Source organism: Choloepus didactylus, chromosome 2, assembly GCF_015220235.1.
Source record: "Choloepus didactylus isolate mChoDid1 chromosome 2, mChoDid1.pri, whole genome shotgun sequence".
NCBI lineage: Eukaryota > Metazoa > Chordata > Mammalia > Pilosa > Megalonychidae > Choloepus > Choloepus didactylus.
Genome location: NC_051308.1, coordinates 110,629,008 through 111,205,723, shown reverse-complemented (window position 1 = coordinate 111,205,723; position 576,716 = coordinate 110,629,008). Strand labels below are relative to the sequence as shown.

Here is a 576,716-nt window from a genome sequence, read left to right as displayed (position 1 = left end):
GTGAAGTCCCTCAGCTTTTTTCTCTGTCGGTAGAGCTCCCCTTAGTATCTGAAGTAGGGCAGGACTTTTATTAGCAAAATCTCTCAGCATTTGTTTGTCTGTGAAAAATTTAAGCTCTCCCTCAAATTTGAAGGAGAGTTTTGCTGGTTAAATTTTTCTCTCTCAGAATTTTAAATATGTCATATTGCTGCCTTCTCACCTCCATGGTGGCTGCTGAGTAGTCACTACTTAGTCTTATGTTTCCTTTGTATGTGGTGAATTGCTTTTCTCTTGCTGCTTTCAGAAATTGCTCCTTTTCTTCAGTATTTGACAGTCTGACCAGAATATGTCTTGGAGTGGGTTTATTTGGATTTATTCTATTTGGAGTTTGCTGGGCATTTATGCCTTGTGTATTTATATTGTGTAGAAGGTTTGGGAAGTTTTTCCCAACAATTTCTTTGAATACTCTTTCTAGAACTTTACCCTTCTCTTCCCCTTCTGGGACACCAATGAGTCTTAAATTGGGGCGTTTTATTTTATCTATCATATCCCTGAAATATTTATCAATTTTTTCATTTTTTCCCCATTCTTTCTTTTGTTCTTTCATTTTCTGTTCTGTGGTCCTCAAGGAGGCTGAGTTGTTGTTCAGCTTCCTCTAATCTTATATTATGAGTATCCAGAGTCTTTTTAATTTGCCCAGCAGTTTCTTTTATTTCCATAAGATCTTCTATTTTTTTATTTACTCTTGCAATTTCTTCTTTATGCTCTTCTAGGGTCTTCTTCATGTCCTTTATATCCTGAGCCATGCTCTTGTTGCCTGTCTGTAATTCTTTGATTAATTGTGCCAAGTACTGTGTGTCTTCTGATCTTTTGATTTGGGTGTTTTGGTTTGGGTTCTCCATATCGTCTGGTTTTATCATATGCTTTAAGATTTTCTGTTGTTTTTTGGCCTCTTGGCATTTGCTTTACTTGATCCTTAATTTGACAGTACTGCAGCTTGGTGGTGTACACTTTCTCTAACTAACGAGCAGATGGCATCCATGAGTCACCTATTCCCCTCAAGTCAGTTCTTCCCCACTTTGTCTTTGTGGTATGTGGGGGTCTGATCCTTGTGGGGTCCTATAGGTGCACCAAGTCTGGGTGTGTTGCTGGTGCTGTCTGCCCTGAATGTGGGATGTGTGTCTGGGTGGTTAGGCAGGCAGGGCAGCTTTAATAATCAAACCTCCCAGGTGTTCCTGGAGATTTAAGGGTGTTGCAGGAGCCTAAGCCTTCATTTCAGTCTTTCCACTGATTGTCTCTGCCGCTGGCCCACAAGTCCTTGGTATTTGCATAGGGTCCCTGGGATTTCCAAGCGGTTCCCCTTTCCCAGCTGTGCTCTTCCAGGACCTCTGCTGAGGGAGGGCCGCACCACGTCACTAGTGCGTGCCAGCCCACCAGGGAAGCCCTGGGTCACTGGGCCATGCAGGGGCGCTCCCAGCCCACTTCAAAGATGGTTGAATGGGACACATTAACGTCCCCCTTTTCGCACAGCTCCGCCCTCCCAGCTCCGGGACAATCAGCCGTGGGTGTATTAAAGGCCACTGTCCATGGCTGATATTGTGGCTTGTGTGTAGTGCTGCAGGAAAGATTCCCCATCACACTGGGTTTCTTGGTGCAGCTCTGGGCTGTGGGTCTGGCTGCGGGCAGGAGCATTCCCTGCCCACTCGGGAGATGGCTGCAAGGAATGCGTTTTTTTTTTTCTCCTTTTGGCTTCCCTCTACGCCTCTGGTCTCGAGATAATCAGCAGCAGGTGTGGGAAGGGGTATACTCCACGCCAGACACTGAGGCATTAGCCCAGCCTGCTGCCACAGTGCTTCACTGCGCAGCTCTCCCTGTCGTATCTGCAGCCACTACCGGGCTTTTTTTAAAAAAACTCATCTGTCTCCAAACACCAGTCCACCGTTTCCCCACACTGCAGCGCAGCTGCGGGACTTTCAGCTGACTCACTCACTCATTTCAGAATGCAGGCTCCTGGTTTCACCAAATGCACATTCCCTGTGGATTTAGCAGACCTTGTCCATCTGGTGCATTACTGGCAGTGGTGTTCTGGGTCATTTTCTGGTTTTTATCTAGTGTTTTTCACAGAGGTGTTTTTTTGCCCTGTCTCACCTAACTGCCATCTTAGGTTCTCCCAGAATCTTTTTAATTTGGTCAACAGTTTCTTTTATTTCCATAAGATCATCTTTTTTTTTTAATTAACTCTTGCAATTTCTTCTTTATGCTCTTCTAGGGTCTTCTTCATGTCCTTTATATACTGTGCCATGGTCTCACTGTTCATCTTTAGTTCTTTGATTAATTGCTCCAAGTACTGTGTCTCCTCTGATCTTTTGATTTGGGTATTTGGGCTTGGGTTATCCATATCATCTGGTTTTTTCATATGCTTTAAAATTTTCTGTTGTTTTTGGCCTCTTGGCATTTGCTTAACTTGACAGGGTTCTTTTAGGATATATAGACTGATTTAAACCCTTATCTCTAATGTGTCAGATCTACAGCTTCATGGAGTACACTTTCTCTTGCTAACCAGCAGGTGGCATCTGTGAGCCACCTATTCCCCTCAAGCCAGTTCTCCCCCACTTTGTCTTTGTGGTGAGTGGGGGTGGTGTGAGTCTTGTGGGGTCCAATTGGTGCACCAAATTTGCATGTGTAGTTTGTGTTGCCGACCCTGCATATGGGGTGTGTGTCTGAGTGGTTGGTGGGGGCAGGCTTTAATAATTAAATCTCCCAGGTGTTCCTGGAAATTTAAAGCTGTTGCAATAGTCTAATCATTCAGTTCAGTCTTGCCACAGTTTATCTCTGCTGCTGACCCACAAGTCCTTGGTATTGGCGTATGGTCCCTGGGACTTGCGTGTGGGTCCCTCTTCCAAGCCATGCACTCCTAGGTCCTCTGCTGAGGGACGACTGTGCTATGTCACAGGTGAGCACCATCCCCTAAGGGAGGTTCTGGGCTGCAGGGCTCTGTAGGGGTGTTCCCAGTCTGCTGAAACGATGGCTGAATGGGGCATGTTAATTTCCCCCTTTTCACATGGCTCCACCTTCCCAGCTCCAGGACAATAACTGGGTGTGGGAAAGGCTACTGTCCACACCCAATATTGTGGTGTGTGTGTGTGTTGTTGGAAACACTTCCCATCACACTGGGTTGTTTGGGGCAGCCCTGGGCTGTGGCACTGGCACCAAGCAGTAGCGTTCTCAGCCCACCTGGAAGATGGCTGTAAGGGGACAACCCCCTTTTCTTGGGAAGTTGTGATGTTTAGCTAATTTTCTCAGCCACTGGACTTATTGCTTTGTATTTCAGAGCTCTCTTAGCTCTGCTCTTGTCTGGGCCCAAATTGCAAGTCTTTGAGGCTTTCTGTAATGGGCTTCTTAGAGTAATTGCTTTAGAAAAAGAGAAAAAGTTTTTAAAAAAGGGGGGCCCTCCTTGCAGATCTAATGTGTTATTGAAATGCTAAGAGACAAGGAGATCAGACCCATTAAAGAACAATAAAAAAGCAGAGAAACTGGCTCTTCAGACAAGGAAACTTGCTCTCTGGATTTGCATATGAGCTTGACTCTGTTTGAGCCCTGCCCTTCTCCATTCTATGTTCACCAGAACTCCAAAAAGTCTCTGTTTTTATTTTTGAGTTTTGTTTTTTTTTCTATTTTTGCTCTCCCTATTTCCTCTCTGCTGGGCTGACTGCTTCCAGATTCTCTGGTGTCTGGTCTCAGTCTATCTGTGTTTGGAGTTTGGATCAGCAGTCTGAGTTTTCAATAAGAGCCACAACTGCAGTTCTCCCTCCTCATTCCCAGCACCAATGGCCCCTCCTCCCATGGGACTAAGCCTGGCAGGGAGGGGCATTGGTCCCCTGGCCATGAGAACTTATAGATTTTGCTGATCTTCGCTGTTCCACGGGTTTCCGAGTGTCGTATGAAGTATGCCCAAAGTCAAATTGCTCTCCGGTGTCTGGTCCATGCAGTTCCTGGCTTTCTACCTACTTCACTGGAGGAGTAACTAAACCTACACCTCACCAATCCACCATCTTGCCTATTATTCATTTCCTATGTTTTCTAGAGAGTAAACTTCTTTACTGACCTGTAAGTGTGGGAACTCTGGGGCCAGGTACTAGATTGGTTTTTCCAAAAGAATTTTGTAACCCTTGGTGCCATAAACTCAGCCATAGCTCCTTAAAAGTCTCTGGCTGTGTCTGATTAAATAAGGGACATTTTCAAACATGACATTATAGTCAAAACTTTGATTTTATAACCAGTGTCTCCAATTATGTCCTGTTAACAAAGAGGACAGATTCTGATTGAACCTATGCAAATAATTATTTTGCCATAAAAATGAGAATATTCAGTAAGAGTTTACAAATTCTGGAGAGTTAAGGCAGGGAGAAAAAGATGAATGTATTATATATTATAGATACTTAAGGGAAAAGAGTAAGGGCTTCCTTGAATCTAGAAAATAGAACATTAGAACATCAGCAAAAATCCAAACAAACTATAGTCATTCTTTATCAGTTCATTCAGCCCTAGGTAATTAGTATTCATTCTGCTCAATCTTGTGATAGCAATCTCATGAATCCATTGGCTTCTTCATTAGAATTCTGGAATATTGACTCAGTTCAATAGAATGGTCTCAAAGTTAATTGGGCAATGTCATTAGAAGCCTGTGCCCTGAGTGCTTGGCATCATCCTTTCCATGGGTCTCTGAGACAGTCCTTTTTGGTGAAGATGAAACATTCTGGCCTGTAGCTGATTGCAGTTGTTTTCAGGGAAGAATCAGAATAAACACTATCTATAGATAACAGAAAAATTAACACAGACATGGCTAACTTATTGCTGTTTTACAAAAGTGAACAATCTGATGAGAGTTAATTGCACATTATTTTAAGAATAACTGAAAATTTGACCAATAATACTACTGTTTTCTAATATCAGGCAGATCAGTACTAGGACATCTCATAGACAGTGAGGACATTGAAGAATCTCTAGAAATTTATATAATTTCTGAAATGTTTATATTAGTAACATTTTACCCACACAAATTTAACCAACAGAGGGCTAGAAAATCCTTTTAAATTTGATAACACTTCCCATGCAACTCAAAACATATCAAAGAAATCTAATTATTTTTATCACCTCTCTTTTTAAAAGGTGGAAGAACAAATCCTTTGTGATTTTTCCAGGGGCCCTCTGAAAAATCCAAAAGACAGTTTGAGATCAATAACAGTGTATTTTGGATCTATAATGTAATAGATTTAAAATATGCCACAATAATGGCACAAAAGAAGGGGAAGAAATGGGACTATATTGGAGCAAAGTTGGTCCAAGACAGTAAAAGAGGATCAGAGGAAGATAAAAGGACTGAAACTCATAGAAAACAAAATTCAGAGTGGCAGACATAAATGCAGACATCAATGATTACATTATATGTGAATGGATGAAACTCCAATCAATAGGCAGAGATTTTTGGATTAGATTAAAAAGCAAGATCCAACCATATGCTGCCCACAAAAGATAGAGATTCAAAGACATACATAGCTTGAAAGTAAAAGGATAAAAAGGAAATACCATGCAAACAGTAGCCATAAGACAACTGGAGTGGCTGTACTAATATCTGGCAAACTACCAAAACTGCTGAGATAACTGAGAGAATTAGAGATCTAAATAAAGGAAGAGATATATCATGTTCACAGATTGGAACACTAAATATTGGTGATGTAGCAATTCTCCCAAAATTTGATCTATAAATGCAATACAATACCTAGCAAAATCCCAGAAAGAAACTGACAAATTGATCCTAAATTTATATGGAAATGGAATGGACCTAGAATAGCCAAAAGAATTTTGCTGAAAAAGTATAAAAGACTTGGAGGACATTTACTACTTGATTTCCAAACTTACTATAAACCTACAATAATCAAAATCCTGTGGAATTGGCAGAAGGATAGATATATAGAGCCATGGATCCAAATAGAGAGAAATAAGCTTACACATTTATGGTCAATTGATTTCAGCCAAGGTGCCAAGGATTCTCTTTTCAACAAACTGTGCTGAAATAATTGGACAACCATAGCAAAACAAATGAACAAACAAACAAAAAACACCAAAAAACAAGACCTTAGATCTTTACCTCACACCATGCACAAACATTGACTCAAAAGAGATCATAGAGGTTCTAAGATGGTGGCATAGAGAGGAGTGGAAGCTAAGTAGTCCCCCTGGAACAACTAAAAAACCAGAAACAGCTAGTAAATAATCTGGAATAACTGAGGGGGGACAAACGTACTGTCCACTCATCATACACCAACCTGAATTGGGAGGAATGCCCAAGACCACAGCATAAAATCTGTAAGTAAAAACTGTGGATCCAAGTTGGGAGACCCCTCCCCCAACAGCCCGAGCTGCAAAACTCATGGTGCCAGAGAGCAGCTCTCTCCCAGCAAGCGAATATAGCTCAGCTGAGCTCCAACTGGGGTTTTAATTAGCTACAAATTCCCAACAAGCAGACAGAGGCTTTGGGTGACAACTGACCTTGGAGAGACAGAGGGTCGCCGTGGACTAGCCCTGAAGGGGACTTTCTGTTCCTTTTTCAGCTCAGTGGAGAAAGCCTCAGCCATTTTCAGTTCCCAGTGCTCTGACCCAGACAAGGGTGGAGTTGGCAAAGGCAGAGAGAGACCATTGAAATGCTAATGACCTCCCACTAGGGGGTCTATCTTCTCTAAGAGGAAAGGGGTGGGGCCAGCTCTACTACCCGCCTTCCATTCAGAATCAGACCCCAGAGCCTGGGGGAAAACAGCCACAGTCCACAGCTCCTTACACCAGTCTAGAATTACAGGCTGACAGGTGCCACCCACTGGGCAGAAAAGCACAGTGACCTGAGGCATCACAGGGTGTACCAATTTTCTAAGATACACCCTCAGGGAAATTGGATACAGAATATTTCTTCCTTCTGTGACCTTAGCCCATTCTGGTCTGGGAAAACCTGATTGGGGTAACCAAGGAAGCCATGCCTAGACAACAGAAAACTACAACCTACACTAAGAAAAACAAAGTTATGACTCAGTCAGTGGAACAAACTTACACTTCAAGTCAGATACAGGAATTGAAACAACTAATAATAAGTCAATTCAAAAAGTTTAGGGAAGATATGGCGAAAGAGCTAAACCATATAATGAAAACACAGGACATATGTAAGGTAGAAATTGAAAGTTCGAAAAACCAACTGACAGAATCTATGGACATGAAAGGCACTACACAAGAGAAGCAAGACACAATGGAAACATACAACAGCAGATCTCAAGAGGCAGAAGAAAACACTCAGGAACTGGAGAACAAGGCACCAGAAAGCCTACAAACAAAAGAACAGATAGACAAAAGAATGGAAAAATATGAGCAACATCTCTGGGAACTTATGGACAAAACAAAAAGCAAGAATGTACATGTCATTGATGTTCTGGAAGGAGAACAGAAGGGAAAAGGGGCAGAAGCAATAATAGAGGAAATAATCAAGGAAAACTTCCCATCTCTTAAGAAAGACATAAAATTACAGATCCAAGAAGCACAGAGTACCCCAAACAGAATAGATAAGAATAGGCCTACACCAAGACACTTAATAATCAGATTATCAAACATCAAAGATAAACAGAAAGTCCTGAAAGCAGCAAGAGAAAAGTGATCCATCACATACAAAGGAAGCTTGATAAGACTATGTGCAGATTTCTCCATAGAAACCATGGAGGCAAGAAGGAAGTGGGGTGATATATTTAAGATACTGAAAGAGAAAAACCACCAACCAAGAATCCTATATCCAGCAAAACTATCCTTCAGAAATGAGGGACAGCTTAAAATATTCTCTGACAAACAGACAATGACAGAGTTTGTGAACAAGATACCTGCTCTACAGGAAACACTAAAGGAAACACTGCAGACAGAAAAGAAAAGACAGAAGTGAGAGGTTTGGAAAACAATTTTGGGAGATAGTAGCACAGCAATGTAAATACTCTGAACAAAGATGACTGTGAATATGGTTGAAAGAGGAAGGCTGGGACCACGTGGGACACCAGAACAAAAGACAAGTGATAAAGACTGGAACTGTGTAACTCAGGGAAACCTATGGTGCTCAATGATTGTAATAAAAGGTACAAATATGTTTTTACATGAGGTAGAACAAATGAATGTCAACATTGCAAGGTGTTAAAAATAGGATGAGATTGGGGGGAAAATACAATCAATGCAAACTAGAGGCTATAACTAACAGAAATATTGTATTATGCTTCCTTTAATGTAACAAAGGCAATATACCAAAGCTAAGTGCTTATGGGGGGGTTGGGGAATAGGGGAAGGGTATGGGACTCCTGGCATTGTGATGTTGTCTGACTCTATTCTACTTTAGGTTAATGCTATCTTTCCTTTTGTTGCTCTCTAGCTATCAAGTTTTGTTTTGTTTTTGTTGTTGTTGTTTTGTGTTGTTTTTCTCTCTCTTTTCTTTTTCTTTTGCCTCTCTGCCTTCTTTGACACTTCCTCCATCTTTGTGGAAGAAAGGGGATGTCCTTATATAGAAGGTGACAATGGTGCTCAATATATAAATACGTGATTATATGGGGAACCAATGATTGATTACTTAAGACGGAATGTATGGTGTGTGAACAAAACCGTCTTAAAAGAAATGGTTTGATGAAGAAATCTTGAGGGCACTATATTAAGTAAAATAAGGCAGACACATGAAGGCAAATATTGCAGGGTCTCACTGATATGAACTAATCATAATATGTAAACTCACAGACATGAAATATAAGTTACCAGGATATAGAAATGAGGCTAAAGAATGGGAAGCAGTTGCTTATTATGAGCAGAATGTTCAGCTAGGGTGAAGTTAAATGTTTGGAAATGGACAGGGGTGAGGGTAGCATGTTGTGAGAATAACTAACAGTGCTGAAAGGTGTGTGAAGGTGGTGGAAAGGGGAAGCTCAGAGTCACACATGTCACCAGAAGGAGAGTTGGAGGTTAAAAGATGGGAATGTATAAATAGTGAATCTTGTGGTGGACAATGTCCATGATTAACTATACAAATATTAGAAATCTCTCTCACGAACTAGAACAAACATATGTCACTAAAACTAGAAGTTCATAATAGAGAGGCATATAGGGAAAAAATATATACCTATTGCAAACTATATACTACAATTAGTAGTATTTTAACATTCTTTCATCAACAGTAACAAATCTACTATTCCAAAACTATGAATCAATAATGGAGGGGGGTGTGGTTAGGGGTATGGGAGAATCTGAGTTTCCTTTTTTTTTGTCTTTATTTCTTTTCTGGAGTAGTGAAAATGTTCTAAAAGTTGAAAAAAAATTAACTGTGTTGATGGATGCACAGCTGTATGGTGGTGCCATGGGCAATTGATTGTACACTTTGGATCTTTGGGTAGTTGTACGGTATCTGAACAATCTCAATAAGAAAAAAAATAGAGAGATCATAGATCTAAATCTAAGAGCCAAAACTATTGAAGAATACGTAGGAGAAAATCTTTGTGGCCTTGGGATATGTAAAGATGTCTTAGATATTATACCAAAAGTTCAGTCCATAAAGAAAAAGTTGATAAATTTGACTTCACCAATATTAAAAACTGTTAAACATCAAATGACATCATTAAGAAAATGAAAAGACAAACCACAGGCTGGAAGAAAATATTTGTCAATCTGATAGATGACTGGTATCCCATATATATGGAAAACTCTTTCAACCAATAATAAGACAAACAACCCAACTAAAAAATAAGCAAAATATGTCAGTGAACACTTCTCCAAAGAAGATATAAAAATGGAAAATAAGCACATAAAAAGATGTTTGACATCATTAATCATTAGGGAAATACAAATCAAAAACACAATGAGATACCACTACACATCCACTAAAATAGCTATAATGAATAAGCCTACTACTGAGTTTTGTGAGAATGTGGAGAAACTGAAACCTTCAAATATTGCTGGTGGAAATTTTTAATGGTACAGCCATTTTTGAAAGCAGTTTGATAGTTTCTTAGAAGTTAAACATACACTTACCATTTGACTCAACCATTCCACTCCTAGTAATCTACCCAAGAGAAATAAAAACCTAACCCACTCAAAGATTTGTACATGCGTGTTTATAGCTGCATTATTCATAACAGCCACAAACTGGAATCAGTCCAAATATTTCATCAACTGATGAATGGATTAACAAAATATGGCATATGTACACAATAGAGTACTACTCAGCAATTAAAAGGAACATACTTCTAATACATGCTATAGCTTGAATAACCCTGGAAAACATTAAAGAAAGTGAAAGCCAGACAGAAATAACTACATAGTGTATGATTCCATTTATATGAAAGAAAAGGCAAAACTATAGCGACAGAAAGCAGATCTGTGTTGCCTGGGGCTAGAGGTGGGAGCAGGAATTGACTACAAACAGGCATAAGGGAACTTTCTAGCATGATGGAATTTTTCTAAAAACTGGATGGCGATGATGGTTCTACAACTGTTAATTTGCTAAAAAGTCATCAAACTGTACATTTACAATGGGTGAATTTTATGGTATGTAAATGATGCCTCAATTAAGAGACATGACAACTAAAAAATATAAAAAAATACATACACAAAACAATATGTTTCTTAAAGGACATATTCCAAACAAATCAAAGTGGCAGCTATGGAAATGAGAAGGTGAGAATGGAAATGGACATCAGAATAAAGGGAAAAAAAATTTTAATAAAATAAGAGGGACCTTGTACAGACTGATATTAATAGTATGCCATGATCTGAAGAGAATGATTAGTAACTCAATCCTCCTCAGACTAACAAAAAAAAAAAAAAAAAAAAGGAGGGGGGAGGGGAGAAGAGGAGAAGAAAAAAATCGCATAGGTGAAACTTGGATATGCAAACTATCGTGAACCCTGGGTGAAGATAAGCACACTGAAATGTCGGACTTCAGAGAGGAAGACACATAGAGCCAGATCATTGCATGGGTTTGGGATGGAAAAATGGCAGGTGTGTCTTCTGGGATTCCTGCTGTCATTACACACACATGCTCATACATGCTCTTCCAATCCTGGCTCCTTTGAACCGTGTATCAGTCAGAGACCAGATCAGAAACAGAAACCACTTGAGGCATTTTAAACGAAGAGAATTTTAATATGGGGAATCAATTACACAGATAATGGAAGAACTGAGAACCCAAAGAGCATAGGGAAACAACCCAGAGATTAGCCACAACAGGAAGTAACTAAAACCCTTGGAATTAGAAAGACACAGAGGCAGTGGTATTATCAGAAGCAGCTTTGTCTGGAGGGAGCTGGTGGCCTGGTGGCCTCTGTTCAGCAAGGACTGGGACCACAGATAGGGAGCTGTCTGGAAAGGAGTTGGAACCAATGAGGAGATGCAGACATTTCCAGAAAAATGCCATATAGAATAGAGAGGATTTCCTGATTTCTTACACTTACCTTCTAATCTTCTGCCAGTGGCTCCTATTGGCCAAACCTAGACAGAAGTCTTCTGGCAAAGAAGGCAGAGAAAGAGGGTTTGTGAGAGAAGAAAAGAGAATGGATAAGAGAGCAAACAGGGAATATCTGACAGATCTACATGTACTGGGTCTTGTATTTTCCCCATAACTGGTATGAGGCTCAGGCAGTCTCCAATGTGCAGTTTATAAAGTCTGTGATCTTGCCTTCCTCAGTACTTCTGAAGTGGAGTGGGACCAGCAGCCTGGGTTACGCATCAAAAGGTTTATTTTCCTGAAAGGCCAAGGCGGTGATAGAAAACTGGAGACAAATATAGGATGAAAATTTCTTTTTGCCTAGAAAAGGGAGGAAGGAACCAGATTTAAGTAAATTATGATTTAGCTATACAATTGCATGTTATGCAACTATTTAAAATCAAGTTGCCTATTAAATACAGGACTGACTAAATAAATTGACATATCCACACAATGGATTACTTTGAGAAAGTTCTCCCCTGATAAAAAGATCAGCAAGATGCAAAACAAAAAAAGCAATGTGCAAAACAATGTTATATAATGTAGTATCATATGTATTAACTATGTATATCTGTTTACTTTTATGTATATAAATTACCTCTGAAAGGCTACACAGTAAACTAATGAATAATGCTGGTTGTCTGTGGGGTTTAGGAACTGCATGGCTGTGGGCTAGAGCTGAGAGAATTATCAGAATAAATCATTTATGCTTTTTAAATTTTGAATTATGAAAGTGTAATATTCAAAATATTACATTAAAAATTATGTTAGAAATACATAATGATGTAGGAAAATATTTTTCAATATATTAAGTTTAAAAGCCTCTAAAATATGTATTATATGACTGATAAAATTCATGTTAAAAAACATCCATTCACATAGATACACATATGCATATATGCATATATGTGTGTATATGTATGTCTGTATGTCTGTGTGTCTGTATGCCTGCATGTCAAAATATTAAGTGTTTACATCTAGATGATGTGATTACAAGGAATTTTTTTTAAATATCCCCCAAATTTTCTGCATTGAACTTTGTTAAGGTTTGAAGGAGGCCAATAGAGAACATCACTCTATTCTCTTGAGTTCAAAGCCAACTGAGAGAAATACACAGGAGTCAGAGATCAAAATTAGATTTCTTATTGATGAAAGCTAGATTGGAGGTCCTGGCTTTACCTCTGTGGCAATAATGGACTTGCTAACACTTCACCCCAGAATTCAACTTAACCTGTGAAAGCAGAGGTGAATTTTAGGCCTCCTTCTGCAAGAGCAGAGCCTATCCAGTTTGATTTATCACATGCTGGGCGGTTTTGAAAAGAGAACCCAGAAAGGGCTGAGCTGAGCATACCAATTTCTTCACCCAAATTCAACAGATAACTCACTCCTCCTCCCCAAAGCAGGAGAGAATGAGAGAATTGTGAAACCAGAGTGTTTTAGTAGAGTTCAGTGGCTCTCAATGCCAGCAGCCTAGTGTCTCCCTCTACCAACTTTTTCTTAAACAACCACCATTTTATGTTCTTATGAACATATAAACTGCACCTCCCTCATCTTTCTGCACCCAGCCCTTCCTCCACAGCTACCTTAGGAGCTTAGGCCTTGGTGGCAGGGATAGGTAAGACAGAAAGAAAAAGGCTTATCTTATTGAACTTGAATTTAAAAGTTTTAAATCAGGATGGTGGGATTTGGAAGTTTCTATGCCCTGCTTTGAATTATTTTCAATCATTAGATCTGTTTCACTTAAAGCTGTGATGCAGACAATTGGGAAAGGTCTTTGCCTTTTCCAGAGGCAGCCCTCTGGCTGCCTTGGGGAAATTGCAGGGGTGCTTTCCTTTTAATGTCCAGCTTTGTCTACAATAATTACAGAACTAAAGCTTTGAACACTGCTGCAAAGAGGGTTTTATGTTTGTTTGTTTGATTTCTTTTTTCTTTTGGGACTCCAGGAGTGTGTACTGATTTATAAGCAATTCAAATAGAGCTCTTTAAGAATTTTTGTTAATTTGTTATTACCATCCAGAAGTATAAGACTATACATTAAACAGGCAGACAAGACACAAACAGGAAGCTTATCACAAGAAATGGAAACACAGAAATACTTTTTTAATACATTTTTTATTGTGAAATTTAACATATATGCATAAACAGTGATAACTTTCAAAGTACAATTTAACAAGTAGCTGTAGAGCACATTTCAAAGAATGTTATGGTTATAGTTCCACCATATCAGTTATTTCCTTCTAGCTATTCTAATACCCTAGCATCTAAATATATAAATACATATATTTATATAAAGATTCAGTATTCATAGTAAAATCCTAACTTGTCTGCTGCTAGCCCTTCCTCCTGTTTAATCTCTGTCCCAGATTTCAGGGGTGCCTAGGCAGTGACCACCCTAACTTGTTCATACTGAACAGGAATGTCAGCATTATGGGGAAAGGGGCTGCATCTGATTGCTGTTCTTAAAGAGGCTTTTGCCTCTGGGTTTTAGGACTTGTCTGGCATAGGAACATTCTAGTGGATTTAAGTTTCTGAAAAATAAACTTAGTGAGTGAAACTTTTATAGATCTCAAATAGGGACCTAGGTATTTTAGCACTACTGTTTGTTGGGGCATGGCATACTGTGGCCATTTGGGATATCTAGCTGAAGATTGCATAAGAGTAACCTCCAGGATAGCCTCTTGACTCTATTTGAAAGCTCTTAGCCCCTGTAACCTTATTTTGTTGCCTTTCTTTTCCCCCTTTTGGTCAAGAAGGCATTTCAATCCCTTGATGCCAGGGCCAGGATCATTCCTGGGAGTCATGTCCCATGTCGCCAGGGAGGTTCACTCCCCTGGGAGTCATGTCCTTCATGGGGGGAGGGGATGTTAATGAATTTATTTGCTGAGTTGGGCTTAGAGAGAGGAAGGTGACATCTGAGCAACAAAAGAGGTTCTCTGGAGGTGCCTTTTAGGCATAATTATAGGAAGGCTTAGACTCCCCTTTACAGCCATGTTTCACAAGAGCAAGCCTCAAGATCAAGGGTTTGACTTATTAAGTAGGGGGTTCCTAATTTCACACAGCATATATTCTGTCCAAGATAAACAATCAGTATCTCACATTATCTTCACTTAGTATCACAATCATCATCACTCTTAATTTTAAACAATTATCATAACACAAAACATCCCAGATCTCTTATCAGTTGCTAATTATTCATCCCTGGTATTAATGTAGTGCTGGTAAGGTATTCCTATTAAATATAGTCTATAATATGTAATGGGTAGTTTTTCCATATACCACTCTGTTGTTAACACTTTGTACCAGTGTCATACCTTACAAGTATATCATGCAAAAAATTCTTGATATTTGTAGTGCTACTCTGTGTTACATGCCTTTAAACAACCACTTTCGATCATGTTTGCCTTCAATGCGGCGCTGATAATTATAATCCCATTAACAAGCCATTATCACCCCTCTCCACCCCCAAACCTTTAAGTTCACTCTCGGTTGTTCTGTCTGTACATATTAGGCTATCATTCCCACTTCGCTAGCTTCTGTCTATCTCTAGATCCCCTATATTCTACATTATAAGACACTAATTTTACATTGTTCAAGGAGTTTACATTAGTGGTAACAAATAATATCTCTCTTTTTGTGCCTGGCTTATTTTACTCAGGATTATGTCTTCAAGGTTCATCCAAGTTGTCACATGTTTCAGGACCTCTTTCCTTGTTACTGCTGCATAGTATTCCATTGTACATATATACCACATTTTGTTTATCCACTCGTCTGTTGAAGGACAGTTGGATTGTTTCTATCTCTTGGCAACTGTGAACAATGCCACTGTGAACATCGGTGTGTAGATGTCTGTTCATGTCACTGCTTTCAGATTTTCTGGGTATATACCAAGAAGTGAAATTGGTGGGTCATAGGGTAACTCAATATCTAGTTTTCTGAGGAACCACTAAACTGTCTTCCACTGAGGCGGTACCTTTATACATTCCCACTAGCAATGAATAAGAGTTCCAATTTCTCTACATCCTCCCCAGCATTGGTAGTTTCCTGTTTGTTTAATGGCAGCCATGCTTATTGGTGTGAGATAATATCTCATTGTGGTTTCAATTTGCATTTCCCTAATAGCTAGTGAATATGAACATTTTTTCATGTGTTTTTTAGCCATTTGAATTTCCTCTTTGGAAAACTGTTTTTTCATATATTTTGCCCATTTTATAATTGGGCTATTAGTACTGTTATCATTGAGTTGTAGCATTTCTTTATTTATGCAGGCTATCAGTCTCTTAACAGATATATGGTTTCCAAATATTTTCTCCCATTGCATTGGCTGCCTCTTCACCTTTTGACAAATTCCTTTGAGGAACAGAAGCTTTTGATTTTCAGGAGTTCCCATTTATCTTTTTTTTTTTTCTTTTGTTGCTTATGCGTTGGGTGTAGGGTCTAAGAAGCTACCTCCTAATACTAGGTCTTGAAGATGTTTCCCTACATTATATTCCAGGAGTGTTATGGTACTGTCTCTTATATTGAGGTCTTTGATCCACTTTGAGTTAATTCTTGTATAGGGTGTGAGGTAGAGGTCCTCTTTCATTCCTTTGGATATGGATATCAAGTTCTCCCGGCTCCATTTATTGAAGAGACTGTTCTGTCCCAGTTCAGTGAATTTCAGGGTCTTATCAAAAATCAGTTGACCATAGATCTAGTCTATTTCTGAACTCTAGATTCAATTCCATTGATCAATATGTCTATCTTTGTGCCAGTATCATGCTGTTTTGACTACTGTGGCTTTATAGTAGGCGTCAAAGTCATGAAGTGTAAGTCCTCCCTCTTTGTTCTTCTTTTTTTAGAATGTTTTTAGCAATTCAAGGCCGCTTTCCCTTTCAAATAAATTTGATAACCAGCTTTTCCAAGTCTGCAAAGTAGGGTACTGGAATTTTGATTGGAAATGCATTGAATATGTAGATCAAGTTTGGGTAGAATTGACGTCTTGATGTTTTTGCCTTCTTGTCCATGAACACAGAATATCTTTCCACCTATTTAGGTCCCCTTTAATTTCTTTTAGTAAAGTTATGTAATTTTCTGGGTAGAGGTCTTTTAAGTCCTTGGTTAGTTTATTGCTAGGTATCTGATTTATTTAGTTGCTATTGTGAATGGAATTTTTTTTCTTGAGTGTCTCTTTAGTTAGGTCGTTTCTAGTGTATAGGAACATTATTGACTTTTGCACGTTATTCTTGTAGCCCACCATTTTGCTGAATTTGTTTATTAGCTCAAGTAGTTGCATCGTCGATTTCTCAGGGTTTTCCAAATATACAGTCATATCATCCGCAAATAATGACAGTTTTACTTCTTCCTTTCCAATTTGGATGCCTTTTATTTCTTTGTCTTGCAGGATTGCTCTGGTTAGAATTTCTAGCACAATGTTGAATAGTAGTAGTGACAGTGGACATTCTTTTCTCATTCCTGATTTTAGGGGGAAGGTTTTCTGTCTCTCACCATTGAGTACTATACTGGCTGTGGGTTTTTCATATATGCCCATTACCATATTGAGGAAATTTTCTTCAGTTCCTACCTTTTGAAGTGATTTTATCAAAATAGGTTGCTGAATTTTGTGGAATGCTTTGTCTGCATCTATTGAGATGATCATTTGATTTTCCCCTTTCAATTTGTTAATGTACTGTATTACATGGATTGATTTTCTTTTGTTGAACCACCCTTACATGCCCTAAATGAACCACACTTGGTCATGGTGTATGATTCTTTTAATGTGTCTTTGGATTCAATTTGCAAGTATTTTGTTGAGAATTTTTGCATCTATATCCATTAAGGAGATTTGCCTATAGTTTTCCTTTCTTGTAGCATCTTTATCTGTTTTTTTTTTTTTTTTTTTTTTTTGGTAATAGAGTGATGTTAGCTTCATAAAATGAGTTATGTAGTGTCCCTTTTTCTTCAATTTTTTGAAAGACTTTGAACAGGAATGGTGTCAGTTCTTTTTGGAAAGTTTGGTAAAATTCCCCTGTGAAGCCATCTGACCCTAGGCTTTTATTTGTAGGAAGTTTTTAAATGACTGATTGGATCTCTTTACTTGTGAATGGTTTGTTGAGGTCTTCTATTTCTTCTTGGGTCAGTCTAGGCTGTTCATGTGTTTCCAGGAAATTATCTATTTCCTTTAAATTGTCTAGTTTTTTGGCATAAGGTTGTTCATAGTATCCTCTTATGATTTTTTAAATTTCTTCAGGATCCACAGTAATGTCCCTCCTCTCATTTATGATTTTATTTGGGTTTTCTCTTTTTGACTTTGTCAGTATAGCTCAGGGTTTTTCCATTTTGTTGGTCTTCTCAAAGAACAAACTTTTGGTTTTATTTATTCTATTTTTTTTTTGTTCTCCATATCATTTATTTCTGCTTTAATCCTTGTTATTTCTTTTTTTCTACTTGCTTTTGGGTTAGTTTTTTGATCATTCTCTAGCTTCTCCAGTTGTTCGGTTAGTTCTTTTAATTTAGCTCTTTCCTCATTTTTAATTTATGCATTTAGAGCTATAAATTTCCCCCACAGCACTGCCTTGGCTGCATCCCATAGATTTTGATATGTTGTTTTCTCATTTTCATTCATCTCTAGATATTGACCAATTTCTCTTGCAATTTCTTCTTTGAGCCACTGATTGTTTAGGAGTATGTTGTTTAACCTCCAGATATTGGTGAATGTTCTGGTTTTTTGGTGGTTATTGACTTCTAGTTGCATTCCATTATGGTCAGAGAATGTGCTTTGAATAATTTCAATCTTTTTAATTTATTGAGGCTTGTTTTATACCCTAGCATATGATCTATCCTGGAGAATGTTCCATAAGCACTAGAGAAGAATGTAAATCCTGGTAATTTGGGGCAAAATACTCTATGTATGTCTATTAAGTCTGATTCTTTTATCACATTTTTAGGTTCTCAATTTCCTTATTGGTCCTCTGTCTAGTTGTTCTATCTATAGAAGAGAGTGGTATATTGATGTCTCCCATTATTATTGTAGAAACATCTATTGTTTCCTTCAGTTTTGCCAATGTTTGTCTCATGTACCTTGGAGCACCTTGATTGGGTGCATAAACATTCATGTTTATTATTTCTTCTTGGTGAATTTTCCATTTTATTAATAAATAATGTCCTTCTTTGTCTCTTATGATATCTTTGCATTTAAAGTCTATTTTGTTTGGTATTAGTATTGCTACCCCTGCTTTCATCTGGCTGTAGCTTGTGTGGAATATATTTTCCACCCTTTCATTTTCAATCTCTTTGCTTCGCTGGGTCTAAGATGAATCTCTTGTAAACAGTGTATTGATGGTTCATAATTTTTAATCCATAATGCCAATCTATATCTTTTAATTGGAGAGTTTAATCTATTCATATTCAATATTATTACTGTGAAGGAAGTTCTTTAATCAACCATCTTAACCTTTGGTTTTTATTTGTCAGCTTTGCTCCCCCCCCCCTTTTATTTTTCCCTTTAAGTTTCCCTTACTAATACTCATCAGTTCTTACACTTCTCCAGACTTCTCTCTCTGTTCTTTTTTCCTCAGCTGGTAGAACTCCCTTTAACATTTTTTGCAGGGCAGGTCTCTTATTAACAAATTCTCTCAGCATTTGTTTGTCTGTGAAAATTTTAAACTCTCCCTCAATTTTGAAGGAGAGCTTTGCTGGATAAAGAATTCTTGGCTGGCAATTTATCTCTTTCTGAATCCTAAATATGTCATACCACTGCTTCCTCACCTCCATAATACCCACTGAGTAGTCAGTATTTAGTCTTCAGTGGTTTCCCTTGTATGTGGTGGATTGCTTCTCTCTAAGCACCTTCAGGAGTTTCTCCTTCTCTTCAGCATTTGACAATCTGATTAGTATATGCCTTGGAGTGGGTTTATTTTGATTTATTCTATTTGGGGTTCATTGGGAATTTTTGATTTGCTTATTTATGTCATTGAGAAGGGTTGGGAAGTTTTCCCCAACTGTGTCTTCAAATACTCTTCCTAGCCCTTTTCTCTTCACCTTCTGGGACACCAATTATTCTTATATTTGTGTGCTTCATCTTGTCCATCATTTCCTTGATATCCATTTCAATTTTTTTCAATTTTTTCACCATTTTTTCTTTTGTACATTCACATTCAATTGCCCTTTTGTCTAGTTCACTTATTCTTTCTTCTGCATCTTCAAATCTGCTGTTGTGTGTCTCTAGTATATTTTTAATTTGATCAACAGTATCTTTTATTTCCATAAGATATGCTATTTTTTAATTTACTCTTTCAAATTCTTATTTTTGCTCTTCTAGATTCTTCTTGATGTCCCTATGCCCTTAGCCAACTCACTGAAGTTGTTTTGGAGATTTGTGTGTACTTCTTTGATTAATTGCTCCAAGTTCTGTGTGTTCTCTGGCTTTTTAATTTGGTTGTTTCGATTGTCCATATTGTTCTAGTTTCCTAATGCTGCCATTAAGCAAAATTCAGAAATGGATTGGCTTTTTTTTTATAATAAATTTTATTTTGAAATAAGTTCAATCTTACAGGAACAGTTGCAAAAATAGTACAAACCCCATACATAGAACTCCATCATACCCCAACCCCCCTCCCCTGATACCCTGATCCGTCACCTTTAAGATCTTGTCACACCACTGCCTCTTTCTTTCCCTCCCTCCCTCCCTCCCTAATACCCATCATCTATTGCTCTGTCCTCTGAACATATGAGAGCAAGCTGCACATATCTTTGAACAAACAATATAATTCACATATACCTTTCCCGTGGACAAGAACATTATTTTATGCAATCTCATTAAACGCAGCTAAGAAGTTCAAGAAATTCAACATTGATATAAAGCTTACATTCTATATTTCCTTTTTTTTTTTTCTTGTGTCCCATCTGTGTCCCTTTGAGCCTCCTCTCCTCCAACCTCAGATCCCATTCAGGATCATCCTTGGAATTTAATTGTCATCTATTTAGACTGTCTTATTTTTTTTTTTCAATTGTGGAAAAATATTTATAGCCTAAATCTTCCTATTCCACCCCTCCCTAGCATTCCATTAGTGGGATTAATCGCATTTAGAATGTTGCAATTCTATCACCTTCCGACCATCCATTTCTAGAAGTTTCCCTTCACCCCAAACAAAAACCCTACTCTCATTTCTTAACTCCGCATTGCCCCTTCCCCCACTTCTTGGAACCCCTACTCTACTTTTCATCTCTTTGGTCATATTCTCTGATACTTTCTTCGTGTTTACCATGGGGCTTAAATTTAGCATCTTAAATCTATAACAATCTTGTTTTTCTTTGATACCAACTTAACTTCAATAGAACACGTAAACTGTGTTCCTATACTCCTCCATTCCCCCACCTTTATGTAGTTCTTGTCAAAAATTACATATTTTACATTGAGTCCCAAACCACTGATTTATCATTACAGTTTATGTATTTTAGATCCTGTAGGAAGTGAATAGTGGAGTTATAAATCAACAATACAGTAGTATTTACCATGTGATCTTTACTGGAAATCTTTATTTCTTCACGTGGTTTCAGTCAATTGTTTAGTGTCCCTTCCTTTCAGCCTGCTTAGGACTGATCTACTGGTGATAAAGTCCCTCAGCTTTTGATTATCTGGGAATGTTTTCATCTCCCCCCCCCATTTTTATCCTTCAGGTGTTTGTGAATTCTCCAAGTCTCTAGTGGTTATTGACTTCTATTTGTATTCCATTGTGGTCACAGAATTTGCTTTGAACAAATTCATTTTTTTTCATTTTATTGAGGCTTGTTTTTATGTCCCCATATACAGTCCATTCTGGAGAAAGATCCGTGATCACTAGTGAAGAACGTGTGTCCCAGTGACCTGGGATGTAATATTCTATATATGTCTGTTAAAAGTCTCTATATCTCTCTTTCATTTCTTTGTTTCTCTGTTGGTAGGGCTCACTTTAGTGTCTGAAGTACGGCAGGTCTTCTATTAGAAAACTCTCTCAGCATTTGTTTGTCTGTGAAAAATTTAAGCTCTCCCTCAAATTTGAAGGAGAGTTTTGCTGGATAAAGTATTCTTGGTTGGAAATTTTTCTCTCTCAGAATTTTAAATATGCCATGCCACTGCCTTCTCGCCTCCATGGTGGCCGCTGAGTAGTCATTATTTAGTCATATGTTGTTTCCTTTGTATGTGGTGAATTGCTTTTCTCTTGCTGCTTTCAGAACTTGCTCCTTCTCTTCAGTATTTGACAGTCTGATCAGAATATGTCTTGGAGTGGGTTTGTTTGAATTTATTCTATTTGGAGTTTGCTTGGCATTTATGCTTTGTTGTATGTATATTGTGTAGAAGGTTTGGGAAGTTTTCCCCAACAATTTCTTTGAATACTCTTTCTAGACCTTTACCCTTCTCTTCCCCTTCTGGGACACCAATGAGTCTTAAATTTGGGTGTTTTCTTTTATCTATCATATCCCTGAGATCCATTTCAATTTTTTCAATTTTTTCCCCATTCTTTCTTTTGTTCTTTCATTTTCTCTTCTGTGCTCCTCGAGGAGGCTGAGTTGTTGTTTAACTTCCTCTAATCTTGTATTATGAGTATCCAGAGTCTTTTTAATTTTGCCTACAGTTTCTTTAATTTCCATAAGATCTTCTATTTTTTTAATTTACTCTCGCAGAATCTTCTTTATGCTCTTCTAGGGTCCTCTTTATGTCTTTTGTATTCTGTGCCATGCTCTTCTTCAAGTCTTTTATATCCCGTGCCATGCTCTCATTGCCTGTCTGTAGTTCTTTGATTATTTCTGCCAGGAACTGTGTGTCTTTGGATCTTTTGATTTGAGTGTTTGGGTTCAGGTTCTCCATGTCATCTGGTTTTATCATATGCTTTAAGATTTTCTGTTGTTTTTGGCCCCTTGGCATTTGCATTACTTGATCTTTAATTTGTTAGAATTGCAGCTTGGTGACATACACTTTCTCTAACTAACCAGCAGATGGCGTCTGTGAGTCACTTATTTCCCTCAAATCAGTTCTCCCCAACTTTGTGGTGTGTGGGGATCTGATTCTTTTGGGGTCCAATTGCTGCATTTAATTTGGGTGTGTGGTCGGTGCTGTCTGCCCTCAATGAGGGGCGTGTGCCTGAGCGGTTAGGGAAGAAGGGCAGGTTTAATAATCAAACCTCCCAGGTGTTCCCAGAGATTTAAGGCTGTTCTCTGCCCCTGACACAAAAGTCCTTGGTATTGGCGTAGGTTCCCTGGGATTTCCGAGTGGTTCCCCCCTCCCTGCTGTGCTTTTCCAGGACCTCTGTTGAGCGGGGGAGGGCCATGCCATGTCACAAGTGAGCGCCAGCCTCCAGGGAAGCCCTGGGCCGCCGGGCTGTGTAGGGGCGTTCCCAGCCCACTTCAAAGATGGCTGAATGGGACGCGTTAACTTCCCCCTTTCCACACAGCTCCACTCTCCCAGCTCCAGGACAATCAGCCGTGGGTGTATTCAAGGCCACTGTCCATGGCCGATATTGTGTTGTGTGAGCGGTGCTGCGGGAAAGACTCCCTGTCAGGCTGGGTTTCTTGGCTCGGCTCTATGCTGTGTGTTCAGCCCTGGGCAGGAGTAGCCCCGCCTGCTGGGGAGATGGCTGCAAGTCGTGCGTTTCCCCTTTGCTCCCCTGGACCTGAGATAATCAGCAGTGGGTGTGCAAAGGGTTATCCTCCACCCCAGACACCAAGGCGTTAGTCCAGATTGCTCCCGTCTTATCTGCAGCTGTTCCTGGGCTTCTTTTTTTTTTTTTTTTTTTTAAAAAAAAAACTCCAACCCACCGTTTCCCCACACCGCAGCATGGCTGAGGGACTCAGCCGTCTCACTCACTCATTTCAGAATGCAGACTCCTGGTTTCACCAAATGCACATCCCCTGTGGCTTTAGCAGAACTTGTCCGGCTGGTGCTACTCTGGAAGTGGTGTTCTGGGTCACTTTCTGGGTTTTTATCTAGTGTTTTCCACAGAGGTGTTTTTTTCTCTGTCTCACCAAGCCGCCATCTTAGGTTCCTCCTGGATTGGCTTTTATAAAAGGGGTTTATTTGGTTACAAAGTTACAGTCTTAAGGCCATAAACTGTCCGAGGTAAGGGTGTACCTTCACTGAAGGATGGCCAATGATGTCTGGAAAACCTCTGTTAGCTGGGAAGGCATGTCGCTGGCATCTCCTTTGGAGTTCTGGTTTCAAAATGGCTTTCTCCCAGGACGTTCCTCTCTAGGCTTCAGCTTCTCTACAAAATGTCACATGCAGTTGCTCTTGGGGCATTTGTCCTCTCTTAGCTTCTCCGGAGCAAAAGTCTGCTTTCAATGGCCATCTTCAAACTGTCTCTTATCTGCAACTTCTCTCTCTCAGCTCCTGTGCATTCTTCAAAGTGTCCCTCTTGCCTGTAGCAAGCTTGCTCCTTCTGTCTGAGCATATATAGTGCTCTAGTAACTTAATCAAGGCCCATGCTGAATGGGTGGGGCCACACCTCCATGGAAACTATCCAGAGTTATCACCCACAGTTGGGTGAGGCACATTTCCATGGAAACAGCCTAATCCAAATGTTCCAGCTTAATCCCCACTAATATGTCTGGCCCCACAAGATTGCATCAAAGAACATGGCTTTTTCTGGGGGGCATAATATATACAAACCGGTACACATATCTTCTAGTTTTTTCATGTGGTTTATGATTTTCTGTTCTTGGCCTCACAGCATTTGCTTATCTTGATAAGGTTATTTGGGGATATGCAGGGTTATTTGAACATTTATTTATAATTTGGCAGAGATACAGCTTGGTGGAGTGCACTTTCCCTGTCCTAAACAGCAGGTGGCACTCTTGAGTCACCTCTTACCCTCAAGTCAGCTCTCCCCAGACTTCATCTGTGTGCTGGGTGGGGTCCAAACTGGGTGGGAATCCAATCAGTGCACCAATTTTCTGTGTGTACTTGGGACCGACAGCCCTGTGGGAGGATTGACAGGCCTTGCACAGTACAGCAGAGAGTCTGCTCCAGGGCACAGTGGTCCTAGCAGTTCCCTGGGCTGCAAGTGGACCACTCTGGCATTGTGGAGCTGTGCATCTCACCCTCCAGCTCAAACGCACCGTAGTCCTGTCTGCCATGCACCCATGAGACTCTGGGGTTGGGAATAGGCTCCTGGCACTTCCTTGCTGTGCCCTTGCCTCTCAGCTGTGCTCACCATGGGCTTCCATGGAGGAAGAATGAATGCAGTCACCACAGGTTCACTGAATCCCAAGTTCCCTCACAGGAGCTCTCGACTGTGGGGCTGTGAAGGGTTATCTCCCCACCAACTGCTCAGAAAGGTGCACAGGACATGGAAATCTGCTTCTTCCTGCTCTGTTAAGCAGGCTCCAGCCACCCATCCCCAAACACACACTCACCCTGTCCTTTCAAATGTGTTCTTTCTGCCTCTCTAGCTAAGTCCCCACTATGTGGTGCAGAAGTCCCTGTCCAGCCGGTGGCACCCTGGAACTGCTGTTCTGGTGAGCTTTCTGTCTTTTATCTAGTCTTTTTCATGGAGGAGAATTTTGCTCTTCCTCTCCTAATCCACCATTTTCCAGAAATACTTTTGAGAGGGACAAATACAGGATTGAATATGTATCATTTCATCCCTTTTCTATCCTTTTTCAGAACAATTCTAACTATAATACCATGTTCTTTCCATAGAACCATTTCTCTCTTGATTTGAAATCATATTGAAGCCAGATTGTGTTAGAGAAATAAACCATTTTTTGGTAGGCTCATAACTAAAATCTTTCCAATTGTTTTCAAAAACTCAGCCAAAAGGTTCCCATTCTTCCTCCCCTTCCTCTTCTGAGGAGGAGTCTATGACATCCCATGCTTTGGGGTCTGTTCTAGTTTGCTAATGCTGCGGAATGCAAAACACCAGAGATGGACTGGCTTTTATAAAAAGGGGGTTTATTTAGCTACACAGTTACAGTCTTAAGGCCATAAAGTGTCCAAGGTAACACATCAGTAATCAGGTACCTTCACTGGAGGATGGCCAATGGCGTCCGGAAAACCTCTGTTAGCTGGGAAGGCACGTGGCTGGCATCTGCTCCTAAGTTCTGTTTTCAAAATGGCTTTCTCCCAGGACGTTCCTCTCTAGCAAACTTGCTTCTCTTCAAAACATCACTCACAGCTGCACTCCGTTCAGTCTCTTTGAGTCAGCATGTTTTATATGGCTCCACTGATCAAGGCCCACCCTGAATGGGTGGGGTCACACCTCCATGGGAGTATCCCACCAAAGTCACCACCCACAGCTGGGTGGGGCACATTCCAAGCAAATCTAACCAGCACCAAAATGTCTGTCCCACAAGACCACAAAGATAATGGCATTTGGGGGACACAGTACATTCAAACCGGCACAGGGTTCTATCCTGGAGTGGCTAAAATTCTCCAGACTTGAGCCCAAGGCATCTTATGACCTTTGACTTGTGCATATCTGCATGCCAGAATTTCTAGCTGATCATCCACTTGGAGAAAGCAATCAGTCAGAGAGCCCTTCATTTCAGCCTGGGCAAGTTGCATATCTCTCTCTAGTTTTAGTTTCTCTTCTAAATAGCATGTTTTCTGTTGCAAAACACTTAGCAACTCCACTGGAGTTTTCAGAGCATCCTCATACCCTCATAGTAGTCCCCATTCATCCAGGAGGGCAGACACCCCAATCCACATGGGCGATATTGGAAAATTTGGGATTTCTCCCATGAACTCTCCCTTCCTATGGAATTCATGCACACTACAGTTGAAGACTCTTAGATTCTCCTGGCTTGCTTGCCAATTGTCACAACCCATCTTAGCCCTAGGACCAAGAACATGCCAGGCACAGAGTTAGACATGAGTTTAATAGGAGTTATTTATATGAGATGACTTATGCCACAGCAGCGGCAGGCCAGGAAAGATGGAACTTAGCGGTCCGCAAAAGCAGGGGGTGCCAGGAGGTGGTTTATAAGGGTTAGGACAAGGAGGGAGGGTGTGATGGTTAGGTTCATGTGTCAACTTGGCCAGGTGATAGTACCCAGGTGTCTGTCAAGCAAGCACTAGCCTAACCATTACTGCAAGGACATTTGTGGCTGGTTAATAAACCAGAAGGCTGGTTTATTAAATCATCAGTCAATTGGCTGCAGCTGTGACTGATTACATCAATGAAGGGTGTGTCTTTCTCAATGAGATAATGCTATCAGCTGGATTTAATCCAATCAGTTGAATACTTTTAAGTGAGACAGACAGAGGACCTTCACTTCTTCTTTGACTAACCAGCGAAGCGTTTCCTGAGGAGTTCATCGAACATCTTCATTGGAGTTGCCAGTTTGCTGCCTGCCCTACAGAATTTGCACTTTTGCATACCTGCAGTTACGTGAGACACTTTTATAAAATCTTATATTTATAGATATCTCTTGTTGATTTGTTTCCCTAGAGAACCCTAACTAATACAGAGGGTGTGAGAACAGAGTTTCAGCAGGGTCTTGTGACACAAGGGTGTGGAGATTTGTTATCAACAGTGATCAGGGAGAGGAGTTTCAGTGCTCTGTTAACAATACATTTTTTCCTCACTTGGGGAGGTGTGATGACTTTTAATGTCTGTCCTGGTCAAGTATGCAGCTACATGAAATCACTATGGAGGGGAGGGGGCTCAGGACTTGGGTCCCCACAACTGTCTTTCAGGGCTACTCCTGAGTGGGGTTGCAATGCAGCAGAAGTCCAGTTTTGGCTTTAGCCCACTACCATGCCAATCAATCTGTGAACTAATCCAGTTGATTGTAAGGGATCCCTCATATGGCAATAGGTGTGAGGGAGAGATGCCAGCTCAGCAGTGGTGAACGACATGGGAGTCTGGGCCATTTTCTTTGAATTGCTTGTCCCCTTTGCCCCTGATTATGCCTGATCTCAAAGATGCCACTGCCATTTTACAATGTCTTCTTGCTGGGCCCACCCTTTCTTACGGCATGGAAGAGCTAATGGAGCCCAGCTAATGATGGGAAGTTCTGGCTACCTGGTCACTTGATGCCCTCTGATCAGATGCTCTGTCTCTACCAGGGTCCAGCAGCACTCCAAGAGCTGCTTTTCAAATAGTGTGTAGTTCTCTGCTGAAGATGGCATGACTTTGCTCTAGAGCCCTATGGGTCTACATTATGATACTCTTATTAGAGCTTGCCAAACTCAACACAATATCTTTTCCTACCACAGATACTTAGTCTCCTGGGTGTCTTGGGTCATGTGACTGCAGAGGCCTTTTCTGATTTTGGTCCCACTCAGAGTTGGCAGCCTTCACTGTCAGCTGGCAAAGTGACAGCATTGTTAGCTGGTAAATTGGTCAGAGTTGTATTCCCGAGCATGAAATATACTGTCTCCAAATTCCTAAGTGGGTTGGTATTGTGCTTCTTTCTTAGTGGTGGGAGACATGAGATACAATAATTTGTTGTTTCCTTTGGAGAAGATAACCCAGCATGTCCCAGACCTCTGGAACGCTAAAAATTTTCCTAATGTGGCAGTTTCCTGAATCTTTGTAGGGTTTATTTCCCACTCTATAAATATGTGTGTCTTTCCAAGGCCTCCAATGCACTTGCTGCTTCTTGCTCATCTGGTCTTATTAGCATGATACAGTTTGTATAGTGAATCAATATGCTGTTCTTCAAAATATAAGATAGTGAACGTCCCTTCGGATTATATTATGACAGAGAGTAGAAAGTTAATATAGAATATAGTCCTGGAGCAAGACTATAACATAAATATTGTTATCCTTCCCATGTGGAAGCAAACTGCTCCTGATCCTCCTTTCTGATCTAGTTGGTATGGAAAAGAACAAAAGAACATATTCACCAGAATTCATACATACCAGCCAGAGGCTGTATTAAACTGTTCTACAAAATTAACACATGGAGCCTAGCAGCTGCCTTAGGGATTACTATTTGGTTAGCATTATGACCACCACTATTTGCTGTGGAGAGCCGTCTCCCGGGACGGGCATAGCGCATGCGCTGTAAACCTGCTCCAAAGTCCCCCCGCCCATCGAATGAGCCAAGATGGCGCCCATATCCTGCTTCCGCTTATGACGTGCACACTCACTATTCCTATCTGCCAATTGAGTGCATATGCGCGGCGCTAGATCATTGGTTATGAGTAGAGTACTTAAGAGTTTGCCCAAGCGAACCTCGGGGAGACAGCCCACTAGGAGCCGTACCTGACGGCCACATCGAGGCTGCTCTCCCGCGAGGCACTCTGCCCCGCGTGGAAACCTGTAACAGAGAATGCTTATCTAGCTTCAGTAAAAGACTTGCTCTCGCAACCGCCGTGTGGCTCGAGTCGTGACTTCCAGCCAGGTCAGTTTGCGTGGTCTGCATCTCTCTCTCTCTCATCCCTTGTTTCTCCCCTCGCCGGCCGGGGAACAGGGGTCGAGCGGGGCGGCGCCGGACAAGTGGTGGCCCGTACGGGGAACGCTCCTCCTCCTGCCTCGCTCTCGACGGTCCCTCTGTGAGGAGAGCAGCGCTGCGCATCGAGCTTACGGCGGACTTCCCGCGCCTGATCAACGCGAGAAGGTGAGTGCGTCTTATTACATGATAGTTAGGGCCCGTGGGTTTTCAGGTGACCCCAGGGGACTCGGAAGAGCTCTCCGAGTGACTGAAGTATAGTGCCGACTGCAATCATGGGGCAGTCCGGAAGTTCACCTCTCTTAGCTCCCTTAAAGAACCTTTTGAAACAACGGGGTATCTCGGTCAGGAAAAGCTCCCTTCAGCGTTTTCTTGATGATGTTGATACTTTTGCCCCTTGGTTTGCCTGCACCGGCAGCCTTAGCCTACCCTCTTGGATGAAGCTCGGTCGCGACATAGACCGAGCGCGCCAGACGGGCGTGTGTATGGACCCGATTCTAGTACCCATATGGGAGACCGTCCGTGCGGTCCTTGAACTAGAATCGGCTGCCGGCCTAAGCCCGTCCTCTGCCTTGCAAGAAGCACGGTGCGCGCTCCAAGAAACCCAGTCAGTTTCGTCAGCAGACGGCTCCTACCGACGAGGAGGCGGAAGCATCCCCGCTACTTGAGTGGGAGGAGCCTCCCGCCACACCCGTGCGGCCTTCCGCCCCGCCAATGTCTACCGCTGCACCCCCAGGGACACCCCAGCTCCCAACTGACGCCTTGGGCGGTCCCACCAAAGGACCTCGCCGAGAGCTCCCTCTAGTGGCCATGCCCAGTAAATGTAATTATCCTTTGCTGCCAGACCCGGAAACCCCGATGGGCCGGTCAGGGGAGGGGCAACCTTTGCCGTACCCCCCGCCCGAGTACACAGGCCCTCAGGACCCTTTGCCATTAGGTAGTGGTGGGAGACATTTCTGGAGATGGAACCCTTTCACAACATTTAGACCTTTTGGCATGCTGGGTGGCTACCAGCCACTTGAGCCGCAGCCAGTCTCAGAAATGTACCCGGTTATTATCAATCCCCAAGGTGGCAATCAGCACGAATCATATGATTACAAACTATTGAGGGAATTGAGGCAGGCCGTCCATCAGTATGGCCCCAATGCCCCTTATACCTTGAACATGATCGAGAACCTCTCTGCTCTAAATCATACACCCGCAGATATTTTTCAGCTAGCCCGTGCTTGCTTGCCGTCAGGCCGATTCATAGATTGGAAAGCATGGTTTGAGGAGTTAGCTGAAGAGCAGGCCGCAAGGAATGCGGCAGGGAGACGTGGCGGGTGGAATGCTGACATGCCGTTGGGGAGAGGCGCCCATGCCCAGAACCAAACGGGTTTCCCACAAGAGGTCTACGCCCAGATCTTCCGCTGTTTTGTGGGTGCCTGGAAAAAGCTAACAGGTAAGGGAGAGGCTCAGGCCTCACTCAGCAATATACACCAAGGCCCCACAGAACCATTTGCGGATTTTGTAGCCAGGATGCAAACCGCAGCTGAGAGAATCTTCTCAGATCCAGGAGTAGCAGAGACTGTGGTTAAGCAAATGATTTTTGAGCAGTGCAACAAGGAGTGCAAAGTTATCCTGGCACAAAACAGAGCAAAAAATTTGACAGAGTGGGTCAGGCTCTGTAGAGATACTGGCAGCCCTTTAACTAATGCAGGTCTAGCTGCCATGCTAGCTAGCTCCCTACAGGTGGCTACAAAAAGCCCGAGAACCTTAGGGGCAAAGTCTAACGGGTGCTATGGCTGTGGCCAATCAGGGCACTTTAAGAGAGATTGTCCCAATAGACGTCAGCCCCCTGCCACTCAACGGTTTGGCGAACCAGGTGCAGTAACCAGGCCGTGTGGCCGTTGCCACAAAGGCCCCCACCGCGCAGAAGATTGTAAATCGGTTTTCGATGCGCAGGGTAGACGCCTCTCTGGCCGCCCCGAGCAGATTCCAAAAAACGGGAAGAGGGGGTCCGCCCTTTCGACGGACCCCCTTGCGTGCCATATCAACAGGCCCGAGAGTTCCACGCCAAGTTTCACATCAATGCAGGCACCCTAGCTAAGCGGTTCAGCATACCACGTGCAGCTGCTCGAGATATTGTCCGAGCCTGCAGCAATTGTGCGGAGCAGAGAGCAGTCTCCTCGGTTGGGGTCAACCCTAGGGGTCTCACCCCAGGGGATACTTGGCAGATGGATGTCACTCATCATTCAGAGTATGGTAAGGTCAAGTACTTACACGTGTCGATAGACACATATTCCCAAGTTTTGTTTGCCTCTGCTGAACCAGGAGAAAGAGTCTCCCACGTCGTTGCACACTGCTTGGCTGCATGGGCGGCTTGGGGTAAGCCAAAAACGTTAAAGACAGACAACGGACCAGCCTACACTAGTAAATCCTTCCAAAAATTTTGTGACAACATGGGTGTCCAATTGAAACATGGCATCCCCTATAACCCTCAAGGGCAAGGAATCATCGAGAGAGCGCACAGGTCGCTCAAAGACCTGCTTAGGAAACAGAAAGGGGGGATAGGTCACGGCTTGTCCCCAAAGGCTCAATTGTCTATAGCCTTATTTACATACAATTTTTTAAATGAAAATTCACAGGGAGTGACACCTGCCCTGCAACACACCACCCCGAGTCCTCAGCATAGAGGTCTAGTCCGTTGGAAGGATGTCCTGTCGGGGCAGTGGAAAGGCCCTGACCCGGTGCTCAGCTGGGCCAGAGGCTCTGTTTGTGTTTTTCCCCAGGAACCAGGACGTCAACCAGTGTGGGTTCCGGAAAGACTGGTGAGAACCGTGACATCACCTGAAGAAGCCAAGGAACAGCTGTCAGAAACGCCAACGAATATACAACCTGAACCATTAGACCAAGCCTCCGACCCTGCTGATGATGGCGACGACCGACAAGACGATAATAGTAGGACTGACCACCCCGCGGTTGCCCAAAAAGAGGATCGGTAACTCTGTTCTTTGCTCTCCTATAGCAATCCTTCTAATCTGCCTTTTTCTTTTTTTTAGTGGAACTGTGGTAGCGCAGGAGAGTGGTCTTTGGGGCCTGTGGCATCATCCCCCGACCCTGGCCCCATTCTCTGCTGGGTCTCCCGCCTCTCCTGTGTTTTTCACTCGTACCCTGTCTCTAGGTCTCCACCACCTGCCTTCTGACAGAAATATTTCCTCCACAAGCTTCAACGAGTACACACTGATCCTCTCTTTTGCTAACCTCTCTGTCAAGGTTGTCAACACCACAGTTGCGGCGAATGCTACTTGTGAAACTGGTAATGGCGAGTTAAGTAAGGGAGTCTTGCTTGAATTTCTTAACGTTACAGGGAAGAGCCGCCAGTCTTGTGAAGGGATCTTGAGTAAAAATGAGACTCAAAGGTGCCTTTTCCTTCCGGGGTTTGCTCCTACAGTCTGCAACCGTTCCAAAGACCCGGATGCCTCGCCGCCCCGCTATCCTAGTGTATCGCCCAAGTTATGTCTGGCTCCCCGTCAAGGCAACCGACTGGGTTGGCCCTGTTTCTCAAGTTGTTTCACTTAACAATATCCCCTTCTCTAAGTCTAGGCGTCCAAGAGGCATACCTTACCCGAGACGTGCTACGCCGCCACAATCAGATGCTGAACTTAAATTTCCAGGCCATTCAGAAACTCCTAGCGGAGATAGATGAACTTGGACTAGAAATAGATGGACTCTGGAGAGTTCTCCAGCAGACGTGTGATACCCGATGGTTATTCGGGAGGCTTTGTGTCACCCCGGTTAGGGTGAACTTGACAGAGGAGCAGCAAGATGTCGCCGAGTGGCTCAAGGACACTTATCTCCCCAACTTCACCAATCTCTCCGGCCAAGTGAAATCCGACCTTCAGGGACTTGAGAACATTAGGAAATTGAAGCCTGTTAGTTTCGACCTTTCCACACTGGGCGAGACTGTAAAAAATCTGTGAGACCAAGTCACCTCTTGGTTCTCTTGGCCCAATTTGACTAATTGGATTCTCTTGATGGTGGGACTATTGGTGGGATTAGTCATTGTTAAATCTTTGCTAGAACGCCTGTTTCAAGCGCGGCAGTACCGTGTTACCATTATGATGGCTATGTCCTCCACCTTTGATACCCCCAACAGCGACCATTCTGATGGCCATACCCCATCCTGGCCGCCTCGGGCGGGGCACTCGGGAGCGAGGTTTGTAGCTAAGCGCGCAGCTGTGTCCCGGGTATAACGGGCGACACCAGCAGTCATAATTTTTGTCTCAGGTAGGTCCCTAAGGCAGAGTCATAGTTGTGGCCAGACTTGACTCTAGCCAATGCATAGGGACGCCTAGTGACGCCTCCGACTCTGGTTAATGCTATCCCTGCCCCCGCCTTTGTCCCCCAGTTGCAAAGCAAAGCACTGCAGGGAGAGTCATGTTGTTTCCAGCTCACGGACTCTCCTGTCTCCATATGAGGTGAGCATTCTGGTCGTGCTAGAGGCTCCGCCGCTAAATGGCTGAGACCTAGTCCAGACTCCCCAAAGCACCGGAACAAATTGTGAGCCATCTGGGTTCACGGGAGCACACTCATCACTGGGGACACTGGGTCGATATAAATAATAAAGGGGGAGATGTGGAGAGCCGTCTCCCGGGACGGGCATAGCGCATGCGCTGTAAACCTGCTCCAAAGTCCCCCCGCCCATCGAATGAGCCAAGATGGCACCCATATCCTGCTTCCGCTTATGACGTGCACACTCACTATTCCTATCTGCCAATTGAGTGCATATGCGCGGCGCTAGATCATTGGTTATGAGTAGAGTACTTAAGAGTTTGCCCAAGCGAACCTCGGGGAGACAGCCCACTAGGAGCCGTACCTGACGGCCACATCGAGGCTGCTCTCCCGCGAGGCACTCTGCCCCGCGTGGAAACCTGTAACAGAGAATGCTTATCTAGCTTCAGTAAAAGACTTGCTCTCGCAACCGCCGTGTGGCTCGAGTCGTGACTTCCAGCCAGGTCAGTTTGCGTGGTCTGCATCTCTCTCTCTCTCATCCCTTGTTTCTCCCCTCGCCGGCCGGGGAACAGGGGTCGAGCGGGGCGGCGCCGGACAATTTGCCATGATCCATCTAGTTTTTATAGGAGCCAAAATGGTGATATTGCAGGGACCACCTCCCCTGTATTCTTTAAGTCTTTGAGGGTGGCACTGATCTCTTTCATTTTCCATAGGATATGGGATTGTTTTTATTTATCATCTTGATTTGGGAGCAGTTTCAGGCTCCCCATTGGCCTTCATCACTTACACTATGTTTTAAGAAACCAATGTGAGTATTCTGCAACTTCCAAAGATGTCCATGTCAATTATATGTTGGGGTATTGAGGAAATAACTAGTGGGTGAATCTATGGTCCCAGTGGACATACTGTAAATCAGACCTGAGCCAGGATTCCACTCCACTTATTACCTGGTTCCCATAAACTCCTACTCTAACAAGGAGGCCATAGTATAACTTCGGTTGTCAGGCGTCAATGTCAATTCAGATCCTTTACCTAAACATCCTCAAAAGGTCTGAGTGTTCCCCTTTCTTCAATAATGGTCACCAGCATAATGACCAGTCCTGCATTTTTATATCTCTGAGTGTGGGCCATCATTTTCTCCAAGCTTCCTAGAGCCATCATCCCATCTCCCAGGGATCTTGCCAGGGTGTTAAATACTATAGAACAGGAGCATGATCCCATATCAATAAATTCTTTGTTATTCAACTTTATGTTCTACCTCTTTGGATCCATCGCTGTCAATATCCAGTTCCATGTTCCTGCAGGTTTCTGATAGCCAGAACCAGAAGGCCCCTTAGTGTATATTTCCTCTTTTCTCTTAGTAGGCCAGAGCACCCTATCTGGAGCTCTGTTGGAATTTGATCCTTCTTACTGGTCTTTTTGCTAGGAGAGAAGGTAGAGCTAGATCCTGAAGGAAGTGAGTATTGTAAAGCATTTGCTCCTTTTGAAGACTCTGTATCATCTTAATGTAAGGGGAGAGTGGGCCAATTCTGCAGGTTCACTGGTTTCAGAAGAATCTGGGATTCAAGATTCTCAAGTGCAGCTACCCAGATGTTCCTATCCCACGTGTCAGCATCATACCTTTTTCTTCCAGGACCCTAACCTTGGCATAGGTGATACATTGGGGCTGAGAATTATACTTTCTCTAAAACTCTTCTACCAGGCAATTATGACTTGAACCTGTCCAACACTCTGATGCCATCTGGCTGCAAGAGATTAGGGTTTCCTTAAATTCTGTCAAGAAGGTCTGGTGGCTTTCACAGCCTGCCTTGACTAGATCAATTTGGAGATCAAATCTACAGAGTTTACAGTTACCATTTCCCCACACCTTTCAAGTATCAGAGGTATTGCACCAGTGCCTTTCCTTTCCACCAGTATCCCAGTGGAAAGTATGCTGACAATTTAAGTAATTATATCACTATAGCATGCCAGAGGCTAACTATACTACATCTACCACCAGGATGGGTTCCTCATTGTCAGCCAGGGTTTTGGGATTATCACCAAAATCCCATTTTATAATCTTCTACGTAAGACCACTCTTGACATCAGGTGTCTTAAATTGGGTTTCCTCGAAAAAGACTAAGATGCAGAGATACATGAAAAGGGGAGTGCTAGTCTTTTTGGGAGATACACATGTATGGTGGTTTGTTTGTACCCCAGGAGAACGTCCTTAAATTTTATCCATTCCTGTGGGTGCAAAGGTAGGACCTTTTGGTGAGGTTACTTCAGTTAAGATGTGGTCCACCTCTACTAGGATGCGTCTTAATCCTATTATTAGTCTTTTATAAGCAGAGTGAAATTCAGACACCAGAGAGATAAAAAGCCACAAGGAACAGCCAGAAGCTGAAATTCAGTGGAACCCAGAGAAGGGAGAAGCTAGAAGAGGCCCTATAGGAGAGCATGTAACTTTGGGTGAAGCAGTGTCCTGTTGCAGAGGAAAGAGCCCAGTGAAAGAAGCAGCTGTGAGACATCAGCAGCTGATATTCCCAGCAGCTTGGACTGGGTGCATTGGGTTAGAAAAGGGAATCTGGGTGGGAAACCACAGAATCCACTAAATCCAATAAAGAAGTATTATCGGCATAAATGTGATCAGGACTGTGAGAGAGCCTTTGGGGTTACCAATGAAGGGTAAATAATGGTCCCAACCCTCAAGAATCTCAATAACCTCATAAACAACATACAGTACTTTTTAATTTGTTTGTTGTCTGTTCCCACCTACTAGAACATAAGCTTTCCTACTAGGAGGACAAGGTCAAAGTTTTGTTCACCACTATTTCCCTATGGCCCAGAACAATATCCATTGTTGAATGAATCTATTTGTAGGCTTGAGATATGAAGAAGTTTGAAGCTGTATGCACCTCAGAAAAACATGTTCTTAAATCTAATCCATTCCTGTGAGTGTAAACCCATTGTAAGTAGGATATTTAGAGGAAGCTACTTCAGTTAAGGTGTGACCCATTCAGGACTGGTATTAATCCTCTTAAAGGAGTTCTTTATAAGAGAAAAAAAATCAGACAGAGAGAAAGCCGTGGAAGCAAGAAACTGAAAGCAATGAAACTTGGAAGAGACTGGAGAGACCAACAGACATTGCTATGTGCTTTGCCATGTGGCAGAGGAGCCAAGAATCACTGAGAGCCAGTCTTCAGGAAGAAAGTATCACCTTGATGATGCTCTGATTTGGACTTTTCAAGCCTCAAAATTCCAAGCAAATAAATTCCCATTGTTAAGTTGAACCCATTTCATAGTATCTGCTTTGAGCAGCCTAAGAAACTAAAACAGATTTTGGTAACTGTGAGTCCATAAACCAGAGACACCATAAATTCCTGGTTAAGGCAACAAAACAAAAACACCCCTCCCTTTGGGTGTAACTTAAAGCACACATGCACATTCCTAAGCATACTCTCTATAGCTATCTGTACTAAACTCCTCCTGCTACATATCAGTAACTTCAAAGAAACATATTTACACACTTGCAAATCCCAACTTGGCTCTGTGCCTTCCTTGTTCTCACTCCATATTGCCCCCTGTAACTCCCTGGGTATCCTACACAGGGCCAGCTTCCTGATCTGTAAAACTGTTACTATTTTGCTATATGGAGTGGCCTACTTCATTTTTCAGTCTTAAGTGCCCATTTAACTTTGGTGGAACTTATTCTATAGGTTCATGGCCAGACAATTGGCAAGCCAGCCAGGAGACTGAAAACGTAAAAAGCTGAGGGAAATGGGAATCCTCAGAGGAAATCCCAGAATGGCCAATTTCCAGTATATAAATGGAAATGGGAGGTAGTCCATTGTTTAGAACAGTTCAGCCCAGTGTATGAGTACAGAAATGTCCTGAAAAATGCCAGCTGGAGTGTTATTCATCCTGTAAGAGAACCTAGGGGACAAATGGAAGTTGCAAGGAAAAGAAGCAATTGCAGCCATCACATGGCCATTGTTATGGGCAGTTAGATGTGCTACCAAAGCCCAGTTAAAAGCAGAAGCTGAAGTAAGGAAATTAGAAGAGGCTTTTACTCTAGAAAAAGATGAAAGGATATTATGTTCCAACAACGCTAATGTATAAGCAAAAAAGTACAAACTGAAGAGGGAAAATTAGAAGTAGTGGTACATAAAGTTGCGTGGAAGGAGAATGCTGCAGGGGCAGGTCTGAGTGGTTAACAGAGGGAAAGCTGGGATTTGAAGGTGTGGGTCCCTGGAAAAGTACAGAAGAGGGAGAATGGGGGGAGGAAACTGAATGTGAACATAAGCCGAAACAAGCAAGGCCAGTAATAACTACAAAAATGAAAGCAGCCAGGGATCCTGATGACCCTCAGAAGCAGACAGTAATGAAGTAGTATACCCCTGCAGAATTAGTAGAATTAACAGAAAAGTTTAAACAAAAGGGCCATGAGAGCAAACCTGATTGATCATTAAGATTATGGGATGTAGGAAAAGATGGTATAAAGCTTTCAGGAGTGGAAATGGCAAAAATGGCTAGCATAACCACACATCCCTGTCTTAGTCAGTGTCTTTACCAGGCACGACCAAGACCGGATAGCATTCAAAATTTATTAGCATGGTGCATTTTAGCTGCAAAATTGGCCTAGTCTAATGAGGGGGATATGCCATCCACAATAGGCAAATGGTCACCTGTGCCAGTTTGGATGTATTATGTCCCCCAAAACACTATGTTCTTTGATGCAGTCTTGTGGGGCCAGACGTATTGGTGTTGATTAGGTTTGAACCTATTGGTTCAGTGTTTCCAGGGAGATGAGACCTTTCATTGGATTATTTCCATGGAGGTGTTGCCCCACCCATTCAGGGTGGGTCTTAACTGGATCACTGGAGTACCTTAAAAAGAGCCACACAGGCCCAGATGCTTGCTGCAATTGAGACACAGTTTGAAGACGGCTCTTGAAAGCAGACTTTTGCTCTGGAGAAGCTAAGAGAGGATAAAACACCCCAAGAGCAACACTTTGGAGAACACCATTTTGAAACACAACCTGGGAGCAAGCAGAGCCAGCAACAAGCCTTCCCAGCTAACAGAGGTTTTCTGGATGCCAATGGCCTTTCTCCAGGGAAGGTACCCTATGGTTGATGCCTTACCTTGGACACTTTATGGCCTTAAGACAGTAACTTTATAATCAAATAAACCCACTTTATAAAAGCCAATCCAATTCTGGTGTTTTGTGAAATGGCAGCATTAGCAAACTGGAAAATCACCTACGGAAAAATTACAAGGTATAGTCAGAGAATTAGGAATAAAGCATGAAGCATATGTTGAACATTTTTGTGAACGTGATGATGAGCTGTTCATGGCTGGTATGAAGATAAAATCCTTCAAGCCATGCCTCCAGTCTGGTATGGGACATTAGTAGCTATTCCAAGTCCACTAGTTGGCCAGGCCATTCACTGGGTGGCACAGACAATAGCAGACCTGGGTAAGATGGAAAAAATGTGGTTGAAAGGGGTAAGGAAAGTAACCAAAGAGACCTTGCAAGGAGGGGGCAGAGGAAGCCTGTACGTGTAACCCATCAACAATTATGGGCTGATTTAATGTCTGCAGGCACCCCAATGGAAAAAAATCAATAAACAACCTAACCTTAATATTGGTGGGACTCTGGCAAAGTTGCCTCAGGAAAAAAGATAACAGCCTCTGCCTATGTCTAAATCTGTGCCACTGGTTATCACTCCCACAGCACCCCCCTAGGAAAGTAAGACTGGTATAAGGAGGTGGATATCCCCTACCCTTGAAGACTAGGAGTGGCACCACAGTTGCCTGCAAATACAGGAGATAGGTGATTGGAGGACTCATGTAGAGCTAATTATCCATTGGTCTCCAAAAAAACATTTGCACATTGTAGCCTTTATTGATACTGGAGCAGAGTACACACTCATTTGTGGGAATCACCAGAGATTTAATGGGACCCTAAAGGTGATAGATGTATGGGAGAAAAGCCATATGAGTAGTGCAAACTACCCTGACATTGTAAATTGGGCACCTCACCCTCCTGAAAGTATATTGTTATGTATTTCTCCCATTCTTGAATATATGTCAGGGGTGGAAGTGTTATAAGACATAGACCTTACCACCACCACCGGTGAATTTCACCTTTGCATCTGCATGGTGAAATCAGTTATACAAGGGTGCTGGTTATTGGTCCCCAGTGCCCCTGCTCCACACCCAGGAGGGTCACCTGTATCAAACAATATCACCTCCCAGGTGGACATGCTGCAGTCAGCGAGATGTTAGAACTGGTCATAGTGGGGATCATATGACCAGCACAGGGCCCATTTAACAGTCCTGTGTGGCTGGTGAAAAAAGCCTGATGGTAGTTGAAGAATGATAGTTGGTTATGGAAAATTAAATAAGGTTGTTCCTCCTATTCATGTAGCAGCACCTAATATTACAATGCTTCTAGAAGAATTGTTGGCCCAGTTAGGAGAGTTCCATTATGTATTAGACTTAGCTAATACCTTTTCACATCCCTACTAGCTGAAGATAGCCAAGATCAATTTGCATTTAGGTGGGGAGGATGGCAGTGGACTTTCCAGGTTTTGCCACAAGAGTACTTACATAGCCCCATAATCTGTCATGGAAAGGTGGCAGCTGATCTACCAAGATGGAAAAGCCACCGAATGTTACTGTGTTTCACTATAATGATGATATTATGCTTACTTCTAATGGTTTTACAGCTCTAGAAATGGTGGCCCTGCTGTTACAGTCTTTTAATGAGCCAAGGATGGGCCATCAATGAAGCCAAGATCCAGAGGGCCAGACAATTTTTAAAATTTCTAGGGGTGGTTTGGTCATGTAAGACAATGGTCATTCCAGCAGTGGTTATAGATAAAGTACAAATGCGTCCAGCTCCCTGCACTGTAAAGGAACTGCAAGCCTTTATAGGCTTATTAAACTACTGGAGATCCTTTAAACCCCACCTAGCACAAATACGTTGGTCAATATATAGATTGATAAAAAGGGGGCTCCGTGGTATTGGGACACTGAGGCCAAGCAAGCATTCCAACAAGCAAAAATAGCTGTAAAACAGATCCAGTCTCTAGGTACTTTAATAGCAGGGCAGGATTAGAGGAAGTAGCATCAATCATAGATGGGGTAGGAGCCCCATCAGAGGATGCCTAGTATATTGATAGCTCCTGCAGAGGACAGCCCTAACCCCGAGGGTTAGCCATAGCAATTCAAATAAGTACAGACACTCTACGGATGGATGAAGGAGAATGTCAGAGCAGCCAGTGGGCTGAGCTATGAGCTGCCTGGGTGGATATAGTCCCTGAGCCTGTGCCAATCTCCATATGCACCAACAGCTGGGCTGTGTAGCGTGGTCTGACTCCGGATAGGACAGGGCAACAGGAGAAATGGACCATAGCCGGTAAGGACATATGGGGTAAAGCCCCATGGGAAGATATCTGGGTTGGGGCACAAAACCCCAATACCAAAATAACAATCTGGCATGTTCCAGCACACACTTCATGCATGCCCTCAGGAAATTTGGAAGCCCATACCTTAGCTAAAATTAGATGGGCAGGTGAAAATCATGACCAAGCAGACTGGCTACACCATAAATTTTTTGAGACACAAGGTTCCTAAGACTGTCTGGGAATCATGTAAAAGGTGACATCTGCCCTTGAAATATAGTGACGTGCTTAAGGCCTGTGAATCCTGTCTGACATTGCTCAATGGAGATGCTCCCTACCCCATAATATGGGGCAGATACTATGGAGAATGCAGGCCGAGTAATGCTGGCAAATAGATCACATAGGACCCCTTCTGTGACAGATGGACAAAAGTACCCAGTATGCACTAACCTATAGATCCTGCTTCAGGTGTTCTGCAGGTTTTTGGATGTCGATGGGCGAATCCAGCTGCAACAGTATGAGTACTCGAGAAACGTCCCTGTATGTATGGGCACCTGCAACACATTGTCAGTGACCATGGCACCCATTCCACAGGTCACCAAGTCCAGGACTGGGCACAAGAAAGAGAAGTTGCCTAGCATTTTCATTTGCCATGCAATCCCCGGCTGCTGGTCTGATAGAAAGAAAAACGTTATTTTGAAACAACAGCTGCAGCAGTTATCTCCCAACCACTCATTGCATGGGTGGGCACCTCACTTACAGGAAGCAATTAGGCTAATAAATAGTGCACTGACAATCATACAAACTTCACATACTAGCGTTTCAGGTCCCCGAAGTCCACTCCATCAGCAATAAGAATAGAAGTAACATTGGAACAAGGTATGCCTTCAACCCTAACAGAACAGGGCATCATATCGAGATTGCCACAGGCCATACCCAAAGGCACCCACCAAATTTGGTGGGGCTTATGCTGGACAACACCACCCACGTGGAAAGATATTCTTATTCCTTTGGGATAGGGAAAGAATTAGCAATAACTCTGTCTCCTATTTTACATGTAGAAGGTCCCCTTTGCTCTGGTTTACAGACAGCCTCCTCTACAGAAGCTGGGGCAGACGTCGCACCCCTATCAGGGCTTAATACACAGGCTTCTTTAAATAACGTCCCACCCACAGAGCCCCTGGGGGCTAAGGTTTAGTTCACCTTCCCAGGGAAGAAACCAGTGTTGGGAACTATCCTTCAGGATATGGGCCTGTACCTTGCATGTTATTTAATGGTCATGACCTCCCCATGTTAGTTCCTACTAAACATCCTGTATTTTGTCCCTAGGTTAATTTTGTCCCTTTACAGCAGAGGAAAATGAATTCCTGAAATGGGCAACTGAAGTGGCTGCAATTCATAACCAGACTGACCGCTGGGTGTGTGGGCAGTTGCCAACTTCCACCAGAGATGGGATGTCTTGGACAGTATTGCTTTTTAACCTATCAGGGTGGGGTTTGGGGATCTGTTTTACTAATTTTCCTCTTGACATTGTCAGGCAGAGGTATTAGTGCATGTATTTATATTGTTTTTGTGGCTTCTGCCTCCAAATGTGCCCATCAATTGCCACGCAGGGATATTTGCAGAAGAGGGGCGTGTAGAATGTAGGAGTAGGTTTTTTAAGGAATAGAGGGTAAGGCCATAAGCCAGAGAAGCCATCAATTCCTAGATAAGGGGAAAAAGTCCTCCCTATACTAAACTACTCCTGCTACATATCAGCAACTTCAAAGAAACATGTTTATAATCTTGCAAACCCAGACCTGATTCTGTGCCTTCCTTGTTCTCACCCCATAAAACCCCCTGCAACTCCCTGGGTGGTGTGTAGTACTACTCTGACCAGCTCCAAGTTTGTGAGTTCCTTAAAAACTGTTACTGTTCTGCTATATGGAAGGGCCTGCTTTGCTGCTTTGTTGTTTGGTCTTAAGCGCACATTGAATTTGGCAGAACCTGTTCTATAGATTCATGGGCAGACAGTACCAGCAGAGTGGAGCACATGGAACCGATCTGGAACTGGGTAATGGGTAGGGGCTAGAAGAACTGTGAGCTGTTTGATAGAAAAAGCTTAGACAGCTTTGAAAAGACTGTTGGTAGAAATACAGACACTGAAGCTAGTTCCGATGAGGCTTTAGAATGATGAATGTGTCATTGGGAAAATGGAGGAAAGGTGACCCTTGTTTTAAAGTGGCAGAAACTTGGCAAAACTGAGTTCTGATGTTGGAGGGAAGGCAGAACTTGAAGGTGCTGAACCTGGATATTTAACTGGGGAGATTTCGAAGCTAAGTGTGGAAAGTACAGCCTGGATTCTCCTTGCACTTGGAGAGGGAGGGCCTTCCGCGTAGTTGTTCATAAATTGTGCTGCTATCCCAGTCTTCAGAGAGGGTGGAGCATATTTGCAGGGGATTGAGAGTCTGGCCGTTACCCCAGTGTTCTCAGAGTGGAGCCTTCGCCCCAGTGCCTGGCTGCTGCACAAACTCTTGGAAAGGGTGGGGCTGCTGCTCCATCAGGCCTGAAGGACCAAACATCCCTCCCTAATGACTCTCAGAGCCTGAAATCTAATGGAGTAGGCCCTACAGGCTTTGGAATTGTTTGGGACCTGTGACTTCTGTTTTCCTTCTGATTTCTCCCTATGGGAATGGAAATGTTTATGCAATGCTAGTCCCTCCTTGGTATGTTGGAAGCAGATAACTTGTTCTCTAGGTTTCACAGGTCCACAGAGGGAGGGGAATTGTGCCTCAGGACAGAACACACCTAAAATCGATTTTGATGAGACTTTGTACTTAGTGTTGTTACTGAAGTGACTTAAGGCTTTTGGGATATGGTGATGATGTATTTGCATAGAGAAAGAACAAGTCCTTTTGGAGGCCAGGGGGTGAAGTGTGGTAGGTTGAAGCTGTATGTGTTTCAGAAAAACATATTCTTAAATCTAATCTTTTCCTGTGGGTGTGGACCCCTTGTAAATAGGATCCTTTGAGGAGGGTACTTAAATTCAGGTGTGATCCACCTCATTCCGAATGAGTCTTAACCCTTTCACTGGAGTCCTTTACAGAGAATGAAATTCAGAGAGAAAGCCATGGAAGAAGGAAGCTGAAAGCAAAGAAACCTGGTAGAAAAGGGAGAGACCAGCAGTTGCTACGCCAACGGATAGCTGGCACCTGGTCATCAGGAAGAAGCCTCGAAGATAACTTGATTTGGATATTTTCCCAGCCTCAAAAGTAAGTGAATAAATCCCCATTCTTTTAGCCAAACCCATTTCATGGTATCTGCTTTGAACAGCCTAGGAAACCAAAACATAGAGTGAGAGCACCCAAATGGTTTGGGGAAAGCCTCCACATTCCATGAGAGGCATTACGGGGTGCCAAATGGAGAGTCAGAAGACCTGGGTTTGAATTCAGATTCAGCCACTAAATAGCTGTGTGACGTTGGGGGATCCTGTGGGAACAAGAGAACTAATCTCTATGAAATAGGATACTTCCTTCAATCCACCAGCCCAGGGGGAAGCTAGTCCTGTGAGGAAGGGGGATGAAGGACAGAAGGAACAGCCTGGGGCCACTCCAGCCTCAGGGAGCCCACAGAACCTGCCCGTGGACATTCTCTCTCTATCTTTGTCTTCTCCACCTCACACATGTGTATGGGTATTAACTGCTGTTCAGAAGCTGAGCGAATTGGTTTTAAAGTCTCTTTCCTATCTTCCCCTACCCCCAGCCCCCGGCAGACAGTAGCTGTCCTGGTAGTGCCTGTGCAGACAGAAGAACGGTGGACAGGGGAGAGGACAGGGTGTCCCCACCATGGCCCACACACTGTCCCTGGCTGCAGTCAGGGACCGGTTCCGGATTCGCAGCCTCCTGGCCCGACAGTGCCTGGCAGAGTTTCTGGGTGTGTTCGTGCTCATGGTAGGCAGGGAAATTGGGGAAAAGAAGGAAGGGAGGTGGGCAAAAGTTTTCTCTCCTCCTGGTGTCCTTGTCTTTTCCTCCTGATGTTCCACTTCCTTGCAACTCTCCATCACTTCTCTTCTTTCCCCCCTCGTCTCTCATAGTCACTCTCCTTTCCTTGCCTAGCTCCTCTGTTTTATTCCTGTCCCTTCTTACCTTCCTTCCTTTTCTTTCCTCTTCCCCCTTCTCTTTTCCCTTCCCTCTTTCTGCTTTTCTTGCTTCCTTGCTGGTGGTCCCTCATAGTCTGTTCATCTCTCCTGGCCTCTCTGCCCAATCTCTCTTCCCTGTTGTTCTCCTTATCTCCCCTCTCCCCACCAGCTCCTCACTCAGGGGGCCGTAGCCCAGGCTGTCACCAGTGGAGAAACCAAAGGCAACTTCTTTACCATGTTTCTGGCTGGCTCTCTGGCCGTGACGATTGCCATCTACGTGGGGGGCAATGTCTCAGGTGAGGAGAATGGGGCCTATTAATAGACGGGGTGGGACGTGCATGTGAGTGTGGGTGTATGGTGGGGTGAAAAGGCAATTCCTGTGGTGACTCATGGACATTACCTCCTTGATTTTGATCAATGCCTTTGGCCCCCTCCAGCCTCTGCTCTTTCTATATCTCTCCATCTCCCTTTCTCACACTAATCTCTGGCTCACCTAAAGAGAGACCTGTGGCAGGGCCTGGAGGGTGAGTGCTACATCCTTTGCCTGAAGCCCTCTGGGGTTCATCTTTGCCCAGGACCTTGCCTGCTTGTCCCCAGTCACACACTGCATCAGCGTGCCTGCCTGGAACCCTGACACACACACTGTGTGCAGTAGTGGTTTGTGGGTCAAACCTTGGCTTCACTGTGTGACCTTTGCACGTCCCTTAACCTCTCTGAGCCTTAACTTCCTAATCTATAAAATGGGAATAATCCTACCTGGTTTAAGAATTGTGAGATGAGCAATGTTACCTGGTGACAGTGCCTGGCAAGCAGGCCTGTGATGGATGCTGGTTGTCTTCCCTTCATCCTCAAAGGGGCCCATCTGAATCCAGCCTTCTCCCTGGCCATGTGTCTCCTGGGACGCCTCCCCTGGGTCAAGCTCCCCATTTACATCTTGGTGCAGCTGCTGTCTGCTTTCTGTGCCTCAGGAGCCACCTATGCCCTCTACTATGGTAACAGAGGGAACAGGGTTGGGGGGCGCCTGCCGTGGGCAGGGGTGCTGCAGGGTGGTGTTGGATGAGCAAAGATAGAAACCCTGGGTCTCCCTGTCCCCACCCTCCATAGATGCCATACAGAACTATACAGGTGGGAACCTGACAGTATCTGGCCCCAAGGAGACAGCTTCGATCTTTGCTACCTACCCTGCCCCCTATCTGTCCCTGAATAATGGCTTCCTGGATCAGGTAAGTGTGAGGGGTAAGAGGTGGGAGAGCCCTATCCTTTGTTCCTGTCCTGTGGATCCCAGTCTATTACAGCCCAGGAGCTAGGTAGGAAGTGTGGGTTGGTTCCGTCTTGCCCACCATCCCCTCCTCAGCTGCCAGTGTTGGACAAAGCCATATGACTTGGGGGTGGAGGTGGCCTGGAGTGCATGAGTGAGAGAGCAGATGGAGCACCTGGCCGCTATGGGGGCCATTCTGCCTCTGTCAACATCAAGGTTCTGGGCACCGGGATGCTGATTGTGGGGATCTTGGCCATCCTGGACACAAGGAACAAAGGAGTGCCTGCAGGTCTGGAGCCTGTGGCGGTGGGACTGCTGATCCTGGTCATCGGGCTATCCATGGGTGCCAACTGTGGATTCCCAATCAACCCTGCCCGGGACCTGGGCCCCCGGCTCTTCACCTACGTAGCTGGCTGGGGCTCGGAAGTCTTCAGGTGGGAAATTGCTTTCCTGGTGCTCTCCCTCTACTCACCTCCTTCTGCTAAGGGCTCGGTTCCTGGGTCCTCAGCTCTCTCCTCTTAAGTAGGTCTCTTGGCCTTTTAGGATAGTATCCCTTCTCCAAGTCCCAGCTTGTCCCTTGCCTCTTGACATGATAATATTTAGAGGTTGTGTCCTTCGGCATATTATATTAGCTCTTTGGGCATTAGTGAACTCATCAGTAAAATGGGTATATTCAGATAGTAACTTAAGGCAAGTGACTGGATTAAGCCCTCCTGGGGTTCCCTTCAACTGCTATGCTCTAGTGCCAAAACACCCCTTTCTGGTGTCCATTACCTTAGGAACTACTTTATGGAGCTCTCCTGATACTGTCCCCAGTCGTTGGAGGGGAAGTTAGGTGATCTCTCCCTTCTGTCCTTCTCTTGCAGTGCTGGTAATGGCTGGTGGTGGGTGCCTGTGGTAGCCCCCCTGGTGGGTGCCATGCTTGGCACAGCCGTATACCAGCTGATGGTAGCTCTGCACCACCCTGAGGACTTGGAGCCAGCTCAGGATCTGGGGTTGGGCCTACACAAAGCCTGGGACTTGAAAACAGCCTCAGCTCAGGTGCCGGAGTCTAAGCTATGATTATGACAGCTCTCATCTCCCTCCTGGACACCAGAGAGGGCCAGTGACCCAGGCCTGGTGACAAGACAGACATTCTCTTTCTCTTTATTAATATGGCAGGTACTGGGCAGGTGCCTGACTTTCTCCCTTAACCCATCTAGGCATCTGTTCCTCCTAAACTGGGAAGGATGCCTGGGCAGGGGAAAACTGGTGGAGGATGAGGTCCTTACCCCTCCTCTTCCAGCAGGTTTTCTGACGGAGGGACTCCAGTAACGCAGTTCCTCAAAGTAACCGCGAGAGGGTGCGCACCCTGGATGCTGGATTGGGAGGGGGCGGGAATCTACAGGGTGGAGGGAGCTACTATCCAGCTGGGGGGCATAACTTCCAAAGCTCTGTCCCCACTGCCAGACTCCCAGCTCTTCTAATCCCAGCGCCGCCTGCGTTGACCTCACAGTGGTGATCCCCCAGTCCCCAAGATTTAAGCACCCTCGGATAGTAGTTGGGGGCGGGGAAAGTGTCTCTGCCAAGGGGATGGGGGAGTGGGAGGAGGGAGAGAGGGTGGACAGTGGAACACACCCCTCAAGCACCTTGAGACAGGGAGAGGAAAGCGGAGAAACTGAGGCACTAACCAATACCTAGACATTACGGCGCTGTGTCATTCAAGGAGAGGGTGAAATACAATGAGATGAGCCAGGGCGAGGAAAGAAGGTGAAGGAACAGGACAGGACGGCTCCGAGGAGCATGAGTATAGAAAAATCGGGGGCTAAAGGGAAACGGGAAGTGAGGAAAATGCTCGTAGTTCACCTATTCCCTGGCTCTCACGCGCCTTCCCGCAGGAGATGCTCTCTCTGCAGAGAAGGCAGTGTTCTCCTGCTCCCTTTCTTCCAAATAAAAAGAGACGTCAGCGCCATCCAGCTTCCCAAATTGTATATTTTGTTGCGGGATGGATGTGGGGCTGCGTGGGTCGGGTGACAGAATCTTGCAATGCTAGTTAAGCACAGGAAGGGTTAAGACCCTCCTCCCCGGCCCCGCACAAAGATGGCGGCTCCCGCTCTCCCTCACTCCCACCCCTCCCCAAAACCCCCTCCCGCCCCCCGCCCTCCACCAGCACTTCCGTCACTTCCGCCCCGCGGTGGCCGAAACTGACACAAAGTAGCGGGCCCAGGCCCGGGGGGGAGCGGGGCCGCAGCTGGGGGGGGCGGGAGCCCGCGGGGAGCTGAGCCGAGCGCCCCCCGCCCCAGCCCCCGGCATGGGCAGGACCGGGCCGCCGGGCCGGGCGCCGAGCGCCGAGCGCTGAGGTGAGGCGCGGCGAGGCGAGGCGGGAGCAGCCCGGGAGCGCGGGGCCAGGAGGGCAGCGGGAGATGCGGCTGAGGACTTGGACTTTGGGGCAGGGGGTGTGGACCGGAGAGGACAGGGGACAGGGAGTCGGGAGCTGCGATGAGACGGAGAAGGGAAAGTGGGTGATTAGAGGGAAGGGGGTGTCGGGGTGCCTGAGGATGGGGGAGACCGGTCCGCAGGATGGAGGATGGGGAGCTGAAGGGGTGCAGGAGTGCCGAGGAGAAGCTTATGGAGCAGCGGAAGCAGGGAACCGCCTCGCAGTGTTGGGGGGGTGGGAGGAATAATGGGGTTCGGAGGGTTTGCGTGCCTGGAGGAGGGAGTTTGGGGCCAGTGGAGTTTGCCTCTGTGAGATGGAGGTGTCTGTCCGTGAGGGTGGTAGCTGTGTCGGGGGCTCAAACCCACCCCACTCCCCACCCCCCACTTGAGGCTGGGAGCTCAGAGCTGTGGAGTGAGTTCTGGGTTCTGTCCTTGGTGATGGAAAGTGGCTGGGGGTGAGGGTGGTGGCAGGTGAGCTGGGGGTCTTGTTTCCATTTTCTCCTGTTTCCCTAGCTTGCCCACAAATGTCCCTGCCAGATGCCTCTGAAAGAAGGGGTCAGGTTTTGGGGGTCTTTGCTGGAAGACGCAGGGGCCAGGCTGGAGGCGGAGCCCTTTTCCTCCATGGAGCATTGCCTCCTTCCCAGGGCTGGCTATTTTTATCCCAAACGTGGCTGCAGAGGGGGCTGGGGCAGGGTGATGGGGCAGGGCGACGTGGCTGATGGGCCTGACCATTCAGAAAACGCAGGCTATGGTGAGACTAGAAAGGAGAAGTGAGAGGGGGTCCCTGTTCTCAGGTCTCTCCCTCCCCTTCCTTTCTTGTTACAGCCCCCTAGAGGGGATGAGGTCTAGGGCCAAGACAGCTTTCAGCCTCCCCAAGGTTTTGAGGTAAAACAACTTTCCTGTCGATGTTCAGATTCCTGAAGGCATACATGGGGTTCTTTCATTAACTCTTTCATAGGACTCAAACCCAAATCTTCCCACTGATAGTGTTTCCTCATGGCTTCCCTCCCTGAGGGTGGGGGTGGCTACCAAACTTGTGGTGTCCACCCTTGCATCCTCTCCTTTAACCTCTCTTCACTCCACCCTCCTGTGACTCATACTTTAGACTGGGTGGAGACCCTGGCTGGGGGCCCTGGAGGAGGGCTTGGCATCTCTATAATGTCGACAAGGCTTTTCTTCCTGGGCCAGGCATCCTTGGCTGCCAAAGTTGGGGAAAGTCAGGGAGGAAAAGTTTTCAGTATTGCCTGATCCGGGGTTCAGAGAGGGAGTGTGAATTAGTGAAGGGAGAACACTGGGTGTGTGACTGGGCTGTGACCAGAGCCTGTAATTATACAGGTTGGGCAGACAGGCAATTATCTCGTGGGGCTGACAGGCTGGTGGGGTGTGCCTAGTAGTCTGGAGGGAACTGAGGAGGAAGAGGAGGAGGAAGGCATTCCACCCAAACAAAGAAAGGTGAGCAGAGGACCTAGGACCTGGCTTGCAGTTTCCTTTGGGCCAGGATGGGGAAGAGGGATGAGGCTCTGTGACTCTGTCTTGTAGGCCAGGCTTTTTACCTTTTTAGGAAAAAGAAAGGACTTGGGGAGTGGAAGGAAGCAAAGGCCTGCCTGAGTGATGCTCCCTGAGACTGTACTGGGTACTGTACTGACTGCATTTGGCTTGGGGTGGGAGAGAGGGAGGGGGCAACTCCCCACCAGAGTTGGGAAGACCCCTTTGCTGGCCCAGCCTGAGAGGAAGTGGTTTGAGGATTGTGTTTGCAGGAAGTGAGGGCCATACCTCGAATATGAACACCCCTGGAGAAGATGAAAATGGAAGTCCCACTAATTGGGGGGTAGGAGGTGGGGCCGGTAGATTATAATCATTTTGAGAAGGGTAGGACCTGCCCACCCTCTTTCCTGATGCCCTGCCAGGTGTTTCCTGTCTCATGTTCCCTCAACCCCACCCTTTGGGGAAATTCTGCTTTCTAGTAAACACAGGCACAAGTCATTGTCACCAGAAGGACACATGGGGGCATCCGTTGTCTCTGGCATGGGTACCTTGAGAACGGTGCCCCTCCTTCAATATCTGGCTTCTTCTCGGTCCCTTTTTCCTGAAGGCCTTGGCTTCTGGAAACTGTCAGTCTCCCTCTATTATCCAAGTTGGAGGGATGGTGGGAGGTGGTGGGGAAGTCTCCTCTTCTTTCTGGGACCCGTCAGGGTAGTAAAAGGAGAGTAAGAGGAGAGAGCACTGGTCCGTGTGGAGTTAGTTGGGAGAAGGCTAGGGGAGGGGCAAGGTCAGCTGCGGAAGAGAACTCTCAAGAGGGTCTGATGATGGGAATGAAGAGTTATTCTCAGCTTCCTGACCTCATGGATGTCACCTTCTGCAGGGTCTCCCATGGGATTGCTGGGACCTTGCTGGGTGAGATGGCACTGTGTGCAAAAAAGCGCCCCCCAGGTAAGACGGCCAGGGAGGGGTGACCCCTGGGACACCCCAAGAGGAGGTGTTATGGCTGGGGGAGCAAAGGGAAGAAGGACGGCTGGAATGGGTCTGAGGAAGGGTAGACTGCAACCCCTACCCATCCCGGGAGCAGCCTAGGAAACTAAATCCTTCCTCTTGATTCTTGAGCTGGGTTCTCCTCCAGGAGGATGCTGAGTACCAGCCCCCCGACCCCCAAACACATAGACCCTTATCTTGGGGCACTGCGGCTCCTACTCTCTGGCCTAGGGAGCCTGGTGAGCGACGTTCTCATCTCCTCCCTTTACTCCCTCATTTTTCCATCCACCCCAGTCCTTCCTATTCTCCTGCGCGCGGGGATGAAAGCGGTTGCCCCCGACAACGCTTGCAGTCCCCTCACCGGCATTGGCCGGGGCCTGGGGAAGGGGGGCGGGGGGAGGCGGGGCTCGCGCGCTGGCTTTCGCCTACGCGGCGCGCTGGCAGGCGGCTTCCCCTGCAGTCCCGGGAGCGGGCGGGGGCGGAGCCCGGGCGGTGCGCAAGGCGTCCGGGGCCACTCAGCGCGCGCTGGCGGCCGCGGCGGGCAGACGGGCGGTGCAGCTGAGCGCGTGGTGTCACCAGCTGCGGGTGGCTGCGAGGATGGCCCGGGCTACCGGTGGGGCGCGCGCCCGACGGCCGGGGCTCCCCTCTGAGCGGCCGCAGCTCCTGTGCCTCCCCGGGGGGCCGCCCCGTCGGCGCCTCTGAGGCCAAGGCCAGCCAGCCAGACTTTCGCTCTCCCTCGCTCAAACCGGGATCATGACGGTCCCCAAGGAGATGCCCGAGAAGTGGGTCCAGGCCGGGGCGCCCCCTTCCTGGAGCCGCAAGAAGCCCTCTTGGGGGACAGGTAACGGGAAGCAGCGCCCGGCAGCTGTCCCACGTCCGTGGTTCTCCCCTCATCCCTACTGTCGCTTCTCCTCAGCCTCCCTCTACCTTCCCTGATCCTCTCCTTTCCAGACCCAGAGATCCTGGCTCCGAAGGGTCCAGTCCCCACCTTCTTCCTTTGCATGGTCTGTGGTGACTGCACAGGGGACTCAGTCCGAGGGGAATTTTCTGGGAGTAAAGTGGTCACTCCGGGAAGGAGCACTCTCCGGGAGGTAGAGGACCTTGTGGGCTTTGTTACTGCAGTGTGCTTTGCAGGGGTCTTGGGGGAGTGGGCTGGGGGAGTGCAAGGGGCATTTGGCTCCTGGACTGGTTTAAGGTATTGTTTACTGCCTAACCAAGATACACCTCACTTTTCCAGCCTGAGGTCATGGTGACCCCGGGACATGGGCTGAGGAACCCTTCATAGGTCAGCCTCTTGTTCTGGAATCTGAACTTGATGCCTGCAGTACAGGACCTGCAGAGAGAGGCTCAGGATAGGTGTAGCTTGAAACTGTAACTTGAAACAGTGACAAATGTGTTGTTTAGGGGAAATGTGTGCAGATGGGGCAAGAAAGGTTACAGTTAAGAGAGCAGCTGTTTCTGTTACATCCCATTTCTCCATCTCTGTCTCAGTCTGCATGCCCACATCCCTGACACCCACCCCCCTCCTACTTGAAGATGAGCTTTGCAATAAGGTGATGTCATTGTGGGCCAGTCAGGAGCCGCTGCTGGTGACATGTGACATGCAGAGGCTCCTGTAAGGGGGATTGCACGTGGGGCTGGGATGCTGCCGCAGAGCCCTTGCAGAGCACGGTGATCCTCTTTCCAGCCAGCCCCCTCCCCAAATTAGGGGGAGAGCAGTACCATGGCTAGATCTGCAGTGGTCCCCAGTGGGGGAAGGAAGATTTGTGTCTTCAGCCCATACTCCTTGACTATGACAAAGGATGAATAATAATAGCAGCAAAAGGGTCTGGGGATTCCTAAATCTGTTAATGGCTGAGGTTCCTCCAGAACGGTGGGGGAGAAGGATTGAGTGCCCCCAGTGGAAGACCTTGTTGGCTGTTGGTTGGTTGTTGGTGAGGAAAGGAGAGCAGGTCGCGTGCTATGAATGCAATGTCTGCAGAGCCTTGTGGTCAGGCTGGTGCTGAGAGGTGGGCTAGAGGGAAATTGCAGTGATACTTCAGGTGTGGAGCTGATTCTTTAAAAGAATATACCATGGAAAGAACCAGGTTCCCTCAGTGGAATCCCCATAAAGTGGCGGGGGCCCAACAAGGTGTTAGTTCAGGCCTCCATTTGCCCCACTTGACTGAAGTATCCTTCTGTTGCAGAAGAAGAAAGGAGGGCGCGGGCCAATGACCGAGAATACAATGAGAAATTCCAGTATGCCGTAAGTGCCTCTAGACTACTTGTTCCCTCTCCCTTGGTCAGAGAGGGGCGCGGTGCAGGGACCTTGTAGGTTGGGAATGAGGGCTGACTAGAAGGGTGCTTGGGGGAGGGGAAGGCAGCTTCCTCTGCCACTCTCCATCTGCTGCTGTGCTGAATTTTTCATGCTTTGACCTGTCGGTGAAGCAGGATACATTGACCCCATGAGACTCCCTTCTTTCTTCATTTTCCACCCTTCTACACCTGTGGCTGCTGGTTTTGAGGGCAGAAGTTTGGGGAAGTATAAAGCTGAAGGAGGCAGCCTCAGTGTGGTTCTGGGTTGGGTTCAAGGTTGTCTCAAGTGTCTTTTCTCCCAATGCCATAGAGTAACTGCATCAAGACCTCCAAGTACAATATTCTCACCTTCCTGCCTGTCAACCTCTTTGAGCAGTTCCAGGAAGTTGCCAACACCTACTTCCTGTTCCTTCTCATCCTGCAGGTGAGTGACCCATAATAGACCCTTTGCAACTCACAAAGGTGAACAAAGCCAAAGAAGAGGAAGGTCTAGGGGGAAAAGAAGGCATAGGCTGGGGCCTCAGAAGCATGCCTTTTCCTTTTTCAGTTGATCCCACAGATCTCTTCCCTGTCCTGGTTCACCACCATTGTGCCTTTGGTTCTTGTCCTCACCATCACAGCCGTCAAAGATGCCACTGATGACTATGTGAGTGTTTCCATTCTTCTACCTTTTCCCTATCCCCCCAACTCACCTCTGCCTCCATCCAGCACAGTTCCTTGATGACTATGACATCCCTTATGTCCAGCTAGAGCCATGATATCTTGGCTGGGGCTGGGGGAAGCTGTGTGGGAGGGAGGAAAGGTGTCTGTGAGTGGGATGCACTGATCATGTTAATTCCTTGGGGCGGGAGAAGGTATCTTACCTTTATCACTTTTCTTTTCAGTTCCGCCACAAGAGTGATAACCAGGTGAATAACCGTCAGTCTCAGGTGCTGATCAATGGAATGTGAGTGCCTGTTGGAGACTGAGGGTTCTGGGAAAGGAAGGAAATCCATTGGGAACTTCTCTAGCTACTGACAGCCTCTCCTCTGTCTTCCCATTGCTTCAGCCTCCAGCAAGAGCAGTGGATGAATGTCTGTGTTGGTGATATTATCAAGCTAGAAAATAACCAGTTTGTGGCGGTAAGGGACAAGGTGCTCCTCTAGGCCCACAGGGCTCTACCTCCTCTTGGAAGAAGGGAGTGAATTTTTCCTGATTTACCTTTGCCTCTTAAATACCTGTGGAAGGAAACTTTCTTGAGTAGGGGGGCTTCTGTGTCATGTTAATATATGCCTGGGACTCGTTTCTCCCCATTCATGTGCTTGGAACTAAGCAAATCAAGAATTCTTAGCAGAAGGAGGGATCATCAAAGAGTTTCTTGGGGTGGAGGATTGGGTATTTGGGTCTCTTATTAGGTTTTCTCTCTAGGCGGATCTCCTCCTCCTTTCCAGCAGTGAGCCCCATGGTCTGTGTTACATAGAGACAGCAGAACTCGATGGGTAAGTGGCCTGCTCAGTGTCACCCCTCTCCTTCTGCCTCCTTAGGGGTTAATTTATTGTCTTTGAAAGAGGGTGCTGTACCTTTTGGAAAACAGAGGGGTAGGAAAGGCTTTGGGTATGTAGAAGTATTATCCACCCAGTGCCGACTGGGGCTAAGCAGTGATGCCCAGTGTTCAGCTGCCCCCCAGGCAGAACTTAGAGGAAGGGGAGGGAGCCAGGACTAAGGGACACTGTCCTTCCAGAGAGACCAACATGAAAGTGCGTCAGGCGATTCCAGTCACCTCGGAACTGGGGGACATCAGTAAACTTGCCAAGTTTGATGGTGAGTAATCCTTGGAGAAGCAACCTTCAGGTGTAGGAGGTTGGGTTGGATTTGAGGGGCTTAAATTGCAACTTTTCCTTTTGCCTTCTTATTACCGTGATTATGCAGCAAACTGGACTTTTTTTCTTGGGGGGTGGGGGCAGGGTGCCAGGTGCACACTGGGTGGCTACCGCTTGCTTTTGAGTTGATGGTCATTTCAAGGGAGTGTCATGGCTGACAGCTCCCCACTTGACTGTGCCTGTTGAGAGAAATTCAGTATTTTCTTTTTTGTTTATTAATTCAGAATGATGATATTTGCTCCCTGTAACAAGACAAACTCTACAAAGCATATAAGAAAAAGTCAGTAGTCCCTCTTGCTCTCCAATTCTACCCTCCTTAGGTAACCACATTAACCGACCATTCAGTATATGAACTTTTCTCTATGTTTATACAAACGTGTTAACATAAATAAATGGGATCATGCAATACCAAAAGCTCTGCAACCTGCATTTTGTACCTACCAAATACATCATAGCTATCTTATCACATCAATATATAAAGAAATTTACTTTGTTCTTTTAGTAGTTACATAATACTTCCTACAATTGATGTACTATAATTTATTCAAGTATTCCCTGACCATTCAGTTGTTTCCAGTCTTATGCTGTTCAAATGCTTCAGTTAATACTGTTTATTTATTCTTATTGGCCTATGCTATTATTTCTGTAGGATAGTGTCCCAAAAATGGGATAACTGAGTCTGGGAGTATGCCTGTACTATTAGTTGCTGTTGCCTCATTCCTTTCTTGAAAAGTTGCAGCAGTCCACACTCCCACCCTCTTCCTCGGCTGCTTTTTCTCTCTGTTTTGTTGTCTTATGATCAAGCTGTAGACCTTGAGCAGTGGTGCTCTTGTCTCCCATTCAGGTGAAGTGATCTGTGAACCGCCCAACAACAAGTTGGACAAATTCAGTGGAACCCTCTATTGGAAGGAGAACAAGTTCCCTCTGAGCAACCAGAACATGCTGCTGCGGGGCTGCGTGCTGCGAAACACCGAGTGGTGCTTCGGGCTGGTCATCTTTGCAGGTAAGCCTCCTAGGGGCCAAAAAAAGAAGGGTAAGATTGGTGACTCAGCCCTCCCCCAGGAGTGTGCAAGGAGGCTGTAAGGTTAAAAAACTTCAGTCCTGGGGTGGTGGTGATGGTAGCATTACATTGCGAATGCAATTAATACTGAAGTATATGACTGCAGTTAAAAGGGGAAATTTTAGGTTGTAAATATGTTACTAGAATAAAAATTTTTAAAACCATAGGGCTATACAACATGAACAGTGAACGCTATTGTAAACCATTGACTCTGGCTAATACTGTAATTATAATTTTTAAAAAATGTAAACAAAACCAAAAACCTCCAGCCCTGAGTAGAGCCTCCTGTCTAGCCTGTGTCTCCATTCTACTCTGATGTCCAGAAGTCCGGGGATCAGGCAGAAGTCCAGAGACATCTTTGTTATTTGGCTTTCCCAGTCCTTCCTGTTCTTTTCCAGGTCCTGACACTAAGCTCATGCAGAACAGCGGCAGGACAAAGTTCAAGAGAACAAGTATCGATCGCCTAATGAATACACTGGTGCTCTGGGTAAGGCTCTCACATCTGGCTCCCTGCCCCTGCCCTTCTGATTCTCCCTGGGTGGTTCTCTTTTCTCCATCTCTCTTCCCTGCTCAGACTTCAGGTTTTGGCTTAAAAGCCACTGATGGGTCAACCACTCAAAGACAGTATTTATTTCAGGCTCCTTTTAGGCTTGGAAGATGTTATTTAAAAAACCCTAGGAACATGCAGGAATCAACATCTTGAAGAAAGCTAAGACAAATCTTTCCTCTCTGGATTCTAGTTATGAGGGGGACTTAATGTAGCATGTGACCTTCTGTTTGCTTTTGCCAGAGACAGGGAGGCCTTCATGGAGATGGAGAGGGAATTAAAAGAAAAATTTCCATTTGGAAGCTGGAAAGCAGGGTCTTTCCCCTAACTTCTAAGAGTGAAGGATCCCAAAGGAAAATTTCTAATTTAGTTTTTGGCAGTTCCTGAATCCTTCTCTTGTTTGGCTAGAAATCTGAGCTCCTCGTTGGGCTCTCCTCCCCTTCTAGTGCCTCCACTGCCTGCTGCCTGCCCCCCACATGCCAGCTTGCAAAGGCTGGGTTCAGTCTCTGTGGTGAGACAGTTTCCGCCCTGGCTTGAAAGGATTTGCAGAAACCCAGCCAGTGGGAGAATGGTTAAGTCAGTCATACAAAGGCTTGTTTCGCCCTCTGGTGGTCCTTGGGCACCAGGATGGTTCCTGTTTTGTTTCAAAGTGACAACAGCTGAGGCAGCTTTGGAAATAGATGTGTGACGTCAGGCAGCGGACTGTTTTTTGCTTTTAACCACAAAAACTTTCTTATGGTCCTTCTTCATGGATTCTAAGCTTTATCAGATTTCTTGACTATCAAGAAATCTGCATTTTTGAAGACACAATTTGTTTCTCAGGTTTAAAAGAAAAAAAACTGGCAATCTGCATGAGATAATGTATTACAGAAGGTTGGCATTGTTGTTGGCTTGTGGAGGCTTAGATCAGGTAAATGATTTGCAGTAGGCTTTTTTGGCATGTTGAAAGTAGTTCACCCATCTTTGAAGACTTCTAAGGTTTCCAGGATGCCAGATCAGGAGTTACTCAACTATTTCCATTTCCCTATCATACAAATGAGAAAAATGTTCAGTGAGAAGGTCACACTATCAGTGGCAGACTAGAAGCTGTCACTGGTCTGGGTTCTTCCCATTAGAGCACACCACCAGTTTAAAGAAACCCATGCTTCTGGGGGCTCAGGGCATGGGTGGTGCCTTCCTTCCGGGATGTACTTGGTGTGGAGGGCTTCCTGAGTGGACAGCCGCCTCTGTTTCCCTTTTCCTCCCCAGATTTTTGGATTCCTGGTCTGCATGGGGGTGATCTTGGCCATTGGCAATGCCATCTGGGAGCACGAGGTCGGGACACGCTTCCAGGTCTACCTGCCCTGGGATGAGGCAGTGGACAGTGCCTTTTTCTCTGGCTTCCTCTCCTTCTGGTCCTACATCATCATCCTCAACACTGTCGTGCCCATTTCGCTTTATGTCAGGTAAGTGCTTTCTCTGCCTCAGGTTCTCTCCAGGGAGCTCAGGTAGTTTCTTGACAAAAGTTTCCTATTCTGTGAAGATGAAATCCTTGAAAAGGAACTTGGAGTTCTCTGCTTTCTGTACAGTGAACATTTTATGTTATCTGTTTATCTTTCGTGCAAAGCAAACTTTCACCACAGTTTCCTGGCACTTTGGATTGTATTAGAGCAAAACTTATGTAGGTTTATTTAGCACACATTTATTGCGTGTCTACTATGTGCAAAGAAGCATGGACCTTGGCACATACAAAGAAGTATTAGGAATGGATCTCCTTCTCTAGGAGCTTAAGTCTAGTAGAGGAAGAAAAATCTAAACACATTATAAAACAAACTAGGAACAACTGCTATAGAAGTCACTTTATATAGAGTCTTATATGTAAAGCAAGAGGGACAACCTGTATACCTCATACTTAGTAAACTATACAAGGTCTCAAATAATGTGAAGACTGCTTTGTTGAAGTATTGGCTAGCAGTGGTATGCAGGATGAACAGACACAGACATCTAGGATGTTTGAGGTAAAGAGGATGTTGACAGGGACTGGGCTAGAGAGAATAAAGGGGACAGGGGTGGGGCACTGCAAGAGGAGGAAGGAAGAATGGCCGGAAGAAAGGCATGTTCTTTCCTCCTTAGTGTCTCGAACTTGAGATAAAGAAGTCTATAACACTTTTAAGGAGATGATTTATGGAGATGCTCGGAACTCTCCCTATCTGCCATCTTTTGTTAACACAGACTCAACTCTCCCCACCAGCCCCAGAGTCCTAGTGCTGATGACAGTGAATAGAAGATAAGAGAGACAGTTTCTGTGTTGAGGCATTTGCAATTTGGACTTTTTAGTAGAGCATTAGGAGGAGAGTTAGAAGGTCCTAAGTTTATTTAGTCCTGCCTACTGAGCCAGGTGACCTCAGGCAAACCCAGAATCACTCAGGGCCTCAGTTTTCTCATGAAAAATGAGAACCATGTTACCTGTTCCACTGTCTTCCTAGGGTTGCCTGATATAAAATAAGACACCAGATTGGAAAACGCGTTTTAAAAATTAAATTACTATAAATTACTATACAAATATTGGGTGATACCATGCTCATCATTATCGTTCCAACTCTGGTTCCATATTGCTATTTAAACGTTTTCTTGCTTATAAACTAATGTTTTCTCCATCTCTGGCTTTTGCTGGCCATGCTGTGTATCTGAATTTGCTTGAAGCCCTTGGTAGCTGCCCAGAAAAGCTCATCAGATTGAAGTGTGTGCGGGGTGGCGGGCGGTGGGGTATTGATAAGGTGAGCGAGAAAAGGTTATGAAGACGTTTCCACTATCTCAGCTTTTGCCTGATAACTGGATTCCAGATAGCCTCAGTCAGGCTGGAAGCAGGATTCCAGATGCGGGCCCAAAGCTCGGGTGTACTGGGCCTAAACAGAGGGCTCTTTTCCCAAAGGTGACTAGCCAAGAAGAGGATGTGAACAGGTCTTGAAATGTTATAAGCGCCGTGCCACTGTAAATTCCAGATTCTTGAGGCCCCTCTCCCTCTGGAGTCAGCATCTCAATTTTGTTCTCATGTTCTCTCTGAAAGCCACAGAATCGGGGTTGTGGAGCTTGGAGGCCAGGGTGGAGGGCGAGTGCTCCTGCCTGTGGCTGGGCAGTGGAGGAGTGGGCTTCAGAGCAGCCGTCTTGGTTTTCTTTTCCCAGCGTGGCTGCTCTTTTAGGCAGCATCTATTATTGTGGCATGTGCAGCACCCTCATTATTTCTCTCTCTCTCTCTTTTTTTTTTCTCTCCCCTCCCTCTTGCACTTTCTCTTATTTTTCTCTGCATGGTTTCTGTATTATTAGTCCTGAGGTAAGAACTGGTCAAGTGCCATGTCTGCCGTCTCCTTTCCTCCTCTATTTGTGCTGTCTGTCCTGCCTGCCCAAGCCCTTTGCACCTTTTTGTCTGGAGAGCACCGGGAGGCTTGGGGTCGGGGAATTCCTTTGCTGGCTGTAAGTCGCTGGCTCCACCTTCAGGCTCTCCTTGCACTTTCCCACCCAGGTTCCCATGCCCAGGTGTCCCCTCTACTCTCGTTTCTCCCAGGCGCAGGGCCTGCAGCGAAGGCCCCTGTGGGTGTGGCACCCCGTCCCTTCCTGCCCCGAGCCTTATCTCCTGTCCCCTGTGCAGCGTGGAGATCATCCGCCTGGGCCACAGCTACTTCATCAACTGGGACAAGAAGATGTTCTGCATGAAGAAGCGGACGCCTGCAGAGGCCCGCACCACCACCCTGAACGAGGAGCTGGGCCAGGTGGAGTACATCTTCTCCGACAAGACAGGCACCCTCACCCAGAACATCATGGTCTTCAACAAGTGCTCCATCAATGGCCGCAGCTATGGTATGGCCGTACCATCGGGACCAGGCACTTACATCTTGCCTGGAGGGAGAGTGGAACTGGGGCCCCCACAGGGGTCTCGATATTTGGATTTTGTCTCTTTCCTTCTTGGGTGTGAGGGACCATGAAAGGGTCCGTTCTGTATCCCGTGTCAGGAGGCAGCTTCCGAGAGTCCTCCCCTTGTCCTCTGCTGATGCGCTCACCCTGGTCTCAGCTCCAGGCAGCAGGGGAGCTCCTTGGCTGTCTGAAGTGAAGTCTGAGGCACTGGCCTCTGGGTGTCCTGGCCAGTTTGGACCTTTGCTGCCCCGGTGGAGCGCTAGACTCTCCCCCTGTTGCTGCTCAGGGCCCTTGTGAGTCTTTGGAATGTGACTATGGACTTCCCAGTGTGGCCTGCTGCAGTGGCCTCGTGGCTGAGCTGCTGGGTTGGCTTGGGGCAGGGTGGTGGGGGGAGGTTTATGCAGTGTGAACCCCTATTGTAACTGCTTTCTCTACTAACCTGGGCCTTAGAGTCATTGTGTGAGGCTTTGTCCGGTGTGGGGCCTAAAGGGTGAAAGGCACCTGAGGAGGCCTTGTGGGGGAGGACTGTAGAATTGGAGCTACTATGGAAGAGAACTCTGGGAGGGGCAGGGGCAGGGATGGTGAGCAGTGGGTGCATGACTCTTTCACAGCCTGGGTCCCAGGGTTCTGAGGATCCAGGGTGCCCGTTGCCTCCCATCACTCGAACCGGTGGTGTGAATCTGTGTGACATCTGCTCCACAATTAGGGTTCAGGGTTCCAGGTGACTGTGGGAGTTCCCAGCCATGGCCTTCTATCTGGAGGCTTCTTCCCTGCTTCTCTGAGAGATCTCCAGCTCTGACATTGCTTCTCCTTCTGTCCTGGCTGTGTGCAGGTGATGCCTTCGATGTCCTGGGACACAAGGCTGAATTGGGAGAGGTAAGATCCAGCCTCCATCGTTATTCTGTATGTCAATTGAACATAGGGTGCCTGACCAGTAATAGTTGGTATAGTTAGGAGTCGTGCGTTGTCTGGTCAGGAAATGGAAGCTGCTTGGAGAAGTGGGTGTTTTGAGGAAAAATTGGTAGAGGTGGGAATTTTGAGGTCTGTAGTAGGCAGGATCTTGGGTTCTCCTACAGAGAGTTGGAAGGGCAGGGATGGTAGGGTGGGCTCATCCCCTTCCCTTGATAAAGCCTGGCAACCCACCCTTTCCTGAGAGCTGTCTTACATGTTCCAGAGGCCTGAACCCATCGACTTCTCCTTCAACCCTCTGGCCGACAAGAAGTTCTTATTTTGGGACCTCAGCCTGTTAGAGTCTGTCAAGATGGGGAACCCGCACACACACGAGTTTTTCCGCCTCCTTTCCCTGTGTCACACGGTCATGTCGGAAGAAAAGAACGAAGGTGAGCAGCGTGGCTGGCTCGTCCCCTCCGCCCACCTGACTCGCGCCCTCGGGCTCGGGCTGTGGCCTGCAGGGTTGGGGCTTCCTGGATGGGCATGTGGCTGAGAGGGGAGCCACTTACCTCTTCCTCACCACCTAGGGGAGCTGTACTACAAAGCCCAGTCCCCAGATGAGGGGGCCCTGGTCACCGCAGCCAGAAATTTTGGTTTTGTTTTCCGCTCTCGTACCCCCAAAACAATCACCGTCCATGAGTTGGGAATAGCCATCACCTACCAGTTGCTGGCCATCCTGGACTTCAACAACATCCGCAAGCGGATGTCGGTCATAGGTGAGGCTGGGATGGAAGTGCTGGGGGGGTTGGGGGCAGCATGCAGCCCTGGATGCAAGTGCATTTAGGTTGGGGGTCTCCACTTGCCTGGATTTTACTGGGACTTTTCTTCCTGTCCCATTTGCAGTGCGGAATCCAGAGGGTAAGATCCGACTCTACTGCAAAGGGGCTGACACCATCCTGCTTGACAGACTTCACCACTCAAACCAAGAGCTGCTCAACACCACCACTGACCACCTGAATGTAGGTGTGAGGAGAGGAGGGACCTTGGGATTCTGCTATTCAGTGTTGCGGTGTGGGGTGGGGTGAGACTTGCTTGATTCTGCCTCCAGGAATATGCAGGGGAAGGGCTGAGGACCTTGGTATTGGCCTACAAGGATCTAGATGAAGAGTACTACGAGGAGTGGGCCGAGAGGCGGCTCCAAGCCACCTTGGCACAGGACAGCCGGGAGGACAGGCTGGCCAGCGTCTACGAGGAGGTTGAGAGAGACATGATGGTATGGGCTACAAGATGGGCCAAGGGTGGACAGGAAGGGCTCATGCCTGCCAAACTCTCATACCAGGGATTCTTGCGGTGTTTTCAGCTGCTGGGTGCAACGGCCATTGAAGACAAGCTTCAGCAAGGGGTTCCAGAGACCATTGCCCTCCTGACACTGGCCAACATCAAGATTTGGGTGCTAACTGGGGACAAACAAGGTGAGAGCCCAGCATCTGGAAGTTGCATCTGGACTGTTGCCCTGTTGGATGCTTGCATGGAGCCCAGGACATCAGGAAAAGAGTGCTGACCTTGTTGGATGCTGTTTTAGTTTCCAGGGATGCTCAAGCAAATACCGTGAAATGTGTCCAGTTAAATAATGGGAGTTTATTTGCTCACATCTTTGAGACTAAAAGAAAGTTTTTATAAAGGCATCACCAAGCTGATGCTTTCTTCCCAAAGACTGGCACTGTGGGACTAGCTGCTGACAATCCTTGGTCCTTAGATTGTCACATGGCAAGGCGCATGGAGGCATCTCCTGGTCTCTCCCTTCTCTTCTGGGTTGATGTTCAGCTTCTTGCTTCCTGTGGCTTTTTCTCTATATATCTGAATTTTGTTCTGCTTATAAAGGATTCCAGAAAGAGAACTAAGACAAATACTGGCTGATTGGGCCACACCTAAAGTAACCTCATCAAAAGGTCCTGCTGTCAATGGGTTCATACCCTTAGGAATGGATAAGGTTTAAGAACATGTTTTCCTGGGGTACATACAGCTTTAAACCACCACAGCTGTCTATCTGTAGTTCCTCCGTTCTCTCTTGGTAGAGACGGCTGTGAACATTGGCTATTCCTGCAAGATGCTGACAGATGACATGACGGAGGTGTTCACTGTCACTGGCCACACCGTCCTGGAAGTGCGGGAGGAGCTCAAGTAAGCAAGGGCCTGAGGAGGCACTGCTCTGCCCTGTGCATGGGGCTGGGCAGGGGTTCCCAGGCTGAATCCATATACTCCTCAGAAACCTCTACTCCTGCCCTGGATGACTACTTCCCTTTCCCCTTTCTTCAGGAAAGCCCGGGAGAAGATGATGGACTCATCCCGCACAGTGGGCAATGGCTTCACCTACCAGGAGACACTTTCTTCTTCCAAGCTTGCTTCTGTCCTGGAGGCCGTGGCTGGGGAGTATGCCCTGGTCATCAACGGCCACAGCCTGGTAAGGGATGCCCTCCTGAGCTTGGACTGCATCTTTCCAGAGAGCACCATTCTGTATTTGGCTTTCATCTCTTACCTTGTTTTCATTTGCCTTGACTTCAGAGGTGAGCCTGGTCCTTTCAGGGACTGGGAGGCACTGAGACTCTCAGGTCTCTCCTAGGGGTGACAGCAGCTCTCTCAGGCCTCTCTGTGTTACAGGCCCACGCACTGGAGGCAGACATGGAGCTGGAGTTTCTGGAGACGGCGTGTGCCTGCAAAGCTGTTATCTGCTGCCGGGTGACCCCCTTGCAGAAGGCACAAGTGGTGGAATTGGTTAAAAAGTACAAGAAGGCTGTGACGCTTGCCATTGGTGATGGAGCCAATGACGTCAGCATGATCAAAAGTGAGTGTGGACTGTGTAGGCAGGCAGGAGGCTCCAGGGAAGTCTCTGGGCCATGGAAGAATGACAGGGCAGGGGTTGCTGTACCAGGGTAGGCCTCTGAAGTGTGTGACCATCTTGACTCTTGTCATCTCTTGTCTCTGCAGCAGCTCACATTGGTGTGGGCATCAGCGGGCAGGAAGGGATCCAGGCTGTCCTCGCCTCCGATTACTCCTTCTCCCAGTTCAAGTTCCTGCAGCGCCTCCTGCTGGTGCATGGGCGCTGGTCCTACCTGCGCATGTGCAAGTTCCTCTGCTATTTCTTCTACAAGAACTTTGCTTTCACCATGGTCCACTTCTGGTTTGGCTTCTTCTGCGGCTTCTCGGCTCAGGTAGTGAGCATTCCCAGTCCACTGGAACGTAAGTTCCTTAAGGGCAGAGATTGGATCTGTCCTGCTCATTGCTGAACCCCAGGGCTTAGCTATTGTCTGGTACATGCATTGAAAAAATGCTTGTTGATAGAATGGAGAGGGAGCTCCAAAGAATTACTTAGGGCTCCATTTAGGTCACCCCCCAGCCGTCGTCTTCTGCCTGAACTATTGTGAAGAAAGGCCACGTGCTCACTCCTCTCTTGCTCCCTGTTCTCTTTCCAGACCGTCTATGACCAGTATTTCATCACCCTATATAACATCGTGTACACCTCCCTCCCAGTCCTAGCTATGGGGGTCTTTGACCAGGTATGGGGAAGTTTGATGATCAAGCGGGATGGGAAGAGGGACACTGCTGTGAAGGAGTCACACTGATGGTGGTGGGTGTGTAACACACCCCCAGGCCTGCGGTCACTGGGGAGGGTGTGGCTGGTTATCCCTCTCAGCTGCAGCTGAGCAATAGCTCCTCCATGTTGCTGAATAATGATTGACTGGGGGCAGCTGACTGGAGGTTGGATCCAGCTTTCAAAAGCATTTTGGAGAGGAGGAGACAGGGCCAAGGTCTGCCCTTGGCTATCCCAAGTCAAAGCGGCAGCTTTGGAGGCCTCCCACACCACTTGGCCCTCCCCACACAGGACGTCCCAGAGCAGCGGAGCATGGAGTACCCTAAGCTCTATGAGCCAGGCCAGCTCAACCTGCTGTTCAACAAGCGGGAGTTCTTCATCTGCATTGCCCAGGGCATCTACACCTCTGTGCTCATGTTCTTCATCCCCTATGGGGTGTTCGCTGAGGCCACCCGGGATGATGGCACCCAGCTGGCTGACTACCAGTCCTTTGCTGTCACTGTGGCCACTTCCCTGGTCATTGTGGTCAGCATGCAGGTATGAGGTGGTCTAGAAACTGCCCTCACCCCCGGGAGGAGTAAACCTCCTTGTCCCTGAGGCTACCCTGGGCAGCTGTTGTTCCATCAGGTCTCATGGCCCAAATCGCCTGGCCTTGGTGGGTCCCCTGGGCACCAAAATCCTGTTTCAGGGAGGAGGTTGGGGGTTTTTGAAGGGGGTGCTCCTACTGCCTATGATTACCTCTGTTTTTGCAGATTGGTCTGGATACAGGCTACTGGACTGCCATCAACCATTTCTTCATCTGGGGCAGCTTAGCTGTGTACTTTGCCATCCTCTTTGCCATGCACAGCAAAGGGCTCTTCGACATGTTTCCGAACCAGTTCCGGTTTGTGGGTGAGTCCCCATGGCTGCTTCTTGAAGCAGTGAGGAGTCACAGCTGTCCTGGGACTAATGGGGTAGCCAGTTGGTCTGCACATCAGGAGCATTTATTCCACACTGCTTATATGCCAGGGGTTCTGCAGACACCATGGGGATATTGAGGTGTACCTGACCCAGGCGCTGCCCTCAGAGAACTTTGTAGCCACAAAAGTGAAGAGCAGACCGTGGGAAGTCAGAGCTCCCAGAGAGGCCATGGGTAGCTTGATGGGGCCAGGATTGGGGGTGGGATTCCAGGCTGGAGGGCTGGAGGTGTGGAAAGGCCCCTTGTTCCGAAGGATTAACTGGGGAGGGACAAGGACAAAAAACACCCACTGAGAAGCAGTGGGAGAGGCGGGAAAGGGCGGACCCTTGAGGTACCAGAACGCAAGCTGTCGGGTTTGCCTTTGATTTGCCAGGAGTCTTGTTTGTTTGTTGTGTTGTGTTAGGAAGGAGGGGGATATGACATCGAAGGATAGCTTTACAAAGGTGAATCTGGCAGTGATGGGCAGGGAGGAAGCTACTGTCGTGATCCACTGTGAGGCTGTTCAGAATCGGTGTCTGGGTCGTCTTGGTGGCTGGCAGACGGGCAGGCTGGGAGGCGTGAGGTGAAGGATGCATGACAGGTCCCGCATTTGCTTTAGATCTGTTCATTCATCCAACAGACATTCGTTCAGCACCTACTAGGTGTCATCCACTATTCCTGATACCGGGGATGCAGTGGTTAACAAAACAGGCAAAGTTTTTGCCCTCCCAGATCTTATATTTCAGTGGAGAGACAGATCATTTACAAGTAAACAGATACAATATCTGGAAGTAAAAATCTTGTGGAAAAACATTAAGAAGGGTAGGGAGTGACAAGGGTGGTCATGGAACACCTCCTGAGGAAGGGACATTCACAAAAAGAAATCTGAATTCAGGGAAGTGGCAGGCCTGTGGCTCTCCAGGAAGAGGACACAGCACTACAAAGCCCCGAGGTGGGAGCTTGGCAAGGAGGCCACCTGCATGCTGGGGGAGAATGGGGGGAAGGCGATGGGAGGTGGGGGTGTGTTGGGGGTGGGGGGTGGGATGAGAATCGGTCCAGATCATTTAGACCTTTAGAGGTCAGAGTAAGAATTCTGAATTTTGATCTAAGTGTGATAGGAAGCCATTGGGAGGTTTTCAGCAGGGAAGTGTCACAAACTGATACATGGTTTTTAAAAGATGACTCAAGTTGGGGCAAGGGTGGAAATGGGGAGACCAGTTGGGAGGCCATTGCAGTAATCCAGGTGAGTGTGATGGTAGCTTGGAATGGATGGAAAGGGATGGAATTCCCTAGAGATTTTGAAGATAGAGCCAATAAGATTTGCTGATAGATTGGATGTGGGGTCTAAAAGAAAGAAAGGAATCGAGCTTGACTCCAAGGATTTTAGTTGGAGCATCTGAGTGGGTGGTGGCATTTCCTGAGCTGGGGTAAGACATGGAACAGATTTAGGGTGGAGGAAACAATGGATCAGTTGTGGCCATGTGAAATTTGAGATGCCTGTGTGGGATGGTGCAACAGAAATGTCAAATAAGGCAGTTGGAGAAACTGGTCTGGAGTTTGGGGCAAATACACATTTGGATGTGGGGAGCCTGGAGGAGACTGGCTTAAGTGTGCGACTGGGGAAGTAAAGCTGCCAGAAGAAGGAACAGGGAAGCCAGGGGGCTGCTCTTTGGTGTGCTTCGTGATCCCAAGGCCGCTGGCTCCTCCCTGTGCCCAGGGAATGCCCAGAACACCCTGGCTGAGCCCACGGTGTGGCTGACCATCCTCCTCACCACGGTCGTCTGCATCCTGCCTGTGGTCGCCTTCCGGTTCCTCAAGCTGAACCTGAGACCCGATCTCTCTGACACGGTGAGAAGCCAGGCTGGCTGGTTTGGGGGGTGGAGGTGGTATGCCAGAAAAGCCCTCTGGCTCAAACCCTCATGCAGCTGCAGTTTCTGGGCCACGCGGCAGTTAGATGTATCAGCCGTCCTCGGCTGGTCCTCAGGACAGGACCCCCTGTGTGTCTGTGGAGACTCCTCGTGCCAGCCCCTCTCGCTGCTCTGGGTTCCTTTTCCTTCATGGTGTCTGACAGCACCCCGCTGATGGGGGTCTCTTCCTTGCTGCTCTCCCCCCTCCACCAGGTCCGCTACACCCAGCTGGTGAGGAAGAAGCAGAAGGCTCAGCACCGCTGCATGCGGCGGGTGGGTCGCACAGGTTCTCGGCGCTCGGGCTATGCCTTCTCCCACCAGGAGGGCTTCGGGGAGCTCATCATGTCTGGCAAAAACATGCGGCTCAGCTCCCTTGCGCTCTCCAGCTTCACCACCCGCTCCAGCTCCAGCTGGATTGAGAGCCTGCGCAGGAAGAAGAGTGACAGCGCCAGCAGCCCCGGTGGCGGCGTGGACAAGCCTCTCAAGGGGTGAAGCTGGGACGGGATCAGCCTGTGCAGTGGTCAGAGCACGCAGGGCTGGCCATTCGCTGAGGGAACAGCTTCACGCAGCTGCTGGGGGATGTCCTCCTTGCCTTGCCCCTCTCTACCCCCGTAGACTCTCCAGGAGCTGCTGGGGGCCCCCAGCCCAGGGCCCTCCCACCAGCTGAGCGGGGTGAAGGGGGCGGGCCCCAAGTGCAGTCAGGAACCAGCCTTGTTGCAGGAGCAGATGTGGAACCAAAAACAGAAGAAAAAACTATAAGAGATTGGGTCTCCCCCTGCCTTGCCTGGAAGCCCACAGGGGGACTCTGTAATCTCCATATTTTTTTACTCCCACTCCCCTGAGGGGCCCCAAGAGCCCCTGTTCCTGAATTACACGAGAATGTATCAAGCCGGGAAGCCAGAGACCTGCTGGGGCTTCTGAGCCCCTCACACCATGTATGTCTCTCCTCAGTTTGTGTTCGTGCCCAGTTTGGTTTTGTCTTTTATTTGGCAAGTGGAGGAGGCCTTCACATGACTTTTATGTTGTGGTTGTGTCTTACCCCTCCTGGGGAAGAGGAGCTGGCACGCCCTGGGATGCCCGGCCGGGCCCCACCCTGGCTGGCTGGGGACTGCTTTGGGAGGTGCCATCTCACCTGTGGCCCTCCTGTGGCTGGTGGGCGTGTGGCGGAGAGGCTGGCAGCCCAGATGGTGTTGGGAGAGTCACCTTGAGAGTAAAGTGCTCCCCTCTCCCTAGTGTACACACACCAATTCCTGGATTCTGTATGTCCTGCTGGTATTGGGCTGGAGCCTGGGAAAATGGCCCCATTGTTCTCAGTGAGCTGAGGCTGGGTATGAAATTTAGCCCTCGGGGAAAAAAAATGAAGTTGACTGTGATTCTAAATTTAGACCCAAGTTCATTGGCAGACGCCCTTCCGACTTCCCTTCTCCCCCCTTAGGACTCTGGGACCCTGAGTGCCCTGAGGTGGGGCTGAAAGGGGAGGCTGGCGTCTGCTCCTCCCTTCTCTGGGGGAGGGGGCGAGGCCGTGGACAGGGTGGGGGGGGGGAGAGGGCTCAGGCCAGGGGGTGCCTGCCCAGTGCCTGGCTCGGTCTGAACGGGGTTCTGTCAGAACCTCGTCACTGCCTGCCCTTTCCCTCCATCACCCACACCTATGAAGCTGTTTCCCAGCCTAGGTATTTCCCAAGTTTCTTCCTCTTCTTTAGTGGTGGAGGGGGTACTTCAGAAATGGTGTGGAGCTGGGAGTGGGGTAAGGGGACCTTAGATGTTTGATGTGGGAGCCCTGAAGGAACTAAAATGGGGGTGGGTGGGCAGGGAATAGTGGGAAGGGGAATCTCGACAGGGAGAGCCCTTTTGGCCACACAGTTTACAAACCCAACATCATGTCTGTTTGTGTGTCTCTCAAGGTGAGAGTCTGATTTTTATACCAAAGAGGAAATGATTTTTTTTTTCATATTTGGTTTGTCTATATTATATAAATATATATATATATATATATACAGTTATATATATATTATTTTTTGGTTCTCTCTCATTTTTTAAGGAGGGAGAAAAGTACCAAGTTGCATTGAGCTGTAATTAAGGAACATTCTATATAATTTATGACACATTTCTATACTTGCAAAATTATATCATTTTATGGATATAAAGAGAAAAAATACCTTTTTATAAAAATACCAATTTCTGAGAAGTGTGTAATTTGTCTGTTTTCTGATGTTCAACCAAGACTGACAGTATAAGTACATATAGACAGAAATAGAAACTCTTAAATGGAATTGAGAGGGTAGATCTGGGCCAAGGTGGAGAAAACGTAATCTGACTGGTGGGGTATAGTGCACCCTCTATTTGCAGATCTCCCAGAATCAAAGTTTCAGCTGGAAGATGGCACCCTGGGCGATACTGAATCAGGCCATAGACGGGGGACCTTGTGTTCAGCTGATGGCCGGGTGCTTCTCCAAACACAAGGCAACTTTTCATTTCCAACACATGCCAGAGGGGTGGGTATGTTTAGGGAAACTGCCAGGAAAATATTTTAATTTTTTTACCACCCCCTTCCTCCCCAGTTGTCTTTTCCATTGGCAACTGAGTACCAAGGAGCCTAAGTTAGAGGCCAAGACTGCAGGGATTTAAGGTTAGCAGAATAGGTGAGACTTCCTCACTGGGAAGGAAGAGTGGGGTGAGGACCCGGGTCCCAGGAGAGCGAGGGGCCAGGGCCAAGGGAGCCCAGCGCCTGCTGGCGGCCACCCATCTCCCCCTGCACCGAGGCTGGGCGCCCCCAACCTAACCAGCCCTTTCTGTCTCATGACAGTCCATCCTCTTCCTCCCCTTCTTTCTTCTCAACACATACTGAAGTTCTGAGTAGATGCTTAGCTCTGAGGGATAAACTAGGTCAGTTTCCCTCTCAAGGAGAAATAGTCCAGGGCAGGGAGAGCCCGGCGGCCCCTGGGACACAACCTGACGCCCGCCTCCCCATTGGAAGAGCCTTCCGTGGTACAGACGCTTACCCCCAAGGTCGGCCTGGAACCCCAGCCTCAGGCAGCAGGTGGCATCTGGCCTCAGCCCCCCTCGTCACCCCCTCAGGACACAGAAGTGCCTTAATCCCTTGAGGCTGGTTCAACCCACCCCTCTTCTCTTGTCCCTGCCCAGCAGGCCACACCCCTGCCCCCATCACAGGTCCTGGGCACCAGCACGTCGGCAGTGCCTGTGCTTCCTACCCCTGTTTTGCCTCCCACTGCTGACCTACAAGAGGAGAGTTTTCAGAAGACACATGAATTACTAATCAGCTATTGACAGAATGTTTTCCCCTGCGCCTCAGCTGACCCACATCCTCTTATACATACCAGAGGGCAGGCCCTGCATTATTTTTACTCTGTGCTTCCAGATGAATGTTCATCCTTCTTTGTTTAAAAATGTCTTTCAGTCTTCTGCCATGCAGATTCTCCATTTTCTTCCCATCCTTGTTGCAGGCACCCTTTGCTCTAATCCCTTCCCTGTACTCACTGAAGACCTTACTTGCCCCACCATCATCCTAGTGCCTTCTCTGACTATGAATGAGAAGACTGTCCTTGCTTGGTTCTTCCTTGACCTCATTTCCAAGGGCATTCACCTCCACTCCGCTAGAGCGGCACACTCACATGGGCACCCCACCGCCATCGGGAGTAGCACCACCACTGAAACGTCTGTTATTTGACCTTCCACGTCTTCAGTTCTTCTGTTCTTCATCTGTACTCCTAACACACGCTATGATCTCATTCCTCATTTTCTCCTGGCTACTCACTTCTTTTGTGTGAGCCCTGCCTTGCTTCCCAATCCAGCTCAGAGCCTATGGTCTGTCATTCACTCTGCTCAACAATGCTCCAATGCTGGACCAACTCAACATCTCCAGTGGTGAGCTGTTGAGCATTAAAGGAGGAAGCCACATAACTATGGAGAGTAGAGAAGCTACAAGTCCATGTCTCTTACCTCCGCCGGCCTGTCAGCGCAGCAAGGCAATGCTGAGTCTCTGGTGACTTGCATTCTTATTCCCTTCACGGAACTGTTCCTACTTTTACCTCTTTCCTCAACTCCTTCCCACCACCTCCCACCCTACTCTCAGCAGATGGTTCTGCCTCCCACGTCACAGAGGAAAATAACTTCAACTTTCCCTAGCACCTACTTATTTCCCTGCACAGACACCCAGCCTTTCCCCCTTCTTCTGCCTTGTGAGGCAGGGTCCTCCTGTCCCTTCTTTGCCTGTTCTCTGGCTCCTACCCTCCTCCCATCTCAGGACTTTTCCTTATCCCACTATCCATTATTCTCTCTACCTTTCCTTTAATCCCTCCTTCTCTGTTGACTCTACTGTTCACCAAATAAGCAGGCTCAGGTTTTTTTTTCTCACTCACCCTACCGCTCACCCCTTTAAACTGCTTTGTGATCTGTTTCCATCTCATTAGCCAGGCATTTTGGAAGAAGTCTCCTCTTCCTTACCTTCTCTTCCTCTTCTTGCAATCTGCCATCTCCTTCACCCACCCCTGAAATGCTTCCACTAAAATCATCTTTGACTCTCACGTGGCCACATCCAGTGGACATTTCCAGGTCCTAAATTACTGGCCATCTCTTAATCATTTTACTTCGTTGGCCACTTCCTTCTTGAAACTCTGCCCTCCTTTGGCATTTTTAAACACCTTTCATTTTCACCACTGTTCCTCTGACTGCTCCTTCTCAGTCTCCTTTCCCGGAGCTCCTTCCTCTGCTGTCCTCCCCCAGGGATCCACCCTTGCTCTGAGTGCCTGTGGTTCTGTTCCTTGTCCTTGAATGGCCCCATCTAAACCTATATGGTTTAAATGAGATCTGGGAGAGTCACCACAATTCACCTCCTGGTTGGACTCCCTTTCCCCCACCCCTGTGCTCCAGCCCCCTGGATTCACTATCCACTGGACTCTCCACTTGGATGCCCTAGCAGCACCTCAAATTCAATATGTCCCAAATTGGACACTGGACATTTTTTCCCCCAACACCTGCTCCTCCTGCACCCTTGATTTCTGTGAATGGTCCATCATCTCCTCAGTCACCAGAGCCAGACACAAGTCCCGGAGAAAATCCCCTGATACCTGGTCTGCTGCTACCACACTCTACATCATGTACTGCATTCTCCTCAATGTTGAGCATAAAATGATTGTGACCTAGGCAGTGCATGACAGTCATATTTCTGTCCCCAAAGAGAAGCTCTTTAGGGTGGGATTCAGAACACAAAGAAATGCGGTCTGCCAAAAAGGCTCTATAATATGGCTTTCCTTGGGCCCAACAGAAAGAAAAGCCTTGGTCCCACAGAAGAAAATGGGGAGGGACCAGAGGGCAGGTCAGACAAGCAGGCAGCTGTTGCACCCCAGGGCACAAGGGAGGGAGTCAGTGATAAAGACCCAGATCCTTCCACTTAGAGGGATCCAGCTATTAAGGAGATTCCCTGGGTTAACCGTGGGGTCAGGAGCTGAAGGGAGGAGCCGAATTCTCCCCCTTATCTCTGTTGTCAGAACAAAGCCAGGAAGGCTGTGCCATTGAGTGGGAGAGTTTGGGTTTGGAGAACTACTTCTGAAGGTCAGGGATGGTGGACGCGGGGGTGGCTCGGACTATGTCCAGTAAAAGAAAAGGTGGTTTGTTCCAGGCTTCACTGCAGATTATCCATCCTCCGTGGCTTCAGTGTCCTAATTTGAATGACTGTGTCCTGACCCCAGTAAGAGACATTGACCTCCTGTCTGACCCTTCCAAAGTTTTTTGGAAGCTTTCTAGTTCTCAGTGAGTTGCTGGGGAGCTGCCCTGCAAAAGCAGAAGGAGCTAGGGAGGGCATAGCTTTCATCTTGCTGGCTGAGAAAGGGCAGTCTTTTCCCAAACATTTTTCCCAGGGCCTGGAGAATATCAGAAAAATGTGATGGGGTGTCCTCCTTAAGAAATGAGTGGTTTGGGACAGAGTGTCTCTCCTTAGGAAAGGGTGTTTCTCTGCAAAGAACAGGGGTGTCCTCTTAGGCTAGGACAGCACAAGTTCTGCCTGGGCAGGAGATTCTGCAGAAATCTTCCTTTCGGACCCAAGGGACCTGAGCCGCCTTGGGAAGGGCCTCCTTCTCTGTCCCCAGGGCCCAGCAGAGACTTGTGTGGGGCCAAGTACTGGGCGGAGGCTGAGAGGACGCCCAGGTTTACTCCAGGGCCTGCAGGAGGCAAGGCAGGAGCTGCAGGTGGAAGGGAAGGACAGCCCCATACCCCACTCTCTCCATCCTGCTCAGCAGTCCTGAGATGCACAGCTCCGAGGCCGGGGTGTCCCTCTTCCTGGTGACCTGCCGCCTCGGGTCGGGAAGAGCCGGACACCGCCTCCTGTAGGGCTGTTGTGCCACCGGGTCCTGGTTAGATAACCAAGGCCCGCGTGAGGACAGAAGCTCCAGGTCCACGCGTTGGTCTGTTTTCCGCACTGCTGGTGGTTGAGCAGCCGGGGGATTTGCAGGACATGGGCCAGGCAGGAGCGGCGGCTCCCCGAACCTGCACGAACCCTTCTGCCCTGCATGGACCTTTCCACCCCCACGGCATGACGCCAAGGAGGAAGATGGATGGCCAGCTGCTGGGATCACTCTGCTCTCTGCACCTGGGACGCGCTGGCCCAGCGGCTGCACATGCAGGTGAGGCAGTTTGACAACACCTGGAGACCTGTGGGGGCTGGAGCGGAAATCACAGGAGCTTGGGCCTGGGCAATGGTTCTCTTTTGGTGAGGAAGGGACGACTCCTAGAAAAGCATGAAGCCTGTTCTGAGGAGATAGAAGGCATACGAGAAGAATATGGGAAACCTCCTCAGCAGCTCCAAATGATGACTACTCTCTGAGTCTTCCCTGACACCAAGAAGAGGCATGAGACAGCCATTGAAACTGACTTTGGAACTGTTGTAGTGGAATGGGCCCATTTGCCCTATCCGATTTTCTGCAACATCTTGGGTAATGGGTCTTAATCTTTTTGGCTCAGGGACCCTTTTAAAAATCCAATGAAAGCAAAATGCATGCAATTTAATGGGCTTCTCAGCTGTCCATCCAGGGGGTAGTCCTGCCCCTAACATTTACTGGACCCAGGGCAAGTAACAAAGTGTAGGCCCACATACCGCACTCTTGAGTTTTGAGGAGTTAGGAGAACAGGCTAACAGGCTGTTAAATATAGTATGTTCTAACCTCCTACCTTGGCAGTTGTATCTTCATAGCAACCTGGAAAGCCAGGTTTGAATTTACAACATGCAGACTTCTCAGAGCTCTGCTCCAGAACATGGCAGCCTTGGGACAGCCAGCCCCTGGCTCCCCCAGGCTGTCCCCTTTCTCTTCCCATCCCTCCCTCACACCCCTGTACTGTGAGGGGCCTTGCATGCACACATGTGGACAGCCCAGCTCACAAGTCCAAGCTCTATCCACACCACTACAAAGAGCTGTCCCTAGCCCCCTGTCCTCCCAGAGGTGTGCACACTGGCAGCAGGATCTGCTTGCACTGGAGGCAGACACTGGGCCCTAGAAGTCGACTCTGGGCTGTTTGAGCAGGAAATGCCAGAATCTAGAATAATGCTTCTGGGGAATGACCATTTTTTTAAGTTTCCAGTCCACAATGGACCGATATGTTTATAAAATACAATGAAAATGAATTAGAAAACGGAAAATGTCAGGAGCTTGGCTGTCAACACAAAGTCAAATTGCAATAAACATTTCTAAATGCTTGATTTTAATCTCTATGCTTATCTCATTATGGACCAATAACAAACAGTTTGCTGACTGACCAGCATCGGTTCAGGGACTACACTTTGAGTAGCTTTGGTCTAGAAGGAGGCATGGTGGGCTCCAGGTGGGAGAGCCTCTGGTGGTAGTAAGTAAGGGGTGGGATGTGTGTGTGGTTCTAGAATGGCCCAGAACAGTAGCCCTTCTTGCCTGAGTTCAAGGGTGGTCTAAGGGTGGTTCTGGCTTTTGGAGTCTATATCCAAAAGTGTGGGAACTTGAGCATAATTTGTCAAGAAGTCCAAAGTTGTTTACCCAGTAACAAGGCACTAGGCTCCACCAGGCCAGTAGTCAGAGATGGACAAGGGAATCGAAGAAAATGCAGATTCATAAATAAGGGAATCCATCATGTAACAAGAGAGCTTGACTCTTAATTAGTCATTTATAAAATGAATTAGGGATCTCCAGGGTGTAAGAAACCCAGGTACCGAGGGAGTTGCTGGCATTTTTTGCCTTGTCCCAGCAGGAGGCGCTGTGGGCCTCACTGCTAGCTGCGGCTGGTTATTCACTCTTAGTCATCTCCTGATGTGTGTGAATATGGGCTGTGTCACCACAATTCTACCTTTATGGTTTCCTCCTACCATTACTGTCTCTGTAATAAAAATTTTACTTTGATCTACTGCAATCATACAACAGCAACATAAGGAGGTCCCAGAGAGAAGAGGGGGGTGGTGCTGCAAAGGCCGCTGGAGGGCACCTTCACGAGATATGGGGGGGCATGGCTGATTCATGAGTGAGTGGGACTTTCCCACTGGCTGGCCAGAGCAGTGATTGTGGCTAAGCAGGGCTCCAGCGAGGCAGTAAGGGGAAAGCTGACGAGAGGGTGCCAGCAGCTGCAGCTTGGCCCTGCTGACAATAGCCGGCGTCTTCTCCACTTGGAACACCCAGGCCCAGGGGCTGCTGGGGACCTGCAGGATGAAAGAGATAAAAATACCCTCACCATGGGCAGATCAATGTTCTTCATTGGTGGACATGCCCACTAAGAAGAAAAAGACTCTGTGAGACAAACAAGATGGGCTCACAGACACAAGGGTTGTTTTCCTCGGGATCAAATCACCACCACCCCTGGAGTCCTGGAACATGAGGGAAATATAAAGTTTCTTAAATTAAGAGAAGCTTCTATTTTGACTAGCTTATCGAAAAAGGATGTCTATAAATCTAAAATAAGGGGACTCAAGAATTCTTAGAGGAGAAATGAAGTATACTTTGAATGTGCCGGCCCTTTAAGAAAATTCTAGCCATCCGCTGAAGGTAAAACTCAGGAAAAAACACTTAGCTTTGAATTAAATGAATAGCTGATTGCTAGATTACAAGATGAGATGCAAAGTGGTGTCAGGCTAGTGCAGAGTAGGAAAAATGCTAAGAGGTCTTCAACACTAAAGCTTTTAAACATAATTTATAGTTTGTAATATTTGGTGTATAAATACAGAAGAATGCTATAAAGATCTGAGTTTAGGTAAGTCAGGCATGTCAAAGTAAATCCTTGGACAAATAAGACTGATTTGATCATTTCAGTTTACAAGACAGTTCCATATTTTCTTCTAATTTTATTACAGTGTGGGAATATATTGTTAGCATAATATTCCAGTTTATCCAAGACAGGTTTATTTTCTTATGGAAAGCCTAATTGATCTGAACTTTCCAAATTTCCTTTACTGGTTTTACTGGTCAGGTAAGCTACTTTGCTTCCACTAAATATTTAGAATGAAAATGTAAATAATTGTATTCAGCTAACTGAATGATAATAATGAATGAATGTCATTACAAAAAGATATTCTGATATTGCCAGACACTGTAATCCATCAATCTGAGACATTCTGAATGTCATCAATTGATAGTTTCTGCTGTCCTTTTACGCAGGCCTGAGGGCCTTTGCCTTAAACTACTTACTGGTCAGTGATGGAATCCTCTGGAAATAAGACAAGCTCAGAGACTCAGAGGAAAGGATGAAGCGAGGGACCCCAAGACTCAGGATTTCTAGGATTGTTTGTGTCCAGAAGTAGATGACATCCTGATATCAGCCTGCCAACCCCAAAACATCAGAATAGAAATTAATTCCACGAGACTGAGACTGTTGGACCAAGCTGTAGGGAACAAAAATCACAGTTTACTAACTCTGATAAACCATGCTTTCAAAGTAAAAATTAGAATTTTAGAAAACCTGTGAACTTAGCTTCCTAATACTTAAAAGACTTTTCTTATAAGAATGGTGGTGATATTAACAAATGTGATTTTTTAATATCACTTAATGAAATATGTCAATGATCTTCATAACTCAGTGAACCAGTATATTCCAAATCACCAATGCATGAGTTTAAAAATGTATGCTTAAAATGATTAAAATGATTTTTATATTATACATATTTCACCACAATAAAAAATTAATTAAAAAAATCCATTTGTCTCTTATACTTTAAAAGAGTTTAAAAAACTCTTTTTATCTGGTAAAATATGTATAACATAAAAATCATTTTAACCTTTTTTTTTTCTTTTCATTTCTGGTTTATTTCACTCAACATACTGTCCTCAAGGTCCATTCACCTAGTTGCACACCTCAACTTCATTTCTTCTTGTAGTTGCTCAATATTCCATTGTATGTATACACCACAGTTCACCATTCCGTTCATCAGTCAACGTACCCTCAGGCCACCTCCGTCCATTGCGAATGGTGAATACTGATGCTGTAAACACCAGTGTGCAAATGTCCATTTGTGTCCCTGTTCTCTGTTCTCTGTTCTTCCAAGTATATACCCAATAACGGGGTTGCAGGACTTTATGGCAACCCCATACTGAGCTTCCTGTGGAACCACCACACTGTCCTCCAGATGGGCTGCACCATTCTACTTCCCCACCAACAGTGAATAGGTATATCCCTCTTTCCACATTTTCTCCAGCAGTTGTATCCCTCTGTTTATATGTGAAACAGTTTTATTCACACCATACATTCCCTCCTAAATAAATAATCAAAGGTTCCCAGTATAATCACATAGTTATGCATTCACCACCACAATTTATATGAGAACATTTCTATTTCTTCTGCAAAGAAAGAGGAAGAGGAGAAAAAAGGAAATAAGAAACAAGAAAAAATGAAAAGGGGAAAAATGGCATCTAAAAAAATTAATAGATAAATAAAAATAAAATACAATAAAAAGGTTAGACAACACCACCTAGGCCAAGAATCCCATACCCCTCCTATATATCCCCGTCTTATAGACATTTAGGGTTGGTATATTGCCTTTGTTACAATTAATAAGCATATTACAATGTTACTGTTAGCTATAGACTCGAGTTTGCATTGATTGCATTTTTCTCCTATACCATTCAGTGCTCAACACCTTGCAAAGTTGACATTCATTTGTTCTCTCTTATGTAAAAACATTCTTATATTTATACATTTAATCACAATCATTGACCACTCTAGGTTACACTAAGTTATACAGTCCCAGTCTTTATCTTCTATCTTTCCTCCTGGTGTCATACATACACATAACCTTTCTCTTTCAACCATACTCACAGTCATCTTTGTTCAGTGTACTTACAATATTGTGCTGCTGTCAAACAGTATTGTGCTATCCAGTTCTGGATCTATACAATCAATCCTAGTGAACATTCTATACTCCTTCAGCATCAAATGCCCAATCTCTACCCACTTTCTATCTCCTGATGTCTACATTTCTACACTCATCTCCACACCTCTCTCTCCTGTCTTTTCTCATATGTCTGTAGCACTCCCTTTAGTATTTCTTGTAGAGGAGGTCTCCTGTTCATAAACTCTTCCAGTGTCTGCTTATCTGTAAATATTTTAAACTCTCCCTCATTTTTGAAGGACAGTTTTGCCAGATATAGGATTCTTGGTTGGCAGTTTTTGTCTTTCAGTATCTTGAATACATCGTACCACTCCCTTCTTGCCTCCATGGTTTCTGCTGAGAGTGTGGCACTTAGTCTTATTGAACTTCCCTTGTATGTGATGGATTGCTTTTCTTTTGCTGCTTTCAGAATTCTCTCTTCATCTTTGAGGTTTGAAAATCTGATTAGTAAGTGTCTTGGAGAAGGTGTATTTGGATCAATTCTGTTTGCTGTACGCTGTGCTTCTTGGACCTGTAATTTTACATCTTTCATAAGAGTTGGGACAATGTTGAGTAAGCTTTACTACTAACTATTTCCAGAACATTTTCATCATTCCAAGCAGAAATTCATGCCCATTAAGCAATAACTCTCCATTCCTCCTTCCTCCCAGGCCTTGTTAATCACTATTTTGTTTTCTGTCTCTATGCAATATCTGTCCTTTTTCATCTGGCTTATTTCTCTCATCATGGTGTCTTCAAGGTTCATCCATGTTGTAATATGCATCAGAACTTCATTCCTTTTTACAGCTGAATAATATTCCATCAAGTATATCTACAACATTTTGAATATCCATTCATCTGCTGATGGACATTTGGGTTGCTTTTCTCTTTTGGCTATTGTGAATAATGCTGCTATGAACCTTGGTGTACAAATATCTGTTTGAGTCCCTGCTTTCAATTCTCTTGGGGACATTGCTAGAAGTGGGATTGGTGGATCATATGATAGTTCTATGTTTAAGCATCAAATTGTTTTCCACAACAGCTGCACCATTTTACATTCCCACCAACAATGTACAAGGATTCTTATTTCTCCACATCCTCACCAGCACTTGTTATTTTCAGTTTTTTTAAATAGTAGCATCCTAATGGGTGTGAAGTATTTCACTAATTTGCATTTCTCTAATGGCTAATGATGTTGATCATCTTTTCATATACATCTTGCCGATTTGTATATCTTCTTTGGAAAAATATCGATTCAAATCCTTAGCCCATTTTTAAATAAGTTGTTCGTCTTTTTGTTGTTGAGTTGAAGAGTTCTGTATATATTTTTTATATCAAACCCTTATCAGATGTGTGTTTTCCAAATATTTTCTTCCATTCTGTAGGCCATCTTTTCATTTTCATGGTAATGTACTTTGATGCACAAAAGTTTTAAATTTTGATCGGATCCAATTTATCTATTTTGTTCTTTTGTTGCTTGTGCTTTTGGTGTAAGTCTAAGAAAATCATTGCCTAATACAAGGTTGTGAAGATATTCCCCCATCTTTTCTTCCAGGATTTTTATAGTATTAGTTCTTATATTTAGGTCTTTGATCCCTTTTGAGTTAATTTTTGTATATGGTGTGAGGTAAGTGTCCACTTTCTGTCCAGTTTTCTCAGCATGACTTGTTGAAGAGACTATTCTTTCTCCATTGAGTGGACTTGGCACCCTTGTCAAAAATCAACTGGCCATAGTTATGAGGGTTTATTTCTGAACTCTCATTTCCTTTCCACTGGTCTATATGTCTGTCCTAGGGCCAGTACCACACTATTTTGATGACTTTGTGTCTTTGTAATAAGTTTTGAAATTGGGAAGTGTGAGTCCTCTGACTTTGTTCTTTTTCAAGATGATTTTGGCTATTCAGGGCTCCTTGCTCTTCTATATGAATTCAATGATTGGCTTTTCCATTTTTGTGATGAAAGCTGTTGGAAATTTGATTGGGATTGTAGTGAATCTGCAAATCAATTTGGGTAGTATTAACATCAACAATATATAGTCTTCCAATCCATGAGAACAGAATGTCTTTCCATTTATTTAGGTCTCCTTTAATTTCTTTCACTAATGTTCTTGTATTTCTTCCTTTCCAATTTGTTCTTCCTTTCCCATTTGGATGCCTTGTATCTTAATTTAAAACCTTCCAACATGGAAAACTCTAGGCCCAGATGGATTCCCTGGTGAATTCCTCTAAACATTTGTGCTGGTTTGTATATATTACATCCCCCAGAAAAAGCCATATTCTTTAATGCAATCTTGTGGGGGCAGACATATTAGTGTGGATTAGGTTGGAACCTATTGGTTCAGTATTTCCATGGAGGTGTGGCCACACCCATTCAGCGTGGGCCTTGAATAGTTTACTGGAGCACTATATAAGCTCAGACAGAAGGAGTGAGCTTGCTACAGCCAAGAGGGACTCTTTGAAGAATGCACAGGAGCTGAGAGAGGAGCTGCAGCTTACAGAACAACATTGTGGAGATGGCCTTTGAAAGCAGACTTTTGATTTGGAGAAGCTAAGAGAGGACAAATGCCCCAAGAGCAACTAAGAGTGACAATTTTGAGGAGCTGCAGCCTAGAGAGGAACGTCCTAGGGGAAAGCCATTTTGAAACCAGAACTCCGGAGCAGTTGCCAGCCACGTGCCTTCCCAGCTAACAGAGATTTATGGACGTCATCGGACATCCTTCAGTGAAGATACTCTGTTGCCTTGGACACTTTATGGCCTTAAGACTGTAACTTTGAAACCAAATAAACCCCCTTTATAAAAGCCAATCCATTTCTGGTGTTTTGCATTCCGGCAGCATTAGCTAATGGGAACAACATTTAAAGAAGAAATAACACCAATCTTACTCAAACTCTTCCAGAGAATAGAAAAACAGGGAACATCTTCCAGTTCATTTTGTAAGACCAGCATAACCTTGATAACAAAAATTGACAAGGATATTAATAAGAAAAGAATTACAGGTTAATCTCTGTTATGAACATAAAGCAAAAATTCTAAACAAAATATTAGCAAATTGACTTCAACTATATGTAAAAAGCTTATTACATCACAAGAAAGTTGGATTTATTCTAGGAATAAAAGACTGGTATAGGAGTTGAAAATGTATTGATGTAATTCACCACAATAACAGAATAGGTGAAAAAAACACATAGCTATCTCAATAGATGAAGAAAAAGTTTTTGATAAAATTCTATACTATTCATTATAAAAACTCTTAGCAAACTAGGAATAGAAACTCTGATGAGAATATATTTTAAAAATCAACTTATAATATCATTTCTTAGTAGTGAGATATTGAAAGCTTTCCTTCTGAGATTGAGAATGAGATAGGGTGATCCACATTTCTAACTTTTAGTCGATATTGTTCTGGAGGCTCTAGCCAATGCAATAAGGCAAGAAAAATAAAATTGCAGGTGTTCTAAAGAAGAAATAAAGCAGTCATCATTGCCAACAACAGCAAGTATTACAAGAAAATACAAAAGGATTTACAAATAAACCATTAACATTAATGAATTAGAAAGACTATGGATAAAAGGCCAAATAAAAAAAACTGATTGTATTCCTATGTATACTCAAGAATTAGATTTTTAAAAAATAAATAATACTGGAACAATTGGAAAAATTTGAAAAAAAATTGACCCCAACTTCATACCATGTACAAAAGAATTTAGTCTGAAATTAATCATAGACCAAAATGTAAAAAGTAAAACAATAAAACTGCTTGAAGAAAATAAAGAAGACAATATGACCTTGATGTAGAGAAAACTGTTTTAAACAGGACAAAAAATTATTTGGTTAATAAACTAAATTTTATTAAAATGCAGAACTTCTCTTCTTCAAAAGACACCCTTAAGAGAGTGAAAATGTCACCCCAGATTGTACCCATATTCAACAAACAATACACATCAAAATGTATAAAGAATTTCTAAAAATAAGAAAAAGAGAAATAATCCATTTTAAAAATGGGCACAAGACTTCAATGGGTACTTCAAAAAAGAGGATATACAAAGGGTCAATAAACATATGAAAGGTGTTTAACAACAGGGAAATGTAAATTAAAACATTTCATTTTAAAGTTTTAGATAATACTGCATACTCACTAGAAGAGCAAAACTAAATAGGCAGGTGTGCCAGTTTGTATATTTATGTCCCCCAGGAAAAGCCATATTCTTTAATGCACTCTTGTGGGGGCAGACGTATTAGTGTGGATTGGGTTGGAGCCTATTGGTTCAGTGTCCATGGAGATGTGACCCACCCAGCTGTAGGTGATAACTCTGATTGGATAATTTCCATGGAGGCGTGGCCTCACCCATTCAGCATGGGCCTTGTTTCGTTTACTGGAGCACTATATAAGATCAGACAGTAGGAGCTCATAGCTGGCTGGAGCTGAGACAGACATTTTGAAGACGGCCATTGGAAGCTGATGCAGACATTTTGGAGAATGCCATTTTGAAACGCAACCTGGGATCATGCAGACGCCAGCCACGTGCTTTCCCAGCTAACAGAGGTTTTCCGGACGCCATTGGCCATCCTCCAGTGAAGGTACCCAATTGTTGATGTGTTACCTTGGACACTTTAGGGCCTTAGGACTGTAACTGTGTAACCAAATAACCCCCGTTTTATAAAAGCCAGTCCATTTCTGGTGTTTTGCATTCTGGCAGCATTAGCAGGCTAGAACAGCGGGCAATACCCAGTGTTAGCAAAGATGTGAAGCAGCTATCACACTCACATATTGCTGGTGAGATTGTCAATTGGCTCATGTGCTTTGGAAAACTGATGGTATTTACTACTCACTAGCTACAAAAGCTAAAGTATGTCCACCCTATGATCCAAAATTATTTGCAGATGTCTACCAAAAGACATAGGCAAGAATGGTTACAGTATTTATGCACAACAGCCAAAAAGCCAAAACAATCCAAGTGTCTATCAAGAGAATGGATGAGCAAACTGTGTCTTCATGTGATGAGATACCAAATGTAATTAGAAAGAATGAATTACAGATGCATACAAACACCACGGATGAACCTCACAACATTATGCTGAACAAGACACAGAAGAGGTCATTCCCTATGACTTCATTTATACAAAATCAAGAAGAGGCAAGACTGGTTAATCAATGTTCTTAATCCAGCATGCAGCTACTCTTGTGGGGAGCAGCAGTGAACCTTCTAGGATATCAGAAATTTCTATATGTTGGTCTGGGTGGAGCTTTAATGGGTGTATACCTACGTAAACATTTACTGAACTGTACACTTAATATTTGTACCTTGATAGCTATGTATGATATACTTCAATTAAAAAGTATAAGAAAGAAAAGAAAAACAGCATTTATAACCCTTCGAAAATACCAAATCTAGAAATAACTCTAATGAGTGAACTGCCTATGTAACTACCACTTGACCAAGAAAACCCATCGTCAGCATCTTATAAGCAACCTCCTGTGCCCTGTCTCAAATACTGTCTCCTGCCTCCCTAAGGTAACTTCTGTCCTGACCTCCTACACCATAGATCAGTTTTGCCAGCTTTTGTGCTTTATAAAAAAGAAACCAGGTGTAGGCTTTAGCTGTCTCCAGTCCTCCTCTGGGTGATGGTGGTGCCAGGTGGCCATTCCCCAAGGCTAGTTCCTCTCCCAGCAAAACGGCAACATGATTCCCCAGACCTAACATCTGCCCTCAGCACCATCCAGAGGAAGAAAGCAGGTTGTCTCCGGTGCCAATCATTATGTCTGTCCCAGATTTAACCATGCAGCCTTCCCTGAGCAAAGCACCTTCACCAGGGAGGTGCTGTGCACTGTGTGTTTGGGTGTGTGTGTGTGTGAGTGGGGTGGGTGCTTTTTTAGGGGGGTGGGGGAGAGGGCAGGATTACCCCTTCTGGCTTAGATGCATCCAGGCCCTTCCCTGGAGCTGGTGGAGAAGTCAATTCCGCTAATCTCCAGGGCTGCTCTGATGCAGAGAGGGGAGTGCATGTCAAGGAGCAGCCACAATATCCATCACTCTTGGGAATGGATGCTTAGGGTACAGGGTTGTTCTGTGCACCCGTAAGCACCTGATCCCAGGTGACAGAGAAGCCCATGTGTATTTTATAAATGTGTAAACATGTGTGTGTTTGTGTGTGTAAGAAATGCAAGGCTCTTTAAAGCCTGGGGCCACTTGCAAGAGTTCCACTTGCCCAAATCTAAGGGGCATTACTGTCTGCCAGAACATTGTGTATTGTGGTTGGAGCCCAGACAGTGACAAGACATGAAAAGGGGAGAGAAGCAAAGGGGATTTCTGGAGAACCTGTTCCCTGCCAAGGCATTTCAGCTTTATCCGGAGAACAAGTGGGTGTCTCCAATGGGTTTTAGGTGGAGGAGCGCTTCTCCACTCCAATGTAATGCTTTTGGATGGTTCCTCCTATACTGCTCTTTCCTATGACCCCAAGATAACAATAGGGTCAATTTCCAATTTACACATTTCTCAAGCTATTCAATTAATCCAGAATTCTTCCCCTTCTTTCCCCTCCCCCTTCCTCCATAACCTGTGGGGGTGGAGGAAGAGAAAGGGCAGGTGGTGCCTGGAGGTGGTAGTCTGACATACTTGATTGTTTAACTTGGGAACTCTGAGCCAGAGGGCAAGGAAGTAGAGAGAGGAGAGGATGGTACTGGAAAGTCCCCAGGAGCCTGGCAGTTCATAAATGTAGCTAAGTATGCCTGGAGGAGAGAGCCTGATTCTGAAAGCAATGAGGAAATGATTGATTGTTCTGCATTGGGTTGTCTGTAGTTGCAGACCCAAGGCATTTGTGGACCCAGGGAAGGGGTGGCCTCTTCTTCCTCACTGAGTCAGTCATCTCCCCGTGCGGTGGCCAGAGTCTCTGTTATTACTGCCTCCTTCCCATGGTCTCACGGGTCTCATCTGTTCCTGACCATACCTCTGAGGGAAACTCCAAACACTCAGGGCTTTATTTCAAATGTCCTTATTCTACCCTTATATTTGATTTGTATTTTGGCTGGGTATAGAATTCTAGTCTGGAAATACCTTCCCATCACAATTTTGAAACCGTTGTTCCACTGTCTTTTTGCTCATAGTATTGCTGTTGAGACCATGTCATTCTGATTCCTGGTTGCATCAGTCTGGATCCAATCAGGAGATAGAAACCAAACAGTGATTTAAATAGGGACATTTACTATAAAGAATTATTAAACTATGATTTTTAAAAATGAGTATAGGATATAAGAGAACTCTGTATGATACCTTAGGGCTGAGGGAGAGTACCCAAAGAAGGACAAATTTGGAAGGGTTCCCCTACCCCAAAGCTGGGGTTCAGACTTCATTGGAGAAGGTGTAATTGGAGCCCACTGGATGGCTGAAAAGTTTGCTGGTTTGCCAGTTCCGAAGTTGGTATGCAATTGCTGGACAAACAGGAAGTAACCCTTCAGGTGCAGGTGAGCCACAGCTGGTGGCCCGGCAGGCAGGTGTGCAGAGGGAGTGGGGGCATTGGAGTGGCAGAAGGCCTGAAGCACCTAGTGCCCATGTCAGAAGGGCCAGGGCATGGAAGGATACAATGGGAGGCAAGTCTCCGAGGAGGAGCAGGGCACAGAGAGAGCGGGGCACCAGAAGCCTGGAGGGCTGAGTGTCTGTACCCTAAGGGTGGTAGCAGTGGGAGGGCAGTATGGGAGTGCCTGGGGCAGAGAACCACAGGCTGTCTATCCATCCACGCTGCTGAGCTGCGGTACAGCTGCTGAAACCTTCAGGAGAAGCCATTTCCTCCTGCAATGTCCCTCCAGCGCTTTCTATGGAGACAGATTAACCTTGTACTCACCGTAAAGGAGAAATGCCTGAAAGAATCTTCCATTTTTTTTAAAGAAATCATTAAAGGGTGAATTTGGAGCTGAGATGCAATAAATTAATAACTAGCGCATTGGTCCTTTGTGACGATCTCCTCTCTCTCTCAAGTCTGTAAAAACTTTTCTTTGTCTTCAGTGTTTCCTTGGTGTTCTTCTAGTTTCATACTTTTTTTCTGGGCACTCTGGGCTCTTTCAGTTTGTAAACTCACATCCTTTAGTTCTGAGAAATTCTCTTGTATTATTTTAAATATTTTCTCCTCTCTGTTTTCTCTTTTCTCTCTTATTATTCAAATGTTGGACCTCTTGGACTGTTGTCTAATTTTTTTATCTTTTCCTTTTTTATTCCATTTCTTTGGTTTGTTGCTCCATCTTCTGGGACATTTCTTTAACTTTACATTTAACTCTCCTACTGAGTTTTAAATTTCTGAATTCATGTTTTTAATTTTCAAGAGCTCTTTTTATGCTCTTTTTGCATTTTTTTTTAATGAAAGCATTCTACTTTTGTTTCGTGAATGCAATTTTTTTTTTTTTAATTTAGCTTTTATCTTCCATGTTTAAGGTTTTTCTCAGCTGTCTGGTAATCCTTGACTGTCTGATCATGTTACAAGAGGGGAACTCTATCAGTTAGGTCCCAACGGTGAAAATATGAAAATATGAGGGTTTATTTACAAAATAGCCATTTACAAAGGCAGAGTGTAGGGGGAGCTGTGAGAGACACAGGCAGCCTGAGGTGACCCTCAGGGAGGAACCAGAGGGTAAGTAGTCGGAACTCAATCTCCTCTCTCCCTCCTGTCTCCCTCCTGGGTTCCACAGTGACGTAACCAATGGGAAGTTAGTGGGCGTGGGAGCCCGCGCATGCTATACACACCTCTGAGCTTTCCAGAGGCGAGAGGCAGGCGAAGAGTGGATGTGGAGGAGCAAAGAGAAAATATCTGTCCTTCCTATGTTGATTGGAAGCTCTTGAGTATGTGGGGCGTTTGCAGGGAGCTGTTGGGGGAATGCCTAAATGTCTGGCTCTTTAGGCCTTTCATCGTAGGCTAGTCAGAATCCCCATAGACAAATTTTCCAGTCAGTTGCTTGTCAGGAGGGTAAAGGTCTGGCTGTCAGTGTTCTGGTTACTGAATGGAGGGAGAAGGCTGGGGTGTCTCGGCATCTAGCATCCATCATACACACAGTCACTTAATCCTATTTGAGGAACCATATCTATGTTCTCAAATGGGCCTGGTGTCCCCCAGTTCAAAGACTCTCTGTTTTACTCTGACCAGAGAATAAACCTGCAGGTATCTATGTGAGTGGGGAAAGGGTGTTCACATGGTAATATGGAGTGGGTGGGGAGGCACTAAAGTTTTAACTGCCTCTCAAACAGCTTCAACGATCCTCCTTATTTTAGCCTATACGTGTGTATGCACACACACACACATACACACCCCCACACTTACCTTCAGTTCCCGAGGTCCCTGGAACCTTCAATTCATAAACCTTTCAAGAATTCTGTGGAATAAATTGTCTTAGTTCTCAGCTTTCCCTGCTGGCAGTTTAGGATTTGGCCTTTTCAGGTTGACTAAGTCAGTTTCCACCTAAGCCTAGGTGGGTTTCTGATTCTTGGGATCTGTCTGGAAATCTCAAGCTTTCTTTGGCTAAAACACAGTATATCTGGAGAGAGCTTATGGGAAAGAAGCAGAAAAGGTACCCTGGAGCCAGACTGTAATGTATCTGGAATAGGTTGTACTTAACTCTAGAGGCCATGGGTTTGGGGGTGGGAGCTAACAACTTAGGTCTAGCTGTGTGGGCCCCTTGGCAAGTTTATTACCCCTTGTTGTCCCAGTTTTCTCTTGCTTCTTATATGATGACTCAATCATAAACAGTAAAGCGGTATTCTAAAGTGATGCACTATTTCTCAAATGGAGCCAGAATTTTCCTGTATTTATGTCTTTTCTCACATTGTTGCTTCTGCTTGGAATTTTCTCCATCTTCTTCCTCACCTCTCTAACCCTCTCATCTCTACTTATAGATATAGTACCTTTAAGGGCCACCTCAATATCAATTGCTTTATGCTGCCCTAAAACTGAATACCAATTCCCAAATTCTCAAACCCCTCAAGAAGGTCATTTTTTGTTTGTTTGTTTTCTCTCACCTCCATTCTTGCCCTTCCTTGCTCTGTATTTCAAGGGGCTGAAAGCCTGTGAATTTCTTTTTTTCTGACTCCTTCTGGCTGGCTTTTAGTTAGGTTCTGCCCATGTGAGTCACTGGCAGGAGACTGGAAGGCAGGAGAAAAGAAGAAACCATGTTTTCTCTCCTTTTGGCTTCTGGCAGTGTCACTGGTAGTGACAGCAGCAGCGGGTGAGTGTGGTCTCCCAGTTTCCTTGCTTGGATGGCATGATCGTAGTAGTGGCAGTGACAGTAGAGCATCCAGCAGCCTCAGCAGCACAGCAGTCATGGCTTCTGGCTCTGGAGGAGACAGCAACAGTGGCAGGTGACTTTGGGCTCCTTGGCTCCTGTCGCAAGAGCAGGGACACAGGCTTTTCGCTCCTTTCAAGGTGGTATCAGCAGTGGGTCCAATGGTAGCCACAGCGACAGTGGTGGCTCCAACAAACTTGATGGTGCAATGATCATGAGCTTTGATTAGCCCCGTTTTCCTGTTTGCCTCTCTAGCCTAGAATTGGTAGCACCTTCCTGCACTTATTGATCTTTGTGTAGCTTCACTTCCCTTTTTGTTCTTCCAGCCGTTCCAACACCTTTGTAAATAATTCCTTATATTACATTCCCTCACATTGAAATATCTAGGGTGATTTCTGCTTTCTTGACCAAACTCTGAATTATGAACATTATTATGTTTCGTGGAAATTGTGACATTCCTACTTGAAGTACAGTAATTTTGAATTGGTATCTCCTCTTTCATTTTCATTAGAATAAAGATCCCTTGAATAAAGTCATGAATATTCATTTGTTAAATCATGCAACAGTTATTTATTGAGTGTCTACTCACAGGCAGTGTTTTATGTACTTCCTATGGTTCCCACAGGAAGGCATTGAAGGGTTTTAAGCAGAAAAGTGCTGATGATTTGTATTTTTAAAAAAGCACTGTGGCTGAAGTTTGGAGATTAGACTGAAAGGGAAATGGATGTGGGGAGAAGCCCCAGAAAGGGATATGATGGCGTGGACTGGTGGGGTAGCAGTGAATGTGGAGAGCGGTGGATGGCTTGGAGGCTATTCTGGAGGTAGAAGTGATGTGGCAATGGACTGGATGATGGAGAAGAGGAAGGAGTTAAGGATGATTCCCAGGTTTCTGACATAGGCAAATGATGGGGTAAGCCCCTGAGATAGAGAACAGAAAAGTGGGATCAAGGAGTAAAAGAAAGATAATGGTTCAGTTTTGACCACACCAAGTTTGAGATGCCCATGAGATCTCGAGCAGGCAGTTATATGTGCTGGTCGAGAGTGCAGAGGAAATAGTCGGATTGAAGGTAAACATCTGAGAGTCAGTGGAAGTGGATGCAAAGTGTGGGGGGAGGAGAAGAAATCCTAGGGAGCAGCTCCAACACTGAAACTTCAGCTTGAGGAAGAAGAGCTTGTGAAAGAGACTGGGAAAGAGCCACCAGAAGGTAGGGGGAGAGTATGGAGTCACAGGAAGGGAGAGGGTATATTAAGAAGGGAGGAATTTTTTATAAAAGAAAAGAAGAATAAGGAAGGAATTGTGCATCTTGCCCAAGGCTGTTCAGAGGTCAACTTAGTGACCCTAGAGTGTACTTTTGTATTTCTTAATCCGGATGGCAGTATGTGGATGTTCATTGTATATTATTTTTATGCTTTTATATGTATTAAGTGGTATATATTTAAAAAAAAAAAGAAAATGAGGGATAAGAGGCTCTAGAGACATCAAAAGGAATATTAAAAAAGTATTTGAATTATTTTTTGGGAAAAAAAAAGATGTTCATTGTATTAAGGGCCCGGCAGTTACTTCTTCAAAGTTCTTGTCACCATCAGAGACTACCTTTTTTCTGCTGGTTTGTGGGTGTTTTTGGTCTCATTCAAATGTCAGCTCTGGGAGGCCTGGGCTTGGGCTTGGTCACCGCTGTTTCCTTGCACCTGGGACAGTGCTGCGGAGGAGGCCTTCAACCAGTGGATGTAGAAAAAATGTGGGCACCTTTAGAAAGGGCAGTTTCAGAGGAGGGGTGGGAGTAGAATACAGATTAGAGTAGCATGAGAAGGGAATGGGAGGTGAGGAGGCAGAGATAGTGAGCGAGTTCCCCTTGGTCAATTACTGGAGTCAGAAGTTTGTAAGCAGAAAAAAGAGTTGGGGAAGTAACCGGTAAGGAAGGTAAAGCACAGAGAAAGTTGTTTCTCAAGATGGGAGAGACTGGAACCTGTCAAATGCTCGTGGGACGGATCTAGTGCAGAGGAAGAGGGTGAAGACACAGGTGAGGAGAGGGATAACTTAGGGCCTGAGGTTCTGGAAAAGGCAGGGAGAGTGGGATCCTTGGAGGCCTTGGCGTTAGATGAGAGAAGCACAATCTGGGTCTTTGAATTTGTTGTGGTAGCAAGTCCAAAGTTTGGCACATGGATGACATCCAATAAATATTTGTTAGAAATATAACAACATTTCTAAACACTATGCTGAGTTAATACTCTGTGCCTGGCACTGTGCTAAGGAATTCATGTATATTATCTCATTTAATGCTCATATCCACCCTCTGATTTTGGTCCTGCTGTTGGTTCTGCTTTACATCAGTAGAACGAGACTGGGAAAGAGTAAAAAATTAATACAAGGATTTGAATCCAAGGCTGCCTGATCCAAAGCTTTTAAAATTTATACTTATTTTTGACACAGCTTTATTGTGATATAATTCACATAGCATACAATTCATCTATTTAAAGCAGGCAATTCAATGGTTTTTAGTACATTCACAGATATAATGCAACCATCAACACAATCCATTTTTGTCACCTCAAAAAATAAAACCCCATACCCTTTAGCTATCACCACCCCATCTTCTCATCACTCCCGCAACCCTAAGCAATCATTAATCTACTTTCTCTCTTGATAGATATCCATATTCTAGACTTTCATATGAATGGAATCATATAATATGTGGATATTTGTAACTGATTTCTCTCAATTAGCATAGTGTTTTCAAGGTTCAGTCAAGTTATAACTTCATTCCTTTTTATGATTGAATAATATTCCATTATACGAATATGACACATTTTACTTATTCATTTGTCTGTTGATGGACTTTTTGGTTGTTTCCACCTTTTGACTATTATGAATAATGCTGCTATAATTGTTTGTGAACGTTTTGTACACTATCATTTTGTGTGCATATGTTTTCAGTTCTCTTGGGTATATACCTAGGAGTAGAATTGGTAAATCTATGCTTAATCATTTGAGGAACTGCCAGACTGTCATCCAAAGTGGCTGCACAATTTTACATTCCCGCCAGAAGTGTTTGAGGGTCCTGATTTTTCTACATCCTTGCCAATATTTGTTATTATATGATATTTTAATTCTAGCTCTGTTGTCTCAAATTTAATAAAATTATGTTCAGCATGGTCAATTTTATGGGCCAGAAAAGTGAATGCATATAAGATGTGTAGGAAGAGACTCATGAGAATGGTTAATATCGATAAGGTCTGACCCTTGGAGGGAAATTTCAGTTAAAAGTCAAAATAGATTCTAAGTTACAGTTGCTTTCTTCCTCTACTCAATCAAATAGGTGAAGTTATTTTACACGCAGATAATCATCATCAACAGGCTAATATTTATTGAGCACTTACTGGATACCAGGACTGGACTTTAGGTCATTTAAGTGCTAAGTATGAGATCATTTTTTCAATTCATCTTCACGACAACGCTTTGCAGGAGGAACTCTTACTATTCCCTGTTTACAGAGAGATTACAGAAATTGTGCAAGGTCCCTGACTGGTCAACGGTGAAGTTGGATTTGAACGCGAGCAGTTTGGCTCACAAATCTGCTTAATCATGTATGTCTACACACATATAGCTATGCGTATAGGAATGATTGCCACAGAGCCAGCTAGTGGATGTAAAAGCAGCCACCGATCAACAACATGAAGGGTAATTATTACTCAACTTTCATACTGCGAAAATCCGGCGTGTGGGGCAGCCTCTGCTGGGAAGCATAAGAACATACAGCTCTTGTGTACTTGTGGAATCCAAATTTAGAAAACTTCCAGGAAAGGTGAAATGACAGAGGTAGCAAAAGAAGAGGCCCCATCTCAAACAAGAGATTACGTTTGGCAATAGAAGCAAATCCAGCTGGTATTGTTAAGTCTGCTAGTAACTTGTTTTCTAATCCAGGACACTGTTAATTCCATGGAGCTAGAAAGGGCCTTAGAGAGCATCTAATAACCAAGTTCTAGTCAACCTCATCATTTTATGGTTGATAGTATGGAGTCTCAGAGATACAAAGTGACAGCAGAGAGGCAGCAGCACCAGTCCAAGTTGGGCTCTCCCATTATTTAGAGACCATTTCTCCTCTCTCCGGAAGAAAGGAAAGTTCCAGATGTAATGAGCTGTAATTTAAAAACATATTCAGGTAGATTCCTTTGTCTAGAAAGGATGTGCTTTGGAAAAGTATGTTCAATTTACATTTATTTAACAAACATTCCTATAGAGCTTACCATGTGTCAGGCATTGTCACAAACATTTTGCAAATATTAACTAATTTAATTTGCATAAAAATCCTGTGAGGGTACATTGATCTTCCCTATTTTACAGATGGAGACATTGAGGCAGAGAGAGGTTAAGCAACTTGCCCAAGGACACACAGCTAGTAAGTGACAGAGCTGATATTAGAACACATGCATTCTGGCTCCAGAGTCTGTGTATATAGAATTATATTATATATTGCACTAAAAAAAAAATCCACTGTCTAAAGCAGTCTCATGTTATATCCTCTAATCTATCTATAGATGAGTCATCTCCCCTTCCCTACCTACCCCATAATGCATCTATTTTGTATATCTGGATTTTCAAGCTCCTAGTTTGTTTAATCTTATAATTGTGATGCCTTTTAGCAGTTACAAAATCATAACATAATATAAATATTAACAGAAGGGAAAAAAGTTTTAGAACCCCTTTCTGAGCACGGTGATAAACATCCATTTGCTGGGGGTAAACTCAGCTGGGTGATGAGATGTAATATGGAACAGAAAAATATGCTGAACTCTGCAGCAGATGGGGTGAGCCTGATTGTTGTCGTACCAGAGCTGGGGATGCTGGTTTGGTCCACTGTGAGAGTGGAGGGTCTCCCTAAGCAGGCTGAGGATGCCAGACCCCGGCTGAGGCCCGACTCTGGGGGGCGCCATTGGCCTGGGCACTGAGCTCTGCTGTTCAGAAGGGTCCCCAAATATTATACCTCTGCCTGCCCCACATACTAGACTGCTTGGGTTCAAATATCAGCTCTGTCACTTACTAGCTGTGTGTCCTTGGATAAGTTGCTTAACCTCTCTGATGAGGAAGGGGGAAGGTGAGGTTTCAGGGAATCAAGAGCACCGTCGTGTAATTATTGATTAACCAGGAGCAGACCAGAGGGTCAGAGATGGACCAGAGGCCCAGGGAGGGTTTTGTAAGTCAGTCCAATCCCCACCCTACTGCACCTCTTGGGAACATCATTGCTGCCCTGAAAGACAAACTCATGAGGTGAACTGAGAATAAAGGATATTGTTTTAAACTCTTGCAGTTGAGAATGGCCCTAACAAAATCAGCCCAATCCTGGGGCATGGGAGCAGGGAGGGAATCAAAAACTGCCCCTTTGGGTCAGGGTGTCTGACCAACTCTGTCTGTCACTGGCTGCCTGTGTGATCTTTGGCAAAACACTTCACTTCTGAAGCCTCAGTTTCCTTATCTGTAAGGTGAGGGAGGAGGAGCAGATAATGGCTAAGTCCCCTTTGGATCCAAAACAATCTTATGTATTTATTCTGTATGGCCTCCAATAGGCCTCTGTCTTTGGTAAAACTTGAGAAGCTTAATCTCTACAGGTCAAAGGTGAGTGAGAACTTATTTGCTGGGACAAAGGCAGAAACAACCTGAACATCCCCCTCTATGGGATAAGGAGGGTGACTATGGCACATGAACTCCAGTGGGAGGTAGAGGGGAGAGGGTCTGGGAGACCTAAGAAGTGGGTGGACAAGCTCTGCTTGTTGGCACACCAGGTTCTGCAACTCCCTTCTCCCCTACCACCCTACCCAACCCAGATACTTCCTGTGATGCGGTGGATAGGTCCTGGGCCCACTGAGTCCCCCCTCAGTGAGAGTCCTGGGTCAGAAGCTAGACCCTGACCTAGACTTGCCAGTTACCAGCTGTGTGATCTTGGACAAGTCACTTCACCTCTCTGAGCCTCGGTGAACTCATCTGCAAATTGGGGACAAGATCTCCTGGCCCACAGGGTTAAGAAGTTCATAGGTGATAATATATGTAAAAGTGTTTGGCAAGCAGCCCAGTTACCCGAGAAAGGTGCCCTGGCTCTGACAGTTAAAGTCCTTGTTCTTTCTGCTGCAGACCCACAAGCAGCCTGCCTGAAATCACCAGGCTCCAGGGTGCTTCAGTCCTGTCTGGTTCTCATTTCTGTTTTCTCATAGCCAGATATCCACCCTGTGATTCACTCTGGAGCTCCTCCAAATAGCCCACAGACCTGAATCTTCTCTCCTGCCTGGGGAAGAGATGCCAATCAGGAAAAGCTGGTGACCCCAGGAGTGCTGGCATCAGGAACTAAGTTTGGGCAGGGGCAGTTCAGGCAGAATGGTACAGACGTGTTTTCTTCTTCTCCTTATCAGTGTTTTTCGTAGCAAAGTCTGGAATGTTGGTCCAAGAATTTTGAAATTCCACTTTGGGTAGAGTTCAGGTCTGGCTTGACAGAGGTCAGAGAGATTGCTCAGAGAATATCCTGAGGGACACCACATCTCCTAGTAGAAGGTCCTCACCATGTGCCAGCCTCTCCTGAGCAGTGGCGATGCAGAGATGAACTTCACAGTGTGGCAGGGGAGATGAGGTGATTGAAAAAAGTCAGCATGGAGTTTGAGGGAGCACAGAGATGGGGCACCTAACTCAACCTTTTGGATGATGGGATACCTGAGCTGAGGCTTAAGGGTAAGAAGCATATAGGACCAGGGAAGGGAAATCAGGGTGGAGAGAACATCTTGATCAATGACATGGAAACCATAAATAATATGGTAGAAACAATTATACTCAAGGCAAAGAGATGAAGAAAATGAGGCTGGGAAGATAAGGATGGGTCAGATCTTCTCATTTGAACCCCAACACCAATTAGGTGTATATTGTCCTACAAACTACGAAATAGAGGCTCAGAGAGGTTAAGTACCTTGCCCTAAGTCACACAGCCAGCAAGTGGCAGAGCTGGGAGTCTGTCTGACTCCAGAGTACAGGCTTCCCACCAGTGGATTAGAGGGGAGCAGGCCCACTTTGGTGCAGAAGCCCGGTGGAGTCTGAGATGCCTGTTCTACAGCTTCAACATCTCTCTTTTGAGCTCCCCTGTCTGAGCTGAGGGTGCGCCACAGCCTTCCGGTTTCAGGCTGGCAGCTGGTAGTCCCTCTTTGATTATTTTCAGGTCTGCACCTGCCACAAAAGGAGGGGAAGGGGGCAACCACAGTGGGAACCACCCCCAGCTCTGTTGCAACCCCATTTTAAACAGCAGGAGAGAGAGCTAGAGGCCCGTGAAGACCCACCACTCAACATGGCTTTCTTTCCCTGTCTTGTGGCTTGGCTGAAGCCCACCCAATCCAGCCCCCATCACAGGGTGGGTCAGTGCCTGGTTTTGACTGACACTGCTGACAGGCAGTCCCCACAAGCAGACCCTCATGCACTGGGTCTGAAGCTCTGTCCCTCCCTGCTTGGTCCCACCCACTTTGGGGCTCCTGTCAGGCCATCCTCATTCTCGCTGCCCAGGAACCCTGATTCTGAGCAGCCTGAAGCCCAAAGTGGAAAAGCACATTAATGGTTGCTGCTGCAGATGCTTCTCCGTCTAGACCTTATTTCAGCATTTTTCTTTCCCTCCAACTGGGCTCTGAGGCCACCCTATCAGCTTTTGGCCCTGTGAGAACCTTGATGGGCCCCTTCAAGAGGTCCTTGTGGTTGCTCTTGAAGACTGAGTACCAGTTTCTATCTGTTGAGTCAGGAGGACAGACACGCCGTTGCTGACATCCACTGAGCACCTGTTGGCCAGCCCTGTGTCAGATGGTGAGCCGCCATTCCCCAGCATCTTCCTAACAAACCTGCCCAGTATAGCTTTCTTGTGACTCTCTGACAGATGAGGAAACTGAGGCTTAGAAATTCTGAACAGCAGTCCTGGATACAGGAGGTGGCAGGTCTGGATGTGACTCCAGGTCTATCTGCTTGACTCCAAAGCTCAAACAATTTCCTCGCCTCTGCTGCAGCCTGTGGGGAACAGTGGAGTACAGGGAGAGAATGTCCCATTATGGCAGCGAGAGATTTAAATCTGAATCCCTGGGGTTCGGGGTGGGGTTTGGACCCAGACATCGGTGGTTTTTAGGACTCCCCAGGTGATCCCAATGGGCTGCCAACCACTGCTTTACTGCAACAGCAAGTGGCACATCGCCTCCTCGAGGGTTCTCCCGGTGAGCCTTTCACAGCTGTAATCTTGTTCCCGAAACCAAAAATCAAAACAGAGCCAGTCCCCCTATCCTTCACAACAGAACCGTGAGGAGGAGCCCTTGTCCCCGCGGGGCCCGGGTCTCTTGCCCTTCCCCCGCTCAGGTGCTGCGCTGCGGAAGGAAGCCGCCCCCTGCGGTCCGCCGGTGCGCGGCTATTGCGCCATCCGCTCTGGCTTTCGTAACCGCACCCTGGGACAGCCGAGAGACGCTCCGGCGCGAGTTCCTCAAATGTTTCTTTGCGTTGCCAGGACTGTCCGCTGCTCTGAGTCACGTGCATGTGGGAAGTCGCACTGACACCGTACCCGGCCAGAGGGAACCGAGCCCAGCGCGGCGCTGAGCCCGGGGACTCGTGGTGCGTGCCGGGCGCGGGCCCCCGAGAGATAGGGGCTGCCCTCGAGGCCTGAGCCCGCCCGTCGCCCCGCCCCGCCCCGCCCCGCCCGCCTGGTCCCGACCCGCATGTTCGCTTCTCCCGGGGATCATGGAGCGTTAGCTGAGAAGGAAGCATGCTGGCCGTCCGCTGCGCGCTGCTGATCTCCCTGCTTGCCGCTCTGGCGGCGGCACTGGCCCCCGGAGGCTGCCCCGCGCTGGGTAAGAGCTTCGAGAGCACCGGGGGCAGTCGGCGGGTGGGGGATTCCGCCTTGGCCACCGCAGAAGGCGGGGTGGTGGGGCGGCTGGAAGGAGGAAAGGAGGTGTGACGGCTCCCCCCTTCCGTGGTTAGCTTAGGTCCCTGCGGGCACAAGGTGCAGGCTCGGCTGATCCAGCTGTTCCGACGCGGGCGGTCGATCGTGCGCCCCCTGCTGCGTCCTGCACCTTTGGCCCCGCGCGCTCTCCCTGGGACTGCCCTGTGGCCCGGGAGCTCCCTGTTGTGTGCGTACGGAACTTGGCGTGTTTTCGGAATCCTTGACTGATGTGATGATCCTAAATTCTCTTGCATCTCCTTCTCAGGCCCCCCAAGAACCTTTCAACAACTGCGCCCCGCGTGGCTCTAAAGGGAGAGGGCAGCGAGAGCGCGCTCTGAGGGAGGGAGGGGGTGTTCCCGCTTGGGGCGTTCTTTCTCCCAGCGTCTGTCTTGCCCCTCCGTTTCTGGGGCCACCCTGCCAGACTCCCCCCAGTCCCCTGGGTGTCTGTGTGGATGACAGAGCCCTGATTGTGAAGGGACTGACATCATGGGCTCTGAGTCACGAATCCTCCCCTCTGTACAGACTCACTTCAGCGGGCACCGGCTCTGGCAATTCAACCTAAGAGCAGTGACTGGCAAGGGATTGGGACCTCTTGGGGCTGGCCCGCGCTGGACTCCCCTACTAGACAAGGGAAGGAGGGGTGAGGGAGAGGCCAGTGAGCACTTGTTGCTCATGTTAACTATAATCTTCGCCTGGCAGCCAGACCTTGCTATGGGCTCTGGCTGCACGCCCAGCCGTGTGTCTACTCTCTTGTCTAGATGAGCCGGCAACTGCTTTGCCAGAGGTTTATTTTAGGGCCTGAAGGCTTCTTTGATGAGACAGTGGAAAACCAAGGGGGCAGCAGGCAACCCGGTGGGTCTGAATTTCACTGCTAGTCCATACTGCGCTCCCGCCCTGGGCGAACACCCCCAGCTTGATCTCTCCCCGCTGGGAGGTGACCATCCGGAGTCAGAGTCTGGAGTGTCTGCAGCTCTCTGCTTTCTGGATAGTTGTGCTTAGCAAGGTAAAGGAGTTCCTTTTCTCAGCACACATTTATTACTCTTGCCAGAAGCAGCCATAGTTGATTGAGGGAGCTGTGCTTGAGACATGTTTTCCAGTCCTCTACCTGATCTAATTATAGCTTTGTTCAAAAGAGGAGATTGAGGTTCAGAGTGGTTGGGATGGGAGGTTGTCAGGCCCATGTGGTGGAGGCCTGCCCCTCCCATGGCTCTGTGCTCCAGTGCAGTAGATCCCCAAGACTCCCAAAGGTGGAATTAACCCAGCAGGCAGAGCGTGGGGTGGGGAGAGTACTTGGGGGCAAGCTGTGAGTTACCCTTATCTGGCTCAGCACTGGGGCAGAAGAGGCCAAGAGGCCAAGGGAGGGTAAGGGGAGGCCCGGGCTTGGGCACCTGAGGTGTCAGAGAGATGCAAGGCCAGCCTCAGGAGGGTGCAGGGCTCCCTTTTTTGCCTGTGAGGCCTCTGTTGCTGATCACACCACATCCCAGGGCATCTGCCCCAGGGAGGTTACTGTTGTAGCTGCAGCTTCTTTTTGCTCCTTAGTGGTTGTGAGGGCAGCCAGTTGCAGTCAATTCTGTTTGTTTCCCTTGTGCTTGGGAGCCACCAGGCAAGGTGGTCTCATGGCCTGGACAGCCTGTGAAAGGCAGAACTGAGAGTTCGGGGAGGAAGTGAAAGCTGTCCCAGCTCAGAAAGAAAATGCAGGGAAGTAGAAAATACCCCGCTCCCCTCTCACACCCACACAGGCTCAGCCCACAAACTTGAGAGTAAAAATAAAGAAATCGCACAGGAAGCATGGAGCAAATGACTGTGAGATGTCTCGCTTTAGGGAAGTGAGGGGCAGAGGGGGGTAGCAGAGGGTGGAATTGGCTTAGAGGGGAAATCCGCAGGGCTGTGGGGCTGTTATGGCCAGGGAGGCGTGTTTTCCCTTGGATCGGCAGCTGCCCGCGTGTTGCCAGGACTCCTTGGGTGTACTTGCTGTCTCGAGGCTGGGACTAGCTGGGGATTTAGGCTCCTTCCAGCTCAAACACTCTAGGTGCTGGGTGTGGAAGGCCCGGCCATGAATGACTCAAGTTCCCTCCCTCTTCTGCAATGTACGAAAATACACAAAACAAGCAGGCACTCCTCTAAGGCTCTCAAAGTCCTGTCTCAACTTCTGAGTTTCCCTTTAGGGCAATCTCTTCCTACCCCCCTTCCCCCCAATGCCTACGAACATTCCTAACCTCTCCCTAAATTTGTATTTCTTGAAAGGGTAGTTCTGGGTCTAGTTGTTTCCGAATTGGGGTGCGTGTGTGTGTGTGTGTGTGTGTGTGTGTGTGTGTGTGTGCACGCGCCGGCGCACGCTGCACGATGGGGAACAGGGTTTGATAGAAATCTGAAACTCCCCCATATTTACAGAATAGGACTATCTGGGAGGGAGTCCTGGGAAAAGTCCTTTTTAACAAGATGCCCCTTGTGATTCTTAAGCACCGTCAGGTTTGAGGATGACTGCGATTGAGGAACTGAAAGCCCTCCCCTATTGAACTGCTGCCAGAAATGTCTCTGCCTCTGGCTCTGCCCCTTGTTTGTGCATCGCAGCAAATTTCACCGAGTCTGTGCAAAGCCCTGGGAGGCCTGTGTGTGGAATCATCAAATCAGGCTCCACCCTAAAAGGAGTCGGAAAATGGTCAAGTATAAATCCCTCAGGGAACCGAGTGTCTCTGACCCGCTTGGTACCAACTACCCAAGGACAAATTGTCGTGGGCAGTGGGGTGGATTGAGGACCGAGATTCACAGGCAGGGGGACACGGTGGCCCTGACTACATTACCCCAGCGTCTCTTTTTGTGAACTGAGGGAACCCTCACCTCACAGGGTGTTTGTAGGGGTTATACAAAGTAACATAGGCACTTAACGGCTGTAACTGGGTGCCCCTTCCCTCTTCTCACCCTTTTCTGTCCCAGAGTGCAGAGCCTGCATTCCCAGGCACCGAATCTGCTTTCCCAGGTCAGTATGAAAGGCTAATGTGGTAGTTCCTTGAAATGTAGCTGTTGCAGCTAAGGAACTGAATTTTAAATTTGATCTAGCTTTAATTAATTTAAATTTAAGTAGCCACATGTGGACAGCATGCATATAGAACATGTCCATCATCACAGAAAGTTCTACTGGGCAGTGGTGGTCTGATAGGTTAAACAGCTTTTTCCAGAGGTTTTCTAGTGCCCCTTTCCTTATCCTTCCCTGGACCTTCTCTCTTCCACCTGAACACAGCTAATCTTGCACAGGTCACAATTAAGGCTTTGAGGCCAGCACTGCCATGTAAAATTGATTGTGACCTTGGGCAAGTGATTAAACCTGTCTGAGACTCAGTGTCCTCATCTGGAAAATATAAAAAAATTTATTGTCTCTCAGGGTGGTTATAAGATTAAATGAGCTAGCTAAGGTATCATACAGAGAGTCTAGAATAATGTGCCCTGCAGAGAGTAAGTGGTTAAATAAGTGTAGCTAATAATTCATTCATTTGAAAAAAAAATTTTTTGAGAGCATACTATGCGCCAGACACCATTCTAAGAGCTGGAGTTACGATAATGAACAAAACAGACCAAAATCCCTGACTAATTTGGGTTTCATTCTAGAGGGGGAGACAGACAGTAACTAGAATATAAGTTAAACATATAGTATTATAGTGACTAGTGCTAAGGAGAAAAAATAAAGCAGAGAAGGGAGATGGGAACTGTGTGTGTGTGGTGGGGGCAGAGTGTTGAATTGATATTTTAGAAGGGAAGGCCAGGGAAGGTCACACTGAGAAGCTAATACTTGAATGAGAAGGCCTGAAGGAAGGTTAAAAATATTTAGGACTTCTGTATACTCCCATCTTAGGCAGGAAGATTCTTGTCTCCTCCTTATTACCAGGGCTGGTATTAACTGAGGGTCTGTTATGTTCTGGAGCAGAGGGCTCTGTGGGGACCTACAGGGGTCCCTTGCACTGGAAAATCTTGGGGGTGTCTCTGGAGAGAGGCGACTTCAGCCATTCAGCCCCTTAGACTCCAGCTGTTCAAAAGGGAAGTGCTAAATGTTGTGTCATTAACTGCCAGTGAATTCCAATGAGTCTTTAAGGCAAAGAAAGGCTTTTAACCCTGAGACCCTCTGTCTCAGTGAAGCCCTGGGGGGTTTCTTTGGGTAGTTCATCTCTCTGCTGAACCCTCCTGTCAGCTTGAGATCTGAAGAGGTCGAGAGTCTCTGGGAGAGACTGTGGTCCCAAGTTCAGGCCTGACTTTTAGCTGAACCTCAGCAGTATCCCCCACTCCCATCCAGCCTGGGCAGCTCTGCCCTGTGGCTCTGCTCTGTGGCTCTGCCTTTAGGAACGGCCCCTGGCACCCTGCCTCCAGGCTATCTCACCACCCCCTATTCTCTGCCTCATCTCCCTCTCCACTTCCCAACTTCCTTTCCTGAAAAGCACCCCTTGGTCTTCCCTCTGTACTGACAGCAATGACAATTGTTGCCATTTATTGCGTGCCAGCCAAGTGCCAGGAACTGTGCTGTGCGTTACGCCCGCCATCTCATTGCCTGTTGGTGGGGGCCTCATGCGTGAGGAGTGTTAGCCCAGTGCATGGATGGGGCGGGCTGCAGGGCGAGCAGGTTTTTTTGGAGGGGAAGGTCAAAAGATCTGTTTTGAGCATGTTGAGATTGAGATGTCTATTAGCCAACTAAGAGAAGATGTTCAGTTGGATACAGGAATTTGGAGTTTGGGAATAAAGACTGAGCTTGAGACGTGAATCTGGAAGTCATCTGCAGGCAGATGGTATTTCAAATCTTGAGAGTGACTGAGATCACGTGGGGGAAAGTGTGGAGAGAGGAGAAGAGGCCCCCGGGCTGAGTCCTGGGCTGTGCCAACCTTACAAGACCCGGGAGAGGGGGAGGAACCAGTCAGGGAGACAGAGAAGGAGGCCAGTGAAGTAGGAAGAAAACCAGGAGAGCTGGTGTCCTGAAACCAAGAGAGGACAGAGAATTCAAGTGTAGGGAGCAATCGACAACACTAAGTACTGCTGAGAGTTCAAGCAAGAGGGAGATTGAGACTAGACCAGTGGATTTAGCAACAGGCAGGCGATTGGTGACCTTGACCTCAGTAGTTTTGGTGATGTGATGGGCACCAAAGGCTGATGAGAGAGGACTCAAAAGAATGGGAGGAGGGAAATGGGAAACTGCAAGTATAGGCAACTCTTTAAAAGAAATGACTTGTTTGTAGGCTGGAGAAGAGGGATCAAGAAAAGGGATTTTTCAATGAGTGAAATATCAACATGTTTGCACGATCTGGTAGAGAGTAAAAAAATGTTGACAGAGGCAAGAATTGCTGAAGCAACATCCTTGAGTGGGCGAGAGGAAACTGAGGCTCAGAAAGGTTATATAACTCCCTCAAGATCACACAGCAAGGAAGTGACAGACCTTGGCTCTTTCCACTGTATTACTTGTGTGTCCTACAACCCTTACCCTTCTCAAAGCTCCGTGAGGTTAAGGTCTCATCTTCTCTCTTCTCAGTTTTCTCTTTAGAGACTCACCAATACCATACATATTGGGGTGTCAGAGACTGTCCCCCTTTTGTCCCAGGACAAGCCTGCTGCCTTCTCATAAGTACTGAAGAATAATAGAGGCCACAGTTTATGTTTAATCCATTGCACTGTAACCCACTCCCACCCCCTCCATATCCATACACATCACTTTCCGTCAGGAAAAGGTTTTGCAACCACATGTCACTATAAATGAGTTCTCTCTGTCTCTAAGAGAGGCAGCTGGTATAACAGAGAGAAAACAGCTTTGAGGTCAGGCAATCCAGGCTTGTCTTCTGACTGTCCGTCTTACCAGCTGGGCCATCTTTGGGCAAATTACTTAATGACTTCAAGCATAGGAGAAGAACACAGGCATACCTTGGAGATATTCTGGGTTTGGTTCCAGATCACCACAGTAAAGCTAGTCACATGAATTTTTTGGTTTCCCAGAGCCTATAAAAGTTATATTTATACTATACTGTAGTCTATTAAGTGTGCAATAGCATTATGTCTAAAAAAACAATGCACATACCTTAATTAAAAAAAAAACTTGATTGCTAAAAAATGCTAACCATCTGAGCCTTCAGCAAGTCATAACCTCTTTGCTGGTGGAGGGTCTTGCCTTGATGTTGACGGCTGCTGACCGATCAGGGTGGTGGTTGCTGAAGGTTGGGGTGACTGGCCATTTCTTAAAATAAGACAACAATGAAATTTGCCATGTCGATCGACTCTTCCTTTCACGAAGAGCATGGATGTGCTGTTTGTTTACCCACAGAACTTCTTTCAAAATTGGAGTCAATCCTCTCAACCCCTGCTGCTGCTTTATCGATTAAGTTCATAATATTCTAAATCCTTTATTGTCATTTCAACAATGTTCACAGAACCTTCACCAGGAGTAGATTCCATCTCAAGAAACTACTTTCTTTGCTCATCCGTAAGAAGCAACTCATCTGTTAAAGTTTTATCATGAGAATGCAGCAACTGAGTCACATCTTCAGGCTCCACCTCTAATTCTAGTTTGTTGCTATTTCTACCACATCTGCAGTCACTTCCGCTACTGAAATCTTGAACCCCTCAAAGTCATTCATGAAGGTTGGAATCAACTTCTCGATATTTTGACCTTCTCCCATGAATCACGAATGTTCATAATGTCATCTAGAACAGTGAATCCTTTCCAGAAGGTTTTCAATTTACTTTTCCCAGATCTGTCAGAGGAATCGTTATCTATGGACACTATAGCCTTTAAGAAATATATTTCTTAAATAATAAGGCTTGAAAGTCAAAATTACTCCTTGACCTAAAGGCTGCAGAATGAATGTTATATTTGCAGGCATGAAAACAACATTACTCTTGTTGTACATCTCCTTCAGAGCTCTTGGGTAACCAGGTGCATTGTCAATGAGCAGTAATATTTTCCAAGGAATCTTCTTTTCTGAGCAGTAGGTCTCAACAGTGGGCTTAACATATTCAGTAAACTATGTCATAAAAAGATGTGCTGTCATGCAGCCTTTGTTGTCCCATTTTTGAAGCACAGCAGAGTCGATTTAGCATAATTCTCAAGGGCCCCAGAATTTTCGGAATTGTAAGTAAGCACTGGCTTCAACTTAAAGTCACCAGCTGCATTAGCCCCTAACAATAGAGTTGATCTTTCCTCCGAAGCTTTGAAACCAGGCATTGACTTCTGTAGCTAGGAAAGTCCTGGATGGCATCTTTTTCCAATAGAAGGCTGTTTCGTCTGCATTGAATATCTGATGTTTAGTGTAGCCATCTTTATCAGTTATCTTTGCTAGACCTGGATAACTTGCTGCAGCTTCTGTATCAGCACTTGCTGCCTCACCTTGCGCTTTTATGTTATGAAGACGGCTTCTTTCCCTAAACCTCATGAACCAACCTCTCTTAGCTTCAAACTTGTCTTCTGCAGCTTCTTCACCTCTCTCAGCCTTCACAGAATAAAAGAGAGTTAGGGCCTTTTTCTGGATTAGGCTTTGGCTTAAGAGAATGCTGTGGCTGGTTTGATCTTCTATCTAGACCACTAAAACTTTCTCCTTATCAGCAATCGGCCTGTTTCACTTTCTGGTCATTCTTGTGTTCACTGGAGTAGCACTTTTAATTTCCTTCAAGAACTCTTCCTTTGCATTCACAGCTTGGCTAACTATTTGGTGAAAGAGGCCTAGCTTTCAGCCTATTTTGGCTTTCCTCACTAAGCTTAATCATTTTTAGTTTTTGATTTAAAGTGAGAGACTTGCCATTCTTCCAGACATTTAGAGGCCATTGTAGGGTTATTAATTGGCTTGATTTCAATATTGTCACCTCTCAGGGAATTGGGAAGCCCTAGGAGAGGGAAAGAGATGGGGGAAGTGGAGCAGTCAGGACACATACACCATTTATTAAGTTCGCAATCTTATATAGGCACGGTTCTGATGTCCCAAAATGATTACAATAGTAACATCAAAGATCACTGATCGCAGATCACCGTAACAGATATAATAATGAAAAGGTTTGAAATGTTGCGAGAATTATCAAAATGTGACACAGAGACACAAAATGAGCACATGCTGTTGGAAAAGTGGCACCGATAGACTTAGTGGAGGCAGGGTTGCCACATATCTTCAATTTGTTAAAAACACACACACACACACACACTATCTGTGAAGCCCATTTGTACTTCTTGAAGTTGTAACAAACAAAAGCAAGCACTCCGTAGGTATTATAAAAATTAAGTAGGTACTCAGTGGGTGTGATAACAAACAAGTGGTCACTCAATAGGCGTGATAACAAACAAAGTAGGTGCTCATTATTTGTATTGCTTCTAAAAGCCTACTTTGATGGGAAGGGGAGGCTTCTAGCATGAGGACTTTCAGACAAAAGGAGAAAAAGGCACATAATGCAGGGGGAGTAATAATTATAATCGCTCACATATTTTGAGAGATTAGGTATGTTCTGAAAATAGTGCTAAGATTTTTACATTAATTATCTAATGTAATCTTCACAACAACGTTTTGAGGTAGGTATTATTTCCATTTCATGGACAAGCACCTGAGGTCTAGAGAGGTTGAGGGACTGGTTCAAGGTCATGAGCTAAGGTTGCAGGTGGGGTGTGTCTGAATTCTGGGCTTGAACTCTATAGCCACTGCACCAAACAGACTAGGAAGGAATTCATTTATTTGTATGAACTAAAGAACAACTTCTTTTTGCATATTTCTTACATGGATAGACTGAGTTTATTTATCCTGTCTCCTTTGGGTGGACGTTTCATTTTTTCCAGTCTTGCTATTACAGACAGTGCTGCAGGGACTAACTTTCCCTCATGTTGTACATATGTAAGTACATCTGCGGGATAAATTTCCTCTAAGGAGAATTGTTGGGTCGAAGGCAATCTGCATTTTTGATTTTGAGAGGCGATGCTCAATTGCCCTCCATAGAAGTTGCACCAATTTATGCTGCCACCAGCAAAGTGAGGCCTGTGACCCCACACCCACTCCCAGACTGTGCTATTTAACTAGTATCTACATAGAATGTGATCTCTGTGGAATTAACTTGGATTTATCTTATCTGAGTGAGGTTGCAGGAGTTTTTTTCTATGTTTAGGAGGCATTTGTGTAATCTATTTCTGGGACCCGCCTATTCATATCCACAGCCCATTTTCTATTGGGGAGTTGGACTTTTTCTTATTGTTTACAGGAGCTCTTAACATATTAAGGAATTTAGTCCTTTATCCACGATACCAGTTGTGAATATTCTTCTCCAATTTGTCATTTGTCTTTTATCAGTCTCTTTTATGGCTTCTAAGTTTTGTGTAATACTTAATAAGATCTTCCCCATGCCAATATTATTTAAAAAGATTCTCCTTTGATTTTTTTTCTGGTACTTTTAAGGCTTTGTTTTTACTTTAAATATTTGATCCATCTGGAATTTATCATGGAGTGAGATAACTTTTTTTTGTAGCTTGTACCCTGATATCCCTTTACAGTTTCTTGAATAACCCATTTTTCCCCCCACTGACTTTAAAAGCCACCTTTTATATCTACCAAATTTCTGCATGTACCTGGGTTGACACTGCTTCTTGGCATAATAAATCATTAAGAGCATAAATTCAGAGGCACAATTAGCTGGGTTGGAATATAGACTCATCCTTAATAAGCTGTATAACTTCAGCCTCCTTTTCTGTAAAGGAGACTTTCGGGAGGATCAAGTTAGTCCATCTAGCATACTTGGTACAGTGCCTGTATGTGAGGGGCACTTAGGCTAAGCTATTTTTGGTTGTTGTTATTTCTGGACTTTCTAGTCTCTTCCATAGAGACTGTCTCTATGGAGACAGTCTGTTTATTCATGTGCTTGTATGTGTTGTTTTAATTATTCTAGCTTTATAATATGTTTTAAAGTGTGGTAGGGCTAACTAATTTCCCTCTCATTTTTTTCCATTTTTGGAGTTTTCTTGGCTATTCCTGCTTGTTTACTTTTCCATTTGAACTTTAGAATCAGCTTGCCTAGTTCTTAAAAAAAAAATCCTGTTGGTATTTGCATTGGGATAAAATAAAATTTGGAGATGAAATTAGGGAACACTGACATATTTATAATTCTGAGGCTCCCTATCTCAGAACATGGCAGGCCTGCTGGAATTTAGTTATAAAGGGGGTAGAGGGGGGCTGGGGCAGGGAAGCTGCATGTCCCCATTTCACAGTTTCACCGACAGCAAATGTACCTGCTCCTCTTCTGTGACCAAATGCTTCCTGTGCAGAGGTGTGGAGTGAGCTGGACCAGTCTGTGTGTGTGCAAGCACGTGTGTGCATGTGTGTGCACACAAGCACGTGACATGGGAGAGGGGAAGATATGCTTGAGCTTCTGCAGCCTGTGGGGAGTCATGGAAAAGCATGGGTGGGGGCTTTGGGCCCTTCATAAAAATGTGGCATAGCAGGATCACATGCATACAGCAGAGTGTGTGCAGAATAAATGTAACCGCTTGATGCATTTTCAGAAACTGAACATATCCACCTAATACCACGCAGATTAACAGAACATAACCAGCCCCACTATGTGTCCCACCAGTCACTCCCTGCCACACCTCCACCTTGTGACGTTTTAAATCTTTAGCTTTGCTTCCTCCTATCTATGGGGGCAAATTGCCCCCGGCCACCCAGGTGTGGGGGAGTGGAAGTGGAAGGAGGGTGGCGAGGGAGGAGGAGGCTGTGGATGTGGTTGGGAAGGGGGTGCTCAGTTCCCTTCTTGCCGCTGCCCTCCCCCATTCCACAAACAAGTGAAAGAAGCTGACTGTGGACTTGGCTCCTGGTTGGTCTCGGAAGAGGCTGTGTTCTGAGGTGGGAAGACAGGACCCCTTGGTGTGGAGCTCCTGGGAAGGCAGCTGCCATGGGGCAAGCATGGACAGAGAGTCTCAGAGCCCAGGGCCCAGGCCTGCCTGCACCACCGCACACCGGCCCCGGGGCTCCTGGGCCCTGGTTTTCCCTCGTCTATAAAAATGAGCAGGTTGGCCCGAATCATCCCGAAGGGCCCTTCCAGCACTGAAACAGCGACCTTTATTTCAGCACTCCCCCTCTGGCTGTAGCTGCACCCCTCTTTGCAGCCCCTTTCTGGACCCAAGTCTTTGTGCGTGTCTGTCTGTGGGTGTCAGTGCTTTGCCGCCTTGCTCCTTCCCGCCCTTAATCTCTTTATTTCTCAGTCTCCATCTTGGGACTGGGTGGGGGTGGGGGAGTTGGATTGTTTGCCCTCATTAGATATCTTTTCCTCTAATTAGTTTATAATCGCAGAGAGGTGACCTGGGCCAGACCTTCTTGGATCCTGACCAGGTGATTATCTCTGGTGCTACTGGGAGAGGATTAAATGTTTTTTTCTTGAGGTGTTGGTCACACACGCAGGTCTCTGAGTCAGCACTGCCTTTTTGTGGGTCCAAAGGAACCTCCCAGGCCCTTCCTCCAAGCAGTATATAGTCTGCGGTGTAGATGGGGCAGGAGGCCAAGCCAAGGTAAATACTGACTCCGCCAAATACAAGACAAATACAAGCAGGTACGAGGAGTACAAACACATTAGTGGGTGAGGAGGGAGGCAGGGGCCTGCTGGCTGGAGCTGATGACCCAGGAAGATGGGGTTGTGGGGGAGGTGGGGTTTGGAGCTGATTTAGAGAAGGCTGCAGGGACCATGGCTTGGAGCCTGGGAGTCTTGACTTGCTGTAATCTGCAGTCTTTACTCTCCCCAAATGACAGCATGACGGTAGGGCGCGGCGTGTAAAGGTAGCACGGGCATCCTCTTGAGACTTCAGGGAGACGTGAATGGGCCCAGGTGTTGAGGTGACCTGGTGAAAGTGTGAGATTAGGAGTCAGAGGTGGAGGCCCTTAAAATTTATATCATCTATATCTATATCTGTATCTATTTTTTTATTGGAGAAGATGTAGGTTTACAGAAAAATCATGCAGAAAATACAGAGCTCCTATAATGACCCCCTCATGCAGAGTTTTCCCTATTATTAAAACTTTGCATTAGTGTGATACCTTTGTTACAATTGATGAAATGGTAATCATAACTATACTATTGACGTAGACTATAGTTTACATTAGGGTACACTGTGTTGTACAGTCCTAGAGTTTTTTTTTTTTAATTTTTTTCTAGTAATATATGCAACTTAAACTTTCCCCTTTTAATCACATTCAAATATAATTCAGTGGTGTTAATTACATTTACAATGTTGTGCTACCATCACCATCCATTACTAAAACTTTTCCATCACACCAAACAGAAATTCTGTACCAGTTAAGCGTTAATTCCCCCTCAACACAATGTCTTCAAGGTTCATCCATGTTGTTGCATGTATCAGAACTTCATTCCATTATTATTATTATTATTTTGATTATTATTATTTTTTTTTACTCCTAAGCACAGGGTTTATTTGTGGGTCACAGGAATAGGTGGCAGTCCTCACTCAGACTGTCCCTTTCCACATGATGTTTTACTTTCCATTTAATCTGAGCCTGTAACAAGTTCATTCTATTTTTGTTGATTAATGTTTTTATTTGGATTAGATGTAGAGGATGAGAATTTATGAGAGGCAAGTTCTATGAAAGAGATGTAAATTATAACTAATAATTCCTTCAGGCTGAAATTTATTCCTATAACTTCCTTTAACTGAAGTTGACATGAATTTTTTTTAGCCACTTAGTATAACGAATTTGGTTAGAAATGCAAGACCATGGAATCTACCTGATGTTAGAGTACTTGGCAGAGACTGATGGAAACAAAGAAGAGTTTACCTTGAACAGTAAATTCAGATGATTACCTGTATTCATTTTCTGTTACTGCTGTACAAAATTATCACAAAGTTAGCAGCTTGAACAATGAAAGTTATCATCTTACAGTTCTGTCTGTCATAAATCTAACATGGGTCTCACCAGGTTAAAACTAAGTTGTCAGTAGGCCTGAGCTCCTTTCTGGAGGCCCCAGGTGAGGGTCCGTTTCCTGCTCATTCAGATTGTTGGCGGAATTCAGTTCCTTGTGATGCTGGACTGAGACATCCCTTTCTTTGCTGGACGGCAGCTGAGACCAGCCCCAGCTTCTAAAGATCACCCACATTTCCAGGCTCGTGGCGCCTTCCTCCGTCTTCAAAGCTGGCAACCGTGTCTCAGGCCGAGCTCACTCTTCGAAGATCTCCTCCTTCTGTTGTCTGATTTCTCAGCCGGGAAAAGGTCTCAGCTTTAAGAACTCATGTGATTGATTTGGCCCACAGAGAAAATTCAGATTACCCAGGCAAATCTCCCCATCTCACCATCTGTACCCTTACCCATATCTGCAAACTTCCTTTTGCCATGTAAGGTAATTTAGTCACAGGTGCTGGGGATTAGGGCATGGGCGTATTTGGGGGCTGTTATTCTGCCTACAACTCACCAAACTAAAAGTTCATACACAGATACCATTATTTTTAGAACTGACGATTCTTTGAACTCCAGTCATACTGAAGTGAAAATATTTAGATTCATTGATCTGAATCATTTTGAAAGACAAACTTAATGCCTCATAATGAGTTTAAATGATATGTATTTATAGCTTTTATAATCACTTTTGTCTATTTTCTAAATTTTGGGCTGATATTTATTTTTATAATGTCTTAGATCTACTTAACTGCTAAAGTTGGTAATGTATCACTTCATATGCAATCTTTTTTTGATTGTTTGGATTAGGTGTATTTTTTTTCATATGCCACCCTATTATTAACAACTTGTATTAGAGACGTACATTTTTTCTAGTTCATGAAAGAATATTCTTTTGTTTGTACTATTAACCACTGTCATCATCCGTAGTTCACTGTTTTATAAGTCCCATGTTTTCTCTTCTAGCTTTCCTTCTACATTCACACACATAATTCAGTGTTGTTAATTATACTCACAATAATGTGTTACTATCACCACATACATCCATTTCCAAACATTTACAATCAACCTAATTAGAAATTCTGCACAAATTAAGCTTTAGCTCCACATTCTCTACCCTATTCTATCTCCTGGCAACCTATATTCTAGATTCTAACTGTATGAGTTTGCTTATTATAATTTATATTAGTGATATCATCCAATATTTGTCCTTTTGTGTTTGGCTTACTTTACTCAACATAATGTCCTCCAGGTTCATCCATGTTGTCACATGCATCAGGGCTTCATTCCTTCTTACTGCTGAATAATATTCCATCGTATGTATATACCACATTTTGTTTATTCATTCATCGGTTAATGGACACTTGGGTTGTTTCCATCTTTTGGCAATTATGAATAGCATTGCGATGAACATCAGTGTACAAGTATCTATTTGAGTCCCTTCTTTCAATTCTTTTGGGGTAATACATTGAGGTAGGATTGTCCAGTCATATGATAAGTTTATATTTATCTTTCTGAGGACTTGCCAAACTGTTTTCCACAGTGGCTGCACCATTTTACATTCTCACCTGCAATGAATGAATGTTCCTGTTTCTTCAAATCCTCACCAATGCTTGTTATTTTCCATTTTTTTCACAGTAGCCATTCTAATGGGTGTGAAGTGCTGTCTATGGTTTTGGGGGATTTGCATTTCCCTACTGGCTAATGATATTGAGCATCTTTTCATGTGCTTCTTGGTCGTTTGTATAATTTCTTCGAAATGGCTATTCAAGGCTTTTTCCCTTTTTTTAACTGGGTTGTTCATCTTTGTATTGTTGAGTTGTAGGATTAATATTCTGGATATTAAACCCTTACTGGATATGTGGTTTCCAAATATTTTTTCCCATTCTGTACGTTGTCTTTGTGCTTTCATGATGAAGTTTCTTTGATGCACGGAAATTTAATTTTGATGAAGTCCCATTTATCCATTTTTTTCTTTTGTTGCTTGTGTTTTTGGTGTAAAGTCTAAGAAACCCTTGCTTAACACAAGGTACTGAAGAGGTTCCCCAGTGTTTTCTTCTGGTCGTTTTATAGTTTTGGTTCTTATATTTAGATCTTTGATTCATTTTGAGTTAATTTTTATAAATGGTGTGAGGTAGGGGTCCACCTTCATTCCTTTGCATATGGATATCCAGGTTTCCCAGCACCATTTATTGAAGGGACTATTCTATCTCCATTAAGTGGACTCCACACCCTTGTCAAAAATCAATTGGCCATAAGATGTGAGGGTTTGTTTCTAAACTCTGAATTTTATTCCATTGGTCTATATGCCTGTCCTTGTGCCAGTGCCATGCTGTTTTGATTACTGTAGCTTTGTAATAACTTTTAAAATTGGGTAGTGTGAGTCTTCTAACTTTGTTCTTCTTTTTCAGATGGTTTTGGCTTTTAAAGCCTTTACCCTTCGATATAAATTTAATGGTTTTAGCTTTAAGGACTGGATTTTCCTTTTTTTGCAAAGAAGGCTGTTGGAATTTTTACTGGGATTTCATTTACTCTGTAAATTGCTTTGGGTAGAATTGACGTCTTAATAATATTTAGTCTTCCAGTCCATGAACGTGGAATGTCCTTCCATTTATTTGAGTCTTCTTTGATTTCTTTCAGCAATGTTTTTTTTTTTAGTTTTCCATGTACAAGTCTTTTACATCCTTTGTTAGATCTATTCCCAGATATTTGATTCTTTTTGTTGCTTTTGTAATGGTTTTATTTTTGCCTGATTTCGTCTTCAGAGTGTTCATTACTAGTGTATAGAAACACTACTCATTTTTGCCTATTGATCTACTACCCTGCCGCTTTGCTGAATTTATTACCTCTAGAAGCTTTGTCATGGATTTTTCAGGATTTTCTGTATATAGGATCATGTCTTCTGCAAATAGGGTAAGTTTTACTTCTTCCCTTCAATTTGAAGGCCTTTTATTTCTTTTTCTTGCCTAATGTTAAATAACAGTGGTGATGGTGGGCATTTTTTTCTTGTTCCTGACCTTAAAGGGAAAGCTTTTGGTCTTTCACTATTGAGTATGATGTTAATGGTGGTTTTTTCATATATGCCTTTTATCATGTTGAGGAAGTTTCCCTCTATTCCTAGTTTTCTAAGTGTTTTTTTTTTTTTTTAATCAAGAAAGGGTGCTGGATATTGTCAGATGCCTTTTCTGCCTCAATTGAGATGACTATATGGGGTATATCCTTCCTTCTATTAATGTAGTGTATTACATTGACTTTCTTAAGTTGAACCACTCTAGCATATCTAGTATAAATCCCACTTGATCATGGTGTAATACTTCCTTTAACATGCTGCTGGATTCAGTTTGCTAGTATTTTGTTGAGGATTTTTGTATCTATATTCATAAGGTATATTGGTCAGTAATTTTCTTGTGGCATATTTATCGAGCTTTGGTATTAAGGTGATGTTGGCTTCTGGGAATGAGTCAGTGAGTGTCACCTCCTCTTCAATTTTTTGGAACAAGTTGAGCAGGATTTGTGCAAATTCTTTTTGGAATGTTTGGTGAAATTAACCAATGAAGCCTTCTGGTCCTGGGCATTGCTTTCTTTGGAGGTTCTTGATTTCTGATTCAATCTTTTGTTATTGGTTTGTTGAGATCTTCTATTTCTTTTTGAATCAGTTTAGTTTGTTTCTAGGAGTGTGTCCATTTCATCTAGGTTATCTAATTTGTTGGTGTGCAATTGTCATAGTATTCTCATAATCATTTTTATTTCTGTGGGGTCAGTAGTAATGTGCCCCCCCTTTTCATTTCTGATTTGTGTCCTCTCTTTTTTTTCTTTGTCAGTCTACCTAAAGTTTTGCTGATTTTATTGACCTTTTCAAAGAATCAATTATTGGTTTTGTTGATTCCATTGTTTTTTATTTTCTATTTCATTTATCTCTGTTCTAATCTTTGTATTTCCTAACTTATGCTCCTTTTGGATTTAATTTAAGATTCTTTTTCTAGATCCTCCAGTTGTCAGGTTAAGTCTTTGATTTGAGATCTTTCTTCTTTTTTATTTTTTTTTTTATTTTTTTATTTTTTAATTTTTTTTTAAATTTTTTTTTTAATCATCATTTTATTGAGATATATTCACATATCACGCAGTCATACAAAACAAATTGTACTTTTGATTGTTTACAGTACCATTACATAGTTGTACATTCATCACCTAAATCAATCCCTGACACCTTCATTAGCACACACACAAAAATAACAAGAATAATAATTAGAGTGAAAAAGAGCAATTGAAGTAAAAAAGAACACTAGGTACCTTTGTCTGTTTGTTTGCTTCCCCTACTTTTCTACACATCGATCCATAAACTAGACAAAGTGGAGTTTGGTCCTTATGGCATTCCCAATCCCACTGTCACCCCTCATAAGCTACATTTTTATACAACTGTCTTCGAGATTCATGGGTTCTGGGTTGTAGTTTAATAGTTTCAGGTATCCACCACCAGCTACCCCAATTCTTTAGAACCTAAAAAAGGTTGTCTAAAGTGTGCGTAAGAATGCCCACCAGAGTGATCTCTCGGCTCGTTTTGGAATCTCTCTGCCACTGAAGCTTATTTCATTTCCTTTCACATCCCCCTTTTGGTCAAGAAGATGTTCTCCATCCCACGATGCCGGGTCTACATTCCTCCCCGGGAGTCATATTCCACGTTGCCAGGGAGATTCACTTCCCTGGGTGTCTGATCCCACGTAGGGGGGAGGGCAGTGATTTCACCTTTCAAGTTGGCTTAGCCAGAGAGAGAGGGCCACATCTGAGCAACAAAGAGGCATTCAGGAGGAGACTCTTAGGCACAAATACAGGGAGGCCTAGCCTCTCCTTTGCAGCAACCGTCTTCCCAAGGGTAAAACTTATGGTAGAGGGCTCAACCCATCAAACCACCAGTCCCCTATGTCTGTGGTCATGTTAGCAACCATGGAGGTGGGGTAGGCGAATACCCCTGCATTCTCCACAGGCTCCTCAAGGGGGCACTACATCGTTTTTTTTTTTTTTTTTCCTTGTTTGTCTTTCTTCTTTTTTTTTTTTTTTAACTTTCCCTTCTTTTTTCAAATCAACTGTATGAAAAAAAAAGTTAAAAAGAAAACAAAAAAAAATAAACATACAATAAAAGAACATTTCAAAGAGACCATAGCAAGGGAGTAAGAAAAAGACAACTAACCTAAGATAACTGCTTAACTTCCAACATGTTCCTACTTTACCCCAAGAAAGTTACATAATATAGCAACATTTCAGTGAACTTGTTCCTACTACATCCATCAGAAATTAACAGACCATAGTCATTTCTGGGCATCCCCAGAACGTTAAATAGCTTATCTGTTCTTCTTGGATTATTGTTCCCCCTTCCTTAATTGCTCTCTACTGCTAGTTCCCCTACATTCTACATTATAAACCATTTGTTTTACATTTTTCAAAGTTCACATTAGTGGTAGCATATAATATTTCTCTTTTTGTGCCTGGCTTATTTCGCTCAGCATTATGTCTTCAAGGTTCATCCATGTTGTCATATGTTTCACCAGATCATTCCTTCTTACTGCCGCGTAGTATTCCATCGTGTGTATATACCACATTTTATTTATCCACTCATCTGTTGATGGACATTTGGGTTGTTTCCATCTCTTGGCAATTGTGAATAATGCTGCTATGAACATTGGCGTGCAGATATCTGTTCGTGTCACTGCTTTCCGATCTTCCGGGTATATCCCGAGAAGTGCAATCGCTGGATCGAATGGTAGCTCTATCTCTAGTTTTCTAAGGAACTGCCAGACTGACTTCCAGAGTGGCTGAACCATTATACAGTCCCACCAACAATGAATAAGAGTTCCAATTTCTCCACATCCCCTCCAGCATTTGTAGTTTCCTGTTTGTTTAATGGCAGCCATTCTAACCGGTGTTAGATGGTATCTCATTGTGGTCTTAATTTGCATCTCTCTAATAGCTAGTAAAGCTGAACATTTTTTCATGTGTTTCTTGGCCATTTGTATTTCCTCTTCAGAGAACTGTCTTTTCATATCTTTTGCCCATTTTATAATTGGGCCGACTGTACTATTGTCATTGAGTTGTAGGATTTCTTTGTATATGCAAGATATCAGTCTTTTGTCAGATACATGGTTTCCAAAAATTTTTTCCCATTGAGTTGGCTGCCTCTTTACCTTTTTGAGAAATTCCTTTGAGGTGCAGAAACTTCTAAGCTTGAGGAGTTCCCATTTATCTATTTTCTCTTTTGTTGCTTGTGCTTTGGGTGTAAAGTCTAGGAAGTGGCCGCGTAATACAAGGTCTTGAAGATGTTTTCCTACATTATCTTCTAGGAGTTTTATGGTACTTTCTTTTATGGTGAGATCTTTGGTCCATTTTGAGTTAATTTTTGTGTAGGGGGTGAGGTAGGGGTCCTCTTTCATTCTTTTGGATATGGATATCCAACTCTCCCAGCCCCATTTGTTGAAAAGACCATTATGGCTCAGTTCGGTGACTTTGGGGGCCTTATCAAAGATCAGTCGGCCATAGATCTGAGGGTCTATCTCCGAATTCTCAATTCGATTCCATTGATCTATATGTCTGTCTTTGTGCCAGTACCATGCTGTTTTGGCAACTGTGGCTTTATAATAAGCTTCAAAGTCAGGGAGTGTAAGTCCTCCCACTTCGTTTTTCTTTTTTAGAGTGTCTTTAGCAATTCGAGGCATCTTCCCTTTCCAAATAAATTTGATAACTAGCTTTTCCAAGTCTGCAAAGTAGGTTGTTGGAATTTTGATTGGGATTGCATTGAATCTGTAGATGAGTTTGGGTAGAATTGACATCTTAATGACATTTAGCCTTTCTATCCATGAACATGGAATATTTTTCCATCTTTTAAGGTCCCCTTCTATTTCTTTTAGTAGAGTTATGTAGTTTTCTTTGTATAGGTCTTTTACATCTTTGGTTAAGTTTATTCCTAGGTACTTGATTTTTTTAGTTGCTATTGAAAATGGTATCTTTTTCTTGAGTGTCTCTTCAGTTTGTTCATTTCTAGCATATAGAAACATTACTGACTTATGTGCATTAATCTTGTATCCCGCTACTTTGCTAAATTTGTTTATTAGCTCTAGTAGGTGTATCGTTGATTTCTCAGGGTTTTCTAGATATAAGATCATATCATCTGCAAACAATGACAGTTTTACTTCTTCTTTTCCAATTTGGATGCCTTTTATTTCTTTGTCTTGCCGGATTGCCCTGGCTAGCACTTCCAGCACAATGTTGAATAACAGTGGTGACAGCGGGCATCCTTGTCTTGTTCCTGATCTTAGAGGGAAGGCTTTCAGTCTCTCACCATTGAGTACTATGCTGGCTGTGGGTTTTTCATATATGCTCTTTATCATGTTGAGGAAGTTTCCTTCAATTCCTACCTTTTGAAGTGTTTTTATCAAAAACGGATGTTGGATTTTGTCAAATGCTTTTTCAGCATCTATTGAGATGATCAATTGATTTTTCCCTTTCGAGTTTTTAATGTGTTGTAATACATTGATTGTTTTTCTTATGTTGAACCATCCTTGCATGCCTGGAATGAACCCCACTTGGTCATGGTGTATGATTTTTTTAATGTGTCTTTGGATTCGATTTGCAAGTATTTTGTTGAGGATTTTTGCATCTATATTCATTAGGGAGATTGGCCGGTAGTTTTCCTTTTTTGTAGCATCTTTGCCTGGTTTTGGTATTAGATTGATGTTAGCTTCATAAAATGAATTAGGTAGTGTTCCATTTTTTTCAATGTTTTGAAAGAGTTTGAGTAAGATTGGTGTCAGTTCTTTCTGGAAAGTTTGGTAGAATTCCCCTGTGAAGCCATCTGGCCCTGGGCATTTATTTGTGGGAAGATTTTTGATGACTGATTGGATCTCTTTGCTTGTGATGGGTTGGTTGAGGTCTTCTATTTCTTCTCTGGTCAGTCTAGGTTGTTCATATGTTTCCAGGAAATTGTCCATTTCTTCTACATTATCCAGTTTGTTGCCATACAGTTGTTCATAATATCCTCTTATAATTTTTTTAATTTCTTCAGGATCTGCAGTTATGTCACCTTTTTCATTCATTATTTTGTTTATATGGGTCTTCTCTCTTTTTGATTTTGTCAGTCTAGCTAGGGGCTTGTCAATCTTGTTGATCTTCTCAAAGAACCAACTTTTGGTGATATTTATCCTCTCTATTGTTTTTTTGTTCTCTATGTCATTTATTTCTGCTTTAATCCTTGTTATTTCTTTTCTTGTACTTGGTTTAGGATTGGTTTGCTGTTCATTTTCTAGCTTCTTCAGTTGATCCATTAGTTCTTTGATTTTGGCTCTTTCTTCCTTTTTAATATATGCGTTTAGTGCTATAAATTTCCCCCTTAGCACTGCTTTTGCTGCATCCCATAGGTTTTGGTATGTTGTGTTCTCATTTTCATTCGTCTCTATATATTTAGCAATTTCTCTTGCTATTTCTTCTTTAACCCACTGATTGTTTAGGAGTGTGTTGTTTAACCTCCAGGTATTTGTGAATTTTCTAAGTCTCTGATGGTTATTGACTTCTAATTGTATTCCATTGTGGTCAGAGAATGTGCTTTGAATAATTTCAATCTTTTTAAATTTATTGAGGCTTGTTTTATGTCCCAGCATATGATCTATTCTGGAGAAAGTTCCGTGAGCACTAGAAAAGTATGTGTATCCTGTTGATTTGGGATGTAATGTCCTGTAGATGTCTGTTAAATCTAATTCATTTATCAGATTGTTTAGGTTTTCAATTTCCTTATTGGTCTTCTGTCTGGTTGATCTATCTATAGGAGAGAGTGTTGTGTTGAAGTCTCCCACAATTATTGTGGAAACATCAATTGCTTCCTTTAGTTTTGCCAATGTTTCTCTCATGTATTTTGTGGCACCTTGATTGGGTGCATAGACATTTACGATTGTTATTTCTTCTTGCTGAATTGCCCCTTTTATTAGTACGTAGTGGCCTTCTTTGTCTCTCAAAACATCCCTGCATTTGAAGTCTATTTTATCTGAGATTAATATTGCTACACCTGCTTTCTTTTGGCTGTAGCTTGCATGAAATATTTTTTTCCATCCTTTCACTTTCAGTTTCTTTGTGTCCCTGTGTCTAAGATGAGTCTCTTGTATGCAACATATTGATGGTTCATTTTTTTTGATCCATTCTGCGAATCTATATCTTTTAATTGGGGAGTTTAATCCATTTACATTCAACGTTAAAACCGTGAAGGCATTTCTTGAATCGGCCATCTTATCCTTTGGATTATGTTTGCCATATTTTTCCCTCTCTCTATTAATATCCTTTATTGTACCCATACCGAATCTCTTTAGTACTGAACCTTTCTCCAGGTCTCTCTGTCCTGTCTTTGTTTCTCTGTCTGTAGGGCTCCCTTTAGTATCTCCAGTAGGGCAGGTCTCTTGTTAGCAAATTCTCTCAGCATTTCTTTGTCTGTGAAAAATTTAAGCTCTCCCTCAAATTTGAAGGAGAGCTTTGCTGGATAAAGTATTCTTGGCTGGAAATTCCTCTCACTCAGAATTTTAAATATATCGTGCCACTGCCTTCTCGCCTCCATGGTGGCTGCTGAGTAGTCACTACTTAGTCTTATGCTGTTTCCTTTGTATGTGGTGAATTGCTTTTCTCTTGCTGCTTTCAGAACTTGCTCCTTCTCTTCTATGTTTGACAGTGTGATCAGTATATGTCTCGGAGTGGGTTTTTTTGGATTTATTCTATTTGGAGTTCGCTGAGCATTTATGATTTGTGTATTTATGTTGTTTAGAAGATTTGGGAAGTTTTCCCCAACAATTTCTTTGAATACTCTTCCTAGACCTTTACCCTTTTCTTCCCCTTCTGGGACACCAATGAGTCTTATATTCGGACGTTTCATATTATCTATCATATCCCTGAGGTCCATTTCGAGTTTTTCAATTTTTTTCCCCATTCTTTCTTTTATGTTTTCATTTTCCATTCTGTCATCTTCCAGGTCACTGATTCGTTGTTCAACTTCCTCTAGTCTTGTACTATGAGTGTCCAGAATCTTTTTAATTTGGTCAACAGTTTCTTTAATTTCCATAAGATCATCCATTTTTTTATTTAGTCTTGCAATGTCTTCTTTATGCTCTTCTAGGGTCTTCTTGATTTCCTTCATATCCCGTACTAGGGTCTCATTGTTCATCTTTAGTTCTTTGAGTAGCTGCTCTAGGTGTGTCTCTTCTGGTCTTTTGATTTGGGTGCTTGGGCTTGGGTTATCCATATCGTCTGGTTTTTTCATATGCTTTATAATTTTCTGTTGTTTTTGGCCTCGTGGCATTTGCTGACCTTGATAGGGTTCTTTTAGGGTTTGTAGACCAGTTGAAGTCCTTATCTCTAATTTATCAGATCTACAGCTTCGTGGAGTACACTTTCTCTAACTAACCAGCAGGTGGCGTCCACGAGCCACCTGTTCTCCACAAGCCAGATCTCCCCTACTTAGCCTTTTTGGTGAGTGGGGGAGTGAGTCTTGTGGGGCCCAATTGGTGTCCCAAGCTTGCGTGTGTAGTTGGTGTTGCCTGCCCTGTATGTGGGGCGTGTTTCTGGGCAGTCGGGGAGGGGGGGTGGCCCTAACAATCAAATCTCCCTGATGATCCTAGAGTTTTAAAGCTACTGCAATAGTCTAATCCTTCAGTTCAGTCCTGCCACAGTTTGTCTCTGCCACTGACCCACAAGTCTTTGGTATTGGCGTATGGCTCCTGAGACTTGCAAGTGGGCCCCTCTTCCAGGCTGTGCACCCTGGGTCCTCTGTTGAGGGATGACTGTGCTATGTCGCAGGTGAGTGCCGTCCCCCCAGGGCAGTTCTGGGCTGCTGGGCTGTGTTGGGAGGCTCCCAGTCTGCTCAAATGATGGCTGAATGGGGCTCTGTTAATTCACACTGCTCCCCCTTCCCAGCTCTGGGACATTCAGCTGAGGTTGCAGGGAAGGCTAATGTCCACGCCCAGTTTTGTGGTGTGTGCCTGTTATTTGAAGCACTTCCGTCACACTGGGTTGTCTGGGGCAGCTCTGGGCTATGGGGCTGGCGATGGGCAGGAGTGTTTCCTGTCCACCAGGATGGTGGCTGTGAGCGGACACCCCCCTTTTCTTGGGAAGTTGTGTTGTTTAGTGAATTTTCTCAGCCACTGGATTATTGCCTTTTGTCTCAGAGCTCTCTTAGTTCTGCTCTTGACTTGACGTGCCCAAATTTCAATTCTTTGAAGCTTTCTGTATTGAGCTTCTTAGAGTAATTGTTTTAGAAAAAGCAAAAAGGATTTAAAAAAAAAAAAAAAAAAAAAAAAAAAAAAAAAAACGGCCCTCCTCAGAGATCTAATGGGTTATTGAAATGCTAATAGACAAAGCAACCAGGGCCATTAAGGAAAAGTGCCCAGGGCAGAGAGATCAGCCTTGCTTCGGGCTTTGCATATGCGCCTCAAGGCCTGATCTCCGCCCTTCCCCTTTCTGTGTTCACCAGAACTCCAAAAATCCTCTGCTTTTATTTTGGAGTTTTTCGTGTTGTTTTTTTTCTATGCCTGTCTCCTCTCTGCTGGGCTGGCTGCTCTCAGAGTCTCTGGTGTCTGGCCTCAGTCTATCTATGGTTGGAGTTTGAATCAGTAGAATGAGTTTCCGGTAAGAGCAGCCACTGCAATTCTCCCTTCTCCTTCCTGGAGCTGACAGCCCCTCCTCCCCCGGGACTGAGCCTGGCAGGGAGGGGCGCGGGTCCCCTGGCCGCAAAAACTTACAGATTTCGCTGATCTCAGCAGTTCCACGTTTTCATGAGTGTTGTATGAAGTATGCCCAAAGACAGATTGCTCTGTGGTGTCCAGTCCACGCAGTTCCTGGCTTTTTACCTACTTTCCTCCTTTCTTCTTTTTTAATGTATGCAGTTTAAAGCTATAAATTTCCCTCTCAGCACTGCCAACACTGTATCCTGTAAGTTTTTGTTGTGTTGTGTTTTTGTTTTCATTCATCGCAAGATATTTCCTAATTTCCCTTGTGAGTTCTTCTTTAACCCATTGGTTATTGAAGAGTTGTTGTTTAATTTTCACATATTTGCGAATTTTCTGGTTTTCTTTCTGTTATTGATTTCTAGCTTCATTCCATTGTGGTCCGAGAAGATACATTGTATGATATCAATATTTTTAAATTTACTGAGGCTTGTTTTGTGGTGTAACATATGGTCTATTCTGGAGAATGATCCATGTGCACTCAAGAAGAATGTGTGTTCTGCTGCTGTTGATGAAGTTTCTGTATATGTTTGTTACATCTAGTTGGTTTATAGTGTTGTTCAAATCTTCTGTTTCCTTATTGATCTCTGTCTAGATGTTCTATCTATTATTGAAAGTGGTGTATTGAAGTCCCCTACTATTAATATAGAATACTCTATTTCTCCCTTGAAATCTGTGAATATTTGCTTCATACATTTGGGGGCCCTAGAATTAGATGCATATATATTTATAATAGTTATGTCTTTTTGTTGAATTGACTCCTTTATCAGTATATAGTGACCTTCTTTGTCCTTTGTAACAGTTTTTGACTTAGTTTGTTTTATCTGATATCAGAATAGGTACCCCCAGGTCTCTTTTGGTTACTATTTGCATAGTATATATTTTTTGCATCCTTTCACTTTCAACCCACTTATGTCTTTGAATCTAAGTTGAATCTCTTGTGAATAGCATATAGTTGGGTCATACCTTTTTATCCATTCTGCCAATCACTGACTGTTGACTGGAGAGTTTAATCCATTGACATTTAAAATCACTACTGATCATGCAGGACTTTATTCTGCCATTTTGCTATTTGCTCTTTGTAAATCTTATGCCTTTTCTTGTCCCCCAATTCTTCTGTTAATGTCTACTCTCATATTCATTTGATTATTTTTTGTAGTGGACCATTACAAAAAGTCATTCTCATTTTCTTCTCTTTATATTTTTCAGATATTTTCTTTGTGGCAACCATGGGACTTAAATTTAATATCCTAGGTCTATAACATCATGTTTGATTTGATACTAATTTAACCTCAACAGCATACACACTGTTCCTATACCTCTCTGTCCCCCTATCTTTTTGTTTGTACTTGTCACAGATTATATCTTTGAACATTGTATGTCCCAAACCATAGATTTATCATGACTTTAAATGCATTTGCATTTTAGGACCTGAGGAAGTAAGAAGTGGAGTTACATATCAAAAAAGACATACACTGGTACTAGCATTTATAATCACCTTTTTGATTACCTCTTTATTTCCTTATGCCTCTTCAACCCATTGTCTAGTGTCTTATCCTTTCAGTCCGAAGAAATCCCTTCACCGTTGCTTGTAGGCAGGTTGAGTGGTGGTGAACTCCCTCAGTTTTTGTTTATCTGGGAATGTCTTGATCTCTCCCTTATTTATGAAAAACAGTTTTGTTGAGATATAAAATTCTTGGTTGGCAAGTGTTTTCTTTCAGCAATTTACATATTTTGTTCCATTGCCTTGTTGCCTGTATGGTTTCTGATGAGAAATAAGCATTCAATCCCTTGTACATAACATGTTATTTTTCTCTTGCAGCTTTCAGGACTCTTTCCTTGTATTTGGCATTTGAGTTTGACTACTGTGTATCTGAGCATTGTTGTCTTCAAGTTTTTCTCGTTTTGGGTTTGTTGGCTTCTTGAATGTGTGCATTCATGTCTTTTATTAAATTTGGGAAGTTTTCTGCCATTATTTCTTTGAATATGCCTTCTGCCTCCTTCTCTCTTCTCCTTATGGGACTCCTATGATACCTATATTGGTACGCTTGACGGAGTCACACAGATCTCTTAGGCTTTGTTCTTTTTTTTTTTTTTTTTTTTTTAATATTCTGTCTCTCAGTCTGAATCATTTCAATTGTCTGTCTTTTAGTCACTGATTCTTTCTTCTGCCAGTTCCAATCTGCTGTTGAAACCCTGTAGGGAATTTTAATTATTGTGGATTTCAACTGCAGTATTTTTGTTTGGTTCCTTTAAAAAAAATTCTCTTTATTGAGATTTCCATATTGTTCATGAATCATTTTCCCAATATTCTTTAGTTCTTTCTCCTTGTTTTCCTTTATCTTGAGCATATTGAAGACCATTTTTGTCTGGTGTGTCTATGGTCTGGTCACCTTTATTGATGGTTTCTGAATTCTTATCTTATTCCTTTGGATGGGCCATCATTTCTTGTTTGTTTGTCTTATAATCTGTTGTTGCACACTATATATTTTTAATATTTTACTGTATTAACTCTGGGATTTGCTTCTGGGCTCTGTGTTCCTTAAGTTTGTATCCAGCTAGTGATATGACAGAGATTTCCTAGAGTGCCAGGAGCTAACAAAAACAAACCAACCAATGCAAAAACACATTTTCAGTTTTTTGCAGATTGGTTCTCTTTTTGGCTGATGGTCTCCTTCAGAGTTTAGCCCTTCTATCAAGAAGATCAGCCTGAGGCAAAAGTGGAGTGCAGGGCCCTCTCTTTTCTGAGTGTGAATGTTAATTCATGGCCTTAGGAATTCCCTACGCAATATACGCCCCCTCAACCCTCTGGTGCTGTATTGTATAAAGCTGGTAATCCTTTGCCACAGGTGGCTTTAGACTCGATAAGCTGCTTCTGCCTGCAGGGCAAGTCCTTGGAGATTGAGCCAGAGTGGAGTTTCCTAGTTTAGTCTTTCGGGTTGCCTCCAGGTAGATTGTTACCATGGACATACAGGCACCCAAGTTATGTGCCTAAGGATTACTCTGCTCTCCCCAGAATGGGGCCAGGGACCCTCAATGGTAGTGCAGGTTGGCTCCAGACTGCGCTGGGGAGAGGGTGGGTTAGCAAGGGCACCACAAGCTTCTGCTGTCATTGTTAAAGCCATGTTTTCTTGTTTTGGCGCTTTCCCACTTACTGCAAACCTTTAACTGTTTACTGGTGTTTTGAGGAAGATGGCTCTGCCAGTTTGGGCTGGTTGTTCAGAGATTCTGTGGAGGAATGGCACCCTGGAACACCTTGGTCAACCAGAAGTCCAGTACTCCGGAGGCACTGTTAAGCTATAGCTCATCATATAAATGCTGCTGATACAGGATAGAGGAAGGACAAGGGTGCTTGGCACCCGACACCCCAGAAGAGGCCCCTGAAGAACTGGATCACTCCCCTGACACATATCACAAACTTTAGGACTCCCTTCCTCAGCCCCCTCTATGAAGGATGGAAAGGTGTCAGAAGAGCAGGGAAGAGGGGGAGAGAGAGGCTGGAGGGCCTCCCAGAGAAGGGGGTGGTAGGGAGAGGGAGTGGAGCATAGAGGGACACCTGGCCTCCAGGAGAGAGAGGCTTTGGCCGGACTCACCTGTATCCAATCCAGACTCCATCTTTCTAACTGTGTGAATTTGAGCAAGTTCCTCAACCTCTCTGAGCTTCTGTTGGCTCAACTGTGAAAGGGGGACAAGGCTACCTCCCTAGCAGGTAGTCTTGGAGCACTTAGCACCACTTGGCATGTGCTAAGTGCTCCCTGAGTGTAAATGATTGTTATGATAATTATTACATTGGAAGTCAGGAAATCAGGGTTAGGTCTTAGACGAAGAATGCAGCAAGAGGGATGGAGAACACTAGAGATTTGTCCTAGGTCCCATGGAACCAAATTCTGCATTCATTTCCATCTGGACACCCATGCCCACATTCTTCCAGAGGCTTCTCTCCTTGACTCCCACCTCCTTCCAGATTGAGGCCTTTATGGCTGAGAGTGGACCTTTGGTTCCTCCGTGACCCCTTCTGAAATCCTGTGCTTCTGTAACCTGAGAGGTTGGGGGAGGCAGGAGGTAGTTCTGCGTTTCCAGCTGGCCGGGCCAGCCAGGAACCCCCATCCCTGCTCAGAAATGGAGGCTGCGGGATTAGCAGGCACAAGCTAAGCCTGTGGCTGCGGTGGTGCTGGGCAGCTGGTTCACCACATACATAAACAGGGCCAGGAAGCTGAGCTTGTTTTTGCTGGCAAGAGCAGAGCAAGCTGCAAGAGAGTTGGGAAATAAGTCTCTCTGTGCATGTTTTTCTCTGGTTATTGACATTTGTAGTTTACTTGAAGAGGAAAAAAAGTAGAAAAAACAACAAAGCTGTTTGGATTTCTGACACAGCTTAGGTCTGGAGTGGGGACCCGCTTCTTAGAGCTGTGTGACAGAGTCCTTAACTAGAGGGGTATCTGGGTCATGGCGGGGGGGCCCGGTGCCCCAGGGAGCCAGATGAAATGGGCCTCAGAAGCAGGGAGTTCTGAGATTGTTTGCTGGGATTTAGTAGGACCTAAGCTGTCTTTCCCTTGAGGAATGAGGAGGTGAGGAAGGTTGTGGGAATTTCCCTCCCCAAGAGCTCTCCAGGGATAGGAGAAGCTTTTGCTTGTGGACCCTGGGATGACCTGACTGTCATCCCTCTCCAGAAACCGTTAATTATTAGAAGAATAAATCCATAGATTGATTATGTGTTTTCATGTTGGGGTATTGCCTGAGATAAACAGACACGCTTCCTGTCCCCTGGGAGCTAATGATTTGGTGTGACCGAATGCTAGACCGCAGGAGGCGTGGCGTCAGGGACGTTCAGATCACAGTCTGCACCCTCACTTCATAGGGAAGGCAAGTGAGGCTCTGCCCGGGGCCATGGCGTGCCTGAGGCTTCCTGCAGGTCGTTGGCAAGACCAGCAAGAGAACCCAGGTCTCCTGACTCAACGCAAGCTCTTTCCTCTAGGACAAGATGCCTCCTGCTTTTAGAGACATACTTTGTATCAAGTAGCAAATCAAGGCAAGATTACATTTGCATCAGCCCCACCCTACCCAATTAATAGTTCAGTGACTAAACTGAGAACAGACCAGATGCCAGGTGCATTCAGGTCAGCGAGAAGCTTTGGGGAGATTTATTTTCAGGAGGAGATATTTTTTGCCACCCTTTCCTCAAGTCAGTCCCAAGTGAGGTGCTTTCCTCTTCTCTGCAGAATCCCCTGTCTTCTTAGGAGCCCCGGACAAGGGGTGCTTACCCCCTCCTGCTTCTAACACTGGCCTTGACAAGAACAAGGAAGGGTCACAGTCCTTGGGTGCCTTCTCTCCTCTCCTGGCTCGGTGATGCTTTATGATACACTAGGAGCATGGGGGACAGTTGGTTCATTCTCAAGGTGACTGGAAGATAAACAGAAGCAAGAAGCAGTGTCAGCTCCCATCCTGGAGGCTGCTAGGGTTGGAGGTGGGGCGGACACTAAGTCTGCGCGTACCTTTGGCAGGGCCTCCCTCTGCCTGCAGAGTCTGGTCTAATCCCCTTGGAGGGTGCTCATGGTCCTCCATATTCTTTCATAGGTCCCACCTCCTTCCTTGAAGAGTTTCAGACATCCACACACCTGCGCTCCTGGGACTCTCCCTCCTTGATGCCTTTGCACATACTGTTTCAGCTTTATGGAATACTGTTCCCTGTCGCTCCACTTGTCAAACTCCCTCTCATTTCTCCATTCCAGACTTGAATCTCTCTTGCCCTGGATCCCTTCTCTTGGGTCCCTCAATATGTCAGGGATATTTGTCTCAGGGTGACCTGTATTACAGGTAGTTTTAAATTCTCCGTGGGGTTTTGTGAGAGTTAAAGAAGACTGAGATACGGAAAAGGTCTGGAGGAATGCTGATGCATAGTAGGCGTTCAACAACTGCCAGTTCTCTCCTTCTTGGATTAGGAATGTCAGCCGTGCACATAGTGGGTACACAAAAAATTCTCGAATTCTAAAGGAGGAGACAGGCACAGGCTTGCCATCCTGACCCCAAATGACTGACCAGTCGCACATGTAGGGCAGATGCTAAAACTCTGTGCTCTTTGCTAAATGTCAGATGGCGCCGCACCAGGCACCGAGAGCCTGTTAGGCACAGCGGGGTCAGGTGGGAGGGTGAGAATTGCCAGGACAGCTCCTAGGAGCAGGAAGGAGTGCTCTCGGGGGCATCCCATCCGTTTCCACTATGTCTTTGCCTTTTGACCGTCCCCTTTCAGTGGAGCTTACTTTGGGAAGATCCTAGCAGATTCCAAGGCACAAACAGGAATAGAAATGGAGAGGAATCAAGGCGGACTTAGGGACGGTGAACTTGTGTCCACCAGGGGACCAGCCTGTAGGGGAAGGGGGGGTGCTAAGGCTGTAGAATGCAGTGAAAGTGAAGGGACGCAGATTGGCGGAGGGTGGGGGAGGAGCTCCTGGCCAGAGCTTGCCGAAGCTGTTTGTCCTGAAAACTCCACCCCTCACCCCACCCCTGCTCCCCAGTGCCCATTGCACTCTGCCCCACCCCCTCCCTCCTCCCCAGGCGTGATAACTCAGACAGATCCAGTTTACGTGGCTTCTTTGTTTTAAATATATACATATATAATTAGAAAAATTAATGCAAGCAGCTTATAGAAAATTTAAAAACTACAGAAAGGAAGAGAAAGAAATCGCCTCTAGCCCCATTGTCTGTGGAGGGATGCAGAGGCACCAGGAGGCCCCTTCTGTAAACATTGCTTCTTCCTTTTCAAAGAGACGCCGCGAGGCTCCCACAGCCCCTCCCCGGTGTCAGGGGCCCTGACTCAGAGATTTGGGTCAGGAAGCAGAGGGGTGAGTGGCTGGGTGAGGAGCGCAGCTCTGCCCGTTGTGACTTTATGTATGTATTTTTATGGTCTTCCCACTCTGTGTATTTTATTGGGATCTTTCTGCATATAGTGATTTTAAAAGCAGAGTTAACACAGCGTCGTTCACAGGTTCTAGAAGAAATATATTATGAAGGGCTTGTGACAGACAATACTTGCCAACGGGTGGTTTATAATTAATCATTCCCCATTAAAAAAAAATCCCAGTGACTCAATTTCAAAGATTCAGAAAACCATTACTCAAGTTCCTTGGCAGTGGACATGGCCATTATGTTGCTCCTCGCAGCCCTGCTTTTGTGGAGGAGAAAAAACAGTCTTTTTATTTGGTATTTCTCTGAGCTGCCCAAATGCTTTGGCCATTGTTAGGGGGAGAACAGGAACAGAACAGCCCCTGCTATTGTTTGGGCTGCTCTCTAAACATGGCAAGGGCGTCCATCTCAACTGGGGGTGAGGGAAGTGACCAGAGAAGCATATTTCCTGGAACTGGGAAAGGCAGAAGCAGAGAAGTCTCTCTGGCTCCAAGACTCATGTTTTCCTTCCTCAGCAAAACCCTAGTTGTGGCAAGCTGGCTCTTCTGATCTCTTGCATCGGGCCTGCCCACTGCACAACACTAGGGGGCACCACTTTGATTACTGTGAAGGGGGCTCCTGGGGAGTTTTCAACGTGGAGGCCCAGTCCCTGGGGAAAACTCTTTGGTGCCCTATGTTAAACAGACATTTATTAAACACCTGCTGAGTTCTCTGATAAGTGCCAGGAGAAGCTCAGTTTCATAGTCATAGTTGGGGGTGGGGACCTGTATCTAGATGAGGATAGTGGCATGTGCAAAGTGCCAATGAAAGGATGAGCCAGCCGTCTGTTGTCCTTGACCCCTACCTTGGACTTTCATGCAGCCTGCACTTGGCTCTGTTATATACTGGCTCTCCTCAACCGCTCTGTGAATTCTGATCTGTGATGGAGGGATGTTGCCAGCCCTGCTCATCCACCAGCAGACAGCCCTGTTTCGACAGTGTCTCCATTTTTGTTCCTACAGTGGTGATCATTTGTAATGAACTTGACAAACATGTTAGGTATGGCCCTTATAGTTGCTTTATCAAGTGGAAAATGGAAAAGAGAAAATTAATATAGTGATTAGAAGTGTAGGTGGTTCTTCTAAATGTAACCATATTCAGGCACAGGTGAAAATCATTATGCAGACTGTATGTGGCAAGCTTTTGTCTTCATCAGGTGCTCATTTGACTTGAACATTGGACAGTGTGTTCAGTTATGGAGGAAAAGCACACACACACTAAGACCAGCAATTCCACTCTTAGGGAAGCTCCTGGGCAAGTTTCCCAAGAGTCACGTACAGGAAAGTTGATAGCTACACTCTGGTATGGCAAGGCGCTGGAAAACCCAAACCTCCCTCAACAGGAGAATGGTACAGTTGTACAATGAAATATTACATGGCAGTGAAAATGAATGAACCGTAACAACATGCAAATGAATCACAGAAACACAATGAATGAAAAAAGCATGCTACAGAAGACTAGATACAAAGTATTTTTAGAAAACTCAAAAATCAAGCAAAGTTAAGAAAAATTTAGGGATATGTAGATAGTAGACCTATTTTTAAAAGTAAGGGAATGGTAAACACAAAATGTAATATTGTACATTTCCTAACTCATTCTATAAGGCTGATGTTGACTTGATATCAAAACCAAACAAGAACATCACAAGAAAACCACAGACCGATATCTCTCATGAATGCAGATGCAAAAATCCTTAACAAAATGCTAGCAAACTGAATCTAGCAGCATATAAAAAGGATTATACACCATGACCAAATGAAATTTATCCCAGGAATGCAAGGATGGTTTAACATCTGAAAATCAAACAATGTAATAAATACATCTTATGCTCTTTTATGAAGAAAACACTCAACATATTAGGAATAGGAGGGGACTTCCTCAACCTGATAAAGGGCAACTGTGAAAAACCCACAACTAACATTTAATGGTGGAAAAATAAAAAGCTTTCCCCTAAGATCAAGAACAAAACAAGGATGTCTGCTCTTACCACTTCTATTCAGTATTGTACTGGAAGTTCTAGTCAAGGCAATTGGGCAATATCCTTCTCCAAGTAGCAGAATGTATAGCATGAACAAATTTGTCTTGGCTTTAAAATAAAACATGCATATGTTTGTAAAAAAGAAAAAAAAATAACATTGTGTAGGTCGGAAGGCCAGGGAATGGGGAAGCATGGAGGGAAATAATGATTGCATTAGTTTTTAGGTTAGTAGGAGGTCTCTGGTGTTTTATTAGGCCTCATAACTTTTACGTACATTGCATGTGTTAACTTGCATGTGTTATATAGTAAGTAATAAATTTTTTTTAATTAAATTCAGTTTTATTGAAATACAGTCACACACCATACAATCATCCATGGTATACAATCCACTGTCCACAGTATGATAACATAGTTATGCGTTCATCCCCACAATCTATCTCTGAACATTCTCCTTACATCAGAAAGAACCAGAACAAGAATAAAAAATAAAAGTGAAAAATGAACACCCAAATCATCCCCCCATCCCACCCCATTTGTCCTTTAGTTTTTATCCCCATTTTTCTACTCATCCATACACTAGATAAAGGGGGTGTGATCCACGAGGTCTTCACAATCACACTGTCACCCCTTGTAATCTACATTATTATATAATTGTCTTCAGGAGTCCAGACTGCTGGGTTGGAGTTTGGTAGTTTCAGATATTTACTTCTAGCTGTTACAGTACATTAAAACCTAAGAGGTGTTATCTATATAGTGCATAAGAATGTCCACCAAAGTGACCTCTTGACTCCATTTGAAATCTCTCAGCCACTGAAGCTATTTCGTCTCATTTTGCATCCCCCTTTTGGTCAAGAAGATCCTCTCAGTCCCACGATGCCGGGTCCACATTCATCCCCGGGAGTCATATTCTGCATTGCCAGGGAGATTTACAACCCTGGGAGTTGGGTCCCATGTAGGGGGGAGGGCAGCGAGTTCACCTGTCGAGATGGCTCAGTTAGAGAGAGAGAGGGCCACATCTGAGCAACAAAGAGGTACTCAGGGGGAGACTCTTAGGCACAATTACATGCAAGTTTAGACTCTCCTTTGCGGTAACGAGCTTCATAAGGGCAAGTCCCATGATCGAGGGCTCAGCACATCAAACCGCCAGTCCCAATGTTTGTGACAACATCAACACCAGTCCAGGTGAGTATGTCCAACACATCCGCACCTTACCCCAGATCCTCGGGCCTGGGGAGGGGGAGGCTGTAAATATATTTTTTATTATCTGCCCAAATTACTCTGGGATGTGTCACTATTTCACTCCAGCCTATACTAACCTACCGTATCTCACTTCCTATTCAAAGTTCCATGCAATTGTGGTGTTTGAACAAATCGATTGTAGAGTTGTACCGTTTAGAAAATTCAGATCCTGTACCAAATAGATATCTCTTCCCTTGATCTCATATGGAAGTTGAAGTTTTAAAACACAGTCAGTTTCAACCTTTACCCTTTGGCCTGGCTTGCCCTGGTCTTAACCAGACCTGCTTCATTCATATCACTAATTGAAGTCTGGGCTCTTTTTCAGCTTTTTTTTTTTTCTGACAGTGGCTGACATTCATATCTGCCGAGCTCTAGCTCTGAGTTTCAGGTGTCTCAGAGATATGCATTGTTCCAGAGACCAATCAGGTTATACGCTAGGGGATCAGCATCTCAAAGTTTAGAGGTAGGCCTTACAATTCAGGGATAGAGTTAACTGCTGTAAGAGCTTACAATCTAGGGACTATTACAATTATTATGTCCACGTTAGGCTGTGTTCTAAGATTCAATTGTGAGTTTCCACATTGTAGTTAGTCCATATTGGTGAGGCATCATCCCTCTCACCATGTTTTCTCCAACACTTTTACTCCTATATATATATTTTCCTACAATTTTATAGAGTTATATTCACATACCATACATTTATCCACAGTGTACAATCAGTTGTTCATGGTATCATCATAAAGTTGTACATTTATCACCATAATCAGCACTTGAACATATTGATTACTATAAGAAAGATTTTTTTTTTTTTTTTTTAGCAATAAGAAAAAAATGATAAAAAGAAAAATAACATGTCATACAATACTATATACTAGTAAGGACAGCAAATAACACCACTACCAAGAATCCCATATTCCTCCCCTATATCCCCCTCTCATATACATTTAGCATTGGCATATTGCCTTTGTTACATTTAATGGAGGTATATTACAATGTTACTGTTGACCATAGACTCCAGTTTGCTTTGATTATGTTTTTACCCAAATTTTTAAAATATTTGAAATGTTTCAAATACATATTCAAAGATTACATATGAAAGGTGTGCTGTAATTAGGGCTTTTTATGACTCCTAAGCCTTCTGGGCATGGAAGCCCTTCCCTTACTACCCTCTTTCAACTTCTAGGGATGGGGATTTCGCTGATGTTCTGGAGAGCACTGTTTTCCGTCCCAGCTCTGCAGCAGTGAATGTGTCTTCTGCTGTCCTTGAGGGCAGGGTCTCTCCTAATTGTGCCCTCTCCACCCTGTGCATAGCCAGTGCCTGGCTCCCAGAGCTTCCTCAAATGTTGGTTGAATGTAGTTCAGAGAGAGGGACCTCCTTGCCCATGGGGGTGGTGGGGGTGGTGGTGGGGAGTGAGGCCAGAGGGCTCTAAGGAGCGTGTGCAAACAAACTTGCCCAGCTGCTCAGTGAGACTCAAGGTCCAAGGCTCTGGTGGTAAAGGGACAAAAGCTTAGATGACCAGCTGCTACCTTGGACTTGCATCTGCCCCTTATCTGCTAGCCCCGGGGCAGAGGTTGCGAGGGAGTAGGACCCTAGCAGCAAGTGGTAAAGCGAGAAGGAAGCTGAAGGGAGTCTGCGTGGCCAGGCAGAGGTTGTCTCTCCCTTCTGATGTGCATGTCCCTGGTTCCCTGCCCTGTGGCCAATGGCCAGTCTGGACACAGTCCCCTTTCTCCCCCGGCTTTGGGAGTGTTATCTGTCCATAAATCACAATCCTTAGTTCCACCACTCTGGCAACCACCTCGGATCCAGTGGGAGGAAAGCAGGTCTGCCAAGGATGTGATCAAAACTCCTCCTCCCGAGGAAGAAAGCTCTGCGGTTCAGAGAGAGACACTTGTGCTTGTCCCCTGGTCCCAGGAGCACAGCCGGGGAGGCTGAGGTCAGGTGCTCAGGCAGTTGCTGGGCCTTTCTGAAATCTTTGGCTGAACTTAAGGCAGCTGCTTGATAGTAAATGGTTTATACATTTAGTTTGAAAGACCAAGAGTGCTTAAAATAAAAACTGGCTGTATTCCCTGGCCTCGGTTCCCATAGCTGGGTGGACTAATTTAATTAGTTGGTTGATAAATTAGTCCAATGTGGTTGGACTAATTTATGTCTTCCTGTACTTAAAAACAAAAAAAATTATTTGCTCCTTTAATCTTGAATCTCCTTTTTCCTTGAAAAACACCAGTTTTTCAGAGGATGGGGAGAGCATTTATTCTTTTGTACCTCCCACTTTGATCCCTAGAATAAAAGAACATTTGCCCTGAAAGGTTTGATAGGCTTAGGGTACTGGAGGGAGAGCTGAACAGGAATCGGAAGACCTGGCTTGCACCCCTGCTTGGTAGCTAACTTGGTGGTGATCTTGGGCACCACGTCTGTGTGTCTCAGTTACTGTCTATAATAGGGGCCATCCAACCATAAAGATTCTGTGATTCTGGGACTTCCTGTGTACTTGGGCATCCTTTAAATCCCACCTGGGTACCTGGTATTCATTCATTCATTCATTCATTCACCCATTCATCAAGTACTTGGTGGGCCCCTGTGACATACCAGGCAATGTTCTAGATGCTGGCATATAAAGTATAACAAAACAGGGTGCCTATTTTTGCACCACTTGGAATCTTGAGAGGTTGACAGACATGGAATTCATAATTATTATACAGCAGGATGGGGAAGTAGCACCGAAAGGGGCTGAAGCTAGCTGAGGGGACAGGGAAGTCTTCCTGGAAAGTGATATTTACGCTGAGAGGTGAAATAGGAGGAATTAGGGTTGGGGTTGCAGTGGGGGTAGAATGGGGGCTGCATTGAGTGTGAGAAGAGCAGCTGTGGAGCCTGGAAGGGGAGCAGTGGACAGAGACAAGTTTCAAATGTGAGCAGGGGGCAGGCAGTGGAAGGCCCCGTGGGCCACCCCAAGGAGCTCAGGCTTTATCCTGTGGAAGTGGCAGGCCCTTGAAGGGTTTTCTACTCAGGGCGTGGGGTGGAGAGAGCCAAGGCTGGGGTGGCGAGGCCAGCGGGAGGGAGGTGGCCTGGACAAGTGGATGGACTTGCTAGCTGTTTAGCCTCTTGTGGCTTCCCCAAATCAGAAACGAAGTCCGCTCTTCAGATGGCCATGGGCTTAATGAGTATCTTCTCCCTTTCCCCAGAGGTTGCAAGCGACGTGGTGACCAGCCTGCCGGGGGCCAGCGTTACCCTGAGCTGCCCCGACGGGGACCCAGGAGACAATGCCACCGTTCACTGGATGCTCCGGAATGGGGGTGTGGGCTCACCCCACAGCAGAAGGGCCGGCATGGGAGGGAGGCTGCTGCTGAGGTCGGTGCAGCTCAGCGACTCTGGAAACTATTCCTGCTACCGGGACGGCCGCCCAGCTGGGAGTGTGAGCTTGCTGGTGGACGGTGAGTGGTGTCCTCCGGGCTCTGGGAGACTGAGGCTCCCAGGGCAAATCCAATGCCTGTGAGAAACGCAGCTCTGTGCATTCCAGACTGATTCCCTGCCCAACTTCTTAAACTGCTGTCGTTCCCTTGGCCCGAGCCTTTAAGGAAAGGCCCACTGACATCTGCCAGTGGAATTCCTTTGGGCAGGGGCATCTGGCTGATGGCCTTGCTCTGTGGTTGGAGTTTCTCGGAGATTGGTTAGTGGCTTGGGGCCTGGAGCCAGGAGGCCTGGGTTTGAATCCTCTTCCTTGACTGCCCTTTGGTGTCCTCTTCAGTAAAATGCTGTTAAAATTGTTGCTTTACTTCAGAGTGGTTGCAAAGATTAAATGAGGATATGTATACTCACATATGCGTATGGTGCTTAAAGCTATAAGTTGCATGCACTGAGCTCTTGTTAGCATTCTTATTTTTAGAATTGGCTGGTTCTCGGCAACCTCACATCTAGATGAAGGGGCAGGAGGACTGCATAGAGCTGGATGCCCTTTGTATACTAAGGTGCTTTCTTTTTTTTTTTTAATTGCAATTTTATTGTGATATAATCACATAACACGCAGTCATTCGAAGTATACAGTTATTCACAGTATTGTCATATAGTTGTGCTTTCATCACCACAAAGTTTGAAAATTTTCATTACTCCAAAAAATAAAATGAAAATTAAAATAAAAAAGAAGATCCAAAACATTCCATTCCCCTCCTCCCCCCATTGTTCATTTACTTTTTTAAAATACAGCTTAATTGAGATATATTCACACACCCTACAGTCTTCCACAGTGTACAGTCAATTATTCACAGCATAAGGTGCTTTCTTACTTGGCCATCCTCCGGATGACCCTCTGAGGGAAGAAGTATTATTGTTATTACTAAACTTGATAGATAAGGAAACTGAAGAGAGGTTGGCCCTTATCCAAGGCCACACGGTCAGATCTGTGTGTCTGCACAGCCTCTGTTCTTTTCAGCCATCCTGTCTTCCCTTTGGACAAAGTTAGTCCCCAGGGCTTCTCCCTTCCTGCGTCCCAGCCTGAAATGCCGGCTCTGGCGTCCTTTAATTTCCCAGCAGCGCGTGGCCAAGTTTGGCCTGGTGTCCGGGGTCACGGGGCTGGGAGCTGGAAGCCCGAGCCAGACACTTCCCCTCCCAAGGGAGGCTGCCCTGCCTGGCGGGGGTGGGCTCAGAGGAAGCCCCGCCGCCCCTCACGCCTGCTGGGCCCCCCTTTCAGTCCCTCCCGAGGAGCCCCAGCTCTCCTGCTTCCGGAAGAGCCCCCTCAGCAGGGTTCACTGCGAGTGGAGTCCTTGGAGCACCCCCTCTCCGACGACCAAGGCGATGTTACTGGTGAGGAAATTGTAAGTATCTTGGGCTCCTCCATCCTGGTCGAGGAATAGAGTGGTGGGCGTGGGGGTGGGGGTGGGTGCGCTCAGAGGAGCTGGGTGGTACCGGCTGGCCAGTGATTCCAAGATTTTATCATTAGAAAGTAATTCCTTTGGTATGAGACTTAGATTTGAGTTCCCATCCTGTGCTGGGAAGTGTGCTAGGAAGTTTGACCTGTTAACTCAATTTAACAGCCCTGGGAAATGGATGTTATTTTTCTCATTTGAAAGAAAATGAGGTTTAATTAAGAGATTAATTAACTTGTATAAAGTTATCTAGCTGGTAAAGTAGCTCTGCTGGGAATATCTGGATTTCATTACGAGCCCACAGGTTTTGGGTGTTGCTCTGAAGATGCTAATGTCCCTGGGAGGGGAGGAGGATAAGGTCTTATCAGGGTCTTGACAGCATGAGTTTATCGGTCTCTTTACATTGTAAAGGCCAGTGAGAGGAAGTGGTGATGGGGTGAGGAGAGGAGCTAGGGGCAGTGAGGCAGGAAGTCACGCCTAAAGTGGGATGCTGAAAACAAACATACCTCTCTAGGTTTGCCTGTTTCCATCCCAGAGCCAAGGTCCCCTTGGTCCAGATTTTTATAATTGAGTTGGAGCTGTCAATCATCAGAGTATCAAAAAAAAAAAAAAAATCAAGGTATTAAGTTTAACAGAGTAGTCTGGCTTCCACCGTGGCTGGCTCCAGCAGTAATATCTATGTTCTGGCCCCTACGCAGAAATACATAAATTGTTCATCTGCAAATGATACAGCTGCCATTAGGACCGTTAGCTCACACCCTAAGTAGGAAAGACCCCAAATCCCCACCACCCAAAGCTGGGTTCGGATGTAAATTGTTTGGGATTGGGAAGGCATTCCTCCATAGACATCGTTTCACAGCCGGCAGCTGCCCCACCAGCCTCGAGAAAGCTTATTCAGCGGACACCTTAGCTCAAATACGCTGCACACTGACGGTGGGAGTGGGAGAGAAGAGCGTGTTTCAGCTCACACCTTCCTCCTGCCCTAGCCCTGGGTGCTCCCAGCCTCCTCCTCAGCTGCCAAGCCTCTGCACTGAAGAGCCAGCCTTTGAATTCAGGAAGGGGGAGGGGGCAGCTGTGAGAGCCTCGGGGATCCCCACCTGGTCCCTGTGGCTGCTGGGACTGAAACAGCACCCCCCCCCCCCGCCGAGAGAGATTTTGGTGTGTTCTGCCTTTTTCTCTTGGTGTGCCCACATTCACATTCTCACCCAATTGCGCTTGCACACTTATTCATTCAGCAAGCTTTTGGTGAGTTTGGCTTTTGCCGTGAGCTAGGCACTGCGAAAGGGCTGCCAGAGGGCGCGAGGTGAGCAAGACTGGGCCGCTGCCCTCAAGCAGCACAAGAGAACATGAAGTGGGTTGGAAGCCGAGGCAGTGGAGGGGCTGGGGGAGGCGCTGACTCAGCGTGGGAGGGCTGGGGCAGGCTTCCCAGAGAGGAGAGGTCATCCCACACACTGGACTCTGACCAGTACCAGGGTTCAAACCAAGTCAGAGGTTGGTGACTCATCGCCCCAGTGGCGGGGCAAGTGGCTGCCGAGGCCTCGCATGCCCAACGTGCCATGAGTGGGCGAGATCTCGGGCTTCCGGGCCAGGTGGGATGGTGGCTGACTCAGCTCGCGCGAATCCATCACCCAGAATCCTCTTCTGGGCTCACCTGCCGGAAGTGTCCTGGCCTCCCTGGCCGCCCCTCTGGCACTTTCTGCTTCCGGACTGGCATTTTCTACTGGGTGTCCTCTGAGGGTGGGTCTTTTTGGTTAGTGCCTTGAGGCCAAGGTGGGGCCTTCTTGATTCATTTGTGCACCCCCACAGCTCCAAGAGCACAAAAATCTGAAGCCTCCAGTTCAGTATATAATTAATATTCTATATTAGTATCAGTATAATATTACTATTCCCATTTTCAAATGAGAAAGTGGAGGCTTAGAGCTTTAAGTAATTTACTCGTAAGTTTCAAGAGCTAGTAAGAGCTGTTAAGTGTAGAGCTGGGATTCAAATGCCACTGTTGAGACCTTAGAGCCTGAGCTTGTAGCCCCTGGTCCTGACCTCTCTCCTCTTGAATAAGTGCAGAAAGAAACTGATAGATGAGCGCCGTCCTTGTTTTGTGTCTGACAGTCACAACAGTCCAATAGAAGACTTCCAGGAGCCATGCCAGTATCTTCAGGAGTCCCAGAAGTTCTCCTGCCAGTTGGCAGTTCCAGAGGGAGACAGCTATTTCTACATAGTGTCCCTGTGTGTCGCCAGCAGTGTCGGCAGCAAGTCCAGCAGGACCCAAACGTTTGAGAGTTATGAAATCTGTGCGTAAGCTTTTCCAGGCCTCCCCACCCTCCAGCTGTTTTCTACTCTTTTAACTTAATATTTCTTACAGACTTCTTGGAGGGGAAGGGAGGGGGCTGGTTGAAGGGGTTGGCGATCCAGTTCCTTTTGGGCTTTACTTGCCAGAAAAGTCTGATTGTGGCGGAAGAGGACCCTGTGCATGGGAAGGGCCTGGGGTCTGGGGGTGGGATCCTCCCTGGGTGTTTGCAGGGTCTCTATGGGTTTCTCCTCTGTGCCATATTTGCTGCTGCTGCATCGGAATCATGCTTTGTTTCCCATAGTGCAGCCCGACCCGCCCTTCAACATCACGGTCACCCCCATGGCGAAGAACCCCCGCTGGCTCAGGGTCGCCTGGCAAGACCCCCCCTCCTGGAACTCATATTTCTATAAGCTACGGTTTGAGATCCGATACCGGGCCGAAAGGTCAAAGACATTCACAACATGGATGGTAAGTTCATCTTTTACTTCTGGGCAGAAAACTGCCCCTAGATCCTCAGGGGTAGTTAGAAAGGGAGCTAGAAAGAAAAATTGGGTTCTAGGTCCTGCTTTGAAACTTGCTGCCTGCATGGCCTTGGGTGACTCTCTTAGCTTTTCTGAGCCTTGGTCACATCATTTATAAAAGAGGAATAATAATGCCAGGCCAATGTCTTTGCAGGCCTGTTTGTGAGGGAGGGTTATGTGAGATAATGACCGGCAAAGAGATTGGGCTGTGAGCATGTAAAGGGAGGTTGGTGACTGCAAGGGTATGTGGCTAGCAGGATCCTACAGAGTGTGACTTACAGCTTTGGCCTGTGTAGGTCCTGAGCCTCCAGGGAGATGTGAGCCTTTGGGACGTCTCTGCCCAGCCTGGTCACCTGCCGGCCCTGCGAGAGAGGGAGCAGCTCTCGGGCAGGGGTGGCCAAGGGCACCCATCTCCCCGGGGAGCTGCCCGCCCAGCCCCTCCCCAGGGTCACTGTGCCTCCTGCCTGCAGGTCAAGGAGCTGCTGCACCACTGCATCATCCATGACGCCTGGAGCGGCCAGAGGCATGTGGTGCAGCTCCGGGCTCAGGAGGAGTTTGGGCATGGCTCGTGGAGCGAGTGGAGCCAGGAGGTCCTGGGCACTCCTTGGACAGGTACTGTGGTGGGGGCGGAGGGAGGAAGGGCTGTTCCAGCTTTATTACTGTATCTAGTGCTGCGTGCTTGTACCAAGTCACCCCAAAACTAGTGGTTTAAAGCATCAGCCAGGTATATGCACAAGCTTCTGGGAATAAATGAGCTAACCAGTTCTTCTGCTGGTCTTGCCTGACTCACTGAAGCACCTCCCATCAGGCTTGGATGGGCCAAGGGCTCCCTGAGATGTCAGATGGTTGGTGCTGGCTGGGGGCCGGGCCCATGGTTCCCGGTGACTTCTCATCTACCCCCAGGCCAGCCCAGGCTCCAGGGGTGGGGAATCCACTCCGCCACGACTTGAGGGAAGGAGTTGCAAAGAATCTGGCCATATTTAATCTATCGCTGTTGCTGATGTAATAATAATAATAGCCGTTTGGGGATTATTGAAATTAGCATATTTATGACAGAAAGGAAAAATTTCAGAAAAATATGAAGAAGCTAATAACTATCACCAGTATTATCACCTAGAGAAAACTAGTGAGGACATTTCAGCATAATTCTTTCCCATTTTTTTCTAGGTACATTTTTATTTTTTTTCTAGGTACATTCTCTCATATTTAGTAACTGCCTGACTAATGCTTTTTTTAAATCCAAGGGAGCATTTTTTTTTTTAACTTTAAACATTTTTATCTATTTAATCCATGCCCATGACAAAGAAACAAAAGGCTTATAATAACAAGCAGTGGTCCCTTGCCCCACCCCTTCCCATTTCTAGTCCTGCTTTCTAGAAGCTGTTTACCTCTTTCTGTTTCTAGTTCTTCTGTCGGGGGCCCTTCCCAACTCTAAATAACAGGCTTATATGGCTGTTTTTTGTTTTTTTCCTGATAAAACAACTTGAGACATTATCTATTGACTTCCTGCTATGAATGATCAGGATTTAGAAGACTTAGGCCCAATGCATGAATCTCCCTGACCACAACCCAGAGAGTGGTCACACAGCCTCTGCTTGAATGCTTCCCGTGATGGAGAGCTTACTGCTCCTTGCAGCAGCCCCTTGCAGTAGAATGGCTTCCAGACTTGCTTCAGGGTTGGTTCTCCCTAGCCTAGCAGCATAGCAGAATCAAATTAATCATACTTAAATACTAGGCAATTAAAGCAATAAAAAATAAGACACCCACTTATGAAATGTGTATGTATAAAAAGGAAAAGAGAAATGATATCAATTGCCCAGTTCCATCCTCACTTTGGCCATTTTTCCCCCTCTCTGGTCCTAAGAATAGTCCGAGCATCCTTTCCCCAGGATGATGATACGATATGGTGGTTTTTTGTCCTCCATGGTTTTGCACTGTGGGGTCCTTGCCTTTCCTGCCCTTGGGAAAGCTGGAGGAGTAGGCTTTGGCTTAGGGTGTCATCCTAATTGGATGCATGTAATGTCAAGTGTGGGCTCAGATCTTTGTTGGGGAGTTTCCAGAGCAGGAGCCAGCTCTCTTTGGACCCACTTCTCAAAAGCTTATTTCCTGCTAAGACCCAGACAAGAAGGGGAGGCCTAACAACTATAGCTCACTTAGGAAGACCATTTTAAAAAATCAGTGCATCCTTCAGGCTAGATTGGACTGATCTGTCCATGGTTTTCTTTGATTGTGTACACTTTAGCAAAAACATGCTCATTATCTGCATGCTGAATATCAGTATGGCCTTGGGTGCCTCTGCAAGGGGAGAAAACCAGTTACAGTATTGTGCAGAGGAAATGATCTGGATACAGGCCAACAGCTGCCTTACCTTTTCCATCCCAGCCACTTAGATTAGATGGTCACGACCAACTTTAAAAAAAAACAAAAAAAAAAACCAAAAAAAAAAACTTCTGTTGTTAGAAAGTTCTTTCTTTGTGAATCCAACCCGGGCCCTCACTGGCCCCTGCTCTGTAACCCAGGGTGAATCTGCTCTCTTTGGCATGGCAGCCCTTCTGGGAGTCCCAGAGGGCTTGCGTCTGCTTGGCCTCCTCTTCCAGGCTGTTGTTTGGGGCAGTCTGTAGGCCCCTCGCCTGCCTGGGCACTTTCCCGTGAATCTGCCCTTGTGGTGGTGGCACATTGAGACTGAGGCACTGATGATGGGGCAGGAAGGACGGGCTGGTGCAGAGATACCGTGTTTGCAGAGCCATCAAGTGAGTCTGGGGGCCCCCAAGAGTCCCTTTTCAAAGTGAGAGTGGAGCACAGTGTCTGGGAAAGCCCAGTGCGTTTGAGTATATGTTGCTCCTTACTAGTTCTGTTAACTCCCTCTCATACCTTGTTCACCTGCAACAAGAAAATAAATAGAGCCACATGTGACATGCAGAGAACAGAGTGGGCCCATTCTTGGGAATCACACTGGTTGCAGGAGGTGCTAGAGGTTGGCATTTCAGAGCATTTGGGGCAGCCTGGAGGTCAGGGCTTGGGACCTTCCAGGCAGGCTCATCTTCTTGGCTTTTTTCCTTGCAGCCCAAGGGCCTGTGACCATCCTATTCTGGGGGAGTTCATTTTGTTCCTCTCCTCAGCACCCCCCAATTGGGAACCTGTGCAGGTTAAAGAGCACTGGGTGACACATTTCTGAAGAGATCTTGCTCTGTGTACTCCTTAACATGGCAATCCTGCTTCCCAGCCTCTTTGAATTTTCCCACTGTCTTCTCTGCCTGGGTGACCTTGTCCAGTGCATGGTTAAGTATATAATAAATGTCAGCCGTTACTACTGTTTACCTACATCTCCATGCCAAACTTGTTTCTTGAGCCCTGGGTTCATTCCTCCAGTATGCCCGGACATCTGCCTGGGTCCTCCCATCGGCACCGCCTGCTTGTCATGGCCCCGATTAAACACATTACTGTCCCTCACAAACCTCTTTGTCCTGGCAAAGGGCACCACCACCAAGCCAGCTGCCCCAGCCGGGAACCTGGACCTCAGGCTACAGCAGCCCTCCCCTGGTCTGGGTTCTTAACATGTCTCAGCAGTATTCTGCCAATACCCCCCTCACTGAGCTCCTGGCTTTGGTGTGCAGGCTCCCATGTGTCTTCCTCACCACTGCCAAAGGCATCTGTCTAAACCTCAGGCTGGGTCAGGCCCTCCCTAGCTTACAGCCAGCCATTCCCCGGCTCCCCATTGCTTTCCTGATGAAGTTCAAACTCCTGAGCTTGGTGCAGAGAGCAGGACTCCCCTGGCCGCCCCTGCCGACCTGTCCTCTTTCCCTCCACCTGGACCAACCCTGGCCCAGCGCCTCTGCCTGTGTGTGTCCTTCCGTCCCCCTGCCGCGTCTTCATCTGGCGAACTGCGCTTTCCCTTCAGTGTTCATTCGTCTTGGCATCACTTCCTCCTGCATCCTCCCTAGGCTATAGTGCAGCGATTCCTAGACTTCGGGATTTTGCAAGCCTGTAAAATTTCAAAAAAGAATTTTGGGGACCAAACAAGGTGGCCAACTTCTCTTTTTGCTAAGTAACGACATAAAATTCAAAATAAGCAAGGGAAAAATAAAATGATTGTCATTTCCCATTTGCATTATTTCATAAAAGGAAGGATACTTTAACCCCTCAAAGCGAGGAAGGGCATTATCTCCGAATGAGGGAAGCTGTTGGCGACCTAACGGCACGTAGATGTACACGCGGCCTTGTCTGTATGTTTCTCCTTTGAACACAGACCAGTAGGGTTTCCTTGGGGACCATCCTGGGTTGGTGTTCAGGACCAGGTGGAGATGATTCATCTCTCCCCAGAAAACTGTGAGCACCTCAGTGAGGTTGTTTTTTTCTTTTTCTGCATGAATGGAGGAGCAGTGATTAACTCTCTGGGTGGTGGTTTAAAGGCTGTGAGAAAAGGTGTGAAGTAGAGGGAGCTTGCTCAGAGTGGCGGGAGCCCTTGGCTGGGTATGTTCTGCCTTTGACTTTCTGTTCTTTCCTCTCTCCTTGTTCTCTGGCCTCTCTGCCACTTTCTAGCCTGCCTTTTCTCTTTTTTTCCTCTCTATTCGCGGGCTGCTCTCATTTTCCCTCTCTGTACTCTACTTCTCCTCCCCACCCCCAACCTTCATATCCCATATTTCAACTGGCCATAATATGCAATTTAAAAATATTTTGTTAGAAAAAACAAAGCCTAAAAGATGTTTACTGCCTATGGTCCCTGTCATTCATTATACTGGATTTCTTTATTCCAAAAACTCCAGCAAGCAAATCCAAACCAATTCCTAAGCTAATAGAAATGATTTCTTTAAAAAAAACCAAAAACTGACGTGCGGCTTCTGTTAATCTCATATTGGATTGTAGTCATTCATTCACTGATTTTTTTTCTTTTAAGCATAAAAGTGCATCTAAAATCTTGGGGAGAACTTGGAAATATTAACACAGGGAAAACACCAGGAGCAGCCACTCTTAATATTTCTTCTTGTCTTGTATTCCAAGTGATTTTTATTCCCATAATTGAAATTTTACTAACTATATAGTTTTTCAGCAAGTGGCCAGCAAGGTGCCAGGCCTGTGTTTAGTAGTGAGTTCACAGAGCTGAGTATGATAAAGTCCCCAAACTTGAGAAATGCTCAATCCAGAGATGATTTTTTTTTTTAAATGAAGAGAAAGAAAAGTTCATTCTTGGAGTCAGACAGAATTATTTTAAATTTCAGTTTTTTCACTTCTTAACGAAATTTCAGGCAAGTTACTTAACTTCCCTGTGCCTCGGTTCCCCATTTGTAAAGTGGGGATACTAATGGTATCTATCTCAGGTAGTTGAGAGGATTAAGTGATTTAATTCATGTGGTGCCTGGCACACAGTAAGTGCTCAATACATGTTGGGTGTCGTTGCCATCATTGCTTTGTTACCACCACGACCAGCACTGCTGCTGTCAGTACTTGGTATCCCGGGCCCAGTGGATGTTAGTTCCTTCCTCTCTTTCACCAACACGCCAACTGAAGTGAGGCATTAGGAGCTAGCACTGGAGGGGAAAGCTTTTGCCCAAACAGGAAATAATGAAGAATTGCATACACTTCCTTATTCGCTTTTATTTTGCTTGTATTGCCTCCGTCTTGTGCTCCCCGGTGTTGATAAGTTCCATAGCATTTCTGTGCCTCTACGGTCTTTGTAAAACAGGGATAATGGTGCCTGCCTCGTATGATGCTGTGAGTGTGAAATGAGATGATAATACAGGCAGAGGAAGATGACACTGGTATATGAGTAAGCTTCAACAAAGATCGGTGCTAGTAATATTAGCAATATTTTATTAATATGCTGTTAGTGTTATTACTATAAGTTACTTCTCCCTGAGCCCCAATATCCTTATCTGTAAAATGGAAACCATTATTATTAATAATGATACAAAAGTTGCTCCATGTCTCATCTCACAGGATGAAATGGTCTGAATCAGGGGTTGCAGAGTCGTGTAGGGAGCTTTTAAAAGAATCTTGTTATTTAAGACTTAATTTTATTCTGCACTAGAAAAATGTCATCCATTTTGGTAACATTCCTGGGTTATTAGAGATAATACCAAAATAAAGTCCCCACTTCACCCCCGGAAATCTGAGCCACCAGAGATTAACGCCTTCTGGGGACCATACTCCATGCTGTGGGGGGGGGGGGTGGTGTCAGCTTCACTTTCTTCCTGAAGTGTCTCTCTGGGTTTGGGGAGCTTGGGTCCTGTCCCCAGGTTTCTGAGGCCATAGATCTAGGGTTTAATGCTGAACATGGCCTGGGTTTGGGGAACCACTGGGCTGAATGACCATCCATGGTCAGCCATATTTTAAATTTTTTAGCACTGGTTTTAGCCTTCACTCTAGCTCCTCCAGACTCTTCATCCTTCAGCCATCCCCTGCTGTACATGTAGATCTCTGCTAGGCTGGGCTGGGAGGAACACAAGGGAATGAGAAACCGGGTCCTTCCCTTGGCTTCTAGGGTTTGGAAGTGGGCTTTGTCACTAATTTGCTGTGTGACCTTGCACAAGTTGCTTTCCCTCTCTGGGCTTCTGTTTCCTCACTATACCATGAGGAAGTTGGATATGCTCTTAAGCCTCCTCCATTGCTGCTGGTACATGATTTTCTCCCCTCCTGGGAATGGCACACCCCTGCTGAACATTCTCTACTGAGCAGCAGCAAGTTCACCCTCTCCTCCACCCTCTTGCTAGTCTTTTCTTGTTCTACTCCTGGCTCAGGGAGGCTTGTTGTTTTTGTGTAAACCGTTTCTGTGGTGTTTTAAACTTCTTGATGGCAAAATGATGAACTGAAAACAAATATTTTGAAATTGACAGCATTCCACCCATTGCCTGTCATGGTTCAGTTCCAGGTCCCTCGGGCCCATGTTTGCTGCTGAGTGCTGGCCTCTTGTCAGCGTTCTTACTTTGATACTTGGCCTTCTGCAGCCTTGGGCTTTCTGCAGAAAAACTGTTCCCATGGAAGGGGAAGGGCCTTTTGGGGATCTCTGGTCCACATCCCTTGTACAGGCTGGTACTAAATCAACCCAGGCGGATGACAATTTGTTGTTACATTAAATGTTTTTATTGCAAAAAAGGTGCATAAAAGGAAATTAAAATGTTAAGAGTGCTTCTATCTACTTATTTTCCTTGCTGGGTATGGGTATATATTATGACAGATAATATAATATTCAATAAATGGGGAAAAATTTGTCATTTTTTAGAAACTTTGGCCCAAACTATATGGGCTTTTTCTTGTCTTGCATTTTTCGTATAACATTACGTCACGTCATCAGTGTTTGTCTAAAGTATTTTTCAAGGCTTTGGTATTGCATGACTCTATCATAATTTATATAACTAGTCCCTTATGGTGGGGTATTTGGTTATTTCCAATGCTGTGCTCTTATAAGTAACTTTGTAATAAATTTTACCCTGCTTCTGGAGCCCATCAGACAGGTCTCCGGGGTCCGTAGATCATTAGTAATTACTCTTTCTTCTATCTGCAGAGTCCAGGAGCCTGAGAACTGAGACGTCGGTGCCAGCCTCCACTCAGGTGAGCAAGTGCTCCTGTAAAGGCATCAGGGTAGCAGCACCTGGTGGTTAGGAGCGTGGCAGACGTCAGACAGAGTTTGACTCAGATCTCAGTTCTGCCCCTTACTAGAAATGGGGCGGTGAGCGAGTTTCTGGCCCTTTTCAAGCCTCTGCCAAATGACGCAGTGACGGTTCTCGTGTCTCAGGGCTTCTGTTTCTATGAAAAGTGGCCTGTGTTCTGAGACACAGAAGTCACGCTCTGCTTCTAGTGACTGCTGTTTCGTTGCTGAGTGTTTTGGACTTCAAAAGGCTTAGCTAGAGACTCAGATTCAAGTCATCTGAGTCCCCTCCTCCGTGGACTCCTGGCGTCATAGTTTGGCAGAGGGAGGATTGCTTCTGAAGTTGCTCAACAAACTTCTTGAATAATCCAGTTTCCCATCCTACCACATCTCCTCCCTTGTCCTTAACTCCCTAAGTGCTGAGTTAAGAGGCGCAGCCACTCTGGCAGCAGAGGGAAGGAACCCAGGGCTCCTGAAGCTTGTCTATATTTGGTGCAGGGCTGTCCAGTCACCTAGGGAGCAGCTCCAGAGTGAAGGCCATGCCTTCAGGGCCCGGGGAGCTCCCGTCGCAGGGGGAAAGGGAGTGACGCTACTGAGCACCTGTCTGACAGCGTAGGTGTGCCCTGCATGTGTGTTATCTCATTTGACCCTTAAGTAAGCCTGTAAGGAATTAGTATCCCCATTTTAGGAGGGAGGAAAACTGAGGCCCATATGGGTTAAGAAATCTGTCCAAGGTCACATTGCTAGTAAGTGGTGGAGCCAGGATTCCAGTCCGTGCTTTTTGCAGTAAGTGGCAATACCAACGCCCTGGCAGCCACCTGTAAGGAAAAGTGCTGCCTCCTTATCCCCTTGGTGGAGAGAACCGTGCCTTCTTCAGCTCTTAGGGGAGAGGCAGATGGAAAGAAATCCCGAACTTCAGTGGGCAAGATAGATATAAAATAATACAAATATTAGTGAGAGAGTTGAGGGTGACAAAGGCCAGATACGGGGATGCTCATGAGACCTAGAAAGGAATTCCTTGGGTGGATCAAGTTGAGCTTTGAGGAGGTGGCATCTGAGCTGGGTCCTGAAGGATGGTGGAATCTGCAGAATCAGGCTCACGGTGAGGAATGTCTCTTTTAGGCATCTACTACTAATGAAGATGATGATACTATTCTCCCTAGAGATTCTGCAAATGCAACGAGCCTCCCAGGTAAGGACTGGGTTTTTTTGCACATTCCTATGGTCTGAAGGGCACAAAAAACTTGTCTCTGTAGAAAGTCCTGTCTTATTCAGAAAGGCTGGCAGATGGCCAGTCTGACTTCATGAAAACAATCAACAGCTGAAATTTTCCTTTATTTATGCATTCAAGTTTGATACTGTTAACCAAGCCATAGTGAGGGGACCAAAAGAAGAATGGGACAAATCAGTGGAATATGTCACAGTTGGCTCACAATACAAATGAATGTGCTGCAAACACTGAAATTGAATACATGTTGAGGGAAATCTTTGGTTTGGGAATCCTTGATTTCAATACTTCTGATTTTTACCCAGAATCCCCTATACCTGCAAGACTAGGGAAACCAACCAACACTTGAATCACAGGCCTTATGTTTGTTTTATTGTCTATGTGGGATTTATCGAGTCCAGACTCCGGAAGTTCGGTAGTTGAGTGACTTGATCTGACGGCTCTCAGGCTTTCTGCAGAAGTCCTCAGCCTCACCACTTTTACCTGGGCAGACTCTGGCCTGCGCCTGATGCCAGCTGGCCAAGCTGCCCCATCTCGGATGCTTAATTTGCATCATTACAATTGTTGCTGCGGACATCACATTAAGTATTTGTTTGCTTGTCTGTCTCCCTTGATTAGAATGTAAGATCCAGGAGAGCAGAGACTTTCTTTTTCATGCTTTTCTCTGTATCTCTGAGGCTTAGCACAAAGCGTGGCACATGATAGGCACTCAATAATTATTTGTTGAAAGAACAAATACCAGGAAGGAACAAATATAAAGAAGGAGGAATGTAAGTAAATGAGCAAGCTGAACATAACTGCTTCCATTACATGGCTGAGTCTGCCAAGAGAGACCTGTCCTTGCGGAGGATGCCCACTCATTCACCTGGACTTGTCTCAATGCCTGGCAGACAGCATCTTCATCACAGTGGGTATCATCTGGGGGAGAAGAGCCTGACTCCTGAGTCCATACAACTGCTAGTGTCTGCAATCCCAGCAGAATGAGAGAAAGATGGTTTTGTTTATATGTACTGTTGGTCCAGCTCAGGGGCTCTCTTTGGCAGCCATAGGGAGACCCTTTCTGTGTGGGGACATGGGAGTTTGTGAAGCTAGTTTGTTCTTTCATTCATTTAATGAAATATTTTGGAGAGGCTGCTTTGTGCTAGGTGCAGTGTCAGCAGCTGGGAGTACAAGAATGAGAAAGATAAGTGTGGTTCCTGCTTTTGGGGAGCTGGAGAAGTAACCAAGAGAGCTTTGGGGGTGGGGGTGTCATCTCCCGAAGGAAGTGGCATCACCTCATCTGAGACCCAAAGCCCAGTGGGGTCTGGACAGCAAAGGGGTGCAGCAGAGTTGGGAAGAGCGTTCCAAACAGAGGGCGTGTATGTGGAGAGCCCTGGAGGAAAGAGAACATGGCATGTTGGAGAACTGAATGAAGTTCGTAGGGCTGGAGCTTGAGTACCAAGCAGGGAGACAGCAAAAAGTGACACCCTAATGGAGCAAACTGCTTCCAAATATTTGGGGATCTGATTCAAAGCAGCTGAGCCTTCTTGACATTGTCCTCAATGGAGCTGCCATCACTGAGGTTCCCAAAGCCTTCTGTTTCTTGTACCCCCTCTGTGCTTTGTGGGTGCAGAAAAGCTCTTTTGAAAGTGAGAGGGATCTGTGGCTGGCCACAGGGGCTCAGAAGCTCTGAGCTTGAGGTGCATGTCTTGTCAAGTGGCAAAATCTGTCAGATTGTGATGGGAGTGGCTCTTCTAGAGTTGGCTTTGGCCAGAAAATTGATGATTTGTTGAGTGGCCTGTTGGTTAGCACAGCTGCTTCCTTCTGTGGGAGTGAAGTTCCTTTGAGATTTTTGATATCACCAGCTGAATGGTTTTCTTCTTTTCTCCCCTCTCTTGCTTTTCTTCCTCCTCCTCCTCCTTCTTCTTCTGTAGTGCAAGATTCTTCTTCAGTGTCTCTGCCCACATTCCTGGTGGCTGGAGGAAGCCTGGCCTTCGGAACGCTCCTCTGCATCGGCATCATCCTGAGGTGAGAAGGATCCTGGGGGATGGCTCCGTGGGGTTCTCGTATATCTAACCTGGCTTTCCTTTGCCTCTTCAGTCATCAGACATACACAGAGCTTTTGTTCATTCATTTATTCATTCAACAAGAGTACACAGGCACACCCACACACAGAGCACCAAGTATATGCTAAGCCTTGCTTTCGGGGTTGCGGGAGACTGGGGTGGGCAGGACAGACATAGCCTCAGCCCTCAGGGTCTAATGGTGGAGACACACACCAAGAGGTCATTAGTGGTGTGGTGAGAGCTACGAAAGGAACAGCCCATGCCAAGGAGAACTGACCTGGCAGCAAGGAGGAATAGGAGTTGGTCTGATGAAGAGGATTCCAGAAGAGAAGTCCAGTAGGTAATAAGTTTAGAATCTACATGTGTGTGTGTAGGATGGGACATGGGGCAGAGAGAGAAGTGGAGAGAGGTGGGCTGGAGCGACGTCATGAAAAGCCTTAAAGAGAAGTGGAAGGATTTTAGACCTTTTCTTGAGGATTGTGGGTGTCTGCTGGAGAGCTCTAGGAAGAACATGACCAGATTTGCCATTTTGAAGGTCACTCTGAATGCTGTTGGGAAATTGGGTGGCAGAGATAAAATGGACACTGGGAGCCTGGCGTTCTGGGTAAGACATAATGGTAACCTGGGCTAGGATGAGTTGGAGAACCCTGGGTGGATTCAGTATATCTTTAGGGGGTAGAATTGACAAGATTTGGTGACAGATTAGATGGGGCGGTAGTGAAGGAGAGGGAGGAGTCAAGAACGACCCTCAGTTCCTGGCTCTAGGAACTGAGCAGATGGTGGCGTCATCCACTTTGACAAGTCCACTTTGGTGCTTACCGAGCTTGGGGTTCCTGTGACTACTCCAAGTGGACATGTTTGGTAGACAATTCAGATGCTCATCAGCATGTCGATGGTATCTGGAGTTACCTGTTTAATTTTGCACGTGCTGAAGCACTAAAAGAAGACAGGCCCGGCCTTTTGGGCAATAGTTAATTATGTTGATAATGGCAAGTAGAGGAGAAACTGCACTCTGCCCTTCCTTTCTCTAACCTGTGTGGAACTTTCAAGGGACTGTAGCTGATGTCTATGGGGGGTGTTCATTCAGGGTGTTTGGGGAGGAGGGGTAAGACCTTGGCAGTGAGCTTTCCGCACTTTAGTTCACTATCCTCCCAGTGACCCTGAGCTAGCTCGACTGCTCAGGGCAATCTGGGTTGGAAGACTGGCAAGACTGTGATCCAAACTAGGTTCAGGGTTCTCACTTTGGTTTTTCAATGAAATGGTGAGCAAGCTGTCCAAAGAGCATGCAGAAGATAAGGATCCTAGTGAGTGCAGGTTGCTCCCTGGATTTGCTGAGTGCTCACTGCCTTTTATATTTTTGGGTCAAAGAGGAACCACATTCTTATTCAAAGGTCAACTTACTGCCTTCTAAGGAATTCCTTGCCTTGCCAGGGGCACGTACTTCTGTGTCCTGTTTCTATTTCCACATCATTAGAGTTTCAACAGGCCTGTTCATAACCTACCCCTATAGGATGGATACCAGAGTAGATATCATGATTTCCATTTCATAAATGAGGAAACTAAAGTTTAAAGAGGAAGTGTGGCTGCAGCTAGTAATGGTCAAGGCAAGATTCGAACCCAAAGCTCATAATCTTTGGACAGGATCCTAGGGCTCATCAAGTCAAAGTATTTTAATTTTCTAAGTGTGGAAATAGCCCCCAGATGTAAAAATAACTTGCCCAAGGACACAAAGCTTATTAAACAGAGCCAGAACTGGAACACATGTCCTGAGACTGCTGTCGGCTAAGAGGCGGGCCCAGCTCTTCTAACTCAGTTGGCCCTGTCAGGCACCCTTGGCCCTCACTTAGCGAGCGGCGCCATCTTGGTGCACCGTTAACCACTGATGGAGAAGCATTAGGTTGGTAACTGGCCGCGGTGCCCATTAGAGACCTCACTGGCTAATCTGCTGATGGTGCTTAGACACTGGCTGGATGCCAAACAACCAGAGCCCGTGGAGACACCTGAAGGACAAGCGCCCTGTGCTGAGAACCTATCAGTAGTTTTCCCCTAGCCTGGTGAGTTTCCCTTTTCTCCCATCTACGGTATTATTAGGCAACTTTATTAGGAAAGAGGCCAGTTATTTCAAGTGATGAAGAACCCCATCCACTCCCGAAGTCCCTCATTTCCAGACAAGATAGCTCAGAGATACTTCGGGAGTCCGGGAGCGTCAGAACAGCCGAGCCACGGGGACTGATGACAGGCCCAGTGGGACCGACGGGGTGAGGTTCATCTTGCCGGTCCACGATGCCATATTTTTACTTTGAATACATTTATTTTGCATCTAAAGGAAAGCATAGTATTTTCCTAAATATTTTCCCAGCAATATCAGAGATGATTTTTAAACATTTAAATGTGCCATTGAGAAAGGTTTCCTGTCTTCCCAAGTGGAATGCTGTAACTCACAGGGCCACTTCTCCCCTCCCTACTCCCTGTTGCCCACCAAGTCTGTTTTTCTTTGTGCTGTCAGGCTCTGGGAACATAGGATTCCCATAGCAGAGAACTACTTGTCTGCACATTTATCTAGAATAGACTTACACCGTTAGATGACGGCTTCCTGTGTGTTTGCCCAAGATTTTAATATAATTTTCTATTGAATGTAATGTCTCATTCCAATGTTTTAAAATCACAGGATCACAGAAGTGGTGGGGTGCAGTGGGAACCCTCTGTGGCCTTGGGGCAGGAGGTCACATCCCCCCACCGCTGGGCCTTGGTTTCTACCTCTTATTTTTTAAAAAGAGTGAAGATTATTATGCGTGTTTAAAAAAATTATTTTAGCTGCAGAATCTTCTTTTTAAACAAAACTCCGTAAAGCCCAAATATGTAAAATAGATAAAAGGTGGAGGCTGAAGTGTAAATGCATTCTGACAGCTCAGCTGTTTTTCCTTTCTCCCCCACCCGCACCTGCTCCAGCCCCTAGGCCCTGCTCAGACCCACTGCTCAGCACCAGGCAGTGTCAAGTGTGGGCATCCCCAGGCTGGCTGGTTTCAAAGGCCCCTTTGAGCTTAAAGTGAAATTTTCAGGGAGGGTCTTCTCACCTCAAAATATTTAAAAAGAAGGAAAGTTCTTGGTTACTCATCCTTTCTTGGTTGCCCATCCAGTTTTGCTTTGAAAAAAACTGAAGTTAGAGACTGCTTTCTGTGTTGGTTAAATGAGGTCAATAGAAATTTTTTTTAAAATTGTAAGTGATATATGATTATTACAGGCAATTTGCTAACTACTGACAAATAAAAGAAAATATTCGTACGTTATCCAAAGATGGGCACTGTTAACTTTTGAAAGGTAAATTTTATTGAAGTATAACAAACATATAGAAAAGTGTACCCATCCTAAGTATACAGCTCCATAACTTTTCACGAAATGAACACACCCATGCAGCCAACACCCAGATCAGGGGCACTTAATTTTTTGATGAATTTCCGCTGAGTCTTTTGCCTCTGCATGGTTTCTTGTTTGTTTTTACAAAGCTGTGATTATTCTCCATTATACCTCTGAATCCTGCCTTTTAAATTTAACCTTAAAAATAAGCATTTTTCATGTTATTACCAATTCTTTATAGTCATTGTTTTCATTAGTTGCAGACTCCTCCACTAGATAGATGTATCCAAGTTCACTTAACCAGCCTCCTATCACTGGGCATTTGGGTTGTTGTTTTGCTTTTGTAAGCAACACTGTGGTGAACATCCTTGTGCATAAAGCTTTTATCCATAGCTCTGTTATTTCCTTGGGATGTATTCCCAAAAGTGGAATTCCTGAGCCAGAGGGTCTAAGTATTTTGAAATCCATAGAGTGCAACGACTTTCTCCTCAGTCTTCTAGAGGGGAAGGAGAATTCCGCCTAAGGACACAGCACAGCTCCAGTAAGTACCCCTGCTGGGCTCCCTTCCTGTGCAGTGTCCGCATGGTGAAGCCCTAGGTGACATTCTGCAGATTGTTTATTCCATTTGGATAACAGGCTAAGAGCCAATGGTGGATTTGGAGCCAACTATCAATTATTTATCATAACAAGGACAGGAATAGCCCGTCGATATAAAAAGGAACCCAAGGAAAATCCCCAAACCTTGTTTTTGACATTGGTTTCCCCTCCTGCCCCACAGCCCTTCCTGGAGGAGCTGACATTTGATGGAATTGAGGGAGACCACCTTGCTCCCACCCCTTGGGTTGTTGGGCAATAAGTTGGGCACAGAATGGGAGGCTTGAGGAAGAGATGAGGCTCGGGGCCCCGGGCTGCCCCTTCAGGAAGGAGACCTGACTGTATATCTCTGAAGACCGATATCACCGTCAAGTGACTTTGCTCAGTTACCGAGCCCTGGCTTCAGGCCCAAAGCTGAGCCCTGTGAACGAAGCTGTGATCAGAGAGATGTCTATCTCCTTCCTGTGTAACATCGACTTTCCTGTCAGATGAGTCACTTGCGCCCGAATGGTGCCTGTCGTAGAGTCTGAGAACTCACCAGCGTGGTGGGACTGGCCCCAGAGGTGTAGGCAGGGTCGGGAGGATGGGAGTATTGGGAGTGAGAGGGCTGTGGAGGGAGCAGTGCGGACCTTTTCCTGCTGCTGTTCAATGGCAGGTGCAAATTATCTGCTTGCTGCCAGCATTCGTTTGACTAAGGCCCTTTCTTTCCCCTCTAAAAGAATATATATATATATATATTCTCTCTCTCTTGGATTTGGGGCTAATGATGTATTCCTAATGGACAGCCTCTTAAACAGGACAAATTAAGTTCTCAGTGCTGAAATGAGACATTCAAGGCCACGTGTGCCTCAGTTTCCTTGTTTGTAAAATTGGACCAACAATACATACCTATTCTCTTGGGGTGGTTTTTAAACCCACCAAACTCTTCAGAGTATTGCAAAATCTCTGGTGACCAAAAAAGAGAGAGAGAAAAAAATACAGCTGACAGGATGAATAGTTATCACTCTTTTGAGCTGAAACCTGGGAGCACCAGGCCACCATAGCAGCCCAGCTTTTGGTGTTTCTCGCTGTGTAGGTTCATCACAGGGAGAGCTAAACATCCTTGTGGTTTGTTTTTGTGTGTGTGTGTGAAGGTTCAAGAAGACATGGAAGCTGCGAGCTCTGAAAGAAGGCAAGACGAGCATGCACCCGCCGTATTCTTTGGGTCAACTGGTCCCTGAGAGGCCCAAGCCCACCCCGATCCTTGTTCCCCTCATCTCACCACCTGTGTCCCCCAGCAGCCTTGGGTCTGACAACACCTCAAGCCACAGCCGACCGGAGGCCAGGGACCCGCAGGGCCTTTACGACATCAGCAATAGAGACTACTTCTTCCCCAGATAGCCGGCTGGGGTGGCACCTGGCCCGTTGGGGTGTCAGATGTGCTGAACTGTGCGGAGACAGAGCACACCCCGGCTTAGCAAAAGCTGTTTCTCGCCGCCATTCCAGCTCATCTCAGGTGTGTGGGGCCTTTGACTTCGCCATTACCAAAGAGCCTCCCACCACATTCTCCACTGGTTGAAAATATGCTTACTGGGCCTGCTCAGAAGGAAGAGGTGGTTGAGTTTGCAAACCAACCTTCCCTAAATGCCCTTCTTAAAAGGGGTAGAGGGAACTCAGGGCCACTCTGGAGAGAGAGGTGTCAAAACTCTACTGGACACAGGTGGGCAGAGCCGGGCTGCTGGGGAGGCCTCGGTTTGGTGTGCAGAAGAGGCTGGCTGCCCTGCAGACCCCAACACATCTTCACAGACTGTGTTCCTCTCTTCCCTCAGGTAGGAGGGATGGATATCCGGCCCTGGTAGCCTGTATCTTCTGGTCTACTATACACGGTTTTCACCTTCCAGCTCAAACTCGTGAAACCTAAGTGCCTTCACTTTGCAGTTTTTCTATGCCTGAGATGGGCTTTTCAATCACCAAGGCTGGGGAAAGCTCTCTGTGCTCCAGCCTTTCTTCCCCACAGCTGAGAGGGGAGAGAATAGTCGCTCAGGGCCTGATGGTGTTTTAAATGCAATGATAATTAGTTCCTCGTTAGCATTTTGCTAAATGTGAATGATAATCCTAGGCACTTGCTGAATATAGAAGCAACTGCACTGGCTTGATTTCCCTCTGGATCCCAGGACTTTAAGAGGAGAGAAGCAGTGAGGAAGGAGGGGAGTGGGGGAAGGGTCTCCACACTCCCCTGAAGTGGGGAGCTGAGGGGCCTGGCAGACTCCAAAAAGCAGTGTTCTCTGTGCCCCCCACCCTCCCACGCCCCCTCCAAGGCGAGCTGACAGGAAGGATGGCTTCTGTCATTGATAAGATGAAGACTGTTTCACTCCAGCTTTGTTTATTTTTGTTTTAAACTGAACCTGAGTAGCTAGGGAAGACTTTAGGTGAAATAAGGATGCGAAAAGAAACAGGAATCTGGCAAGAATGTATTTTAACTTAGTTTTTTAAAAAAGAAACCTGCTATTTTATCTTGAGAGGGTGGAAGATCCAGTATTAGCTGAGTGTCAGTCAGTATATAAATAACTTGGTGAAAAGCACAATAACTTTGTTCAGTACCAAACTGAGTCAAACGAAAAAAGAGGAGGAGAAAGAATATTTTCCCCTATTTGAAAAGAGATTCTGGGTTCATGCTATATTTTGTTTGTGTTTTAAAAAACGAAAGAAAAAAAAATAGTCTGCCTCTTCTCTAATTGTAGGGAAAAAGTGGCTTGTCACTACTTCCCCAGGAAATGGTGACCAGCTCCCTGCAGTAATGCTGGAAAGCAAACCTCCCACAATTACTAAGAAGGGTCAGTAGGAAATCCCCACTCCCTGAAAGCCACCAGCCCTCTGTTACCAAAGGTTCATTTAAAAAAATCCCTTACCTTGGGTTCCTTCCTTTTTTTATATAGTTCCTTGAATTTGATTCAGTTCCACTAATATTGAAGCACAGACTAAATGTCTAGCTGTGACAACCACTTCAGCTCCTTTTTTTTTTTTGTCTGGGCTTTGAAATTTCAGTGATGTTAGTGGTTACCCCAGACAGGTACCCTCAAGTATCGTGGGATGTCCCAAAGTGAAGCTGTGATGAAAATCGGTCACGTAACCACAGGCCTCAAATTTGCCAGATCACAACATTTTTCTAGGACTCTATACCCTTTTCGGAAAAAGACTGGTGGCAAAAGGACGTTTTATTTACTGTTTGCCAGGTTCAAATTCTTATATCTTGGGTAAGTAGTGATTTTTATTGCTGGCCTTGTCTGTACATTTTAGACCCTGTTGCTCCATTAGACGGCTAAGCTTAAATTTTACAAAAGTCAGGCAGGTGTTTATTATTATTATTTTTTAATTATTTCATTTTCCTTCTATAAAGTTTCTGGGACCTCAGAACAGCAGAAATGCTGCTAAAGGGAAATATAAAAAATGAGAATTTGCATGCAAAGGAGCGATTCTCAGCCCACACCTGATACAACCAGAGCCAGGAGGTTCAGCTGTGCCAGGCGGAGATGTGAAATCCAGATAGCTGATTACCGCCAAGAGCTAGGCAGCTTTGATCTCTGAATTGTTATTGCTTTCGATATTATTGTAACAGAACTGCCTTTTTTTTTTTTTTAATATTGTAAAGGGTTTTTTTTCCCCTTTATTTTTTATAAGCTAATGTAAATGAAGGAAAAGTGTTTGTCTTCTCAGGGTTTTAGTTCTTACTCAGTGTCTATGGCTATAAACCCAAGCTATCTCTGTCCTTGAATTTGTGGTTAATGAGCATGTGTTGTAATTCACAGCCTGCCCTCCCCTGTGTTTCTACAGCCCATGCACTGCCTCCCATTCTTGGCGATGATGTTACCCAACATCTGTAGAATGTGCTACCCCGCGAGATGTGAAATGTTGGGACAGAGGTGATTTATATTAAACATGGTAACTTATCCTACTCAGTAGAAGAAGTTGAAAATGTGCTAGTTGAGGGCTTAAAGTGATCATTAATTCTTGTAGCATTAATGAACTTTTCTTTTATGTCAAGGGGGTAGCATTGGATGCATCTCCCAAGTCTTTGGCGACTCTGAGCACTCTTGGCTCTGATGGAGGCCTTGGCCTTGCAGTTCCTCTGCCAGGCTCCCGGCTCACACCGAGCCTCTGCCATTTCCCTGCTGTCCTGTGGCAGAAGGAAGATGTCACCATGGCAAAGTGTAGAGTCAACATTCTGGGTCGGGAGCCCACCTGGTGGTGAACAGAGCCCAGTCGGGCAAGCATGGAGCAGTCTTGGTTTGTAGATTTTCTGAACGATGTTCAGGAATGTCTTGCCCAGCCACTTTGGTGCGGGCCCTTAAGGCTGACCCAGTTAGGGAGATTCTAACACCCGGCTCCAGGGTGGAGCTGACAAGAAACTGAGTTTTGTTTGGAGGAGCAGGGACAGCCTGTGATCCTGTGGAGCCCAGGGGCCATGCCCGGCCTTCTTTCCCAGGTAGCAGTCAGCAGTGGGGCTGTGGCTGGAAGGAGCAGGCTCAGGTTCTCTGCCAGCTGCTCCTGAGCACCCCCTAAATGTCCTTCCCCCATCATGTCCTTGGGGTGGCCAGGCGCCAGCCCCAGGGAGTTTCTATGGCAACTTTAATTATTAAGGAACACTGTGAGTTTTATAAGCATATGCTCAAACCAAGATCTACTTTAGAAGGGAAGGATTGGAACAGCATGTAGCAAGGCTGTTAATTAATATACAGACCTTATTTGGATGGAAATCACACATCTGTTAGATAGAATACCTCAACTCTACATTGTTTCTTTTTTTAGAGAGAAATAATAGTTTTAAGTTTTTGGTGTTTTTTTTTGTTATTACCTAATTCCTGAAAGCAAATACCAAGGCTGATATCTGTATATGGGGCAAAGGGTCAGTGTGATACATTTTTCAATGTTTTTTTTTTTTTTTTCTTTTTACCAGCTATTTTGCATTCAAAGCAAAAATTGTAAATGTTTGAAATAAATAAATTCTAAAAGTCTGCTTGAGATGTCACTATGCTTTGAGCACCTGGGCCATTTAGAGGAAAGACCTGAATGGTTAATGAGGGGAAAGATGTGAAGAAGGATGGGAGCTTCTGGGCTGGCTAATTAAGATTTTTTCCCCTTAAGGCAGGATTAAAGTACCTCTGGAAAAAAGTCAGGTAAGTTCAAGAAATGAGGAGCCATTTCTCAAAAGGTGTTTAACTATGAAAGCATTTCCCAAAATGAGTCCTGGGATTTCTGGAAGGGGTGTGGGGGCTTCTGCCACGTTTTCCCACCCGATAATGGGCACATGGGGAAGGAAAAGGGGGTGTTAATGGTTTCACAAAGGTAACCCTGCACCCTCGATGGTCAGATAGGCTGCATGGATCCTCTAGCGGAAAGGGTAGGAAAACCTTGGGACTCAAGCCATCTGCCATCTTCCAAGCAGGAAAAGCCATCCTGTGGATGCTTTGTGGTTAAGAGCTGGTGTGTAAACAGGTCAGGGCTGGGAGGAGAGAACTGCGGGGAAGCCTGGAAATTATGTAATTCAGACTAACATTCAGAGTGACCTCCTGCCCAGGTGGTTGGAGGAAAGCTGCAGGACTGCAGTTCAGGACCCACCGACCCCTTCAGGACTCATTCTCTTTATTGAGGGGGTTGGTCTCTGTCTTGCAGAAAGCGACATAGGGAACAGATGTCCCCCCGCCCGGTGGCTAGGCTGTGTGGGCTTTGGAGAGGGGGCCAGGAGTGGGCACGAGGAGCCGAGAAGCAGAGGGAGGTACTTCCCTTTTCTCCACAGCCTCAGTTAGGATGACATGCTTAAAGTGCCCTTTCCAGAAGAATTTGGGAAAGCAGATGGTGATTCTTGTAGAGGACGGCGAGGAACACTCACTTATTGGAACAGCCTCATGAGAGAGCATTTTCCTTGTTTGTTGAGACATAAGGAGACCAACCTTTCTCCCTATTGTGAGAAGACCTGATCGGGGGCAGGAAGCAGAGTTGGCCATGCTGCAGCAGCAGAGCTCTGCTGTCGAGGCCTTTAAACTAGAAAGAAGCACCCAGGACCCCTCACGCAGAGTGGCCGACCAGGCAGACTCACTGGGTGCTGTTGCTTAAACATTTGTAAGCAGTGACAGCAAACCCTTCAAACACTGACCATCCCTGGTTTCTTTGTGGAAGTCCCTGTCTTCTGATGTATGATACTTAAAAAGAAAACAACAACAAAAGCATCTCAGCCATGTCCTGTTTCATACCCAAACAGTTTTTAAGTGGCCACTCCAAACATGAACAAATATGATTTTCTCAGCAGAATCACAAAACACTCGTGCTACAGGTGTAGGTAATATTCAATTAAGGGGATCCTTCTAAGGTAACTTCAAATTGCTAAATAAAGTTGCCCAGTGTCCACCAAGAAAATAGCTTGCTACAAAACTGGAAGCTGCATTTTGATACTTTATTGTAAAATATTTTATTAAAGAATGAAATTTATTAGGAGGACAATTGTATTTTGTTTTGAGTTTTAAATTTATATGCTGCACAATAAGGGTTTTTAAATGATGAACAGGGTAAGTGGGACATGCTGGGGTTTGTGCACAGCAATAGATGAAGGGAGAATTGAAAAGGCGGGGAAAGACAGCATCCCCACATGGACAGCTTGTGCATCCTGCAGAGGACAAATGGACATTGCAGGACATCAGAACCCCCACAGTCAGCTTGTTAAAATTCCCCTTCCTGACTTCACTCTCAGGGATTCCAGCTCAGTAGGGCTGATGTGGAGCCCAGGAAGCTGAATAAGCTCCCCAGCTGGGTCTAATGAAGGTGGCGATGAGCCCTTTGGGTGTTGTGGGTGCTGTGGGCTGCCTTGTACTTTCATGCTTGGTGCACTGCCCTGGGTGGGACTATGTGTCAGGAGAAGCCCAGCCTCCAACCCCAGGCCCTGTGAATCACGATAGCTGGGTGTCTGTCTGCATGGGTGTAAGTCCCACAGGTTATCCTGCTGTGCTGCCAGGCTTGGGGATCTCTGTGCTGGAGGTAGAGCTAAAGGTAAGATTCTACAGCAGTGGGTTACTGTGGAGGTGCAGTGGGTATTAATTAGGAAATAAAATCTATGAACAGTAAAGAGGAACACTGCTGACCATGCTGGTTACCTGCTGTTCTAGTTTGCTAATGCTGCCAGAATGCAAAACACCAGAAATGGATTGGCTTCTATAAAGGGGGTTTTTTTGGTTACACAGTTACAGTCTTAAGGCCATAAAATCTCCAAGGTAATACATCAGCAATTGGATCCCTTCACTGGAAGACAGCCAATGGTGTCCGAAAACTTTTGTTAGCTGAGAAGGCACGTGGCTGGCGTCTGCTCTGGAATTCCGGTTTCAAAATGGCTTTCTCCCAGGACGTTCCTCTCTAGGACACAGCTCCTCTTCAAAATGTCACTCAAAGTTGCTTTTGGGGCGTTTGTCCTCTCTTAGCTTCTCCAGAGCAAAAATCTGCTTTCAAAGGCCGTCTTCAAACTGTCTCTCATCTGCAACTCCTCTCTCAGCTCCTGTGCATTCTTCAAAGTGTCCCTTTTGGCTGTAGCAAGCTCGTTCCTTCTGTCTGAGCTTATATAGTGCTCTAGTAAACTAATCAAGGCCCATGCTGAATGGGCGGGGCCACATCTCCATGGAAATTATCCAGTGAAAGATCCTGCCCACAGTTGACTGATCACATCTCCATGGAAACATCCAATCAAAAGTCTCCAACCCAATCAACACCAATAATGTTTCCTGCCCACACAAGACTGCCTCAAAGATAATGGCGTTTTGGGGACATAATACATCCAAACCAGCACATCTACCTTTTTGGTAGAGATTAGCTATTAAAATTAGCTGACCCTCCACCATGTGCTTTACAAACAAGGTATTCTTATCCTAATGATAATGATGCTGCAAGATAAGTTTCCAGGTGAGGCGACTGAGGCTCATATTGGTAAAGAGAGTGGTCCAAGATTCCTGAGTTAGTGAAGAGGCTAAACTAGACTCCAAACCAGATGGTCTTTGTCTTCCCCATGTTGCTCATGGGGCTGCTGGCGGCCACCGTGCTGGGCCTCTTTCCACCCTGTGCTGACTGGGGACCTCGCCACTTACCCTTTAGGGAAAATGGACCTGGATTTCTTATTTGGTTTTTCACACCTAACAGTGGGATCAGGGGCTGAGGCTTGAAGCTGAGCCCGTGGGAAGCTTGAACCCACAAGGGGTGTCCCAGAGGCTCCCAAGAGTAGCCCTGGGGCCCCCAGACCCTAGCGCTGTTCACATAATAGGCATCCACAGAGAGGAGGGGTCACAAAGGGCATTGACCTGCTCCTTAAACTTAATGATCCTCGATCAGAGGCCAAATCAGACCACTCCCCTCCTCCTGTATCTGCCCATGCCTCCTCTGGACTGTGCCCAAACGGTTTGGTTTTCTCTGCTGCTGCCTTGGCATAAACTTGAGTGAACTTCCTCAAAATCCTCGAAGGGTGCTTTATTTAAGGCATGGAAACCTTATGACATCTACTCCCCATGAAAGGATGAATAGTCACCAGACCCTAAGTGGTGGTTCTCTCTGGGTGGTGAGATTCATTCAAGGAATGTTTACTGAACCACTGTGCTGGCCGCAGGGGTAGGAGAGGAAGCAAACCCTTCCTCCAGGAGCTGGCAGTCTACCCAGCAAGCCACACAATTAACAAGCAGATACTGTCGAGTAATGAGGGAAACTCAGCGACCCTGGGAGCAAATGACTCATCTGGTCTCGGGAGTCAGGGAAGGAAGGGATGGAAATATGGAAGCGGAGAGCAAAGATGGACGAGGAGTGTTCCAGGTGAAGAGTGACTTCACAGCTCCTCCTGTCAGAGGACCTGGGGATGGGGAGGTGGCCAAGGGCTCTTGGGGACAGGGAGGGGCAGGGGGTGAGGTGGGGGGAAAGGCCTGCCTTGGACATGCATGACGTTCAGCAATCCTGCAATATTCTAAGAGTATTAGGAGGTCACCCAAGACCAGATTTCCTTTTTTTTTCTTTTATGCATAGTTAAATTTTTTTTTCATGAGCTTGTATATTTTATATATTTTTTTAAAAGTTAAAAAACTTTGTAAGTTTTATTAAAAAATCTTTTCATGAAAAAAATTTTAATCCCTCCATATTAGTTTCCTAGGGCTACCGTGACCAATGACCACACACTGGGTGGCTTAAAATAATAGGCATTTATTCTCTCGCAGTTCTGGAGGCTAGATTCTGAGATCAAGGTGTGGGCAGGGCCATGCTCTCTCCAAAGGCTTTCCAGGAGGATCCTTGCTTCTTGCCTCCTCTTAGCTTCTGGCACTTGCGGGCCATCCTTGGTGTTCCTTGGCTTATAGTGACATCACTCCAATCTCTGCTTATGTTGTCATAAGGTGTGTCTGTGTCTGTGTCTGTGTCCAAACTTCCCTCCTCTTCTTATAAGGACACCAGTTATATTGGATTTAGGGCCCACACTACTCCAGTGTGCCCTCATGTCAGTTTGATTACATCTGTGAAGATCCTATTTCCAAAATAAGGTCACATACCCAGATCACATGAATTGGGGGGGGGGGAGATGACGCACAATACAACCCAGCACACCCTCTATTTTGTGCTGTCTATGAAAAAAATTGTCAATCACTTGGTGAAAAAAATTGTTTATTAAAAAGTGCAAGCATGTGGGGCCATTGATAAAATTGATTATGATATAATAATTGTTGAAGCTGGGTGATGGATACAGTGTGGCGCATTATATTAGTCTTCAAAAAAATTTGACATTTTCCATTTTAAAAAGTGTGAGGATTTTAAATGGAATGTTTCACTTGATAATGCACTATTTAAAATAATCGAAAGTGAATGTAAACACACCTTTCTTACCTATTCTTTAAAGTAAATCATGATTCTTGTCAACAAGGGACTGGCCATGCTGGGATAAATGAATGGGCTTTTACAGGAACATCACGTCACAGTAGTCACAAGTGGTCTATAATGAAGACGGATTTTTCTCTCAATTAATCCAAATCAGTACTCCTGTTTGTTTATGCACACAAATCAGAAGGTAGTCTGAATCTTTTAAAACATATACATATGTAGGAAGCATTTTAAGTTATAATTCACAGTGTGGGGAAAGTAATGCTGGTGCTACTTGAGGACTTTGGAAATGACCCATAAGCCTGAGTGAATCTCCATAACATACAGTATCACCCTATTTTGATTATCGGCATTTAAATGGCCTCAGCGGGACACAGGAACGCCCAGTTTCATAGGTAGAGCCTCTCCCAAGCAGGGGAAAAGATGCCTATAGGCCCAAGGACATGGCCTGCCGGACCCAGCACACGTTCATCTGGTGGTGGAGATGGATGCATTCAAACCCAGCTCCTAATTCTCTCGCACTGAGTCCACGTGGATCATCTACAAGGGAGGGAACATGCTGGTCACACACAACCTCCTGAATGTCCAGCCTGCTAGATGTGTTATCACCGTAAGAGAATACATCAGCTGTTTTGTTTTGTTTTGTTTTTTTAAGGTTTATTTTTCGCTTGCTTGCTAAAAATAAGTGGATAGTTTTTAGCCCTAGTCCCACTAGTTTGAACCAATTATGTTTTTCAACCGTGAAGAATTCTGCAGGCTGGGTACACTCTCTCAAAGGAAAGTAAAGGTACAGTAAGTAAGAGCTACCCTCGAATCAGAGCTGGGCTGCAATCAGCACTCTGCCATTTACTCTGTGGTTGATGCCAGACAAGTTATCTATTTGATCCTTTCGTGTACCAGTGTCCTTATCTGCGGAAGCAGTGGAGGATCAAGGTTTGTTTAGCAGCCGCCCTGGTGCCTAGCAAGAGCCTATCCTCATGACTTACATCTTAGCCTTTCACAGGGTCAGAACTCAACATTCAACACCCAAACCCCAGGTTCCCGTAAACATCTGTTCAATCTGGATTCTGAAAACCACTGCTCTCATTGCTCTAGTGTGTGTGTGTGTGTGAATATTTCTCAGCTCAACTTCCTTTTCTGTTAACCACAAATGGGGAAGAACAATAGGCCCTTGTACCACCTTGTGGCAATTTATATAAATGTTCAATGGAAATGAAAAATTTGATGCTGATGGACTCCATGCCATACATATCCTTCTGCCAAAATCTCAGATGTATTTGCTCATTTTTAAACAGTAACTTCCAATGGTGGTTCTCAATCATGGTTGTATATCCGAATCAACTGGGTGGAGTTTTAAAATATATATATATAAATGTCCAAGCTTCACAACAGACCGACTGTATTGAACCCCATGGATGGGATGGGACATCTGCATTAATAACAAACAACAGTAAAAGCAAAAACAAAGCTACAACTCTGATGCTTAAAAATGCAGTAACTGTCTACTTAGTAAAATGGGCCAATGAGACAGAGCAAAACTTGACCACATTACTATTTGGAAAGGAAAATGCCACAGAGGGGCTCTAACGGTGAGCTGAGAGAAAATAAAGATCAGATCTGCTGGTTAAGTTCAATCATGGTTTATTTATACATTTCATTAGCAATGATCACAAGTGAAGTTTTTGACCTTCTCTGCTACAGTTGTAACCACAGGAAGTATTTTTATGAAGGGAGGTGATTCTCAACCTAATTGAATTAAGGAAAAACAATAATTTTCTTGGAATAATGTTTATTTAAAGGTACATTTCAGAGTAAACCATCTTCAGGAGAGAACGCAGCCTATATTTGGTACTGCAGTACATCCAGAAATGTCATAAAATGTTTCTGATACAATATAAATAAAAATAACTAAAGCACTACAGCTAGTCACCTATATTACATACAATCTTCAAATATTTTTAAAAGCTAAAACTTTGTATTAGTTGGTATTTAAAATGTTAAGCCCCCTGACAAAACAACTAAATGGTTAAGAACTTGACAAAACGAAATGCCTGTCTCGATTATCTGATGCTGGCATATTCATGAAAATGCAATTTAAGATTCTAAACTACACAGACAGCCAACAGTCCAGGGGTCTCATGATGTGATGACAGTTGTACTCGGCTTGTAAATCACCCTTTTCAAAGGAAAAGTACATACTTCAAGATGGAAACCACTGTGTCATTTTTTCCCCATTAAGGACGGTATCAGAAATCCTTTAGAAAACTTGGAAAGGGTTTAACGAGTCTCAGGGCACGTGGCTCAGGCGCTATTCTGAAGCACGCAGCTTGTCTTCCCACTGCAGTTTGCTCTCTTTCCACTAGATGGCAGTGATACCCCATCTCTTCAATGGGGTCGGAAATTAATGAAGGTAAACTGAAGAGAATGTCCACTGCTAGCCAAGTTTCTCTAAATCAAAGTTGGTGAGATACAAAAATTGGAGAAAAGGAAAAGAAGAGTGATTCTAAAGAGATCACAGGGCCAAAGTGGTCCTAATCATAGAAAAAAGACTCAACCAATGAATGAGATCTGTGAGAAAGGTATCAATGAAATTTTGCTAAATGTTCAAAGGGCCGTGTACACAGAGAAGAGAAATGAAACCTAGACATCACTGTTTTTTTTTCCCCCACACTGAAAAATAAACGAGGTATTAACCTTTGACTGAAAGGGGGCATTTGGAAAGAATAGAAAGGTTACCCTCATATAAAAAGCAACAAGTGTCTCAAATGCACATAGTTGTTCTTCTGAATTAAAATATTGAGATGTATCCAACAATAATGGCCAATACCAGAGTAATGGCATAGTTAAATAAGCCAATCAAAAAATTAGGACTGTTTACCCACCTGCCTCGGAAGCATCTGGCTGTCCCTACAGACTACCTGCCCAGCCCCCTCCTTAGGCAGAGGCCAACAAACTAATCACAATTTAAGGTAGGGAGACTTTAAAGAGCAAAGAATAAAGGTTCTTTGTTTAAGTGCTTCTTAAGAAAGTCTTTTGGATAACTTAAAAGGGCATTCCTGCCCCACAAGAGAGAAGGCATATCCCTATTTACCTCTGTTATTTACACATATTAACATCTCTTCATGATTCTATTCCTACTTTACAAACACCTAACTCCAGTGGTTGAAACCCATGCTGAGAGTGGAGCTATGGTATCAAAGTAAATAGACGTGTCCTTTACCTTCTGTTCTTATATACCTGAAACTAACCAACTAAACAAACTCACCTAGGAGCCAGAAGCAGAGGATGCTTAAAAAGGGGGTGTGATAAAGGAGAAAGAACAGATACAGCAAGCCCTATGGATGCTAAACTGCAAGGCAAGTGAAGACGAAATTTTCTAGAAGAATTTGTTTTCTCTAGAAGGAACCAGGAAACATCCTGGGAGAGAGAATTAACTCAGAAGCATTAAGACTACAGGAAAATATTTGTATCAGGACAAAAATGACAAAAAGCCCAAGCCTTCAGAGCTGAGAGAGGAAACTAGTCATAGGGCTTCAGCTCAGCCAGCCTGGCCCAGGAGGCTTAACAAGGAAGCCGTTAGGGGCCCCCTGCCGGGCCTAATTGTTTTTAGAACATATGGTACTTTGTGCTGACACCCAGCTGTGAATTCCCTGGCTTTTGTCAGCTTCACAACCTTAAGAAGAAAATAGCAACTTAACCCCGCATCCTACTAATTTACTGTATTTCCTCTTCTTATAAGCGCCTGTACAATTATGAAGTAGCCAGTCTATGGCATCAACTCCACATCTCCTCCACTTTTAATTGTGTAAAGAAAACAGTAAGACTGTCACAGAAAAAACAGTATAAAGGAAGTGCAATACTGGACACATGACAGAAGGTCAATAAATCCTTAATGTATCAGCTCCGCTTTCAATGTTATTTCACTGTATATTCATCAGAGTTGCTGGGTATGGGCCAAAAATCAGTTAGTGCACCAAGGAAAACTTTATAAAGCTTTTAGCATTTATTAAAATTAGGATAACTGCTGGATTTCCTTTGTAGAATAAGTAAAAAATAAGTTTTGTTTATAGAATGTTGAACCTAAAAATAAGTTTAACAATGAATTATTTGTATATGAAGATAATAAATACTTGTTGAATGGAATTGAAGCTATGGATGCTGCAAATTCAGAGAAATATCTTGTTCTAAAGAGAGTACACAAACCAATACACATTTTAGAAATTCTATCAGTACTTAAAAAAACAAAACAAAAACACTTTTTATTAACAAAATCATTGCGATCCAGTGAGAAAAAATGCCTCTCAAATTTTTAAAATCAAAGATCATGCAATCCTTTGGCTAAGATTTTAACTGAATAAAAAAGCAAAAATTTAATAACCTTTAAGCCACAATAGTAAAATGATAACTAGTAATTAGAAAGATATGCTTCCCTAAAAATTAACCGAATCAACTTTTTTGATGTGTTTAAAAGAAGCTACAAAAGTTGACTTTTCATTGATTACAGTCAGCACATTTGCATCTGGAACAGTTTTGAGAACCAAATTACAAACTCCCAGAATACAGAAACATCTGCTCAGTTTTAATGATAGAGCCACTCAACCACAGTGTTCTTCTCACAGTATGCCATTCCCTTTTTTTTTTTCTTCACAGTAAGTAAACTGTCAGTCTAAGTTTTCCCTATATATCACAAAGATAATAATACTATGAATATTAATTTAATATCTTAAGCAATAGTACAGAAAACCTGGTCTTGTAAAATATTTTTGTACAATGTGAACTGGTCTGCTCAGAATCTTTGTGGGCTTTAGAGACTCAGTTCATACAATCAGATTCCAGAGTTCTTTTTTTTTTTAGACTTACTAAAAATACAGAGCAAATCTAATTTTAGGGACAAAAATAAAAAATAACTCTGGAGCAACTAAAATGTACAGAGACAAAACAAAAGGTATCAGAAGTTCTGCTTAATTATTCAATAAGAAAAGTCATTGAGATTTATAAACTCTGATTTTTAAAAATCAGAAGCGAAATTTTTGTTGCACATTTTATTCTATAATTTGGAATTATAACAGTGCTGCTTATGCATAATTACATCTGTAATTTTAAAATCAGGGGCACATTCCTTCATATTTATGCTTATGTCACTGATTTGCTGAAACATAAGGAAAAAGTTCACAGAGATTGAGAAAATACAAACTTTCTTAGAAGGTTGACCAAAAAAATAATCCTTTGGCCAGACCTTAAAATCTATGGCCTTGCATGGACTCCAGAGCTGAACTAGGACACTCAAAGGACAGAGGCAGCTTCCTCCAGGGTGCTCACCGTTCACATTTCCTCTGCTCATCACTTCCCTGAGAAGGTATCCGGTGGTACATGCTCTTCTTGTCCACGCCATCATTTTTTGTCTTGTGCAAAAGCAAAGGGCTGCACAACAAAGTGATTTTCATGCTTGTTTGTTTAGAGACCAGGTATTCCAGGTAACAAACTTGCACATTTCTGGAGAACTTTAATATTCCACAGCAATGATAAAACCAGGGCAAGAAAGATCTGTAATCCTTCCTGAACTCTTGACTTACCTTTCTTTCCTGAAGGTCACCCCCTGAATAGAACACCCTATTCCAGAGCAATGGGTAAGTTATGATTACTTCTTAGAGAACTACTTAGCAAGGAGAAAGGACAGGTCAGTAAGAAGTGTCATGGAATGGATTTGGGACCAAAGACTCCTTGATTTTTTAAATGAAAACTCCCATTTCCTACTAATTATTAAGGAGCTGTCCAGCCGTGTCCATGCTGCTGCCCTCTTAGGTATGAGACGCCCCATTCATCCTGTGCCTGGGGCTAGGCGGTGGCCGAGCCTTAGTGCAGCTTGTTGTGCACGGGGTAGAGTAAGGTCATGTGTTCTGCCCCTTTGAAAGGCAACTTTTCATTGGAGTAATAGTGTACCACTTCGGGGATGCTGTCAAACACCGCGCTTGTCTGATTCAGCGTGTATTTGTTGTCTTTGGTCTGAGCCACTATGATGTGGACACATCCTTGACTAGTCCTGGAACAAAACAAAAATCAAGGAGACCCGAATGAAAATAAAGCCAGGAGATCCCTCCCACTGGAAACAATCCCACCCAGATTCACAGTAGGTAGATAGTTTCTCATCCCTTCCTGGAACTGTCCTTTACAAACAGAAATGCATTCAACATCCAACGCTCCAGCCGGAGCTTTCCAGAGGCTCTGCAGCCCTCGGCTAAATGTGTGTCATCTTTGGATTATTTGTCCTTAGTATCCACAAGGCATCAGGCACTGGACCAAAAAGAAGATGAACAAAAAAGCCAAGTCCCTGCTAGCTCTGAAATTGCCCAAGCATTAAGGTGAGGTTTAATCTCATCCTCCTCACCATGGCTAATCATCCTCCTCACCACGGCTAAAAGGATGTATCTAAGGTCTCCTCTTCCTTTCCGCCAAAAAAAAGCAAATGAATTAAAAACAAACAAACAAACAAACCCCTGTTTCCTTCCCACATTTGGAAAGACCATTCCTGGTTATATATGATGACAGCTCCAAGTTCTAATTCACAAGCACCAGTTACAGAAACACAGCAAAGCTATTCCTGGTATTGTGTATCTGCTGGCCTATCCCGTTTTCTGAACCGTGTTGCTCAAACACCCCCTCCCCCCCCTTTCCCCTCCAGTCTGATTGTTTCAGCTGCAGGGGCTCAGCTTCCTCAGGAAGGAAACGCTGTTAGGGCTCTTGACAATGATCCTCCAATACAGCACCACTGAACTCGCAGAGCAACGAGAATTTCCATGATACAAACTCCACCAGGCCTACCAGGCAACATGCATTTTCTATGTACAATCAGACAGGGGGAGTAACAGACAAGACGGTGCTTCCTTCTTCACCAGGAGAAACTGGTTTTAAAATTGCCGTTGGCGTTTTGACAATCAAGAGATCTGATTTATTAAACTCCAAAACACGATGGAATAAAGGCAGATCTAATGAACTATTCTATTACCAATTATTCCTTTTTTTTAACAGGAATTATTTCTCTGCCGAGAGGGGCTACTGTCAGCTCAGCCAAGGAAAGGCAGAAGTTGGCTAATGCACAGGGGAAACAGGACCCTCGTTACCATAAGAGGCCTTGGGGTGTTGACCCAAAACCAATCTTGCATTCTAACCAGGGTGTTTCGAGTTCTGTTGGCCAAGCAAAGGCATCTAATTTTCTGGCAATATACACCCCTGTGAACCACCTTCAAATGATATCTTTTTTGATTGGTCATCTCCTCATGATAGCAAAGGCTGTTACAGTTTTGGAGACAAAGCCCACGGGGCTTCAATACTTACTTTAGCGCAATGGAGTACCTACTGTTCCCTGACTCACTGTTTCGAACCAGGTAACCAGCTTCTTTGCAGGGTTGTAGCCGACTCTCAGCCTCTGCACGGGTGATGGCCCCGTGATACCACCTGGAAAATGGGGGGAAAGGGGAATGCCATGAGTGCCAAAAAACAGATCCAGGCAGGGCCTCATTCCATAAAGCATTATTTGAAAGGAACTCTTGGTGGATGCTCAACACCTTGAACTAGATCCCTCTTCTCATTCAGAAAAGAAAAAATGCAGATTTGGGTCATTCTGGATCACAAAGCCGATAAATCATACAAGAGTGAGTTAACAGGGCTAGTGTCTTTTAAAGGTTTTATCACTCTGTAGAGGAGAACAGAATTTAAAATAAAGCTCATATGACGCAATGCACTTTCCATCCCGCACAATGCACTGGGCTCTGAAAATGAGCCCCAGCCAGAGGAGAAAAGTCTTCATGAACAAAATAATCATGTAAAATGGACTAGTATGCACATACCACCCCCCCACCCCCGCCCCAGGTCTATACAAGGCTATCAGTAAGCTCCCAGCCATTGTTTATTACAAGCCTCTGCAGAAGAGACTCACGGCTGCTTCTCCAAGGGCAGTGCTGGGTCCACCCGCTCTCCCTCACTGTGGTCACACAGGGTTGGCTTTAAGATCTTCTGGGTCCAGCTCTTCTGCCGGTGGTGCTGCCTCACTGTCTCCTCCTTGATGGAAGGTCGCTCAGATCCTTCAAACTGGACTGGAAGGAAGGCTCCATTTAACATCAGAGGTCACTGAAGTGATCGACGTAAACTTCCAAGAAAAAACCTCCTTGCCTGTCTTAGCTCAGGGAAAAAAAAGAGACATTTCCCCCCCTTTAATGTGAACTATATAATACACTGAAAGACAGCCTGGTACAGGCTGAGCTCCCTGCTGTCTTTGGTGTGTGATCACATGGCTAGCATCCCACATAAAGCCACTTTTTCTGTAAGGGAGTTGTCAGTATAAAATAGTTTTAGAATACGAGAGGAAACCACTTTAATATATTTCAGCATGTCCTCTTCAAAAATTCTTAGTTTTAATATTTTTAGAATGAAAGAATAAACACAGGAAACGCATATCCTATGAAATGAAATGGATGGTTTTTGCTATGAAATAATAAAACAGAAAGAAAAATCAACTCAGAAACAGCAACTATTGAATAATGCTATGAAACAGACATGTCCAGGTCCCAACCCCTGGTCCTGTGGGTGTGAAACCCATTTTGGACCTTTGAAGATGTTGTCAGTTAAGGTGTGCCCAAACTGAAAGAAAGTGGGGCTTAATCCAACATGGCTGAAGTCCTCATAAGCAAAGGAAAAAGGACAGGGAAGGAGAAGCCACAGGAAGCAGCCAGAAGCCAACCGAACCCAGGAGAGACAAGAGAAAATGCTGCCATGTGCATTGCCACGTAATGGGAAAGCCAAGGAACCCCAAAGACTGCCAGCCAGCCAGAAGACAGCAACCCAGGAGGAAGCAAGCCTTCTAGCGTATGAACCAGTGAGCCAGTGAACACCCGTTGTTAAGCCAACCCAGTGTATGGCATTTGTTTTAGCAGCTGGGAAACTAAGATAGCCATCTACACTGCGGAGAAGGTAAAGAGATAAAATGAGGAGAAGTTAGCTTAGTAGCATGAAAACAGCAGGAGCCCATAGAGATTTGTTAAAAATGAGACTAAAATAAGACTAAAACTGAGTAACATGTTTGCTATCAAATATGTTACCATCTCTATGAACCCTTCGCATTGGCTATACTTTCAATTGCAAATCTGGTTTTACTGTTAGAGGGAAAAGATATTTCTAAGTGCTTGAATCAAAGGTAAAAGAAATTATGTGGTCAGTAATGCAGAAAAACCAGGTCCCGGGAGAAGAAGCAGAGGGAATTACCTCTAGTATCAACTGACAAGTTACTTATCAATTTCCTCACAAGTTATCTGAAAAATTCATACTTGAAGAATTGATCCCTTTAGGGGGATTTTTGACAAAATAAATAAGCTAGGTTCGTCCAACTTTCCAACAACCTCTACCCGTAATCCACTTTATCCAGTACTGCCATTTTCCAAACAGGGATTTTTAACAGACTTGAGGAGGAACATCAAGTATGAGTTTGAAAAAGCTGCTCCCAATGTGACAGCTTCCATGGTGAAGAAATAAACGCACAGTGATCAGATGTGTTTTTAATAGTTACTTAAGCCATTTCCAAAACAGGAGCACACTGCAGAGAGAAAGGAAATACAGGTACCCAGAAGGATATAAAAGCAAGGGGAAGGGGATGTTGCTGCTTTAATGGGTGCAGTTTCTTTCTGAGGTGACAAAATAATGGGGATGTTGGTGAATGTAATTAATACCACTGAACTGTACACTTGAAAGTGGCTAAAATGGGATACTGAGTTGTGTATGTTACCACAATAAAAAGTTAAAAAAGAAAAAAGAAATGCAATATTAAGAGCTCAACTGCAGTCCTGGCCTTCTAACCACAGCCAAATTCTTCTCTCTATAAACCAAATTATTTGAAGAAAAGACTTGCAGGGAGGAACCGAGAGAAAACAGACCCGGCTGACAAGCTCACGCGGACGGCGGCTTCTCGGCAGGGAAGCATAAAGCCAGCCCGGGACCCGCGCGCCCCCGGGGGCGGCCGGGCTGCCCTCACCTGACAGGGCCCGCACGATCTGCTCCTTCTTCCACTCCCAGGGCTGCTCGTACTCGGCCGCCGGCCGCTCGTCGTTCTCCGGGAGCCTGCCGTCGGGGGGCCGTGCCTTCCGCTCGGGGCCCGTGCCCGCGGGGCCCTCGGCCCTGCACCCTCCCTCTGCCGAGGGCTCGTAGGGAGTGTCGTAGAGCTGCGGAGCTTTCCCCAGCAGATCCTTGGAACTCCGCCTTTTGGCCAGCGTCTCCGGTTTCGGGCCGTTTTCCCCGGGCTCGCAGGGGCTGTCGAGCAGCTGAAGAGCCTTCACCAGGGGATCTTTCGAACCTCGTCTTCTGATTTCTGGAAAACACACGTGGAGGAAATGAGCCAAGCATGCTTCACAGCAAGACCTTGAAAGAAAAAGTGCTAGAGGAGACCCGGTAATTAACCGAATTACCGCTTCACCTCAACTGACTGGTTGGAGGTGGCAAATAACTCCGAGATTGTTCCTTAATAGGCTGATAATTTCCCAGCTGCGCTCCACAAGCGTGAAGGGCTGCAAAGGGAAGGGGTCTACTGCTCCCTTCTCCAGCTGTCTGGGCAGGATAATTCCATCAAGCCATACAGTTAGGGGTTACCTCGGGGTGGGGGTGGGGGGTATGGGGGGGGCAGAGATAGGCACCAGCTCACAGTTCCTGGTCCTGATATCTGTTCTGGATCCAGTTCACCTTCGAAGTTTTTGTATCTTGTTAGGACGGAAAGATCAAAGTATTTTAATAAAAATCAGCTGAGTGTTTACTATAGCATTGGACCACATCCACTGAAGGAAGATATTTATGTGCATCAGAGTACGTGACTTCTAGGCAGCTGCAGCATAGTGGGGAAACCAGACACATTCACAAATAATAACCTGCCAGGCTAATAAACCAAAGTGAAAGAGGAGGTGTGGGGAAAACAACAACGAAATAATCACTCAACAACTAACACTAATTGATGGCTCACTTCGTGTTAGCACTATTTGAGCGTGCTGTAATTTTCTCAACCACGCTACAAGTTATTGCCCCAATATTACAGAAGAGAAGCACAAGAGTTGAAGGAAATTGCCCGAAACCAATATGCGGTAAACCCTGGATTCAAAAGAAGGAAGTTGGGCTCTAGAAGCCATACTCTTAACTACTACATTTGGATGGACTCCAAGTAAATGGGAAATGGATGATGAGTTGACTTTGATAGAGAAGGTCATTTCCAGTGGAGGAAACTGTATGAGCAAAGATATGGGGGTGGGATCTATAAAGGGCTTGTTCCCATAAGGATGAGTTGAGAGATAGGTTTAAAGGCCAGGAGGCCAAGAGAGGAGAGCAGCAGTGGGAGAAACAGTTGGAAAAGTAGACTGGCTGGGATCTGAAATGTGAAAGTTTTAAAAGCAAGGACAAAAAGTTTAGATTATTCTATGTGCAATGGAGAATGATTATAAGTTTTTCAACAGGGGATAACAATAATATTTGTGTTTCATTGTAAGATAACTCCAACCACAATGTACAGCATGAAATACTCCAGAAAGGTATGGTTTGAACTGAGGCATACAAATGGATGCAAAAAAATCTGACGCGAGTCAACCAACTAAACACAGCCAGCCAGTTAGCCACAAGGGGAGTAATCATCAGTGTCTAGGAATTGAGCAGCTTGGGGTCCAGGGATCTTGGCAGGTAAGTCAAAGATGACTCAGAGTTCTGGACAACCGGAGCTGGTGATATCAACCGTGAAGGGGAATACAGAAGTTCTTCTAAATGCTCATTGGGAGGTCTTGAATGTGTCCTCCACCTGGTTATAGCCAAGGAAGGCATTTCTAACCACAAACACCCTATCTCATCACTTAACACTTCATAAATTGTCTAACAAAGTGCAAATTGCTTAGCATGGAATGGGAGATCTTCTGTGATCAGATCACTCCTTCCCTCTCCAATTTCTTCACTCAACACTTCCCTGCCCTTGTCCCCCCACAAACCAACTTGTTGCTCTAACAAAACAGAACTCCTGAAGTTACTTGCACACTATCTTATGCTCACTAGTGTCCCAGTGACCTTCCAATCCTGTGAAATCTACTCCAGCTTCTCCTCCTTCTGGCAAAGCCTTTCCTGTCCACCTTCTCAACTGTCTCAGAGTTGATCATCCCTCCACCCCCTGGGAGACCCTGCACTGCCAACCTACTCACACCATCCCCACTTCTCCCACTGTGCTAGAATTATTTGTTGCTATGCCTGTATTTCCAATTTGGTTGAGACTTCGTCAGGGCAGGGACCACCATGTCTTGCAGGACACACAGTTGTGCTAGATAATGGTTGGTTGGTTGGATGGATGGATGGATGGTAGGAGAGAAGGAGGGGAAGGAGCTCTAGAACTTTTCCAGGCAGGTGACAAAGTAGATCTGGAGCTTAGCAGAGATGAAGGTCAGAGATACAGGCCAAGGAATTATTCACAAAAGAGATTGTTGTTAACACCATGGGAATGAAAGCAATCACCAGAGAAAAGATGGGCACACTGAAAAGGAAAGATGAGTTGCAGAACCTGAGACTCCTTCAGTTAAGGGTAGAGGGAAAAGAAAGTGCCAGCAAAGAACACTGAGAAGAGGTCAGCTAACCAGGAAGAGAATCAGAAGACCACAATGCCATGGAAACAAAGGAAGGAAAAGGTTTCTATGGGTAACTTAAAAATGGGCATGATGACACCCTCCGGAGAAGAATCATTAACTCAGTAATAAGACTTCCATAACAAGGAAAGGATGACAAATGAAAAATTCTAGGGCAAAGTTATTGAAATCAGGATGCTAAATTCAAAAGGGCAAAACATTTATAGCCATAGTTCAGCTAGGAAAGTGCCCCTGTCTATAGCTGACTCTAATCTCATATACTTCAGTGGTTTACAACCTCAACTGCACATTGGACTCACCTGGGGAGCTTTAAAACTACTGATCCTGGGTCCCACTACAAGAAATTCTGACTTAACTGGTCTGGGGTACAACCTGGGAGTCAGAATTGTAAATACTCCCCAGGTGATTCTAATGAGCAGCTAAGACTGAGAACCACTTGTTCGCCTCCCAGGTTCCCACAGGCTCTACTTCAGTTCCTCCTGCTCTCCAGAGCTAATCTTGTCATTGCTACCCCCATCCCAAGGGGAAAGGTACTCTCTGCATCTCCAAATCAAAATGTGAGAGCTAGAAGAATCACCCCATTCCTACCTCCAGGCCTGGAAAGGTGCCGAGGTGGGGGTGGTGGCATCTGAGGTCATGCAAGGAGGTGGTGGCAGAGCTGCAACTCTGGTCCAAGCCTCCTGACTTTCAATCCTACAGTTTTTTCCCTTCATTGCCTATTCTAGATGGAGATATGGAAAACAAGAAACAAAACTACATTCTACTCTCAGTTAATTAAGATAAGGCTGGAATTTTTTTAAAAGAAATTTTCTAAAGAACTAACAAAGAAAAGAGAAACAGAAAACACAAAGGATTTCAAAGGATGGATTTAGAATTTTTAGGTTTCTGATCAAAACTTAAATTTACTCTTAGCTTAGACCATCTGGCACAGGCCAGGGCACTTTTTCCCAAAATCCTCACCTCAATTCTGTCCCAACTGAGCTAAAGGGTTTATTCCAGCCTCATGATAGAAAAAGTCCTGCTCACAGGGAAATGTCAATAAATTTGTGTTAAAATAGTGTACAGTGAGTAGTATCCTGAGTTCTTACACACGTGTTTGGGTTTTTATTTTTGAGATGAGGTCCTGGTATTTCCTCTCTTGTAGACAGTCTATGTACGCTTAGAACTCTGGGGAAAAAAACTGGAAAGCATATAACTGAGACTGTTTCTTCCTTGGATGGCCCAGGGGTTGGGAGAAGATGTGCAAAGCAGCGTCATCTTTTTAATGGAACAGTGTTCAATTAGGGGAAAAAAAGGGCTTGGGGGCAGGGACCCCTCTACCCCTTCAAGTGGAGTAACCTCCCAGCCCACTCCAACACCTGGCCGCCTCCAAGCTGAGGCGCCATAGAAACAAACAATCACGGGGCTGTGAGCCGACCCTTCCTGCAGGGAGAATAGACCCTGACGTGCAGAGCTGGCTCCGAGAGGAAACAAGCCTGAGAAGGAGGAAATGGCAAGAGGAAGCTACACCCTGGCTGCCGATAGAGGCCATTTACCATGGCAGACAACAGAATTCAGTGAACCGGCTACAGATAAACACCCATTTGCAGCAAGGGCTGAAATTGACCACTGGCCCACATAGATGAGAATGGGTAACTGGTTGGAGTGAGACATAATATGGATCAAAAATTTCCCCTTCTCAATTTCCAATTCTAGCAGTCCCTGACTATGCTGTGTACCTGTAAAAACCTAGCAGAAGATGAAGACTTTCTTTTACAGAATTAATTGTAGTTCACAATGAATATGGCTCTTATAATTGTCCAGAATTCTCTTTGAAAATGGGATTCTCTCTCCGCAGTGTCTAAATAATCGCTACATTTATGGGGTGTGTCTGTACTGGGCGTGTTATATACAGCATCTCAGCAAAGCCCTAAAACGCTCAGAGTCGTGTCAGCCCCACTTTCACAGGTGAACAAACAGGCCACAGTTGGGCAAAAGTCAGTGGGGGAATCAATGACTCCTGACTCCAGAGCCCATGCTCTTTCTACCAAACCATCCTGATGCCCAAGAGGAAGATTTCCCGTAAAATGTTAATGAAAATTTCTAAAGAACGTACCTTTCCCCTAGCCCATTTCATAATGTTCCCAAAACATTAAACTTAGAGCCTTATAAGGCTGTGGGCTGTTTTCCTCTTAAAATCAGAAACAGGGCTAGGCAACAGTTTCTTACATCTTTTACTAATGATAAAGCTTTTAATTTAAAATTATGTTAATATTTTCTTATGTTGAATAAATCTAACTATCTGATCAAAAGCTGACATAATTCAGAAACCCTGAAATTTAAGTAAAATGAGGGGAGTACAGAAGATAAATTGAAAACTCTTCTATTTCTTTCTTTTTTCCATAATAGATACTTTTAAAAATGGAGACCCAAACAATGAGGTTCTCCTTTGGAGTAGACTATTTTAAACAAACCCATAAAATGTTTGGAGGCAAAAATAAGTATTTTAAAATAGCCTTCCAAAACACTTGACTGGAGCTCAGCAGCTAAAACCAAAGGTTGCTGGGTGACCTGGTACCTCCACTTTCAGCTGTGGAATTCAGACAAGTTATTCAATCTTTCTGAGCTGTGGTTTCCTCAAAGTGAAATAAAATAGAGACTGCCAAAATCACTGCACGGAGTTGTTAATGGGGCAATACGGAAAGCTTGGCACCAAATAAGCACTCAGCTGCTTGTAGCCAGTTTGATACCAGCTGCAGAAGGAATTTTCTTGCTGCCCAATGGCCGTCTTAGGGAACTTCTAAGGACCATTCCAATGCTAAAGTTTTAATTTGGCAGTTATTAATTATGTAGAATATTTCTGCTAATTCTTCTAGCTAAAACGTTCCTGCTAATTTACCAGAGAAACAATAGAGGTTTACATAACACTGCCTTGTATTCAGAGTCATCTCTTTTTACAAAAAATCCTTTAGCTAAATCTAAGGGAGAATTTATTCATAAAGGGAACCTGTGTTCTTACCCCAGTTATCTCTTCCCTAATCCCAATGCATGCGTGATCCCTCCTGATTTTCTCCCTCACAGCACTACTCCACTCTGCATTGACTTCTTTCCTTCTTTATTGGTGGTAGTCTTTTACATCTTTAGACTGTGAGGTCCCGAAGGGCAGGGGTCATGTCAGTCTTATTCCTTACAGCCCAGCACAGGGCCGAGCACATGGTAAATAAATGCCTCATAATTATTTTTTGGGTAAATAAAGACCTCTCTTGTTGGGATATAAAATAACATCACAGACAGTATTGTCTATACCCAAGACAGTGTTAAAATCAGGAGTGTTATCGCCACGTCACAGCTAGAAAAAGACATTACAGAGATTAGGTGCCCCACAATTAAATCATATTCATTGGGAACCTTTCCATCTTGTACAGAAATGCTAGAATAAATTAAAAAATCCCTAGCGATTTCCAATAAATATGGAAAATTTCTGCACTTGCACCTGACAACCAAACATACAAGGAGAGAACCCAACAAAAAAAGTAAAAGATTAAAAAAAAAAAAAAAAAAAGCAGCAAATCTTTTATTTCCAGCTTCCGATAAACTCACTTCCTGTTATTTTGTCCAGCTGTGTAACCTATGGGTGGGATAAGTTGAGGTATATTCTCTACACTGCGAAGGGGCTTTGTGATATAGCTACTTCAAGTGAAACAACTTTAAAATCCACTACTATAATGTTTTATAAAAGTTAAATGCAAAGTACACTTGGATTATTATAAAGTTAGTAATATACATTTTTTACAAATTTGGATTTATTCACCAATTTGAACATGTTCATTGTTTATTCTTAAATGAATTTATTCATATAAACTGCTTTAAAAAACAGAGCCTGGAACTTTAATAAACTCAAATATTAAATTAAATATTATTTCATGTTGGACAGTTGTGACTTTTGAATTCAACTCTCTTTGTGAGTCTGAGTGGAAAGATGCTTTACTTATATATAAAGTTTAAAATACTTTTGCATACATCATCTCAGATATTTGTCCTGAGGCACTTGGTGTAGGGGACAGACCACTCATCTAGAGTGATCTAGTCATCTAGAGTGAGGAGATCTGGGTTCTTGTTTCTGCTCTGGTTCTTACATCTTAACATGAGTACAGGTAAGTCAGAGTATTTTTGACCTCATGTGTTGTCCCCCACCCCCACAGTATTGCAGTCCCCAGTTTACAGAGCTCTTAATATGGAATACATGAAAAAAAAAAATATATTCATTTTTTAAAAAGCACAGCACTTTGCCCATTATTAGTGCAGCTCCACAGACAAACAGCTGGTATGGTATAGATAAATTACTTAATCCAGTTAAAGAAAAAAAGAAGACTAAAAGCAAAAGGACAGAGAAAGGTGAAATCAAAATCATGCAATGTCTTTAAAGAAATCCTTTTCCTCAATTTTATGTAAAATTAAACCCTTTTCCCTGTTCCTTTCAAACCTCCAATATTTAAAAAAAATTCTGACTAAGTTCATTTTCACTTCCTTTCATTCACAGATTTCATTAAGGGTCACCATCCTGTGACCCTCAGGGTCACAGCCTGGCCAGGGTACACCCTCCTCAATGTGAGGCCTTATCTCTGTGAGCAGAGAAGCAGGAAGCAGAGCAGAGCTTTCCTGTTAAAGCTCATTTGCATCCTGAAGCCTGTCTTGACCCTTCCAGGGTGCTGCAGTTACCCCTCACTCAACTGTTCCGAGACTGTGCATACAAGGTCTGAGCTTGACAGCCTTTCAATCTGCTTTTTAACAGAAGAGACAAAGTGTTTAATGTGTGACCAATTATTTCTTTCCCAGGCATGAAATCCTTGACATTGAAACAAGGATCCCTTGAGTCAGCACTCAGAAACTACATTTTTCATTATGGATCAAAGAATGTTAAAGGAAAACTTGTGGATAAATAATTTAATGTTCACAAATGACTCTCAATAACTAGTTTATGGGTTTATTTAAATGTCACTGACACCAACTTAAAAGATATAAGTAAAAGAGGAAAGTGGGACACCAAAATGACAGGGCAATTACTTGTGAAAGCTCATGAACTGAAATCGTTCTGCCTTGAAAAGTTACAAGATTAATCAACTTTGGCTTTAGGTGGTTTACTTTAAGTGGTTTGGTTCACACCAGCGATTAGTAATCATTCCTTAGTAATTAAGTTTTTGGCTCCAGTGTTGTATGGTTTGTTGAAAAAACAATCTTCTATAATACGGTGGATCATGTCATGTTTGTTTCTCTTAACAGTTAAAAATTTTTTAAGTATGTATATGTTCCTTGGTATAGATGTATGACTCCAATTATAGATGTCAATCAAAGCTTCTGCAAGTGACCAAGAATATAAATAATCTTAAAACTGAAGTTCACATTCTGAACAGATTTGCAAACTCACAAGTGTCACCTTGCCTAGAATTAGAAAAACTTGAAAAACCTGCAAATTCTAAAATTCCAGAAAAATAAAAAAGCTGTCAAGGAAGTTAACTAGATATTTCAGACTTTATTTTGGGGTCTAATTTCTGTTTCTTCTGGACAGTGGAATCTGGTTAAATCACTTCCTTCAGTAGCCAGATGAAGTTACTATTTTACAAGGCTCCAACTAAGAGATTTCAGTCCCTATTAAGCAGCTCCTCATTACTAACCTGTTATCATTTGCTGGGCATCATAGGGTTCCATGTAACCATCGTTTTCTCCCACTCTCTCTGCATCCCTTTGACCTTTTGTCCGTTTGGCATCATAGGGGTCAGCATAGTCTTCTAAAATGATGACCTATAAAAGAACAAGAGAGGAGAGTTGCTGAGGATTGTCACACACCAAAATATCAATCATATCAAAATGGCCACTGAAAGCTCCTGCAGATCTGGAGAGGTCAAAATCTCCAACCACTTCCAAGTAGCTTTTATACTGGAACATGTTATTCAACCAGTTGGACAAACATCTGGTTTTTTCTTTTTTGGTAGTTTATTTCATTTGCAACAATTCATCTAAATTCTTTTACATGTCCGCATGGTTCTTTTCACCTCCCTTTCCCTCTCCAAGCAATAAAGCATTTGCTGAGTTAAAGGGTGGCAAGGTTGGGGGTAGGGAGAGAAGAGGGTTTGTCTATGGCTTTAAAGCATAAACAGATGAACTGGACTACCACATACCCCATGATTTTGGTCTTTAAACTCTAGCGAGCTGAACAATGCAGTCAGGGTGAGTCAATCACCCAGAAAATACTGAGGGTCCACCAGCAGTGCCTGGTACCATGAGAATCAAAATAAACTGAGGGCCTGCTTCTTGCCCTCAAGGAATTTATAACAGCTCTAAAGAAATGGTCTTCATAAGTGAGAAATGTGCTAAACAGTATCGTAGGAGTCTAGGTTCACCAATTCTTAGGCAGACTGATCTGTATAGGCAACTCTACTCAGATGGACAGAGCTTTGATCCATACCCGTGTCAGAAAGCACCTATTCCTCCCCAAAAGAGAAAAGCTCCCGAAGAGGTGGCGTGTGAGCAGCTGTCCTATTCAGCAGCAGCGAGGTGTCCACGCAGGAGGGCTAGGGAACCCTCACCAGGGAGGAAGCCCTGAGCCCTGTTCCACAAACTCTTGTTACACTCTCCAAAGAGCTCACAGAGAAGTCCCACTGGAGCTGGCTGGAAGAATTCAGATAAGCGAGGAAACAGCCTGCTCAAGAGCCCTCTTACCTGGGGGGAGATGGCCTAAGAAACCTCAGACATCCAGAAGTGACAGCCATGAAAATAACCAGGCAACAACTGCAGAGGACCATGACTGCTACTCATTCACTCAATCCACTCTTCTTGACCACCCTCTGTGTGTACTGCACTTGCAAGGTACAGTGACAAACATAAAACATGGCTTCACGGAGCGTACGATCTGGTTTAAGCAGCCAGGTAGACCACTGAGCAATATCTGAGCTGGGTCACTGTCCAGCTTTCCACAGCTCTCCCCTCAGGGCCTGGCACAGGGAGGGCCCGCTTTAAATATTTGTGGAAAGAATGAATGGAGAATAACAGAAGTGCCCAATGCAGACACACATGGTACGTGCTACGGGCTTCTGACTCAATCCGAGCAGGCAGTGTGTTTGAAGACTGGGCAAGAGAAAATTAGAATTACCCTGACAGGAGGTGATTGCCTGAGCTGGAATCTGAAAGCTTGCTTTGAGTTTTTATATACCCTCAGAGCTGATTAAAACACCAGATCTTCCATGTAAGACTGGAGTGAGTCCCTTCACATGTTCACACTCCTTAACTTTCCCACATTGGACAGCACCCAGAAAACTTCCAGTGTGTAAGCCAGGAAACACCTTCTTTCCTGATCTGTAATTTCCTTACAGGCATTTCCTTGTCATATTCTGTATCCCCTACAGCCCTTAGAACCCTCTGTCCCTTATCCTATATGGCTGCTGTTCAACATATGTTTGCGGGATGAATGAAAGAGCTGTGATCTCGGGCTGTCACTGAAGCTCTGAGAAGCTCTTTACTAAGTGGAACTGTAAAGAATGATGGAGCTTCAAAACTGGCAAAGGAAAAGGGTGACCAATCCATTCAGTAAAGCTGTGAAATTCATACTAACACAGTATGCCCAAAAAGGATAAAAGTCATACACAAGCCCAACCTGGCAACTTCCCTGGGTGTCAAAATTAAAATAAACTACACTTACATGGGGGTCAACTCTAACAAAGTGGGTACATTAAATTTAATTACTCTTACAACTGCTAACAATTAAATGGATTTAAATTCTGTGAAGTACCCCATCCCTAGAATGAGGAATTTTTTTTTCAAGATTAACAAAAGTCTACTGATTTTAAGTGGGCGCTCAGGAGTCATCTAACGTTAGAGGGGGAAAGGACCTTAAGGAACACATCCTCACCTTCTCTCTTAGGTATATAGAACCCTGGAGTTGAGCATGTTCACCAAGCTCCCCTCATGCTGTTTAGCTTTGAGGAGGGGACAGGAGGACCAAGGGGGGCTGTATTCTTACCGTCTCTTGCTGCTTAATAATCCTGCCCTTGTCCAGTTCGGGGCCCAGGGAGGAAGGGGAAGAGGACGCGGAGGAAGAGCTGCTGCTGCTGCTACTGCTGCTGCTGCTGGGATAGTTGCTCTTCCCATTCTTCTCCTGAGTGTCCACCTTAATGAGCCTGTTGATGTAGGTGCTGCAGCCTGAGCTCTTGGTTGCGCCCCGGTGGGGTTCCTCCTCGGCGGCCCGGGAGTTCTTGCGGCCCTTGCCGGCGGCGGCCTGAATCAGTCCCTGCAGGCTATCCCGGGAGAGCCTGCTGTCCTTGGGGGGGCCGCCGCCCGCCCTGCCGCTCCCCAGCTCAGCCGCCGAGTTCTTGCGGCCCTTGCCCGGAGTTGGCCCAGCGCCGCCCGCCTCCGAGTTCTTGCGCAGTTTGCCGCCGCTGCCGCCACCGGGCTTGGCCCGCTCCGACACGGTCTTCAGGTTCAGGGGGAACTCCTTGAACCACTTGGCCGCCATGAGGGGGGCCCGGCCGGCGCGGCTCGGGAGCGTCGTGACCGCGGAGCAAGCGAGCGAGGAAGTCCAGCCCAGACACGCAGAGGCGCCAGGGGCCGGGGACCACTGCATTCCCCGGGGCTAGGGCGCTGGAGGCCGCGGCGAGGCCCCGCGAGGGCAGCTCCGCGCACCCCCGGCCGGCAGTCGCCCACGCCCGGCAGGGTGGGGCCTCTCCGGCCCGGGGCGGGGGGCCCGGGGCGCCGAGCCGGCGGGCGCGGACCGCCGCTCCGGACACGGACGGCGACAGGCTCTACCGACTGGGGCCCCGCCCGGGCTCGTCTTCTGCGCCTGCACTGCCCGGGACTCCGCGGCTCTCCGGAGGCGGCGGGCGCCGGGGGCTTCCCCCAGCTCCTTCCTCTCTGGGTGAGAGAGGCCCGACCCACGGAAGCCCCCCGACAGCCCTCCCCACACTGCCAGGGACAAGAGGGGACCGAGCGGAGGCAGCGGGAGTGTCCCCGGCGCCGCGACGGACGGTGGACGGACGGCGGGCCGCCCATCCCCACCGTGCGCCCCTCCCCTCTGAGGATGGCGCCTCCCAACCCTGCCACCTCCCGCCCAGATCCCGGGGCGGCGGGGCAGCGCCTCTGGCCAGCCGGCCACAGACCCCTGGTTCCCGGAGAGGCGGGTCCGGGAGTGCGTGTTCGCGAGAAGCTGGCAACATCAGCACGTGCTGACTGGCCTAGCCCCCGCGAGCATAAAGTCCCCCAGGCCTGCTCACACTCCCTTTCTGCAGGGTCCATCTCGGCGGTGCGCATCCAGCGACCGCTCCGGAGAGTGCGCCACGTGCACCTCTCTGGACCCACTGAGGCAGTCCCTCCGCTCCAAAAAGACGGGGCCATGCCTCGTTCACTCACTCTTTCTGCAGATATTGGGGGCGGGGAGTGTTGGGAGTCGGGCATGGAGGCGAAGGTCACCCGCTTCCGCACGCGTTCGGTTGCTCTGCCCCGGGAGCACCGTCTCGGCGCCTTGAGGATCCTGCTCTTCCCGCCGGGGAGCCCGGCCGTGGCCGGCCCGGGATTGGTTGCCGAGGAGCGGGGCTGCCTCGCGTCCCGGCGGGTCTCCGAGGAGGCAGAGCGCGAAGGGGAGAAGGCGCGAAGGCCGTAGTGGAGACGTGCCTGGTCCGAGAGAGGTACGTCTGGTTGGTTCAGGCTCCAGGGGGCTGAGTGAGGATGGCGAGGGAAGGGGTCATGGGAGGCAGCTGTGGAGATTGCAACCTCCATTTGCACTCCAGCGGTGGAATGGCGCGCTGTTACAACTGGGGCTTGACGCTTTCTCGCGTCAGGTGCGTCTGCAGAATTTTTTGTTGGGTTTGGTGGAACTGTACTGCCGAGTCCGAATCTGTGCAGATGGGAGTTGCTTTAAAAGATGCCTCTGCCAACTCTTCTCCCTTTCAAAGAGTTTTAAAAAATAGTTAAAAAACTAAACCTGGTGCAGAGGCTTGCACCACACGTTCTAAATCCGTAAATACAAGCCCCGGGAATGGTACGATCCAGGCCACCTAGTCACCTTTGTGAGGTGGAGGTTTGGGAGGTGAAATGGCAAAAGAAATGTGTGCTCACACCAGCTATTATTGAAAAGACGTCTTAACTTAAAAAAAAAAGAAAAAAAAAGCTTTACTGAGATAATTTATGTACCATGAAATTTCACTTGTTTTAAGTGTTCAATTCAATGTTTTTTAGTATATTTACAGAGCTGTGCAACCATCACCACAATCTAATTTTAGAACCCTTCCATTACCCCAAAAAGAAACCTTGTGCGCATTAACAGTCATTAGACATTACTTCCCTCCTGTCTCCAGCCCCAGGCAGCCACTAATCTACTGTCTGTCTCTACAGATAGATCTATTCTGGACATGTAAGTGGAATCATGCAATATGTGGCCTTTTGTGTCTGGCTCTTTCCCTTAGCATCATGTTTTTGAGATCCATCCCTGGTGTAGGCTGTATCAGTACTTCATTCCTTTTTAATTGCTGAATAATATTCCATGGTATGAATATATAAAATTTCATTTATCAGTTGATGGACATTTACATTGTTTTCACTTTGGGGCTGTTAAGAATAATGCAATGAACATTTGTATACAAACCTTTTGGGGGGACGTGTTTCTGTTTCTTTTGAGTAGATAATCCTGGAATGTAATTGCTGAGTCTTATGGCAACACCATGTTTAACTATGGATTTTTTTTTCATTTTTATTGAGATTGTTCAGATACCATACAATTATCCAAAGATCCAAAGTGTACAATCACTTGCCCCTGGGTACCCTCATACAGCTGTGCATCCATCACACTTAATTTTTGTTCAATTTTTAGAAACTTTTCATTACTCCAGACAAGAAATAAAGTGAAAGATGAAAAAAGAAGAGGAAACTCTAATCCTCCCCTATCCCTAACCAACCCCCCTCAATTGTTGACTCCTAGTATTGATATAGTACATTTGTTACTGTTTATGAAAAAACGTTGAAATACTACTAACTGTAGTATATAGTTTGTAATAGGTATATAGTTCTTCCCTATATGCCCCTCTATTATTAACTTCTAATTGTATTGTCATACATTTATTCTGGTTCATGGAAGCGATTTCTAGTATTTGTACAGTTGATCATGGCCATTGCCCACCATAGGATTCAGTTTTATACATTCCCATCTTTTGACCTCCAACTTTCCTTCTGGTGACATATATGACTCTGAGCTTCCCCTTTCCACCTCATTCACACACCATTCGGCGCTGTTAGTTATTCTCACGTCTTACTACCAACACCCCTGTTCATTTCCAAACATTTAAGTTAATCCTAATTGAACATTCTGCTCATACTAAGCAACCACTCCCCATTCTTAAGCCTCGTCCTATATCTTGGTACCTTATATTTCATGTCTATGAGTTTACATATTATAATTAATTCCTATCAGTGAGACCCTGCAATAGTTGTCCTTATGTGTCTGGCTTATTTCACTCAGTATATTGCCCTCGAGGTTTTGTCATCAACCCTTTTTTTTTAAATATGGTTTTGTTCACTCACCATACATTCCATCCCAAGTAAATAATCGATGGTTCTCTGCATGGTCATACATTTATGTGTTCACCACCTTCACCACTATCCATATAAGGGCATCTACATTTCTTCTACAAGGCAGGAGGGAGAGTCAAAGAAGGTAGAGAGGCAAAAGAAAGACAAAAAAAAAAAAAATGACAGCTAGGAAGCAGCAAAAGGAAAAATAACCTTAAATCAAAGTAGAATAAAGAATCAGACAATACCACCAATGTCAAGTGTCTAACATGCCTCCCCTATCCCCCCCTCTTATCTGCATTCACCTTGCTATATCACCTTTGTTACATTAAAGGAAGCATAATACAATGATTCTATTAGTTACAGTCTCTAGTTTATACTGATTGCATCCCTCCCCCAATGCCTCCCCATTTTTAACACCTTGCAAGGTTGACATTTGCTTGTTCTCCCTTGTAAAAGAACATATTTGTACATTTTATCACAATTGTTGAATACTCTACATTTCACCAAGTTACACAGTCCCAGTCTTTATCTTTCCTCCTTTCTTGTGGTGTCTCACATGCTCCCCACCTTCCTCTCTCAACCGTATTCATAGTTATCTTTGTTCAGTGTACTTACATAAACCATGCACTCCTGTCTTCTATCATCCTGTAGTGCTCCCTTTAGTAATTCCTGTAGGGCAGGTGTCTTGTTCACAAAGTCTCTCATTGTCTGCTTGTCAGAAAATATTTTGAGCTCTCCCTCATATTTGAAGGACAGCTTTTCTGGATATAAGATTCTTGGTTGGCGGTTTTTCTCTTTCAGTATCTTAAATATATCACACCACTTCCTTCTTGCCTCCATGGTTTCTGCTGAGAGATCCGCACATACTCTTATTAAGCTTCCTTTGTATGTAATGGATCGCTTTTCTCTTGCTGCTTTCAGGATTCTCTCTTTGTCTTTGACATTTGATAATCTGATTATTAAGTGTCTTGGCGTAGGCCTATTCAGATCTCTTCTGTTTGGAGTACGCTGCGCTTCTTGGATCTGTAATTTTATGTCTTTCATAAGAGATGGGAAATTTTCATTAATTATTTCCTCTATTATTGCTTCTGCCCCCTTTCCCTTCTCTTCTCCTTCTGGGACACCAATGATACGTACATTATTGTACTTTGTTTCATCCTTGAGTTCCCTGAGACGTTGCTCATATTTTTTCATTCTTTTCTCCATCTGCTCCTTTGCGTGTAGGCTTTCAGGTGTTTTGTTCTCCAGTTCCTGAGTGTTTTCTTCTGCCTCTTGAGATCTGCTGTTGTATGTTTCCATTGTGTCTTTCATCTCTTGTGTTGTGCCTTTCATTTCCATAGAATCTACTAGTAGTTTTTTTGAACTTTTGATTTCTGCCGTATACATGCCCAGTGTTTCCTTTACAGCCTCCGTCTCTTTTGCAATATCTTCTCTAAACCTTTTGAATTGATTTAGCATTAGTTGTTTAAATTCCTGTATCTCAGTTGAAGTGTACGTTTGTTCCTTTGACTGGGCCATAACTTTGTTTTTCTTAGTGTAGGTTGTAATTTTCTGTTGTCTAGGCATGGTTTCCTTGGTTATCCAAATCAGGTTTTCCCAGACCAGAACAGGCTCAGGTCCCAGAGGGAAGAAATATTCAGTATCTGGTTTCCCTGCGGGTGTGTCTTAGAAAATTGCTCCACCTTTTGATGCCTCGGGTCACTGTGCTTTTCTGCCCAGCAGGTGACGCCTGTTAGCCTATAATTCTTGACTGGTGTGAGGAGGTATGGCCGTGTTCTCCCAGGCTCTGGGGTCTGGTTCTGAATGGAAAGGGCCCCACCCCTTTCCTCCTAGAGAAGACAGAGCCCCCAGGTGGAGGTCATTAGCATTTCAGTGGTCTCTCTCTCTGCTTGTGGTGTCTCCACCCTTCCCAGAGTCACAGCCCTGGAAACTGAAAATGACTGGGGCTTTCTCCACTGAGCCAAAAAAGAAACAGATAGTCCCCTTCAGACCCAGTCCAAGGCGACCCTCCGGCTCTCCCAGGTCAGTCGTCACCCAAAGCCTCTGTCTGTTTTTTGGGGCTGTGTACCTGTAGTGAGTAGTTCACACTCGCTACTTAAAACCCCAGTTGGAGCTCAGCTGAGCTGTATTCGCTTGCTGGGAGAGAGTTTCTCTGTGGCACCACGTGGCTCCGCAGCTCGGGCTATGGGGGAGGGGGTCTCCCGACCTGGATCTGCAGGTTTTACTTACAGATTTTATGCTGTGTTCTTGGGCATTCCTCCCAATTCAGGTTGGTGTATGATGAGTGGATGGTCTCGTTTTCCCCCTGCAGTTATTCTGGATCTAACTATGGATTTTTTAAAATGTTTCAAAAAGCAGGTTTTATTCACAGGATGCAAGAATGATTTTATACGTGACATATTTTAGTATAATTTATTATATCAATAATGTAGTTTCATTGGATTACTTGGATCTATATCTATCAGGTTTAAACTTTTCCTGAAAAAGACATTTCTCAGGTTTCTATCTGTGCTAGGGACAAATAACATTGCCCAGGGACGAAAACTTTAATGTATATTCAAAGTGTTTCAGTATTTGAAAGGAAAAGTAAATGTATTAATGCACAAATTATGAGCCACTGAAACAAGTCATCATAATGTCCAGTTTGTTGATTTTCTAAAAGCAGTGTTTATTTCAGAGAGTGCAGCATATTTGATACAGTTTCTTCACAGCTTTCACTTCTTCCATTAGTTCATGTACTATTTTGAGAAATCTCTTGTTCTTCTGGCCCAGGATCACCTTTTTTCTATCTTGGTGGCAAGTCTCCCTTAGTATTTTCTCTGTTCTCAACTTGCACCCACCATCGTGTTCACTCACAGACACTAAGGATTTTTTTTTCTTTTTACTACTTTCTCAAAATCCAGTTACAAATTTGGCCTTTCCAACAAAAAAGGCCCTGGCAAAGTAGCTTGAGGCTCATCATTTCTTCCTGCTATTTCTTTTTCACTGTTTGCCATCTTCAGCAGCATTTTAATGTCTTCTTCCATTTCAACGCTTTGTAAAACCTCTCTCAGAAATTTATCCCCAACCAAAGGTTTACCTGATATTATAGAAAAAATTGCTGAAACCCTCATGTTTAATGTTTTGAGAAACTCAAACTTTTCCAAGTCAGATGCACTATTTTATATGGCAATGTATAAAGTTTCCAATTCCTCCACATCCTTGCTAACACTCATTTTTGTCTGTCTTTTTTATTCTAGCCATCCTAGTGGGTGTGAAATGGTGTCTTGTGGTTTTGATTTGCTTTTCGCTAATAGCTAATAATGTTGAGATCTTTTCATGGGCTTTCTGGCCAGTTGTATATCTTTGGAGAAATGTCTCTAGATCCATTGCCTAATTTTTAAGTGGTTTATTTGTTTTCTTGTTGTTGCATTGTAAGTATTCCTTTATATTTTCTTGATGTCTTTTTTTATCTTCATTTTATTGAGATATATTCACATACCACGCAGTCATACAGAACAAATCATACATTCGATTGTTCACAGTACCATTACATAGTTGTACATTCATCACCTAAATCAATCCCTGACACCTTCATTAGCACACACACAAAAATAACAAGAATAATAATTAAAGTGAAAAAGAGCAATTGAAGTAAAAAAGAACACTGGGTACCTTTGTCTGTTTGTTTGTTTGTTTCCTTCCCCTATTTTTCTACTCATCCATCCATAAACTAGACAAAGGGGAGTGTGGTCCTCATGGCTTTCCCAATCCCATTGTCACCCCTCATAAGCTACATTTTTATATAATTGTCTTCGAGATTCGTGGGTTCTGGGTTGTAGTTTGATAGTTTCAGGTATCCACCACCAGCTACCCCAATTCTTTAGAACCTAAAAAGGGTTGTCTAAATTGTGTGTAAGAGTGCCCACCAGAGTGACCTCTCGGCTCCTTTTGGAATCTCTCTGCCACTGAAGCTTATTTCATTTCCTTTCACATCCCCCTTTTGGTCAAGAAGATGTTCTCCGTCCCACGATGCTGGGTCTACATTCCTCCCCGGGAGTCATATTCCACGTTGCCAGGGAGATTCACTTCCCTGGGTGTCTGATCCCACGTAGGGGGGAGGGCAGTGATTTCACCTTTCAAGTTGGCTTAGCTAGAGAGAGAGGGCCACATCTGAGCAACAAAGAGGCATTCGGGAGGAGGCTCTTAGGCACAATTATAGGGAGGCCTAGCCTCTCCTTTGCAGCAACCGTCTTCCCAAGGGTAAAACCTATGGTAGAGGGCTCAACCCCTTGATGTCTTTTTAAAAACACTAACAAGAGACCATGCGATAGCATGGAAGCCACAACTTCGGAATCATTTGGTCCAGATTAAAAAACCAGGCTCCTCCATTTATGAGCACATGTACGGAGTGCCAGGTCATCATCTCAGCCTCCAGGAGGCCATCTGTAAAGAGGGGTAGTAATGCTCACCTCTTAGCATTGTGATGAGGATTAAATGAGACAATGTGTTTTAGCTGCTCGGCAAAGCACCTGGCAGGCAGCAGGCCCTTAAAGGCATCTTCAAAAGATTTACGCTGAGCCTTTGCTTGGGAGGTCTTGGTAGAACCTTTGCAGGGGCCTGTAGATGTCTCCAGGGATTTTACCATGAAATAGGCACTAACCCCCCATGTTCCTGATTCTGCCCATAAACGTCTCTAATTTCAGCCATCCATACCTAAGTCTTTTAACCACCTTAACCACTTTTAGTTCTGTTTAGGTTTAGTTGTGGCTAAAGCTGCTGCTTCCTCCCACAGCTGGGAACAATTCAGAAGAAAGTTACTGTTTTATTTCAAATCTTAACTCTTAAATTTATGTTTCTCTTAAAGAAAAAAAATCCCTTTAAAGTGATTTTGACAGCCCTCTTATCTGTAGGAAAAGAACCAAGGCTTTGGTGTCACAGGCCTGAGTTACTTCAGAGTCTTTTGTAATCATGGGCAAATATCTGACGTCCTTGAGCTTGGGTTTGCCCATCTATAAAATGGGAAGATAATAGTCCCCGAGGTTGTAGGAACGTGCCAGCGAAAGCCATAAAAATAAACACCGTGGCTACCATTTATTGAGCTCTTATTGTGTGGCAAACGCTTTCAGTGCAGTATCTTACTTCACCATCATGATCAATGATGGGGTATTTTGATTTCCATTTTACAGATCAAACTTGACCAACATCTCTGGGCTGGATTCAGAACTGCATCTGAATGGTTTCAAAGGCCCTGTTCTTTTCATAGACCAACCACTGGGCAGTTTTAAAGTTGCTCATGGTACCTGTATTAGTTTTCTATTTGCCGCCGTAACAAGTTACCACAAATTTAGTGGCTTAAACAACACAAATGTATTATCTGAAATCCAGTACAGGTCTCATTGGGCTAAAAGGGTTCAGCAGAACTGAATTCTTTTCTGGAGGCTCCAGGGGAGAATATCTGTTTCCTTGCCTTTTCCAATTTCTAGAGGCTGCCCACCTTCCTTGGCAGATAGCCCCCTTCTTTATCTTCAAAGCCAGCAATGGTGGGCCAAGTCCTTCTCATATTGCATCACTTTGAGCTCGCTGCTGTCCTCACATCTTTTTCTGACCCTCTCTTCTGCTTCCGTTTTCCATTTTAAGGATGCTTGTGATTATGTCGGGTTCACACAGATTATCCGGGATAGTCTCTGTATTTTAACGTCAGTTGATGAGCAACCTTAGTTCCATTTGCCACCTTAATTCCCCCTTGCCAGGTAACCCAACATATTCACAGGATCCGGGCATTAGGACATGGACGTTTTTTGGGGAGGGGATGGGGAGGGAATCCTTCTGCCTACTACAGTACCTATTTCAGTGGTGAATTATTGTGGTAATCCTCTCTAACAGTGGCTGGTTGACTTTGTAGGAGAACCTGTTAGAAAGAAACTGCAGCATGTAAGTTGCTTCCTTTTGCTGATCCAATGAGCCTCCTCTTTGTCTTGCTCCTGCCTTATCATACCTGGAGTTTAGGAGTCACCCCCATCATGTGTGCCAGTCAGTTCTAACCCTGAATGTGGTATAACTGTTATAAATTAAAAAGGTCTAGGGGGGAGCATCCTGATTTGGAACCTGGATCTGGGAGGAGGAGGAGAGGCAGGCAGTCAGGAAGAGACACGAGGCTCATGCAGCTCTGCTCTTCTTATGCCTTCTTCTTACTTCCTTTTGTCGGGGTCTGAGCTTGGGAGGTGTCATGCTCTGACTTGCGTTTGACAGGTCCTGGAGCAGCAGTGACTTTCGACCCTCTGCTAAATTGATCAGGAGGAATGGAGTGTTGGAGGAGCAGAAATCTCTGGGTGAGTTAGCCTGGGGGGTTGATTGGTAATGGGACCCTCATCCCAGTTAACGATGCTCAATCCACCCAGTTCTTCTCCAGCCCCAAACTTCAGATCTGCTGAGATTCCGCTCTTTCCCCATCAGCCACCACATTTCCTCTGACATGGTGGATGCGTCCTCCTGCCCCTGCCACGGGACAGACCATCCGTCACTATTGCATTTGCTGCTCCTAAATCCATACTTCTTTTTAAATCTCACCTGCTTCCGTTTTACCCTCCACGCTCTCTCCAAAGTGATCTTTCTCAGTCACTCCCCTGGTTAAAATCCTTCATGCACTTCTCAGAGCCTGTGGAATAATATCCTTAGGACAGTAGTCAGTGATTTCAGACCTTGGCCCTACCTGCCTCTCCAGCCTCTCTCCCTATACCCACGGGCAGCGTGCATGTTGCTACTCTGACTACGTGCAGCTTTCCGCATGTGCCAAGCTTTTTCATGTCTCATCCTTTGCATGTGCTGTTCCCTCTGCCTGGATTCACTCCTGTCTTACTCCTCCTCCTCCTCTCTCAGCTTAATGACGGGTCTGGAAGCATTCCATACACACCAACAGATTCTTGGTGTGCTGTTGACTCCCGCTGCCCACCTCCCACGCCCCGAGGGTGCGCTCCTGGAGGGCAGTGACATCCGTGGGCTGCGCTTCACACCGGATCACCTCCATGATGGTAATCTGACATTAATAGGTATTTCCTGAACGATTGAGGACAGTATACACATTGAGTGTTCGTGAGGGGAGGAACGTTTGTAGATGTGTGGGAATAGTTTGACATTGAAGAAAATGTAAGTCACTTATCACAGGCTCTAACTCTTCTGAATTGTTTAGTCTTACACCTGCCTTTTTAATGCTGTTTTTCTTCTTAGGAGCCAAGAAAAGAGACACAGAAGTGTATGTTGGGAATCTTCCACTGGGTATCTCTGAGGTATTCTTCACTGTCTCTAAACAGCCGCTTTTTATCTTCTTTGCCCCCCCCCCATATACTAATTAACCTGCCGGCAGCTTAATTTTACCAGTATTTAAAGACATTTGAGAGCTATAAATGTGCAAGCAGTCACTAGTCATTGACTAGAGTAAACAACTCATCCTGGTTTGCCCTGAACTTTGCCAGTTCTAGAGCTGAGAGTCCTGTGTTCTGGGATAAGGGGACCTACTACTTATCACTGTGGAGTGAGGTGATGCAGTGAGGGGCCTTCTTTTTAGGAAGGGACTGTGTTAGGGCTCAAGTACTGATCCTTTGGTAATAGGAAGCTGTCAGGTCTCAACAAAACACTACACCCATTTGACTTTGAAATGAACCAGTTCAGTCAGTTGGCTGTGTGCTTAGAAAGTGGAATGTAAACAACAGTATTTTTTGACTCCAGGAATCTTGCTGTCCCTTTGGAGAAGCCAGACCAATAGACCTGAAATAATTATAGCACAACATAAAGGCTTTAATTTTGTAGTAACCACATTTGAAGTACAGATGAAAGGAAAACGGAAGTGTAATCTATTGAATTGATGCATCCCCTGACTTTTTTTTTTGAGCATCTTCTACATGCAAAATAATGTACCAGAGCTTCAGCATGCTTAAAGATAAATAACTTCAGTCTTTTTATTCTGGGAACTCAACCTTGGAAGAAGGATGAGAGAAACTAACCTTTGTGGAGCCCTTGCTTCATGCCAAACATTTTTCAAAAATTTTCTGGTCTCCATGCCCCCTCCCCAACCAGTTACCCTCAGTCCTCTCTGCCCAAGTTGTACCTTATACATCCCTTTTTATACCACTTACTGTATTATAATTATTACACATGTGCCAGGAAATAGACTAGATGCTTCACTAGTGTAGTTTCATTAAATTCTTACAATAACTCTGTTTCAGTGGTGGGGTCCCATTTTGGAGGCAGCTGAGGCTCTGAGAGGTAAAATTCCTCACCCAAGCACCTAGTGAGTAGTCAGCCAAGAATTGAATCCAGGTCCAGGTACCCCCAAATCTCATGTTCTTTGCCTTGTACCCAACCATATAACTGATAGACATATAAATAACTTATAATAAATGTTATGGACCATTATGTTTTTAATCTGACAAAGAAACAAAATAACACTGGAGCACAGGGAAAGAAATAATTAATTTTGACCCAGTATTCTGTTTAATCACAGGGGAGGGTTGGGGGATTCTTGGCACCTAATGGAAGAGACTGTTGAGGCTGGTTCCCTTCCCCCCACCTTGCAGGCTGTTACTTGACAGTGAGGTGGGGAAGGGAGGCCCCAAGGGCAGTTCTGTGGTCATTGGCGGGGAGACTACTGAGAAGCACTGCCACCTCTCCTAGTGGTTGCCCAGGAGGTAACAATTAACATTTTAATTTATATCAGTCTACTTTGGATTAGTACTAAATCTCAATAGCATACAAAAACCTTGCTCCTATATAGCTCTAATCCCATTACATCTTTGTACATCGTGTGCCCACTAACACAGCTTTATGATTATTGCTTTTTGCATGTCTTTTAAATCAGAAGAAAAAAAGTTAGAAGCAAAGTTAAATGTACACTTGTCTTTTATATTTACCTATATAGTTACTTTTACTGGTGCTCTTTATTTCTTCACATGGTTTGGAGTTACTGTCTCGTGTCCTTTCATTTCAGCCTGAAGAGCTCCCTTTAGTTTTTCATATAGGGCAGATCTGCAAGTGATGGAAATCTCTCCATCTTTGTTTATCTGAGGATGTCTCAGTTTCTCCTTCATTTTTTGAAGGGTAGTTTTGCTGGATACAGAATTCTTGATAGATGTTTTTTTTTTCCTTTCAACACTTTGAATGTCATCCTCTTCAATGGTTTCTGATGAGAAATTAGCTGTTAATTTTATTGAGGATTCCTTGTTTGTGATGAGTTGCTTCTTTTTTGCTGCTTTCAAGATTTTCTATTTGTCTTTAGACAGTTTGATTATAATGTGTCTCGGTGTGGATCTCTTTATGTTTATCATTCTTGGAGTTCATTGAGCATCTTGGATGTGTAGATTTGTTTTTCACCGAATTTGGGAAGTTTTTTGCAGTTATTTTTTCCAATATATGTTCTGCCCCCTTTTAATCTCTCTTCTTGTCCCATTATGTGCATGTTGAATGTACCACAGCTTTCTGGGGTTCTGTTCATTTTTCTTCATTCCTTTTTTCTTTCTGTTCCTCCAGTGGATAACCTCAGCTGGTATGACTTCACGTTTGCTGATTCTTGCTTCTGTCTCTGTTCCTTGAGTGAATTTTTTATTTCAGTTGTTGTAATCTTCAACTCCAGAATTTCTGTTTCCTTCTTTTTTTAAAAAAAATCATTTCTATCTCTTTATAAATATTCTCTAATTTGTGAGCCATCATTCTCATACTTTCTTTTTTTCTTTTTTTTAAATATGGAATGCTTCGTGAATTTGCATGTCATCCTTGCACAGAAGCCATGCTAATCTTCTCTGTATCGTTCAAATTTTAGTATATGTGCTGCCAAAGCAAGCACTCTCATAATTTCCTTAACTTCATTAGACATATTTCAGTTTGCTAAAGCTGCTGGAATGCAATATACCAGAAATGGGTTGGCTTTTACCATGGTGTTCTGGTTTGCTAATGCTGCCATTTTGCACAACACCAGAAATGGATTGGGGTTTATTTGGTTACAAAGTACAGTCTTAAGGCCATAAAGTGTCCAAGGTAAGGCAGCGATAATAGGGTACCTTTGCTGGAGAAAGCCCATTGGCACTCAGAAAACCTGTTAGCTGGGAAGGCACATGGCTGGCGTCTGCTCACTCCCAGGTTGCGTTTCACAATGGCATTCTCCAAAATGTCAGTGTCAGCTTTCAAAGGCTGTCTTCAAAATGCCTCTCTCGGCTGCAGCTTCTCTAAAGTCCCTCTGTTTCTGAGCTTTTATAGTGCTTCAGTAATTAAGTCAAGACCCAAGCTGGATGGGAGGGGCCACACCTCCATGGAAACAATCCATCAACAGGTCACTCCCTAATCAGAGGTATTACTAGTCACATTTTCATGGAAACATCAAACGGTTCCAACCTAATCAATACTAATATGTCTGCCCCCACAAGATTGTATCAAGGAACATAGCATTTTGGGGGACATAATACATTCAAACCAGCACAAATGGGGATTTATTAAGTTACAATTTTATAGTTCTAAGGCCATGAAAATGTCCAAATTAAGGCATCAAGAGGAAGATACCATCTCTGACAAAAGGCTGTTAGCATCCAGGGTTCTTCTGTCACATGGGAAGGCACATGGCGATATCTGCTGGTCATTCTCTCCTGGGTTCTGGTTTCAGTGGCTCTCTCTCATGCAGTTCCTGTGGGTCCTTCTTGCTCCTCCAGGCATTTTGCTCTCTAAGCTCTCTCCAAATGGCTCTGCCTTTTATCCTCTCATAAAGGACTCCAGTAAAGAATTAAGACCCACCTTGAATGGGTTGGGACACATCTCAATTGAAATAACCTAACCCAAAGGTCCCACCCACAATAAGGATGAATTAAAAGAACACGGTATTTTCTGGGGTACATAATAGCTCTAACCCAGCACCCATTGTTTCCTTTAGATCTTTGAACATCCTTAAAATAGCTAATTTTGAAGTTTTTGTCTAGTAAATCCCAAATCTGGTCACCCTAAGGGACAGTTTCTATTGGTTGCTTTTTTACCTGTTTGGGGGCCATACTTTGTTGTTTCTTTGCATGCCTTGTACTTTTTTGTTGAAAAAGCTGGATATGTAGAATAATACAATGTGGCAACTCTGGAAATCAGATTATCCTCCTCCCCAGAATTTGTCATTGTCATTATTTGTTGTTGTAGCTGCCACTCTTTGTTTAGTGACTTTGCTGATCTAATTCTGTAAAGTCTGTATTCTTTGTCATGAGTAGTCACTGAAGTGTCTGCTTGGTTAGCTTAATGATCAACTAATGATTGGACAGAAATTTCCTTAAATGTTTGGAACCAGTAAATCTTCCAGTCTTTGCAGAGTGGCCCCGTGTACATGTTGGGGCTTGACTTCAGTGTTCAGCCAAGCAGTTGAGAACTCTGCCTTAACCTTCAATTCTTGCTTATGTAGAGATTCAGAGTTAGTGATGGGCAAGAGTTTAGGGTCATTTTGGGTGTTTCCCGAGCATGTGCACAGCTCTACACATGTGTGTGGCCTTCTGGATCCTTAGGAAGATGTCAGAGCTTTTCAAAGCCTCTATGGACATCTAATTTCCCAGCTTTTCCTTTCAAGATTTTGATTAGTCTATTTTTTTTTTTTTTTGCCCCAATTGTTATCCATCGTTGCAGGCACCCACCAAGTTAAAACACTTGCCTGTAATTGTTTCTCAACAAACATTCCCCTGGGGAGAAAGCTTTTTGCATAGGGTGAACTACAAGACAGGTCAATACAAACAGCCTGGAAAGTGCTGTCTTCCAGGGAACCATCAGACAGACCAAATAATGACAGTTCTTGGAGAATTATCTTTTGAAAGAACCCAGCTCTATTCTGCTCCCTCCAGTGGCTGCCAGACTGCACAAGATATTTGGGCTGTTATTTTTTCAAAATTACCACTGAAATGTGGGGGATGGGACTAGAGCAACTTAAACCACCATAAAGCTTGCTCCTCCTACTGAGATTCAATTGTTTTTCTTCAATAAATACTCTGCATGTTTGCTGCAAGCCTTTGGTTAATTTTCATAGTTCTGAAGAAGTTGATTCTGACAGTTTTGACATTTTTCATTGCTTTTATGTAGGACTGAATTTTTGAAGGTCCTTACTGTGCTGTTTTTGCTGATGTCACCATTAGTCAGCAATTTTGTGCAGGTCCCTGAGCCCCAGTTTCCACAGAGCAGTGCTAGAGGTTCAGGTAAGGCCTGCATGCAGTGGATTGTGACGGAGGAGAGGAAACTGAGTACAAATGTTTTTCACTGTGATGAAGTACAGTTTATCTATTTTTTCCTTTGGCTTTTGTGCCTTCTTCCCTCCATTGTTTCTGATGAGAAATTGTCAGTATAATTGGGACTCCCTTGTATGTAACATGTTGTTTTTCTGTTGCAGCTTCCAGAACTCTCTCCTTGTCCCTTGCATTCAGTGGTGTGATCAATATGTGATGTCGTGTATTCTTCTTCATTTTTGTGCTGTTTGGTGTTCTCTGGGCTTATTGGATATACATATTCACATTGTTTGCCACATTTGGGAAGTTTTCTGTCATTTCTTTGAGTATTCCTTCCCCTTTCTCTCTTTCTTCTCCTTCTGGGACTCCTGTAATGTGTATATTGGTGCACTTGATGGTGTTCCAGAGGTGTCATAGGCTGGTTTCTCTTTTAATATTTCTTTTTTCTTTCTGCTCCTCAGCCTGACTCATTTCAAGTGTCTTGCCTTCAAGTTCACTGATTCTTTCTTCTGCCAGCCCCAATCTGCTCAGGAAACCCTCTTGGGCATTTTTCATTTCAGTCACTGTGGTCTTCAACTCCAGTAGTTCTGTTTGGTTCCTTCTTAAAATTTCTTTCTCTTTTCTTAGACTCTCATATTGTTAATTCGTTGTTTTCCTGATATCCTTTAGTTCTTTGTCTGTATTTTTCTTCATCTCCCTATAAAAATCTGTAAGATAATTTTTAAAAGGCTTTTCCCAGTATGTCCACATTCTTGTCTTCGTTGTTTTTTTTCTGGATCTTTATCCTTTTCCTTTGGATGGGCCATCATTTCCTGTTTCTTTGTTTCCTGTTCTCGTTTGTTGCACATCGTATATTTTAGTATTTTAAAATGTTAATTCTTGTTCCTCCCATGAGGGTTAAGGCGCTGCTCCCAGGAACCTCTGTGCGACCCAGCAGCATTTCCCAGGTTGGCTGCCCAGCAAGCCGCGGCTGTGCGGGATGTAGGTCTGTGGCTGCAAAGTTGCTTGTGGGGCCGTGCTTCGGGCAGGACCTGGCTGAGCTGGAGGGCATGGGGGAGCGGGGCTTTGGGGAGCTCATGGCCTTGGCCCTGTTTGCGGGACTGCAGGACCTGGGCATGGCCAACAGTGAAGACCTGAGAGAAACGCTGACCAACTGCACCGAACCACTCAGAGCTATTGAGCAGGTCCAGACGGAGAATGGTGTGCTCCTGTCGTCCCTGCAGTCGGCTTTACCCTTCTTGGACCTGCACAGGACCCCATGTTTGGAAGTCCACCAGTCAGTGTTCGATGAGCTGCGGGACAAGATGTTGGAGAGAGTGTTGGCCATTGCTGCAGAGGGCAAGGCCGAGGAGAGATACAAGAAACTGGAAGACCTTCTGAAGAAGAGCTTTTCTCTGGTAAAGATGCCGTCCCTATAGCCAGTGGCGATGTGTGTCATGAAACACTTGCCCAAGGTTCCCAAGAAGCTGAAGTTGGTCACAGCCGACAAGGAGCTGTACCGGGCCTGCGCTGCGGAGGTGAAGAGACAGATCTGGCAAGACAACCAGGTGCTCTTCATGGATGAGATCTCCCTGCTGCTGAAGCAGTACCTCCTGGAGAAAGAGAGCGCCCTCTTCAGCACTGAGCTTTCCGTCCTGCACAATTTCTTCAGTCCTTCTCCCAAGACGAGGAGCCAGGGTGAGTTTTAGAAGTCTGGAGCGTCTTTTGCACTCGTGGCGCTTCTCAGTGGCCACATTTCAGATGCTCAAGAGCACATGGGCCTGGGGCTCCTCGCTGGACGGTGACTCCAGGCCATCTCCAGACAAAGGGGCATCACCCCCTGGCCTTCCCTTCCCAGATGCTAGATTTAGCTCTGGTTTCGAGTCTTCATATACTTCTTTCTTGCCCATCATCGTCAAATGGAGCCCTTGACCACTTCTGCGAGATGTGGGGTCTTCCACATCTCCCTCTGCCATTCTCTCACCTTCTGTCTCCCTCTCCCGGTAACTGAGTGTCTGTGGCACTGATGTTCTCTCTGTGAGGTGGTCGCTGGACCTGCTTTGTCTTTACTTGACCTTGTCTTTAAAAAGTTCTCATATATTTATGCACCCAAGAAATGCAAACGGTCCAAAGTTCCAAAGACACGACAGCCATGCAAGGGAATGACTTCCCTTTCTAGCCCCACTGCTCCTCCTTAGAAGCAGTCCCAACCCCAGCTCCCCCTCTCCCTGGCTGCACCCGCTCCACTGCACGGGGCCATCTCCCAGTGAGGGGCTGCCTTGGAGGCCCTGTTTCCTGTGTGGCTGGGCCGTGGCGGCTCTGACCCTCTGCCCTTTTCTCTCCATGCTGGTGAGCCCTGGGAATGAGGCATGTAACAGTGGGTCCCAGACTGAAAATGCTTCAAAAAGCTTTAGAGATAGAGGATTATGGGAGGATGGCAGAGCAGGAAGCTCCAGGAACCGGTCCCTCCACCAAAACAGCCATTGAACTGGCAAGAACTGCCTGAATCAAAAATTTGGAACTATGGACGATAGTGGAAGAGCTGGAGGAAGAGACTGGCAAATTGCAGTAAATATAGTGAATTTTCCCCTCCATGCATCAGCCACCCCACCCTATCCCCTATCCGCATGGCGGGCAACACTGGGGACTGCAGCCCAGTGCTGCCTCCTGGGGCCCGTGTCTACAGAAACTGGGGAGTGTGGTCCAAAGGCCGATCACTGCATTGATCGGCTACTTGAGGTTGCTGGGGGCTGGCTTGGAGGGCGGCCGTTCTTCCAGCCCCCAGGCAAGTGACAGAGAAGTCTTAAGGCAGAGCCTAGTTTTTAAAAAAGTTTGCTTTTCTCTTTCCTTTTCCTGATTGGGAGCAAAAATAGTTTGGAAAAGTCACAAGTCAATGGCTAAGCCCTCAACAAGGAAAATAAATCTGGCAATCCCAGAGGTCTGAGAGAACTAGATTTCCAGAGTAATAACAAACCATATTACTCAGAATGTCCAGTTCTCAACAAAAAATTACAAAACACTTAAAGAAATGGGAAAATATGTCCCATTCACAGGAAAGAATTTGCTGAAAACCATCCCTGAGGATGCTCATACCTTGAAACTATTAGCCACAGACTTTGAAACAACTGATGTAAATACATTCAACAGCTTATTGAGTCCACTACAAAGAACTAAAGGAAATTAGGAAAACATCTCAACAAAATAAAAGATGGAAATTATAAAAAGGAACCAAACAAATTTTGGAGCTGCAAAGTACAACAATTGAAATGGAAAACTCAGATTAAACAGTGCATTTGAACAGGCAGAAGAATCAGCAAACTCCTCAGTGTGGGGAGCAAAGAAAAACTGATGAGGAAAAACGGACAGAGCCTGAGGGAGCTCTGGAAGACCATCAGGCCCAGCTACGTGCACATCATTGGGTCCCAGAAGGACAGGAGAGAGAAGGGGACAGACAAACACTTGAAGAAATAATGGCCCCAAACTTGCCAAGGTTGATGAAAGCTTGTCACTGTAACATCCAGGGAGCTCCGTGGACTACAAGCAGGACAGCATCTAGATCTACACCAACGCATATTACAGCAAAATCATCAAAGTCCAAAAACAGGATTTTGAAAACCAGTGGAGAGGAGCGACCTTCCACCTACAAGAGTTCATTACCAGAAGAACTGTTCTACAAGAAATGCTAAAAAGAATCCTTCAGACTGAAACAAAAGGACGTTAGATGTTTCTGCCTATATGACTTAACAGGTAAATGTGTAAAATAACATTATAAATCTAGGTTTTGTTCACTCACGATGCATTCCATCCCAAGTAAATAATCGATGGTTCTCTGCATGGTCATACATTTATGTGTTCACCACCTTCACCACTATCTATATAAGGGCATCTGCATTTCTTCCACAAGGCAGGAGGGAGAGTCAAAGAAGGTAGAGAGACAAAAGAAAGAGGAAAAAAAAAAATGACAGCTAGGAAGCAGCAAAAGGAAAAATAACCTTAAATCAAAGTAGAATAAAGAATCAGACAACACCACCAATGTCAAGTGTCTAACATGCCTCCCCTATCCCCTCCTCTTATCTGCATTTACCTTGGTATTTCACCTTTGTTACATTAAAGGAAGCATAATACAATGATTCTATTAGTTACAGTCTCTAGTTTATGCTGATTGCATCCCTCCCCCAATGCCTCCCCATTTTTAACACCTTGCAAGGTTGACATTTGCTTGTTTTTGCTTGTAAAAGAACATATTTGTACATTTTATCACAATTGTTGAATACACTAGATTTCACCAAGTTACACAGTCCCAGTCTTTATCTTTCCTCCTTTCTTGTGGTGTCTCACATGCTCCCCACCTTCCTCTCTCAACCGTATTCATAGTTACCTTTGTTCAGTGTACTTACATTGTTGTGCTACCATCTCCCAAAATTGTGTTCCAAACCACACACTCCTGTCTTCTGTCACCCTGTAGTGCTCCCTTTAGTATTTCCTGTAGGGCAGGTTTCTTGTTCACAAAGTCTCTCATTGTCTGTTTGTCAGAAAATATTTTGAGCTCTCCCTCATATTTGAAGGACAGCTTTGCTGGATATAGGATTCTTGGTTGGCGGTTTTTCTCTTTCAGTGTCTTAAATATATCACACCACTTCCTTCTTACCTCCATGGTTTCTGCTGAGAGATCCGCACATAGTCTTATTAAGCTTCCTTTGTATGTAATGGATCACTTTTCTCTTGCTGCTTTCAGGATTCTCTCTTTGTCTTTGACATTTCATAATCTGATTATTAAGTGTCTTGGCTTAGGCCTATTTATATCTCTTCTGTTTGGAGTACGCTGCGCTTCTTGGATCTGTAATTTTATGTCTTTCATAAGAGATGGGAAATTTTCATTGATTATTTCCTCTATTATTTCTTCTGCCCCCTTTCCCTTCTCTTCTCCTTCTGGGACACCAGTGATACATACATTATTGTACTTTGTTTCATCCTTGAGTTCCCGGAGACGTTGCTCATATTTTTTCATTCTTTTCTCCATCTGCTCCTTTGCGTGTAGGCTTTCAGGTGTTTTGTTCTCCAGTTCCTGAGTGTTTTCTTCTGCCTCTTGAGATCTGCTGTTGTATGTTTCCATTGTGTCTTTCATCTCTTGTGTTGTGCCTTTCATTTCCATAGATTCTACTAGTTGTTTTTTTGAACTTTTGATTTCTGCCATATATATGCCCAGTATTTCCTTTACAGCCTCTATCTCTTTTGCAATATCTTCTCTAAACTTTTTGAATTGATTTAGCATTAGTTGTTTAAATTCCTGTATCTCAGTTGAAGTGTACGTTTGTTCCTTTGACTGGGCCATAACTTTGTTTTTCTTAGTGTAGGTTGTAATTTTCTGTTGTCTAGGCATGGTTTCCTTGGTTATCCAATCAGGTTTTCCCAGACCAGAACAGGCTCAGGTCCCAGAGGGAAGAAATATTCAGTATCTGGTTTCCCTGCGGGTGTGTCTTAGAAAATTGCTCCACCCTTTGATGCCTCAGGTCACTGTGCTTTGCTGCCCAGCAGGTGATGCCTGTTAGCTTATAATTCTTGACTGGTGTGAGGAGGTATGGCCGTGTTCCCCCAGGCTCTGGGGTCTGGTTCTGAATGGAAAGGGCCCCACCCCTTTCCTCCTAGAGAAGACAGACCCCCCAGGTTAAGGTCATTAGCATTTCAATGGTCTCTTCTCTGCTTGTGCTGTCTCCATCCTTCCCCGAGTCTCAGCCCTGGAAACTGAAAATGACTGGGGCTTTCTACACTGAGCTGAAAAAGAAACAGATAGTCCCCTTCAGACCCAGTCCAAGGCGACCCTCTGGCTCTCCAAGGTCAGTCGTCACCCAAAGCCTCTGTCTGTTTTTTGGGGATGCATACCTGTAGTGAGCAGTTCACACTCGCTACTTAAAACCCCAGTTGGAGCTCAGCTGAGCTATAGTCACTTGCTGGGAGAGAGCTTCTCTCTGGCACCACGAGGCTTTGCAGCTCGGGCTATGGGGGAGGGGGTCTCGCAACTTGGATCCGCAGGTTTTACTTACAGATTTTATGCTGTGTTCTTGGGCATTCCTCCCAATTCAGGTTGGTGTATGATGAGTGGATGGTCTTGTTTGTCCCCCCGCAGTTATTCCGGATTATTTACTAGTTGTTTCTGGTTTTTTGTAGTTGTTCCAGGGGGACTACTTAGCTTCCACTCCTCTCTATGCCGCCATCTTGCAACATTTCCTTTTATTTACTCTTGCAGTTTCTTCCTTATGCTCGTCTAGGGTCTTCTTCATGTCCTTTATATCCTGTGCCATGCTCTTCTTCACATCCTTTATATCCTGTGCTATGCTCTCGTTGTTTCTCTTTAGTTCTTTGATTAATTGCTCCAATTACTGTGTCTCCTCTGATCTTTTGATTTGGGTATTTGGGTTTGGGTTATCTATATTGTCTGGTTTTATCGTATGCTTTAAAATTTTCTGTTGTTTTTGGCCTCTTGGCATTTGCTTTACTTGATAGGGTTCTTTTAGGATATGTAGGATTATTGAAAGACGAATCTCTGATTCTTCATATCTACAGCTTGGTGGCGTACACTTTCTCTAACTAACCAGCAGATGGCATCCGCGAGTCACCTATTCCCCTCAAGTCAGTTCTCCCCAACTTTGTCTTTGTGGTGTATGGGGGTCTGATTCTTGTGGGGTCCAATTGGTACACCAAGTTTGGGTGTGTTGTTGGTGCCGTCTGCCCTGAATGTGGGGCGTGTGTCTAAGCAGTTAGGGAGGGAGGGCAGCTTTAATAATGAAACCTCCTGGAGATTTAAGGCTGTTGCAAGAGTTTAAACCTTCATTTCAGTCTTGCTACAGATTGTCTCTGCTGCTGACCCACAAGTCTTTGGTATTGGCATATGGTCCCTGGGATTTCCGAGTGGGTCCCTCTTCCAAGCCGTGCCCTTCTAGGGCCTCTGCTGAGGGAAGGTTGTGCTACGTCACAAGTGCACACTGTCTCTTAAGTGGAGTTCTGGGCCACCAGGCCATGTAGGGGCGTTCCCAGCCTGCTGAAAGGATGGCTGAATGGGGTGTGTTAATTTCTCCCTTTTCACACAGCTCTGCCTTCCCAGCTCCAGGACAGTTAGCTGTGGGTGCATGAAAGGCTATTGTCCATGCGCAATATTGTGGCGTGTAAATGTGTTGCTGGAAACACTTCCTGTCACACTGGTTTTTTTGGTGCGGCTCTGGGCTGTGGCTCTGGCGCCGGGCAGGAGATTTCCCAGCCCGCCAGGAAGACGGCTGCAAGGGGCGTGGATTTTTTCCCCTTTTGGCTCACCTCTGCCTTCCTTGCTCCGAGACAATTAGCAGCGGGTGCGTGAAAGGCTATCTTCTATGCTAGATATTGAGGCGTTCGCACAGCCCGTTCCTGCCGCGCTTCACTGTGCGGTTCTCACTGCCGTATCTGCAGCTGCTTTTGGGTTTTTTTAAAAGAGAACTAGTCTGTCTCCAAACACCAACCCTCGGTTTCCCCACATCGCAGCATGGCTGCCAGATATTCAGAGGCTTACTCATTTGTTTCAGAACGCAGACTCCCGGTTTCACCAAGTGCACGGTCCCCGTGGTTTTAGCAGACCTTATCCAGCTGGTGCATCACTGGAACTGGTGTTCAGGGTCACCTTCTGGCTTTTATCTAGTATTTTTCATGGAGGTGTTTTTTTGCCCTGTCTCTGCTAGCCGCTGTCTTAGGTTCTCCCATGTTTGTTCTTTAAGGACTTCAGACAACTCCTGCCATTTCAGTAGTTGTTTTGGTGGAGGGACTGATTCCTGGAGTTTCCTATTTTACTATCTTCCTACCCCTGTCAGTCTAATCCTAACACAGCAGCCAGAGTGAATCTTTAACGTGTTAAGTAGATCTTGGCATCCGTCTACTCACAGTCCCCCGAGGGCTTCCCTCTCACTTAGGGAGAGCCGAGTCCCCGGGGCCCTGGATGAGCTGGTCCCCTTGTCCCTGTGCCCTCTCCCGCACTCACTCTGCTTCAGCCTCCCTGGTCTCCTCACTAGACCTCGGACCTGCCTTAGGGCCTGCATTTTCTCCTAGGGCTGCCTTAATAAATTACCACAATCTTGGGGCCTCAAACCACAGAAATTCATCCTCTCCCAGTTCTGGAGGCCACAAGTCTGAAGTCACTATACCAGCAGGTCGTGCTCTCTCCAAAGCTCCTGGGGAGAATCTGTTCCTTGCCTCTTCCAGTTCCTCATGGCTCCCGGCACTCCTTGGCTTGCGGCTGCGTGACTTGGGTCCCTGCCTCTGTGCTCACGTCTCCTCCTTCTCCTCCTCCCTGTGTCCCTCTCCTCTGTGTGTCTCTTATAAGGACTCTTGTCACTGGATTTATGCCGAGATAATCCAGGACCATCTTGCCTCAAGATCCGTAACCTAATTACATCTGCAGGGACCCTATTCCCAAAGACAGGTTCCAGGTATTAGGACGTGGACTTGGCTTTTCAGGTGTCACTCTTCAGCCCACCACAGGGCCTTAGTGCTTGCTGTTCCCTCTGCTCACATGCTGTTCTCCCTGCTGTTGGCCTGGCTCGCTCCCTCCTCTTCCTCAGACATCACCCACACGTGGGGCCCCCAGGCCACCCTCCCTGGCCAGACTCCCTCTCTCTTCCTGGCTCCTTTCCTGCTTTATGTGGCTCCTTGACTCTCATCATTCTCGCACTTACCTTGCACACTTACTTATTCATCTTGCTGATTATGTCTTCCCAAAAAAGATATGCCCCACAAGGGGAGTGGTTTTTTCCTGCTCTGTTCACTGCATCTAAAATGCTTTCTAGCACAGAGTAGGCATTTAATAAATATTTGTTGAATGAATGAATGAGAGGAAGTGAAGGTTGTGAATATAAACATTTTCGAGGACTTTTGTAATAAAAGGGAGTAGAAAAACGGGGTGATAGGAGGAGGGGGCATGGAATCAAAAAGGACAGATGTATTTAAGTATTAAGGTGGCAGGTATTACAGCTCGTCTGTATTCTTAGCCAGTGGAGAGGGAAATGGATGCTCGTCTGTATGCTTAGCCAGTGGAGAGGGAAATGGATGCAGGAGAGAGAGGAGGTAATTTAGCCGAAAGACCTTGAGAAGGTGAGAGACAGGGATCTGGTGCAAGGCCAGGTCGTCCAGGTAGAAGGGTGCATATACATGCAGGGAGCATGACGTGGTGGAGGATGCAGATGTTCCTTTTGATTGCTTCTCTTTTCTCCATGAAATAGGAGCCGGGGTTATCAGCTGAGTAGAGAGAGGTCATACAAGGTCTGAGCAGAGATGTAGATATGTAGTTGTTTTGCCTGGGAGAGTGGGGGACTGGGTTGATAAGGAATATGTAGTGCCATGAAGGGCAGTGCCCAGGGAGATGCTTGCAGTGATAAACCTGCTGTGTCCCACTGAACCAGCAGCTGAACTCACCCCAAAAGTAGAAATAGGAGATCTGCACCAAACCACCCAACCACGCAGCCTGTCAAGATTCCGAAGAAAGAGGCACTGAACACCAGGGGGGTCAATCCTTAAGCATTTGTTGGGGGGAACTTACTTTTCAGAGAGCTGCAGCTCCCTCGTGACTGACAGTGAGACAGCAGAAAGTCCACTCAAGTATGTCGCACCTCTGGCAACAGCTCTTTAGATTATATAGGGCTGGGGGACAAAGGCAACTGAATGCCAGAGACTTGTGTGCAAGTTTTGGGAAAACATCTGGGTATATGCCCTTTTCTCAAAATAAGGTGCACTTGGGGTGGGCAACATTCAGGGTTGTAGCAGCTCAAGTTCAGCATGCTTCCAGGGAGTTATGGGGAGGGAAGCCTGAGGAGGGGAGGCAGGGGCGAGGTCAAGCCTCAGGCAGATAGGAGATGCTGTGCATATTGAACAGAACTGTGACATCAAAGCGGGGCCAGGAGAAAAGCAAGGACATTGTTGGTTGGGGGTGCAGCAGAGGTGTACAGTCAGATTGTTTGCAGAATGGTGGAAAATGGCAGGGTCTAGAGGAGCGCAGCATCCTGAGAGTGGAGTTGGAGAACGAGAGACACAAACAGGAGAGATGGGAGACAGTGGTCAGAGAGTGCAGGCCTGAAATTGCTATTTGGGGGTTGGAGCAGTCATTGGGAATGACGGGGTCTAGGGTGTGCCCCAGGATGCACGGATTGGAGGTGGTGGGTGCTGGCCTTTTTCTTTTCTCTACGTGTATTTGTCTGTGGCTTGCTTTCAGCATCCCACATGTTTAAAAAATGTGTCCATGTTGGCACATGCAGCTCTAGTTTATTCTTTTGGGCTGTTGTATAGTATTCTTATGTGTAAATCTACCAGCATGTTTACATCCAGTAGACCTCAGATGCTTATGTTGAACCATAGGAAATTTCTAGTATTCAACCTTAAAAAAAACAAAAATCTAAAAAACTCATCATTTTCACACGGTTCACTATTATGTCCATATTTTTCCTTCCTCAGGCAGAGCTTTGATGAACCAGTGTGTACGTGTGTCAGTATGCATGGGTGTCAACATGTCCCTAGGGCCTGTGCCTCAGTGTGGGGTCACAGTGCCACCAGTGCACACATCTTCAACTTGACCAGGAGTCACCAGATTGCTCTCCAAAGAGAGGGCACTGCCGTGCACTCCCACCAGCGGTGTAAGGGCTCTCGTGTCCTCACCTACACTGAGTGCTGTCCACCTGCTAGATTGCTGCCATTCCGATGGGTGTGAAATGCTTAGGATGTTGATGACTGCAGCAGCCCTCCCACCCTGCCCGGCACAAAGTCAGTGCTCCAGAAACGCTGGTGTGCGATGAATAACAGGCTGTGGATCCCTTAAATGACGTTGGAGATGACTGATTGAAAGGGATATATTGTCAGATCAAATGGGTTACGAAGCCGAAGGTGCAACTTGACACTGTAATATTTACAACAGATGTGCAGTGCTCATGTGTTTCAGAGGTAGGATCATGGGTGATATGTCTTTTTGCTTATCTATTTTTTTTTAGTATTTCTACAATGAACATTTAATGCTTTCATAATTAAAAAATCCTAGTAAGTTATTGTCATTATTTCTAATGAGATATAAAAAGTATCCTAGGGGGGCACAAGGCAACTTTAGCTTAATGTACCAAGCCTCCTGTGAAATCTAGAATCAATCAAAACATTTTAAATAATCATATTAACCTGTGAAGGGGCAGAAGAAATGTCATAAATTAGATGCTCAGATTTTAGTATTTCCTAATGATAACTGCCAATAGTAACAGCATCTCCTGATGGAATGGCCTCCCTGATAACGTGATTGGAATAAGTTCCATGGAGGAAAGATGTTGGCAGTTGTTGTTCAAGTATGTTGGAAGGGGGGTGGCTCTCTCCTCTCACCCTCAAGCACATTTTCTGAAAACTAGTGCGTCCTGAATCTGTTTGATTCTATGAAACAGTAATTTTTGACCTTGGCTTCAAATTAAGGTCATCTGGGGAGCTTCTAAAAATATTGATGTTTTAGTCCCAACCCCAGAGATTCTGGTTATCGTCATCTGAAGTAGGCCAAGCATTGCGTTGGTAGTTAAAAAAAAACAAAAAGAAAGAAAAAAGTAGCTCCCCAGATAAACATCTTTTGTGGCCAGAGTTGAGAGCCATTGCTGTACAAGAAGGGTCAGCAAACTTGTTCTGTAAAAGGTCAGATAGTAAATATTTTGTGCTTTATGGGTCATATACTCTTGTTGCAGACACTCAACTCAGCCCCAAAAGCAGCCATAGACAATACGCAAGCAAATGTGCATGACGATGTTCCAATTACTTACAAATTTATTTCTAATTTATTTATAAAAACAGGAAAACAGGTGATGGACCAGATTTGGCCCAAGGCCATAGCTTGCTGACTCCTGCTATAAAAGACACGAAAAGATTAAACATCACCTATTTTATTATAATAATGGTAAAGTCTGAGAAGAAAACTATACTTTTGCATGATAAGGAAAAGAATGTAAGATTTGAAGTTAGAAGCCTGGGTTAAAATCCTGACCTCTTAGAGAGGTCACTTAACCTCTCCGATGCTTATTTTATTCCTCTGTACAATGAAGACAAATTATAACAGGGTAGATATAAAGATCAGATGGGATGAAGTGTATGAAAGTGCTTCATGAACTGAAAATGCCAAGGACATATTGCTTGTTCTCACAAATTGCTTGTCGCTTAGCATCTTGTAGATTTATGTGTAATATTAAATATTTAAAAGTAAAGCAAATTAGAAAATTTGAATTTAAACATAATATAAACATGAAAACTGAGAAAAATGAGTTATACATAATGCATTTTTATTTTCCTAAGCCAACAAAGTGACTTTAGATTGGGAAAAACTGTTTTTAAAAGAGGACTATATAAATGTACATTTTTCCAAAATAGAAATTTCCTAGGAAAAATTAGTTTTCATCATGGTTGTGAAATTTTACATCCGTAATGTGCTCATTGAGAAGCAGGTAGTGGTTGAAAGAGGTGAGGCCTGAAGAAAAGTCACCATATTGGGCAGCAGGAACCATCTGTGACCTTCACGAAAGCATTTTCAGTAAGGCAGGGACAGAAGCCAAACTGCAGGCAGGAGGGAGGGAGTGGGAAGAGAGGACATGGAGGCATTAGTTGGAGACTGCTCTTTCTACAGGTTTGGCAGAAAAGAGGAAAATAGGGTGTAGCCCAAAAGGGCATCAGGGTCACACAGAAGTTATCCCAAAGCAGGAGAGGCCGTGCATATGTGGAGTGAACAGAGTGGGGTCCACTGGTGAGGGGCCAGCCTGAGGGAAGGCGAGGAGGAGGGGAGAATTGAGAATAGATATGGAGAAGTGTCCAGGAAAGGGGGAAGGTGACATATCCCTGGGCAGTGCAGGCCAGGCTATGACTGAGAAACAGTGGGGAGCTGGTGGATCTGAGCAGCTGGTTAAGAGGCTGGTGAGAGACAAGTACCGGACTGAGTTGGCGCAGGGGGTGGGCCTTCCAGAGTAGGTTTGGTTAAAGCAAGCCTACCCCCAGAAACAGGAATGAAAAGGGATGAAAAGATATCTGGTGGATGAAAAGCCACTTCCTCCTGGAAGCCCACCCTGACTACATCTTTTCCCTCCAAATCTGGGTTAGATACACAGGCCATATGCTCCCATGGCCAGATGTACTTCCCCGTTGTGGAATTCATCACTCTGTGATGAAATGGCCTGGTTACTTGATTATCCTGTCTGTATCCAGCTGGGGATCTAAAACTTTGAGAACTGGTTATAAATTGTCTCTAGGTCTCTCTCTTTTAAACCTCGTCATTGTAGGAGGAACTTCCCTACCTTAGTTCTAACCCTCTCCATGTTCACAAAATCCAAAATGGCTGTAAGTGGTAATGATTGCCCTTCCTTTGTTGTCTCTGGGAAGCAACTCCTTTCTTCTTTCTCCATTTTGCTGATGCACTGATGTTGCTGACTAGGCCAACAATTCTCAAATCCACACCCACTGTGATTTGGCAATGTGACACTTGGGAAACCCCCTTTCCATATTTAACCCTCTGACTGGCAGCTAGCACTCTCTTGTTAAAAGGACTCTGTTTTAGAAGTCCAGCGACCTGAGTTTATTTTTGGTTATGCCTCCCCTCTGTTTTCTGAGTTGGAGTGAGTCCTTACACTTTCCTGAACCTTAACTGCCCCTGAAAAAAATGGACCTACTCATGATTACCCTTTTTTATTTTCAAGGCAGTAAATGTGCCTTGAAGTTCGGTGGGGAATGGTGTTAAAGAAACCCAAAACCATAGCATCTAGTGATTGAGTTGACTCATTTCTTCTGCTTCCCAGAGTCCCTGGAAAGTCGTCCTCATTGCCCAGTCCGGTCCCAAGTCTGGATGTAACTTTGGCTTGTTTGTGTCCTGGGAATGGCCCCTCTTCTGTCACTGCAGGGAAGGGAGAGGAGCCTGTTGCTATGTCCCAGGCCTGGTGGTCTCCCAGCAGCCCTGCCCCCCTTAGGAGATATGCTCAGAGCTGCCGCCTACCCTCTTTCCTTTGCAGCTTCGCCTTTGCAGATCTGGGCTCCGTGCAGAAAGTTGCACTGGCGATGCAGGAACTGAACAGGAAGCTCTTCTGCAAAGGAAAGTTGTATGTGAATTCAAACAGAAGATCCCCTGAGAGGACTCCTGACTTGGCCAAGGGTACCTTTGAGCTCTGTTTTGACTCTTCAGAGCTTGGCAGACTTTGCTTTCAGTTTTTTTCATCCTCCTTCAGTCTTGGCCCTGTTATGGAGAAGGTAGGGACTTGGATAAATTTAGGGAACTCTTATGACCTTTAACAGTCAGGAGCAAGGTCAAGTGCAGAAAACTTTGAATTTTTAAATGAAGAGAAGGCTGTACTCTTGGCAAGGACAAAATAAAAGGGTCACTAGACAATTGAGTCAGAGCTTTATCAACCTGGAATATTGACATTCAGGATTTTACTTTTTTTAATAGCAAACATTAATTGTCTGTTGTGTGCACATCCGTGTCCTGGCTGATGGTGTGAGGTATAAGACAAAATGAACAAAATCTGGTCCTTCCTGCTAGAAGACAAATAGTGCCAGATATGAGACATGGTCAGGGGGCAGTTAATGGTGGGGTAAGGCATGGTAGTGGAAGGTCGTATAACTAACCATCCCGAGAAGCCTTCTTCAGGACAGGTGCACCCATTCTCAGGAGGTGGAGGGAGAGGTGAAGGGCTGTGAGCCAGGAGCAGATGATACCATCTCAGAGCCTAGATTGTTGGGGATTGACCTGGCTGCTCACACAAGGAAATCTGAACGAGTTAGCTATTCATTTTTTCTTTCCTGTAGGAGAAGTCAGGAGGTGGCAAGTCCCAGGTTAGTCTGGGGACTCCATCAGGGTTCCAGGCAGGAAGAAGAGGGAGGGGCAGAGGGCACAAGGCACCTGTGCCCTCTTAAAAGGCACACTCAGAAGCCCTGACCAATGATTCTGCTCACCTTTCATTGGATAGAAATGTAACACATGGCCTTAAATGCAGAAGAGGGTGGGAAATGTAGTTTTTAAAGCTAGGCACATTGCCGCTAAAACTGGGGTTCTGTTAGCAAAGAGGGAGAGGATGCATTTTGGTGGGTATTTAGCAGCATCAGCCACAAAGCTGGAGGAATTGGAGGTGGGAGTCGCGAGATGGGTTGGAATTGCCAGAAGGAGCTTGTCAGAGGTGGCCCCCATTGCTGGTTCCAGACTATTTCTCTTCCTCTTTAGAAGCCCTAACTCTTTGAAGGGCAAGCTGTCAGATGATACTACGTACTGCCCCTCTGGTTGCATTCTCTGTCATGTCCCCTTACTCACTGCAAACTTCTCTACCTTTCTCTCCCATCATCATTCAAATTCAGAATACATCCAAGAGTCCGGCCACTTAGTTCCTTGACCATTGTATCTTTAATGATCTTTTCTTCTACTTGCTCACAGTTTCTCATTCCCCTACCAACATTCAAGACCTTGTAATTATTAATATCCAAACATCTCTGAAATGTCAATTTCAAGCATCCCACTCTGTCTGCCCTCTCCCCCATCTTTGCAGTTCTCTTACACAAAAGGAATGGTTCTCAAACTTTAACAACCATCAGAATCACCTGAAAAGCTTGTTGGAACAACTTGTTGAGCCCTACCTCAGAGAGTCTAATTCAGGAATTTATGGGTGGGGCCTGAGAATTTGTGTTTAGCTAACAAGCTCCCAGGTGGGGCTGATGCTGCTGGTCCTGGGACCACAGTTTGAGTAGGCAGGCTCTAAAGCCACCAGTCCAGCAGTTAGACACTCTGGGACACATTGAGACCCAAATCCACTGACCTCACCATTTGTTCTCTATTTGACACTCTCATCATTCCCTCACTTTCCCCCTCAGTCAGCTTAGATCCATAGTCTGTTAGTACCTTCATCCAAACATCCTTACTTCCCTTGCCCCTCTCTCACTACATCATATCTTGCAAATTCCCAATCCTAATTGAACCCAGCCCTTGGCCTGTTCTGAACCTGTCCCTTGAACCACTGAAGAAATCCACTGTGCCAGTTTGGATGTATTATGTCCCCCAAAACGCCGTTATCTTTGATGCAGTCTTGTGGGGGCAGACATATTAGTGTTAATTAAATTGATTGGAATCCTTTGATTGTTTCCATGGAGATGTGACTCAATCGACTGTGAGTGAAAAGTTTGGATAATTTCCGTAGAGGTGTTACCCTGCCCATTCAGGGTGGGTGTTAATTGGATCACTAGAGTTCACAGACAGAAGAACCTCAGAGCAACTGAGAGTGACATTTTGAAGAGCAGCTGCAGCTAAGAGAGGACAAAATGCCCAAGAGCAACACTTTGGAGAACACCATTTTGAAATGCAACCTGGGAGCAGGCAGACGCCAGCCACGTGCCTTCCCAGCTAACGGAGGTTTTCCGGATGCCAATGGCGTTTCTCCAGTGAAGGTACCCTTTTTTGATGGACACTTTATGGCCTTAAGATTGTAACTTTGGAACCAAATAAACCCCCTTTATAAAAGCCAATCCATTTCTAGTGTTTTGCAAAACAGCAACATTAGCAAATGGGAACATTCACACAACCTTACTAAGTGACTTTCCAACTCTTCGAAACAAGTATTCCACATTGTCTCCTCTCCTGAAACATTGCCCTTTCTCTCAGTTTATGAGCTCATTGGGAAAATGGAAGCATTAAGATGAGAACTACCTCCTTTCCCACCCTGAAACCCATCTGCATTCTCTGCTTCCCTCTTATCATCATAGAGGTAAGGGTCCTCTAAGGTTGAAATTATTTTGAAATAAAAAGTTTATAAGGACAAGGATATTGAGATTTGAAAGCACTTGCAAAAGCTCTTGGAAATAGAAAGAATGAGAGCAGATATTTAAAATTTAAGGATTGGAAGATAAAATTAATGGCATCTGCCAGGAAGAAACAAAAGACAGAAATTAAAAATAAGAGAAGACATCAAGGTTTGTAAGCATGGGTAGCAATACACAGCTGGTGCTAGTATAAAATTGGTACAATCACTTTGAAAATAATTTCTCATTATTTTGAAAAGTAGTGGGTGTGTATGCCCTAAGATAAGGCCATTCCTTTATAGGTCTGTAGCCTTGAGAAATTCTTGAATGTGTGTGCCAAGAGATGTGTGCAAGAATATTCAAAGCAGAGTTCCATACAGAAAAAAAGGAAACAACCCAAATATTCATCAACAAGAGAATAGCTACACTGTGTTATATTTATTCAGTGGAATACAGCAGAGAAAATGAATGATCTGTTACTATGTGGGTCAACATGGATGGATGATAGAAATATAACAAGTGAAAAAGCAAATTTATTTCCACTCCTGGAAGAGCAATTACTCTGTTGTGCCCTCCTAATATTTTTTATTGTCCTTTTACATTAAAAAAAAAAAAAATCTCCTGTTCTCTCTGCTCCATTCTGAGTAATTCTTTCCAGTTCACTGAAACTCTCTTCAGCTTCTTCTAATTTGTTGTTTAGGCCACTCACTACATTAAAAAAAATTCTAACAATTAAAATTTCATTTCTAAATGTATTTTCTTCTTTTTCAAATCAGCCTGGCCGTTTTTAAAAAGTCTTCTGTTGACTGCTCATTTTGTGATTTTATATCTTATTTCTTTAAACATATAATCTACAGACATGTTATACTCTGAATCTTGTCATTACAAATTCTGAAGTCCTTGGGGGCTGCAAATCTGTTTGCTTGGTGTTCCTATGTTGATCTCTGATTAAGAGCTCATATTTGATGGTCTTTAATTTTCAGAATACTTGAGGGCTCCAAAGATAATATAGCCACACCAGCTTTCTTATGAATAGTGTTTTCCACAGTGTAGCTTTCTCCAGCCTTACTTTCCATCTGTGTCTTTAAATCTAAGTTTATGTCTTGTAAATAGCTGTGCCAGTTTGGATGTATTATGTCCCCCAAAACGCCGTATTCTTTGATGTAATCTTGTGGGGGCAGATGTGTTTAGTCTTGATTAGGTTGGAATCTTTGGATTGAGTGTTTCCATGGAGATGTGACTCAGTCAACTGTGGGCAAGACCTTTGATTGGATAATTTCCATGGAGGTGTTACCCCACCCATTCAGGGTGGGTCTGAATTAAATCACTGGAGCCATATAAAAGAGCTGACAAACAGAAGGAACTCAGAGCAACTGAGAGTGACATTCTGAAGAGCAGCTGCAGGTAACAGAGGACAAAACACCCAAGAGCAACATTTTGGAGAATGCTGTTTTGAAATGCCACCTGGGAGCAAGCAGATGCCAGCCACGTGCCTTCTGAGTTAACAGAAGTTTTCTGGATGCCAATGGCCATCCTTCAGTGAAGGTACCCAATTGTTGATGCCTTACCTTGGACACTTTATGGTCTTAAGACTGTAACTTTGTAACCAAATAAACCCCCTTTATAAAAGCCAATCCATGTCTGGTGTCTTGCTTAACAGCAGCATTAGCAAACCGGGACAATAGCATATTAGTTGGATCTTTTAAGAATCCAGTCTGAAAATCTTTTTTAATCTAAGGCTAGGTTCTTCTACATTAAATATCATTACTGATACGATTGCATTTATGTCTGCCATCTTGCTATTTGTTTTCTTTTTATCTCTTCTGTTCTTTGTACCTTTGTTCTTCCTTTCATGCCTTCTTTTGAATTAGTCAATTTTTTAAGTTATACATTTTACCTCCACTATTGGCCTCTATTTTTTTTAGGAGTAGTGCAATTACACAATGCATCCTTACCTTATTGCAGGCAACACAGAATTAATATTATACCTCATCATGAACAATGTTAGAACCTTATAACAATGTAATTCCGCTCACTGTTTCCCATTCTTTGTGCCACTGTTGACATACATTTTAGTTCCACATGTATTATAAACCCCATGATGTACTGTTATTAGATTGCTTTGAGTAGGTAATCATCTTTTAAAGATATTCTAAAATGTCTTTTATATTTTACATATTTATGCTTTCTGGTACTCTTTTAGATAACTGGGAATCATTTCCCTTCAGTCCTAAGAATTACCTGTAATATTTCTTGTAGTGCATATCTGCTGGCAATAAATTCTGTCGCCTTTGGTTTGACCAAGAATGTCTCATTTTGCCTTCTTCTTGGAGAGTATTCTCACTGGGTATAAATTCTGGTTTGACGTTTTTTTCTTTCACCATTTTCAATATGCCATTCTGTTGTCATCTGGTTTCTATTATTTCAGATGAGAAACAACAATCATTCTTATTATTGCTCCATTTTAGTTTCCTGACTGCTAAAATAAATACCACACAGTGGGTTGGCTTAAACAATAGGAATTTATTGGCTCATGGTTTTGAGGCTAGGAGAAGTCCAAAATCGAGGTGTCAGCAAGGCATTGGTTTCTGCCTGAGGACTGTGGCCTTCTGGAGCTGGCTGCCCATAATCTTGATCCTTGGTTTTTCTCTCATATTGCAGTCAGTGCACATGGTAGCATCTTCTCCTTTCTCTTCCAGGTTCCATTGACTTCCAGCTTCTGGCTGCTCCCCATGGCTTCTCCTTCCATGTCCACTTTCCTTTGCTTCAGCATATTGGGTTAAGGCCCACCCTTGTTCACTTTGGGCACACCTTAACTAATAACATCTTCAAAGGCCCAATTTTCAAATGGGTTCATACCCTCAGGACCAGGGGTTGGGACCTGAGCATGCCTTTTATAGGGGACATGATTGAATCCCCAACACTTCCTTTTACTGTAATGTTGTTTGTTTGTTTGTTTTTTTTTGTATTGCTTTTGAGATGGTCTCTTTATTTTTGGTTTCCAGCAGGTTGATTCTAACGAGCCTAGTTGTGGTTTTCTTTGTACTACTGTTTGAAGTCCACTGAGTGTCTTAGATCTGCGGGTTGATACCTTTCATCAATTTTGGAAAATTATTTTTCATTGTTTCTTCAAATATTTATTCTGCCCCCATTCTTTCTTCTTTACTTCTGGGACTCTGGATACCCATATGTTGGATTATTTGATATGGTTCCACTGGTCTCTGGCACTCTTCTCTTTCCCTCTCTCTCTCTCTCTGTGTGTGTGTGTGTGTGTCTATCTGTCTGTCTGTCTGTCTCTCTCTGTCTCTTTATTCTTTTTTCTCTCTGGGATCTGTTTTTCCATTGACCTGTCTGGGAATTGTCTAACATTTTCTGCTGCTATGTCCAATTTCCTCTTAAGTCCATCTAATGAATTTTTCATTTTAAGTATTGTATTTTTCAGTTTCTGTTGGTTCTTCTTTATTTTTCCATTTCTCTGCTGAAATACTCTATCTTTTCACCCAGTTTATCTATCTTTTCTTCTAATTCTTTAACATATTTATGATAATTATTATAAAATAATTTTCTATTAATTTAAACATCTGGGTCATTTGTGGATCTGCTTGCATTGACATTTACCCCTTTGATTATAGGTCAGATTTTTTGCCTTCTTTGCAAATCTAGTAATTTTTACTGTATGTGGGCATTGTGGATGTTAGTGTAGGGAGACTATATTATGCTACTGTCCTCTAAATAGTGTTGAATTTTTTTCTATCAAAAATTTGATTACTGGCAGATTTTTGATCCTCTTAGAGTTTGTTTTCTTAGCTTTATTAGAATGGGTTTACTTCTTTGGCAAAATGCTTTCTCTGAAGGCTTGACCTTTCTAGGGTCTCAGGTGAATGCTCAGGGCATTTACCAAGTTCTCTCCACTCTGGCTGGATTGGACTCCATTGTCTCCCCAGCTCTGTGAGATCTCTGATATCCGTGTTCACTTTTTATCCCCCAACCCAACATGTGTTCTCTTCACGGTTTTTCAGAAATTTCCCTGCACATTGGACCTTAGGATTCATCCAAGGACCTGAGGGTAACCCTATATTTCTGGGACTTTTTCTCTGTAGTTTCTTCCTTTCTGGTACCTGTCCCACAAATTCCTTTCACCTTAGCATTCCTAAACTGTTTACTGTGTTTCTTTTTTGTTTTGTTTTGTTTTGTTTTGTTTTGTTTTTATCTTCATTTTATTGAGATATATTCACATACCACACAGTCATACAAAACAAATCGTACTTTCGATTGTTCACAGTACCATTACATAGTGGTACATTCATCACCTAAATCAATCCCTGACACCTTCATTAGCACACACACAAAAATAACAAGAATAATAATTAAAGTGAAAAAGAGCAATTGAAGTAAAAAAGAACACTGGGTACCTTTGTCTGTTTGTTTCCTTCCCCTATTTTTCTACTCATCCATCCATAAACTAGACAAAGTGGAGTGTGGTCCTTATGGCTTTCCCGATCCCATTGTCACCCCTCATAAGCTACATTTTTATACAACTGTCTTCGAGATTCATGGGATCTGGGTTGTAGTTTGATAGTTTCAGGTATCCACCACCAGCTACCCCAATTCTTTAGAACCTAAAAAGGGTTGTCTAAAGTGTGCATAAGAGTGCCCACCAGAGTGACCTCTCAGCTCCTTTTGGAATCTCTGCTACTGAAGCTTATTTCAATTCCTTTCACATCCCCCTTTTGGTCAAGAAGATGTTCTCCATCACACGATGCCGGGTCTACATTCCTCCCCGGGAGTCATATTCCACATTACCAGGGAGGTTCACTGCCCTGGGTGTCTGATCCCACGTAAGGGGGAGGGCAGTGACCTCACCTTTCAAGTTGGCTTACCTAGAGAGAGAGGGCCACATCTGAGCAACAAAGAGGCATTCGGGAGGAGGCTCTTAGGCACAACCATAGGGAGGCCTAGCCTCTCCTTTGCAGCAACCATTTTCCCAAGGGTAAAACCTATGGTAGAGGGCTCAACCCATCAAACCACCAGTCCCCTATGTGTGTGATCATGTTAGCAACCATCGAGGTGGGGTAGGCGAATACCCCTGCATTCTCCACAGGCTCCTCAAGGGGGCACTACATCTTTTTTTCCTTGTTTTTCTTTTTTTTTTTTTAACTTTCCCTTCTTTTTTTTTTTTTTTAATCATCATTTTATTGAGATATATTCACATACCACGCAGTCATACAAAACAAATTGTACTTTCTATTGTTTACAGTACCATTACATAGTTGTACATTCATCACCTAAATCAATCCCTGACACCTTCATTAGCACACACACAAAAATAACAAGAATAATAATTAGAGTGAAAAAGAGCAATTGAAGTAAAAAAGAACACTGGGTACCTTTGTCTGTTTGTTTCCTTCCCCTACTTTTCTACACATCCATCCATAAACTAGACAAAGTGGAGTTTGGTCCTTATGGCATTCCCAATCCCATTGTCACCCCTCATAAGCTACATTTTTATACAACTGTCTTCGAGATTCATGGGTTCTGGGTTGTAGTTTAATAGTTTCAGGTATCCACCACCAGCTACCCCAATTCTTTAGAACCTAAAAAAGGTTGTCTAAAGTGTGCGTAAGAGTGCCCACCAGAGTGATCTCTCGGCTCGTTTTGGAATCTCTCTGCCACTGAAGCTTATTTCATTTCCTTTCACATCCCCCTTTTGGTCAAGAAGATGTTCTCCATCCCACGATGCCGGGTCTACATTCCTCCCCGGGAGTCATATTCCACGTTGCCAGGGAGATTCACTTCCCTGGGTGTCTGATCTCACGTAGGGGGGAGGGCAGTGATTTCACCTTTCAAGTTGGCTTAGCCAGAGAGAGAGGGCCACATCTGAGCAACAAAGAGGCATTCAGGAGGAGACTCTTAGGCACAAATACAGGGAGGCCTAGCCTCTCCTTTGCAGCAACCGTCTTCCCAAGGGTAAAACTTATGGTAGAGGGCTCAACCCATCAAACCACCAGTCCCCTATGTCTGTGGTCATGTTAGCAACCATGGAGGTGGGGTAGGCGAATACCCCTGCATTCTCCACAGGCTCCTCAAGGGGGCACTACATCTTTTTTTTTTTTCCCTTGTTTGTCTTTTTTCTTTTTTTTTTTTTTTAACTTTCCCTTCTTTTTTAAATCAACTGTATGAAAAAAAAAGTTAAAAAGAAAACAAACATACAATAAAAGAACATTTCAAAGAGACCATAACAAGGGAGTAAGAAAAAGACAACTAACCTAAGATAACTGCTTAACTTCCAACATGTTCCTACTTTACCCCAAGAAAGTTACATAATATAGCAACATTTCAGTGAACTTGTTCCTACTACATCCATCAGAAATTAACAGACCATAGTCATTTCTGGGCATCCCCAGAACGTTAAATAGCTTATCTGTTCTTCTTGGATTATTGTTCCCCCTTCCTTAATTGCTCTCTACTGCTAGTTCCCCTACATTCTACATTATAAACCATTTGTTTTACATTTTTCAAAGATCACATTAGTGGTAGCATATAATATTTCTCTTTTTGTGCCTGGCTTATTTCGCTCAGCATTATGTCTTCAAGGTTCATCCATGTTGTCATATGTTTCACGAGATCGTTCCTTCTTACTGCCGCGTAGTATTCCATCGTGTGTATATACCACATTTTACTTATCCACTCATCTGTTGAAGGACATTTGGGTTGTTTCCATCTCTTGGCAGTTGTGAATAATGCTGCTATGAACATTGGCGTGCAGATATCTGTTCGTGTCACTGCTTTCTGATCTTCCGGATATATACCGAGAAGTGCAATCGCTGGATCGAATGGTAGCTCTATATCTAGTTTTCTAAGGAACTGCCAGACTGACTTCCAGAGTGGCTGAACCATTATACAGTCCCACCACCAATGAATAAGAGTTCCAATTTTTCCACATCCCCTCCAGCATTTGTAGTTACCTGTTTGTTTAATGGCAGCCATTCTAATCGGTGTTAGAAGGTATCTCATTGTGGTCTTAATTTGCATCTCTCTAATAGCTAGTGAAGCTGAACATTTTTTCATGTGTTTCTTGGCCATTTGTATTTCCTCTTCAGAGAACTGTCTTTTCATATCTTTTGCCCATTTTATGATTGGGCTGTCTGTACTATTGTCATTGAGTTGTAGGATTTCTTTATATATGCAAGATATCAGTTTTTTGTCAGATACATGGTTTCCAAAAATTTTTTCCCATTGAGTTGGCTGCCACTTTACCTTTTTGAGAAATTCCTTTGAGGTGCAGAAACTTCTAAGCTTGAGGAGTTCCCATTTATCTATTTTTTCTTTTGTTGCTTGTGCTTTGGGTGTAAAGTCTAGGAAGTGGCCACCTAATACAAGGTATTCAAGATGTTTTCCTACATTATCTTCTAGGAGTTTTATGATACTTTCTTTTATATTGAGATCTTTGGTCCATTTTGAGTTAATTTTTGTGTAGGGGGTGAGGTAGGGGTCCTGTTTCATTCTTTTGGATATGGATATCCAACTCTCCCAGCCCCATTTGTTGAAAAGACCATTATGACTCAGTTCAGTGACTTTGGGGGCCTTATCAAAGATCAGTCGGCCATAGATCTGAGGGTCTATCTCTGAATTCTCAATTCGATTCCATTGATCTATATGTCTATCTTTGTGCCAGTACCATGCTGTTTTGGCAACTGTGGCTTTATAATAAGCTTCAAAGTCAGGGAGTGTAATTCCTCCCACTTCGTTTTTCTTTTTTAGAGTGTCTTTAGCAATTCGAGGCATCTTCCCTTTCCAAATAAATTTGATAACTAGCTTTTCCAAGTCTACAAAGTAGGTTGTTGGAATTTTGATTGGGATTGCATTGAATCTGTAGATGAGTTTGGGTAGAACTGACATCTTAATGACATTTAGTCTTCCTATCCATGAACATGGAATATTTTTCCATCTTTTTAGGTCCCCTTCTATTTCTTTTAGTAGAGTTATGTAGTTTTCTTTGTATAGGTCTTTTACATCTTTGGTTAAGTTTATTCCTAGGTACTTGATTTTTTTAGTTGCTATTGGAAATGGTATCTTTTTCTTGAGTGTCTCTTCAGTTTGTTCATTTCTAGCATATAGAAACATTACTGACTTATGTGCATTAATCTTGTATCCCGCTACTTTGCTAAATTTGTTTATTAGCTCTAGTAGCTTTATCGTCGATTTCTCAGGGTTTTCTAGATATAAGATCATATCATCTGCAAACAATGACAGTTTTACTTCTTCTTTTCCAATTTGGATGCCTTTTATTTCTTTGTCTTGCCGGATTGCCCTGGCTAGCACTTCCAGCACAATGTTGAATAACAGTGGTGACAGCGGGCATCCTTGTCTTGTTCCTGATCTTAGAGGGAAGGCTTTCAGTCTCTCACCATTGAGTACTATGCTGGCTGTGGGTTTTTCATATATGCTCTTTATCATGTTGAGGAAGTTTCCTTCAATTCCTACCTTTTGAAGTGTTTTTATCAAAAACGGATGTTGGATTTTGTCAAATGCTTTTTCAGCATCTATTGAGATGATCAATTGATTTTTCCCTTTTGACTTGTTAATGTGTTGTAACACATTGATTGATTTTCTTATGTTGAACCATCCTTGCATGCCTGGAATGAACCCCACTTGGTCATGGTGTATGATTTTTTTAATGTGTCTTTGGATTCGATTTGCAAGTATTTTGTTGAGGATTTTTGCATCTATATTCATTAGGGAGATTGGCCGGTAGTTTTCCTTTTTTGTAGCATCTTTGCCTGGTTTTGGTATTAGATTGATGTTAGCTTCATAAAATGAGTTAGGTAGTGTTCCATTTTCTTCAATGTTTTGAAAGATTTTGAGTAAGATTGGTGTCAGTTCTTTCTGGAAAGTTTGGTAGAATTCCCCTGTGAAGCCATCTGGCCCTGGGCATTTATTTGTGGGAAGATTTTTGATGACTGGTTGGATCTCTTTGCTTGTGATGGGTTGATTGAGGTCTTCTATTTCTTTTCTGGTCAGTCTAGGTTGTTCATATGGTTCCAGGAAATTGTCCATTTCTTCTACATTATCCAGTTTGTTGCCATACAGTTGGTCATACTATCCTCTTATAATTTTTTTAATTTCTTCAGGATCTGCAGTTATGTCACCTTTTTCATTCATTATTTTGTTTATATGGGTCTTCTCTCTTTTTGATTTTGTCAGTCTAGCTAGGGGCTTGTCAATCTTGTTGATCTTCTCAAAGAACCAACTTTTGGTGATATTTATCCTCTCTATTGTTTTTTTGTTCTCTATGTCATTTATTTCTGCTTTAATCCTTGTTATTTCTTTTCTTCTACTTGGTTTAGGATTGGTTTGCTGTTCATTTTCTAGCTTCTTCAGTTGATCCATTAGTTCTTTGATTTTGGCTCTTTCTTCCTTTTTAATATATACGTTTAGTGCTATAAATTTCCCCCTTAGCACTGCTTTTGCTGCATCCCATAGGTTTTGGTATGTTGTGTTCTCATTTTCATTCGTCTCTATATATTTAGCAATTTCTCTTCCTATTTCTTCGTTAACCCACTGATTGTTTAGGAGTGTGTTGTTTAACCTCCAGGTATTTGTGAATTTTCTAAGTCTCTGATGGTTATTGACTTCTAATTGTATTCCGTTGTGGTCAGAGAATGTGCTTTGAATAACTTCAATCTTTTTAAATTTATTGAGGCTTGTTTTATGTCCCAGCATATGATCTATTCTGGAGAAAGTTCCGTGAGCACTAAAAAAGTATGTGTATCCTGGTGATTTGGGATGTAATGTCCTGTATATGTCTGTTAAATCTAATGCATTTATCAGGTTGTTTAGGTTTTCAATTTCCTTATTGGTCTTCTGTCTGGTTGATCTATCTATAGGAGAGAGTGATGTGTTGAAGTCTCCCACAATTATTGTGGAAACATCAATTGCTTCCTTTAGTTTTGCCAGTGTTTCTCTCATGTATTTTGTGGCACCTTGATTGGGTGCATAGACATTTACGATTGTTATTTCTTCTTGTTGAATTGCCCCTTTTATTAGTATGTAGTGGCCTTCTTTGTCTCTCAAAACATCCCTGCATTTAAAGTCTATTTTATCTGAGATTAATATTGCTACGCCTGCTTTCTTTTGGCTGTAGCTTGCATGAAATATTTTTTTCCATCCTTTCACTTTCAGTTTCTTTGTGTCCCTGTGTCTAAGATGAGTCTCTTGTATGCAACATATTGATGGTTCATTTTTTTTGATCCATTCTGCGAATCTATATCTTTTAATTGGGGAGTTTAATCCATTTACATTCAATGTTATAACCGTGAAGGCATTTCTTGAATCAGCCATCTTATCCTTTGGTTTATATTTGTCATATTTTTCCCCTCTCTCTATTAATATCCTTTATTGTACCCATACCGAATCTCTTTAGTACTGAACCTTTCTCCAAGTCTCTCTGTCCTTTCTTTGTTTCTCTGTCTGTAGGGATCCCTTTAGTGTCTCCAGTAGGACAGGTCTCTTGTTAGCAAATTCTCTCAGCATTTGTTTGTCTGTGAAAAATTTAAGCTCTCCCTCAAATTTGAAGGAGAGCTTTGCTGGATAAAGTATTCTTGGTTGGAAATTTTTCTCACTCAGAATTTTAAATATATCGTGCCACTGCCTTCTCACCTCCATGGTGGCTGCTGAGTAGTCACTACTTAGTCTTATGCTGTTTCCTTTGTATGTGGTGAATTGCTTTTCTCTTGCTGCTTTCAGAACTTGCTCCTTCTCTTCCGTGTTTGACAGTGTGATCAGAATATGTCTCAGAGTGGGTTTATTTGGATTTATTCTATTTGGAGTTCGCTGAGCATTTATGATTTGTGTATTTATGTTGTTTAGAAGATTTGGGAAGTTTTCCCCAACAATTTCTTTGAATACTCTTCCTAGACCTTTACCCTTTTCTTCCCCTTCTGGAACACCAATGAGTCTTATATTGGGACGTTTTATATTATCTATCATATCCCTGAGGTCCATTTCGATTTTTTCAATTTTTTTGCCCATTCTTTCTTTTATGCTTTCATTTTCCATTCTGTCATCTTCCAGGTCACTGATTCGTTGTTCAACTTCCTCTAGTCTTGTACTATGAGTGTCCAGAATCTTTTTAATTTGGTCAACAGTTTCTTTAATTTCCATAAGATCATCCATTTTTTTATTTAGTCTTGCAATGTCTTCTTTATGCTCTTCTAGGGTCTTCTTGATATCCTTTCTATCCCGTACTATGGTCTCATTGTTCGTCTTTAGTTCTTTGAGTAGCTGCTCTATGTGCTGTGTCTCTTCTGATCTTTTGATTTGGGTGCTTGGGCTTGGGTTATCCATATCGTCTGGTTTTTTCGTATGCTTTATAATTTTCTGTTGTTTTTGGCCTTGTGGCATTTGCTGAACTTGATAGGGTTCTTTTAGGATTTGTAGACCAATTGAAGTCCTTATCTTTAATTTATCAGATCTACAGCTTCGTGGAGTACACTTTCTCTAACTAACCAGCAGGTGGCGTCCACGAGCCACCTTTTCTCCACAAGCCAGTTCTCCCCTGCTTAGCCTTTTTGGTGAGTGGGGGAGTGAGTCTTGTGGGGTCCAATTGGTGTACCAAGCTTGCATGTGTAGTTGGTGTTGCCCGCCCTGTATATGGGGCGTGTTTCTGGGCAGTCAGGGAGGGGGGGTGGCTCTAACAATCAAATTTCCCTGGTGATCCTAGAGTTTTAAAGCTGCTGCAATAGTCTAATCCTTCAGTTCAGTCCTGCCACAGTTTGTCTCTGCCTCTGACCCACAAGTCCTTGGTATTGGTGTATGGCTCCTGAGACTTGCAAGTGGGCCCCTCTTCCAGGCTGTGCACCCCAGGTCCTTTGTTGAGGGATGACTGTGCTATGTCACAGGTGAGTGCCGTCCCCCCAGGGCCGTTCTGGGCTGCTGGGCTGTGTAGGGAGGCTGCCAGTCTGCTGAAATGATGACTGAATGGGGCTTTGTTAATTCACACTGCTCCACCTTCCCAACTCTGGGACAATCAGCTGAGGTTGCAGGGAAGGCTAATGTCCACGCCCAGTTTTGTGGTGTGTGCCTGTTATTTGAAGCGCTTCAGTCACACTGGGTTGTCTGCGGCAGCTCTGGGCTATGGGGCTGGCGATGGGCAGGAGTGTTTCCTGTCCACCAGGATGATGGCTGTGAGCAAACACCCCCCTTTTCTTGGGAAGTTGTGGTGTTTAGTGAATTTTCTCAGCCGCTGGATTATTGCCTTTTGTCTCAGACCTCTCTTAGTTCTGCTCTTGTCTTGACCTGCCGAAATTACAAGTCTTTGAAGCTTTCTGTATTGGGCTTCTTAGAGTAATTGTTTTAGAAAAAGAAAAAAGGATTAAAAAAAAGGGTCCTCCTCAGAGATCTAATGGGCTATTGAAATGCTAAGAGACAAAGCAACCAGGGCCATTAAGGAAAGGTCCACAGGGCAGAGAGATCAGCTTTTCTTCGGGATTTGCATATGCGCCTCAGGGCCTGAGCTCGGGCCTGAGCTCTGCCCTTCCCCTTTCTATGTTCACCAGAACTCCAAAAATCCTCCGCTTTTATTTTGGAGTTTTTTGTGTTGTTTTTTTCTATGCCTGTCTCCTCTCTGCTGGGGTGGCTGCTCTCAGATTCTCTGGTGTCTGGTCTCAGTCTATCAATGGTTGGAGTTTGGATCAGTAGAATGAGTTTCCGATAAGGGCTGCCACTGCAGTTCTCCCTTCTCCTTCCCGGAGCTGACAGCCCCTCCTCCCACGGGACTGAGCCTGGCAGGGAGGGGTGCGGGTCCCCTGGCCACAAAAACTCACAGATTCCACTGATCTCAGCAGTTCCACGTTTTCATGAGTGTTGTATGAAGTATGCCCAAAGTCAGATTGCTCTGTGGTGTCCAGTCCACGCAGTTCTTGGCTTTCTACCTACTTTCCTGGAGGAGTAACTAAAACATACAGCTCACCAGTCCACCATCTTGCCCCGCCTCCTTACTGTGTTTCTTCTGCCCAGTGACACTGCCACTTTCTCCTTAGGCTCTGCTTCCATTTGCTGTGGTTTGGAAATGCTTCCAGACAAAATTCAGAGTGAATGTGGAGCTCACCTTATGTTCTTCTTTTTCTTGGGCAAATTTTCCCCTCCCATTTACTCTCATTAGTCTTGTGCCAGAAACAGGTAGTTCATATATTTTGTCCAGTTTCATAATTGATTATAGTGGGAAAAGATTATACTGGGAAAGAATGTCCGGGTCTGGCCTTGTTTCTTCTTGGGATGGATGTAGTTTCCAGGAACATTCTCAATGCTTTAAAATTAGAAATAAGTAACAACAAGATGAACACAAAATCCCCATACATTTTGAAATCTAAAAATACATTCCTAAGTAAATAACACATGGATCAAAGAAGAAATCAAATAATAACAGAAAATTTAAAATGCTTAGAACTGAGCAATTAGGAAAATACTACCCATCAAAAGTTATGGGATACTATGAAAGCAATACTTAGAGGGAAATATATACCAGTACATTCTTAAATGAGCAAAGAGGAAAGGTTAAAATTTAATAAGCCAAGAGCTAACTGACGAATCAGATAGGAAACAAAAATAAATCCAAATACAGAGTAGGCATTTTAATGAAATCTAAAAAAAAGCAAAGCTCTAATAGAAGGATCAGTAAAGCCAAAAAGTTGATTTTTTTAAGAGACCAATAAAATGGAAAAACAACTGCCATGATTAATCAAGGAAATCAATAGAAATGGGCTAAATTGATATTAGCAAAGAAAAAGCAATCATAGCTATAGATCTAGCAGAGATTAAAATGTAATAAGAGACTTCCAGTCAACCAAGATGGTAGCATAAGATATTCCAGGGTGCTGTTCCCCCACAGAATCTTGAACTACTAGCAAAAACAGTCAGAGACATCTTCTTCAAAATTGGAAAACAGTTAAGGAGTTGCAGTAACTAGGCAAGTGCTGAATTAAGAAAAAGCAGCCTGAAAAATGGTAGGTGAAGCTCATAGTGACGTTGCTAGCTGCTTCCTCACCCTCTCCCCGGCACAGTGTGGAGCCTGTCGCACTCCCATTGTAGGTCTCTGGCCCGGTTCCAGGGGGAGCAGAGTAACCCCTATGTGCATAAGTCGGTGCCTGTATGTTAGTAGCAGTCTATCTGGTGGAAGCCTGAAAGAATGAACCAGGACGCTAGTCTTGGGCTTGCCCTCACAGAATTTGTCCTGAAGGCAGAGTGGCTGTACCATTTTACATTCCCATAGGCAGTGTATGAGTGTGCTGGTTTGAATCTTTTATGTACCCCAGAAAAGACAATGTTCTTTTAATCCGTCCCTGTGGGGGCAGACCTTTTGTGGGTGGGACCTTTTGGTTAGGCTATTCCAAGTGAGCTGTGACCCAGCCCATTCAAGGTGGGTCTTAATCCTTCACTGGAGTCCTTTAAGAGAGGATTAAAAGGCAGAGACGTTTTGGAGAGAGTTTAGACAGAAGCCCACAGACATTTTGGAGAAAGTCACAGAAACCAGAAACTAAACCCACGAGACAAGGACTAGCAGACTCTGGCCATGTGCCTTCCCATGTGACAGAGGAACCCCAGATGCCATTGGCCTTCCTCAGAGAAGGTTTCGTCCTATTGATGCCTTAATTGGGACATTTTCATGGCCTTAGAGCTGTAAATTTGTGAACTAATACACCCCCATTGTAAAAGCCAGTCCATTTTTGGTATATTGCATTCCGGAAACTTTAGCAAACTAGAACAATGAGTGATTCAGTTCCTCAGCATCCTCTCCAGCATTTCGTGGTGTCACTATTTATTTATTTATTTATTTATTTTAGCCATTCTGATAGGTGTGTGGTGAGATCTCGTTGCAGTTTTAATTTATATTTCCTTGATGTTGATGATGTTGAACATCTTTTCATATGCTTTTTTGCCATCAAATATCCTCTTTAGTAAAAATGTCTGATTTCTTTTGCCCATTTTCTAATTAGATTTTTTTTTTGTTTTTTGGGTTGTTTTTTTTTTTTTTTCTTTTGCTGTTGAGTTTTGAGAGTTGTTTATATGATCTAAATCCTAGTCCTTTGATGGATGTGTGGTTTGAAATTATTACCCCCTGCTATGTAGCTCCTCTTAACAGGATCTTTTGCAGAGCAAAAGTTTTTAATTTTGATGAAGTTCAGACTATCAATTTTTCCTTCTATTGATCATGCTTTTGGTTTCAAGTCTATGAACTTTTTGCCTTAGCCCTAAATCTCAAAGATTTGCTCTTATTTTTTTTCTAAAAGTTTTATAGCTTTACATTTTACATTTAAGATTTGCTCTTATTTTTTTTCTAAAAGTTTTATAGCTTTACATTTTACATTTAAATTCATGATCAGTTTTGAGTTAATTTTTGTATTAGGTGTGAGACTTATTTTTTATAAGACTGATAAGGTGTGAGATTCTTTTATTTTATTTTATTTTATTTTTGCCTATAGATGTCCAGTTGCTCCAGCATCATTTGTTGAAAAGACTTTCTTTCCTCCATTGAATTACGTTTGCACCTTTGTCAAAGACCAGTTGGGCGTATTTGTATGGATCTATGTCTAGATTCTCTTTTCTGTTTTTTGATCTATGTGTCTGTCCCTCTACTAATACCACACAATCTTGATTACTGTAGCTTTATACTAAGTCATAATTTAGGTAAACTGAGTCCTTCTACTTTATTCTTTGATTTCAAAATTGTTTTAGCTGTTGTATTCCTTTGCTGGGATTTTTATAGGAATTACACTAAACCTGTATATCAGCTTGGTGAGAATTGACATCATTACTATATATACTGAGTCTTTCAGTCCATTAATACAATATGCCTCTCCATTTATTTAGATCTTCTTTGGTTTCTTTCATCAGTGTTGTATAGTTTTCAGCATACAAGTCCTATACATTTTTGTTAGATTTACACCTAAATATTTCATTTGATTTCAGCAATTGTAAATGGTGTTGAGTTTTTAATTTCTGTGTCCCTGTATTCATTGCTAGTTTGGAGAAGTACAACTGATTTTTGTATGTTTATCTTGTGTCCTGTGACCTGGCTGTGAACTCATTTATTAGTTTTAGGAGATTTTAAAAATAGATTCCTTGGGATTTTTTTATTTGACAAACTTGTCATCTGCAAATAGGGACAGTTTCATTTCTTCCTTTCTGGTTTGTAAGTCTTTTATTTCCTTTTCTTGCCTTATTGCACAGGTTAGAATTCTAGAACTATGTTGAGTAAGAGTAAGGAGTTTGGATATGGTTCTCCTGTTCTCTGTCTTGGGCGGGGAGGGAGGCTGGGAGGGTGGGAAGCACTCAGGATTTCACCATCAAATATAATGTTACCTGTAGGTCTTTTGGAAATGCTCTTTTCAAGTTGAGGAAGTTCCCTTCTATTCCTAGTTTACTAGAGTTTTGATTATGAGTGGGTGTTCAATTTTGTCAAAAGCTTTTACAGTACCACTTGATATGATCATGTGATAGTTCTTCTATAGCCTGTTAATATGATGGATTACGCTGATTGATTTTTTAATACTGAACCAGCCTTGCATCCCTGAAATAAACCCCACTTGGTCATGATGCATAATTATTTTTGTATGTTGCTGAATTCTGTTTGCTAATATCTTTGCTAAGGATTTTTGCATCTGTATTCATGAAGGATATTGGTCTTTAGTTTCCCTTTTTTGTGCTGTCTTTGTTAGTAATACTAGCGTTATAACATAGTGGGGACTGTTCCCTACTTTTCATTTTGACTAGAAAAGATTGTGAAGAATTGGTGTTAATTCTTCTTAAATGTTTGGTAGAAATCTCCAGTGAAACCTCCTGGGCTTGGAGAGTTCTTTTTGGGGCTGTTTTTAATTGTGGATTCAGTTTTCTTCATAGTTATGGGGCTATTCAAATTATCTGTTTCGTGTTGGGAGAGTGGTGGTAGTTTGTGTATTTGAGGAATTTGTACATTTATTTTGAGATTTATGTTTGTATTTATGTGTGTGGAATTCTTATTGTTCCCTTATGACCCTTTTGATGTCTGCAGGGACTGTACTGATATTCCTATGCCAAGGCACATGATGGACATTTTTTTAAATATTGGGGATAAAGCTTCAGAGAGAGAATCCACATTGAAGGCTATGAAATCAAGTAGCATCATTGAATCCTAAAGGAAAATAATGTCCAACCTCAAATCTAAGAAAGAGGGTTAAAGAAAGACTTTTCAGAGATGTAGAGTCTCAAAAAATGTATGTCCTGTATACCATTTTTAGAAAGTTATAAGGGGATATGTGCCAACTAAATGAGGCAATAGACCAAAAAAGAGAATCTGGGAGCAGGGGATCCAACCCAGGAGAAGAACTGGAGACTTCCTGGATAATGACACAGTAAAGTACTAGAATACATGTAGTGCTGCAGACCAGAAAGCAGCAGGGCCAGGACACAGCAGGATGGTGTGGAACTCCTGGGGCGATGTTCGCAAGGGAGGAAAATGGAAAATTGGGTGGAGAAGTGATATAAAGAGCTGTTGGAGAGTGTGGGAAGACTAAACCAGAGATGGAAAGAAATCCAAGTAAATGGGGAGGGGGAAAAGAAGTATTTAATTCCTGGAGAAATGGTTTATAAGAATAAAAATAATCATAATGCATAACGATTCAGCAATGAGCAATATTTACATGGCCACATAGTAATGAGAATACTGGAGGGTTTGAGCAGGAGGTGACATAACTAGATTTAACCAATTTACATTTTAAAAAAAATCAACTTATTGAAGTATTATATTTATTGAAGGATAATTTACAGAAAATAAAATACACCCCATTTAAAAAAGTATAAAGTGTGATGAATTTTGACAAATATATACAGCCATGTAGCCACTGTCACAGTCATTCACCCCAGAAGGTTTTCTGGTGTCCCTTCCCAGTCAATCAACAGTTCCCTCCTTCATGGCCCCAGGCAATCACTGATCTGCTTTTTATCACTTTAGATGAGATCGATCTTTTCTAGAGGTTCATATAAATAGATTCAGGCAGGGGGTTTTGTGACTGGCTTCTGTCATTCAGCAGAATGTGATTGAGATTGATCCACAAGGCTGTGCTGTTACCAATTCCTTGTTTTTTGTTTGTTCTTGTTTTTTAAATTTTCTTGTGATAAGATATAGACAACACAAAACTTTCCCATTTTGAACACTTTCATGTGTATACTTCAGTCATATTAATTACATTCACAATGTGGTGCTACCATCACCACCATCCGTTACCAAAACTTTTTCATCGTCCCAGAGTGTGTACCCATTAAGCTTAACTCCCCATTTCTTCCCTACCCCACCCCCCAGCCCCTGGTAACCTGTAATCTACTGTCTGTCTCTGTGTATTTGTTTACTCTAGTATTTCATATCAGTGAGCTCATATAACATCTGTCCTTTTGTGTCTGGCTTATTTCACTCAGTCTAAGCTCTTCAAGGTTCAGCATTTGTGGCACGAATCAGAACGTCATTCCTTTTTATGGATGCATAATATTCCACTGTACATATATACCACATTTTGTAGCAATTCTTTTTTTACTGTATGGATGTGCCATGATTGTTCATCCATTTGCCTAGATGTGAATTTTAATGGAATCCTCTAGAATAGCCTCTGGGGGGCTAGAATGGAAGTAAGAAGGTCTTTCATAGGTGGTCCTGGCCACAGATGACAGTGTCTTGGACTAAGTTCTTAGGATCACAGATCCTTGTCACACCAGCCCCAATGCTGTTCTCCAAACATGCCAAGCACCCCCTTGGGGTCTCTACTCCTGCTGTTCCTCAGACTGGAACACTCTTTTTTCCTTTGTCTGCACCATTTGCTTTCCCATTTCATTGAGGTCACTGTTCAGCTGTCACCTCCTCAGTAAGACTTTCCCTCCCCCCAGTCACTCTTCATCCCCATTCCTTGTTTCATGTTTGTTTATTGTGTTTACTGCCACCTTGCATATTTATTTATTTCCTCTGCACCCACTAGAATGGAAGCTTCGTGTCAGCAGTGTCTTGACCATCATCATTTTCTAAATATTTGTGGAGTGATTAATTGTTGGGCCCCCGAGAACTGAAAACAGGGTCTGAGCCTTTCATCATCTTTGTCATACAATCGTGTCTGGCACAGAGAAGTCCAAGGTGTGTTACTTGGATGGTTAGATTATAATGAGACAGATGCAGTTGACGGTTTAAGTTGTAAACGCTGTATTTCTGCCAGGATCCGTCCTTCAGGTGGTCCCAAGTACAGACTGGGAGCCTTAAGCGGGCGCTGCAGGGAGGGGTGTGGTGGTGTGCAGATGGCGCACAGCTGCGGGCTGGAGTGTGGCACTGCGAGACCCACACCCCTGGTGCCAAGCAGGTGCGGGGACTTCTGCCTGGAATGCGAGGGGACTAGATGCTCTTGCCACCCTCTCTTCGAAGTCCTCTGTCCCTGTTTCCTCTCTGCCACTGCTCAGCTTCACCAGCCTAATTCTGAGGCAAGTGCACCTCTTGGAATACTGAACCAGCTGGTAGAAATGTCCAGAATAAAGTAAAGGTAATTTAACAGCTGCTGATTGATCTGGACATGAGAGTAACCGTGTTTGTAGCAACAGTAGAACTTACTTAAAACTGGCTGGGTTGCCATCCATGGAGCCGCTGCCTCGGTCTCTGTAGCTTCCAGCTCACTACTTCTGTGTTACAGGCACATCCTGAAATTTGGACTTTGTTTTTGGGTGACATGCCTGCTGCAGTGGTTGGATGCTAATTATGTAGATTTTTCTCTGAAACTCAAGTTCACAAACTGTCAAATCGGGCTAGTTATAGTTATCATTTAAAGCATTAGCAAATAATAATAAGACCAAAAAATGGTTTAAAATGTTTCTCTGTTAATAATTATTATTAGTTGGAAACTGTTGCTGATAATTGGTTCTTAGGGTTGGTATTTAGAACTGTTTTAGGAGATTCTAAATAAAAAGCCACCTTGCAGGCTTGGCTAGAGGAAGACAGTTTTTAGCACTGCGTCTTTGCTTTGTTGTAAACAGGAGAGGCATTATGTGATTTTTGCATAGCAATCTTATTGGGGTCCTCATTGATTGACAAGAGGGCTCTGGACAAGAGGGCTCACTCTGTTTACTCCTACAGAACAGAGAAGGCCACCAGGTAACTTGCCCAAAGTTAAGCAGCCAGTGAGTTCTGGAACCAGGTTTGGAACCCTGACAGTCTGCCTCCAGAACCTGCACTTTTAACTGTTCTGCCATTTATTAAGCACCTCCTGCATGCCATGTCCTGAGCAGATGTTAGCCCAACTAAATCCTCACACTTAGGTTGTATCCATCTTTTGGCAATTGTGAACAGTGCCACTATGAACATCAGTGTGCAAGTGTCTGTTCACGTCCCTGCTTTCACATCTTTTGGGTATATACCAAGAGTGGGATTGCTGGATTGTAGGGCCACTCCATACTTGCTTTTTGAGGAACCACCAAACCATCTTCTGCAGCAGCTGTACCGTTTTACATTCCCACCAGCAGTGAATAAGTGTTCCTGTTTCTCTATATCCTCTCCAACACTTGTGATTTCCTGTTTGTTTAATAGCGACCATTCTAGTAGGTGTGAAATGATATCTCATTGTGGTTTTGATTTGCGTTCCCATCATAACTAGTGAAGATGAGCATCTTTTCAAGTACTTTTTAGTCATTTATATTTCCTCTTTGGAAAAATGTCTATTCATGTCTTTTGTCCATTTTTTTAATTGGACTGTTTGTCTTTTTATTGTTGAGTTGTAGGATTTCTTTATATATTCTGGATATCAGACCCTTATCTGATATGTGGTTTCCAAATATTTTCTCCCATTGCATCAACTGCCTTTTCACCCTTTTGACAAGGTCTTTTGAAGCACAGAAGTATTCAGTTCTGAGGAGTTCCCATTTATCTACATTTTTTCTTTCATTGCTAGTGCTTTGGGTTTAAGGTCTAAGAAACACCTCCTATCAATAGATCTTGAAGATGTTTCTCTATATTTTCCTTTAGGAACTTTATGGTACTGGCTTTTATATTTAGTCTTTGATCAATTTTGAATTAATTTTTGTATAGGGCGTGAGATAGGGGTCCTCTTTTGTTTTCCCAACACCATTTCAGACTGTCCTGTCCCAGCTGATTGGATGTGGGAGCCTTGTCAAAAATCAATTGACATTGAGTGCCACTCCCTGGTGGGGGCTGTTCATGGTGGTTCCGGGGTCTCCAGCATTTTTCCTGGTTGCAGACCAGAATCTGTCTGAAATGGAGGCAGTGGAGCTTGAGATTATTGCTGAGGTGAAATGACTGAGTATAAACTGGTGGTGGGTGTTGGGAAAAGCACACTGACAATCCAGCTAATCCAGAACCACTTTGTAGATGAGTATGATTCCACCATAGAGGATTCTTACCCAAAATGGGTGGTTATAGGTGGTAAAACCTGTCTGCTGGGTATACTGGATCCAGCTGGACAAGAGGAGTACAGTGCCATGAAAGACCAATATATGAGGACAGGCGAAGGCTTCCTTTGTGTTTGCCATCAATAGTAGCAAGTCATTTGCAGATATTAACCTCTACAGGGAGCAGATTAAGTGAGTTAAAGATTCAGATGATGTACCTATGGTTCTGATGGGAAACAAGTGTGATTTGCCAACAAGGACAGTTGACACAAAACAACATAAACTGGCCAAGAGTTATGGGATTCCATTCATTGAAACCTCAGCCAAGACCAGACAGGGTGTCTTAGATGCCTTTTACACACTCGTAAGAGAAATACGTCAATACCGAATGAAAAAACTCAACAGCAGTGATGATGGGAATCTAGGTTGTATGGGGTTGCAATGTGTGGTGAGGTAACAAAATACATCAGAAAAGAGCCACCTTCAAGTTGCACTGACACCTGGTCCTGACTTCCCTGGAGGAGAAATATTCCTGTTGCTATCTTCAGTCTCATAGAGAAGCTCCTGCTACTTCCCCAACTCTCAGTAGACCAATACAATATTCTTTATTTGAGAAGTTCTCAGAATAACTACCTCCTCAATCAGTTGTGTGACCAGAGAAATGCACCTCTTGTGTACTCCCCAGTATTTTCTGTCATGGGTGTCTTCCTACCCCCCACCCTACCCCCTCCCTCTGCCACCCCAGGTATTTCATCTGAAAAGCAATTCATGCTCCAAAATAGAGAACCAAACTGTAGACATGAAATTCTGTTGAAAACAGTGTCTTGAGCTCTCTAAAGTAGCAACTGCTGGTGACTCTTTTTTCTTTGTACTGTTGAACTTGGAACTATGTTGGTTTTTGGAGAAATGTCATAAATTACTTATTGTTTTGCAGAGAACATAGTTAATGTTGCTGTTTGGTTTGTTTATAACGTTACCGGCTACATTCTCTAAACTGGCATCTGTTCTGTATTCATAAATACAAAAGTGAATACTGACTTTTGAGTCTATCCCAGTCTTCAATTTTGTGTAATTAAATCCAACTTTGACGACAAAGTGCCTTTTTCCTAGAAGACTTCCTTTGCAATAGACTTCCTTTACAATACTTCAGTAGAGTCGATGTCTCAAAAAACCTTATGAAAATGAACGTCTGATATATATTTATGATCAGTCTGTCCTTTGAAGGAAAGCTACATCTATATGGTAGCAGATGCCATTTCTTACAGTTTTAAGTTGGTCTTCCAGAGGCCTGTTTTTGGGCTCTCCAAAGAGAAAGTGGAAACTGGAAACAATTATGAATAATCTCACTTACTTTTTACCTAATCTCCACATTTTTTTGTAGGCTACTACCTATAAATTGCACGTTATTTGTTTCTTCTAGCTTACTGATAAAACTATGTTCCATGAACTTCTACTTATATTTAAATTTGGATCACACCAGAGAACTCTACATTTGCAGGTGTTCAGATATTGTATAAAAAGTTGGGTGCAGTTTTGTTTACTATCTGTGATCAATTATTTACAAACCTCAAATGCAGTATATTAACAGTCAAGTTACATTTTCACTGCATATCATGGTAACTTGATGATGTGTATAACTATTGCCCTCAATCTCCTTCTCATCCCACCCTGTGCCCCTCACCCCACATCAACGGGTACTTGATTAGTTATTTCATCTTGGTAAAGTATGGTGCTAATGAACTTGGGTTGCAGTTTCAAAACTTGAACGAGCCTGTTAGCATCACAGAGAGAGAAATTCTTCCACGTTAACACATTGTACCAGTAATTCCAGCTAGTAGTTTTGCCAGATGCATGCTGTAGGCCCTGCAAGGAAAGAGGTCACTTAGCACAAATCCTTCACCATGACTTGGTATACTAAGGAAGGTCAGTTTAGAATTCTTTATGAATAAAGTATTTAGACCTTTTTTTTCAAGCCATGTAGAAATTCTAAATTAAGCCAATAGTTTTTCATGTTTAATATTTTAAGAATGAGAATGCCTCAAATCAAAATTAAAAAGTTTTTCTTTATACATAATGTCCTCTGAAGGATTTAAAACAGATTTTTGATTAGTCTATGCATACCAGATAGCCAAAGCTGATGAGTTTGTTCAAAATAAGTAGTCTTTAAATTGAAATTGCTGTTTGAGAAAGGAATAGAAAATACAAAATAGGCTTGGATAACTTTTGACAAAAGAATAATTCCAAATGGCCGCTCTCTGTTCTGATCTTCTAATTCTAAGTACTTACTGAGGTCCTCCATCTAGTATGAATCTTCATTTGATAAGCAAATTCCATATTACCTTGAAAGGAATTCAGAAGAGGGGAAGAAACATACTGTGCCCAGAGAATAATAAACCCGGAGAGTTGTGCTCCTTAGTGCTGATTCTGGGAGCTTTCACAGCACCATTTTTGCCTGTAATCAGAAGTTCTCTCCTTTATTTTTGCTCCTTTTGGAGCATTGCTTGGATGTTTTCTGGAGGCTTGATTGAGGCTTACCACCTCACCCAATCTTTAAAGTGTCTATATGACTAGTAGCTTGACTCTTTTCCTAAAAAGTCTATTAAATTTAATGTTAAATTAAGGAGAAAGAGATAGTTACTCATTTCAGGCTCTCTTGCCCTTATCTCCTTATAGTTTTCTCAAGTGTGTTCCAAGCACGGAAATATCTAAATAGGGCCAAAAGTCAGACTTGAAAATGTTCTTTTATTATCACCTTAAGAAGTTGAACTTAGGTGTGAGTTTTGGCACAATAGTGTGACAAAACTGTAGTTTAAAAAGGAGCTGAATAACTTCAGTTAGTGTGGTATAAAATGTGGTGTTTTGAGGATGTTTGTGATTGCTGAAAACAGTGTTAGGTTACCTCAAAATCTGAAAGTCTCTTTCCCCAGGTTAAGTGCCTGGCCAGTTGTCATAAATTACATATTCCTTTATGTATGTTGTTTTTTTTAAGGTTGCAAGTTAAAGAGTAAAAATAAGATGTTCTGTTTATCTAAAGGCTTCCATAACTAATCTGTTAATAAATCTATTATGTGCTGTTTTACTCAAAGCTTACTATAGAATGTTACTTGGTAATAAAATATCATACTTAATTACAATTAGCACTTTAGGAGTGTAATAGGTAAAATTAATCACAATTTTATTTTAGTGGGCCCCATAGTCTTTCACCATCCTTTCAACTGCTGTGAATTTTTTGTCTTGACTTGAAAGCAAGGACAGAGAAAAACTTTAAGGAGATATTTTGGGTTTTTTCCGTTCCAGAATTTTTTTAGCATAATCGTATTTTGCTTCACATTTACAGCCGTGAACACATTAGCTGGCAACTACAACCAAAAACAAACAAAAAAAATGGTGCATTCTGCTTCTTGTAATTCATCTTTGCTAATAAATTACAGGTAGCAAGGATAATTAATTAGGGAAAATATTTTATATGGGTGGTTGCTGCAGACAAGGGACTGTAATTCTTGTACATTAGTTTTCATCTTTGCCAAGTGTCTTTAAGTAGTCTGACATACACAACATTATTTTGAGATATTTTATTTTCTATAAGAATTGTTTTAAAAGTGTTCTTGTTATCAGAGTAGTTGTGGGCATATTTCAAAATATAACATGATTTTTAAAAGCCTAAGAAGCAATTATATGAACTCTATTCTGGAGGGGAAGGAGGCTCTCAATGGATGTTGTATGACTTTTATATTTCTGTGCCATCAAATAATAGGTAAAATATCAGTTGTGCAATTCTGCTGTTTAAACAGGAACTATTGGCCTCCTTGGCCCTAAATAAAAGGGCTGATATTAAAGTTGACTATTTTGTTGTAAATTAATCCATTCTGTTTTGTTTTTTTTAATTTGATTATTTTTCTTGTTAAATTATTTTTAAAAAATAAAAACTGGAAGTTCTTTGCTTACTGATAAAAAAATCAGTTGACATTGATCTGAGGGTCCATTTCTGAACTCTCAATTTAATATTTGATTCTATTGATCAATAATAGCTATCTTTATGCTAGTACCATGCCATTTTGACCAATAATGTCCTTTTTTTTTTTTTTTACATTTTATTTTCTACATGCTAACATCTTTATTAATACAGCTTAATCTGATCCATGAGCATGTTGATTATTTCCCTTTGGAATTGGTGAAATCAGAAAAAAAATAATTTTTAATATATACCATAAAAAATAAATATTCATTTAATGCAGTCTTACCTGTTTATGATGTCAAAAGTTTTTCTTCTCCCAAAATAAAGATCTTGAGATAAATTTGAGATTCCTTAGAATGAAAAATCAATACGCCTTCTAAAGCAATGAGCTTGCAAAATGATGCAGCAGACTGCTAGGCACACTTAGTGTAACAGGAACTTCATGTTCACTGAAAAAGGAAATGGGATCTATGGCCGTAATCCTTTATGAAAATGTATAACAAGCCTTTACCTAATTTACTTTTAGTGACTTCATAAATACTTGAAGAGCAGTTGGACACAGTTTAAGATGAGAATTAGCAAGGTTTCTTTTTCCATAAAGCGAACTTGTAAAAATTTCTTTTTGGCACCTTTTTTTGTTCTTCCTTTATTGTGTTGAAGAGATACTGAGTTCTTTCAGATTTTCACTTAGGCGGGTGGTTTCCAGACTGGCTGGGCTGTCCACATATGTGGTTCCTGCACAGGGTTTTCCTGTCACTGGATCTATGACTTTTCCTATTTTGAAAATGATCTCAGCTAGTTCATGCATCACATGCTTCGTTCGTGGAACTGGTACTGCTTTGCTGAAGAGCATCATGAGCAAAGTAGGTTTTCCGTTTATTAAAATACTTTAATAAATAGGGATCCAGAACAAGCCCGGTCACTCTTACTTTAGCAGTTTTTTGCATTGCTGTCCCAATTGCTTCCCCTTGATCCATTTGGCATGGGCGGACGAGCGAGCTATTGACATTATGTGGCTTTTGTCACCTTGGGGTTTGGGTCTGTCCAGCTGTGTGGCCTGGAAAACCAGTTAATGTCCTTTTGAGTCTTCTTCCCATGTTGTTAGATCCCATCCAGGGTCATGTATTGTGTTTAATTGTCATTGTCTCTTTAGTAGCTCTTTTTTTATTTAACTGTGGGACCATATATACACCATAAACTTTCCCATCTTAGCCATTCCAAAGCATACCGTTCAGTGGGATTAATCACATTCACCATGTCACAATACCCTCACCATCTTCCATTATTAAAACTTTACCATCTTCCCAAACAAAAACTCTATATCCATTATGCATTAACTCACCATCCCTCCTCCCACCACCCCATCCCTGGCAACCTGTCTCTATGAGCTTGTGTATTCTCTGATATTTTCTTTGTAGTTACCATGGGACTTAAATTTAACATCTTAAATCTGTAACAGTCTCATTTGCTTTGATACCATCTTAACTTCAAAAGTATACACAAGCTATGTTCTGTCCCTCCTCTGTCCCCCCACCTTTATGTAATTCTTGTCACAAATTACATATTTATACATTTTGAGCCCCAAACCACTGATTTCTCTTTCCGTTTGCCTTTTAGAGCCTGTGGGAAGTAAAAAGTGGAGTTATGAACCAAAGATACAATAGGACTGGCATTTGTGTATACCCACATCATTACCCTTACCAGAGATCTTTATCTATTCATGCAACTTTGATATATTCTCTATTGTCCTTTCCTTTCAACCTGTAGAACTCTGTTTAGCAACTCTTGTAGGGCTGGTCTAGTCGTGACAAACTCCCTCAGGTTTTGTTTATCTGTGAATGTTTTAATCTCTCATTTTTGAAAGACGGCTTTACCAAGTACAGAATTCTTGGTTGGCACATTTTGCTTTCAGCACTTTAAATATGTCATCGCACTACCTTCATGCCTCCATGGTTTCCGGTGAGAAATTGGCAATCTTATTGAGGCTCCCTTGTACATAACATGTTGCTTCTCTCTTGTGGCTTTCAGAATTCTCTCTATATCTTTGGCATTCGACCTTTTGATTATATTTTGCCATGGCATGGGTCTATTTGGGTTTATCCTGTTTGGAGTTTGCTGAGCATCTTGGAGGCAAATATTCATGACTTTCTTGGACTTTGGGAAGTCTTCATCCATTATTTCTTTGAATATTCTCTCTGCCCCTTTCTCTCTTTCTTCTTCTGGGATTCCTATAATGAATATATTGGTATGCTTGATGGTGTCCCACAATTTCCTTGGGCTCTGTTCACTTTTCTTCATTCTTTCTTCCTTCTGCTCCTCAGATTGGATGATTTCAATGATCTTATCTTCAAGTTCACTGAGTCTTTCTTCTGCCAGCTCCAATCTGCTCTTGAACCCTCTAGGCAATTTTTAATTTCTGTTACTCTGGTCTTCAGCTCTGTTTGGTTCCTTTTCCTAATTTCCATTTCTCTATTAATACTCTCTTTGTGTTCATCTCTCATTTTCTTTATTTCCTTTAGTTCTTTGTCTATGTTTTCCTTTAGCTCTTTGAGCATTTTTAGTGCCATTTTTGAAAAGTCTTTCCTGGTATGTCCCAGGTCTGGTTTTCCTTGATGGTAGTTTTTAATGCTCTGGTCTTCTCCTTTGCCTGGGCCATTGCTTCCTGTTTCTTTGTATGTTTTGTAATCTTTTGTTGAAACCTGGACATTTCTATATTTTACTGTGCTATCACTGGAATTTAGACTCTGAGATCTGTTCCTTAAGCTTGTTATTCAGCTAGTATTCTGACAGAGCTTTTCTTGAATGCCAGGAGCTAACTGGAAAAAAATAAAAATAAAAGTAAAAATAAAAAAATGCAGGGTTTATCCATATGGTGAGTTTAGAAAATAGCTCAAAGTCAGAGCATAAGGACTTCCCTGATCCTTTTGTGCATGTGTCTTGTCTTGGACATGAACACGTGGCCCTGGGAATTCCCCCATTTTTACAGATATGAAAGTTCCCTCTTCCCTAGGAAAGTTTCCTCATGGCCCAGGGCATTACACTCTGTGTTCCACAGCCAGCAATCCGTTGCCCCAGGCAGCACGAGTTGACTGCTCTCCCACAGCATTCTGTAGGAGAGCTTGGTGAGCCACCTTCTACATGCATGGCAGGTTCTGGGATGGCAAGTCCTCAGGCCACCACCAGACAGATTGGACCAGACATACATACTCCCAGTATATGCTTGAGGGTTACTTTGCTCCCTCTGGAGCTGGAACCAGGGATCTGTGCTGAGAGCATGAGCAAGTTCTGCACTTAGCTTGGGAAGCTTGAGGGGAGGGGTCAGCCAGGGTACCATGAGAGCCTACTGCTTTTTAGTAGCCTTTTCTTGAATCAGTGCTCACCCTATTACTGCACTCTTTAAATCTTCTCTGGAGATATGAGAAAAATGTTTCTGCCACTTCTTGCTGGTTGTTCAAAGCTTCTGTGGGGGAACAGAGCCCTTGAAGAGTCTCACTCCACCATCTTGATCAGGGCCTCTTCTATTTGATTGTTGTCTGTAAAAGATCATGTTGTCTGCTGGGTGGTGATTGGATTGTGGAGGCAAGCATGGCAGCAGGAAGCCCTGCTGGAAGGCTGTTGTTATAATCCTGGTAAGAGAAGGTGATGGCTGGTAGTGGGGTGGCAGACATGGAGAAAGAAGAGTGGTTGGGTTGGAGTTTATGTTGGAGGTACAGAAGGCTTAAATTGTTGATGAATTGGATGTAGGGGGTTAGGGAGGGAGATGAGTTTGGCTGAACCACCAGGTAGGTGGTGATGCAGTTTACTAAAATTGGGAAGGCTGGGGTGAAGAGCAGCTTGGGGAGGGCCTTTTGTGGACATGGTGATTTGTGTGCCTCTTATCTCCCCTGGGATGTGCCAGTGTTTAGTAGTTGAGCTGAGACAGGCCAGCCAGTGAAAGAAGGAAAACTAAAAATGTGGGATGTCAGGAGCCAGAGAAGAAGTGTTTCTGGAGGGAGGGAGTGGTCACCTGAGTGGAATACAGTAAGTAAAATCAGAACAGAGAAGTGGCCCTTGGACTTGGCAACATGACGGTTATTGCTGATCCTGAGGAGAAGCTGATTGGAGGAAGGTGCAGAAATAGATGGGACTTCAGATGTCATTTTCAATTAAAAGAGCAGAGAAAGGGGTAGTAACCAGAGAGGGATGCAGGGTCAAGTCAGGATTTTTCAAACATGGTTAATGGCATGTTTGTTTCCTGGTGGGAAAGGAGGTCTGTCTGGGAGGGAGATAGCAATGGAGGGGTGGGGGTTGTGGCTGCAGGAGTGATGCCTGTGAGAGGGCGAGATGATGTGGAACCCAGAGGTTCAGTCATAGAGGGATGGCAGAGAGGGCCAGGGTTGGTGTAGTTTGGCAGTTTGGGTAGTAAGAGGATAAGGGATGTCCCATCTCATGGGTTCCATTTTCCCCCAATGAAGAGGCAAGTTCACTGGGTGGTGGTTGTGTGGGGAGTGCAGTTGGTTTGAGGAGAGAAAAGGGTGTGGCATAGTCTGTTTGGAGAATAGGAAAGGAAGCTTAATAGGGGAATATGGTGGGATTACAGTGCCCAGTGTCCATTTGAGCACAGTGGCCATAGATGTGGTCTCCTGCGACAGTCAGGGGCTGGGATGCAGGGAAGCAGGCAGGCTGGGCAGATACTGGGGATTTTCCAGGTGAGTGCAACGGAGGGAGAAAGGGTGGGACACCCAGACCTTTCTGTCTCCACAGCCCATGCTTTTTTACCCAGTCCAGCTTCCTGTGTAACCATTTCTACCCCTTTCTCCTCTTCCTGTCTCCAAGAAGTGCCAGCTGAGATCCACCAGGCTCGGCAGGCCCTGACTGTGAACTCCACCTCTTGTCTGGGGCAGTCGGCATTGGGCAGCTCGCTCTGGGACTAGGACTCCCACCAAGTGCCCTGGCAGCTGCCTGCCTCCCTCCCTCCCTGTCTCTGAACATCTTTGCTTTGGGTTGTCTCAGGCTCCCAGGGACAAAGAGGGTGTGTGTTTCAAAAGTTAGCTAGAGTCTGTGTCAGGGCAGGGGCTGTTGATGCACTGTGTCCTGCCTCAAAATCTACTCAGAATGATTCCAAATATGAATCAATAAAATAAATACTGCCATGCTTGAGCAGTACCTTCTTTCTTTCTCCCTAGACCTTGGAGAAGTTTTCTGGCGAAGGATTTGCCAAAACCCCTGGTGAGATCTAGAGCTGCTCCCAAGACCCCTCTTTGCAGCTCCTAATCTATTTCTCCCAGCCCCACTTGGATTTACTAGTTCTCCACAACTACCCTTCCGGCTTTCTCCCATGGTTGACCTCTTACTGTAGGATACATCTCTTGTTATTCCTCTACTGTGCTTTCTTGATTAAAGAATATGATCCTGCAAACCTTACCCACCTAGAGGCTGAGAACTGGAAGGATGTAGCCTCTTGGCCCATCTCATCCTTTTTCTGGAGATAGGGCTGGCCAAGGTTTGGGGGAGAGGGGAGAGAATCCTTGAGGGGTAGCTCTGGTGCCTCCAGGACTTAATCTTTTGCTTTCTAGCTTGTACACAGCTCATTCCTAAGGCTTCTGTTGACTCCTGTGAGACAGAGAGACCAAAGATAATCTTCTTTGCAGTTCCCATGGAAATGGAGTAAAGCTACAAAAAGACCACCAGGGCAAATGGTGACTACAAATGTCACTCAGTCCCCCAGGGGGTGGGGCAGGGATAGGATTAGGGAGAGGGGGGCTTGAAGGTTTCAGGAACTCCTGCATCAGACCCCACTCTACAGCTGTGACCCAGCATGACTTATGAAATCTGTTTCTACTTAATTACGGTGGAGCCTGTGATTCTCCCCAAGCCTGGGTGCCATGAGATAATTCTTCCCACCATGCTGTCTGCTTTCATTTAATGGTGGACATCATTCTTAATGGCAGGCGTGCTGGTTTGGATGTATTATGTCCCCCAAAACGCCATGTTCTTTGATGCAGTCTTGTGGGGGCAGACGTGTTAGTGTTGATTAGGTTGGAACCTATTGATTGAGTGTTTCCATGGAGGTGTGACTCAATCAACTGTGGGCAAGACCTTTGATTGGATAATTTCCATGGAGGTGTTACTTCACCTATTCAGGGTGGGTCTTAATTGAATCACTGGAGCCCTGTAAAAGCTCAGAAACAGAAGGACTTCAGAGAAGCTGCAACTTAGAGAGACATTTTGAAGATGGTCGTTGAATGCTGACACTGACATTTTGGAGAATGTCATTTTGAAATGCAACCTGGGAGCAAGCAGACGCCAGTCATGTGCCTTCCAAGCTAACAGAGGTTTTCTGGACGCCAATGGCCTTCTCCAGTGAAGATACCCTATTGTTGATGCCACTTTATGGCCTAAGACTGTAACGTTGTAACCAAATAAACCCCCTTTATAAAAGCCAATCCATTTCTGGTGTTTTGCAAAATGACAGCATTAGCAAACTGGAATGGATTTTGGTACCAGAGAAGTGGGGTGCTGTTGAATTTGCAAATACCAAACATGTTGGAATGGCTTTTTAAATGGATAAGGGTATTCTGGAAGAATTGTAAGGAGCTCGATAAAAAAGGCCTAAATTGCTTTGAAGAGACCGTTTGTGGAAACATGGACTCTAAAGATATTTCTGATGAGGCCTTGAGCAGAAACAATGAATGTGTCATTGCCAACTGGAAGAAAGGCAATCCTTGCTTTAAAATGGCAGAGACCTCCCCCCTACGTGGGATCAGACACCCAGGGGAGTGAATCTCCCTGGCAACGGGGAATGTGACTCCCGGGGAGTAATGTAGACCCGGCATCGTGGGACGGAGAACATCTTCTTGACCAAAAGGGGGATGTGAAAGGAAATGAAATAAGCTTCAGTGGCAGAGAGATTCCAAAACGAGCCGAGAGGTCACTCTGGTGGGCACTCTTACGCACACTTTAGACAACCCTTTTTAGGTTCTAAAGAATTGGGGTAGCTGGTGGTGGATACCTGAAACTATCAAACTACAACCCAGAACCCATGAATCTCGAAGACAGATGTATAAAAATGTAGCTTATGAGGGGTGACAATGGGATTGGGAAAGCCATAAGGACCACACTCCACTTTGTCTAGTTTATGGATGGATGAGTAGAAAAATAGGGGAAGGAAACAAACAGACAAAGGTACCCAGTGTTCTTTTTTACTTCAATTGCTCTTTTTCACTCTAATTATTATTCTTGTTATTTTTGTGTGTGTGCTAATGAAGGTGTCAGGGATTGATTTAGGTGATGAATGTACAACTATGTAATGGTACTGTAAACAATGGAAAGTACTATTTGTTTTGTATGACTGCGTGGTATGTGAATATATCTCAATAAAATGATAAAAAAAAAAAACACAAGAAACAACAAGAAAAAAAATAAAATAAAATGGCAGAGAATTTGGCAAAATTGTGTCCTGGTGTCAAATGGAAGGCAGAATTTGAAAGCGATGAGCTGGGATACTTAGGTGAGGAGATCTCAAGACTATGTGTGGAAGATGTAGCCTGGCTTTTCCTTGCAGCTTACAGTAAAATGTGACAGGACAGAGATAAGCTGAGAAATGAACTCTTGGGTACAAAGAAACCAGAAACTGATAGTTTGGAAAACTCCAGGCTTCCAGAAAGTGAAACCCCAGTGGCCTCAGCACCACATGAGGATTTAACCAAACATGGAACCTGACCACCATTTCAGTACAAGCCAGGATTGCAGATGGAGTTATCCAGAAAGGATTTATGGAAACTCCTGTTGTCTGACGGTTTTGACTCCTGTGGGCTTCATGCCAAGCCAACAAGATTTTTGCAAGATCTGTATGGACAGAGCCATTGCAAGTCTGGACTGAAGGGGACAGAGAAGGAAAAATTGAAGGAAAAATTACTTCAAGGACAGAATCATGGAAATTGAGGTCTGGAGTCAAGAAATCTAGGGCAATTAGAGCAGAGCAACCCATGCACATGGAAAAGGTGAGTTTGCCCCGGAGGCAGAGGGTGGCCTTCTGCCTAGATGCTCAGGAAGAGTGCTGCCACCCAGGCCCCAGAGAGTGGGGAGCACATTCCCCGGGGATTGGGGAGAGCCTGGCCACCACCTCATTGTTCTGAAGGGGTTGAGCACATGCCCCAGAGATGGAAGAGAGTCCGGGTGGCATCCCGATGTTTGAGGAGGGTGGGGCCGAGAAGGTGTTCTCCCCAGTGCATGGATATGTTGGAGCACTCACCCCCGTGTTTGGAGAGAACAAGGCTGCCATGAAAGCCTTTGGAAAAAGTTAGCCTCTTGCCCCCTCAAGCCCCAAGGAGGCAACGTCATTCTGTAAATGACTCTCAGAATTTGAAACCTGATGAAGCATGCCCTAAGGGTTTTAGGAACTGTTTTGGTCCCTTCAACCCTATTTTTCTTTCAGTTTCTCCCTATGGCAATGGGAATGTTTATCCTGTGATTGTCCCTCCTTTGTATATTGGCAGCAGATAACTTGTTCTAAGTTTCACAGATTCCACAGCCAGAGGGGAATTTTGCATTAGGACAGACCATGCCTGTGACTGATTTTGATGGGATCTTGTACTTACCTATTGTTACTGAAATGACTTAAGCTTTTTCATGTTGTGTGGGGATGGAAAGATCATGTCATTTTGGGGTCCAGGGGGTAGAATGTACTGGTTTGGATGTATTATGTCCCCCAAAATCCCATGTTCTTTGATACAGTCTTGTTGGGGCAGACGTGTTAGTGTTGATTAGGTTGGAGCCTATTGATTGAGTGTTTCCGTGGAGATGTGACTCAATCAACAATGGGCAAGACCTTTGACTGGATAATTTCTATAGAGGTGTTATCCCACCCATTCAGGGTGGGTCTTAATTGAATCACTGGAGCCCTGTAAAAGCTCAGAAACAGAAGGACTTCAGAGAAGCTGCAACTTAGAGAGACATTTTGAAGACAGCCGTTGAAAGCTGACACTGACATTTTGGAGAGTGTCATTTTGAGACGCAACCTGGGAGCAAGCACACGCCAGTCACGTGCCTTCCAAGCTAACAGAGGTTTTCAGGACGCCATTGGCCATCCTTCAGTGAAGGTACCCTATTATTGATGCCTTACCTTGGACACTTTTATGGCCTTAAGACTGTAACTTTGTAACCACATAAGCCCCCTTTATAAAAGCCATTCCATTTCTGGTGTTTTGCAAAATGACAGCATTAGCAAACTGGAACAGCAGGGATGCCAGAAGAGTCTGCCTGAGTTGAAATGTTTAGGACAGGTAGTTTTTGTTTTGCTTTTAAGGCAGCAGGTATGCCTGGCTACCTGCTTGTTGCCTAGGCGGGTAATAAAGTTAGTGGAGAGTAGTAGGATGAAGTTTGCAAGGTGCTTAAACACAAGGAAGAGTTATTTTGAAATTAGAAACATATCCTGGATTCTGGACAGTTCACATTTGCATCATTTAGCAGTTCACAAGTCATTTTAGCAGCCTCAAAAGCAATCCAGTGTGGGCTTTTGCCCAGGCCTCCCGATGACAGAGTTTCCTGATGGGTTTTTGTTTCCCTGTGTTGCTCCAACCCCTGTGCCCTCTAGCACAGTGCTCCCTCTCCTTTGCTGTGCATTATGATTCTTTGGGAGCTTGTCTTGACCCCCACCCCTGGAGGGGGATGGGTATGAGCCTCGTGCTCAGGATGACTCTCATGCTGCGGCCAGCCCAGCATCCTCCGGGACAGGGTATGGTTGAATTCACTCCCTCACCCATGCCCCTTCCCCTTGCTCTTCCCATGGAGGCTCCTTCCTGGTGCTGCTGCTGAAAGAATGCTTCCACCACCTGAGCTGGCTGCCCGGTGTCCACAGCATCCACTGGGACATGGGGCTGCTGGTGACCAGCGTCATCCCACAGACCCCATTCTTCCGGGCCATGCACATCACCGAGGTGCATGCTCAGTGGTGGCCCTCTCAGGCACCTGTGCCTTCTTGAGGAGCCTTCTCAGGTGACCATGGTGAGGGGGCCGGTCAGGGGTGGTGATCCAGAATGACCGTGGCCTGGGCCCTGGTTTCAGTCGTTTTGCCTCCTGCCTCGAACTTTGGTTCCCTGGGGGCAGCTTAGTGGTGCTGACATAACAGGTGACATCAGGCATTGAGGCCCATGGCCTTATCTGCAGAACCTGCACCAGAACCTGGAGCTGCTGCTGTTCCGCGCCCTAGCCGAGGCCGAGGAGCACCAGCCCGACCTGGACGGCTCCACAGTGCAGCGTGGGACCCACTGTCTGGCAGCACCACCTGGGGACTACAGAAGGGCCTGGAACAGGTGTGTGCCAGGCAGGGTGGAGGTGCAGGAGAGGCCCGCGGGCAGAGCCGCCCTTTCCTTTCCTCACTTCTCCCGTCCTTGGACTGCTTTCTATCATTCTGCTTCCTCTCTCAGGACCATCTCTGCTGCTTGTCTCCCTGCCCCCCAAGGAAGGGGAAAAGCAAAGGAAAACTCACTGCGTCTCTCTGAGTGTCAGCCTTCAAGCCCTCTTTGCTGGGGACCATGGTGGGTGGAGCAGGCCTCCTTGTTCTCCCTTCCCCCACTCCGGCCAGGTGCTGGGTGCTCAACCGCATGGACAACTGGGCTGTGTTAAGTAAGTTTCATTGATTTGGGCCGGTCGGCCACCATCCCTGTGCAGTCCCCGCACAGCCTGGACAGCGACCACTTCTGGGCCATCACACCCCTGACTCAGACATCCATGCTGCAGAAAGGGAAGACGTCCTCTGCCCTTCTCAGGAGGTTTTCGGTGTCAGGGCCTCATGGGAATACACAGTGGGCAGCCGAGGCCCTCAGCATTCCCTTCAGCCTCTCTTCTTTTGCTTTGACTCCCATTTTCAGCATCTCCCCCTTGCAGAGCTTCCCTGCAAGTAGAGTTGTGGTTTTCACACCTGGTCTCTGTGAGCCCTGGACCCCGAGAAGGTCCCCAGGTGCTCTCCAAAGGCTGAATTCTCTAGATGGGAGGAGGGGAGGACAGGCCTCCCGGTCTGCTCAGCTTCCATCTGTTTTGTGTACATTGGATTTTGCCTAAGATTTTATTGGAAAAGGATTCTGCTGGAGAAGAACACTGAAATTTAAAAACCTGTGATAGAGGTTAGTGCCCTGGACTTGGGGCTTCTAGTATACTCTGGCCTCAGTTTCCACATCTTTGGAATGGAGGGAATCTTCCTTGCCCGTCCCCTCTCAATAATTGGTGACATGTAAAAGGATGAAAGAATGGGAGATTAGGAGGAGAGATGGAAGTGAAGCTGATGGGATGGAAACACACCGTACACACAGGAAGATGGAAAAGTATCTCCAGAAAGTCCCTGGGCAGCCAACAGGACTGGCCTGTCCTTTTGTTCCTTTTGTCAGAGAGCACCACCCAGAGGTCATCTCGGGTTGTTGCAGCCTGGGTGGTGCAGGTGATGGCCTGGGGTTGGAGGGAAGACCCAGAGAAGAGGAGACCCCTGCCTGTCAGGAGGGGCCAGAGGGCTCAACGCAGGCCCAGCCCCTCATCGGGAGCGTGTACCCCTCTCGTGTGGACTTCCAGACAGCCCTGAGAGGTAAGTCAGGCCAGTGTGTAATTTCTCTCCCTCTGTGGATGAGGAAAGGAAGGCTCAGAAGGCTGAGAGGAACGTCCTCATGTTTCTTGGCAGGAAAACAGCACGGCTGCTGATTGCACCCAGGTCTGCCTCTTGCTCCAAGCCAGTTTCATACATGCAAATGGTCCGAATATTTGGGGGATATGGCAGGATGGCCAGCGCTGACTAAGGAATGCCTTCCTGGAAAAAGGTGGCATTTTGACCAGTTCCCTGCCCTCCCTTGTTTGAGCTCGGAAGAATGTTGGCTGATCCCGGTGAAAACCTCTCTGCTTTTTAACCTCCATCTCTCCAGCGGCAACTCTCAGAGCAGAGTTGAATGAACACAATTTTCTGTCCCCAGCAGAATTTCCCACTAGAGAATATAAGATCCCAGATCTCTGCAATTATTTTGACAATAGTAATGTCACCTTGTTTTATATGCCCTTCCTTTGCCCTGCCCTCTCCCCCCTTTGCACCATCCATCCTCTCATTCTGCCCCTGCAGCAGGGCGTTAGCACTCACTAACAGAGACTTGTTGCTCTGGCAGCCAGAGCGCTCTCCTGCTGTCCCTGCCTCTCGCTTCCCTCCCTTGCTCCTTCCTCCTTTCCAGCCAGGTGCCACCGAGGCTTTGTTGTGTTGTTTTGTTTTGTAGACATTTCGAGTTCGTATCAGGTTATCCATCGTATCCTGAAAAGGAACATCACTGGTGCTGTGAAATTGGAGGTAACAGCCCCTACATCTAACTGGGCTTTTCTCCTGCTCCCACCCCTGGAGTATCAGCAGGCTCACTGCCTAGGCCTGGTTAGTGTGTATTTTCCTGGCATTCCCTTAGACAAAACAGACTGAGGCTGTCTGGGGGTTGGGTGGACTGGCAGGGTGGCAATCCTCTCCACCAAGACTTTCTCTTTCTCTTCCAGTTGCACATCATGGAGTTTGAAGAGTTGAAATAACCAGGTGCAATCAGCAAGTTCCCTCTCCCGTCTGCCTCAAACCCAGATTCTGCCTCACTCTGTCCTCTTGTACCTCCTTTGCTCTTGAGGTGTCAGGGATGAAAAAGGCCAGACTGGTGCCCAAAATCGATTCCCATGAGACTGCCCCCGAGCTCACCTCTCAAAAAGGGCAGTGATGTCTCAGTGCGTCACATGTTCTCAGTTCCCTGGTGCAACATGAATGTTTGAACCAAGTGTTGGAAATGTTAGGTTGAAAGCCTGAGGCAGCCTGGGTGTTTTCTGTGTTTCTCCTGTATACCCCCAAGCACAATATAAGCCACCCTGAGATTTGGGGTAGGGGCCCACTGCCTGGTTGTGCTGTTTTGGATATATTATGTCCCCCAGAAAGCCATGTTCTTTAATGCAATCTTATGGGGGCAGATTTATTAGTCTTTTGATTAGGGTGCAACCTTTTGTTTCCATGGAGATGTGACCCAAATGTGGGTGATACTTTTGATTAGATTATTTCCATGGAGGTGTGGCCCCACCTATTCAGGGTGGGTCTTGATTAGTTCACTAGAGTATTTAAGAGGGAAGCTGAGAGCTGACACGGGCCCAGACACTTGCTGACACTTAGAGATGCCTGAAGATGTGGACAGAAGAACGTTTGGAGATGCTAAGCTAAGAGATGAAACCCAGAGTTTGCCCCAGAGACTCCGAGACATTTTGGATAAAGCCATTTTGAAACACAACCTGAGAGCAAAGGACCAGCAGACACCAGCATGCCTTCCCAGCTGACAGAGGTGTTCTGGATGCCATCGGCCGTTCTTCAATGACGGTATCCTCTCGTTGACGCCTTAGTTTGGACACTTTTATGGCCTTAGGACTGTAAATTTGTAACGGAGTACATCCCCTTTATAAAAGTCAGTACATTTCTGGTATTTTTCATAACTGCAGCATTAGCAAACCGGAACACTGGTCTTCCTGCTGTTCCATGTAGAATCAGGTAGAGAGCATTTAACCAGTGAACAATCACCTTAACAAATAAGTGCTGGCATGTTTCATGAGTTTGGGGTGATTGATACCTTTCTGGAAACTCCTCTGCACACTTGCCCTCTAAAAGCTGCTGCAGGGAGATTGAGCTGTCGTGTGCCTGGTGTGCTCACTCAGCTCCCTGTCTGTGGGCACTGGGCCATGCGCACCTGAGGTGTGGGCTGACAGCCTAAATTCATTTCATTTCTCCTTGCCCTCTCTGTGGAGATAAGAAAATCGGTTCAGAATGATAACAGCCTTGATTTTTTTTTTATGCTTTGCAACTTTACTAGAACCCTAAATGTAAGGTCATAAAAGAGTATTAGTTAGGTTTAAGAAAAATGGAGGGTTCTCTTGGTGTTGAACTCACAGGAGCTAGCATTTTCCTTATATCAAGTGAACATGAACCCAGTTATTTCTTTAAATAATTTTATTAGAGCCAAACTATTTAAATAATTTTATTTGTTCCATCCTTTGGTAGATGAGAAAAATACATTACAAAATACATTATACAGAGGACAGCTCACAGTACACATTACTAAAAACACAATCTACATTCCAGCCAGGGCTGGTGGTAAGTTCAGAAGAAAGCCACAGAGGCTTTGAAAACCAGATCTCAGCTCCATGGAGTGAATTCTCTCTCCCCTTAAGTACCCTCTTTATCCCAGCCTCAGGATATAGTAGCACCCCTAATCAAGTGGGCATGGGTAGGGTTAGAGCAGCATTGAGTGGGACTGGTGAACTCTCCATCCACCTGAAGCAGCAAGAAGTTCCCATCCCTCAAGAGAAAAGGGGGAAAATGACCAGTGTTACAACTGCCGACTCAAAACATTACAGAATTCCTTCAGTATCCTACTGGTTCCCAGGCAGTTGTCCCAAGTCTAGTTCACTTAGCCATCCCTGGCCTCTGTCCTTTCATTCATTACCCAGTCTCTAAACATGGACTGTCCTGAGAGGCTGCCTCAGCCCCCAAGCAAGCTTACAGACACGGAGATGCAGACAGCACCTGTTATATGGAGAAGTCATGCCCATTCTTTTACAACAGCATGTACATAACAACACAGCACCAACGGTTCTATCTCAGCACAGACTCCTGGCCTTACTCTCCCCTCCCCAGCAATTCCCAGAGCCTGGGGTAAGGACACAGATGTATAAAACAACTCCCCACTGTAAGCTAACTCTTTCTGCTAGGACCCACTTTATGGGAATGGCTTGAAAAAATCCACAGTTCTCCATGCCAAAAATAACTTACTTCACAGCTATGCCTGAATTCTCTTTTACAAGGGCAAGTGAAGCAAGCAGGGGGAAGGCAGGCAAAGGAGTTACCAACAATCACCATTCAGTCCTAGTTAGAAGCTGCTTTCCAGGAGGGAGGGGAACCAGGAGGCATCAGAGTTGCAGCGGCACAGCACATTGCTGAGATGAGAAAAGACCATATACATGAGACTCTGCCCCATCCCAGTCAGTTCATTCCAAAGCAATTCTAGGAAATGGCCTCTCAAGTCTCATTTTCTTTTTCCTAGAAATTTGAAAACATCTCAATGACCAGAAGAGAAAAGTAGTCCTAAGAATTAAGCTCGTCGGCTCAGCCTACTACACTGTACTTTAGTAGGCCAGGCTCTGCATTCCAAAGGGGGACAAGTGCTGGTTGCTCCAGAGGCCTTCAGGAGAAATCTAGACCAAGGGGTGAACGAGGCGTGTGCTTCAGCTCCAATGTTCTCTTGCTGTAGCAGCAAAATGCAGCCTCTGACATCTCTACTGAAGCCACAGTGGACTTGGCAACCCTCCCGCATGTCCCAAGTAGTTCAGGGGATGAGAGTGGGGTGGAATGTGGGAATAAAAATAAAGATGAGTCAAGACCAGCATCTTCAAATTAACAAACTGTAATTGTTTTCCCAAAGATACATTTTTTTCATACACATCCATCATACACTGTAACCAAAAAAAGCAGTGTACATGAAATAAGAGAAAATAAATTAAAAATCCATAGCATAGGTAAGGAGGCTCTAGTCTGGAGCACAGCTGAGTTTCCAGCAATATAAGGAGGCTCGAAAGTTTCTTTTATAAGAAGGCCTGCTAGCAAGGGTTCCAGCAAGGTGGTTGGTTGGTCTGTAAGTCAGTCTTGAGTACTTGAGACAGCTCTGTGTTTGTGTTTTTTCCTTAGCGTTTAGAATAGCCATCATTGTCCTGCAATAGGCAGAGCTATCACGTCCAGGAAAAATGAGGGAGGGAACCACAGAGGCAGCGTGAGATCCAAATACAGCATTCAAAGGTAATTGGTCCAGTGGTGCCTGGGGGAGGAGGAAGGGGAAGATGCTCCGGGGTTAGCCATCTTCCTTTGGGGGTGTGTACCAGCCTGCAAATAACGAGAACAAAACACAGTCAGTGAGGTAGGGGCTGAAGTCCACCCCAACCCTCAAATCACCAAAGATGCCTCCAGTGGTAAAGGGGAGAGATCCTAAGAAGGGCTGCCAAGTGTGGGGAGAGACTGTGTACGGGAAGCTGAGAACCCGCCTACCTGGAGATTATAAGGGGAGGGGAATGAAGAGCCCAACCTGAGATGATAGAAGAGTTAGACAAGCATTTTCAAAAGGTGGCAGGGAGGAGGGGCAGCACCAAGTCCATATGTAGTATGGTCACTGGTGCTCTTCTGGGAGAAGAGGTTGTGGATGTTAGCCACCCCCAGCCCTTCTTTAGAGAATGGGGGCAAGTAGGATTCAGAAATGGGTGGGTAAGGCTCAGAAACCAAAAGAAGGGGTTCTTGCTGTCTGACTAGAAATGAAAAAAAAACTCTGGCCTGGCAAGTGCCCAAATCCCCTGAGTCCTGGCTCCAGCCTCACCGTTTTTTTCGTGGATCTGCACCAAGGACTTGTAGGACTGCTGTGCTCTTGTCAGACTGTATTGAGACTGGGGAGAGGAAGCCACCAAATCAAGCATGGCCAGCTGTGGCCTTAATGCCCCTCACCTTCCACAGACTGCCACCCAGGAGTCCCAGCACCCAGCACTCTGCTCTGACATGCTTAATACCTTCCACTTGGAAGATCACTTTGGAGCACAATCCCACAGCCTTCCCTTTCCAGACCTGAATCCTCCCATGTCTTAGGCTGCTCCTCAGGCCAAGGCTCTGCCTCTGTTCCCTGGCCCATCCAATGCCACCAGCCCAGGGCCTTATCCTCTTAGTCGTTCAAATAAAAGGCAGCCTTGGCCTGCTAGTGGCCCAGATTATATTTGGCTCCTGGCAGCTCCACCAGCCCCAGGTACAAGCTCCTTACTTTGTTGGCTCCAAACTGCACTCGTGCTTTTCCCTTCACCAGTGTGGCACTGATCTGCATGATCACAGACTCTATCGAGTAGGCACTGCTCCAGCCCTGGGTGATAGGGAGGGACAAGGCGAACAAGTCAGAAGAGATTCAAGAGAAAAGGTACCTTAAGCTTGATCTCCAGGCAAGCAACTACATCTGGAGAAGGGCCCTTGCCCAGCACTCCCAGTTCAGCCATCACCTGTTCACCAAGATTAGTAGGAACAGACCTTCCCTGGCAGAATGAAAGGGCCACATTATGCCTCTCACCCCACCTGAAGGGGTGTGTGTGTGGTAAAGCTCAGCCTAGCTCCACCTGGGCTAGCCCAGCCCAGAGCAAAAAAGGCTCACCTGTTTGGTGAGGAGTTCCATGCAGATGGCACCTCCGCCCAGAACATACCTGCAGAAGAAGGGTTAGTCAGCTGTATCTGACGAAGCTCCAAGTCCCTTCCTCACCCTCTGCAACTGGAGCTGCCCTCTCCCCTTTCCCAACCACTCACCCTCCAGAGAGGACTGGAGACACAACCCTGACAAATGGTGGGTCAAAAGGAAAGTTATCCTGAGAGAGAGAGACAAAGACAACTATCAGGGAGGGGAGGCCAGTGTCCTCCACAGGACTAGAAGGCAGAGGGTAAGACCAGGTCAAGGAGGGAGGGACTAGAAAAGAAAACACTTACTTTAAAGGAGAAGTTAAGTAGGATGAAGTCAGCTCCTTCTTTCTCTTTGAGGATCTGGAGATCATTGTGCAAAGCACTGTCCTGGTCAACTCTATGAAGCAATGAGTTCGGGCTGATTCCTGGTCCAGCCTGGGAGCCTCAAAACAGCCCCCACACCCCCAGGCCAGCAACAGATGGACAAACTGCCCACCCCCACTCCTGGGACCATGCAACCAACAAGCTGGATGGGACCACCCTGGAAATTCCCACCACAGCAGCTCCACTCACACTACTCTTCAACTTCCTTTCCAATCCCAGAGACCCCACTCACTTGAGGAGTTTGACATTCCAATCATACAGACTGTCATTCACAAGTTCGACTGCATAGTTTCCTGGAAGGAGGGAATAAGAGAGGAATTATCCAGACGGTCCAGGTGGTGAGTGGTCCCTGATGCAGATCCCTCTCCCAGGCTGAGAAAAAGATCAAAGGCTCCAGGTTCACTCCAGATGGACATGCACCCAATCCAAGCCACTGGCTTGAGGAGTTCTGTTCTTAGCCTGAAATCTTCATAAGCATCCAGTTATCTCAGAACATGGCCTGGGACCCCTTGTCACTATTATATCCTTCTTTATGAGAAACTTCTGCTCAGGTCCCTCTCCAAGGCGAACTCACCACCTTTGAAACTCTGTGATCGGTATATATCCCTGAGCTCCTTCATCAGTCGGTCAGTGGCCTGCACCGAGCCAGACACCGCACCCTACAAGAGAGGGACCATAGAGACATCCCGTGGTCACATGGTCTAAGAAGACACATACTAGACCTGAAGGCCAGACTAGCAGCTTGCCCAAAACTTAAGGAAGGATCAGGCATACCCATAACCCACCCAAAAAAAGGAGTCTGTTCTCCATACTGCTAAGTAGTAGACCGGCCTACTACCTCCCAGCCAGTATCCACCAACCCATTTGCCCAGCCTCTCCGTACAAGGCACGTACATTTAAGTAATCTTGCCTCTGGTTCTTTTTAATTTTCTCTAGTATGGCCAAGTTTTCTTTTCCTATACCATCATCTTCAGATTTCTTGCCCTCAGCTGGTTCTTCTTCTTTCATTTCATAGTGATCTAGGTCTTCTGTGTCCTGAGAGAGGTGTGGGGTGGGAGTGGAATAGAAGAAAGAAAACCAATACAAGTTGTGGAGAGGGGACATCACCTTCCTAGTCCCATTTGGCCTAGAGCAGAAGACAGGGAGGCAGCAATTCATTCAGCAGCCTTATGAGCACAACACTCTTTCCATTCCTGCAACAATACCGTGGCCCACTACCCCCATAATCTAAAATGATGAGGCAAATTTCTTCTCTTAATTCAGTTCTCAAGCAGCAGAGCTACAATAAGAACCTAAGGAAAGTAGGCAGGGACTTGGTCCTCTTGTTCCAAGTGTCCCTAAAACTATTCCTGGTAGCAGAAACTCTTCCCTAATTCCTAGCAGAATAACTCTGGTTTGACATTGTGACTTGAAGCTCATGTTTCTCCAGGTAACTGTTATACCCAGGGGTCGTCAGGGCCCAGGCCTGAAGGAGAAAACTGGACCATAAATCTCCTCCCCTGCCTACAGGGTCTGATTCAGGTATAGAGGGGCATCCACTGCCAAAATGGTAATGAGAAAGGTTATTGGAAAGGGAGATGGTGGAGACCAAGAACTGAGGATCAGCCCCTTATCACCCTGCTTAAGGGAGCAAGCAGCTCACTGTGCATGTGGGGGTGGGAAGAGGAGAGGAGAAGCCCATGTCCAAGGTTCAACCCCTCTCAGATGTTGGAGGAACAGAGTTGGCCATTGCCCCAGGAGGAGAAAGTTTCATGCATCACCTGCCCTGTGTGGGCCTTAAGACCCCGACAAAGTTGCAGAACCCAGGACATTAACCCAATGCTGGGAAACAAAGTAATCTCACTCTGGCAGGATGTGGCAATACTAATCTCCTAATTATTACATTAGCGGCTAACATTTACTGAATGTTTAGAATATGTCAGGTAATGTACTAGGTTTCAGCCACACTGGTTCACTTAATTCTTACAAACCCCATTATCATTATCCTATCATTAACCCCATTTTATAGACAAGGAAGCAAAGATCTATTGAGATCATCATGCTCAACTCTTAGCAGAGCTGAGACTTGATTCAAGTTCTGTCTGGCTCTGGTGCTCAAATTCTTGACCATTATGATACATACCACAAAAGAATCTATGTTTTTAGAGAATATATCAGCTGAATGAATTAGCACTTATGTACGGGACAAAGCATTTTATGTACAATGCCCCATTTAATCTTCAAGACAACCATACGCATGTATGTTACAGTCCCATTTTACAGATAAAGAAACTGCAGTTTAGTGAGCTTAGCTACAATTCCCCAATTAACCTATCTTGGAGATCTGAGATGCAAGCTCAGGTCTGCCCGTTTCCAAACCTGTGTGAAATTAATCTGTCAAATATTTGGTTTGAACAGATTTGTATTTGTTGATATTTTGTCCTTAACTGTCTTCAGGAGTGGGATGTGGATATCCTCTCTCCTCTACCACCATGGCAGTTCCTCCAGGTCAGTAAACTTGTCTTTATTCCTTTGGTATTATTCTCTCCCCAGTTCTAGTCTACAGCTCTGCACACAGTGGGTGATCAATGCTGCTGCCTAAAAGAGCTTTCTGCCAAAGTGGATGCTACTGCCACCTCAGGTGGCAAGCCTACCTCAGGCATCTCCTCATCTTCATCTTCTGAAGACACATCTTCTTGCGTGCACTGCAGTGAGGAGGGGAGAGATGGAGATCAGCGTCCCAGTGGCATCTTAGAATGCAGCCTCTGACCAGCCCCCAGGTCTGGAAGCTGTGTGTCTGCCCAGAATGCTGCCAGTCTCTCCAGCAGCCAGATCAGAGTGGAAGCAACAGCCCAGGAAATGACTTCGCTGCCAGCCCATTATTCCCCTCCCACCATATGCCAAAGAATAAAAAAGTGAAATGGTCGTTTCTTACCTCTACCTCACAAATCTCAGTTTAATTTTCCCAAGAACCCCTCCTTTATTCAGTCTTCTCTAGACTGATATTGTGTCCCTAGTTCTAAAGGAGGGGCCTGGGTCCACCCATTGGCCACCAACTGCTAATGCTAAGATAATGGAAACCCCCACCCGTCCTTCAAAAGAGGGTATTGCCCAAGAGATTGAGTTTTGATAGGAAAGATGAAACTACTAGTGCCCCATTTAGTTAGATTCCCATCTAGAAAAGAAAGAAGATGAGAATAAGGATTTGTGTCCATGCTTGGAACAGGTGGGGGTGGAGAGAAACTACTGCAGCTTCATCTCAATTATTAAGTATTTACTGAATGCCGTCTGGGTGGCAATCTACATAACAAAGTTCAAAGACCCTCAACTGCTCACCTGCTCTGCTGGCAAGGGCTGATCCAGCATCTCCACATCTGGATGCTGAGGGAGGTTATAGAGTTTACACAGGTCGGAGATGATCCTCTTCAGATGCTGCAATAGCTAGGGGTAGGGGATCACAATTATACCAAATACTCCATCCCCACCCCAATCTCGACAGGTGCATGGATGAGCTAAGAGCTCAGATCCCAAACTGGTACCTAGTTCTCTAAACCTATGGACCATGTGGCTGTGGGAATGAATCTACTGGAGGAGTAACCCTGGGGATGGTGCAAGGATTCTGGCTTCGGTAAGCAACTCCCCCAAGGATTCTGCCCTCAAGTGTCCAACCAATTGCACTACCCACTCCCCAGATATAGCTCCCTTTCATAGGATCTCGTCTTTCTCATAAGAATAAATGCCCACCATCCAAGACCCTGGGCCCCTCACCAGAGTATTCCCTTTCTTTATGTCCACCAGCCTCTCCAAGACAGCGGCCAAATTAGGGTCATCAGATTCCACGGACCAGATGGGGGGCACAGCAGGGTATGACTCCTGAGGGGAGAGGAGCAGAGACAGCAGTTAAAATGGGAGACTCTGGGAAAAGCCAGATTTTTGTCTGCCCGCCCTCCTTTTCCAAACTTCTAGCGCCTTTGCTTCCCCACCCCCACCCCCAATACACATATAAAAGTCCAGCTCAGCAGGTCAGTATCTAACCAAGTGGCTTCCCAACAACTAGAGTGTAAGAAAAAGTTCCTGCAACAGCCCTTTCCAAGAAGCCTGGAACTACTTCTTTCTTTCCTTGAGAGTAAAATCCAGGGAAAGCAGCACAGCCAACACTCTGCTAACAGTGAGAGAGGACTCCTGATCCACTGTATTACCCACACAAATTCCAGACTTGAGGGTCTCCCCACACCCAGGACAGAATCCTCCTTCACTTCTGCTCTGCAAATTCCACAAGTTGAGGAAGGTTTCACAGCATCACAATCACACTGATGTGATTAAAGCACAAAGACTGAAGCTCACATTAATTTTAGCTGGGGAAAGAGGGATGAAAACTGGATTGTATCTCCAGAATCTAAGAGTAAAAGTGTTTGAGGAGTAATCTCACCACCACCCCCTCCACCAACTCCCCCCACCTCTCCCTTGGGAACCTGCTACCCTCTCAGTCCAGGCGTGGGCTGTAGGGCTCCACATGGCAGACCCGGAGAAAGAAGCCTACGCTGCTGACATTCCCAGAATTCCTGAACCACAATGCCAAATGCAGCCTGACCAGACTCTCCCACTGTCCAAACCAAGAGGGTAGATTCAAGCCAAGTTTCCTTTATAGGAGCCATGGGGAATCTGACTTGAGGATCCCCTAAACTAACTTTCTGCCAGGGTCAAAGACAGAGAAGATGGCCTCAGGCAACTGGAAGAGCAGCTAGATGGGAGCAACCTTACCCTTACGGAGTTGGAAGCTTAACTCAGCAGCAAAATTAACTCTGGGGGTTTCCACACATGCCATGGGAACTACTCACTTCTACTGGGTAATCTTAGCTCTGCCATGGCTCTAATCCTCAGTGCTGGAGAAAAAGAATATCAGAGATACCCAAGTCTTCACCTGACTAAGCCACCTCTATTCCCTCAATCTAATTTTTTAGTTAAAAAACGAGGTAGGGAAAGGGAAGAAAAGAGAAGAAACGGAACACAGGAATTTTGGTGGGCCACCATCCAACCCAAGCTGAGGCTTGCCTAGCCAAACCCTGACCTGGCATGTCCAGGTGTGACTGAGGAAAGAAAACAAGAACCTTGTAATGTGAGTTCAAACCCCTAAGTACCATAGAATTCACAAGTTTGTCCTTCCTCAGACTACTTCGATTAGCCATCTACCTGCTTGGATAAAGTACTGTCCCTGGCTCCCAAGCTAGGGAGCTTGTTTCCAGCAGGGAGGACACCATATAGCAAAACATCAACCAATATAAGAGCTACACTACGCAGTACCAAACATTCCCAGATTACCAGAGTCCAACCCTCTTCAAAGAGTGTTTCAGGGTAGATTAGACTAAAGACATATAAGGTGTCTACTCTAGAATAACCGGGATGGATTAAGGCTTGCTGGGGAGAAGTAGCACTGTTACTGCTCAGCATAAATGGGGCAACCCTGGCACATCACCACTATTACCAGGGCAATTGAAGATATCCACAGGGAACAGGGAGGGGAGTGGCAGATTTGCTACCAACCAGGGCAGAAGGGGGAGATTTAGAGGTTACACCAGAAAAAAAGGGAATCCTAAGGAGGGAAATAAACGGAGTCAAGAAACTACAAACAATCACTCAGTAAGATTCAGAAGCCAAAAGGATGCATGAGGGATGCTTGGGCAGGGATCCCACAGGTGGCAACGTCCTAAGTCCAAGGAACTACTGAAAGGGCGCATCACTGAATCGTGCAGAGTTCTAGGCCAGGTCCTTCCAGCTGGGTCAATGCAGAGGCCTGGAACCTTGAGATGAGTGTGGAGAAGGGAATTCCTGTGTGGCAAGATAAAGTAGTGAAGAAGTAGCCAAAAGAAGCCCAAATCAAGAACCTTGGGATGTGGATGAATTCGTGGAAAGGGGGTAGTCGAGTAGCCATATGTCGGGGTGTCCCTCGCTATCAGGGGTCAGTGGAGAGATTCTGAGTGCACGGTAGAATCTCAAGCAGCAGAAACAAGTGTAACCTGGACTGAAAAAGCCAAGCCCCCGAGAGGGGCTTCGGCCTCATAGGTCCTTAAACATCAAAAAGCTGTATGGGGTAATCCTGGATTCCTGACAAGGGACTCCAGAGGGGCAAACACGACAGGGTCCTCACCGTGATGTTGCAGTGGATGCGGACCGGATCTCCAGGCACCGAGCCCCGCGGGGGTAGATGTGGTCCGGGCGCGGCCCCCGCCCCGGCCCCTCCAGCCCCAGCCAGCAGGAACTCGCAGCTCAGCTCGTCCAGGCAGGCGCTGGCAATGCGGAAGCGCTCGTGGCCGCGGTGGAAGATGGACTCGAGCAGCTTCAGCTCCCGCCTCAGGCAGGGCCCCGGCCCCGGGCCCCCTCCTGGGCCGCCCCCGGCCCCCGGCGCCGCCCCCTGGCCCCCCAGCTGTTGCCCCGGCCCCGGCTGCTGCTGCCCCTGCGGCTGCGGCTGCTGCATCCTCCGCTCCGCTCCGTTCCGGGGCCGGCGGGCCGGGCGCCTCCGGCCTCCGCTCCGGGCTCCGCCGCCGCCGCCGCGGTCCGCACTTCCTGATCCCCCCTTCGCCAAGATGGCGCCGCCGCCACCTCCGGGACAGGGCCGCCCCCCCCGCTCCGCTCGCCGGCCCCCCCCTCCCAGTCGCCGGAAGCCGCGCGCCCCTCCTCCTCCCCTTCAGCGGCCCCGCCTCCGGCCCCTCTCACGTGACCGCTCTGCTCTGGCCTCTTTCACATGATTTCTCAGTCTTTCCCGCCCCCTTGCTCTCGCTTGGGTCTCGCCTCTTTTTCGTGCTTCAGTGCGTGTTTACGTACGTCGCGCGTGCATGCGCAGGACGGCCCTTCGCCGGCGCTCCCTTCTCACGTGACCTGGCGCCGCGTGCTCCCAGGGGCTATCCGCGCGGGACTGTGTTTCCTGCTCTGGGTCCCTTTTCCCCCGCCCTCTGTTCGCTGCGAGCGTGCCGGGTACTCCATCGACCTAGAAGAAAGAAGAGAACTGCTGTCGCCGCTGTACCATCTTTGTTCTGCGTTCCCACTCTGGTCCTGGGCGGAAGGGCCGGGTGATCCGAGCCTCTGCACCCCGAGAGGGTGGGCATGCTGCGTCTGCACACTGAAAGAGGGGCCTATGGTTGGGGAAGGAGCTAGGAACAGGAATACAAAAGGCTTGGATTCTTGTGCGACCTTAGGCTAACCACTTTCCCTTTGAACCTCTATTTCCTCATCTGTGCAATGGCTCCGATGAGGATAATGCCTGCTTTGTCTACTCCCAAGGATTCCATGCGAGGGGACCGTGAGGTGCCGCGATAGATCGCTGGTCAATTTATATAAGGAGGGGTAGTCCATAGCCGATCCTTCTCCGCGCTTTTCTGACCCGAGGGGTCTGGACGGGGTGGGCGGAGGGGCGGCTTGGGCTTCCTCCTGTAGAAGGAGTGCATCACTTGTCTAAACCACTAGCTCCGCAGTAAGATAGAAGAGTGGACTCCTTCCCCGTCCAAAGCCTAAACGGCGAATACCTTGTCGGGGTGGTCCGGGCAGGTACCGCGAGTGGGCGGCATTGCCTCCGAGCCCTCGCTAGGTGGCAATATCACAAAGGACAAAGCTGGCGGAGGCTCCAAAAAGCCGGGGCTGGTGTTCCCCTGCCAAGGACAGGTGTCAGTTATCCTGTGGTAGGGCCTGGTGAGTTCTGCAGGGCCAACTCGGCGCTTGAGCCAGCGGCCACATCGCCACCTTCCTCTCCCCCCTTTACTGAAATGAGTCAGTTTTTATAAGAAGCTGACTGCACGGTCGGTGTTCGGTATTGGGATACTCATTTATTCAATTGCATTTGAATAAGGCCTTTTTTAGGCAGGTTGGGCTCTGGATATTTAAAGATGATTGAGACGTGTTTCTGGTCTCCTGGGGCCGTTGATCGTTTGATGAGCCTGAACAATTAGCTTCACATTACCTGTGTGTCTACTTAAGCATGCTGGTAGGATAAAAGGCTGTAGTAAAATTTCACATTTATTGAGCACTTCCTGAGTCAGGGTATTTTGCATACACTTCTAAACCTCCCAACAACATGGCAAGGTAAGCATTTGTGCCCCCTTTTACAGGCGGAGAAAAGGAGTAACTGCCCAAGGCTATATAGCTAGGAAAATACAGTTCCTGGGAATCAAACCCTGGTCTGTTTCCAAAGTCTGTGCCCTTTTACCTCACTCTGCCTTCTTGTGCTTTCTCAAAGAGGTTTTCACATATCACTTGACTTAAGCTCTAACCAAGGAAACCCACAAAACATAGTCAGTTGCAAAATCCTGAATTTCATACTTTATAAAGGGTTTTAATTAGAGAACAGCTTGATGAGACAGGCCCACAATGTTGCACAGACTGAGTCCCTCAGTGAGGAAACCCAAAAGTCATGGTCACTGGGAAGAAGCCTTTCTCTTCTCTGCTGCTCTGTTCAGCGTCTCAGCGCTCTGGCTGGGTGTGCCCTCTGGCAGCTAGAAGCCTAGTATGGAGTCTTACCTGCTGTCCTGTGGTCAGGGAAGGAGCTAGGGACAGGAATATAAGAGATACGGAGAGCAGGGGCATTACAAACGGAAAGAAAATGATGAACATATTCATGGAACGAATACTAGGGTAATAGGGAAATGTCAGGGAATAAAACAAAAATCCCTGTCCTCATGGAGTTTGCATTCTAGTGGAGAAAACAAACGAAAATAAAGGCTGTCTACAAAGCTGACTGATTCACTAGAGATGGGAGAAGATGAACAAATATTTACTGAGCACCCACTGTGTGAGGCCCTGGGGATGCAGCATTGAATGAAACAGACCCAGTCCCCACCTCTTTCATGCTTTCAGCCTGAAAGAAAGACATCTCAAGAATTGTTACGCATCCAGTTACATAATTGCATCAAAGGAGAACATGACTGGGGGTCTGGGAAGGCATCCCTGAACAAGTGACATGCTCAATTCTGAAGGATGAGTAGAATTACCTAAAGGAAGAGGAAAGGCCAGGCACTCCCAGAAAAGAGGGACAGCATGCACAAAGGTTGTGGGGTAGGACCATGGCAATTCAGAGGAACAGAAAGAAGGCCAGTGTCTACAGTGAGGGAGAGAGAATGGTGCAGGGAAGGTAGGCAGGGGCTGGATCCTGGTAGGTATTCAAAGTCATGTTTAGGAATTTGGGTTTTAAGATCAAGGAAGAGAAAAATGTTCAATAGAGTTTTGAGTCTGAAAGGCTGGAAAGGTAGTCATGGTAGCACCAACAGAGGTTGACTTCTCAAGAGAGAGTTGAGTTTTATGGGAAAGGTGGAGTGTGTGGAGGAGCTGGTGATGGGACATTCTGGAGACATCTCATGGGCTGTGGGTTTTGAGTTCCATAGAGAGGGCAGGGCCATGGGTGTAGATTCGAAAGTCTGCCACAGCTATCCTTTGAGTTAGCCCATAAAGGGGGCAGCATAGATAAGAGGAAAAAGCGTGATCTGGGGAGTCAGGCAGAACAGTTTGGAGTTGAGCTCCCCTGTTTCTGTGAACCCGTTTGCTTGTCTGTAAAATCAGTATAGTACCCTGCCTTGCAAGGTGGTTCTTGTGCCAGTTTAGATGAAATGATAAATGTAAAGTGAATAATACAGTGGTGGGCACACAACATTGCTCAGCAAATACTACTAATGGTGCAATGATTATTGTTACAACTACAAAATCAAGAAGTACTTTTAATAAGCATTTATGGACCTTTATCATGTGCCAGAAACTGCTCTAGGTATGTGTATACAGCAGTAGACGAGACAGGAAGTGCTCTCTTAAGAGTTCCATTTTAGTGAAAGGAGTCAGACAAATAACCAGAAGAATATCAGACTGATACGTAAATGCAAGGAATCAAAGTATGGTCATTTGGTGGTGGTTACTCTCAGTTCCTCCTTGGACAGTCTTACTGGGAGGCAGTGGTGGAGCTGAGACCTGATGGAGCAGAAAAGGCTGACCTGAGGGGACTGAGAAGAGCATTCCAGGCAGAGGGAGCAACAGCATCACAGACTGAATAAGAACAAGGGTGGTGTGTTCTAGAAGTAGGGAGCCAATGGTATACTGGTTAAGAACATGGACTTTGAACTCCAGTTCTGTCAACTATTTGGCCTTGGGCGAGTTCCTTACCTGTCTATGCCTCAGTTCCTGCATCTGTAAAATGGAGATCATAGTAGTACTGACCACAGAGCATTGCTGGGAGAATTAAGGGAGGTAACACATGTAAAGTATCTAGAATAGTGCACATAGCAAGAGCTCGATACATATTTCTATAAAACAGTTTGAGAATCAGAATGGCTTGAGTTTAGTGAGAGGAGAGGAAAGGGGAGTAAGGAGACAAGGTCAGTGAAGAAAACAGGGACTGGGTTATGGAGGCCACAATAAGTTGTTTGGGTTTTTTTTTAAAGCGCTGTGGGATACCACAGGGGATTTTAAGCAGGATTGGCATGATTTGATTTAAAGTTTTAAAAGCTTACTCTGGCTGCTCTGTGGAAAGTGGACTGTAGGGATTTTCCCCCCTCCAAAAGTTGGGTGTTATCAGAGAGCAGTTGGACTTGTTTGTGGAAGGGTGGGCAGTCTTTTCCTTTGATTTGCTCTGAGGCATAATATCCTGTCATCGACTCAACAAACACGTCCAGAGCTCTTGCTCTTTGCTAGGATTTGTACCGAATACTGGGCACTGAGAATGCAAAGACAAATAAGGTAACAGTCCCTTTGTGAAGCAGCTGGCATGAGACTGGCACAGAGGAGGGGCTCCTTGCATGATAGCTTCTTCTCATTTAATCATTTTTTTCATTGTGTTTATTATTCCTGTCCTTAAGGAGCCCATGGTACAGGGGATGAACTGGAGTCAGACATAATCAACTGTCATGCAATGTGACAAACACAATAGAGGTCAAGAAGGGTGATGGCCATGAAGGGTGACATTATCCAGGATTAATTCCCAAGAAAGAACTTGAAAGACAAAGAGGAGTTATTTAGGTGGTAATAGGGGGACATTCTGAAGTTAGGCCCTAAAGTTAGAAGGAGGTTGGAGTAAAGGCCTAAGACAAAGGATGAATGAGGAGAAGAGGGGAAGGGGCTGAGGAAGAGGCTCAGAATAGGTAAGAAATGCAGAGGTGTTGGCCATCGGTACTATATCCTGGGCCCCCAGGTAACCATGATATTATCAGTCCTTCTGGAGGTCAATTTAGCAAAACATAATCAGATAAGAAAAACACTCAAAAACCTTTGACCCAGCATTTTCACTAGGAAATTACTGAAGGTATGTGCAAAGATTTGCCTATAATGGAATAACTGTTAAAAATAGTTATCAAAGAATACTTAGTATGGAGGGATGCTTGAGAAATTAAATGAGAAGGGGAGGTTATAAAGCTATTTTTTTATAGTGTGCTCCTTTTTATAGAGAAATAAAAATACAGTGATTTAGGTATATACCCAACAGAAATGCATACATTTGTGCATCAAAAATATGAACAAGAATGCTCAGAGCAGTATTATTTTTAATAGTCCAAAAATAGGAAACAGGACAAACACTTATCATCAGTGGAGTGGATAAGGTGGTATATTCATACAATGATTTACTCTACAACAATGAAAATAAATGAACTACAACAACATCCGTGATTCTCACTAAAATAATGCTAAAAAAAAAACAAACACCCAAAAGATGATGATTCCATCTATAAAAAAATTAAAAGCAGACAAAGTCAATCTATGGCATTAGAAATCAGAATGGTAGCTACTTTCGAAGAGTAGGGAATGATTGGGAGAGGACATAATGGAGGCTTTTAAAATATTGGTAATGTTCTATTTTTTATGTTGGTGATTATGTGGATGTGTTCATGTGAAAATTTAGTTGTATACTTTTATATACTTTTCTGTATGTTATATCTAAATAAATAAATAAAGATTAATTTGGAAATTTTTATATATATAAGAGCTAACAGTGATTGTTTTTCCCTAGGAGGTGGGACTGGGAATCCATTTTGTACTTACTATGTTTTACTAATTTGTGCTTTCCAGTTGGCCTTTGACAACATGTATTACTTTGGTAATAAAATTTTAAATGTAAAACATTTTAAATAAAGGAAAATAACATTGATTGCAATGCCATTCAAGAGAAAATCTTACTATCATAGGCAATGGAGTGTCCCACCAAAACTTTGCCCAGTCACTGTTTGACTTAGGGCTGATACTTCTGTATCTGTCTGTCACCCTGCATGGGTCTGGATGTGTCCTGACTCCCTGGCTGTCCTTCTACCTGGAAGGTATGGAAGAAGAATGTAAGGGTAGGGGAGAGATGAAGAGGGAGCGTGTTCCAGCTCTCCTCAGCCACTGGCTGGGTGTGCTCAGAGGACTTACTCCCCAACAGGTTGGAACTGGAGAATTAAACTTGAAGTACAGAATAGGGAACTTGAGAAGTTAGAGGCCAAGGTGAACCTACTGGCTGGATGGGCCTGGAGGGAGCATGCAGGGAGCAGCCTAAGGCTTTAAACAAGCAAATGACCCCTAGCCCACCCATCATCACAGAGACAAGCAACCATTCCAGAAAGAGATTTTCTTAAGAGAAGATTTCCATAGCCTTCTTCAATCACCCTGCTTCCACTGAAAGAAGAAAGTACTAAATACTAAAGCTCCTTGTCCCTTTAGGAGTTTGCAATGCCTTTAAGTCACCTTATACCCTAATTGTTTTTCTAATTTTTCCCTTCTCAATTTTTATCCCCATCTTCTCCAGGCCTTCTCTCTCATCTGTGCTACCAGAGTACCTCGTTTATATTTCTACTAGATTGGCCACCGTATTGTATAATAATTTTTAGAGTCTGTCTTTGCTGTGATCTTCTTAATAGCTGCATCCTCAAAATCTGTACAATTCCTGGCAAGCAACACATACTCAACAAATACTGATGCAAGTTGTTGAAGGTGGGTCTTTTTCCTGCCCTTGACCTCTTCTTCAAGTGGAGTGACTGTGCACATTCCTTCCCTTTTCTTAAGGCTTTTATTCTCCACCCCTTTCCTTGGTTCCAAGATTTCTTTAATTCTTAAGAGGCTATTTACCATGTGCCTGCTTCCCTGTGCATTATGGGGCTTGTAGTCTTCTTATTTCCTCTCCAGTCCTTTTCTGGAACTTGTTTCCCTTCTTTCTCTCAACTCCAGGAACTGTGTACATGTTAAATAAATTGCTTTTAGCTGAGCTTTTATAGAGAAGTTTCCTTCTACACATTAAAAGATGCCCATTCTATACTAGCTCTTTTCCTTATCTGTTGAGACCCCATGATATACCAGGCACTGTGCTGGTTTATGGTCTAACAGGATAGATAGCTGCCTGAGCTGCCTCAGATGGACTTTTATTCATTGGACATGCACTTATTGAGGGCTACTATGAGCCAAAGACCTTGCTCAATGCTGGGGACACAGTGGTGAGCAATCAGACATAGTCCCTGCCCTCATGGTATAGACAAGTGGTTGGGGGACATGGGGTGATAAAAGAGCCAAAGGGAACTACATATTTAAAAGGTCCTGAAGTTTGTGGGGTGGAAGGGATAGGATATTCAAGGAACTTAAAAACATTGCCAATAGCTAGAGTGTGGAGCTGGGGGTAGAGTGGTCCAGATGACATTGAAGAAATAGGGATGGAACAGGACAGAGTCTTGCAGTATAAGGATGATTTAGTCAGGAAGCTTTTGATTTGGTTGAAAGTGACAAAAAACTGAATTCAAACTTGCTTAAGAAGAAAGGGGGAGGGGCTTTATTTCAGTAGCTAAAAGTTTCGGGCTTTCAAGATCCAAGATGTCATCAAGTTTTGACACCTCCCCCTCTCAGTTTTGCCCTCCTCTGTATTAGCTTCATTCTCAGGCAGGCCTCTGTGAAATGAGCCCCTGATACCCCTAGGCACGAAGAGGCCAAGGACTGGAGTGGAAGGGAGTGGGGATGAGAAAGGCTAGTTGATAAGGGTAAGAGTAAGTCCTCTTACTCTTCAAGATCTTCACAGTTACCTTCTTTCCAGGCAAGTCCAGACCTCCCCTCCTTAGACTCCTGGAGGAGGGCAGGAAGCTTGGCCTTGTAGGTAGTTTGTGCAGGTATAGAGAGAAAAGAACAGTTGAGGGAACCCTCTTCCCAGTCCCCAAAGCTGTTTGCTTTCTTAAAATAGCAAACCCACATTCCCTCTATCTCTTTCTCCAAGGGCATATCGTTCATTTTCTTTGCTGCATCTTCAGTCACCTTGGGGAGCAGGATTATTTGAGTTTGGTGAGAGAAAAAAGGAGGAAGGGAATCTCAGAAGCTCCCCTCCCGACTCCTGCTCCCTCATTCTGGCCCTCGCACCGCTGCAGTTTCCCGCCCGGCTCCCTGCCCCTTTCCAGACCCTTCTATGGCCTGCCCCGACTCTGGGGCCCCAGAACTCCTCCACTGTCACGTGCACCGCCCTTCTTCAGCATGCACAGCCGAACTTGGCAGGACCAGCTCAAGATCATCCCACCCAGAGAGACCCCCCCTCTTTTTTTTCTGGTATCAGGTGCTTCCGTCTCCGGGGTGGAGGCTCCTCCCACTCACTGTCCCAATCGTATTCTGTGGAAGAGAAGCCGGAAGACCCTCCGCCAGCTCACTCCAGGTTAAGCGAGAAGCTGATTTCTTCTCCCAGCCCGCTTCTTGAGCCCCCGGAACCGTGGCGGCGGCGGGCAAAGCAGCATTAAAAGCCGCGAGCACCATCTGGGCCCAGGGACTCCTGCAGGGCGCTGAAGGCGCGGGTGCGGCGTCAGCACCACGGACAGCGACCCGCCCGCGGCCGTCCAGCCAGCGGCGCGCTTGAGCTCGTCTAGGCGAGGCCGCGAGCTATGCCCGCGGCATGGCCTGGAGCTCCGGCCCCATGGCGCTGCTTCTCGGCTTTGGTCTCCTTCAGCTGTGCCCAGGTAAGAAGGGGTACCAGTCAAACTCCTCTAACCCAGCCACTGGCCCAAGATTCGCCGCTCTCTGTCTCACCTCAGCCAGGCTGGAAGGTGAAAGGGAGGGAACCCCCAGAGGTAGGGGAGCCTGCTGAGGGTGAGGGGAGAGACCCGGTGGGCTGGAGGGAGTGCCTGGGAGACTGAACTGGGAAGAGGAGATATCTGAAGGAGTAAGTGATGCAAAGAAGAGCTAAAACCTGGGCAGTTGTGGTGGGGAGGGTGTGGGCACAGACAGGAAGTGGGGAGGGGATCTCCCCATGCTTTCTGGGGTGGCAAGAGGGCAGACTCTGACCACAGCTGAGATGCCATTTGGTTTCTTGTGAAACATTATCTTAAGAAATCTACCTGGTTCAGCAGTCCCCTGGATCCCCATCATTTCCTGTGCCCCACATTGTACTCCCAAGTCTGGTCAGCCAGAGGGGCAAGGCAGGAAGGGGGAAGAACTGACCTCTTCACCCCCTTGTAAGATGGGGCAGGAGACCTGGAACATATGAGGGCCAGGAAGGAGCGCTCGGAGCTGGCGGGGGTGTGGGGGTGGGAGTGCAGAGATGCCGAAGAGGACAGAATGCATGGAGGGGCACGTAAAAAGGGAATGTACAACTGAATGGACTTCCCACACCCCTATGCCATCTCATGGGGAGTGGGCTCCTGTGCATGTGGGGCTTGGGTTATAGGTCCTATAGCTCAGGCAGCTCAAATATTCTATTCCAACTTAGCACCTTTGGTGGTGGGTGGGAGGTGGGTGAGGAGATGGTCACAGTGCCAGTCACATATGGAGGCACTCAATGTTACCTGCACATATAGATGGGTGCTGAGGAGAAAGGACGTGTGGTGTGACCCAAGTAACTGTTCTCCCCTTTCACCACCCTCCAAAACACTCACTGAGTCTCAGGTATCTGCTGGGGAAAGCCATGGAAGCAGAAATCTTCCCTTGAGGGAAGAGCAGGTCTCCACTAACCCTTGCAGAGTGAATTCTCAGTCTGGAGGCATCTTTGTGGGTCTCTGTCTGGGCTCCTTGGTTAATGGTCTCAGAGGGTCTTCTTTGTGAGGTTCTTGGTCTGGGGCCTCCATAGATAACCTAAGCATTTTGTAGTATCCTTAGGGATGAAGCAATGGGAAGCTATAGCCTCCTGGTTGGGTCTGGGTTGCCCCACTTGCCTGGGGACGGTGGGATTATGGGTGGGCCTTTCTTGCATGTTTACTTACCTCCTGCCCCTCCCCTATCCAGGGGTCTCGAGTACAGACACAGAGGAGCGGCTGGTGGAACATCTCCTGGACCCTTCTCGTTACAACAAGCTCATCCGCCCAGCCACCAATGGCTCTGACCTGGTGACGGTACAGCTCATGGTATCACTAGCCCAGCTCATCAGTGTGGTGAGTGTGGGTCTCAAACTCTTTGTTCAGCTATTGAAGTCAACTCAGCCAGAATGCATGCATATTTATGCTTACTCCCCTGGAGGTACCAAGGCTTGGGGAGGCCTTGAGAGGGTCATGGGTGGCGGCAGTGGGCCCGCAGGCTGGCAGGGGCCTTCTCAGCAACTTCTCTTCCCTGCAGCATGAGCGGGAGCAGGTCATGACCACCAATGTCTGGCTGACTCAGGTTAGTCTCCTCCTACCCACACCCCTGCCCTTCTTTTCCCTCCTTTTTTTTCTTGATATTTTGCTTCATTAAAGAGTTATACCCATTTACAATGTCACTAGTAATGAAATACATTGCCAGTTTTCCCATATGGTGGATACATTTTAAGGGTAACATTTTTTCCTTAAACATTATGATAGCTGGGAAGTTCAGGTATGATTAAATAATAACATTGCATTACATGGTAAGAAAAGTCTAAAATATCATTAGTAGTTAAACATACATGTCAGTCTGAGGTTTTTCCTATAATATTCAGGTTTCTACCCGTTTTAACTTTGTCATCTCCTCCCCCCCTTTACCAACTCTTCCCTCCTTTTTTGCATGTGCTTTTCCCATGCTCAGTCTCCTCAGGAGAAGCAGAAAAGTGTAGATTTTGGACTCCTGAATAACTGGATTTGAATTTTAATCCTGCCACTTACCAGCTCTATGACTTTGAACATGCTAAACTCTCTAAGACTCATTTTCTTATTAGTAAAATGTAGATTCTAATTAATACCTTGGCTTATATGGGCAAATTAAATGAGAAAGTATCTTATGAGTCACACTTGCTGGGCAGGGAAGTCACGGTGGGGAAGAGCTAGCTTTTGAAAGCTCCCTCAATCTTGTCCCTGTCCCTGATGTCAAGCCTGTCCCAGGGCAGAGGTCAGTGCTGTCTCCCTCTCTCCCTTCCCCAGGAGTGGGAGGATTATCGCCTCACCTGGAAGCCTGAAGAGTTCGACAACATGAAAAAAGTTCGGCTCCCTTCCAAGCATATCTGGCTCCCAGATGTGGTCCTTTACAACAAGTAGGTGACTCACAGGGAATGGGGAGGCTGGGGAAGACCCTGGGAGTGGTCAGAGAGAGAAAGAGCCTCGGGGAAGCAAGAGAAATTAGCTCATAGGGTAAGGGAATTTTTTTTTTTTTTTTTTTTTTTTTCCTGCAAACACACAGTCACTAACAGATGGCCACTAAGGCCCAGGCCAATGAGATACAGTATGGACAACCAAGGTGACTTGGGCCATGACCAGCCCCCTTGCAGTCATTTAGGACTCCCAGTTTTTGGAGCTAGACTGCGATAAAAACAAAGACTGATAGTCTCCAATACCTAAACTGATTCAAGAATAGGATTTCCTGGAAACTTGGGCAGGATCAAAAATCCTTGAGGCCCCTGTTTCTCCTCCAAGTTCCATCCCCTCTCCTGCAATAATCTCTCTCATTTCAAAAAACCCTCCTCCCTCCACTTATGGAACCATCCCCTTCTCCTACTTGCCCCTCCTCTCCATTGCGTGGCCTCCCCAGCTTCCCCAACCTCTCTGCCCTCAAGTAGAGGAACCAGCTTTCACAATGCTGACAAGTAGCAGATGTGTCCTCCCCCTTCCTCCATCCACCCTCCTGGCCAGGACACCCTTACTCCTCACCAACCTACTCCCTTCCCTCTTCTTGCTCGGTGCCTGCTCAGACCTGGGTTCCCCCATGTCTACCTCTGGCTTTCCTTTCCTTCCACTCAGGGCTGGGTTGATGGGTCGGTAGGGAGTGGTTCTCAGGCCAGGGCCCTGGCTGACTGTGCCCGTCCTGTGGCAGTGCTGACGGCATGTACGAGGTGTCCTTCTATTCCAACGCTGTGGTCTCCTACGACGGCAGCATCTTCTGGCTGCCGCCTGCCATCTACAAGAGCGCCTGCAAGATCGAGGTAAAGCACTTCCCATTTGACCAGCAGAACTGCACCATGAAGTTCCGCTCGTGGACCTACGACCGCACAGAGATCGACCTGGTGCTCAAGAGTGAAGCAGCCAGCCTGGACGACTTCACACCCAGCGGCGAATGGGACATTGTGGCTCTGCCGGGCCGCCGCAACGAGAACCCTGACGACTCCACCTACGTGGACATCACCTACGACTTCATCATCCGCCGCAAGCCCCTCTTCTACACCATCAATCTCATCATCCCCTGCGTGCTCATCACCTCGCTGGCCATCCTGGTCTTCTACCTGCCGTCCGACTGCGGCGAGAAGATGACGCTGTGCATCTCCGTGTTGCTGGCGCTCACGGTCTTCTTGCTGCTCATCTCCAAGATCGTGCCGCCCACTTCGCTCGACGTGCCGCTCGTCGGCAAGTACCTCATGTTCACCATGGTGCTCGTCACCTTCTCCATCGTCACCAGCGTGTGCGTGCTCAACGTGCACCACCGCTCGCCCACCACGCACACCATGGCGCCCTGGGTCAAGGTCGTCTTCCTGGAGAAGCTGCCCGCGCTGCTCTTCATGCAGCAACCGCGCCACCACTGCGCCCGCCAGCGCCTGCGCCTGCGGCGGCGCCAGCGGCAGCGAGAGGGCGCCGACGCTCTCTTTCGCGAGCCTCCGGAGGCCGACTCCTGCACGTGCTTCGTCAACCGCGCGTCTGTGCAGGGCTTGGCCCGGGCCTTCGGGGCTGAGCCTGCGCTGGCAGCCGGCCCGGGGCGCGCCGGGGGCCAGTGTAGCTGCGGCCTGCGGGAAGCGGTGGATGGCGTGCGCTTCATTGCCGACCACATGGGGAGTGAGGACGACGATCAGAGCGTGAGTGCGGCGGGCTGGGACACAGGGCGTAAGATATGCAAGCTGCCAGGGCTCCCAGGTATATGGAACATAGCCGCGTTCCTTAGACTCGCAAAGTTGATAGGATTGCGGGAGCGGGAAATGTAAGTCAGGCCTGATGCTGCAGGTAGGGGCCATAGTTGGCTTCCTGGAGGTGGCGCTGCTAAATTGGGGTCCGCACAGGATGACCTTGCGGCTTCCTGAGGACTAGTATCTAGGGCGAAATGCCTCTGCTGGGGCATTGTTTAGTGTCAGATGGGCGCCCTGGAACAGGAGGAAGCACTTGTGGGGTTGCAGTTGGTCTGTGATCGAGATCACGAGAGCCCCTCCCCGCCTCTTGCGTTCCCAAATCCTTGTATTGTTGGTCTGTAGCTCTTAGCACAACCGGAAACAAGTTCTTTGTGTGCCCCACGAGGGGCAAAATTGAGGGCAGTAAAAGGTGTGTGTGTGTGTGTGTGAGTGGGAGTCGGGGGTCGGGAGGGCGTGTTTAAAGGTTCCGGAAGCCTGCTCTCCGCCTAGAAGGCAGAGTCCCAAACCAATATCCCTTTTCTGCTCTTCTGGGTCCTGGGGGCGGCCTCGTGAGATATTCATGAAGGTGGAGTGGGTGGAGGAGAGGCTCCTGGGACCCGGCCCCCTGGCTTCCTGCAAACCCAGCTTTTCCTGCAGCTGCTCCCTGAGAGGGGACTGCTTGAGCATTGCGCCCGCAGGTTGGACTCATTTCCGGTCTGCGGTTGCCTCCGCCCCAGGTCCGTCTCTAGGTAGCTGGCTGGTTCCTGGCAAGACTCAGCTGTTGCCATGGTGACCGGGCAGATTTCTGCTGAAACGCTGCCATTCCGATTGCGGGATAAGGAATGGCGGGCTTCTGCACAACCGTTTGTGGGCCGGGGATTTCAGAACCTCCTGCTTCTGGCCCCCGGGAGGTCAGGAGATCAGGCTGGGGCTTAGGCCAGGGAGTCGGTTTGTGATCCTGAGAGAGGAAGGGGGGCAGGAAGCTGGAAGAGATGGGGGCCAGGGTCCCAGAGCCGGCTGAGGTCAAGTAGAGGGTGCTGGAATGCAGGGGCTCAGCAGCTGAGTCACTGCCTCCACCTCCCCTGCTGCAGTCCATTTATTTTTGTGCATTTACTGAGCTAGGTGCTGAGGGTGCAGTGACCTACTTGGATGCTTCACTGGCTCTCAAACATAACATGTCCAAACGGAGTGCTTGATCTACATCCTCACCATCAATTTGCTCCTCCCCCAGTTTCCTTATCTTTTAGTAAATAACATCACTATCCTTCCAATAGTCCAGACTAAAAACCTGGAGTAGTCATCCTTGATTCATCTCTTTCTCACTTCCTCCACCATCCAAGTCATCAGCAAGTCCTGTCCTGTGAGCACAACCTCCAAAATACATCTCGGCTTCATCTTTTTCTTGCCATCAACCTCCCTACCATTAGCTCTTGCCCGAACCAGGACTGAGTCTCCTAAAAGTCTCCCCAATTCTGCTCCTGCACTCCTCCATCGGAATAGACAATGTCTTACCGCCTCACCTTGTCCCATCTCCCTTGTGCAGGTCACTGACTTACATATTTGATGTCCTTAGCATGCCATGCTCTTTCTTGCCACAGGGCCTTTGCACATATGAGTCCTTTTCCTCGGAATGCCCTTCTCCTATAACTTTTTAAAAATTATTATTACTATTATTGTTTGCTCTACCATTTGAGAGTAAACTGCAGACATTGTGACCATTTATCCCAAATACTTTAGCATGTATCGCCTAAGAATAGGAATATTCCTTTGCATAATGTTGTTTCAGTGATTATTTCAGGAAATTTAGCATCAATACAATACGTTTATCTAATACATGGTCTGTATTCAAATTTTGCCAATTGTCCTAGTACTGTCCTTCATAGCATTCCACTCCTTTCTGGGATCTCAAATTGCATTTAGTTGTCAACGTGTCTCTTTAGTTTCCTTTAATCTGGAATAGTTTTCAGCTTTTCTTTTATGGTGTTAACATTTTTGAAGTACTCTTGGTACAGGCTGGTTGAATGTCCCTCAATTTGAGTTTCTCTGACTTTTTTCTTTCTTGAATTTATTCCTGTAATAGCTGGCTCCTTCTCATCATCAGATCTTTGCTTAAGTATCACCTCCTCAAAGAGGCCTTCCCAAGCTACACTCTAAATGATATCTTCCTTTCCATTTCTCTATCTCAGTCCTTTGTTTCTTTATAAGCACCTACCAGTGTGTAATTATTTTATTCTTATTTTTGTGTCCATCTCCCTCAGTAGACAGTAAAGCTCAAGATGTTTTTGTCCTGCTCTTAGCTGTGTCCCCAGTGTGTAGCATGGTGCCAGGTACATGGAAGGCCCGACTGAGACATGAATGAGTGATTATTCAGCTTCCTACTAAATGAAGGCAAGCAATTGCCTCTCCCCATCTCTCAAACTGACCAGGCCCCAGGCTACCATGTGTTCAAAGACCCAGATTCAGGGAGTGGAACAGTTCCGAGGGCGCTGTGGCTAGCTCTCAACCTCACAGAGGGTATCATCTTCTGACTGATTTGTTCACTGCTGGAACCTAGGCCTCCTTGCCCAAGGTGGTGCTGTTGGATGGAGCTTATTCATTCATTAATTCAACACCCATTTACTGGACATGCTATATTTCAGATGCCTGGATTACAAAGATGAATCAGACAGGGTCCCTTTAGTTCAGGAGCTTGTACCTTAGTGTGGAGACAGACATACAAATTGAAATGACAGTATACTGCAGCAAAAATACTGTGATGGAGATGTGTACACAGTGCTCAGGGAAACCAGAGGGGACATTCTGAAACCAGGGATACATTCTGACTGGTGGTTGGGTGGAGACAAGGAAGTCTTACTGAGGGAGCAACATTTGATTTGGGTTTTGAAGGATGCATAAGAGTTCACCAGGTAGTAAAAAAAGGAACAGGAATTCTAGGCACAAAGAAAACCCAAAGGCACAGAGACCTGAGAGGAAACACTGGGGTTTGGTAAGTCTGGGTTTTAGGGTGGGAGAGGATTGTATTTGTCATGTGTGGGTCTTGATTCCAGACTTGGGAATCTGGATAAGTCCTAAAGGTAGTAGAGTCACTGGAGGCTTTTAAGCAGGCAAGATCAGAACCATGTTTTAGACAGGTCACTCTGGAGTCACCGAGAGAGAGGAGTAGGGTGTGTGTGTGGTGAAACCTGCTTATACCCTGTCCATTCCCATCTGCTATCATGTGACTGACACCTGGGCTTCCTCCATCTCTTCCATCCAGGTGAGTGAGGACTGGAAGTATGTTGCCATGGTGATTGACCGCCTGTTCCTCTGGATCTTTGTCTTCGTCTGTGTCTTTGGCACCATCGGCATGTTCCTGCAGCCCCTCTTCCAGAACTACACCACCACCACCTTCCTCCACTCAGACCACTCGGCTCCCAGCTCCAAGTGAGACCCTCCCCAGCTCCGTGCTCCTTCATCCCTTTGCCCTCTGTGGTGCACTGGGTGGAGGAGGGATGAGTGAGTTACGAGGAAGTGGGGCAATGTCCCCACAGATCCATCCTTTTACTTCACCTGGAGCCCCACCCCCCACCGCCACCCACATACAGCCAGCTCCAACCGGAGGCCAGCCCAGCTGCATCATGTCTCCGCCACTCCTCTTCCTTCTCCTCTTGTGCCAAGCCAGGCAAGGGCATTGACGGTGGAGGGTGAAGGCTGAGAGGTCAGACCCTTCCATCCTGAGGAGAGTGTGATGGGGCAGGGGCCGAGAAGGGGGCAAAATCATCTGCTGCCTCCAAGTCATGGGAGAAAGGGAGTATGGGAGGAGAGGCAGTTGGACTAGGGGAGGGACGGGGCCCTGACTCTGTGCTGGGCTGGCCTGACACGACGTGGCTCAGAGAGAGGGGCAAGAGGAGAGGAGGTTGGTGGGACCTGGCATCTGTTCCTGCTTGAGGAGACAGCAGCTGCGTGAGGTAGGCCTCTCGGTGGGCAGAGGTTCCTGCCCAGTGGACCAAGCCCAGCGCCGAGGGCACAGACTCTTGGGGGAGACTTCCACCTCAAGCCCACAGCCCCTTGCTTCTAAGGGCTCCAGAACCCAACTCCAGGCCCCTTTCTGCCTGATGGAGAGTTCTCTGCCTCCCCTAGATTTCCCTCTCCTTCCTTCCTTCCTCCCTTGATCTCAGGCTGTGGAGGATGTGGTCTCTGAGCGCTGAGTCTTTTGATGACTTGCTTGGAGCCTGAGCTCACCCTTCAGCTGTGTGAGAAGTGCAAGTTCACTGGCTTTTGGGGCTGGAAGAACCCTTTACAGTCATGGATTCCAACACGAGCTGTGTTAGAGTGGGAGACAAGCTGGACGGGCTCTCTAACCCTTCCTCCCGGCCATGAAAGCCGTCTGACAGGTGCCCTGTTTTTCTTCCCACGTTGCATCGACTGGTTGTTTGAAGGAAGTAAACTAAGGATTTTAGCTTTAAGCAGATCCAGCCCTTCTGCCCGCTGTATAGCTGGGCCGGACCGGAGAGAGCAGCTGTGGGGCCCAGCTGAACCAGGAGCAAATGGCTGGACTCTGCCACAGCAGCACTGCTCCTGCTTTTGTCCTTCTCTCCTGGTTCCATCCTTCCTGCTCTGGCTCTCTCCTCTGCCCCCTGCTGCCAGTGGCTCCCCCAAAAATCACAGCCTTCAGCTTCCCGCCCTGTGGGCCCTGGAGGCTGCATCCTGACCCTGCTCCTGGGGTCAGTTTGAGGCCACCTCGCCTTTTACTGCAGGAAACAGGCCTCTTAAGGGACCTCCTGACAGCCCCCCTCCCCCCCGCCCCATACTTGACTGGCTCTGATTTGTGGTCCCAGCCTGTGCTCAGCACCAGGGAGCAGATGGCAGGTCACAGAGGGGTCGTTCTGCCAAGTGCACCCAAGGGGACTGGCCTGACATGGGCTGTTTTCTCTGGAACCAGCTGGGACTCCTGCTTGTACCAGGCACAGTGGAGGTGGGGGTGTGGTGCCGATGGGTGGGAGGAGACACACAGCGTAGGCAAAAAGCAGAGGACGGGGATCACAGAGTCTGGATTCTTGTCCTCGCTCTGCCACTTAATCACTGAGCCATCTCCAACAAGTCCCTTTGCTTTCCTAGGCCTCAGCCTCCTTTCTATAAAATAGGGATAGTAATGCCATCTCTGTGGGGTTGCTGTGGGGATGAATCGATGTTTGAAAATAAGCCTAGTGCTGTACCTGGCATGGAATGGATGTTTCCTGAAGGTTGAGCCTGAGAGGCGATCACAGCCAGTGACGATGTGGTCACCTGTCATGCCAGCCTCCCTCCCAGACCCACCTGTACCCCCAGCTCTTCCTTGAGCAAACCGAGTCCCTTCAAATAGGGCCCAGATCTGGGGAAGCAGGTAGCTGGGGGGAGCAGCTGGTAAGGAACACTACAGGGGCTGCTCGGGTGTGTCTAAAAGGTGTCCTCTCTTCCGGAGCCTTCTCAGCAAAGTTTCATTCCGTTTCTTAGTTGAGCTCCTTGCCTTGCCCTGATCCCCTTTCTGGGTGCCCAGCCCCCGCCCCAAGCCAGGTGTATGCTTAGGGACCCCAGGTCATGGAAGACCCTCATTGGGATGTTAAGTCAGCAGCTGCAGGAGATATGCCTCATACATTTCCCCACCTGCCAGAACGGGCTCCTGGGGGAGGTGTGTGTCTGCACCATGGAAACTCCCCTCTAGCAGCACGAAGAACTGGGAGTTGCCTGTATTCACAGAACGTGGAACAGCAACTGGAAATAATCCCTTCCTCTGGCAGGTAGGGTGGTGGGCTTGAGGTCCTTCCTTCCACTCTCCCAGGCTCCTCCCCAGGCCTGGGCTGCTGGGAGGCCCTGGCCACTGCTCCTGGGGCTGTACTTGCTTTTAGCAGTTCCTGCAAGTGCCTGTTGCCCAAGTGAGTCACCAAAGAGTGCTAAAGGTTATGTCGAACAGCAGCTACTCCAACTCCTTTCCATGACCCATTTGACACATAAGGACTGTTTGCTGTCTGATCTTGTATAAGGTCATTTGTAAATGGGGCCACAGAACTGGCTGAGGACGGCAGCTAGGAAGAGAGGGGTTATGTACATGGAGGGGTTGACTGGGCAGGGTCCCACTGCTCAGGTATTCAGGGGTCCCTGGGGCACTGTCATTTCCTCTATCTGGGTGCAGCCCTCTGTAGATCATCACAACAGGGGAAGAGGGAAAGACAAAGGTGGATGAGAGATGGTTCCATTATGTGGCAAGGCATTACCACGTGTCAGTGTGGACTTTGAACCCGCAAGAGCACTTGAAAGCTTTAGGGAAGTAGCCTCTTCCACTCTTGGGTTTTATGTCCTTCCCTTGGCACTGTCAGAGAAGCTCCTTGGCCCCTCTGTGGCAGGGCTGTCTCTGGAGAGAATCAGGTACCCAGCTCAGTGCTGGGCAAGGCCCTGAGGCTGTGGGTCTGAAGAGAGAGAGAAATGGGATTGAAACCCAGGGAAAGGTAGGCAGTGAGGAAATGAGTTGGGCTTATTTCCTTCAGAGATGGCAAGACCACAGGCAGTCTGATCACCGTTTTTGTCTGAAAAGATGCATATGAGCATGGGCTGGTGACTAGTGGCTTTTGACAGGTGACATTGCAGTGGAAGGGAGGTAGCTTCCTAGCAGTGAGGTGTCTGCTACTGGAGCAGCTGGTGCCAAGTTAAGGAACGTGTAAAAGCAGACATGGGTAGTCCCCCAGAGGGATTTTTCTGCAGAGGAAGGACAAGATTGTTTCCCTCTAAGGAAATGGGAAATGCTTTCCCAAGGGTTTGGGGCAGTGACCCATGTTTTGCACCCCCTCCCAAACACAGACTTAGCTCCTGTTTGCTAAATAAGGGTCTGCTCTGGGCCAGTTCCTTTAATGCCCTGGCTTTACTCCTCACAAAAAGCCTTCAGAGGAGTCCCCATTTTACCAGAAATCAAGACTTGGAGGGTAGTGCTGGGCCTGGAACCTGAGGTTGACTCCAGAGCCTGTCCGTGCTCTTGCCGTGGCCCTGGAGACAGGTAGGAAGAGTGTTCCTCGGGAGGAAAGCGAGGGGATTTGGGATCTTCTCTGAATTCACTCCCAAAGCCAGAGTGGACTTGGTTTGTTTGTCGCCTGTTATCTAGACAGAGTTGGGCTGATGTCATAGCATCCTTCATCCCCCAACTGGTACTGGCTAGCCTCCTGCTGCCCAGCCCTGACCAGATGGAGAATAGATGACCATCTTTTAATATTCATCCAACAGGTTCGAGGCCAGTTTCTAAGGGACTGTCGGTCTGGGGATTGTTGGGACACCATCTCCTCCACACTGCCCTTGGGCTCCCTCGTCTGCACTCCTGGAAAACTGGCACTAGTTTAGCTCACCCCAGGCCAAGCTCATTAGGAACTCAGGATTCTTGTAAAGAATCCAAAGATGTCTTGTCACTGTTGTGTTTGGGGTGAGGATGGGAACCCTCTCTGACCAGGGTTGGCAAATATGGAGGAAAGGAAGAGTGCTGGGTAAACTGGACCCATGAGAGGTGAAAGACATTACAAGAATCTAAAGAAAACAAGTAATTCAACAGTCTGCTGTTGAATTATTGTGATTTGTTGTCTAATTTACTCATCCGATGGAAAAGAACAGGCCAAATGGCTGGGCCTGCAATAGACAGAGGGCCCCTGAGGCAGCCCTGCGTCCCAGTCCCCTCCAGAGGTGGGCTGCTGGGAAGGACAGTCCTCTTCTCCTTGAGAAAACAAGTCTGGACACTTGCCTTAGGGATTAAGGAAACCAGCCTCTCTACAAGACCTGAGTACTACACTCCCCTCCAGGCAGAATGAGGAGCTGCCCGAGGACAGACGACAGAAGTGCTTGAGACTCCTGGGACCTCACAGCAGGCTGAGACCTTATCCTTCACTGTCTTTAAAAATATAAACTCAGTTCACCCAGCAGTGTATTAATCAGTTCCCAACCCTACTTGATGGGCCCCAGAACATGTGACCAGTCCTTCTGGCCTCAGTTCCATCTGTATAACAGATCCTAGATGAGGAAGGCAGCCTCACCATTGGGTATTTTATGTCCTCTGGTTTATCATATTTAAAAGGTCAAGGATGGCTCTTGTGGAATTCCTGGAGGAAATTATAATGTGCAAAGTGATGCATTCTCTTTGAGAGAAATTCAGGATGGAGAAATATTTTGATGCTATCTATGTACACAATAAATGGCCTGTCCCCTTAAGACTATATAGTTAGTCCTGGTCTGGGTGGCAACTTAACTTCAAATATGCACAGTCCTGCAGGCAAAACTGATAGGAGAAGGGGGTGGAGATGGAAAGACACCCCTCAAGATCTGTATCTGTGTAGTAGTTTGTGATACCATCTCAAAGAAAGTTTTCCTATTCTGACATCTTGAAATCTTGCCTTTCAAGTCCCTGGGGACAAGATATTTAATGGTGGGCTCTGATGGAGCTGCGGAATGAATGAAGGGTGCCTGATGTACCCCACACCACCCAGACATGAGCTCAGCTGCCCAGGGAGGCCCTTAGGAATGGCTCCTTCAGGTGAGCAGGGCGATGACCTTCTCCCAGGGCTCCCGAAATCAGGTGCAGCTGGTGCCGGGTCCCATGGGTTCCTCTGTCCCCACTTTCACCTCTCCTCCTAGAGACCAAGACTTGAGGCTTTCTAACAAGTCAGACTCTTCTTTTTTTATTTATGAGGAATGTATACTGTTAGTCAATAATATTGCAGGACACACAAAAGCGGAATTATAAAATGACGCAGCCATCGTGATACCCAGATCTCCAGTTGGCTCTTCCCCATGCTGCTCTCGGAGTCACTACCACAACTCCTAAAACCAACAAAGTCCCTTAAATGTGAGTAAAGGAAATAGCTTGAGGCAGCGACCACTTTTACAAGTGATTATTCAAACAATGTACGAGAGCCCAATTCGGACAAATCAACTACAAAAATCATTAAAAGGGGGGTGGGGTCCTGCTCATTAAAAACAAAGATTTGACCAAAAAAAGTGAACAGAACTATCTGGGTAGGAGCTCTGCCATCTCTGTCCTGTGTGACTACGGGCATGGGGGACACAGTGGTTCAGGGCCTGACACAGGCTCATTTCCAGTGGACACGTGGAGCTCAGAGACACCTTGTTCTCTTTCCTCAGCAGAAAGAATACTGGAAGTTTGCTAGTAAGATTGGGGTGGGGGTGGGGACTCTGATCTTCTGGGAGCCCCTGTGCCCGAGCTCTGCAGGAGATTCTAATGCCAGAGACAGACCCGACACCAAACATTCCAGGGAATCAGTAGGTGGTAGCCTTCGAGGCTGCAGAACCGAGGGGATAAGCTTCCTTCTGATGGTTGGGAACCACAAGGTCTCTGCCCCACATGGGGGTTGGGGGCAAGACTGAATTAATGTCTTCAGCAGATGCAGACAACCAAGAAGCGCAACCCTTTTCACCCCAGAAGACAGGCACTGTTTCCCTATTATTTCCCTGGGACAGTTTGGTGTTCTGCAAAGACATCCTTAGTGTAGTTTAAAAACTTAGGTTTTCTTATTTTGGTCAAAAAGACAGAGGGTACAATAGCTATAAAGAATAAATGTGTGTGCGTGGATGTATCTACTGTTAAAGACATGGGGCAGGCAGACGGTTGAACCAGTGAGAAGTTTGGGGATGGGGGAGGGATGGAAAAATCACCTGAGGGCACATGGCTGATGTTCACAGAAGAAGCAAAAGGCAAGGCTGGGTCCTGGGGGCAGCAGAGCCTAGTAGTTCCCGAGAGCCAGACTCCACGGAGAGGCCAAAGGCTCTGACCACAAGAGTCAGGTGCAGACAGAGGGCTTCCCTCCCAGAGGGTTAGGACCACCTGCCCTCTCACCAGCCACTGCCCTGTTGGTTGTACCCTCACAGGCAGGGGAAGAGTACCCTCAGTCTGTGCTCTGCCTATGTACCAACTTCAGAGGCCTCTTGCAAAATAAAAGCACTTGGATAAGTGGAAAAACATGTCTGAATTTTTAAATCTGTGCAATTACAGGTTATCTGTAGCAGTTGAGAATCAACATCTATGGCATTCTTTTAAAATCTCCTAATTTACCCAAAACTTCCTGTGGTGTCACTGTTATGAGAAATATGCTGAGTGGAACAGTGATCTGACCCAACATGATTTTTTTTCCTCTTAATCTTGACAAGTCCTGATTATCTGAGCAGAGATGATCTGCCCTCTAGGATCCGTTCTGTTTTTTTTTCATACCAGATGGTTGAGGTCTATGGCCCTCCTACCCCATTGGCAGGGAAGCTTCTAGGAATGCTTTAGGAGGCGGCGCAGCTGGGAGCCTCGCAACATGCTCTGGGAAGTGGCTGGTGTCATCCCTGCAGAGGGAAGCCTCCTTTAGCCCAGCTGGCTGGTTCTAGATCTCCTTGCTGCCTGGGAAAGGGATGCACTTCCTGAGAAGCAGGTTTCCCTACCTCTTGGCCCCTTCTAAGCTGGCTAAAGTGCAAGATCCGAAGATCACTGAGCAGTTATCTGCAGATTCCGATCACACACTTCCATTGGCACCAGTAATTAACTGACTGTAGTTTTAAACTCCTGCCCTTGTAAATGTTTCACCAAATACTTTAAGTTCACTTCTTTACCCTCTTGGGGGGAAAAAGAGAAACTTGATCACAAAGGAGGAGCTTCAGAAGGGAAGAGGCAGTAGAAGCCTGCACAATCCACAAATGAAACTGTCAGTCCCTGCATGATTCACATAGAGTTGACTGGAACCTAATCGAGACCATAAGAAGTCAAGGTAGCAAACATAAACTTAAAGGAAATGGAAAAAACAAAACAAAACAAAACAAAATTTAAGAGGCTGCAGGTGCCTAGCGACTGCTTATGCATTAGGTGGAAAGAATCCCTTTCTCTCTCCCTTAAGTCTCTGCCTCTTAACTTGGGAAAACAGAAGGGGCCTGGCCAGGCCCAGCCTAGCAATCCCAAAGAAAGCAAGATAAATGGGTACCCAGAGTTCTCAGTATGAGCAATTCTGTTTCCATTTTTAAAAAGGAGAAAAAAGACAAAACAAAACTTTGACCAGTGTGATGAGGAATGCGACAGCCTGCGTGAGACACCCCCAGTCAGTCAGTCACTGGATCACACTATACTGGACAGGAATCAAAGTTCTTTTCCTCCTGGGGTTTGCTTATCCAATTCCCATAGCCCATGTCCTTCAGGCTTTTTTTGAAGTAGTTCTTGGCTGTCTCATAGTCATGGGCAGCTTTCTTGGCCTCACCATAGGAGAGTCTAAGTAGGTCCTTGCGGTAACGGAAGGAGCAGAGCTTCTTAAATAGAAGAAAAATGTTCTTTTTGGAGACCCGTGACAATTCATTCTGGGGTCTGGAAAATAAAAGCAGTTGTTATTTGCCGGGCAGGGCAGGGAGCTCTTAAGACTGCCAAAAGCGTGATGTAGCCTTTGAGTTGCAGGAAGGACAGCTTTGCTTTCACTGTGCTCTCCCAGCTCCTTACCCGTCCACTGTGCCTCTGGTACCATCCAGGATCTCAAGGTCATAGCCATCAGCCAAGCACCAGTTGACGCTTGTCTCCTTCGTCTTCCCGGATTGCCTTTTGGAATCATATACACTGACTCGGCCGACCTAGGAATCCCAAGAGCAGTGGGAGAAAGATGGAAACCTTTCAGGAACAAGATTCCAAAGCAGGGACTCAAGACACAAAGTAAAGAGGGACTGCAGAGTCACAAGCTTTCCCCCTTATTTAGGATCTGGCTTGGTTAAGACTAAGTAGGATCTAGACATACTAACTCCACTTCTATTCGAATTAATTCCGACCTAGAGAAGAAAAACCTTGGGCATCTATAAGGAGGAAAGGATAAATTCTTGGGACACCAACTAAGGCTCCCCTTGCCCATAAGCATACAGTTCTGCCCTGCTGACAGGATTGCTTAAAGAGGAGAAAAAGGTCAAGGGGAAAATGAATGGGGTTGTAGCACCTTGGGGTGATTCACAATAAAGGGATGTTGTAGTCCATCCTCAAATGCACTCCCATCTCTCGTCACACGACAGCAAATAGCACGGGTCAGATGCCCTTGGCTGTAAAGGTAACCTGGGTACAAGGGAAAAAAAAATGTATACACCTGTGTTTGCACCAAGTACTATTAAGAGTCAGAGGTGTGTGGGGAGTTTGAAGGCAAACAAAACAGAGTTGTCAGGACAGAGCAACAGCTGCCGGGTTAGAAGCACCTTCTGATTATGGCTTCCCAGGATATACATGGGATCATCAATATTTAAGCAAAATATGTAAGGTTCCAGGTAAGGTCAAGGACTGTAGAGATAAGGAAACAAAGACACTGCAGTTTTAAAGTGCTGTGTTTCTTTAACTCATCTTGCAAAGACTTGCTGGGCCAGTCTTTACTTAGGCGTGCTGCCTAAAATGGATCATCCTACTGCAGCAGACTGGATTCTGAGAATCAATTACTCACCACCAATTCAAGCACACTTTGAAAAGTGCTAACGCCTGGCAACAGAGCATGCAGTTTGCTGGGATCTGGGCACTAGAAGCATAGACTAGTTCCAGCTCCCAAGGCAGGTCCCTTACCCAGTGTGACAGATTTGAGATACACAGGCTGCAGGAAGTGGGTCAACAGTGCCCCCTGCAGGCCAAGCACATTCCAGCGGAGGATTTTGTCACTACAGGACATTGTTCGGAGTCTCTCCCCAAGCCGAATTCCGTCCCACGTGGGCACGATGTCACTGGACTCCACTGGGATTGTGCCTTCCCCTGTGTTAGAGACTCAGGTCAGATCCCAGGGGTTACAGAACCAAACTATTCCATGGCATGGTGTTTATACTTCTTAAGATTGGGCCAGAGGCTACACATTCATTCATTCATCATGTATTTCAGAGCATCCACTATGCTTAGTGCTGGGAAACAACGGTGAGCAAAAACAAATAAGATCTTTGTCCTAATGGAACATCTATGGGGGTGAAGGGATAGAAAGGGAACAGAACAGACACTGAAGAAGTAAGCACCAATACATACATCTGAATTCCAGATGTTAACAGTGCTCTGAAGGCTTTGAGGGAGCTGTGAGGGAGGAGAGCACGGGAGCCTCCTGGATTAGAGCAGGCAGGGATGCTGAGACACGAAGAAGGAGCAGCTGGAGTAAGAGTATCTCAGAGAGAACAGCAAAAGCAAAGGCCCTGAGGCAGCAAGGGGTCTGGTTATTCCAAGACCTGACAGAGGACCAGGGTCACTGGAGCATACCTGAGCGATGGGGAAAGGGGCAGGGGATGCGGCTGGGAGCTGGGCCTGGGAGATCGTGGCAGGTTTTGCTTTTATGTCAAATGCAGTGGGAAGCCACTGCAGGGCTTTTTGTTTTCCACACCTTTCTTGAGATATGATTCACCTACCACACAATTCAGTAGTTTTTATTATATTCAGAGTTGTGCTACCTTCATTACAATATCTCTTAGAACATTTCATCACCCCCAAGACTCTCTCCCCCTTTCCCTTCCAGCCTCAGTCCAGACAGCCACTCACTTACTTTTTGTGTCTATGGATTTGCCATAGACATTTCATATAAATGGAATTATACAGTATATGGTCTTTTGTCACTGGCTTCCTGCACTTAGCAAAACGTTTTCATAATGTTCATCCATGTCGTGACATATATTAGCACTTCTTCATTTTTTTTTTTAAAACAGCCAAATAATATTCCATTGCATAGATATAGCACATTTGGTTTATCCATTCATCACTTGGTGGGACATTTGGGTTGTTTCCACTTTTTGGCTATTATAAATAATGCTACTATGACCATTTGTGTATAAGTTTTTGCATGGACAGACATTTCCATTTCTCTTTGGTAAAATACCTAAGAATGAATTGCTGGGCCATCTGGTAACTGTCTACACCAGAGGATTTTGAGAAGGGGAGTGACATGATCTGATTTATGTTTGAGGATCACTCTGATGACTATTGAAGAACAGCCTGAAGGGAACAGAGTGTACATGAGGAGACAGTCAGGAAGTATCAGAGGGCTCTGGAAGGAGCAGGTAGACAAGGTGGAGAATCAGCAGACAGGAGGGGAACCAGGCCCTTAAGATCCTTATCTGCCACCTTCTCAGGGCTTGGCCCTGCATCACTATCATTTCAGTCTCTCATCTTCTCTCCAGGTGATCCCATCCATTTCCATGGCTGTAAATCTTTGGGAGGATTTATAGGAGGACTGACTCCTCAGTTTTTATTTCCAACCGGGTTCTCTCCTCTGAGCTCCAGATGGTACCTCTACCTTCCATTTGATTGGGAGATCGCCTGGGTCTCCCAGACTAACAAGTTCAAGATGGAATCCTCATCTGCCTGCAGACCTCTCCATAACTGTATCTTCTCTCCCACTGTAAACCACACCTTCACACCCCAGCAACTAAAGGCAGAAAACCGGCAGGTGTATCCTCATCCCTGTGATCAGCCAGGGGCCTTGCAAAGCATTTTTGTGGGGAGGAGGGAGGCCGTGTCACTCACCATTCTCCACCTTGGTGCGGAGCTTGCCTTGTTTGGGATTCTCAAAGACAGGGTAGTGGCGAGAATCTGTGCTCTCCACCGCACGGTCACTGCAAGACTTGTCAAAGAGGGCACCATCTCCACATGGAGCCGTGCTGCAAAACAGGGGCATCGTTAAAACCCACCTGTGCAGACACTTCCCACCAATTTCCTGGGGCTCCAAAACAATCAGATGTGATAGAAGCAATGGACTTTTTCTGAAACCTATCTTGGAATACTGGAGGAGAGTAGAAGTGTGTGAAAGTCATTCTATACCAGCGTATGTACCTCAAACACAGAGCTGAGTGTGGTTGAGCAAATATGGTCTGATTTACTGGGCCAGGAGTGCATTCAGATACCCAACCTTGGGAGACTGTACAGACCTGATATAGAGATGGAATGACACAGTCTTTTTTATTTGGAGCTTTTCTCCTCCCTTAGCAGGCTCAAATATACTATCCTTTGCAGTCTGAGGGTTGTATTTCATTAATTCACTGTAGAGAAACCTATAAAGACAAAGTCCAGTTAAGACAGATTCAATTTTGGTAGTAGTAGTTTTTTCTATAATCCAACCTCTATCTGAGCCCCAAGTAAGGCAAAGCCTTAATGGTGCAGATCTTTCAGTTTCTTGGGTTGAAAGAGGTCCAGAGTGGTGGAAATTCTCTATGGAAGACCTCAGAGTTTCATAAAGAAAAGCTAGTCTTTCTGGTCAGTTTCACTTCTGTCAAGGACTCCCCAGTATGGAGGCTACAGGGATCCTAGGGCAGAACAAACTGATTCAAGGACTAAGGAGGCTGCTGCTTCTCCTTGAGTCTCTCCCTTCATAAATTAAAGGTAAACCGGAAGAGAAAGCTGGTGGGGCAGTGGGGCCGTTTATAGATCCTCAAATGGAGGTGGAAGGCTGCCTCCTCATCTCCAAGAAGACCCTGAGGACCTAGAGGTCTTTTGTGTTTTTTAAAAAAGGGTATGAAGCAGAGTTTGCCAAAAAGGGGGAGCACTTAAAAATAGGCCAAATAGGGGGCATGCAACCTGGGTCACAGAGGGGATTGATTCCGTACGACAGGTTCAAGTGGACGAGTTAAAAGCAAAGACTGATACTGGCGGGTCGATGACCTGCATGCTCTGGGGGGCTTTTAGGCCACGTGTCTGAGTGCAGCGCCCTGGGCCAGCAGGAGGGGCAGGGCAGAGAGGTGGTGCTCACTGCACAACTAGGTGGCTGGTGGCCAGCACCCAGCACCAGCTCAGGTGCTTGCTCACCTGATGAAGCCTCTTCGGGAGATGATTTCCGCATGGCAGTCATTGACGGTTTCTCCCTTTAGGCTCAGAGAATCTCCTTTCACACAGCGATTCCCTGGAAAGGGGTTTGAAGGAAAAGTAAATGTTTAAACGAAAATGATGATGAATAGGATAGAGGCTATTTGTTCTTAAGGCTAAGGTAAAACAGCTTCAATTTATCAGGTCCTTGATTCCACAGGAAATGAGGACTCATTCCCCACTCTGAATTAACTAGCTCAAGTGAACCGTAAGATTCTCCCCACCTTAGACTCACTCACATGGACCTCCAGGAGAGAATAAGAAGGGCCTGCTTCCAGATATCAGGGAGGCAGATGGCTGGGGAAACATGTTTCAGAGCTTCCCCTTACCTGTCCCCAGGCTGACCACAACACCCAGGTCTTCAGGGTCTTTCTTCATGATGATGGCAGCCAGGATTTTGCGGCCGAGCAAGGAGGGCTGGAAACTGTTCGTGAGAGCATTGAAGCACCGGTGGCTCAGCATAGCTATCTGGTCGTGGAAGGTGCTGCCAGTGAGAGGAAGCTGAGGGGACAGGAGGCCATGTCAAGACCATGGAGCCAATTCTGTGCCCATCTTATTTCAGAGTGAGCAGGCAGATCAATCTCTACTTGACTTGTGAGTCATCTATTCCCCTCTCACACCAATGTTCCAGTTATATGCTCTACTGAGGCCAATATTAAAGCCTAGGAATAATTCACAGGATAGCTAGTTAAGCACCAACTCCACCCAGAGAGGAGTTAGCAGGACCCCAAAAAAAGAAAGCACCAAAAGTAGACATCTTAACTGTCTCTGGCTGTGCCTCTGGGGACCTTGAGAGGAGGAGCATAGTTCTTCTGAGAGTGGCCCCTGTCACTGGGGTTACCTCTGTAAAACCCATGCGTTCTGCCTTCTCGTTCTCCCCAATCAAGACCCGGAGAGCCGCATCTGCTGCTTCCTGCTTGCCTTGCTTCTTGCTGTGTGCACAGACAGCTGGGAACCAGCGACCACCAACTTTTGCTTGATAAACAAACCTTTGGGATGAGAAGCAAGGGATAAAGTCAAGCACCAGACCTGGATAGCTGTTCAGGAACAGACTCTTGGCCAGTCTTGTAAACATGGACTCATCCCTCTTGACAGCTGTTTCTGAACAGGCATTTCCCAGACTGGTCATTCGTGAATCACAACATGATTTCTGCTAGATACAAACGTCACTTGTACTATTACTTATTATTTTTCTCTAAAATATCTCTTTTGAAATATAAGCACATTTAAAAGGGAAAATTTCTGTCACTACTGTAAATGGAAGACCAGTATCACCTGCAATAAATTGAAGGTGACTAAAACTGATTATGATAAAATCACGCTATTAGATTCTGACTAGGTAAGGTTGCCTGCAAAGTCTCTGGGTCTATCTTTATTCTAAAGGAATATTAGCAAGTATTAGAGGATTTAAGGAAATACTAGCAAAAATGTGGACTTTCTTTTTAACTGAAACAGAAATGAGAAAGGAATACCTTTCTCCCCCTTTGGAGTCACCATTTCTTAATGCTCTGTCCATTTCCTCACTCACTTCCTGATTAACTATTCTAGATAGTAATATGTCACTAATGTTGTAAGAACAGTGTCAAAGTGTAAATCTGATTTACAAAGTGAGGTTGCGTGCCTTTTCTTTTGTTAATAATTCATTATGTTTCTTTTTTTGTGAAGGCACAGTTCATATACTTTGTTTTTCTGTTAGAATTGAAAAGAACCCGTTATATATTAAGAAATTAGCCTGTGGGTTGTTGTGCCAGTTTGAATGTATTATGTCCCCCCAAATGCCATTCTCTTTGATGTAATCTTGTGTGGGCAGATGTATCAGTGTTGATTAGATTGTAATTCCTTGAGTGTTTCCATGGAGATGTGCCCCACCCAACTGTGGGTGATGACTCTGATTGGATAATTTCCATGGAGGTGTTACCCCACCCATTCAGGGTGGGTATAATTAAATCACTGGAGCCATATAAATGAGCTGACAAACAGAAGGAACGCAGTGTAGCTGAGAGTGACATTTTGAAGAGGAGCTACAGCCAAGAGGGACATTTTGAAGAATGCCCAGGAGCTGAAAGAGGAGCTGCAGATGAGAGGCAGTTTGCAGGTGGCTGTTGAAAGCAGACTCTTGCGCCAGAGAAGCTAAGAGAGGACAAATGCCCCAAGAGCAACTGAGAGTGTCATTTTTGAGGAACTGCAGCCTAGAGAGGAACGTCCTGGGAGAAAGCCATTTTGAAACCACAACTTTGGAGCAGACACCAGCCACGTGTCTTCCCAGCTAGCAGAGGTTTCTGGGACACCATTGGCCATCCTCCAGTAAAAGTACCCTATTGCTGATGTGTTACCTTGGACACTTTATGGCCTTAAGACTATAACTATGTAACCAAATAAACCCCTTTACAACAGCCGATCCATCTCTGCTGTTTTGCATCCTGGCAGCATTAGCAAACTAGAACAGTTGTCCTGTATTGTGAAGGTTTTTTTCCCCTCAAGTGGTCCTTTTACCACACACAAATTTTTCTTATAGTCAAATTCCCCAGTCTTTTATTTTATAATTTCGTTTTGTTGTCTTGATTGGAAAGGCTTTTGCCACTCAGAGGACTCTAAAAAAAATCCTCACTTTTTATCTAGTGATTTTATGCCTTTGTTTATTTTACATTTAAATCTTGGGTCACTGGTGTTTAGACATCAGGAAGGAGGTAGGTTTTAAGGCATTGCCTTTCTCTCCAGAAGCCAGTACAAAACTATTTTAACTTCTACTAGGGCCAATATGCCTTATTGTGCTTCTTTTTCAGAATTTTCCTAGATATTCTTGCATGTTTATTTTTTCATATGAACTCAGAAATGAGCTTTCTAGTTGCACAGTAAATTTTAATGGTGTTTTTATTGGGATCACATTAAATATACAGACTGATCTGGGGACAGCTGCTATCTGTAAAAGATTTCTCTATCTAATAAGAGAGCATTTTTCCCCCATTTAATCAAGTCTTCCTTTATATCCTTTGATAGTATTTTAGTTAATGTAGATCCCATATACTTTCTATTGGGACTGTGCCTAGGTAGTTTATCTTTTTAGCTGTTGTAAACAGGATATTTTCTTCCATTACATTATCTAGTTGCCTACTGTTATATACAGAAAAGCTCCTGATTCTTACAGAATATTTTGTAAACACCACCCCCTAACTTTCCTAAATTTGCTTTTGTCTCTAATATTTCTTCAGTTTCTTCATGAATATGCCAGGTATATACAATCATATCATCTGCAGATGATAACTTTACCCTCCCTTTCTTCTTTTTGTACTTCTTTCTTTCTCTTGACTGACTGCATTGGCTAGTAATTCCAGAATAATGTCAAACAACAATGACACTGGCATCCTTGCCTTCCTCCTGACTTGTGTGGGAATGGGTCTAGGTACACTATTAGACTGCTGTCTTTTGACTTCAGGCATGTATTTGTTATCAAGCTAAGGAGGTATTCAAAAATTTCTTTTTGATTAAAAGCTTCGTTTTTGAATCTGAATGGGTGTTGAATTTTACTAAATGTCTTTTTGGAATGTCTGAAGAAGATCATGTGGTTTTTCTACTTTGATCTGTTAATATTGTAAATAATAAATATCTTAATGAAGTCTATGATTCCATATTGGTCAAGGTATAGGAGAAGAGCCATTTCTATAAACTGTTGGTGGAAGCATAAACTGGTACAATCCCCTTGGAGGAAAATTTAGCAATATCCACCACAATTTTAAATGTACATAAATGTGTTATTCATTACAGCACTGTTATTAATAGCAAAAGTCTGGAAACAATCCAAGTGGTCAACAACAAGGGACTGGTTAAATAAATCATGATAAACCCATATATACTGGAGTACTATGTTCACAGCTAAACAAAAGAATATAAAGTGATATGGAGAGCTTTCCAAGATAAGACAGTACTGTTAAATTGAAAAAGCAAGCTATAGATCAATGCATATATTATGTACTTTCTGTGTAAAAAAAGGGGAACTACACTTGCTTGTATTTATATAAAGACACTTTGGAAGCATGTATAATAAACAATGTAAAGTTATTACATGCTTGTGTGTATGAGAGAGAGAGAGAAGGTGAGAGCAGAGTCAAAGGGAGACTGAAAATGAGCCTTTGGAATCTGTTAGTTTTGAACTTTTTTCTATTACCTATATAGAAAAATTAAAAACTTTTAAAAATGTACATAACCCATGGCCTAGAAATTCCACTTCTGAAAATTTATACCACAATTTTGCACATGTAAGCAAAGATACATAGTACAAGGAGAGATTCATTCCAGGAGGTTTTTTCTAATAGCAGGAACAGAAGCACCCTAAATGTCACTGGAAGTTGGTTAAATAAATTATGCAAAGTGGGGGGCTTCAAAGGTAACTTAACATTCTATTTCTTAAAATTGGTGGTGGGTACATGGGTGTCCATTTTGCAAAAGGACTTTTATATCTCTTGATGATTTGTAACCATCTCTAAGGTACTCTGGTAAGTAAAGGTGTAAGGGAATAAAATAGAAGATATGATATATACTTATTTTTGTTTAAAAGACAAAAAGAAAGAAAAATTTGGTAGTATATGTATGGAAATTTCTAGAAGGACTCAAGAAACTAATCATAGTCCATGGATTTGGGGAGGGATATAAGCTTCTTATGGGATAGAAATGAGACTTTTCATTGCATACTTTTTCAATCAGTTTGGATGATATATATATATGAAAAACTAAGATTAGTTTAAAAAAAATGTAAAGGATCACGCTCACCGAAGAGTGACAGTAGTCTCAAGGTGGCCGATCTAATGTTTCTCAACCTGCCCCTCCTGTCATTCCCGCTAATGTGCATCCTTTCTCACCCTGGGTTACAGGCTGTCCCCAACCGGTGAAGCATGCCTATAACCAGGACTGGGACACTCACTTGGGCTCGTGCGGAGGTCCGGACTGGTCGACCAGCTTGAATTCAGCAGCAAAACCGTGGGAGCGAGAGTACTCTAGCAGGCCGCCCACAGGGTTGGTGTTCAGGTATCTGACGAGCTCGCCAATCCTCCTGACCTTGTTGGGCACCACAGATTCCAAGTTATCAAATGATTCTGTGTTCGCACCTCCGGGCTAAAGGAGAATTAGTTTAACAAAGAGGAACCATAAATGTTTAAGGCAAACCTGAGGGGATCAGACCTTGGGATTCATAAGCAATCCTAAGCCATTGGTTACTAAAAATGACCTGTATCTTTTGACCAGGAAAATGGCCCCACCTGGTCATCTGAAGGTGCTGGGTTGGATGCCTCCCCGTGGAGGGCCTTCATGGCCTCCTCCGCGGCCATCTGCTTTGCCACTTTCTTGCTGGGGGCACTCACAGTGGGGAAAGTATGGGCTCCCATTGCAACACAGTATTGGAACCTGACAGGAGATGAAGGGCAGTACAAGGATTAAAAGGGTCTTTCTGTTTTTATTATTATTTTTTTAATTAGAGAAGTTGTGGGCTAAAAAGGGTTTTGATAAGAGATTAACCTAGAGTTTGTAAGCCTCTCATCCTTTGCCTGTAATTTCCTTGCACACATAACTTCTGTGCCCTGGCTCATAGTCACTTCTGCCTTGACTAGCCAGTGCCCCCTATCCACCTCCTGCCCCTGTTCTCTGTTGGCCTGGTTAATGCCAATCAATGTTTAAGCATCAACCTTGTTTCACCTCCTCCAGGAACCCTTCTCTTGAATGTGCAAGTCTGCAGAGCCTCAGAGCAGAAAGCTTCTCAGGTATGCCCAGGTCCTGTACCTTTTGGACTCACCAACAGTAAGCTCCAAATCATGGACATCTTATTGCTTGGTCTCTGCTTCATCTGTTGAATTTCTAACATAGAAGCAGCAACCACACCCTCCCCACTCTTTTCGCCTATTAAAAACAGGAGTAATTGCTTAGAGATATAATCTGCTATTTCTGAGCATGCAGTGAGGAAAGTATCTCTCTCTTTTTTGAGAAATGCTCATCAGAGAACATGGTATATGACACATACTTGGGGTCATGGGCGGGGCCTTCCCTGGATAGGAGGCGGAATTCACAGGAGCTCCCCAACTTGTGCACACACTCAAGCAATGTAGTGACAGAGTTCTTCCTGGGAAAAAGGGATGTTGCTGAAGGGGTGGTGGGCTGGGGCTCTTCAGTCTGGAGAAAATGAGAGAAAAGAAAAAAAAAAAAAACACTAAAAAAAAAAACAATGGCTAGTCCATCATGGCAGAGGGGGTGGGGAGGGGAGAACTGTTTTCAGCTAACTAAATGTTAGGGACTGGTTTTCCAAAGGAAGAGGGGCTACTAGGTATTTTCTAGGTATTACAGGAAAGGTAAGTCATTCAGATTTTCTGGATCTCATTTCTTATCTGCCAACGGAGGGGACTGGACTTGATAATCTTTAAGGTCTCTTTTTATGCTCTCAAGTCCTGTAATTCTAGTCAGGTGGAGGTAAGTGAGTGCGTACTGGGTATGAGAGTCCCATGTGATGAGGTAGGGTAGAGGGAAGTTACCCCAAGGTATGGTATCAGCTGTTTAAGCCAGGACTGCTTCAAGAGGGTCTGTTAAAAACCTGGTAGTTCACAGACTTTGAAAGTAAACTGATATCTTCCCAGAGGACAAGACACCTCCTACCGTCTCTGATTCTCTCTCTGTGGAATAGTAGTACGATTCTTCTGATCTTCCACTGTCCTTGGCTTTAGCTTCCTCAAGCAGAATTGTCATAGCTTTCATAGCTGCATCCTGCTTGGCCACTTTCTTGCTGCCAGCTTCAGCTGGGGGGAACTCTCGGCCACTGATGACAACCTGGAATTTAAATCTTAATGGAATGTGATTAGATAGATGTGTGAACAGTATAGTCTACACCATTCCTTCTCTCCTTCTCCCAAGAGAGCGTCACCGTTGAATTCTCTGCTACACTGAAGTACCTCTGACCTGTGGAGGAGATAGGGGGTGGCTGAAGGGACCCTCCTCCGGTCCCTCTGAAGGCTCCGTCTGCTTATTTTTGGAAACAAAGTAACCATAGCTTATCAGAGCAAACATAGTCACAGATGACATGAAACTAAATCGGGGAAAACCTACTACCTCTTAGCAATGAATTAAGACAGTCCATACTAAAAAATGAGCTAAAATCACCTTTACAGTCTTATTAGCAACCAAAGGCCTTTATTCTTAAGCAATTGTGGTAGGCTGGGCACCTCATGGAAGTTCCTGAAAGGAAGCAAAGGCTTTTGGTCCAGTCTCACATTCCCCACATACCTATGGAGATAACATACCTGCCACTTATCAGGGGCCTGTCTTTGTCCCCAAAAGAGATACATCCCTTTTACGGTTTGTTTTGAATCACACTCTAGCTCTAGCTGACACAAGCCTGCGATGAAAGGAATTTTCCCTCGTTATTTAGGAAACCAAAAAGCATTTGTTCTAGGCCCCTGGACTCGGCCTAGGAATCTTTTGTTCAAGCTTTCAAATTGGTCAGCTCTTTGCTCAATTTGGAGCTAGAGTCCAAGGAAAGGTCAGCCACAACCCCCCCTACTTTCCCCCAACTTTGGGGAGGGAAGGAGGAGGGAAAAGAAAGGGAATGACGCCCATCCAGTATCTATACCCCCAACAGAAAGAAGGTAGTTCTGGCCCTGCCAGCTTTTGGACAGAGAAACCCCCTTTTCTTAGCAGTTCTCCTGCATGCCATCTTGGTGTCATTAAGACAGTCAAGATAAGGAATAAGGGCCACAGCTGGCAATCCTTACCAGCCTAGTTTATTATAATGGTTGGCAGAATTCTCTCCTCTACTTGCCAGCCCTCTCTTCAGCTGCTGCCTGCTTCAGCTTCAGTGGTTTCCACTCCCTGCCAGGCCTTTCTGCTCCTCCCTTCTGGGCCTACCTGTCCTCCACCATCTGTCTACTGGCCGGCAGGACCCTACAGGGCAGGGCCCAGCCAGCTGTCTGAGTGAGGTAATCTCTGATTTCCTAGCTCAGGAGCAGCAGCAAGTGCTGGCCCACCCATCTGTGCAGAGGAGGTGTGTAAAATCAGAACCACCACCTTCAACAGGGAGGCAGCCGAGCACACTCTACATCGTCCTTGCCTTACCAGAGCTAAGCTGAGGGGAGACTGTGGACCTGCTCCTGCTGAACAGCACAGTCCACCCTCATTCTCGATGGGCGGCCCTCTCCAACCCACCTGCTCTTGTACCTCTCTTGGGAAGTTAGCGTGTGTGTTGTGTGGGGGTGGCACACTGAAGCAGGTGGGAAGGGAATCACCTCTTCATTACCTCTGGCTTTAGGAAGTAGGCATAACATTGCTGCATGAAAACTACTGATTTGCAAAGACGCTTCATTTCAGTGAAAAGATTCCTCTTGCTCAGCCAAAATCTGGCTGGTCTAAGGTCTACATGACCTGCTCAACATGTGGAGAAAGGGCCAATCAAGGGTGATACAGCCAAAAGGCAGAAAGGAAGAGGGGAAAGACAGGGGTCACCAAACAGCACTGCTCATGGCTCAGCCGAGAGTGCGTCAGGAGCAAGAGCTTGACCCCAACCCTAGGTACAATTCCTGGGTGGTCTCTTACCGAGGTTCATGGGGTGGTCCACTCTGCTCTATCAGGTTGAACTCACAGGTCTGACTAGCGAACTGAGCATACTCTAACAGCCCGCTGATGGGGTTCTTCAGCTGGCACTCTGTCAGTTTCTTGTAGGGTGAACACCGTGGCAAGCCATGACTGTAGAAGGAGGGCATCTCCATGATGGCGCGAAACTCACCTGGTGCTGTGTGGATACTATTCAAGTCATCTGGGATGTCATCGGTGGCCCACTGACCATTTTCAAAGTCAACATACCCTGTTTTTGAGGGGCCATTGTCATGAACAGGTGGTTTCAATTTTATTGGTTCTGGTGTGGCCTCTTTATCTTCTAACTTTACGACAGGTTCCTGTCCATTCTCTACTTTCTCTGTGGTTATCACATTGTCTGAGGGATCTGACATGGGTAAATTATAGATGGGGAGCTCTACGTTTTGGGGAGCTGGAATGGTTTCAGGAACAGTATTCATGTTTTTCTTCATTTGCATCCTCTCTCGCTTTTTGTCAGTCAAATACCATATGGGAGGGGTTGCCCCTTGCCTGTAGACATCCCCCTGTCTTTCCAAGTCAATCAGCACAGAATTTACATCTCGGGCCTTGGAGAAACCAATATTTTTAGCCAAATTCAGGGCAGAGGAATTAAACACATTAAACAGGTAGTCACAGATTTTCTCCTTGATCTCAGCCATGTCGCAAGGACCAGGAGGATCTTCTGAGTCAGATGTGGGGTTTCTGTCTTCAGTTTCCAAACTGACCTCTGAGTTTGGAACTGCCTGGTTAGGATGGTCTGGTCTCCCTACTTCGCTTTGCTGGTTGCAAGCCTGAACAGAGAATGCAATTCTCCACAAAGGGGGTATTCTTTCCTCCCGATGTAGCTTATTCTTCTTTGCCAGAGAGTATAAAACTCGATTGACTTCCTTCTTTGGTGCCCCGAGTTTCCTAACTAGATCGTGTACTGTGGCAGCCTTCCCTTCTCCAAGCTCTTCTAGGAACTCTAAGATCCTTTGCTCGAGATCCTGACTGATATTCAGTTCCTTGAAATGTGAGGAAAGCCCATCAACACTTCTCCATGGCAGAATCCTGCCTTGTGGCCAAGAATGCTGGAACCGTATCGGGACCCCCTGACTTCTGAGAGGTATGCCCCTGGGTGCACTCCAGATCTCCAGTTGCCTGCCTCTGGCAGGTGGTTCTGGAAACCTTGGCCAGAGTCTAGGGTTGAATGGTGGTAGGAATGGTGCCTGCTTTCTAATGAGGGGCACTTCTGGGAGCCGCCCCTTGAGGAACTCTATTTGCTGGGATTGGAAACTATCAGGAGAAGATCTCGGCACCAGCTGTTGGTCTGTGAGCTTGCTGTGTTCATAGTTTTGAATCAGATAGATGGGGGATTTGTTGAGGAAATACCCCTGCAGAACAAGAAGATGGAAAAGAAAATGGATCAGGCCTACAGTGGTGAGCCTCTGTGTGCCTGTCCCTTCCTCCTGCCTAGAGGAGTTGCGCCTAATTCCCAAGGGGCTAGAAGGCAAGGAGGAGGTGGGCTTCTAGCCAGCTGGAGGCCAGCCAAAGGGAAAACTGAGAGGGAAGCAGACGGCAGGGCAAGGCAGGGTGGATGTGGATTAAAAAACAGGTACTCATATGAAAATCCCTCCTCCAAACAGTTTCCAGTAGAACCCAGAGGTTCTGATATCTCAGCACAGCCTCTCCAGCAACTTCACTTATTCTTTTTCCCCAGGACAAAATTTTAGGGAGGTGAGAAAGAACCTTTCTACTACCTGTCAAAAATTTCCCTGTTAAAATTAGAGAAACAAATAAATGTTATCTTGTTTTAAAAAAATGACACAAAACAAAAAACAGACCAGTAACTTGACAATCCCAAGGGATTAGGGGACCAGGGAATGGACAAGATCGGTCCCCCTTCTTTAATCAGGTTCACTGCCGCCTACCCCGCTTCCCCTCCCCCGGTCTCTAAATCTATCACGTGGATAGCTACGACGAAAAGAAATTTTTAAGTTAATTTGATGAAATCAAAACCCTGTCCTCCAAGGTTTAACAGGAAGAATCGCCACATGGGGAAGGGCAGCAGGACTCCATAGATTCATTTGCTAGCCACCACTTGCGGGAAGGTGTGTCAGTCAACAGTAACTTGCTTCCTTTCCCCTGGGGCTTCTGGCAACTACAAAAGTGACCCAAATGGCTCAGTTTATGGCTCTCTCTTCCGGTTCTCCTCAAGGTTAGAAGGAGCTCTGCAGGCAGCTGACCCCTTTCTTCACTCCTTAGCCTTCTCCTCTCCCATAACATCTCCTTAGCCATCTCCTTAGCCTTCTCCTCTCCCATAACACTGCCACTATTAGTGGGCTTTAGCATTCCTGCAAATCACTCTAAGGTATCCGGCTATGGTGTTCCTGACCTCTATCCACTTTTCAGCCACGTGCTTTGTTCATTCAGCTGCTCCTTCAATCTTACTGTTCCTCTATCCTAGGCCAAAACCCAAACCTTGAAACTCTTTTCTAGGGGGTGGCAAATTTTTTCTATAAAGAGCCCTTGTAGTGCCCTGTAATACCAAAGCAGCCACAGACAATATGTAATAAATTTACAATTTATTTACCATAAAACTATTCAAAAAAACAGGAGAAAGGCTGGATTTGGCCTGTGGGTCATGGTTGACTGACCCCTGCTCTTTTCCAATGGCAAATTCCTGTATTCCTACCACTTCCACTCCTTACTCTTGTGGAACCTGCTCTGCATGTGAACCCACCATGGTGACAGTGAGCCACTCCTGATTCTTCCCCGTCTGCCTTCATAACCCTCCTCACCCAGCCTGATCTCACGATCAGTTCCCTTCTCCACCCAGAGCCCAATGTCCCCTTTTCCTGCCCCAAAGCATCCACATGGTGTTGGAGAAGAACACTGACTCATGCTAACAGAGCTCATAAAATGTCCTTTTCTTGAACCTCAGCTGGATCTTCACTGCCATATGGTGTTCAGTTCAGTTCACCAAATGTGTACTAGCTCACTGTATACTGAGCCCTCTTCTTGGAAAATTCTCCCTCAGGGTTTGGGGACCAAGCACCAAAGGTCTCTCCTCTTATACTCTTTCTCCATCTGTCTGCCTCTGTCCCTCTCTTCTGCCTCTCACACAAAATCAGTCCCCGAGGTTTTGCCTAAGGAACACTTCTTCCTTTACATTTTTTCCCCTAAGTTGGTTTCATCCACTCTCCCAACCTAAACTAGCTCTCTTAAGCAAGAGCATTCAAAACTATTATCTCTAGCCACCACCTTGCACCTGTGCTTAAGATCTGAATTTCCACCTGCCTGGACAATCTGCCAATGCCTCAAACTCCACATATTCTGAACCAAAGTAACCATTTTTCTCAAACCCGGCTCCTTCTGCCATTCTTATTGTGGGTAGTGGGATCACTCTCCTCCTAATTACTAAATCTAGAAACCTGAATCATCTTTGCTGCTTGTCTGCCTTCCTCATCTCCCACATCTAAACAGGTAGATACCAAGTTCTGCCTTGTCTACCACCTCTGTATTGCCTCTTAAATGTGTCTTTTTCCAGTTCCAGCCCCTCATTACCTCTCACCTTGGCTACTGCAAGAGCCTCTAATCTTTCCTTCTCTCTACTTTCTAATCCAATGCCATTGCTTCTCCCTCCACAGCCACCTACCACAACCCTGACCCTTTCCTCAGAGATGTCTTTAAGCACCACCTTCTTCAGGAGACCTCTGACTCTCACCTCTTCTAGCCCATGGGAGTTTCCTCTCCTTGAACTCTTCCAACTCAGCACCTGTTACACTTAACTTACTTTACCTTTTATTATAGCTATTATTTCTTTTGAATAATAGCACACATAGACTGCAGTGTATTTTAAAGGTGATTAACAATATCAGGTGCCCTAGAAATTGTACTCAACTCTCTACTTCTAATACATGTAGTATTTTTTAATAGGTGAGGTTTAATTTGCATATGGTCAACTCCACATGAGCTCCTTGGGGCCAAGAACTATGCTTCAGTCACTTCTGCCTTCTCAGAAACTGAGAGAGCACCTGGCACAAAACTGATCTGGAAGCACCATCTGGGGAATTAATGACTGTGAGAACAAGCCACCCTGCACAGGCAATCATATCTCTTTCCTCCCTGCTCTTGCTGTGCCTAGGGCTGTTCTGCCCTATCCCCCATTTCCCACATTGCTAGGGGCAGACGTGTATGTGTTGCACAGAGAGTGTGCCCCGGTCCCAGAGCTGAACTAGCAGGACTTTAGGAATTTGCTGATTAGCTCTGACTGACCTTGGAAAAAAAGAACTTTGTTTCAAAGTAGCTCAAGACAATTTCTAGCTAAATGCTTTTTAGATTTAAACTGCTACTACTTGGTTAAAATCTGAAAATACTTGAATGTCCATCTAAAAGAGAAGAGTTCATGTTATGGAAGAGTACTCGCATAAATTTTTTTAAATGTGTGACATCTATTTGTTAAACATGGAAGAAATTTAGGAATGATATATTGTTAAGTGAAACAAAATAATCATGTGGCAAAGTAACATGTATATAATCCCTTTTTTATAAACAAAAGGGGAAAGAAAAACCTATGAATATGTACATATGTATGTGTGTTAGGGTGTTAGAATGAACAGAGTTAAGAAAGAGGGGAAGGCTACATAAGTTTGTTAACAACAGTCATTTTAGGGAAGTGGAATTAGAGGGAGAGAAGGGAATTATTATTTTATTTTTGCCCCCCCCAAAACACCTCTAAAAGCCAAACCACACCAAACTAAATCAAACCACTATTTGAGAAAAGCCATCTGGATACACAGTGAATGGGGATGAGAACAAGAAAATGGGAAAACCATGGTGATAGTGCCTAACTCTTCTCAAATTCTCCACCCTCCCACTTCATGTCTATTTGCTATGCAAACTATGTAACAATTCATTTAATATTCACTGCCAACAAAATTTCACTTTAATCTGGTCTCCTATACTTAGGGGGAAGAAATGAGCCCCACATTACCAAAAGGTAATATATTGGTACGAATGAAGAAATTCTTTTCCTTCAAGCCAAGTGACCCTAATCCTTTTAAAGAAGGGCTATTTCTTAAAATAGCTTTTTAATAGGTGAGGTTTAATTTGCATATGGTAAAATATACCCGTTTTAGTGTATTATTCTACCAGTTTTAATAAGCATTACCTAGCCTTATAACCACCATCACAATCAAGACATACATTATCAATTTCTCCCGCCAAATTTTCTCATGCTACTCTGCAGTTAATTCATTCTCCCACAGCCAGCTCTTGGCAACCACTAATCTGTTTTCTGTCCCCACCGCCTTGTTATTACCAGAATGTCATATAAATGGAATCGCACAGTATGTAGTCCTTAAAGTACGGTTTTTTTAGCTTAGCGTAATGTATTTGAGAATCATCCATGTTGCTACATGTATCAGCAGATTGTTCCTTTTTATTGCTGAGCAGTATTCCATTTATGGATGTACCACAGTTTATCTTTTCAACCACTGTATATTTGGATTGTTCCAGTTTTTAGAGATAATGAATTAAGTACATACATATAAACTTTCTTCTCAGATTAAGGAGGGCTATTTTAAATTTCTTCCCAAGCCTTCAGGAGGTGGAAAGGGTGGGGACAGGAGGGCTGCTAAGGTGGGGAGGGGCGGCAACCCGGACCTAGCAGAAAAGGAGAGAGGGAGTTCGCCCTGCCGTGGGCTCAGGCCTTGCTACTCAGACGCGGGAGCGTTTCTTCCAAACGGCTCCAAGCCGCAGAATTAATTAGCATGAATAGAATTAGAACAGCAGTTTTACTTGGCAAGAAGAAAATGCAACAGTACACACAAACGCTCACAAAAGGCATACTGGATGGACTAAACCACAAAATTCACGAGAAGCTGTTAAGATGAGCCAAGGCTCCCAAGTTCCCGGGTCCGGCCGCCTTTACCTGCCGCGGGTCCATCGCGCCGCCCCAGGCATCTCCCGGCCCCGTCCGGCTCCCCACGGCCCCGCGGGGCCCCCCTTGCTCCGGGGGCCAACACTCTCTCGAGCTGCGCCACGAGACCAGGGCGCCTTCGGAGGCCAGACAGGAAACACTCCCCTCAGGCCGGCCCCGCAAGCTGGGCCGCGAAAATGGCTCCGGTTCAATTTCGCTTTCGTTTCCCCAGAAAGACTTCCCCTTTGGAAAGTTTGGCCAGGAGGAGGGGTTTAGGCAAATCTAGCATGGTTTCACGCCGACTACAAGTCTAATCCCTTCGCTTGCGTGAGGACTGAGGAAGATAGTACAGATTCAGGAAAAGAGTTATAAATACACGCCACTGGGTTCGTAATTCCCTCACACGGCCCTCTCAGAAGGTACAGGATAAAGCGAAAAGGAAAACAAAGCCACTGCGAAACCTCAGCATTCAAACACCAGGAGGCTCCACCCTCCACCTTGTCCAGCCATCAAGGGGTGGGGGTGGGGAGAAGGGCGGGAAAGGGTCAGATCCCTTTAAATGACCAAACGTCGCCAGTGTAGACTATTTATTAATATTCCTTGCATATTACAAACTGTTGTAAACAGATGCCAGCCAGCAAAAAGTAACAAGATAGTGAAATCACGAGTGAACAATTTAGAGTATATGTTATAAAACCATCCCCTCCCCCCATCTTCATCCATCCAAGCGAGGGTTAAGTGCTTTCCATGCATTATCTCAATGTATCCTCACAACAGCCCAAGAAGGCAAACTCAGATGTGGAAACTGGGCTTGAATGAGGCCACACTGCTGCCAAACCCGGATCTGGCTGTGAAAAGCCTACATTTCATCACTCTGCTACACTTGCCCAAGTTACACCACTACTTTCAAAAAGAATTGGTGTTTAAATTTCTCAAATTCCATGTCATTGGGTCTACTTTTTTATCTAAAGGTAAACAATTCTGTTTTTTCATGATCAAACTCATATATATATAACTACTGTATTTTTTTTTCCCCAAGATATCTAGGAAAAGATCAGTTCCAGTGCTCAACAGCCCTCTTTGTCACCTGTGAGAAATTTCTTTTTCTGGGTTTAACTTAAGCTTTTAAAATCTCCATTTTATCCTCACTGCTTACGAGATTTACAGCATCATCTCCAGCTGCAGCCCTCTCTCCAGTGCCCTCTCATTCCACCCACCTTAAATGTTAGTCACTCCAAATCTTGACTTTCTCCTGTAGGCTGCATGCTCTTTCTCCCTTCTGCACATTTGCGTGTTCTCTTCCTTGGCCTAGAATGCACTTCTTCCTCCATCGCTTCTGGTGAACTCCCATCTGTTCTTCAAGACCTGCTTCACATATTAACTCCTAGGGAAGCCTTCCTGCCACTCCAGTGGGGGGGGGGGGGGGTTGAGCACAGTGAAACGGGTGTAATTAGTGGTTCCTTATTTTGTGTGTCTCCATTACTCAGCACTTAGCTCCACTAGAGCACCCACACATTCCATGACTGGAACCACTGTGCCTCATTCAATCAATTTAGCAAAACTTTCCTAAGCACCTACTACGTGCCAGATACCATTTTGAGTTCTGAGGCTATGACATGAAAAAGAGGCCTGTCCTTTGGCTCACAGTAGTCTGGTGGAGTAGACAGATGTCTCAACAGAGATGTCTCAACAGTACTTCCTGCCTTTAGAGCTGCAAAATCTTCTCGAGGACTGGAACATCTTTTATACAACCTTGTTAGGTCGTTCAGGAATCCACACAACGCAGCAAGTCATGGTTTAAGTACAGAGTTTAAGGTTTATTAGACGAAGAAAGCAGGTGGGAGCCATCAGAAAAGAAAGAAAGGAAAAATGGCTCCGGCCCTCTATCTGAGAGCAGCATTTTTTGAAGGAAAAACCCACGTTGGGTGTTGGGGAGGAAGGGTCCTGCTGAGTGTGTTCTGTGCCTCAACTGGGTAAGTGATTATCAATTTCTGAACTGATTGGTTACTAGGGTTCCAACAAACTACTCTTCTTTGATGTGCACTGTATTATCTATGTGGAGGAAGCAGGCCTTTTGGCTTGTTTGTGGTCGCTCATCTTACGGGCATATCTGATCTTGCCTTGCTCCGCCCCCTGGGGTCTAGATCCACTATGACTGGGATTTCTAAAACAGCCTTCAACTCTTAGTTTATGGCGCACCTGGTATCCATGAGATAAGCAGCAGGGCCCCTGGATCAGACATTCCTTCTATATGTCAGACTCTTTTTTCCGGGGTCTGACAATCCTCATATCAAGGTTTGGTTAGCTGAATGCATAACAGACAATGCAGCAGGAAAAAAAATGGGCAGGACAGCCAAACAGGAATGTCACAATAAGGAAATTTTAAATATTAATAAACGTGAAAAGGCACTCAACCCCACTGCCTCAGGGAAATGTACATTAAAGCCATGGTGAAGTACCACTGCCCAGCCACCAGGCTGGCAGCATAACCATCTGACCAAGTGGGAGCAAGGGTGTGGGGCAGCTCCTATTCACACTGGCAGGATGATATCTATATGGAGACCACCTCGGAAACCAGTTTGCCATTATCCAGGAGAGGTGTGACCACACACACCTGACAGTTCTGCAATTCCACTCCTATACCCTGCAGAAAAATGCTTAGTACACCAGGATACATGTACAAGAAGTTCATAGTTACATTGTTTGTAATAGCCCCAAACTAGAAACAACCCAAATGTCCATCAAAAGTAAAATGGATAAATAAATGGTGGCATATTCCTATGAGATGATATAATATACAGCAATAAAACTGAAAGAACTATAATCACATATAACAAGGTTGGTAATTATATAAACATGAAATTGAGTGAAAGAAACTATATACATATTTGTAAACATCAATACCCATAATATATATGCATGGTTCCACTTACATAAAGTCCAAAACCATGCAAGACCAAATTATATTATGCACAGTATAAAAGACAGGACGGTGGTTACCTCTAGGGAGAGAGGAAGGGGTTTTGACCGGGAAGGAATATTCTAGGGGTGCTGGCAATGTTCTAAGTCTTGACTTGGGTGGTGGCTACATGCATGTTTGCTTTCCAATAATTCTTTAAGTTATATAGCAAGTCGGGGCCATCCCCCCACGTTTAAACAAAATGAGTTATGTCTTACCTTTGTCTTCCTGCCTTCAGTCTGAACAGTTCCAAAGTCTTTCACCCTCTTCCGGAATGCGCCAGAAAAGTTTTACTCACAGCTGCTATGCAGGGTAAGCTGCACTGCTGCCCCTTTGATCCTTTTTAATCAAATATAGGATGTGGTGGTGAAGCAGAAAGGGGAAATTTCTTTCCTAAACAGAGGGTCAGTTTATGCCTTGAAACAAGAACTACTGTCATTGAATCTTAGCAGCTCAAGTAATGCCGACGGTCTTATTCATAAACGTTTCATCTCCTCCCTTTCAGTAATTGTTTTAACTCCCACAGGGTTGTGAGGTGGTGACGTAGATCTTTTTGCTGTTCTATAGTAGTTGACAAGTGGATGAAGCTCTTTTAAAAATTAACCCAAAATAAGGTTTACTGCAGAAAAATTCAGAAAATACAAACAAGCAAAACCAAGAAAATAAAAATCTCCCTTAATCCTCCGCTGTTAAGGGCCACACTGCTGAGAGAGCCCTTCGTGTGTTTTCCCTGTGCACAAAGGCACTCGTGGATAGTACAGGTGGCCCTCTCCTAACGCAAGGGTCTCTTCCCATAAAGACTGACTCACCTCCCTGGGGAGTGTCTTCTGACGGGCTACGAAGTAACACCAAATGCAAACCCCATATGCAATCTTTCATGTGTCCATACAACTAAGGGCTATTTACTATAACTTTCTCCATTTAAAGTTACCATCTAAAATTAGACATTCATAAACTGAAGTTTACTGGGGCCTCTCTGACTCAGTACTCTTAGAAGTCTGGCTTCTGTACACCACCACCAAGCTCCAGCTCCAAATGTACCTTCAGAGGGTTAGACCTCCCCAATTATGGGGAAGGACACATTATCATCAGGATTACTGAGTTGGTTTTAGTTTCCAACCCCTGCTATTCTTGCTTTTAATAACTGCTAGACTGGCTTCATAATTATTATTTTGTTTTGTGGTAGAATCTTCTATTAAAACTGTGTGCAGCAAAGCAAATTTACAAGCTTTTTTTTTTCTAAAGTTTCTATAACCAGGCCTTACTATACATATGGGCTGCAACCAACTGAAGCATCTGTCTACTGTAAGTAAAGCAGATGTCTGCAAACTCCTTCAATGTTTGCTCATACGGTGAAACAGTAACAGAAATGTACTGTCTGTGAATATATGCTACTTAAACAACTTGTAACATTATCAAAGAAAGTAATAAACTACTGAGTTATTTTTAAGTCCTAGACTACAATATGCACATAATTAAAACTCATGTTTGTATCCTAACTCCTAGAAAATGCACAATAAACAATTTAGAGTTGTTAAACACAAATTTATTAACCTTTTTTGTTTTTTTTTTTCCTCTTCAATTCTTTATCAATGAGTTTTTTATTCCACTGAAACAGCTGCTGCCATATCAACATAATTTTTAAAATTCTCAAGGTTCTTCCCTATAACACCACTTGCTTTGATAACCTTTTTGCAGACAGGGTAGTAAAATGGCCACATGGCTGAGAAGTGCTCTGTTGATGTATATTTTATTGATGTTAATGATTAGAATTGTTTTTTGAAGTTGCAAGAAAAGTAAGAGATGCCTCAGGTACCTGCAGAAGAAACAGAGGTCTCCAAAAGGGATTAAGCGCATGGTCCCAACAAAAGTTATGCAGTAAATGAAGAAACCTGGTTATTTGCCAAGTATCTATATGTGCCAAGCATTGTGTTAGGAGGCATTGTCAAATAATAAACATAAAATATTAGTAATAATGTTAAAACAATACTAATAATATTAGCTAACAGGCCATGCTAATTACGTTGCCTATAAGTTTAACCAGTTAATGTACACTTAGTGTCATAACAACCCTACAAGGTGATCTGTACAACTTGTGATTTTATGCATTAAATTCTGGCACCCTTAAACTCTGTCTTCTATTGTAGATTGGTCTTGCACATAGCAGCCGACTGACTTCTGGCTTGGTAGTAGCCAGTCCAGAAGGGTTCAGCTACTGGCCAATATTTGAGTTTGGCCGAGTCAGGGTACAAAGAGGGTACCTCCCACTCACTCTTGCCTCCTCTTCCTCTTTTGATCCAGGACCCTGCCTGTGAGTGGCTGGGCTGGGTCCCAGTTTCCTAGAAAAGCAATGTCCCCATCTCCACGGCTCCTAGGAAGCAGAGGGCACAGTGCAGACTTGTCCTAGGCAAGCCTGAAAGGCAGTCTCCACCCACAAGTTCCGCCGTGTTTCTAGGGGAAGTAAGACTATTTCACTAACAGCCAACTTGCAGAAAACCCATTTGCCAAATGGCCAACTCCTTGAATTTACTAAAAAAACCAATATGCTGAATTTACTTTTTATTTTAAGCTCCACTGTCTTAATTGAGCAGATTTTATTCTGTCATCATAATAGTATTTAAAGAAAATGTACTCTGCCTGTCTCCCTGCTGTACAGCTGGAAATTGAGGTGGAGACTGAGGGGAGGCAGATGGGGCAAGATTGCGGGCTTTTGGTGAAAACTGGCTTTTAGAGGACTCATTTTCTGGGAATTGAGCTAGAGTCATTTCTAAGTGTCTACCCTCTTCTTTCCAAAGGGAATTAATAATGCTTTGACATTCCTAACATTTGTCTTTTTAAAGCATTTCCTCCAGCAAAAAAAAGTTCATAGAAATCTCCCTCTCTTCCTACAACTTGAAAAAAGAACTTACACTTTTTTAACATCCATAAAAGATGATTACAGGGCCTTGAAATAAAGACCTCCAAAGTCACAGAGTAATAAAAAAAAAAATCACCTAACAAGCCAAGTAGTAAATGAACAGTCTCCCTAGCAAAAGTTCTAAAGATGGGCTTCTGTTCTCTAATAGAGTGTGGAACCTGGGCCAAAATGCAATCAACCACTCTTTAAGACCATCCTCTGGGATGCCCATGGATTCTCTGAACAATTCTTAATTCTTGTCAAAAAAACCTCTTTATACAATAAACATCATGTAGACTTTGCCAGAGATGACCTCACTAAACTGAGGACAAAGGAAAACGGTGCAACATGAATTTCTCTCTGAGAACCCAGCACTCCTTGACACAATCCCATCCTCGAATGGAAGGTAAACCAAGGAGCTCGGAGTTCAAGACTGCCAAAGATGGCGCTCTGTGAGCTGGTGATTTCTACATGTGTAGCTATAGAAAAGAAAAGGCCAAAACAGACCAGCTGGGATAGATGCACTTGCACAGCCACAACTTCCACTTCTTAGTGAAACCAAATACTAGAGCCTTTACATTACTGCCAAGCAGAACTAGAACTTTTTGTTTTATTTGACTTTATTTTTTTTCCAAGGCAATAAAACAAATCGTAGGCAACCTCTGGTATGATTGTTTCTGTGTGATTACGGTAGCCTTCTAACTGGTTTCCCTGCAAGGGTTCTGGCCTCCTTCTATCCAGTCTTCTCAATACAGCCTAAGTGCTCTTTGAAAACCAAAATATGATATGTCACGGAATGCAAGAAAATTACAAACTAGCCATTGGGGGGAGGGAAGGGAGACAGGAAGATGGGATCCAGGAGGGGACAAAGGAGGCTTCAGCAATAGAGATAAGGTTCTGGTTTGGACAGGATGTTAGGTTCATTAGTATTTGTTTCATTTTGTGTTTCAATGACTTAAGCAAACAAATAGCTTCTAAGACTTCACAATGCTCTTAAGATACAGGCAAGGAGGCGGGGCAAGATGGCAGACTGGTGAGCTGTATGTTTTAGTTACTCCTCCAGGAAAGTGGGTAAAAAGCCAGGAACTGCGTGGACTGGACACCACAGAGCAATCTGTCTTTGGGCATACTTCATACAACACTCATGAAAACGTGGAACTGCTGAGATCAGCGAAATCTGTAAGTTTTTGCGGCCAGGGGACCCGCGCCCCTCCCTGCCAGGCTCAGTCCCGGGGGAGGAGGGGCTGTCAGCTCCAGGAAGGAGAAGGGAGAATTGCAGTGGCTGCTCTTATCGGAAACTCATTCTACTGATTCAAACTCCAACCATAGATAGACTGAGGCCAGACACCAGAGACTCTGAGAGCAGCCAGCCCAGCAGAGAGGAGACGGGCATAGAAGGAAAACAACACGAGAAGCTCCAAAGTAAAAGCAGAGGATTTCTGGAGTTCTGGTGAACACAGAAAGGGGAAGGGCAGAGATCAGGCCTTGAGGCGCATATGCAAATCCCGAAGCAAGGCTGATCTCTCTGCCTTGGGCACCTTTCCTTAATGGCCCTGGTTGCTTTGTCTATTAGCATTTCAATAACCCATTAGATCTCTGAGGAGGGCCGTTTTTTTTTTTTTTTTTTCTTTTTAAATCCTTTTTGCTTTTTCTAAAACAATTACTCTAAGAAGCTCAATACAGAAAGCTTCAAAGAATTGAAATTTGGGCACGTCAAGTCAAGAGCAGAACTAAGAGAGCTCTGAGACAAAAGGCAATAATCCAGTGGCTGAGAAAATTCACTAAACAACACAACTTCCCAAGAAAAGGGGGGTGTCCGCTCACAGCCACCATCCTGGTGGACAGGAAACACTCCTGCCCATCGCCAGCCCCATAGCCCAGAGCTGCCCCAGACAACCCAGTGTGACGGAAGTGCTTCAAATAACAGGCACACACCACAAAACTGGGCGTGGACATTAGCCTTCCCTGCAACCTCAGCTGAATGTCCCAGAGCTGGGAAGGGGGAGCAGTGTGAATTAACAGAGCCCCATTCAGCCATCATTTGAGCAGACTGGGAGCCTCCCAACACAGCCCAGCAGCCCAGAACTGCCCTGGGGGGACGGCACTCACCTGTGACATAGCACAGTCATCCCTCAACAGAGGACCCGGGGTGCACAGCCTGGAAGAGGGGCCCACTTGCAAGTCTCAGGAGCCATACGCCAATACCAAAGACTTGTGGGTCAGTGGCAGAGACAAACTGTGGCAGGACTGAACTGAAGGATTAGACTATTGCAGTAGCTTTAAAACTCTAGGATCATCAGGGAGATTTGATTGTTAGGGCCACCCCCCCTCCCCGACTGCCCAGAAACACGCCCCACATACAGGGCAGGCAGCACCAACTACACACGCAAGCTTGGGACACCAATTGGGCCCCACAAGACTCACTCCCCCACTCACCAAAAAGGCTAAGCAGGGGAGATCTGGCTTGTGGAGAACAGGTGGCTCGTGGACGCCACCTGCTGGTTAGTTAGAGAAAGTGTACTCCACGAAGCTGTAGATCTGATAAATTAGAGATAAGGACTTCAACTGGTCTACAAACCCTAAAAGAACCCTATCAAGGTCAGCAAATGCCACGAGGCCAAAAACAACAGAAAATTATAAAGCATATGAAAAAACCAGACGATATGGATAACCCAAGCCCAAGCACCCAAATCAAAAGACCAGAAGAGACACACCTAGAGCAGCTACTCAAAGAACTAAAGATGAACAATGAGACCCTAGTACGGGATATGAAGGAAATCAAGAAGACCCTAGAAGAGCATAAAGAAGACATTGCAAGACTAAATAAAAAAATGGATGATCTTATGGAAATTAAAGAAACTGTTGACCAAATTAAAAAGATTCTGGACACTCATAGTACAAGACTAGAGGAAGTTGAACAACGAATCAGTGACCTGGAAGATGACAGAATGGAAAATGAAAGCATAAAAGAAAGAATGGGGAAAAAAATTGAAAAACTCGAAATGGACCTCAGGGATATGATAGATAATATGAAACGTCCGAATATAAGACTCATTGGTGTCCCAGAAGGGGAAGAAAAGGGTAAAGGTCTAGGAAGAGTATTCAAAGAAATTGTTGGGGAAAACTTCCCAAATCTTCTAAACAACATAAATACACAAATCATAAATGCTCAGCGAACTCCAAATAGAATAAATCCAAAAAAACCCACTCCGAGACATATACTGATCACACTGTCAAACATAGAAGAGAAGGAGCAAGTTCTGAAAGCAGCAAGAGAAAAGCAATTCACCACATACAAAGGAAACAGCATAAGACTAAGTAGTGACTACTCAGCAGCCACCATGGAGGCCAGAAGGCAGTGGCACGATATATTTAAAATTCTGAGTGAGAGGAATTTCCAGCCAAGAATACTTTATCCAGCAAAGCTCTCCTTCAAATTTGACGGAGAGCTTAAATTTTTCACAGACAAAGAAATGCTGAGAGAATTTGCTAACAAGAGACCTGCCCTACTGGAGATACTAAAGGGAGCCCTACAGACAGAGAAACAAAGACAGGACAGAGAGACTTGGAGAAAGGTTCAGTACTAAAGAGATTCGGTATGGGTACAATAAAGGATATTAATAGAGAGAGAGAAAAATATGGCAAACATAATCCAAAGGATAAGATGGCCGATTCAAGAAATGCCTTCATGGTTTTAACGTTGAATGTAAATGGATTAAACTCCCCAATTAAAAGATATAGATTCGCAGAATGGATCAAAAAAAATGAACCATCAATATGTTGCATACAAGAGACTCATCTTAGACACAGGGACACAAAGAAACTGAAAGTGAAAGGATGGAAAAAAATATTTCATGCAAGCTACAGCCAAAAGAAAGCAGGTGTAGCAATATTAATCTCAGATAAAATAGACTTCAAATGCAGGGATGTTTTGAGAGACAAAGAAGGCCACTACATACTAATAAAAGGGGCAATTCAGCAAGAAGAAATAACAATCGTAAATGTCTATGCACCCAATCAAGGTGCCACAAAATACATGAGAGAAACATTGACAAAACTAAAGGAAGCAATTGATGTTTCCACAATAATTGTGGGAGACTTCAACACATCACTCTCTCCTATAGATAGATCAACCAGACAGAAGACCAATAAGGAAATTGAAAACCTAAACAATCTGATAAATGAATTAGATTTAACAGACATCTACAGGACATTACATCCCAAATCAACAGGATACACATACTTTTCTAGTGCTCACGGAACTTTCTCCAGAATAGATCATATGCTGGGACATAAAACAAGCCTCAATAAATTTAAAAAGATTGAAATTATTCAAAGCACATTCTCTGACCACAATGGAATACAATTAGAAGTCAATAACCATCAGAGACTTAGAAAATTCACAAATACCTGGAGGTTAAACAACACACTCCTAAACAATCAGTGGGTTAAAGAAGAAATAGCAAGAGAAATTGCTAAATATATAGAGACGAATGAAAATGAGAACACAACATACCAAAACCTATGGGATGCAGCAAAAGCAGTGCTAAGGGGGAAATTTATAGCACTAAACGCATATATTAAAAAGGAAGAAAGAGCCAAAATCAAAGAACTAATGGATCAACTGAAGAAGCTAGAAAATGAACAGCAAACCAATCCTAAACCAAGTACAAGAAAAGAAATAACAAGGATTAAAGCAGAAATAAATGACATAGAGAACAAAAAAACAATAGAAAGGATAAATATCACCAAAAGTTGGTTCTTTGAGAAGATCAACAAGATTGACAAGCCCCTAGCTAGACTGACAAAATCAAAAAGAGAGAAGACCCATATAAACAAAATAATGAATGAAAAAGGTGACATAACTGCAGATCCTGAAGAAATTAAAAAATTATAAGAGGATATTATGAACAACTGTATGGCAACAAACTGGATAATGTAGAAGAAATGGACAATTTCCTGGAAACATATGAACAACCTAGACTGACCAGAGAAGAAATAGAAGACCTCAACCAACCCATCACAAGCAAAGAGATCCAATCAGTCATCAAAAATCTTCCCACAAATAAATGCCCAGGGCCAGATGGCTTCACAGGGGAATTCTACCAAACTTTCCAGAAAGAACTGACACCAATCTTACTCAAACTCTTTCAAAACATTGAAAAAAATGGAACACTACCTAACTCATTTTATGAAGCTAACATCAATCTAATACCAAAACCAGGCAAAGATGCTACAAAAAAGGAAAACTACCGGCCAATCTCCCTAATGAATATAGATGCAAAAATCCTCAACAAAATACTTGCAAATCGAATCCAAAGACACATTAAAAAAATCATACACCATGACCAAGTGGGGTTCATTCCAGGCATGCAAGGATGGTTCAACATAAGAAAAACAATCAATGTATTACAACACATTAAAAACTCGAAAGGGAAAAATCAATTGATCATCTCAATAGATGCTGAAAAAGCATTTGACAAAATCCAACATCCGTTTTTGATAAAAACACTTCAAAAGGTAGGAATTGAAGGAAACTTCCTCAACATGATAAAGAGCATATATGAAAAACCCACAGCCAGCATAGTACTCAATGGTGAGAGACTGAAAGCCTTCCCTCTAAGATCAGGAACAAGACAAGGATGCCCGCTGTCACCACTGTTATTCAACATTGTGCTGGAAGTGCTAGCCAGGGCAATCCGGCAAGACAAAGAAATAAAAGGCATCCAAATTGGAAAAGAAGAAGTAAAACTGTCATTGTTTGCAGATGATATGATCTTATATCTAGAAAACCCTGAGAAATCAACGATACACCTACTAGAGCTAATAAACAAATTTAGCAAAGTAGCGGGATACAAGATTAATGCACATAAGTCAGTAATGTTTCTATATGCTAGAAATGAACAAACTGAAGAGACACTCAAGAAAAAGATACCATTTTCAATAGCAACTAAAAAAATCAAGTACCTAGGAATAAACTTAACCAAAGATGTAAAAGACCTATACAAAGAAAACTACATAACTCTACTAAAAGAAATAGAAGGGGACCTTAAAAGATGGAAAAATATTCCATGTTCATGGATAGGAAGGCTAAATGTCATTAAGATGTCAATTCTACCCAAACTCATCTACAGATTCAATGCAATCCCAATCAAAATTCCAACAACCTACTTTGCAGACTTGGAAAAGCTAGTTATCAAATTTATTTGGAAAGGGAAGATGCCTCGAATTGCTAAAGACACTCTAAAAAAGAAAAACGAAGTGGGAGGACTTACACTCCCTGACTTTGAAGCCTATTATAAAGCCACAGTTGCCAAAACAGCATGGTACTGGCACAAAGATAGACATATAGATCAATGGAATCGAATTGAGAATTCAGAGATAGACCCTCAGATCTATGGCCGACTGATCTTTGATAAGGCCCCCAAAGTCACCGAACTGAGCCATAATGGTCTTTTCAACAAATGGGGCTGGGAGAGTTGGATATCCATATCCAAAAGAATGAAAGAGGACCCCTACCTCACCCCCTACACAAAAATTAACTCAAAATGGACCAAAGATCTCAATATAAAAGAAAGTACCATAAAACTCCTAGAAGATAATGTAGGAAAACATCTTCAAGACCTTGTATTAGGAGGCCACTTCCTAGACTTTACACCCAAAGCACAAGCAACAAAAGAGAAAATAGATAAATGGGAACTCCTCAAGCTTAGAAGTTTCTGCACCTCAAAGGAATTTCTCAAAAAGGTAAAGAGGCAGCCAACTCAATGGGAAAAAATTTTTGGAAACCATGTATCTGACAAAAGACTGATATCTTGCATATACAAAGAAATCCTACAACTCAATGACAATAGTACAGACAGCCCAATTATAAAATGGGCAAAAGATATGAAAAGACAGTTCTCTGAAGAGGAAATACAAATGGCCAAGAAACACATGAAAAAATGTTCAGCTTCACTAGCTATTAGAGAGATGCAAATTAAGACCACAATGAGATACCATCTAACACCGGTTAGAATGGCTGCCATTAAACAAACAGGAAACTACAAATGCTGGAGGGGATGTGGAGAAATTGGAACTCTTATTCATTGTTGGTGGGACTGTATAATGGTTCAGCCACTCTGGAAGTCAGTCTGGCAGTTCCTTAGAAAACTAGAGATAGAGCTACCATTCGATCCAGCGATTGCACTTCTCGGGATATACCCGGAAGATCGGAAAGCAGTGACACGAACAGATATCTGCACGCCAATGTTCATAGCAGCATTATTCACAATTGCCAAGAGATGGAAACAACCCAAATGTCCTTCAACAGATGAGTGGATAAATAAAATGTGGTATATACACACGATGGAATACTACGCGGCAGTAAGAAGGAACGATCTCGTGAAACATATGACAACATGGATGAACCTTGAAGACATAATGCTGAGCGAAATAAGCCAGGCACAAAAAGAGAAATATTATATGCTACCACTAATGTGAACTTTGAAAAATGTAAAACAAATGGTTTATAATGTAGAATGTAGGGGAACTAGCAGTAGAGAGCAATTAAGGAAGGGGGAACAATAATCCAAGAAGAACAGATAAGCTATTTAACGTTCTGGGGATGCCCAGAAATGACTATGGTCTGTTAATTTCTGATGGATGTAGTAGGAACAAGTTCACTGAAATGTTGCTATAGTATGTAACTTTCTTGGGGTAAAGTAGGAACATGTTGGAAGTTAAGCAGTTATCTTAGGTTAGTTGTCTTTTTCTTACTCCCTTGCTATGGTCTCTTTGAAATGTTCTTTTATTGTATGTTTGTTTTCTTTTTAACTTTTTTTTTCATACAGTTGATTTGAAAAAAGAAGGGAAAGTTAAAAAAAAAAAAAAAAAGAAAAGAAAAAAGACAAACAAGGAAAAAAAAAAAAAAAAAGATGTAGTGCCCCCTTGAGGAGCCTGTGGAGAATGCAGGGGTATTCGCCTACCCCACCTCCATGGTTGCTAACATGACCACAGACATAGGGGACTGGTGGTTTGATGGGTTGAGCCCTCTACCATAAGTTTTACCCTTGGGAAGACGGTTGCTGCAAAGGAGAGGCTAGGCCTCCCTGTATTCGTGCCTAAGAGTTTCCTCCTGAATGCCTCTTTGTTGCTCAGATGTGGCCCTCTCTCTCTAGCTAAGCCACCTTGAAAGGTGAAATCACTGCCCTCCCCCCTACGTGGGATCAGACACCCAGGGAAGTGAATCTCCCTGGCAACGTGGAATATGACTCCCGGGGAGGAATGTAGACCCGGCATCGTGGGATGGAGAACATCTTCTTGACCAAAAGGGGGATGTGAAAGGAAATGAAATAAGCTTCAGTGGCATAGAGATTCCAAAACGAGCCGAGAGATCACTCTGGTGGGCACTCTTACGCACACTTTAGACAACCTTTTTTAGGTTCTAAAGAATTGGGGTAGCTGGTGGTGGATACCTGAAACTATTAAACTACAACCCAGAACCCATGAATCTCGAAGACAGTTGTATAAAAATGTAGCTTATGAGGGGTGACAGTGGGATTGGGAATGCCATAAGGACCAAACTCCACTTTGTCTAGTTTATGGATCGATGTGTAGAAAAGTAGGGGAAGCAAACAAACAGACAAAGGTACCTAGTGTTCTTTTTTACTTCAATTGCTCTTTTTCACTCTAATTATTATTCTTGTTATTTTTGTGTGTGTGCTAATGAAGGTGTCAGGGATTGATTTAGGTGATGAATGTACAACTATGTAATGGTACTGTAAACAATCGAAAGTACAATTTGTTTTGTATGACTGCGTGGTATGTGAATATATCTCAATAAAATGATGATTAAAAAAAAAAAAAAAAAAAAAAAAGATACAGGCAAAAATCTTTAACCTGATGGCTCAGAGGCCTTTCCTGCCTCCCACTCCCACCCCATCTCCACTCATTTTGGGAGCCTCCCTGGGCTTTCCTTTCCCTCCTCCTATATTGCCAGGCACTCTTCTGCCACTTGCTGTTCCTCTCTCTGGATCAGCTGTCTCCCCTTTCACCTAAATCATTCATTATTCATGCTTCAGATCTCAGGTCAGGAAGCATCCTCCCAGCCAGCCACCACTGCCCCCACCCTCACTCTAAGTCATATGCTTTCAGGCACTCTCTACCTCTCCTCTGGAGCATTTTCACACTTGTAATTTTATATTTACTTGGGCAGTTCTTTGGTTTTATCTGTTCCCCTTACCATAAATTTCATGAGACTAGGGGCTATATTCTTATTTTGCTCTTGGTATATGCTGGCATGGTACCTCACACAGACCATAGCAGGTGCTCAAAAATATTTATTGAAAAACTGAACACATGCATTTTCCCTGAGCCATAGTCCATAGATTTCACAGTCCCAGATAGATCTGTGTACCCTAAACAAAAGTCAGGAGCAACCGTTCTAAAGATTGTTCTTTCCACTGGTACGCTTCAACCCTCACCCACGCCTTCTTGACCTGGCCTACTGCCCTTATCACCCCTTCTCTCCAGTGGACAACAGGAGTCCCAGGAGAGGGCTGGAGTGCCCAATTTGGAGCACTCAATAGTCAAGCTACAAACTGATGAATCCCAACACGGCTGCCTAGCCTATAGACTCGAATTCCACTAGAACGACTACTGGGACCACTATAATCCTGACTTTTGTTCACAGCAAGAGACCGCTTACTGAAACAAACCTGCAAATGTCCTGTTTGGTGCTTAGACAATGCTTAACCCAAATAACAGCTGCTCATCAGTGGTACCAGAGACTTCAATTCTCTAACATGGGACAGAGACTGTGTGCACAGGTTTTAAATATCCACTTCATTCCGTTCTCCTGAGACTGGGCTTCCAGGGCCTAACCCCTTGCACTGGATTGGTTCTCCACTGGGCAGTAATGCTTTCACTCTGCATTCAATCTCTGGTGCCGGAGCCTGTATTTTCTCTTTAACAAAGGAAATCCAAGAAGGCAGGAATTGTGGGCAGAGGTAGGGCTGTGCACATGGGATAGGAAACTGACCCTTCTAATCGCCCTTCACCTCCAAGCCTATTAAACCAACATAATACCTCTTCTAAACAGGTGCTGCTTACCTGAAATAGTCTCCTTGTTTAGAAAATTTGGGAAAAATATATTTATTTAATAAAACAAAGACTGCAGCCAATATTATATTTAGCAATGGCAGTCAGGCATTTCCATTTGAGTGAGAAATAGAATAAGAAGGACCACCATTGTCATTCTTACCTTATTTCCTTAATCTGAGATGCATTGTTTTTCACATCCTAATATGTCTGATATTGAAATGTGAATTCTAGTATGTTTGTATTTAACATAGTGCACACCCAAAAGCAATTATTAAATCAACAGTATATCCTTATGCTCAATGGTCTTAGAATCAAAGAAATATGCCATTCAACATTGTTTTGGAAATTCTAGCATATACAAAACAGAAATAATAGATAAAACTATTAAAAAGGAAAGAAAAACAGATTACATGCAGATGACAAGATCATAAGTCTAGGTGATCTAAGAAGATCAACTGAAAAACTCTCAGAACCAACACTAGTCCAGGAATATGGCTGGATGTAAGAGAAATATACAAACCATACTAGTTTCCTTATACAAAGAAGGAAGATACTATCTTTATTCTTAATAGCAACAAAAAGCATTAAAAAAAAAGGAAACATATAAGAATAATCTTTAGAGCTGTGAAGAGCTTACATGAAGAAAATTACAAAACTCTCCTGAGGCATATGTGTCTTAACTAGAAGGACATACCAATTTCCAAAGATGATGGCTCAAGTTTACGAATGTCAACTAGTACCAAATTAAATAACGGCTTACTGTAAATTCTAATGAGGTTGGAGACAGTAAGGAGTGACTATCTGACAAAATGATTAAACTTCAAGTGTAAGAACAAATGGGCAAGAATGGCTAAATTTTAAAAAAAAAGAAGACAGCTACACTAATTAAATCAGGGCAGTACTGGTATAAGAACTGACCTACAGGCTAAGAGAACAGAACCACATTCACCTAACTAGACCCTAGCGTGTATGAGAATCCAATGCATGATAAGGAGCCAAAAACAGCAGTGAAGGGAAGAAGTGTTATTCAACAGATGGAGCTGGGCCAACTGGCTGACTATATGGAAAAACAAAAATCTTCTTAGAGCTTGCTTTATATTAATAAGCCTAAATAAATTTCAAATGGATTAAAAAAATATAAAAAATTTTTAAATTAAAACACTAAAAAACAAAGTCAGTATATTTAACCTGGTGAGCTGTTTCACAGAAATAGAAGATATCACAAAAGAAAAGACTGAGACATGTTCACTGCAGAAAAATTTCTATACTTCAAAAAAGTGACATCATGCTTGAAAGTTTTCATAGTAAAAAGTTTTAAAAAACCATAAATCTATAAAAAAGTGAACAACAAATGGGGACTCGTGGTCACAAGGCATAGGTGCAACAAACAGTTAAAGTAAGTGTGTATGTCTGTATAAAGCTCATACATCTGCATAAGCTAGCACATGTATATGCACTGCTCATACCAGAAAGCACTGTGCTTATCTTTTAAGCCTCACAACCACCCCAGAGAGAGGTACACTATTACTGTATCCATGTTACAGAAGAGGAAACTGAAGCAAACCAAAGTCACAGAAGTTGCCCAAATGTTACTGGCAGAACCAAGATTCAGACCCAGGTACACTGGCTCCAGAGTGAGTAATCTTAACCATTACCTTATGCTGCCTCTGCTAAAATCACAGCAGATAAATAGTCAATTCACAGAAAAGTAAGTGCAAATGCCTGTCAGATATTTGAGAAAATATTCAATCACAGTACTAATAATATGATTTATATATTCACTCATTAGCAATAAGGAAAACAAGATTACTTAATGCTGGTTGAAAAGCTTCATGGCTACCTTCACAATCTAATCACCCCAGTCCTCTCCAAAATGTTCTCAAATGTGACTGGGTCACTGCCACGCCCCGCTTTAAACCCTCCAGTGGCTACCCATTGCTCTTTGGATAAAGGTCCATAATAAGGTCTGCAAGCAAGGTCCCAAATCCTGTCCAGCTTACCTTCACCAGACTCTTCATAAAAGTCACCATCCATCATGGTTACCCAATGACCACATAGTGCTCTTGTAGTCTTGAAAAAGCCACTGACTTCTACTATAGTCCTGTCCCTATGCCAGAGGGCAGAGAACACATGAAATTCATAGTACCCATAATCCTAGGAGGCTTTCTATATAATCATTATCACCATTTGTAGTTACATTTATTTGCGTGATCATTTGATTAATTATATACCCTCTGCCTCTCCCATGACCATCTGAGTGCTTTGGATATAGAAGGTACACAACAAACATTTGTCAAATGAATATGCATTAATGACTGAATTAAAAAAAAAGAGGAAGGAGAAAAAGAAAAATGAAGAAAGGAAAAACAGACACTCTCCTATCCTGGTGGCAAGATTAAACTGATGGATACAACATTTTTACAAAGCCATTAGGCAATGTGTGTCAAAAGCCTTCAATATGTCTATAACCTCACTTACTTAATAATAAAGTCATTATTATTAACAATACAACCCTATTATATTATCATTAATAATAAATAAATGTAATTAACAATGCAACTTCTAAAAATTCACCCTGAGGAAAATAATTTGAAAATTTATTTGTGTTCACTATGGCACTGTTTATAATAGCAAACAACTTGAAAAACATTTAATATCCCAAACTGGGGACATGGTAAATTCTGATACAATCATAAGTTATACAATACTTAAAAGTTATATTTACGAAGAGTAAATGCCATGGGAGATGTTTACTTTATAATAAGTGGAAAGAACATACAATTGTAAATACAGCACAACTGCAACTTAGAAAACGATTGGCCTGAGTGGCAGATGGTGCTGGCCACTTATACCTACTTACTTTGACTTCCTTTCAGAGAGATCCCTGATCTGCCTACTTTTCTTTGAGAATGCCGGGCTTCCTTCCCTAGACCAGAGGGAGGAGCACTATTCATCTAATCTAACCCAATCTTGATAACTCCATTCTTCTTGTCAGTGATACATGTGATACAGCTCTAGTCAACAAAACACAAAAAGAAGTCCATCAGGGGCCTTCTGTGAAAAAGTTTCCTTGCTGTGAATAAGTGATGCAAGAGAAACAAAAGCAAAAACAAAAACCCCCAAAACCTTCCCTTTTTTCTGCCTCTAGACAATGCCATCTATGTGTGATGCCCAGAACTGCAGCATCTTGAGACAGTGAGGGAGCCAGTATGCAAGGAGAGGCCAACACCCTGAGCAGAGTAGAGTCCTGAGGCTGTGAAGTCACTGGCTGAGCTGCTGAATTAACCAATCCTGGAACTGCTCTATCTGTGGTCTAACCAACACAGCATTGGCAATAAAGACACCAAAATGTTAACAATGATGTCTGAGAGGTGGGGTCATGAGTGATTTTATCTACTTTTTAATAGTTGTCTACAACTTTCAAGTTTCATCCTGAAATTAAGAAAAAAAATGTTAATAAAAACAAAAAAAAGAACTATGTATTGCATGAACCTTGCCTTTAGGAAGCTTAGTCTAGAAATAGAAACAGCTATGTAAATAAATAATTGAAATATGTGATAAAACCACAATAAGATACCACTTCACAGTTATCAAATGGTTAAAATAAAAAGGCTCACAATACCCAATGTTGGTGAAGACGTGGAGCACCTAGAACCTTCATATGCTGTTGGCAGATACATAAAATGGTACAAACACTTTGGAAAAACTGGTAGTTTCTTCTATGGTTAAGCATACAACTAACTACCCTATAACTCAGCAATTATCTTCCCGGGTACTTAACCAAGAAAAGTAAAAACAAATGGCCACAAAAAGACTTGTACCAGAATGTTCACAGCAGTCATTTTTTTTTTAACCGACTTGCATATTTTAATTTAATGTGTGTCTTGCAGACCGTGTACAGCTGAGTCGTGCAGCTTTATTCTTAATAGACCAAATCCGAAAAAACCCAAATGTCCACCAATGATGAATGAGTAAACAACTTGTATAGTCATATAATAAAACACTAATACATGCAACATGGTTAACTGTCACTGAAAGAAGCCACAGACGAGAGTACATATCATATAATTCAATTTATATGAAATTCTACAACGGACAAACTAATGAACCAGAACAGTGGTGGCCTTTGGGGGTGGTGACTAGAAAGGGGTATGAGGGAAATTTCCAGGGTGAAGGAAATGTTTTATTACTTGATTTGGGTGGTGATTTAATGGGTATATTTATCTGTCAAAACTCACTAACTGGTACACTTAAAATCTGTGCTGTTTACTATATATAATTATATAAAAAGTCTTATGGAAAAAATGGGGTAGTGATAATGGAAAAGGCTGAATTCAGCTTCTTGGGTACTCACCGAGAAGCTGTTTTTAGAACAGAGCACCTCTTTAAACCAGATGACAGGCACTGATAAACACTGTTTTGTTCAGTAATTTATGGAAATGCTAAGAACATTCCAATTATGAGAATTATAGATCTATCTGAATCTCAGGTGTGTGGAGCAAGCTTGAAATTTTGATAAGTGATAAAAAAAGAAAAAATATATAAGTACAATCATATAAACAGCTTTTAAACAAAACATAGGCTTTTATCTAATTAAAACTGATTTTATTCAAAATATTTCACATTTTCACCAAATATCTTGTTAAAATCTTGAAATAAAATTGACTAGAATATGAGATTTTAAAAGTCTTAGGTAAAAAGGCAAATCATAAAGAGCTAGAACACAGAATCAGGAAAAAACATTTTTGAGCTTACAAGAAGAAGAAATAAAAAAGGACAAAATGTGTCTATAAAAAAATGAAAAATAGATTTTGTGTGTTTAAAGATAAAGCCAAAATTAGATTACAAACAACAAACGGGAAAAATATTCACCGCAACTGGTGTTTTGTTTTTTTTTTACAATGAGCAAATACTCATGTTTTTAGAGCACCTATGTAATTTATATATTAAAAACCCTTACACAATCTATCAATAGGCAAAATATTAACTGAAAAATTTTTAAATGGAAAAAAAAGCATATGCACAAAGCGTTCAAACTTAATCATAATACAAAATGTAAATTAAAATGAAACAGCATTTTTCAATTTTGCTAAGATGTTTCCTTCTTTGTTATGATATCAATTTCTGGAGAGGGTAGGGTGAGAAAGACTCACGGTGAGCACTCAGACATTGCTGCCAGCAAGGTAAACTGGTATTCAATTTTCATAGAGCAAATTTCTAAAGCACTAAAGGGATCAAGGCCTACTACAGGGTACAGCACCTGGACTGGAAGTTGAGCTAGGAAAGGTTTCCAGGTTAAGTGTGGGGTTAAGTAAGAGTCCTCTTACCTCAAGAGCTCTATTTGTAAGAAAACCATTGTATGTTAAAAGAAGAAAGAAAGATAAGACAAGGGTATTTTTTCTTTTCCTTTTTTTTTTTTTTTTTTTTTTTTTTTTTTTTTTGTTGGGGTTACGGGTAGCATGGGTAGGGGTCCCCGAAGGTAAGGCACAACAAGTAACTGCTGGAAGACGGATGTGCTCTGCTGAATGTGCTCTGTGGGGCCCAAGGACCTGGGTTTAGAACCTGCCTGGGAGAAGGCTACATACAGATGTTTGAGCAGCTCAATTCCTGAAGGACAAAGAGAAGGTGTTCTGGGCTGCAGGTCCCCTGTGCAGCTATGCCTCACTTCCCGAGGCAGGGTGGCTTTGCCCTGGGGAATTCAGCTTTCCTCCGGGTTGCAGTGGTGGGTGCAGCAGAGGCACCCTGATGACAGCTATGGAAAGGATAAGGTACAGACCAGCAGATACAGCTTGGCTGCATTTGGGTGAACACCAAAGAATAGCAACAAAACAGTAAGACGTAATATATCTATGTAGCTATGACTGTAAAAACTTAAGAAAAAGGTCAGAAAGGAGACACACACTACACACTAAGCTATTATTGGCAGCTCCACCTCTGGAAGATGGGATGAGCTGGACGAAGAGCAGTCTCATTTCTAGTTTTATAATTTTTTAAAGGTTTTTTTTTTTTTAAACTTTTTTGAGTTTTTTGGAATATAAAAAAGAAAAAAAAAGTTCTTAAGTTCACAATTCTTGATCCCAAAACTCCAATCAAAGAATGAGTTGTTTATAAAGTGCTTGGAATAGTGCCTGGCAACATTGTAAGTGTTCAAGTAAATGTTTTAAATGTAAATACCCTATGGAAAAAGATGCAAACTGTAGGGGAAAAGCCTTTATATACAACTATCAAAGCTCAGTAAAGGTTGGAGGAAGGGAAACATCTCACAGGGTGTTGTTTTCCAGGTGGCTACCCCTTAAGGCCTAACCCTCAGCTTCTGCGAGTTCAAGAGCTGTGCCTTTCACTGATGGACCTGCAGTGCCAGCGTCTACAGGCATTTACAGTGAGAACTGTATCAATCAAGCAGAATTGGAATATTCATCAGCATGAGGCCAATATTTTCTCCCTGTGGACAGATTTTCATTCATTCATTTAATAAATATTTATTAAGCACCTACTATGTGCCGGGCGCTGTTCTAGGCCCTAGAGATATAGCAGTTAGCAAAACAAAAACCCCTGTCCTCATTCTCATGAAGTTGATATTCTAGTGAGGAGAGACAGGCAATAAACAAATATACATGGTCAGCTGGTTGTAAGTGCTATAAAGAAAAATAAAGCCAGCTAAGAGTGGGAGGTGGGCAATATAAAGAAAACGGCAGCCATCTCTGTCCTCAAGGGCTGTCAGTCTAGTGGAGAACTGACCAGTAAACAGTCATCGAAGAGAAAAAAATCTACACTCGAGTGGCACTCAGGTGTTTATGAGAACGGAGAGGGGGTGCCTAACCCATTAGGGGAGGTCAAGGTAGGCTTCCAGGAGGAGAAGCACAAGCTGAATCCAGAAGAATATATAGAAGTCAGCCAGATGAAGCAGTGGGGAAGGGTGGCCCAAGAAGCAGACCCAAAGGCTTGGAAGGGATAGAGAGCATATGACAGGGTGCTACAACAGAATAACAGTGTGTGACAGGAGAACAAACCAGGTGGATTCATTTCACTTGGAAGGTTCTGAAACATACCAGTGGGGTATGAGCCGAGTTCTCTGCAAGCACATGCACACGTATATACACATACACCCACAGCGGTCATCTGCTGTGTTTCCTTGCCTTTTACCTCTGCACTTCCCCATACCATGTCGTTACGGAGGGACAGTTTACTCCTTCATCCCAGGAGTAGGCCTGTGATGCAAGCCTGTCCATTCATGGTGTCCCTACCCTCCTGTCCACAATAATTCATTTATAATGCTAGAAGAGAGCTGTAAGGTCACAGGCTTGGGATTGCCAGGAGCCAGCTTTTCCATCCTGTGTAGAGAAAACAGGAGAGACTGAGGCCCATAAACAAAAAGAAGCAGAAAAAGGCAGAGCCATGACACCATTTGAGCCCCAGGGTCCAGCCATGCCTGAAGCCTGCCTTTGGATTTCTTAGTTGAAGGATCAAAGGTTAAAAAAAAAAAAAAAGACCTTTTGTTGCTTAAGTTAGTTTACACTGGGTTTCTGTCATTTGCAATAGATTAATATACTCCTTTTTTGGGAAAGGGCTTCACTGTGTGTTAGGGGGGGCCACTGCAGGGTGGGGGAGAGAGGTGGGATAGAGGGAAAAGGAGAACGGATGTCAGAGGGACTGTCCCATTAAGCCTGATAAAGACAGTGAAATAGGTGGCTTCAAGGCACAGGGCTGGGGTGGGGGCAGTTAGTGGTGGTAATGGAGGCAGCAACTAGAGCTCTTTGGGTGGAGGAACTGAGTGGGTATGTGTAAGTCACAGTCCATATGGTAGGGTTATCTGAACATTGTGGGTCCCTAATAGATCACTACATAGCCTTAAGTCATCTCCAAACAGAAAATCCAAGAAAATAATTTGTTTAAAACCAGTTTACTATTCCCACATTAAGTCATGTCAGTCACATATCTTCTCCGAATATTTAATTTTTAGAAAAGTTAATATTTTGAACTCTCTTATCCCTGATGCCTGATGCCAAACCGTCATCCGGTACCCTCCAGAAAACTTAACTCAAGCTGCTGTACCCATTATGGTCCAAGTCTAACAGATGTTATGGCAAAACAAATTGCTCTAAGAGCTTGACAGAAACTCCAAAGCTCAGATTCTGTTGTTCACGTGTATGAAAACTCTAATCGGTTGGTCACAGATAATAATACCGAACTTGGTCTGAAACACAGCTCAAATCTTTAAAGCCATTAAACAGAAAGATGTTCATATTACACTGTGTTATATCATACAAATAGCTAGCTTAAGAAAGCCTTTATGTGTTAAGCATGGGTCTCATCCTGGCAGAAATAATAATCCCTCAAGATTCTTCCTTCTTTGCACAAGTATTGACAAATACCTACTGTGTGCCCATGATCCCAGCATTGTGTGCCCATGAGCCTTTCCTTTTTTCTCTGGGTGAAAAGGACAAATTTTGATTCATATCTGGACAATGCTGGGTAAAATGTAAACTAAAAGATGTATCATCAGACAATTTGAGATGTTATTCTTGCACCAAATGCTGGTGCTCTAAACTCTGCACATCCCCCCACCCCCATCACGGACCAAACCACATAGTCTGAAGGCCTGGGTTCAAGATCCAGCTCTGCCATTAACTGAAGTCAGGACCTTGGCCAAGCCATTCCTTTTGTATCTATAAAACGGGGATAATACCTACTCATTGCACTGGATTGCTGGAATTAGTGTATGTAAAATGCTTAGCACAGTATCAGGCACACAGCAAGTACTTAATAAAAATAAATTATAATCAGTAGAATAAAGTGAGGTCTTAACTTCTTTTCAGTTCTAAAGTTCTATGAAGTCTACAGTTGAGCAATTATGAGTTTTAAGATTTTTACCCCAAAGTCTGATTTACTGTTATCTGGCATAATGGAAAATATCCCAAATATCAAAAAGTAAAGCTTCTCAAGCAGCTATACCAATGGGAAACCTTAAGCAAGCCAGCAAGTTCAAGTGTCTGGGTGCTGGGCCCTTACTAATAATAGTTAGACACTTCAAATTCTGACAACCCTGCAAGGTAGATATAATTACCTTTATTTTGTAGATAAGACCGAGGAGTGGAAAGGATAAATAACTCATTCAATGTCACACAGCTAGTAAGTGGCAGGCTTGACTCTAAAATTAATGCCCTTTTTCCACTCTATTTCCCTGCCTCCTATAGAGCAAGCGCCCAATTGTTTGTTAAATAAATGGAAATAATGAAAAAAAAATTTCAGGATCTTAAAAAACAAAGACAAAACAAAACCGAAACAAGCCCCCTTGGGAGAGAAAAACGTTGTCATCCTCACTTCCCGACAATTTGATGCTCCTGCATTCTCTGCTTCCAAAAGTACTTGTCTAGAAATCCTGCCTCCTTCTCCAGCAACTGTGACTGCCTTGGTGTGCAAGTCTCCTACCTCCTTATACTCTGCTCTCTCCGCTAAGCGTGCCGGGACTCTATCCAACAGCATTTTAAATCCAATGACTGGTATCCCTTTTTGCAAGGCAAGTTTCCCAAACTCTTGACACCAACACGAACACGTGGGGCAGGCTTACCCTCTAGAGAGCCCAAGAATCAAGCCAAACAGAGGAACGGGAGGTGACGCAACTAGGCCTCCCACACCAGGGCCAGACAGAGGCCGAGCGCGGGGGCCGAGACTGGGCAGTGGGCTCTCTACCGTGCACGCCCACACCGTCCCAAGGGGAAAGCAAGGCAAGGGCGGCGGATATTATCCCTGAGATGAGGCGCTTGCCCTGTCCTCCAAGCACTTAGGGTGATAAGGCGCAGAAAGGAGGATACCAGGACGAGTCCCAGGCGCCACGCTCTCCAATCACTCTCCAAGGCAGGGGAGTTGGAGAGAGGGAAACAAGGGCCTTTGGTACCAGCTGTTGGGCTCCGGCTGGCTCAAGCGTCTGGGCATCCGCCCGCAGCCTCTGCCGTCTACACCCGCGCACACACAGGCGTACACAGACGCATGCAAACACAAGGGCCCCGGGCGCCCGCTTCCTCGGGAGGCTGCCGAGCCCAGCCGCTGTCCTCCAACACCCGCATCCCTACCCGGGCCGGCGGCCACCTTTACCGTGCCGGGGAGCCCCGGCGCTTCCCTTTCCATTAGAGCCGGGGACAGGAGAAGCAACGTTCCGGCCGCGGAAGGTGATGGCGGAGAAGCGGAAAGCGTCTTACCGGGTCTTGCAATTCCTCGAGACACAACCGACACCACTGCCACAAGAACCCTCCCCCCGCCTTCCCCCACCACGTAGCCCTCCCCCACCACGTAGCCCTCTCTACCTATTCAGTCTGGAATCAATGGCCTGGTCGCGAAGTGGTGACATCATCGGCGCGCCGGGCGTGGGAGGGCGCACCACGTGATCCTTCCCTCTTGTTGACGTGCTAGGAAAGCTGAGCTTTATGTGCTGTCTTTCGTGGGTTTTTCCCCGTTTGCTAGCGGCGTTGTGGGCACGGTGGGGAGTAGGTACTTCGGTTTGGGATGTTGTGTTTTTGCTGATGGCTTTGAGTAAACTCATTGCTACTATGTTCGGGCCGGAAGGCCTGAGAGGTTATGTAGATACAATCCTTTTTTAAAAAATGGACCTCAAGGACATAAAATTAAATGATACACAATAATCAGTGGTCTTTGGATGGCCCATGTAAATTAAATTAATTTATCGTTACTGATAGAATAAACATCTCCTTTAGCTCTCCACCCCACCCAAAAACTAAAATGTTACGAATAACATTCATCTAATTATAAGAAGCCTCCCACTCAGAAGTAACCTCCATCCTGAATTTGTGTTTATCATTACATTGCTTTAATTTTTTCACATTCACATATATTACTAAATGTATTTTTATTTGTTTTAGATTTTTGCTTGTTTTTGAACTTTCATCTAGTGTTCTAGGACTTTTATTTTCATGAACACGTTACTAGGATTCATCCTTTTTGTTGAAGGAAGTTGCATTTAATTCATTTTCACAGCTATGTAATCCATTATGTGAGAGGGCCATAATTTATTTACCCATCCTCCATCTGTTGAATATATATGCAATTTCCAGTTTTTTGCTATCCCCAACGGTGCTACTATGAACACTGTCTTCTGGTGCCCCTTGTACAAAAATTTCTGTTGGTGTATTTACCTTGGAGTAGAACTAATGGGTCTTGAATATGCTAGTGTTCAACTTTATATAATGCAAAATTTTTATCCAAATGGTTGTGGCAGTTTATACTCCTACCAGCACCCACATCTATTTGTGCCAATGAAATGGGACCTAAATGGCCTTATTGGCTTATCCCTGAGATTAAGCATCTGTTCTGTGTATTTATTGACCATCCATAGTTCCTCTTCTATGAAATGTTAGTTTCTGTCTTTTGCACATGGTTTTAATGGATTGTCTTTTTCTTAGTGATTTACTGGAATTCTTTATATACTCTGGATACTAGTTCTTTGTCAGTTATATGTATTGCAAATTTCTACTCCCATTTGTAGCTTGTCTTTTTACTATTTTGATAAAGATGTTTGAAATTATAAATATCTATCAAGTTTTAATTTTTTTCCTACCTTAATATACATTCCCTGCTCTTTCTTGTAAAAATATTTAGTTTTGCTTTTGGCATTTATTTTTCTGGAATTTATTTTTTGTGTATGACAATGAGGTAGGGATCAAATTTTACTTTTTCCATACAAATGGCTTTTTTACCCCTAGCTTCATTTATTAACTAGCCCACCCTTCCCAACCAAATCACCATGCCAACTTTGTCATGTATCAACATTCCACTTATGTATGGGTCAATTTCTGGGCTGTCTATTCTGCCAACACCACACTAATTACCATAGCTTTATAAAAATTCCTGATATTTAGTAGGGCAAATCTCTCCTTATTTTTCTTCTTTACTAATTCTTGCCTATTCTTGGTCCTTTGTTTTTCAGTGCACATTTTAGAACAAGTTTCTCTAGTTGCCCAAAAAAATTGTTCGGATTTTAATTGCCATTACTTGCTATCACATTGAATATATAGATCAATTTGAAGGGAATTGGCCTCTTTATGATTCCTAATCTTCCAATCCATGAACAAGAGAGAGCTCTCTTTGTAATAAGTCTTCAATGTCTTTCAGTAAAGATTCATTATTTTCTGTGTCCAAATCTTGCACATCTTTTGCTGGGTTTATTCCTACATACTTTGTAGTTTTTGTTGCTATTCTAATTGATGTCTTTTAAAATTACACTTTTAAATTGCTTGTTGCTGGTATAGAAATGCATCTGACTTTTATATATTGATATTACATCCATCCACCTCACTAAAACTCCCTTCTTTCTAATAATTTGTTGATTCTTTTTTATTTTGTATGTAAGATATAATTATCTGAAAAAAAAATGCCAGTTATATTTTCTCCCAACCAGTTCTTAATGCCTTTTATTTTTTTTGAAATTTTTTATAGGTTAGGACCTCCAGTATAATGCCAATAGAAGTGGACATTCTTTAATTGATCCTGATTTTTGAAAAGGAAATTTAGTATGTTTTGGGAGGTAAATTTAAAGCGATATTTTTGTACACTTTTTGTAAAGACTCTTTATCAGATTAAATAAGGTACCTTTTATTTCTAGTTTAATTACATTTAAAAAATTTTAAATGGATATTGAATTCAAACTTCTTTTTTACATCTGTTGAGATGATCATATAATTTTTCTCTTCTTTTCATAGGTCAGTATAATGATGTTTATAGATTTTTCTAATATTAAACTATCCTTGCATTCCTAGGATAAAAATCTTGATCATAAAGTATTATAGATAATTTATATTGTACTGAGCTTATATTTTCTGTAGAATTTTTGCATTTGTATTTACGAACAACATGGGCCTGTGATTTTCCTTTTCATTCTGTCCTCATCTGTTTCAGTTTCAGGGCTCATGGAAGTATTTCAGGAGGATTCCCTCTTTCTATATACTCTGGAAGAATTTATATAAGATTGGAGTGATCTTTCCTTCCAAGTTTCAGTAGAATTCACTTACAGAACTGCCTAGCCCCTAGGCTGGACATTTTCTTTGTGGGAAGATTTTAAATTATGGCTTTGATTTTTTTAAAATAGTTTTGGGACTACTCAGGCATTTAATTTCTCCTTTAGTTAGTTTACAAAGTTGTCCCAGTTTGCTAATGCTGCCATTATGCAAAATACCAAAAATGGATTGGCTTTTAAAAAGGGGGTTTATTAAGTTACAAATTTACAGTCCTAAGGCCGTAAAATTGCCTAAACAAAGGCATCAACAAGAGGGTACCTTCACTGAAGAAAGGCCATTGGCCTCCGGAACAACTCTGTCAGCTAGAAGCACGTGGCTGGCGTCTGCTTGCTCCCAGATTGCATTTCAAAATGGTGTTCTCCAAAATGTCTCTGTGCTTAGCTTCTCAGGGCAAACTCTGGGCTAGTATCTCCAAAGCATCAGCATCAACTTTCAACGGCCGTCTCCAAAATGTCTCTCTCTGCTGCAGCCTGTTCTTGGTTGTTTCTCCCAGGATGTTTCTCTCTAAGCACCTGGGGGTCCTGTCTTAGCATATCCTGGGGCACACTCTGGGCTTCATCTGTTAGCTAAACATCCTTCTGTCTGCTCTCCAAGCACTTACAAGAGTCAGAGCGGCTGGGCTTGTCAGTCCCTTTTAAAGTACTCCAGTAAACTAATCAAGACCCATGCTGAATGGGTGGGGACAAACCTCTATGGAAACAATTCAATCAGAGTTATCACCTACAGTTGGGTGAGTCACATCTCCAAGGAAACGCTCAATTAAGAGGTCACACCCTAATCAGAAAGATTAATAAATCTGCCCCCACAAGATTGCATTAAAGAATATGGCTTTTTCTGGGGGGCATAATATATACAAACCAGCACATTGTCTTCTTTGGCCTCTGGACTGGCGTGGCCCTCTTGGGTTGCTACAATCCTCCTCCCTTCAAGAAGCACTGCAAATCACATGGCAATAATTGTGAGTATATAGAACGCTTAAAAGAGGGTTTAAAAGAGGGTTATTTATCTATGTTTTCTTTTTCTCTTTTCTTTTTTACTAGATAAGTCATTGCAGAGGTTTGTTTATTTTGTTGGTCTTTTCAAAGAACCAACTTTTGGCCTTGTTGATTCTATCCTATTGTATTTTGTTTTCTATTTCATTTTCTGCTTTTATTTCTGCTCTAACCATTATCGTTTCCTTCCTTCCATTTTCTTTTGAGTTTATTCTGTTGCTTATTTTCTATTTCTTAAGTTGTGTGCTTAGTTCATTAATTTTTAGTCCTTTTATTCTCTTCCATAAAAAACATTTAAGGCAATAACATTTCCTTTAAGTGCTGCTTTTTATATTTACAGCTTTGATATATACTGTTTTCATTACTATTCAGTTCTAAACTATATTTTAATTTTTATTATGATTCCTTCTTTGACTTGTGATAATTTAAAAGCTATGATCATTAATTTCCAAATATATGGAGATTTTAAAACTAGCTTCTAATGTAATTATATTGTAATCAGAGGACATGGTTTGTATGATAGTTTTTCTTTGAATTTTTTTTTTATATTTACTTTATAGCCTAAGTCGCAATCTAGTCATGTAAATGTTCTGTTTGTTCCATATGTTTGAGAAGAATTTGTATTCTCTCATTGTTGATGAAAAATTCCATATACGTCCATTAGTGCAAGCTTGTTAACTGTGTTGTTCAAGGATCCTGGATCTTTGCTGATTTTCTTTTTTTCATTAGAGAAGTTGTGGCTGATTTTTTTTTTTTTTTAAATCTGCTTGAATCACCAGTCACAGAAAAAGACATATTGAGAAAAATCTCCCACAATGATGGTGGATTTGTCAAACTTCTCTCTGTAGTTTTTATCAATTTATGCTTTATATATTTTAGCATATTTTATTAGAAGCTCATATGCTTAGAATCGTGTTATCATTTTTCATATTAAATCTTCTATCATTAAATAGTTATCCATTTCTATCCCTGTAATGCTCTATTTTATATCCTATTTTGTCTGATATTAACATAGCCTAACCAGTTTATTTTTTCTTTTTTTTCCTTGTACTCCACAAAGTAGGCATTTTCATTTTATTCTTCATGGACAAAGTTTGTATGGCTTATATACAAGGAAGGAAGAAGAGCCAATATTAGCATGTATTTGTCAACTAGCTGCCACTAAGCACATCTAGGATAGCTCAGTCTTATGGGACTGTCCTCCAAGAAGCCATGTAAAATATGTTTCAGGAAAAGTCTGCCAAGAGGAATATTTAACAATATTTTCAGTTATTCAACAAACTGCCTCTGGGAAAGAAGAGAGAAGAGTTTCTCCATTGGCTCTTCTTGTCTTCCTTTGTTCTTGAGGGTTAACCCTCCTGCCCTTTGGTGGTATGCACTTGTGTCCCCTAGTGTCTGATGACTCAGCATCAACAGGGTGGCCCCAGGGCAAAAGGAAAGAGACGTGAGGTATTGGTCTGGAGTGAGGTCCTGTCATTGTGTGCCTGTATGAGATTAGTTGCAGTCTATGCAGAGTTGGTCCCAACAGTGGTGACTGAAGGTCTTGGAGACAGGTGAAGCTAAAAGGATCTGAAGTGGGGCTGAAGTGAAGGAAAGTAATTTCAGATGGAAGAGAGTGGTTCGGGAAAGAATGAAGAGCAATGGAAAGGGTAAAATTCCAACGTGACTATCTCGAGAGGTTAAAATACAGAGAGAATTTAAATATATATGATAATTGCACAAAAGGAGGAGGGGTTTGGTCAATGAATATAAAGTTCAAAGGTCCTTGCATTGTCCAGAAAATGGTAAAAATAATAATTTATACTACACTTAAAAAAATTAAGAATGCATATTGTAATCTCTAGAGTCATCATTGAAAGAATAATAAAGGAAGGTATAATCAATAAGCTAATAGAGATGAAAATGGAATAATAAAATTAATCCAAAAGAAGGCAAGAGGGAGAGAGAAAGAAACAGAACAGGTGGGTCAAATAGAAAACAAGTAAGATAGTAGAGTTTAAACCCAAACATATCAGTAATGACATTAAATATAAATGGATTAATTAGTTGAATTAAAGATGAAGATTATCAGACTGGGTTTAGAAAAAACAAACAAAAAACCCCCACACAACTAAATGCTCATTACAAGAAACTTTAAATAAAAGGATACAGAAAGGTTGAAAGTAAAAGGATGAATACATATATTTAAAACAAATATAAAACAAATACAAAACAAAATATAGCATATATAGTAATACTAATATCACATAAAGAAGACTTTAAGATAAGCAAATAAAGAGGGCTAATTCATAATGATAATAGGGTTAGTTGACTAAGACAATATAACAATATAAAAGTTGTATATACCAAATAGCAAAGCATCATAATATAAAAAGAAAAAAAAAAGACATGGCTAAAAGGAGAAATAGATAAATTCTCAATTATAGTAGGAGATTTCAACATACCTCTCTTATTAACAAGAATATGAAGACAAAAAATTCGGTAGGGATTTAAAATATTTGAACAATGCAACAAACTTGACCTAAATGGTACATACAGAACAATGCAACAACAATTGCAGAATATAGATTCTTTTCAAGTGTGCACATGCAACATTTACCAAAATTGAGTATGTGGTAAGCCATAAAACAACTTTCAACCAACTTCAAAAGATTGAAATTAAACAGCATGTTCTCTGGTTAGAATGTGATTAATCTAGAAATCAATAACAAAAGAGATAACAAGAATATCCCCAAATGTTTGGAAATTAAGCAATACACTTCTAAATACTTGATGGATTAAAGAAGTCACAACAGAAATTAAAAGGTATTTAGAGCTGAATAATATTGAAAATATCTGAACTTGTAGGAGGTAGCAAAAGCTGTGCTTAGAGAAAAAAAATTATAACCTTGAAATTGATACCATATCAATTAGAATATAGAATATATAGAAAAATAAGAATATGGAAAAAAGGCTGAAATTTAGCATGCAAGTATCTCAAGAAGTTAGAAAAAGAACAGTAAACACAAAGAGGAAGATATAATAAAGGTAAGAGCAGTAACTAAAGAAATAGAAAACAAGTATACAATTGAGACATTCAATAAAGACACAAGTTGGTTCTTCGAAAAGACTGGTAAAATGGGAAAAAGCCCTGGACGACTGATCAAGAATAAAAGACAGGAGGCACGAATAATTTCAGAAAAGATCTTATTTTTTATAGATAATATCTTTTTTTATAGCTTCTATTAAATGGTAGTAAGAAATACAGCTGTCTGACTCCTACTCCCAGAGAAATGTATTTAATTGGCCTAGGCATAGAGGAATTGGTTCCTGGTGATCATCAGTACAATTTAATAGTGATAGTCTTTTCTCTATTGTTAAAGAAGTTGTACGTTTATAGAATAATCATGTAGAATGTATAGCATTCTCATATACCTCTCTTCATGCTTGCAGTTTTCCTTATTATTAACACTTCCCATAGTGTGGTACTTTTGTTACAACTGATGAAACAATATTATTATGATTATACTATTAACTATAGTCCAGAGTTTACAGTAGTGATATTCTTGTCTTGTTCTCCCTCTCTTCCTTCTTCCCTCCCTCCCTTCCTTCTTCCCTCCCTCCCCTCATTTTCTCAGAATTTATTGAGCGCCTACTATGTGTCAGGCACAGTTCTACCTGTTGAGAGTACAGCTGTGAACAAATAGACAAAGTCCCTGCCCTGATGAAAATTACATTTTGGTGAAGGGTGGGGAGAGACAGAAAAGAAGAAAATAAATGAACATAAATGCCAGGGAGTACAGTGAAAAAAAAAAATGAAGTTGGAAAAGGGGAAATAAAGTGTATCAATTTTCTTAAAAGCATTATTGAGATATAATTTACATACCACAAAATTTGCCCATTTAAAGTGTATATTTAAATGATTTTTAGTATATTTACAGAGTTGTGTACCTTCACCATGGTCTAATTTCAGAACATTTTCATCATCCCCTAAAGAAACCCCATACTCACTCCATTTCTCCCAGCCCTAGGCAACCACTAATCTACTTTCTGTCTCTATAGATTTGCCTCCTCTGGGTATTTCATATAAATGGAATCATACAAGATGTGGTCTTTTGTGATGGTTTCTTTTGACAACATAATATTTTTGAGGTTCATCCATGTTGTAGCATATATCAGTATTTCATATTTCGTTCCTTTGTATTATTGAATAGTATTTCATTGTATGGATACACCACATTTTATTTATCCGTTCATCAGTTGGTGGGCATTTGGGTTGTTTTCCCTTTTTGGCTGTTACGATTAATGCTGTTATGTACACGTTTCTATATGATCGTAAGTTTTCACTTCTCTTGGTTATATACCAAGGAGTGGAATTGCTGGGTGTTCTAGTTTGCTAATGCTGCCAGAATGCAAAACACCAGAAATGGATTGGCTTTTATAAAAGGGGATTTAGTTGGTTTCACAGTTGCAGTCTTAAGGCCATAAGGCGTCCAAGGTAATGCATCAACAGTCAGGTACCTTCACTGGAGGATGGCCAATGGTGTCCGGAAAACCTCTGTTAGCTCGGAAGGCACGTGGCCAGCGTCTGCTCCAAGTTCTGGTTTCAAAATGGCTTTCTCCCAGGACGTTACTCTTTAGGCTTCAGCTCCTCAAAAATGTCACTCTTAGTTGCTCTTGGGGCTTTTGTCCTCTTAGCTTCTCTGAAGCAAAAGTCTGCTCCAAAATGTCTCTGTAAGCTGAAGCTCCTCTCTCAGTTCCAGTGCATTCTTCAAAGCGTCCCTCTTGGCTGTAGCAAGCTCATTCCTTCTATCTGAGCTTATATAGTGCTCCAGTAATTTAATTCAGACCCACCCTGAATGGACGGGCCAACACCTCCATGGAAATTATCCAATCAGAGTCATCACCCACAGTTGAGTGGGGCACATCTCCATGGAAACAGAGAATTACAATCTAATTAACACTGATAGGTCTGCCCACACAAGATTACATCAAAGATAATGGTGTTTGGGGGGACATAATACATTCAAACTGGCGCACTGGGTCATTTGATAACTATGTTTAACATTCTGAGGAATTTCCAGACTGTTTTACAAAGCAGTTGTGCTATAGGTTTTATATAGATGCCCTTTATCACATTAAGGAAGTTCCCTACTATTCCTAGTTTGTTGAGTGTTGTTATCAGAAAAGAGTTCAAGATTTTCCCAAATGCTTTATACATATATATAGCTAGATGATCACATGTTTTTTGTTCTTTATTCTTCTAATATGGTGATTTTAAATATTAAACAATTTTGCATTCCTGGGATAAATTTCATTTGGTCATAACATATAATCCTTTTTATTTGTTGCTGGATTCAATATGCTACTTTTTTTTTTTTTTAAGATTTCTGCATTTATATTCTTAAGGAATGGTGGTCTGAAGTTTCTTTTCTTGTTGTGTCTCTGATTTTGGTATCAGGATAATACTGGCTTCACAGAATGAGTTGCGAAGTGTTCCCTCCTCTTCTGGAAGGATTGGGGTTAAATTTTATGTAAATGTTTGGTGGATTTCACATGTGAAGTCATTTGGGCTTTTCTTTGTGCATAGTTTCTCTTCACTTTTTAAAGGTCTATTCAGATTTTCTCCCTCTTCTTGAGTCAGTTTCAGTAATTTGTGGCTTTCCAAAATTTTGTCTATTTCATCAAAGTTATCTAACTTGTTTGCACACAGTTGTTCATAGTATTCCCTTATAATCCTTTAAATTTCTATAAGGTTGGTAATGTCCCTTTCTCATTCCTAATTTTATTATTTTGAGTCTTTTCTCTCTCTTTCTGTCTTCTGTTTCTTTTTTTCTGGTCCGTCTAGCTAAAGGTTTGTCAATTTTTTGATCTTCTCAAAGAACCAACTTTTGGTTTTGTTGCTTTAATTTTTTTTTTCCTATTCCCTATTTCATTCATTTCTGCTCTAAACTTTATTATTTCCTTTCTTCTGTTATCTTTGGGTTTAGTTTGCTCTTTTTTTTCCTAATTTCTTAAGGTGAAAGTTTACTTATTTATTTGAGATCTTCTTTTTAAATGTGTTTACAGCTATACATTTTCCTCTAGGCATCCCATAATTTTTGGGATGTTGTGATTCTGTTTTCATGTGTGTCAAAATATTTTCTATTTCCTTTGTGATTTCTTCTTGGACCCATTGGTTATTTATGAGTGTGTTGTTTAATTTCCACATATTTTTGAATTCTTCAGATTTTCTTTTGATGTTAATTTCTAATTTAAATCCATTGTGGTCAGAGAACATACATGTTATGATTTCAATCCTTTTAAATTTACTGAGGCTTGTTTTTTGGCCTAGCATATGGTCTATTCTCCTGTTTGAGGAGAATATATATTCTGATGTTGAATGGAGTGTTCTATAGATATTAGGTCTACTTGGTTTATGGTATTGTTCAAGTCTTCTATATCATCATTGATTTTCTGCTTAGTTGTTTCAGTTAATGTCTGTCACAGTGTGATGGTATGAACATTTCCTCCTTGTTTTGTTATGCGTATGTTTGTATTTGCACATAAAGCAAATATCTTTGTTTTCTTCTCTATCTTATCCCCTTATCATATGACATAAGTTGTATTGTTAATTTCATAGGATTTAAGTTATAGGATATCAAGTTTAAGAGTGAATGTTACCCAAGGACTTGCACCCTATTCTGGAGAGATTTAATGCATTTCCAGTTGTACGCAGGAGAGCTAAGTATTGTTAGGTGAAACACATATCTGTTATTGTGTTCTATTTAGAGATTAAGTATGCTTTAAGGTGATGTGTATAGCTGCCAAGTTGACAAGGGGTGGACTGTGATGGTTAGGTTCACGTGTCAACTTGTCCAGGTGATGGTGCCCAGTTATCTGGTCAAGCAGGCACTGGTCTGTTACTGCAAGGACATTTCATGGCTGGTTTATTAAATCATCAGTCAGTTGATTTAATCTGTGGCTGATTACATCTATGATCAACTAAGGGAGTGTCTTCTGCAATGAGAGGATCCAGTCAATTGGATTTAATCAATCAGTTGAAGACTTTTGAGGGAGAGGAGAGAACTTTCATTTCTTCTTCAGCCAGCCAGCCTCTCCTGGGGAGTTCATCGAAGACCTTCATTGGAGTTGCCAGCTCACAGCCTGTACAGAATTTGGACTCATGCATCCTGCCCTACAGAATTTGGACTTGTGCCTCTCCACAGTTGCATGAGACACTTTTATAAAATCTCATATTTACAGATATCTCCTGTTGGTTCTGTTTCCCTAGAGAACCCTAATACACACAGTAATGCTGCTTAACAAATCACCTGAAAACCTCAGTTGTCATGCAACAATAAGCATTTATTTCGCTCACAAGCATGTGGGGGTTAGCTGATCTGGGTTGGGCTTGATCTTGTGTCTGCAGTAGTTTTGGGGTGGCTGAAGACTCTGCTGATCTTGACTGGGTGTTCTCACGTGGCTGAGGCTTTTCTGCCTGCAGGCTGATTTAGGATGGACTCAGCTACAACAACTGGTGTGACAGGGCTCTATTCCAAGTGTCTTTCATCCTTCAGAAAGCTAGCCCAGACATGTTTTCATGGCCAAGAGGATACACTGAAGGTTTGGATGCAGGGTATGAGATTAAAAGAGGTCAATAATGAATCCACAGCTTCTGGTTTGGCAACACGATGAGGTAGATGTAGACTATGGGGCATTTTGAGTTTGTGATGATGATTGAGACCAAGCAAGAGAAACTGAGAAGTAGTGGCCAGTGAATTAGAAGCAAAAGTAGGATTTCCTCATTTTACCAGGACATACTTCTAATGCTTGATCATTAATTATGATGATTGCAGTAGGTTTCTAATAGTACCCTTTATTTGATGTGAGGAAGTTTCCTTCTTTGTCTAGCTTATTGAGGGATTTTTAAAATAATTGTTTTAAATATCAGGAATAGATGTTGAATTTTATCAAATGATATTTTTGCTGCTTTGATCAGTTCATAAACTGAATTACTTTAAAAGATTTCTTAATGTTGAACCATCCTTACATTTCTGGGATAAACCCTATTTGGTCATGATCCATCGTTCTTTTAATGTACTGCTGTATAGAATTTGTTATATTTTATTTAGGATATTTACAGTTATGTTCATAAATGAGGTTATAGTGAGTTTTATTTTTTGCTGAGGTAAACTTGTCTGGTTTTAGTTTTAGGGTTAAGTTAGGCTAGTAGAATAACTTGGAAGATTTTCCATCTTTTTTCTAGGCTCTTCAGTAGTCTTATAACATAGGAATTTTTTGTTCCTTGAAAGTTTGGTGGAACTCATATGTAAAACAGCTGGGGTATATCTTTGACTATCATTTTAATTTCTTTAGTAATTATTTACCTTTTTAGGCTTGAGTCACATTTGGTAATTTGCGTTTTCCCATTTCTCTTGTCCCTCTCAGGACCAAATTTCTAAAAAAGATCTGTCAACACAAACTTTTTCCAATTTCTCATTTCTCATCTGTTCTTTTAAATTAAAAAAAAAATTTTATATTTTACAATTAAATATTTCATATGAAGCTATGAATAATTACAATAAAATAAACAACTGTGTGACTATCACCCAGTTTATGAAATATAGTGTCTAGTATATTCCTTCCTGATTATATTTCCCTCTCAAAGGTAACCACTGCCATGTTTTTTGTTATTCTTTAAAAAAATTCCCTTGCTTTTCTTTATTGTTTTAATACATACCTGTGTATTCCTAAACAATACATTGTTTGGTTTTGCATATTTGAGAACTTTATAAAATTGGAATAGAACTGTATGTATTCTTTAGTGACTTCTGTTTCCCTTCACATTATGTTTATACAAATATGATAAGCCATAAAACTATAGTTCATTCATTTTTACTGCTGTATAGTATTCAGTTGTGTGAATAAACCACCTTTGTGTTTGTTATTAAAAACAATGCTGCTCGAGATATTGTCCTTTTGGTGAATGTGTGCGATAGATTCTCTGGTCTAGGTATATACTTAGGAATCAGACTTACTGGTAATGTTTTCCAAAGCAGTTGTGCTAATATGTTTGCTCTCATTTGCAGCGTATAAGAGTTCCGATTGCTCCATATCCTGCAATTGTATAATTGTCATACAAGTTTCCTGCTCTGGTGAATATAAAATATTATCTTACTGTGATTTAACTTACATATCTATCTCTGATTACTAACAAAGTCGAGTGTCTTTTTATTTATTTGTCTATTCATATTTCCCTATTTTGTGAAATGATTGTTCATGTCTTTTCTCCATATTCCTTTGAGCTGTTTATCTAGTTCTCATTAGTTCTAGGAGTTTTTTTATATCTATTTTGTATGCTAATATTTTGTGAGCTAACTCGTAAAGCAAATATCTTCTAGTTTGTAGCTTTTCTCTTCATTTTCTATGTGCTGTCTATAGATGTAAAAAATGCTGTAATGGGTAAAATTCATCAATCTTTTCTTTTATGGTTTATGCTTTTTGTGTCTTATTTAAAAAATATTGTCCCCAACCCTAAGTTAAAGATTCTATTTTTCTTTTTTCTCGTTTCAAAAGAAAATTGTAATTTGATAATTTGACAGTTGCTTGTAATAGAAACACATGGAAAGAAAGTGCACCAGAAAAATCCAGTGTTGGAGGATTATTATGTCTACTGAAGAATCTGAAAATGAAGATGCTGAGTGCTTCTCCCTATCAGATAGCTGAGGAGCCTTGCTGCTCTCATATACCACATGATGCCTTCTGTTCTGGTAGTGAAGAACCAGTTATTCCTTCTGATATACTGTAGAAGCATATTTAACAAACCTGTTACCCCCAAAATACTCAAGTATGATTTCCAAATGGTAGAAAGTGAAAAGGCCTTACTACAATAACTGGGACAGATGATTCCTATCCTTCAAGTCCTATATTAGAAAATTGTAACTGAAGGAGAAGCTAAAGAGTTGAAAGCCATGAATATTTTCAGGAAAGCAGAAAGCCCTTCTCAACCTGCTTATATATAGATAACATGTAACCATCTTATCCTCTGTGTAAAAAGAAAACAGGATAGGGCTGTAGCTGTTACTTCAATCCTAAATAAATCAAGTAATGTAACAAGGCTGAATACAGTTTTGATCAAATGTATGCTTATCAACATTATGTAATGGTTAAACTAATTATAGAATGAAATTTAAAAACTATACTAATAAGTTAGATATGATAAAAGTAATCTCTTCTAATTTTTAGTTTTTATGTAAGTAAAAGTGTTATATTTCACTTAAAGAAGTCATAGCTTAATTAGTAATGGTATTTTCAATAAAGTTTTGCAAACATTCAAGATTCAATGTGAGTCTCTGATAATGCTGTGAATACCCTCTTTTGTTCTTGACTCACTTGTGGTTCATTTTGCAGACATTCAAGTTTGAATCTCTGATACACTGTGACTCTTGATCTTGTTTCACTCATGGTTTCATCATGCGTAGTTCACTACCTGTGTTTCACCACCTGTAGTTTATGTGAGTCAAGCATAAACATAGAATATGATTTAATTGAATGTACCTTAAATCAAAGGCTCTATAAATACTCTGTAACTTAGATAGGAGGGGTCTTCTGATCTCATATCCAGCTACGTCTGGAAGGGGCAGAAGTCCCCAGGCTTGGTAATGTATCAGTTTATTTTTACATTGTAAACTTGTTCCTTTAACCTTCTGTGCCCCTTCAGTAAATGCGTGTTGAAGTTAAATTCTTGCCTTGAGTGCTCTTTAAACTATTGTCTGTCCCCATACTCTTATTTGAGTGGGAGGTTACTTGATGAAGCCCAAACTGACTGAATCACAACTTGATAAATCTCAGGCCTTTTCTAAAAAAGATCACAGGTGTTTTAGTTTGCTAATGCTGCCAGAATGCAAAACACAAGAAATTAATTGGTTTTTTAAAAAGGGGGTTTATTTGGTTGCATAGTTACAGTCTTAAGGCCATAAAGTGTCCAAGGTGACACATCAACAATCAGGTACCTTCACTGGAGGATGGCCAGTGGCATCCGGAAAACCTCTGTTAGCTGGGAAGGCACGTGGCTGGTGTCTGCTCTGGAGTTCTGGTTTCAAAATGGCTTTCTCCCAGGACTTTCTTCTCTAGGCTTCAGCTTCTCTCCAAAATGTCACTCTCAGTTGCTCTTGGGGTGTTTGTCCTCTCTCAGCTTCTCCAGAGCAAAAGTCTGCTTTCAAAGTCCATCTCCAAAATGTCTCTGTAAACTGCAGTTCCTCTCTCAGCTCCTGTACATTCTTCAAAGTGTCCCTCCTGGCTATAGCAAGCTCACTTCTTCTGTCTGAGCTTATATAGTGCTCCAGCAAACTAAACAAGGCTCATGCTGAATGGGCGGTGCCACACCTCCATGGAAATTATCCAATGAAAGATCTTGCCCACAGTTAAGTGATCACATCTCCATGGAAACATCCAATCAAAAGTCTCCAACCCAATCAACACCAATACATTTCCTGCCCACACAAGACTACATCAAAGATAATGGCGTTTTGGGGGACATAATACATCCAAACCAGCACAACAGGTTTGCAGTGTGAAGAGTCAAACCCATGACACTAGGTTCTTCTTTGTCTTGTGATTCATTTCCATAACTTAAAATTATTTCTTCCCTAAAAATATCACTTACAAATTTCTATACTCTCCATAATTATGTTTTCTCAGTTTTGATATTTTAAAATACACTCAAAGATGGAAGAAGATGGCGGCATAGAGAGGAGTGGAAGCTAGTCTGTCCCCCTGGAACAACTACTAAACAGTCAGAACAACTAGTAAATAATCTGAAATAACTGTGGGGGACAAACGTGACTGTACACTCATCATACACCAACCTGAATTGGGAGGAATGCCCAAGATCACAGCATAAAATCTGTAAGTAAAAACTGTGGATCCAAGCCGGGAGCCCCCTCCCCCCATGGCCCAAACTGCAAAGCTTTGCAGTGCTAGAGAGCAGCTCTCTCCAAGCAAGTGAATATAGCTCGACTGAGCTCCAACTGGGGTTTTAATTAACAAACGTGTACTGCTCAATACAAGCTATGAATTCCCAACAAGCAGACAGAGGCTTTTGGTGACAACTGACATTGGAGAGCCAGAGGGTGGCTGCAGACTGGCTCTGAAGGGGGCTTTATGTCCCTTTTTTGGTTCAGTGGAGAAAAGCCTCAGCCATTTTCAGTTCCTAGTGCTCTGACCCAGACAAGGGTGGAGGAAGCACAAGCAGAGAGTATTCAAATGCTAATGACCTCTCCCTAGGGTGGGTTCCATAAGAGGAAAGAGGTGGGGGTCAGTTCTAATACCCACCTTCCATTCAGAACCAGACCCCAGAGCATGGGGGAAAACAGCCATGGACCACACCTCCTTACACCAGTCTGCAGCTACAGGCTGACAGGCACAACCTGCTGGGCACCAAATCACAGTGACTTGAGGCCTCACAGGGTGTACCAATGTCCTAAGACACCCTCAGGGAAACTGGATACTTCTTCTTCCTTCCAAGACCTGAGCCCATTCTGGTCTGGGAAAACCTGATTGGGGTAACCAAGGAAACCAGATCCCTACACAACAGAAAACTGCAACCTACACTAAGAAAAACAAAGTTATGGCCCAGTCAAAGGAACAAACCTACACTTCAACTGAGATACAGAAATTTAAACAACTAATACTAAATCAATTTAAAAAGTTTAGGAAAGATATGGCAAAAGAGATGAAGCATATAATGAAAACACTGGGCGTACATGAGGTAGAAATCAAAAGTTAGAAAAAACAACTGGCAGAATCCATAGAAATGAAAGGCACAACACAAAAGATGAAAGACACAATGGAAACATACAACAGCAGATCTCAAGAGGCAGAAGAAAACACTCAGGAACTGGAGAACAAGGCACCTGAAAGCCTACACACAAAAGAACACATAGAGAAAAGAATGGAAAAATATGAGCAATGTCTCCGGGAACTTAAGGACAAAGCAAAATGCAGGAATGTACGTGTCATTGGTGTCCCAGAAGGAGAAGAGAAGGGAAAAGGGGCAGAAGCAATAATAGAGGAAATAATCAATGAAAATTTCCCAGCTCTCAGGAAAGACATAAAATTATGGATGCAAGAAGTACAGCATACCTTAAACAGAATAGATCTGAATAGGCCAATACTGAGACACTTAATAATCAGATTATCAAACATCAAAGATAAAGAGAGAATCCCAAAAGTAGCAAGAGAAAAGCTATCCATCACATATAGAGGAAGCTTGATAAGACTATGCACAGATTTCTCAATAGAAACCATGGAGGCAAGAAGGAAGTGGGGTGATATATTTAAGATACTGAAAGAGAACACCTCCAACCCAAAATCCTATATCTGGCAAAACTGTCCTTCAAATATGAGGGAGAGCTTAAAATATTCTCTGACAAACAGACAATGACAGAGTTTGTGAACAAGATACCTGCTTTACAAGAAACACTCAAGGAAGTACTGCAGACACAAAGGAAAAGACAGGAGTGAGCAGTTTGGAAAACAATTTTGGAAGATAGTAGCACAACAATGTAAGTACACTGAACAAAGATGACTGTGAGCATGGTTGAAAGAGGAAGTTTAGGACCATGAGGGACACCAGAACAAAAGACGAAAGATAAAGACTGGGACTGAGTAACTCTGAAACCTAGGGAGCGCAATGATTGTAATAAAACGTACAAATATGTTTTTAGATGAGGTAAACAAATGAATGTCAACATTGCAAGGTGTTAAAAATAGAGTGGGATTGGGGGGAAAATACAATCAATGCAAACTAGAGACTATAATTAACAGAAACATTGTATTATGCTTCCTTTAATATAACAAAGGCAATATACCAAAGCTAAATGCATATGGGGGAGGGGGGACATAGGGGAAGGGTATGGGACTCCTGGCATTGGTGATGTTGTCTGACTCTTTATTCTACTTTGTTTAATGCTATCTTTCCTTTTGTTGCTTTCTAGCTGTCAGATGTTTTTTTTCTCTCTCTCTCTCTCTTTCTTTTTTCTTTTTCTTTTGTCCCTCTACCTTCTTTGACTCTTCCTCCTTTTTTGTGGAAGAAATGGAGATGTCCTTATATAGATAGTGGCAATGGTGCTGAATACATAAATATGTGACTATACAGGGAACCAATGATTGTTTACTTAGGATGGAATGTATGGTGTGTGAACAAAACCGTCCTAAAAAAAAATGGGTTGATGGAGAAACCTTGAGGGTACTATACTGAGTGAAATGAGACAGATACATAAGGACAAATATTGCAGGGTCATACTGATATGAACTAATTATAATATTTAAACTCATAGAGATGAAATATAAGCTACCAGGATATAGAATGAGGCTAAAGAATGGGGAGCGGTTGCTTATTATGAGCAGAATGTTCAACTAGGGTGAACTTAAACGTTTGGAAATGGACAGAGGTGATGGTAGCACCTTGTGAGAATAACTAACAGTGTTGAAAGGTGTGTGAAGGTGGTGGAAAGGGGAAGCTCAGAGTCATGTATGTCACCAGAAGGAAAGTTGGAGGTTAAAAGATGGGAATGTATAAAACAGTGAATCTTGTGGTGGACAATGTCCGTGATTAACTGTACAAATAGAAATTTCTCTCATGAACTAGAACAAATGTATAACACTATAACTAGAAGTTAATAATTGAGGGGCATATAGGAAAAATATATATACCTATCGCAAACTATATACTACAGTTTGTAGTATTTTAACATTCTTTCAGCAACAATAACAAATGAACTATACCAAAACTATGAATCAGTAATGGAGGGGGGCGTGGTTAGGGGTATGGGAGGATTTGAGTTTCCTTTTTTTGTCTTTATTTCTTTTCTGGAGTAATGAAAATGTTCTAAAAATTGAAAAAAGAATTGTGGTGATGGATGCACAGCTGTATGATGATACCATGGGCAATTGATTGTACACTTTGGGTCTTTGGATAATTGTATGGTATGTAAACAATCTCAATTAAAAAAATAAAAAAAACTGTATACAAAACTATTAAAAAATACACTCAAAGCTTAAACTTCATTTTACTGGAAAGTTGTGGTTTTTTTTTTAATTTCCTGAGTTTCAGGTTTCTTTCTACTTCACTCTTGAGAACTCTATTAACAAAAGAGCACTGATACTGCTTTCAGGTAATGAATTTAAAGTCTTCCATATTTACTTACATGTCTTTTTTCTTTGGATACCCCTCCTCAGATGCTTTCAAAAATTTTTTTTTGAGGGGGGAGAAAAAAATTTTATTTGTAATTTCATGCTTTAAATTCTTACATATGTATTAAGTACTATGTAAACTTGTCTTTAAGAGATCAATATTAGACTTGGAGCAAGATCATGTCATCTGAATTTATTTGGAAAAATACAGTTTAGCTGTTCTTACAAATATTGAAGAGCAGCAAAGTTAGAAATTAGGGCATTTACAATAGTTTTTAATCTAAACCACCCCCTCACTTTTTAAACTTAAATTGGATTAACTGTTTAACATTTATCCTTAAGATAGATTAAATATGTTACTATTTTGCATAAGTGGTCCTGGGTTGCACTTACAATGAAATAAAATACACTGGCATCATACAATAAACTATACTAGTATCAAAGGTTGCAAAAATTGGTGAGAGTCAAAATGGATCTTTAAGGTTGGAGGGACCCTTTAATACTCATCTTTGGGCTTAAGGATAAAAGAACAGTCCTATACTGCATTTCACATCTCTTAAAAATAGGAAGTATTTTAGCAGCTTAAATCTTCTCAATTACAATATAAAACTTCTTACACTAGGATTTACTTTGAAAAATAGTTCACAACCATACCAATTATAACATACATACCCTGGCACTTGAGCACAAGGGCAAACTTTAAAATTAATCTGAACCTTTAAAATTAGGCTATAGTATAAAAAAACAGTTCATGGCCTTACATTCAGCAAATTCATTGTAAAATATTCTATTTTTGTAGAATAAAGGCCAAAAAAATTTTACATATGCTACAAGTTTTATACATGTATTTACATGGCTCTTTCTTCCCTAGCTACATAAAACTTTCACATTATACAATTCTCCATCTAATGCCAACCTCTACAGGGAGCATTTGAGGCTAGATCACTGTCAATAGCTTGTGCAGTGTTAGAATACAAAAAAACGTATTTTGAAAGCTACTCAGTGACTACCAAATACCATTCCTATTAAAAATGGTTTGGGAGCTGTACTGGCAGTTACCTATCCACTGTATGTCCAACAGGGCCATCAGGATGTGCTGTGCCTCATTCTAATAAGCCCCTAAGGCCCCTTCCACATGAACCACTGTAAAACTTATTAAAATGTACTTAACCATTCATCAAGGAAAATTCACGTTTTCTGTTGGCAGCGCATCAGGTTGTTGGCATATTTCTTGTTCTGGTGTTCATAGGACATTCAACTTCCAGATGTTCAACTAGTTCTCAGTCACTCTATGTCTTAGCTAGATGTCTGTAATCTGATTCACTAGCTTTCAACAAGTAAATCTACTGATCCATGAATGATTTTAAATTAGTAATTTTCCCCAACAAGCATTAAAAAGATTTTGTCATCCTCCAAATCTAAACTTGAATGGTTTCACTTGAGTTATTCAATTAAGAATAGTTAAGTTGAATCAATAATTTAGTTATTTTAAGTAGCACTGATACTGCCATTACCTCATAGTGCCCACAATACATAAAACAAGTGAGATTGTCTTATCAATTTTCTACATTAGCAGTTTTATACAAATAGAGTAATTCCCTAATGAATTTGTTTTAGACGAACTGACAACTAGTCTTAAATGTGATGCCTAAATTTAAACATTAGTATTTTCTTGTTTTATGCCTGTACTTTAAGCAGGGTTTTAAGCTGAAATGTCATTATTTCCCTATCGGGAGGATTAAAGGGAACAGGAACCCAATGGCTTGGTAGTGTAGGAAGAACGCTTGGAGATGGCGGCTCACTAAATTTGGCTCCAGCATAGTTCTGACTAGTTTGAGACTTCAAAAGTAAGCTGAAACTTGATAAACTGGAGTTCCAGTTTTGAGTATTTGAAAAATGTACTTTGTTCTTTCCCCCATTTTGCATGGCCTGCCATGCAGCTGCTGACGAGTTGTAACCATGTCCTCTTTCTTTTTTATGAACAATCTTCATCTGGGAATTCTGGTCCTTGATCTTCTGTCTAATATGCTGTTGTTGGTTCTTACTAACATTTCTAGATTGGGAAACTGGAATGTTATACCTCTCTCTACCACCCATCTTCAGGTTCTTTGTCACCTTTTAGTCTGCTTTTCAGATTGCAGGATTTCCACTACCTGTCCTTTTCCTTGCTGCAAGCCCAGGTGTTGCTTTCTGACAGATTTTTTCCTTTGTCTGAATACAGACGTTTTCATGGGCTGATCTGCTGAGTACAGCCTAGGATCTGAGGCCAACATCTTAGTTTCCTCAACACACAAGTTTGAGAGATGTCTGACTTGGAGCTCCGAACCACAACAGCAGCGGAACCTATTCTACATTGAAGGCTCCTTTCCCTTCCAGGGAGAGACGAGGCACGAACGAACAAAACCCAAGAGCACTGACGAACTACCTGCGTCCGCCGGCCTGACCACCCCTTTCTGTCTCTACTGACCAATGCTTTCAATTTGAGGAGAGAAAAAAACAGTTTGTGGCCTAATTATCCGTATCAACTTGTGGTGGGGTTTACTATAACTACTGCTATGAGGAAACCATATTTTGTTCTTTCTAAGGCCAGATGGATTGAGGATTAAAGTGGTCATTCATTGTCCCTCTTTGCAATGGAGAGAGACAGAAGTAGGATTCATCCTTATTTTATCTTCCTCCCTTTGGCTGCCCCATTTCTTTCTCTTTTTCTTAATTTTTATTTTACTAACATATATACAAACCTAAAATTCTCCCTTTTAACCACATTCGGATATATAATTCAGTAGTGTTAATTACATTCACAATGTTATGCTACCGTTGCCATCATCCATTACCAAAACTTTTTTCATTACCACAAACAGAAATTCTGTACCAATTAAGCCTTACTTCCCCACTCCCTACCCTCTCCCTGGCCCCTGGTAACCTGCATTTTAGTTTCTGACCCTATGAATTTGCTTATTCTAATTATTTCATATCAGTGAGAGTATACACTATTTATCCTTTTGTGTCTGCCTTATTTCACTCAACATGATGTCTTCAAGGTTCACCCATATTGTCGCATGAATCAGAACTTCATTCCTTTTTAATGCTGAATAAAATTCCATTGTATGTATATACCACACTTCGCTCATCCATTCATCTGTTGATGGACATTTGGGTTGCTTCCATCTTTTGGCAATTGTGAATCCTGTGGCTATGAACATTGGTGTGCAAACATGTGTTTGAGTCCCTGCTTTCAATTCTTTTGGGTGCATCCCTAGAAGTAGGATCGTCAGGTCATAGGGTAATTCTGTACTTAACTTCTTAGGAACTGCCAAACTGTCTTCCACCGCAGCTGCACCGTTTTACATTCCCACCAGCAATGAATGAGTGTTCCTATTTCTCCACATCTTCTCCAACAATTGTTAGTGTTCATTTTTTAAAATAGTAGCCATTCTAATGGCTTCCTGCCCACTCTCTAGGAGTAGACCTTGTTAACCATTTCATATGTATCCTTCAGAAATGTGTGTGTTTATGTATGTATCCCAACTTTTATTTTTTTAACTCAAATGGGATCATACTATACATATTGTCCTTCCTTTTACCTTATTTTTGAAACAATAAAACATCCTTTAAAATTAAGTAAAACATTATGACAAACATTGAGATTGAGGTAATTGGGTTTTCTATTTTAACTTGAGGTTTCTTAATGAACAGAATTTTTTTGTATTTTAATTTTGTTTTACATTAAAAACACAATATTAATTTCAGAGCAGGCACTTGTTTTTTATGTCAGTTGATAATAATTTAATGTGCCTGAGAATTTTTGTGCAATTACATGTCAGTCTTCATTAAAAATATGCATAGTACACTTTGGAAAAAGTTTAGTTGCCACCATCTTTCCTTACAAAAAAGTATTAAGTATATAAATAAATAACATCCCCTAATTCCTATTGATTGCACTTCTGGTTTAACTCCTTTCAGCCTCCAAGGAAATTTAAGAGACATGCAATCATGTTCACATTCCTTGGCCACTGCACTTATCCAGAAAAAAGTATTCTGGAAACAAATTTCCTTGGAATGAACAGAAATTTAAGTTTCCAGAACAACTTAGTCAGCTGTCCCCAAAGCTAAAAACCACTTCTGATGGCTAACCAGACACACAACGAATCAAACAAATCCCCTTAACATTTTTTTTTTTTAAGTACAAAAATTTAAACTCTAAGCAAACATTTAGGACCATTCTCTAAATTAATAGGGGGAAGAAATTAATACAGAATACTGATCTGTAAGCAAAACAGCCTTTTAAATGAGGAAAAAAAAAACACTTTTGAAGAAAAATAACACCAAAAAACAGAAGAAATAATGAAAACTATTGCCTATTAAAGATTCAAAGTGAACTGACTTAATCCAAATGGTTCCACTGGTCATTCAAATTATTCCCTCATCACTCTCTTGTACCTAGCCTGTAAATTAAATCCACTTGTTATTATGTTCTTGTTACCTAATTTCTCTTAATGTCCCAAGGGTTTAAAAACATAGCTCTTCTTAGAGACTCTTCAGCATTTTTGGAAAAAGATTTAAGCTACTTTAGGGTCTCTGGCACCAAATATTCTCCAGTGTATTTTATTCCAGGAAGAACCATTTAATCTATATTCTACTGGAAGTAATGTAATTATGACAGGGAAGAACATACTATTTTGTCTAACGATGTATTTAATAAAAGTAAAATGTGCTTTATATAACTGTCATCCCATGCCAAGAATAAAGGATTCTCTGCAGTGGAAGTTTGGCCTATTCACAGCTCCATAAACTTAAGGAGAATCAACCCCAACCTGAGCACCAACCATGGCTTTGGGGAGCCCAGCCCAGGGTCCCCACTCAGTGAATGTTACTGGTTATCAAAAATGCCAGGTGAGGAAAAATTCACTCATGCTCACATTTAAAAAAAAAATTTTTTGGTGGTAGGTTAGCTATCCTGAGAATCCCTTTACCATAAACTTTCCCATGACTTAATAATAAATGGGGTAAAACACTCTTAACAGCATTAGCATAAAAATTGTATCTATATCTGTCTGTTGGTTTATTTCTTGTCCCCTACACCAGGAAATATTTATATCCTATTTTCAAGCTGGCAAGACATATGACAGGCAGAGCTAAAGGGGCCACGTGGTTCCACCAAGATCCTGGCAGCCTAAGCTCAGGCCTGAGTCCTGGCTGTCCTGGTGCCAGCTCCGTAACCCTCCTAGGACAAGCTGCCTGAGCCTTGGTTTCCTCATTTATAAAACTGGGATAATAATATCTCTCTTGCTTACTTCATAGGTTGTTGTGAGCACCAAATGAAATAATAGATAGGATAGTGCTTTAGAAGCAACAGAGGGCTGTTGCTGAAAAACTCCTTCTCATTAAAACTTATGTATCTAATTATTAAAATGCCATTTATAGCATAAGGGTCAATCACTTTTATGCAAATTCAGTACAGCAGCTTCCTGTAAATAAGTAGAAAAAAATAAAGAAAAATAAATAAAAAAATCCTAGATAGTGAGATGCAAAAATTTGCAGATTTAGATTTCCAAGGGTAATGTGTTTCCCCTCTGCGTCTGGCACTCTGTTGTGAGTCAAAGACCTTCCTCTTTTCTTGCTGCTGCGGCTAAGCTACGCTTCAACAAATAGCACACCACTTCCCCAAGAGAAAGAAGAGGTCTGCTCTTTTTCCTGGGTGTTGACATTTTTTCTCACCCCCCTTTTGAGATTGTAATCAGGGCTTCCCTGCAGTTGATTACAGGTTTCGCATCTGCTGGTGGCTGGAGCTGTGGTCTCTGCTCTCTTTGAGGAAAAGAGCCAGGGAATCTGCTCAATTTGCTTATTGGCCACTTGGCTGCCACCGTGGACGGTGGTGTGGTTCTTTTTTCAAATGCTGGAGTCCCAAAGTGGCTGGGCATTTGGCCCACTGATAAAACAGGTCATTTTGTTAATAGCTGCCTTTCAGCTCATCAACTTGGGAAAGAGAATCGAGGCTTTAAGATACCATTTACAATAGCGAAACAATATTAATCATATATAGGAATGAATTAAAGAAATGTAAGTCCTCTGAGAAGAAAATTGTAAAACTTCATTGAAAGACAATTAAACAAACAAAACTAAAAAGCCAAACCAAAGGGATAAAGCATGCTCAAGGATAGGATGATAATCGCAAATTACTCAAAACACTAAGTCCCATTGGTTCTGCTTCCTTCTTTTCCCTCTGGCCTCTTCTCTCCATTCTTACTGATTCTAGTTGATTTTGAGTCCTCCTTATTTCTCTCCTGAGTTAATAAAAGAGCCTCTTAACTGTTGATCCTTTCCAATCCATCTTTCTATAGCTGTAGCTGTTTAACTTTCTAATATGCTCATCTAGGCTTACCACTCCCTTCTTATCACCCCCCATTGACTTGGAATAGAGCCCAAACCCCATAGCAAGGCATCCCAGGGCCTCTTCTCCAATCTCTTCTTCCTCCCACTCCAGCTCTCCCCAGGCTGAGGTGCTTAGAGTTCCCGAGGAAGCCCTGGCTTCTTTTGCTGGGAACACTTCTCTCCACACCCTCCGCTTCCCCTCTTCCCTTTGTCACCTGATGAGCTCCTGTTAATTATTCAAACTACACTTGCTCTAACCTTCTCTGGGAAGCCTTCCTTGATCTGCCAAGGGTCAGTTAGCTCTTCTTCCTTAATAGGATTAAGAATCCAGACTGTTTGCCTTAACATGACTTGGATTCCAGGAAACTCTTGCCCACAAAATGAAGTTGCAAATAGCTTTGTTGTTTGTTTCAGGAATTTCTAGAAAATCCATTTATCTGAACATAGACGACTCCGCTAACCCTCATCAGGCAAACAGCACCCTTCTCAGAGCAGCAGATCACTCAACTGGCTTATCAAACATCTGCTTCCCCTCAGAATCCTTTCCTCCCTATGTCCACCAATCCTAAAGTATTGTGTCATAACTTTGCTCAACCCCAATCAGCATCTCTAGTCCCTGCATTAAAAGATCCAACTTAAACCAGACCTTCCAAACATATCCTGTCCGTGACCTCCTCCTGAAACACAACTGAGACTCTGCCAAGGTCTCCATTGTTGGATTAAACAATAAACTTTGCTTTGCCTGATAAACAGATTATTTGCTGATCTCTTTGGGGCATGAGCAGTTAACACTATTGTTATGGTCAAAAATGCCCTACTTTGGATGATAAATTAAATACTCCCTATTATTATAAATTATATGTTACCCTAATATTATATAACATTTATTGTTCTCATTTAATCCTCACAATAACCCTGTAAGATAGATACTAATATTACTACCATTGTACAGATATGAAAATTAGGGCACAGAGAAGTTAAGTGACTTGTTAAAGATCACATAACTACTAAGGGGAAGAGGGAAGATGCTGGATTCTAACCCAAGGAATCTGACTCCAGAACTGATAATCCTTTTTTTAAAGTTTTATTTTTAATTTTAATCACAAACTTATAGAAAAGTTACATGTATAGTATAAAGCACTATCCCCCCCTCAAACCACTGGAGAGTAAGTTATTAATCTGATGCCCATCACCCCTGAAAACTTCAGTGTGTAATTCCTACAAAAACGACTTAATCACAGCACAACCGTCAAAATCAGGAAATTAACATTGATATGCAACTACCATCTAATCCTCAGACCCCCATTCAAATTTGCCATTTGTCACAATAGTGATCTTTATAGCAAAAGAATCCAGTTCAGAATCACATGTCGCAGTTAGTTCTTATGTCTCTTTTTTCTCTCCTTCGGATCGCTTCCTCAGGGTTTCCTTGGCTTTTCGTGACTTTGACTCTTTTGAAGATTACAGGTTATTTTGTAAAATGGCCTTCATTTTGAGTCTGTCTCATGTTTCCTCATGATTAGATCCAGGTTATTCATCTTTGGCAGGACCATCATCGGTGAGGTGGTGTCCTCATTACCTCTAACCAGTTGAACCAAGATTCTGATTTGTCCCATTATTCATAAGGTTCACTTTGATTTAGGTGATGAATGCCAGGATTTTTCCACTATAAAGTTGTTCTTTTCCCCTTTGCAATTAATAATTTGTGGGGTGGCATTTTAAGACATGAAAATATCTCATTCTTCATCAAATTTCCTATTTCATTTATTTTTAATCATTATAAACTAATGGTTCCTATTTTGTTCAGTGGGTTATAATCTGTTATTTCATTATTTATTTTGAAGTCCTAAGTGTTCTAGGTTGAACCATTGGGGGCACCTTCAAACTGGCTTTCCATATCTTTTTTCTTTTTTTTTTTTATTCAATTTTATTGAGATGTATTCACATACGATACACTCATCCAAAGTATACAATCAATTGTTCATAGCACCATCATATAGCTGTGCATTCATCACCACAATCAATTTTTTGAACATTTTCATTATTCCAAAAATACAAGTAAAACTAAGAATAAGAATAAAAATAAAAGTAAAAAGAACATCCCAAACATCTCATACTCCTTTTCCACCCTATTATTCATTTACTTTTTGTACCCCTTTTTTCTACTCATCTGTCCATAAATGGGATAAAGGGAGTGTGAGCCTTCCATATCTTTTTGACAGTCCTCATCATTCTTTTAAGCAATTTCTTATTTTTTGAAACAAGATGTTCAAGTCTCATCTTGTATTTTTCCTGTACTAGCTCTGATATCAGCCATTTGTGAAGGAGCCCTGGTTCCTTTCATTGGAGAATGATATTCAAAAACTGCGATCTGGGTGCTAGGTGGGCTTATTGCTCTTGGGGTGTCACTGCTCCCAGGCCCTCTCAGTGGACAGAGCCAGGGAATAGATAGCATGTGCATACATACAAACATACCTAGTCATAGATACAGACATAAATATAGTTATTTCTGTACCTATCTCTATATTTATTTTAAAATATAAGTTCACACCTCCAATTCTAATCTAAAACCACAAAGTTCATTTTTGCTTTCTCCCTTTCCATATTTATAACTCCCAGTGAGAAACCCAGCTCCCCTTATCCTCAATCTATTTACTTATTTAATAATTCTCTTTTATGTAACCAGTCTTCCGTCTCTACTGCCATCCCCTCCTCCACCCAGATGCCATCTTTACCCAATGGGCTCCACCACCCTATGCCAGAGAACCCATACCCCTAAGCATTGCATTGAATTGCCTGCCTCTCAGAAAAGCAGCTATGAACGGGAGATGCCTATAAACCTTTCTGAAGGAGAGTTGAGTTGGCATTTTGTTTTGGGTGATGGATAAATACTTTTCACTCATCTGAAAGGCTAAATTAAGGGATGTGTAGAAGTTAATTGCATTTGCTCAAAGGATGGTATTTTACAGTAAAATGAAATATTCTCTCTGAATTTAAAACCATGTGGCATAAATGAGACACAGATTTATCAATGGGAGCTCTCAGAGCCGTCTGTTGTATCAAGAGAAATGAATCTGTTCCATGTTTTCTCCATTAGGAGATTATAATTAGAAACAGCCTTATGAATAGCGTTTTTGTTTTTTTTTAGTTACTCTTAATTTTTTATTTGTTGCTCTGTGAAATTTTATTAATAATTCTGCAGGTTCTCTGATACCCTTAGGGAACAGACTGTGTAATTAAATTGCCTTTTCAGGCACTGGAGAGTGAGCAACTCCCTCCTCTGGGCTGCTGCAGGATGTAAATATCCTTATCTGTTTACAAGCTCTTCTCCTCTGGTCTGCAGCGAGCTCCTCGGAGCAGAGGCTACATTGTGTGCCCCTTCCAGCCGGCCTGGGCCCCGATTCTTGCCTGGCTGGATGGTCCGCGTGGTTCTGCCCGGCGTCTCGTTTCCGCCCACAGGATGGCAGCATTTAGTTAAGGCTCTAGCCCCACCAGGGGCCCCGGCTCTTTTTGGGAAATTGAAAGTACCTGATTTCTAACTGAAATAAATAAAGCACTTCCGGTCTCTTCTGGTCAAGGAACCCTCCATAAGATAACACGAAACATTATGTGCCTACTCCCCCTCCAGGGGCTTCGGGGAGACGAGCTCTTTGACGGATTTCCGTGTGGCAGCCCTAGGAAACATCCGGATTCGCTTCCCTGGGCTGCTGTAACAAATCATCACAAACGTGGCTGCTTAAAGCAAAATAAATTTATTCTCTCACGGTTCTGAAGGGCAGGAGTCCAAAATCGAGGGGGCTCTGAGGAAGAAGCTGTCCCATGCCTCTCTCTGGTGGCTGCCCGCAGACCTTGGTGTTCCTTGGCTCGTAGGTGTCTAACTCCAGTTTTTGCCTCCGTCTTCACATGGTCTTTGTTCTGTCTCATCCCATCCTGGGAAAAGTTATCTAGGTCTAGAGTTTGTGTTAGCTGAAACTGAGCAAGTAGGTTGAAATGCTAGCTCATGTCCCGAACCAATCATTAGGTGAAAAGAACTGGTGTTCTACAAAAGGGAGGGTGAAAGCAACACCGAGCACACGCCATATGCTATATGCTTTAAAGCAGGGCATCAGAATCACCTGGAGGGCTTCTTAAAACGGGAGGGTGAAAGCAACACCGAGCACACGCCATATGCTATATGCTTTAAAGCAGCGCATCAGAATCACCTGGAGGGCTTCTTAAAACACAGGTTGTTGAGCCTAACCCCCAGAGCTTCTGATTCAGTAAATCTGGGATGGAGACCAAGAATTTGCATTTTTACAAGTTCCCAGGTAATGCTGATGCTACTGGTCTGGGGTCCACACTTTGAGAAACACTGATTTGAACAATTACATTTAATATTCAGCAGCTCTTTGACATAGGTATTGTCTCCATTTTGCAGATTAGAAAACTGAGGTTCAGAAAGCTTAAAGACTTTGCCCAATGTAAATGAAGGTCTGGAATCTGAACCCTCTTTGATCTGACTCCAAATCCTTGCTCTGGCTACAGCACCATTCCATAAGAAAAAGGGAATGGCTCTGTACTTTTGAGGTTTCTCGGAATCATATAGCTCCAAAAAATTATGAAACAATGCCAACACCAGTGTAATGCTTTTAACTTTTTAAGAGTTGGCAATAACAATTAATCTTTGCAATTCCTCTGGTATGAAAGTAATGAAGCAAACTGCCAAACTGGAATAATCAGATGCACTTGTGTGCACTTGCGTCCAAGGGGACATGATTCTTTGCACTATTCATTTAAAATTAAAATGTCTTTGGAAACTAAATATTGATGTTATTGTTATTTCAATCACAAAACTCCAACTTTGAAATGGGAAAATGATGTGAAAATAAGGCAGGACTAAGTAATTATAAAATCCATGAATTTGTCTACGGAAGTAAATTAGGAAATCAAAGCTGGTGGGCTTTCTCTAGAAATGAATCAGCAAATTAATGGCTTGGCTGCCAGTCCCAGCAATCGTTGAGCCCTTGATATGTCAAGCTAAGATGTATTGAGAGTCCATTCTATATTATTACTCAGGCACAACTTTCTTCTAACACCTTCCCTCCCAAATTTTATATAAAAAATCAAACCTGATCTTTCAGAGGCAGGGATGGATTTTATTCTAAATATTTATGGAGAGGGAGTGGGACATGGAGGAAGAGGAGGGAAAAGAGAGATGACTTCTGCTGAAGCTGCAGCTTTTAGTAAGGCCGAAAAAGAACGGTCTCCTCTGGCCGGGCTACTGCTTGCCTCCTGTTTCCCCGCTGCATTCAGATCTCACCCGGCTGGTTCAAAAGGAACAGGCTTGCTCATGCTGGGCTTTAAAATGCAGCCAACTTATGGATCACACTCCCTTTATCCAGTGTATGGATGGATGAGTAGAAAAATGAGGACAAAAAAACTAAATGAAAAATAGGGTGGGAGGAAGGGGTGATTTGGGTGTTCTTCTTTACTTTTATTTCTTATTCTTAATTTCACTTTTTCTGGTACAAGGAAAATGTTCAAAAAATAGATTGGGGTGATGAATGCACAACTATATGATGTCACTGTGAACAACTGATTGTACACTTTGGATGATTGTATGGTACGTGAATATATCTCAAGAAAACTGAATTAAAAAAAATAAATGTCCAACAATTGGGAGATGGTTAAGTAAATTACAGTGCATCCACAAAATAAAATGTAAAACAACCTTTTTAAACTATAAATTCTAAGTTAACAAATTACATAGAAATTACCTTGATGTAATGTATACTGATAAAAGCTTATACCGAAAAACAAAAATATGAGAATAATTTGGGTACATATATGTATATATATATATATATGTCTGAGTGTAGTTATATATAAGCTTTAAGTTATATACAATAGTAAATCCGATACATATATGTTATATATGTACTTGATATAAAATGTGTATTTAATAGGAAACGCAAACAATTTTAAATGAAGTTTATTGCTAAGTTTTAGGAAAAAAAAATGCGGCCAAAGAGGCCTTCTTGGTGGTTGATAGAGGGACAGAAGTGGGTAAACTGGGGAGCCCTTACGTTTACAGAAGACACCAGCCATGCTGCCCACTTCCATCCCAGCTACCTAGGTCAGCCGTCTCTAAAGAGAAAATAGGTTATCGGAATTTGTTTGATTGGAACTTCCAGATCTGAGGGTTCTTGAATGTTTCCTTCTACCTCCTTCCTCAAAAGGGTTATATAACTAAGCATTTGGAAAAGAGAAATGTCTCCGCCTGGGGAATGGGGCGGGGGGGTGGTTCCCTGAGCAGCAGGGTCACCTGATGGAAGTGGGGAACACAGAGTGTGGAGCCCACTGTGTGCTAAAGGCTGGACCCTGAGGTGCATCACCCACCCTGCCACCCCAGCTCACCCCCACAGGGACAAGGTCAGGGCCTGAGTTTAGCCCCCTCACCCAATACACATCATACTTCCCAGGGGATGTGAGCTCACAGGGAAAAATAGAGACTTGTGAGGAACAAAATGCTATTAAAAAACCTGTAAACTGAAAAGCTTATACCAGACAAAACAGAAATAATGTTTGAAATAAAGAACTTAGTAGATGGGTTGACTGGCAGGATGGTATGAATGAGGAAAGAATTTGTAAGCTGGAAACCCAGCCAAGGAACTCTCCCACAGCAACAGGAAGGCAAAAAGAGAGGGAAATCTAAAATAAAAGTTAAGAAGCATGGAGGATAGAAGTAGTAGCATCCTTCTTATAGAAGTCCTAGAAGTAGAGAAAAAAATAAAAGGAGACAATCTTGGAAAAATATCTACAGAGAGTTTTCTAGAATTAAAAAAAAAATGATGAGACACAAGATAGGTAAAAATAAACCTGGGCACATAATGAAATTTAAGAGCATCAAAGACAGAGAAAATTCTAACAACTTCCAGCAAGAAAGAGTTGATAACCACAAAGGAAAAGATCCAGATCAAACACTAGCTCTGAAAAGACAATATAGTAATATTTTCAAAGTATTGAAGGAAAAAACTTTGAAACTAAAATTCTCTATTGAGCTAAGCTATCATATGGATTCAAGGGTTAAGTAAAAATATTCTTAACCATATCTGGCTTCAGAAAGTTTATACCAGCCAAATATATTTTTTTTTTTTGAAAACACTATTGGAGGAAGTAAATGGCAAAAAGAAAAATAAATCCAAGAGGATGCTATAAGATTTTTGGGAAGTAATGGTGAATAAATAACTTAGTAAAGTTTATTGCCCATTAAGCAAAGACCAAAAAGTAAGAGCAAAAATAAAACAAAACAAAAATAACTTCCTCCCAAATCTCTAATGATACTCATTTGGAGGGAAAATACTGATGTTGATAAATTTCAGACATTAAATTAGCATAATTAGAGGGAAACAGACATAAGTACAGGCCTTAAGAATAAAACTAGGACATACAACTTTCAAGGCAACAAAAGAAAAAATTCATTTTTCAAATGGAATACAGGTAAGGAGGAGAAAAGAAAGGAAAAAAGTTTGATAAATAGAAAATAGGAAAATGCTGGAAGATAAGTCTTACTATAACAGGAACTCTAATAAATATAAATGGTTTAAACTCTGAGCATATCTGAGGGGCTGAGGGGCGAGTGGGGGGGAGAGACTTTGGCTCTCAGACTGGATTAAAAAACTAAGCTAAGGTTTCTCTGACCCATTCTTGAGTCTTCCTGTCAGAATCAGAGGTGGAGTTTGCAAGGTCTGCTTGTGGTATCTCTGCCAAATGCAGTCACCCACAGGGGTCTCCAGATCCCTAAAGGCCCTTGAAGGTAGCAATAAAGAGTCTTTGGGCTTCTTTCAATATTTTAAAAGCCTAACAGAATTCATATCTGGAATAAGGCTCTCCAGATTCCAAAAGTGTTGCATTGTATTAACAAAACAATTCAACCAACATTTGGACTCTTTAGTATGAACTGATACTCTACTAGAGACTATAGACACAATCCCAACTTTCAAGGCCCTTGCAATCAAATTTGTGGGAGAGACATATAAATAACAACTGCAATTCAGTGTGATAAGGTCTGTGACAGAGGGAAGCATAGAGACACATGAACACAGGGAAGGGGAACTTAACCCAATGATGTGTGTGGGATGGGATTTGGGGGAGGAGGGTAACTGCAAGAAAGAAATCAGGACAAGCTTCCTGGAGGATCTAAGTCTTGAAAGGCAAGTAGGATTTAGGCAGGGAAAAAAAAAAAAAAACAGGTGGAGGGAGGCAGTGGAGGTATTAGTTCTCTGATTTTTGCCTGAAATTATATGCATTCATCATATTAATATTGCTTAGCTCAGGCTAGTCAGAAATCTGATCCTTATTAAAAAAAAAAAAACAGGTTGGGGGGAGGTGGTGGGTTGGGAGGAATTGAACAATTACTTAATAAGAGCAGTTTAGTAGAAGAAAGCATTTGAGGTGGGGAATCCTTGGGGAGAAGCTCCCCTGAAGGTTCTTGGTGGTCTGGAGGCTGGGAACCACAGCTTTCTCCACTCTGATAGTGGGGTGCAGTCTTGGCTTCTGGTGCTTCACTAGCAACTGAGCTCCAACAGTTCCCTGCAGGACAGTGGGGTTGCTGGGGTGGGGTTAGGGCAGTTCTCCTGGGCTCTGTTTCCAGGTCCAGGTGGAGGTCACGATTTTTTCGGTTTGCTAAAGCTGTCAGAATGCAATATACCAGAAATGGGTTGGCTTTTAACAACGGAGATTTATTAAGTTACAAGTCACAATTCTAAGGCCATGAAAATGTCCAAATTAAGGCATCAACAAGAGGATACCTTCTTTGAAGAAAGGCTGTGGCATCCGGGATTCCCCTGTCACATGGGAAGGCGCATGGAGATGTCTGTTTGTCCTTCTCTCCTGGGTTCTGGTTTCAGTAGCTCTCCCTTTCAGCTCCTGTGGGTCCTTCTTGCCTCTCTGGACATTTCTCATCCTTTTGTCCTTTCTCTCTGTCTCTGCCCTTTATCCTTTCATAAAGGCTCCAGTAAAGGATTAAGGCCCACCTTGAATTGGGTGGGTCACATCCTAATTGAAACAACCTAACCAAAGCTCTTAACCATGATAGGTCTATACCCACAAGAATGGATTAAAAGAACATGGCATTTTCTGGGGTACATAACAGTTCCAAAGCAGCACACCACTGCTCTCCCAGCCAGCGGGAGCTGCAGTCACATGACTTTCATCTGCCAGAGAATGATTCTTTTTCATTAAGTTCAGTTTCTTGCTGATGCTGCTACCTTGGCCACCTACTTCTCCAGGCCACCCTGGGTGAGTGAAGTTCCCCAAACTCAACCACATGCCTCCTCCATTTGACACATGTGCCACCCCCCTCCTTTAAACACATATTCTTCAATCCTTCCCAAAGATAGACTCCATGAATATCTGGTGGATACATTATAAATGTTTGCATTTTTATTAATTAGGGAGCATCAGTCAATAGGAATTTCAGTCTTTCACCCCTTCTCTCAAGGAGGTAAATTTTGGGTGATAACAACATCAGTGATGAAACTGTTAATTGATTTATATACTAGTTATTTTCATAGATGATTTGGAAGTAGTTTACCAGATTAAAACACAGATGAAATAGAATATATAAAATAAAGGTAAGAAAAGAAATCAAGCAGTTCACTAGCCACAACCATTCCCTGCTTCTATTATCTTTAAAATGGGGATATTAATATACCTCTCACATTCCAATGGGGATTCCAAATAGGGTATGAAGGAGATAATGTTTGTAAAGATTTCTCTAAAGGATGATGTATGGTACAATTAGAGGTTTCAAGAATGGCTCAAGGACGCTTGCACCATCTTTGCTTTATGGACCTCCCTCCTGCTCTCTCTCATCCTTCCTTTTCTTCTTTATTACTTCATATTTCAACCAACATTTATTGAGGGTCTACTAGATGCCAATTATTTTGCTAGGTGTTGGGAATACAAAGATGCCCAAGACATGGATCCTGTCTACAAGAAACTTGACATTCAATGTCAAGTGATCCACCCAAAAGGTGATTCACCCACCACAAACATAAAGCACAGTGCAGTTTACTAGAACGAACATAGATTCTGAGGCCAGGGGTGAGTCCTGTTTTACTTAGTCTTTCTGAGCCTCAGATTCTTCATTGGAAAACACAGCAGGGTTATTGTGAAGATTATTTGAAGTGTGTGTTAGCGAGGCACAATCATACTTTACATTTATTGGGCACTTACACTGTGCCAGGCACTTTTCATTTAAAACTCAGACCGACCCTAATGAGTTATACACTATTTTCATCATCATCCCTATTTTATAGAGGCACAGAAAAGTTGAGTGACTTGCCCAAGGTCAGACTGCCAGTTGAGCACCGGAGCGGGCTTCAAACTCAGTGTTTGGCTCCAGAGCCCACGTTCTCAGCTGCTAGCGCCGCCCCCCGTAGCTTCTCAGCGCTGGCTGCGCATTGAAATCAACAGTGAAGCTTTGGAAAAAGATAAGTGCTTCCTTCCCACCCTGGGTGATTCTGATTCAGTTAGGTCTGGGATGAGGCCCAGGAATATGCATTTTTAGAAAGCGCCCTAGGTGAACCAATGGGCTTTTAAAATAAATGGTAGCTTTTATCACCAGAATGAAGAAAATGGATAGGGTTTTAGAGAAGTGGGTCTTGAAGGAGGTGGTAGTTTTCCAAGCAAAAAATGTATAAGGGAAGTCCAGGCGTGGGGGCGGGGGGACGACATGTGGAAATACATAGGGAATGAAAGTATTGGAAACCCAGTTGTATATGTGTGCGAGTGTGTGTGTGCATGAGACAGCAGACCTGGAGAGGGAGGGAGGGGTGAGGAAAGGAGGGAAGTAGGTAGAGAGGGGAGGAGGCTGAGAAGATGGGTTGGGGCCACCCTGTGACAGGATTAGAGATCATGCAAAGGAATGTGGATTTTATGTTACAGACAGCGAGAGCCTCTGAAGGAATTTTATGATGGGGAGAACATAATTTGAGTTCTAGATAGTCTTTATTTAAAAGCTCATCTGTTTGATTCTGAGAATTTTGACATGTTGAAGGAAAATGAGCATCACCAAGAAAAGGAAGATCACGATTTATAATTGATTTAGCCAGAAGCATCATAACGCTTTTGGTGAGAGAAGAGAGTAGACTGTTGAAAATTGAATGCACTGTGAAGTAGCTATTATTGCACCGACTTACCTCATTTGAGGAGAAAAAGGAGGAAGAAAGAGTATCTTCCCGTTGCAGGATATGGTGGTTGGGGGAGATGAGTCTTTGTGCCTGGCCTTAGCTGGTGGGAGGAGGCAGAGGGACCCTCACTAGCAGGTCTGCGGGAGACAGCTCGGAGCTGCAGGGGGGAGTGGGCCGCCTGCCCGTCTGCGGACTGGAGCGCGCAGCCGCCGGGCCCTGGTGCGGTGGCGGTGGGAAGCAGCGGGGACAGGCCACCGGGCATCCTCCTCCCCAGAACGAGGGGCTGCTGCCTCCCCAGGGCCTCACGGTTTTCCCGAGTGTTCCGTGCTTCCCTTCGGAATGCGCTTTTTAAAGAAATGCAGATCTCTGTAAAATCAGATTGCGAGGAAATATTTGTCAGTTCTAACGACTTCTTGATGATTGGGAGGGTTGTCAAGATGGTGCTTTTGAGGCAGTAAAGTCTCTTTTTAATCACCGTGCCGCAGACTCCCGGGGTGTCCCAGGAGCCGCGTTCTTGATTTGCAGCCCTTGGGACGCTGTGTTGGGATTTCCAGCCCTCTTTATTTTATGCTGATAGAATTGGGTGAATCAAGGCATGGCAGTGACTAGAAAGCTTGATCCTTAGATGAAAAGAAGCCACGGTTGAGTAATTCAGCTCCCTCCGGGAAAAACACAAAGCTTTGGAAATAAGCAACACCACACAAGCAGTTCAAGACTCAGCTAACCACGTGCCTATGGGAGGTGATTTCACACATGTTATCTCATTTAGTTTTCACAGCAACCCTTTGACTGTAATACGGGAATTCCCATATTACAGATGGGGAAACTGCAACTCAGAGTTTATGTGACCTTTTCAGAGACGCTTACTCAGCTAGTAAGTACTGTGCTAGTTTGGATATAATATGTCCCCCAGAAAAGTCATGTTCTTTAGTGCAGACTGTTGATTAGGGTGGAATCTCTGACTGAATTATTTCCACGGAGGTGTGGACCCCACCCATCCAGGGTGGGTCATGATTAGTTCACTGGACTACTTAAGAGAGCTCCGAGTCGATGCTGACGCTGACCCTTAGAGATGCTTGGAGATGCAGGCAGAAGGACATTTGGAGATGCTAAGCTAAGAGAAGAAGCCCAGAGTTTGCCCCGGAGAAGGTAAGCGAGGACCCCCAGATGCTTAGAAAGACACGCCCTGGGAGAAAGAAGCAAGGACGCACAGGAGCTGAGAGAGAGGAGTGAAGACAGAACCCCAGAGACATTTTGGAGAAAGACACTGAAACCAGAACCCAGGAGCAAAGGACCAGCAGACGCCAGCCACATGCCGTCCCAGCTAACAGAGGTGTTCCGGACACCACTGGCCTTTCCTCAGTGAAGGTATCCTCTTGTTGATACCTAAGTTTGGACACTTCTATGGCCTTTAAGCTGTAAATCTGTAACCTAATAAACCCCCTTTATGAAAGCCAATCCATTTCTGGTGTTTTGCATAATGGCAGTTCTAGCAAGCTGGAACAGTACCTCAGTCAGGTTAAGAACCCACTTCTAACTGACTCTAAATACAGGTCTTGGGCATTTATTTGGTTGTTCTTGATTAAACAGGACATTCTTAGCAAGCTCTTTTTCCCCCTGATGGAAACTTGCAAGGACTGCTCTCTTCTTTTTGCCTCAGTTTTCAATTTGAAGTTCTCTGGAGATAAAAACTCTGCTTCTAACTGAAGATATATGGATGTTTTTATGGGTGTCTCTTTGTTTTCCAAAGTCTGCCACAGAATTGAAGTCCTCTGAAGGGGTATCTTCAGCTTTGCCCTGCTTTCCTGGATGTCGGAGTATTTCTCCTACTTACCTTAGATGTTACTGCTGTTCTTTATGCTAACCAGCTGCACCGGACCAGAGGAAAAACCTTGCATTTAGGGGTGGGGGTGGTGCTGCTTTATTAAGAACTTTTCAAACTATAAAATACAGAATGCAGACCAAAGAGGGTATAAATACATCTTTGTATAGTTTAAAGAAGAATAATAAAATCTGTGTATTCTCCATCCAGCTTGAGATCTAGAACATTGTCAGGAGCCTAGAATTCTTTTGGTGTCCCTCCCCACCCCCCACCCCTACCCCCACCCCAGAGGGAAACACAGCACACCAAGTTGTGTGTCTTTATGCAATATATTATTTAGTTGTGCCTACTTTGAACATCCTATAACTGGAAATATACAGTATGTATTCTTCTTAGCTTGCTTCTTCCCTCAACATGATGTGACTAAGATTCGTGCACGCTGATGCACACAGCTGTAGTTCATTAATTTCATTTTCATTGCTGCATAAGCATAAGATTCTATTGAGTGACTATCCATAATTTTATTTACCCACTATAATCTTGACTTGGGTTAGTTCATTCTAGTTTTTGTTGTTGTTGTTGCTTTTATGAACAATACTGGGTACAATATATATGCATACAATATTGGGTATGCATATATACAACTTTTATAAATAATGCCAAATCATCTTCCAAAGTGGTTGTACCAATTTGTACTTCCACTAGCAATGGGTGAGAGTTCCAGTTGCTCCACAGATTCACAATGCTCAGGATTATCTGACTTTCAATTATTTGTTAAAACACTTCAGTGGTAAAGTGGTATCTTGTGATTTTTATTTTGCGTTTTCTTGATGGCTAATGAAATTGACCTCTTTTCATATGTTTATGGGTCATCTGTGATTCCTTTTCTGTGAAATTCCTGTTCCTTTCTTTTATTTGTTTTTTCCCATGGGGTTGCCTGACTTTGTAGATTTTGTGTTGTAAACATCTCCCAACTTTTGGCCTGTTTTCTCATTTTATTTTTTTTTCATGGACTAATATAGACAAATTTGGCAATTATTCCTCCTATAGCTTAAGCTTTTGGAGTCATGTTTGAGAAATCTTTTTGATTGTCCCATGAAACATCACAATTTTCCTTTACATTTAGCTTTTTTAATCCAGCCACAATTAATTTTTGTGTTTGAATTTAGATAACCATTGTTCCAACACCATTTACTGAACAGCCCATTTTTTCCAACTGATTTGCAAGGCCAGTTCTATAAAAATCAAGTTTTAATAAATTTATGTCTATCATCTCCTCATTATGTTTCATTTTTTAATTTGTTTACCTTTCCTGCACAAAGACCACCTTACCTTAATTACTAGAGCTTTATGATGAGCATTCTTGATGTATGCAAGAAGAAAAGTCCTTCCACCTTGCTCTTTCAAAAACGTCAAGGCCTCTTATGTTTTTGTATAAATTTTATAGTCAGCTTGTAATGTTCCCCCAAAAAATCTGTTGGGGTTTTGATTGGCATTGCATTAACTTTATAGGTTAATTTAGAGAGAATAAGCATCTCTACAATGGTGAACATGGAAATTTTTCCATTTATTAAATTTTCCTTATTGTCCTTCAACATTTCATAATTTTCTCTGTAAACCTCTAAGACAACTTCTTAAGTTTATTCCTAGGTATTTAATAATTTTTGGATGCTATTATAAAATTTTTTAATATAAAATCATTTTCTAGCTTCTTATTGGTAGGGTGTAGAAATGTAATTAATTTTTCTATATTGAATTTATATCCATGCTAACTCTTCCATTAATTTTAAGAACTTATCTTTAGGTGCTTTGGGGTAGACAATTAGACAGTCTTATCAGCTGCAAATAATGGCAGGTTTTTCTTCCTTTCTAATCCTTTTGCCTCTTATTTGTTTTTCTAGCCAGATTGCACTGCCAAGATCTCCACCGCCAAGGTGGCAATAGCGGGCAATAGCAGGCATCTTGATTTCACTGTTAAGTATGTGACCATAAGAATGATGCCTGTAATTCCCTCTTACTGCTTAGCACATCCACAAATTTAGCTAGCTTTATTTAACAACACATTTATTATTTCACAGACTTCTGTGGGTCAGGAGTCTGGGCACATCTTAGTTGGGTCTCTGCTTCATCATCTTACGAGGATGCAATCAAGCTGTTGGCCAGGCTGGGTTCTCATCTGGAGGCTCCCTAGGGAAGAATCTTTTTCCAAGCTCATTCAAGTTGTTGGCAGAATTCATTTCCTTGCGGCTCTGTCACTGAGAGCCTCAGCTTCTTCCTTTCTGCCTGCTGCCCTCAGCTCCTAGAGGCTGCTGCAGTTCCTTGCCATGTGACCCTATTGATAAGCACAACTTGGCTGTTGGCTTCCTCAAAGTCAGCAGGAGAATCTCTCCAGTCTGCTAAGATAGAGTCTATGGATTACATACCCCAAATTCAAACATGCTCTGGGTCTGAATCCACATTCCTGTGGGTGTGAACCCACTGTTGTCTTTAGTTAAGGTATGGCCTGACTGAACGTGGTTGGGTCTTAAACCAGATTACTAGAGTCCTTGATAAGCAGAAGAAATTTAGACACAGAGAAAGCCTTGGGTAGGAGCTGGAGGCCAGAAGCCACTGGAATCCGGAAGAGAAAGGAGAGAACATCGCCACGTGATGGAAAAACCAAGGAACCCAAGGATTGCCAGGCAGCTAGAACGTGACCTACTCCAGAAACCGTGAGACAATAAATGCCTGTCATTTAATACCACACCCATTATGTGGTATTTGTCACAGTAGCCTGGAAACTAAGGTAGAAGCTTAGTTAATAAAACATAATCATGGGAATGACATCCCATCACCTCTGCCATATTCTTTTGGCTAGAAGCAGGTCCTATACGTCCTGCCCACAGGGAAGTTAGATGATGCATGAGTGTGTGTGACGCACTGAGGGCTGCGTTAGGGTGTGCTCACCACACCTACTATGTCTAGTTTGCTCAGAGGTTTTTTTAAAAATTAACTGTTGAATTTAATCGATTTTTTAAAACTCTATTACCATTAAATGATTTTGCCCTTTGAGCTGCTAATGTGATTAATCAAATAATATTAAACAAACCTTGTATTCTTTGGGATAAATCTAATTTAATTATGATGTATTTTTCCATCTATTTCTAGATTTGGTTTAATAATAGTATAGTAAGGATTTTTTTTTTTTTCATTTATAGTCATGAGTAAGATTGGCCTATAATTTTCCTTTTTCTTATCATCCTTATCAGGTTCATTTATTTATTTTAAATGATTTTATGAATATTCAGTTTTTTTAAAATGTTTAAAAGATATTTGAAAATTCTGTTTTCTATTTCTTCTTAAGTCAGTTTTGGTAAGTAATCTCTTTCTAGGAATCTATCTTCTTCATTTCTTTCCAGATATCCTCTTATTATCATCTTATTGTTTGTACTATAATTCGTAACATTGTTGTTTGTTTTCTGTCTTTCTCTCCTTGTTAAATCTTGCTAGAGGTTTATCAATTTCATTAGTGTTTTCAAAGGACCAACTTTTGGTTTAAAAAAAGTGTATGCTTATTTTCTAGTTAATTAATTTCTGCTCTTATTTTTAATTATCCATTCTGGGTTTTTTTTGTGTGTGTGTGATTATTTTGTTATTCTTTTTAATTTCTTAAAATGGCTATTTGGCTCATTAGTTTTCAGACATTTCTTTTTTAATATAAGCATTTAAGTCGGTAAATAGGTGTGTAGTGCTTTATAGCTGCATTCAACTCATTTTGAAATGTAGTATTTTCATCAATGTTGTGTTTTACATATTTTAAATTTTCCATTATGATTTTTCTTTGATTCATCAATTATTTATAAGTATGTTTCTTAATTTCTGAGGTTTTTTTGTTATGATTTTTTTCTTCTTAGAATTGGAGATGTTTTATTGACATTTCAAAATACATATGTGTGTATATAAATACATATACACATCTTTAAGGAGTATTACTTCAATGATAGAATATTATCAAATGTTCTATTTCATATTTTCTTCCTCCTTTAGATTTTTTTTTTAAATTCAGTTTTATTGGGATATATTCACATACCATACAATCATCCATGGTGTACAATCAGCTGTTCACAGCACCATCATTTGGCTGTGTATTCATCATCCCAATCTATTTTTTGAACATTTTCCTTACACCAGAAAGAATAAAAATAAGAATAAAAAATAAAAGTAAAAAAGAACACCCAAATCATCCCCCCATCCCACCCTATTTTTCATTTAGTTTTTGTCCCCATTTTTCTACTCATCCATCCATACACTGGATAAAGGGAGTGTGATCCACAAGGTTTTTACAATCACACTGTCATGTTATAATTTCTTAGACTGAGATTTAGTATTTATGAGAGAATGATGTTTGATAATATTCCTTTAAAATTTGTTGAGATTTGCTTTATGGCCCATGGTTGATTTTCATGAATGTTCTATGTACTAGGATAAAGTACATATTATAGATTTTGTGATTGTTAATTGTGTCATTCAAATTTTCCATACCCTTTAGACATTTTGTCTGTTTGATCTACTATTCACTAAGAGACATGTGTTAAAATTTCCTACTCTGATTTTGTGTTTCTCTGTGTTTCATTGCAGTTCTATAAATTTTTGCTTTCTATAGATTGAAGCCATATTATTGAATGTATATTAATTTAGAATTGTTATATTTTCTTGACAGTGTCAGTGCTTTTTACAGTAGGGTCTTTTTTTCCCCTGATATTTACATAGCTACTCCCACTTTCTTTTGGTTAGACTATGCTTGCTGTATCTTTTACAAATTTTTACTTTCAATGTTTATTTATTCTCATTTTTAGATGTGCTTCGTAAATAGCATTTATTTAGGTAATGTAAAACTCTTTTTTTTTCCTTTGGCCTGGGACATTTAGTCCATTTACTTTCATCATGATTATGGATATATTTATAACATTTTGTTTTGCCCTTTCAATTTGTTCCATATTTTGTGTTTTTTCCCCTTATTTCTTATCTTCTTTTGGATTATTTTTTCCCATTTAAGAACATTTACTAGTTTGAAATTATAGACATAATTTCAATTCTACTATTGATTACTTTAAAATTTCAATTTTCAAATTCTTAAATTAATCAACATTTACCTTCCTTCCAAACAATACCAAAATCTTGGATTACTTTTATTCCAGTTGTCATCCCCTCTTAACTGATAGCTAATTTTCTGCTTTAGTCTCTTCGTTTCAAAAAACCAAATTGGTTTATTTAACAGACTCTCATTCTGTGACTCTTTCTTCCTCCATCACCCTTCTAATATGGTAGTCAGCATACACTCTAGAGTCAATTTTGACGTCCCAATTTAAACATTTTTATATTTTAAGCTTTTCAAAAGTCACAACCACAGAATAGGCATTTCTCTTTAATTCTAATTTTGGTTACTCCTTTGAGAAACTAGACATGCTACAGAGGGTTGGTTCTTCACCACTAGGACAGTTTATGTCCTAGGACAGTTTATGAATCCTCCAAATGGATTCAATAATAAATCAAAGTTACTGGCTCAGGTAATCAGAAGATCCAGTAGCTCAAAGGATATTCCCAAAGTCCTCATTTCTCTCCTCTCCCCTCTGCTGTGTGAGGTTTTGGGTTCATCCATATGTTCTACATGGTGGCCCACTGTAACTCCCCTTCCCCTCATGAAACAAAATGGCTGCAGCAGCTCCTGACCAACTCCTTACGTCACACCTTCCCGGGGTAAAGGGTCTTTTCTGATAGCTCTTGCTCAAGTCTTGAGCTCGGGGATTAATTTGTTCCCACTGGCCTGTTTCAGGCCATGTGCCCATCCCTTGGTTAGAGTAATGAGGTACTCTGACTGGCTTAAGCCTACCATGGCTCACAATTGGTCTAGAAGTGGAGCTAATCCTACCTGAATGCATAGTGGAAATGGGGGAGGGGTAATTCACCGAAGAAAAATTGGTGTACTGTTAGCCAGAGAATGGCTGCTGTGGAGAAATTGAATAAATATCCTCTATGGCTTTCTCTCACCATATTCCAAAGAGAAAACAGGCTGTCCATTCCTCTTGCTGATGTTCTGACAATGCTAGTTGATCATTTTCTCATCTGAACCCAAACCAAATAGATCCTAGGAATGGTTCCCAAATTTATTTAAGTAAACACTGCATTGTCATTCTTAGAAAAATTCTCTAGGAAATCCTAAGAACAAATTTTTTAGGATTCCTAAATTCTAAAGTTCAGGCTGAGCTATGTATCAATCTTCTCATTCCAAGAGGTGGGAGGTAAAGAGGGTGTTCAAAGAAAGGGCAATTGAATCAGAGCTTACAGGTGCTTACAGAAGACCTGACATTTCCCTTGATGAGTGACTGGGGTGTGGGTGCCCACTGCAGTATATATTCTTTCTTGAGAAATACTTGATTGCTTTTAAAGTGATACCCCGGGATTTGAAAGTAGGAGGCAGAACAGATTTGGAAAGAAGTTTCACCTAAGTAAAGAAGAAATCACTCATAGGTTGCGGTAACATGTTGCATACATGTTTACCACCTCTGGTTTTCCAAGGAACAAGATTGCATTTTAAGAGTTGTTACTAGGTGAGACTTGTCTTTGGAAAAAAAGAAGATAAATTTCAAATTCATGCTACAAAAAAGATTAAAGTAATTTTGGCTAATGGTCATGTACTGTTTGCAGTGGAGGCTGAAATAAAGATTAATAACCTTGATTTCCATTAGCATAATCCACAGTAATGCTGGATATAAATTAACATCATTTTAATAATCTGATTTAATGTTTCCTAACCAGTGGGGGTTCTTGCAGATTTGCAAGTATTAGTTCTAAATTTTTTAAACCGAAGTCAGGTAACTTTGAAAATGATAAACATCTCTGGAATGTAAAATTCATGATGAATTAATATAACCAGTCCCAGTATGCATATCTCTGTCTTCAGTGAGAGATTGACAATGGTGTGTGTGTGTGTGTGTGTGTGTGTGTTTTGGGAGGCAGGGGAGGGCAAGGAGAGGCCTTTTCTTTTTATCTAGTGTTGGTAAAACCAGTAATTGACTGTTCTTTGAGGATGAATCTAGGAAGAGCATGGAGAGGCTCTGGGAGGCCTCAGCTTTCCACACCAGCACGGAAGGCCTTTTTCAGGGTGGCACGACAGGCTTCTAATCCAGTTTCTGCCCCTAACTCTCTTGAGATTTGGGGCAAATCATTTGTCTTGGACCTTCATTTCCTATGTGTAAAGTTAAGGGATGTGACCTAAATGGATGGCTTTAATAGGTTCGACCTGCCCTTCTCATCTGCATCCACCTACCCTCTTTTTTGACCAACATACAAATGGGCCTTTTCCTGCTTGCCTGCACTATTTCTTTCACTAAGATTGCTGTATTTTGGTCTGAACTGCAGGGGGCGCTCTTACCCAGATTCCTCTGAATTAAGCAGAATTGTCCTTTCAGAGAACTGGGCCCACCTTTGAGTTCTAATGTCCTGTTTTCCAGCTTTCACAGTTATGCATAATGTAACAATAGGCCAAGACTCCTTTAAAACAGGAGATGAAATTTTATTTAATGGTTAAATTTAGTTAGGAAAAGATAAATGGGTGTACCATGGCTGGCTATCCTATTTTTGTGTCAGGTTTTGTGAGACACCTGCTAGCAAGGAGGACATGCAATTTAAAAATTTAACTTTCTTTTTGCCTAATCAAAAATGTTGGAATGGCCCTGATCCTTACCCAGAGCTAAGGCCAAAGACCGACACGAACCCCAGACAGCCCGTGTGCTCGGAAAGCAGAAGGCTGCAGCAGTGTGCGAGAGAAATACTGAGTGAATAAACCTGGCAGCATTGTTTGCCAAGACGTATAGAGCCTGAATGCAAATTAGCACAGGTTCGTGGGCCCGGGACTGAAAAGAAACGAGGCCAAGATGAAAAGGAATTGAGCTCGGAGCACATCACCCTCTTTATAAAGAATCTCACCACCCCCACCCCGGCCATTCCCACCCCCCCCCCATCCCCTCACGTGGACTCGGGGTTCCTCCAGCCGTGGATGTGCACCTCCTTGGGGGACGGTGGGGGTTGGGGGGTGGGGGGCGGCACTGGACCAGGCTCTGCGAGCTAGGGATCAGCAGCGCTCAACTCTGGGCGCCCCTTAGAGTCACCTGAGGAGCTTTGGGGAAACATCGATGCCCACACGTCACCTCAGACTCTGCCTTCTGAATCCGCAGGGAGGGGTTGGCTGGAGTGGGGGTGGGGGCAGCCTTGGGCGTCTTTAAAAGCTTCCAAGGTGATTCTCGCGTGAAGCAGAGGTTGAGAACTTCTATTCAGATAAATGGAACGACCAGTAGTGTTTAACTGCGGGATACTTCATTTAAGCATAGCTGCAAGTTTGCCTTATTGCACATCCCGGTTGATGAACAGCCCTTCACCTTCGCAGCGAGTCTCACTCTCTCTCCGGGTTGTTGAAAACTGGGTTAGGTATTAAACCCGCGCATCTGTGGTCACGTGATGGCGCCAGTCTCCTGGGTCAAGCACTGCCATTAAAACGAGGGCAGTCCTGGCCTTGCTTAAAGAGGCAAACTTTTCCAGGGGGCTCTGTTTCTGATCTAAATTCAGAGTTCCTTCCTAAAAAAAAATTCCTGTTTTCCCAGCTATAGACATAGGGAAGGAAGTAGATAGAATGAAAGGAAATCAGCCACTTTCATTTCTGGTTTTTGGTTTTAGTCAGTTCCCTTCTTGTATTTATTTAATGCCATCATACTGTATCTGCAAATGCCATAACATTTTAAAGATGCCCATTCTCTCCAATTTCAGTTCAACAGGAAGTGGGGAAGGCCACCACCTTGGAGTTCACCTTCCATGTCATACTCCACACTTGGTACAAAGAAGAAAATGCAGTTTCCCATTCAAACTCCCAGACCAGCCCACCACTCAGATTCTAAATGCACTAAGCCTGGATCCCAACAACATGTGGTCAATACATGTCAGGTCGTTTGTACCCAATGGTGGTCAGCAGTGGAATTCAAGGATCTCACTTGATGGCCTTTAAGAGTTCATTTACTCCCAAAACATGCTGAGAAATCCTAGGTGGCGTTTTCAGTTTAACTCTTGACTTAGGTAAATCATTTACTCCTCAGTTCTCTATGGCCCAATTTTTCCATTGGAATAATGGGGAAAATATTTGTCATCCAGTTCACAGGGTGATAACTAATTCATTGACATTTGATGTTCTTAGGTGAATGGGGTTTATAAGTACAAAGTTTAATTGTTTGCTAATCACCAATTAGTAAACATATTCATTCATAAAGAATTTTTGGAAGAGGGCTTTCAGGAAGGGACAGCAACAGAAAAATAGCTAGATATATTTTGAAAATATTTTTAGGGTAACTATAAAATAGCCTAAAATATTTTTTAGGATAACTTCGAAAAAGTCCCAAATATTTGATACTCTTTTTCTGAAAGCACCTAATTATGTGTGTGTGTGCGCGCGCGCGTTTGTCTAGAGCTACAGAAAAGTTCATGGGGTGGAAGGTGAGGGATGGAGTATCAACTTGGGAAACTTGATTTCCCATCCCATGGCTGCTACACCTTCCTGGTTATGATTCCACAAATGGCGGCTGTGGCCATGGGGACAGTTGGAGAGACCGGTTGTCTTCCTGATCCTCTTTGACACTTGCAGTGTCTCTTCTGATCGATATTTTGAACAGGGCATTTCCTGTCTGACCTGGCTCTGGCTGTCATGAGGTTATTGCCACAGAGGCAGGGAGTGAAGATTTAGTTGATTTAAAGAAGTAAAATGCCTCCTTGAATTCATGAGCTGAGGCAAAGGAAAACTGGAATCTCCCACTGAGCTTTGGGGCTTCACACCAGGGAGGATTGGTCTGTTACAAGCAGTAACACCACAGAAAGAGGAGACCTTGACTAAGGTAGAGAGAGGCTGATTCGTACAGGTGATTATATTATTTCCCAGGGAGCCCTGGACAGGTCACTGGGGCTCCGCTGGCAGCCTTCAAAGGTGTGGGTTCCTATCTGGTTTAGGGAAAGGGACTTCTCACTCGTCCTCCTGGAGTGCTACTGAAAGGAAGCCATATTTGGAGCTGATCTAAACCCAGTGCCCTGCGATTTAGTCTGCCTTCTCTTAGTAAGGAACACAATAATGATGCCAAGCCTGTGAAGACCAGGCACCCTGATGCTGATGTGTGAAGAAAATCGGGCTCTAGGCTGACCAAAATGTTTGCTGTTGCATTATGGAGATCTCAGAAATGGATTATAATGAAAGTTACAAAATAACTGTAACCACTCTTATTTATGCACTCCCACCAAGGAAAAACAAAGTCACATAAACAGAAAATATTTCCCAAAGGAAAAATCAGTTTCCTCTTTGTTGACCCGAGAAAGTTTACCACAACTCCATTCAAAACCTTCAGGCACTTGACTTTTTTTTTTTTTTTTTTTAATATCCATTACCTTTTTAATAAAAAGTAAAAAACAAACAAACAAAAATACATCAGTGTCCTGAATAGAACCTCTCTATGTAAAGTTCTCACTAAACAAATAAACAGGACCAGACAAAAGAAACAGAGCTGTGAATAGCAATAGGATATATTATGAAGCATTTATATATGTATGTATAATTATATATGAATGTGCGGGTATATGTGTGTGCACCTATGTATGTATAAATATGTAAATATTTGCCTACATACACATCACACACACACATATATTTATACTGACCTCTTTAGATTGAAGTCCAAGGCACTTTTTACAATGAACAGATTAAAGCCATTAATTTAGAACATAACTGTTTCTGGGTACATATCAATTTATGATGCCAATTTCAGAATTCACATCCTTCCTTGCCCACCTGGGAGTGTCTCTGGTTGTATAATGAATAAGAAAATTGGCTTAAAAGGAGACTAGGAATGTTTTTAGATGTTTAAATTGACTTCTCTTGCTAATTTCCTCTAGGGGAGTAGAGTTCTCACTATGGAATTCTGAGTTCTTCAAGAAAGAAACAGAAGAAAGGTCAACAGATACAGCTGTTTCTATGCTATGCTGAGCGGGAACCCAAGTGGCCTTTTGGGGACCTGCCCTGAGGGGGTCAGCTGATATTCTGATGGCCCTATCAGCTTTGGCTAAAAAGAAAAGCCTAAAAAGGGGCTTTGTGGTGGTTCAAGGCTCTGAAGTTAGCACTTTTAGAAAGAAGCTGGAAAAAGGCTGCCTCTTATGGACTTTACTATGCTTTATGTAAACCGTGAGTACATGCGTACATGCTATATGATTTCATGTAGAATTTTAAAAAGCATTTTTCTCTATCCTTATTATTATACAGGGATCTTTTTAATTGGAGCAACTATAGTACCAATTTGGCCATGCCTTCTTTTTACTTCATCAAATTATACCATAAATGAGGGTCTAGGAAGAAATGGTTTAGTTTTCCAATTATTAATGTGGTTGGTTACCATTGAGTGTGGTGAGGCCAGGGCTTCTCAATATTGGATGTGCATACAAAATTACTTGGGGAACTTGTTAAAATGCTGATTCTGATCAAGTAGACCTGGCATGGGGCCTGAGATTCTACATTTCTAACAAGCTGGTGCTGGTGCTGATGTTGGGGTGCTCCTGGTCTGCAGAGTGCATTTGGAGTAGCAGTGGTTAGCATATACCTGAATTACTGTCAAGAGGACTGGTTTCCACAAGTCAGGAATTTGTACTGGTTTCCTAGATTCTAGATTAACAACTTCAAGGGGGAAATGTCAGAACATACTTACTCTTTAAAAACACAAAAGTCTTAGTTAATCTGTGAAGTATTAGAAGGAAAAGCCAGAAGAGACAATTTGATTTAGTAGTGGAAAAGTATTAAGGGACAAATCAATGATCAAAGTACATTCATCAGTCAATTAGAAAATTGAGAATAAACTAATTTCCATTACCCAGTGAGTGAGTAGGCTGCTAAGAACAGGTGCCCTGGAGTTCTGATGGCTTTAATGGAGCTCAGTCTAATGTGTAACTGAGGAGCAATGCAGACACTGGGAGAATTTAGCTGAATAAAAAGGAAGCTTGTGAACAGGTTAAGTCTCAGCTACACAAGCTGCTTGAAGTTGGACATTTAGATATTATTTCTCTTTCATTCAGCATGAATAACTAATGCTATCGAGGCCCAAGCCTTATCTACATTTAAGCTCAGGTAATAGAGAGGATTCCAGCCTTTTTCTCAGGAGAAAACCTGTTGCTTTGGACTATCAGTTTATCTGTGTGCATTTCAGAGTTTGTGACAGGAGGAGAGACACACAGGCTCAGTTACATCTACTCTAATGCTACTTGGTTTGTACCTATATGAACTCCTTCCAAAGCAATGACAGCAAATAAAGATCCTCACTGGGAAGAGGTTCTCCGATTCTAGGAAATCTGTATTATAACAGAAACATCCCACTTTCCCCCAGAAATAGTCCGTTGGTCATTCAAAGAGTGGAACGGAGAAAGTCTACATTTGTGTTTTAGCTTCTATATGAGAGGGAGGGAATGGGTATCACAACTTGCTTAAGGACAGAATTTTCCACAATTTTGCCATAAAGGAAAACATCTCGATAGAAACTGTATTTCCTCCCAGCTAGAGTAAACTAGCAGCAGAGAAAGTCCATCTGTTTGCTGGTTCTTGTTGTGTATGTCCTGCTTCCTCTCATCACTCCCCTAGGAGCTGTGCTCCCTGTCGTTGACAAACATGGGGAAACCTTGTTCCCTCCAGGGTATCGTCAGCTCAGAAGAGCACATTGCATGTTGGGCTTTTATTTGGCCCTATGTAACCAGAATTCCAATCTCAGTTTTATTTTTACACAGAGAAACTCATAATGCCTAGAATTTTCAGACTTCTGGGTCCCAGGAGAACAGGACTTTTCCTTATGCCCAATTCTGACACTGCCAAAGGAAAATCGACTGGCTGACTTTGAATTTGAGATACATATAATTTACGTAATGGGCCCTTTGCATTTCTATAGAAGGAGCCTGCACTTTCATTAAATTGGCTTTGCACAGCTACTAAAGGAGTGATGGCTTTTAAAATCTCTTCTGAAATGACTTGATAGAATTTAGGGTAGAATTACTTTTCTAAGCTCAGAATAATGTTCTTTTCATCTCTAATACTCAGGTCTTGGAAAATGAGAATATGGCAGTTAAGAAGGCTGTGGCACGAGGACTGGTGTCAGGCTATCGCTAACCACGATGTGTACTCAGAAACAGTCATTGGGAGAGCAGGCTGACACTCAACCTGCTAAAGACTCATTTGATACAAAATGTTAATTGAAAGTTACAATATATTTTATAATATAGCAATATATTTCATAGTTAAAATAAACTGTTATGCTTTCTCCTATCAATAAAAAATAGCAAGCAGTACAGAGGCAAAGATGCAAATTCATATCGAAGCTCGTCTGATTCTGAATATAAACACTTTAGTTTTGGAGTTTGCCATGAAAATGTTTCCTCTATTAACATCCTGTCACCCTCTTTTGTTGTTCTCTTGTGGCCAATGCAGAATGGAGAGTCTGGGACCAAAATCGAGTTTTTGCGCCATTAAAAAAATGTTTCTGATGAAGGTGGATCAAAAACTGAGACAATATGACCCAGCTAGAGAAAGTCGTTTATTTCCTGTCCTTCTTCTGTGAAGCTGGAAGTTGGCTGTTCCGATCAGATTCACTTTTGATTTGTCACTGATTTTATTTTTGTTGTTTTTGGCTATAAAAATTCAGCATCTCTTTGGGATCATTAACTACAGGTTGGTGTTGACTTTTGTGCTTTTCCTCCACTAGCTTGGTTGTCATGACGTCTCTTTTGTTTGTTTCAACACATGGTCCAGACCCACGATGACAGCTTCCAGAATGCATTTCTCGGGCATGTAAACAACGGTTGCAGGGCACTCGGCACCTAGATTTGGAGGTCATATGTTGAAGATTTGACAATGGTTTTGTTCAGAGGGAACTCCAGTTCATGTTTGGGGGTTTTCCAGTAACGGTGTAAAGAAAAAAAAGATCACAGTTACTTTTTCTCTCTCTCTATCTGTAGATATTTATATAGCATTGCACTGAGCACTTTTTAATAAGCTTCAGTCTATCTCGGTAAAAATCTACATATTACTTGTTTGACAGGAGTGTAATGTTAGTTTCTCTTAATGCACCTTGGCACAAGCTTTCAGGCTGAAGAGCACCCACTATATTCTATAACCGGAGGCAGACTGTTAATATTGCTATTTCTGTAATACTCCTTTCTTAGTGGGAGCAGTGACCCCTCCCCACGATGTTTACTTTGGCGGCAGTAAAGAAGGAAGTGCTGCTGTCCAGGGCGTCATCAAGCCGACTGGCTGCAGGGGGAGAGGAGAGGCTGATCCCTGCCTACCCGGAAGTCACCAGATAGCTGTCTAAGGTACTGAAATCGAGCGCAAGAGTCAAGAAGGACAGCGAAATGACCACTAACCAACCTCGGTCTACTAGCAACTTTCAGGAAAGTAGAGTGACTATAAAAACCTGGGGACATCTTGTGGGATTTAAAAGAGTAATTTACAAAAAGTAGTAACCTACTGGTAGTGCAATGACTTCAGAGTGTCTCAATCGTGGTACTGTGAGGGTAACAACACCTTTTTCTGGGATGGAACACTGATTCTTAACCGAGGGAGGGGGGCACTGTTTGTTGAGTGACACTCTGAAGGAGGAGGGAGGTCCTGGAACTAGGCACTAATCCCATATTTCTCCCTGCTAATTTCACTACCAATGTGATACACAGTAAGTACTTCTTGTTAACTACTGAATGCATTCAAATGCAACATCAATGTGTGGACTAGAGAGTCAGGTCTGGGCTGCTGTTGATGACAACAGTGATTCCACTTCTTTATCTACTGAATACTTTGCACTTAGGAATATTAACTATTATCTTCATTTTTAAGTGCAGAGAAACTGAGGTATGAGGTGGTTATATTAATTGGCCAAGGATAAGGATCCAGTGTTAGAGTTTTATTTATTCTTATTCTGTATCTCTAGTTTTCTATTTCTGCATGGCTTATTCACAAGGAAAATTTAAGGGATGGAATCCCCAAATATATGAAAATGACTATTTCTTCAATGCCATTCCTTTTTGGCCTTTGGCAATAGCATTACCTTGGACATGCACAGCACTTTAGAATCTCCTTTCACATACCTTTTCTACATCTCCTAATTTAAGAGATTATTGTCACACCACTTGTCCACACTGAGGTCAGACAGTAGGTGGCACCTCAGGGCCTTACCTCTCCTGTTATTTTGGATTGTATCAAATCATTTCTAGAGATGGTAAATGTCATCGGGTTGGACACCATTATGAGGATAGGGCAAGAGCAGCTTATAGACACTTTATGACAATTTATTGGTGATGATCACACATACATAGCCTTTGACCCAAAGGTGCAGGTTTTGATTTGGACTTCAATCTAAGGAGGAGTGAGCCCCTAGGCTGGTATGATTTACTGACTTACGCTATGTCCTGAAATTCCACTGAGATTAGTGGTCTTAAAGTATCACAGTTCGTCCCCGACTTTACAGTACATGAAGCTATAATATGGCTTAAGCAATGAGGGGGTGGCTCTGTATTTCTAATTCAAGTGTCTAGATATTTTTTGAGAGTATTAGGGTGCATTTACCTGTCACTGAGTTATCAGAAAGCTTCTCAGAGGGGCTCTGCCACTGGGTCAGCCTTCCAGGAGTGGGCAGAACTTGATCAGTTCAATTATCAGAGTGAGGTTACTGTAATTAGTAGTTTTTAAGTAGAGCCAATTCTTGAATAGATCATTAAACCTCCTCCTCCAACAAACTTGAAAATAAGGAACAAAAAGGCATGGGATGAAAATCCACCTGCCCTTTCTTTCCATCTGACTGTGATACTGATGTGCAGGGGATTAGCCAAAAGATGGGCTGTAGGAACTAAAATCTGGGTGATCTCCACCCTGGATAATCAATGCCAAAGTCATCAAAGGTTGATTGTACTTGCAAAAGAATGGGTAACATCCCTACATAAAGCTAAAATACTAGTAGAGAAAAGTAGCCTCCCATTTACCATGGCAGGATCAGCATGCAGATTTGATCACTTAGTTTTTTGAAGAGTAAGTATTCTTTTGCCAAGGATAAAAACCGCACATCACTATTGCACTACCAATAGGTCCAGTCATGCTACAAATGCCCATGTGTTTCTAGGATGCCAGTGGCAATTGCTACTGGAAATGACCCCAACCCCTTCCTTGACTAGGCTGCTAGCTAGGCCTTCAGGCTTCACCTAAGTGTATGGCAGTAATGATGGGTTAAAGGAGGATTATCCACGGACCCTGATGGATCAGTGACAGTCTCTGTACCCTTCTGGGCAGGAGGAGTGGCAGAGGAATTTTGCATGTCATTGGTTTGAAATTATAACTAAATCCCTGTATATGCACATATACAGCACATACACACACACATCACAGGGTTACGGCAGAATGGAAAGGGCAAATAGGAGTCAGTGGTTGAGGTTGTGGGTTAAATGATTAGGATTGGCTAACCAGTCAGTGGTCTTCACTTTGTGAGATAGACCAATACCACAATCAAACTGCATGGTTATTTCATCTGTTCATACATTTGCTTATATGTTCTGCTGAACTGTCACTGAAAACAGTAGCACCATTCTTGGAACATAAAAAAGGGATGGGGAAGGATCGTTTGGATACACAATAGTTAAAGGAACAAGTTTGAAAAAAAAAAGAAAAGCCAACAGCAAGTGTGGCATCTGTGGTATGCAAAACAGCCAATGAAAATACTGGAAAGAGTTATCAAGATCAGCATGAGACCATTAAGGGAAAAACAACAGCAAGAACAAAAGACTAAAGAAAAGGTTTAGCAAGACACCCTATCTTCTCCAAAGAGTGAGTGCCTTTAGTTCTAGGTATGTCTACTTTTTTTTGTCCAGTGATTCCCTTGTCCTTAGAAGACCAGGTCCAGAGCTGCAGAAGAAAATCTCCCACAGCCAGACACCAGCTCTGAAAAGTTGATGACGTTTTGTTACAAAGCTAAACCCAGCACAGCAACTATACACAAATAACACCCTTTTGTTTCACTCTAAACAGATGAAATATGCCATACAGTATCATTTAATTCCCCATAAGCTTAAGTCAAAGACCTCAGAATGAGGAAAGTGATAAATATCACAATGGTGGCTTTCACAACGCAAACATACATGTGGTCATATCATGGGGTAATGAAAACTTTTTGCACCCACAAGCCTTCTCCTCCCAGTGCCTGACACTACACTGGATCCTGATGTTTCTGAAGTCTCCTGGAGTTGGAGATGTATTTGGATAGTTTTTGTACCAAGATTAACATGGCACAGTGGGAACAGGCTACTGATGGAACCACATCATCTTACCTTGCCCACAAGGTTCCCTAAGGACTCTCCTTATTCTCACAGTATTTCCTTTTGAGAGGACTTTGGTCATTTAGAAGGGACCACATGGGCCACTCATCATCACTTCTCCCAGCACAGCAGCTCTCGGCTGAGGCACTTGACCTCTTTGAACTCCTAATGTCTGGGCTGGAAACCTGTTTCTAGATAAATACAGCTCAGCAAATCCCCTATCAATACTTCTGTTCACTAGGCTTTCATTGGGTTGCACCTGCTTGTGCATGTGTGTGTACGCATGTGTGTGCACACACGTGCACAGATGCCCGGAGCCCCCTTCCTTACAAACACACACCTGGACGTGTGGTCCAGAAGAACACAGCTTGTTTGGATGTAAGAAGTAAACTCTGCATGGGCTGTTATTTTTGGAAGCCTGCTTATCCATCTGGAATGCCAACAGTTTTGGCTTGGCATTCCTCTCAAACCAAGCATGGTGCATATCCAGGGCAAAGCGACCTGTATTGTGTTTGAAGGGACATGAAAATTCAGGGAAGCTCAGAACATGACCAACCCAAGAAAAACTACCTGAACCCAAAGTACCCACATTCACTTACAAACCAATTCAACATTTAGAGTGCCTGCTGTGTGCAGGATAAGGTACCAGGTCCCTTCCTATTTGGGTTAAGTTAGAACAAGAAAGGACTGGGTTGAATGTGGGGTGTGTGTGTGTGTGTGTTTGTGCACACACGCACATGACATGCTTGCAAACACACAGGTTTATATGGGTATTCATATTGGAAGGAAAATCTGGCTTTCTTATTTTTCCGTCTAAATTGAGTTTTAGGATTGTATAAGATATGGGAGGAAATTACGTCTGTTTTGGCAAGTTGTGGGCAGCTCTCTTTAACTTCTGTCACCCAGAGGCTTCCTTCGACAAAAGGAAAGGAGAGAGGTGCGCTCGAGGACCCCAGTGGGGAGGTCCCTGTTTCCTAGGCCTGACGCGAGACCCCCTCCCCCAGCGGGACCTGCTTCTGGGCTTGCTTCACTGTTGGCTACTTCAGTGCATCTGACCCCCCCACCCCGCCACGTGAAGACCTGAGGTTGAGCGTGGATTTCTGTTCTCCACCAACTCTGCAGCAAGGGCCCTGCCAGAGGCGTCGCTTCCTGTCATCTCCTCTTCCCGCTCCCAAGTAGAGGCACCTAAACAGAGATTAGATTTCTGGTTTCAAGGCATATCGAACCAAGCACGCTGAATGAACATGAGTTAGTTAATTAGCTCGGTCTCTCTTCTTTACGTCCCCTGGTCTGAATGGTCCTTGGTGGCAAAGAGACCAGGAGAGAGTTGATTTGCATCTTAAGACCTATGGGTAATGCTTCTGGGCGGGGGGATTTTATTTAGCAACTGCTTGAACTTGTGTATGGGGTCGGGAAGGAGGTGGAGCTGACCCCGATCGGGCTGTCGGAGACTGGGGTGTGGGTGGTGCCCACTGCCACGCTGATGCCCCGAGCCTCGATGACGGCAGACAGGAGCTGCTGCTGCTGCTGGCGCAGGGTGTCGGCAATGAGCAGCGGCAGGGAATTGAAGCTGGCAGTGAGGTGTTCCAGCTTAGACTCTAGGCTGCCAATCTGCTTCTCCAGGTCTTCGCTCCGATCGTTGAGTTCTGTGATTAAGTCATACATGACGTTCTGCATCTGGACAGAGACGGAGGTGAGAGATGGAGAGACGACAGGTCAACACAGGGGAATCTGCAAAGGGAAAAATGAAACGCTCCTCCAAATTAAAATGGGAGCAACTTGCACACTGGCTATCTGGTGGCGGATCTGGTCAAGGAAGGAAAAACAGTTAACTTTCCCGGAGACATGGAGGCTGATGTAGGCACAACAGTTAATTTTTTTTTCTTATTACAAAAGTAATGCATGTTAATTATATATATAAAAAAATTTTAATGTGTATAAAGGAAAGGAAGCAGCAATTTTTTCTTAAATGGAGTCCCTAACCTAACTACTCCCAACCTCTCAATTCATATGACTGCTGGCATTTAACAATTAAAGAGAGAGAACTGTGGTGGGGCATGGACAAGGAGATGGACTTAAATTTGGTAGGCCAGGGTTCAAATACCAAGTCTGCAGCTCACTAGCAAGGTACCCTCAGTCAGGTCACTTAACCTCTCTGAACCTCAGTTTCCTTACATGAGTAAAATGGGAGTTAATAATAACCACCCATACTTAGTTATTGCCCACTCCCACCCCCCATCTATTTCCAGCCAGAACGTCACATGTAAGTCACAGCATGTCACCCCTCTGCTCAAAACCCTGCAGTGGCACCCACTGAACTCAGAACATGTTTGACCCACGAGGCACTGCTTCCTCGTTACTGCTGGGAACTCCTATCTTTACTCCCCTGTCCATCACCTCACAGTGCTCTCACTGCCTTGCTGCTTCTTGTGCCCTCCCTGAGGGCAGGCTCCTGTCTTAGGGCTGTTCCTTTTGCCTGGAAGCCTGCGGTGAATGGGGGGAGACCTGCCTGGCCCCCTTCAGGCTGAGGCACTCATTCCCCAGCTGCTTGGAGTCTTGCCTGCTGACAGCTCACACGGCCAGAGGAAGCCGCCTCGCTCGCGGTTCCAGCCTCCCCGCCAGGCAGTCAGTGCGGAGGTACAAAGGCCTGGCCGCTTTGCCACAATTTCGGACATCACTGAAGGGCCATTCCATCTCCAGAGCTCCCCGCGGAGCTGTGGCCTTTGTTGACAGCATCACAGTCAAACTCTCCTTCTGCCCAATCCTGCTTCCCTCCCTCCCTGACAGGTGTTGTCCTGGGGGCTCTGCCCAATAAACTCCCTGCACTCATTGCTGTCTCGGAGCGTTCAGGGAACCTGACCTATTAGCCAGGCCCTTCCCCCATATGTGCCAGGGCTAAAGCTTTCAGCTCCTTCAAGTCTTCCCTTAAGAATCATCTTCTCAATGAAGCCTTCCCTGATGCCCTAATTAACACTGCAACTTTCCCCCCACCTCCCTGTGCTCGGCCTTTTCTTTTTACATGGTGCTCAGCATATTCTGATACGTTAGATAATTTGCTTATATCTTATATTTATTATTTATTATTGTCTCCCATTGGAAGGTAAGCTCCTTGAGGGCAGGATCTTGGCCTGATCTGTTCGTTATTGTATCCCAAGAGCCCCAAACCAGTGTCTGGCACATGGGTGAGGCTCAATTAATATTTGTTGATGGACAACTGTATGTAAATGTGCTTAGCAAGGGTATCTGTCTGCTCATGATTGGCACTAAAAGATGTTAGACCAAATGAATGAATAAAGTACTGGCACAGGTAAAAATCACTATCCCTCCCATCCTTCTCCTACTTTGACAGGAGAAATATGATTGTCACCCAGACTAGGATTCTCTGCAGATCAACAAGGGAAGCTGGGGAATGCGTGCCTCACCCTGGAGAAGTTTTGACTGATGGGAAAAAAAAATTGTGCCACAAAATATTTCCACATATCTAAAAGATTCCTCAGCATTTACCCCCAAGACCATTCCGAGTGACTAAAGGGAAGGAAAGAGCACTTCTGAGGGGGCCTCACCCATTGCCTGCCTCTGTGGAGAGGGTGCTCAGTATGGTTTTGTGAATGATACTGATGGAGGTGAAGAGAGCATGAGAGCAAAAAATGGGGTGCCCCCAGGGAACTTATGATAAAATGTAAGAATAAATTAAAATTGCCATAAGACCAGGCCAGAGCAGAGCTAAACAAAGGCTTCTCATTCCGAATGCACGTTCTCCTGTCCTAAATCTGCCCTTCACGACAGGGCTCCTGGCCTCCCTGATTGGCACTGCCAGGCTGGAAACCTGGCTGTCATCCTGGACACCTCTCGTCCCCTGTCCCTCACATCCCACCAGTCCAAAGTCAAGCCAAGATAGTGGTTAAAATGAGAGTTCGTGTTGTATGTATGTTACCACACTGTTTAAAACAAACGAAAAGTCCTACCTCTAAATATCCCTTGAATTCAATCCATTGAATGATGACTAAACCACTGTGCCAGTTTGAAAGTATTCTGTCCCCCCAAACGCCATTATCTTTGAAGTAATCTTGTGTGGGCAGACCTATCAGTGTTAATTAGATTGTAGTTCTCTGTTTCCATGGAGATGTGCCCCACCCAACTGTGGGTGATGACTCTGATTGGATAGTTTCCATGGAGGTATGGCCCCGCCCATTCAGCGTGGGCCTTGATTAGTTCACTGGAGCACTATATAAGCTCAGACAGAAGGAGCGAGCTTGATACATCCAAGAGGGACACTTTGAAGAATGCTCTAGAACTGAGAGAGGAGCTTCAGCTTACAGAGACATTTTGGAGATGGCCTTGGAAAGCAGTCTTTTGCTCCGGAGAGGCTAAGAGAGGACAAATGCCCCAAGAGCAACTAAGAGTGACATTTTGAGGAGCTGAAGCCTAGAGAGGAACATCCTGGGAGAAAGCCATTTTGAAACCAGAACTTGGAGCAGACGCTGGCCACGTGCCTTCCCAGCTAATAGAGGTTTTCCAGACACCATTGGCCATCCTCCAGTGAAGGTACTCGATTGTTGCCTTATTGGACACTTTATGGCCTTAAGACTGTAACTGTGTAACCAAATAGATCCCCTTTTATAAAAGCCAGTCCATCTCGGGTGTTTTGCATTCTGGCAGCATTAGCAAACTAGAACAACCACTTTAGTTCCAAATGATGCTGTCACCCACCTGGGCCATCGGCTCACCTGGACAACCACAACAGCCTCCCAAAGGGTTTCCTGGACTCCACCCTGGCCACCCAATATCCCTGTTGATCCTTCCAAAGCACAAATCTGAGCAAGTTGCTCTCCTGTTAAAACCTTTCCATGGCTCCCCACTGCCCTCGGGATCAAGGCAGGTAAAGTCCTCTTCTCTGTCCTCTGCTTCCTTCTCCAGCCTCATCTCCCACCACTGCCCCTTGCTCCCTCACTCTAACACACCGAACCACTCTCCATGCAGGACGGTGCACTGCCCTCTCCCCTTTCAGGCCCAGAGTCCAGTTGTTCCCTCTGCTGAGAGCATCTGGTCCTTGCTCTTTCCCTGGTTTATTCCTAGTCATCCTGGGGACCACCCCAGGCCGCCTTAGAAGCCCCCCTGCATGCTCTCCAAACTCCCTTTACTCACCTCTCCTGTGGCACTGCACTGCCCTGTGTGGTGGCTGTGCAGGGCCTGACTTGTACACTAGTAGGTGTTTAGTAAATAGTTGTTGAATTCATGAACAGAGAAAGAAAATGGGAACCAGGAAAAGAGAGAGGAAGGAACAGAGAAAAAAGGAGAGTTGCAGAAGGAAACACTGGGAGTGTTCACACCAGCGCCCACCAGGGAGAAGGCACCTCGGCTGATGGGCTCAGAGGAGCCCCCCAGCCCCCAGCAGGCCGTGGTAACAGATGCTGCCATGCACTCAAGTAATACCGTTACGTGTTACTGAGCAACTTTCTGATTATAATTTGGCTTCCCTTGTTGATCTGCAGAGAATCCTAGTCTGGGTGACAATCGTATTTCTCCTGGCAAAGTAACAAATGACACCCTGGCTCCGTACATCAGTCTTGGGAGCAGGAGTCACGTGGATCTTCACAGGCCAGGGGTGTTGACGGATAAGCGCCTGTGTCTGCAGCGGCAGAGAGCCTCCCCTCTCCCCTGAGCTACTGTGATTCTTTGGGCTGCCAGTGACACCCTGATCCTATTTCACCTTAAATTTCAAGTTACTCAGGAAAACACAGAAACCATTGATGTCCTCAGGGGCCAAGGAAGCAGGAAAGAAAGTGAGAGAAAAAAGAGGCATAAAAGAAGGTGGCAAAATATGAGATGACAGAGAGGAGATGGGGGGAAAGGAGTTGAAAATGCAGTGAAATTTCCCCAGCTGACTACCTGTCCCACAAGGGAATCAGCTGGAGCAGCAAAAAGAGGAGTCAACAGAGGTGGGGCGAAGGCAGCCCCTCTCCGGCTAGCTCTGTCTGCAGACCCAAGCACTGTAATCCTCCTGGATGTCCTTAGAGGAGAGGGTGACTGGAGAAATGAAAGTGCTTTCTTTATTCATTAACATTCACAGAACCTCCTCAAGGCACACATTTTTCCCGGAATGGACAAAATCACAGATTTATTTGACAGAAGGGGCACCCTGATGAGCTCCGGACTCCCAGTGCGGGCTCCTGGGTTTCAGCCCCAGCGCTGCCACCTGCCAACTGCCTGACCTTGGGATGGTCACTTTGTTCCTTGGGCTCTCGGTTTTCTCATCACAGTCATAGGTGGAACTACCATGTGCAAAACCCTTTATAGATTACAAGGCATTTTCCTAGATATTTAGTTGAGCCTCAGATGGCAGGAATCATTTTCACATTTCAACTGAAGCTATCAAGGAGTCCTCCCAGCTCTGTCACCCTATAACTATTCAAAATAGAAAACAGTATTTGGAGGCCACATGCCTTATTCTTAATCTAGAGAGGACCAAAGGGCAGGGGTGGGAGTTGAAAGGATGTAGCACAAGGGAAGAAAAAGGGAGAGAATATGGCTTTATTTTTCTCCCTTGTTCTTCTGCTTGGTGATGGGATGCCAGGGCAACCGGGGGCCAACGTGAAATAGGCTGAACTGCTGCCAGGACCTTGGGAGACCCTCCTGGAGGAAAAGACAGAGACTGGAAGAAGGTCAGAGTTCACCTCCTCTCTAGATCTCACACCCCACCACCCACAGGGCCCTACAGAAATCTATCCCTAACCCTTTCCTGCACACTCCCAAATTATGTATGGTTTAGTCCACCCAATTCACATGAGAGTGAATGCACTGTGGTTTTTGCTTCACCCTTTCTGCTCTGCGCTGGGTCCCATCCCTATGAGAGGCAGTGGGCAGGACTACAAAAACGAAGGCTCAACGGTCCAGTTTGTTGCTATTCCCGGGAGAACATGGCCACTTCAGTGTGTCCTGGCAGGTGCGAGGTGAGGATGGAAACATTGCTAGTTGTAGGAGAAACCTCTTGGGTATCTTCCAGGCTGTTGGGCATTCTGTAATCTCAGAGAACCACTCCTCATTGGAGGCTGGCCCTCTGTGCCACGTTTGCCCAACTTGGCCTTCTTCCTGGCCACAGCTGATGGGTCCAAGGGAGGGCACATGACCTAAAGTGGCCAGTCCTAGCATCCTTTCTGACATTCTAGAATCAAGACCAATAGGAGGCCAATTGCCTGTGGCTAGAACTATAGTCTGGCCTCTCGGGATTGGGGGCCTGCTGTAGTCTGCCATGGAGACAGGAGGCATAGAGAGCTGTAAGGGGAGAGGAGGGGAGGGGAAGGAAGGAGAGGGGAGAGGGAGAGAGAGAACTGAAGCAGGCACTTGAACAGAAGGAGAGAGAAGATGGTGAGACAGTACTTTCTAGGCTGTGAGATTTTTCTAGGTCCCCATACTAGTCAGTTCCTTTCCAAAGTCCAACCACATCCCTGCTTTGAGCTTCTGCCTGGAATAAGACTCCCTCATGTCCTCATAATAAATTCCTCCACGTTAAGCCTAGTGCCAGTGGGGTTCTGCTATGGGAACACAAGGGTATTACCCGGCACACTCCAGGACCCAGGGCATTCTCTCTGCCCTTCAGTACAAGTTCCATTCCTGCCTGTCCCCTGTTCCCGGCTCTCAGGAACCCGATACTCCACCTAAGCACCCCTCCTCTAAAAGCACCCAGGCCTCTGGGCTTCTCCCCAACCGTGCCAACCACTTGTCCCCTGATTGAAGTCCTCACAGGTTCGGAAGCCCTTTCTTTGCCTTGCTCTCTTTATTGAACAAGGCTTGTGCACGTGGTCCAACAACCAGTAATTTCTCTGATTGCACCCTCTTTTCAAAGGGTACTTAATTTGCCCGAGGGAGTTTCTCTCGCTTACCCAGGGAACGTGTTCCTTTATGATAACTGACATCTGCTGGAATGTTCTGCCAGCCTGGCCTTGTGCTGTACACTTGATGCACAGTTTCCATCCAGCGGCAATGAGGAGGGGGAGCCAAGGAGGGGGAGGCCCCTTTTTGCAGTGAAATCTACACTCGGCTCTGCCAGCAGTGCAGCCTTTGGTCCCTTCCCTTTAGTGATTTGCAAGAGGAGCACATTTCTTTGCAGTATTTACAGCAGTTCAGTGCCAGAAACGCGAACTGACAGTGTGATATCAAGCCCGAGGCTCTCAAAGGAGGGCTCTCGTTTTCTGGCATTTTCATGTTCATCAGTGACTATCTGCCTCTTGAGAAGTCAAAGGAATGCACCCCTGCCCCCATCTGGGGCCAGAAAAAATGGGTTTTAAGGATTGGAGGGGGCAGGAAAAGAAACTTTCAAGTATAACAGCAAACTGGAATGCTCTTCAGTGTAACCTTGACCATGACCATGACCATGATCACCGTCCTGGTCTGTGGCCATATGCTGCACCGCTATGCAAACTCAAGCTCATCTTTAGGAGTCCCTCAAGGCCAGCTAATAAAATAACCCACTAAAAAGATTTAATAGGTCAGCTAATTAATCCCAAGCAAAGACGAATCTGAGCTATACAACTTGAGAGATGAAGGCTAAAGTTTAGAAGACAACAAAACATGCTGGTAGACTATAAACGTCGAGAGCTTGAACCAAGATTGTTTTTTAACCAAGGAGAAAGTGTTTGCTTCCTGGCCCTGTCCCATACAGTCTGGATATGCCAGGTCTTCACAGCTGCAGCTAAGTCTAAAGGCCAGTCCCTGAGAACTCTTCATGGGTGGCTTCAGATTCTGCCACTCACCTTCGAAAGGTCCACCAGGGTATTGGCTTGGTCACTCAGCTTCCTCTGCTCCATCTTGACGCTCCTCGCCTGGGGAAAGGTCATAACAGTCAGACCCTCCAAGTGCACACTGAGGTTTTAACCCCACTAGCAGTTTCTACATCCGTTTCAAATAATCTAATTTGGAACCCAGCATGGGAACCTGAACACGAGGGTAACAACTGATCAGAATCAAGGGCTTGTCGGGTTCCCCAGTCATTTAATTTCCTCACTTCTCTCCAACCATTTCCCCCCTCTCTGCTTTTGCCAGTTCTGTGCCTTCCACCTGGAAAGCCCCACTCTCAACCTTTCAGGGTTTCTCCAAACCTCCCAGTCGGAATAAATGTTGTCATCTTCTGCTTTTCCACTATACTTTTTAAATACGTCTATTCTAGAAAGCACTGGTCACCATTTGTTTTGCTTTGGATTGTAATGTGCATGCATATGTGTGAGTGTTGTGTATATATGAAGATTGTGGGAGCTCTTAGAGGGTCTTACTTTATTTTATTTTATTTTTTCCCCATCTTCCACATCTCTCTGCCCAATGCCTGGCTTATGGCAGGTGCAAAAAAGTGAACAAACAGATGGTCTCATCTGGGCCTGGTTCTCTGTCCCCAGTGATGCTCAGTGGAACAGAATAGATTTCTTCTGCACCTCCCAAGTATATGAGAAGATACTGATGGAGCTGTGGGGGTCCCACCACCTGCAATTCCATCAGCCAATGGCTAAGCTGCCCTGGCAGACTCACTGGTGGATAGCTTGGAGGAACTTCCTCTGATGTTTCCTGACTTTGGCGTGGTCAATCTTCTTTAGCAGCTTTGTGTGTTTATAGATTAGCCACGTTTCCCGGAGAACATTGGCCGCAGCGTTCTTGATCTGAGGCAAAATAAATAAAGCAGGCTGCCATCAGGTTAATTTTCCAAGGTTCACGTAATATGTTTTCCACCTGTGCTAATATAGTCTAACTTCTAAAGAAATGATGCTGCAGTGATCTATTTCCTTAATCAAAATCATGAACTCTGAGAAAAGATAATTAAAGTCCATCTCTTATTAAACCTGTATTGGACACAGTAGGCTGGAACCTGAGGTGGAGAGGTGCTTCTTTGTTACTTTCTTAATTATTTCAGTACTTCCTTGCAACTGCTGTTCCCCAGGCTATATTTAGTCAGGCTCCATTACCAAGACCTTGAGGCCAGGGGCACGCTTGGAATAAATAAATATAAGCCACCGCTGCCCTGTGTGCAGAGTCTCACACTCTACCTGAGATTTCCATTTCGTGCACGTGGTAAATTCCTTGGATTTGGAGAGTAAATGGATTTGCTATCAGCTGGAGATTTTAAAAGGCCTCCGGGAGGAAATGGCTTTCCCACCAAACGGCACTATCCATATCAACAAGTCCATTGTTTCCCTTCCCTAGTGGCCAAAAGACATTTACACTGCAATTTTACATGTAAATGTAATTGGAAGGAAACGGAAATAATTTCAAAGCCATGACTGAAAATCAGAGAAGATATTTAGGTGCGAAACCCAGAGCTGCCTCTTTCCCAAGGCTGGCTCCCTCGCTGAGCACTGCAATCACACGTTTCGACATATGACGCTGCCATCCGTTGACATGGAAACCACTGATATCACCCAGCTCTTGACTGAGCTGAGACATATCAATGGCATCCAGATGGCAGGGGACAAAGTTTTAATCCAAACACAGACATCTTCAGCAACTAGTAACAAGAGCAAGAGGAACACGTTCCTTATTAAGCACATGCTAAACAGATTTTTGATTAACTGTTCCCATTTCTGTCAGCCTCACAAATTGGCATAGGTCTACAGGCCCAGGGCCTGGAAGTAAGTTGGCCAGCCTAGCCGAAATCAGGTTACTAGCCAGAAAGGATTTTAATAAAACTGAAAAATACAGACCTGTTTCTTCAGACTGACATCAACAGATGGGACGTTGTTAAAATACTGAGACGTGTGGGAAGGCCTAGGAAACATTGTTTTGCAGGCTGATAACTTTGGTGTGTGTGTATATTTTAAAAATTTATTACCAAGGCTGGATTATATTTTTCATTGGCGCTGAAGTGATGTTTTTAAAAGAGCAGCTAAGTCTTCTCAGAAATGTCTAAGTGACATAAATATTGCTTTTTTGTTCAGTAAAAATCCACTGTGAAGATGGTTTCAAGTGATTTAATTGCCCACCTCTGGTACTTTCTTGCCTGAAGGGAAGCAGGTGGCAGTGGGTGGGAGCTGGAAGTGGTGGGTGTCCAGGCGGGGAGGGGGGAGGTAGGGGAGAGGGAGATCTCTGGGGCGGGAGGGGCCGCGCCTTCAGGCAGGAGAGACGTCCCTGAGGGAAGCCATTCTCTCTGCAGAGCACATACTCCTACTGTCCTTGTGTAGGGCGAGAGGACAATTTGACACGTGGTTTCTTCAGTTTCCCCTGGTGCTTAGCCTCCAAAAAAAGTCTCAAAGGAAAACAGGAGGGAAAATACCAGTTCTGGCATTTGGGGTGATCATCACGAGGGCCCTGGTGACACAAGTCTCCTCTTTGGAATACTGACAGAGCCTCGGAATGTCAAGGCTGACTGGCCTTGGACAATTGTTTTTGGGTTGGTGTGGAACAAGCATTTGGAACTGGAAAGCCTGCAGTTGAATCCTTGTTCTGCCATGGATTAAGCCGTTGAGGAGCAAATGCTTAATTATCTACGAGGTAGGGAAAAGAACCCTTTACCTGCAGGGTGGTTGTGAGGTGGTTGTGAGGCCCAAATGAGGATGATGATGGAGCTGAGGGCAATAGCTAACATTTACTTTGTGCCGGGCACAGGTCTGAGTATGTCGTATGTATAAACTCATTTAATCCTCACAACGACCCTATCAGGCAGGTAGTAATATTATCCGCATATTGCAGATGAAGAAACTGAGGCACAGGCTCTGTAAATGTTTGTAAACTGAGTCAATCTGGATGTCAGTGCTTTATAAACTATAAAGTGCCACTCAGAGAGCATTATCATCATCTAGTCCAACTCCACCCCCCACTCCCCCATTTTAAAAATGAAGAAACAGCTTCAGAGATAGGATGGGCGAGCCAGACTCACATAGCTAGCTAATGGCAACGTTGAAACACGAGCCGAGTCCAAGAAGAGCCGAGTCCAAGAAGAACATAAGGTTTTCATGTGGTCTGAAGGAAAGACCTGACTAGTTTTCTTCTCTGCACAAACAAATTTATTTCCTGTTTTCCAGGATCAAGGAATGGGAAAGGACAGCAGAATTCATTTTTTTAAGCATTGTAGCCCTTTCTTAGCAATGTGACAGGACAGGCTGTCCATGTCCATGTCCTACACTTAAATGTGAGTTACTGGGTAGCGGAGCGAGGCCATCCCATCACCTTTATGGGCTTGAACGGGAGGCCCCTGTGCATTCAGGAAAGTGACATTAAATGCAAGCCCCGGTGCTGACTCTGAAATTAAGTGCCAGCAACCAGCCTGGCACAAAGCTAAGTAGATCAATATCTGCAAGAGAAAAAGAAATGGGCTTTTTAACTGCACTGTGCTTTCCCAGGTGGTCAGTAAATCCAATTCACCTGGCTGATTTGCTTTGAGCATTTTGGGGGTGAGGGACAGATGAGGCCACGTGCCCCTCCTGGAATCTGGAATTCCCTGAGCTCTGCAGGGCTCCCAAGCACTGTTTCTTCTTGGGGGCTGGCTACCTTTGGGGTCTCCTGAGGGGCAGGGGACTGAGGCCAGAAGACACTTGTGGGGGAAGGGGGTGGGATGGGTCGGAGATTGGGATGGAAGTGGCACACTGGGAGGGAATGAGTGAGGATGTCCACGATTGCATGGGTTTGGGGACCGTTAGGAGAGGACCTTTTATGTATGGAAGGCTGGCTGTCCCATCTCCAAAACCCTTAAGCACCCAGGCTAATTGTTTTCTGTGGGTCTATAAATTCTCAAACTACAGCAACAAAAATTAAGCTTTCACTCTGATGGAGCCAGAGAATGGGCTCAGTGACCTACAAACTTTAGGAAGGGCTCTCAGATGATGGCAAGAAAGTCATCTGAATAATAATGACAGCTGACGTTTACTGAGCATTTACTATGTGCCAGGCTCTGTGCTAAACACTTTCTGTTGCCTTGTCTCATTAACCCTCAGGAAAACCTCACAAATACATGGAATTATTATCTCCACTTTGGACCCATTACTAAACCTCTCTGAGACTCATTTTCCTTATTTATTCATTCAAAAAACATTTAATGGGTGCCTACAAGAGGCTGGACACTGTTCTAGGAACTGGAAATATTGTGGAACAAATAGATAACATTCCTGCTCTCATGGAATTTCTAATCTTGTGGATGGCACAGATAATATGCAGTTTGTAAAACAGTATCAGGCAATCAGTGCTTCCAAGAGAAATGAAGCAGTGTAGGGAGCTAGAGAGTGAGCACAATTTATCTGTGAAATGGGGAATGTTGTGATAATTCTTTGCGAGTATATTTAAAACCCTTAGCACAGAGCCTGGCCACGGTATGCCTCAATAAATAGGAGCTTAATTGAGCCCCCAGTAAATGTCAGCTTTTTTTCCCTCCTCTCCCTCCCCCTGCCAAACAAAAGAAAACATAAAACAGAACACATATGTCTGTCTGTTCCTGTGAGCTCTTTGCTGTGTCATTTTGCACTTCCATGCTTGCTCTGGCCACCTGTCTGCAGTGATAATGTGCCCCTAGATATTAAAGGGAGGCCACCAGTTGCAGAAAGGTCACTTGGAGCAGGGGTGCAAGGAAGATGAGGGAGGCTAGAACACCCCACGAGCCCTGGGAGAGTAATTCCAGGAGTCCCACTGGTGGAACCCCCAGAAGCATGCCTTAGCAAGCCCATTGTGCTGCCAGGAACCTGTGTTGGGGAAGGGGTTTTCTACCTGGAGGTTGGAGTCAGGGAAGGAGGAAGACAGATCAGGCCTGGAGGGTGGGTGTGACTTAAAATTACTTCAAGGAGTTAGACTCCTCGAGCAGAGATAAACTGACGGATGATAGAGATCACAATCCGAGAACCTGCAGGCCAGCTGTGTCTTCAGACATTCAAATGAAGGCATTCATTACACACAGGACTGGGAAAAGGGGGGCTTCTCTTTTTCTCCATCTGCCAACTCCACTTTTCCCTCAACCTCACCCTCACAGACTTTCTTGCTGTCTTATCTTGGCTGCCATTTTTTTCATCCCTTTGCTACATCTCATTTCTTTCCTTCCCCCATTCTATTCCACCCTCCCTTTTTTTAGACTTCTCTGCCTGCCTCACCTGTTGGCTGCCACTGAACACTTAGAACTGGGAGTTCAACCCTGGGCTGGCAGGAAATTGGGACAGGGAGAGAGGAGGAGATGTATTTCTGTGGTTCAAAGCTGGCATCTGAAGCTCTTTCCCCATAGTACCATCGTAATGAATGGTGGTTAATTCTATAGTCCTATTAACGTGATGCTCAGCTAAATGGACTTTTTTTCTCCAGCAGATCTGGGATTCTAACGACCATTCTGAGTTCTAAGGAGCTGACTTCTCTGAAAAAACCTATTGGGTCCTGGCTGGAGAGCTGCCTCCCGGCCTGAGAACACGCTCTGTGGCCAGGACTCAGCCAGCTGATAGGCCATGGGCCCAAGCTCGCCTCTCTGGGCCTGGGTTTTCTCATCTGGATGGAACTGGCTCATCCTTCCAGCTTGAAAGCTCAGTGTTTCTATGAGGTTAAAGAAAAACTGTACCAGACCTGTCGGGGACAGAACTTTTGTGAGTGATGTAATATATAGTCTCCTTCTGGGGAAAATTAACATTCCTGATAAATGCTTAATTAACTATATGATAAATTTTAAAGAGATTAAGACTTTTTCTTGGAATCTACTCACCTGCCCAACCAGCTGTCAGTCAGGACTTTGTGTTTTAGCTAGACTTTCTGTACCCAGTAGAACAATGACTACCATTATCTTTTCCTATAAAATTTTCCTACCAAGAATGAATCTTTAAAATAGTCTAGGGGGGGCTTTTTTTTTTTTTCCCCAGTAAGACTGTGATAAACTTTGACATATGCTCATAATTAAAGAAAAGCTTTCTTCAGCACTGTTTAGTAGGCCCTGGGGACTCCTAAAGGTTTTTGAGCAGGGCGGCGGTATGTTTGGCGCTAAGCTGAGGAGCCTAAGAAGACCCATGGGGAAGCAAAGTGTGGGGTGACTGGGGTAAGGGGGGCCCAGGTGAGGAGAGAAGGTAGCAAGCTGTCGTGATGGTGCAAAACCTAGACAATGGTGGCTCTCAGTCATGGGGCAGAGGGCCTGGGGAGGCTGGAGGGCATGGACAGCCACGCAAAGCTGAATCGGGCTCCCACGCTCCTTGGCCTCCTGTGGGGTCAAGGGCAGCGAGGACTCAGAGATGGGCCAGGCCACTGGAAGAACAGCTATGCCTTAACAGACCAGGGAAGGAAGAAGCAATTAGTTTAGGGAAGATATGGGTTTGGATGAGGTCTTCCTCTTTGATTCCACGGGGAAATATACTTAGATGAGGTATTTGGGGCAAGAAACTGTTGTGACAAGGGTCAGAGACCCAATCCTCAGCCAGCTGCACATGCCACAGTGTGGGCTGACAGCATCAGCATCATCCTGGTGGAGAGCAGGGGGGGCGAACAGAACATCTGTCCACAGCACCTTTTAAGCCGAGTATGTCCGTGGGCAGCCTACCTTTTAGCTTCTCTTTTAGAAAAGAAAGATACTCTGTAGGGAGCAGTCAGTTACCAGAGATCAGGCACGAGGGCAGGAGCCACCTCTTACACACCTTGATGTCCCCAGAGCTGAGCACAGATGTGGCACTCAGGGAGTGACCTCTGTGATAGGAATATTTAGTTACATAAAACAGAAAAGCCAGGACATGGGGCTCTGAGTGGGAGAGCAGCTGGGGCTCTAGTATCTTTTCTACAGTCTCTCTGTCTGTCATTTACGTATAGATTACCTAGTAGCCCAGAGGTTAGCAATAAATTGTAATTATAGAATAACAATGGCAGTCAGCGTGGAAAGATTGGATTGTATTAAACACGGAAACAACGTTGCCACCAAGCTTGACAAGTTATACAAGTGAAAGAAGAAAGGCCACCAGATTCGGGAAAATCAGCAACTTCAGTCTTGTCTTGGGCTATCAGACCTCCCCACTTCCCACCCCCTGCAAATAAATCAGTGAAAATAGTGCTGGATCTAATGATAAAGACCATGGCAAGAAGACAGGAAGAAGGAATAAATATTAGTACGTTTTCAGTATTGCTCATAAAAATACTGAAATCATTATTTCAGTTCCTCCATTTATTTTTGCTTAGGTGTTTGAAGAACTAAGGGTTTGGGTACCTGTAAGAGATTGTTGTTATCTGTTCAATCTACTACACTGCCCACTCCTGAGAGGTCTGCGATTACGCCACAGTTGGTTATTTGCACGATTGGATCTTTCTTTGGGAATCCACTGAGATCTTATGAATATTCTGAGCTTAGCCCCTCTCTGACCCACTCCAGCTGGACACAATGGGCCATTTAGAGTGGACAGAGGACGGACTAGCAACCTGGGGGAGAAAGGGTCACTCCTTTTGTGAGCAGGACAAAGTCAGCTAAAAATACAGCAGTCCAAGGAAGTCTTCTGTTTCATTTTAATTAAGGTTATATTAAAAAACTTTTGGAATTCCTGGTACTGCCAGGTTGTGCTGTTTATTTCTCTGGAAAAAGATATTAGATATTAAAGGAACATTTCAACAGATTTAAGTGTTCTCAAAAAAGTGAGATGTTATTCAATTAAAAGGGTGCCTTGCACTCATGGATGCACAATAAATATTTGTTAATTTGATTTTCAGCTTTCCTTTTCAACAAATAACTGGACTCGAGGAGGATTTTAGAGAATTATTTTTGAAACATTGAAATTAGCCACCATAATACAATCTCGTCTTCTTCTACAATTATATTGCAGAAAAATTGCTTATTTTCCTGGTGCTATAAGAGAGCTGGCTTTCTTTGGCTTTATTTTCCTCTAGTGTCTGATCTACTGAATGAAAAATGGAGAGGACAAAGGAATAGTATGAAATAAAAAGTGTACACTTGGTTTAAAAAATCAAATCAGGATAAACAGAGAGACTGTCAAATGCCTCTGATCTAGGTAAACAACTTCTGAGAGGAGGTTTTGGAGACCCAAATTCTCTCCCCTCATACCTGTATGTAGTTAACCACATCGCTAAATGGTTTCAGGATAATAGATGCAAATGTATTTGCATTTAGGTGTTCCAATAACCTTTCAAATTTCCTTAATACTGAGCATGACTTTGGAATGCAGCATGGAGGGGACTGATGGAGAACAGCCAGGTGACAGGTTTTCGTGGGAAACCCCAGGCTGGCTTTACCCCTGGTTACAGCCTTCAGTCTCTGCCATCTCAATGCTACAAATCATGTTTTCTTTTGTACAACCACTAGCTCAGGGCCAGGAGGTACCATGTTTGGCCATTCATATGTCAACAACATAAGGATATTTGCCGGTACTGTGAGTGCTCCTTTTAACATCTGTGGCAGTGCTTTAAAGAACCCAATACATGTAATCAAAGACCAAACAATCAAACACCATCAATAATTCTGTCAAGGGACTGGTGAGGCCTTGGCAACTGCACCTTCTCCCCCTGCCTTCCCTAAGAGCTCGCGCGTGCTCTCCCTCTCTGTCGCTCTCCCTCTCTCTTTTTGTTCTCCCTTTCAGCCTGTGTCTCCATTTCGAACATATTTTTACTGCTCTGCAGCATTAATCACTGAATATTTTATTTAGCTTTCAAAAAACCAAATCAAAACTTGGTTGCTCATGAATTCCCTAACCCACCTTAGTCCTAAATGAGGAGAACCTGCTATGGGAGGCTCATACCCCAGCCCTGGCTTTTGATTCTCTCTAGTCTCAGAGAGGAGACAGTCTTGCAGAAAACATCCTATTGACCTTGGTTCGGCCTGCAGCTCTAAAGAATTTTCCATAAAAGCTGTCATTAAATAAACAGCTCCTGCCTTGCTCATATGGCCTGCTGTTACACTGAAAGACTCGTTTCTGTCTCTTCTAAATGGGCCTTTTCTTCTCTGACAATTCAGTGGGGCGTCAGACTTTTAGCTGCTAAACGATCTTCCCATTCTGGCATATTTTCAGTGTTTCAGCCTCCTTAACTACTTTCATAAGGGTACAGAGTGAGAAACATGATCTGGAAAATCCAAAAGGAGAAAATTGGATGATGACGCTTGATGAGCAACAACGTTTAGGAATGTGAGTTCTACCAGAGTGATGATTTTAATGATTTTTTTTTTAAAAAGGATTGAATAACATTTCTAGTACCATTTTAAGATTCTCTTGACCTTCCTAGCAAGAATCATGAACATATTTGAGCATAAACCAAAACGTCCCATGCTTGGTGATCCATTAGTTATCATTAGGCAACGGGGCAGGTTACACGATTGTCTGCTATAGATTTCATTACCAGGAAAATTATTTGGTTGCCTGAACCACGTGCTGTGATTTGACAGAAGACAGGCTATGGAGAGTTAAGGCGTTGCACCCATTTTGTGTGGGCTGTTTGTGTGTGTCTGGGCCTCCCTGATGCTCCAGGTAAAGGCGTGGCCCTGCTTGATGACGTCTGACTATTTTCTTTCTGATTGGCTTCCACACTGGTCTTGAGTCCCCCGTTAAGACATGAACATGTGGTATTTTACCCGTTTGGTGAGCTGAGTGTCCATCATGAAGTTGTGAACGTGCTTCTCTGCTTTGGTGAGTTCCAACTTTCGGGCCACCACGGCCACCACCAGGGCAGTGCAGCCGGCACCCTGTAGGGGGACAGCAAGAGGACCAGAGGGGGAGAGAGCCCATCATTAAGAGGCAAGGCCCAGGAGAAAGACTCGATGTGGCCTGGGCCACTGTGGGTGTTTCCCGGGAGTGGAGTGGGACTTGAACTCTCAGGCTGGTCAAGACCAAGCCATGAAACCTGTCGGGGCTGACTCCCTCACCCCCCGAAGGGGGTGCTGCAATGCCCCCTGCCTTGTGCTCCACAGCTGATCTCTGGGAGACTAGATCTTCTCAGAACTAGCCAGTTCCTAACAGAGCAGGACCCTGGGTGGGGGCTGAGGCTGGGGGTCATTTAAAACAATGGGTAGACACCAGGTCCTCCTCCAAACCATGAAGTGCAGCAGAAGACAGAGGGTCCGGCACACATGTGCCCTCCCTACCCCCTGCATGTCCCAACACCACTGTCAGCTGCAGACCAGTGGCCCCGGAGGAAAGAAGGCCATGCATAAATTAGAGTATGGATGGAGCACCTGCTGAGGGTTGAAAGTTTCCTCGAAAATAATCTAATGAGGAGGCAATACATTTTCCCCAAAGACTGTCTCCAAGAAGAACATGGGCTGGCAAGAGCATGTGCACTCAATGCCTGCGCTGGTTCCCCCAGTCGGGTCTTTTTACCTGAAGTTCTGTTCTATGACCCAGCACCAAGGATTGACCTTTCTTGCCTTCACCGAGAGGCTCATGCATTCACCATCAGGCAGAGACTTTTAAAGGCAACAACGACACTCTACCCACAACCAGGATTTTAAGTGAACCTGCAGAAGCCGCTGGAATCTTCCAGAATAGTGTTCCTATCCTGCCCGTGGGGCCCACTCCAGGGGAGCACCGGGGAGGAGTGAATGAAAGAAAGAGGGCTTCGCCCCAACTCCACCATGGCGGGACTCGCTTTTTCTCTCCTGACCCTTTGGGTGCAGGCGTGACCATCTGGTAAATGAGCAGGGAAAGGAAAGCAGCACATTACACCAGTGTCCCGGTGGAGTTTTAAATCCTCCTCACTGTATTCCTCGAGTGGCCTGTGAGCACCGGGGGAAGTGAGAGAATCACTCCTCCCTAGTCTTCCTCAGGCCCAAGGGAGTCACCCCGGTCCTGACCCTGTCCTCAGAAAAGCGTGCACTCTTGTCAGGGGCCACCCCTCAGTTCCTGTGCTTCCCCGACCTCCACTCAGGAGGGAGAAGATAAACTTATTAAAGCCAGAAGTCTGACCCTCTAGAAGCCAAACAGTAATTGTACTTGCCACAGAGCCCAGTTCAGCAGTTTGGGATCTCAGGATTTAACTAATATATCAGTAACACTGTTGGCTCATTGTGTCTTACCAAATGTGGGAGGGACAGAAAAGAATGTTTTCCAAAGGTACTGTAACCCGTAACAGAGTTGGGAGGAAAGCACATGGGCAGCCCAATCTCCTACTCTCCCCTTTATAATCTCTTTCTCTCCTTTCCCACAGGCAGACAAAGGCTGGCCTGTGTAACTTTTTGGCACAGCTAAAGTTGCACCACTGTCCCTTAGTTTTTCACAAGAGTTCCCATTAAAACAATCCAGTGTTTCTTGGTTTGTTTGGCCATCCACCCATTTGTAGCACAACAAAGTGAAAAAAAAATGAGTCTGTCAGCTTTCCTTTTCTGACCTCATTTTCCTCCCGATGTTTCCTTCGCATCTGTGACTTACAGGAGACTCTATGCCCAGTTTTCAAAGGAGATAGCCAGTTGGACAGCCTGGCCTGTAGCTGTAATCAATTTAACAAGGTCTCCAAAAGCAAAAAATAGCTTAAAAGATGTTCCAGAGGAAAGCTGTGTGCTCCCTCTCCTCAACCAGACCACGTATAATCCCTCTCTTTTATGTGGAGTTCCAAGAGTACTTTGGGGCTGAAAAGCTCCAAAAGGGGGATATATCATAATGTTAAAAATGGAACATCAGATGGAGGGGATCTTCCCAGGCACCGTTTGCCTTCATCTTCCTGGGTTCAGGCAAAACTCTGCTTAAATCATCCCTGAGAGAGCTGGGGGCAGGATAAGCCTGAAGAGGGAGTCCCCTCTGCTCACCAGGTCATTTGGAAATAGAATTAAATTTTAGTTGAATCATCGACCAACCCAAATTTCCAGAGTCTAAATGGAAAGCTCCAGGGTTCTTACCACGGCTCACTGCCTAGTTGGTTGAGTGCAAAGGACTTCTAATTGGAAACTAGAGCATTTTAATGAAGGAACCCTCTGTCCTATATGACTAAGATATGTTTCTGTGTGGAAGGAGGAGAATGGACTAGATGGCATTTCCCAGTTTCTTTCAAATTAAAGATGTCAAGACTCCCTTGTGGATATTTCTCTGGAGAAAGCTGGGTTCTTAACCCCTAATTCCAAATTAAATTGATAGCAGTGGATACTCCCAGCTTTATTTTTCTTTTAGAAAATTCATCGTCTGGTTATAATTAGGGAAGTCACCAAAAATAAAGCCTAACCCGGTCATTTCCATTAACAGGTGACCTTATAAAGACAGGGTCAGACAATAGCGACCTTCAGAAAGGGGTGGACAGAGTACTGAAATCCAGACTACTGGTGCTCTCTAGAATGGGTGTGTGTGTGTGTGTGCGTGTGTGTGTGTGTGTGTGTGTGAGAGAGAGAGAGAGAGAGAGAGAGACAGAGGGAGAGGAGACAGAGGGGTGGGAGTGGGGAACAGGGAGAGAAAGAGCTGGACACTAAGAAAGGGAGTAAGTTGTGCTGCATCCTAAACAGCCTGGAACAGAATAGAGAAAGAGGAAAGGAGGAAGCAGAGGAATAAGACAAAAGGACAGGCTAATGAGATTGAGAGAGGAAGGTAGAACAAGGAGCTTGACTAAGACTGGAGTCAGAAGTTAATGGTCAATTTTGGCTCTTTAGAAGAACTATCAAGGGATAGCTCATCTTTAAGCGGTGGAACGACCACCTATGTTCCTTTTGGAATGCTGGCTCTTTTGCCCAGATGGTCTTACCAGTCTGACCGAGCTATGCTGGCAGCCTGGAGGCCGTTGTGTGAAGTGGCAGTGATGCACGTTGGTTTAAAGAGGCAAACTGCCAAGGACCTGGCTAATTTTGGTGTGTGAGAGCTCATGCTGTCCTGGTGTGGAATCTGAGAAACGGCTGGTGGGCAGAGAGGGCATGTGAGGAGAAGATGGGAGTGGGACAGAAAAGGGTAAACAGCTGCTGGTGTGACTTCCATGGGGTCAGATTGTCGAGCAAATCCATGACTCAGACTTTTTGCCTTCAGACATGCCAAGCCTTGAATCACAGTTGACACAAACTGTCCTCCCTGGGTCTTCTCTGCCCTACTCCTATTTGGGGATGGGGCTCACCTCTAAGAAGGCCCTGCTTTCCAAAGTACATGGGTGACCAGGGAGCAAAGAGGAGCAGAGACGGGGTGAACACTCCTAATCCATCCACAAACTTGGACCCAAATCAGAGACCCAGCCTACTCCACACCCGTCCTCCCACTTCTTGCTTCTAAGAGACAATTTCCAGTTGGAAAACCTTAGAAGCTGGAAAAACAAGCATCCCAAGGGGGAAAAGGATGAGGAGTTCTTAACTAAAGAAGCATAAAATAAAATAAAACATAAATGAAAGTGACACATGGAGGAGGGAAGCCTGGAGGATTTACAGTTGGATCCTGTTTCTTCAACAGATTCCATGTAACAACTAAAATAACATCAATTGGTCTGAAACCAAGGTGTTTCGGGGAGAAGCTCCTCTTCTAAAACTGACATGAAGCAGATGTCTTGCTGAGCCCTCTTTTTCCCTCCTCCTAAAATGACTCCATTTGTGCTACCTTTTACTTCATCATCAATTTCCTTTTGCAGTTCAAAGAGGCATTTCTCATGAAGCCTTTGGGGAAAAGCTCAGTGTCCCCAGCAGATATCCTGGAAGCTTTTGTCTATTTGTCCATAACTCATGAAAGGGTCCACACAGTGAGTCCAGCTTTAGAAAGTGGCTCTATGGAAATGAGGTTACTACCAAGCAGACTTGGGGACCCCGAGGATCTTCCAGGCAGCAAAGGGGGGCAGCACAGGCACATCTTTAAATTATGTTGTTTTTTCCAATTCTGCTTATTAAATATGGACAGCTTTCCCTTTCCGACACTAACAGTTATCATGAAAACTCTTCATGGAAGGAGGCAGGGCTTTGATATGTCTGCCTTTGTGGGTGAAATCTCTCAAACACACCAGGTCTGTGCCAGCAATGTCAAGTGGTTCAGACAATTATACACCCTGCCTAATGGTTGATAATTACACCGTTACTGGGATTGCCAAGAGAAAACAATGATTAAGACTATTTACAGCCCGCACACACAAATCCTTCCTTTCCCTTCCCAAGCAGGCCTTGCCTTGGCCTTCGTGGTGTCCATGGTAACCAAACAGGAAGCCCTACCTTTAGGAAAGGCCCTTTGCAATAATAATCAGGAGATATACATAGTATGGGAGGGAGTGATTCTCAGCAACGCGAAACCCTTGAAAGGAATGACTCAGCGAGAAAATCACATTTGCTAGAAAAATGCTATCAGGGTGCTTCACTGTGGCGGACCCCAGGGCGAGGCAAGTGACTTTAATTTGTGTAAAAACGCTGATGATGAAGAAAGGAAAGCTTCCTGTTCCTGTATCTAGAAAGATATCTCTTTACACAGAGGGTTCTCAAGCCAAACGAGATGAAAGGTGTATGCTGTATTTCTACTGAAGGTGGTATCACTTCCTCCTCATCTGTTGGTTTGCTCTTTCCTCTTTGATCACACCTCTCTCCAAACACTCCCTTCCAAAGAGCTCCTGTAGATCCAGGCAGCAAAAGAGGGTTCTGAGAGGCCAAGCTGCCTGCTGATATGGCACCCCAAGGAGACAGCAAGGTCTCGGGGCCCCGAGTCTTCCACTCAGCTTTACCAGAGTTCTAGAAGCCGGGGGGTATGGGAGGTTCAAGGAGCACAGCCCCGTGCTGCGAGGGAGAAGGGCTGATATTTAAAAATAACCAAAGCTCCCAGCAGGGTCCATCCACCTATTGGCAGCCAGGCTCTGTGCAGGCCCCCGGGGGATGGTTCGAGGCACAAAGCCCACACCCCAGGGGTGGGCTTTAAGGAGACAGGAAAGCTTTGGCCATCGGGAGGGAGGCATTTCATAGCTTTCTGGTAGGAAGACTCTCTCCTTGGTTTCCTGGTGACAGCTGGAACTGTGCCGGGCAGACTCCTACTAAACACTGGGAGGTGTTTGTTCTCAAGCCTTACACTCACCCATGATTTAGCTCAACCCCGGCGCTAAGATTTGTCATTAACTGCTGTTTCAGGAAGGGCCTGCTAATGTGGCCCTACCCTGGGTTTCAGTCGGAAAAGGGGAGGGGGCTGTGTCCAGTCTTGAAATGGCCCCTCTTGCTCACAGAGACCCCCTTCACCCCCATGCTGACCCCCTGAGACCAGTCCCACAGGAGGCAGTAGGGAGACCCCACCCCTGGTAAGGCGTTAACTGGGACCCCACAGGAAGACTGCAGCCCACCCTTTCCACTACAGAAGGGAGACATTTCCCTTTCAGAGGGAGGGTCTTTCTTTCTCCCGGGAGAAATGGGGTGATGAATGAAATCTGGGGGGTGCAGATGGAGGACTTTCCTGGGGTGGGCAGCAGTGTCCAACCACGGAGCTTCTGGAACCAAGCCACAAGCATCCCATCCACCCCGACATGCCCTCTGCTCCCCGCAGTGCTACCCAGGCTTAGATGGGAGCCTCAGTTTCCTCTTCTGAAAAGAGGGCCCCACCCAGCTCTGAGACTCTGTGTTCTAGATTCTAGGAGGGAGGTCACAGGGCAGTGGCTGCATGTTCTAGACCTAAAGCACTGCCAGGCCAAGGGAGCCCCTCACGACTCACAAGCAGAGGGGCTGTCAAGAGGCTGGGGATGCTGAGGGCTCTGTCAGTGGGGACGGCCTGTGCGGCAACTCACTGATCACACGGCACTTGGACGTCAATCCTTTTATTTGGGTCTCATCCTAAGCCAGCCACGAGGGCAGGAAAGCCCTTACTCCTCACTCTACACTCGAGAACGCTGAGGTCCCAGTGGGCAGTGCTGTACCAGGAGGCCACGGTTAGGGCTAGCAGTGGAAATTCAGACTCCAGCTTCTGCCTCCGGATCCCCCATCCCTCCTCTCACCCCGCTATGATGCTGGTGTGATGGGCAGCGCATGTGGGCCTCTGTACATACGTGTCAGGATGGGGAAGGGGCAACCACAGGCAGGAAAAATGCACCTTGAAAGGATGTAGCCCAGGTGCGGGGCACTGGGGAAGACGTGGGCATGGAGGCACGGCCTTGCCTGATGCAGTGCTGGGAAAGACCTGACCCTCAGAGCCAGCGCCCTCCACTTACAGATGCGGGACCGCAGCCCGCGGTGTCAGGAGCAGGCCCAGGGCCCTGGAGCCAAACCAGGTCCCCACCAATGGCCAAACACGTCCAGGATGCAAGTCTCTTAGCCGGTTTAGTGCTCTTTCCCCACTCCCCACCCCTGTGAGCTCCAGCTAAACTTAATCAGAGATGGTGCCAAGATCTGTGGGGTCAGGGGTCAGGCAGGAGGACAATAAACCACAAACCCTGGTCCTCATTGGAGGCCAGCAAAGTGGGCAGGTGGGCAGGGCGGGACAGGGTGGGTCAGATCCCTGGCCAGCTTTGCTCAGCCTGCTTTTGCTGGGCTGCGAAGAGACCATTCACTGTCAAGAACCAGGGCCTTCTTCATACCTTAGAAACGTCAACTAAAAAGCAGGAAACCCTTGCAGATTTCCCAACTGCCTTTTTATGTGCAGGGAACCTGCAGGCAGGTCTGTTAATGAGCAACCACCACCTCAGACCAGGAATGCACCTCTGGGCTCACAAAGAAGGGTTCTGCTCTTGGCAGCATTTTGAGGGTAGGGTAGTGGGCAAAGTGGGTACTCACCATGATGCCAGTGAGGAGACAGACACCTTTCCCACAGTATGTGTGGGGCACCATATCCCCATAACCAATGGAAAGGAATGTGATGGAGATGAGCCACATGGCACCCAGAAAGTTACTAGTTACATCCTGCTGGTCGTGGTACCTGCCAAGGGGAACACAGGAATTAGTAGAGAAACTGCCACTCCCAGGAGTAAAGGCTGTGGACAAACCTGCAGGAGGGGCAAGGAAATTAGATAGTTCACTGGGGAGGGGGCAGCAGTGATGGGGGCACACACAGATCTCTGGGCTGTTGAAGGCACCCCAACCACCCCCACCCCCACCCCCAGGTCTCGCCTCCACCTCCCCGACCCCCCCCAAACCAACCCCCACCATGAGCTTGGTCCCAGAGGCAAAATGTTTTGTGCGTTGCACATTATTCTGTAGATAGGCTTTTGGTGTTGATAGAATAGCTTTGGATGAAATCGTGCAGTAATAAAATTTAAATTTTCCTTTCCAAGTTGACTGTTGAAATGTATGTGGAGGTGATTAATCTGAAATCACAAGCTCCTGTACAGGGAAGATGTTAAAAAATCACCAAAAACATTTAGCAATTTCCTGTAAGAAAGCTGATGGAGCCCAAAGACCGGCATCTCCTGAGCGTCTGCGTCTGGAGAGGCGGTGGCAGCCCAGGGCTCTTGGTGCCATTTCCAGGGGAGGCTCTGGGGTCTCCGCAGAAGGTCAGCCTCCCCTTCTGAGGTGGTTGGGGCTCATGGCTGTCTGTCCTGGGGGGAGCCAGCTGGAAACATGTCATCCTCACTCCCTCTGCCTGGAACGCCAATTCCACCCATCTCTTTCCTCCCTCCATCCCCAAACACTGAGGTCCACTGTGTGCTGGGCAGGCTCTGGGTCAAATACTGAAATACAAAAATGACCACGACACAGGCCCCGCCCTCAGGGCTCTCGGCCCAAGGGAGGAGTCCTTCTGGGATGCAGACATTTCCAGGAGGGTGTAATAAGCGGGTGAACAAGGCACCTCAGGGTCAGAAAGGAGAGGGCGATGAACTTGACCCAAAAGCAAGGGGATTAGCGAGAAAAGGCATCACAGAGGAGCAAGGCTTGAGTTTTCCAGGCAGGGCAGGGAAGGGTATCCTTGGCAGAGAGAAAGCCCTTACGAAAGCCCAGGGCTTGGCACAAAGCGCGGCATGTTGGCCTGGCTGCAGCCTGGGGCAGGAGGGCTGGTAAAGGCCCATCCTTTTTCCAAATGTTCTCTAACAGCATCGGCTGGAGAAGGACCTTGAATGACACACAACAGACTCACATTTTATCCTGTAGGGATATCATCCCTTGATCAAATCCCCCAGCCAGCCACTCAGAGGCCACTGGATGGGGGAAAGCTGAGACAGGGCCAAGGAGACCAAACCAACCTGGTTGGAGAGAGCACAAAGCCATTTGGGAGTTTTGGTCCATAGGATTTAGTTACTAACAAGGATTCCATGAATCAATGCACATGACATGCTTGGGATAGGGTCTGGCACACAGGAGGCCCTCAGGAAGTATTAGCTACTACCATCAGTCTTCTCCATACTGCCACAGGGTCTGGTGCCCACTGAGTAATCGGCAGGTGTTTCTAGGTGCAACTGCAGATGGAAGGAGGCAGAAGCTCTGTTAGGCAGAATGGAGGGGCGGGGCACGTAAGTCAGGGAACACATGAGCACGGTGTGATGGAGACCATTTATTGAGCACATACTATGTGGCTGGCACTTCGTATACAAATGCTCCAATTCTTACAACATCCAGTGAGGTATTTTACAGGTGGGCAATTGGATGCACAGAGACATTGAGTGACTTGGCCAAGGACACACAGGAAATAACTGAGCAAACCTCATGCTCTTTTTGCTGCTTCACAGAGGCAGGAGGGACAACTGTGTGTACTGAGAGGTGGTGCGTGATGAGGAAGTTTGGTGAGAAGAGGGCTCCTGGGCTCCAGTAGCAGGTGATGAGGGGGCTTTGGAGCTCAGGGGTCAGATTTTAGAAGGTCTTGGATTCCAGGAGAGGAAGTTTGGATTTGATCTTAGAGGCCTTGGAAGCCATTCTAGGTTCTTGAGCAGGGGAATGACAGTTGACATGGCTTGCCTGGAAGATAGGTCTGCAGGTGGTGAGCAGGACATAATGAAAAGATGGCGCCCAGAGGTAGGGTAGCCAGGCAAGAAGCAGGTGTTCCGAGCTAGTGGGGAGGTGGCAGGTGGCATCTTTTGTCCCCGACCTGAGCTGGGCCCTTGCTGGTCCCAGCTGGCCCATCACTGGGAGGCTGTCCAGCCCCTCTTTGGACTCCTCTCCCAGGAACCAGAGGGTGTGGCATTAGCCTTTTCTTAGCTGTCTGCACAAGGGCATGGCGACTGGCACTCCAGGGGGACGTCTGAAGAGCAGATATCCCCTCTCCAAAGCCCTGCTGATAGGACAACCTGACTGCCCTCACCTGCCAGCTTTACTTGCTCCCCAGAGACACTACTACTACTCTGAGAGCCCCGTGGCAGCTACCTGTTCAGTCGGCCTCACTTCCTTAGGGCTGGGCCCTGTGTCTGCTCCTCTGGCCATCTTTTAGTAGGATGGGTTGGTGACACCCAACTCTGATCCCCAGGATTGAGTCTGCCCCCGACTCTGGCTCAGGGTGTCAGCCCCACCCAGTCCTGACATGGCCTTGGACAGGCAGCTGCCCTTCCCCTCCATCTCCCACATCCCTGGGATTCTGGTGCTAGCCCTGCTCTGTCTGCCCCGCTCTGCCAGCCCTGCACGCCGATGCACTCCCCTCCACCACTGGCTTGCTGCTCTCCTGCAGGGAGGAAAGGACGCAGTGGCTGCTCCTTCTGGGTGACACCCCGGCTCTGAGGGCCTGTGCTGAGGCACTGGTGGGAAATCATTCCCCAGGAGGGATGTGAAGCAGCAAGCCTCAGGGACAGAGTGAGTGTATGGGGTGGGGGTGAGGGAGGAGGGGGCAGTACAGAAGGGGGAAGACTGAAAGGGGTTCCACATGACAAGCCAGCCCCACAAAAACATATGTTGTAGAGTGAGAGTCAGGTTTGACAATGATGAGGTTGAGACAGTTCAGCAGTGAGGAGGTGAACAGGTGGTCTTGAACTTGGCTGGCCTGGGTCCAAGCCTCAGCTCCAACTCACCAGCCCAAGGCAGTGGGCAAGTGGCTTAACCTCTCTGTGACTCAGTTTCCTTTTCTACTGATAGAGGGTAGGGTAAAATAATCCATAAGCATTACCAGCCAGAGTGAGCGCTCACTAAATGTCAGCAATTATTGCTGTTGTTGAGGGGGGCAGGTGTTATCAGACTGGGAAACAAAATCTAGAAAAATACAGGGGCAGGGGAGTTGCAAGTGCAACAGGGAGAGGGTTCCAGTGGTGGAATGCGGAGGCGTTCATGAGGATGTCTTGAAGTTTAGGCGGAAGAACTATTTGACACAGGGCCGAAAGGAGTCGCCTGTAAGTTCTTGGGCAAAGAAGGGACATGAGACATTTGGTACTTGAGGATGATCCTTCTAGCAGCCACATGCAAGACTGACTTAGAAAGCACAGGTGCCAGATAAGGAGAACTGCTGAAAGGTCTGCAGGAACAAAGAGCCTTGGATGCTGAACCATAGAATTGTTATTTAATTGCTTTGGTGTGTAAGTGGATCCCATCATACTCCTTTCCTTGCAAACTATGAGGCTTAAATTCTTATTCTCTGGTTCCTGGGCTGCCCTCAGGCCCATGGACCATCCTACTTACAGGTGGGCTGACTCTGAGGTAAGAGATTACAGGAAATCAAAGTGAAATTAAGTAGAAAGCAACAGCTTATCCGCCTCTCCTTTTTACAGTGATGCCTGATTTACTACCTAATATTTTTTTTCCTAAACTCTGTTTATGTTCTTGTGGGTTCTGTTTCATTCACCATAGAAGCTCTCATTGGTGCTAACTGTGTGTGCTGAGGAGAGGAGAAGCAACTCTTGAGGGTGTCATTCATTCATCATTTGTCAAATTTCAGTGGTCTCTCCTCTGGCGGGGACTCTCGGGCATGCCGAGGTGAATTGGACACGGACCCTGCTCTCCAGAGTCTTGGACCATCATCATGGAGATAAAACACGCATGCAACTCACCAAGCAGGAAGTGATGAGCGAGAAAGCCGGGCTGGTGATTCAGGGCTGTGGGAGTGGAGAGGAGGGAGAAATTGTTTCCAAACCTATTCATAATTTTAGAGTGGTTTACACATTTCACAAATTCGCGTGTTAATCTCATGCTATTTTTTGCAATAGAGAATGGGGGGGAGGGGGCATATAGTTAAATGTTTTTCTTTAATGGTTGAGAAGGAAAAGGCGTAGGTTTTCTTTGAGCTGATGAGGGTAGTTATTATAGCTATTAATTTATCTCTCTGGGTGTGGACTATGCTTTTTTATTTTTCACTTTTTAATAGTATGAAATAAATGCTAGATCCAGAAGATCACATGACTGGGTAAAGATGTCTACTTTTGCTCTCTTCTCAGATACCTCTATAAACAAATATTTTTAGTCCCACTTTTAAAATTAAGCAGACAACCAGGAATCCCCAGATACCTGAGGCATCTCTAGCATGAAAGACAGGCTAAATCAGTCAATCAAACAAAGAAAAGTGTTATTGGATCAAACACCGACCATTCAGAGAGAAAAACACTTGGGAAAAAACTATAATTACCATCTTCAGAGAGATAAAATAATATATTGTATCCATGAAACAAGAATGGAATGCTATACAAAAAAAGTCTCCTAGAAAATTGGTGAACCATTCTACCAATACAAATAATAGTAGTTCCAGAAAGAGAGAACTGGGGGGGAGGGGGGGTAGGAAGAGGAGAAGGAGTGAAGTAACCATTAAGGAAATTATTCACAAAATTTCCCAGAATTGAAGGACACAAGTTTCTAAATCAAGGGCTCACTGTCCCAGCACAGTGGATGAAAATAGACTCACACTAAGGCACATCATTGTGTAATCTCAGAACATTGTGGGGAAAGGAGAATATTCTATAAAGCTTCCAGAGATGGGGGGGAGGGGGGAGGAGGAGGAGGAGAGAGGTCCAATACACAAAATCAGAAATCAGAATGACTTTGGGAGTTTCTCACAGCAACACCAGAAGCTAGAAGTCCATGGAATAAGGGAGGAAAATTATTTCCAACCCAAAATTCTATGTCCATCCAAAGTTATCAGTTAAGTAGGAAGGTGGAATGGAGACATTTTGGATGTGCAAGGGTCTCAAAGATTTACCTTCCATGAACCCTTTTCTCAGGAAGCCACAAGAGGATATGCTTCATCAAAACAAAGGAGTAAACTAAAAAAGAGGACATAGGACAAGGCATGGGATATAGGAAACTGGAGACTTGACAGAGAAAAGGGAGGCCCAGGGAGCGGTGCAGGGGAATCCTTGAGCCATGGCCAGGAGCCAGGGTGGACGGCAACCAGTTTAGACGGCAGCAGGTCAGAAGGCTCTGGGAGAAACTCCTCCAAGAAGACAAGGCTGATGGAAAACCTGACGTGCCTCGACATCCTGAGAGATTAAGACAACTGGCAGTTTGGAGTTGAACTGGTGATAAATACATAGAAAACTAATCAAACATAATAATTAACAACTCCAGGGAAAACGAAAAGTTCCACGGGAAAGGAAACGCTACCATACTTTCCTCAAGGCTCAATTACAAATAGAGTCAATTTAGTGTCGACTGTTTAATGTAAACACTGATTACTGATCTAACCAAAAATGTGATGAAAGGAGGATGGGGGAAACAAGAGGAGTCGGAGAGGAGGAAAGAGATCTAAATCTTTACCTTCCATACAGGGAAGTTAATAGATAACGCCTAAAAGCAAAGCATCAAAAAGTAGCAATACAAGCATGTTTTATATATATATATGGAAGGAGCTTGTGGAGTACAGGAAATTCTACCAAACAATTGGCTCTAAAGTGTAGGCAGGTATAACTTTGATAAAATCAAACATAAAACCAAACCAAAGAGAAAAAAAGCAAAAATATACATAATACAAAAATAACTTATGAAGTGTAAATATAAGATAGACATCCAGGAACCCACCATCCAACCCCAATCTTTTGAGTCTACTTGGGTGCCCTCCCCATCGTGTCTCCCATTGCCCCCACCCAGAGATAATCGATATCCTGAATTTCATGTTTATCATTTCCTTGTTTTTCTTCTTAGTGCGTCCACCTAGGTAAGTATACCTAAACAATATGTAATTTAATTATTCCTGCTTCTGAAGTTTTTGAAAATGAACTCATCCCACACGAGTGTGGTTAGCAGCCTCTAGAATGACACCCAATGGTCCCCATCTCCTGGTAGTCACACTCTCCTGTAATCCCCTCCTCTTGTGTGGGCCCCGGGCCTCGTAACTTGCTTTTAACAAATAAAAGATGGCAGGAGCGATGGGCTGTCGCTTCTGAGATTGGACTGTAACTCCTCTTTGGGCTGAGCTGTCTCTTGTTGTCTTTTGGATCACTGTCCCTGGGAGAAGCCACCTGTCATGTCATGAGGCCACCCTGTGGAGAGGCCCACGGGCTGGGGGACCACAGCCTGCCAACAGCCTCGGGAGTGGGCCAGGAAGCAGATACCCTTCAAGTCGAGCCTTGGCATGAGGCCACGGCCCCTGACTGACAGCTTCACCACAATCTCATGAGAGCCCTTAAGCCAGAGGCACCCAGTCAAGCTGCCCCGGGATTCCCGACCCCCTAGAAACAGTGAGATGGTATGTACTTGTTTGAAGATGCTAAGATTTGGGAAAATTATGTTATGCAACAAGTTCTTCTATGACTTGCCTTTGCCACTCAACATACATGTTGATATACTTGGCGATTGTTTATTTTCATTCCTATATTGTATTTCATAAAATGAATGAATGATTATTTATTTACTCAGTCACCTACTGAGGGACATTTGAATGGCCTCCAGTTTTTTACTCTAATGAGCAATACTGCTACATTCTTGATCACATCTGCTGGTTCACTATAAGAGTTTCTCTAGGGCACATACATAAAAGTGGATTTGCTCGTTTGTAAGGAATGCACATATTTAACTTCACTATCAAATGCCAAGCTGCCTATTAAAATGTTGGTACTAATTAGAAGAGTTCCTGTTGCTCTATATCCTCACCAGCACTTGTCATTGGCTGATTTCAATTTTTTTGCCCAACTAGTGGATCAATGTATATTTCACCAAGCTTTTACTTTGCATTGCTCTGATAAAAGCCTGGATATCCTTTCATAGTTTTTTTTTTTTTTCATTCCTGCTTCCTATTCTGTGACATATCATTCATGACTTCTGCCCATTTTTCTTTTAGTTTGCATTCATCCTTTTTTCTTATTGATTAATAAGAGTTCGTTATATAGTCTAGATAACAAGAACTTCACCAGTTTATGTGTTGCAAACATCTTTCAGTTTGTGGCTTGTCTTTTTATTTTCCTTACAGCATTTTTTGATACATAGACGTGTTTAATTTTACTGTGTTGAATTTGTCAGTCTTCTCATTTACAATAATGACTTGTTTGTCTTATTTAAGAAATCCTTCCCTTCTTGAGGTTATAAGACTTTCTTTTAAATGCTTTAAAATGTTGCCTTTCATATTAAGTCTTTAATTCAACTGGAATTGATTTTGTGGATGGTGTGTGGTAGGAATACAAGTTCAGTTTTTTTCACACGAATAACCATTTAACTCAGCCCCACTTAATGAACTGTCCATCTTCTCCCCTTGACCTCCACTGCTTCCTCTGTCATATAGATTATATACGGAAGTGGGGCTATTTCTGGGTTCTCTGTTCTGTTCCATTGGCCTATTTGCCTAACCCTGGAGTTATTTTAGTCAGCTTTGTAGCCTTTTCTCAGTACCTTCTCAAGGGCTGGCACAAAATAGGTGTTCAGTAAAAATTTGTGGGGCTGAATATGGCCTGCTTGCTGCTTTCCCTGACCCCCTGAGAAAGTGATGTCTGTTTCAGTAATTCAGTGAAGCATGTTGAGATGACGTCAGCTGTTCTCTTCAGCATGTAAACTTTTGGCAAAGTGGCTGCCAAATTCCTCAGGCTTGCTTTAGAGTTGGTTCTCACTACTAGTAAGAACCCAGCTTCCTGACAGTAGCTGTGACCCGTTAACAGCCAGAGGTTGAGAAAAAAATAAGCCAAAGTGAAATCACTGCCTTTTTCTCCTTCTTTTCCAAAGGAGATGGAATACTTTCTTTCTTTAAAAAAAGAAATTGGTTTTTTAAAATTCTTTTTGCATGGTCTTCCTGATTTGATGGCTCTAATCACTCATCCTGGGTTTGGTTTGTTTGTTGAAATTTGCAGGAATCGAGCCAGGCCTTCTGCAGAACTCTAGCCAAATGGATTGCTTGTCCTCACCTTCTAGTCATTCCTCAGCATCACCCAGACTGTGGGCCCCCAGCGCGTTGTGGACCCTTTGCTTGCTAAGTTCTCCAAAGAAAAACCCAGTAATGTATACCTGACTTGACCCATGGTGGCCTTCGACCTCCTCAGAACACTTTGTTCCTTCGTTGTCTTCAGTGGCTTACTCTCCTGGTTCTCCTCCTCCTGCTCTGACATGCCTTCTTGGCTTTTTCATCTGGTCTCTTCTTCAATGTTGATGGGCTTCAAGATTGCCTCGTGTACACACCTCTCTTGTTCCTGTTAAGTCTACCACTGTCCTGCTGATCCCTTCCTTCTAGACTCAGCTCAACTCCCATCCAGGCCCTCCCAGCCAAAGTGGCCTCCTTGCTTCTAACTCCCCCACCACTTAGCATCTGCACTGTTTGCTGCTCCCCATTTGTGCAGGAGATGATCAGGCTGGTTGGTGTCCTGCCTGAGCACACAGGCTCTAGGGCCAGGCCACCTATGACTGACTCTAGACTTTGCTCTTGAGTAGCTGCAGAACTGTGTCCTCAGTTTCTCCATCTATAAAAAGGGTTATAATACTTGTACCAACTCTAATAGAGCTATGTGGGAATTAAATGAGTTGATGTATCTAAAACATTTACAACAAGGCCTGACACACAGTTGCACTAAGAGAATGTTGGCTATTGTTGTGCCATTACCATTTCATGTGTGTATGTCTAGCCTCGGCACAGTAGGAAGAAGACAGAATCCGGAGACAAAAGACCAACTTTCACACCCTAATGGCTCTGTGACCTTGAACAAATCACTTTACCATCTCAGGGTTTATTTTTTTCTCTTTGGGGAAGCAGGGCGGAATAATGTCTGTTCTGCCTATTTCAAGAGGTGGTGTCGAGGACTGAATATGGAAGAGATCTGTCAAGCTTCAACTGTGTGATACAGATAGAAATGTGTAACTAACTGTCCCTTGAAGAGCCTCCCACCAGGGTTCCTCCCTGGGGGAAGGTGGGGTCTCCTCCCACCTGGGGCTCCACCCACCCGGGGCTCCTCCCACCCGGGGCTCCTCCCACCCGGGGCTCCTCCCACCCAGGGCTCCTCCCACCCAGGGCTCTGTCCTAGTGACGATGGCAGCCACATGGGGTGGAACAGACAGCAGACATTACTGAGTAGAAAAGCAGTAACTCCTCCCAGGTTATCTTTAAATCTTCCTTGTCCCACCATTCCTGTAGGTGGGCCACAGCCCCTCCCTTTTTTTGGGTGATTTGTGGTTTAAAAAAGTACACTTAAGCCCCTTCCACCATCAACAAATCCTGTTGACTCCACCTTCAAAATATTTCCACAGTCTGATCCCTTTTCACCACCTTTGCTGCTACCCGAGCCAAGCTTCTTGCTGTCACCCAGGGCAGTGCAGCACCCAGGGCAGTACCTGGCCTCCCTGCTTCTGCCCACGCAACCCCTCCTGCCACCCTGCCTGAGTCTCGACCTGTGACAGCAGCCCGAGTGATCCTTCCAAAAAGTCAGATGGTCCATGTCACCTCTCTGCTCAAAAATTCCCTCAGAACGAAAGCCACCCATACTCCCCATCCTCTCCCCTAGAACCCTCCCTCCCCCTCACCCACTCTGCTCCAGCCATCTGGCATCCGCACAGCTCCTAGGACAGGCCGCTGCACTCCCGCCTCAGAGCCTTTGCCCCTGCTGTTCCTTCTACCTGGAAGGCCCTTGCCCCAGACAATTTCAGGTCTTTGCTCCAATGTCAGCTTCTCAGTATGGCTTTCCCTGACCATCCCCTTTACCACTGCACTGCCCCCCTCACCCAACATGCCCCATCTTCCTTTCCTGTGTTATTTTTCTCCACACCATGTGTGCCGGTTTGAGTGTATTGTGTCCCCCAAATGCCATTATCTTTGTAGTCTTGTGTGGGGCAGGCGTTTTGGTGATGGTTGGATTTGCTTGGAGTATGCCCCACCCAGCTGTGGACTATGATTCTGATGGGATGTTCCCATGGAGGCGTGGCCCCGCCCATTCGGGGTGGGCCTTGATCAGTGGAGCTATATAAATGAGCTGACTTGGGGGGAAGAAAGAGAATGCAGCTGGGAGTGATGTTTTGAAGAGGAGCAAGCTTGCTAGAGAGGAACGTCCTGGGAGAAAGCCGTTTTGAGGCCGGAGCTTTGGAGCAGATGCCAGCTGCCTTCCTAGCTAACAGAGGTTTTCCGGAGGCCATTGGCCATCCTCCGGTGAGGGTACCCGATTGCTGATGTGTTGCCTTGGACGCTTTGTGGCCTTAAGACTGTAATTGTTTAGTGAAATAAATCCCCGTTTTATAAAAGCCAATCCATCTCTGGTGTTTTGCATTCTGCAGCATTAGCAAACTAGGACAGATTTTGGTACCAGAGAAGTGGGGTGCTTTTGCTGCTGAGTTTGCAAATACCAAACATGTTGGAACGGCTTTTTAAATGGATAAGGGGGAATTTCTGGAAGAGTTGTGAGGAGCTTGATAGAAAAGGCCAAAACTGCTTTAAAGAGACTGTTTGTGGAAATATGGACTCTAAAGATACTTCTGATGAGGACTTGAACAGAAATGATGAATGTGTTGTAAACTGGAAGAAAGGTGATCCTTGTTTTAAAGTGGCACAAAATTTGGCAAAATTGAGTCCTGGTGTCAGATGGAAGGAAGAATCTGGAAGTAACAACCTGGAATACTTAGCTGAGGAGATCTCCAGACTACGTGTGGAGGACATATCCTGGCTTCTCCTTGCAGCTTATAGTAAAATGCGAGCAGAGAGAGATAAACTTAGAACTGAACTCTTGGGTTCAAAGAAACCAGAAACTGATGGCTTGGAAAATTACAGGCTTCCAGGGGGTGGAATCCCAGAAGCTACAGCCCAACGTGAGGATGGAACCAAACATGGAACCCAGCCGCCATTTCAGTACAAGCCAAGATTGGAAAAGGAGTTAAGCAGAAAGGATTTGTGGAAAATCCTATTGTCTGATGGCTTTGACCCCTGTGTGCTTCATGCAAAGCCAACAGAATTTTTGCGAGATCTTTATAGACAGAGCCATTGCTGGTCTGGACTGGAGGAGACAGACAAGGAAAAAATTAAAGGAAAAATCTCTTCAAAGACAGAGCCATGGAGGTTGAGGTCTGGAGTCAGGAGGTCTAGGGCTGAGAGAGCGGAGCAGCCCACATGCAGGGAAAGGGTGAGTTTGCCCTGGAGGTCGAGGGTGGGCTTTCCGCCTCGATGCTCTGGAAGAGTTTTGCCACCCCAAGCCCCAAAGAGGTTGGAGCACATTCCTAGGGAATTGGGGAGAGCCTGGCTGCCACCACACTGTTCTGAAGGGGTTGAGCGTGTGCCCCGGAGATGGAAGGGAATCCGGGAGCTGCCCCGATGTTTGAGGAGGGTGGGGCCAAGAAGGTGGTCTCCCCAATGTGTGGATATATTGGAGCATTCACCTAAGTGTTTGGAGAGGAAAGGGCTGCCGAAAAGGCCCTTGGGAAGGGTTAGGCTCCCGCTCTCTCAAGCCCCAAGGATGCAACGTTGTTCTGTAAATGACTCTCAGACTTTGAAATCTAATGGAGTTTGTCCTGCAGGTTTTAGGAACTGTTTTGCTCCTGTTAACCCTGTTTTTCTTACTGTTTCTCCTTATGGCAATGTAAATGTTTATCCTATGAATGTCTCTCCTTTGTATATTGGAAGCACATAACTTGTTCTAGGTTCACAGATCCACAGCTAGAGGGGAATTATGCCTTAGAACTGACCAAGCCTAAATTGATTTTGATGGGATTTTGTACTTAACTTTTGTTACTGAAATGATTTAAGTTTTTGTGATATTGTGATGGAATGAATGTATTTTGTATTTGGAAAGATAATGTCATTTTGGGTTCCAGGGGGTGGAATGTGCCGGTTTGAGTGTATTGTGTCCCCCAAATGCCATTATCTTTGTAGTCTTGTGTGGGGCAGGCGTTTTGGTGATGGTTGGATTTGCTTGGAGTGTGCCCCACCCAGCTGTGGGCTATGATTCTGATGGGATGTTCCCATGGAGGCGTGGCCCCGCCCATTCGGGGTGGGCCTTGATCAGTGGAGCTATATAAATGAGCTGACTTGGGGGGAAGAAAGAGAATGCAGCTGGGAGTGATGTTTTGAAGAGGAGCAAGCTTGCTAGAGAGGAACGTCCTGGGAGAAAGCCGTTTTGAGGCCGGAGCTTTGGAGCAGATGCCAGCTGCCTTCCTAGCTAACAGAGGTTTTCCGGAGGCCATTGGCCATCCTCCGGTGAGGGTACCCGATTGCTGATGTGTTGCCTTGGACGCTTTGTGGCCTTAAGACTGTAATTGTTTAGTGAAATAAATCCCCGTTTTATAAAAGCCAATCCATCTCTGGTGTTTTGCATTCTGCAGCATTAGCAAACTAGGACACCATGTATCACCCTCTGACAGAATATATTTTTGGTTTATTTCTGTGTCTACTGACTGTCAAACTCCACTGGAATCTATGCTTCAGGAAGGGAAGGACTTTTTGGTTTTCTTTACTGCTGTTTCCCTGTGTTCAATAAGTATCTGTTCAATGAAGGAATGAATGAATGAATGATCCCATCTAGTCTTTACAACAGGCCAGCAGGACAAGGTGGGCAGGACAGGGGCCATTGCCCCCTTTTATGACAAAGCAATGAGAAATTCGAAAGAGTAACTGACCTAACTAACTTCTTGTAGCCAGTGGCTTGCTGTCCTGGTTTTCCTCCTCCTGCTCTGACCACGCCCTCTTGGCTTTTTCTTCTGGCCTCTTCTTCAATGTAGCCAGTAAGTGGGAGAGCTGGAACTGACACAGGTATTATTTCTGATTCTAAAAATGGCAGGTGCTGTGTGTTTCAGGCGGGCAGGGGCATGGGGGGGTGGAGACAGCGTCTGTGTGATTGGGTGGGGTCCACCTGTCCCAGCTTGGCAAAGCACTGGCCCAGTCACTGCCAGTAGGAAGAGGCCCAGGAGACTCCATGCTGGGTTATCACCAGCCTGCATTAGGGAGCCTGAGAAGCTGTTACTAAAGGGGAGAAAGTTCACTGAGCCCTGGGTTTTATTCCCACTCCCACCTCTAACTTTGCCCTGGTCTCCAATATTATGCAATTCCTAATTATCCAGTGCCCTTGGTGTACTGGGGCAGGGGGGTTCCAGCTTTGTGGAGAAAATGGGGTGAGATCACTATTTCTTAAAGGTATTTTGAGCCTTAATTTCGGAGCATTTGAGAAATGCTCGAGGTGTGTGAAAGAGTGACATTGAAATCTGAAGTTAGCTGAGGAATAAATGGCTTATGGTGACTTCAGAGCTATTATTGCTTATTCCAGCTACGTGTCAATTCACTTCAAGGCAAAAAAAAAAAAAAAATTCTTTATTTCTCAAATCAATTTCCCTTATAAACAACTTAAAATGTGAAATAATGATTTTGGAGATCCAGGGCTGAACACGAGCCCTACTAGACCAATGCCTGAGATCACATATGCATAAATAAAGTCATCTCCTCAGTCCACATCACCTCTGTTGATGCTGTCCTATTTTTCAAGAGCAGGCTTTGGAATTTAGGAAAACAAGGATGTTTCCTTCTACCAGGTAATTCAAGGTAACAGCCCTGGATCTTTGCAAGGCAAATCTAAATCTAGTCTTTTATTTCCAGCCCCAAGAACTAACAACACAAGTGCAAGGCCTCCAGTTATTTTTAAAAGGGGAGAAAACCACCACCACCAAAGCACAATAGTTGCAACAAGCGAGTTGCAACTTTGCTTTGCCATCAAACAAGCACAGCTTGTCCTCTTTCTGGGAATACAGGGGTTTGGTTGTGGCTTTCTCTCACAGAGGTGGTGGTGCCTCGGTCTCCTTTACAGCTTTCTTTGGAGACTTTTGACCAACTATGGAAGAGTCAGGACATCTGGCTGGTTCCATACATCTGGATGCAACCTCTCTGAAGGACTTGGTTGGAAGATTTAAACAATCATGCCAAACTAAGCTTTTCTCAGTGTGATTCTCTTCTTTGGAGTCTCTTCCTCTCTTTGTTGAGCTAGATGTTCTGCTCAACTTCCCCACCTTGCAAATGGATGCACCGTTTGAGGGAAGCCAGCTGCCATTCCTTCCACAGTCCATTTTCCTGTTAAAGGGGGAACACTGTCAACTTCTTTGAATGGTTATTAAATTTAAGAAACCAGATGGCTCATCTGGCAAATCCTTCTGAGTCAGTTTCTCAATTTGCAATGTTTTCTTTCTTCTTATTAAAAAATATTTCCATGTTTCCTGATTTGGAAATGTTTAATAAAATGCAAGGAAGAGGAGAAAAACAATATGTTTGGAAGAAGCACTGTTCCCACCGGAAGCATGCCTTCCACAGTGTCGGGAGGTGGTGAGGCAGAGAGGGTAAGAGATGGGGTTTCCAATCCCAGCCCCGCCACCTGCTAGCTGCGTGGCCCAGGTAAAGCGCTTACTTCTCTGAGTCTCAGGTTTCCCTTCTGTAAAACCAAGGATGTAAAACCCCTCTCATGGAGTCTACTGATGATTAAATGAGATCGTAAACAGAAACCCTGCCCAGCTCCTGGCACATATTTTGGGCTTACTCAATGAGTTCATCCAGGCAACAAATATTAGTGATCTCCCCACCGTGTGCCAGATCTGCACCCATTTCATGGAACTTACTTACAGCCCAGTGAAAGAGGCAGACACCAAACAGCACTAAAAAAAAAAAAATAAAGGCCAAGGAGAGGGGCAGCACTTGGCAGGGGACCTCCCCTGAGGACCCAACACACACACGGAGAGGTAGAGGAGCAGGGGTGAGGGCAGGGCTGGAGGGCAGGGGTGGCTGGGTTGCAAGTTTTCCCTGTGAAGGGATTAGCTCTGGAAAAGGCCCAAGGTGAGTGGGAGGACCATGGAGGGAGATGCAGGGCGAATAAAGAAGAGGACTGGGCCGCAGTAAAGCAGAACCGACTGGCCCCTAGGCACTGCCCTCCTGTCCTGCCTGGTACCCCCTATTCCTTCCTCCACATCCCCTATATATTTTTTTCAACCCATTATGCTCTCTTCTCTTAACCTGTTTTATTTTTACTCATAGCACTTATCATTATTCACATTATATATCCATTTTTCTTTCCTTTTTTTAATTTTAAAAATCTGCCTTCCCTACTAGAATATACACTTCATCAGGGTATAGAAACACTCTGCTTTGTTCACTGCTGAGTCCCCAGAGCCCCTCCTCTATTTTTCTTTCCCTCGCCTCCCTCTATTCTTTCTTCTTTCCCTCTCATACCTTCTTCTCTTTTTTTTTCCTTCCTCCAAAACACTGTCCCCACCTCCCCTTTCTTTCTCCGGCTCTCATCTGCCCTTTAACTCAGTCAGTCCCTTTCTCGTCCTCTCCCACAGTGGAGCCCCACCAGCAGGGAAGATGGTTCTGCCTTCGGAGCGTTTACAGTCCCCGTGGAGAGACCAGTCTTTCTTTGCCTTGGGCTGGTTTCACTTATTCAGCAAACTTGTATTTAGCACCTACTGGTGGTCAAATCCTGATAGCAGGCAATTAAATGAAGCAGGACCCCTGCTCTGGGACACCCCAGGCAGGCAGGGGAGGCAGAATCTGTGATGCAAAGTGGGGCGCTCTGCCAGGAGAGGGTGCATGGGCCTCGGGGCTCAGAGGAGAAAGCACTTGGGGTATCCCAGGCCCCACAGCCTATAGCCCTCCGCGATTCTGGTGATCACATCCCCCTCGTGGTTTCAACAGCCCACCTCCCTCTGAAACTAGCCCAAACCTCCCCTCTGAGCTTCAGCTCCGTGTAAGTGTCTGCCCAATATGGGACATCTCTGTGGGGGACACATCTAAATCAAGTTCAACTTATTGGGAACCCTCCTCATGACTCCTCCCCTCCTCTCCACCCAGCTGCCCTCCAAACTCACCCCTTGCCCTCTTGCATCTTCTCCGTATCTCTACACACCACCACCAGCCACTTGTCTAGCCACTGGGCATTGTTCTTGGGCGTCCTCCCCAATCACCCCACATTCAGTCAGTCAGTCCTATCCATTGGGCTCCTGCAACTCTCCCAAACCTGGCCCTCACCCTCCAGCTAGCCAGCAGCGCCATAGTGGAAGCCATCCATGTCTCATACCATCACAGCAGCAGCCCCTCACTGGTCTCCATGTCCCATGAAGACCCAAGTTTCTCTCAAAATCCCCTTCTACATGCAGCCAGAAAACCTGGATGGCCATGAGCCTTCCACTCGCCTAGAGAGGCGGGGGGTTCTCAGCCTCAGCGTGGAGACATGCTGGTGGGTACAATCAATCTGAGACTAATAGATAAAGGGTCAACATATGTGAATGATTTGTTTTTCTGGGTTAGGGTAGTTGCCACGCTAGCACTTTGATAATATCACTTTCCCTCTCTTGTACTCTGATTTGCTTGCTTTCTTGAGTTGGGAGAGGAAGGGGTGGGGTTCCAGCCAGCTTGCTGGAGATGATTTATAACCTGGGGCACACCCACAGCAAAGGTTGGGTGTCTGAATACCATCCCTTTTGCATCGCTGGAATAAAAGACACAAGGAAATAAATAAGGTTGGGAACTGTTGGCCTTGACAGAGGATCAAGTCTAAACTTCTTAGACTGGTGAATAAGCCCCATGGTGATCTGGCCCCACTACCTCTCTAGACTGGAGTCCAGCCTCAACTTCTCACTGCACACCCTGGCAAGCAACTGCTTATCATCTCTCCCACCCCACGCTCCCTCTCACCTCCACACTTTGTTCATGCAGTTCCCTCTGTGTGGAGTCTCCTTAGGCTTAGGAAATCACCCCCTCCAGAAAGCCTTCCTGGATCAAGTGTTCTCTGTGGGGCTCTCTGTCACCTCCCAACATGAAATCTAATCATATGCCTTTTCCAAGGCTGCCCATTTCCATGGTCCAGTGCCAGCTTCGGGTTGGCCAGTGCTCGGAAGAAGCTCAGCAAGGCTGCTGGGGGAGGCAGTGAATGAAAGAGAGCTTCAGGGGTGGCGGCATTTAAGCCTGGTCTCGTCCCACTCCCCTCTGTGGGCCTCTGCTTTTTGTTTAAAGCCATCAAAGTTCTCAGCTTTCTCTCTGCAGCTGCTGTCTCTGGTTTTCATTCAGCTCCACCTGCCCAGGGCCTTGGTCTGCCACCTGGGAGCTTTTCCTCTCTTGGTTGAGCCTTTTTCCCACATCCACCATCAGTCACAGAGTGTGACTCGGAAGCAAGGAGGCTCACAGTTCTTAGATTTTTATATACAGATACAAGAAATACAGTGGTTGGGATTCTTGCAAAATATTCCCTTAAAGACCTTAGAGATGATTTATTTCTTATCTCGTATTTCCGGGACTATCTCTGCGAGGTAGGACTGGGTTTTAGCCCTCGTTTAAGAGATAGCAATCATCATCATCATTTATCAAAGGCTGTGTGCCACGTGGGCCAAACCTTCACGTGCACGATCTCATTCAGCCCTCACAATAACAAGATTCAGAATCGTCATTTCTCATTCTCTTGAGTTGGACCCTGAGACTCAACTAGATTATGGGACTTGTGCAGAGGAAAGCATCCAATGAGTGGCAGAGCCTGAGTGTGAACTTAGGTTTGCCTAGTTCCACAGCCCCGTCTTTGATCATATTGGGCCTCTGAGGAAGCGGAGGCCCAGAGAGGATGAGTGGTGAGAAAGGAAAGCATCCCCCTTTCTCAAGTACCTGATCCTGGATCTGTATTACAATGAGCCAGCTTCACAGGGGAGTAAGCCTGAGCCAGGGCCACCCTGTTCAGCAGTGTAGGTCGTGCACTGTGCAACTTTGGGAAGTGCCATTCATGAAGACTCCAATGTGAATGGCGCCCCCTGGTGGGGAACATTGTGGAGACAGTGGTACTTGTTGGCATCCCATAGGAAAGAAGGGTGTCTTTCTCCTCCCAGTTATGCTTTCCAAGGGGAATTAAAGACAGGCAGTTCCCTAGGAGAGGACAGGTTGAGGAGGGCATGGAGGTGCAGTCCCACCTGGACACTGTTAGAGTGGGAGGGAGGTGGAGATTGCTGTGACGATGCACAAAGGAGAAGAAGGGTGGAAGAGATACTTTGGGAAGGAGTCTTTGTGTTCCTGTCTCTCAGAGCAGTGGGGCTTCTAGAGCAGGATGTGGGAGCTCTGGATTGGTGGCTTCCCTGCCACTGAGAAGAGGGGGTGCTGAGAAGGGGCCCCAGGCATTCAGGGTGAGTGGGAAGAATTTTGACTCTCAGAGGTGGGAGAGCGGCTCCTCAGAGAAGCACAGAGAGCGAGGCTGGAAACAGTAGGGCTCTGGGAGTAGGGGCACCCAGAAAGGGTCTGGTCTGAGAGCAAGTCCCCCAAGGCCAGGAACACCCAGAGCAACTACCTGATCTGGGGAACGTGCCCATGAGCAGCTTGCACTGGGAACGTGGTTGGCCCCGACCTCTGTCCGCAGGCCCAGAGTGCCTAGGAAGGCATACTGCCCCCGATTCCTGGGAGGGGGCTCTGGCTAAGTGAAGGGTGGCAAAGTCGGGGACGGGGTTGCAGGGGCTGGTCCAGGACCCACATGTCCCACAGCCCAGCCCAACCCTCAGTTTATATGATTAGCTAATAATGCTAATTCTGAAGTTCAGTGTGGAAAAAGTAGAAAAGAGACAGCCAGTCACACAGCCAACTTGTACCCCCAAGGGGGACTTTCTTGCTGGCAGAACTTCTAAATCCTCAGAGCTGGATGCTCTGAGATCTGTGAGAGCAGCAGTGGAACGGAAGGCTCATATATTGGGCTCAGGCCAAGGGGCTTCTGAGACCTCCTTGCTCATCAGGATGAAGGGACACAGCTGGGGAAAGACAGCCCTCAGTATCAGAATTCATTTTTCTGCCTCTCAAACTGAGAGATTCTTGCTGGAGGAAAAGGAGCAAGACAAAGAGACAACCCATCTGGAGGGCCTAGAGAGAATGATACGAAATCTCCTTAGCATCAGTCAAGCCCCTCATAGCTCTGGGCCTGTCTCCTCATCTAAGAAATGATAGGGGCTTCCTGCTTGGCACTGCTGTGATCCTCTGAGAACTAACTTTTCCTCACCCCACTGCCCACGCAGGATGGAGGGCTGGTTACGTAGGGGAGAGAGTGGCCACAGCCCCAGTCCTTGCGGCTGTGCTGATTCACAGGATGCTTGCCTGATGGAGATGTGTCCTTAGGAACCGCAGTGGTGGCGATGCTGAGTGTCTCTGAGGCCCATGACTCCCTTAACTTCTGGGATTTTCTAGGAAAGAGAGACAGCTAAGGACACACAGGCTCTGCCAGTTGGGTGTGAAGAGGGGAGCTCAGCTTTGCTTCTCAGGGTCACTGAGTCTTGAGGTCACATCGAGCCCCCAAACCTCATCATTTTATAGATAAGGAAATGGAGGCCAGAGAAGGGGGGATGACTGGGCCTGTTTTCCCACCACTGTGCTGTTTCTTTCTATCCCACGAGGCACCGGAGATGTGAGTCCAGGAGAAAGACCCTCAACTGGGAGCCCAGACATTCTCTAACTTGCTGGGGACTTTGAACAAGTCACCTCCCTTCTCTAGGTCTTGATTTCCTCTTTAGTAAAATATGAGGTTTGGCTAAATAAGCACTACAACCCTTCCAGCTCTAAGTTAGGTGTTTCTTTGATCACGCTCCATCTCTCTGCCTCTTCGGTCTCTGGGGAACTTGTGGCTGGGCTGCCTGCAGACAAGAAGGCCAGGGGTCTTCCCAGATGGGGGCCTTTGATGGCCTCATTCCTACTACAGACAATACAGCCAATGCTACCCAGTCCAGGTATGTGGCCAGGGATGGGTTTACCCCGAAGAGGAGGGGCATACACGGAGAAGGGTAAAGTACTTATCCACATGCCCTCTAACCTGGGAGCTAAAGTCCTGCACCCCAGTGGCACCCCATGGAGAGCAAGATAAAGTAAGAGTTCAGCTCAGCTAAAAACCACCCAGCAGACTTCCCTGGCCACACTGCGGAGAGCTGTAGCAGGTAACTATCAAGTTCCACAGAGCCTCTGAGGGCTCCCACCCCAAGACCTGCAACCCCCCAACATCTACGATTCTTGAACTAAGGCAGGAGAGGGTGCCTGCAAGGGAACGGCGAGAGTGACTACTCTCGGGCTACCAAGAGAGTCGCTGCCTGTCTGTCCATCCCTCTTTCTCTCTCCCCCTTCCCTCCTTCCCATGACTTCGTGAAGGCCCATGAAGTCTTCTTCATTCCAGGGACCCAGCCCTGGCTCTGTTTTAGAGGAAGCAGCCACCACAGAAGATGGTTGTTACATGTTGCTAGGCAACAAAATGCTGCCTGAACACACAACCCACCTCTGACACTTCATGGGACTGGAAACTGGCAGATGAGAAGGGACTGCTAGGGAACAAAGGAGAAGCATCGGGAGGGAAAATGTTGGAGCCAGACAGTTGTGCAAAGTGCCAGAAAGCAAACAGATGGGGAGGCAAAACTGATTCACTGAAATTTGGGAGCTAGACAGAGGGAGGAGACGTAGAGGGAAGGCCTCTGGGTGCTGGGCCCTCGAAAGGCTGCCCTTCTGTTTTTGTCAAATCTGTCATGATTAGAGACGAGGTTGTTGCTAAGGAAGATGAAAGATGATGATGATGATGATTCCTGAGGTTAACGCTTATCTATCGACTTCTGCTTTTATCTCATGAGTGAATTTTTATTAAACATTTGTCAAGCGATGGCATAGTTCTCTCCAGAATTTCCAGGAAACATGATTATTCTCTAGAACACAGATCTCCACTGCCATCATCATCATCACCCAGCTCCCTAAATACAGGCTCATGTGCTTGTCAGCCTACATGACCTTGGGCTCTGAAATCTTCAAGTACTGAGTAGATCCAAGAGGGGACCCGGAGGAGGCTCAGGCTAGATGACCACTCCCGGCTGCCCTGGGACCCAGGAGGCACAGGGAGCTCCGCACAGGGGCTCCGCAGAGCGAGGAGCCCTGGGCCAGCAGTGAGACCCTGGCTCACTGACCTCATGAAGCCTCTGCTGCCAAATTTCTAAAATGGGAAAGTGAGCGTGCTGGGCAACAGAAGAGAAACTGCAAACCTGCAAAGCAACACATAACTGTAAATACCATGAATTGTAAGATAGTGCCCCTTGTTTATTCCACAAATAATTATTAACCTCCTCCAAGCAATCAGGTGCTCTGGTAGACCTTATCTTACAGACTTACTATGTGCTGGGGAAGAGGCAACTCAACAAGCAACCACACACAATGGCGGGTGAGCTACTCAACTGCTCCTAGCCTCAGTTTTCCCATCAGTGAAATGGACATAATGCTGCAAAAGATTATTGTGAGGGTTAAATGGGGAAAATGTACAGAAGAAGCCAACACTTAATGACAGCTCTCTCTCCCCTTCCTCAGGCTTGAGGTCACCAGTAACTAGGCTCCTGAGACCCTGCCCTCGGGCTTTGCCTTACTTGGCCACAGTGACAGGTCAGACTACCTCAGGGGGGTACAGTGTAATTTCTGAAATAATGCAAAGCCTCAAGACACTTTTATTTCCCAAATAAAATCTATAGTTTCAAATTATAAATAAGAACAAAACAAATCAAGGACACTGGTAAGTAAATGGGAATAATTTCATGGGTTAAACTGACAAAATGATTATGAAGCTACTAGTCAGTTAACTATACTCAATTTACTTAGCCTCGTAAGTTTGACAATATAGGTGTTTACTTTATTAATGAGTTTTGACATGTACTTTCTCAGAAGTCTAGCCATTCTCCAACTCACCCAAAAACTGACATCATAGCATAAAATGGGCCATTTCTCCCTCTACCCCACTAACAGGAAGTGCTTCCCACTAAAAACTGCTCTATTTCTGTAGCACCAATCACAATTTCTTTCTAGGCACCAGACAGCACGCCCTCAAATAAATTATAAAGTGACCTCACAGCCCAAACTGAACGAAGAATTTAATTCACTGAACATATTATGCTCTTTCTCCAGCACAGGCACTCACCATAGCACAACTCTCCAGTCCAACAAATACTCAAAGAGCCCTGTAGTGGGGAGTCCGGATCCTGGAGCCCCAGGCTCCCCAGCCCTTGCAAGTCAGGTGCCAGGGAAAATCACTGAGCCTCACGAGCCACCATGTCCTAACCCACAAAATGGGGACTCCAAGCTTCTGGTCCCGCCTGCTCACATTTTAGGGCCACTGGGAGAAGTAGAAGAGCACGCATCCTATTCCTGATGGCTTCCCCAGATTTCCATGCCTCCGCGAGGAGTATGTAGGACAGGCTTATATCTCCAATCTACAGATTAGAAGAGTGAGACCCAGGGAAGGAAAAGATACAGTGTTTGTGAAGAACCAGCCATGGTCACAGGCATTTCTCTTATTTAATGGAGGTTAAGTGACTTGCCCAAGGTCACACAGCTGGTCCATTATTAAGCCAGGCTCTGAGCCCAGGTTTTCGGACTCCAGGTGCCACATGTTTTCCATTCTATAAACAATAAAACCTTACATTTAGAAATGTCAGGGAGGTAGCAGGAAGAGATGAATTTGCGAGACGTTATAGAATAAGAACCAGTAGGCCTTGATGACTGAATAGGGGGCTGGGATGGGAATAAGTGTGGGCACAAGGATGGTGAATGGTTATTATTATGATCATTGCTAATGTTACTCAAATTGAGCAAATCTGGTTTTATCATGGTTTGGCTGGGGTCAGACTATGGAGAGCCTTGGATACTAAATTAAGGAATTGGACTTAATCTTCTAGAGGGAGCAACTGAATATTTTTGAGGAGTAAAAGAATTTATCTAGTGGTAGTGTAATTGGAAGCCAGAGAAGCTACTTCTATAGCCCAAGTTAAGATGACAGAGATCTATGTCGGGGAGGTAGCAGGAAGAGATAAATTTGAGAGACCTTATAGAATAAGAACCAATAGGCCTTGATGACTGAATAGGGGGCTAGGGTGGGGGTAAGCATCATCACAAGGATGGTGAACAGTTTGCAGCCTAAGAGATACAGATACTTGCATCCAAAATCGCTTCTCCTCTTTTTCCTTGGTGAGAAGAGAACAAAGGAATTTTAGCTGAGCACATGGCTACCAATAATAAAGACTACCTTTTCCGGTCTTAAGAATGACCAATGGATGTGAATGGAATTGTCAAGTTCAGCAAATGCCAAGAGGCCAAAAACAACAGAATATTATAAAGCATATGAAAAAACCAGACGATATGGATAACCCAAGCCCAAGAACCCAAATCAAAATATCAGAAGAGACACAGTACCTAGAGCAACTACTCAAAGAACTAAAGATGAACAATGAGACCATAGTATGGGATACAAAGGATATCAAGAAGACCCTAGAAGAGCATAAAGAAGACATTGCAAGACTAAATAAAAAAATAGATGATCTTATGGAAATTAAAGAAACTGTTGACCAAATTAAAAAGATTCTGGATACTCACAGTACAAGACTAGAGGAAGTTGAACAACGAATCAGTGACCTGGAAGATGACAGAATGGAAAATGAAAGCATAAAAGAAAGAATGGGGAAAAAAATTTAAAAAATCGAAATGGACCTCAGGGATATGATAGATAATATAAAACGTCTGAATATAAGACTCATTGGTGTTCCAGAAGGGGAAGAAAAGGGTAAAGGTCTAGGAAGAGTATTCAAAGAAATTGTTGGGGAAAACTTCCCAAATCTTCTAAACACCATAAATACACAAATCATAAATGCCCAGTGAACTCCAAATAGAATAAATCCAAATAAACCCACTCTGAGACATATTCTGATCACACTGTCAAACACGGAAGAGAAGGAGAAAGTTCTGAAAGCAGCAAAAGAAAAGCAATTCACCACATACAAAGGAAACAGCATTAAGACTAAGTAGTGACTACTCAGCAGCCACCATGGAGGCGAGGAGGCAGTGGCATGATATATTTAAAATTCTGAGTGAGAAAAATTTCCAGCCACGAATACTTTATCCAGCAAAGCTCTCCTTCAAATTTGAGGGAGAGCTTAAATTTTTCACAGACAAACAAATGCTGAGAGAATTTGCTACCAAGAGACCTGCCCTACTGGAGATACTAAAGGGAGCCCTACAGACAGAGAAACAAAGAAAGGACAGAGAGACTTGGAGAAAGGTTCAGTACTAAAGAGATTCAGTATGGGTACATTAAAGGATATTAATAGAGAGAGGGGAAAAATATATATGACAAACATAAACCAAAGGATAAGATGGCTGATTCAAGAAATGCCTTCACAGTTATAAAGTTGAATGTAAATGGATTAAACTCCCCAATTAAAAGATATAAATTAGCAGAATGGATCAAAAAAAATGAACCATCAATATGTTGCATACAAGAGACTCATCTTAGACACAGGGACACAAAGAAATTGAAAGTGAAAGGATGGAAAAAAATATTTCATGCAAGCTACAGCCAAAAGAAAGCAGGTGTAGCAATATTAATCTTAGATAAAATAGACTTTAAATGCAGGGATGTTTTGAGAGACAAAGAAGGCCACTACATACTAATAAAAGGGGCAATTCAACAAGAAGAAATAACAATCGTAAATGTCTATGCACCCAATCAAGGTGCCACAAAATACATGAGAGAAACACTGGCAAAACTAAAGGAAGTAATTGATGTTTCCACAATAATTGTGGGAGACTTCAACACATCACTCTCTCCTATAGATAGATCAACCAGACAGAAGACCAATAAGGAAATTGAAAACCTAAACAATCTGATAAATGAAATAGATTTAACAGATATATATAGAACATTACATCCCAAATCACCAGGATATATACTTCTCTAGTGCTCACGGAACTTTCTCCAGAATAGATCATATGCTGGGACATAAAACAAGCCTCAATAAATTTAAAAAGATTGAAATTATTCAAAGCACATTCTTTGACCACAATGGAATACAATTAGAAGTCAATAACCATCAGAGACTTAGAAAATTCACAAATACCTGGAGGTTAAACAACACACTCCTAAACAATCAGTGGGTTAACGAAGAAATAGCAAGACAAATTGCTAAATATATAGAGACGAATGAAAATGAGAACACAACATACCAAAACCTATGGGATGCAGCAAAAGCAGTGCTAAGGGGGAAATTTATAGCACTAAACGCATATATTAAAAAGGAAGAAAGAGCCAAAATCAAAGAACTAATGGATCAACTGAAGAAGCTAGAAAATGAACAGCAAACCAATCCTAAACCAAGTAGAAGAAAAGAAATAACAAGGATTAAAGCAGAAATAAATGACATAGAGAACAAAAAAAACAATAGAGAGGATAAATATCACCAAAAGTTGGTTCTTTGAAAAGATCAACAAGATTGACAAGCCCCTAGCTAGACTGACAAAATCAAAAAGAGAGAAGACCCATATAAACAAAATAATGAATGAAAAAGGTGACATAACTGCAGATCCCAAAGAAATTAAAAAAAATTATAAGAGGATACTATGAACAACTGTATGGCAACAAACTGGATAATGTAGAGGGAATGGACAATTTCTTGGAAACATATGAACAACCTAGACTGACCAGAGAAGAAATAGAAGACCTCAATCAACCCATCACAAGCAAAGAAATCCAATCAGTCATCAAAAATCTTCCCACAAATAAATGCCCAGGGCCAGATGGCATCACAGGGGAATTCTACCAAACTTTCCAGAAAGAACTGACACCAATCTTACTTAAACTCTTTCAAAACATTGAAGAAAATGGAACACTACCTAACTCATTTTATGAAGCTAACATCATTCTAATACCAAAACCAGGCAAAGATGCTACAAAAAAGGAAAACTACCGGCCAATCTCTCTAATGAATATAGATGCAAAAATCCTCAACAAAATACTTGCAAATCAAATCCAAAGACACATTAAAAAAATCATACACCATGACCAAGTGGGGTTCATTCCAGGCATGCAAGGATGGTTCAACATAAGAAAATCAATCAGTGTATTACAACACATTAACAATTCAAAAGGGAAAAATCAAATGATCATCTCAATAGATGCTGAAAAAGCATTTGATAAAATCCAACATCCGTTTTTGATAAAAACACTTCAAAAGGTAGGAATTGAAGGAGACTTCCTCAATATGATAAAGAGCATATATGAAAAACCCACAGCCAGCATAGTACTCAATGGTGAGAGACTGAAAGCCTTCCCTCTAAGATCAGGAACAAGACAAGGATGCCCGCTATCACCACTGTTATTCAACATTGTGCCGGAAGTGCTAGCCAGGGCAATCTGGCAAGACAAAGAAACAAAAGGCATCCAAATTGGAAAAGAAGCAGTAAAACTGTTTGCAGATGATATGATCTTATATCTGGAAAACCCTGAGAAATCGACGATACAGCTACTAGAGCTAATAAACAAATTTAGCAAAGTAGTGGGATACAAGATTAATGCACATAAGTCAGTAATGTTTCTATATGCTAGAAATGAACAAACTGAAGAGACACTCAAGAAAAAGATATCATTTTCAATAGCAACTAAAAAAATTCAAGTACCTAGGAATAAACTTAACCAAAGATGTAAAAGACTTATACAAAGAAAACTACATAACTCTTCTAAAAGAAATAGAAGGGGACCTTAAAAGATGGAAAAATATTCCGTGTTCATGGATAGGAAGGCTAAATGTCATTAAAATGTCAATTCTACCCAAACTCATCTACAGATTCAATGCAATCCCAATCAAAATTCCAACAACCTACTTTGCAGACTTGGAAAAGCTAGTTATCAACTTTATTTGGAAAGGGAAGATGCCTCAAATTGCTAAAGACACTCTAAAGAAGAAAAACGAAGTGGGAGGACTTACACTCCCTGACTTTGAAGCCTATTATAAAGCCACAGTTGCCAAAACAGCATGGTACTGGCACAAAGACAGACATATAGATCAATGGAATTGAATTGAGAATTCGGAGATAGACCCCCAGATCTATGGCCAACTGATCTTTGATAAGGCTCCCAAAGTCACTGAACTGGGTCATAATGGTCTTTTCAACAAATGGGGCTGGGAGAGTTGGATATCCATATCCAAAAGAATGAAAGAGGACCCCTACCTCACACCCTACACAAAAATTAACTCAAAGTGGACCAAAGATCTCAATATAAAAAAAAGTACCATAAAACTCCTAGAAGATAATGTAGTAAAACATCTTCAAGACTTTGTATTAGGTGGCCATTTCCTAGACTTTACACCCAAAGCACAAGCAACAAAAGAAAAAATAGATAAATGGGAACTCCTCAAGCTTAGAAGTTTCTATACCTCAAAGGAATTTCTCAAAAAGGTAAAGAGGCAGCCAACTCATTGGGAAAAAATTTTTGGAAACTATGTGTGCCGGTTTGAGTGTATTGTGTCCCCCAAATGCCATTATCTTTGTGGTCTTGTGTGGGGCAGAAGTTTTGGTAATGGTTGGATTTGCTTGGAATGTGCCCCACCCAGCTGTGGGCAATGATTCTGATGAGATGTTCTCATGGAGGCGTGGCCCCGCCCATTCAGGGTGGGCCCTTATCTGTGGAGCTATATAAATGAGCTGAGTCGGGGGGAAGAAAGAGAGTGCAGCTGTGAGTGACGTTTTGAAGAAGAGCAAGCTTGCTAGAGAGGAACGTCCTGGGAGAAAGCCATTTTGAAACCGGAACTTTGGAGCAGACGCCAGCCACGTGCCTTCCCAGCTAACAGAGGTTTTCCGGACACCATTTGCCATCCTCCAGTGAAGGTACTTGATTACTGATGTGTTACCTTGGACACTTTATGGCCTTAAGACTGTAACTGTATAGCCAAATAAACCCCCTTTTTATAAAAGCCAATCCATCTCTGGTGTTTTGCATTCTGAAGCATTAGCAAACTAAAACACCATGTATCTGACAAAAGACTGATATCTTGCATATATAAAGAAATCCTACAACTCAATGACAATAGTACAGACAGCCCAATTTTAAAATGGGCAAAAGATATGAAAAGATAGTTCTCTGAAGAGGAAATACAAATGGCCAAGAAACACATGAAAAAATGTTCAGCTTCACTAGCTATTAGAGAGATGCAAATTAAGACCACAATGAGATACCATCTCACACCAATTAGAATGGCGGCCATTAAACAAACAGGAAACTACAAATGCTGGAGGGGATGTGGAGAAATTGGAACTCTTATTCATTGTTGGTGGGACCGTATAATGGTTCAGCCACTCTGGAAGTCAGTCTGGCAGTTCCTTAGAAAACTAGATATAGAGTTACCCTTCGATCCAACGATTGCACTTCTCGGTATATACCCGGAAGATCGGAAAGCAGTGACATGAACAGATATCTGCACACCAATGTTCATAGCAGCATTATTCACAATTGCCAAGAGATGGAAACAACCCAAATGTCCTTCAACAGATGAGTGGATAAATAAAATGTGGTATCTACACACGATGGAATAGTACACGGCAGTAAGAAGGAACGATCTCGTGAAACATATGACAACATGGATGAAACTTGAAGACATAATGCTGAGCGAAATAAGCCAGGCACAAAAAGAGAAATATTATATGCTACCACTAATGTGAACTTTGAAAAATGTAAAACAAATGATTTATAATGTAGAATGTAGGGGAACTAGCAATAGAGAGCAATTAAGGAAGGGGGAACAATAATCCAAGAAGAACAGATAAGCTATCATGGGTAAATTTAATGTTCTGGGAATGCCCAGGAATGACTATGGTCTGTTAATTTCTGATGGGTGTAGTAGGAACAAGTTCACAGAAATGTGGCTATATTAGGTAACTTTCTTGGGGTAGAGTAGGAACATGTTGGAAGTAAAGTAGTCATCTTAGGTTAGTTGCCTTTTTCTTACTCCCTTCCTATGGTCTCTTTGAAATGTTCTTTTATTGTTTTTTTTTTTTTAATTTTTTAAAATTTTTAAATTTTTAAATTTTTTATACAGTTGATTTAAAAAGAAAAAAAGTTAACAAAAAAAAAAACAAGGTAAAAAATATGTAGAGCCCCCTTGAGGAGCCTGTGGAGAATGCAGGGGTATTGGCCTACCCCACCTCGATGGTTGCTAACATGACCACAGACATAGGGGACTGGTGGTTTGATGGGCTGAGCCCTCTACCACAGGATTTACCCTTGGGAACTGTTGCTGCAAAGGAGAGGCTAGGCCTCCCTATAATTGTGCCTAAGAGCCTCCTCCCAATTGCCTCTTTGTTGCTCAGATGTGGCCCTCTCTCTCTACCTAAGCCAACTTGAAAGGTGAAATCACTGCCCTCCCCCCTACGTGGGATCAGACACCCAGGGGAGTGAATCTCCCTGGCAATGTGGAATATGACTCCTGGGGAGGAATGTAGATCCGGCATCATGGGATGGAGAACATCTTGACCAAAAGGGGGATGTGAAAGGAAATTAAATAAGCTTCAGTGGCAGAGAGATTCCAAAAGGAGCCGAGAGGTCACTCTGGTGGGCACTCTTAGGCACAATATAGACAACCCTTTTTAGGTTCTAATGAATTGGGGTAGCTGGTGGTGGATACCTGAAACTATCAAACTACAACCCAGAACCCATGAATCTCGAAGACAATTGTATAAAAATGTAGCTTATGAGGGGTGACAATGGGATTGGGAAAGCCATAAGGACCATACTCCCCTTTGTCTAGTTTGTGGATGGATGAGTAGAAAAATAGGGGAAGGAAACAAACAAACAAACAAACAAAGGCACCCAGTGTTCTTTTTTACTTTAATTGCTTTTTCACTTTAATTATTATTCTTGTTATTTTTGTGTGTGTGCTGATGAAGGTGTCAGGGATTGGTTTAGATGATGAATGTACAACTATGTAATGGTACTGTGAACAATCGAATGTACGATTTGTTTTGTATGACTGCATGGTATGTGAATATATCTCAATAAAATGAAGATTTAAAAAAATAAAATAAAATAGGGTGGTATTGGGGGGGAAATACAATCAATGCAAACTAGAGACTATAATTAACAGAAACATTGTATTATGCTTCCTTTAATGTAACAAAGGCAATATACCAAAGCTAAATGCATATGGGAGCGGGGGGAGACATAGGAGAAGGGTATGGGACTCCTGGTATTGGTGATGTTGTCTGACTCTTTATTCTACTTTAGTTTAATGCTATCTTTCCTTTTGTTGCTTTCAAGCTGTCATGTTTTTTTCTCTTTCTCTTTCTTTTTTCTTTTTCTTTTGTCTCTCTACCTTCTTTGACTCTTCCTCCTTCTTTGTGGAAGAAATGGAGATGTCCTTATATAGATAGTGGTGATGGTGCTGAATATATAAATACGTGACTATACAGGGAGCCAATGATTGTTTACTTAGGACAGAATCTACGGTGTATAAACAAAACCATCTTAAAAAAAATGGGTTGATGAAGAAACCTTGAGGGCACTATACTGAGTGAAATAAGACAGACACATAAGGACAAATATTACAGGGTCTCACTGATATGAACTAATTATAATATGTAAACTCATAGACTTGAAATATAAGCTAACAGAACATAGAACAAGGCTAAAGAATGGGGAGCGGTTTTTTATTATGAGCAGAATGTTCAACTAGGGTTTACTTAAATGTTTGGAAATGGACAGAGGTGATGGTAGCACGTTGTGAGAATAACTAACAGTGCTGAAAGGTGTGTAAATATGGTGGAAAGGGTAAGCTCAGAGTCACATATGTCACCAGAAGGAAAGTTGGAGGTTAAAAGATGGGAATGTATAAAACAGTGAATCCTGTGGTGGACAACGTCTGTGATTAACTGTGCGTATATTAGAAATTCCTCTCATGAACTAGAACAAATGTATGACACTATAACTACAAAGTTAACAGCAGAGGGGCATATAGGAAAAAAATATATACCTATTGCAAACTATATACTACAGATAGTAGTATTTTAACATTCTTTTATCAACAGTAACAAATGTACTATTACAAAACTACGAGTCAATAATGGAGGGGGAGTGGTTAGATGTATGGGAGGATTGGAGTTTCCTTTTTTGTCTTTATTTCTTTTCTGGAATAATGAAAATGTTCTAAAAATTGAAAAAAAAATTGTGTTGATGGATGCACAGCTGTATGATGGTACCATGGGCAATTGATTGCACACTTTGGATCTTTGGATAGCTGTGTGGTATGTGAACAATCTCAATAAAAAAAAATGGAAAAACAAAACAAAACAAACTCCGCAGAGGCTTCCCACTGCACTTAGGACAAAGCTTCAAATCCTTACCATGGCCCACAAGGCTGCCAGGTCCTCCACTATCAGCCTCCCGCCTCTTCTCTAGCTCCGTTCCTGCCACACTCAAATGCTCCATCTGTTCTATTTTCCTTCCAATGATTTGACACACCAAACTCTTTGCCAGCTCAGGGCCTTTGCACATGCGGTTCTCTTTTCTTGGAAAGTTCACCCCCTCAGTCTGTGAATGGCTCATTTCTTTTCATCCCTCAGGTCTCAGCTGAAAGGAAAACAGTCTGGGGTCTCCAGGGAGAACTTCCAAGGATGTCCCAGCCTATTTGGGTCCCTCTCCAGCCCTATTACTTTTTTAAAATCATTGCAATCTTGCTTTTTTTCCTCCATCACAGTATATATCATCAATTTGAAATCACATACTTATTTGTTTCTTTGTTTGTTATCTGTCTTCCCTGGTAGCCTATGAGCCTGATGAGGGAAAAGAAAAACACAACACATAAGCTTTATTCACTAAGGTTTACTTAATTTCTAGCAAAGTGTCTGGTGTTTGGGGTCCAATAACTATGAATAATGATATTATTATTTAGCAAACCATTCATAATAGAGCATTCTACCTCAGAGGAGAGGCTTGGCTCAATGGTTAGATTTGGGACGGTCTCCTCCCTCTTCGCCGAGAGCTCACGGTTGAGGTTGTGAGTGTGGATGCAGTGCTCCAGTGTTCCTTCAGATCTGCAAGGGCCTGGTAAACCACTGCTTTCATCAGCGAGAAAACTAAGGCAGAGAGAAAGGACTCCCCACTGCCTCACTAGAGCTGGGAGCAGGACATGAGCCTCTTGATACTTAGAGTCCTTCCATGTTCCCACGTGGCAGAATCACCCTTCTGGCCCAACTCAGCTGTGGCTCCTGCCAGGTGGTGGGTCACACACGTTGTCCCCTGCAGGGTGCAGACTGAACAGGGCCTTGGCAGCTGTGCTGAAGAAAAGCTAACACTACGGCATGGGGTTCTGGAATGACTGCGCCCTACTTCCCAGGCCATCCAGCCTGTTCTGGAAGCCCCTTGCCCTTCCTATGGGCTGTTCGGAGACTGCATTAAAAGGAGAATAGTGCCCAGAAAATAGGAGGTTGCCTAACACTTGGGGCACTGTGTTCAGTCTGGGGCCTCCACTTTGTGGGGGCATCGATGATTGGAGAAGAAGGTGAGCAGGAGGGTAGAGTCTGTGAGAAACAGTTGGAGGAAATAGAGACCATCAGGTTGGAGAAGAGAAGATGAAGTCTGCCCTCTTATGGGACTTAGGCGAAAGAGGGACTACCAGCCTGCTGCACTGCATGCTCTCCATGTGCCAAATGCTTTACCCTGGGCTAACAGCTTTTTGTGGACCATTCCACTTCCCAGCTGCAGACATTGAGACTAGATTGCTAAAGGTCACATGCTAGTAAGAGTGTAAGCAAGACCCCAAGTCTGGCTGCCAATGGTTTAGCCAGTGACCCATGCTGCCTGAACTTCTTTTGTGTGGACCCAGAAAGCAGAGTTAGGACTGAAGATGTAAAACTACAAGGAGTCAAATTTAGCCAGTATTAGGAAAGTTAGTTCTATGTCAGAGCTGTCTGCAAGTGAATTGAACTGTCTTTTAAAGTAGTGAGTTTCCTGTACCAGAGGGTATTCAACAGAGGCTGCCTGACTCTGGTCAGGTTAAATGCATGTTCAGGGCAAACAGTGGAACCAGGAGCCAAGCCTGTTTTTGAACCCTGAGTTCAGGCTATCTCCATCCCAAGGCCCAGCTTCTGGTGTGCTGCTGCTGCTGCTGCTATTATATTGGCCATTTCCCCCTTGGTTCAGCCGAGACAAGTTTAAACTTTTCAAGAGTTTTTACTAAGTAAATTCTATACCACCACCCCCCTCTATTGTGGGGGTGTCTGGGCTCCTCTGGACCCCCTGGAGTATGTCTGGGTGAGCCTGCCAAGGCCCTGTCAGCAAATACCCATAAGCCTCTTGGGAGAACAAAATGACCAAGCGTGACAGGGCAGGCTGGCTCCCAGGGCAACTACTCAAAGCAACCAGGGGTCTGTGGCTGCCCCTTAAACTTGTGGGCGGTACACAGAGGGAGTCAGCAGTCATCTGGGCCAAGGGAAGCAAGGGTGTTTCATGGAGACACCATATGGAGTATATCATGTTCTCACTCGTATTCCCTCCCTGCTCACCCTCTGGGGTGCTAGAGCCAAAGTCTGGGATGTAGGGGGAGTCTGTCTTACGTGTAAGAAGAAAACCAGGTGAAAAAAAAACCTCTGGCGCTGTGAGAACCGGAGTGCAGGGCTCTCTCTACAGCAGCCCGGGCGGCAGTGACATGCTGGCAGAGGAGGGGAGTCGGGAGCCCATGGCAACAAAGAGCACACGTGAGGCGCGCTGGGCCCCTGGACACATGCAGAAGGCCCCATGGGGCTAAGGTTTCAACCCCTTGCTGGCGGGTGCCTGCATGGGAAATGCAGGGCACAATGCGATCATCAGGGGCAAACAAAACAACCCCAAAGTTGAAAAATGGAAAATCATATGGATTTCCTGTCTTGACTAATGTCAGCCCACAAATAGATGTGGCTGACACAGCTTACAGGAACCCCTCCCTTTTCCTCACCTCAGCCTCCTCCAAGAACTCCCACTTGTAGGATTTTTGGCACTGTCCTCCCACTGGTGCTGCCCTTCTCTACCAGTGCCGAGGGGAGAGAATTGGGCCTGGATGCCCTCAGGCATCCATTGTAAGAAATGAAGTAACTTCTCTCCTGTGCATCTAACCGGGCACTAGCTGTGTACCATCCTCAGAGGACTGGGGAGACAGCCACTGCGGTGCGTTTCTGTACAGCTTAATTCTCTCAACGAACCCCACTTGGGAAAGGTTGGATGATCCTTGCCAGACAGAGAAAGAATCCAGGCACTTCGCTGGATCTCCTTAAGACAAAAATTCTTGAGGCAAAAAGATGTTGGTCACTTCCCAGCAGAAAGAATGGAAGAAAACCCAGGGTTTAGTGTAACACTGGTGTGAGCAATTTGGGGGTTGCTCACTGGAAAATGGAAGGGTTTCTCAGTGCAATGTGGAATTCACTTTGCACACTGTTCCAAACTTAGCGCTTCAGGATGCTAATTTTACACAGATTTTCCTCATTTCCCATTTCTTGATCTTCCTTTCTAAGAGATGTCATCTATATAAGTAACATATTAATATAAATAATAGGACAAAGAAACTAGCCACAAATTAGCGGCTTCCATGTTGAAATGTCAAAGAGCACGACAATAATGCAAATGAGAAAGAATCGATGAATCAGAGATATAACAGAGTAAGAAGAGTAAGGGTGGGGAGAAAAATAAAACACGAACACAAAATCTGAGTGAGAATCCTACGAGGGTCAGGATAGTCGTTCCTGGCTGCCCACGAGCGCCGGCGCCACAGCAGGATCGAACCCGAGGCCGAGCAGCGCCGGGGCCAACAAGAGACTGCTCCGCCTCCGGCCCCACCAGTTCCCGCGGCCCCAGGCCCGCCCTGCGCCCCCTGGAGGATCCAGCCGAGGCCCGGGCCCTACACCGGCCGTGGGCGCACGGGAAGTGCCTGTGCACACGGGTATTTCCTCGGACCCGACCACGCGCTCCCGCGTCAGCGCCGGGCCATCAGCCTGGCGGGTCCCGCCCAGAGGACTTGCGGAAGCGCTAAAGCAGCCGGTGAATCACACCGCACCTGTATAAACCCACGTGCCTGGACATGGCTCCAGGGGCTCCCATAACCGTGCCGCGGTCACACAGGGGCCCTAAGTGACACACTAGCCCAGAGAAGGAGGACTCGGGTCCCCAGACTCAGATTGTTCCGCTGCCCTGTATACTGAGGCAACTAGCTGCTAGGTCGGTAGGGGAATCCTGTAGGACGGAACTTTTAATTGCTCTTTTCAGAGAAAATTATATGCAAAAACTGAACCACCCAATGGTACTTTCCAAGTTATGTTCCTATAAAACATGAGTTCCAGAGCCGCCTGTGGAAGATGAAAAGAGGGAGGAAAAAACAAACACTACCCCTCTCCATTAAAAACAAATCTATATATAATGTCATACCTTCTCCTTGTAGAAAATACAATGAAAAAAAAAATCTCCTGTAACACCCCACAGGGAAAGCACCTTAATATTTATACGTATTTTCCAAGCATTTTCTATGCATATTATATATCAATTTGTTTAAATTGATAGCATCTCATATATTATTTGTGTGCTCCTTTCTTGAAATCTTATATCATGACTATTTTCCTATCTTACAACTTTCAAATGCTTGATTTTTCAAATTGCTGCCTAACAACCCATTTTATGGATTTGTCATTATTTAATCATTTAAATCCTAGACATTTACTTGGGTTTCTGATTCTTCACTATTGTAAATGGCACCATGTTGAATAATCTTGTTGTAACTGGTGATTCCATTAGAACAGCTTCCTAGAAGGAGAATTACTGGATTAAAAATTACAAACATGTAAAGGCTCCCATGACATACTCATAAACCACTTTCCTCTCTGCTATCAGTATCTGAGAGAGATAACCCACCCACCCCTATTACCAACAGTAAAAATTTTCTCTAGCACTGAATTTTATTTAAATCTCTCAAGTTCAGAGGTGAAAAAGTGATTCCCCTTGGAGTTTTAATTTGTAGTTCTTTGATTTGCGAAGCTGAATATGTGTGAGTATTTTTCATTTTATTGGCTTTTTGTGTTTCTTCCTTTGTGGTGATCTGTTTTTATTTTCAGCTTATTTTTCTACCAGGTAGGTGAGTTTTTCTGATTGGTTTCTAAAAGTGCCTTGTATAGGAGGGGCTGTCCCTTCAGAAACGTTGCACATAGAACACAATATCTATAACGGTGCCATGTCCTGAATAATATTGTTTGCCATTTTGATTTTTTTAACAAAGCAATATATTGTGAACATCCTTTCATGATAATAAATATTTTACTGTATTTGTTTGATGAAAATATTCTTCCTGGTTAACATTTGCTTCTTAAGAAGGTTTTATTTCTTAAGTATAGAAATCTAAAATTGTCTGTAATAAATTAAATCAGTTTTTTTTTTCCACTTAAAACATCACCCATTTATTGTCTCATAGTCTCTGTGGGTGAGGAACCCAGGCACAGTTTAACTGAGTCCTCTGCCCCACAAGACTGCAGGTGTCAGTTGTGGTTGGGGTCTCATCTGAGGACTCAACTGAGGCAGTATCTGCTTCCAAGCTCATGAGGTTGTTGGCAGAATTCAATTTGTCAAGGGCTGTTGAATTGAGGGCCTCAGTTCCCTGTTGGCTAATGGCTACAGGCCACCTTCCTCAAAGCCAGCAAAGAGGAGGGTCTGCTAGCAAGACAGTAGTCACTGTCTTATGTAACCTAGTCATGGAAGGGACATCCCATCACCTTTACTGTATTCTTTTGGTCAGAAGCAATTTGCAGATCTTGCCCACACTCAGGAGAGGGCATTGATTATATAAAGGTGTAACTAGCAGATATGGGAATATATATATGCTACCCGCTTTTTGAAAAAAAAAACTTTTTATTCTGAAATAATTTCACACTTACAGCATAATTGCAAAAACAATACAAACCCCATACAGAGAACTCCAACATATCCCTACCCCCAGATCCACATCCACCGATTTTAATATTTTGCCACCTTTGCTGTCAAATGTATCAGTCTTTTCCTTTATGTTTCTTCTCTTCTGAGATTTTATGCCTAACAATTCTTTCCCACTCCAGGATTGATTAAATATTCACTTTGTTTTCTTGAGCTTGTTCATGGTTTCTTCTTTTACATCTAACTCTTTAATCTACCTGGAATTTATTTTGGTGGCTGGTGAGAAGTGGGACTCTAATTTGATTTTTCATCCAAACATCCAATTTTCCCATTAACATTTATTGAATAATGTATTCCTTCCTAATTGGTTTTTTTTTTCCGCATAGATTGGGTTCTTACATGTTAGGGTTTATTTCATGGTTTTCCATTAAGTTTCATTGATCTGTCAGTCGATTTTTCAGTAATGCCACAAGGACTTAATTACTCATAGTTTTATAGTATGTTTTAAACTATAGTTGGGAAAGTTCCCTTCAATGGTTTTTGTTTAAAAAAAAAATTAGCTATTCTCACTTGTTTAATAATACATCCTCAGAATCAATAGTTATTCCCCCTTAAAATTTCTAATTTTGTTTGTGTTTTCTAACTATTTTCTCGATTAGTCTTATTAGAAGTTGGTATCTTTTGGATTTATAAATTCTGTTTTTCTGTTTTTAAAATTAATTCCTGCCATGTCTTTGTTACAGACTGAATATGCTCTCCTGAGGTTTGTTTTGTTCTTCTAATGTATTCAATATATAGTTAATTTCTTTCAGTCTTCATTTTTTTTCAGTAATGAAAAACTTTAAGGATATTTTCATCTGAGTACAACTTTGATATATATAGGGTCATTATTGTTGTAATTGTCTAAATAGTCTTCAGTGGTAGCTTTGATTTCTCTTTTGACCAAGTTGTAACTGGGGCGATTGCTTTAAAAATTCCAAATATTGGGCTTTTAAAATAAATATCTCTTTTTCCTCTTAACTGAAGCTTTATGATCATGTGGACAGAGAATATATATAGCCTGAACAATTTTTCTGATGTTTTGAAATGTGCGGACAAGAAGATGATCAATTTTTGTAAATGTTCCATAGATGCTTAAAAAGGAGACATATTATTTGTTTATAGGCTACAGAGTTCAATATTCATCAATTAACTAAAACATAATAATTCAGATTCTCAGTCTCCTTATATGTTTGCACAAAAGCTCACAGTCTTTCTTTGTATAATAGTTTTATCACTATAAAATGGTTCCTTTGGACCATTAAATGCTTTCTGCTATGAATTCAAGGTAGTTTTTAAAATGAAGATTTCTACTTAATTGCCCTTTGATTTGCATTTAACTAATAAATCTTTGCTATTCCTTTATTTTCCTTGGTCCTTCCATTTTAGATACCTCTTTTGTAAACAGTATAAAATCAAATTTTGCTTTCAGATCTCATCTAAGTGAGAGACAGTGTCCATTATTAGGAGGGGTAAACTCAATTAGATTGATTGTCATACATTTTAAGTTGGGTTTTCTCTCAAGTTTTTTCATGCTTTCTGTTTAGAGTCTTCCTTCCTGCTTCCTTTATTTGTCTATCTTAGCTCTGTGGGCTGTGATGTTGTTTGTGTGTCCCATCCAGGGATGTGGAAGGTGCACCTTCTCAGGGTGGGGGAAAGTGAGGCTCTCCCAAATCTCAGCAGTGCAGCTCCCTGGCTCTGTGACCCCGGGAACATCACTTAACCTCTCTGTGCCTCCATTTCCCATAAGCAGACTGGAGATGGTAACTAAGTGAAATCATGCGTGGCAAGTTTTTAGCTCTCATCTGGCCTTTAGTGAACCCTCAGCAGATGCTGGCTGCTGCTGTTGTTGTCATGATTGCATACTTAAAAAATTCTACCTGTGGTTACCTTTAGGTTTAAAAAATGATTTAAACTCTATGTCTCTAATTATTATAATCAAATGATAGGGCTTTTTTTTTAAATTCTCCTTTACATAAGATCATGAATTTAGCATGCTTTTACCAATCCCTTCTAGCCTCTTCTCAATTTAGGCTTACAGCCATCTAATTATTATTGAATTATTGTTTTTATTTCATACATCTTCTCTCTCAAGAATAATATTTGATATTGGAATTTGGTTTTGAAACCATGTGTTTGGGAATGAATTGTGTCACCCACAAATGTGTGTTTCAGTCCTAACCCCGGTCTTGTGGGTGTGAATCCACTGGTAAATAGGATCTTTGAAGATATTATTAATAGTTGGATATGCACAAAATGAATGAGGGTGGGCCTTAATCTGATATGGTTGAAGTCCATAAAAGTAAAGGAAATTCGACACACACACACACACACACACAAGCAACAGCAAGGAGCTAGAAGTAAGAAGCCAATAGAATCCAGAAGAAAAAGGAAAGGGCATCGCAAAGGGAAAGCCAAGGAACCCAAGGATTGCTGGCAAGTCAAAACACTACCAACTTCAGGTGGAAGCAAGCCTTCTAGCTTCTGAAACCGTGAGCCAATAAGTTCCTGTTGTTAAGCCACCCTACTGTGTGGTATTTCTTATAGCACCTGGGAAGCTTAAATGTCATCTTGATCTCATCTTTAACTAGTTTCAATGCTGTCTGCCTGTCTTTCACATCATTCCATTATCAACATCTTAATTTTGATTCATTCTTTGGTCAACTGATAAACAAGTTCCCCCCAAAAAACTGTGGATTATTTCACTTCTGAGCCCACAACACTTCAAGAATGACACTGTTGTAATTTGTTTCCTCACACCAACGACATGGTGGATCACAAACTTAAAACTCTGTGGAAGTGTCCTCATGTCTTTTGGAATTTAGGGTTCCTGAGGAAAAGTCTGCTTTGTGTTGCTTATGTGCTTTAGGATTATTTGATCTTATGATCAATAAATTTGCCAGAAAAAAAAATGTGTTAGGTTGTGTCTAGGGTTGGCCTCCCCCCATCTCCTAATTTTAACCTGAACACAGGAAGTCTTTTTGATCTTCCTACTTGGGGCTTCTTCTCTCCAATTCTGGAAAAGGTTTCTTCATGTAAGTCTTTGACTATGCTTTTAACCACATTTATTCTGACTTCTTCCTCTGAAATAACCCTAATTCTTGGATTTAACCTAGATTCTATAGCTCCAAGTCTGTCACCTTCACCCTCTTTACTTCCATCTCTTTGTTCTTCTCTTCTGCATTCTGAGAGAACTTTTAAGGTTGTCCTCCACATTCCACATTCAGTTCTGTCCCCAGTGTGGATTTTCTTTTTGCCAAAACAATTTCAGTTTTCTGGAACTCATGATGGTGTGAACCAGATACATTTTCACTTCATATATGCCCACCCTTTATCACAGAGATCACAGCTTCTGGCAGCCTGTTAGGATCTGCTAATGTTGCCTTTTATGTCTCCTAATTAAACATTCTTCTGCATCTTCATGATTATTTTCTTTTCTGCAGGATTTCTTCAAAGGCCTCATGTAGGATCCCCACCCCCATCTCCTCCCACCCTTACCTCCACCCCCACTTCCCACCTTGAATCATTCTTGAATTGGGAGAGAGCCATCCACACCCGCCTTAGGCTCTGCCCTGCCCACTGGGTGCTGACGGCTAGAGGACAGGGTCCTTGGGTCTAGCAGCCTTCATCCGATGTGGCTCTGCTTGACTGAGGCGGGATACTTTCCTGTCCTCACTGACTAGTCCTCTGATACCCTCAACCAATGGTTTGTAAACTTTTCAAATCATGGACTCCTAAAAGTAAATATTTTTTGAGCATGTACCCCCTGCTATATGTATATATATTTATTTATTAATAGTCTATTTATTGTAAGTTAATATTATAAGAAATTATATTTATTATAAGTTACATACATGTATTACTGCCTACATATATTGCAAATATTAGTAAAGCTCAATTTTTTTTAGATAAAAATAACTATGAACAGAAGCTTTAAGAACATCTTCCTATGCACCCCGTGGATCGGTGCACATGTGCTCCACTTTGGAGGTTGTGCCTTAAACCAGAGGGGCCCACGAGGAACCCCAGCCCTCAGCCACTTTGTTCCCCTCCAGAGGTGGTAGGAGGTTGGGAGAAGGAGATGATAAGGAGGAGGGAATTGTTATTGCTTCCTCCAAGCTCCCTGGCTTCTGGTTGGTGCAGACCTGTATGTCTGAGACAGGGCAGTCGAGGGTGGAAAGCAGCAGCCTCTTTCTATTTTCCTTATGATGGGAGGGGTGGCTCTGTTTTAATGAGAGGAAGAAGGGGCCTATAATTGTTTTTCTCCTGCTCTGGGTGCCAGCTCTCCAAAATCAAATTTCGCCTTAGGAAAATACCAATATGCAGGAAAAGATAAAAATGGATACCACCGCCACCAAAAACCTACAGCAATCTGTTAACAGACAGAGAAGAAGGCCTGTGATCCCAAGGCATCCTGTGTGCAAAACTGGGGGTCTCAGGAGGGAAGAGTCCAAAAGAAATCCATGCAAGAGGCTGAGTGGGTCATTTTCAAAACACAGCTGGGGATAGCAGGACTCAGCTACGGGAAGGCCTGGTGGCTCCTCCCAGGGAGATAAACAAACAAACGCGAGCTGGCAGACATTCTGCAGGATGAGCCAGAAAAGCCGACTTCCCCAACCTGTTGCTACTAGGACCTGGGGCCTCGGGAATGTCTCTCCAGCCTGTAAGGCTCCTGGGTGTTTGACAGTGTTTAATGAGGAGCTTCCTCAGCTGAGCTCTGGGAGGCCTGTGGGAGGCGGGCACACAGCCAGGAGAATCCCGGAGAATGCCGGGTGCCACAGCTCCAGGGCCCTGGAGCCCATGATGTAATGCTGCACTGGGGTCCCATGATAGCAAGTCTGCCATTGTCACTGCCCTCCCAGCCTCCCAATAGCACAGCCGCTCCAGGAAATTACTAATTCCCTCTCCCTGCCTTGGGAGGAGGAAATGTGAAAAACCTTTATTGTCACATAAAAGATAGAAGAAATGTTTTTAAAAACACATCTTGGCGAAGAGGGATTTCCATAGCAACTTCAGAAGCGTGTGTTTCAACTAAGAGATAAGTCCAGCCTGATGAAAACCACTTGGAAGGTGATCAAGTCCTGCTCTGGGCATCAGCAGACAGGGCTCTTCTGGAACCCTGTCACATTGCTGTGTGATTCTGGGAAAGCCACATACCTTCTCTGATGCCTAAGGTGACAGAGTAGTCATCAGACCAGGCTGAGAGAGAGCAGGTCATCTGGTCCACACTACCTTCTCAAGGCTTCTGTCCCCGCAAAGCAGCCCGATTCCAGTTTCTGTCCAGCCTCTGAATAAGTAATTCCTTCCTCAAGGTCTCTGCCAGTTGTAATTATGATTTCACATTTGGGAAGGACAATGATCAGCTAATCTTGATTCTAAAAGAAATTGCTTGGTCTTTGTAAGAGAAGTGCTTTGCCTGATGAGGCAAACATATACTAACTCATAGGTATTTTCACAGGTCCCTTGGTCAGATCCCTGGGAGAGTCTCTGAAATGCAGATTTTTGTGCAGGTTTATTGAAGTGGCTCTCAGATTCAACAGCAGAGGGAGAAACAAGCATTATGCAGTTGCTGCAGAGGCCTCAGTGATCCCTCCAGGAGCCCTGGGAGGGCCCTACCCAGTCACCCTACCTGAAGTAGTAGGGCTGGGCCTTTTTACCCCTAGCATGACAAGTCATTTGATGCAGGATGTCCCTGGGCAGGGGGCTTGACCTTGGGAGAGGCTGCTCCCGTTAGCCTGGGGCAATTCCATGGGAGGGACTCAGCAGCTGCCCCAACCCCAGCTGAGGGAATGCAAGCCTGGCCCCAAAGGGAGCTTCTGGGTGGTGCATCCCAGCATCCTCTACACACACAGAGGTTCAAATTTAACATGCAGTCAGCCCTGGGGATAGTCATCAGAGCAGGCAAAAAGAGCAAGACTGGGATCTAGGGGCCAGTTTCAGTGGCCTTGAGACCCTCTGATCAGGGAAGTCCCCAGAGAAGTCTAGACCACAGTTTCCTTTGAGTGCATGACTTGGCCTGGTTTGGTGAGGCCAACGAAGTTCAGAGTCAGAATCAGGTTCAAATTCTGACTCCACACTTACTAGCTCTGCGACCTCGATACGTTATGTCAGTTTCCTCTAAAATGGAGCTTGTCCTGGCACTTTTATCATATGTCTATTATGAGGGGGAACTCAGATAACGTATCTTAAGCATTTCACATAGAACATAGGGAAAGCTCCCCCAAAACACAGGAGCAATGACAACATCCACCACGCTTAATATACCACACGTTATATCTAAGCAGAAGCCTTTAGGACAAATGTCTTTTTCACAAGAGATGGGGAAACTTTAGGAAATGTTCCTATTTGCTCCCTGCTTCTCCGTGCCTCCCCTCTGGTCTTCAGCTGAGTCTTATGAGTTATGCCTGCAGAGAGAGGGGCCTGTGGTCTGCCAGGGTCCAGGTAACACAGGGTTGGCATGGAGACCAAGAAGGGCCATTCCAAACCCAAAACTCTGCAGACTCTGCAAACGATGTTCCAGTGGAAAAAATAAGAGTCACCCACACTTGTGACAGGTTCATAAACAAGGAAAGCCACTTTCAGGTACTTTGTTCTGTGTTCAGCCATTTGCACATCTGCAAAATGGGGTGATTATACACGCCAAGCAAGGTTGATTTCAGGGTTATGTGATGTAGAAGTCTTCAAACACCTTTTAAAGGGCTGTGCAAATTAGTTATTATTGTTGTTAGAAAACTTGGCTTTGATCAATTAGGATAGAAGACAAGAAGAGTATAGGTCATCTCCCACCTATGGTAAGAGTTGATTTGTTCTAATTATATGAAAGCAGCCACAAAACTCCCAAGAGTTATTAAAAGACTGTCCTAGTTTGCTAATGCTGCAGAATGCAAAACACCAGAGATGGATAGGCTTTTATAAAATGGGGGTTTATTTCACTACACAATTACAGTCTTAAGGCCACAAAGCGTCCAAGGTAACACATCAGCAATCGGGTACCCTCACCGGAGGATGGGCAATGGCCTCCGGAAAACCTCTGTTAGCTAGGAAGGCAGCTGGCATCTGCTCCAAAGCTCCAGCCTCAAAACGGCTTTCTCCCAGGACGTTCCTCTCTAGCAAGCTTGCTCCTCTTCAAAACATCACTCCCAGCTGCACTCTCTTCCCCCCCCCGCGAGTCAGCTCATTTATATAGCTCCACCAATAAGGGCCCACCCTGAATGGGCGGGGCCACGCCTCCATGGGAACATCTCATCAGAATCATTGCCCACAGCTGGGTGGGGCACATTCCAAGCAAATCCAACCAGCACCAAAACTTCTGCCCCACACAAGACTACAAAGATAATGGCATTTGGGGGACACAATACACTCAAACTGGCACAAAGACTTACACTATTATTATTAACTTTCATTATCCTTGCATTGATGTATACAGTTCACTGACATTACTTTGCTTGACTCTAACAGTAAACTTTGTGAAGTAGATGTTATTCTGCCAGTTTATAGAAAAAATTGAGGCCCAGAGAGGTAAAGTGAACGGCATGATGCTGTTCAGCTAAGAGGACTATGAGGAGTTTGGGTTTGAGACCCAAGCACACGCTTTCCCCATTGCAGAACATGCAGAAAACATCATGCAATGGGGTCCCATTTGGAGCAGATGTTTGCGATGTCAGTTGCAGATGGTGGGGTTCTGAATAGGTGGGTATCGTGTGGTCCAGGGGCCCTGTCTGGGAGAATTATCTCCCATTACTGCTTTGGCTCTCAGAGTCTAACCCTGCTCTCCTTTGGGGCACTTGTCCTGCTGCAGCAAAATGCTCCCTTAGTTTGCCCCAATACCCACTGCCCAAACATCTGCAAGAAATGTCCACAAACAGAGGAACATCTTCAAATGGGTGGGAAATACTATTCAGTGCATCCAGGTGAGATTTTTAAGTCTTCTCCAGACTTCTTTTGCTTGTTTTCTCTCTGCTGGGACACTGGCATGCATGAAAGATGTGGCAGTACAATTTTAAGTCTTGACGATTTAAGGGTGACCACCAGGATCCATGTAAATTATAGAAGGTGCTTGACCAGGCCTCCCAATATCACAAAAATTCTCAAGTGATCATTATTTTAAAAAGAGGAAACTGAGGCCCAGAGAGGTTAAGTGACTTGCCCAAGGTTTCACAGCTACTTAGGCATGGAATCCAGGTTTCTAATCTGGGTGTTCAGCCTCCACATATGACATCAGATCGAAATGAATATCAAGGGCCAGATTGAAAGGGAGAGGAGTCAGAAAGGATGGCTTGAGGGTCATGGTGAAAGGAGCAGCAACAGTCCTATGCTTGAACCTCAATGATGGCAGTTCTGAGAGGCTGGAAGCAGCCAGGAGGCTGGCATTGAGTGCTCCAGCCCTGGGTCTTTATGAGACCACCTCCCCCTTCTCTCCCACCAATGGCTTCTCTAAGTCACTGCCTGCAGAGTAGGTCCTCCTAAAACGTTTCCCAAAGTATGTCCCATCAGTAGCGTGCTTCTCAAACTTTATGGAATATACAAATATGCAGATTCTAATTAGTACTTCTGGGGTGAGGCCTGAGATTCTGCATTCTAACAAGTTCCTGGGTGATTCTATGCTGCTGATCCATGGCCCAAACTCTGAGTGGCGAGGCCTCCATAGGTGTTGTGTGATCAAAAGGATTGATGGACCAAGACTTTTGAGAAAATCTGGACTAAACAAAATAAACCTGTTTCATTACTGCAGGACTTCTCAGAGCCTTAAAAATGCTAGTGAGCATTAACATAACGGAGAGAGAATATGGAAACTGCAAAGTATTCTTTGTGGGTACGTTTTAATAATGTAGCCAGACTGCTTTGATAGGTTGGTTTACAAAAAGGGAACAGAAAAACCAGGACATACTAATTGTGTGTTCTCCCCGGCTTACCTTGGTCCCAATGAGTCCACGGTCCAGCTCCTATTCCGCCCCAGCTCGGCCCTCCCCTCTGCCCTGTATCCTCCATTGGGGGGTTTGGGTATATGCCCGTCTCCTCCATCAGACCACACACACCCGGGCACCCCGGCTCCTCCTCCCTCCCCACCCCCACCCCCACCCCGGGCCGGCGCTGCTCCACGCTCGAAAGGCCCCGGATGCGGAGCCCGGGCCCCGCGGGAATACCTCTCGCAGACGCGCACGGTCCAGGCAGCGATGATCCACAGCGAGATGCTGAACACGAGCAGCACGGTGCCGGGGCAGATGGTCATGAGGGTCTTCATGACGAAGCGGGTGTTGAAGTTGATCTTGTTGAGGGCCCCGATGCTGCGGGACGAGGCGTCGGTGAAGAGCTTGCTGTGCAGCAGCATGACGCGGGCGATCAGGTAGAGGCGCAGGAACATGGGGATGGACAGGATGATGTCCACGTCCGCCTCGGCCCGCGAGGGCGTGTAGGAGAAGGCCAGGCGCGCCGTCCAGAAGAACTTGTACTCGCCGGGAATGGGGTGGATGGCGCACACCAGCATCTCCAGGCTGATGTAGAGGATGCGCTCGTAGGTCATGGCTATCCGCCAGTCGTCCGCACCGTTGTCGATCACGAAGAGCTGGTGGGAGCAGAGAGCCCATTAGTGTGGCCCGGAGGGGAACCCGCTCGGGTATGGAGGGGGCGACCCGATCCAACTCAGGGCCCCCTTTAGAGGTGTCGCGGCTGGGTCTGGGTCCAGCTGTGAAGCCCTGGGTGCCACACTTTCGCTCTCTGGGCCTCAGCAACTCTTTGGTAAATTGCTTCCCAAGGTCCCTTACAGCTCCAAACTGCCAGACTCCTAAACTGGTTGTTTCATGATGAGAAGGGGAGTAGCTCATTTGTGTATAAAAAACAAAACAAAACAAAACAAAAACATGTCTCCTGGGCCCCTGCTGAGCTGAGCTCTGGAAGGAAGTGCAGAGATGGAAGAGTTCTGTTTCCTGTGTGAATGAACTCACTAAGGCTGGCATAGATCCCTGCTCCTCGTTCAGAGAAGGGACCATCAGGTGTCTGGGGCAGTGCTCTGCTTCCCACCTGGCAGTGGGGTGTCAATAGCATGGACTCTAGAGCCAGACTACTGATCCTGACATTCACTAGCTCTGTGATCTTGGGCAAGTTAATGAACCTCTCTGTGCATCAATTTCCACATCTGGGGATGATGATAATATCTATTCAGAGGTTGCTGTGAGTCTTCGATAGATCAGCATGTGCAAAGTACAAAGACTCCTGCCTAGGACATAGTAAACACTACGTTTACTATTATTAATTTTAGCATTATTAACGGATGGGGTCTCAGTCTGTCTGTAAAATGAGAGTTGAGCTCAAAGACATATAAGATTCCTTTCAGCCCTAACATTCCATGAAGCTGAGATTCCTTCCATGAAACTGAGGATGGATGGGCAATGCAGCTCACACAAGCATTTACTGAATGTCTGCTGTGCACCCCACTTGTGCCATGAGCTGGGATCCACATATGGGGAAGACTTTGTTCTCAGGGAAGTCATTCCATGGGGTCCCACCCTTGTTTCATGACTGTGCAGTGGACCTCATGTCCTTCCCTTCCATGGCCTTGTCCTCTGTAACTGTGAAGGGAGAGGCCCTAAGATCCCATCTATCTGGGGCATTCCTGAGGTTCTGATTCTTGGAGGGTCTGAGATATGGGGTATGTGTTGGGTGTGCGGGGTCTCCTGAACAACTCTGCACCTCACTTCTGAGAGGCCATGGAGACGTTTATCATCACACCGTTGTCTTCTGTCCTGGAGTGGCCCACCCTGGCTGTCCTCCCCGACCCACTCTCTCACATATGCACCCTGCCCAGGGCTCCAGCCCCACACACTGCCTGCTCTAAGGGCCACAGAGAGCTGTTCTCTCTGAAGCTTGTTATGCAGGTCTTTAAGGAGGAGGGGAGGGCAGGGTCCCCAGGCCTAAAGACCTGGGAGGAAGAGCTCCAGCATCAGCACACACTGGCCAGGGGAGCCCCATGAGTCCTGGGAAGGCCTGAACTGCAAAACTGGAAAGAAATGAGGCTGGGTTAGAAAGACATTAATCTTGGACAAGGGATGGGGTGGGAGAAGTTTTACTTTATCTGGCAATATACCTTCAGCAGAGGAGAGGCTGGGTCAGCATGGATGCCAGACCAGTAGAAGGCCGAACTAAGCTTTCCTTTCCTCCCACTTTACCTTACCCAGGGAGATAAGGGAATGAGGGGCCCTTCACTCTGTCCATCCCACTGTCTCCTTCATGCCTGGGCCAAAGGGATGTTCGTCTCTGTTTTGAAGTTAGGCACCAAGCACCTTCTCCTCTCCTGCCTTCACTGCCTACCCACAGTTCACCAGTCTCAGAACTGAGGACCCAGGAGAGAAAGCTGTGGTGCCCTTGTCTGGGGGGCCCCTGATGGTAAAATAAGAAGGGGGAGTCAGTGCTTAAGGGGTGCACTTTTCTGTCTCAAGGGATGGAGAAGTTTGGGTATTGGATAGTGGTGATGGTAGCACGAAGTGTGAGCATTAACACCACTGAATTGTATACTTAAAAGTGGTCAAAATGGGAAATTGTATGGTGTATACATGTTACTCCAAGATGAAGAATACACACAGGGATCTGTGTCATGTTGGACCCAGATTCAAGGCAAACCAAGCCAGTCACATGTCATGGACAATAGGCATCTTCCCGTTGCCATGCATTTAGTGACTGCCCATGATATTTCTGTCTGTTGCAAGGGACCGATTCCAAGCAACCTAATGAGAAGGGGTGAAAATGCAGGGGAGGGGCAGCATGATGTGGGCACTTCCCTAACTTTGCTGAACCTGTTTCCCCATCTCCCTGTGGCCTTACAGAGCCACAATGAGGGAAGGATGAGAAAGGGTTTCATAAGCGACAAAACATTGATCATTTATTCATTCATTCCTTCAACAAGCATTGAATCTGGCCGGCAGCTGGGGACTCAGGGATGTGCCGTGGCCCTGGGCACAGCCTCACGATGAGGATCACGGAGGGGAACGAGAGGCCACAATGGGAGTGACTGGCCGAGGGGCCGACTCTGCCCAGGGTTGCTCTGATGAGCAGGTGCCATCGCCAGCAGGAGAGAGTACCCAGCACAGCACCCATGGACCTCCTACCTTCCCCAGGGCTGCTGAGTCTGGGATTTTCCAGACACAGGTTTCCACCATCAATTAGAAAGACCTAATGGCCACTCAAAGGGTCCCTCTGCTCCTAACTGCTGCCGACACGCCAAGCCATGGCAACATGACTGCCTGGCCGGACTCCTCAAATACAAAATTAAAACCATCCGCCCTATAATAAAAAATTGCATCTGGTTGCTATAGTAACTGGGTTCGCTCTGGGCAGAGGACTGAAGCAACCAGAACCCAATTCCTTTGATTCCTTGATGGGGAATGGGATAGAATGTGATCCAAGTTGAAGGAGAGGGCAGTTTTGTGTGGAGAAAAGGGCACACCAGCAGCTCCGCCCAGGGTGGAGTCACCGCTGCTGTTTCAGTTTCCTGGTGCACGGAGGGTGGAGGGGGTGGCGACCTGGGGTAGTAGAGTTTGCAGGTGGCACATCCAGTTATCAGGTCACAACGCTCCCTGAGCCTCTTTCCACATCTCTCTCATGGGAATATTAACTCTGGTCCTGCCTACCTCCTGGGATTAGTGTTAAGATCCAACAATACAGATAGTAAGTGGGAATGTGCTTTACTAACTACTCTAAAGTGAGGGATTATTAAACCAGCTGGCCTGGGGGATGTGGGGAGTGGAGAGAGGTGCTTCCTGGTTGCAGTTTGAAAGCCTCTGCTAGGAGGGGCCCCAGGGCAGGGTTCCTGGTTCTGCAGGGTGGGGCGATAATGTCCCAGCAGATCCCCTTGCTGTCCTGCAGGTGGATGCCCTTAGGCTCCGCCTTCTTCCTTCTAGCCCTGGAGTCACAGCTCACTCCCTTCAGGTAAAAAGCAGATGAGGATAAACCAGGCTGCCATTTTGTTACTCAGCATCCTGTTCATTCCTTACAAAGCACAAATTCAGTGATGGATGTGTTTGTCCATCTCAAACCTAGACCAGTGTTTTTGACCTGGCTGCATATTAGAAGTATCTGGGAACATTTTAGAAACATCTATGCCCAGCCCCCCTCCCAGACCAATAAAATTAGAATTTCTGGTAGTGGGGCTGTGGCAATGGTTTTTTGTTCTTTGTTTTTTTTTTCAAGCCCCCGGATGATTCTAAAGTGTAAGGAGGATTAGGACCCACTGTTCACAGCTGGAGCTCCAAAGGGGCAGGGGCCGCATCTCCTTTGTTCCCCAGCATCCAGCCCAGATCTTAGCAGATAGTGTTCAATAAATGCTTATTTAACGAATCAATAGCTACCACTTACTGTGCAACCCTGGAGGAATGGACTCCCCTCTGTTGGCCTCGGTTTCCTTCTCTGAAGAATGGACTGGATTAGCTGACCAGAGAGGAGGTGTCTTCCTCTCTGAAGAGCTATAAATCTGTGGTCCATCACAGACCCTCTTGCTCAGTACATCCCAGCTCTCCTGTGTTCTTGGGGCTTGTGAGCTCTCTGAGGACAGGGCCCATGTCCTCACCTCCCTCCCAAGCCTGAGACTGTGCCTGGCACACAGTGGACAGCAGTAGATTTTTTTTTGAATAAAGGGTGAGTAAGTGGATGACTGTGTCATATGACGAAAAGGATGGATTGCCGGTGGCCCTTGTTATCCACCCAGAATGGAAATTCCTGTAGAAAATTCATTTCTAAGCCCCTGTCTGATACAGTACCTGACAATTTACCTTATGCCATTGAGCCATAGGAAGGGACAGCCTCCTATTCCCAAATGGTGGTCCAATCTGGAATAAACTGTCCCAGGTAATCTCCAAGCCTTAGAAAGTTCTGGAGCTAATCTGGAACCAGGATCTTGAGTAGAACTGGACCAGAGGAGTGATTCCAACCAATAAAGGGCTGTCCTCCCCTATGGCTTGGTCTCAGTTACGCAGCCCTGGTACTAAAGCAGCTTAACTGTTGACCTCAGATGGGTTTTTGAAAAGTACTGAAGTGCCGTGGACAGAATCTGGCAGGAGACAGGGAGCACAAGGGAGCCATGGAGGGGTCTGCTCTGGGCTGTCACAGAAGGAGACACCTCAGAGGCCTGGGGCCCATGAGTCTTCTCCTAACCTGGCCTGGGTTTACCCCTTCCATGTTGGCTTCTCTGAGTGGGAAAGGAAAGTCAGATTCTCCAAGTTGCTGAGTCTTTCTGCCTCCTAGGCCTAAAACAGTGCTTTCATTCATTTAGGGTATGGCCAGCCTGAAGATACAATGCTTCAAAGCCAGGGCCCACGGTCTCCTGAAAGTCTCGCTCTTTCCTCAGATTCCTGTACAGAGCTGGTTCCCGACTTAATTTTTCTGACATTTGGCTGGTGGTCTAACCGCCTGTAGGATTTTCAGCCTGTTAGTATAATCCTGAGAGCCTTCAGAGGGAGATTTCATGCAACAGATTCTGAACTTGCCTTCAAGGAGCTTATAATTAGAGAGAAAGGAGAACCAGCTCAATTCAATTCAACTCAACCCAACCCAATTCCATTCCATTCAATAAAACATTTAGTAAGAACCAATGAGGTTAGGATACTGTGGAAATAAAAATAGGAATCGCACACATGCCCCATGCCCCATGCCTCAACTCCTAGTCTCAAATAGCTCTAGCTTAAGAGAGGCATGAAGTCTAAGTGAGGGCCCACCTTAAAGGCTTCTTGAAAGCTAAGTATAGAATTGCCCCATTCTCAGGCAATCACGCTACTAGGTATATACTTAGAAGAACAGAAGGCAAGGATGCAAAGAGACATTTGCACACTGATTTTCATAGCGGCATTATTCATAATTGCCAAAAGATGGAAACAACCCAAGTGTCTGTCAACAGATGAGTGGATAAACAAAATGGGTACATTTATACGATGGAATATTACTCAGCAATAAGAAGGAATGAAGTCCAGAAGCACACAACAACAAGAATGAACCTTGAGGACATTAGGTTAAGTGAAATAAGACAGACACAAAAGGACAAATATTGTATGATCTAACTAATATGAACTAATTATAATATGTAAATTCATAGACATAAAATCTAGACTATAGGTTACCAGGAGATAAAATGAGGTTAGAGAATGGGGAGCAGTTGCTTCATAGGTACAGAATGTTTAACTAGGTTGAATTCAAGTGTTTAGAAATGGATAGAGGTAATGGTAGCAAATTATTGGCTGTATAATTAACAGTGCTGAATTGTGTGTGAATGTGGTTGATAGGGGAAGTTTAGAATCATGTATATCACTAAAAGAAAAGTCAGAAGTTAAAACAAGGAAATGTATAATACAGTAAATCTTGTGGTGGAAGATGACTGTGATTAACAGTAAAATATAAAAAATTTCTTCCATGTACGAGAATAAATGAAAAATAACCTATTGCAAACTATGGACTATAGTTAACAGTAATATCTTAATATTCTTTCATCAACAGTAACAAGCATACCACATCAGTACTAGGGATCAATGATAGTGGGGGGTGAGGGATATGGGATGTTTTGGGTTTTCTCTCTCTTTTTTTTTTTTTTTTTTAGTAATGAAAATGTTGTGATTGATTGTTGTAATGAATGCCCAACTATGTGATGATACTGTGAGCCACTGATTATATAGCTTGGATGTTTGTAGGGTGTGTGAATATATATCAACAAAATTGCATTTTAAAAAAAAAGTTCTTGGGCAAGATGGGTATGCCAGTTTGAATGTATTATGTCCCCCAAACACCATTATCTTTGATGTAACCTTGCAGGGCAGACATATTAGTGGGGATTAAGTTGGAACGTTTAGATTAGGTTGTTTGCATGGAAGTGCGCCCCACCCAACTGTAGATGATAACTCTGATGAGATATTTCCATGGAGGTGTCGCCCCACCCATTCAGGGTACGCCTTGATCAGTGGTGCCATATAAATGAGCTGACAAACAGAAGGAACTCAATGCAGCTGTGAGTGACATTTTGAATAGGAGCTACAGCCAAGAGGGACACTTTGAAGAAAGCACAGGAGCTGCAGATGAGAGACCTTTTGAAGACGGCCATTGAAAGCAGACTCTTGCTCCGGAGGAGCTAAGAGAGGACAAATACCCCAAGTGCAACCAAGGGTGACATTTTTGAGGAACTGCAGCCTAGAGAGGAACATCCTGGGAGAAAGCCATTTTGAAACCAGAACTTTGGAGCAGATGCCAGCCACATGCTTTCCCAGCTAACAGAGGTTTTCTGGACACCATTGGCCATCCTCCAGTGAAGGTACCCAATAGCTAATGTGTTACCTTGGACACTTTATGGCCTTAAGACTGTAACTGTGTAACCAAATAAACCCCCTTTTATAAAAGCCAATCCATTCCTGGTGTTTTGCATTCCGGCAGCATTAGCAAACTAGAACAATAGGGTTTCAACATTGCCTAGAGGGCTTATATCAGACAAACATGGTGTGGTAGCTTGCAAAAATGGTCACACATTTTAACCATCCAGGTTTGTTCCTGCTCTGCACTGACTGCAGTGACTTTGCCTCTCCTCCCATCAAGAGGTCCGTACATTCAGTTTTCAACCCCTTAAATCTGACCTTGGCCATGTACCTTGCTTTGACTAATGAGACATAAGAAAATGTGATAAGCCAAGGCTTGAAAAACATTGGTGCAGTGGGGCTTGCTGTAGACATATTGCCCATTTATCCCTGTGACCCCAGCCTACAGCCACCATCAACCGCCAGGCACACAGTAAGGCCATCCTAGACCAACTAGTCCCTGGCTGACCACAGATGCATGACAGAAGCTCACCCCAGGTGAGACCAGCAGAAGAACTGCCAAGATGAGCCCAGCCCAGACTGCTGACTTATGGAATTGTGAGTTAATAAACAATCCTTGTTTCAAACCATTATGTTTTGGAGTGCTTTGTTATGTAGCAAAATGAATACATAACAGAACTAACTCATACATGTACTTAACATGTGTATTAGAAGAGATGGGAAATTTGCTTACCATGCTCAATGTTTCCCTTTTAACTTCTCATACCACAGATCCTGGAAGGAAACTCCTCCCCTCCCCTACCCTTCACCCTTGCACAATTGATCAGGCCAGGCTGACCAGTCTTTCTCCAGAAACCGTGTTACTGGGGAGGAGATGGGGAGGGGATCACTGGATGGAGAGGGGATCACGGTCAAAGGTCATCTTAGCTCCCCCCCCCCACTTCCCTCTCCTCCCCTGTGGATACGTTATTTTAGATGTTAATGTAAAATGTAAAGCATTTGACCAGTTAATTTGCTGGCTGTTTATTTCTGCATGCAAAGTCTTTTCTCGCATGTGAAGAAGTCAACTGGTAGACCAAATTAAGGAATACAGGCAAAACAGAATTTATGGGGTCATAGGGGGAGAAAAACTGTAGAGTCTGCCAACAGTGAAGCTTGCTCTCATGTTTTTGGGGTAAATTGATTAGCCAGCATCAGGCAAAGAGGTCAGTGTAGACATTCCGTCCTTGAATGGCCAATTAGGGAAATCAAAGAAAGCAATTTCAGTTATTTATGGATTCTCAGGAAACTCTTGATTTTCTGGCACATGCGCGTGTGATAGACTCTGTAAAGTCTGCCAGGGACCTTCCATCACCACCCGCACCTCAGTCAAACCAAGTCTGTTTCTTTCCCTCATCACAGTCTAGCAGTGCAAGTGGGTCCTTCATCAGCTCACCTCGGGGGTCACCGCAAGTGGGTCCACCAGTCTGCACCAGGCGGGAGCGGCACCGCCTGGGACAGGTCGTTTTGAATGGGCGGAGCCTCCAGCGTCAACATGACCGAGCGCTGTGCCCCTGCGGGAAACCCGGAGCTGCTCCCACTGCACTTCCCCTGGAGGCACGCGGCAAACCTTGCCTTGCCTTTTGTTGTTGTTGTTGTTAAAACTTTATTTGTCCAAAAATTAAAAAAAAATTTTTCAAGCAAAGCAAAACAAAACAAAGGAATAAGAAAAACAAATATCCTAAAATAACTACCAATATGCTCCTATCATACCCCAAGAAAATTAACGAACCACAGTCATTCCTGAGCTTTTCCATAACATTAAGATCACCCTCAGAGTCTTACCTGTTCTGATTAGATTATCATTCCCCCTTCACTAGTTGCTGTCTATCTCTAGGTTCCCTACATTCTACAATACAAGACACTTGTTTTTTTTGTTTGTTTTTTCTTTTTCAGGGTAAATAAGTTTGGATTGATTCACTGGATTCACTAGTTTTCCTCATTCTATTTCAAAAGACTTGAGGCCTTTCAGGTTCTTTATTTAAGCAAAATCATTCATTAAAATGTTCTCAGCTGTCGCGGAAGATCCTGCTTAGACATTTACCTACAGACTTCAAAAACTTTCATTCTTGCACAACTATGATTTTTCTTTTTTAATTAAAGGAGAGAAATGGAAAAAACCTTTTGTGTTTTCTACCATTCCCTTTCTGTGGGAGAAAAACTCCGGGGAAAATTTCCATCATTTAAAGAAATCTATACAGAAAAAAAAAAGCAAAAGGAACAAAATGGAAGATTTTCTTAAAATCTAGTGATAATATAATAATATAATAATACTTATATATACAAATGTGTGTATGCATGTGTTTATGTGTGTGTACATATATGTGTGTGTATGTAATTCTCAAACTCCCTAGAGCATATATTCTGCATGTATATCACTACTATGGGCGTTTCCATGGAAACAACATCAAAAGTCCTGTAACTTCTAATTAGGTTTTCTGAGGACAAGAGCTGATTGCCAGTGATGACATGAACTCCTAGGTTTACAGAAATGGTTAATATAAAATTTCCAGTCATCAAATGCTCCATGGAACTAGGTGAAGAAAGAAAGTGGTGGGGGGAGTAGAAACAAGGTACCTTCTAAAAGAGGCCAGGCAAGTAAGTGGTCTGTCGGAAAAGTCCATGATGCTATCATCAACAACAGACTCCTAGAGGGTTGGGATCCATGCTAGCCAGTTCTGTGTGTTTCTAAAAAGAAACCCCCACTGTCTGAAACATTTCCGATTTACTGAGCCGGTCAGCACTGGACAATGTGTGAGTCCCACGGCCGCCCTCTGGCCTGGCTCAGCCAGGCTTCTCATGAGGGCATCTGGCAGTGTTCACCTACGTCTTCTGCAGTGTGACTGAGAACACATGGGAGCTTCTGAGCCTGAAATTTGCTTGGAACTACCAGAGACCAGTGGTGACTATAAATCCTTTCCCCCGTCTCCAGTTCTTAGAGAACTAAAGCCAAATTACGGCATTTAAGGAAGCAGGTATTTTTCAATCACATAGCAAGAATTTCTTGAGCCCTGATCATGGCACCACTGGTCATAGAACATTCTGTCACTGACCATCTGAGTGTGGGCAAGTCCCTCTCTCTCTCTGGGCCTCAGAGTTCTCATCTGTAACATGCAAGGTTGGATCCAATCTGTGGTTTTCCATTTTTCCCTAGCTGTGGAACCATTTCTTCCAGGGAGATTTCTCATATAAGCCCAATATGGGAAAAACACTCAAAGCAGTTCTAGCTGAAAGGTTAGAGAAGGGCATTCAAAGGCCACCTCACTCACCTCTTCCAGGCCAGCTCTCTGTGGTGGCCCCAATGCCCCACTACAAAACCCTTTGGTTGGAAAATTATCAGATGGACCAGCTAGCCTCTAGTTGTAATGAGAGATAAAGTGTGGTGCTAGAAATAAAGGTGCTTTGGGTCCAGTTCAAGAGATGCTGGCTGCACAGCTGCAGGGCTTCGTTCTGATCAGGTTGGTCATTCACTCATTCACTCATTCATTTAGTATTGCTTGAATTCCTGTTATATGACAGGCACTGTGCTAAGCTCTAGGGCTAAATCAAGAACAAGTAGACAAGGCCCCTGTCCTTGTGGAGTTTACATCCTAGTGGAGGAAAACAGATAACAAACAAGTAGACCAGCTAATTTCAGCAAGTGATGCCTGCTGAGAAGATACGAAGACAGGGCAAGTGAAAAGAGAGAAGTCTGGATGGGGGCAGCACTGTGGGACCAGACAGCCAGGCAAGGGCTCCCTGAGGAGATGGCATTTGAAGGAAAGGTGAACCTTGCAAAGATGTGTGTTATGGGCAGTGGGAACTGCAAGTGCAACGGCTCAGAGGCAGGAGGGAGCTTGGAGAACTTGAGAAAGGAGAGAAAGAAGGTCAATGTGGGAAACAAGACAAGGGTGGTTCCAAATGAGGCTGAGAATGTAGCAGGGACTTTGGAGGATATGGAAGTTGCTGATCAAGGGGTAAGGAGACCACAAGCCCAGCCCTCTCCAGGTCACAACCTTCTGTAAACAGACTGCCCACAGGTTAAATATGTGTTATTATGGTCTTCCAGCAGTTATCAGGAGGAACAAAAATTACCAAAAAGCCCAGTGATTTCACTAGGCGATTTTGCACATACCGTCTCATTGCAACCACACAACCTTCCTGTAAGCAGCTAACACTATGCCCATTTTGCAGATAAAGAGACTAAAATCCATTGATTCCAGGCTACACGGCTTGGCTACCCTTCCTCCCAGCCTGCCAAGCAGAACCCTCTATGTTGGGGAGTAGCCAGTTTTGACTCTACTTTGTTTTATACTAAAGAAAACTCAAGCCCACTCTTTAAATGTTCATTTCTCAAAGGAATCTTCACTGAACACAGAATCAATATACAATTAAAATAGGCCGGGGTTCCATTCCTAGTGAAGGCACCATCCTGGGAAAACCCACGTTGCGATTAGTGTTCCAGATTGGTTTCAGTTGGTGGAACTGAGACAATTGCTTTCATTTCCACAGGCAGAATACCTATTTATCATCTTTCCCTTCCTCCTCAACCCTCCACTGAGTTGATCTAGTGGTGCTGTCTCCGTAGGGGAAAAAAACCATCTTTATTTAAGTGCCTATCTAAATTCCTAAACATGTTTGCTAAGGAAGAAGATTCCTTCTGGACAAAGCTGGGATGGGGTGAGAGGAGACCAAGAGAGGGCTTAATTTACCTGCTCTAGAAATGAACAAGAACGTTGGGGGTTGGGGTCGGCAGGCCTGCAGCACCGGGAGGTGAGAGGAGCTGGCGGGGGAGCACCCTGGCCCAGTCCCGCCCGGGAGGGAGGATGGAGCCCAGGTGGAAGCAGCTGCCTCTGATCACCCCCTTTGAGGCCCGCAAATTCAGAAGACTTCAAAGAACAAGATAAAGGCAAAATTCAATGCTGTGTTGTTTGTTGTGCACCAGCAACCTCACCTCTTCCCGTTGCTCCAGACCCACAGAAAAGTTTGCTAACCCCATGGCCTTGAGAATGGGGAGTGGAGGGAACAGGAGGTGACCCGGAGCCTAAGGGGATCACTATGGGCAGGATGAGCCACGGAGCCGAGGTGGAGAATTCAGCAGAAGCAGGAGCTGGACATCAGGGGAGCTGCGGAGAGCAGCACGGAAACTCCCGAGAACCCCCAGAGACCTTTAGAGAGACACTGGATCCCCTCCTGGTATGTGGTGGGGGTTCACATCCAATTCTATTTGAAGCAGCAGGGGAAGTGGCCCCAGGCAACTCTTGGGTTACAGCAGCCACACCCTCTGAGCCACGACCTGGTCTCACAACACGCCCCGCCCCACCCAGAAGCCAGGGCTAACATTCCAAAATGCAAACTTCCCTTCTTAAAACTTTTCCCAGGCTCCTGGGGTGTTCACGATAAAATCCAACTGCCTCGTTGTACATGACAGAAAGGGCCCTTACCCCCGGCCCCAGCTGGCTCTTCCTCCTCATCACCTGCCATCTCTTTCCAGCCAGGCCAAGTTACTTGTAATCCCTGAACTTCTGTCCTTCGGAGCTCCTTGCGAGCTGTTCCCTCCTCTCGATCTCTTCACCAGGGAGCTCCTTCCCATTCTTTAAGCTCCAGGTCAAGGCTACCTCCTCTCTGCAGGTCTTGGCTGGCCTTTCCTGCTGCCAGCCAGGGTTAGGTGCCCTCTCTGGGCTTCCCCAGCCCCCAGGCCCCCCACTGTCCCCAAATGGTAATTGTTGGTTTACTTCTTGGTCCCCCCACCCACCACCCACCCCGTTACTTGAAGCTCTTGTCTTTTAAATCTGTGACCCAGCTCCAGGCAGAGTCCTGGCAAAACAACCCCTTGGCCCATGTTTGTTTGAATGGACAAATAGTTCTTTTTTTAGGGGGTGGGGAGTGGGTGGGATTGGGGCCAGGTAATTTATTTGGGAAATGATCTCAGGAACCACAAGGGATGAAATGAGAAAAGCCCCTGCTGTGGGCAGGGACAAATGCGGACTTCACCTCAGAATTGACCCACCAGGTCAAGGAGCCTAGGGTCTGGAAGGACTTATAATTCCTAGTTTCAGACATTAGAGGTCTATCAGCTCCAGGAAACACTGAGGCAAATTGAAAGGCAGCATCTTCTTCCTTCTCAGCTCTTTTCCTCATACAAGCACGGCTGGGGCTGGGATGCCAGGGATGGTGACCGTGGGCTCATTTCCCACTCATGTTAACTGTTTGGGAACCACAAAGGCCCTGTGGTTTGGGGCAAAACTGGTTGGAGTCCTATTTCATTTTACCTTTTTGTTCCTACCAAATGGTCAGGGATGTGGTTGTGGGCTGCGGCAGCCAAGACAGTTTACTTCCTGCTCAGCTGCCCACTCCCTGGGAGAGCTGTGGCCTGGCCCCACCGCCCAACAGAGGAGTCACTGGGCTGTTCGGATTACCCCTAGCTGCCTGGAAGAGGCTTCTGGGGTGCTAACCCTTGGGGTAGTGGCCTCTTAGGGTGTCCCATGGAAGCACCTCAGTCATGACAGAGGAAATGAGAAAGCAGGCCTCAGGGGGTGGCTTTGAAGCCACCATGTTACAGAAAAAGCGCTGGCCTCACCAGTGCTCCGAGACCCTCGCTACACTGTCTTCTGTGGCTAAATTTCTGTCACATGATGACCACTGAAATGTACATGCACTCTAGTCCCAAGGACCCTCTACAGCAGCAGCTGAGGAAGGATAGCCCCAGGGTTCTGGAGTGCTGGTCCCAATTTAAGGGGAGGTGTGTGGGGGGGAGCAGGGGGTCTTCTCTGTCAACAACACTAAAAACAAATACTGTGATGGGAGGCCTCACGGTGTACCAGGCCTGTGCTGCATGCCGAATGGGCATTCTCTCATTTAGTCCTTGTCAGGGCTCTAGAGTGGGTATTATTATTCCCATTTTACAGATGGGGAACTGAGAGATTAAGTCATTTGCTGAAAGACATACAGTTAATAAGGGGCAGACTGAGGCCAAAGTCCATGCTACTGACCACTGTGTCCTGAGAGGTGAGGCCCAAGCTGTGCCAAGGGGGCTTGGTGGGCTGACCACCCGGTGCTTACACACCTCAGGCCAAGCAGTCGGGGGTTTCTAGTTCTCTATAATGCTTCAGCAGATCGGCAAATCGGCGCACCTGCTGAGTCTGGAGGAAGAGGAATTGTTTTCTCAATGGGAAGTTTCTGATAAGTTTCCATTTAATTTTGACACATGAAAGGATCCTGTGGAATATTTGGGGGGTAGGAGCCCAGTCCCTGAGACTGCCAGGCTGGTTATAACTGGAGCCTGTTTACCTCTCCAGGAGAGAGGATTTAACTGTCCCTTAGAGGGTATTTTTAGCAACAAAAAATAAAGAGGTTTTTGGATCTTTCAACAACCTAGGGAGCTGAAAAGAACAGAGGGCAGGACGGGGTGTTAGTGGTGGATGTGGAGTGTGTGTTTTCCCCAATGACTGAAATGCCCTTCAGCTCCTTCTCGAGGACCAGCTCAGATGTCAGCCCCCAGGGGAGCTTTAGCCGATCTCCTTGGTGGAGGGCCGCCGCCTCAAACAGCAACAACTACCCACATTTGGTGCTTCCTACCTGCCGGCTGGGTTCTAAGGGCTTTTTTAAAATATTAACTAGCCCTTTTAATCCTCATAACAGCCCCATGAGAAAAAAATACTATTATTATCCCTAGTATACAGATGGGCAGATGTCCCCCAAACCTCAGGGCAAGTAAGTGGCGGAGACAGGATTTGAACCAAGGGTGCTCCTTTCTATTAAGCTGCCTAGCCAAAACTTCTCCCTGGAGCTCCCAGCAGAGTCCCTTGACAGAAGCGTGCCTGTTCATCTGCTGGTCCACACCCGCGCTAAGGCAAATCAAGGACAGAGCAACTCCTCAGTCACTGTCCCACCCCCCGCACTGAGCTCAGGAGACACATAAATGGTGGCAGGGAGATATTCCAAAAATGCCACAAGTTAAGGCATCAAAACTATAACAGTGTGACTGTAAAGTACAATATTCTAATTGTTCATAATTCTCCCAAGGCCAATAATCTTTTGCAACATATGCACAAGATATAAAAGAGAAAGAAACCAAAGGATATTTAAAAGAGAACTGCTTATTTATAATCTAAAAGAAACCAATCTGGAAACAACCTGAATACAGTTAAATAAACTATGGTATTCACACTGCAGAACATTTGGTAGCTGTTTTTAAAAATGAAGTGGATCTATAGATGTATTGACTTAGAAAATGTTCATGATATGTTATCGAGTAAATAGAGGAAATTGCAGCCTAATGGGTACAGTGTGATTCTCTTTGGAAAAAAAGAAGCAAAACACCAAACACTTAAAACAAAAATCCCTGTATATGTACATACTTGTTGTTATATTTTTGTATATGCACAAAGAAAAGATAAAGGGATTTTTGCTAATCACCAAATTGTTAACGTTCCTTGAACTGCTCCAGGGGAGGAGAATCAGGGAGAAACTATTGATGATTTTTTCCCTTAATAATTGCACATTCCATATTAAAGCAAGCTTATATTGTTTTGTAAAACCCCAATTAAGTATTTTTTAAAAAGAACTGCCCTGGGGACAGTGTCCTCCACCACTAGTGGAGCTTAATGAGGGTGTTTTAAGCACAGCCACTCTTGGAGGGAAAATGATCTCCCCAGTCCTTCCTGCTTCTGAGCCCCGAGGGTCCCCCCAGGATTTTGTGCATAAAGCCCTGCTGGGAGGCGTTAGTAGCTGGGCTCCTCTACCAGTTCCATAACCCCTTCTGACTAAACCACCCTTTGAAAAACAGCTCCAATGTACAAAAATTAAACAAAGGCACTTTTACAAGGCCCACCTTTGCATACACATTTACATCCTAGGCGCTGAAAAGCCTCATTAGTCAGCTGCTCCTTGTCGCCCACATCAGAAGAGGTGGCCCTCCTCACAGCTGGTAACAGAGATCACGGCTCCACCGTCACCACCGTTGAGGAGGGCGGGGAGGAAAGGGGGCGCAGAGGGCACGGCAGCCCCACTGGCCGAGGCAGTGGCTCTCGGGAAAGGCTCCGTGTGGACCGGGCCGCGATGTGCTAGGGGCAGTGTTGGGCTCTGTGGGGGTACAACGGAGATTAGGATGCACACTCCTGCTGAGCCAGGAGTTAAGAGTTGTGTGTCTCCCAGAGGCGCATAGAATAAAGGAAGGTAAGGTCCAGGAGGTGACCCGTTTGGCGATGAGGGGCAGAGGAAGGATGAGAACTATCTGCAACTCAGGGTTCCGCGGAGCAGCACTGTTAGTGTCCGTGGCTGCACTGCCCTGGGCTGCTGCTCTGGGCCCCATACTACAGGGCCCTACTGGTCCCTCCTCTGTCCCTAGGAGCCAGAAGACTGTAGGGCCAAGGGGCAGGGCCAAGGGGTCGGGCCCACCCCACCCCGCCTTAAAAACCCACCCAACCGTAGGATATCCTGGAGACCAGAATCCCCTACCAGACAGACCCCTTTAGAGCCTGCACTGCCTCTTCCCCCATTGTCCTCTCTGCTACTTGGTGCCTCCCTAAACCTAAGAGGTGGTCAAGGGGCAGCTGGAAGAGGAGGTAGATGGACTTGGACCTGAGAGCTGAGATGTTCACACGTGTTCTCGGGGTGCAGGGTAAGCTGGGGAGGAGAGGGAGGCATGCTGGGGACTGGGGGCTGGGGGTTGGGAGCTGTCCCCAGGTCTGCAGATGTCAGGGGTGGGTCTGTCCATAATCCTTTTTGGATTGTCTGGGGTATGCATGTAAGAAAACAGTAGCTATAGTCTCTAGATTGTTCCAAGGTCAGATAGCCTCTCCTACCTTCACTCACCTTCTATGGCAGCCCCAGGCTGGCTCAGGTGGGTGCTAAACGCTCCCAGCCTTGCCCTGAAGTGGGTCCTGCAGAGAACCAGTTTGTGGTAGGCCAGAAAAAGGGGGTTCAGTGGCAAAATGTTTGGGAAATGCCTCTCAGAGTTTCATTAGCTTATTAGCATATTAGCAGATCTGAGAATTTCTAAAGAAAAGAAAAACAGTCAGCTTTGAAATGCAGAGTTTCTCCAACTTATTTGACTATGAGTCTGGTTTTGGAATAACAGCTATTTTAAGGTTTCAGGGTACAAGGAAAATGCAGTGTGGGGCATTCAGTTCAACAGATAAATGAAGTTCATCTCTTTAAGCATCTATACATTATTTTAACCAAGACGGCTGACAGTCTTCTTGAAATGCACCACACACTCCTCTGCCTTCTTCAGCTGACCCTGCTGAACATCCCCAAGCCTCAAAACCAGGGTCAGTGTCCACTAGCATCAGTTGAGCCCCCACTGTGAGCCAGGCACGTTCATCTCCTTTTTAGTTCTTTTCTTGCACAATTACATTCTTACTAGGTTCCAGGTGCCATTCCCAATGCTTTACAAATATTGACTCCTTTAATCCTTTTAATGACCCTGTGTACTGGGCCCTATTATTATCCCCATTTAAAGATGAGGAAACTGAGGCATGGAAAGGTTAAGTGACTTGCCCAAAGTCACACAGCTGGTAAGTGGTGAAGTCGGGGTAAAACCCAGAATCCAGGTGTATTGTTTTCCTATTGCTGCTGTAACAAATTACCACAAACTTAGTGGCAACACAAATTAATTTTCTTCCAGTTCTGTAGGCCAGAAGTCTGATATCAGTTTCACAAAACTCAAGGTGTCAGCAGGGCTGGATCCTACTGGAGGCTCTAGCGGAGAATTTGCTTCCTTGCGGACTGACCACATTCCTTGGCTTATGGCCCCTTCCTCACATCACCCCAACCTCTTGCTTCAGTTGTCAAATCTCCCTCCACCTCCCTCTTATAAGGACATTTGTGATTACATTTAGGGCCCACCTGGATAATCCAGGATAATCTCCCCATCTCAAGATCTTTAACCATATCTGCCATATAAGGTAACGCTCCTACGTTCTGGATATTTTGGGGGGCCATTATTCAGCCTACCCACCATGCTTTGAACCCACTGTACTATGTTAATTTAATCTTCCCAACAATTCTGGGAAAATGTTGTCATTATCGTTATTTCTCAGATTAGAAGACTAAGGCTCCAAGAAGTTAGATGAACTGTGAAGTGTATCAAGGTAGTTATTGGCACAACTAGGACTGGAACCAAGATTTGGGTGCTGCAAGTCCCATCTTGTTCCTCTATACCTGATCCACTACTGAGGTGAGCTCAGGTGAGGGGGGAGCCTCAGGGGCTTTTGAAGTAGGTGCTGCTTTTTGTTATCATCTAGACAGGACTCTTGTGGCGTTCTAACCTACTGAAAATCTGATGAGTGCTACGGATTTGCATTCTTCCCTAGATGCACTGCCATGAACACACACATTTTGAGACAGTTGCTAGGAGCTCACAGACCCAGCTTAAGAACTTTCCCTCTAAACTGAGAGTTCCTGCAGACCAGGGACTACTTCAGACCCATTTTGTGCCTGGTGCACAGTAGGGGCTCAACAGATGTCTGCCCAAGACTGCTGAATGGGTTAAATGGGTGATTCTACCACCTCTAGAAGCCCTACACACTAGCTGCTAAACAAATGTCCCACACTTGATTAAAAACAAATAAACAAAAAGGTATTGGGAATTGAGAGTGGGATGGAGGCAGATAGGCACAAGAATAAATCAAGTCACCACTGTGGTAAAGAATAGGTGGCTCTTAGCCATTCTCGAAAGGACTTTTGAAAGGGAACCAGGGGGCTCTGATGTAAATTGTATTAATACGTCAAGGGCCCCTCTGACCTGAGAGCAGCTCCATGGCTTAAAGTGCGTGGGCTTTTTTTTTTTAACTTTTAATTTTGAAATACTTTCAAACTTACAGGACAGTTAAAAAATAATAAAAATCTTATACACAGAACTCCAAAATGCCCCATCCCCCCATACTCAGATCCACCAAGTTTAATATTTTGTCACCTTTGCCATATCATTCTATCTATGCATGCATCTATCTGTCTATTTATCAATCTTTCTTTTTTTTTTTTTTTTTAATTGTGGGAACATACATATAACACAAACTTTCCCATATCAATCACTCCTGTTCTGGTTTGCTAAAGCTGCTATTATGCAAAATACCAAAAATAGACTGGCTTTATAAAGGGGATTTATTTGGTTACAAATTTAAAGTTCTAAGGCCATAACAGTGCCCAAACTAAGGCATCACCAAGAGGATACCTTCACTGAAGAAAGGCCAATGGCATCCAGAACACCTCTATCATCTGGGAAGGCACGGGTTGTGTTTCAAAATGGCTTTCTCCAAAATGTCTCTGGGTGTCTGTCTTAGCCCCTCTCTCTCAGCAATTGTGTGTCCTTGCTTCTTTCTCCCAGGACATTTCTCTCTAAGCGTCTGGGGGTCATCTCTTAGCCTCTCTGGGGCAAACTCTGGGCTTCATCTCTTAGCTTAGCATCTACAAACATCCTTCCGTCTGCAACTCCAAGCATCTCCAAGAGTCAGTGTCAGCGTCGACTCTGGAGCTCTCTTAAGTACTCCAGTGAACTAATCAAGATCCACCCTGAATGGGCGGGGTCCACACCTCCATGGAAATAATTTAATCAGAAGTTCCACCCTAATCAACAGACTAATCAGTCTGCCCCACAAGAATGCATTAAAGAACATGGCTTTTCTGGGGAAATATAATATATCCAAACCAGCACCACTCCCAAGCAGGCCATTCAATAAGATTTATCACGTTCACAATATTGTGATATCCTCACCACCTTCCATTACTAAAACTTTCCCATCTCCCCAAACAGAAACCCTACCCCCATTATGCATTGACTCCCCCATGCTCCCTGCCCCTGGCCACCTGTAAGTACACGGGCTGGTGATAGTTGTGTTCTTCCACTGTTCAAATGAATGGGGGTAATAATATACTTAAGGATTTTTTTTTTTTTTTTAATTTCTCTGCTGTTTGTAGGAATTTGGGAGGAAAAGTCAAATCTATTTCAAGAGTGATTTGTGCTCTTTTGGGCATTGTGCCAGCCTCTAGGAACTCCCCGCACCTGCCAACCTGTCTATATTATCCTGTCTGGAAAAGCTTCCTTCCACTGGGCCTGGAGGATAGCAACAGAAACAACGTGATTGCAAGAAAATGCAAGCCCGAGTGGCAGGTGACACCATTTCATGATTGATGGAGAGCGAAGCCAATGAGGATTCAGAATTGATAGTAGGAGGGAGGCCATTGTGGAAAAGAATGGGTGGCACTCGCTGTGGGAATCTTTAAAGGGGACAAAGAGCCCTGCTGTCGCTAATGGGTGTCCCTTTGCAGAGGATCAGGTGATTCAAGCAGCACCCTGGGGTGGTTCATTCCATTTCCTTCTCCCTCTCATGCTCCCACAACCACCCCAAAGCCTTTCCCTTTAACTGGGATTGTATTAAACAGCCTTTCAATAGTAATAGAAGGAGGTTGCTCTTAGTGGCACCCAGTCTATAAATAAAGGGTAACAATAGGAAACCGATGGGACTTGTCCTCCCCATACACCGTACGGAGGATTTTCACAGGGATTTCTGAAATTGTCCTCACCAATTAGGATCCCAGAATGGTTAACAACAAACTGATGAATTTGTTCAGGTAACATCCATGAGATATATTTCTAAAAGGCAAGGAATTTGCATGTTGTAGTAATAGCCATTCTTTATTCTAGTTTAACTGGTCCCTAAGAGGCTTTAACTGCAGCGAGAGGGATTTTGTTTAGAGAGATCGTCAAGCCTCTTAGAAGGGTAGAGGGAAAGAAATGGGGGAGGTTCCCTCCAGGGACTGGCTTCAAAACGGAATCTGGTCCTATCTGTCTAGGAGAGCAAGTCCACCCTGGAGGCAGGGGCATGGCCTGTATGGCTCCCGAAGCCCTTTCCAGTTCTGTTTCAATCGAGCTACATTCCCTTGCCTGTGATCCATGCAGAAGTTTGATATTTTTCTATCCCTGAGGGTGTTGGCAAAACTAAAAGAAAGTTTCTCTATACCTGCTCCATCCATCAGCCAGGTCTCAGCTGACTTCTGGAACGTTCCTCCCCATCTCTTTCACTTCTCAGCCAGAAAAAGGGGAGATCTCTGGGTTACAGTCCTCAGCTGGGCACCAAGAGCAGGAAGCTCTTAACCCCGAACCATCCCATGCAGGAGCATTCTCACCACAAACACCTAGAAGCCGATCGTTGCACCCTAAATGGATACGGACAGTTCAATCCAGAAAGAAAGGGCTATTTAAATGCTGTAATAAATCATGTGCCAAGTGAGGTGTCAGAAATGCAAACTAGTGAATGAAAAGTCAGAGAGTTGAAATGGAGCCACATGTTGAATAGCTTGTAGCTGCCTGGTTCTTTCTGCCCATAGCAATGGCCTGGGGCCTGGCTAAGCACCCTCCATGCCTCCCGGGATGAGGAGGTACCCAAGAGCTGCTCCCAAGGCTGACATTTAAAAAGTTTATACCTGGATTTCCATCCCATACCTTGAGAAAAACATGGGAGAAGGAAAGCGGCCCGTGAGGGTGGCATACCCTAACACAGCTTACCGATAAGGCTGCCAGGCTTGGGAACTGACAGGTACCCTTTGAAAGTTATAAACCACCTAAAAGGATTAACATTATTGATTGTTATTAATGTAAACTTTAATTACCAAGAAATCATTAATAATATTTTTAATAAAGAAAGAAAACAAGAAATCAATATCAAATCTTATAACTTACTCAACACGCCAGGGACTGGTACCCCACTGTTGGGCAAACGGAAAAAAGGCAGACTAAAACACCAAATGCCCATACAAATGGCTGGAGCAGTAACTTAACTGACTTAGTCAAGGAATGCCAAAGACCTGAAGTTAAAATCCCAGCCTGCACAGATCCATCCAAAGTTTGTAGGAAGGGGGGCGGATTCCAGGATTTGCGAATACTCCAGGGAGGAAAGCATCCATTGTTCCATCCTGCTTGCTCCGTCCTTCCATCCATGGATCCCCGCATTCCTCACAAGTCCATCCACTCCTCAAACATGTGCCTGCACTGTCCCAGGCGCAGGGGACACAGGAGAACCAGACAATGCTTTCCCCACTGGTTTCGCATTGTGCACAGGATGAAGACACATGAAGCATCTTCTTGAGGTCTGCAGGCCCCACAGCATCCAGCCCTTCCTTCTCCACAGCCTCATCTCGCATCTCATGCCCCCTCATTCTCCCACTGCAGCCACACCGGCTGTCTTTCGGGCTGTCATGCTCCTCTTCTCCTTCCTGGCACATGACCTCTATCCATGCAACTCTCCCTGCCTAGAATGTTCTCTCTATGTCAAGTTCAACACCTGTCCTTCTGCCAGCTGGGTCAATTCTAGCTTCCTTGTAGTACTCTACAGTTTTTTTGCACAATGTTCTGACTGATATCTGGTCTGTTATGACAACGTAAGCCACTTGAGGGCAAGGGGCACATCTGCTTCTGTCTCCACTGTCTCCCCAGAACCTGTCCTTAATGACAGGTGCTTAATAAATATATAATGAATGAGAAAATGAAGCATGCCTTAAAGGAGCTCGTGGTCTAGGCGAGAGAGACCCTCTTTAGTCCTCCATGCAAACGACTCCATCAGAGCTCTCCTGCCAAGACCAGCTGTGACTGTGAGGAACTGGGTTCTTGGGCAGAGGTCAGGGACCCTGGGAAGAGCCAAGACTTGGGTTGGGCATGGACTATTGTCATGCTCCTTGTTGTCTTTAACTGATTCCTTTCTACCCTGCCCTTGAATCAGTTTATTATTCAGCTCTATTGGTCCATTCTTGAGCCAGAGTATCAGAGAAGCAGCCTGGGGCTGGTACTGGGCAGTAAGGTGGCAGCAGGAATGAGGAAACCCTAGCACAGGGAAAGCTAACAAGTTTTTCTCTCATATCAGCTCCAGATGACCAAAAATACCTGCCCAGAGCACACTCGGAGGATTCTGGGGACACATTTGAGCTCATCTAGAAAGAATTCTGGGATCGATTAGTCATGTCTGCTACACGTACAGGATGGGAACCCAGGGGCATGCCTGTCACTTTTTGGCCAGCCCTGCTCTGAGGAGGACAGGGAGCCCTTTGTTCATGGACCTCCTGGAGGTTTCTTTCCCGCCCAGGCCCTGAGAGTGTGGGCTCTGAGTAACAAGGGAGGCTGTTTCTTCACAGTTAGTGGTGCCATGGTTGGATTTCTCACAGCTGGATGGTTCTACAAGTAACGGATGCTTAAGTTACCAAGGCAGGCCTCACTTAAGGTTACTCACGTGTTCACAGAACATTCTCTGAGATGCTGCTAATGGAGCCCTGTGAGAGGATGACATCCTAATACACCCACGGTACCAGAGGAACCACAGTGCCCAGTCCCAGCCTCCTGTTAGACCATGTATGTGGTCTTGTGATACTTGCGCAGCTGGTGGCTAATCAAAAAAACTGAAATTCTGGCATTAGGGGCCTTTGAGTAATCTAGGAAGCCACATCCCTTCTCCGACTGGCTTCTAAGGAAAGAATCTAGTCACCCCTTGGTAGACTGAGCACCTGAAAGAGGGCACTTTGTAAACACTAGAAGGTATGTCAGAGCCGCACACAAAGCCACCTCTGCATGGACACTGGCAAGTGCCCTGCCTTTCCATCACATGAAGAGGAGGCTTCTTGGAGGGCCAATGCTCAATTGGGCCAATGCTCAATTCCAGAACCTCCTGAGTTGACATCAGAGAGGACAAGGGAAGTTGTATATAATTTTCTCATTTGCCAAATGTTCCCTGAGCCCCTTCTTCTCTCAGCTGCTGCCTAAGGTGTAGGGATTCAGAGAAACATGGGCCTGGGCGACCCTCAAAGAATTCTGTAAAGCAAACAGTCATGGAATCAGAGAAATGTATTACACAGAAGGGGAGTAGAAAGAGAAGTCTGTATGAACGAGGCCAGGTGGGGAGCACCAAAAAAAGGAGGTCAGCTCCAAGTGGGGAGGACAGGGTAGCTTCCCAGCACAGAGACAGCTCAGGCCTGAGAGAGGAGGAGGCATCACTGACCAGGTGAGGTGGACAGGGGTGCTCAGGTGGGCCAGCGTGTGCAAAGGCCCAAGGTATGGATCCATGGGGCAGGGGGCTCCCCAGGGTGACTGGCCCAGTGTTCCAGGAGGAAACGGCACAAATGTGGCTGCAGAGCAGGGCAGGACTGGCATCCAGAAGGCCCTGTGTGCCATGCTGTTGAGTCAAGACTATATTCTGAGGGCAATGAGGAGCTGCTGGAGGTTTTCAGACCAGGACCAGGTCAGATTTGCGTTTCTGCTGGATCCTTTGGCAGCAGCGTGGATGCAGTAAGGAGGTGGAGGTAGGGTGAAGAGGCAACGGTACTAGTCAGAGGCTGTCCTAACAGTCCACACAGGACGTGACGTGCGTAGATGAATGGAGACGGCGAACACTGCCACCAAAAGGTGTTTTATACCTGTTGAAAAACACCCTGGGACATAAATACACTCAACAACAACAGAGGAAGAGCGCATCAATTCTTATTGCCAGACCCACATTTCTTGGCGAGCCCAGCCTCCTAGGACCCTTTTCCTGGTCCCCACTCTGTACCTGAATTTCTGCCCCTTCCCGGATCTCCATAGCTCTTTTGTTATTAGTCTGTTTTCCTTGAATTACAGCCCACAGAGTATCGTCTCCCAGCCCAGGCGGGGAGCAGGCTGGGGGCTGAGTTGACATTTCACACATCTCCGCATTCCCCCCCTCAGCCTGCACAGAGCTGGACAACCCTATCTATACATACCTATATACACGCTTCCACATATACGTACATGTTTTTAAATAACACTTAATTGAATGAAAAATTTAGGTGCATGGACTTCCCGGACTACAATTCATCTGGCTGCAAAGGCACACAGTGAACTGGTTGCAAATTTGTGGTTAGGGAGACCAGTCATGACTCAAGAATTGCTTGTGCCTGTAGAGCAGCGGGGCTCAGATTCTGTCTGAGGCCAGGCGCCTTGGCAGGGGGACCCAGCCCCCTGCAGTCATCAGCATTATGGCTCCAGGAGCCAATGTGCACAGCAAGCACCGCTGAGGAATGCCAGGTGCTGCAGGGGCACTTGTCAATCATGGGATAGGAAACAAGGCAGCGCCTGGAGCACAAACCGAGAAAAGGATACATCTTATTTGTTTGCGTGGCTTGCTTTCATGATGGATGAATCAAATGAAGCCGGTGGAATAGAAACAATCCCTAAACGCGAAATGAAAAAGGCATTTAGGAGCCCGGACTTGAGTGCATTGGCCTGGTGTGCAGGTGGGAATGGGGGACGCTCTGCCTGGCCACATAAGGAGCCTGGGACAGACGGTGGTGTAAACAGCTGGCCCCGCAATAGCGCCGTCTCACTCCTAATGAGGCCACTTGGATCATCCACACACCCCTTGCCCTAGAACAGTAGGCAGAGAGCACTGAGGCTGGGCTCATGATCCCTAACTTGGGGACTCCTGATGCTCAAATTAAAGGGCACCATATTAATATGAACATTTAGGGCTTTGGAGTCAAGCAGAGTAAGGTTTAAATTCTGACTCCTTCACTTACCAGCTGTGTGATCTTGGGCAAGTTAATTAACCTCTCTGAGCCTCAGTTTCCCGAGATTATATTGCAGTACACAGGGAAAGAGACAATATTAAGATAAGTAAATCTCATAAGAGCAGTCTCAAAGAGCTCGTCATTGACACCTGATCCTAACTAATTTCTCTCTCATTATTCTCCATCTTTGCTCCATTTGTTTAGCTTGTTGTTCTCATCGGAATTTATGCTTACTCACTTGGTTGTTTACTTGTTTGTTGCCAGTCCCTGTCCCTTCCCCCTAGAACGTGGGAGCTCTTTGAGGGCCAAGATCATACCTGTTCTGTTCATTATTATATCCCCAGTGCCTGAAACAGTGTAAGCACCGTTTAAATTCTGGATAAATGATTAAATGGGGATCCCAGTGCCTGGCATTAAGTAGATGCTCAAGGAATGGTGGTTGGTATGAGCCCGGAGACCTGGAAGGACTAGAAGTGTGGACACGAAGGCCAAGCTCTGGCGTAGAGGTTGGGAGTCTTCGTAACTTACTATCAGAACTTGGGTGAGTCTCTTCCCCGCTCTGGGGATGCTGTTTCCTCATCTGTCCAATGAGGAGGATGGTTTGGAGATCACCTCCAGCATCCTCTGGTTCTTATAGTCTCCTGTTCTCCACTGGGCTCTGAACTCAACAGGACCACAGGAAAACCCAGTTCCATCACTGGCACCAACATGGGCAACTTTCGCCTCCATAATTGCCGTGCAAAAGGAACCTGAGTGGCCCAGATACAACTCCTGGGAAGAGGTGGGCATTCTGAACAGCCAGCAGCCATCCCCACCTCCACCTCTCCACTCCCCTGGCCCCTGCTGCCCAGCATCGAGCCTGGCAGACTCACAAAGACTCACCTCTTAGTCTCAGACCTGGTTTGAAAAGACATGAAGAAACAAAGGAAGTTTTAGGAAGTCAGGAAGTGAGGAAGGAAGGAATGAACGAAGGAATGAAAGCAGGTGGCTATCGACGTGTAGCAGGCCCTATGCCTGTGACATGCAGTTGCTTGTCTGGTCCTTATTGTAGCCTGGGTAAGATCATTACCCACATTTACAGATGAGGAGTGGGCACTTTAGTTATTCCCACGAAAGTAGCAAGTGGCAAAGCAAGGCAATAAAGCCAAGCCTTCTGACTTGAAGTCTTCCATGCTGAAGAGTTCAGTGGAGTTTAGGCCTCAGGCCTCTTATCTATGACATTAATCAGGATACAATCTAAGTGTGATTTATGGCGAAAAGGCACTACTAATTCAGGAGTGGCCTCTGCAGGAAGCATTTTAAACTAAGGTAATAATAAGCCAACATTTACAGAGCATTTCCTAAGGGTGGGGTAGGTGCATGCAGAGCACTTTCCATGCTCGCATTGTCCCATTTTATCCTCTCTACAGCTCGGTGAGTAGGCAGGTACAGTACCATTTTGCAGATGAAGAGCGTGAGGCTTAGAGAGGCAAAATAACTTGGCTGAAGCCGTGTAGCTTGGAAGGGATGGCACTGGAATCCAAATCCTGCTCTAACTCCAGGCCTTCAGCTGCCCACCTCATACGGGCAGACAGGTGAGACCATGGGGATAGAATTAACATTTAATTATATGACACTAACATTTACTGTATTTGTGCTATAGAAACATAATATTTACCATATACATATACACCAAGCATATGATATATAATCACTTCTACTAATACAGTACTTATACTGTGATTGAGCCCAGAAGAAGAGAGAGCAGTGTCCTCTACCGCAAGCCAGCACTGGCACCAAATGGATTAGGTCACACAGTGGGATTAGGTCAAGAGCTTGAGGCTACTGTCACTCACTCGGTGAATGTGCAGCAGTGCTAGGCACCTCTACAGAATGTCCCCACGGACCATCCAAACAGTGTAGCTGGAGTCTCCGGGGAAAGTGGGCAGGGGCCGAGGAGGCTGGGGGTGACCTACTTTTGGTGACCACAGAGACCCCAAGCACGACAAGTGAAGCACCACCAGCACCCCCGTCCCCGGCCTAGGGATTCAGCCACAAATGCCCTGAAGAGTGGCAGGCAAAAGGGCTTAGCTCCTCCAGGGGGCAAGGAAGGCCTCTACTGCCTCCCTCTGGGACACGCCAGTGCCCTAGAGATGGGGAGATATGAACCCTTGCAGCAGACAGCGAGTGGGTCATGGACTGGATCTGCCTGGTCAGCCCATCCATGGTCTCACCCCAAAAGGGATCAAGCAGCAGAACACAGGACGCCTGGGGGAGGCCACTGAGTTTTGTTTCTGCAGCTGTACCTGAAATGGCCTTGAGTGCTGGGCAACTAGGGCTTTGCACCCCATTTTGGGAGGCAGTCACCCTGCCTTTTTATTGCCTGAACAATTCTAGGCATGTCCCTTGACTGTCAGCCCCTCATCTGCCTCATCCGTAAACAGAGGCTAACTACCAGTCTTCTTATGTGCAGGAGACAGATTTGCTGACTCATGCATGGGAAAAGGCTTTGTAGAATTGCAGATCCCGGAACAAAAATGTAAGGGTCTTTGATTTTACTATTTTGGGCCCCGAAGTCACTGTTGGCATGGTGTTGTTGTTGATGGTTTCAAAGGCCGGGCTTTTACAGAATGAATGGTGAATATATGCAGCTCGCTGCGAAACAAACGGAGGGCCTTGTCCCTGCTCCCCTGACTCAGCCCAGGGCAGATCACAGTCATGGCCAGGGGCCAAGAGGAACCCCCATCCCCTTCTGGAGAAGAAGCCTTAAGTCCATCCCTTCAGCCATGGGTGGATATTTATTGATTCTCTGCTGAGGCCAGGTCCTGTGTTGATAGTCCCCTAGTGGCCACCCAGGCCTCGCTCAGCCCTCCCAGAGCTGCTGCTCTATCACAGGGCCTGGGCAGGAAAGCCAGAATTGGCGCAAGGGATTTTTCTGACCTAAGCCCTTGCCTAGGAGAGGATTGCTCAGGGCCAGGGTTTGTTATGGAGTCCCAGCACGGAGTCCCAGAGCTGGCCTCATTATAACCCCAGGTGGGATGCAGGATCTGCAAGGAAAGCAAACATCACCCGGCCCCGTGCACTCCAATGCTGGCACCACCCAGCATGGCACACGCCATGATGCCAGCCAGCCTGAGACAGGGGCTTCCCAAGGGCCCGCTGGGCAGGAAATGCCCTCCTAGACTCCAGGCTTCACTGGGAAATGCCTGTTAGGGGGAAACACATTCAGACTCTAAACACCAAGCTGTCCTGGCTCAAGTTGGCTGGTGGGCCCCAGCCCTCATTTCTTTGGAATACTGGAGGAGATCAGGAGAAGAGGGAAGGGGAAGACCCTCACTGCACACAGGGGAGGCCCTTCAATTCTACCTGGAAAGCGTGCTTTCTTCTCACTGTCTCTTGTTGAAGAGAATCATTTATCCTGGCAAAATGGGAGAAGGCCCTTTGCATTTTGTAACGAAGTGTCAGCATGCAGTGACAGGTGAGGTCCCAAGATACCCCCGAGTCTTTTTTTATTCTCTTCTGTCCACAATCATTAAGGAAAAATCTCCCTGCAGTGTCTGTAAAACCCATTCACTAGAGGGAAATAGATCAATGAGAAAGCCGCCGTCCAGAGAGGCTGTTCTGACGGCTCTGAAGAGCGCACATTCATTCTTAACCTGGAGCCCACGCCAAAAGGACAAAGGATGCCCGCTCCCATTCCCTGAAAGAAGAGCTAACCAAAAAAGTTCTTTAACTAGCTGTCTATGCCTCATCTTTTATACTGTAAGAACAAAATCTCCTTCTGAGCGTGACATATCTTACACTTTAAGTAAGTGCAACTTTTCCACTCATTTTTAAGTGCACTAGCCTGCTAAAGTGATAGCAAAAATCCAGGGGGAAGAAAAGGCAAGATGGTGGCGGCACAGCTGTGTCCATAGCTGGCATCTCTAGCCAACAGCTGCAGGACCTAGAAAAGGTTCCTGAGAAGAACTCGAAGAGCTGACACCCCCAAGAGGATGCATAATTCAAGTGTGGAAAACTCACCCTCTGGTGCTCCAGCACCCAGGTGCTCGGAGTGTGTTCGCTGCAGCTGGGTGGGAGGGATGGGTGTGTGGCCTCCAGAAGAGAAGTGGGCCGCACCCATGAGAGCGGGGAAAGAAAAACATAGCTAAAAAATCATTCGTTTGTTGGTTGATTCAATAATTATTAGCAGCTTCCGTGCGCCAGGCACTTGCAGTGGGAGGAGGGATGAAATAATAATAGCAACAAAAATGACACAAGTGACCATATTGACCTCACACCCTGTGCCAGACAGTCTGCTAAGCACTTTTTGTGCATTATTTCATTTAATGGTTGCAACAATCCTTGAAGGAAAGGAGTAATATTACTCTGCTCTACAAATGAGGAAACTGAGGCAGAGCAGTTTAAGCAGCTAGCCCAAGGTTATATAGCTAATAAGAGGCAGAGCTGGAATTGACAGCCAGATCCATTTGACTTTAGGCTACTGCCATTTGCCAAGACTAGAGAAAGACAGTTGATGCATACTTACTCAGCTTGTCAATATGAACAAGGCACTGTGTTCAATCACACCTGCCTAGAGAAGCACAAAGCATTAGCCCGCATTCCGGGAGCTCACTCCACAGTTAGGAATGTGGACAGTAAGAATAAATGGTGGTGGAAATGGGTAAGATCTCGTCTGTGCTCAGTGAAGTCATGGCAGCTGGACTGGAGCAGGCTGAGAGCAGTATTGGAGCCCAGCCATGCTGTCTTGAATTTGAGGCTCAGGGGCTCAGCTTTATCTGGGAGTCACAGAAGGTAAGATGATTGAATAAAGGATGACCCCCTCAAAGTCTGTTTTAGGGAGATTAACATTTATAGCCCAAGAATGTAAAGTGTTAAGTAAAATAAAATGACTGCCTGCATTGGGCATTGCCAGGAGGGACCCCTTTGCAAGAAAGGATTTTCCAGAAGACAAAACAATTGACCTGCAGGGGCTTTTGGAGAAAATGGAACAATAGGATTGCAGATGAGCCACACCAGGTGATAAACCAGTTTTGGTCCAATAGAGATAACTTATCAAGTTGGATAAGTGTAGGATGCTAATCAGTGTGTATCTATCTGCTCTCCACTTTGTAAGACCCTCCCCCCATGTAAAAATGGAAACAACACATCAGCCAATCAGAACATTTCCTTGCTTGCTTTGGCATTTGCCCTATATAATAATATATAAATAATAATATATAAATAATATCTTGTCTAATATTTTATTTAACAGAGGCAAACCATAATACTCAGAATATTACAGGAAAAAAAAATTAGGATCCATTTACGGACCCCTTCAGCCAGGGCCATGCTTTAGAGCAACCCTGAATTTTCCTGCACAGCCTCACCTGCTGACCTGGGCATGCATGGAGCCCCATGATGCGAAGTAGAAAGACACAACACCAGCGGCTGCTGCATGAGTTTCCTCTGGCTGTCACTTTGAGGATCCTTCCCGGACCTTATTCTGTAGGCTGCGTCAGCCTTTTCATTTAGTTGCTCTGACCGGCTGGAAGGAAAAGCCCGCCTGTCTTTGTGACGGCCCTTTCATGCTGCTGATGACAAGTCACCGCTCTGGCCTCTCTCGAGGCCAAGTGCCTTTTGTTGGGGAATGGAGCTCTTTGCAGTCCACTCCAGCTGCGTTTACTTGGCTTTGGTCTTTGGCCAGGCCCCATGAAGTGGCTCAAAAATACCCTCAGGCCCTACCCACCAACAGAACCCGGAGTCTCTCTTTTCCTATGCAGAATCCCAGAGACCCAGAAAGCCCGGGATCAAGAAGGAACCTTTCTGACCGGCAAGACACATGGATGGATTAGCAGGGCATCCAAGCACGCCCGGGCAACTGCTTGCCAACAAGCCCTGTCGGGGCTGCGGCTGAAAGGTTGGCAGCCTTGAGCAGGCTGCTCCAACGCAGTTGGGGTCTAAATTACGTTTCTGACAGTAAAACCCTCTGAGCTGTAGGTCAGAATTAATGCCTGTCATTCTGGTAATGATCTGGTATCATTGTTGGCTGATCGTATGACCCTTTTAAACACTCTCATTCACATCCGTCTGTCTTAAGAGTTTGTTTTTTTCAAAACAGGGAAACCTTACAATCTGATCAAACACTCCCCCCACTGTCTTCCACAGGCAGACAAGAATTTTTGGCTTCTGAGTGGCAGAAACCAACAAGTGCTGAGGCCTTATTTTTCAGTGTGTTCCACCAAGCAAGGATGGCAAATGTGCCAGGGGCTAACCCGGCCCCGTGGCAGTGCGCAGCTGTTCCCACACCTGGCAGATACGCCCACAGCTGCCGGCAATGACAGCCAACATTGAGCAATGACGTCAACTAGGCAGAAATGAAGGTCAGGACGATCGGCCACTGCCGGGAGTTGCTCTCCATCACCTACGAGCCCAAAAAGCACCCACCTCCTCCCCTCAGGCAGCCCTGCTAGGCCAACAAAGGTGCAGGCCCTCTGAAGGGGTCTCCAGCTGCTCTCTGGGATGTGCCTTGGGGTGTGAGGGGTCGGGGGCCAGCAATATTGAGGAGATGGTAAAGATTTCCTTGCAGAGAGCCAACCCCTTCCTCGCGACAGGTTTTCCCTGTCAGAGGCATTCCCAGCAGGAATCGGGATGTCACTCACATCTTTCCATTTCACAGCAATGTCTTCATTAGCAAACCAACAGCAACTTACCTGAATTCACAATCCACAGGACTAGTCTAAGGGACTTGACCCGGCATTACAGCTCAAAATATGGACGGTAGGAGCTGGGGGGCCCGAAAGAGCCCAGGCTCTATATTCTCAGAAGCTCCAAGGGTGACCTCTCATTAAGGGTTTAGTCTGAGCCCAGTGCTGAGCTGCAGGCTCTCTGCCTGCCATCTCATGGACTGCTCACAGTAACTATATAGAATTGCATTTGTTTTACCACCCTTTTACTGAAGAAGTTGCCGAGTCTCCAAATGATAAGGAACACAGAGAAGCTGATTGGAGCCAGAGTTTCTCAACAGCTTGATTTATTCATTTGAAGTTTCCCTCGAATTTCACGGTTGTCCAGACCAAAGTTATGTTGGAGGTTTACTGCAATCTGCCTTGTGGTTCTGTATCTGCCAAAGTCCCACCATCAACACCACCACCACCACCACCACCACTATCATCACCATCATCATCAAACAATAAGAACAAAGGTAGCAGCAGTAAACACTACATATGAAAAATCCAATTGAATCTCAACTATCTGCATGGGCTCAGGCTGGGTGAATTACAACACATTCTGTTTAGGCCTCGTGAAGCATTCTGTAGTGGGTCTGATGATCCTTCTATTGCAGTTTTGGTAACTAAGGTTCAGAGACGTTGGGTGACTTATCCAAGGTCACACAGCCAGTAACAGCTGAATAGGATTTACACCCAGCTAAGTCTGACTCCCCAACCTGGGCTCTTAATTTATACTAATAAAATTATGAAAATTAAAAAAATATATATATATGGACGGTAGGGACAAACCCCACTAAGGTTGGACTAGCGCTTAGAATTCACACTACACCTTCCCATCTGTGGTCCCACGGGATCCCCACATGATGGACAGCCCGACCTTTGTCAACCCAGAGATTTGGTTCAAACTCAACACCAGATTAGAATCGGCTGCTCACCTCTTTGACTCCTTCCCCTTCTCCTCTACATCCCTCTCTCCCTCCCAAGACCATGAGGGTTTTTAGGGCCAGCAAAACACCTCACACTTTCCTAGTCTGGCATCTAGTAGGTGATCAGGGTTTGCTGAATTTAAGTGAATGCCACAGGACTAGGTTAAGAGAATAGTAGTGGGAGTAGCAGGAAGAGAAGAAATTCTAGCAAATACTTACATAATGCTTACTATACGCCAGGCACTGTTCTCATCCCTCTCCCATAGATAAAACCACTCATTCTGACAATAACCCCAGGAGGTAGGTGCTGTAATTACCACAGTCAGGGAGTGACAGGGCTGGGATTTGAACCCAGGCAGCCTGGCTCCTGAGCCTGATCTCCCATCCTTTACATACACTGCCTCTCAAGTTAACTTGATGCATTCTCCCTAACATTACAGTCTCCTGTTCATTATCGTTTCTAGGGGAGACGTTTTGTAGAAATGGAACATATGCAAAGGGAAAATTAATAAAATTCTGTACTGCAGACAACCACGTAAGAGGGGCATGAGGGGTCCTCTAACACCTGGCGCTGCTCTGCACGTGGCCAGGGAGTGAGTGAGGCAGGAGGAGTAACGCGGGGGACTTGGCCATTCAGGGAAGGAGACACAGCTCCGGGGGTGGGAGGGGTGTATCCTGGGCACGGTCCAGTGAGACTGTGCTCAGTGATAGTGGGCGCTGGGGGTGGGAAGCATGGCTGGGGCCATGAATTAGTTCAGAACAATGATCCTCAAACTTGGCTGCACTTTCGAATCATCTGGGGAGCTTAGAAAAATCCCCCTTCTCGGTCCTTCCCCTGAGCAATTCAATCAGAATCTCTGGGAGTGGGACACCAGCATCAGTATTATTTTAACGCTCCCCAGGTAATTCTAACACAACAGGGGGACCCTATTGTAAACAATGGACTACAGCGAATAATACACTTATAAAAATGTTCTTTCCTGAATTATAAAAAACGTACCACGCTAATGCAAGGTGTTAATAATAGGGTGGTATATGGAGACTCTGTATTTCATGCATGGATTTTCTGTAAACCTACAACTTCTCTAATAAAAACAAAAATTCAAAAACATAAATCATACGGCTGAGTTTGAGACCCACTGGCTCAGAACATGTACAATGTTATTTACCAGAGAAGTCTGTTCTTTTTGTTATGGACTAAGAGAGTGAGTGGGGATTTGAACCTGGTAAGCTTTTTAGAGCTCCCCTTTCCCTGCTCTGTGGTTAGCGGTTTGGGGCCAGTCTGTGGGAGTGTGTTTTCTCTGGTTTTCTAGCGAGGACTTTAGGGTGGTGGTGGGTTTTGGATTGTGCAGCTGCAAGTTCAAATTCCAACCTTGCCAATTACCAGCTGCAAGACTTTGTGCTTGTTACCTAATACCCAAGCCTCAGTTTCCTCATCTGCAAACAGGGGATTGTGGTTGGCAGACTAATGGCCTGCCCAGATGTCCACATCTCCAGAACCTGTAACTATGTTACCTTAGATGGCAAAGGGGAATTAAGGTGACAGATGGGATGCAGTTTTCTAATCAGCTGGCCTTAAAATAAGGAGACTCTGCTGGATTATCTGGATGGGCCCAATGTCATCACAAGGGTCCTTCAAAGTGGAAGAGGGAGGCAGAAGAGTCAGTGTTGGAGCGAAGTGAGATGAGAAAGACTCTACTGGCCAGTGATATCTTTAAGGATGGAAGGGAGCCATGGGACAAGAAATGCAGGTGGCCTCTAGAAGCTGGAAAAGGCAAGAAAATGGATTCTCCCCTAGAGCCTCCAGAAAGGAACACCATCCTTGATTTTAGCTCAGTGAGATCCATTCCAGACTTCTGAATTCCAGAACTGTAGGAGAAAAAAATGGGGTTGGTTTAGGCCACTAAGTTTGTAGTCATTTGTTATAGCAGCCTTAAGAGCTAATATGAGGATGGATGGCAATAAATAGGGTACAGTGTGAGGATTAAATGGGATAAAATTTTGTAAGACATGTAGCCTTGTTCTTAATCCTTTGTGATGATTAACTGCTATTATTATTTTACTGCCACCATCATTGTCATCATCCTATTAGGCAACTCCCATCTCCTGTGGTCCACACGGCTGGACCCCCTCTCTGCCCACTGTCTCTAGACCCACTCCGGCTCCAAAAGCGGCTGAGGGGTCCCGGCTCCCGTGTGTCGGTTCTAAACTTGGTTTCATGACCCGGGCCCAGGCTGGTAGGAACCGGCTGATCTTTGCTGGACAGAGCGGGAGGCTCCCCGGAGCCCTGCGGTACCCGTAACAGAGCACGCAGCAGCTTCCTGACTCTGTGCAGGAGAATCAACAGGAAACAGGCTGGGGGCTAGGGCAGGGCTGGGAAAGGAGGCCCCCAGGGAATGACCCTGACCACAGCTAGGAAGGGACCATGGGAATGGTCATTGAGGGGCCTCAGAGACTTCATCCAAAGGGCCTAAGGGTATCGGGCACCTCGACACTTGCCAAGGGCAGGTGAGAGCTGAACCGCCTGGCTGTGAGCAGAGGGCTTGGGTCTGTGACGACAATCTCCCCGGCAAGGAGGCTCCAAAATTAAACAAGGATCCAAAACTCATTAAGCCCCTTGTCTGTGCTAGGCCCTCGTGGGCCCTTTCACCCGGCTCTCTTAGCTGATACTCCCATCACATCTGCGTACTCAGCATTATGATCCCATTTCACAGAGGAGGAAACTGAGAGCCAGGGAAGGTCAGCGATTTGCGTGAGGTCACCCGTTAGACAGCAGCAGAACTGAGATTCAAATTCTTGATTCCAAATCTAGAATGCTGCACTCTGTACCATATTTTATTTTATCTCATTAAAGGCCCAATGAAGATTTCAGTCATTATTGATTGAATCCCGGGACCACGAGAACACAGCCAGTACAGATGATTAATCTGTGTTTCTCCTTAGCATATGCCAGTCATGAAAACGTAGACGCTTCAAGAGCTACAAACAACCAGAAAGGGGCCTGAAGGAAATTTTGTGCCAGATGAATAAATCTTGTCTGCTGAGGGTTTCCGCGATGGCGGTTCTGCCTAATGCTCATAAACCTTGGGTTTCCATGGTCCTTGAAGTTAACTGGGCGGGTGAGGAAAGAAGAATCCACTCCCCACTGTGGGCACCCAAGGACTCCGCCTAATTAGAATGTTTCACCAGCCCTGGGAACTAAATTTATCCTGAAAGGACACCCAGATCAGAATGTTCTCTGCTACAAGAGATCCTGTCCCTCATTGTCCTCCTCTTTCTCTTTTTCCAGAGCCAGGCAATATTGGTTATAAAATTCATCCCTGTCAATTCAACTTGAAAGACATACACACACACACACACATGAAGTCAACCCACAGCGACAGACACCATATGTTTAGATAGGGAAGATTGAAGTGAGCGAGAAAGGAGAGCCAGAGAATACAGAAGAGAAGGTGGAATGAGGCAGGTTTAGTGACACTGATCAGAGGGTAAAGAGAAACTGAGAAGAGGAAAAATGTATCAGGAAGGCCACCGGCAAGCAGTTACTCTATAACCCAGTACAGCCCAAGCCACAGGGAGCTCCTGTACAACTTCATCTGCTCCTATATAAGCGGCACACAGCACACCTCCTCCTCCATTCCGCCTGCATCTGCATCTTTCAAGCCCACTGCAAACTGAAAAGAGCCCACACCAGCCTTGAGTGATGTCACTGCTGCTGCCAGTGACAGCCAGGCTTTGGGGCCAGAAGCCTGTCCTGCAGAGGCCCTGGGAAGGTGAGGTTCCCAGCCAGCCGGCCACATCTGCAAGGTTGAATCCTGCAGGTGAAGGAAGGATGTAAACTCCCTGCCTTGGGGAGAAGTTAAGTCCCCGAGGCTGCTCAGGAACAGGGTATTTTTAGGTGTAGGCTTGGTTCGGGAACAATAAGAGAAGAGCAAAATTATAAAAACCTAAGGTTCTTATAAAGTCTGATCAGCATAGCTCCCGCTAAACATCTGAAAAGATCCAACAGTACAAGACAACTTGGGCTCCCAGAAGGCACTTGTTCCTGGTGGGTCGGGGTTCCATTGGTGAGATCAGGGAATCTCAGGATGCTGGGGTTGAGGCAGTGTTTTTCCTTTCCTCTGACTCTTGAAAAATGAGTGTACCCAGTGGCTGTCATCTTTATTCCTAAAGATCCCCCAAAGAAGGAGATTTTTCAGCCTCCCCTCTAAGCCAGTCCTGGGATGGTGCCAGAGATGGGGTGTGGGAGGGGGCTGACCCCCACCATAATCTACATCAAACTCCCTGCCCGCATTCCCACCCTTTGGTCTTCAATGCTGACCATTGACATTTTCTGTTTTATGTAAAATGCTTGGCCAAAGCAACTTGGAGACAAGTTCCCTAGCTGCCCTCTCCCCTCATCAGATTGCCATCCCCAAACCCCTTCTAATAGACAGTTTGGGGCTCCTTCCATTTTAGACATGGATGCCTCCTACTCACCACGATCGGGTTCAGCCTCCCTCCCTTCATATCCTCACTTCTCACCCCTCCCCTTTTGGCCAGTGCACCCCTCCTGGTCCCCCCCGAGGCCCCGAGCTTTCCCAGTTCTCCATGTTGGCTCAAGCAGGCCCCTTCCCCTGAAGTACCCTCACCCCACCTGCACCTGCTGGAACCCTGCCCAGCCTTCCAGGCCCATCTCCCGCTTCCTGCCCTGGTGAAAGCAGTGGCTGAGCCGGCCCTCTGCACCCACGCTTGGTGCCTCAGCACTCAGCACTCGCAGCCCAGGCGCGTGAGGATTTGCGCGCTTATCTCCCCATCAGACCACACGCCCATTTAGGGCAAGGACCTGGCTGTCCCTGTGGTGCCCTGCTCAAAACAGGCCTTCAATAGCTCTGTGTTGAATGAATGAATCACCTTTTGTCCAGTCCTCAGGGGAGGTGGAGAACAGTTGCTATTTCTAACAGCAGCAGGAAATCAAATATCGCCCCGCCCACCCCCTCTCCTCGCATCCCCCTCCACACACATTACCAGTGATGGTAATTTCTCTTGGCTCGCAAATCAGTGAGGTTTCTAGCACATTCTAGCAAGAGGTGCCACAGGGAGATGGGAGGGACCTTGGCGAGCTCCTCGTTCTCTGCCCTGGTTGCACCAATGAGGAAAGTGAGGGCAGTACCATGGCAGGCAGGCTGCCCCTGACCCTGCTGAGTGACTTCTTGATATTAAATTCAGAGGCTGAGGCTGCTCCGCACCTGGCAGGTGGCTCCTCTGTGGCTGGTCAGCTGATCTCTGGTTTGAAGTTGTGGTCAGTGTAGCCACAGCTCAGTTACATGGCCAGGAGCAGCTGCTGCAGCTGAGCAATGTCTCCGGGAATGCTGGAGCCATAGGGGCACGTGGCCATAAGTCAACACTCTTCCATGACGTAGTCTGTTGTTGGGTCAACGTTGCAATCACCCAAAACTGCTGGGTGGTCAAGCACACAGAATCACCCTTTCATTTCATGGACGCCGAGCTACACGAAGACAGTGTCCATGCCTGGAGTTCCCAGCTCTGTCCCAGCACCGAGTATCGGGCCTCACTCAGAACAAGCCTCAGGAGTACTTGTTATAAGAATGCACAGTAGGGTTATTTTGGGAATGGGATGGGAGGGGAATAAAACTATAGCCTAGGGGGTGGTGCATAGAGTATTTAAAATGAAAAAGATTTTGCAAATCACTGAATTTCTTTTTCTCCCTTCCTCCCAGCTGTAATCCAACAAAAGAGTTTACTTCCCCAGATTCAATTTCTGGCTCAATATTTCTTTCAATGGTTCAGATGAAGCTATCATAGTTGGGCTTATCAAACGTGGATGGACAGGCAGCCAGGAGGGCCCACAAACACATGGAGCTGAGTGAACTGCTAGGAGACCCCGACAGAATGGAACGAAGGGCTGAACTGAATGCAGGAAAACGTAATGGAGATGAACTGTGCAGCTCTTGGCCCCAAAGCCGACTGTACAAGCAAGGATGGGAGGTCAGGCAGGGGTGGGGAGCCTGCAGCTTAGCAGCTCTGCGATGAAGACAGGGTTTTAGGAAATGTTCTACTCAATGTGAACTAACAGTGCAGGGCGCTATGAGAGTCAAAATGCATGGGGGCTGGGGAGGGTATCTTTGGGTGCTGTGACAGTGAGAAAGGTGGACTGCCCAGGTCACAGCTGTGCTTGGAGGTCAATGTGGTACCATGCCCTGGGGAGGCACAGACCAAGCACATCCTGTTCAGTGTATGGGGACAGGGTGGCAGCAGGGTTCCAATGGTGCCTGGGAAGTTGGGGATGTTTCATCAGAGGAACAGAAGACCCTGGAAAGCCTGGTATCCAACTCACTAGGGTGTTGGGGTATGAGGCTGCCAGCACCTTACCTCAGGGGACAGTCAGAAGGGAGAGGAAATACAGGCGGGGGACCTGAGGGGACCAGCCCAGGCCAAGGGCAGCTCAAGATACAGTGTCTACAGAGGAGACCAGACTCTACTCAGGCAGCACTGGCTTAGGGGTGGGGACAGGTCTGATCCTGAGGGCCACAGGGTTGGCAGAGACACCGTGGCTCCAGGCAAGCAGAGAGTGGGCACAGAAAGCAGGAGCCAGCCCCTCGGAGTCAGGGAATCGAGAAAAAACAAGACCAGGTGTGGGGCCCAGCCTGACAGCCAGGGCCTCGAGACTTCAGCCAATCAGGGATGAGGAGGGTAGGCAGGGAAACTGAGGCAGGGTCCCAGTTCTGAGGGCTGGGTGATAGCCCCCTTCTCGAGGGTGCTGGAACTCATCCTTGGGGCAAGCCTGGGACCCAAGGGGAAGACAGATGGGAAACTAGAATCAGGAAGGACTTTTTAAAAGGCAGAGCAGCCACCTAAGGGCACCTCCTTCTAAGGTGTGGCTGGGGTTGGGTTCTGGGGATTCAGGGGATGCTGTAAAATTGGACCAACATTGTCTGGGTTGCTGTTCAGCCCTGGGCTTCCTCCCAATAATTCTTCTCGCCCTGATTTGAAGGAGAGTTTCATGGTTCAGCCCACCTTCCACATTGCTTTCAGGCACTGGAGGAATTCAGGGAAGGAGAGACAGTTTGAAAATGAAGGTCTCCCCCGTGGCAGTAAAGCCTACTAGGCTTTGGAGACGGTCAGCCTGGTTTGAGTCCAGCTCTGCCTTTCACCAGCCATGTGACCTAGGCCTGAGTTGTCTTACCTATGAAAAGGGGATAACAAGGAACACAGCTCACAGGGCTGTTGGCAGGATTAAATGAGGTAATAAAGTAATGGATCAGCACAACCACTGGCACACAAGAGATCAACAAACAGATGCCACCATTATCATTATTCGTGATGTTACCAATCACTTTCCAAATCAAACTCAGAATGAGAACCCCGCTCTGTGATGTTAGGGTGTCGGGGCAGGCTAAAGGGAAGTCTGGGGGCTGACATGGTCGGAGATGCTTGTAGGAGAGGGGTGTATGAAGAAAACCAGGCCGCCCCTTATGCGTCAGGACCTCCATGAACCGTCAAGTGGCTCGTCCAAGGTTACCTGAAAAATGACAAAGTCGCAACTCGGACCCCAAGCTACTGACCACAAGCCCCCATGTCCCTCCCACCACCCACAGGGTTGTACGAGGTGATGTGTTCATTGGACACAGAACTCTGTTCAGCTGAATTCCATGAGATTATTGGGTTTTGGAGAATTTGAGTCATGGTGATTTTAACATCTTTTCTTTTAAAAACAGGAAAGTGTCTTTTAACGAGATTCCTGATAAACAGAAGACTAGATTTATCAGACATGTCTTGGGGGGACAATGCAGTGATAATTGTAAAGAAGCCTCCAAACACTAAAAACTGTATGGTGCCTTCCAATTTTTCAAATCCCTAGAGAGTCAATTACGTTTAGTGCCTAGTTTTAGAATTATTGAGCCCCTACTATGTACAACGCCCTTTATTAGGCCCAGCAGGGGTGGCTACAAAAATGATTAAGAGAAGATGCTGCCCTGGCTGAACTTATAACTGAACACAATGATTCTTAATCAGCAATATGCACTGGAACCCCTGGGGGCTTTCCAAACACACATGCCCAGGAGTGGGTTTCTCCAGCCTGGCACAGGGAATCAGACGCACATCCCTGATTGAGAGCTGCAGTCCTGGTGGAAAAGAGCGTCATTTAAAAACAGCAACAGCAATTAAACAAAGTAGAATGAATTCACTCTGAAAAAACATGGGTGGTATACACTGGCACTCTCAGAAAAACAGAATATTCTATCAGGTTGAACACTCATTCCCTAGAGACTTTGGAGAAGTCAGAGTTTGCTTTCCTGGAAGGAGGTTGGAACTGAAAACTAAGGAAAGGAACTTGGTCTCTGACTTTAATTATCCTAAAAGCTTTAAGATGTCTGACCAGTTTATATTTATAAGAGCCTGGAGAGGAGTCACCTTGAAATGTTAAGATGTCAGAGCCAAAGAACCATCTTTCTGGTTGTTTACTTGCTCCTGTTCGAGGCTATATTGAGGGACAGCCAGCTCCCTTTCTGGACAGAGAGGCCAAGCAGTTGAGAGAGAGGATGAAGTTGCTTGGACCATCCCCTACAAGGGTCTCCTGAATGCAAACTATATCATCGTCACTGCTACCAAAGCCCGTTCACAGCTACTCTACCTATGTTTTTCTCTCCTTGTCACTGAGCAGCCTTCAGACATGGAATCCTGGATATAATCAGAGGCCCCAGAGACCATCCTATTCAATCTGCTCTCTTTACAGAGGAAAAACCCGAGGTTGAGAGGGAAGAAGCAGTTTTTCCCAGCTCACAAAGTGATCAGTATTCCAGAGGACCAAGTAAGAGGGGCAGAGGCTCGCTGGAGGAAGCCCTCAGGGTGCTCCTTCCAGAAGCCTTTCTTTCACTTACTGTCAGTTTTGGGACAGTGACTTCTTGAATCCCTGGATTAACCTGGAAGCTTCCTGAGAAGCATGCCTGTGGCCCCCTTACTTCACACAGCCCAGGGCAAGGACAAGTGTGTGGTTTCCAAGGTAACGCACAGATGAGGCAGATCTAGCCTGCCGGTGCCGCCTCCTCTTCTCAAGAGGACTTGTCTTGAGCCAGCAGGGAAGGAGTGGGAGGCGAGGCGGCCCCGCCTGTCCATTCACAAACACCGACTCCTCCCCAGGCCAGTTTCCCCTCTGCCCCCTGCCAGGGTTCAAGGGCAGAGGGCACCCTTAACACCCTGGACTCCTAGAGCTGAGGAAGCCTCTGCAGAGCTTTGCAAGGGGTGTTTGCCTGAAGGTCAACAGAGCCCCAGCGGGCTGACCCCCAGGGGTCTGGACTGTCCCTCCTGCTTGGGGCAAGTCTCAACATGCCCGGGCTGTGGTTTCACACCTGTTAACAGACACAACATATGCCTGTCAAGAAACATGATACAGGGATGGCACTTCCAAGTGATAAAACAGGAAGTCAAGACAGCAGCCAAGAAACAAGCCTTGTTGCTACCCTGGGTTGCCGTGAGATGCCAAGCAGGGGAGAGTGGCAAGATGCCTCCGCACCTAAGGGAAGGGAGCAAGGGGGGCAGGAAAGCCCCCTTTGGGGCAGAAAGGGTTAAACCCAAGCGTTTAAATATTCAACAAATAAAACCAAAATGTTACAAAGAAGCTGGTGTGGTAACCATGGCAATCCATGGCCAGCAGCAGAGCCGAATGAAGGGGTGCTGGGGCTGAGGAGGTGAGCGGACAACTGGTGGCAGGGAGGGCGCAGTGGGCATGGCCAGCTCACAGGGGGCAACCTGCTGAGGCCCTCGATCCTTTAGGATGGGAAAAACACAGGCCAGAACCAGAGGCTGTGGGCTTCAGGTCAGTTTCTCAACCTTGTAGAGACTCAGTTTTCTCTTCCGTAGCACAAGGGGAGAATCAACTTTCACATCTACACCATGGATCTGTTGATCATTCATTCATTCAACCTACTTTATTGAGCAACTACTATGTATTAGACACTTTCTCTATGTTCTGGGAATACAGCAGTGAATTCAATACAGTCCCTGCTGCCATAGAGCCCACAGCCAGGGAAGGGGATGCAGGCAAGAAACAGTATCTACAGTTTAACATTCGATACTCAATGACAAGAATACGAGTTGGGTGATACTCAATGACAAGAGTACGAGTTGGGTGCGGAGTCAACTCCTAGAAGGTGTCTGCTAGGCTGCTGAAAGCAATATACCAGAAATGGGTTGATTTTTATAATTGGGATTTATTAGGTTACAAGCTTACAGTTCCACGTCTGAGAAAAATGCTTTCTCCCAGAAGACTGGCTGCTGGCGATCCTGTACTCCTCTGTCACACAGCAAGGCATATGGCGGGATTTGCTGGTCTCTCCCTTCTCTTCTGGGTTTCCTTACTTTCAGCTTCTGGCTTGCATGGCTCTCTTCACTCTTGAATTACATTCTCTTATATAGGACTCCAGTAAGAAAATTAAGACCCAACCTGGGCCATGCATTAACTGAAGTAACCTAATCAAAAGGCCCTTTACTGAAGTAACTTAATCAAAAGGTCCCACCTACGACAGGTCCTCACCCACAGGAACAGATTAACTTTAAGAACATAATTTTCTGGAGTCCATTCAGCTTCAAACCATCCAGATGTGGTACCCATCTGTGATGGGCATGGAGGTGGCTGGAAAGAGTTCCTGGAGGACAAAATGTCAATGCTGAAATCTAAAAGTCAAGGAGGGGAAGTCAGCCAGGCAAAAGATCTGCTAATATATGTGAAACACTCCAAAAAATACAAAGCACTAGACAAAATGTGATAACATCATCATTGAAGCACTTGCTCATGCGACAGCCTCTTAGATCCGTAATTTCCTGACTTCAGATGATGGTCTGGGAAGGCCTTCTTTTTGGGCCATGTTGATGGTTTATCTCTAGTTACCTCCTCTCTCTTTCCAGCCCCTCAGGCCCATGCACCAGCTAAGGCCAGGAAGAGAAGCACTACAGAAAATCACCATCGGAGCAGGTGGCCCAGGCCGGGTGCTGGCCCCTGGAACACACTCCCTGTTTTCAATTCCCTGTGTGTGCTGTGATCCATCAAAGGAGCATTAATTAAGGTGGAGCAGTCAATGGATGTGAGCTTGGCAGAGGAGGCTGCTATCCAGAATTTTCTCATCAAGCTCAACACCCCTTTGGTACTGGAGTCACCTGGGTACATGGAGCTCCCTGCTCCTCTCTGCTCATCACACTGTGCCCAGGCCAAGCTGGGCTGAGAGGTCTCTCTGGGGGTCTTGGGGTCTCCAGGGCCCCACATCTATTCAGCTCAAGTGGTATGCCTTGGCCATTGTCTCTGAGCCCAGTGCAGGCAATTCAAATCCATCAGCCAACCAGCCAGACCATCAGGTGCCTGCAAGGAGTTCGGAAACCCCACTGAAGTTAGGCGGCCTTCATCTCCCCTGGAAAGTAGACACACTTCTTTCTCCCTTACCCCCACCCCACTTCCCTGCAATGCTCCAGGGCAGCTCCAACCCAACATACAAAGTCTCCGTTCTTGGTGTACACAAGGCTCAGCTAAAGCATCATCCCTCTGTGAAACCTGTCCCGGTCTTCTGGGAGATATGCATCACTCCCTCCTCTGAGGCCATGCGGTGTTTCCCACACACCTCCTACTAGGGTGCTTATTGCCCTGGATCACAGTGGATCAAGGGCTAGGACAGTCAAGTCCCAGAGGCAGGGATTGGGTCTGAATTATTTCTGGATCATCAATGCCTGGCACAGAGAAGTACTGCAATAAATGTTTGTTGACTGGATGAATGAATGCATGAATGAATGGGCTTGTGTGTTTTTTTGTAAATTGTATTAGGGTTAGCAAATTTAGAGAGGTCAGTACACAGCTTTGCCAATATATACCTGTCCCTCAGTGCCAGGTGACCTTACAGGTAAGTTTCAAGATGTGCCTTGAGCCCACTCTTTGTTACAGGAACAGCAAGACTTATCCTGAACCAACTTGTCCGTGCTCCGACAGAAGGACGTCACTAACTCAGGATCAATCCATTCAGCAGTGCGGCCCCGAAGTTTCGGAACCAGTGACACCTCCTGCATCCCACAGATGGCTGTGTCCCTGGGACAGCCAGACTATAGGCACCCAGGAGGATGTTCTGACCGATGGGACGGCCCTGTGGGTTAGCCTTTTTATAATGTGAGCTGTCTCTTATATAATTCATGCCCCACAACTTGAAGTAATTTCCCTGACAGCTGAGAATTCTACTGGTATTTAATAAAAATATCCCGTTTTATATACCTAATAAATTAAAAGTCTCCCCTTTTTTCGATCTCCTGTGTTTCCAATTGATGAGGTTGAAGGCCCATAACTTGTCACTTTCATTATGTTTCTGTAGAGTTTAAAGTAGATTGGAAGCCTCTGGAGGCCAGGGTCCAACTTGAGGGGATCGACACCCCCAAACAATAGTGGATGCCCCAGAGCCGTGGTGCCCTGTTGGATGCCTTTTATTTTGCATTGTTATGTGGCCAATAACAACAAAATGAAATTAACTCATTCTCATTTGCACTGGATGAGATGAAGGCTGCAACTGCCTCATGTCTTTTCCTGAGCTCACAGTTGGCCCCCAATTTAATTTAACAAACATGAATTAAGCACCTGCTATGTGCCAGGCACTGTCCTGGAGGCTGGGACACACAGACACCACCCCTGCAGCTCCATCAAGGACATCAAGGCTCTGCCACACCCTTCCAGAAACGGGGTGTCCACACACATCCCACATGCGGCCCTCCAGGCTCCGAGCCAGGCCACTTCCTCCCTGGGGCACCCCATCCCTCCCCATATGCTCCTGGACCAGAACGTGGGCTCTTGGATATTGCCTCTCCCTCCCAACCGGCTCCTTTCTGGCAGCTGACAGACAAATGAGGTCTGTCCCATCCAGAAAAACAGACCAAACATCCCTCCGTTGGCATGGTGTCCTCTCCAGCTGCCACTCTGGTTTTCTGCCATTCACAGCCAGGTGTCTTGAAAGGGTGGCCCATACTCCCTGTCTCCACTTTCTCACCTCATTGCTCTGACATGGGGCACAATGACTTCCTCAGGTCCTAATGCAAAGACAAATTTGGTCCCCAACTCCCTGACTTCTATGTGACACAGCTACTATTGACCACTCCTTTTCCCCTCCCTGACTTTGTGACTCTATCTCCAGGGTCTCCTCTGACCACCCTGACTGTTCCTTCCCAGTCTCCTTTGCGGGCTCCTCTCCCTCCACCCACCCCTCTCTGGTTGATGTCCTCCAGGGTTCTGCCTGCGCCTTCCTCTTATCTCACTGCCCTTGCTCACCCAGTCCATGGCTGCTGTATGTGTAGCCCACATCACTGTCCTGGAAGCAGCTAAATCCACACACCTCCATGCAACCAGCACCTCAAATTCACTTTGCTATCAAACGATTTGACCCCTTTTGAATTTATAACAAGGAAGATATGAAACAAAGTTCATTGTATCATGTTTTATCTAAATCAGTTCTATATGTTTTCATTGTTTAGAAGCTATATCTTTTTTTTTAAGTTTCTGTATATTTTCTGTAGTGAGATATTGAAACGTGTTTTCATCTTTCAAATTACTTGATACTTTTACATTTTTTAAAAAATGGGTGCCCTTTTATTGTCCAGATCTGAAGTCATTATCATTCCCCACCTTGACCTCTTTCTGCAGTTTCAGTTCTGGTGAATGGTACCCCAAGCCACTGGATTAGTCAAGCTCAGGGTCCCCTTCCCTGTCCCTGAAGTTGGCACTTCCATTCCCAAAGGGTGACTGAAACTTGGCAATTCCATATGCTCTACATCTCTTGTGCACAGCTGCCCCTCCCAGCCCCATGCTCTTGCTCTTGACCTGTTTCAGTGTTGTCAACCCTCACCTGGGCCACGGTCAAAATGCTTCTAACACTTCCTGCCTCCCATCTGGGCTCTTCCAACATGTGCCACACTAGAGCGCCATCTAAAATGCAAATCTGATCATCTCTTTCTCTCTCCCTTCCATGGCTTCCCAGTGCTGCCTAAAGAAGAGTTCCAAACCCTTTAGCAAGGCAGACATGTCGGTGCATGGTCCCGCCCCTTGCCTAGTGGACAGCCCATGGTCCCAGGACCTGGTCTTGAAGGCATTCCAAATGCCCTCTGCAGTTTCCCTCCTCAGGCCTTTGCCTTTTTGAGACCTCTGCCTGGGATATCCTTTCCACCCTGGCAAACACGTCCTCACCTAAGTTTTGCATGACTTAACTTATTTGATCTGCACAATGGCTCTTTGCGGTAAGTACCATTATTAGTACCATTTTACAGAAAGGAAATGGACTGGGAGAGTGTGCCAGTTTGAATGTATTATGTCCCCCCAAATGCCATTATCTTTGATGTACTCTTGTGTAAGCAGACCTATCAGTGTTAATTAGTTTGTAATTCTCTGAGTGTTTCCATGGAGATGTGCCCCACCCAGCTGTGGGTGATGACTCTGACTGGATAATTTCCACGGAGGTGTGGCACCGCCCATTCAGGGTGGGTCTGAATTAAATCACTGGAGCCATATAAATGAGCTGACAAACAGAAAGAACTCAGTGCAGCTGTGAGTGACATTTTGAAGACGAGCTACAGCCAAGAGGGACACTTTGAAGAAAGCACAGGAGCTACAGATGAGAGACAGTTTGAAGATGGCTGTTGAAAAGCAGACTGTTGCTCTGGAGAAGCTAAGAGAGGACAAACACCCCAACAGCAACTGAGAGTGGCATTTTTGAGGAACTGCAGCCTAGAGAGGAACGTCCTGGGAGAAAGCCATTTTGAAACCAGAACTTTGGAACAGACGCCAGCCACACGCCTTCCCAGCTATAGAGGTTTTCCGGATACCCATTGGCCATCCTCCAGTGAAGGTATCTGATTGCTGATGTGTTACCTTGGACACTTTACGGCCTTAAGACTATAACTGTGTAACCAAATAAACCTCCTTTTATAAAAGTCAATCCATCTCTGGTGTTTTGCATCCTGGCAGCATTACCAAACCAGAACAGATTTTGTTACTGGAAGTGGGGTGCTTTGCTGCTGAATTTGCAAATACCAAATATGTCGGAATGGCTTTTTAAATGGATAAGGGGAAGATTCCGGAAGAATTGTGAGGAGCTTAATAGAAAAGGCCTAACCTGCTTTGAAGAGACTGTTTGTGGAAATATGGACTCTAAAGATACTTCTGACGGAGGCCTTGAACAGAAATGATGAATGTGTTGTTAACTGGAAGAAAGGCGATCCTTGTTTTAAAGAGGCAGAGAATTTGACAAAATTGAGTCCTGGTGTCAGATGGAAGGAAGAATTTGAAAGCGACAAACTGGAATACTTAGCTGAGGAGATCTCCAGACTACGTGTGGAGGATGTACCCTGGCTTCTCCTTGCAGCTTATAGTAAAATGCAAGCGGAGAGAGATAAACTTAGAGCTGAACTCTTGGGTTCAAAGAAACCAGAAGCTGATGGTTTGGAAAATTACGGGCTTCCAGGGGGTGGAATCCCAGAAGTTACAGCCCCACGTGAAGATTTAACCAAACATGGAATCCAACCGCCATTTCAGTACAAGCCAAGATTGGAAATGGAATTATCCAGAAAGGATTTGTGGAAAGTTCTATTGTCTGATGGCTTTGACCCCTGTGTGTTTCATGCGAAGCCAACAGAATTTTTGCAAGATCTTTATAGACAGAGCTGCTGCCAGTTTGGACTGGAGGGGACAGACAAGGAACAAATTGAAGGAAAAATTTCTTCAAAGACAGAGCCATGGAGGTTGAAGTCTGGAGTCAAGAGGACTTGGGCTGGGAGATTGGAGAGGCCCACATGCACGGAAAGGGTGAGTTTGCCCCAGAGGTCGAGGGTGGGCCTTCCACCTCAATGCTCCGGAAGAGTTTTGCCACCCCAGGCCCCAAAAAGGGTGGAGCAAATTCCCAGGGAATTGGGGAGAGCCTGGCTGCCACCCCACTGTTCTGAAGGGGTTGAGCATGTGCATTGGAGATTGAAGGGAATCCAGGTGCTGCCCTGATATTTGAGGAGGGTGGAGCTGAGAAGGTGGTCTCCCCGATGTGTGGATATGTTGGAGAACTCACCCCAGCGTTTGGAGAGGAAAGGGCTGCCAAAAAGGCCCTTAGGAAGGGTTAGACTCCTGCTCTCTCAAGCTGCAAGGATGCAACATCATTCTGTTAATGACTCTCAGACTTTGAAATCTAATGGAGTTTGTCCTGTGGGTTTTAGGAACAGTTTTTGTCCTGTGAACCCTGTTTTCCTTACTGTTTCTCCTTATGGCAACGGGAATGTTTATCCTATGAATGTCCCTCCTTTGTATATTGGAAGCACATAACTTGTTCTAAGTTCACAGATCCACAGCTAAAGGAGAATTATGCCTTAGGACTGACCACACCTATAATTGATTTTGATGAGATCTTGTATTTAACTATTGTTACTGAAATGATTTAAGTTTCTGTGATATTGTGATGGGATGAATGTATTTTGTATATGGAAAGATAATGTCATTTCGGGGTCCAGGGGGTAGAATGTGCCAGTTTGAATGTATTACGTCCCCCCAAATGCCATTATCTTTGATGTACTCTTGTGTGGGCAGACCTATCATCTACTGCACAGAGTAGATGCTCATTAATTAGTTTGTAATTCTCTGAGTGTTTCCATGGAGATGTGCCCCACCCAACTGCGGGTGATGACTCTGATTGGATAATTTCCACGGAGGTGTGGCACCGCCCATTCAGGGTGGGTCTGAATTAAATCACTGGAGCCATATAAATGAGCTGACAAACAGAAAGAACTCAGTGCAGCTGTGAGTGACATTTTGAAGACGAGCTACAGCCAAGAGGGACACTTTGAAGAAAGCACAGGAGCTACAGATGAGAGACAGTTTGAAGACGGCTGTTGAAAAGCAGACTGTTGCTCTGGAGAAGTTAAGAGAGGACAAACACCCCAAGAGCAACTGAGAGTGGCATTTTTGAGGAACTGCAGCCTAGAGAGGAACGTCCTGGGAGAAAGCCATTTTGAAACCAGAACTTTGGAACAGACGCCAGCCACATGACTTCCCAGCTACAGGGGTTTTCCAGACACCCGTTGGCCATCCTCCAGTGAAGGTACCCAAATGCTGATGTGTTACCTTGGAAACTTTATGACCTTAAGACTGTAACTGTGTAACCAAATAAACCTCCTTTTATAAAAGTCAATCCATCTCTGGTGTTTTGCATCCTGGCAGCATTAGCAAACCAGAACAGAGAGATTAAGTAAAACAAAAAGCATGAGTTGAACCCAAGCTAAGTGGCTCTGAAGTCAGTCAGCACTCTCAGCCACCTCCTATCCAGGGATGGTATCAGAGACTTTCATTAGAGCTACAGATTCATTTGCTCGTGGTTGGGAACTCTTGGAGACAAGGATGAAGAGGGAGACACAAAGGTGACTTCAGGGTTTCTAGCACAGAGAACCGAGGCCCTGTCCCAGGCTCTGCACAGAGTAGATGCTCATTAAATATATGCTGAATGAATGAATGAGTACCTGAATTATCTAGGGGAGTGGAGGGGAGATACTAAGGGAGCAATAAAGAGTCCAGCATTTTTATGTTGATCCCAGGACATGCCAATGGCATCTAAAACGTGAGCCTGCAGCTGGGGAGAAGAGGCTGGCTGTGTCCACCTGGGAGATGGTGATCCTCAAACTGTAGGAGTGAAAGCACTCTGCAGGGGAGAGCACAGTTTTCCATCGAAGTTTTGGTAAATAAACAAAATGCATTTTTTTTTAATTGGCTCTTTCCAGGGCACACTGGCCTGGGGATAACAGACACTGTGCCTTTGAAAACTGCCTGCACCAAAACACCCAGTGTGCCTGTCTGGATGTATTATGTACCCCAAAATGCCATGTTCTTTAATGCATTCTTGTGGGGGCCGACGTATTAGTGTTGATTAGGTTGGAGCCTTTTGATTGTTTCCATGGAGATGTGACTAGTAACACCTTTGATTAGGGAGTGACCTGTTGATGGGATTGTTTCCATGGAGGTGTGGCCCCTCCCATCCAGCTTGGGTCTGGACTTAATTACTGGAGCACTATAAAAGCTCAGAAACAGAAGGACTTCAGAGCAGCTGCACCCAAGAGGGACATTTTGGAGACGGCCGTTGAAAGTAGACTTTTGCTAGTCCAGAGTTTGCCTGGAAGAAACTAACAGAATACCCCTAGACGTCTAGAGAGGAACGTCCTGGGAGAAACTATTTTGAAACCAGAACCCTGGAGCAAGCGGATGCCAGCCACATGCCTTCCGAGCTAACAGAGGTTTTCCGGACGTCATTGGCCATCCTTCAGTGAAGGTACCCTATTGTTGATGCCTTTGTTTGGACACTTTTATCGCCTTAGTACTATAAATTTGGAACCAAAGAAACCCCCTTTATAAGAGCCAACCCATTTCTGGTATTTTGCAAATGACAGCACTAGCAAACTGGAACACCCAGAGAAGGGGAGCCTGGAGAAAGACAGGGCCACCATCTTCAAACAACACAGGCTTCCTCTTTCCCCGGCTCCAGAAGCAGAAGCGGGGCTGACTGGAAGTCACAGGGAGGCCTGTTTCCTCTCAGTGGGAGGAAGGAAGGACTCTAAAGGCTCATGCTGCCTGACAGAGGCAGTGAGGGCTGGGTCACCAGCAGACATGACAGGGGAGCCCTGCTCTGGGGTGGGGGGGACGACTAAGTCACCTCTGAGAACCCTCCAACCCGCAGCTCTATGACTTCAGAGTTTGGTTGAAAGTTTCCCAATAATGTTTCAGAACTCCTCTTTCTGAAAAACATAAGCCCTCTAACAGAACAGGAATCATATTCTAGAAGGTACCCCCAGCCTTTTGAGTGTGCTGAGCCAGGGTCTGGGGCCTGGCTGTCAGTAACTGGGGCAGGGGTAAGGGTGGGGGGTGGGGAAATAGTCAAATGGTCCTTCTTAAAGTTTAGCCAAGTGAGCAGAAACTCTTGTAGATGAGGGAAGGGGTGAACAAACTCTTAACAAAAGCCCTGACATCACCCCGCAGAGGAGAGGAGACGGCCACTCCCTGACACTGCCCTGTTACACAACAGATGAGCAACAGTCAGCCTTTCCCTAAGGAAGGATGTTTTCCAAGAGGTCTTTTCCAGAGAATCACTGTCCACACTTGGGACAACTCCTTCCTCCATTCCCAGGAAGCAGGTCCCCTGTAGGCCACGCAGCCAGACCTAATCTGTAAGCCAGAAACTTAGAGACTGGTTTAGTGACCCCAAGTAACAGATGAAGAAACTGAGGCCCAAGACCACAGAGTTAAGTAATGGTACAACCAGCTTTAGAAACCAGAAGCTTAAATCCAGAATCCTTTCATTCAAAATACGTACTGCACACATCTGCTCTTTGTCAGACCCCGTGGGGTCCTGGAAATGCAAAGATCAACGAGGCCATTGTCCCTGAGGCGGGGGAGAAAGACACGGAACAGAAAAGCACACTGTGGCCCTCCTCCCACTGACTTTCTGGGCCAAACCATTCCCATTTCTCTCTGGCGTGAGAAGGTCCAGCTATCTGTAGAAAGAACTTTACTAGAAAAGTAAGAGGCACAGAGGGAACCAGGTGCTGGTGACTTTCCCCCACATGACAGTGGGGGCAGGTAGGATAAAGGGCTGGGCACTGGGAGCTGAGCATGCAGGCAGGGCTAGATCAGAGCAGGGTGGAAGCTGACCAGCTTACCAGTTCCGGGCAGTCATGGCAGTGACCATCCGGCGGGGCCAGCTGGGACGTGGACCGTGGCCGGCTGGAAGCAGTGGGTCAGAGGTCAGAGGAAAGGAACCAAAGACTGCATTTCACAAAAGCCCATTCTGTCCTCTACAACTGCCAACCCTCTTAAGAATCCAGCAAAGTGGGTGATAAGGCTCCCATACCTCAGATGGGGAAACTGAGGCCTAGAAAAGTTATTACCAGCCCCAGGTCATTCCGACTGAAGGGCCTGAGTCAGGATCCGATTCAATTCATTGTTTTCACTTGGTTTCTCCAAACCTTAAGGGTTGGGCCAAGATAAGTGACCCAAATAGCATCATCTCCTGCCCATGGTTAGAGTTGAAGCAGAGCTGGGTATAAGCTGAGGATGGGGCAGAGGGTGCCTGGTGCCCAGCTAGATGCTGACCCGTCAGCAGCATGGCCCCGCCACCCAGCCAGAACTGAGATCACAACGGCAGCCAGTCTGGAGCAGGCCTGAGAGCCAGGGCTATGGGCCCTGGGCTGGAAACAAGGAACCCAGGGAAATCAGAGAGAGGGGCACCTGGCTCTCCCCATCCCAATGCCTGGAACAGAAAGAGGAAGCTGTCAGGCCTAGAGGACCATAGTTGGCGGGGGGGTGGTTGCTGGGAACTGCTCCTCTTCCTCTCCCTTCTAAAGCCTGGCTCCCAACTGCCTTTTAAATTAGGTCTGTGTGACACCTTCCTGCACAGGTCAGAGTGACACATCATAATACAGACTCCCTACAGATGTGGACATGGGCTCAGAGGGGTTGGGGGACCGCTGGGGTCCCATGGGTGGTTTCAGGGAGGGGATGAGCCTGGCCTGAAGCCCAGACCGCTGATGACTCCTGGTCCCGTCATGGTCCCCCCATTCTTCCTGCCTGTACTCCCGGCTCCGGTCTTGGGTTGACTGGACAGTGCCCTGAGTGATGTCCACAAGCTCTGTCCAGTTCAGACTCCATGAAAGAAGCTGCTCGGCGGCGTCTGAGACTCTCAGCCCTCAGAACATAGCCTCCATCTGAACCAAAGAGTCCCAGCCATCCAGATTAGTATCCACTGGTCATCAGCCATTGGAGCCCTGCCAAGATGGCCGGGAGCCAAGGTTGCTGCGCCAAGGCCAGCCACAGCGGCAGGGCCGCCTCCCCACGGCACCACCCCGACCCTCGGCAGGAAAGCAAACGCCACTTGTTAGGGAGAGAAGGCATCACCCCTGCATCTGCATCACCACCCTGCCCAGAAAATGCTGGGCCACCAGACAGGCAGATTTGAATAAGGTTTTACAGTTTACAAAGCACTCTCACATATGCCGCCTCATTCCATCCTTGCAACGATCCAGGGAAGTTGGAATTAAAACTTCCACATTCTAGATGAGGAGACCAAGACCCAGAGAGACTGTGAGAATGGCCAAAGACACACTGTGAGAAGAGGTCCTGGCCCAGCAGTGACCCTAGTTTTTCTGACTCTGAGTTCTGGTCTTTGTCTATCTCTTGCCTGCTACCCAGATGTGGATCCATCTGTGCTCCTCTGGCCAAAAGACTGGGATTGTTTCCAGGTTCACAGCGTGTGAGAAGAAACATCTGGATATTTTAGAGCTCCCCAGAAGGGCCAGGTGATGGGGAGACTCGTTGTCACAAGAAGATGCCTCAGATCTGTTTGCTCCTGCCTGACCTTCCCAGCCCAGGTTGAACCATCCTCACCACGTCAGCCAAACTGGAAGTGCACCCCGGAGGCCCGGCCAATCAATATTTCTCTGGGTGCCAAGTCACTTCTAAGCAGCAAGAAATGGAAGCCTGCTCGACCTCACCAAACTTCTATTCTATCTAGAAAATGACACATCCCAGCCTGGCAGAATCCAGCATGGTAAAGTCTACTCCTTTCAGAAATAAAGTGTGTGTGTGTGTATGTGTGTGTATAGGCAGAAACACAAGGCAAGTCTGCCTCATTGGGGAGATTCAGTGGCTCAAGTTCTCTCTCTCCAGCAAGTTATAGAAAAGGCAAAGCAACACTTAAGAGGCTCTCACAGTACAATGGTGCTAAATACGGATTCTGAATAGAATAGCCTCCCCTCACCCCAATCATGAAGCCAAATATTTGCTTCTGGGATCCCCAAATGAAGATACCCTAACAGTTGTTCTAGAGCCCCGAAGCAGTCCCTCACAATCCCCTCTATCACTAGGGTCCACACTGGAAGAGAAGATCCTGATCTTGGACTCTATCTTGTAAAATCACTCAAGTAGCTGCCTAGGGGTTGGGTTTTATGAGTACAGCTGGGTTCAGCCTAGATCAAGGCAAAAGGACCAGTCACCATTGAAGGGGTGAGAGCTGAGGACACCTACCTGGACTTCACGTGTGTGATAGGCGATGATCAAACCCAAAAGGATGATGGTGGACAGACTGATAAGGCATTTCAAGGCCAACGAAAACATGGAATCCTGCAGGAGAAACGGAAAGAGAGAATTAGGGGGGCGTGCCTAGTTCTGCTCTGAGGCAGAGGTAGGAAGGGGTGGGGGCACAGGAAGGACTGTCACCAGTGCACCCACGGAGCAGGGCAAGTGCACAAAGCCAGCCCGAGTCAAAACAGAGACCCTTGGGCTGTGCCTGGGGACGGCTCCATCTCAGCAGCTGCCCCCTCTAAGCCTGTTTTCTAGAGTTAAATCATGTTCTCATTCCTGGGATGAACCATACTTGGGCATGATGCATTATGTTTGTAATACATGGCTTGATTCAGTTTATTGATGTGTTATTTAGAACGTATGCCTCCATGCTCATAAGTCATATGAACATAATTCTTTTTTGTGACACTATTATATTATGGGCATCAATATTCTGCCAGCTTGGGCCTCTGTTTTCTCTTAACAAACCTGAGCCAGAGGATTTCTGAGGTCTCTTCCATCTGTAACAGCCCAGACCTCTCAGGCCAAGGGCAAGGGGAGACAGGCAGGGGCAGCAGAGGAGCAAGGGACAGAGAGAGAGGGGCAAGCACAGAAGCAGAGAGGGGTAATGGGCAGAAGAAGCCTCTAAGGGTTCCTCCTGCTGGGATGGAGGAAACAGAGGTGGACCTTATGGATTTGACAGCAGCCTTGCAGCCCCAGGGCAGCTTGGAGAATCTGTAACCCCACGGTTAAGTGTACGAGCAGCTTTAACCCATGGCATGAGCTCTGGGGCCAGACAGCCTATGTGCAGACCCTGACACAGCCACTTGCTAGTAGATGACATTAGGCTGGTTATTCCATCTCTCCACACATTGTTGCCTCCTCTGTCAGGTGGGGATAATCCTAGTGCTGACCTCACCGAGTTGTGAAAAATAAAGGAGCTGTATATATAAAGAGCCAAGGATAGTGCCTGGCTATGTAAGGGTTAGCTGTTATTATTTACTTCACATCCTCCACAAATTCAGGGTGTCTGGGTTGGGGACTCAGTGCACTCCTGGGTATCCAGAAGCCAGAAAGTAGAGATGGTTCCTAGTCCTGAAGGAAGATGGAACACAAGACCTGAGCCCAGGTAGCAGATGAAATTCAAGCAGCCCTTCTTAGCACTTCTGTGTGCCAGTCTGCACACAGATTGAGAGATGCATGCCGCGTAAGAAACATCCCCTGCCCTCAAGGAACTGGGCATTAAAACAACCCTTATTTCTGTAAAACACCTTACAGTTTGCAAGGCAGTTTCACATATTTGTTCTCACCTGTCCTCAAAACAGCCCTCATCTGTCCTCTCATCTGTCCTCACAAATTGGTCCTTATCCAACTTTATAGGCATTATAGGTGGAGGCCCAGAGGGAAGGAGTGGTTTGTGCCAGAGTTGAGAGCCAGGGTCTGTGACTCCCAGCCCAGGGCACTGCCCACGAGCCCTCACTGCCCACCCTCTCTAGTGGGAAACAGAATAGAAATGTGAGAAAAGTCCATTTAAACAGACCTAAATGACAATTTAATACAACAATGGAAGGTATTTCAAAGGTAGGCTATGATCAATTGCCAAATAAAACCTACAGTAGGGCTAGAGGAGTTTGAGGGAGGAAGACAGTACTGTGGATGGATCAGAGAAAGCTTTCAGAAGCAGGATGTGGGTGGGGGTTGCGATTTGCAGAGTTGGGCCGTGTTGTCCAGTATGGCAGCCACTAGAACAAGCAGAGGGCTTGGGATTTGAACCCAGGACTTCCAGATTCCCAAGCCACCTAGATTCTCAACCACCCTCTACAGTCTGAAAAGGGATGAAAGCAGCTCTCCCTGGTGTCTATATTTCTCATCATTCATTTATTTGATAGTTTTTTGAGGGCTGACATGAGCTGGTGCTGGGGATCTAAGGGAGAACTAAAGTAGTTCATTCATTCATTCATCCTTTCACCATTTCTACATTTCTTGTTTGTTGAGCACCCACTAGATGTCCAATGGTGTGCTAGATGCTGTAAGATATACAGAGATGGTCCCTGTCCACCAGAAGCTTCCAGTCTGGTTTATACACAACCTCTTTTCCATTCCATGTACAGTCATCCAGCTATGCAGAAAGGTGTCCATTCTGCTCTGCACAGATGGTCTAAACATAAGTCAGGTTTCCTCTCCCTTGCTGAAGTTCTACAATTTAATGGAGAACAGCCTGCAATCATCTACTTTGCACGCATTTCCAGAGATGTCTAAGGGAATACTGGTTTTATGCTGGTCCAAACATGGACACAAAAATAGAACACAGTTCCTGGCTCAAGAAGGCCCAGTCTTTGAAAGTACTTCTTTGTACTTGCAACACCACCCAAAGCACAGGGCCTATATGGGGCTGCAGAGAGCAGGCAGTGCATTCAAGGATGGTCAGGCTGTTTTAAGAAAAGACAAATCTCCCCACAAGAATGAACTAGGGACAACTCACAATGTTTCTGAGCCAGCAGTGACCATGAGTTTCTTCTCAAACCAGTCTGAAGGCATCTGGGGAGCATCACGCCTCCCCAGGGAAGGGTTTGTGATCTGTCACACACTCTAATCTCTAATTTATTTCTTTGGGCAAAAATTAACTGAGATCAGAATCCAAGACTATTTCCATCATTTTCAGAGGAAGAGGTGAAGGGAAAGGGGCCAGAAGCTGTCACCTCTCCTTTGAGCCTCTTTCTTTTGTTTTAAAACTCAAAGCCTTTATATGAGGCAACTCCCACCCCCTTCTTGGTTTTGGCCCATGCCCTTGGCCAGTTCCAGCTCCACTGGGAGACCAAGATACGCATTTGATCAGTGGGGATTCTTGCTTTTATAGATTCCCTTGCATTCTCCATTGCATGTCGATAAAAAAAATAATAAACCAAACATTTTTAATAACTGGAAAACATACATGTCAAAGAAGTCTGGCTGGACCAGAGATGTTTTCTATCTGTTAAAATATTGAATAATTATCTTTTCTTTGCTGCCTGAACTCCAGTGAAGTTTGAAATTGATATGGTTCTCTGGGTGATGGCAGAGACACAGGGCTGGCTAATTAGCTGTCATCACACCCTGTGGTGGTGTGCCTACCCCACCCAGCTCACTCCCATCTGGGGGTCTAGAAAAGACTCATGGGTCTGGGAGAGAGTCCTGTGGCCAACTAACTAGTCAACCCTTCTCCCCACTGCGACTCATTACTTCTCAACAAGATAGTAGTAGTCCTTACCACAAGGGAATGTTTAAGAATTATTTCTCATTTGATGGGAATCATTTTTTTAAAAAGTCATTTATTCCCAAATGCTCAACAATATTAGTTCAGTTAAGTATATTTGAAAACATCCAGTGATGGAACTTTATGCAACCACTAAAAATCACTTTTGTAAGGAATATTTGGAGACATGGGGAAAGGTACACGATATAATATTAAGTGGAAAAACTCAGTTCAAAACTGTATATATAGTATATTCCCAATTACATTTAAAATGTTCACTTTTTTAATGTAGAAAAAGACTAAGAAAATATACATCAAAATATCTCTAGGTACTGGGGTGATGGTTTCTCTTTTTGTTTTTTATTTTTTTCCCCAAATTTCTACAATGAAAATACACTATTTTTAAAATCAGAAAAGATTTCTTTTTATCTGAGCCCTAGACTGCTAGAAAGAGGCTTCCATGCAGATGGGGTGATTCATCTTTATTTATGATATGGCAAGTGCTTTGCCTGGGACTGCTGTAGGAAAATGCAGGAGCCTTCAGCCTGTCCTTTTAATGAGGATAAAGGACATAGGTCTAAAGGACATTTCATTTACTTGATGTCCATGCTATAAAGTGCCAGGGTACTCAACACACCTGCCAGGTGGGGCCCGGGGCCTTTTCTAGTCCTAGGGCTGACGGAGGATTTCACGCACACTACAGATGATTTTATCAGTCATCATTTGCTTCACAGTCTACTAGAATCCACAAAATAATCCATTTATACTGTATTATCCCTGCAACCTGTTTGGTGCTCTGAGTACAACAGGTGCTACCTCTTGAAACTACTCAATAACAGCACCTTTATTTTACCTAACATTTACTGAGAACCTAATACATGCCAGATCCTAGACTAGGTCTTCTATACACTTTCCCTCAAAGCCTCACCCTGCCTAAGAGGTCATAATGTCTCCATTTCACTGATGAAGAAACTGAGGATTGGAGAGACGAAGCGACTTTTCCCAAGTCACACGACTAGCCAAGATTTTAACTACATACCAGATTTTTCTATATGGCACTCTTCCCTCCCGCCTTAAAAAATAAACTAGGCTCCCGGGTGAGACAGAGGCGGGCCACACCCATCAGGTGGGCTACGGAGGACATCCTGGCAGGGTGGGAGGTGGGCCCCCGTTCTGTTCCAGGCCATAAGCCAGCCTTTCTCAGGGAGGCGATTTCTCAATGATGACAACAATCTGTCAGATAGCACTACTCTAGGAGTCTACCTCCCGCCAGGCAGGCAGCGTCCACTCACCTTCACAGAGGAGGAAACTGAGGCTCAGACAAAATGAGGTCACTTGCCCAAGGATGCGCCAACAGAGGGCAGAGTCAGGTCTGTCTGCCTCCAGGCTCGGGGGCCTGCCTATGCACCAAAACCCCCACCTGCTCCTCCTTCGCGCCTCACTGGCCCTCCAGCTCCCCTGGCGCCGGCTTCCCGGAGCTGCTCCAGCCCTTGCTCCCCCGAGGCTGCATGGCTGTGATGGAGCGTGTTCCCTGGCTCCTGAGCCAGCATATAAATTGCTCTCCTGGCCTGCCTGGTAGTTTCCAAAGGCAGGCCAGAATTGTAATGATTGCTGTAGATCTTCCCTGAGACTATGAAGTTCTAAACGTGATTTATTGTTCGGAACATTTGAAAATAACAGAAAACTATGCTTGCAGGCAGAGCCCTGGAGGGGCACTGAACCGAAGTGAAATATTAGCTTAACTGAGGAAAGGATGTGCAGGCGCCTTCTCCAGCCAAAGTGCATGCTCGCGTGTATGTATGTGTGCGTGTGTGTGTCTACAAACATATGTGGTCCATTCATGAATTTTGTCACTGGAGCCCCCAAAGAGGAACAGGTGACACAGTTTAAAGACTCCATTAAGTTTTGGTGTGCCTCTCTGACATCACTACGTTTTGTGCATTCAATTTGGGAAATAACTGATTGAGACAGGTTTTCTATTTAACAAGGTCAACTTTTCCTTCAATTTCATGAAGGGGCTCCAAAATGGATTGATATTCAGCTTTGGCTTAAAATTGTGGCTCTGTAATGTCCTAATTAGACACTCTTGCTAATTAATGTTATGCAAATTAAGACCAGCCCTTTATCCCCCGGCAGGGAAGTCCTCATTCCTGGTGGCTGCTCTCAGCTGAGAGACAGAGCTGCACGGCTCCTTTCCTCGAGCACCAGGCCCCTGCCCTCTGCCTTCTTCCTCTCTCATCACACCCTGCTCTCACCAGGCTCCTCCACATCCTTCACCCTCCTGCTCCACATCCTTCACCCTCGTGCTCATCTCTTGGCTCAGACTCATCCTCCCAGGTTGAGCTGCCTGATTTAATGACAGTCCAGGAGCCCTCCCGACATCTTCAAGGTGACCGCCCGGCTTATCAGAAGCCACCGGAATCCTCATGGGCCAGAGTGGAGTCCCTCAGACTCAGATGCTTCTGTGAAAGGTCCAACCTGGGAGCAAGGGCAACGAGTGATGCTTTCGCAGTGGGATGGGGGTTGGTGGCCTCTGGGGGGATGGCTCAGAAGGTGCCCGGATCTCTGACACATCTGAGAGGGAAGTTCCTAGACCTCAAGAGGCTCAGCGGCTCGGGGCCTTCTCCTTGGTCCACTATCCTAGGTGTGCCAGTTTGTATATATTATGTCCCCCAGAAAAAGCCATATTCTTTAATGCAATCTTGTGGGGGCAGATGTGTTAGTGTTGATTAAGTTGGAGCCTTTGGATTAGGTTGTTTCCATGGAAATGTGACCTACCCAACTGTAGGTGATAACTCTGATTAGATAATTCCCATGGAGGTGTGGCCCCACCCTTCAGTGTGGGCCCTGATTAGTTTACTAGAGCCCAATGTAAAAGCTCAGACAGAAGGAGCTCGGAGCTTCAGCCAAGAGAGAGCAACTGAGAGTGACATTTTGAAGAGGAGCTGCAGCTAAGAAAGGACAAAACGCCCTAAGAGCAACATTTTGGAGAACGCCATTTTGAAATGCAATCTGGGAGCAAGCGGATGCCAGCCACAAGCCTTCCCAGCTAACAGAGATTTTCTGAACGACAATGGCCTTTCTCCAGTGAAGGTACCCTATTGTTGATGCCTTACCTTGGAAACTTTATGGCCTTAAGACTGTAACTCTATAACCAAATAAACCCCTTTATAAAAGCCAATCCATTTCTGGTATTTTGCATAACGGCAGCATTAGCAAACCGGAACACTAGGCCTCAGTCCTCCCATCTGGGAAATGACTCTTGGACCAAACAGTCCCCAAAGCTTGGCTGAGCCTAATGGCCTACAGCCCTGGGCCCTCACTGGCCAGGGCACATGCTCAGGGCCTGCGGACATGCCAAACATTTCTTTCTTTTTACTTTTTTTTTGTCCCAAGTATTTCCTCTTCCCAAGCATTTCTACACATGCCGAAGTCGTGGGTGTGAAAGGGCCAGCGGCAAAACCCACTCGCTATCTTCTCCTCAAACAGAAGGTGAAGCTCTTATTTTTAGCAGTGAGGCTAAAAAAGATTTTCATTGTCTTGTTCTAAGTAACACGGGATTTGAAATCAAAAGACCAGAGTTCCAGTCAAGTCTTTGCCACTTTGCTGTGTGACAATCTCTCTGAGCCTGTTTCCTTCCCTGAAAACCAGACTGACAGTACCTGCCCTCACCCTATTCACAGGTGCTGGGGGAAAAAGTGAGATATGCATATGAAAATAACTTTTTTTTTTTCATGTAAAGAAAGACTGACATTCTCTAGTAGCCAAGTACCCTTTCTCTTGCTGCACGAATCACAGGGCAGGAAAGCCCAGCTGGCCCTCCCACTCGGGGCTACTGAATACACGTCCCAGATCAGCATTTTATGGTTGCAAGAATTCACAAAGATGCACCCCCACACCCCAGCATTTCAGAAAAACACCTTTGGCAGTCTATGGTGGGCCAAACATGCATTCATTCATTTACTCATGAATATTCACCAGGCATTTACTATCCCTCAGGCACTATGCTGAATACTCAGAAAAAGCAGGGACTTCTCCCCACCCCAACCTGCTGACCCTGGGATCCCACCCAGGGGCTCCTCACAAGGGCTGCCCTTCACACCACCACCCCCCACCCACACACCCCATGCCTCTCCTCACCGAACACCCTCCCTGAGCTCAGACACGCCCACAGTACAAGGTAAATAAGAGACAGGCAGATGAAGGGGGCTCGTGAGCAGACCCTGGGGAAGGAGTCGGCCAGGGACCATCGGACGTGGATGGGAGGGGCACCTGGGGAAGATGAGCCCAGACGTGGGAAGCCCAGGCTGAGAGAAAAGGCCAACAAGTGGTTCCTTGGGGCTTGAAAGACCAGGGCAAGCCAAGGAGCAGAGGAAGCAACCCTGGATGTGAGGGGAGGATGCACACTGACCCGATAAAAAGGGGGCTGCCGAGAGCACCTCCTCTTCCAAGATGCTATCTGTGAGGGTTCAGGGCTCTCTGCCCGGGCTGTGCAGACAAAGAGCACAGGAGACCCTTCAATGCCCAGCACAGCTGAGGGCCAAGCCTGGACACTCCAGGCCAAGCTTCAGGCACCTCCCCTACCTGCCTGAGCCCCCTGTGGGTGAGGGGGGCTCTTTAGCACAGGTCCCAGGGGCTAGGGCTGGGGCTGACCCTCACTGCTGCCTTTTCTGCTTCCGGGTCACCTTCTGTTTGGGCTCAGCCCCCAACCCCACGGCTGGGGGTTGCTTGAAGCATGTGCCCAGGGCAGGGAGAACTGAGGTGAAATCATCCACACTCTCCTCTCAGTCCCCAGCTGCCAGCAGGGTCACCATGAGCCGATGACCAGGGTTGGGTGGGGAGGCTGACCTGTGCCTGACCCCAGGCCTTCTGTGCTCTCAGACCCACCATCCAAGCTGGGAGGCCTGTTACTTGCCTAAATGCTTATAGGTTAATCTGTTTAACGTCTCTCACCCCCTACCAGAACATGAGCCCCAGAAGGGCAGGCTTTTAAAATTTCATCTGTTCTCCTTTCTATCCCCATGCCTAAAGCATTGAGTGGCACACAGCAGGTCGATAAATATTAATTCAATATTGAATAAATGAATGAAGGGAGCAAAATGTTGAGACATGTCAAGCAGGTAGAAGCTTCCATCCTGAACTTCCAAATGCATGAAAACTAAAGGAGATGATAAAAATAACAGCTGACATTTATTGCACACTTACACCAGGCACTGTTCCAATTTCTTCAGAGCCTCAGAACAAAGCCATCGCCCCATGCTAGAGAGGAGGGAAGCCAAGTCCCAGAGAGGATAAGGCACTTCCTGAGAGAGGAAAAGTGTGCATAAGGCTAGATTCGAACCCAGGCCAGTCTGACCGAAAGATCTTTGCTCTTGCCACCCAGCCAGTCTGGAGGGAGTCTCGTGACAAACCGGACGTGAGTCATCGGAACACTGCCCTCAGCTTTGCCACCATTAAACGGTGAGCATCCTGAGGTCAGGGGTGTCTCTGTGTCATCTCTGCCAGCCTGGCCGAGGGGAGGCCTGGCGCCGGGAGGGCAGGCAGGAAATGTCTGTGAAGGAAGCCAGTGGTCCTGAAATAAAACTCACCAAGGCAGGCTGGCCTGGGGCATTTCTCTGTGGCCGTCCACTTTGTCACTCCCGGAAGGAGATGGCACCTGATGTCGGAAGGGCCTGATGCAGTTAGTAACGAGGACATTCGGGTCTCAGCACAGGGGGGCCTGGTCATATAAACCGAAGCCAGCACAATGAACACAACACCAATTAAGAGGACATGATCCTCCCAGGGCCCTGGCTCTCCCGCTGTGTGATGCCCCGAGGAAGGCGGAAAGAGGCCATTCAGGAGGCCTTGCTACCAAAATATCAAGTTGGCCGGGTCACCCCTTAAGGCCACAAACAATTCCAATTAAGGAGATGGTATCCTTTATAAGATCTGGGTAGAGGGGAACTGGCATATCAAGAATTCTCCTCTGCATGCTCGCTTATAAATTATTTTTCTGCCCCACTTACAGCATTGGCAAAGATTCCATATGTTTCCATCAAATTTCTGATCGTTTGCTTGCCATGTGCCAGGCACTGTGCTAAGCGCGGGAGGAGGAAATACACATGATGGGGTCTTTTTAAAGGCAGTTAGGTGAGTGCTTCTTCTAAAGTAGCCAAGAGCTGCCTGGACCTTCGTTTCCCAAGGATTCTTACAGGACACAAAGTAAGCACTTAACAAATAAGAGAAAATACAGCCTCAAACTTCTGGGCGCTGTACAGAGGTGGAATGAGATTAGAGGTGAGGGGTGCATCTCCCCACCCCACCAGGGGGTACAGTGGGTGCTCACCAGGCAACACCACAGCTGGAGTCCTTTAGAGCCTTGCCCTGCCCCAGAACAATTAAACCAGAATCTCTGCAGGTGAAGCCTGAGCACTGATTTAAAAAAAAAAAAAATCTTAATGATTCTAATATGCAGGCCAGGGCTGAGAATTGCTGCTCTAGGGCACAAGAAAGAAGCCCAGAAGTCTGGGGCCACCATGACGGCCTTGAGGAGACCAAAAAGGGAGTCACACACATAAGCAATGGAACACCAGAATCTTGGGCTTGGCAAGAAATCCAAAAGCTATCAAATTCAATGGCCCAAGACTCCTCTCTGTAAGATTCCTGCCATGTGGTCCTCTGATCTCTGTCTGAACACCTCCAGGGACTGAGAACTCGCTTCCTCTTAAGGCAGCCCATCTGTGCTTTGGATAGTTCTGACTTTTTTTCAAAGATCTGGCTTCAGCTTTCTCAGGTGCTTGGCCCCCTACAAAGCTTGGCCCAAAACACACAAATGCCTCTGCGAAGCCCGGCTCTGACTTCGCCATCACAGATGCATATATCAATGTCCTCACTAAGTGAGCCCCTCCCTGGACACACACTCATAAAAAAATGCAGAATACCAGGCCTGGAGGAGCCCTTGTAGGAGCTGGTCTCCCTCCCTTCATTCCACCTGAGGAAACGGAGGCCTGGTGAGGCTGGCCTGCCCACTATCATACAGCAGCTGGTGTCAGAGCAGAGTTTAGAACCTGGGTGTCGGGCCCCCCAGACCTGTGCTCACAGGGACAGGCAGCCCTGCCCGTCCCTGGCTTTCCTGCTTAAGAAACTATATCAACCAGTCCTTGAATCCACCTGTTCTCCAAAACCTAGATCCATATCCTGGAGGTCACTGCCCGAACCTCTCACTTCATCACTCTATTTCCTTCTCCAATAAATAATTAGCTCCAGATTACCTTTCATCCTTCTCTGCTTGTGGAACGCAAGTGTTCTTGGACAGCTGGCAGTCACATCCCTCTTGTGGTGTCCAAAAGCCCCTGCAGCCTTCTCCAGCTTTGATGAATGCAACTCTGTCACTATGCATCTCATTCTGAAGGTCCTGACCCACACCTGCATCTCAGGAGAGGCACAGACACAAGACATCTTGTCCCAGCCCCAGTATCTGTCCTGGCAGCCTGGGGGTACAGCATCACAGAGAACCACTTACCCTTTACTCAGTGCCCAGACATGGCAGAGCCCTGCTGGGAAGCTGCTGTTTGCCATCGCCAGGAGGGGTTTTCCTTGCAAATATTCCCTGCTCCTCTCACTATATTTCATCCAGATTGCAAAAGCCCCCATTTTCTTAAATGTTCTAGAATGTTTGAAACAAATGAATGTGCTTTCTGGATGGCTGGCTTTGAAGTAGTTTCATTTTCTCTTATTGAAAACCTATATGGCCTCCAAACCAATAAAACAGCAGGGAATCACTTGGCAGAAAACCGGGCTTTCTTACTTAAGAAACTATACCAACCAGTCCCTGAATCCATCTGTTCTCCAAAACCTAGATCCATACCCTAGAGGTGGACCCGAGCCAGCCCAGCCCCGGCTTGTCCCAGGCCCGGACTCCTCTCCCCATCCTGCTCCAGTGACCTGCAGGCCTCACACACTCACAGCTCCCAGACGCCCTGGGGAACCTGTGACCAACCAACTGCCATGAACTAGGTACACTCATCTTCAGATTGCTCTAACTTTTAATAAAAATGTTGATTTTCATCACCTGATAGCCGCAGAGGAGCACATGTTGGTTTTAAAGACACAAAGCGAGGCCCTGGGACTGTCCCCTACTCTGCGTCTACCAGCCTCAGTACCCCTCCAATTCATCTTCCCTCTTCTCTCCCTCCAGCTCCTGCTTCTGTCTGTACCACCGGCCACTGCCGTGACAGACGCCACGCTGTGGCCTCAGCTGTAACTTCCAACCTCATCGGCGCACAAGGGTGGAGAAAACCTGCCCCCTCCCAGCCTGGTGCAGGGAGGCATACCCATTTCCACCCCCACATGGCCAAAGCCATCCCTTGGGCCTGGGTGGCAATGCTTAGGCCAAATGGAAACGTGAAGACACCCAGAAATTGCATATGGTGAGAAAAACAACCGCTTGGCAGGCTCCACACACATCTCCGAAGGCTGCTCCGGAGCTTCACAGATAGACAAGAGCCCCTGGCGAGCTTCCCCGCCACATTTCCAGGCTTCCTGGAGCAAAGTGCTGAGGGCGGCATCACCACCTCCCTTCCACTCCCACCCCCACGGCCTTGCCAGTCAATGAGAGGCAGCGAGTCCTCCACAGAACGTACACTCAGCCGGAAGGGGCTGCCCGGGCCAGCCAGTCCAACACCCCCATTTTACAGGCAAGGAAACTGAGGCCCGAAGAGGGCTCTGTCCTCCCCAAGGCCATGCACCAATGACGGAAAGGGTTAATGTCACATCCCAAGTCTTCCGAGGGCTGGGCCAGTGTTTTTCCCCATTCTGCCTGTCCATCAGCCTGTCCCCATTCTGCCTGTCCATCAGCCTGAGCCCTCCAGAAAGGGGCAGGACCCCTGCCTCATTCCTCTCTCCGCCCCCGCTGCAGGTATTCAATTCAGGTTTGGGGAATGAACATTTCTTCCAAAGCTCATTCAAGGGCAAATCGGGAGAAATAATAATTACCTACTCCAGGTTCTCCATCTTCTTTTTCCTTAAAAATGCAAAAGCTTCAACATAAATAAAGGGAAATGGTCTGGAAAAATAACCAGTTGGCACAGAACAATTGACATTTTGGGGCTGCCTAGGAAGTGGAAATACTGTTTTTCAGAAACTCAACAGAGCCGTGAGTCGTTAACTCCTAGCCATTTGGCACAGGCTTTTCAATTGTTCAGATGTGATGGACGATTGTGACAGAAGTGGTAGAGCCCAAACACAGGCTCTCAATAGGCCAAACACGGCACCTCTATAATTCTCTCTCTCTCTCTCTCTCACTAGCTCTCTGGCACCAAACTGTTGCCAACCTGCCTACCTTCTGATTTGAGGTGCATCACTTCCAGCTTGGGGGGTGGGGGGTGGCGGTCACATGAGCCACATCCTGCCCAGGTCCAAGCAAGCACAGGCACAAGCCTAGAAAAGGCTGAGGACCACAGGGCTGAGGTGGGCTGCCTGCCTGGGCAGGGGTCAGGGGAATCATGAGGCCCCACCCAGCACAGTGCATATCTGTGGCCAAGGGGAGTCAGGGCCTCTCTCAACTCCTCCATGCAGTTACTTTATCCACCTCCTTCCCCCAAGAGCGTCAGGCAGCCCCGATCTCAAGGTAGAAGCTCATTCCACCCCAATTGGTTCAGGTTAGAGCTGCTTTCAAGGCAGCAAGAGGATCCCTAGGGTTCCCTAAAGGGTTTTGCTTCTGGGTACTCTCCCCAGACTCAAACTCTATGAGTATTTACTGAGAACTTATTACAGGCCCTGAGTCTGGCCATTTTCATATAGGAACTCATTTAAACCTTGCAGTCAGGATTTGTTGTCCCCACTTGACAAGTGAGGAAACTGAGGCACTGAATGATCATATAATTTGCCCAAAATTACATAGCTAGTAAGTGTAGGAGCTAGGTTGTAAACCCAAGTGTTGTGATTCCAAGCCCAGGATTAGAGAAGGGCTGGGAAAAGTCCCTGCTGAGAACTGGCGTTACTCTGCTCACGTTCCACTGAAGCCAGAGCTGCTGGTTCTCTCCCACTGAGACCCATTTGTTTGCACGGCCGCAGAGCATCCTGACCCAGCCAGCTGCCCTCTACCTGCCTAGGATCAGCCACCTAGCGAAGACCACAACTGGAACAATTTGGCTCCATCACTGTCTTTGACATCTGCTACTTCCTTCTTTCCAGCATTGTTGTGATGAAGTCCAGGTAATGAATGTTGAAATGCTTTAACAATCAAGGTCCCCATGAGTTTAAAATAGTCCTTGCATGGGGGACCATACATCCCTGTTTGCCTGGAAGAGTCCAGGCCAGTCTTGTTGTCTGGCATAATTATTAATATTAACAGTGATTATTGTAATACTCTCAAAAGTGACCCAGTCTAGACAATGAATCATATGGTCAGCCTATATATAGTACACTTGCTGCCAGAGGATCCAAGAGGACTGGGGCCCCCTCCCCACCCTTCTGCCCCCATGTCTCCCAGCTTTCACACCCACCCTGTGCAGGTTTGCTGCTAGCAGATCACCCTTTGCCAGGGTCCCTGCTCTCAGGCTCATGGACAGGTATCATTTTACAAGATCAAAGCAATTATTAGTAGATACTATTTTTAGCAGGGCAGTGTCAGAGTGCCTCGATTAGTTGCAATTAAATGTCACTCCTTTAAGGTTTATTCCATCAATTATGGACAATCTCAGTCGTAACACCTAACCTGCTTTAATCCTTTTTGGCTTGAATTTCTCAGCACAGAGGAGGCTGTAACCATGGAGAGGTTTGAATATCAGAATACATTCGTTACTGGATCATGGTGTCCTGGACGTCAGTGTAGGGCTTTCCTGTTTACAAAGTATTTTCTTATGCCATTTCCTCCTGGATTCCTGGGAAGCAGGGAAAGCCATTCCCATCTCACAGACAGGAAAACTAAGGCCCAGAGCATTTAAGCAATTACCCAATGTCACCCAGCTAGGGGAAGCAGAACCAGGGCTCGACCCCAATTCTTCTAGCATTGTGCTGCCAAAACACTTCTGTGAATTCTTTCTAGGTCAGTGACTGTGGCCTGCATGTGCGAGCCCTTGGGAATGTGACCCTAAAGCTTAAGTGGTCTGCTAGGCACGTGGGGACAACATGTCCAGGGCATCAGGAGTCAGTCAAATGCATCCAACAGTCAATCGTTTACCTTGAGCGCCTTGAGGGGCCTTACTGACTGATTCAGACTCAGAAGAAAAAAAGAAATGAAAAAGAAACTTTTCTGCAAACGCGGAAACCCGAAGCCACCTCTTTTCCAGCGTCCAGCTAGGAGAGCAGCCAGAGGGCACCTCTTGCGAGCAAGGAGATGACAAGACCCCCTCAGGCCCCAGCTGGGGGTCTTCAGTGTTGAGATGCGAGAAGCCAGAGAACGCGGTGTCTTACACGTGAAGGGCTCCTGCCCCGCAGCTACCAGGCACCGCCCTGGTCACAGAATGCATTCTAAACAGATCGCCGGGATCGCCACGTCCAAACCCTCATTTTACAGATGGGGAAACTGAGGCACCAAGCTTGCCAGGGCAGAGCTGGGAGAGAGTGCAGGAAGGCCCTTCCCTCCGTTGAGTATCATGCTGACTGTAACTGGGAGTCGCGGCAGGGATCTGGGCTGCGGTCTGGGCATCTGTCTCACAGGAAAGCTGGTATCTGCCTTTCTTCCATCTCTTTCCTCCCCCTCGACTCACTCTCCCCACCCACGTTTCTTCCCTCCTGCACTATTAGGTTTTCTGGGAACAGGCTTTAAGACTGTCAGCTAAATAGTTTCTTGGTCTGAATGAAATTGACTGCACTGAAGCCCCTTCCCCTGAGCTCCCCTTGGCTGCTCATTTGTTTCTCTGTCCCCATCGCCTCTCACAGTGCTTAGCACATAGTAGGTCCTCAATAAATACTTGATGAATGAGGGAATGAATGAATGCAGTACCATGCTAAATCCCCAAGGAGAGGAGAATCCAGCAAAATCACTGCCACCAGAGGTCTGATCATTCTGGTGGTAAAATAGCACTTAGAATTGGGAAAAAAAATCTGAGTCACCTTTAATTTCCTCATTCTACTGACTAAACAAATACTTATTTGTTTAGAACCCATTGTTTAAGCCTTTAAATTTAACAGCTGTGATCAAAGAGCTAGGAAAACAGAACCCCAGCCAGCCTCTCCTCCGGGTTCCTCGCCCTGGAGAAGCTTCTGGGATCGGAATCACTGAGGCTGGGAAGGTAACATCACACGTGGTGCCTGTGGGGAAAACCCGCCTTCCACCCACAGCCATTTTCAAGGTCTCCTGCCAAAGCAGCTCCGGAGACCCCTGGGCAGGATGAGCAAGAGCTGGGGCTTTTAAAACCAGGGCCAGAGCACAGGAAAAAGATTGCACCGGACAAAAGCACCGCCATCCCTCTACACAGATGTTCCTGGCTTCCAGGCGTGACCCCAAATCAGCTGCCTCTTGTCAGACTTGGGGGCCAGGTGGACGGGGGTTTGCAGCCAGCGAGTGAACTGTTTCATTAAAGAGAGCCAGCTGGCCTTGCTGGGGCCCAGGTCTGTGAGCCCAGGTGGGCTGGGGCCAGCGGAAAGGTGTTCCTGCCTGGCCAGGCAGTCTGTGAGTTCCTGGGGTCAGGAGTGTGCATTCTTCCTGAAGACGCCTCTCTCTCCCTCCAGCTGTCCCCAGCTGCCCAGCACAGTGGGACAGCCAGGAGAGACCGGTCAGGTTCTGGAGGTGGACGGACAAGTACAGAAGAAAGGGCTCAGGGCTGAAAAGAGAAGATGGCCATGGGCGTGGAGCATGTCAAGCTGGGACAGGCCTTCAGAGTCCTCACGTCTTACAGGCCAGGAAACTGAGGCCCAAACTCGGCCAAGGTCACCCAGCTGCCAGATCTAGACTTTAGAGCTAGAATCTAGCTCCCTACTCCCCACCACCACCACCCCCCAGTGCTCTTTCTCCTACACCATGTCGGTGCCATAGTGACTAATTTGGACACAAATCATGCCATCCCTCTGCTTAAAACCCTTCTTCAGCCCACCATGGCACCTGCGTGACCTCCAGCCCCATGTCCCACCCCTCACATGGTGTTCTCCAGCCATGCTGAGATATTATTCTCTCATACTTCCATTTCTCTGGGCCTTTGCGCATGCTGCTTGCTTGGGCAAAAACAAACTTTTCGGGGCCTAGAGAATTTGTAGCCATCCTTCAAAACCAGCCGCATCTCCTCCTCTCACTGCCCCACCCTCCACGCTGCCGTGCTGGCTGTGCCCCTTTCACCTGGCTACTGTCAGGCCTCTTTGGGAGATTATCCAGCTGCTTTGTTAAGCAGTTTTCCAGACTGAGAGCTCTTTGAGGGTGGGAACTAGGTCTTTTTCATCTCTCTACTTCTCTCCCTCCTCCAGCACCTGGGACAGTGCCTCAGATGTGAGAAAAGCGCCATTAATGTTTGTGGAATTAATTATCAAATTAGGGAGTGAATGAATCCTGAGCAGCTTTGATGATGCCTTGTTTATGTTCCTCAAGGAGCTGCTTAACCTGCAGAAAGGCCTGCATCGCCCAGAATATTCTTTAACCTCCAATTTTCTTTCTGATCTCCACCCCTCCCATGATGGAAGGTGGTGGGGTTTCCGGCCACAGCCAAGAGTCACATGAGGTGGTGAATCCACAGGGAAAACAAGCTCCTAAGGTCCAGGGGACCTGAGGAATGCGTCTAGTTGATGCTGAAGCAGGCCGCTGGGCATGCTGGCAAAGCGGCCAGGCTGGTCACTGAATTCACTTAACCAAGCAAAGCACCCTCAAGCACGTGGCCACCGCCGTGCAGTAAACCACCATCTGCAGCCCTGGGACCCCACTCCCCCCCCACCAGGCCCATCACTGCTCCAAGGCTCCAGGTGCCCACGCTGGCGGGGAAGGAGATCCCATAACCCGAAGGAACGCTGAGTCCCCAGAAGACCCCCTGGGAGCTCTGAGTGATGTGATTTTACAGATCATTTCCCTTCCAAATTGTTTTCCCTTCACAAACAAAGAACAAACTGGACATGACATCTGGTTTACATCCCCTGCGCACCACCAATCAGTGGGGAAGGAAGGTGTCCAGCACAGCGAGAGAGACTCCAGCGGGATTTGACCTGAGGTTGGAAAAGCCACCACGAGTGATCTGCAAAATGGATGCGCCATTCCCAGAGGAGCTAGGGAGGGTCTTGGGGCAAAAAGCCCCCACACACAACTGCACAGGGTAGGGGTCACCGGGCTCAGACCCCTGGCTGGCGCTCACCGGGCAAAGCTCAGGACGCGTGCTGCTTGCCTAGGGCAGACCCGGCCAGCGGAGCCTCTGAGCCTTTTCCAAGCAGTTCCCAGTCATCCTCAAGAGCAGTCCTGTGCTCTGGCCACCGGCAGAAGTGTTTGGAGTGATGGGGCACAGACACAAACACAGACGGGACAAGGTGCTGGGAGCCACATACCAGAGCTGCTTCTTGGAACTGTGCATGGTTCTCAGAGGACACTCCAGCTTGCTAGGAATGGGGGGTGGGGGAAGAGGGCCTGCAGGGGCAAGGGCAGGGGCACGGAGCTGGGAAGGCCGGGGCACGGGGCAGTCAGCCTGAGAAACTGGCAGGAAAGCCCCTGGAAATTGTACTTCTCTGTTTGGTTTGCCTATTTATCTCTTGTAATTTATCTAGTATTTCCTGAAAGGTCACTGGGTGGTGATTTCAATATTGTAAAATTTGTAGAGATGCTCTAAAAGAAATGTACAAATTTCACAGGTTTCCGCTGGCTTAAAGGTAATATATTTTATTAAAAGCATCTATTCTGAGTGCACTTTGGATAGGATTTGGCGACTGATTGGTTAGAGATCCAAAGGCCTCATGCTATTAAAAGGTTCACTGTGGTTTTTTTTCCGGGGGCGGAGGAGAGGAGTTGGTAAAAAGAAATAGAAATCAAAATCAAAGGCATTTGCACAGGTATGGTTTGTGGATGGAAGAGATAGTGGCATGTGAGATCACAAAATGCTCTGTCGTCTCCTAGTTCCCCGAAGCAGGGAGCTGGGTAAGAGAGACGCCGATTAAAAACAGAGGGATGTTCATCTGCGAAGGCGTTCGTTCCACATCCTGAAATCTCACAGGACCCCTTCTCACTTCCCTCTCACTGCTCCTCATTAGCTAAATTCAATCTTTGTCACTCAAAAGAAAATAAACAGGGAGCCATCGCCTGAGGGGAGAGAGAGTCCACATATTTGGACAAAGCGGCTTGTACGAGCAAACACCTTTTCTCTTGGCCCCAGACAGCACCCCCTTTCTCTCCAGACAGCAGAGCCATTTCCTTCCTGTCAGCCCAGTGATGCACAACTTCCTGTCAGGACAGCTGAGGAATCTGGGGAAGTGGATCCTCCCTTACATCCTCAGCCTCAGGTTTGCAGAGCCTCAATCGGTGCCAGAGGGCAGGGTTGATTTTTTTCAAAGAAGCCTCTTCCCTACCTCTTCCCCGATGGCCTCCCCTGAATCCCAGAGCTCAGGCCACCAAATCCATTCTGGGTGTTTGTGCCACATGCCAGCACCTTGGGCCTCTGTCCCTTAACGGCCTTTAGGAGAAGCCTCCAGGAGGAGACTCAGGGGGGAGCCTGAGCACATGCCGTCAGGCCCAGCACATTCCAGCTCCCCTCCTCAGCACCCCTAGCTGGGAGGACTGAGAGCTGGGCTCGGGCCTCAGACACTGTGAGAGAGGCAAGGGAGGAGCTTTTCTGGATAAAGATGGGCCACTGGCAGCCACTTCAGGGTCAGCACTTGGGGCAAACCCACCCTCCCCACTCCAGATCCTACAATAAGTGGAATGAAAGGCAGGGAAATTAATAATAAAAGAATCACCCCCACTTATTGAGCCATCTCCCCAGGTACCTCCCACATGCCTGCATTATCTCCTTTAATCCCCACAAACCCTATGATCACAGTTTCCAAATTTTGCTGCACATTCGTGTCACCTGGGGAGCTTTTTAAAACTCCCAATATCCAGGTTGCAACCCAAACCAATTAAATCAGAATGTCAGGGACTGGGAGCCAAACTCTGGCATTTTAAAGACTTCCTGGTGATTCCAAAATGCAGCAAACCACTGAGGTGGATGCTATTATTACTCATTTTATTAATGAGGAGTTTGGTACTCAGAGAAGTTAAGTATCTTTTCTAAAGTCACACAGCTCATAAGCAATGGAATCAGGATTCCAGGCCATGTCCCTGTAACTCCAGCATGGAGTCCCTCACCCCTATTTGCTGCAACTTTCTGCAGAGTCTTTTTAGCTCTACCAGGTGCTTCTCTCCCAGCCCATACCCACCCCCAGTTGGAACAGCCCCAGGACATGGCTTGTGCAAGGATCCTGTGGACAGGTGGAAGTATATGTGCAGGGCTGGGGAGAGTGGGCTGAATGTGTGTAAGGGGCTGGAGGGGTCTGGCGTTTCAGGAGTTAATGTACTCAGCAGGTTCTGCCCCTTCCTCATCCGACCATTCGATTTAAATTCTCTCCAGGACAAAGCCCTGGCCTGGCCAGAGAGGATGGCCAGGTGTGAGGGAACATGTGCAGTACAAATGTGAAAGCAAGAAAGTACAGGCCTGCAGGTGCTAAAGAGGGGACACACCCTTTGCCTTGGAAAGGGTAGGAATGAGCAAGTGAGAGGAGACCCATCTTAGTGCTCTAAACCAGAAATCCAAAGATTCCGGGGCAGAGGCTAACAGATTCTCACTGCTGTGTGACTCTGGGTAAGTCACATCCCCTCTCTAGGCCGCAGATCCCTCCTCTGTGTAGTGAGTGCAAAGAATTCCCAGGGCTGCCAGTTCTTGGGTCTGAGCAGGTGTGGGCACAGGAACAGCTGTGTCCTTGCCCTAGGCAGGCAGAGTCCACAGACATTTCAGGCACCCTCAGACCCCTGGCCCTCAGAAAGTCTGGCCAGGCCTTGGAAGCCTGTGTACCTGCTGAACATGTGGGCTGAGGACAGGGTCCCTGGGACAGCACCCTACACCTGCCCCACCTGCCTGTGCCAGCCACGACCCCTTGCAGGACTGGAGCTGAAGTCTTTCAGCTGCACCTCACACAGCCCCAACCAGCGTGTCAGGTGGGAGATAGCTGTGGGCATCTGAAATGACTCTGCTCGCCTGAAAGCCCCTCACTCTGTACCCCAGCCCCCTGGCCTCTTCCCCAAATGCCAGACAGAATTCCTGGCCCTTCTGATATTAATTATTGTGGTCAGGAGAATGGGCTTCAGAGCCAGAACGACCTGGTTTAGAACCCTGCTTTGCCACTTCCTGGCCATGTGACTCAGCTTCGATTTACTCATCTATGAAGTAGGGAAAAAAAGAGTAGTGACTTCATAAAGTTGTAAACATTAAAAGAGATGATGCATATAAAAAGCGGTTTAGCATAGAGCCTGACGCTTACTATTAGAGCTCAAAGAATGAGAGCTATGAATGCTTTTTTATCTCCTTGGCCCTAGGGCCTACTACCATGTGCCCTAGCCCTTGGAGGTAGATGCTTCAGAAGTATGTTGAACTGAGCTGAAGCCCAGTCCATGTTCAGCTTTTCCAGGGGCTAGATGTGGTCCCAAGTACCCCTGCCCACCCTTCAACCGGGGCTGGCTCCTGGCATCCATCAGGCAGAACCTTCCCTCTTCCCCAGAACCAGGAAGATGCCCCATCCAAAGAAGCATCAGCTCTTTCTGAGAAGCAGGCCGCCCAGCCCCTCCCAGGGCCACCCCACCTCCACGGCAGGTGCCCAGCAGCCCTTGACATCCCTCGAGTGTCCTCAGCTCCAACCAAAGCCCTCATCAAATCCAAAGTCCTGAGATTAGCAAGGACCTGGGGGAAAGCAGAAGGGGGAGCAGCTTGACAGCCAGAGGCTAGAACCCTTCAAAGCAGTGATCAGCAGTGCCCCAGGAGAAACAGGCCCTGGGCAGAGGCTCGGGCAGGTCAGGGAGTTCTCTTCTCAAGACACCTTCTCACCCTCGCATCCCACAGAGCCCGAGAAAGAGGCCCTTGGTAACAGTTACAATTCCAGACGGCACTTAACGAAGTCCACCGCCTCGGCGAGACAGACTGGAGAAATAACAACCCAGGGGACTTCTCAGGGAAGGCTGTCTGTACACGGAGGGGTAGCGGTGAGATCTAATGAAGCCAGTTCTGCAGGAGAGGCAAGTACGGGGCGGTGGGCTCCTGCCTTGTTGACGACTGTCCCTGCAAAAGGGGGGAACAGCAGCACAGCCGGGCTGCAGAGGGACAGACACCGGGCTAAGCAGCATGGTCACACTCAGGACAGAAGTCCTTCTGCCCTGGCCCCAGGAGGGGCTTGGGGAGGGAGGCTCAGCCTAGGGGAGAGAATGGGTGTCCCCAGCACCCACAGATCTGAACAGGTGTCCTCACCGCCTCAGCCTCTCCCCTTCCCAACCCTCCTCCAGCCCCGACATTATGCAAATCAGATGACTACACAGATCTGCATAATTCATGCATTATTAGTACGTGCTCCTGTCAGGCTTTTAGACTTTATAAAGCAATTTTGCTATCTTTAATGGAGAGTAAGAGACAGGGTTCCAGAGAGAGATTTTCTGTCCCTTTCTCATTAAACACAAAAACAGTCTCTAAATCTTAAGCTGGGGAGAGGGTGAGTGACAGAAGTGAAGTGACTTTTAATTGGAAACCTGACCGAACAGACACTTAGTCCACGCTTGGGCCAAGAGCATATTAATGGCTGGGTGCCAGGCCCTGCCCTGGTCACACGTCACACGCAGTTATATGTCTCTCACACCCTCAGACATGCAAGGTCCTCAGTGAGGAAAGGAGTTGGGGACTCCAGACATTATTGTCATTCTTAAGTCATCTTGGGTTCCCGGGTGTTTCAATAACAAAACCCCCACTCCACATTTGTTACTGCTTTTTCCATATTTCACAAAATGCTTTCATTCCACCATCTCACTCAGGGCTCACAATAAGCCTGTCGGTTGGGAGGGCAATATTTTTGTCCCCATTTTAGAGGTGCAGAAACTGGGGCCCAGGGAGGTAAAAGTTACTCACAGAAGATCAAACCTATGTTCTTTATATCCTTTCCACTACATCAGGGATTGCAAATACCTTGCTGCTCCTCCATCCTTCCTTGCCCAGGAATCACAAATCTTCACAAATCAGTCATGGCACTCTTCCCACCAAGCTCAGGTTGAACCTCAGAATCCTTCTCAACACAACCCTTCTGGCAGCTGGTACCAATTATTCAGAGCTGACACCCTGATAAAACCTGTTGCTGTTCCTGTGCTACATCCTACCAGCTCCTCAACATCCAGCCCAATATTATGCCAGAGCCATGAATTTCTGGGAAGTGCCTATGGACTAGGCTGCTCAGCCCCAGGAGCCCCAGACAACCTCCATAAGCTGCTCACTGGTTCCACATGGGCTCCACACGGAACCGGATGCAGCCGCCTTTGGGGCAGATCCAGAAGAGCGACTCCTGGGTGCCCCAGCCCAGAAGTCTCTGCTTTCCTCACTGCGGGAGTGCTACAACACAGCACCACTGAGGCTCATCTTGACCAACGCACATCTGCCTCAGACCCAGCGGGGACCAAGGGTGTCGGACCCAAAATGGACCTTGGCCTTGCTGTTCCCTGGCAAGGGGCCGGCAAAGGAGTCCAGCCAGAAAGGGGGCCAAATAGTACCAGCCCCCTACACTGCCCTGGGGCCCAGTGCCTCAGCCAGCCCCGGGGACACGCCTTCCTCCCTCATACATCCACTGAGCCTCCTCCAGCCTAAAGAGAGATACTCCTTCCACAGGGAAACCTATTTAAATCACAGTAACAAAAACCCTAAATGCGCTTACTTTCACCCTCACTCACATCCTTGTTATCCAGGTTGGAGAAATGTGAACCCCAAACCACCTCTTGCACTCCTCAACCCGCTAACAACTCCCAAGCCCACCGGGCGTCCTGGGTCCTTCCTTCCCCCAGATGAGAGGCCAGTCCCCTCTAGAGGATGGGATGCCGCCTGCCGGTCCCAGAGAGCCTGCCGGCATAGCGCCCGCACAGCTGGTACCAGCCACGCTGCCTGGGGGGCTTTCCTTCTGGAACTCACAGGGCTGGGTGCTGGCTTCCTGCCAGACCCAAGGGACATGGGTACACCCTCTTCCCGCCTGCTTCCAAAGGGCCTAGACAATGCCTCTCCCAGCCCGAGCTCCCAGCTGTCACCCCCATTCCCCGCATAGCCTCTCCCCTACTCTGCCCCCACCTCCCGGGCGCCATCCCCTCCCCCGGGTCTCCTGGGCCCCAGATCTCCCTGCTGCTGCTGCTGCTGCAGTTGTAAATGGGCTTGTTCTCCAACTCCTCTCTAGCTCCTCTGCCAGGGCTCAATGAGTTTCCTTCCTGCCGTTTCTTTCTATTGAGGCTCTTTTCTGGAGGACCATGAGGTGGTGGCACACCGAGGGGAGAGGTGGGGGTCTCTGCCCCAGAAGAAGAGCATTTTATCACTAACCTTGTTAGAAGAGCCAGTGCATGGTGATAATAAAAAACAGACCGACTGTTAGTCAGTTTTATTATTTTTTTTACACTCTCTACAGACAGTATTCCCCCTTATTACCTGCAACAGAACAGACTGCTCCCACTGGCCCCCCACTTTTGGTACACTGCCATTAGAGGGGCTGCAGCCAGTGGGTCACACTTCAGAGGAGGAAAGAGCAAAGGAATAAATGAAATGCAGCACCAGGGCAGAGGGGAGCCCCCTGCCTTCTGAAACATTACTCCCCCCACCCCCCAGCTGCCACAGTTGGGGGTAATAAAGGCATTTGTGACTGCCTTTGGGGCCGTTTTGACTCCATCTGCCTAGTGTACTTACTAAAACAAGAATAAATGTTTATTAAATACTCTGTATGTCCCTCGTGCTGTTTATCCATCTAGACCCATCACTACACTGCAAGGTAGACATTCGAGCGGTCCCCCAAGCCCAGTCACCTGCACCCACCTCTGCCCCCACCCACCCACTCCCCCCCCACACACACAGGTGGTGGATGGAGACACCTAAGCCCAAAGTCATCCCGTCGGTAAGTGACAGCCAGGATTCTGCCTGACCCCCACACTCCCGTCACTGTCCCCTGGGCCTGTCCTCAGGTCTGCCTCACCCCCCTCCTCGCTCTGCTCCCTGCCAAACCCTACCTTCAATCATTCGCCAAACATTTGCGAGGGCCTCTATGTGCCAGGCACTGTGCTGGGGGCTTTCATATCCCTCATCTCATGGAACCCTCCTGACGGCACCAGGAAGGAAGTAACACCATCCCTGCCTCCTGGATGGGGACCTGGCCCCTCAGAGAGCCTGTGCATCTGTTCAGATGACGCTGGGAAGGAAGGAGTAGAGCCAGTGGGACTATCAGGCCATTGATTCCAAAGCCAGGGATCTTTCCTCTCTGGAGCCTGAGCTGGGCCAGGACCCAGTCAGGGCCCTGGGCAGAAGTCCAGCCAGCCTCTGGGAAATGCCATCGCAGAGGGAAGCACTGAGCACCAAGGGGAGTCACCAACAATGCAGGCAGAGCCAGGGGCTGGGCCGGCCATACTGACCCCCCTCACCTGGACATCACACTGGGCTGCCTATAGGTGCACCGGCTTTATGAAAAAGCTGACTCTGAGGTGGCTAGGAAGGTGTGTTTGTGTGAACCACACCATTGGGAAGACCCCTAGCATTGCCAGATTTCTGCTGCACGTCACTCTGGGATTTCACAGAGGTCCCTCAAAGCCGACACATCCAAGATAAAACTCGCCATCTCGACCAGTCCCCAAGTCCTGCCTCTCCCCACCCCATCACATCCAGCCCATATCTTTTCCATTAAAAAGTGTGGTCATTACTGAGCTAAGAACTTTATACCTGTGCTCTTATTAAGTCCTCACTCTCCCAACAACCCTGTGGGCTAAGCATCATCACCCCCATTTTTCACAGGCAGAAACTGAGGTTCAGGGAGACTGAGCAACTTGTCCAGTCAATGGGCTGTCAGTACCCGAGCTGGGATATCACCCAAGGGCCGCTGGCTCCAAAGCCACGCTCTCAAGCACCCTGCCACCTGCCTTTCCAACATGCTGCTGCTTCTACTCCTCCCACAGCTTTGAAAACGGGCAGGAAGAGGGTGTATTCCAGTTCCCTCAGCCTGGCAGGAAGCCAGCACTGATGGGTTCCAGAAGGAAAGCCCCCCAGCCAGGGTTGCTGGTGTGGGCACTGTGCCACACCACTCTCTAGGGCCAACAGGCTGCTTGAGTGCTCACTGCTTCCCATCCTCCAAGAGGGGCTGGGTTTTGAGCAGAGCAGTGAGGTAATCAAGCCACAGCACCCACTTCAACCCTCACAAACAACCTAGTTATCCACACTGGAGAAATGTGAACCCAACACATCGCCTGCTTCCCCAGAGCCCCTACCTGCTCCAAGCCTGTAGGGTGCCCTGGCTCCCATATCTTCCTGTCTCAATGCCTCTAGCCTGGTTCAAGTGTTCATTTCTCCTCTAAAACAATTGCAATAACCTTCTAACCAGACTCCCTGCTTCAAACTTCCGCCTCCTATAATCCACCCTCCATGCTGCCGCTGGGTCACACCACTGCTCTCCTCAAAAACCTTCCGTTGCTCCACTGTGCCTTTAGACAAAAGCCCAAATTCCTCAGCCTGGCGTCCAAATCCCCCTGGAGCAGGATTCCATTTCCCTTTCCAGCCCTTCTCTTCTCAGCACTTCCAGGGAAACCCACCTCCTTTGTCCCTCCCTTAGAACACCTGGCACTCGCCAACTTGGGGTCTTTGCCAAACCATTCCTTCAGCACGAAATACTCTTTCCCTGCAAATTTGCCTCAGAAAGCCCCTCCTTCAAAACCCAGTTCAACCCCTACTTCCTCTAAGAAGCCTCCAGGCACTAATATTCACAGGCATATCCTTAATATGATGCTGTACCTCTTTACAGCGCTCGGCACAGTCTGCCTCGACTGAGTTACGTCGGCCTGAGCACCCCCTCGGCCGTGTATCGTCCATCTCTGTCTCCCCCAGCATCCCCGGGGCCAGCGTCTGGCCCGGAACAGGGGAATGTCCTCAGAGCTTCCAGGTGTTGGAACACCCTTCCCCCTATCAGCAAGCCCTGTCCTTCTCAAAACAAACGCTCGTTCCCCAAGGTAGCCACTGGAGGAATCCTGGCCTACTCACCCCAAAAGGATTCTAGCGATGCCTGGGCTGGTGCGCTCAGCTATTTCTCCCCTTGCTGGGAAATCTGCCACTCATCCCGCTCTGTCTCCCACTCACACAGCACAGGAATAATAGCCCTGCATTTTCCTGTAAACTCCATCTTCCCCAAATGGAGACTTCAGCTCCACCTGTTCAAAGAAACACAAAACAAGGAGCAAGATGGAGCCATCTGGGAAAAGAGCCATGCAATCTCACAGAAGCAAAAGGGGGATTCCTGGGGTCCACCCTCTCCTAAAGTTATCATTCCAGTCGGTAATCCTGCCGCCTCCCGTTTGCCAGCACATCCCGGCTGACCAAACTTGTCCCCACACGCAGCTCATTTGGTCCACACTGCAGTCCCACCAGTGAGTAGCCATCACTGTCCCACTCACAGGAGAGACCCCCACGGGTGAAAAAACAGAGACTAGAAACAAGAAAGATACTCCACTGAGACGTGGTGAGTCAGGGCCAGAACTCAGGTTTCTGATGCCTGATCCACAGCCCTCGACGGCACAGGGCTGCCCCCCGGGAAAGGGTGGAGGAAGAGAGGAGTTGGAATGGCGTGTTGCAGCTGATATTGCAATCCTGTCCATTTTCGCATTTATCCCCATAAGAGGCCTAGGAGAATGAGTCATCTAAAGCAGGGCTTCTCAACCCCAGCACTGCTGACCCTCTGGGCTGGGTAATTCTTTGCTGTGGGGGGCTGTCCTGGGCATTGTAGAATGTTTGGCAGAGCCTCTGGCCTCTATCCACCAGATGCCTAGGGCACAGCCCGATCCCCCAAGTTGTGACAAAATCAAAAATGTCTCCAAACATTGCCTAATGTCTTCTGAGGGACAAAATCACCCACAGTTGAGAGCCGCTGATCTAAAGACACAGAGCTAAATCTGTCTCATGACATCAGGTCTCGTGAAACGGAAGACCCTTCTTTCTGCCATTCCAGTGCCCTTCATCAGGACACTCTCACTGCAACACCAATTCAGATATTCTCTTAGGCACCATCTCCCTCTACCCCAGGGGCACAGCCAGGCTGTCCATGGCCTCTCCTGACGTTCACCAAGGAAGGAGGAAGGAAACCAACATTCACCGAGAGTCACGTCACTGGCCTCAGGTCATCACCCTTCAACAGATGGGCAAACAAACCAAACCCCTAGAGTCATACAGGGATCACAGTCAGATTTTGAACCCAGGTCAGAAGGCCCATATCCAGGAGGTCTTGGATGCCTGGGTGGGGCGGCTTTGGTCTACAGGCCCCAAGACCTTGCCCCTCCAGGCTGAGGTTTGAGCATTAAGCACTGCCGGGGTTGGCAAAGGACCTTAATAGCCATGAAAAGTGAACAGGTTCGGTGGCTCCCTGACCTGGTCCCCGAGAACCCCGGCTGGACCCCCTGGGGCTTTGGCCACTCAGGGACACAGCTGGTGACCGTGGGGCTCATGATTCCCAGCCTCACGGCCTCACCACTGGTTACTCCCTGCCCCCACATTCCTGAGGAGTTAAGATGCTAGGAAATCAGGAATGTGTGTGTTTAGTGTTTCTTTTCATTTCTTTAACTTTCCATCAAGTCAGTCTTCCTAGCCATGCTGGGGGAGCTTTTGATCACTTATGACCCTTTTTATTCTTCAAACTGCTCCTGGGTCAACCCAGAACAGGGAGATTTGATCTTGCAATGTGGACTAGCCCAGAAAGATCCTAGCAACTTCCAGTGACCTTCATGGGGTGAGCAATTTGTTTGAATTTTATTAAAATTCAGAGGAGGGGGTGACCAGCTGCTCCACGAGCTGTCCTCTGGGGTGGGAGGGAGCCATTCGTCATGGGGCCAGGACCCAGGCAGGGCCTTACTCCGACCTCTCACGGCTTCTGGGGCACATGCTACCCTTATTACATTGAAATCCACACCTCTCAAACGTAACAAGTCCAACCCCAAACTCCTTATCTTCCCCCTCAAAACTGCTTCTCCCACGGTCTTCTCCATTTCAGTCAACCATTCTGGTTGCTTGGGCCAAAGATCTTGGCCCCATCCTTCACTTCCCCTTCTTCTCACCCCCTCCTCTGACACGAACCCCACATCCAGTTCATTGGGAATGTCTTCCCTCCAAAGACGCCAAAGATCCAACCACTTCTCACCATCTCCACCGCCACCACCCAGGTTCAAAGAACCACCCAGACCCTCACCACAGTCTCTCCACCTGCCCGCCTTGCCCTTGCTCCCCAGCCCCCTTGTCTGTTCCCAACACAGCAGCCAGAGTTGTCCTATTAAAACACAAATCAGATCTTGTCACTTCTGTACTCAAAAACATCCATCTGCTCCCATCTCATCCAGGGTAAAAGCCAAACTGCTCTCGAAGGTCAACAAAGCCCTGCCCAACGGGTTCCCTTCTCTCATGGCCTCAGCCCCAGAGCCCTCCTTGCCACCCCAACCTGCTCTATCCAGTACAGTGGGCACCAGCCACACCTGCCACCAAGCCCCAAAAACTGTGGCCAGTTAACTGAGCAACTAAATTTTTAAATATATTTCATTTTAATGAATTTAAATTTAAAAACTGATGCTCCATTCAGTTATGGAGAAACTTTTAAGTCCATTTGCCACAACTTGGGTTGCATGGATCTACTTTTTTTAACTATAAATTTTTTGGTCTAAATACAGGTCAGGTATTTCCAATGAAGATTTAGTGTCCAAATTGAGATGTGCTGTAAGTGTAAGCTACACATCAGATTTTGGAGACTTTGTACAAAAATAGATTGTAAAATAGCTCAAGAATTTTTTATATTGATCAGATGTTGAAATGATAATATTTTGGCTATGTGGAGTTAAATTTAAAATATCATTAACGTTAATTTCACCTTTCTCTTTTTTACTTTTTTAAATGTGGCTATGAGAAAATTTTAAATTATTTTCTCTTTCAATTGGACAGCACTGTCTAGACCATGCCAGGCATACTTCTGACCCAGGTTTTCACTCTGCAATTTCCTCTTCCCACGCGGCTCCCTACCTCACCTCCTTCGGGTCATTCTTCAAACAGCACCTTCTCAGCGAGACCTTCCCTGATCACTTACTTAAAAACTACAACCCTCCCCTCAGCACTCCCTCTCCTTCCATCCTGGCTTTATTTTTCCTCATAGCACTTTTCACCATCTAACATAATGTATAATTAATTTAATAATTAATTTGTCAGTGTTGTCTACTAAAATGTAAGCTTGACAGGGGCAGAGATTTTTATCTGTTGTGTTTTCTTCCTACTATATCTGCGGTGCCTGGAATGACACTGGTGCATAGAAGGGGTGTGTTGAATGAATATACTTATCTATTCCCCTGCTTGGGCCCCCTGATTGGCTGGAAGCTTCTCAAGGGCAGTACCTAGGACACAGCAGGTGCTTGATGTGTGGTGTCGAATGGCAGGCTGATCTGTGACCAGTGACATTAGGGGAAACTGAGGCAGCTTAGCTGAGTCATCCTGTGGTAGGAAAAAGCAACTACTACAGGTCCTCGACTTGAACACGGTCTCCTCCCCGGCCTCCCAGCAGCTGATCTATACCCCGCAACCCCCACCTGCTTTCCTTTCTTCCCACTCCCCAGGAAAGGTACCCATTAGCCCAACAGCCTTGGGTACGTCAGGGGAAGGTACATGCCCTTTCCATCGATTTTTATTCTCCCAGTGAGAAGACAAATCTGTTTCCCCTCTGCCAGAAGGCTTCGAGCCATGGCTACTTACATTATAGTAATTAAATCCCTGCTGCTAGGAGGGTTCTGGAGACAATGGGTCTCCTGCCAAGGGCTGGCCTGCAGGGAGGAGACAGCAGGGAGGGAGGCTGGCTAGAAGGGCCTGTCTCTCAGCTATCTCCCGGTAGTGAGAAAATCCACTTAGCCGCAGTGTTTTCACAGGTTTTCACTTTGGGGTAGGAAGATACAACCTCCCCCAACCCACCTGTCCAAAATGCATCCCCAGAATAGCAAGTCACTTCAACTCAGGGCATCACAGCTTCCTTCCTTTCACTCCCTCATTCCATCCAACCCTCACGACCCTCCCACGAGATGGCCAGCAGAGGATTCTCCTCCTCAGCCTCCCTTCTCCCATTTCCCAGATGTCTAAGTGGAGGCTGAGAGAGGCGACCAGGCAGAGCCAGGCCTGGAAACCAAGTCCCCATCTGCCACCCAGGCCTCTCTCTTCACCTTCCAGGCTCGGCTGACTTTTCCTGAGTGCTCAGCATAGGCTGAAAGCCACGTCACAGGACCACATACAGTGGCATCTCATTTAATCCTCACACAGCCTCAGAAACAGGGCTATGGGGAACCCCATTGACAGACGAGGAAACTGAAGCCATTTCCCCAGGGCCAGACAGCTAGGAAGTGGCAGAGCCAAGATGCCGACTCAGGTTTGTCCAACATCCAAGCCTGTCCTCCTAACACTGCAGGCATATAAGAAGCAGAGGATGGCCTAGAAGACAGGTGCAAGGGAAGATGAAAGAGGAAGTGAAGGCCTGACAGACCCACCAGGAAACAGAGAGCACAGGAAGAGGCAGAAGGAACGGGAGGCTCAGTCTCAGGTTTATGAGTTGGACCCAGGCCATGTTTCTGTGGTTTTGTCTCCTATAAAGCTCACCTCACACCTGTCACGACTTGTTCAATGCCTGCCTCCCCCCACCAGCCCATGAACTCCATGTCTTGGGTGGCAGTGACCCCAGAGCCCAGCACAGTGCCCGGCACCCACACGCTCCACACGCTATGCCTCCCTGAGCAGTGACTGACTAAGGAGGGAGGGCTTGGGGAGCCGAGCTGATGGCCTGGCTGGTGGTGGGGTGGGGGGATGTGAATGGGTTCCTGGGATTGACATTAGAGGGACCAGTGGAGGACAGAGGGGACAGAAAGCATCAGAATTTAAATGAAACTGGGGTGAGGGCCAGGGGTGCAGGGCCTGGGAGTCCAGGCCAGGCAAACGGGAGATCCTGCAAGGACGGGGCATGGGGGCAGACGCTCACTCTAGTCCTCCAGGTTTTAGTGAGTAAGTCCATGTTTGGAGTTTTCAGAGTTGTCCAATGAGAAAGTAAACGATAACAACAGCTGGCATTTACCAAGTCTTTATCCATGCCCGGCATCCCCGTGAGGGAGAAAACATCACCAGCCCTATTTACAGACCCAGAAACTGAGGCTCACAGAGGTCAATTTTTTTCAATGAGGTGCACAGCAAGAAAGTTGCAGAGCTGGAATGAGATTATGAGATTTACCTGACACCAAAACATGTGCTGTTAACGGCTCTGCTGACCCCTCCAGAGCCCATGCCTTCCTTGTCAAGGTACCCACGGCTCCTGGAGGGTAAACATACCTCCATGGGGCAGCAGAAGATCCATCTGCGCTAAACTGATAGCATCTCCCTCCACCTTCTCCCTCACCTCCACCCCAGAGACAAAATCATCCACTTAGGCTCAGGGTGAGGCTGGCAGGGCAGTGAGGATGAAACAGAAAGGGGGTGGACACGGGTTGGAGAGCTTGGAGTGAACAAGAAAAGCATTTTGGCTTGAAAGAGCCCAGTCTAGGGGATGAGTTGCAAATGCACATCCACAGCACAGAGCAGAGCCTGGGAGACACACCCCTGTGTCAAACCAGTCACTTCCTAACTAAGGGACCATGGGCAAGTCACTTAACCTCTCTGAGCCTTAGGTTCATAATCTGTAAAATGGGATTAAATGAGGTGAGGTGAATGAAAGCACTTAATAAGCCCTTAATAAATGTTTATTTTCTTCTCCTCTTCCGTCTGTCCTCTCTTTCCTCTCCTGAATGAGACCCAGTGTTGCTTTGGAGTTGTTTTTATGGAAGGGAAAGAAATTTCCCTTTCATGAGAGCAGCACATTCTCTGAGCTGCGGAGGACAGAAGCATTATATATGTTCCCATCCACCTGCGAGGAAACCCTCATGACTCAACCCCCATCCTGGACTTGCTCTCGGCTTGCATCAATTTCATTTCACTCTTTAGGGATCTTTCCATGGCTGGCACACAGCAAGGGCCCAGGCTGGTGTCTTGTGCCAAAATGTCCTCCCACCCGGCTCAGCACCATTACCCCCACCCCCGCCGGAAGCAGGGGAAAGCACCTTGGCAGGGCTGAAATCCAGGTCCAGCTCAGGGCAGAGAGGCCGGGAGTCATGGGCCCAACCTCCCATGGTTCCACAGCCACGCAGCTCTCGGAAAAAACAACCAATGCGAAACCCAACCCTGGCCAGCACGAGCCCAGAAACCCCTGAGCATGAGGACTCTCCTCCATTGGAGCCTCACCTCTGCCCTCAGCAAGAGGAGCTGTAATCCCACTCTCCAGACAACGATGCTGCTGCTTAAAGCCACGGAGCTAAATGGTGGCATCGCCAGGATTTGAACCCAGGTCTGTGCTGAAGCCAGGGCTCTTTTAGGAAGAGTCAGCAGAGAGGAGAGCTCCCCCTGGGGGACTGAACTTCAGGGCACAGACCAGCACACCCAGGGCTAGAACAGGCCTGTCACATGGGGGGTGTTCAGGACTTGTTCAGGAAAGGGGGCGGGAGAAAGAGGGAGGAAGAGAGGAAAATCTAAAACCCAGCATTCCCGGGTTCCAGCTGCACCTTTACCACTTACGATGCCAAGAGGCCTTGGACGAATCCCGTAACTTCTCTGGACCCTGAGCTGCCTTCCTCACAGGCATGGGAGGCCTGTGCAGGGGCCATCTCCCCACCCCCTAGGTGGGCACAACCGGCCAGTCCGTGGAGCTTGGCCATTCAGGGGAGGTTTGTTGCTACACAAACCCGACACAGACAGATATGCCCCTGCCTGTCACCTCTGGGTCGTCCCACCAATGCCATCCACCTCTCCAAAGGCAAACCCAGAGCAACTTGTCCACCCCAAGCCCTCACCTTGGGGGAAAGGTAACAACAACCACGTCAGAGCTCCGGCCCTTCCAATACATGGGTGCTATTTGGGTTCAACCAAGCAAGCCAACATCCCACCCACTGGAAGCCAGGAAAGAGAGAAAATGGCTAAGCCCCAATTTGTTAAAATCAGAAATCTTCTTAAAAAGGAGAAAGTCTCTGCAAAAATCCCCGCGAGTGGAACCTTGCGAGGATGCAGGCAGGTGCCAACTCAGGCAAAGGTTCTGGGGGGAACTACTACCCTTTGTTGGTAACCTCTGTCCGTTTACCCAGCCATTATCATATTTAACTCTCATGGGGCCCCACTGGTGAATATCGGTATACCCATTTACAAATGGGGAAACTGAGGCTTGGAGAGTCTGAGTCACTGGCTTTAAGGTAACCCGAAACTAAGAAGTTGGACCCAAATCAGCACCCAGTGCAATCTCTTCCCACCTCCCCACAGGGCCTCCTTGAGTTCAGAGCAACCCACTGGCCAGTTCAGAGAGGGGGCACAGCCAAGCCAGATCATCTGCCTCCTCGACCCCACCTGCTCAGTGCCCTGGGTGAGGCCTCAACATTCACAGTCTGAAGCTAAACACCAAGCAACTGCCCCTGGTAGATGCCGGCTACAGGCCCAAAGCCTGGAGCTCCAAGGGGTAGGTTCTAGCTGGAGTAGCCCCTGCAAGGGTATGTCTTTTTTAACCAGTTTTGGGGCTCATTTGACACAGAGCACCAGGCCTGTCCCTTAAGAAAAATGCCCAAAAAGCTGACTCAAAAATAACAGATGCCAATTTGCATATTATTTCACACATCATTTGCATGTTATTCATTTAGTGTCACCAAGACTCTGCTCAGAATACAACTCTAGGTACCTTGTGACCGGGCCTTGTGGGAAAAAAAAATGGCTCCCACACAGGGCAAGCCCTGCTCACCTGCATTCGACAAGCCCCCACAACCACTTGAACTCTAGAAGGCCCTCACAGTCCTGAGAAAAGTTTCTGTCTCAAGACTTGCAGGAAAAATTGCGTTCTCTTGAATACACATCAGGAAGGCCCTAGCACTTCTTTCTCTTCCCTTGCACAGCCCCAAGCCGGCCACCCGCTTGGGCCTCTGCCTGGCCCTGCTCTCTTAGCCTCTTTCTGCCCGATCATTGCATGTCCCCCTGACCTTCCTCCAGGCCTCTCGGCCCCTGGCCTGGCTCTGCAGGCATATTTTCGTTCTCTTTTCACCTGTCCGATTTGCACGTCCACACCCAATTAGCTGTGCCAGGCCACAGATCACTGAATCTGAGTGTGGAATAACGGCCCCAAGAGGTGGGAAGGCTTGAGAGGCCAAGGCCAGGCCACCACTATAGCCCTGCCTTCCGGGAACATACTGCTTCCCTCTCCCTTGGGCAGATCCACCCACCGGGACCCATCCAGAAACACAGTTGGGTGGCTCAACACCCCACAGTGAGGCCACTTGCTCTGATGATAAAGGGGATGTGTTCCACATGCTCTCAACTCTTCCAAAGCCCCTTCTTCCTAGCAAGGACACCACCTCCTCTACAGCCACCGGCAGGGTCCCCCAGTCTCTATCCTCTGGGAAACTGTGAATTAACAATAGCATCTTCTAAGGTCCACTCTAATAGAAGCAATAGCTGGCAGAAACGGAGGCTCAGCATGTGCCTGGCTCTGTGCTGGGTGCTCTGCTACAGGTAGGGCTTACGATTCCCTCTTGGCATTTTAGGAAGCAGGCTCTGGGGCCAGTAAACCCCCCAAGGTCCCACCACTGGTATGTGGGTCAAGCTGGGATTCGAACCCAGAACCCAAGCCCTTAACTACCATGTCAGGCTGCCTGAGCCTGCTAACGTCACCTCCGAGAAGAAAAAGATCCTCAGCTCTTCAGGGCGTGAGCCTACAGAACTCTGAGCCTCTGGCAGTTATGTGCGCTAACAAAATATTAAACCCATAGCTGTGCCCTTGCCCTGAGCACAAGCTTTTCATTCCCTGCTCAGGACCTCCCAGCTCCAGCAACTTTCCCAGGCTTCTGTCTCCTCCCTGTCTTCCTATCTGTATACACCGCATGGCAGGAACTTCAGGCTGCCCCTCACGTCCAGCTCCATTCCCAGCATACTCTGCCTGGCTCGCAACATTCTCGAACTCAGAAACGGCCCCCTGCCCATGACCTTCTTTTCCTCAGGGACCACCCCAGCTGCTGCCCCCTACGGGGAGGCTCCCCCACACTCCAGCCTGAATGACTGTCTCCTTCCTCAGTGCTCCGAGCACCGTGCAGCCAGGATCAGTGTTTTGTGGGTGCATGTCTGACACCCCCTTGAGAACAAGAGTTTGAGGGTCCCAGGTTGCTCATCTCTGTGATGGAGCATGACAAAGGTGTGTTCAACAGAATCAGATTGCAAAGCCTCAGAACGAGAAAGGAATTTGGCATCAGAGCCCAGCTCTTATTTTCAAGCTAGAGAAACAGAAGCCCAGAGGGGTCAAAGGATTTGACAGAGGTCACACAAGTTGGAAGCAAGAGGTGGAAGCACCTCCTCAGGACTCCTACAAAGGCCTTTGGTCAGCATTAACTGTCGCTGACACAGCTAAGCAAAGCCTGCAGCATGGGTAGGAAAATGGGACGCAAGGGTGAAGAAGAAGATTCTAGAACTGGGGATAGAGAAGCTCTTAGAGTTCTCCTCACTACTTTGGAACATGGAAACAAACACTGTACTAGAGTCCTGAGCCCTTGTTCTAGAACCATCTCTCCTGAGAAGGGCACCTGGCGTCAGCCGCTCAACCCTCTGCAGCTCGGTTTTCTCATCTGTGAAATGCAGCTGACTAATAACTCCAGAGCCACTGTGAGGAGCATGAGGGACACAGCATGAAAATACTCTGTGAGATGTAAGATGCCGAGTCCATGTGGATACTCCCGATAAGCAGCGGCTGCAGACAGTGCTGGAGAAGGTGGTAGGAGGAGTGAGAGAGGCGAGAGAACTGGTGTGGGAGGGAGGCTCACATGCAGTCCTGGGGGGCCTGTTGGCTCTCTGGGGGGTGAGAGGGAGTGCTGTGGGGCTGTGGCAGGACCTCACGTGGCACACAGGCCTTCATGGGAAGGGCTCTTGGTCTCTCTTTAATCCCCATGTGGACCCCCCTCACCGCTTTTCTAGCAGCACCCGAAAAGCAGTATTGCCAGACCCCAGGTGGGGAGGCATCCCAAGGACTGACAGTGGGCCTGTCCGCAGTCCCACCGTGGCGCAAAGTTGCCCCCAGAGGCCCGCTCTCCCACTGGCCACCCCTGCGGACACTGTCTTCTCTCGGTACTGGACCGGTATATCCCACCCCCCATGGATCCCCTTCCTGCCCAGCTCTTGGTAAAGTTCCTCTCACCCCAACATTTTGCATCATGGATCTCAGGCCCATAAACTTTAATTTGTCCCTTTTAAGAACGATAAGCAATTTGTCCAGCAGCAGTAGACAAGGAAGAGGCAAGAACTTAGCAGTCAAACAGGCCTGGGTTCTTATCCCAGCGCCACCACTACTAGCATTGTCAGCCTGGCCCAGGGATTTCATCTGCAAACAGCAGCCAGGTCCACTGGCTACTTCCAAGTCTTGTGTGTAAGGCAGGTCCGGTGCCCACCAAATGGTCCCTGCTATCCCCTCTCCTGTCACTCATCAACCAGCTGCCATGCTGGACACAAAGATGAAGCAGGGGTCCCTGAACCCAGCCACCTCCCCCCTCCTCTCTCCTGGACCCCAGCTGAGCTCCTGGGGGTGGAGTGACAGGGGATAGGGAGCAGGCACCTAAAAACCCATTAGCCTCCTCCAGACTTGCCTCACCAGAAAAAAAGGTCCTAGAATTTTCCTCCCCATAGCTCCTGAGCACAGCACGATCTTAGAATTCCCCACCCTCATTATTTAAAGAGAAATAGGTGGCTTTTTTCTTTCTCTCTCTCTCCCTTTGGGGGTTTTGAAAGAAAGGGAAGAAAAACAGCTTCGAATGAACACACCAGCCTGCCTGCCACTGAGCTGAGTAAAGCAGTATTTCATCAATATACATCCGCCCCCTCACAACCCCTCTCTCGCTCTCTCTCTCTTCCTTGCTCACACACACTCATTTTCTCCCCCAAATGTGCTTTACAAATAACTGCAATGGAACCAAAACCCTCCTGTTTTGTTTTACATTTCCATCTGGGCTTCAGTTTCACTAGAGGTTACTCAAATTTCTTTTTCATTTCATTTCCCTGTACCTTATATATTTTTTAAAACAGCTCTTTGAACCATGGCCTCACACATCCCCTTTCCTGAAAGCTCAATAAGGGAAAACACCAGGCCATCCAACAGCTTTCTAATTAGCCTGTGCCACAGATAAGTGCCCCAGCAATTATGCCAGGGCCCCAGCCACAGACAGAGAACACTGCCTGTGAGGAAGGGAAGACCGGATGTATCAGAAAGTCTTTCCCCCAGGACAGTTATAAATAGAGGGGTGACACGCACAGGATAAGCATATATAAAAAGTTAGCTGTCCCCTCTGCGGTTTACAAACGTTTGACTCATTCACAGACTGTCCACAAAGGTTATAAATAAAATCGCCACCACCCCAAGTGGGAAAACGGCCTTGATTTCATGCGCCCTGGGTGGCTAGCTCTTGCCCTCCTCTGGACCAAGATGCTCAGTATGACCTCTGAAGATAAGACATTACGCCTGGGGGCTCTTGGCTCCTTTCTGTAGCCAAAGCATTTATTCTTAAAAATATAAAAGTCGCCTGCCTTCTGCCTCCCTCATCTGCAGGAGGGTCTGTCCGAGTCCTACTTCCCCACATGCCTGAAACCACAACCCTGGTGCACTGTGGCATCTTCCCCCAAACATCATTCACCTACCCCAAAGCAACACCAGGGGCCGAGCAGGAGGGGCCGAGCCATTCCCCGGCCACGCCCGGGCTGCAACCCTGCCCTTTGGTGGGCAAGACCTCCATGCAGAGGACAGGAAGAACCAGGAGCAAGGACATCATTCCATTTGGAAAGGGATGGGCCAGGGCTGCAGGCTCCCCTCCGGCAGCAGAGACGCCTGCCCCAGCAAGACCACGAGGTGGTCTGAAGAAGGAAGAGTAACTGGAGGTGGGAAAGGAAGCCAAGCACGGCCCAAGTGCCCCAAATGGTTCAAAACTGACTCCTTGGCCTGGGGCCTGGGGTGACTCTGGCAACGAGACCAAGCAGGGGTTGGGGAGGAACCGAGGGGCACGAAGTCCACGGGGCAGCCAGGAGCTGGGCAGGAGGGGGACAGAGAGTCGGATGTGTCTGGGGAGGGGGGCAGGGTGTGAAACTTGGGCCAACCGAGAGGCCAGGGTGGGGAAGTGGTTTGAGGTGGTGTAAAAATGGAAAAGAAGAGCAGCCCTGCTGCACCAGCGTTTTCCAGTCTCCCCTGAGAAGACCCCACACCGTGGCCCCGGAGGCTGCTGGGAAACAGGGCCCACCAGTGACTTGCCAGCTGGACAGAAGCACCAGCTCAGCCACCAAGAGGATGGCAGAGGGAGTCCACAGCCTTGGGGAGGCAGGGTACAGGCCAGCAGAGAGAGCACAGCAGGCAGCTTAAAGCAGTGGAGTGGGTGTGCCCCAAACCAGCCCTGGGAGGAAATAAAGAACACCAAGAGGAACTTCATCACTCCCCAAATCCTCATTGCCCTAATCCTGACTGACACAGATGCTACTAAGATTTCTCAACAGAACCCTAGACCCGGCCCTGCCACGATGTCTAAACCTTAGTAAATCCACCTATTAAAAATCAAACAAACCTGGACTCCTTATGCAGTTCAGGGGTAGCCCAGGACTAGGGAGAGCCCATTAGGGCCATCTCTGGCATCCCTCTGCCGTGTGACCTCACCACACCAGGCGTGACCAGGAACTGCCCTCACCTCTTATCTGACCTCGCCTGGAACACAGCCCCACCTCTTGGCTCAGGGCTGATACCCCCTGGCTCTCAGCCGAGCTTCCTTCCTTCCACAGCCTGTGAGGGTGGGAGCCAGGGATCCTTTCGTCCCAATTTCTTACCTCCTCACTCTGGTTCCCTTTTGCATTAACTTTGCCCATGCCTGGGAGGCATGCCATGTTCCTTCTCAAGACAGGCAGGCCTGTGCGGTGAATTCCCTCCCCAGTAGCAGACTATTAGCCCAGGATAAGCAAACAGGAAGGCCACGGTTCCATGGAAAAAAGCAGAGAACTTCAGAAAGCAGCAGTTCAGACACAAGGTTAGTTAAGTTTCCAATCACTTAACAAAAAAAAAAGCATCTCTCGCCTGAAGGCCTTTGGTGGGAAATGCCACCATCACTGCAGAATCATCCAATCTGACTGGAGTGCCTGGGGTCACCCTGCCCATCCTCCTGCCTCCAGACTAGTCAGCAAAGTCAATCAGACACACAAGTGCTCCAGTAAAAGAAGCTGCTGCCCCTCCCTCCCCAGGGTCCACCGAACTCAGAAGTGTTCCTCACTCCAGCTAACCCAAACCCTCTCATCACAAACAGACCCAAGGCAGACCCTAGCCCCTTCTTGGAGCTTCTACCCTCCAAGACACAACTTCTCACCCCAATAACAAGCCTTCGTTCTCAATCTGATAGGGCCCCATCTAATTCTAGAGCCAGAGTTAGACAACAGAGGGAGAAGACATCTCTTTTCCTTTCACCATCATCATTATTATTAACAATAAAAATAGGACCCGTTTGTTGGGCAGGCACTGTATGGAGTGCCTCACGCTTGTCTAATCGAATTCCCACAACAACCCATTTCGCAGCTGGGGAATCGGGCTCACTGAAGCTACAAGACTTGTCCAAGATCACACAACTGGAAGTGGCACCTCTGGGGTTCAAACTCAGATCTGATCCTTTAAAACCATCCTGTTCACCTCCAGGAGATGAGGGAGATAGCTGCCTCGTCCCCTTCTGTGTCCGCAGGGCCTGGGCCATAGAAGACACGCAGAAAACACTTGTTTCATCAGTGACTCAATGTATGGATGGGCGGATGGAAGGATGGGTTAGTGGGAAAAGAGGGTAAAGTGAGTCCTGCTTAGCACAACCCAAGGTGCACAAGCCAAGGTGCACAGGAGTGGCCATCACAGCACCGGGGCGAGCAAGACCTCCCAGCTGCTGCCCCTCCAAGTTGCCACTGGCTAATCATGTGCTCAGCAGTTGAGAAACAGTTGACAGCAAGTGCCTGAGGTCACCTCACCCTCCGCTTACCCAGAGTCTGCCTTCCCCAGCTCTGGGAAAGTCCCCTTCCACCGAGCCTGAGCATTCTGTCAGGGATGGCACCTGCCTCAGCAGGGAAGAGAGCCCTGCCACACCCGGTGGCCACCCTGCCCTCGCACTAAGACAAGTGTGCGTGGGTCCCACACTGGGAACTGTGCACAGCCAATCTCTCCTCCTTAGAGGCTCTGACCATGGGGTCACTGAGAGAGGAGGTGCTGGTGTTGCCCCTTCCCCTCACCCTCTAGCACTTGGGCTTTCATCAGTTTCCCCCAGCTAGGGATCCTGGTCCCCAGGCAGGTGGCTGGAGGGAGCCAGGGCCGTGCCCAAAGCGGCTGCCAGCCTTGCCAAACTCAGCCCGGTCTCCTAGAGCACCCAGCAGGAGAGGCGGTTCTGAGAAGGCAGTGAGCAGAAGGACCCGCAGACTCAGAGGCTCATTACAGAGAATGACTAAGTGAGCTGTGATTTCCAGGGGAAACCCCGCTCACTTCTGCTCTCAAGGGGCTCCAATCCTTGAGCTATTTAGACGAAGGCGGCTTCCAGGCACTGCCTTTTTGGCCGGGGCAGCCCCCACAGAGCAGCCAGGTCCCTGGAGGGGGGAGGACCCTGGGCTTGAAAAGTCTCAGTTCTGGGTATTCAGGTCGTCTGACAAGTCCGCCCCACCCGTTTCCAAGGCCCGGGCAAGCCTCTCCATCCCCCGTCAGAGAGGGAGGCTGGGATAAGGGAAATCCGATCAGCACCTCCTAGGTTTTCGCGGCTGGATGTCAACAAGGAATGTGACAGTCTCGCAGCAGCTGTGCCCTGCCTGAAACAAGCTCTATTTGAAATCTCCAACAGCTGAACCCCTCCCAGCTACCCGCTGGCCAGCCTGGCCACCCTCTGTCCAAAATGACAAATAAATAGAGAAATCCAAGCAACAAGCAGAGAGACATACATCAACAAATTGGGGGAGGGAGTTTAGTGGGGGGCAAAATCCACTTGTCCAACGAATCCCCAGGTCCCCAAGCCTTCCAGCCGGCACCAGGAGGGCTCCCCAGCAAGCAGAGCATGGACAGAAACCCACCTTCCTCAGCCCCCACTCCCTTCGGAGGACCGGGTTTCCAAGCTCCCTTTGGGAGGGGGACCCTCTCCTCCTTGTTGGGGCTGCACCCAGACTGGAACAGTGGGACCGGCTCCCCTGCTCCAGCCGGTGCCTGCCGTCTCCATCTGTGCGTGCACTTACACACTCACAACCATCTTTATTTATCCCGAGGAGAAGGAGTTGGGGTGGGAGGGGAGAACCGGGGCTGAGCCGGGGGGTGCGGGCTCGCAGGGACAGCCCGGAAAGCCCTGTCATCCCATCCCAAGGAGAGGCACTTGTCCCTGGTGGATGCCATGGCAGCGCCCGTCTGCTCGCCCTGGGTAACACCTGTAGCCATTTTTTGCCAGGGACTGTTTATGAGGCAGCAGCAGGTTTATTCTGAGTCCTCTTTCCTGGGGGGCAGGGCCACTGATTTCCTCCGCCTGTATTTTTACCCTGAGGCCCCGGGGAGACTCAGGTCACGGGTGCATTTCTAAATTGCCCTGAGTCTCTCGGGGAAGAGGAAGGAAAGAGAAACTTGGGAAGCCAGGGAGAAGACAGGGAGAGAAGGGGCTTGTGAAATGGTATGGAATCCCCACCCCCCACCCCCCACCCAGGCATTTATTTCTTTTTTATCCTCGGGAAAATGGAGTGGAGCAGGGAGGGGAGAAGAGGGGAAGTCGCAGGAACTGGCAAACACATCAAGGCAGAGTGTAATTAACTGGTGCGTTAAGCTGCTGGGTTATGCTTTAGTACGAGTGAGCCAGGAGGAGAAATGATTTCTCAGAAGGGATTCTTTAATCCTCCCTAACACAGAGTCTGCAAATTAGGCACAGTGCACGGGGATGACCCCCCAAAAGAAAGCGAGGAATGAATTCTCCCAGGACTAAGAAGGAAAACCAGGGGAAGTTAGAGTGTTCAATGTAATTGTGCAAATGCCTCTCCCCACCACCACCTCTCCCTCTCTCCATCTCACTCGCTCGCTCACTCGCTACCTACATATGCCTTTTGTTCAAGGTATAAAGAGAAGCCGCAGCCCCTACCTTTGAGTACAAACCCCAAGAGAGCTCGGTCTCTATCACCATAACAACAATTCCAAACATCCCAAAAATCAGAGCATAGTCACTCAGTCGCTTTCTCTTTTCAAACAGGGCCCTCCTGTGTCCCAGCTTATAGCCAATGTTTTGGTTTTTCCGCTTGTTGGCTTTGGGGAAGGTGGTGCTGCTGGCTGTGGGGCCTGCATGCTGGTGGTTGTGGGTGGCGTTGGGGTGATGGAGCAGGGTCTGGTGGGCATGGTTGTCCTCCCGGGAGGAGATGACGATCTCGGGGGGGGTTGCTGGGACTGAAGAGCTGGAGGGGTTGGCCCTCGGGCTCAGCATCGATGAGGTTCCTCCGGGAGGCGCTGAGGCGGCTGAGGGGCTTCATGACCCCACCGCTGTACTTGCAGGAGCTCATGGCGATCTCCGTGAAGGGGTTGCTGTCCCGCCGGTGCACCAGGGGGCTGGCCTGTCGGTGCCGGCTGCCTCCGCCAGGCCCACTTGTGGCTGTGGAACTTGGAGAGTGGCCAAGCAAGTGGTCATTGAGATTGAGCTGGCTGCCTTGCCTGGAGGAAGGGTGGAGGATGGCAGTGGAGTTGGACGAAGAGGGGCCCCTGAAAGCAGTGGGAGAGGAGTGCAGCAGGCCGGGGTGCACGGGCTGGCTCTGGAGTTGGGTGAGCTGAGACAAGGGATGCGGTGGCTGCTGCTGCTGCTGAAGCTGCGGAGGCTGAGGCTGCAGCGGGGGTCCCGGGGGCTGCTGGGGGGCTGCTGGTGGTGCTGGCGATAGTGGTGGCTGCTGTGCCTGCTGCAGTTGTTGCTCATCCCCAGAAGACAGACAGGGGCACTTGGGGTCTTCATCCAGGTCCCCCACCCCTGAGTCATGGAAGTGCCCAGAAGTGTCCATCTTGGGGCCTGGCTGGATTCCCTGCAGCACAACCCCCCACCCCAAAGCCACCCTCGCTCCAAAGATGTCCTCAAAGAAGGCCAGGCATCCAAGCTCCCCCACCAGAGTGTCTTGGCTCCAGTCCGCTCTCTTTGGCTTGCTTCGGTTCTCTGGGGCTGCCTGGAGTCCAGACGCTGTCACTCAAGAATGCATTGTATTGGGCAGGGAGGAAGGGCAGGAGGGGAGCTTGGAGAAAGAAGAGGAAGAGAGGAAAAAAAAACTCTGTCTCAGGAGGTGGTCCTCTTGGAGCGTGTGAAGCCAGGCTCAGCTTCCCTCCTCGCTGGCTCGGTAGCTTTGCTCTCCTCCTCCTGCCACTGTTACATTGTAAGCCAAGCCCACTTATTAGCAGCTGGTCTCATTGGCTTGGCTTAACCCTCCAACCACCTCCTAACTCCGCCCCCCGCATAGGCTCCTCCCCGGAGGAGGGGCCTGCCGCCCTCAGCTCGGATTCGGGGTGGCAGCGAGGCGGCGAGGGCTGGGAACTGTAGTTTTTGTCTTCCCACCTCGGCGCTGAAGCAGCTGCCCTCTTTCCTCTGACAGGTACGGCAGAAACCGGCAAGCCCACGGCGATAAGGGATTTAAGGGATGTAAGCTCACGCGGTGCGGTGGAAAGAGGAGGCAAAAGGCCTGCCAAGGAGGGCAGTCGTGCATCCTGACGTGGGTGCGGGAAGAGGGGGAGATAAACATTTATTAATGGCCAGGGCCTAGGATAGGTTTTTCCACACATATCATCTCATGACATCCTCCAATCACCCAAAGAAGTGAGCATATGTTACCATTTTACAAAGGAAAAAGCATCTCTGATGCTCAGAGATGTTAGGTAACAATCTCAAGGTCACAAAGCAGGAGGGACACACACACACACACACACACACACACACACACACACCCGCCCCACACCCTAACACCCCCCACTCCCCCACCCTGGCGCCGTCATCCTGACGCTAGGTGGATGAGCTTACCTACCACGGACTGAGCGCCTGCAAGGTATGTGTGGATGCTTCACATTAACCCTAGGAAGATGATGACATCATTCTCCTTTTACAGATGAAACTTGGGGAAAAAAAAAAAAAAGAAAAGAAAAGAAAAAACCACTCAAGCACAGATAAGTAACTTGCCAGATGTCACCCGGCTTGTAATTAACAGTGCCAGGGTTTTGAACTCCGGTCAGACTGACCCTACAGCTCCCCTAAGCTCTCCCTGGATGCTTTTCCACCATGGTGCCCAGCATGGGTGGGAAGGAGCCAGAGAGAAGCCATCAGGAAAGAACCAGCCTCCCCAAAGCAGGTTGAGCTGCCCTAGCAGCTGAACATGGAGTTGCTATGCCAGGAAGGTCTGGCAGGAAGACTGAAGACCCCCCATGGTCGCTCCCACCCTGTTTGCCCCAGGGGGCTCTGAGAGTCAGAGCTGGGAACAGCTGCTGGCTTCCCAGGTTCAGGACTATCATCATCAAGTATTGACTAAGCTCCCGCTGGGTGCAGAGGGAGTTCCAAAGGAACGGAATTCATTTCCATTTTTAACAGCCACAGCCTTAGGGATCAGTGAGGAAGGGACTGTTACAGGATTCCCCAGGCACAGCAGGGGTTTTAACAGGTAGGCGTCTTCCTGCCTGGCTCCTGCTTCCCCATCACCCTTTGGTCTTTGTCTAACTCCCTCCCTGGATGGGAAGGAGGAAGGGTAGGAGAGCCATGCACGCATACATGCACGTACACACATGCATGTGCATACACGTGCATAGATGTACACAGGGATGAGCACACTGGTGCATCTCCGTGTGCACACTCTGGCCCGCATGCATGCACACACATGTACACACACAGTGTGTGTCTAAATAAACTTTCCTGAATGGCGATGGGCAATTGTCAAGGTCAGGGAGGAGTACAGCTCCCAATAAATGAGACCAGGGTCCCCTCTGTGTATCATTTCTCCACCTCTCCACTCCCATCACCCAGATAATTGGGAGCTACTTGTATTACTTGTAATATAAGCCACAACTCCAGAAACCTGATGTAAGTATTCATGCAATAATCTTTTATTGATGTCATTATTATTGATGATGTGTCCATTTTCACCCCACTACAAGGCATGGTGCCTGGGCTCAGATGCAAGCCTGGGGTCCCCAGGTCCGGGGTGTTTTCCCATGACCATGCAGGTCCTCCATTACCCCCACCTTGTCCCCACCCCCGCAGTATGCCCTGCCCTGCTTTCCCTCCCCTTTCCTCTGTCTTCTTGATTTCCCTCCCTCTCCCCCATCTGAATGGGGCCTATCAGAGCATCCCAGCTATCACGGAAGGAGATAAGAAACAGCCCAGGTGGGGACCCAACTGTGCCAGAGCCATGGAATGGAGGGTCACCTGGGAGGGGGCTGGAACTTGACAGCTGACACCTCTTAGACAGCTCATGGCCCTCACTGAAGCTACCCGACCAGGAATGAGATAAGGACATAAGGACAGTGTCGTGGTTAGAGGTTGGGATCCAGAGCCCCTTTCTGCCACATGATGGCTGTGTAACCAAAGGCAAGATGCCTGCTTTGTGATCCTCAGCTCCCTCCTTTATCCCCTCCAGATAAAATGGGAACAATAAGGGTCCCCGCTTCATGTGGGGCTGGCTGGTATTGGCTCCTAAAGCTGACTGTGCACATTGCTTCCCAACTCCATGTTCAGTGATGTCACCTTTGATAGCTTGCAATCAACCAGGGTGGGAATACTTACACCACAGAAATTGGTCAACACTACAAATCAGGGCTCACTCCTGCACAGAGAGCTGTTTGTGAAATGTTTACTGGCAGTCAGACATTTCCCGGCACACCGCTGCCTCTTATCCCGTGTCATTATACACAGAATGTGCTGCCCACCCTTCTCCAAAAGCTGACCAGGCACTTCCTCTACTCCTTCCCTCTCAAAGCACAGGCCTTGCCACTTGCTTCCTGTGTGACCTTGGGCCAGTTGCTTAACCTCTCAGACCCTCAATTTCTTTAATGAAGTAGCACAGGTCAAGTCACTTTGTAATTCTAAAGTGCCTACAAGTTAGAGAATCAACAGGGAGCTGCTCAATTGTATCAGGTTTTCCATCCTGCCCTGCAGATCCACTGCTCTTGGGCATCTCCATACCATTGTTGTATTCAAATCCTCACTCTTGGGAAGCCCCCAAAACTTCCCGTACAACCATTTCTACACAACAACCCGTGAGGTGAGGTCATCACTCATTTCACAGATGAAGAAACTGAAGCATTAGAGAGATTAAGAAACTTTCCCACAATTATTAACTAGTAAGTGGCAGAGCTGGAATCAAACCCATATCCAACTCCAAAGCTCAAGCACCTTCTAAGTCCTAAAACTCAAATCAATAGGATTGGGGCTTATTAGTATTTATTAAGCATCTACCCCCTGACTCACATTGCCTGCCTGCAAGGAGACAAGCTATACTCACATGGGGTGACAAAGAACATGATAAAGATCCCAAAGGGTAATTCAGACAATAGAGTTCATTGAAGGCAGAGGGTAGTCAGGGGAGGCTTCACAGAGGTGGTGGGTCTTGAGTCAGAACTTGAAAGATGGGTAACAACTCCTTATACTGCCCTAAAAAGAAAGGCTGAAAAAATAAGCCTCTTCAGTCTGGAGGATGAAGGCCAAGAGGCTGTGGTGGAAGTTTCTTACCTCAGAAAGTAGAGGAAGAGTGAACAAGGACAAGTTCCCCAAACCCAGGAAGGTAGGGGTGGACTTGGGCCCTACTGGCTTGGCCTCGCCCTCCCTCCCAGACTCATTGCACACCACCTCCCTCTTTATGGCCCAGCAATACTAACACCTTGGAGTTCCCCCTCTGAGCCAGGCCTGTCAGGCCCTTTCCCTGCATCATCATCTAACTCATTTCTCCTTGCCCTTCAAAATGTGGTTCACATGGTCTTCTTTCTGGGAAGACTCCCCAAGCTCCCCAAATCCAGATCAGGGGCCCCTCTTCTGCACTCTGTGCTAACCTCTCTCACTGCCTTTATTAAGCAGTATAGCTGTCATCTCTTTGGGTGTTCTTTATCCCCCTAGACTGTGACCAGCTTCAGGGCAGGAATGATATCTTCTTTATTCCTGTATTCACAGCTCATGTTCAGAGCCTGGCATACAACAGATGCTTAATGAAGATTAACTGACAATGTCAGTGGCGATTAGAGAAATCTAACTCAAAACAACAAAGTAATACCACTTCTCACACACAAGGATGGCTATTACTAAAAAAAAAAAAAAAAAAAAAAAAAAGGAAAACAACAAGTGTTGGTGAGGGTGTGGAGAAATTGGAACCCTCATGCATTGCTGGTGAGAATGAAAAATGGTGCAGCTGCTGTGGAAATCAGTTTGGCTGTTCCTCAAAAAGTTAATAGAATTATCATGTGACCTGGCAATTCCACTTCTAGGTATACCAAAAGGATTGGAAACAGGGACTCAAACACATACTTGTATGCCAATGTTCATACAAGCATTACTCACAGCAGCCAAAAGGTGGAAACAACCCAATGTCCATCAGCAGATGAACAGATAAACAAAATGTGGTATATCCGTACAATAGAATATGATTCAGCAATAAAAAGGAATGATGTCCTGATATATGTTACAACAGGGGTGAGTCTTGAAAACATTATGTTGAGTGAATTAAGCCAGGCACTAAAGGACAAATGTATAATTCTCTCATATGAATTATCTAGAATAAACAAATTCATGGAAACAGAAAGTAGATTAGAGGTTACCAGGGGCTATAGGAAAGGAAGAATGAAGAGTTATTGCTCAATGACTACTGAGTTTCTGTTTGAGGTGATGGAAAAGTTTTGGTAATAGATGGTGGTGAGGGTAGCACAAGATTGTAAGTGTAATTAATGCCACTGAATTGCACACTTAAAAATGGTTAAAATGGCAAATTTTAGATAATATATATATGTTACCACAATAAATTTTTTAAAAGATTAATTATTTGAACTTAAGTGAACTTGAAACCTTGGAGAGTTTATTTAGGGGCAAATAAGAGGAAGTCACAGTATTTTTCACAACAAATGATAACCGCAGCTTCTCCAACAAATGATAACCACAGCTTCTCCATTGGTAAAATGAGTGAGATAGAAGACATGATTTCTAAAGTCCGTCAGCTTTAAAATTTCATAATCCGTGGTCTGTGGGACTTGCTACTTCCCTGTCCCCCGCCCCCTACCACCCACTGCCCTCTAAAGCTAGAACTGACTGAAAATAGGCTTAAGAAAAGTAATGATTTGTGGCTTATGTGGCTGTCTTCTTCACTAGGCTGTGAGCTCCTTGAGAGCAGAGAAGGGATCTAATTTGTTTCTGTATCCCCAGGCCTGAGCAGGGAACCTGGCCATGGTGATACTCATTAAAGTTTGGTTGGATGGATGGATGGATGGATGGATGTTTAGACACAATGACAGATAAAAGTGGGTTTGGAGATAAGCCAGTGGTGTTTGAGGGGTATCCTTAACTTCCCAGAGATAGACAGTATCATGAAGATCAACCACAGCATTCCCCAGACCCAGATGGTTGGGTCAGAGCCAGCTCTGGGCTGAACAGTTCCTTGGCTCATTTGGGTTCAGGCATTTTTGTGTCTTATCTAGGAGTTTTATCACGAATCAATCAATGCTCTAATAATAAAAATAACCCCTTGTGTTTACATAGCACTTTATAGTTCTCCAACTGTTTTCACAAGAGATACTCCTTACCTCCTGGCAACCCTAGAAGGCAGGCCAGAGAAGGTTCTGTTGCTCCATCTCTCCCACTCTCGCCCCTAAAGTTAGGAAAGATGTAAGTCACTTGCTCAAGGTCACCAGTTAGTTGAGGATTTGAATCTGGGTCTGTCTCACTCCTAGGCTCGTGCTCTTTCCCATCCCATTCTTCCTGGAATGCCATTCCACCCCACCATGGCTCCGTGTCCAATCCTACTAGAACGTAAGGAGCAGCTCAAATGCTGCCTCCTCCCAGAACTTCCCTCCTCTGCTCCTTGCCCCCAAATTGACATCTTCTCCCTCTTCAGAATTCCCTTAGCACTTTATTTGTCTCTTCCTGAGGGCACTTCTCACCTCTTGCCTTGCGTTAGAGTTACCTGGGTATATGTGTTTTCTCCCCTGCTTTTAATTTACACCATAACTTCCTTGGTGGTAGGCACTTAAGGTATAAATTATAAAACACACGCACACACTGCACCTCAACCAGCGCCCAAATAATGCATTGAATAAGTGAGTGAGTGAGTTTATGGGTGAGGGAGAGTTTGGGGCCCTCTGACCCTGCACACATTACATGCCCCTTACCTGTGCCTCTGTCCACCAGGAGTGCTGATCCGTCAGTGGTAGGTGCCCCGTCCATGCTTCTGTTCTGAGTCCCTGAATGTCAGACCCTGGGTGGGGCCTTCTCATAACTAAAGCCCACCCACCCCTCCCCAAGCAACGACAGGAGCTGGGGCCTCACAAAAGAGCAAAGTAGGACTACAGCTTATCCTACCTGCCTCCAGGCCACACACCAACAACTCTTAGCCACATACAAGTCTTCACCACCTTCCTAGTTGCCTCACAGCACCCTGCTTCACTGGAGAGAAACTGACACTCTTGGGCCTTGTCTGGGCCTCGCCTTGAGTGGGGCTTACAGCTCCGACTTCCCATGCCCAGGTGCATTTCCTGAGGGCCTGCTCTGGGCAGACGTGGTTCTAACAAGCCATCATGCCCATTCGACAGATGGAAAAATTGAGTTACGTTTCAGAGAAGGTAGCTGGCTTGCTCTCATTCACAGGAGAGGCAAGAAGCCAAGCTGTGAGCCAAGCAGGTCTGTCCAACCCCGCAGAATACACTCTCTCTGCTTGGCCAAGGCCCCTGCTTCTTCCCCTTCCTGAGTGTCACTCCTGCCCTCCATTCCAGCCTCATGAAAAATCCCTCTGACAAAAGGTGTGGAGGAAGGTTTAAAAAGAAGAGCTCCACGGACACCTGCCTGGAAGGAGAGTGGCCATTCCGTTAACCAGAACTCTGTGGAAGGCAGGCTGGTCCTGGACACGGAGATGGGACAGTGGAGCAGGCAGGCAGATGACATGTGCAGCCGGGGCTAGGAGCCCACCCACCTGGTTTAGTCCTGGAGCCGCCATGTTCCTGCCAGTGACCCGAGCAACTCACACCCCTCCTGAGGGCCCTCTCTCTTGCCCATGAGACCGGACCCACTCATGCCCCCTCCACGGTTGGTTTATGAAAGTCAAGGTACATTTTTAAATGCTTCCTCTGACCCCTTCTTTGTGACTTCTGTGGGAACTTACCGTTCAGGCCGGATGAGTAGGTCCGGATGGGAATGTTTGTCTATTTTTTTGAGGGGTCAAGAGTCAAGCAGAAGGTGCTGATACGGTATGTCTGGAAAGAAAACATGGATACACGCTGATACAGGATGCCAACATTCTGTCACCACAATGCCCTGCCAGGCTCACCGGGAGCTGGGGGAGGTGCACACACTTTGCAAACTGTAAAGGGCTGCCCAAGGGGACTGGACAAATGCAAGGACTGGTGACTGAAAGACGGCCCACCTAGACCCCTGCTTGGCCAGGACTTGGCCTTCAGAGCCTCATCCCTGGAGCCTGGGCACTTCCAAAGGCCTGTCTGTGTAGGGCTGAGTTGGTGGGGCGAGCCTGTCACCCACCCTGTTCTGGCACAAGGGGTATGTCCCCCTCCCAGTACCCTGCTGGAGTGTAGCTGGTGCAGCGCCCCACCTCCACCCCCACTAGGGACTCAGCTTCACAAGGGTGGGATTTTTATCTATTTCCTTCACTGCTGTATCTCCATTGCCTAAAACAGTGCCGGGCAGAGCCTGTCCTCAATTAAGATTTATTGAATAAATCCACTTCCTGGCCCCGGTCCCAAAAGGCTCAGAGAAAAAAACTACTTCTAACAGTTTCCCAAACCCAGAGCAGACACCTGAGCTGCCCAAGGGAAGGCCCAGAACCAGGACGGGGGGGTGGGGTGGGGGGGGATGGGGGGAGGCCGCAGGCACCCTCCCTCGGTTATGGGAGTGAGTGAGCGACCAACACAACCCCGGGGCCTGGCTACCAACTTGGGCCAGAGACCTCAGAGCCGGCCGGCACCATCGGCCCTTCTCCAGACTCCGGTTGGCAAGCGGCATCTCAAGACGGAAGGGGCTGGAGGCTCCACACCCAGCTCTGCCCTGAGCTTGAGGCCCCAACTGGTGCCTGCTCGCTCCCAGCTCACCCACCTGGGACAAAGCAACCTGGTGCGGGTTTGTGAGGTGTGTGGCGACCCCTGCTGGTGGCACATGCACATAGCTTTGCATTCTGGGCTCCTTGGGAGAGGTGGAGGGAGATCCCAAACAGATCCTGAACCCTAGCCCTCCTTTCCGCCTCCTTCTGTGGAGGCCTAGGGACTGGATACCAGGATCTAATACCAAGATTAACCTTTGTGAATATTTTGCAAAAGTAGCTTCTATTTGGCAGGCTTCCCTGGTTTTTTCCACCACCGGGGAAGAAAGAGATACCTCTGTTACCTGTCCTGTAGGAGGGCAGCATAAGGCCTTTAAAGGGACCACAGTGATCAGACACCCAGGGAAGTGAATCTCCCTGGCAACGTGGAATATGACTCCCGGGGAGGAATGTAGACCCGGCATCGTGGGATGGAGAACATCTTCTTGACCAAAAGGGGGATGTGAAAGGAAATGAAATAAGCTTCAGTGGCAGAGAGATTCCAAAACGAGCCGAGAGATCACTCTGGTGGGCACTCTTACGCACACTTTAGACAACCTTTTTTAGGTTCTAAAGAATTGGGGTAGCTGGTGGTGGATACCTGAAACTATTAAACTACAACCCAGAACCCATGAATCTCGAAGACAGTTGTATAAAAATGTAGCTTATGAGGGGTGACAGTGGGATTGGGAATGCCATAAGGACCAAACTCCACTTTGTCTAGTTTATGGATCGATGTGTAGAAAAGTAGGGGAAGCAAACAAACAGACAAAGGTACCTAGTGTTCTTTTTTACTTCAATTGCTCTTTTTCACTCTAATTATTATTCTTGTTATTTTTGTGTGTGTGCTAATGAAGGTGTCAGGGATTGATTTAGGTGATGAATGTACAACTATGTAATGGTACTGTAAACAATCGAAAGTACAATTTGTTTTGTATGACTGCGTGGTATGTGAATATATCTCAATAAAATGATTTAAAAAAAAATAAATAAATAAAAGGACCACAGAAACGCTGCAGGGTACACCCCTATTAGCAAGACAAGACCTCCCAGGGATAGGTGGTGACTTGCCTAAGCTCACAGGTGTTATGTGCAATGCCAGGGGCCCAACCAACCTTCCTTGCTGTATCCCCTTCAACCTGCTTGTTGCCCCTCAGTTGCCATTGGGCATCCAAGAGCACAGCCCACAGCTGCTGCCTCTCCTGCACTGTCATCTCACCTGCATGCATCCCAAAAGAAGCTTCCAGCTACATCTCCACTCCAAAAAGAAAGCCCAGTCTCCCTGTACCACACCCACCAAACACCAGTCAGGAGCCAAGGCCCTTGATGCCCAACATTTTGATATGAATAATGCAAAAGGGCAGGCATCACGCTTGCTTCCCTTCCTTTCTTTGCCTCCCTTCTCTCCGGGTAAAGGTGAAAGCCGGAGGGTTGCTATGGACACTGCACTCGGGCTCTCCCTCCTCAGTAACAATCTGAAACTGCCCTCCCTGCTGGAGTCTGAGCCTCTAATTGCAAAGCCTTGGAGGCAGCTGGGATGCCTCGCAGGCGGTCCTGAGCAGCCGAAGGAGCCTGAGGATCAGATGCGCTAAAGAGGGAAGGAGAGAGGAACAAGATGGAAATCACCCAAAATTGGAAGCAACAAGCTTGACCTATGTAGGTAGAAAAACCAGTGTCGATTTAGACAAAATTAGAAAAGCAATAGTGTCTTAACAGGCTCCCCATCAAATCAGACACTTTACCACTGTGGCCAGTGACTCTCGGGCAGAATGCAGAGAGGAGAGGTCCACAGCTGCCTGCATGAGCAGCGTCTGCAAGAGAACCCTCGGCAGCCCTTTTTTCTCTTATATAAGAACATCCATGGGTCCAGGAGCATTTCTGAGCTGGACTCCTGGCTACTCCGCTGCCCCAGCTCCCCCACTTCCACACAGGCACCCTCATTCGGTCCCCACCAGGAGATGAGGTCATTATCACCATGACTAGTTTCCCAGCCCTGAGAACAGAGCATGCTTGCCCTATTAGGCTCCCGCCATATCATGAGAGTATCACTACCTCTAATCCTGTCCTTCCAGTAAGACCCAAGCATATCACCTCCCTGAACATCCCTCTGAAGGATCAGGATGTTGTCACGGCTATTCTTGTTCCCTCATGAAACTGGAGCATCTTCTCCACCACTGGGCTCTCCACCATGAAATCAGAAAATTGTCACCTCTATTCATGTCCACGGCTGCCCATGTCAGACCAGGTCACCAAAACCCTGAGATTCCACACAGCCATGGACTCAGGTCCAACTGGGTGGGGAAATCCAAATTGGAGCATCTTCCTTTGTTTTCAACCAAAGACCCCCACACCACTGTGCAGGGCTCATTGGCTTCACTCCGCAGAGCTCCCAGTGGTTGCAGTGAACCTTTGAAGACAGGGTGTATAGGAAAGCACTCTGGGCCCTACATGTCCATGGTGGCTGGGTGGCTTTCTGGAGGCCATGCTTGTCTCACTCCTGCCTGTGAGGTCAGGGCATGGCCATGGGGAGGCCAAAGTCAGCTTTGCTCTGTCCTGGCCACCACCAGAGCCCCATCCCTCCTGCCCTTCATTAAACCTGGGGGCACCTGGAGGAAGAGTGAGAATGGACTAGGGAAGCCCATCTCCATCTCCACCCCCAAAAGTCCCCTTGATATATCTCTATCTGAAGACTTTTCTAAATCCCTATATTTACCAATAGTTCTCTCATTTTTTAATATCTGCCATTAAGTTTAGTAAAGCAAAACAGAAAATTATTCCTCCTCCAGACCCTGTAATGGGAATTCAAGGGCTTAAGCCTTGAAAAAAGGGCCATGAAGTCACCCCAAGAGGTGGGTGCAGGGCATTCAGCCAGACTCACTCAAGTAGCAGTGACTCACTCCAGTCACCAACTTAATAGCAAGTGGGATCCAACCCCTCCCTTGGGAAAATCACAAATCACTCGCCATCCTGAACATCAGGGGCACTCAACTTATCACAGATGTCGGGGACAGGATGCTGGGGGTCTGCTGAACCTGACAGAAGTACCTCAAGCTGTGGCCAGCCTGACACTTGCAACAGGGAAGAAATCCCCTTTGGTTAGAGCCACAGCCCAGCCTGGGACTCCCCCATCCCACCCCAGAGCCTCTGGGAAGTTTTTCTAGTAAAAGGATGGGCCCCGCAGAAGTGAACGGAGCTCAGCAGCCAGGAAGACATAGGACCTCCACCAGTTCAGGCAGAATCCTTGTCCTTCCAGGTCTGGCTTCTACCACCCACCTTGGGAAATGTCATTTCCAGCCCATGAGCTTTTAGTAGAGTCTCTGGAGAATCAAGAGAGGGGAGAACATTTTTATTCCGATCTCCAGTGATGGCCACGTTGAGCAAGCCCAGGCTTCCTGCTACTGAACAAAGGGCACTTGGGGAGTTCAGGGTGAGTATTACTGAAGTACACTCCCTCCATTGCCCCACTCTCAGGCTAGGACAATAGTTGAACCAACATTTTTGAGCATCAGGCATCATGCAGCTGCTTCCCATTTGCCCCCATGACAACTGTGAAGCAGTTATTGTCATCCCCATTTTACAGAAGAGAAACTGAGAAGAGAAACTGAGGCCTATAAATGGCCAAGGACTTGCCCAAGAGTAAATAACTGAGCTTTGGTCTCTCATGGCCCAGCAACCACATCTTGGCTATTTTCCCATCTGGCGTTTGATAGTCACTCGTCAGAATGGGAATGGATGAGGTTGTACATCTCAGAAAGAATGTGTGCCAAAAACAAGCCATTATTCTAACCAGGGAGTTTTTCCTATGATTTAGGAAAACTTGCCTCCTCTGATTGTTTCTGAAATTGTGTTCCCAGGGCTGATTTTATGACAAATTGCCTCTCCGGCAATCCCTTGGCCTGTCATGGGAGCTCCTGGGAGGCCTAGTGAGAGCTAGTCTTCTTTTCGTAGCACGATATCTTTCTGTTCCTGCAAATCCAGTGATTAAGCCTGCTGCTGGCCACAGGAACTGGCAAATGTGAGCCCCCAAATGGTAAGAAAGGCCAGTGGCTTCCTACTTACTTCTTGCCACTTCCATTAGAAAAGCTTCTAAGCCAACCTGGAGGTCTGGAAGAGGGAAAGAAAAGAAAACAGGGTGAGAGCTTGCCCTGTCTGGCAGCCCCAATATCTCATTATAGCCACTTCTGGCAGGGTGAGCCTTGGCCCCAATCACTGGCACACACCTGCACTTCCCGACAAAGGCCAAGAAAGCCATCAGCATCCCCTTGCCAACGGAGAACTTTTAAGTTGTCCAGTGCTCTCAGACCTACTGATCTTGGCTGATCAAATTTCTACAGTAAAGAGAAAGGACAATGTAGCAAGAGAGCCTGAGGAACCTGAACTCAAAACTGGGGCTGTAGGAAATGGATTTGCGTAGTATTGGTACCAGGGCAGGAATTTTCCAGAATAGATTACCAATAGACAAGCAAGCAGCCAGTATCCCCTACTTCAGGCCAGACAAGCACTAACTAGAAAGATTTGGTCTCCCTGTGAGGTAGTGGATGTGAAATGCTCGGAACAGTACTGAACACACAGTAGGTAGTCAATAAATGTTTACTTCCTTCTCCCCTCTCTTTTCATCCCTCTTGTGTGAAAATGTTTCACGGACTCAAAAGAGAATTTGGGAAATAAAGAAGGTCTCTGGTGGCTGAGATCAAGGCTCTGGAAACGCAAAAGCCAATGAGTGTGACTAAATTTAATTCTCAGGAGAGAGAAGAGGGGAGACACCTTTGTTTCCATGGAATGTATGACTAATGAGAAGGAGCATTGAGCACATGAAGTTAGTTGTGCCCTGGCTGGCCTTGGGG

The 576,716-nt window shown here is 45.2% G+C and overlaps 10 protein-coding genes, 1 non-coding gene and 2 pseudogenes across 19 annotated transcripts; 6 read left to right on the top strand and 7 right to left on the bottom strand.

Annotated features, from left to right (window-relative positions):
* The first annotated feature begins 42,619 nt into the window (after nt 1–42,619).
* AQP10 (aquaporin 10) lies at nt 42,620–47,998 on the top strand. Its single transcript, XM_037814048.1, has 8 exons — nt 42,620–42,641; nt 43,838–44,003; nt 44,494–44,681; nt 45,039–45,165; nt 45,724–45,861; nt 45,974–46,092; nt 46,344–46,561; nt 46,994–47,998. The coding sequence occupies exons 3-8, from the start codon at nt 44,577–44,579 to the stop codon at nt 47,187–47,189; spliced, it is 903 nt and encodes a 300-aa protein (XP_037669976.1). The 5' UTR covers nt 42,620–42,641; nt 43,838–44,003; nt 44,494–44,576; the 3' UTR covers nt 47,190–47,998.
* A 312-nt stretch (nt 47,999–48,310) lies between these two features.
* Nucleotides 48,311–69,776, top strand: ATP8B2 (ATPase phospholipid transporting 8B2). 3 transcript variants are annotated; one of them, XM_037825869.1, is made up of 28 exons: nt 48,311–48,466; nt 50,905–50,972; nt 53,198–53,256; nt 53,617–53,730; nt 53,854–53,952; nt 54,191–54,252; nt 54,355–54,427; nt 54,714–54,784; nt 55,027–55,106; nt 56,010–56,168; nt 56,624–56,712; nt 58,021–58,217; nt 60,398–60,606; nt 61,493–61,536; nt 61,835–62,000; nt 62,139–62,327; nt 62,455–62,570; nt 62,660–62,824; nt 62,912–63,023; nt 63,627–63,732; nt 63,868–64,012; nt 64,210–64,393; nt 64,537–64,760; nt 65,022–65,105; nt 65,432–65,677; nt 65,893–66,031; nt 67,795–67,925; nt 68,198–68,476. In XM_037825869.1, exons 2-28 carry the CDS (start codon nt 50,942–50,944, stop codon nt 68,474–68,476), a joined length of 3,573 nt encoding a protein of 1,190 aa, XP_037681797.1. In that variant the 5' UTR covers nt 48,311–48,466; nt 50,905–50,941. The 3 variants fall into 3 exon arrangements, with proteins under 3 accessions (XP_037681797.1, XP_037681795.1, XP_037681796.1); XM_037825867.1 differs by lacking the exons at nt 48,311–48,466; nt 50,905–50,972 and adding exons at nt 51,230–51,250; nt 51,591–51,852; XM_037825868.1 differs by lacking the exons at nt 48,311–48,466; nt 50,905–50,972 and adding an exon at nt 51,765–51,852 and having other exon boundaries at nt 68,198–69,776.
* Nucleotides 69,777–91,567: 21,791 nt separating this feature from the next.
* IL6R (interleukin 6 receptor) lies at nt 91,568–160,683 on the top strand. 2 transcript variants are annotated; one of them, XM_037825866.1, is made up of 11 exons: nt 91,568–91,583; nt 98,064–98,403; nt 136,451–136,699; nt 137,953–138,076; nt 140,234–140,415; nt 140,716–140,882; nt 141,406–141,547; nt 148,434–148,480; nt 149,640–149,709; nt 151,659–151,752; nt 156,872–160,683. In XM_037825866.1, exons 2-11 carry the CDS (start codon nt 98,319–98,321, stop codon nt 157,116–157,118), a joined length of 1,407 nt encoding a protein of 468 aa, XP_037681794.1. In that variant the 5' UTR covers nt 91,568–91,583; nt 98,064–98,318; the 3' UTR covers nt 157,119–160,683. The 2 variants fall into 2 exon arrangements, with proteins under 2 accessions (XP_037681794.1, XP_037681793.1); XM_037825865.1 differs by lacking the exon at nt 91,568–91,583 and having other exon boundaries at nt 97,968–98,403.
* A 6,537-nt stretch (nt 160,684–167,220) lies between these two features.
* Nucleotides 167,221–187,210, bottom strand: SHE (Src homology 2 domain containing E). 2 transcript variants are annotated; one of them, XR_005215222.1, is made up of 7 exons: nt 186,228–187,210; nt 183,886–184,012; nt 175,615–175,947; nt 173,530–173,686; nt 172,929–173,048; nt 170,916–171,636; nt 167,221–169,780 (listed from the first exon to the last, which is right to left on the bottom strand). XR_005215222.1 is itself a non-coding variant. In XM_037825864.1 (6 exons), exons 1-6 carry the CDS (start codon nt 186,825–186,827, stop codon nt 171,450–171,452), a joined length of 1,524 nt encoding a protein of 507 aa, XP_037681792.1. In that variant the 5' UTR covers nt 186,828–187,210; the 3' UTR covers nt 170,153–171,449. The 2 variants fall into 2 exon arrangements, 1 of the variants encoding a protein (XP_037681792.1); XM_037825864.1 differs by lacking the exon at nt 167,221–169,780 and having other exon boundaries at nt 170,153–171,636.
* Nucleotides 187,211–187,280: 70 nt separating this feature from the next.
* TDRD10 (tudor domain containing 10) lies at nt 187,281–257,057 on the top strand. Its single transcript, XM_037807620.1, is given in 17 exon segments — nt 187,281–187,388; nt 187,489–187,529; nt 187,585–187,884; nt 195,995–196,074; nt 196,970–197,028; nt 215,229–215,293; nt 215,952–216,091; nt 249,002–249,018; nt 249,241–249,283; nt 249,631–249,721; nt 253,720–253,790; nt 253,847–253,992; nt 254,222–254,367; nt 254,640–254,679; nt 254,681–254,796; nt 256,298–256,448; nt 256,565–257,057. Coding segments are annotated over 17 exon segments (1,647 nt in total). The 3' UTR covers nt 256,598–257,057.
* Nucleotides 199,471–199,577, bottom strand: LOC119528250. The gene has a single exon (XR_005215570.1). It is a non-coding gene; the product is annotated as a U6 spliceosomal RNA (small nuclear RNA).
* On the top strand, nt 240,025–240,577 carry LOC119528139 (annotated as a pseudogene).
* Nucleotides 244,722–245,096, bottom strand: LOC119526613 (annotated as a pseudogene).
* A 2,418-nt stretch (nt 257,058–259,475) lies between the features above and the next one.
* UBE2Q1 (ubiquitin conjugating enzyme E2 Q1) lies at nt 259,476–268,214 on the bottom strand. The gene is made up of 13 exons (XM_037825863.1): nt 267,787–268,214; nt 265,410–265,514; nt 264,978–265,082; nt 264,296–264,346; nt 262,557–262,697; nt 262,237–262,321; nt 261,895–261,955; nt 261,585–261,675; nt 261,408–261,466; nt 261,259–261,307; nt 260,881–260,976; nt 260,449–260,515; nt 259,476–259,964 (listed from the first exon to the last, which is right to left on the bottom strand). Exons 1-13 carry the CDS (start codon nt 268,111–268,113, stop codon nt 259,933–259,935), a joined length of 1,269 nt encoding a protein of 422 aa, XP_037681791.1. The 5' UTR covers nt 268,114–268,214; the 3' UTR covers nt 259,476–259,932.
* Nucleotides 268,215–276,192: 7,978 nt separating this feature from the next.
* CHRNB2 (cholinergic receptor nicotinic beta 2 subunit) lies at nt 276,193–301,598 on the top strand. Its single transcript, XM_037825862.1, has 7 exons — nt 276,193–276,550; nt 277,812–277,957; nt 278,139–278,183; nt 278,897–279,006; nt 279,783–280,752; nt 284,036–284,202; nt 301,450–301,598. The coding sequence occupies exons 1-7, from the start codon at nt 276,487–276,489 to the stop codon at nt 301,478–301,480; spliced, it is 1,533 nt and encodes a 510-aa protein (XP_037681790.1). The 5' UTR covers nt 276,193–276,486; the 3' UTR covers nt 301,481–301,598.
* ADAR (adenosine deaminase RNA specific) lies at nt 289,420–337,213 on the bottom strand. Of its 5 annotated transcripts, none has more exons than XM_037825859.1 (15): nt 337,115–337,135; nt 305,144–306,555; nt 303,215–303,398; nt 302,589–302,737; nt 301,834–301,978; nt 301,500–301,633; nt 297,348–297,573; nt 296,914–297,085; nt 296,528–296,621; nt 295,654–295,776; nt 295,253–295,386; nt 293,327–293,509; nt 292,722–292,834; nt 292,241–292,368; nt 289,420–292,111 (listed from the first exon to the last, which is right to left on the bottom strand). In XM_037825859.1, exons 2-15 carry the CDS (start codon nt 305,839–305,841, stop codon nt 291,874–291,876), a joined length of 2,721 nt encoding a protein of 906 aa, XP_037681787.1. In that variant the 5' UTR covers nt 305,842–306,555; nt 337,115–337,135; the 3' UTR covers nt 289,420–291,873. The 5 variants fall into 5 exon arrangements, 4 of the variants coding, with proteins under 4 accessions (XP_037681787.1, XP_037681786.1, XP_037681788.1 ...); XM_037825858.1 differs by having other exon boundaries at nt 301,500–301,690; nt 337,115–337,134; XM_037825860.1 differs by having other exon boundaries at nt 297,426–297,573; nt 301,500–301,690; nt 337,115–337,133.
* A 20,659-nt stretch (nt 337,214–357,872) lies between these two features.
* On the bottom strand, nt 357,873–358,292 carry LOC119512819 (proline-rich nuclear receptor coactivator 2-like). The gene has a single exon (XM_037807612.1). It carries the CDS (start codon nt 358,290–358,292, stop codon nt 357,873–357,875), a length of 420 nt encoding a protein of 139 aa, XP_037663540.1.
* Nucleotides 358,293–386,000: 27,708 nt separating this feature from the next.
* On the bottom strand, nt 386,001–563,982 carry KCNN3 (potassium calcium-activated channel subfamily N member 3). Its single transcript, XM_037825857.1, is given in 10 exon segments — nt 386,001–394,625; nt 401,699–401,767; nt 402,461–402,592; nt 411,430–411,540; nt 418,468–418,609; nt 422,589–422,633; nt 464,786–465,204; nt 520,114–520,209; nt 562,731–563,018; nt 563,020–563,982. Coding segments are annotated over 10 exon segments (2,208 nt in total). The 5' UTR covers nt 563,629–563,982; the 3' UTR covers nt 386,001–394,328.
* Between the last annotated feature and the right edge of the window lie 12,734 nt (nt 563,983–576,716).

Bases quoted from the DNA above. Each gene is read 5' to 3' on its own strand.
- SHE (XM_037825864.1), bottom strand. From the start codon at position 186,827: ATGCAGTGGTCCCCGGCCCCTGGCGCCTCTGCGTGTCTGGGCTGGACT. The intron at 184,013-186,227 runs GTAAGAATACAG...GTTCTTTTATAG, and splicing joins TTATTAAGCAGCAAGAGACG to GTCATCATTTTAGAAGACTA. The intron at 173,049-173,529 runs GTGAGTCTCTTC...CCCATTTTCCAG, and splicing joins CTGCCCTTGGAGAAGCAGCC to GTGGTATCACGGGGCCATCA.
- AQP10 (XM_037814048.1), top strand. From the start codon at position 44,577: ATGGCCCACACACTGTCCCTGGCTGCAGTCAGGGACCGGTTCCGGATT. The intron at 44,682-45,038 runs GTAGGCAGGGAA...TCTCCCCACCAG, and splicing joins TGGGTGTGTTCGTGCTCATG to CTCCTCACTCAGGGGGCCGT. The intron at 46,093-46,343 runs GTAAGTGTGAGG...GTCAACATCAAG, and splicing joins ATAATGGCTTCCTGGATCAG to GTTCTGGGCACCGGGATGCT.
- ADAR (XM_037825858.1), bottom strand. From the start codon at position 305,841: ATGGCTGAGATCAAGGAGAAAATCTGTGACTACCTGTTTAATGTGTTT. The intron at 296,622-296,913 runs GTAAGGGGAAGC...ACCCCTTTCCAG, and splicing joins TGTGGTCAGCCTGGGGACAG to GGAATCGCTGTGTGAAAGGA. The intron at 292,369-292,721 runs GTGCTACAACCC...TGGGATTCCTAG, and splicing joins TTATTGTGAATCACCCCAAG to GTCGGCCGAGTCAGTGTATA.
- UBE2Q1 (XM_037825863.1), bottom strand. From the start codon at position 268,113: ATGCAGCAGCCGCAGCCGCAGGGGCAGCAGCAGCCGGGGCCGGGGCAA. The intron at 265,083-265,409 runs GTGAGGGGCCCA...CCCTACCCCTAG, and splicing joins TAAAGAAAGGGAATACTCTG to CTATTGCAGCATCTGAAGAG. The intron at 260,977-261,258 runs GTGAGCCTTTTT...CCTATCACCCAG, and splicing joins TGGAACTCCTCACCAAACAG to GGCTGGAGCAGTGCCTACTC.
- CHRNB2 (XM_037825862.1), top strand. From the start codon at position 276,487: ATGGCCTGGAGCTCCGGCCCCATGGCGCTGCTTCTCGGCTTTGGTCTC. The intron at 277,958-278,138 runs GTGAGTGTGGGT...TCTTCCCTGCAG, and splicing joins TAGCCCAGCTCATCAGTGTG to CATGAGCGGGAGCAGGTCAT. The intron at 284,203-301,449 runs GTGAGACCCTCC...CCTGGGTTACAG, and splicing joins CACTCGGCTCCCAGCTCCAA to GCTGTCCCCAACCGGTGAAG.
- IL6R (XM_037825866.1), top strand. From the start codon at position 98,319: ATGCTGGCCGTCCGCTGCGCGCTGCTGATCTCCCTGCTTGCCGCTCTG. The intron at 140,416-140,715 runs GTGCGTAAGCTT...TGTTTCCCATAG, and splicing joins GTTTGAGAGTTATGAAATCT to TGCAGCCCGACCCGCCCTTC. The intron at 149,710-151,658 runs GTAAGGACTGGG...CTTCTTCTGTAG, and splicing joins AAATGCAACGAGCCTCCCAG to TGCAAGATTCTTCTTCAGTG.
- LOC119512819 (XM_037807612.1), bottom strand. From the start codon at position 358,292: ATGGGTGGTAGAGAGAGGTATAACATTCCAGTTTCCCAATCTAGAAAT.
- ATP8B2 (XM_037825868.1), top strand. From the start codon at position 51,765: ATGACGGTCCCCAAGGAGATGCCCGAGAAGTGGGTCCAGGCCGGGGCG. The intron at 56,713-58,020 runs GTAAGGCTCTCA...TTTCCTCCCCAG, and splicing joins TGAATACACTGGTGCTCTGG to ATTTTTGGATTCCTGGTCTG. The intron at 62,825-62,911 runs GTATGGGCTACA...CGGTGTTTTCAG, and splicing joins AGGTTGAGAGAGACATGATG to CTGCTGGGTGCAACGGCCAT.